This window comes from Lutra lutra, chromosome 2 (genome assembly GCF_902655055.1).
Source record: "Lutra lutra chromosome 2, mLutLut1.2, whole genome shotgun sequence".
NCBI lineage: Eukaryota > Metazoa > Chordata > Mammalia > Carnivora > Mustelidae > Lutra > Lutra lutra.
The window spans coordinates 6,161,179-6,737,894 of NC_062279.1; the positions used below are offsets into that span (position 1 = coordinate 6,161,179).

At 42.4% G+C, this 576,716-nt stretch overlaps 2 protein-coding genes and 1 long non-coding RNA gene across 13 annotated transcripts; 1 reads left to right on the forward strand and 2 right to left on the reverse strand.

The window, feature by feature from the left end:
* Window positions 1-211,401: 211,401 nt before the first annotated feature.
* On the forward strand, window positions 211,402-457,110 carry MCPH1 (microcephalin 1). Of its 10 annotated transcripts, none has more exons than XM_047713746.1 (14): window positions 211,402-211,521; window positions 212,871-212,962; window positions 221,080-221,198; window positions 241,699-241,786; window positions 244,415-244,529; window positions 250,353-250,496; window positions 251,615-251,704; window positions 253,742-254,932; window positions 265,112-265,221; window positions 298,772-298,809; window positions 301,320-301,482; window positions 323,482-323,559; window positions 442,685-442,922; window positions 456,720-457,110. In XM_047713746.1, the coding sequence occupies exons 2-14, from the start codon at window positions 212,951-212,953 to the stop codon at window positions 456,773-456,775; spliced, it is 2,442 nt and encodes an 813-aa protein (XP_047569702.1). In that variant the 5' UTR covers window positions 211,402-211,521; window positions 212,871-212,950; the 3' UTR covers window positions 456,776-457,110. The 10 variants fall into 10 exon arrangements, with proteins under 10 accessions (XP_047569702.1, XP_047569630.1, XP_047569658.1 ...); XM_047713674.1 differs by having other exon boundaries at window positions 211,521-211,654; XM_047713702.1 differs by lacking the exon at window positions 442,685-442,922 and having other exon boundaries at window positions 211,521-211,654.
* Window positions 277,949-283,660, reverse strand: LOC125090787 (uncharacterized). Its single transcript, XR_007124481.1, has 3 exons — window positions 283,409-283,660; window positions 283,087-283,223; window positions 277,949-279,862 (listed from the first exon to the last, which is right to left on the reverse strand). It is a non-coding gene; the product is annotated as an uncharacterized LOC125090787 (long non-coding RNA).
* Window positions 325,566-380,515, reverse strand: ANGPT2 (angiopoietin 2). Of its 2 annotated transcripts, none has more exons than XM_047713779.1 (9): window positions 379,678-380,515; window positions 351,562-351,717; window positions 347,515-347,636; window positions 342,972-343,204; window positions 340,186-340,313; window positions 334,890-334,991; window positions 334,199-334,365; window positions 330,152-330,282; window positions 325,566-326,573 (listed from the first exon to the last, which is right to left on the reverse strand). In XM_047713779.1, the coding sequence occupies exons 1-9, from the start codon at window positions 379,960-379,962 to the stop codon at window positions 326,413-326,415; spliced, it is 1,485 nt and encodes a 494-aa protein (XP_047569735.1). In that variant the 5' UTR covers window positions 379,963-380,515; the 3' UTR covers window positions 325,566-326,412. The 2 variants fall into 2 exon arrangements, with proteins under 2 accessions (XP_047569735.1, XP_047569725.1); XM_047713769.1 differs by having other exon boundaries at window positions 340,186-340,316; window positions 379,678-380,514.
* Window positions 457,111-576,716: the final 119,606 nt, after the last annotated feature.

Genomic DNA, 576,716 nt, shown 5'->3' on the forward strand with positions numbered 1-576,716 from the left:
ATGCCAACATCCAGAGCCTCAATGCTTAAGTTCAAAAGAAAATGATTTAATTAACCAATTAACTAAATGTAATTTAATTAAATGTTATATATAACATTTAATTTTATAATATACATATATATATATATATAATTCAGAGGATTGCTCTTAAGACACAGGAGATAAAGGTTTATTTGAATGTCTTCCTTTTTCTACTATTCCCATATATTAAAAATGAAAGTTAACTATACTTTCCTGGAATTCCTAGTCTATTAAAGGTACTGAATGGTGTAATTTGACACAATGTATGGATTTCTCATTCTGAGAACATTCCATTCCTGGAAACCACTGGATTGATGCATAATTATCCAATGGCCAAGGTAGTGTAATGCAGTCAAATGCTCTTCTCTTGAGCTATACCCCCTCAAGGTAGTGTAATGGATAAAACACCCCACTCTCTCTGACCTAAGTCAGTCATCTGTTTTGTATTTCCCAGATATAAAATAGTTATAATGGTTCATCCACAAATATTTAGGAAGCAATTATGAGCTATTTTTAAATTATTTTAAAAATCTAAAAGCATGATAAACCACTTGATGGGGTCCTACCCCACCCATGAAAAAAGGAGAGCTTTATTTTCCTGAAGTCTGCACAAATTTAAGAAGATGAGCCCCAAAAGAGTGTTAATAGGCACCTCCCATTGTTTTTTCATTACAACTATAACTCAGTGCAATCGCCCAAAAATCAACTGAACGGCCCTACATGCTGGGGCCTGGGCGCTGGGTTTCTATTCACTAGGAAGCTGGAATTGGGGAGCAGAGAATATGCATGAAGATATACACTTGTCATTCAGGTCAAGTGAACCTCAAAAGGGCGTGGCGCCCTGGAGACAAATGGCTTGTGGAAGGTCGTGGCTGCGCTCCCACCCCACGTTCCCTCTGGTTTCCTGTGACACCCAGGAGTGGTCAGGGGACAGATGAGAAAAGTGAGCGGCACGTTTGCAGCACCCGCTGCTCAGCCCCTGCGAGAGCTTCTCTCCGGAAAACACAGACGGCATCTTACCCTTCACACGCTCTGTCTCTCACACGGACGGAGGATGAGGCATCCCTGCTCCGCTTCCTTCCGAAGCTGTCCGAGCGCCTCACACGAAGACGCTCAAGACGCCCAGGGGCATCCCCAGTCTCTCCTGAAGGAGTCCAGGTCTCTGTCCCTCCCAAGCCACCCACATCACAGTGTAGACAGGGACACAGGCTGAGCAAGTGACATGCGCTTACAGGGAAACGAGGCCAGGAGGATAACTGATTTGTGACCTCCCTGACTACCAAGGTCGGTCAGCTGATAGACATATCCAGGTCCTGCGCAGCAGGATGGAGACCACTGCAAGTGCAGAAGGAGCCACAGAACCGCTCTCAGAAATTGCTTGCATTCTCGGTCGCACCACTTACTCCCCGCGCATCCTGCCTCATGACCACTTGGTCGCAAAACCTCCCCGCTTGGAGGCCCGTCGCGGCCGACCTTCCAAGGAATGTTCCTTGCACGCGACGTGTCTTCAATCCCAGCTTTACTGCACGAACTATGCATCTGGCCTCGTGACGGTTCACATGGGAGCTCTGTTCAGGAGCCCAGAATCCTCGAAGACGGAGGATTTTTCCCAGCAGAGCAAATAAATAAGAATAAAACAGAAGAACATGGAAGGTGGCAGCAGACACCAGGAAGAAAATCACGATGAAGGGCTGGCCTGCAGATGTTCCCTCGGGAGACGTTTTGACAATTAAGATGAAAAAAAGAATAAAGAAAAGAGCGAAAGGAGTAAAATACTGCCCTGCATCAGGGGGAACCATGTTTTGGGCGCTCTGAGGCGCAGCGATGCCTTCTTCTGCCCCCTCCACGCAGCTCTCCCGATGCACACTCTTCCTGCCCACGGAGCCACCCTGTCCCCTTCTCCCGGGTCACTTCCACAGTCCTCTCTCATGGCTCCTTCCCCGCTCTGGGGACACGTACATGCATTTCGGTCCCCTCCGCCTGCACGTGAGCTTGTGACTTAAGGAGATTCAAGGTGAGTGAAGTGTCTCTGCATTTGGCTTTTGCCATAATTAAGCCTGTCTCTTCAGGGTCTGCTCTTAGCGGAGGAAAGAACACGACTTGCCTCCTGTTCCCAGGAGCTGGGCAGGCACTGGTCAGCACCCAGCCCCTCTCACTCTAGTCTCACTGGGTTGACCTCTATTCCAAAGAAAACTGATTTCAGTTCGAAGTGGAGACCAGATTGGCTCCAGCAAGGACGAACTGCAGACAGATCGATGACACACACGCAAACAGCTTCTTGAAGATCGAATACTTACAATAGCTTCCTCATTGTGCCAGAGTGGCCCTTACGTATCTGACAGATCTTTCTCGTGTAAATCCATAAGCACTGTGTGATGGGGGTGACCTCACACCCCTTCACAGAGACCACAGCGGTGAGCCGAGTGAGGCCGCTCAACACGCGAGTCTGTGGCCGTGAATCTGGGTCCCTTTGGCACCTTTCTTTCTCTACAATGATGCTGCCTATGGGTCTGGAGCCTGGCTTAAAAAAAAAAAAGAAAAAGAAAAAAGGAAGGAAGGAAGGAGGAAAGGAAGGAAGGAGAAAGAAAGAGAGAAAGAATGAAAAGGGAAAAAAAAGTGCTATATAAGCTACATTTATTACATCAAATTAGTTTATTGTCACCAAAAGGAAAATGTACTAAACATTAAGAATGCAATTTAGAGGGTACGTCTTTGAATTGCATGTTTGAAGTTCTATTACCCAGTTTCTTAGGCAACAGATGAAAGAAGCTTAAACAGCCCAGTGTCATGTAACCTCTCAGAGCATTTTGCTTTATGGTTTTATCATAGCTGCTTTTTTTCTCCCCAAGAATACAGAAGAGACCTTCAAAATAAACTGCGGTCAAATAATCACTGCAATATTTTGTGTTCTGGCTTTTTTGAAGAAATCTTTACTCAATTCTGTGCTATATCTAAAGATGTAGAATATTGTAAACTAAGAAGTGATTTGTGGCATACTTCAATGAGATTTAATAATTGAGACTCGTTTGCATAAAAGCACCAGGACAGGGTGGAAACGGAGCTGATCGTTATCTTAAAGCAGCAGCAGTCCCCGAGATCGTCAAGGCAGACTCAAACCTGGACCAGTCTCCTGTGCAACATCACCATGCCGGCGCCCAAGAGCAAGGATGGACGCTGTGCTAGAGAGGGGTGGCAGGAGAGACACGGAGCGGACTAGCTGGGAGCCCTGAGAGTTGCACAGGCTCTTCTAGCCTTGAAGGTCCTACTGCAGAAATTTCATTCCGTCGGTCACACTTACTTGTTTTTTTTACGAATCCTCCTTATGTTTTACTCTGTGCTTTGGGTGCAGGCCACTTAACCTCTCCAAATGTCATTTTTTCCAGCTGTAAAGTGCCTTCACCCTAGGTCTATCGTAAGGGTTGAATTAAACAGAGTAACCATCATTACTACTTTTAGGGGAGGTGACGGGGTAGGGGGGAAGCTGGTCTACAGAGTCTGACTTTGGAACCCCCACTGTCTGCCACTCACTCCCTGAGAGACTTGGAGGCTCCGAGCCTGAGTGTCTTCACCCGTGAACGGATCAGCGAGAATCTGCGCCGGCGACTATGAGAACTGTAGGAATCAAGGCATGGTAAGGACACCAGCCCAGTGCCTTCAATAAAGAAAGTGTTCCGGCCACTGTTAGCATAATAATTGATTTTATACTCACAAATTTAACAAGTTATTTTTGACTTTTAACCTATTATGATGCCTGAATATCATTTGTCTTTTACTCTCCCAGATTTAATCAATTTCTCAATTGCCCTTGTTTTAAAATTATCTCCTCTCTGCATACTCAGATTTTAACAGAACTTGGTTGAATTAACCAGATGCTGACCTAGCCATTTGGGAAGAATAGTTTACAGGTCTCCACTGCAGCTAAATTGGGGGCATATGGCTGGGCTCGGGCTGGTAAAATGTGGATACATGAGAAGTTCCAGGGCCCACCAGGGGGCCTGTGTTGGGAACAAGGACATCATAGGATGGAAGAAGCCTGGACCCCTGAGCCACAGCCTGCAGGAGAGCCTCCCAGGACAGCTCTTTCCAGCCTAGACTGGACCCTGCATGCCCTAGAAAGACACTTTTATTGGTTTGAAACACTTAAATGCCATGGTTTGTTTTCATCATTTCACAGCATAGCCTAATCCAGCCATCAAGCAGAAGTGAGAGTATGTATGAGTCATGAGGAAAAGGTGCCAGAAAGATCATGGGGGAAGTAAGCAGTACACAGGAGAGAGCTGAAGGGGAATGGAGTGGGGAAGAGGGGCGACGAAGGGGGCCTGCCTCAGGCAACCCTGTATGTGCAGAGCTTGATGCAAGTGTTTGCACAACGAAGCTCAGATTAAATTCATTTGAACGAAGCACTTGCCTAGATTGAATTAAGCCTTGTATCATGAAATCTCAGATCCAGCATTGATTTTTATGAATAAAATAAAAAATGACACAGTGGAAAGGAGTGTTTTGGAGAGAGGTAACATGAACGGAGAGAAGCACCTGTCTGAATGGAAGGGAGCACAGTGAAAGCAGACGTGACTGGACACGAGAGATGTACAGGCTAGAGGCGGCTTTCAGACCATCTCCTTGGATCCTTCTGCTCTACAGCTGTGAAAAGAGAGCCACAGAGAAACACTATGGTCTTGAGCTAAATTTCCAGTTTACAGCTTTGAACGGGGTTTCCCAAAGCCCCACTAAAGTGCCCCCTTCCCACGAGCTCTGTGCCACAGTACCTAGAGAGAAAAAATAATGGTCCAAACTCTTAACCCACCTGGGGTTAAAAATCATGGTTTGTGATGTAATTCTTCATAAAAGTTCAGGACAGCATCTCTCAATGGACTGTTCACAAATGCAGGATTACGAAGAGACATTTTCTTGAATTTTGTAAATGCCCACGGGAGCAACCTTCAATGAGAGGTCTCGTGAGCCATCCCCTGGGCAGCACGCACATAATAAACGCATGGGCCTCAGCCGGCATTAATCCATATTAATGCCGCCATCAGTAACCATTGTGGAGAATCACTAAAGTCCCTTCGCAGGCACACAGCAGAGGCAGAGGGGACTCCGAGTCCAATGGCAGGAGAAGGCTTGGTGCAGCGACAATGGTCCATTCCCTCCTACGTGCCCTTACATTCATGAGTGTGTCCCCCTCGGATGCTACTGGCCACTCACCAGCGACCCATCAATCAGTTCTCGAGCGGCATCGATCCATACGCAGTGTTTAAGGTTTCAACCTCGACTGAAATGCAGTTTCTGGAGGTATCTGGAGGTATGTTCGGTAAATGGTAAGTTCTGAAAGGTTGCCTGAAGCTTTCACAACAGGAAGAGCACAGCTTGCCTCCTCTTCCTTTCAGAGGAGTCAGGCTTTATTATCTCAACAACAATACCCCCAGCGCACCACACAAGTCTGGGAGAGGAATTTCAGAACAGCAAGCAATTTTCCACCAAAATCTATCCAAATTGAGGCAGTTCTCTCTGCTCTGAACTTGTTGACTCAACACGGGCTACATTAAGTGAACTGACATTAGATGGGAAAAATAAATTAAATTAGATTTTGCTTTCTCTCTTCAGGAAACACCACCCATACATAAAATGCTGTGAACCCAGCTGTTTCCCTTTAGAACATGTGCGGAAACACTGCAGTCTCCTGCCTGTTCAGGGAGAGGCTGTGTTTGTCCTCACCAAGAGCCACATCCCGTCACATCTTGTCGCAATCCTTACGCCGGCCTAGCGATCACTGCACATTATTCTAAGATGGCTTAACCCCACCTCCTCGCCACCAAAGAGGGAAGTATAAAGCATATCCTGGTTTCCTATAGGAAAGTCCTGGTTATTTTATAGTTACGTCCTGCACTGTGACAGGACCGGGCGGTTGTTACTGGCCCCACTTCATAAATGAGTACAGAGAAATGGAAGGCGAAGAGGCCCTTCCAAGCACTAATGAACACTGTGCAGCCCCCGACACAGGCAGGTGGGGGCAGGACTCAGGGCAGGACCCAGAGGCCCCAGCTCCTACTCTGTGCTCTCAGATCCCACCTCCCGGGCTGTCAGGCGACATCCTGAGGCTTTCCACGCCCTGGTGATAAACTCCAAGATTCTTTTTTTGTTTTTAACTATAGCCAAAATTCTATTCTTCCACATTATTTTTTACATTTATTTTATCAATTTTTCTTCCCCCTCCGTTTTATTGAGGTCTTAATTGACAATTAAGAATTGTATATAGTTAGGTTTTACGACGTGATTTTTTTAAGGTGTACAATGTGATAATTTAGTATACGTATGCACCATGAAGTGATCACCACAACCAAGTTAATTAACACATCCCTCATCTTACATAACTACCATTCTTGTGCGTGTGGTGAGGATATTTGAGATCTACTCTCCTAGCAAATTTCAAGTATACAATACAGTATTAACTATAGGAACATCACCTTTCCAGAACTTATCTTAGAACTGAAAATGTGTACACTTAGACCAACATCTCCCCATTTCCTGCACCTTCCATCCACTGGAAACCATATTGTACTCTCGGCTTCTAAGAGTTTGACTTTTTTAGATTTCATATGTAAGTGACATCATGCAGTGTGATTTTTCTGTGTCTGGTTTATTTCACTTAGCATGATGTCCTCCAGGTTCATCTATGTTGTCACAAATGACAGAATTTTATTTTTTATGAGTGAATAATATTCTGCTGTGTATATATACACAACTTCTACAATTGATGGACACTAAGGCTGTTTCCACATCTTGACTATTGTGAATAATGCTGCAGTGAACATAGGAGTGCAGACAGCTCTCCGAGATCCTCATTTTATTTCCTTTATTTATTTTATTGGATAGATACCCAGAAGTGGGACTGTTGGATCATACAGTCATCCCATTTTTAAGGAATCTCTATACTGTTTTCTACAGCAGTTGCACCCATTTAAATCCCCACCAACAATGTGCAAGAAATTCTTAAATGGCCCCAAGGCCCTATGTGATCTGAGCCCTGCCTACCCCTCAGGGCCTCACCCCAGAGGCTTGCATGACATACAAATCTCCAGCCACACGGCAAGATGGCCGCAATCTTGCTGGATGTTCCTTTCCTGTTCCTGCCTACTTGGCCCTTGTTCTCTTCAGAGACACCTTCCCTTACATCTCACTATTTTGCTTTCCATATTAGTATACACTTTTCATTCCCAGTACTTGTCACAGTAAGTACTCACACAAGTGTTTTTGTCATTATTGCAGTATCTTTCCCCACTGCTCAACACACACACACACGCGGTAAATCTACAAGCTCGAAGAAGACAAGGACAGTCTGTGTTGTGTCCCACTTCACACCCAGGGAATCTCACAGTGCCTAGGAATTAGTAGGCACTCAATAAATACTTGCTGATTCTAAATAAAAATGGTACACAATTCTGACACAGACAAAGGAGAGAAGAGAGAATTTTAAAATGGGTCTTCCTTTCAAAGGTCTCTTTTTAATAGTTTATAACGTTTGCCCTTCTTTTTTTCATTAAGATATTAATTCTTCATGATAGATGCCACCCAAAGAAGTTCCTTTTGAAGCTAGGAGAAGAAGATGGGGGGAAAAAAATCCTCTGGTAATGTTTGGATTTTGTGAAATTTGAAATGGTACAGTGTCTAAAACGACTCCTGATTTCATTTTGAGTTCAAGCACTTCAAAGAGAAGTTCATTTATAAAACATCATATCTCTCTGGTCATTCACTGAATATTTACAAGGACCAATCACTTTACTAGGAGGGAAGTTAATGCAGGAAAATAAGTGTGACAGGGAAAATTAAAATGAGTTTCCACAGCCTCTTTGCTCCTACTTCCCCCATCTTTCCCCCTTGGTCATGCTCGACATCCAATGTGCTACACACACTCAGTGGAGAGCCTTCTGTCCCTGCAGCTCCATTCTTCAGTCTTTTAAAATTGCTTGCTTGCATTATACAAGAAAGGCAAAACATCTCTGGAGGAAAATGGTTGGAAAAGCCAAGAAATACAAAGCTTGCTTTGGGCTGAGTCTGAGCAGGTTTTGGGAGAGGGGGAGAGAGACCGAAGGCATCTGGCAGGCCATGCTGAGTGGGTTGTAGCTACAAGCAAGAAAAGATGTTAAGTTCTGTCTTTACTTATGAATCTAACACTTTTTGCCTTTTTCAAGAGATTGAGGAAAGATTTAAAATCATTTAAAATTCCAGTTGGATTTCGAACACGTATGTCTATGTATCCATCAGAGATGGGTTCCTCTTCCACACAAACTCAGCATTCCTCGAGTTACACAAGCTAGAGAGAGAGCCACAGAAGGACATTCATTTGCAAATGTCACAAATAAAAGTACCTAGGAAGTGTGCATCTGGTTTTCAGAATTTCCCAATCTGTCTAAAATATTGACAGTCATTGATTCGATCAGGTTCTCTGAATATCTCCATGCCTGAGAGCTAGAACAGGAGATAATAGGAATAAGGTAAAGATTAAATAGATACTGTCTTTCAGGGGCTTCCCACACAGTTAGGAAAGGCATGCCACATTTCCAAAGGATTGGCAAAATGTATACTCTACAATCTTTTTTAATTAAGGATTTAAGGATTGATACAATGAATTAGAATCATTGAGATTAAGTTTCCTCAAAACAGATTTAACTTGAAGATGGATAGGGTTTAAGTAGGTAGAGGGAAGAGGTGATGCACCAGGTGGGGGAACCTCCAGGGAGGCACTGAGCTGCCAGCACCGTTCAACTGCTTCTGCAAAGCCTCCTGTAGAAAGAGTAAGAAATATGCAACATGATCTCAAGTCAAGGACGAGAACAGAACACATAGGGAGAGCACGTAATAAGCATTCAAGTCCAGCTTTTATGACGAATAGTTTCTGAGCAGGGGAGCACAAAGATGAACCACAGATCTGGCAAACTTCATACGTTTAACCAGACCACTAATTCCCAGAGTCCAGCCTGTGGCCCAGCAGAAGCCTTCAGGTTCACCCTGGGGGTTCCCTAACTGACTTCAAAATCAGGTTCCTTCATCTTTTGTAATGTGCGAATGATGACGCATTCCACAGATGCTTACCTAGGTCTCTGGATACTGTGACTTTCTGTCCATGCCTAGGGCTGCCCAGGTGACACCTGTCCTGGGGTAATTATAAACAACACCCCCTTTCTCTCTCCAAATTGTCCATTTTGGATGACATATTACTGGGTCGCCTTAGTTATGGGTTTTTAAATAGTGATCTATGAAGTTATTTTTCAATGTCATTAAACTTTGGTATTGTGTTAGTCAGGATTCTCCAGGGAAACAAAATCAATAGGATATATACATGGGAAGAGATTTATTATAAGAAGCTGCATCACTTGATTATGGACCGAGAAGTCCCACAGTCTGCCATCTGCAAGCTGGAGGCCCTGTAAAGCCAGTGATGAGTCCAAAGGCCTGAGAGCAAAGGGAGCTGGTAGAAAAGATGGAGGTCCCAGGTCAAGCTATCAAGCAGGAAAAACAGAATTCTTCCTTTACCCACCTTTCTGATCTCTTCAGACCCTCAATGGATGGATGATCCCCACCCCCACTGGAGAAGAAAACTTGCTTGACTGGATCCACTAATTCAAATGTTCATGTCATCTAGAAACATCCTCACAGACACACCCAGAACTAATGGGATTAAGCCACATATCTGGGTATCCGGTGATCCAGTCATGCTGACTCATAAGATTAACCATCCAGGAGACTTCTAGATTAAGATGGTGTGTCTTAGGAGAGTGCGGGAGGTCTGGATTCAGTATGTTAGTAAGGGTCTCACTGTCCCTCAAATGGTCACCAACTGGGAAAAACCTCTTCTCCACAGGGACCTACAGAGAGCTGGTGTTTTTGGAAAATATTTGGTCATACGATTAGTTCATTATCAACAACCTTCTGAGTTGGTGTGGTTTTAATACTGAAATGCCATTTCTTGCATTTTAATATTAAATCATATCTAGCTTAGCTTCTTTTTTTTTTTGCTTTGTTTTTGTTTTCATTTTGTTCTGTTTTTCTAGCTTAGCTTCTGATGAAAACCTATGCTCGTTGAATTGTTTGTGGAAGCCCACAGCATTAGCAATGCCAATCAGCTCATTAGTGTTCGAGTATAGACCTTAAGCATGGTGTACGTGCAGTTGAAATGGGAACCACTCACACTCCTGCTGCTCAGGCAAATCTGTACATAAACCCCCCCAACACCTCCAAGGTGCCCGAACATTGACAACTTCATTGTTATCACTGAATTCTGTTCCAAGGGGACCTGTAGAAGGATGGAGTATTTTTATCATGGTGTTTTGCCCTAAGTAGTCAGAAACAGTATCACTACATCAGGTGGAGGACACAGGGGTAGTGGGAAGATCATGGTGGGGGGACTTTGGCAGAAGTTAAGAAGTGAGGCCCCCAATATGGGGTAGTGACAGTGGACAGAAGGAGCATCTAAGTGTTCCAGAACCCCGGAAAAATGGCAGCTGGCCATACAGAGTTAGGGATTTTTGACAAAATTCAAATTTGAGCCTACATTTTTTAAAACATATCTATGACTACTCTATCCCAAGTCATTGCTTCTAAACTACTGTAATTGGTGTTCAAACTGATTCTTTTTCATTCTCCAATTTTCCTGACTTGTCTTTACAGAACTGATGAGAATGTTAATAAAACAAGTAAGTTGGCTCTCTAATCAAGAACCTTCCCTGACAATTTAAACGCTTTTAAAACCAAGGTAAAAGAAATAGTGGGGTTTTGTTGTTGTTGTTGTTGTTTACAACAAAAATTGCAATCAAATGCTTAGGTTACTTCCCTGTCTGAAAGCCTTTTTATGTATGTAAAGTTATATTTTATTACTTGTACCCAACGATTTCCACCAAAGAATATTCCTTGGTTTTTAGTGAGGAAAAAGAACACCTTTGCTGTTTACAAAAAGACTTTAAAAATATTGATGAGCTCTTAAGGCTGATTCAAAAAGTCAGCAATTAGTATATTTTGTAATTTGGCTACTAAAAGTAGTATTGGCTTCACAGATTATTAAAAGACTTTATTTATTTATTTGAGAGAGAGAGAAAGCAAACCCAAGCATGAGTGGGTGGGAGGGGCAGGGGGAGAGGGAGAAGCACATTCGGCTGAGCATGAGCCCATGTGGGGCCTGATTCCAGGCCTCTGAGACCATAACTTGAGCTAAAGGCAGACGCTTAACTGACTGAGCCACCCAGGCACCCTTGGCTTCACAAATTTTTTTTAAAAATTCTTATGACCCTTTGCTGTGCAGAGCTTTTGCTCTTGATGAAGTCCCAAAAGTTCATTTTTGCTTCTGTTTCCTTTGTCTTTGGAGACATGTCTTGAAAGAAGTTGCTGTGTCCAATGTCAAAGAGGTTACTGCCTATGTTCTCCTCCAGGATTTTGATAGATTCCTGCCTCAAGTTGAGGTCTTTCATCCATTTTGAGTTTGTCTTTGTGAATGGTTAAGAGAACGGTTGAGTTTCATTCCTCTATATATAACTGTCCAATTTTCCCAGCACCATTTATTGCAATCACCAAACTGTGGAAAGAGCTGAAATGTCCTTCAATGGACGAATGGATAAAGAAGATGTGGTCCATATATACAATGGAGTATGATGCCTCCATCAGAAAGGATGAATACCCAACTTTTGTATCAACATGGACGGGACTGGAGGAGATTATGCTGAATGAAATAAATCAAGCAGAGAGAGTCAATTATCATATGGTTTCACTTACTTGTGCAGCATAAGGAATAACATGGAGGACATTGGGAGATGTAGAGGAAAAGTGAGTTGGCAGAAATCAGAGGGGGAGACAAACCATGAAAGACTCTGGACTCTGAGAAACAAACTGAGGGTTTTGGAGGGGAGATGGGTGAGGGGATGGGTGAGTCTGGTGGTGGGTATTAAGGAGGGCACAGATTGCATGGAGCACTGGGTGTGGTGCATAAACAATGAATCTTGAAACACTGAAAAAACAAAATTAAAAAAAATTCTTATGACCCACATTTTCAGAGAAATTTTGACGACAGCAAACAAATCTAAAAATTAGCAAACAAATTGAGAGCAAACAAATATAAAATTAACGTCACTCACTCTATTTGTTACTGACCAAACAAAGTGTTACATTCACAACCTTTTCAACTCCCATACTTTATAGGTCAACAAGCTCTGAAATTTAATAGAAAACCAACACTAGCCAAGCAAAGTGAGTGATGTAGTATAATCATTGAAGGCAAACAAGTAGATCATTAAAACACTTCGATCTTGTTAAAACTTAATAACACCAGGGAAAAACAGCTTCCTGTGTCCTACCTTCTGGTCAGCATTATTTTGTTGCGTGCGCGCGCACACACACACACACACACACACACACACACATACAAATCCCTTTCTTCTTCTTCCGTCTAGCTTTCTCTCCGTGATAAAACAGGCTCCAGCAAGAGACATCAAGAATAGGAACTATGCAAGTGTATACTGAACTCACACATCTACACAGAGAGGCAACGTTTGGTCCTTCGAAGCAACACTGGCATTCAGGTCGCACCCATGGACAGATAACCAGCGGTTGGAGAGAATGCAGGCATGTGGACTCATAAAGCACATTCTGTTCATATCCGAGAGCAATTGCCCCCAGCCTCTGCCAGATTCCAGGACAAAACCAGGGCAGTGAACTCTCAAGGCGGGGAGCTGGGAAGCCAGTCAAGCCATCAGCCCAACAATGAGACATGAGCTAAGAGCTCCTGTCAGTGCCCGGGGAGTGGTGTCACTCATCCTCCCTGGTCAGGAGGCAGAAATCCAGGAGGCAAACTCGCCAGCATGTGACCAGAATCCCCGAGTGACGAACACCTCCCCAGCTAGGCCCTCGCGATAATCCCTGGCACGGAGCCGCTGATTCAGGAAGGTTAACGGCCAGATGCCCTGAGGAGTTAGGAACAGAGCCTGAAAGCCTTTCTCAAGCTACATCTCCAACACAGAGCCAGGTCGGCTTGTCAGTAATTAAAAGTCGCACTTGGAAGAAGCCTTTATAAAATGAATTGTTAATCTCAGTCAGCACTACAGAGTAAGTATCCTACTTCCAAAACTACCAACTGAATCCAAAAGACCCAGAATTAAACAGAATTTTTTAAACATAGCTTTCCCATCTTTTCATTCATCCAACATCTGTTTGTTCATTTTGGCTCATTCATTCATTCCATCCATTCACTCACTCATTCATTCACAAACACCTATGTGATGCCTACTGTGTGCATAAGCCCTCGGTACACAGGAAGCAGATAGACCAGGAGAAGGTCTCCTTTGCTATTGCTGTCAACCCTCGATGCTCTTTAAAATGAGCCCATAAATTCCCAATCTGAAGATAATCCTCAAACCATCGTCTTCTGAATTCAACAGTTGCCCTCAAGTGGATCTTTTATTGATGTCTTCTTTTCTCTATGGTCTACATGTTTTCTTCACTTCCCAGCCCATCTGTAAGCTCTCTGAGGCCTCCTTGCCCCAAACCCTGGGAGAAATGACCATTCCCCACATTCTGCCAAGGATTGACATGAACCAGTGGACTCTTCACCCCATACCTGGTTAGTAATCTGGTCCCTGGTCGAGGGGGCACATCCCAGGGACCTCCTCAGGGATTATCCTGCCCCTAAGCTCCTTGCACAGCTAGCACCAGGCTGCATAGTAGATAGTCTATAAATAACTGAGTCAGTTGATGATCATTCTGGGCACCAAAGTCACCTCACCTGCGTGTCCTCTCTAGCATTGCTGAAATTGCTAAAACCAAAGGGTAGTAGTCTAATGAAGGTGACAAAATACAAACTGGGATCTAGAGGTACCCTAATGTGAAGAGGCCACACGAAGATGAAATGTCAAGGATTTTCCAGGTCAAATGACCCTTTGTGGTTGATGGCATCTCTGCCGGTGAGAGCATTCAAAGACAGTGTGGCAGTTATTGGAGGAGAGAAGGTAAGAAGGTGGGAAGAGAGAAACAGCCCTGGGAGTGCTGGGGGCCATGCAGGGGACATGGCTTGGAGGGGCCAGGGAGGACAGAGAATCATCACAAGCGCTGTGGGAAAGCAGTGCCCAGACAATTCCTCCCTGACAGCCGTACTCATCAGTCCTCACCATAACATCCAGTAGGTGTGATTTCCAATAGCATAGGGAAATTGCATCCTCGGAATGTGGAATCAACTCAACACATTTAAATTAGTTCCAAAGGCAGAACGAGGCTCAAGTGGTTTTCTAAACACATTTTCTCTCTCCCTCTCTTCTCTGTTTTACACACACACACATACCCCAAATCTCCTCCCGCCCTAGGTAGGCTTACTCTTCTGGTAGCTTAAATTTGTGAAATTGGATTTAATCCCCCCCCCCAAAAAAAAGAAACTCTAAAGGTATTACTGAAAGGAGAAAAAGAGCAGAAGAGGGCATGAGAGAGAAGTTTTGGAAGCAGAAAAGCAGATGGGGTAAGTGACTATGGCAGATAGAAGAAAGGAACTTCCTTCTTCAGCCTGTGGGGAGAAAGCCAGGCAGCCCCCTGACTGCCATCAAGGAACCACCCAAAGGCTCAGGATTGGTAACCCAAGATGTCTTCCTTGACTACACAAAGAAACTCATGGTAAGCAGCATTCTCTCCCCACTGTCCCCACCAGGAAGCAGGCTAGGTTGGAAAGGACATAATGAGTGAATTCCCTGTGGATGAGTTGCCTTAATACTGCCCATGTGTTTCAAAGCACTTCAAGTGTCCACCAAAAAATGATGATCCAAGATTGGTAAAAATGGTAGAGAGCATCTCCCCCCTGGTGGTAAGTAGGATGCGCAGTCTCTTAGACCCGTTTCTGAGTAGCAGCTTAGGTGTTAACCCAGAGGAAGCAGCTCTTGGTCTGCGTTCTTCCACAGGTACAGGAATCCCATCCAAGTTGCAGAAACCTAAGAGGGAAAATGAGACAGGACTGCTGATCCCTGAGATTCCCTGAGGGCAGAGGTCACACTGTAGGCTCTCATCTCCACACGGCAAGGCAGAAAGCAAGCATCGGGCATCCTCAAGTAGATCTTTCATTAGGTTCACTGTTAACTAACCTGTGAAGTTACGAGCTTCAGTATTCTTGGGGCGCCTGGGCTGCTCAGTTGGTTGAGCGCCCATTTCTTGGTTTTGGCTTAGATCATGATCTTAAGGTCATGAGATGGAGCCCCACGTCAGGCTCTGCACTCAGCAGGGGAGTCTGCATGGGATTCTCTCTCTTTCTCCCTCCACCCTGCACTCACTTGTGCTCTCTCTCTCACTCACTCTGTCTCTCTCTTTAAAAATAAATAGACATGGTGAACAGTGAAGCCAACTCCAGAATGTTCTGTTCCATCTGAACAACTGATGGAGAAAATAAGAGAGTGGTATCCTTCCCTATTTCCTTTTGACACCTTTACACCCTCCTCGGTACTAAAGCTTCAATCAGTCAAAAGTTAGGGAACACAGTGGCTTCCTAGAGCTCAAAGACACAGCTCAGCTTTCACTCGCTGTTGTACGAAATGCATGAGCTGATTACACCCTAGGCCTCCCACAGTAGGAAGGTAATAACCTGTAATACAGCTAATTTCGAGGTCACCCTGATCTGGTGGTTAAAAACATATTTCTTCTTACTCACTTAAAACTCAGTCAGCTTTAGCCCTGACCCGTAGCTCAAGCAGCATTTCAGATGGCAAACACATGCAGGGCCCCCCGTCGAGTGGTGCCCCATGCCCAGGACAGCACATTTGTTGCTCCCGGACTCAAGGTTGGAAGGGGAGGGAAAGTGGCGAAGGAAATGATAAAGAATATCCTTTTACTTCCACTGTTTTTATTCCTGCAGGAGTTAGGAAAGGCCTTCTCATAAGAAGACATAATGTCAGGTAGACAGTCCTTGCCTAACATGGCATTAACAGCCCTCCTATTTGGGGACAGCTGTGGCTAAGTCACCATTAGTCTCAAAGGTAGACACTCCCTCTCTTAAACAACAAGGCCAACAAGATGGAGGGCGGAAGCGCTTGGAGGAAAAATGCTTCTAGTAACTAAGCTATGTTCTAAGTTCATCTTTTTCAAGGAGAAAGAGCTACAGTTTTGCTCAAATCCACACAAACTTATTGGCCACCATAAACTTTCAGGCACTGTACTAGGGGTTTCTGATAGTTACTTTTATGTGTCAACTTGACTGGCTAAGGGATGCCAGGATGCTGGTAAAATATTATTTCTGGGTGGGCTTGTGAGAATGTTTCTGAAAGGGATTAGTGTTTGAATTGGGTGGGCACAGGGTCCCCTAGGGGGGTGGGAGTCATGGAATATGTTCAGGGCCTAAACAGAGAAAAAGCAGAGGAAGGGCTATTTTTCTCTCTCTGCTTGCACTGGGACATCCATGTTCTTCTGGCCTGGGACATCAGAGCCCCTGGTTCTCATGCTTTCCGACTCAGACTGGGACTTACACCACCAGCCCTGGATTCTCAGGCCTTCAGATTCGGACTGAATGAAATACACCACTGGCTTTCCTGGCTCCCCATCTTGCAGAGAACAGACCATGAGACCTAGCAGCACCGTAACACTGTGAGTCGATTTCCTGTAATCAGTCTCCTCCTGTCTACCTATATGCATCTACTGCTTCTGTTTCTCAGGAGACCCTGACTAATACCTGCAGATCCAGACAAGTGTCTTATAGAAATTTGATCTTCCAAGGGTAGGCACAGATGCTAAACCGATTATCGTAGTATATATAAGCATAGTGAAAGAGGTTTGTGCAGGATCCTATGGGAGCACAGATAATGGGCACCCAACATAGGGCATGAGGTTCAAATAATGTACCAAATGCCATACTGTAAAGAGGATAATAATGAGGCTGAGAGTTTCTTGAGGGCAAGAGTATGTCTTACCATCTGCTTCTCTTCAGCAAGCGGACCAGACCCCTGATGTCATCAGGGCTCAGTGGTCCCTACTGGACTGAGCTGTATTAAAATGAGCTAAGAGTGTGAGGTCTAGCTCATGCGGCTTTAATTATGTAAGTAAGAGACTCAGCTGAATAAAAGCTGAGAATAAGATATATTACATATATTATGAATAATATATAACACCATAGCATATAATATTATAACAGTATTCCATATAATGGTATTATATGGAATATACCAGACCAACTAAAATATAATCTTATACTTATTATACAAATTTGCATGAGATCCTTTTATCCAAGGATCCTCCACCATGGAAATGGGAAGCATTAATAACTTGACATGTAAGGATGCAAAGGGATTAGGGTGTGGTCGAGACAACAGTAGGGAGTTTTGAAGATCCCTAAACAAAAGCATGTAAGGGAAGCCAGCAGCCTCTTCTGTTCTACTGTTGCTCACAAGGCAGAAGGTGAGTAAAGGGACCTCTTTTCAAAGGCTGCAGGCAGATCCAGAGGAATTGGCATCAAACCCATGGTAATGCTCCCAGGTTTCCCGTAGGAAGTAAGACTGGATCCCCAACAGGAAGAAAATGCTCTCCTTGGAGATTTTAGAGACCTTCCTGGGAAAGCAACACTCTCTTGCACTCTGGACGTACTGACAAAGGCTACCTGGGACATCAATTTTCTGAAATGGGGCTAGCGGTTCTCCAGGCGACTCAGGTTGGCCACAGCAGCTCACCTCTGGCAGGGCACCTCCACCGATGAAGCAAGGACTTACTTTGGTCAGTGTAAGATCAAGTGCACCGTATGTAAAATGAATTGAGGTCTTTGGAGAAAGGTGAGGCATAAGTAACTGGTATTGTCACATTTCTGTCTCGACGTAGAGCTCATTTTAATCACGGTATTACAAACAAAAGTAATGTGCTCAGTTATTGTTGGTTTCAATTTACTTCTTCTGGAGCTTCTAATTCAATTACATTCTGAGATGAACATGAAATCAATCGAAGAGCTGGATGTACAGGGATACTAGTTACCCAATTTTCCTTACATTCCATACTCTCATACGATAATCAAACCCCTCTTGTGGGTTTAACACTCTAGTGAACTTTAGAAGAAGAAAAGAGACTTATATTAAGCATGCTCCCTGAAAGGATGTTAAAATGCAGAATAGGTGTGTACATAAGTGCATACACTCACGTGCACACACGTGTAAAAAAGTGATATCTAGCTTACTTGTTCATTCAACAAACATAGGTTAACTAACACATAGTAAGAGTATGTTAGATGCTCAATAATGTCTCAGATAATCATAGCTATTCCCTGGCCTAGATGGATTTTCTCAAATTTTATTTTATTTTGTTCAGTGTTCCAAGATCCATTGTTTATGTACCACACCCAGTGCTCCATGCAATACGTGCCATCCGTAGTACCCCCCACCAAGATGGATTTACCATAAATGGGCTATCACCTTCTTTTTGACGTATTTGGCATTTATTCTGAAATAAGTATTTGCCTACCATTATGAGATTCAACTTCACACATGACTTCCCTAGCCTTCTATACCAGTCTTTAGTTTACAGTCAATGTGTACACACGTGCCCATAAAATTAGTATCAGGTTAGATAGGGTAGCGATAGGAGGTTATTTCCCATGGCAGAACTTAAATATGAGGTTTCTGCTGGCAGTGGAGAAAGTGTGTGATGTTCTAGCGAGATTCTACGGTTGGTGGAGTGAAGGCACAAGGCAAGGGCTCAACAGTAGAATAAGCCCTTAGAACTGAAAATCAGAAATATCCAGAAAACAGCAAGAAATGAAGCAGAGGGAAGTGATGTTGTCCAAGAAAGTAAGATCATGAACAAGGATCTATTGTGATATTCTAGGCTGTTATTGGCTAATGGCATGGAGGGTGATTCCTTAGCATTATGAAGAATTTCAGGTTTGAGATTTTTTTTTAAGTTTTCGTAAAAAATCTCAGTTGAGGGATGCCTGGGTGATTCGGTCAGTTAAGCATCTGCCTCAGTTCAGGTCATGATCTCAGGGTCCTGGGACTGTGTCCTGCATCAGGCTCCCTGCTAGGCGGGGTGTCTGCTTCTCCCTCCCCCTGCAGTTCCCCCTGCTTGCGCTCTCTCTCTTTGATAAAGAAATAAAATATTTTTTAAAAATCTCTGTTGAGTGGTGCCTGGGTGGCTCAGTGGGTTAAGCCTCTGCCTTCGGCTCAGGTCATGATCCCAAGGTCCTGGGATCGAGCCCAGCATCAGGCTCTCTGCTCAGCAGGGAGCCTGCTTCCCCCTCTCTCTCTGCCTGCCTCTCTGCCTACTTGTGATATCTCTCTCTCTCTCTCTCTGTGTCAAATAAATAAATAATTTTTTTTAAAAATCTCTTTTGAGTCTTTTTGAATGAAATGAAACAAACAAACAAACAAAAAGATAATAAGCCTGGAAATTAGCAGTATCTGAATTGTCTAAAATGAGAAAAGAGAATTCTGGCAACTAAATCAAATAATATAGGTTTCAATCCTGGTGAAACTATAGTACAGCTTATTATATGGATGATTATTAAAGAGATGACTGAATGTGAAACGGATGATTGGCTATAACCTACCACAAGGTTATAATGGTAAGTGAGAACCAACATATTTATACTAAGAACAAGGGAAGCCAAAATCACACGTCTCCTTTTTGTAACAGAATAAATAAGTGGGGATGCCTGGGTGGCTGGCTCAGTTGGTTAAGCGGCTGCCTTCGGCTCAGGTCATGATCCCAGCGTCCTGGGATCGAGTCCCACGTCGGGCTCCTTGCTCGGCAGGGAGCCTGCTTCTCCCTCTGCCTCTGCCTGCCTCTCTGTCTGCCTGTGCTCACTCTCTCTGACAAATAAATAAATAAAATCTTTAAAAAAAAAAAAAAAGAAGAATTAAGTCAAGAGAATTTCATCAGCATAACACAACTAGATCCCAGTAATGTCTGTCCAAGCCTCTCATGACATCATTTCGTTAAAAAAAAAAAAAAAAAGAAGAAGAAAGAAAGGAAGGAAGGAAGGAAGGGAGGATTGGGATAAATGGGAGAGGACTTAAGAAGTCTGAAGCTCGTCAGGCAGTCCTAATTCCCCAGTGTCTAGACAGAGTGAAACCCTGAGGACAATTCCAAGCGACACGCACATATTTACACTTTCCTTCCCAACCTGACCCACAATTGCCATAAAGAGTAAAAGGCTCCCACTCCCTGCGGGAAACACAAGCCTGGAGGTAGAACCCACACACTGGTTGGCTCAGGCAGGGCCACAGTGACATGCACCTCTGTCCCCACGAGCTGGAAGATCAGGTGTGAGCCCCAGACAAGCCACAAGAGTGGATTTGGGCCTCCTTGTGAGGAAGAAATTTCTATGGAGTAGAGCTTTTCAGAGGTGGAATGATCTGCCCTACAAAGTAAATTCCTTGGACCTGAGAAAGCAAAATGATTTCCCTGCTTTCAGGTCTGGCTAAAAGCCCGAGAACCACGGCTTCTAAGAAGGTTTACTGACCCATCCTCCCCACGGTCATTTAGATGTCTCTCTTCTCCCCATCCTCTGCTAGTGCTCTCTCTCGAAACACTCTCATTAGATCACTTACACACTACATTGTAATCACAGGTCTTTCTGCCTCTCTAAATAACATGTACAAGGCAGGAAGAGCTCTCTCCTTCCTCATGTCCAGGGCACCTAATACATCGTGACACTTAATGAATGGGGCTGAGAAAATGCAATAGGGCCCGAGTTTCAGCAAACACAGACTCACTCACGATTACTGAAGGCGAGATGGAAATGCCAAGAAATAAAGTTAGAAATGAGCACAAAATGAACAGTGAAATCACGGAGGAGGGAGCTGGGGGAAACAAAGATGTCGCTGGCTCTTCTGCAGGTCTGGTAAGGCAGGACACTTCATCGTTCACGATGGTGCACTGAGCACTTGCCAGGCCCTTACCACACCCCATCCATTAGCTTTGTAGTTACTGCCTTTTTTCTTTTTGAAGATTTTTATTTATTTCTGAGAGAGAGACTGGGCATGAGCAGGGGGAGAGGCAAAGGGAGAAGCAGCCTCCCCACTGAGCAGGAAGCCAAATGCAACATGGGGCTCCATCCCAGGACCCAAGGACCATGACCCCAGCTGAAGGCAGATGCTTAACTGACAGAGCCTCTCAGATGCCCCGAAAGTTACCACATTTAACAGAAGAGGACACAGCCTCAGAGAGGTGGGGACACTTGCACATGGCTGCTAAGTCAGTGGACTCTCACTCTGCTGGATCCCAAAGGACTTTGTCCCACACAACTAAAAACAGCCTCCAAAAACGCAGGCACTGGGGAAAAAATGCACAAAAAAGTTAATGGCAAAAGAAAAATCTAAGTATGAAAAATTAGTGGAAGCCAGGAGTGAAATTGCAAGAGAGCCCGAAGAGGCAGCTTCTGGGTCTTTCCATTTTCCCCGGAACCCTCCCATTTAACCTGGGTCTCTATGCTGGCTCACAACTCCCAACTCCTCTGCTTGCTAACCACAGCAAGAAACACATTCCACACTGCACCAAGAAAACTTGTATTTTATCTTAACACTTGGGTTGTGTGACATGTCAATTGAAAACACTTCAGTATTTACTAATTGCATAATCATGGATGCATTTCACTCTGTTAATTATGCAAACTACATGACAGAGCTAACCATGACTTCAAAGAAACAGACAGCACTCCTAGTTGCGTGTTAATGTATAGTTTTTGAAATACAGTCAGCTCTGCTTCAACTCGATTCATGTGTTCCTGAAAATCACCCTCTACAAAACTGCACAATAAAACCATGGGGCTGGCTTGGGTTAACAGGACAATGCTCAAACGCTTCAGCAGTGACACATACACTTTTAAGAGATAAATTTTAATAAAAATGGCGCACGTTAAATGGTTAAAAATATGTAAATGCTACAAGAAATATGGCAGTTTATACTGAAAAATACCTGACGTTTGCTTGTGGAGGAAAGTTTCCAAAGTTCCAGCTATGAGTGATAGGGAAGGAGCGCTGTCTGAGATGGGACAGACTAACATCAGATGCTCGTGGGGCGAGTGCATAACAGGGGTGTTGAACGGAGGCGTCTGGGGGTGTCTGAGTACGTACTGGTGTACTCCTGTCCACCACGGTCCACCACTGGTGTACTCCTGACCACGGTTCAGCTGGTCACCTGTTGTGCAGTCACGCAGCGTGCTTTGCCTGTGAAATCGTTCTTAAGCAAAGTTGAGCGTTTTGCTCAAATTGCTTCCAAATAGAGCAACTGCATCAGAAAAAGTTTGCATTTTTTCAAAACAAGCACAATAGCAGAATTGGCCATATTCGTAATCCTATTATTATAATTTATAAAACATTATACACATGTCATCTATTTTTATGCATGAGAAACAAGTTATAAACTAGGTATTATGATTATAGCCCCTCCCGCTCCGTCTTTCAGCCGAAGCAACACAGTCCAGAGTCCCCGGGGGTCTCTTCAGTATCAGGGAGCTCCAGGGGCCACGCCAGGTCTCAAATACAAGCCTTCTCTCTGCAGCATCTCTGCACTTCTCCCAGAGTATCTCCCACAGGGCCATTAGAGCTTCTTTATTTTAAAGTTCTTCTCTTTAATCCCATGCACATGCGTGTGTCATACACACAAACTATTGTAAAAAAGATTCATTTGAATAAAAAGGAAACGTCCTTTTTAAGAATGCAACATCCATGACTTTATAAGCCTAAAATGCCTAATTTCTCATAAAATATACATTAATGTGTGAATAAAGAAGTATATTATATCCTCATATCACGCTGTCGTAATCCCCTGACTGTATAGTATACTGCTTATCAACAGACATATTTATACATTTGAAGTTATATTTATGTATATTCTAAGTTTAATATATTACTTACAATATCTAAGTTTGATCCTTCTTGAATCAAATTTTTATAGATTGAAATTTTTTAAAGTTATGAACCCATCGAAACATGCATTAAAAAAAAACAATAAGGAATAAATGTATTTGTCTATAAGCCTGGGCAGGAGAATCCTCATTCTTTCATCCAGCAGATATTTACTACGTGCTGACTCTAACAAGAGCTGCTCGAGGAACCAAGGGTACAGGGTTTCGTACAGCCCAACAAGCATCCTAAGGGCCTGGTTTGTGAGGCAAGAGATGCTGATTTCTCTGGACACAGCCTGAGAGGAGGCCACCGCTGCTGCTGACACAGATCCTTCCAGGGAAAGCTGGGGGTGCTGTAAACAACTGTGCAGAGTACTAGAGAAATCAGGGGCACCTGAGCCAGCTGGGCAGGGGGAGAGCCTAGAGAGCCCCCAAAGAGGAGGTGACACCGCTCTGAGTCCTGAACAGACAGCCCAAGTGCACAGATGGAGGAGAAGCCACAGCAGACCACAGGGCATGCAGCAGGCAGGGACATAGGTGTGCGAGTCAAACTCAGGCACGGCTCGTGTGGCGACAGGGCAAGCGGTGTGCAGGCTGAAGCCCAGAAGACAAGCCGCAGGTGCTGAACCTCCCGGGATTGGCAACAACCTTCAAGTCTTCCTTTCAAACAACTTCAAACACTCTGAGAAGGCTAATGTCTGAGTTTGACACTGTCTAAAAAATGGTTTTCAAGTGGAATTATACATATACTTCTGATTATCATTTTCATAAGACAGAGGAAAGACAGAGAGCAAGGCTCATTATGTAAATACATCAAAAATGCATGCATTTTACTACCAAAAAAAAAAAAAAAGATGTTGATCCACACAGGGGAGCTACTTGGCAGAATAAACATTGTTAAGAACGTTCCATACGACGGGAGCCAGTCTTTTGTGACCTCCCTGAGCTCCTCTGCCAGTGATAAACACATCGCGGTGAGGAGAAACAGCAAGGAGAAAAGGAACAAGGAAAGGGAGGAAATGTACACATTTTGTACAACACTATAAATACTGAAAAACGGGATTTTCCACCCACAGCAGAGCAAGCGTCCTGCTTCTGTTGTGCTTATTTTTCAACGTCACACACTACGTGGAATCCCAAGTGACCAAAAGCCGTGGATCCCACTCCGCGACGGGGCTGCCTTCTCCAGGGGTGAGGATCTGCACCCTGGCCTGTTTCCAGAGCTGGGGAAGCAGGAGGACCTGAGGCCTGGGGAGATCACTTACTTTACCAGCAAATGATGGACAAGAAAAAGAATCGACCTCACCCTCTTGGTGTGACAGAAGTCAAATGCCGTGTCTCAATCTCCTGATCTTCCCTGGGAAAAGAATGAAGGGAGAATACTGCAAATAAAATGGTCTCACTCTGGCCTTTTCTAAGAAAGGTCAAGAGAAAAAAATCAAGAAAAGGAGAACCTAAGTATTTCTGCCAAAACCCAAGAAAATAAAAATTCTGAAGATGGAGAAGAGAGATCCCATACTTGACAGAGACGCAGACGTCCCTCTTAGTGCCTAAGAGCACAGAGATAGAGATTGGAATTTGACTTTGTGGTACGTGGGCCATCTAGTGCAGTCTAATAAGCACGAGATATTCCTAGAGATCTCCGGGTTTATTGGAAACCAGGAGCCACAGGCAAACTTAACCCATCTCTTGCAGCTGAAGCAGGCCAGGCAGCTCAAGATGGACGCCCTACTGCCCCCGGTCCCATCCATCCTCACTGGTCTAAGGCCAAAAGTCAACTTGTTCCCTCAAATTTCTGTAGAGATTTTGGGTCGATCAAGGCAACCAGAGTAGGATAATGCGTCACTCCTGGAGACAGTCTGCTGTCTGCTGCACTGTGAATAGTAACCTGCCTTGTTCCAATCCAATGAGCCTCCTTCTCTAGGACTGGACCTGAGGGAGCTGTGGCAAGCTGACCTGTGGGCTTACTTAGTTGGCTCCTCTATTTTTATTTCTATTTCCTTTAGGGATTTTTGTTTTAAGATTTTATTTATTTATTTGACAGAGAGAGAGAGAGATCACAAGCAGACAGCGAGTCAGGTGGGGGTCGGGATGGGGAGGAAGCAGGCTCCCCGCTGAGCAGAGAGCCCGATGTGGGGCTCGATCCCAGGACCCTGAGTCCATGACCTGAGCGGAAAGCAGAGGCTTAACCCACTGAGCCACCCAGGCACCCCTAGAGCCTTGTTCTTCTTGCTGCCTTCCATGATTTCTGCGAAGGGCCAGGTGGTAAATAGTGTATGTTTTGTGGACCATTAGGTCCTACTGTAACTCGTCATCTCTGCCATTCAGCCCTAAAACCGCAATAGACACCACATAGACACCACATGCACTGAAGGGTTTCACGTAATTTTCATGTGTCATAAAATATTACTCTCCTTTTGATTTTTTTTCCAACCTTTAAAAATGTGAACAACCATTCTTAGCTTGTGGACCATCCATAAAACAGAAGTGGGCAGAGTGTGGCCTGTGGGACATGGTCTGCCAACCCCATAATGAGGTTGACTTGACAAACTGCCATAGGGAGCAACGATACCATGAAAGGTGATTATTTATTTATTTATTTGGTGGGGAGGGAAAAGGCAAAAATCCCACAGGACAGTTACAAAATTTGGAGGAAGCTGTTAGTAAATGTTCTTGTCCAAACGATGGACAAAATGAGGAAGAAATGGCCCAGCCCCATCCTACCTGCTAATGACAATCACTAGTGACAAGGACGGAATCTGAGCAACAAGAGCATTGAAGCCAGCCACGGACATGGTGCCATGACGGCTGCCTGCGCTCCTGTGGGATCAGGGACCAGGAGGACATCTGAGTCCTGCCAGGGAGGAAAACACAAGTGCACTTTGTTAACCTCAGTGTGAACCATCCCTGGAGGGCAGCGTGCCCTCATGCAGAGTGAGGAGACAAAGATCAGAGTCAGAACCAGAGAACGGAAATCCCGACCTCTTTGATCAAGAGACTGGGGAGCTGTGAGGCCAGGCCCTGTGTGATGACAAGGGCCAGAAAAGTGACATTCTCAGAGAGCAAAAGACAGCAGCAAGGCTGTCTCACACTCGTCCCCATGCTCCCAGCCAATATGGAGGCTATTCAGTTGGGACGGAATCATGCCCCCCAGGAACCCTTGCAACATCTCAATTACAATAATTACACTACGGCTAACCTGAGAGACTTCCTTAAGAGTGATACAATGTCATGGAATACCTAGGACACTGTACAATGGGTAGAGTAACAGAGAGAACACAGAGAAGATTGATAAATGTTCAATGTATGCCTCCCCCTCCCCCCAAATGGGGAGAATTCCACTAAGTGGGTCAGTAGAAGCAAGTGGCCAGAGCGGGAGGCTGTGATAACTTAAGGAAAAAAAAATGCCCAGGACAAGAGAGACCTTCTTATACTAGCAAAGTCTCTGCAATATGTCTGGAGACATAAGACATGAGATATGCTGCTATCACAGGGGTTCTCAGTGAAGAGATCAACAAGCAGAAGAAATCTAGTCCACGCATCTACCAATGGGGAATCCCAAGCAGGCAGCTTGTCTACATGATTGGAACTGATAATTCCTCCATGAACAGCAATCTCTACTATAGGAACCAAGAGGTCAGGAGGCCACCATAAGACTGATCACTCCTTCAACTTTTCTGCTGTCTGATGCTATGTCCTGATTTGAGAACCTTCAAGAAGAAGGTGGCATATGGCAGAGCTGAGACCTCTCTGTCCCTGGGGGAACAGAGAATTTAAGCACCAGCAAGGCTACGATGGGGTAGGGATGAGATTTCTTCACATACAAGGGCTGAAACGACTAGCTGACCAGATCCTTTCGATGGACAAGGTCCATTCATTTTACTGACCAGAGTTGGAAATGGTTAAAAACAGAGAAAGAAAGGAACTTTAACCATCTGGCAGGCCCATCACACCCCTACCATGCACTGCCACATGTGTAAATGGTGTGGATGTTTTCATAGTATTCATAAAGCACAAGGTAGTATTCATAAAGCACAAAGATGAGTTTCCTAGTTGAGAAACACTACTTGTAGAGACATGATGGGAAGAAGAGTACATAACAGACTGCCAGTGAGGCTGCCTTCCTTTCTGTACAACAAAAGCAAACAGAACTTCAGGAGGAGACCAGGAAACCACAGCCTGATTACGGTAGGCAGGTTTTGAGACATTCAATATCTCAATCCAATAGCCTGTGTAGCCAGTGAGAAAACTAATGAGAACAGAGGATTACAGTGGATTACTGCCCACTGAATTAAGTGGCTGCTCCCACAGCCCCAGCTGATACAGGCATTGTGACTGTAACGGAATCAAGTGCACAGACGGATGCACCTAGCGTGCCTCCTTGAATACTGCTAATGCTTTTCTCTTGATCCTGCTGACACCAGGAGATCAAAATCTTTCCTTAGCTGGGACCCTGATACATATGCACTCTGCTGCTACAATGTACCTAAATCCTCCTGCTCTTTGCCGCCAGTGCACTGGCAGAGACATGGGACAAGAGAGATTTAGTTCCACTAAACTGAAGGCATCAAGTTCCTAAATCTTAAACAGAAAAAACAGCAGTAGCATTGCAGCAGACAGAGACCAACCCAGGGGAGAGCCCATGCCTGGCTCATTAATCCTGATGAGGTGAAAAAGGCACAAGTCAAATTCTTGAGAGCAACAGAAGTTCAAGTTCAAAAGTCGATCCCTGAGACCATGAAGGAAAATATGCTCTGCTAACAAAAAGGAAGCCCAGCACTTAATTAGATAATTTGGGTGCCAGAGACAAAATGTGCCTCGGGTAGGCATTTTGTTGAATCCTATGAACAAGCTGACCAGAAAATCTACCAGATTTCACTGGGAGCCTAGGTAACAGGTGCTTCAACGGTCTGAGTAATCACTCAGAGACCTGCGAACCAACGGCCTCTTGGAGCTACAGGCTCTGCTGCTGGTGAGCAGGCCCGGAGGCTCTAGCAAAGGGAGTAGTGGCCACATACAGGTGCAGCTTGGACCCTCAGCCTCTCCAACGGAGCTACCCATGAACTCCTCTTTAGAAACAGTTACTGGCCTGCTGGTGGGCACGTCAACAGTTCTCACACAGTCCTACCCGGTAACAATGCACCAGGTGCCCTACTTTGGCCTGGGGTGATGCTAACAACCAGGCTGAAAAGGCAAATCGTCTTCTCTTGTGGAATGGAAAGATCTGTTCAAGTGAAAAGCAAGTCTGGTCCTGTGGGTAGGTCCTCCTTACATAAAAGTTTGCAAGCACACCTTCAGAAGACATTGTACCCCACCCCCGACGGATCCCTGACTGGAGCAGTGTTTGGCTATCTAGGGGACTCATTTCTGGGCAGCCCCTGACTATGCTCATATTGGCTTATCCAAACTATAAGTCAGTGGTGTCCACTGGGCAGCACCAGGCATCCTGTCCCGATGGCAACTCTGGACAAATGACTCAGTACAATGGACCAAATTAAAAGCCGTTACCCTTGCTTGGACAATGCTCCTGGGGACCAGACATTTTCTGTGTTCACAGATGTTTGCACTGTCGCTAACAGCATAGCTATCTAGCTCGATACCAGGGTAATGACAGACTGGACTATTAAAGACCTCTCTCTGTGGGACCTTAAAGCCATTGTCATGAAACCGTGAGACATTTATGTAACCAATGGAAACATCCTCCATCCTGCCATGGGAAGGGTCACTATCCAGAAGATAGCAGTGAAAACAATGGAGCCGATCAGAACTGCAGAGCCCAGGTGGCCAGTTTTGCTCCCTGGATGTATCACTGGCCTGGGTCTCTCAGTCCTACTATCAGAACCCAGCGGGCTCAAAAGATGGACGTCACCTCTATGCCAAAGAGGCTAAGTTTGGCATACCAGGATTGTCCTACCTGTCAGCAGTTGACCTGACTTCCTCCACATGAGCAAGGACATATATTCAAAAGGGCTCCCACCCATTCTTATCAAATAGACATACTGGTTTTCTGCCCCCACCTCATGGCAGGGTCTAACAGCCTACTGACACTTAACCCCATTACAAGAATTGGAACTTGTATGACAGTAACACACTGTGACCACACAGTTGTAGCACATGAGACTAAGCTAGCCACGTTTGTGGTTGTCCAGACGGTTGGAAGCAGACAGTGGCACACAGTTTGTGGCAAAGGAAAGAAGAAAGAAAGAAAGAAAGGAAGAAAGAAAGAAAGAAAGAAAGAAAGAAAGAAAGAAAGAAAGAAAGAAAGAAAGAAAGAAAAGGAAGAGAAAGAAAGAGAAAGGTCCAGCAGTAAAGTGATGTCATGACATTTGATGGACATTCTCCAGTCATCACCAAGAGCCTGAATGGACTTCTAAAGACTCAACTCATAAATATTAATGGACCAATCTCATTATCAACAGCATGGATGACATTTCCTAGCCAAACAATGTGGGCATTAGAGGCAGCTGTTCTCTGCAACGGAATGTCCCTTTTGGAATGGCAGAGGTGAGGAGGAACAAGGAGACTGCAATCCCCGCATCTGGGATTCCACCCTGATGGTCCTGACCACGCCTTTTCTTTTTGTCCTTTGACTCTAGCGCCAGGAATACTGACAGATGTCCTCTTGGGATTGGGCAAAGTAAGCAGTGGTGGCTATAAGACTGGATAAACATAGACCGTTTGGCTGGGAAGGGAGAGCAATAAGCATCCAAGGGCCACCCCAGCCTGCGGGAGATATAGGGAGGAGGGCACAGTTAATGCTTATCTTGTCCCCTACTCCAGCACACCACCTGGCAAACAACCACACAGTCTGCTGGTAATCCAGCAGCGGCTGATAACCCAACCCATTGCTGGATCTGCCATTCCTGTCTACTTGCCATGGAAATAGAAAAACTCACGCGGGCACGGCCAGTTCTGAATTAATTTGCTGTGCCTGATACACCATAAGTCTTTCCCAAACCCAACCACTTCTGACTTTACACATCTATAAACACCCAAAATTCATTTTATCCTGACTCATACAAATCCATATGATTCCTCTGATGCCCAAGTGGTCTTGGGTTAAGTCATGTATGGTTACTGAGGTAGCAACACTATTGACACTATCCTCATGGCTGAACAAAAGTAATACAGCAGTAATCCAATTAAGTTTAACCATAAACCCCACTTGGGTGACTGGGTAGCCACACAGTTGTATGTTAAAGAGAGTGGGGCATGGAAGGTCTTTCCATTAGGAATGGGAGTTGCTTCCTCACCCATCTAGTGCCCCTTGTAATTACTGGCATTGACACCATGTTCTCCTTGTTGGGTCCCTGGGTAGAAAGGAATTCAAAACCCCCTAATTCCATTAAGTAGTACAAGCATTGTTCCCTATCCTCGGAGTCCACATCCTAAAGCCAATGGATGGAACTTATCCCTGACTTGAGCTACTCTAGCCACTGAGACAGCAGAAACCCTAGAAGGTCAACGGGGCAGTCTAAATTCCTAATGGATGATGGGTCACAAGTAACAGACTGGCCTCAAACCACACCCTGCCTGCACAAGGAAGGTATAAATGTGGTCACCAACACTACCTCCTATGGTTAGATTAATGCCATTACTCAGATGGGACAGTTCATACATATCGTAAGACAGACACTAAATGGTCATCTGAAGTAAGGCCCATCAGTCCATTGAGACTTATTCAGTAGGACATGTACAGGAGTTAGGGGGCAGAGCTAAGATCAGTATTGCCAACTGGCCTCATTTGAATAACCAGAACTTAGTTAATAATGTCAAAATAAGCGGGGCGCCTGAGTGGCTCAGTGGGTTAAAGCCTCTGCCTTTGGCTCAGGTCATGATCTCAGCGTCCTGGGATCGAGCTCCGCATCGGGCTTTCTGCTCAGTAGGGAGCCTGCTTCCTCTTCTCTCTCTGCCTGCCTCTCTACCTACTTGTGATCTCTCTCTCTGTCAAATTAATAAATAAAATCTTAAAAAAAAATAATGTCAAAATAACCAAGTTGTTGCATGAGATAAGTAAGTTTTGTCCCAGTCCCTGTCAACGCACCTGAGTTGAGTTGCTGACAGGGTGGCACACTCGTGTGAAAATCTGAGTTCAAACAGAACTTATAGGGCCAAGGAGTGGATTTCTGGGAGGGACAGTCTGCCACAGACCCCAAGTATCCCGCACATCTTCACTGAGTATGGCAATCGGCAAGGCCAAACTGTCCTCGGATCCCGAGCTATTTCTGGAGCTGGTCACCCAGCATTAAGTAGGCTGAGGCACACAGCATGTATGACCGCTTGCTCCCTGGTGGGGCCGTGGGGCTGAGGGGAGAGAACTGACCTGTCCAGTGCTTTGTAAAAGGTGCTAGGCTCCTGGTCCTAACTATGTCAACTGTGGCACCACCTACTGCGTGCACAGTTGCCATCTGGGTCCACCGTGTCATCCGTAGGACTCGGAGAAGGAGGACTGGTGCTCCTGGTCCTCTGCTGCTGCTAGTCATGCTGTCCTCTGAATATGAACAGTCGAGCTCTGGTCAGTTGGATGCCGTGACCTACTTCTAGCACTGACGGAGCTGCCACACGCCAACCTGCTTGCTTGCTGAGTTGTCTCCTCTGGAGACTTGTTACTCTTTGCCATTCTCTACAAAGTTGGGGTTCTTCCCTGACACTGGGCAAGATGTAAGAACAGGAACTTCCCACGGGGCCCAGTCATACCCAGATGACAGTTGGAATTAAGTCCAAGAGCTGTCTGAAAGAGATTTCATGATGAGATTTCAAGACAGAGATGGTTGTACGGCCCCAAGTGGGCTTCACTGATGTGACATTAAAGACTTCAAGGTACAGGGGGAAGAGATACAAGGGAAAGAAGGCGGGGATGGGATCGGAATGGAAGAACGGGGTCAAGTCCAAGGCAGTAGTCATCACGTCTTTCTCTGATCTTTAGCAATTTTGCGATCCTCGTCCAATATGGAAACTCCCAAAGCTCTCCAGCCTTGGGTTAGAATCACTCTATCCCTGAGACGGGAAGCCGGCCGGGACACAGTCTGAACTGCCTCAGTGTCTGCTGATGCTTTTCTTCACATCAAAAAGGATGCACTGTCTAATTTGCATAGTTCTCCATTTGTGACTTGAACATAAGTTTGTGGAGATAGAGAAGAGCAGGTTTTCCTATCCCAGCAGCTAAAACAGATGGCCCTGGATCCAATTTGTTTAGAATAAATTACTGCTACCATAAGTGGAATAATTCACACATATGATTTTTGTAAATCTTTCAGCTAAATCAGCTAGTCTCCACTAACATTACTGGGAAAATGACTCTCCTTAGAGAACATAATTTATTGGATACCAGGTAAACAGACGTTTGCAAATGCAAGTGAGAAGCAATGATTTTTCGGTATATGTGTTGATGAAAGGAATCCACATGTTAAAAAAATGCAACATTTTGCAAATAAAGAACTTATTCATACACTGTTCATACACTGTATTTCCTATTACCTAAGACATTATAAGGCAGATTTATATTTTATGACCACTAAAAAAAAAATGCCAATTAAATTGACCTAATGTATTCTCATCATTGAGAACTTCCATACAACATAGTCCTCAATCCTATCAAAAATTCTGTTTTTTAATTTTATTTCAATTAATTACTTTTACTGTAGTAAGAACACTTAACACGAGATCCACCTTCAAGAGATTTTTTTAAGTGCACAACGCAGTCTTGCTCACTATAGGCAGGCACAGTTTTATCTCACGTATAAAGTTTCAGTGTTGCCAGATGAAAAGACGTTCTCTTTAAGAGGAGTCACACTCTTATTTCCAGGAGTTTCTTCCAAGTTACTGACACCTGTTCCAGTTTTGGTGCTCCCACTTTTTTTTTATTTTACTAGAATGTGTCAAGGGAAGATTTTCAGACGACAACAAAGAAGGCATTTTAAATGGTGGCCAGCTCGACACCTACAGTACCACTGATGCCCGTGTGACACCGACATGCAGGACACCCGTGACCGTGGTCAAGTGTGGGCGGGCAGCCCCATCCACGGCATGACATCCGCCTGTCCAGTAGCAACTGCGAAACATCACTGATTCTAAGATGCCTCACGGATCAAACATGTGTCTCCAACCGCTCTCCTCACATTCTTACTTAAACCCACCCAATCCAGTCAAAATGGTTCTTTGTCAAGATCACAGGGATGTCGACATTGCCAAACCCAGTGGTCAATTCTCTCACAACTTACCTGCAATCACTTTCTCTTCCTCTTGACACACTGTTTTCCCTCAGCTTCCTAGATCCCACACACCCTTGATTTCCTGCTTCCCTCCTGGGCTCCTCCTTTCCAGTCGACCTTTCTGCCTCCTCCCTTCTCCTCCACCTGCGAGGACTGGCCTGGCTCTGCTCTTAGCTCTGGCTCTCTTCTCTTTCTAGACTCAGCCCTCTTGGTGAGGTCACCAGTCCCATGCCTTTCAGTACTGCTATGGTCTGAATATTTGTGTCCCCCCAGATGCATACATTGAATCCTAATCTCCCAACCTGATGCTGTTAGTAGGCAGGGCCCATGGTGAGTAGGCCATGAGAATATAACCCCATGGGTTACCCTTACAGAAGAGATCCCAGAGAGCACCCTTGTCCCTTCCTGCCATGTGAAGTTTCAAAGAAAAATGCTCATGGAAGATCCAGAAAGAGGGTCCAACCCAGACACCAAATCTGCTGGCAGCCTGATCGTGGACCTCAAGCCTCCAGAACTGAGAAAAAAAAAGTCTGTTGCTTATAACCTACCCAGTTTTTGGTATTTTTTTGCTATAGCAACTCAAATGGACTAAGACCAGCACATCTATCTCTTCACCATTTCCAAATCTGCACATACAGCCTAAACGTGTCTCCCAAACTCCAGACTCATTCACCCAACCGCTTACTCAAGACCTGTTTGTCTTAACAGTTTCTGTCACTCAGCACTGAACTCCTTAGACTCTCCTAAAATCCATTCTACTCATCACCTAAGTGGATGACAACTACATTCTTACTTCTTAGAACCATCCAGGCTCCTCAAAATACCCTACATTCCACACTAGACCATCAGAAGTCTTGCTTCCTCTCTGAAAAAATGTCCAGAATTTTGCCAGTCCTTACCACCTCCATTCCTCCCAACCTCTCTGTGCCCCCAGCATCTCTCACATAAGTAACCGTCATCCCTCTAGTGGCTTCCCTGCTCCTAACACTGAAACCTACAGTCTAGTCTCAGCACGCCCACCATCTAAACTGTAAATCATGTCATGGCTCTTCTGCTCAAAACCCCACAATTTTACTCACAGTAAAAGCCACAGTCCTTACAATGGTCTGAGGCCCTAAATGATCTGGTCCCCATTATATTTCTGACCTTATCTCTGACTACTTTTTCCCTTGTTCTCTTTGTGCAGCCACACTGGCCTTGGCCATGTCCTAGAACGCTCTTCCTCTGGATAGGTCTTAGAAAAATTCCTTACCACCTACAGTTTCTTAGTGAAAGACAAATTCTCAAAGACATCTGCTCCGAGCACTCTCTTCAGTACTGATACTACCCTCCCCCTCGCCCCAAGCTCCCCCGGTCGGTCTCCAGGCCCCTCTGTACCTCAGAGGGCACAGCACTTAGTCACTCCTAGCACAGCATGTGGTTTAGTTTTCATTGTGTTCATCTCTGCCTTCCTTACAGAATGCGAACTCTAAAGTATCACAGATCTTTGTTTCATTCACAGATGAAGAGTATCCAGCACACAGCAGGTGCTGGACAAATGTTTGGTGAATGAATGAAGGAAGCCGGAGGAAAATCGAAGGACTCCACAGTCCCAAGCCGGGTGGAGCCGGGTGGAGCCGAGTGGGGTCAGACACGAGGAGGAGGCTGTGGGTTGCGGAAGCGGAGAGAATAGGTTATCCAACTGCAGTTGAGACTAAAATCACTGAGAAGGGGAAGACCCGGAACCCACTGAGCCAGCTTCGGTGGTGCCAGGAGCCCCTCCTGTAATGAAGAGTTAACAGTACACACGCCTGCTATTGTTTCAGAAATCTAGAGGGGAACTCCTTAAAGTGATTTTCTTTAGTTTCTCAATCTAATTTGGCTTTGTCCACTGGGACATGCTGCTTTCTCATAACAGAATTTAATAATTGAAAATAGCTCTTCAATGGGACAAAAGCTAAGAACGATAAACGACCTCCAAGTTCGCTATGTCAAATTCCCGTAAGCACCATAGGAGATGGCAGAAGGCCATGATGGCCACGATATTTTCTTTTAAATGAGTTACTCAGACTTGGTGGCTATATAGTAATGACCTCTAGCTTTGCTTACAAAATTCACATGAAATACCTGTCGTCACTTAGTGTCATTTTAAAAAAAAGAAGAAGAAAAAGGACCATATTCTCTATTCTCAGATGAATAGTTTGGAGGAAGAAACTCTCAGCATGAACATACTGAGGGAAACAAAGGTAACATTCTGAATTGCAGTTGTGACCACTGTATGTGACTCAGCCCCACAGCAAAGAGAATTGCCTGTGCAAAATGTTTTCATCAACAAGAGATGAGTATTCAAAAAGGAACAATTAAAATCTCTAGATTATAATGTAGCTAAGGTGTTTAAAATAACTATACTTTGGTGGAATTTTTTCTTTTTTGGTGTTGCCAAGGGAAAAATCAAAACAGAATCCCACTGAAAGACTCTTTGATACTTAACCAAAGACCATCTCGCTCAATAGTTAAGTCTGCGAAGTGGCAGAAACAGTGTCACTCCCAGGTCTGACTCCCTCAGTCTTTTCCCACTTAGACTGAGGAATCTTACATCACTTTCCTTACCAGGACTCAAATTCCTAATTTTTACATTACAGGTGCACTGAGGTTTGTGATATTATTTAAAAGATTTTGAGTGAGAACATAAAGTGCAATCTACATTGATCGACGCTATTATATTCTACTAAAATTTATCTTGGATAGCCCAGAAGGATAGGACAAGAGTACCTGGTGAACATCTTTATTTCCAGTGTTACAGGCACTGTTAAATGGTTTCGCATTTGATCTTACTGTAATGGCCTCTCCTGAGAACCAAGTATCTTGAAAGTGAAATTTAAGGACCTTTTCAAACATAACTCATTCTTGCCATATCCTCTGAATTTTCCACCAGGAGAATTATTCCTATAGGATGCTATTTCACAAAATATGTTCCAAGAACTCTAAGATTCTTCCTCTCAAACTAAGATTCTGCAGGAAAAGAAGTCTGGGAAACACTGCATATCATACTCCCTCTCTTGGAAATTGTTCATCTAGAAGAGCATATTAAGGGTTCTCTTTCCTGATTGAATAATAAGTTTGAAACATTTGGAAGTGTATCTAATACATTTTGGAGAAATTTCCAAATTTATCAGATGAGTAAATAGTTCTGGCAAACAGAAAAGTAAGGCACCGTCCTGCGTGCGGTCTTCTAACCCCTACCCAGCCACCAAGAATGCACCCCTCCAGGAGGTGCAGCGTCCTCCCAGCTCGTGCTGGGCTTCTCACCCCACGTGGGACTATCTATCCCTGTTTCAGGCACAACATGTGCTCCTTTGTCCTGCTTAAGCACATGCTGAATATGGCGCCTGGCCAGCTCCACTGCTATGTTGGTCCTCCACGGGGAGAGGCCGGGGAGCCCTGTTCTGCAGCATGTGGGGGGCAGGGGGGAATAACTGTCCTGCATCAACTGCTGGGAGAGACCCATGGGCCCCGGGGTCCTGAGACTCGCTGCTGAAGCTGATCTTGCTCTGTCTCTTCTCTACATGAGGAAGGGATTTCCATCCGTGCTTGACGTGCTTTTCCTGGTGACCCTGATACCGAGATGTGGTGGGCAGAAGTGCTCCAACCCCAAGTCCTGGGGGTAGGCAAAAAGTGCCACTTGCTGGACAAACACACTTTGCGAGATGTTGCTCTCAACACTCTGTGTGCTAGCATTCTCGTAATACACACACACTCAATGGAGGAGAACGGACTCCCAGGACTTGAAGGAGTTTGCTCAGACAAGCCTCAGGGGAGGGAGGGAATTAGAGAGCAGGCCCCACTGTGGAGGGAGGCCACACCCTGAGATCAATCACACGTGCAATCTAAAAAAAAATCAGTCTTACTCATGGGAACAATGGGTAGAATGGTGGTTGTCAGGGGATGGCGCTGGGGAGGGGGGACATTGGGGGGAAATGGTAAAAGGATACAAACTTTGAGTTATAAAATGGACACAGGTCTGAGGATCTGATATGCTACGTAGTGACTATAGTGGATGACACTGTATCGCGTCACTGAAATTTGCTAAGACATTAGAAGTGGAATGTTCTCACCAAAAACAAACACAAAGGAAATATGGGAGGGAAGGGCTGTGTTCATCAACTCCACCGGGGCGGTCCCTCCACAAGGCACACACATATAACAAATCATCACATCATACACTTTAAATATTTTACAATTTTTTAACTACACCTTCATAAAACTACAAAGTGAGGCCAAACCCAATGGTGTGCAAACAAAGGTACACTCTTGACAGTCACGGCACACATTATCCCCTGGAGAGTCATTAAAACACAGCTCCTTGAGCCCCAGGTCTACACCCCCACTTGGAGTAGCATGGCGTGAGCATCCTGTCAGGTGGTCCGCTGAGGAACTGCCACTGTTTTTGTTTGTGGGACATAAAGAGCATGAAATATGGTCCCTGCCTCCTATCCTGTGTTGAGAGCCGAAACTGGCACGTGAGAAACAGAACCATACAGAGTTTGTACTTACGATATTCCAGACATGCTGCTACGTGCTTTACAAATAAGACGCCCAGAGCCCAACAAAGTCCTAAGAGGGAAGTACTCGTCTTACCTGCTCTGTTTCACATAAGAAAATGGGCCCACAGCCCTGAGGGACTCCCCCCAGGCTCCCCAGGGTTGAGCACAGACCACATGCCTGCCAAGGTAGTACTCTGTTGGGCTGCACTGCCTCTCTCCTTGATGCATATGAGTGCTGGGCTAGGTAATCTGGCTGACGGTGCTAACGTCACTAAAGTCTGGATGAGTCGAGAAGTGGGTGGGTTCCATGTGCCTGATGACATTCCCCGAGAGAGCCAGTGAGTGAGGCTGCACTGGGGGTGGGAACCAGAACCTGGTAGGAGGGGATAGTGGGATGCGACCAGCCTGGCCACCTGTGAGCCAGGGCCAGAGCCAAACCCTACGCAGTCTGGAAATTGGTTTCCTATAGGGTGACTGAGAAAATAAATAGATAAACTAATGACAACAGGGCGGGGTTTCTCAGAGCTGGTGAAGAGGGGTTCAACTCTGGAAAGCACATTCCACAACACCATGAATATGTGTAACAGCACCGATCTGCACACGCCTGGGATGGTTTCAAAAGACTTACCAAACTGTATGTTGTAAATATGTGCAGTTGGGTGTATGCCTGTATCTCACTGAAGCTATTAAAAATACATACGGAAGGGCGCCTGGGTGGCTCAGTTGGTTAAGCGACTGCCTTCGGCTCAGGTCATGATCCTGGAGTCCCGGGATCGAGTCCCACATCAGGCTCCCAGCTCCATGGGGAGTCTGCTTCTCCCTCTGACCTTCTCCTCGCTCATGCTCTCTCTCACTGTCTCTCTCTCAAATAAATAAATAAAATGTTTTAAAAAAAATACATACGGAAAAATAACACTTGTGGCTTTGGATTAGAATGGGAGGGACTGCTGTCAACTCATGGTTTTTCATCTACATAAATAGATAAGCATAGCAGAGGTGTGTGTGTGTGTGTGTGTGTGTGTGTGTGTGTGTGTACACATACACAGGCTTTCTAACTCAGTCCACTTGGGAAACCTAGACAGCAATGACACCACACCCACAGATGCACTTAGCGCCCAGATCTGGGTCATGAAATGTCATTCTCCCCTGAAAGGATCTATTGGAAATAGCTATTTGGAAACACAGCTCAATCCAGGAGCAGATCAAGTATAACATGGGGTCTAAATAACTTGTTCCAGAGAAAGAAAAACTGCTCAAAAGATCATGGGGATACACACACACACACACACACACTCCAACCTAAAGACTTCCCACTGGCCAAATGATAGTAATGGATTATAACCCCTTGAATAAAATAAGCATCTGCGGGTCCATTCTGATATCTGTATGTGTGTGCGTGCAAATATATATATGGAATAGAGAGAGAGAGAATATATATCACATATACACATAAATGGAGAGGATAAATTCTTGCTTACAGCAAAATCCCAAAAAATAAATGTACAAGGGATGACAGAATTAGAATATCATCACTTGGCAATCATTATAGGCATCATAGAAATGGTTCAGACAAGAATCACCAGTGGATAAAAGAAATTCATGGGTGAAAGCTTGCTGAGGAAGGATATTTATATAGTTGCAAATATACATTTTACTTACTATTAATTCATATATAAAAATGTCTATTAATTAACTACAGAGGAGAAATTATGCCAGACATCAGCTTAACCAAGTGGTAAGAGTGAATGTCACCTGTCACATTTGACACGAGGAGCCTCCCGACAGTGCCACCCGGAGGAAAGCGGCTTTTGGGCTGTTCCTGTCAGAAGCCCAGGACTTGGTTCTGATAGGAGCTAACATCAGACAAACCTAAACCGAAAGACATCCTCCAAGTACTGGTCTGCAGGCATCAGAATTATTAGGTCAAGAAAATCAAGGAAGGACTGAAATGCTTCAGACAAACATGACAGCTGATTACAACCCATGATTCTGGACTGGAGCGGAATAGAAAGGAAAGTAGTAAAAGGAAGATTTTTTAGGGGTCTGCTTTGGGTTTTTTCTTAGGGGGAAGATGAGTGGATATACACGGCAGTTCTAAGCAATGGCTACAATTTGAAATAGATCTTTGGGTCAGATGAGAGTATTCCGGTAACACTAATTTCTGGAGGTTGCTGCGTGTACTCTGGTCATGTGGGAAAACAGCCTTGTTTGGGGGGAAATAAAATTTACAGTTTTTAGGGGTAGGGGGGTCTCATGTCTCCAGCTTTCTCTGGACCAATGGTATGCAGGAGTTTCCACACTCTGCTCGCAATTGTTCTGTAAGTCTGAAATTACTCCAAAATAGAAAGTTAACTCAATTTTGACCTTTGGAAAGACTGCGTTTGTAATTTTGCCTGGGGCGAACTCATGCGATCCTGCAAATGGGTGCAATTAGTTTAGAGGCTGCCCCACCTGCCCAGCAGGTGCTTGTACAGAAGATTTCCTTTTCCTTCTCAGATTCTGGGAGTCCCACCATGGTCTTAATCCCCCAAAGGTATGAATCCATGCAGGAAGGGCCAGGACCTGAGCAGGTAACTGGGGGTCGGGATGAGGTTCACTTTCTGGGGAGGGAGGGTCCCTCTGCTCCCCCTTCCATCTCTTCTGCAGCAAACAGCCAGGATCGTGGACACGTCAGCAGCTGGAAGGGCCCTGCTCCTCCTGGACATTTCTTCCTTTTTCTCCCAAACCTGCCACTTCTGGCTTCCTCTGGAACCTAAAGAAGTTTCCTTCTGCCAAAGGTTTAGCTCCATAAAGGGAGGCAGATGCTCTCATGTGGCCATAGCGGGCAAATAACAGAAGGTACCTTTGTTCTTGCCTGTTTGCTCTTCACCATGAAAGGCTATAGTTCATTTTCTTTCCTGAAATAACTAAGTATAAATATCTCACCACCAGTATTAGCTTTTTTTCTTTTTCCTTCAAAAATCTCACAGGCAAATCTCACCAAAAACATGCATATTCGCTCTACTAACATCAGGCTGGCCCCATGCTTACTGACGTCATAAACCCAAACATGTCTCCTTCCTGAATCTAACTGTATCGTGTCAGCCAAGAACACCATCCGAGAGATGACGTCCCTTTCAGAGACATGCCCCCTTCGACAGGGGAAGCAGCCCTCAACTGCCATTTCCACCAGAATATAAACACAGCCCCGTGATGGACCACAGCGGCTCAGAGCAGTAGAATGGGTCTCAAAGTTACTTCGTATAGAGGTTATTTATGCCAAATAAGAGGCAGGATTTGGAGAGTGGCAGGAAAACCTTCATGCAAACTGTTCCTATGGTAGATGAGCCAGCAGAAATAGACACGCATCGTGAAAATCATCCGCAGACCCCAAGGAACGGCATCAGAAACCAGGAAAATTTCCGCTACTTAAAAAAGAAAGCATTCTGAAAAATAACATTCTGGCCCCACAAGAAACAACGTCACTGGTGACCAGCTCCTACTCTCCCTCTCTGACCAAGGTTGTGTCATAAGCCCTAAAGGGGCCCCGGGCAGGGCCAGCACACAGCTGGGCTCATCAGTCCATTCAGCAGCCAGAGAACCTGACTTTGGGCGTCCAAACGCTGAGGAGATGACGGCTACTGTGACGGACGGCTCCTTAGTCTGTGTCTGCAGAAGATTTCCGTATTTTCACAGTGAGGTTTCTAAAGCACGGTGGGCAGCATCCTGGAAAGGCACTCAGATGGGGGAGGCGATCCAAACGCGTGCATCTGAGTGCGTCTCGAGAGGGGGCACGGAGCGATCGTGCCAGAAATCACTAGGTCGGGTGAAAGCGTTACAGAGCTTGGCTCATCCAAATAAATTTCTCAAGTGATTTAAATGTAGACAGAGAATTCATAACGTTTCTTAATTCTCCTGTTACTGCAAAACATCAGTCGGCAGTCACATGCGGAGGCAAAAGCTACGTGACAGCAGAGGTACGCCAGACCGAAGTCCTACTGAGCGAGAATGCAGAGAGCAGGCTCATAGCAGCATCGTTGTCTGATAAATGTTCAAATCAATGTGATATGTGAGCAGACAGAGCCTACCCCGAGGCTTCCAGGGCTGCCCATCTCCCCCAGACATGTCTACTTGGACAGCCTTGGGGAAAGTCAGTACCTGCTGGGGAAACGGTGGCAGGAGGTTTGAAGGACGGGAGGACAGCCCAGCCCCACCAAGAATTGCTGGAACCCTGTTCTCTTCCACCCAGTGTCCTTTGTGTCCCACAGGCCCTGCTTTGCAGATCAATGGAATGTGCCATGACCAGAGCCATGTTTTATGGGGGGTTGAAATATCTGGGGGCAGGAGTTGGTGACATTAGGTGGGAGGAGCCAAGCAGGCACTGGGGACCTGTGTGAGAGAGGCAGAGGCCTGGGGCAGAGAACAGGTCATCAGAGACCTCATTCGATAGGCTACTACTCTTTTTTAAAGATTTTATTTACGTATTCGACAGAGAAAGAGCATGAGCAGCTGGGGAGCCGCAGAGGGAGAGGGAGAACAGGCCCCTGCTAAGCAGGCAGACCAGTGTGGGGTTCGATCCCAGGACCCTGGGATCGTGACCTGAGCTGAAGGCAGAGGTTTTAACTCACTGAGCCACCCAGGCGCCCCTCAACAGTTTACTTCTGATTTGGGGTTGGAAGGTCAGGGGGAGATGAAGACTCACCAGGCCCACCGGGATTCCTCAGCCTCCCCTCCCTGGTCCACGGGGCACCCCCAGCTCTCTGCAAATCCTGGCGCTCCACCCGAGTAGGTTCAAAGGGACCTCCAGCAGGACCCCCACCATGGGCCCCCACTGGCTCTCCGCTAGGATGCTACCTTCACCCTTGCTCCCGAAATCCAAAATCCAAGGACAGCTAGTATGCTCAGAGACTGCTCAGAGGCCGTGCATTCCTTCCAGAATAAAATCCAGGGCCCTCCCACAGCCAGCAAGACCTCTCATCCACTCCCCTCCCCTTCCCCGTTCCCCACCTACCTTCCCCCAACCCTACTTCCTCTCTCTCTAGGCAGCTCCTTAAGGGCACAGAAAGGGCAGCCCCAGTGAGGAAGGCCCTTCCCTCCTCCTATCACAGTGGCTCATCCCCCTTCTCCCAGGTCTCGCCTTAAATAACACTTTACTGAGAAGTCTTTCTGGATCAGACTACACAGAACAACAGCCCGCTCCCCACCTTCCCCCTGCAGGCCGCACTCCTCTCCTTGTCTTCCTCCAGAGCACTGAACCCCACCTGACATGCTGTATGTTTGCCTCTCTTGTGCCTGCAGGAATCCGACCGCATGATAACAGGGACCCAGCTCTGTTCCCTGCTGAATGCACAGCCTTCCCCACAGTGCCCGGCACACAGCAGGCACTCAATAAATATCTGTTGCTACTTGTCCAAAAGCCAGCATGGGTGGGTTCTGGTGAGAAGCTCCCACGGATCGTAGACCACCAAGCTCTTCTGTGTCTTCACGTGATGGACAGGGAGCATCCCTCCTCGTCCCTTCTTGGAAAAGCACTAATCCCATCATGAACGCTCTGCCCTGGCGACCTGGTCACCTCCCAGAGGCACCATTCTAAACCCGATCTCGCTGGGGTTGAGGGCTTCGACATGAGACTCTGGGTGGTACAAGGCCACAGACATCGTTCCGTTCCCAGCACGACGACCGAATGCGCGGCTAACGTGTATGTAACTTTATGAAGCAAACTGGAAGATGTACTTTGCATTTTCATGCAATTAGCAATCTGCTGGGTCTAACTTCATTAATTAATCATAGATCCCTTTTATGCATATGTGGCCATAGTGTTGATTTTTTTAATCATCTAAAATAAAGACTAGTTATGTTGTGATTGAATTGAGCTTTGCATTAGTAATTTATTCCATGGGGATAAATGGATGATTATAATTAGGAGTAACTAAGATAAGATTTAATAAGTGTCTTGATCTTTCCCAAGAATCTAATTGCTCAGATTAGTCTGTCATCTCTAGAAGCCATAAGCAATACAAACAATTTACACAGGACACTCAGCAACTTAAAACACGGGGACGAGCTGGGACCGCCGCCTCCCTGATCTCACTCGTCTACTGAAGATTTATGTGCTGGGTGTTTCTTCACAAAAGGTCACTGTAATTTCTCTGGTTATTCTTTAAAAATTACAGTGACTAATTTGGAGGGTGTACTCTATTCCTATTATTACAATAAAGGATTTTTTTAAATTGGTGTACCCTTCTGAAAGATGAAAAGAGAGACCTCCCAGACTGCCCAGCCACGATGGCCCAGCTGGAGAGTGAACGAGCTTCCCATGTCCTTACGTGTTACCCTCCAGAGGGGCCTCTGCAGGACTCGCGGAGTCTCCCAAATTGGGACCATCACACACAACTGGCCATGGGCACCGAGAGACATGTGTGATATGAAGTAGAGTCAAACAGCTGAACAGTTTCCCACCTGTAAGGTGTGCTTGGTGCACAGGAAAGCACACAACCCACGTGGAAAGCTTATTCATTCCGTTATCCATCGATTAACCCATACGATTTTATTTATCTATTTAGTTGAGAGAGAGTGCAAGAGCGAGTGGGGGGAGGGGCAGAGGGAGAGGGAAAGAGAGAGCTTCTCAAGCAGACTCCTCACTGAGTGCAGAGTCCAACACAGGGTTTGACCTCAGGACCCGGAGATCTTGATGGGAGCGGAAATCAAGAGTTGGATGCTTAAGCCACTGAGCTGCCCAGGCGCCCCCATCCATCCATCCATTCATGGATTAAGGCTGGCTGGTCAGGAGTCCAACAGCCCAAGTCAAGAGAGAGTTAAAAGCTACCCATGGCCCCGGCTGGCAAGTAGATGTGACCAATATCCCAGAGCTGTGCATTACCTCAGTGTCCTGTTCCTATTAACCTGCTCCAGGGTCAGGAGATCAGAATGGACCATCCAGTGTCTGTTAAGCTCCCAGGGAAAAAGTGCCCAATGTCTTGCCCCCTTTGCACAGTGGAGCAGTGACTCTCAACACACGGCGCTTTAAATTACACACTTCCCACCCTAAACTGAGTTCTGCCCCCTCTTGAAAGCTTCTGCATTCATGGACCTTAAGGATAATGCTCCGCTGTGCTCTTCCGTAGAGAGCCCTCAAGCATCCCAGAACACTGATTCTCCTGCCACGAAGATGAGGGAGAAGCAGGAGGGAGAGAAAGAGGAAAAGGGGAGCCGTGGCCAGCATGGGTCCGGCTTCCTGAGGACTCACGAGCATGAGGACTCTGTTCTTGCTCATAAGAGCCCCGGGCTCTGTTTTGAGCTCCAGAGCCACACCGACACCTCCCACATCAGCACTGTCACCTCCCCTAGATTCAAAGTATCCAAAACCTCATCCTCCCCACAACGAAACATAACCAAGCCTCTGGTGCTGGATGTACACATATTCTCTTTTCTCTCAGGGCACCAGTGACCTTGTTTCCGCAACACTGCCTCCACCCTCCTTCCCGCCCCCAGCGGGGCTCACAGATATCAGGACACTTTCCAGCAGGTCTCTTCTCTCTTCTTCCAAACCATCCATGCACCAACACCAACGCCATCCACCTGTTTCTGCAATCTTGCTTCTCCAACTCAAGAATTTCAACTACTGCCTATCAAATAACACAAATCTCTTCACTCTGGTATTTAAAAATATCACTTTTTTAAAGGAGTACTTTAAAAATTGACACTCCTCACTATGATGTTAGTCTTATGTCATATTAATACACACACAGGGCCAGACCAATAAGACTGCTTCCTGAACGTTCCCCCGCCTTTCCTCCTCCATTTCTTCTCTCCAATGTCTACTAAGTCTTTCTTACTTTTCAACGATGACCTCAAATGGTCCCTCAATGACACCTGGATGTCTCTCTACTCCATGCAGCATCTTTCTCCTTTGAATTACACATTTTTCTTAAAAACCTCTTATGCACTGTACCTGATTCATTTTTGTAATAAAGAACTTAAGTACTCTGTATGAAGTCCCTTAGGGCAAAGCCTATGTCTTGTGCCTCTTCCCCTTCCCAGCTTCCATCATAGCATCTGGCTCATTATAGATCCTTAATCTGTATTTGGTACACGAACGTGAACCTATCTCAATGGGAAGAATTTTCCTCACTAAGGGTAAGAGCGGCGACCTCCCGACATGCGACAGCCTTCAAGTGTGCCAAGATGAGGCTGTGAAAATGTGTTATTCAGCTATGGCCATAAACTCCAGTCCTCAGCTGCTTCCGTATATGCTTGAAATACACCGAGCTACTGAATCGATATCCTCAAGCTGGTGGAAACCAACTGATCTGGGTTGTGGTTGGAGAGAATGTTACTTCAACTGAGTAGGCTGTCCCAAAACAGAATTCTCCATTCGATCATTCGATAGAAGCACGCACTTATAAAAACACCCCTTCCAGTGCTCAAAGAGTCATAAGTATTTATAAAGTTTTAAAAATACAATGCACATAATGACTGTCACTCTTCTCTCCCTCTTCTCCTCTGTCACTTTCCATCACACCAGAAGTGCCAGATTCTCCGTGGGTACCGCTGACATGCAGCTAAAGGAAGGTTTGCTTGGGCTTATGTCTAGTTTGTGTTCTGTGGAATGTACGTATGTGGTGGGAAGGCATTTGCAGGAATGAGGTTACTGCTAGCTGTCCTTTGGAAGTCTTCTTCTACCCACTGTGCCAATTCTCCTTGTTAGGAGACACAAAAGTTCAGGGCCAGGGGTCAAATGGGACATGCTGGATATATTTACAGGAGATCTACTTCCAGTGTGCCTGGCATTGGACTTTGTGAGTAGCGGAAATGAAATGAGGTTCAAAAGGTACAAAAAGCCCAAAGCTAATCAGTGGAAAATTTTTAAATCATCAGATATGTAAAATTATAAGCAGAAAATCTGAGTCTCATAAATGTCTATTCTCCTTTGTGAGGAACAGAGACTTGACTTGCTAATGCGGCATATGCAATTATAAAGGCACCATACAGTTTTGTTTGGTTTTGGTGGGATGCACAACAAATACATTTTACTCAAACTTCGTGTTTATAAGACACAAAGCTGTCACAGTTCTAGAGGCCCGTATCTCTGCAGAGGAAGTCTCATGTTCCAGATACTGCAACTTACCAGATCTGACAATGTGGTGGCTTCAAATCATCATATCTCGATGAAGTGGGGGTTCCAGGTACAAAGACACTCAATATTTGCCTCAAGTGACAAGCATTTGGAATTTTTTTTTTAAAGATTTTATTTATTTATTTGTTAGAGAGAGAGAGAGAGAGCATGAGCACAGGCAGAGTGGTAGGCAGAGGCAGAGGGAGAAGCAGGCTCCCCACTGAGCAAGGAGCCCGATGTGGGACTCGATCCCAGGATGCTGGGATCATGACCTGAGCCGAAGGCAGTTGCTTAACCAACTGAGCCACCCAGGCGTCCCTGGAATTTTTTTTAAGATTTTGTTTATTTATTTGACGGAAAGAGAGATCACAAGTAGGCAGAGAGAGAGAGAGGAGGAAGCAGGCTCCCTTCCAAGCAGAGAGCCCGAGGCAGGACTCGATTCCAGGACCCTGAGATCATGACCTGAACCAAAGGCAGAGGCTTAACCCACTGAGCCACCCAGGCGCCCTGGAATATTTTTGATTCTGCCTCTTTATAGCTAACTTTAATACTGCATGTTTTAGGTAACCAAACTCATATAATTTTTCCAGAATTATTTGTCATACTCAAATTCAAACATACCAGGAAATGAGTGCCTTCAATTCCTAAAATTATTTAAGATTAGTCATTGCTGAAGAAAATTTGAAATATCCTGACATGTTAAAGCTCATGCATAAAAGAAACTACATGAGGATTTTCCCAAATTTGATAAAATCCCTAAAACTTTTCATGACATACTCAGTTACAAATGGTGAAGCTGAAAGAAGCTTATCTAAACTACCAATAATAAAATACAGATTTTGATCAGGCAGGCCAGAAAAATAACTCTCTATTCCTCCTGTAGAAAATACTGTAAAATCATTGCATATAAAGGGTCAATCAGAATATGAGCCATATATTGTGAAAGTTCTACAGTAGTCTGTTAGGCTGTTAAAAAAAATGTGTTATTTTTATGGATAGTGTGATATTTGTCACCTTCTCAAATTTAAAATGCATTTTTATTCTTTTTAATTTTAAATAAATATTAAATCTCCCTTTTGTTGTTGTTGTTGTTGTTTTGTTGTTTTTGTTTTGTTATCATTGTTGTCCTTTTTGTTTAACTGCTGTGTTCTTTTTCTTGAAGAAGGTTCTCCCAAGTATAATGAGCTTTAGGCCCCCCATAATGGAGAATCTACCCGGAAACTCTCACAAAGGTACACGGAAAAGTCCGTCATTCATTCATTCAACAATCTCTCGAGTGCCTCCCTCCCGCCAAGCACATGACTCTGGGCGTTGTCACTTCTACACAGATTAAACAAACCAACAACATGGAACATCCATTCTGGTAGGATGGAGGTAAATGATAAAATAAAGCAGGAGAAGATTGTCCAGAAAGTGAGCTGATGACGAAGGCTTTGAAGAAGAGGCTGTGGGAGGGAGAGCACTCAGGTCTGGGGAGGTCAGCTGAGAAGCCACAGCTGAGCAGGTAAGAGAGCGACCCTGGGATCTAGGAAACAAACAGGATGGGGATGAGGGGAGAGGGTAACACTGCAGCCAGAGGGAAGACTATGTGAGAGAAAGCAGGAGCAGCATGAGTGCCTCCCTCAAGCGGGAGCACGGAGCTGGACCAGAGTGAGCCCCGCACAGGAGAGCTGAGGCAAAGACCAGCAGGTAACCTGGAGTGGAGGGAACAGCTCTCACCACAGATGTCATCCTTCACGGAAGCGAATATGGCAAGACAGTAACATATATACATTACAATGTATAAGATATGCAAGGGCTTTGCTTACTTTCTCTATTTCTAGGCTCGAAATAGTTGATTATTAATCATGTACATTTTTTAGCCTTCAAATGTATGTATCAGGAAACCAGAAAGACTGAAGGTAAGTATCACAGCAGCCTCTGATGAAGAAAGAGTGCAGAAAGGCTGTTGGAGGCCGACTCGACACATAGGGAAACTGAGGCCAAGAGATGTCGAACCAACCTGCCCACGTGCTCATCAAGCAAAGCTCGGCCATGCCGGGCCGGGCTTCCGAGCCAGGAAAGGATCATTTTTTAATATTTCTTAGTCGTATGTTTAGGTTTAACCACTTTGCTCATTTCCAGTTAAACCTCCTGAAAGTTGTCAATTTTCCTCATTTTAGCTGCAGGATGCAGAGTCGTCTGCAACACATACCATTACACTCTTGAATTATACTACGAGAGTCCTATGTTTAAATATGAATACGGTCATGAAGATGTATAGGCTATAAGCCACTTATGACTATGTAGGATAAATTATATCACATGCTCATAGTACTGTACGAGTGTTTTTTCGTTGTTGTTAATTACATCACAAAGTGCCGGAAACAAGCTTTCTGTACCTACTTAATGTGCTCCCTAACTTCTTTCTGTAGCACTAAGAGAACGTGGGTCAATTCATTCTAATTATTCATATCCCAGGGCTATCACTAAATACGTATTTAAAATTAAAATAAGCTTGTTCATCCTGAGAGAAAAAAAACTCCAATAAAACAGCATGGATGCATTTCTAACAAATTTCTGACTTAACTCCAAAGTAATTAAAAAACACTCCAAAAACAGTGCATGGTCATTTCACAAAATTCAGCCTCCATCTACCTAGACCAGTTAATCAAATTTTATTTTTTATGAAGTCATGACATATAAAACTGAGGACTGATGAAAGTTAATTTAGAGTAGTATACAATATTGTAGCAAAAAAGGACTAAAATATTCTTGTTCGTAAAATGCTAATATAAGAGCTTAAACTTCAGTAATGAAGAGCAGCTCAATATTAACTAATTTTAATGGCTTTCAAGTACATAATGGAAGATAATGCATTATCAGAAAAAATATTCAGAACTATTCTGGTGTTTCCTACAGAAACTGCTTCACCATTCTGTACAAAATAAACTTCTTTACGAGTCCATAAACAAAAAACTCATGACCATCCTTGGCAGGCCTGCTCCTTCAATATATTTTCCAGATGGTCGACAAGGTCAATAAATGGCTTAATAAAAAATATTTATATAATTCTGCAAAGCACAGTTTCTTGGGAACCGCTTGTGTTCAGTTGACTTAAGACCCTATCTGATTGTACCTGAATATTTAGACCTATTATAATACAGGGGGCACCTGGCTGGCTCAGTCAGAGAAACACGTGATTCATGATCTCAGGGTTGTGAGTTCGAGCCCCATGCTGGCTGTGGAGATTCCTAAAAATAAATAATATATTCACTATAATATAATATAGGTGAAATGGCTGTATTTCAGAAGTCAGATATGAGTTACTCCATTATTCTAAGGCCACCTGAAAAGATTTCATATGGCCACTTATATGCTCCAGGGTCTTATACATAGCTAAGCTGAAAAAACTTAGGTGACCCATTCCAAGGCAAAATGTTTAAGTAAAATCTCCCTTTATCCCCATTAGGGTAATAACTTATTTAAAGTTTCTATGTAAGATATTAAAATAAGACCCACTTCTGCTTGATTCTAAAGAAGCCAAAACAAGATACTATGAAATCTGTAAGGTGATTTTACAACTGAGAAGTAAAAAATATAATTTATCTGTATTCATAACAATTCCAAAATAAAAAGTGAAATGTATTACACAAATAATTACATATTAACCTATTTTTTTTCCATTTCAACAATAAGTATTAGGTATCTTTTCTTTTTTTAGAGAGAGCAAGCTAGGGTTGGGGGCACAAGGCGAGGGAGAGAGAGAATCTTAAGCAGAATCTTAAGCATGGAGCTCAATGCGGGGCTCGATCTCACAACCCTGAGATCATGACCTGAGTAGAGATCATGAGTCAGATGCTTCAACTGAGCCATCCAGGCACCTCACAGGTACCATTTTTAATAACCAATTCAGCTTCAGTGTTTATGATTTACAAACACTTTCACATCACAGTGAAATTTGAAGTGGATAAAACTGGTATCATCTCCCTTTTAACCAACGAGAAAAACAACACCCAAGTGCTCATATGACCATTTACAGAGGTCCCCAGAAGCATGTGGTTGCTCCACATCACACTTTCGGGTCATCAGACTCCCAACAGTTTTCACTCTGATGCCACCATCCTTCACAGATGAGTAAGACAAGCGCCCCCATCTCAAAGTCTGTCCATGATGGTAGTGTTCTTAGAGAAATACCCCGAAAATCAGTCACAAATTTTAGAGCTTAGTGGCACGGAAATATCATACAGTCTGGAAGTTCTTGATTCCTTGTTCCTACTATAACATACACGAGATCGATCTGACAATGAGCCACGGAGAACCATCTAATGCACGTGCATTAGATCAGGTCTCAGCGGTTCGCAATTTCTAGTGCATTCTCTGCAACCATAGCTCCTTCTCTGTCTGGCAGGAAATCATCAGAATGCAAGGGAGAAGGATGTCATCATAGGAACAGCCTTGAAATTAGTGTTTTAATTGTCATTAATAAAAATTTCTTGAGGCTCCTGGGAGGCTCAGTCGGTTAAGCATCTGCCTTCAGTTCAGGTCATGATCTTAGAGTCCTGGGATCTAGCCCTGAAAAGGGCTCCTTGCTCAGTGGGGAGCCTGCTTCTCCCTCTCCCTTTGCCCCTCCCTGCTGTTTGTGCTCTCTCTCTCTCTCTCTCAAATAATAATAAAAATAAAATATGATAAAACAAATAAAAATAAAAATTTAGGGGGTGGGGGAACACCTGAAAACTTACCTCACAGTACCAGAATATAAAAATAGCCCAGATGCAAGTGGTGGATTTAACCCTTTTGTTTTATACACAAGGCCTAGAAGTTAAGCAATTTGTTCAGGGACGCAATTCTGGTACACGGTAGAACTGGTATTAATGCATAAAAGGCCTTAATTCTCTTCTTCCAACCAATGTACTTCCACTAGTACCTACTTGCAGAGGTGGAAAATGTGCAAGACCAGATTTGGAGTTAGGAATGTAGGAGACGGATTAAAACCCATTGTGCTATCGGTCTTCTCTCTGCCTCTTGCACCGTGAACAATGAGGTTATGTGGCTACCCTCGGAGTGAGGACTTGTACAGGTCAGAAGGGAGAAGAGCCGTAAGACAGAAGAGCCCAAACAGCTTCTGGGGAAGTGACTTGAAGAGCTTCAGACAATGAGGAAGACCTTTCACACTCCAGTCCAGACATGCTGGCCTCCCCATCTCTCTCCGTCTCTCACTCAACGCCCCTCTCCCTACCCCCCTCCCCCAACCTCCCTCCTCCCTCCCTTCCCCCCCCTCCTTAGACCATGAATCACTGAATCAAGTAATTATTGGAAATCCAGCATGAACCAAGTACTGCACTTGCTACCAGAGGAAACATCATGTTTTATCCTCATTTTATAACACCTGCATCACTTAAGTAAATTAGAGCTCTATACACTAGGGAATTTACGAAAAACCCTAAAGTTCGGAATAAATGCCAAATGGTAGGCACTCAAGTGTGCATGGATGCAGCTCCATCACTAGAGCCACTGTCCAGCAGATTTATTACAGATTTGTTTCACACCTGCTTGAGAATACATGTCGGCTTTACACAAAATAAGCTTAACATCTCCATCACTATACAGTTGTTTATGGAAGCTCCTTTTAAGCCATAAGGTCTAATTTGGAGACCAATAACTTAACTATGACCATATTGATTAAATGTGCAGAACCAGGCGCCTGGGTGGCTCAGCTGGTTAAGCCACTGCTTTCGTCTCAAGTCGTGATCCTGGAGTCCCAGGATCGAGGCCCCCATCGGGCTCCCAGCTGCACAGGGAGTCTGCTTCTCCCTCTGACCTTCTCCCCTCCCATGCTCTCTCTCTCTCTCTCTTTCTCTCAAATAAATAAATAAAAATTTAAAAAAATTTTTTTAATGTCAAAATTCAATAACTAAATAAGTAAATAAATGTGCAGAATCGCAACTTCAGAACAACTGCTCCCAGCCATAAAAGGGTAAGACCCTGTATTTTACCGAAATGGATATTGAGGGTGTAAAGATCTTTGAGAAGCTTGTAGTTATCTCTTGTGAAATTATCAGAAAGAAACAGTTCATAGCTAATTCATCTAATAGCTTGATACAGATGAACTATAGATTCTCAATAAATCTGAAAAAAGCAACATTTAAGTTTTAACTATTAATGTTATCAGAAGAATTAATGGTGAAAGAACACAATACACGTTTAGTCTGAAGCCTACATAGAGAAACATGTAATACATACTATTACTACTGTTCTAAGTAATAGATTTTGTCAAAGGGACGCAACTCCCCTCCAACTTCTTGAAACCCACGTGAACAACGTCATTGAATGCCAGAATGTTAAAGTAAAATATTCTCAGAAGATCAAACAAAAGTTTGTAATTTCTGGGCCCTGAAATTTCAGTAGCTAACAGTTCATGGGTTTTAAAAGTAACAATTTTCAACATTGTACAGCAAAAACAGGAACACCATACTCATTAATCACGGTACGTTCTCCCATTGGCCCTCAAAGATCCATGAGCGAGTGTTATCATCTATATTTTGTATATGGCAACGTGAACACTGGAGAGGATGCAAAGCCCAAGTTTGAGAAAAGCCAGATAAATTTAAAAATTGGCCTGAAACATCAGAGAACGAAGAAATCATGGCATATTTACAAGTTGTGACTTGGAAGACCCTGTGCTTCTGGGGAGGCCAGGCCAGCATTGAACGGCCTCATCGCTACAGCCCATGCACCAAAGCAAACGTCTTTGATGAAAGACACCTGCAAAAGCTGGACTAACTTTATTCTCAATGGTGACATACTGAAAGCTTCCCCTCAGGGTTCCTATATGAGACCGAAACAATGCCTCCTAGTGTCACGCTACTCAACACAGGGCTGCACGTTCTGGCCAGTATTATTAAGCAAGAAAAAAGAAACAAAAATGCAATAAGATCAGAAGAAAAGAAATAAAGTTGTCATTTTTGCAGACAACATGATTGTGAAAGAAATAAGTCTCAATAAAAATTATTAAAATTAGTAAGTTTAGCAAGGCCAATATTAAAAAATCGTATTTTTATTCATTAAGCAATAAAATGTAGAAATACAATTTTTAAAAGATACTATTTAAAGTGGCTCAAAAATACCTATTCTGGGGAGAAATACATAAAGCTATCTATAAAACTACAACATGGGAAACAAAACATTACTGAGAGAAATTTTAAAAGCAAAACAGATATTCCTGAAAAATAAAATTTAATATGGGAAAGATGAGAATTCTCCCCTAAACTATTTATAGATTCAAAACATTTCAATTAAAATCCCAGTAGATTTTTCTAAGCAAACTGATAAGCTGATTCTAAGTTTTATATAAAAAAGAACAATGCCAAGATTAAAAAAGACGCTCTTGAAAGAATGCGAAGGTAGGTTCCCTGTATGTAAAGATTTGACAGAAAGAATTGATTAAAATGGGGTGGTATTTCTACAAGGTTAGGCAAATAAACAAACGGGACAGAAGAGATTTTACAAATAGATCCAATCATATATAAAACATGAGTTAGAAAAAAAACTGGCACTGCACAACACAGAAGAGAAAGTTCTTTCAATAAATACTTTTTGGTTAAATATATATCCACATGGAAGAACAGAACGTCATCTCACAGCACTAACAAAAATCACTTCAGGTTTTAGATCTAAGTGTGAAATGCAAAACACAAAACAATAAAGCTCCAAAAAATGTAACAGAGATTAGCATCTTCCTGCTCTTGAGATAGGGAAAGAATAAATAAGACACCAAATAAAGCAAAAACAAAAAATAAAAAATTTAGAAATTAGACCCCATTAAAATTAAAAACTTCTATTCATGAAAAATACACTATTAAAAATAAAAATACACTATTTTTATTTAATTTATTATTATTTTATTAAATAAATTTATTTATTTTATTTAATACACAGTATAAAAATACACTATTATAAGGCAAGCCATCGAGGGTAGAAAAATATCTGCAAAACGCTCAACTGACAATAAAACACTGTGCGGGATATAGTGAGAACTCCTAAAAACCAAGAGAAAAAAGACAGACAACCCAAAGTAAAAACATGCAAGAGAATTAATGAACAGGTACTTCACAACAAAGAATATTCAAATGATAAAAAGGTTCAATTTCATTAGTAATCAATAAAATTTAAAAAAAAACACAGTAGCATACCACTATAAACCCATAAAAATGGCTAAAATGAAACAGACAATGCCAAGTGTTGACAAGAATGCAGAGCACAGGAAACTCTCATGCACTGCTGGTGATTCAATCAGACAATCACTCTGAACATACACATACCCAGGAGAATACTCACAAAGGTCACTAAGAGACAAATAAAGGAACGTTCATAGCAACATGACTCCTAACAGCCCCAATTTAGAAGCAACCCAAATAGTCAACAGTAGAAGAAATAAATTGCAGACAGCAATGAAATGAAATTAATTCCAGCTACTTATAACGACATGGGTGAATCTCACAAATACATGTTCTAAGTGAAAGAAGGTAGATTCAAAGAATATATGCTCTATGAGTCAATTTACATGAAATTTTAAAATGGCTGAAGAGGTCAGGACAGTAGCTACCTTTGAAGGAGGAAGGGATGCTGATTGAGAGGCGATTAAAGAGGGTAAGGAGGACTGTGGGGTGCAGTCACATCTACTTGAGGGTCTGCTGTGTTAAATGCACAGTGGTGTTCTCTATGGTAACTTACTAAACCATACACTTGCACTGTGTGTTTTGTAATAGGGCACTATGTGCCAAGGAAGATATCTTTGAAAAAAGATCACCGAGCGCATGCACTTTGTTTCCTCTTTCTCACGTTCCTCCACCTGCTTCCCCAAATGCTTTTGGGACAGCAGGTGCCCTATCCACAGTGCTGGACTGTGAGCACAAGTTCTGGGCATGAGAGTGACATGAGCTAGAGTCCAGATCTCCAAGGCCAACATACTCTCTCAGACTGCCGACCTCTGGATTTTCATGAGAAAGAGAAATGCCCCTTCATCTGGTCAGACACTGTCGTTCTGATCACCCATCTACAAACCCCACCTGGTACAGAGAGCCAAGCCACAAATCTCCAACTCATAATGCCGACCCCATGCTTTTCCACAACCTCACCCTGAGTCTCCCCAGCTATGGATAAGCCATTCTAGAAATTTCATGTCCCAAAAAAAAAAAAAAAAAAAAAGGCAATCAAATCCATTTATGTAAAAGAGAATACTGGGGGCACCACCAAAAAACCATAGTTGGAAATATTCTGCTTTGTTACACCTTAAAAATCAAACGGTGTTTTATGGTATTGATTTTTCTCTTTTTCAGCTACAGCAGCTGTTGCTTCATAAAACTGGAATGTAACCTTTTCCTTCCTCCCAGGTGATTTACTCACTCTTGTGTGTTAATACTTGGCAAATGATTTTTCCTGAATATGCAGATATTTCTAAGTCCTTTGCTAGGTTTTTCCCTTGACAATCACAGGGTACACTTAATGTCATCTGGAATACTTTACATGAAAATAAAGAGAGGGAACAGAAAGAGATGTCATGTAAGGATGTGATTCACTAGCTCAGATAACGTTTCCTTGGCAAGGGGTCACTCGAACTGCTCCACAGAGGTGTATTTATGTTCATATAATCAAACCGAATAAAGCAGAAATTCAGCACAGAGCCATCCACCGGGGCAAGAAGCCCAGAGATGTGATCCTAATTGAGGATATTAGAGCCCAGGCATGCTTCATCTGGAAAATGCATTTTCTAAGACTCTGTTTTCTAATTTTCATCTCACTTTTGAGTTCCTTCGTTGTAACTCTTGGTAGGAAGGATCCCACCCAAACGGGATTTCTTTTTGGCGTCACCTCCCTTAATATGTGAGTTTCTCAGGGCAGGGCTCTCTGTCTCCTTCACCCGCCTGACCCCACCACCACTAGAGACGATATTCTTCTGTGTGTGTGACGATGGCTTCTCAGATGTGCAACAACAGGGTGTTAATGGACCAAATGTTTGTGTCCATCCCAAAATTCATATGTTGAAGCCCAACCCCCAATGTCGTAACAGTGAAAGATGGGGACTTTGGGAGGGATTAAGATTAGATGACACTATGAGGGTGGGGCACCCATGATGGGATGAATGCCTCTACAGGAAGAGACACCAGACTTCTCTCCCCCTGCCATGTGAGGACACAGAGAGAGGTTCTGTCCTCCAGCCAAGAAGAAGGTCTTCACTGAGAACCAAATGATCCAACACCTCGGCCTTGAGCCTCCAGAACTGTGAGAGATAAATGTCTGTTGCTTTTGCCACCAAGTCTTCTGTATTCTGTTATAGAAGCACACACTAAGGGGCTGAATATTAATTTAAGAAGGGTTGAAGGTGTGGAGAATATTTAACAATTCAAGGAAAACAGGACTCTCTGTTCATGGCCACAAGGGCCAGTAAGAAGTCAATACCTGGAAAGCACAGAGGGGCTAGAAATGAGGGAAGGAGGGAATGGAACATAAGAAAGAAGGAACATGCACATGCCCATTTGAGTCAGGAAGACAGGGATGAGCAGGTGACCCAGGAGCGACATGAAAGATATTCCATGCCACCGGGTAACCCAGGAGCGACATGAAAGATATTCCATGCCATCTTCTGAACTCTGTGTGTGTTCATGTTCCACTCCTTGTGAGGTTGGGCTCTTTCTTGAGACGAACTAAACCTTTCGCGGGCAGGAGGTCACTGTTAATTACCTACATGTCCCTCCTACTCCTTGGGAAACATGTATAAGAATGGACTGGCTCCTGAATCAGTCTTGTCCCGGGGTAGGGTTGAGTGTGAAGAACTGGGGGTGGGAGGAGACGATGAACAAACTTTCATACTCACCAAAAGAAGAGAACTCCTAATTTGATTGATGACTGAGTATTGGACTCAGGAGCAGGTGGGAACGGAATGAACTGTAATAGAAGGAAGGAGGCACACAGCTCTCACTACTACTTTCATCAACAGCCTGCTGTCCCCAACTTCTGCAAGATTACAAATGACCAATTTCTCCCTCCTCTGTTTCTTCTGGCCCACCTCCCCATTGGTTCGGCTGCTGACCTCACATCTCGCTGGATATTTTATCTTGGACAAATTACTTGGCTAATCTGAACCTCAATTACTCCATTGTAAAACTGAACATTAATATTACCTCCAAAGATGGCTATGAAAATTTAAAAATTAAAATGATATAATAGAGAGAAACTCATTCCATGCCTAAAAGATAGAGGGTATTCAACAATTGTTTCTGTCCCTTCCCATATCACAAAGAGAGGGAGAGAAACATAGACAAAAACTACTGAGAACTTGTTGAAACCCCTGAATTCTCTATTGTTGAGACTTCAAACAGGAAACTTCTCACATGGATAACTTAAACTTTCTTAAGCCTTAGTTTCACATCTATAAAAGTATAATAAAATTGCTTCCTAATAGGGGGATTCCTGAAAATAAAAGATGGCATAATGCTTCTAGACTGCTTAGCATAGTATGTGAAACATGGTACTTCTCGATAAATGGGTACAGACCCCTGATAATCTACTATTAATCGTGAAATGGGGCACTACAGCTCCTAGCTAAGCTTGCTTTCAAATTCTGAAAAAAGACACCACCTCCATACACCACCCCTGATATATGGTTACATTTGTTGATATGTAGGACAGCTCTTTATTATATCTAAGTGATAAGAATACTACATACCTTCCTCACATTCTTCCAATTCAACAAATCCAATAATGTTTTCAGTGAAGAATGAATACAAAAGAAATGTTATTTATCACATTGGCCCTAGCTGGTCAGTGTTGAGAAAACAAAGCATGGGGCGCCTGGGTGGCTCAGTGGGTTAAGCCGCTGCCTTCGGCTCAGGTCATGATCTCAGGGTCCTGGGATCGAGCCCCGCATAGGGCTCTCTGCTCAGCAGGGAGCCTGCTTCCCTCTCTCTCTCTGCCTGCCTCTCTGTCTACTTGTGATCTCTCTCTGTCAAATAAGTAAATAAAATCTTAAAAAAAAAAAAAAGCATGGAACTTGATGCAACAAGGTTCTAAGTAATTAAAGTGAAGGGTACAGGGTAGAAGGGAAATACAGATACCCAAAGACCCTCTTCAATAATTTCATCTGGTGCTGGGCTGACATCATCCAGAGATAAACAGTTCTTAGAAATGCCAAGGTCGATTCACCCATCTGCATGTCTGGTGACCGTCTGCCATGTTTCTTGAAGGAATATACACTTTCTCCACTGGATAACCATGGTAAAGGAGCCTGGGGGAGGGGAAACAGAATCCCTTTGAACAAGTATCTAACTATTTGCTAATGTTTGGAAACTTAGGCACAGACAAATGACTACATTGGCAAAGGAAACTTAACTCGGTCCCCAACTTTAAATTCCTAAGGGAACATCACTGGCCCCCACCATGATCATTTGCCTCATAGGAAAACGTTTCCCCTGACAAACGTTTAAGGGAGAGTCCTTAAAAAGAAAAAAAAAAAAAAAAAGTGTCCTCCCTCCCTGATTCCTCAAAATCACCCATCACATCAGGGACTGAAATAATGCGCATGAGAAGACCACCAGGCTTGTCAGCTGCCTCTTCCCACCTCCCCATCCCCTCCCCTCAAGCCTCCAGCAATTTCAAAAGGGAAAACGTTGCCCTTGCTGGCGGAGAATATATCCACAATACGCAATCACAGAAGAACAACAGCCCTCAACGACCTCATTCTCTGCCAAAAGCCAATTAATGCATTAGAGTCACTCTGAAGAGAAAATCAATAAAGTTCTAGGAAAACAGTAGAAGCAGTAGCTGCCAGTGTGGCAAAATGTTCCAGATACGCCTCCGGCCTGAACACAAGGCTCTCACAGAGAGCAGCTGGCTCCTACTGGTTTCCAACAAGACTGGCCCTTTGGGTGGTGGAATTGTTGAAGGAGATGTGTGCGTGCGGGGTAAAGCTCCCCCTTCCTTGGGCAATCCACTTCCCCTTTCCATGCCCTGCTTTCTTCCTCTGGGAAATGGTCCACTCCCAAGGTTGAGGAAATCTATGTTAAGTGTTTCCAGAGTCCCTAGAACAAAATGGTGTCATGCCAGTGTCTACTACTACCATTCTTATTCTGCCCTCTTCCCAAATCACCCCCTCCTGAGGGTGGGTTCCTGCTGGAACTTCCAGACTCCACTGGTAGTTCCGGACACCTGGATGCATCAATACAAGCTTCTGAACCAGCTTCCCACGGGGCTTGAGTCTGATTCTGCTGTCAGAATGGCTCCCAAATTCATGCTCTGGAGAGACAGGTGCATATTCTGTCTTGCTCCCCCTCCACCAAGTCCTGCTGGCCCCTTCCCAGAAACTGCTGCTTAATCCAACCACCTCTGCTCCCCCCATGTTACCTCAACACTTCCTTCTTTCCCTTCTTGCATCAAATATAAAGCTCTTTCTGGTATATCTTCACATGTCTGAGGCTGCAAAATCTCAGTCCTATCAGTTAACAGAAGAAATAGAAATGCAAAATAGAAAGGGGGCCTCTTGTTCAAAAGAAGGGAAAAGCTGTTTTGATTTGTTTGGCAGACTCTCTCTTCACCTGTCATTGTAGTTGTTCTTGCTATTAAATGTCACCCTCTCACCCTTGGGGCACAGAGACCCTCAGGGGTGAGGACAGGCCCTCACGGGTACTCAGCCGCACCTGGAGGTTTGCTCCGTGACTCAGCATGGGAGGCAGGCACCCAGGCTTCAACCCCCAAAGCCTCCTCCTTTGCTCCATCAAAATTCCCTTAAAACACAAATTTAAAAATATGTATTAAGAAATCCAAGAAAGTGACCTAAGTGCCTGTTTAGCAAGCAACAGAACAAGTCACTCACTCTGGAAGCTGGCCCGACCAGAGAACCTCATTCTAGTCATCAAGTCAGAAAGGGCTACTTACCCTCCACTGTGCAGGCTTTCCTTGATTAGAGACGGTCATCCCCTCCCCCCACGCCGCCAGTGACCCCTGAACTACCACCTGCCTAAGAAAGGACAGATGGGATAACACAAGAGCTGTCTCTGTACCTCAAAGAGCATCTGGTTTTGACCCTACGCCCCATTCCATGCCAATGGAGTTCTGTCATTGGTTTAAATAGAGTTGATCTCCGCGGCCAACACCCCACCATACCATGTCTGGGTTAGAGAAGGAAGAGTTGTAATTATACACAGATTTCCAAAGAAACTAATTAACAAAGATGCATCACTTTAAAAACTATGCAGTCCTCAATTTCCTGCTACAAAATGGGGATGGTAATTAAATCCACTTTCTAGGCTGGCTGTGAGGCTGGTAAGACGGGATGAACGGAAAGCTTCGCTCAGGGCTGGGCACAGTAGAAGCATCCAACACACATCAGCGACTGCAGCTGTTATTCCCGGACGGGAGGGCTGACCTCTGGTTCAAGGGCACCAGAGGAAGGCCCGGGTATCTCAGAGCAGACCAGAGCAAAACAGAATGGCGCAGAAACGGTCCGGACAGGCTGTTCTGTGCAACACTTGGGTGGACGAACATATGAAGGAACCACTGGTTCAGTAAGCAGACGATGGTTTTAAGGCTATTTTTTTTTTATTTTATTTATTTATTTGACAGAGAGAAATCACAAGTAAGCAGAGAGGCAGGCAGAGAGAGAGGAGGAAGCAGGCTCCCAGCTGAGCAGAAAGCCCGATGCGGGGCTCGAACCCAGGACCTGGGATCATGACCTGAGCCGAAGGCAGCAGCTTAACCCACTGAGCCACCCAGGCGCCCCGGTTTTAAGGCTATTAAAGGCAATATTCTTGCTTTTCTGGAGACCGTGCTGAAATTTTCGGGCATGAAGTATGATATCTAGAACTCGCTGTTTAAAGAAAATCATGGAGAGGAAGGAAATCTGGCCAAACGGGAACGGGGGAGTCCTGGTGGTGGATCCATGGGGACTCACTGTCCTGTCCTTTGTATTCTTCTGTGGTTTTGGAAATGTTCACAGTAAAAGGTGTGTCTTAAAAACCAGCAAGGATGTCTCAGTGGGGAGCAACTGGAGAGGGCTGCCAGAATCCTCCCTGCGACGTCCACAGTTTGGTGAGCGAACTGAGTTTCAGAACACAGCAGACAGGGCTCTTGGAGGAGCGCAAGTTCATCGTAAGGACCAGTGTTAAACACCTGCAGGCTGTTTTCAGACATCTTCAGACTCACTGGACCAAAGGGTCCTAACAGTCTAGGGCTCGAACTGCACAAAACCTGGTAAGTGTCTCCCTACAGTGCGCGTGCCCTCCAGCTGGGCCGCGATGCTTTCCTGGGCTGGAGGGGAAGGAGCTCAGGGGAAGCCCTGGGTGCAGGAGTCATACAGCGCTGGATTCCTCTACCAGTTCCAGCACTTTCTTAGCCAAACTCTCAGGTCAGGAAGTTCCTTCATCATCCTGAGCCTTGGCGCCCCCGTCCACACATCTGGGAATGAACTGAATGGTGCTGGTGGAGACTTCCAGTTAGCCCAATTCAGATTTTAGTTACTGTCTGTGTGAGTAACTCTTCACTCTACACATTTTGCTCTGGTTCCTCACTAAATATGTATATCTAAATGTCTACAGGACATCTGAAACAACGTACCTAAACCCTTCAAATGAGAATGCCTTTCAAAATTCACAATATGAAATTGAGTATACGGACACATACTTAAGAGAGCTCCCCCACCCCATCCAAATTCCCTAAATTTAAAACTTGGGCATTCCAGTTCACTGCTTCCCCTTTCCCCACAAAATACTGTGTCCCTTCTCCCATAGGAGTTTGCTAATTCCCAACTCAGCACTCTGGCTTATAACTACGCCTCAACCCCACTCCCCAAATCGGTATATCTCCCCCTTCCTTCCAGTATCAGCTGATCCTACAACACCGCAGCAAAGTCTGGGATAAGACAATCCAGAGTTAAAATCCTGGCTTTTCCTCTAATGACCTCAGTGACATCACCTGTCTGAGACTCAGGTATATCGCCTGCTAACTGGGTGAAATCCCATCTGTTTGTCTGCAGCAGATTAAGATCCACAGTGGTTACAAAGCTCCTGGGGCTGAGTAAAGTCCTCTATCGAGCAGATGGGGGGAGAAGGGTGAAGGTCGTTTGCAGCCCGAAGGTGCTGTGCACCTGCAGGGCTGTGGGAAGGTGCAGGAGGCATCGAGAACAAAGCTCACCTGCTCTCTTGTTCAGTACAGGCCAGCCCTTGCAGGGGTGTACTGGGGCAGATACTACTGCCCCGAGAGCCTCACCTCTGGATAAAGATATCAGAGTTGCTCACAGACTTTAAATGCACTCTGGCCAAAAACGCTATATAAAGATTAAGTGTGTGACAAAAATTTGTAGCAACATCAGCTAATTGCAAAGTTGAAGAAGAGAAAGTAATTAAAGTTAGAGATGAGCCAGCAAGTAATTCACTTAATTGTGAGCACAGAACATTCCCCAATCTGTAATCCTCTCCTCCCTGGGAAAAAAAAAAAAAAAAAAAAAAAAAACAGAAAGGTGTGCGGAACTCTAAAACACATGTGCGGTGTTCGGGTGCTGTTTTCTGGGATTGATACAGGCTGCCCATTTCGTCTGGCACCAAAGAGATCAAAGCAGTATTTTTTATGTATTTTCTTTGAGCTTCCCTGAAAAAAAAAATTGTACAATTAAAATACACTAAAGAGCATATTTCCTCCACTAAGCTTGGTTTAAAAAGGAAAGACTAACAGACATTTCCCAATCTGCCGACATGATTTACAAGGTTACAAATGCATCAGAGAGACATGATAGTCAGAAGCCATAAGCCTTCCAGAATCACAGGCACATACACTGAGGAGAACAACAGAAGGGGAGGGTAGCTTAGGAATTCCACAAGGTTAGTAAGGGAAAGAGAATGGTTAGTACTAAAGGTCTTTATGTGTCCATGGGTCTAGTTTTTGCTGTTTTGATGGGTTTTATTTTGTTTCTTAATCTGTACATTGCTAGTGGTGATGAATCAAAAAATCAGTGTTGACCAGCAAAGCAGCACATAACACAGAGCCTCACTCTTCCTGACTGGGCCGAGGCCATGCTGGCTGTCTTGCACACTTCATACTCCTTGCTTCAGAAATCAAAGGAAACTCTCCTGAAGACTGACAGGCGCAGCTCCTCCGAGGGCAAGGGTGCCAACTTCTGGTGTCTGCACATCGTGGTTGTTATTCTGCAGAAGCCAACCATGAAGCCCAACCAAACTATCTGTTATGGTTCAACTGTGTCCCTCTCCAAAACTGGGCTAACCCGCGGTACCTCAAAATGTGACCCCATAGTTCACAGCAGCAATGCCCACAATAGCCAAACTATGGAAAGAGCCCAGATGTCCACCGACAGATGAATGGATAAAGAAGAGATGGTCCATACATACAATGGAATATTATGCAGCCATAAAAAATGAAATCATGCCATCTACAATGACGTGACTGGAACTAGAGGGTATTATCCTAAGTGAAATAAGTCAATCAGAGAAACGCGATTATCATACGTTCTCACTCATAGGTGGAATTGAAGAAACAAAATAGAGGATAATAGGGGAAGAGAGGAAAAAAATAAAACAAGGCAAATCCAGGGAGGGAGACAAACCATAAGAGAGAGACTCTTAATAGTAGGAAACAAACTGAGGGTTGCTGGGGGGAAGGTGGTAGGGGGTGGGAAGGGATAGGGTGGCTGGGTGATGGACATTGGGGAGGGTATGTGCTATGGTGAGCACTGAGAATTGTGTAAGACTGATGATTCACAGACCTGTACCCCTGAAACAAATAATACATTATATGTTAATTAATTGAATTTAAATACAAAATGTTTTCAAAAAAGGAAAAGAAGTCCCTTAAAGATATAATAGTTAAGGTGAAGTCCTATTAGAGTATCGAGCACGACAGATGCCCTAACAGACAGTCATGTGAGGACAGAGACATGGGAGAACACCCAGTGACTGTGATGGCAGAGATGGGGTCCTGCAAATACAAGCCATGGAAAGCCAATGATGCCAGCAGACCCCCTGAAGGTAGGGGCCAGGGATGGATCAAACAGAGTCTCCTCCATGGCTCCAGAAGGAAGCACCCCTGCGGACACCTTGACCTTGGGCTTCCAACCTCCAGGACCACGAGACAATACATTTCTGTTGTGCAAGCCTTCCCGCATGTGGTCTTTGTTACAGCAGGCTGAGCAGATGAAGGCGCCATGTAAGGCAACGTCTCCTCACATGACAGAGAGGAACTTCTACGCTGGGAGTGTGCTAAGTGCACATGTGCTCTCAACTAAGCCCTGAGGACACCCGGAGGTGGAAAGGGTCTAAACCTGAGTTTGGGTTCCACTGTGACCTTGAGCTCAGCACCTTCCTCTGTATCACAGAGCGAGTAATGCCTGCAGACTGACCCATGGGATCCTCAAGAGACTCAGACAGAACAACAGAGGAACGTGCGTTGCAACCGAATGAGCTAAACAAGGGCCACATCCAGTGTTTTCATCCGTCAGGTATCTGACACAGCTGTCTGGCCCCGTCGGCATACAACAATTTTCCAGTTAAAAGCTGCTATTTTTTATTTTATGTATGCATTCATTCATTCGTGTATTTATTGACTAAATATTTATCTAAGTCGCACAGTGATCTGGAGCACCGAGGATACTAAAAAGACATTGTCTCCACTCTTATTTGACGGGATGAACATCTCCTATCTCCGAAGATGTATTCTGACTACGAAAGTCAATACAACGCAGACCACAGAGGCAGGCTGAAAGCCAAGGGACACGTACGAGTCTCTAAAACACAATGACCGTGATGAGCTGTAGGGGTGAAGGACAGACACTCCTACGTGTCCCTGATACGCTGGACTATGAGAAAAAGGGATGCAGAGGACTTGCATACCCACCAGCGTGTGGGCACGTGGACTGACCCCGGCTGTTACCCGGGAAACCTCGGGCTCTTGGGAACAGTGACACAGGGATGGAAATTATGAGCAGTTAGCCGGCTCTCAAGAGATGGGAGGCGTTGTTTATCTGAAGTTTATGCAACGAGACTATCACGGCCGGCCTGCTTGCCGCCCAGTCCGGGCCCCAACCTGCCAACTGCGCATGTGGAAACACTACCCCCCGCCCCGCCCGGTGTGATGCTGCGAGGAGGTGAGGCCTCTAGGAGGGGATGAGATCACGGGTGGAGCGCCCCCCACCACCCCGCCATAGCACTTCGGTATAGCCTCCTGAACAGCCTGAGACAGAAACCCTTCCTGGAAAGCTGTCACGAAGACGGCCTGACCCCCCACCATCGGGAAAAGCACCCCGAGCTAGAGATAAGAAAATCAAATACGCCTGATGAGAAGTCGCGCCCACCACGGAGACCGCCAAGTTCCACAGCGCACAGACGCCCCCTAATGGCAACGAGCGGGAAGTAAGAAGTCGGCCGGGAGGCGCTGGAGGACCGCTGTCCGGGCTCTGAGCCGCGGTACGGGGACTTGACGGAGGGAGGTCAGGAAGGCTTCCCGGACGAAGGGGCTGGGGCCGAGGTCGCAGGATGGGTAAGAGGTAAACCGGCAGACAGGACGCAGGTCCCCAGGTGCAGGGAGCAGCGTGCAGAAAGGACTTCTGCAGACACAGAGGCGCTGGGAGGAGCCCGCGTGCCCACGGAGCCAAGACGGCGAGGCGAGTGAGGAACAGGGCTGAGATAAAACACGACGGTCCGCCCGAAGTTCTCCGGGACGCCTTGTGGGTAGAATGATAGCCTAACCGGCAGGAAGTGAGAGCCATATGTTCTCCTTAGTCTTCTGGGCCGGCATCCACGAAATACTGAAGTTACAAACCTCTTTCTAAGACGTGCACTGTTTTAGGTAACATTTCTTTCCAACTCAAACGTACAAAATCAAACGTATGAAAGGCAATACAACGTCTAATGACCGTACCAGCTTTCTGCTCTGAATTCAATGCCACGATTTCAAAAAATACGCCGGGACACGGACGTGAGATTTCACAGAACACAGAAGGGACCCCCACGAGGAGCCACACGCCGTTTGTGTGCGTGCACAAACGGCCTCGCGTGTTCACGCTTACTTGAAGATAAAATCTGGACTTGTATTAAAGCTCCAGAAAACATAATCGCTTTCCAGTCTGTATCCAAATAAATCTGTTTCCCGTGTGCACGATACCTGATGAAATAATGACGCAAAGGTTCCTATTTTTTTTTCCAACTTTACAAATATTCCAGATGTTTCCATTTCTTTAACGTCAGCCATGGAGGAAAAATACAAACAGAGGGTGTGAAGATATCACCCCCTTTTTTGTACTGGGTATTTGCATGTAAAATCAATGCAGCTCTACACTGCCTGCTTTTGTCCGACGTCTAGTCTGGTCTCCAGCTTATGCCACAGCTGCCCGGCATATGAGATCCTGCTGCGTCTCCTCAGAAACTGAAAGTGAAAATCTGTCCCCTCAGCCCCTCTGAGCAGCCCTACCTGCCAACTTCTCCTGAGATGACAGAAAGAGGAAACTGGAGAACACTGGCTCCCTCCAGAGATAGGAGGAGGTCAGACCAGACCTCCTTTTGCAAGACAAAAAGGATCTATTCTCCACAAGCTAGATCTTCTTTGGAAACTTGCTGACTTTTCACTTCCAAGCAATTTATGGGCACAGACCCAAAACCGGTTTGGGTGATTGTTTGAGGTCCTGTACCTGAGCTAGTCATCCATCCCTTACCAGAATCTTTCTTTGACTTACCTCGGTAGGGGATGGCACATGAAATCCATCCTTATGTGCACAGGCAGAACGTCCCTGCTTTGCTGGGCACACCTGTATTCACAGTGAGGATCTGGGACTGCTGTAACAGCACACTGCACACACCCTGTGGCCTGAGCCCCACAGGCACAGAAGGAAAAGCAAACGCAATGTGGTCCTCTTCCCTCCGCGCATCACCTTTAATGCAAACCCTTCAATCTGTTAACGTCCGAGGCAAATATCTCGCCATGGCATTTATAACCAAGCAAACTAAAAATGGGATTAGACTATACAAAGTCCTAACAACCTTGACCAGACCGCTCAACGTAACAATTAAGGTTCAAGGATTCAGATGAATACACAGAAGACCCACATTTCACTGCAAAATGTGAATTAACACACGACCATTTAATTGAAGATGGAAAACATTAGAAGCAGTTAAAGAATATTGACTTCTAGAGGTAATGGCGATGTGGAAACCAGAAAAAGATGTCAAGAGACGTCGAGAAGAAGGTGACAGGCCTGGAGATACCGGATTTATGTCAGCTGCACATTGTGATGAAGAAGGGAAAGTCCTTAGTATAACTGAGTTCTTCTGTCAGTGGAAAATGCTAACATCCGGTATTCTTGGCTGTGACTCAGTCTCTTAAGCGATGCCAGTAGGACAGACTCCAAACAGTTCCTTCTGTTTCTTTCTATCCATTTATGAATGCACACAATTATTCACAGCTGCCGACAATTAAAGGAAACACAAAGTATAGATTCTGAGAATATTACCTTCTGCATGAACCTTAAAGCCTAATTCAACCCTCCAAATCTTCAGATGAATGAACCGAGACTTCACTCTCAGTTCAAATGCCCTTTCCTGGTGGAAGGGACAGCGTCAGTGCCAGGGTCAGTCTTCACTCCTGTTCAGGGAGTGGAAGAGAGCAGAGAAAAAGACGGGCAACGTCTGAGAGCACTCGGTGAGGACCCGTGGGCCCCTGTCGCTGGACCTCCGCCTCAGAGGTCCATCCATGCCCCCACAGAGCAGCGGAGAGAGCACCTGTAAAGGAGCAGCAAGGTCTGTGTCCCACTTATCCCCTCCCTGGGCTCCGCTCTGATTCGACAAGAACAAGGTTCTACACCAGGAGACTTGAACCTGGGTCCAGGGGTACGGGAACGCAGGCAGGGTCAAGTCTACCTCTACTAGGGTTCACAGCCTCAGTTTGGAACCCAGCACTTCCCACGGATGATTTCATGTATCAATTTGACTGGGCCAGGCCAGAAATTTGAGCAAACATTATTTCTGGGTGTGTCTGTGAGGGGATTCCTGGGTGCGACAAGCACTGGGGATCAGGAGACGTGAGAGTAGTCGTGAGACCAACTGCCAAATCTGGTTAGGTAAGGTGTTAATAAAGGAATACACAATACCACCATGCAAATGTGTTTTTGTGACCTTTTGATAACTGTTTCCTTGTAGTCAGTCTCCTTTGGAACCCTATGTCTTTTATTTTATGCACTTTTTTCTTTTTTTTATTTTTATTTAGTTTTTTAATTTCTTTTCAGCATTCCAGAATTCATTGTTTATGCCCCACACCCAGTGTTCCATGTAATACATGCCCTCCTTAATACCCACCACCAGGCTCACCCAACCCCCTAACCCCTCCCCTCCAAAACCCTCAGTTTGTTTCTCAGAGTCCACAGTCTCTCCTGGTTTGTCTCCCTCTCCGATTTCCCCCAACTGCCTTCTCCTCTCCATCTCCCCATATCCTCCATGTTATTCCTTATCCTCCACAAGAAAGTGAAACCATATGATAATTGACTCTCTCGGCTTGACTTATTTCACTCAGCATCATCTCCTCCAGTCCCGTCCATGTTGCTACAAAAGTTGGGTATTCATCCTTCTGATGGAGGCATAATACTCCATAGTGTATATGGACCACATCTTCCTTATCCATTCGTCCGTTGAATGGCATCTTGGCTCTTTTCACAGTTTGGCGATTGTGGCCATTGCTGCTATGGACACTGGGGTACAGATGGCCCTTCTTTTTACTCCATCTGTATCTTTGGGGTAAATACCCAGTAGTGCAATTGCAGGGTCATAGGGAAGCTCTATTTTTAATTTCTTAAGGAATCTCCACACTGTTTTCCAATATGCACTTTTTAAAAAAGGTTATTCCAGGGAAAGATCTGTAGGCTCTGACTGACTTCCGGGAGATCTCTCGTACTGAAACATTCTGGAACACCTGCCTCAAAGAGCCCTGATCCTCATTTTCCACACCCAGCCACTTCCTACCAGTCTGAGCCTACCTCAGACTGTGGGCTTCCTCTGCCCCGTGCCCATGCCCGTGTCCTGTGCCCTCTGCCCTCTGCCTGGAGTGAACTACGCCATGCTCCTCAGTTCATCTTCTCATCTCGGTCTCAGCTCAAGGTCTCCTCCATGGGGGAACCTGCCCGCCCTCTCCCTCTGTCTTACTCCACACCAGGGTTCGGCACACGTCCTCTGTAAGGGAACAGATAGCGAACATTTGAAGCTCTGAGGGCCACTGCAGTCTGTGCCGGCACCTACCCCGTCACTGCATCTGTGAAGGGGGCCACAGACAGCAAATGAAGGGGTGTGGTTACCATCTGATGCATTTGGTAAAAATAGGCTCCAGACCAGGTTTGACCCGCTCCCCAGAGTGCTGACTTCTGCTCTATGACCTGAATGTTAGATGACATTATTCTTATAATAAAAGCCTCCCCAACTGGAATGGATCCTTCATTTGTGAACAGGGATGTAGAGTCTCCCCTCTCTCTCATCCAGTGCTCGGCGCTGACAATGCCACCAGCTGTCGACTGATGAAAGGTAAAGCGATGACACTGCGGCCCCAAGAGAGAAGCAAGTTGTGGTTAGTTCTTAAAGCATATGTATCTGTTTTCCTAGTTTCCTGTAGTGGACCTTTTACGATAACAGAGCAGAACATCTGTCCAGAGAATCCTCTAGAGAGATTTCCCTCAGAATCTCATTTATCAGAATTCAAAATCTTACTCTTCAAGGATACTTGGTCCCTAATGCATATCAAAAGCCACTGATTTGCTGGCAGTTGGGCAAGTCAGAACCATAGGGATCTCCAGAGCTTTTCCTCTTATTTCTTTCTTTTGTTTACAGCCAAAATATCAAATGTTAAAACTCACCTGATTTCTATCATTAAAATGTCTACACTACCCAAAGCAATTGACAGATTTAACACAATCCCTTTGAACATACCAACAGTGCCTCTCACAGAACTGGAACAATAAATCCTACAATTTAATGGAGCCAAAAAAGACCCCAAGTAGCCAAAGCAATCTTGAAAATGAAAAAACAAAACTGAAGGTATCCCAATTCCGAGTTCAAGCTGTATTACAAAATAGCAGTAATTAAAACAGTACAGTAGAGGCACAAAGTAGATACACAAATCAATGGAACAGAATAGAAAACCCAGAAATAAACCCACAATTATATGGTTGACTACTCTTCAACAAAGGAGGAATGAATATACAGTGGGGAAAAAACAGTCTCTTCCAAACGGTTTTGGGAACTCTGGACAAGCACATGCAAAAGAAAGAAGACCACTTTCTTCCACCACACACAAAAATAAACTCCATATGGTTGAGAGACCGAAATGTTAGACCTGAAACCATGAAAATTCTTGAAGAGAGCACAGACAGTAATTTCTCAGATACTGGCCATAGCAACATTTTTCCAGATATGTCTCCTGAGGCCAGATTAATAAGACCAAAATTAAACTATTATGATTACATCAAAATAAAAAGTATCTTCACCGTGAAGGAAACAATCAACAAAACTAAAAGGCAACCTGTGGAGTGGGAGCAGATATTTGCAAATGACATATCTAATGAAGGGTTAGTATTCAAAATATATAAAGAACTTATAAAACCCAACACCCCAAAACACAAATAATCCAACTTACAAATGGGCAGAAGAGGGGTGCTTGGGTGGCCCAGTCAACTAAGCATCTGCCTTCAGCTTAGGTCACGATCCAAGGGTCCCAGGATGTACCTGGTCCACAAGGGAGCCTGCTTCTCCCTCTTCCCACTTGTGCTCTATCTCTCTATGTCCCTGTGAAATAAAGAAATAAGTACAAAGATAAATAAAATTGGCAGAAAATATAAACAGACATTCTCCAAAGAAGACATCCAGATCACCCACAGATATATGAATGCTCAACCTCACTGATCATCAGGAAAACGCAAATGCAAATCAAAACTACAATGAGGTCAGAATGGCTAAAATACAAAACACAAGAAATAACAGGTGTTGGTGAGGATGTGGAGAAAAAGGAATCCTCTGGCACTGTTGGTGGGAATGCAAACTGGTGCAGCCTCTCTGGAAAACAGTAGGGAGGTTCCTCATAAAATTAAAAATAGAACTACCATATGCTCCAGCAAGAGCACTATTGGGTATTTACCCAAAAAACAGAAAAACACAAATTCCAAGGGATACATGCACTTCTATATTTATAGCAGTATTATTATATTCCAGTGTACACGGGAATATGACTCAGCCATAGAAAACTGAAATCTTGCCATTTGCAATGACACGGATAGAGCCAGAGGATATGATGCTCCGAGAAATAACGCAGTCAGAGGGAGACAAAGACCACGTGATTTGAGTCAGGTGGAATTTACGAAACCCAACAAATGAGCCAAGGCAAGAGAGAGAGAGACAAACCAAAAGGAGAGTTAACTGGAGAGAACAAACTAATGATTAGCAGAATGGAGGTGTGTGGGAGGGATGAGTGAAACAGTTGATGGGGATAAATGAGTACATTTATCATGATGAAAAAAATTAAATAATTCTTAAAATCTCATTTCATTCACTCATATATGGAAATTAAGCAACAAAACAGATGAACCCTACGGCGAAAAACATATAGGGAAGCAAACCGTAAGAGACTCTTAACTCTAGAGAACAGATGGAGGTTGCTGGGGGGAGGTGGGTCAGGGGGTGGGCTAGATGGGGGATTAAGGAGAGCACTTGTGATGAGCACTGGGTGTTGTATGTAAGTGATGAGTCATTAAATCTACACTTGAAACTGGTGTTACACTATATGTTAACTAGTTTAAGTAAAAATATTTTTTAAAATCTTATTTCAGGGGCACCTGGGTGGCTCAGTGGGTAAAGCCTCTGCCTTCGGCTCAGGTCATGGCCTCAGGGTCCTGGGATCGAGCCCCGCATTGGGCTCTCTGCTCAGCAGGGAGCCTGCTTCCTCCTCTCTCTCTGCCTGCCTCTCTGCCTGCTTGTGATCTCTGTCAAATAAATAAATAAAATCTTTTTTAATAAAAAATCTTTCAGGGCTGTTTGATTCAACACTTCTTCAAGATGGATTTGTAGAAAGACATTTCCTTTGTTCACCAATGAAAATATGCACAGAGTTATACCTATTTTTTCATTCAAGTGGGTAGTTATTTCATATAATCACATCTCTTAGTTATATATTTGGTTATTAGAAGTTAATGAAGTGAGTACTATCTTCAAACTTATACTGTAACCTGTACATTCAATTCCCTGTAAGTTAAAGAAGTTTTATGATGATCTGTTTAAATAGTCAAATGCAACCCTACTAAAGAACAGACTGACAAATAATTGTACACGTAGGAAACCTCCTTTAACAATAATAACATCTTCCGATTTACACTGCTGATAATTTAACAACAATATTTATCTCACCTGATGTTCGCAAAAACCCTGGGACATAACCATAATCAAGACTATTATGTCTGCCTCACACGCAAGAAAACTAAGATTCCATTAGGTAATTAGCTTAAGTAGTATTTTACTAAGCAAGAGCTGGTCAGAACCCAGATCTGCTGGACCATAATATAGCATTATTCCTCAATCAGCAGTACTGGCCAGGGGTCACTGGATGCAGAGAAATCAAGGAAAAGATTCAACACCAAGTAATTCACATTATTAGTAAAGCTCAGGTCACTCCTGGGGGTTCTCTCTGGGGATTCCATCAAACATTCACAATAACTAATGCAAAGCAGAATGGATCAGACAGGGGAGTAGCGGACTATCTGGGTAAATAATAGAAAAATATCTAGAACACTCTCAAGTATTCCAAATACGTCAAAGTTGAACAATATACACTTCTGAATAACTCAAGGGTCAAGGAGGAGATCAAAGAGAAATTACTAAATATTTCTAATTGAAAATCAGAATATAACATACCAGAATTTGTGGGACAGAACTAAATGAATACTTAGAGGGAAATTAACAGGATTAAAAGCTAATGTAAAAAAAGAAGAAAAGTCTCAAATCAAGTATGTAAGCTTTCATCTTAAGGAACTAGCCACAGAAGAGCAAATTAAACCCAAAGAAATCACAAGGTGCAAAAATTTAAGGGTGGAAATAAATGAAATAGAAAAGCAAGAGAGGAAAGTCAAAGAAACCAAGAGCTGGTTCCTTAAGAAATTCACTAAAATTAGTAAGCCTGTAGGCAGACTGATAAGGGAAGGTGTGGGCAGGAGGAATAGAAGGAAAACGCAGTACCTATTCCAGGAATGAAAAGGGAGATATTACTACAGAGTCTATAAATATTTAAAGGATAATAAGTCATATTATAAATGACATTATACCAATAAATTCAATAACATACATGAAATGAAAAAATTCCTTGAAAAAGAAACTACCAACAGTCACTTCAAAAGAATATCCTGAAAAATCCTACATCTTTTAAGGAAACTGAAATCCTAGAACAAAGAAAACTCCAGGCCCAGATGATTTCACTGTCAAAATCCTCCAAACATTTAATAAAGAAATAACATTTTTACACACCGGTTCAAAAAAATACAAGAAGAGAAAACACTTCCTAACTCATTATATGAGACCAGAATTACCTTGATACCCAAAATAAACAAAGATATCACAAGAAAACAAAGCAAAAGAAAACTATAGACCATAAGCATGGCCATATAAATCCTTACCAAAATATTGGCAAACTGAATTCAGCAATATATAGTGTGTGTGTGTATATATATATATACACACACACACACAAAATAATAAATACATCATGACCAGGTGATATTTATCCCAAGAATGAAATGTTGGTTTGCTATTTAAAAATCAATCAATATGGTATACCATATCTGCAGACTATGAGTTAAAATGATAATCTTAACAAATGTGAAAAACAAATTGACAAATGTTGACATATTCTGATTAAAAACTCTCAGAAAACTAGGAATATAAGAGAACGTCCTCACAATTCTGTTATATTCCTTCCTTCTCTGTTATATCCTTTTGTTCAAAGCAGTCACAACCCCACCCAGACTCAAAAGATAGGTACATAAACCTAACCTCTTGACAGCAGTGTCAAATAATTTTCAGCAATTTAAAAAAATCACCATACACCATCTTCTGGCAATAAACTATCAAAATTTCTCTCACATGCAAAATCCACTCCACTACTCTCCAAGAGACCCCACGCCTAGATACCGAATTTCAATCAAAAGAATAAGACAAAAGTGGTGCTGAGTGACTTCACCTCTGAGGCTGGGATGGAAAGGTCCTAAAGCTTTCATCTTGTTCACAGGAATGCTTGTGCTCTGAGTCATGAGCAGCCCTGTGAGAACGCAACCATCCTACAGCCGCCATGTTGTCAGGAGGTCCAAGCCACGTGGAGAGGTCATATCAGGCACTTCAGTTCCCATTCAGCTGGGTGGGAAGCAGAAAGAAGCCAGCTTCCATCTGAATCCTAAGTCACAGAATCCATAAGCATATAAAATGTTGTTGTTTGATGTTACTAAGTTTGGAGATACTTACTATGCCGCAGTAGATAACTGGGAATATTTGTAATGGGAACATTACTACTGCTTTGTCTATACTACACCTCCTTTCCTAGATGAAAGAAGTCAGCAGTTTCTCACAGCAGCACAATGTTTGCTAATTCATTCTAAAGTGTTCAAGATTTTCAAAAAGTTTAAATGCATATGCCCTTTAGATAAACACAAAAATTTCTTACACTATCTGAAATTTCTAAATAAATTTTTACAACCTTATTTTGAAAACCCATGACAGGTATAGAGAACTACTTCTCATTCTGAACCACATACATCCCCAGATCCTGATCTATTACCCTAATACTGAATGCCACGTCAATCACAGATCTACAGTGATATGTCAATCACAATTACTGATCCAAAAAAAGGATTCATTTCTGTTTCTACTACATAGAGTATATGCATTTCCAAAAACTCAATCATTGAGGAATACTATCAAATATTTCAAGATTATACGACAACATTTTAATACACTAGAATGCCCCCAAAGTATATTCACAGTTTTGGTACACTGTATACAGTTAATTACCTATGCCCTACAACATCAAAATACTAAAAACATAAAACATATAAGTAAACTACAAGTGTAAATATAAAATTTTATTGGGGCACCTTGGGCAGTTGGTTAAGCATCTTGATCCCACGGTTCCAGTCTTGATCCCACTATCCCAGGGGCTGGGATTGGGTCCAGCCCGATTGCGCTCCCTGCTCAACATGGAATCTGCTTCTCCCTCTCCCTCTGCTGCTTCCCTGGGCTCTGTTGCTCACTTGCTCTCTCAAATAAATAAATAAAGATTTTTTTTTAATTTTTATTGTAAGGAAAGAATTTCTCATTGACCATCTGGCACGTTGTTTTTTCTTTCCTGTAAAAACTCTTTCAAATCCTCCCAAATATTTCTTAATTATATGAGAGTCTTCAAGGACAATAAGGACCAGCCCTGTAAAGGTGAACTCATCTGCAATGTTTTCATTTATGTTTCCACCCCTAATCTGCACATTCTCTTTATGCAATGTCTTTTTCATTCATTCAAGGTTGAAAATGCTATGGGGTCTTTGTTTTCCTTTTGAAATATAAAAGATACTTCCAGGTTTCTAAAAAAGAGACTCTTGGTGACAACCAGGTGGCTTGTTTTAAAAGTCTTTAATCAGCTCAGAGAGTTAATTAATCACTTGGTGACCCCACGCCTGTCTCTAGAGTAGGAACGCGATGCATATACCATTAACATAAATCTTATTTTCTTCACAAATGAATACTGATAAGAAAAAAAAAAGTATTCAGGTGTCTTAATTAACCCATCCCAATGCTGCCATTTGAAAACGAGAATATCACCTGGTGGTTAATTCTCTAAGACTAGAGAGCAATTCAGGTTAAATCTAGAGAGGGCTAAGAGTGAATATATATAAAACACAGGAAGCATATACATACACAGATGAGGGCACAGCTTGAAACTATTATCCAGAGGATATTATCCTTCCACTCTTTAAAGTAGACAATGAGGAAGGGCGCCTGCGTGGCTCAGTCCCTTAAGTGTCTGACTCTTGGTTTCAGCTCAGGTCGTGATCTCAGGGTCCAGGAATCGAGCCCCACGTCAGGCTCTGCCCTCAGCATGGAGTCTGCTTATGTCTCTCTCACCCTCTACCCTTCCCCACAAGCTCGTGTACTTGCTTTCTCTCTAAAATAAATAAACACATAAATCTTTAAGGAAATAGACAATGAGGTTTAGGTTTATTGCCAAGGAGAACAAAACAAAAAGCATAATGTTGAATGCTTAGATATGACTGCCCCATTCTGCGGATTCCCTCTCATCCTGCATTTTTACTTCGGATTATCTTCCAGTGACCCCTAAAATCTTCTCCTCCTAGAGCTGCACTGGAACCCCTCCCAAAACCTACTTGCTTTGTTAGACATTTATTTAACAAATACCGATGGAACACCTGCTAAGTGCCCAGGCATTCTTCTAGGCATTGAGGATACAGAAACAAAGTCGCAGGCCTTTCTGGAGTTCACAATCTGAAGCAGCAATACAGAAAACAAATGAGAAGGTATATAATGTGTGAGATGGTGAAAGGTAATGTGGAGAAAAATTAAGGAGAAAGGAGGGATGGAGAGTAAGAGTACAATTTTAAATAAGAGTAGTGGTGGGAGGTCTCCCTGAAAGGGTAACATTTGAGCAATAAGTCAAAAGAGATGAAAGGGAACCATGTGGATATCAAGGAAAAGAACAGGCTAAACAAAAAGGGCAGCATCTGCAAAGGCCCTGAGGCAGAAAAATGTCTGAGTTCTTAAAAAGAACCATCAAGGATCCCAGTGTGGCTGGAGGAAAATAAGGAAAGTGGGGACTAGGTCAGAGACTCAGCTACCAGATCCTGTAAGGCCTTGCAGCCCATGAGAAGGAATTTGTCTCTTACTTAGAGAGAGATTGGAAGGCATTAAAACCTTGTGAGCAGAATATGATCTGACTTGAGGACAAGGGAGGACAAGGGCAAAGGTGAGGAGCTGGAAGGCCACTCTGGGAAAGAGATGATGGTGGCTGGCAGCAGGGTGAGCACAGACAAGAAAGTGGGAGCAGATGAAGAGAAGGGGCAGGTTCTCTATATAATCTCAGGTGAGGCAGACACAATTTGCTGTCATACTGGACACAGGGCATGCAAGCAAGAGACGAGTTGCCAGCCCCAGTGCTTTGTGGCTTATGCACCTGGAAAGGCAGGGTTTCCTTTCTGAGATCAGAAGAAAGAGATGAACAATCAGAAATTTATTAGAGCAACTTTCATGCAATTTTCTCTGCCGACCACTGTTCCTCTTAAAGAAAAAGGGGTGGGTGGGAGACTTCATCTAAAATTAAGGAATTTCGTTAAATAAAAGGACATATTCTTCCATTCCTTGCCTCTGCAAATACACTACTCAAAGAACTGGTCCAAACAAACAAAAAAACAAAAAACATCTTAAAGAAAGAATTGGTTAAAAAAAAAATTTCTCCCAGCAAACACTTGGATAGCAATATTTTCTTGTCTTCATCTTAAAATCTGATCCCAAGGAGCCACTTTTGCAGAGACCATCCTAATTTCCCCAAATGAGCAAGATTACAATGTTCTCCTTGCATGATGGATGTACAACCTGCAAAGGTACGTGTCCACGTGGATGTGTGTGTGCATGTGCGTGCAGGCATAAAGGGAGAGCTATTGGAGACCTTCATATTCTATGCCTGAGAGTCAGAGCACTTTCTAGAAGCAGGAGAACGCTGTCCATCATCTTCAATCTGTGCATCACAGCGGAGCCAGTGACAATAATACATCAGTGATGACACGCTTGTTTTCTTTATGAAAGAGTAGATTAATTATATTCCTGTTTGCAGCTCAGTCGAGGCAGAAGCAATTTAAAAGATGAAACTCACACCGAATGACCCTCATCTGTTTCTCCATTAGTCACCTGAAGCTTACTAAGTTTAATGGCCTGTGACACACTCTCTAAGAGGGTGGGAAAGTTATGGGGCGCAATGAATACTGCTGTCCCCCTTCCCCACCCGTCCCCTTCAAGATAACTTATACATGTCTCTCCATGTACTGTATGCTCCTCTTCCTCGCAGGGCTCAAATGACAGAAAGAGAACATGCTGACCGCTGTCAGGTTTTACGCGGCCGTATCTATCTGCTCAATCAATAAGCAACTCTCAAAGAGGCCTGTTTAGAGAAACGCCTCCCAGCAGAAAGGGGCGTCCTATTATGCAGAACCGCAGCCTCTGCCTGGAATTCTATGAATCAGATATGAGGCCACGGGCTGCTTTATTTCTAAATTGAAAGCATACAACAGCCAAAGTCACCGGAGGCGATCTATAAAGCCTGAGTCCTACGCAGGGAGTACTTTCAAAATGACCTCTTTGGAAAGCTAATGTTCCCTGTGGTACAGTGAACAGAGAAAATAATGAACCACTGCCCCCCATAAAACATTTTGATAAATACCTGGTTTAATGGGCTACTTCACCAGATTCATCTTCCCTGAAGTCGGTCTTCCTCCAGAGTTAGCTAGCCCTCTCAGTGAATGGTAACCGGATGATGAGAAACTATTTTTACCCCACGAAGCATGAAAACTATCTGCTAGCAACATCTGCTTAAGAGCCCAACACTTTCAAAGTAGAATAAAATGGTCCTCGGCCTTTGTTCCACGGAGAGAGATCCGTCTGTTTCCGCACCTGGTAAAGTCTTGGCCATGGCCTTCTCCGGGGGTCGCTGCCATGTGTAGCTGAAATCCTTTCTAAGTAGACCATACACTCACCAGGGGCAGAGACTTTGCCATGTTCATCTCCACCAGCTTCAGAGAGGAAGGGAGGCAGGCTCCCTGCTGAGCAGAGAACCCGATGCGAGGCTCCATCCCAGCTGGGATCATGACCTGGGCCAAAGGCAGAGGCTTTAGCCCACAGAGTGACCCAGGGGCCCCAGCAAGGAACATTTCTTCGTGCACGATATATATTGAGGAGATACTTGCTGGCTTGATTGGAAACAACTACTTCAAGTCATCCATACGCAGGGTGTTGGGGTTCTCCAGAGACACAGAATCAAGAGGATTTTCATAGATATATAGAAGAAAAGATTCAGTATAGGAATTGGCTTGCACAACCATGGAAACGGAGAAATCCCACCATCTGCCATCTGCAAACTGGAGGTAAGAAGGTCGGTGGTGTGACTCAGTCTGAGTCCAAAGGCCTGAGAATCTGGGGGCTGGTGGCAAAAGGCTTGGTTTGTCTTACAGTCCAGGCACGAAGAATGCCCACACCGAGGGATGGGAGAAGATCAATGTCTCAGCTAAAGCAGAGAGCGTGAGTTCACTCTTCCCCTGCCTTTCCGTTCTCGCTGGGCCCTCCGTGGATTGGCTGCTGCCCACCCACACCCACCCCGGTGAGGACACCTTCTTCACTCAGTCTCCTGATTCACGCTCCTCACTTCTGGAAACACCCCCACGACACGCCCAGGAACATGGTCTTACCAACTACCTGCACATCCCTCGGCTTGGCCAGTGATGCACAAAATTAAGCATCACAAGGGGGACTGAAAATACTGAAAGAAATAAGTGTCCATTATCAGTGTCACTTCTGCTTACAACAGTCTTCTCTTATTAATGGCGCAAACTCTAGAAACAGGGTTTCCTGGAGGGACTGCTACTGCTTGGATTACTCAGCCCATGACACCTGGGGATGAGGACCCCCAGCTATCTCATACAGGGGGATGAGCTTTTTATTCCCAGAAAAACTGTCCCCAAAGCACGGACATGCTTCATATTTTCAAAGGAACTGGCATTTCCTCACTAACTTCTTTTCAACTACCAGGGATGTTCTTCTACATAAAAATACTAATTACAATGCAAATGAGTAACTTTAACACTCTGACCAGCAAACACCCCCCAAACAAGGGCACCTCAAAAACCCACACAAAGAGGCTGATTTTCATGTCCTGAATCCTCCTCGGAAGAGCTCTGCTAAGAAGTCAGTACAGAATGTCACTCCAACAGCAACACACCAGAATAGGAGACTTTTGAAAAATTCAAAACAAAACCCAATGCCTTCCTACACAAGCTTTCATCTTTGTGATGCACACTGCAACTCCTTCAGTTACCAGGAACAAAGGAGATTTCGGAGTCAGGTAATACCTGGCAGGTACAGTTTTCTCCTCAGAAACTGGTAAGGGCACTTAGCCCCATGAGCAACAGGAGGCGAAGGAGCCCTCACGGCAGAGAATTCGCTAGAGCTGTTTCTGTTCTATCTTGAGCACAAAAGATTGCTAAGTAGTTTGAAGTGACTTGTAGGAACTTTTTAGTATTCTTTTATGACCTGCCATGCCAGGAGAGAGGATCTTGGCCTCAGTGGGCTCCTCTCCCAGCCCCTGCCCTTGGCATGCTCTCCCTCCGGTAGCTCCCCTGGGTAAGGACCCCTGGCTGTACACCGCGTTCATACCGCTCAGAGTCTGGACTCAGCCTCCAGAAGAAAGAGGCCCAGCGAAACTGTGGCTCAGTGAACGGTGCAGGGCAAGTCTGAGGCTCAGCCCTCCTGGGGCACGGGCTTCATCCTCATGGGGAACTGCCGTAAAACCCACGTGCTCATGGTCCCCGAGCCCAGGCCACCATGGGGCTTGTGGCCAAGGACAAGCAAGTCCACAAGTAAGAAAACCTGTGATGTAATGGGCTCCAATGGTGGCTGCCTGTACACCTCCTTACAAAATAAGGGCTTAGGAATCCCAAGTCAGAGGACAGTGGATCTAGCATCTTCCGTGCATCCAGGGAAAGGGACTGAAAAGTGGGTACTCCCTGTTTACTGGGGCCTGTATCACCCCGCTTTTGCATCTCTGGGCTGTGTGAAGAGAAGCACACTGACTCACTGGCTGCCCCATTGTTCTTCGGCATCACTGGTTGGCCGATTTGCCTCTTGCTGGTATTTTAACGGGCCAGAGTATCAAGGGCAACTTTGCTCTCACTGAAACCATCCAGCAGTGCCATGGGTGGAGCCCCACAACCAGCTACCCAGACTCAGGAACAGAGAAAGAGAATAGGGGCCGGATTTTGCCCCTGAAAGGACGTGACCGGGAATTTACACACATCCCATGTGTGTATGTCAACCCGCTGTCAGAACGTGGGTGAGCTGGAGGCCCTCCCCTCCGCTGTGTCTTGGACGGAGTGCTGTCTCGCTGTAGCACTAAGAGTCCCAAGACACCCCTCAGACCAGGACCAACTGGGTGATGTGCCCCCATAAGGAGGATTCTAGGACTACAGAGACAAGGGAAGAACAGACACAGGGATCCATCAACAATCCCTGGCCCTTTCCCCTAACTTCCGATCTGCACCTCTCTCCTGTTCCTGTTTCCTCTTGTTAAAATTAATCCTATTTGCTCTAATGACAGGTGGCTTTTCCTTTCTGTCTCGTGGTCTCATATTGCCACGCTTTCCTGGAACAGGAGAGCTATAGGGGTGCAGACGAACGTCCTCTAAGTACACCAGCGCGTCACACCTCACCAGACATGGACAGGATGCAGACAGACAGACGGGTGGCATTACATGTGTGCACATACACACACAAAACAAAGGGCATATCTCCCAACATGCAGAGCACGTAGCTCAGGTTTGGGGTTAACAAGTGATTTCATAATTAGGAATAGCTATCGTGTTTTCAAAACATTTGCTAAATTAAACAGTGGTTCATTGCAGGGAGAAAGTTGCCTTAATCTCCATTTCCACGTCAACCGTGGAAACACCTAGAACACCCATCGGGAATCCTTCCCATCATACAAGATTTTTTTTTATCAACATTTCTAGGCTCACGTCATCTCACAGTGTGTTACTAGTCTTGGTTTACAGGGAGAAATTTGAGGTTTTGTAAGTTTAGTGAGCTATCACCAGGGAACTAGCGAAGGAGCAGCTCCTTCTCCGAAGTCTAGAACCATCATCTCAACACTCGCTAGTGCTTAAAATGGGCCAAGATAGGCTCTGGGAAGGTAACATGTTTTTATTCATTGAAGGCGCATGCCGGGTCTCTGAGTCAGGCACTACCAGGACCCCTGAGACACGGACTACCCAGAAAGGGTGAGTAACCTGCCCAGTAACCTAACACAACTGGTTAGGAGATCCTAACTGCTGCACTTCTTCTAACCCTGACACAGTTAACAGAGGGCCTTCCCTCTGAAGTGGACATGGGATTGTGGTGTTATTTACCAAAAAGAAATACTACCATCGAGGAAACCTTTCATCTTCTTCCATATCACAGGTAGGTTGCAAATATGAATGGAATAAAACACAGGAGAGTCAAAGTGCAGAGAAGACACAGGAGAGCCCTTCCTCCACTGCCAATGTCATTCAAGTGACTAACGTCCCATTAGGACCACAGCCTTCTGCAAGGGCAGGTGGTCTCCCCCTCCTGCCATCAACAAACTTTTAAAATAACTCTTGGTGTTCTGAGTTCACAGACCTTCACCTATGCAAACCAATGTATGCCCCAATGATCCAGATGGTCTACAATGTTCTTGAAATCCAACTTCTTCCAAACACAAGTCTACAAATTTCTTTTCTCTTGTGTTAGCTAGAGGATGGCAAATCATTAGGAACTTCCTGAAGCTTCAATGCATTTTGCATTTAATGCTTTCAAATGTAAATTTCATGCATATTCCTAATAGTGCCCATAAAAGTTTCCCCCTAGAAACACTACGCATTCCATCAATGGAAAAATTAGGGCCAAAGATTTGCTTTTTCAGAAGCTCAAGAGCTAAAAAGGGCCTTGGGTGTCACTGGGTCCAGGAACTCCCAACCTCCAAGTGACTACAGTGAGCTGTTCATGCTTACATCTCCAAACTTTCAGCAAACAGAGAAAATCAGTGTTTTTGAACAATTATAATAAATAATGTTTCAGTAATGTCTGTCAGAAAGAAGCTAGAGAGGTGCCTGGGAGGCTCAGTAGGTTAAGCCTCTGCCTTCGGCTCAGGTATGATCCCAGGGTCCTGGGATCGAGCCCCGCATTGGGCTCTCTGCTCAGCAAGGAGCCTGCTTCCCTCTCTCTCTCTGCCTGCCTCTCTGCCTACTTATGATCTCTCTCTGTCTCTGTCAAATAAATAAATAAAATCTTTAAAAAGAAAGAAAGAAGCTAGAAAAGAACAGGTTCTGCTGCTTGGGACAGAGAGGAAACACTTGCTGCAGGTTTTGGGGGACCACAGAGCAAGTGCAAGCTCAGAACCATGACAAAGGCAAATCTCACAGAGCACCTGGACAGCCCAGCCCGGAGGGATGTTAAAACGTCAGCTCAAGGCCAACTGGGGAGGATTTCAGTGAAGCATCCGACTCTCGGTTTCAATCTCATGATCTCAGGGTGGTGAGATCGAGCCCCGTGTTGGGCTCCCTGCTCAGCAAGGAGTAAGCTTAAGATTCCTTCCCTTTCTCACGTTGAGGTCTTTATCCATTTTGAGTTTATCTTTGTGTACAGTGTAAGAGAATGGTCGAGTTTCATTCTTCTACATGTAGCTGTCCAGTTTTCCCAGCACCATTTATTGAAGAGACTGTCTTTTTTCGACTGTATATTTTTTCCTGTTTTGCCAAAGATTATTTGACCATAGAGTTGAGGGTCCATATCTGGGCTCTCTACTCTGTTCCACTGGTCTATGTGCCTGTTTTTATGCCAGTACCATGCTGTCTTGGTGATCACAGCTTTGTAGTAAAGCTTGAAATCAGGTAACGTGATGCCCCCAGTTTTATTTTTGTTTTTCAACATTTCCTTAGTGATTCAGGGTCTCTTCTGATTCCATACAAATTTTTGGATTATTTGTTCCAGCTCTTTGAAAAATACCGGTGGGATTTTGATCGGAATGGCATTAAAAGTATAGATTGCTTTAGGCAGTACAGACATTTTAACAATGTTTATTCTTCCAATCCAAGAGCATGGAATGGTCTTCCATCTTTTTGTGTCTTCTTCAATTTCTTTCATATGTGTTCTGTAGTTCCTCGAGTACAGATCCTTTACCTCTTTGGTTAGGTTGATTCCCAGGTATCTTATGGTTCTTGATGCTATAGTAAATGGAATCGATTCTCTAATTTCCCTTTCTGTATTTTCATTGTTAGTGTGTAAGAAAGCCACTGATTTCTGTACATTGACTTGGTATCCTGCCACGTTGCTGAATTGTTGTATGAGTTCTAGTAGTTTGGGGGTGGAGTCTTTTGGGTTTTCCATATAAAGAATCATGTCATCTGCAATGAGAGAGAGTTTGATTTCTTCATTGCCAATGTGGATACCTTTTATTTCTCTTTGTTGTCTGATTGCTCTTGCTAGGACTTCTAATACTATGTTGAACAAGAGTGGTGAGAGTGGGCATCCTCGTTGTGTTCCTGATCTCAACGAGAAGGCTGCAAGTTTTTTCCCATTGAGGATGATATTTGCTGTGGGTCTTTCATAGATAGATTTTATGAAGTTCAGGAATGTTCCCTCTATCCCTATACTTTAAAGTGTTTTAATCAGGAACGGATGCTGGATTTTGTCAAATGCTTTTTCTGCATCAATTGAGAGGACCATGTGGTTCTTCTCTCTTCTTTTATTAATTTGTTCTATCACATTGATTGATTTGCGAATGTTGAACCATCCTTGTAGCCCAGGGATGAATCCCACCTGGTCATGGTGGATCCTAGAGGAGAATATAGGCAGTAACCTCTTCGATATCAGCCACAGCAACTTCTTTCAAGATATGTCTCCAAAGATAAAGGAAACAAAAGCGAAAATGAACTTTTGGGACTTCATCAAAATCAAAAGCTTCTGCACAGCAAAGGAAACAGTCAACAAAACAAAGAGGCAACCCACGGAATGGGAGAAGATATTTGCAAATGACAGTACAGACCAAAGGTTGATATCCAGGATCTATAAAGAACTCCTCAAACTCAACACACACAAAACAGATTATCATATCAAAAAATGGGCAGAAGATATGAACAGACACTTCTCCAATGAAGACATACAAATGGCTATCAGACACATGAAAAAATGTTCATCATCACTAGCCATCAGGGAGATTCAAATTAAAACCACATTGAGATACCACCTTACACCAGTTAGAATGGCCAAAATTAGCAAGACAGGAAACAACATGTGTTGGAGGGGATATAGAGAAAGGGGAACCCTCTTACACTGTTGGTGGGAATGCAAGTTGGTGCAGCCACTTTGGAGAACAGTGTGGAGATTCCTCAAGAAATTAAAAATAGAACTTCCCTATGACCCTGCAATTGCACTACTGGGTATTTACCCCAAAGATACAGATGAAAAGAAGGGCCATCTGTACCCCAATGTTTATAGCAGCAATGGCCACGGTCGCCAAACTGTGGAAAGAACCAAGATGCCCTTCAACGGACAACTGGATAAGGAAGATGTGGTCCATATACACGATGGAGTATTATGCTTTCATCAGAAAGGATGAATACCCAACTTTTGTAGCAACATGGACGGGACTGGAAGAGATTATGTTGAGTGAAATAAGTCAAGCAGAGTCAATTGTCATATGGTTTCACTTATTTGTGGAGCATAACAAATAACATGGAGGACAAGGGGAGTTAGAGAGGAGAAGGGAGTTGAGGGAAATTGGAAGGGGAGGGGAACCATGAGAGACTATGGACTCTGAAAAACAATCTGAGGGTTTTTTTTTTTAAGATTTTATTTTATTTATTTGACAGACAGAGATCACAAGTAGACAGAGAGGCAGGCAGAGAGAGAGGAAGGGAAGCAGGCTCCCTCCTTCACAGAGAGCCCAATGTGGGGCTCGATCCCAGGACCCTGGGATCATGACCTGAGCCGAAGGCAGAGGCTTTAACCCACTGAGCCACCCAGGCGCCCCCCCAATCTGAGGGTTTTGAAGGGGCAGAGGATGGGAGGTTGGGGGAACCAGGTGGTGGGAATTATGGAGGCCACGGATTGCATGGAGCACTGGGTGTGGTGCAAAAACAATGAATACTGTTATAGCTGAAAATAAATTTAAAAAAAAAGGAATTGCAAAATTTAAAAAAAAAAAAAAGATTCCTTCCCTTTGCTCCTGCCTACCCTGACTCTCTCTCTCTCAAAAAACACTTTTTTAAATGCCACATCAGAGACAGCCCACAGCTGGACCAAGTGCAACCACTCAAGCACTGTTCAAAGTGCCTGAGGGATTCTAAAACTTTCTTAGTTTGAGATTCGTGTTTACCGCTTCAGGCCTCCAAGCATCCTGCATCATATCCTAATGCCTGAAAGTGTGCTAACCCCCATGAGTGTAAGCGTGGCTGATGGAATCCAGAAATTCCCTCTTACAGATAAGGCAACCAGAGCCTTTGCACACATGGTCTTGAGTCACCTCTCTAGGAGGGGAATGTCTGGTGGGCATTCTATTCACCTCTTTCTCCCCACTGTATAACTGGTAAGAGCCCCAGGAAGGGCAGACACCCAGTGGGCCCCAACCAAACAGCGAGAACGTGAGGATGCTCATGCCTTCAACAGCGCGGGGCGCTCCAACCAAACACCACACTCAGGTGGGCGGATCAACCACTCCGGGAGGCTGGAGGGTAAGGTCGGGTGTCAGCATCGTGGGGCTCTTCAGAGGACCCTCTTCCGGGCCTTCATCTCACCTTACGCTCATGCGCTGGAAGGGGCCAGAGAGCTCTCTGGGGGATCTTTCATAGGGCGCTACTCCATCCTTGGGACCTCACCACTTCCCAGTGTCCCACCTCCTAACACCATCATTTTGAAGACGAGAATCTCAACGTGTGAATTTGGGACCCAAACATTCCACCCCTAACAAGTTCACTGAAACAAGGCTGTGCCTACAGACTCATTCCCAGAACTCATTGGCTGGCTCCCCTTCCTTAATCCCTAATTGGCCAGGCCTCCTGCCCACCCACTCCTTTCAGGTCTCTGTGACATCTGCTGGGACACCACCTCCTTTCAACTCTCATGCCATACTCCATGACCCGAGAATTCTTACATGTGGTGCTCACAACTGAATCCTGACCTTGCCCTACTCCCCCAGAACGTGGCAGCCAGCGTCTTCCCCTGAGCAGCAGGTTTTCTAGCGAAGGAAGTGATGCCGCGGCCAAGTTCTGCAAATGCCCCGAACCCACCCCCACATCCAGTAACCTCAGGGCTCCCAGTGGCCGCTTTTCTTCTCCCCTCTGCTGGGACAGCTGCCTCCTTGCCCCTGCTTCAACCTCTCGAGTCCAGCAAAAATGCCTGATAATTTGATTTCATATCATGTATTTATCTAGTCATTGACTCAAGAACAGGTCATTTGCTGGCAGGTCCGAGGCCATAGTGCCCGACACAGGGCATACACAGTAGAGCAGTGAAGCACAAACCAATGAACAAGACCAGGCCTGGTCCTCAAAGGGCCTGCAACCTTGTTGAGGAGGGGGGTGGGGGGGGTGGCGGAGCCAGCGCCGAAGGAAGGTGTTGTGGTGTCAGCGGGGAATGCAGGGAGGAGCCTCTGAGCTCCAGGCCAGAAGCGGGAGGAAGGCCAGAGCCCAGTGTGGGTGCGGCTGAGGTGTGGGAGTGAGCCCACGTGTAGCCCGCGGCCAGTGGACATGGAAATCCCACATAGACAGAGCCACTGGAGCCAAGCACAAGGGTTCGAGAAGCCCACAGAGTTCCAAGGCCTCCCAGCAGTTTCTGGGGACCTTGCCCAGGGTGAGACAGGGAACCTAGAGGCGGCTGGACATCCGACTGCCCTGTTCTATGCCGCCTTCTCACCAGCATCCCCCATTAGGGGCTGCAGCGGCTCTGAAACAGGTCGGCCAACCCCTGGACACACCTCCCATCCAGAAGGTGCTGTCAGAGGGTACGGGGCTGAGGTCATCTGAAGGCTTCTTCCTTCACACAGCTGGTGCCTGGGGTGGGAAACTAAGGAAGGGGAGGAGAGAGACAGAGAGAGACACGGACTAGAAAGAGATGAGAGGGGAAGGGAAGGGAAAGTAAAGGACAGGAAGGAAGGAGAGGAGAGAGGAAGGGGAGCAGAGAGGAGGGGGCAGAGCTGAGCCCCCAAGACTCCCAGCTTCCAGCAGATCCAGTGACAAGCCTGAACCTTCCCGGGAGTGCTGAGCTACCCGTATGTGCCATCTCAGCACCACATCAGCCTTATGATGGGGTCACCAGTGTCCTCATCATGCAGACAAGAACACCAAGGGGCAGAGAATTCAAACAGTTTACCCGAGGCTTTTCAGGTGGTGGAATTGGGATCAGATCCCACATGGCTAACTCCAATGCCTAAGAAATTCCCATTATCTGAGTAAATTGGTCTACACTTGGCCAGGACCCTCCCCTACCTTCTCTCCCCACTACACACCCTATTTCAGCTCTGAACACCTGTTTCATTTCTCCCAGTCTGGTCCGCACTCCGCTGGGCACCTTGTGCTAGTCGCCCTCAGAGAAAGGCGCTAGAGAGGCAAGGGGAGACTAGGATGCCCCCTCCAGGCCCTACTGACAGTGAGCAAGGAGGGGAGGCGGGGGAGGGACCTAACTGAGACCGTGGTTACAATATCCCCCTGCTTACAATATCACCCGCTATAAGGGGGCCCGGCTGGGAGCGAGGAAGGGACGCTGGACACCGCCCTGCAGGGCTCCGTGCTCTTTCCCAACACCCTCCCAGCCCCATCCCAGCCCTCTTACTGGAGACCTGGTTCCTCACTCATCCTGTGATGCTCCCTCCCACCTCCCGGGTCTGGACTGCAGATCAACAACCTTCTCCACCACCCCACACCTGCAGGAACCCCATTCTGGGCAATTCCAGGTAAAATGCAGAAGCCAACTGAGCTGCACCTGAAAATCCTACTTCCTAGGGCCCCACAAGGAGGATGCAGTAGGATGAGATTTCCCCATCCCAGTGGCACAGAGGGGCTGTTTCTAGGTCACGGAGCATGGCAGCGGTGCAGGAAAATGGGCTAACACACACTCATAACTTTGACCAAGTCCCAGCTCTAGAACTGCCAATGTGCATGTTTTACCGAAACTGTCTCCATGCACCCCAAAAATTCCCAACCATTTGGAATGCAGAAATGTACAAATTATTTTGCATTGTTAGCCTTCCTTACATTCACTGATCCCACACACATACTGAGTGCTCAGTAGGAACTAGGTATTGTAAAAAGACACTGTGAGGGGCTCACCCTTGTCAGGAACCAAACAGGTAGATGAACAACAATTTCAGTGTAGCGGTGGCCAGGGAAGAAGAACAAAGCACTCTAGAAGTCAACAGTGGGGCTAGTAAATTCTGCTGTGGTTAATGGAGCGGGGGTCACCAAGTTGACCAGGCCTAAGCTTAAAGAGGAAGGATGGGGAAGAGTCTGTGGGCTGGAGGAACAGAGTAAGCAAAGCCCAGAGGCAAGCAGGAGCCCAGCCTTCAGGGAAAAGTGGCCTTGTGTCTGCAGCAGAAGCAGGCATGGAGAGCAAATGCACCCAGGAAAAGCAAGCTTTGAATGTCTTATTTAGGATTCTGGACTTTATCTAAGTCTGATGGCAGTCGAGAGCCATCAGGAAATTTTAAGCAGGGAAGGATCGTGATCTGATTGGCGTTTTAGAAAGACAGCTCGCGTGGCGGTTTGAAGAATGGACTGGAGTGGGAAAAGGCTGGTCAGAGAGTCTAGACATATCATCGGGATGAGCCACCTTTCTGCATACGCCTTGAAATGTGTCTTGAATTGATTCTTCAAATTGCCGCACAAGTATAACAACCTAGTGAAAATTATAGCATCTGTATCCAGTGGTTTAAGCTCCATTATAATAACCACCCAGGGCAGACTGTGTTATTATTGCAAACGAAGTGGTTGCCGGTGATACAAAGGCAGGTCACCATGCTCACTGACTGGAGATGCTCAAAGTTGCATCGGGCACGTCCACTGAGACGGCAGTGTGGCCTTTAATCAGAAAGACGGTCCTTCCTTTTGCTCAGGAACTGCATTCCACCTGCTTCCAAAGGGCCCCCAGTGCTAATGTTCTTGGTGATCACGAGAGCTCATGGGAAATATATTTCTGGTTCAAGTGCTTAAATACTATTCTCGTTTTGTTTTGTTTTTTTCCTTTTTTTATTTCTGGGCAATTGAAATTTATCATGGTGAATAATAAATGGCCTATTTTCTCTTTTTACCTAATTCCTATGAGATGTGCAATCATTTCCATGGTTACCCTTTCACTTGCTTGCCCCTAGGTAGAGTTGATATTTGTGACTCTTTTTTGTGTCCCCTGCACCACTCCCTTTTGCGGAGTTCCCCTGCCCCCTCTTCCTTCCCTGCAGCATGAGGGGGTCTGACCCCACCCCCACATGTACAGGGCTTAGCCCACGAGCCAGGTCCAGCCAAGGAGCCTCCCGCACCCCCAGACACAGTAGCCGTTCAGGGACGGGTGGCTGATCAAGGATAGGTCACCCCTGGGATTACTGGGCACACCTACTAGAAGACTTTGCAGCAGAGTTTAAAATAGCAAAATTATGGAGGTAAAACCCACACCCAAATCTACATAGCAGAAATCTATACCATACCCCATCTGCAAGCAAACATATGCCTCTCGCCCTCCAAATCCTGGAGAGCTAAACACACCAACATGCCCAGTGACTGTGTACAGTAAGAAATGCAACAGAGACAGGCAGAATTTTACAGGACAACAGGGAAGCACCAGGACACAGGACGTCTTCCTGGAGGGCTCAGTCTTCAGGAAAAGCTTCACCGAGGAGATCTGCGGTTTCATAGGCTAAAGAAGGCTAACAGAACAGCTCTGCAAACAGAAACCTGCCTGGCAAGGACGGGAAGGCAGAAAGAAGACAGTGTGCCCTAAGAGTGGCATGAGACCCAACAAGACTCCTGCCTGGGGGATGTGGGGTGAGCAGATGGAACACAAGGCTAAGAGAAGGCACGAGTATGGACTGCGGGAAGTCTTAAGAGCCCGTCATCCTTAAGCAAGATATACCCCAAGAGGTTTCAAAGCAGGGGTTAGTAGAATCAGGGCTGTCTCCTCACCAAAGAAGGAAGGATGCCCAATCCCAGCTGCCTAGATCCACTGAGGTGGCCGGTGGCCGGTGCTCTAGCAGCCAGCTCACACCTGTCATTTACAAAGACAATCTTTTGAGCAGGTAGGACTTAGAATGAGGAGCAGCAAATAGGGGTAGTGGCCTGACCAGCTGAGAAGATTTTCTGACCATTCAAGGAATGCTGGTGAGACCCTGAGCTACGCAGTGGGCACGAAAATGAAGAACGCCCCGTCTCCTCCCTTGCTGCCAGGGGCACGCTCCAGGCTCCAGGCCAGGAGAGCCCCTGAAGGTGCAGCTGGTGTCCACCCCCTGCTCTAAGTCTGGATTTCTTTTGCAGATTCCAAACAGAAAGTCATTTCTCCAGGAAATGATACCAGGAATCCTTCACCTTCTAAAGATGAACAATGCTCCCTATTACTATTTCCGTTTTCTTATTCATTAGTCATTTGAGAAGGGTCTACATCCCTCTTAAACCTACTCAAGGACACACTTACACTACATAGAAGTCCATATTTGTTTTTAAAAATCAGCCAACTTTGAAAACCCTGACAAAAAGACATATGTACCAAAAAAGCAGTAGAAGTTTCCAGAACTTTAAGAGATCTATGACAAGCCATGCCAAGACATCAAGCCTTCATTTAATATCCGTCACTGTGGTACTGCATCTCGAATCCAATGAATAGGTTTAGGTATCTGTATTGGATAGAAAATCATTTAACGGGATCTGACAAGCCCATGCCTCAGCAACTAATTAATCTTATTACAAGCCACCTATCAATATGCGCAGGACCGAGGCTAACGGATGATGACATCACGGCTCCGCAGCCACCGGTGCGCTGTGCCTCGGAGCCTGCCGAACAGCGTGTCCACCCGCATCACCGTCCACACTGCAGTCCAGAGCAGTGCCCAGAGCTGGAGGAAGAATCGCAGCCAGAGCCTGGTCCTCTCTCTGGACCCAGCTGCTTTGGCAATAGCCCTCTTCCCGTGTAACTCCGCACCACCAACACGCTGCACGCTTCATCGGGTAGGGCCTTCACCTCCTTCGCCAGCTCTCTGAATTTGGCGATGGCGCAACTCAGAGGGGGATGAAATGGGGAAGTATTTTACACACTCAGGCACGAGGACTATGGTATTCTCCTGCCCCCACACTCTTGATATTGATGTGTGGGCACTGCAGAGCAAGGGAAGGATTCAAAGGCACACAGCGAGAAAAAGGGGGACCAAGAGTTTGCAAATGATGGCATTAAATGGGTGAGAGAGGGCTCGGCAGTGAAGTTTCTGTCCCCAGAGAACACTCCTCCCTGTGGGAGCCACCATCCCCAGTGCAAGGAATCCAGAGGACGGGATTTACAAAGTGGTCAGCAACTGGGCCTGCACCGTGCTGCAAAGATGGAGCTTCCCGGCAGCACTCAGAACGGGAAAATGGGGCAGAGCGCAAACACCCTCGGCTCTCGAAACCACAGCGGCGGCCTCGGAACTGAAACTGTTACCCTGAGCATCACTTTGGCCGTGAAAGTGATCACAAGGGACAGAGCGAGGGGTGCAGGACCCATGCAGAGCCTGAGAAGCAGGTTTCAGCATCGCTCAAGGCCTTTGCAGAGTGGGAGCCTCTCCACTTCAACTCCCCATCGGAGGACACATTCTGCAAGGGCAGGACAAAATCCTACTGGTCTCCACAGCCTGACCTCCCTCCAGCCCCCTTCCCACCCCAGCCCTGTGATGCCCCGCCCAGCGCGCCAACAGGGGGCTTTACAACCTTGTCTTCAGGAGCAGGCATTCTGTGAATTGCCTTAAAAACTACAAACTGCAGTCACTGTTTGTTTCCGGATGTGGGGCAGGTTCAGCGGAAGGTTTTAGAGAGCTGAACTGTCACAACCATCACTCATTTTCTGGTCCGGCCCATGCACTCTGGAGCTGTGGGCATGAGTTTCACAATGCTTCTCAAAGACCCGCAACTCAGCCAAACTCAAGGAAAACTTACCCGGAAAGAGCTGATTTAAAATGTCAATCATCGAGTAAAAACGACCAAGTCAGAAAATGATTCAGATGAGGGGTGACCTCTGTGAAGACGGAAGGAGACCCGGACATCTTTAGAGAGGCTTATCACAGCTCACAGCACTTAAGTTCCTGACTCACTCGCCTTTGTATATGCAAGTCACACCGCACACACGTAGGACTAACAGCTGCAATGGCAGGTGCTTTTCTGTCAAATGCAGAGTGAGGAGGAAAGAGAGAAGAGGTGTCAGAAGTCAGTGGGCAGAGCTAGAAGAGAATCTGAGGGAGGAGGCAGATAAAAGATGCTGTATGAATGTGTGAGAGCGAGAAAGGCTGAGGTAGCATGTGCTGGGAACTCTCCCAGAGAGAAGTCCTTGCACAGAATCCTGGAGATGGAGGGAAGGTGGGGGAGAACGTGCCCTGTTATCAATAGCCAGCTACACACACGGCCAAGGTGAGCTAGCTCTCTAAAGGATGGGGTAAGGAGCCTGTGTCAGCCTCTAGCCCCAGAAAGGAAAATGTTTACCTTGCTCAAAGACACCAGGCACTTTTTTTTTTCCCCTTCCAGAACTTCTATGGGAAGTAACCTTTTCCCACTCCTGGCTTATATGGTTCGGGGGGCCCAACCCCTCCTAGACATAGAGAATGAGCCCAGGACCCAGGCCTAGCCAATCACAACACTGGTTTCCTGGGCCACTGTGACTGGCTGAGGAACAGACAGGTGGTCCCCACCCTGCCAAGGAGAAAGTTCCTGGGGACGTTTCTGGAGTCATTGGAAAGGGGCACCTCTTTCTCTAGAGGTTAATTTTGGGATGATGTAAACTCATAGTACTTAGAAACCACGCAGGGAAAATGTGCCTAGAAATAAAGGTAACCCAGAAGAAAGATGGGCTGAGGGAAAAGCTGATCTTGATCACATGGTTCTTTGTTCTACAAGATCCAGGCATGCCAACTTACAGCTGTACCCCCAATTTCCGATTCACATGATGCAGTGGATTCTTTTCTTGGCTTGCAATCATTTGAAATAGGATTCTTTCATTTATAGCAAAACTGCCCTGATAATTTAAGGACATTCAGCCTGTCAGTGCACATCTATAAGACAAACCAAGTCCAGAAGTGGAAGGAGGAGTCTAGAGGGAAGACCACCTAATATATTGAGGTATATACACAAAAAGTTCTCAGGAGATGCTCATGGAAAGAAGCAAACCTGAAGACAAGGGAAAGAAATCCATTAGATTTCAAAATAGAGAAAGTAAACCTGTTAGCGGTTCTAAGGAAGAGAGAAAAAAATCACTCAGGATTCAATCTGTAGTCTACTGAAAGTGAGTACTTGATGGTACATTTCTCAGACATGACACTGCAGCTGAGCAAGGACGCATGTCAGAGGAGCTCTGTTAAGGAGACATGGGGGGGGGGGGTCTCCTAAGAGCGTGGCCTGGGTCCTGCTCATCTGAGGACTCTCACCTCCAATACGGGGCCCATGGTTAACACCCACTTCAGGAGGATCTTCCTTTCTTTTCTGAGAAAATAACTTCAACCATTTTCTAAGTCCTTGTGTCCCTGAGCTGATTCTCCACTGTCCATTCCTAATTGAGGGATCATAACTCTTTCCTCGATGCTAGAGTCCAGATAAGAACCCAATCTTCTCCTTCACAATAGCCAATGCATTATCAATGTCACTGGCTCCTTCTGTTTGAATTCTCAGAGAAACTAAAAAACTTCAGATAGAAGTTATTCACTCATCCTTCCTCCCCAACACAATCTCAGCAGACACACACTCCTTCGCTTTAAACACCAAAGAAATTCTCTACCAGATCAAATCAAAATTCCAACACCATACAATGCTGTTTGAAATGACGATCAGTCACTCGTATAATAAACTCACACCAGGAAACATTCAGAAAGGGTTCTTTGTTGTTGCTTTCTTTGTTTTTATCAAAGAATATGAGATAAATGCAATTTTTTAGAGAATTAATTCTTAACGATATTAATTTTAAATAAATATTTTTAGTTATTAAATTTTTTAAGATTTTTTTATTTATTTGAGAGAGAGCACAAGCAGGGGCTGAGCAGGGAGCTCAATGCAGGGCTCAATCCCAGGAACCCCAGATCATGACCTGAGCCAAAAGCAGATGTTTAACTGACCAAGCCACCCAGGCACCCCTACTTTTAGTTACTAAGAGTACTGTAAACCTCCAGTAAAATGAGGCAGATTGAACACATCTCCTCCTGAAATCCCACTAAAGGACAGTAGGTAGGTATCAGGAATGTACACTGATTCACAGCATTAAAAGAACTAGAAGAGATCTGGGTGCCCGGGTGGCTCTGTTAGTTAAGCAATTGCCTTCAGCTCAGGTCATGGTCCTGGAGTCCTGGAAGTCTGGGGATCGAGTCCCGCATAGGGCTCCCAGCTCAGTGGGGAGTCTGCTTCTCCCTCTGCCCCTCTCCCCTCTCAGGCTGTTTCTGTCTCTTTCTGCCTCAAATAAATAAATAAAATCTTTTAAAAGAAAGAAAGGAAGGAAGGAAGGAAGGAAGGAAGGAAGGAAGGAAGGAAGGAAGGAAGGAAGAAAAGGAACCAGAACTAGAGGAGATCGCAGCAATACAAGTCTGAAAGCTGAAAAGTGACTTGCCATGGCAGGCCAGCGACATGTGGACGTACCCGAGGGGGTTACTCAGAATGGCTCCCACTGCCTCGGAAACAGAGGGGAGGGCGTGACTCACCACCCCCACGCCTTCCTTCAGATTACAGAAGACTAGAAGCTCCGCACAGTGAATGCAGCAGAGGCTGTGAGCTGGCGGAGCTGGGTGGGCACGGCTCCCGTGCTAGAAATGGAGGGCTGAGGGGAAACACGCACATGAACCCCCAGAACCCCTCCCGCCCTCACATCACTGGCCTCCAGGCTCATGCACCCCGCGGATGCTCCATGGTATCACCCTCCAGAAATGAGGAGACTTTTAAGAGGAGACACCTACAGAAATGAAAGCGAGGAAGACCAGAGAAGCCCTTCATTGTAGCCACGTTGGAACACCCCCAGGATATGAAGCCCTGCCACTCTCAGACAATGCGGTCAGCTGCCCAGCGCCACCCTCTGGAAGAAGACTGCCACGTGTAAGAAAATCTTTAACACAAAAGACAGAACAAAAACAAAAACAAAATCTTCAAAGCATCCATGAAATCACAAAATCACCACAGAAGAGACCTCCATTCTGTTATAGCGTGGCTCATACCAGACCCGGTGCTGAGGTGTAAAGAAGTGTAACATGAGCAATGTGTTTATAATGCTGCCTAAACACCACAGCAGTGTCTTCAGGAGCCACAGAAAAAAGGACATATCAAGGTCACACACTCTTCCTCCTTCTTCCTCTGAAAGGCATGTCCGTGCAGAAGCAGCATAGAAGAGGCTGAGAACCCAGGCGGAGGGTGGCAGCTTGGGGTTTGCGGGAATCTCACGGAGACAGGAAAACAAAAACAAGCTCAAAGTTACCAAAATAGCCAGGATTTTAGTGAAGAAGTTCTTGGGGGGAGGTGGGGGAAGGAGACTTGCAGCAAATGACTTCTGATATTCGCTAGACTTAGAAAGTGAGGCAAAAACTAGAAACCCAAAGACTAAAAAGGCAAAATGGAATGTCAGCAGTCTTGAATGTTGGGAAAACAAAAATTGGAGTTCAAGGCTAGCCAAGGAAGACCAGCCCTGGCAAATGCCCCAGGCTATGCTCTAGAAATAGGGCATAGAGGAAAAGAGATCACATCTCACAAGGACCAAAATTTTCTCCACTCAACTCAGCCCCTTCCTGGGTCAAGTGAGCTTCCCCTCCTCCAATTGCCTGCCAGAAGGAAACTGGAGGAAAATCGTATCATCCAGAGGCTCCAACATTTGTTCATACACAATATCTTGAATTCTACTCTGTCTCTCTCTCTCAAATAAATCTTTAAAAAAAAAAAGGAATTGATACAATTCAACACCCCAAAAATAAATAACCCATTTTAAAAATGGGCAAAAAACATGAACAGGCATTTCTCCAGAGAAGACATCCAGATGGCCAACAGATACATGAAAAGATGCTCAGCATCACTTATTATCAGGGAAATGTAAATCAAAACTAATTTGATATCACCTCACTCCTACTGGAATGGCTAAAATCAGAAACACAAGAAGCAACAGATATTGGCAAAGATGTGGAGAGAAAAAAACCCTCGTCCACTGTTGGTGGGAATGAAACTGATGCAGCCCGCTCTGATAAACAGTATGGAGGTTCCTCAAAAAGTTAAAAATAGATCCAGCAATGGATCCAGCAATGAAACTACTAGGTATTTACCCCCAAAATACAAAAACACTACTTTAAAGACATACATTGATGTGGTGCCTAGGTGGCTCAGTGGGTTAAAGCCTCTGCCTTCAGCTGAGGTCATGATCCCAGGGTCCTGGGATCGAGCCCCACATCAGGCTCTCTTCTCAGCAGGGAGCCTGCTTCCTCCTCTCTCTCTGCCTGCCTCTCTGCCTACTTGTGATCTCTGTCTGTCAAGTAAATAAATACAATTAAAAAAAAAAGACATACATTCACCCCTATGTTCATACACCACTATTTACAACAGACAAATTATGGAAACAGCCCATGTGTCCATCAAATGATGAATGGACAAAGAAGATGTGGTATAGGGGTGCCTCGGTGGCTCAGCATATGGAACGTCCAACTCTTGATTTTAGCTCAGGTCATGATCTTGGGGTCATGAGATCAAACCCTGCATCAGGCTCCACATTCAGTGCAGAATCTGCTTGAGATTCTCTCTCTTCCTCTGCTCCTCAACCCCATCCCCAGCTCATGCACACCACTCTCTCTCTCCTTCTCTCAAATAAATAAATAAATAAGATAGGTTTTTTTAAAGATGTTTATATATATATATATATATATATATATATATATATATATATATACATGGAATACAATGGAATATTATTCATCCATAAAAAATAATGAAATCTTGCCATTTGCAATGACATGTATAGAGCTAGAGAGTATTATGCTAGGCAAAATCAGTCAGTCCAAAGAAAGACAAATACCATATGATTTCACTCATATGTGGAATTTAAGAAAAAAAACAAATGAGCAAAGGGAAAAAAGAGAAAGAGAGACAAATCAAGAAAGAGAACAAACTGATGGTTTCCAGAGGATGGTGAGTAGGGGATGGATTAAACAGGTGATGCGGATTAAGTAGCTCACTTGTCGTGATGAATACCAGATGATCTATGGAATTACTGAATCACCATATTGTAAACCTAAAACTAATGTAACACTGTGTTAACTAACTGGAATTAAAATAAAAACTTTAGGGGTGCCTGGGTGGCTCAGTGGGTTAAAGCCTCTGCCTTCGGCTCAGATGATGATCTCAGAGTCCTGGGATCGAGCCCTGCATCAGCTCTCCACTCAGCGGGGAGCCTGCTTCCTCTTCTCTCTCTCTCTCTGCTTCTCTACTTGTGATCTCTCTGTCAAATCAATAAATAAAATATTTTTTAAAAAATAATAAAAAAAAATGGGGGCGCCTGGGTGGCTCAGTGGATTAAGCCGCTGCCTTCAGCTCAGGTCATGACCTCAGGGTTCTGAGATTGAGCCCCACATTGGGCTCTCTGCTCAGCGAGGAGTCTGCTTCCCCCTCCTCTCTCTGCCTGACTCTCTGCCTACTTTGATCTCTCTCTCTGTCAAATAAATAAATAAAATCTTTTAAAAATAATAATAATAAAAAAATAAAAAATAAAAACTTTAAAGAAAAATAGACAAAGAGTATAATTTGTAGTAGGCTCTAAAAGATCAAGGATGCATATTTTAATTTCTAAAAATAATCACTAGAAGGATAATAAATGTGTGCAAAATAGCTGAGAAAGGAAATGAACTAATAAAAAGTATATTATTGTTATTGCTAATTCATATTGCCATTCATAAACCCCAGAAAGTCTCAGAAACTGGAGATATGCCTAAAACATCTGTGAAAGACAGATGGAGATGTCAGTGAAATCAGGTTTCCAAAGTCAAAACAATTACATTAAGAAAAATAACAAATAAAAACGAAATGGAACAAATGGAATACAGATAAAATATTGTAGATTTAGATCTAAAATAAAATATATAAACAATTACATGTAATGTAAATGAGCCAAACCAGTAATAACCAACAATGTAAAAGTACCAAGTTATCCAATTAAAAGAAAAAGGATTAGTAGACTTTATTTTTTTTTAAGATTTTATTTATTTGGGGCACCTGGATGGCTCAGTGGGTTAAAGCCTCTGCCTCCAGCTCAGGTCATGATCCCAGGGTCCTGGGATCGAGCCCCACATCGGGCTCTCTGCTCAGCGGGGAGCCTGCTTCCTCCTCTCTCTCTGCCTGCCTCTCTGCCTACTTGTGATCTCTGTCAAATAAATAAATAAAATCTTTTCTTTTTTTTTAAAGATTTATTTATTTGATAGATTTTATTTATTTATTTGACAGAGATCACAAGCAGGCAGAGAGGCAGGCAGAGAGAGAGGAGGAAGCAGGCTCCCCGCTGAGCAGAGAGCCCGATGTGGGGCTCGATCCCAGGACCCTGGGATCATGACCTGAGCTGGAGGCAGAGGCTTTAACCCACTGAGCCACCCAGGCGCCCCTATCTATTTATTTATTAAAGTAGTCTCCACACCCAGCATGGAGCCCAATGTGGGACTTGAACTCATGACCCTGAGATCAAGACCTAAGCAGAGATCAAGAGTCAGATGCTTAACCGACAGAGCCACCCAGGTGCCCCACTATGTATTTTTTAATAGATAATATTTTTAAAAACTAAATTGTGCTTGCATATTAAAATATAGAAAATTTAGGAACACAGAGCTTTTAGAAGTAAAATAATTACAAACAATGTATCATTTGAACACTTACCAAAAAAGATTGGGTGTGGCCATACTACTATCAAACAAATTAGACTTTAAGGCAAGAAACATTAATAAGAATAAAGGAAGATATTTCAAGATTTTAAAAGAGATCATCTCCCAGAGGGATAAAATCATTTTAAATTCATTAAATTAAATTATAATTAAACAACATAGCTCCAAAGGCTGAAAAAATAAAAATCTGAAAACAGACTGAGAGATTTTAATGATCTTCTCTCAGTAAATGACAGAAAAGTCAAACAGAAGGTATCACACATGGAGAATCTGACAATGCAATTAACAAATTTGGCTAAATCTACATATATTGAATGCACATGCATTTAGAATGCACGGAGAAGGGGAACCTGGTGGCTCAGTCGGTTGGGTATCTGACTCTTGATTTCAGCTCAGGTCATGATCCTGGGAACATGAGATCAAGCTCCCCATTGGGCTCTGAGCTGGGTATGGAGCCCGCTTGGGATTCTCTCGCTCTTTCTCTCTCTCTTCCTCTTAAAAAATAAAAATAAGAAAAGAATGCATAGAGAACATTTACCAAAACTGATTATATGAGGAGGCACAAAATAGGACTTGATAAATACCAAGGGAATGAATGACAGAGAAGCTGTTGTCTGACTACAGTGAAATTAGCCTGGACATCATTAACAAACAGATAATTGAACAAATTCCCAAGTGTTTCAGATAAAGCAATTCTTTTCTATATGACCCATGGATCAAAGAAAAAACTTACAACAGAAAATTAGAAAGTATTTTGAACCTAATGATAGCAAAATAGAATCCTCCAGAACTAAAATGCAGAATGCAGGTGACGTCACTGTGAAATCCATTGCCTGAAAATATGTATGGGATGAGAGAAGAAAGCTGAAAATCAGCAAGCTATGTATTTGTCAAAAGGAGTAAAAGTTAAAAGGACAGAAAATTAAACATAAATATATTTGAAAGAAGAAAAAATAATAAAAAATAAGATCACAATCGGGGCGCCTGGGTGCCTCAGTCAGTTAGGCTTCTGACCCACTCAGGTCATGATCTCGGAGTCCTGGGATCGAGCCCTGCATAGAGCTACATACTCAGCAGACAGTCTGCTTGTCCCTCTCCTCTGCCCCTCCCCTGCTTATACTCTCTCTAAAATCTTAAAAAAAAAAAAAAAAGGAAATCATTAATAGCTATTTGAATAACCCCATGACAGTTCCTTCTCCTGGTAGTTTACCTCCACCAGAACTGATCATCCCTATCTGATACAGGGCAGCTCTGCCCACCTTCCTACACCACCATTCAATTGCTTTTTAAAGAATTTTATTTTATTTTAAAGAATTTTAATTGACAGAGCATGAGATCTGGAGTCAGAAGACTGGGAGGAAGTCAAACAACCTCTCCAAATTTAAGATTTCTCATCAGTAAAAGAGAAATGTCTGACCCATTACACTACATTATATTACAAACAAACTATGAAGCACCATGCAAAAAATTATCATTTTGCCCTACTAAAACTTAAATAGAGCAATTAATAGTGAAAGATACTGGGTTTCATCGAGGATACAATCTCCTTAATAAAGATTATTTTTATCTGTTTTACGTATGGAAATTAAGTGGCTACATTCTCAGATTGAAAATTGGATGCGTAAAGACAATGTGAATGAAAATGAGTCAATGACCAGTAATGATGCCCCTAAGTCATTTAAGACCTCAAATCATCTCTCCCTGCAAAACAAAGCCACTCTGCCCAGCTCCATGCTCAGCCCCTTAATTGCTTTAACTTCTTTTACTTGACTTGTATAGACAGGCTGTGCACACAGAGGCCATTCAACCCAGCAGTGAGGAGGTCAGGCATCAGATCTAGACGAACCTCCTCAGAACCCCTACTCCGCCACACACTGTCATCTCAGGTAAGCTGTCTGTTTCCACCAAACTGACTTACAAAAGTGAGGATTTTAAAACTTATTTCACAGAATGCTGATAAAAGTTATCCCAAGAGAAGGCACATGATAAGCTTTGTTCCATACCAGGAAAAGAATACACATTTTGTAAAAGGTGTACATTTATCATCATCATATGTATAATTATTTCATGCCGGACCTGGATTTTTAGGAGGTAAAATAAGGCAGTTCAGGTAAAGGAGATTTAAGTGAACTGGAAAAAGATTGTTGAGGCAACAGTCACCAAGTCAATCCAAATGTAGTTTCTGCATTTCCAACAAAGTTTTTTTTTTAAACATTTTTTTAAATTTATTTTCAGCATAACAGTATTCATTGTTTTTGCACCACACCCAGTGCTCCATTCAGTCCATGCCCTCTCTAATACCCACCACCTGGTTCCCCCAACCTCCCACCCCCCACCTCTTCAAACCCTTCAGATTGTTTTCAGAGTCCGTAGTCTTTCATTGTTCACCTCCCCTTCCAATTACCCCCAACTCCCTTCTCCTAACTCGCCATGTCCTCCATGCTATTTGTTATGTTCCACAAATAAGTGAAACCATATGATAATTGACTCTCTCTGCTTGACTTATTTCACTCAGCATCATCTCTTCCAGTCCCGTCCATGTTGCTACAGAAGTTGGGTATTCATCCTTTCTGATGGAGGCATAATACTCCATCGTGTATATGGACCACATCTTCCTTATCCATTCATCTGTTGAAGGGCATCTTGGTTCTTTCCACAGTTTGGCGACCGTGGCCATTGCTGCTATAAACATTGGGGTACAGATGGCCCTTCTTTTCACTCCATCTGTATCTTTGGGGTAAATACCCAGTAGTGCAATTGCAGGGTCATAGGGAAGTTCTATTTTTAATTTCTTGAGGAATCTCCACACTGTTCTCCAAAGTGGCTGCACCAACTTGCATTCCCACCAACAGTGTAAGAGGGTTCCCCTTTCTCTATATCCCCTCCAACACATGTTGTTTCCTGTCTTGCTAATTTTGGCCATTCTAACTGGTGTAAGGTGGTATCTCAATGTGGTTTTAATTTGAATCTCCCTGATGGCTAGTGATGATGAACATTTTTTCATGTGTCTGATAGCCATTTGTATGTCTTCATTGGAGAAGTGTCTGTTCATATCTTCTGCCCATTTTTTGATATGATAATCTGTTTTGTGTGTGTTGAGTTTGAGGAGTTCTTTATAGATCCTGGATATCAAACAAAGTTTTGATATAAACTGATCTGAGCAACAGTTTTTCCTAAGTTTTCTAAGTGACTCATAACAAGTAATTGTTTATAACTGCTTGGCTAGAAGTGAAGTTTAAGAGGATACAATATCCACTTAATTATCAAATGCCTGAATATAATTTCCTTAGGCAGTTTCTCTAGGTGCTGATGAATTTAGCAGATCCTGGGGAAGCAGCCTTCTGTGGTAGACACCAGAGCTTGTCCGTCCAGTGACTTTTCTTTTTGAGAACAACCTTCCCTCCACTGCATGTTGTCCCGGTGGCTTACTCACCATCACGCCCGCCCCACCCCACCACTGCGGGAACATAATGCAGCCTGGTCAACCTATGAACTCCATCTCCCAGGCAAAGATGAACCCATAATCTCAGCAGGGCCAATAAGACTCTTTCTTGGGATGTGCTGTAGGGACTCTGGGAGAAAGAGTGGCTTTCTATTCCTTTTGGAGCAAGAATGGGGGTCCCAGTGGCCAGTAGTCATCTTTTACCTCATCAAGAGAAAATATGCCTATGGGTGAAGCCAACATATAAAAGTCACAGAGCCAATGTGAGGAGAGAAAGAGACTGAGCCGCAGTGGTACTGTTTGAGCCCCTGAAATAAGTCATAACTAAAACTCATCGCATATATCCTCCTACCCCATACTTAGTTTCATGAGCAAAGACATTACCTTTTCTACTTCAGCTACCTGAATTTCTCTCAGCTATAACCAAAAGAATCCACTCACTGAATCAAACATCTTCCAGAAGGTTCACTGCCTCTCAAAAGACTTCCGTTCTTCCCAGCTATGTAGCTGTGTCCCAAAAACACCATCTTGACCAAAATGCTTGGAAGAAGATCTATACAAAGATATGGCTAGAGTCTCTCATTGTTAATTTTTAGGGTGTGTTTTTTTTTTTCTCCTTCAAATTAGGGCATTCTGATGATGGCGTAATTTTGTATCTCTTCACATAGAGACTTTTTTACTGTGCATAATATACCACACTGCAGAAACACTAAACATTAAACCGCAATAGCAAACTTAAAATTTTCAAGTGGATTGTTATTTAAAAATCATTCAAACACAGCAGAAGTAATATCACATTTTCAATAAGTCTTCAAATTCACTTCTGAATATGTGTAACAAATGCATTCAGATGCAGGAAGAGCTCTTTTCCACTTCCTGAAATTCTGTACTCAAAAAAAAGGTAGTTCCCAGTGGGTCTCACTACCATTCTATTACAGGGGAATCAGGACTCCCAGAAAACAAATCAAAACACTGAATTGAACTTTGATTCAATTAAGCTATAGTTCAAAGGAGACTCTACCTGAGATGCATAACTGATCTTCATTGGCCAGTTTAACCGTCTTTGCAACTGTCTGTGCACACTGCGAAAATACACTGCGAAATATGTCCTTTACTTGTTATTAGAAATGCGGCATCTCATCATGGTGAAGATAAATGAACAACACAGAAACTTAGGGAATAAGAAACACAACTCTCTATCCGTGTGCCTTGTATCCCCACTATAACCATGAGATTCACATCTGCTTCCCTAAACACCTTCCTTTTAATCTAGTCACGCAGGCGCCGGCCATACACAACAGAGAGATTCTGTTCCAAAGGTGATTGTGATTTAACAAACACAAAGTCTAAACCAGAGGAAAACTCAAGTACTATATCAATGCAATCTACACAACAAGGGCCAAGGGTTCTGTGTCAGAGGAAGGAATGTAGTCCAAGCAGACAGCTCTGCAGCATCCCCTGGGATGGTTTCCTGTGACAGTAACAGGTGTCCTGTTTTGGAAGAGGAATTGGATTACTACTCAGTCAGTCTCCGGGGAAAAAACTTGAGGTGTCATTTTAATGTCTGTAACAACGTCTGAGAGAGACAGAGGGGTGATCTCGATGATGGGGAGCGAGAGAGACAGTCAGAAAAGTGTGACGGCCCACTCCCATCATCAAGGTGAGCCACACTGTGCCTTGAAGGTGAGCGAGAGCCTGCAGGAAGGGGGGCACACACAAGCTCTACAGGCAGTTAAGCTGTCTATTGAGTTAGAAAAACCTTAGGAAGTGGCGGCAGCAGGAAAACAATTTGCTGAAACATCTGCTGAAGGAAGAGGTTCCGGCCCACTGGAACTTCACTTACTGAATGCTTGAATGAGTCCCAGAAAAAACAGAAGCCTGCGCAGCACTGCCTATGCAGGAAGGAGGCAGCCCACGTCAAATGCAGCAGGGCCACCAAGTCAGGGTTTCCCACATTTTGTCTATGGCAGGTCTATGTGCCTTAATGAGGAATGGACCCCTGGTGCCCCTTCCTCCAGTCCCTGGCAGGGCAATATTAACACATGCACCTGTCTCCATAAGGCAGTGCCAATCAACCCAAGCAAATTAGCATGTAGACATCCGTGGCTGTCCCAGACACAGTGTGACACATTTCTGACTACGTCCCAGCATCACAAGAACCAAGACAGTTGTGTCTTCACCATTTTGTCTGAGTTGTGCTACCCAAAATTAAAAGGGCTCAGTGGACCCGAATGTCTATCAAGGGGGTCCACCTGCTCATGGAGGGAGGTAACTGAGGACAGACTTGCTAGAGATGCCTTGTCTACACATTGGCTAGTGCCGTAAGAATTTTTTCTTCTCCCCTTCACATACCAAAGACATTATCTGGTGATTTATTTCAAGAAAATAAAGGTAAAGGCAAAGATGGCAAACCAGATTACAAGGAGTTTCTCATGAGCCCATCTACTGTACTGGTCATGTGTGACGGGCCATAACTGCTCCCAAAAGGAAACGCAAAATTATTTTCTAGCCAAGTCTGCAGTTTAAAAAGTTTCTTTTATTCTTATTTTTGGGCTCCTTTCTCAGCTGAGCTTCCCTGGTTATTTGTTTGCCTAGTAAGTGCAACGACAGAAATTGTCTTACTCCTTTCCCAAAACGTCTCTTGTTTTATTTATTTTCTTAACTTTTGCATAGACAATCCCAGCATGTGATACATTTCCTGACCGAAGAACATCACTTATGAATCTGGAGAGAGACAGAATTGTGGCAGAGCCACAGCCGGATGGATCGCGGTTCCAATAAGGACACATTTTTATGCTAATCTCAGACCGAAAGACACACTCTGCTCCAGGTCCTCTTGCTCTCAGGACTGAGCACAGTGCAAAGGAAAACAAAAAGCTACTGACCGCAGGGTCTAGGTGAACTAGTAGCCAAGTCTGTGACGCATAACTAGGTTCCTACCCTCCTTTACAATCAGATTAAGAGTCTCCGATCTCTTATTTTTTGTGTATTTATATAATATCTTTATCAATTTAAATATTGTAAAGATGGACCTTCTATACGAACTGTTGCTTATTATTTTAAGTACCAAATACCTTTTCCAGAAACTGCATTAGAGCCTGAGCTGCCAAAAATTAAAAAGGCAGCCCTGTGCGATGTCAATTAGATTCAGGAGGACTGCGTAGCTCAAAACGCAGCCTGGCCTGGCCCGGAGCTCAGGCTTCACCCTGGGGCCACAACTCCTACAGGACCACGAACGCTGATTTGGAGTCCAGGTAACTGTGTTCAACTTCCATCTCCATCTTGTCTTAGCTGTCCCACCTTCCCCAAGTCACTTGATGCTTCTGGACCAGTTTTTCTCACCTGTTCAGTCGGAGGCAATAGTAGCTTACAGGGTTCTGAAGTTCAGGAAAGACGAGGTAAGAGGAGATCCCTGTGTAAGACCACATTTTCATATGCAGCTGGACACCTGAGATGGGGTAGTGGGGGCCTCTGTTTTAGCTTATGGTGGAAATTTTTACACAACAGGAAGACAGAGGAAGCTCAGGGGCAGAGGAGGGGACAGAGCAGGGTCTGGACACACACTGCTCCACCGAAAGCCCGGAAAGGCCACCAGGCCCACACTCCCTGCCACCATGGGGATCAGCTGGGAGACCTGACAGATCATATCAGCGCTTAAAAGGATGTGGCACTGTCCCAGAGACACATGCAGACTTATCAAGGCCAGACTGCCTGCCTGCAATGAGGTACAGGCTAGCGAGCTTCCCCCAGGGGCAAAGCAGAGGCGTGGGAGCAAATCTGTGTCCACTTGTGACACAACTGAAGGACTCTTCCTTTTGCTCCCCTGTGTGGACAGGTAAGACCAACGAATCACAGGGAAGTAGATATTAAAAATAATACCTGCACGCCTGGGTGGCTCAGTTGGTTAAGCGACTGCCTTCGGCTTAAGTCATGATCCCAGAGTCCCAGAATCGAGTCCCACGTCGGGCTCCCAGCTCCATGGTGAGTCTGCTTCTGACTTTCTGACCTTCTCCCCTCTCATGCTCTCTCTCACTCTCTCTCTCTCTCAAATAAATAAATAAAATCTCTGAAAATAATAATAACATCTTATTTGTATTCACCAACTGGTCGGGCTTTGAGGAAGTCCAAGTTGCAATTATACAGAGAATACCCAGGCCACAATTATAACTTACAAATTCTTCCCATCCTCTCAGAAGAGTGTTCCTTCGGCAAGGACTTCCCAAATGCAGTAACACAGGGGCACTCATCCCTTCTAAAGGGTCAGGGGAATGTCCAGGATAGACCAGAGCTGGCGAGCATGGCCTGCACCATTTCCTCTATGTGTGCTCTCCAATTCTGCCACCATATGGGCAACGAGCCAATGGCGTCTGGGATAACTCCACTCAAGTACTGTAATGGCGGCAACATGCACACACTCCGCGTTCTCAGGCAATGTTGACAAGAGGGAGGTTTATGAATGAGAATTCAGGATATAAAACAGCTGCTGGGCCCAGACTCATGACCATAAATCCAAAATTACTCAGACTAATGCCACACACTCTACCATCAGGGCTCAGGAAGTACGGTCACTGTGTCCGAGAGATGCTCCGTCCGCACTGGAACACTTACGGTGCGTGTTCGAAGCACCTGTCAGGAGAAAAGGCCACTGCCTTAGCCCTGACACCAAAACGTCTCCTTTCCTATAGGCATCCGGAGTTCACAGTAATACTTCTAATTATTTCTCCCAAAAGTTCGTTTACTCTGATTCTGTTGCCAGGGTTCGTAAATCAAATTGGCACGATCTGTGTGGTATCATAGCCCCTACACTATCACTGAACGAACCGTAGGAAAATAAAAGCAAAGTGAGTATATACCAAGATAATAAAACCAGCTGGGCCCCATTTAGCCCTTACCACTTGTAAGTCGTTATTTTTCATTGTTTTGGGCTTCCTACGCCTCACTCTATGCAATAAGGCAGGTTCCAAGGATGATTTCACATGGAGGGACTGGGAGAGCACACCAGAAGCCTAAAACGGATGCGAAATTAGATTAAACATTCACTATAAGGAAAAATCTGTTCCACAGTCATTCAGCACCACATTCGCCAGCAGCACCTCAATTTCCAGAAGGAAATTCTTTGAGATATTCCACAGTTTCATGCCACATAAGGGAATATTTCATCTTATTTGTCAGCATGGGGCGTGTGGCCAAGGAGCACCAGTTCAGCTGGGAGGGAATGGGTACCATCTGGCCACAGGAATATCACACTCATAAAATCAAGGTTTTGTTTATTTTTTTTTTCTAAATAAGAACAGCCAAACCCATTAAAGCAGAAAATAAATACATAGCTAACAATTCCATGAAGAAAAAATGTGAGCAAACAAACTTCAGTATAGACAGATTTAAAACTGTTCAGTCTGAAGCCACCTTAAAAAAAAAAAAAGATTTATTTATTTAAGTGAGAGAGGCAGAGTGAGCAGAGGGACAGGGAGATAAGCAGACTCCTCTCTGAGTGGGGAGCCCAACGTGGGGCTCGACCCCAGGATCCTGAGACGTGACCTGAGCCTAAATCAAGATCAGATGCTCAACCAAGGGATCCACCCAGGCGACCCTGAAGCCACCTCTTTTATATTCAAATTCTTTACTATCACATCCCTTATACCTCACCTTCCTTTGTTAGATATTCAGGAGGAAAAGCAACAGTCCATCTGTACCAGTCAGGGGCGTTCAGAGGAATAGAACCAAGAGAATGTATCTACCCAGGGAGATTTCTTGTGAGGAACTGACTCATGTGATCGTGGAGGCCAAGAAGTCCCACCATCTGCTGTCTGCAAGCTGGAGGCCTGGGACTGGCGGAGGCACAGCTCCAGTCCACATCTGAAACCCCGAGAACCGGGAGAACCGACAGTGTAAGTCCCAGGCCTGGGGCAGAGAAGACCGAGACCCCCGCTAACATCCAGGCACAGAGCATGAACTCTCCCTTCCTCTGCCTCATTGTTCCATCCAACTCCTCAGTGGACTGTACAAGGCCGAGTCACCCTGCACAGGGCAATCTGCTTTACTGCATCCACCTGTTCAAATACTAATCTCGTCCTGAGACACCCTCATGGACACACTCAGAACAGTGTCTACGCACTTCTCTCGGCAATCCATGGCCCAGGCTCATGGACACATCAAATTACTCCAGAAGCACGCTGAGGGGCTCAAGGTCCCAGCACCATGTAGGAAACCACAACAACAGACGCCCTTGCTGGAACCCCACAGCGGCCACCTGCAAAGAGGGCAATGTACAAAAGTGCCTGGCAAATGACAGCCCCAACGGGAGGGAGTAAAGTCACTGGGAGGTGTGTGGTGCCAAGATCTTCCCTGTAGAAACAGAAAGTTATCACAAAGACTCTCGGGGGCCAACGTGCTCCAGAGTCCTTATGTCTAGGAACTGTGCATTTACTGTGGTAAAAACCACGTAACTACAAAACATAAAATGTACCACCTGAACCATTTTTAGGTGTACAGTTCAGTGATAGGAAGTACATTCACACAGTTTTTCACACCACCCACCTCTGCGACTTTTTTCATCTTGCAACACTGAAACTCTATACCCTTTAAGACCAATTCCGACTCACCCTCCCCTGGGCCCCGGCCACCACCACCGTACTCTCTGTCCCTGTGAATTTGTCTACTCCAGCGACCCCTTGTCAGTGGAATCAGACAATCATGTCCTTTTGTGACAGGCTTATTTCACTTTACCGAATGTCCTCAAGGTTCATGCACATTGTATGTAGTAGCATGGGTCAGAATGTTCTTCTTTTTTAAGGCTGAATAATATTCAACTGTATGCATATGCCATATTTTTTTATTGTGTTATGTCAGTCACCATAAAATATATCATTAGTTTTTCATGCAGTGTCCCAAGATTCATTGTTTCTACACCACACCCAGTGCTCCATGCAATCCTTGCCCTCCATAATACCCACCACCAGGCTCACCCATCCTCCCAAAACCCTCCCCTCTAAAACCCTCAAGTTTGTTTCTCAGAGTCCACAGTCTTTCATGGTTCATCCCCCCCCACTCCAATTTCCCCCAATTCACTTTTCCTTTCCTTCTCCTAGTGTCCTCCATGTTATTCCTTATGCTCCAGTAAAACCATATGATAATTGACTTCCTCTGCTTGACTTACTTCTCTTTGCATATGCCATATTCTGTTTATCCATTCACCCATTGATGTGTGTAATTATACTATTCCAAACCTGAGTATACAGGAGAAATTTTTTAACTTTCAACTTTTAGAACTTGACAGCATGGTAAGGCAAGATCACTTGGAAGACAGTAGATGGGAGTGATTCTGAAGATGAGCTCCAAGGTCCAACCAGAATAAATTTCAGCTCACATACGCACTAGCTGTGTGACCACAGGTTGGTTCCTTGAATTCTCTGTGTGTTAGCAGCCAAACCTAACATACAATTCATAACCATATCTATTTCCCAAGGTGTTCTAAGGATCAAGCAATGTATATAAAATACTTACCACAGATGTCTGTACCAGTAAGCATTTGATCAATGTTCGTTGTTATTTTTTACTACAATTTTAAGATTTTATTTATTTATTTGAGAGAGAGCATAAGTAGGAGTAGGGGGGAATTCGGAGGGAGAAGTAGGCTCCTGTTAAGCAAGGAGCCTGACTCGGGACTCAATCCCAGGACTCTGGGACCATGACCTGAGCTGAAGGCAGACACTTTACCAACTGAGCCACCCAGGAACCTCTGTTATTTTTAGTATAGAAAAATTAGGGGGTACCAGCAAGCTAATGGAAGAACATGAAAATTACCCTTTATCCTGAACATAATTCTTATCACACATTTTGAGGTATATCCATCTGTTTTAGGCAGACTGAGCTGCCATAACAAAATACCACAGGCTGGGTGGCTTAAACAACAGCCATTTACTCTCCACATCTCTGAAGGCAGGACATCCAAGATTAAGATGTCAGCAGATTCAGTGCGTGTGGAGAGCCCACTTCCCGAATCCCACACAGCCACATCCTCCTCACTATATCCTCCTCTGGCAGAGGAGGCAAGGGGCATTTCTGAGCTCTCTTCCCATTCACTGGGGCTCCGCCCTCATGACCCACTCTCCTCCCACAGTCCCCCACCACATCACAGCAGGGGGTAGGGCTTCAACACAGGGATTTTACGGAGAGACAGACACTGAATGGTCAACTGTGTTTTCCACCAAACCTTCGTGAGTCCATAACTATACTTCCAAGTCATCACTTCTGATGGTTGCATTAACTCTTGAGGGAGGGGGGACCCACAATTTATTCAGTCACTTCAGTTGTGTCTTAGTTTGGGTTTCCCAGAAGCAGATCTTGAGGAGAAACCAGTGACAGGCAAGAGGGCAGGAAAAGCAGAGGAAGGCAGCAGAGACAGCAGGACCTAAGCAAGGCCCACAAGGGGGAGCGACCCTGATCCACGGGAGCACGGCACCTCACAACGTCCCAAGCCAAGGCAAGGAGACTGGATTTGCAGGCTCGGCCACTGGCCCAAGGGCCCTTTGAGACCTCTGCATATACAGGCTGTGCCAACTGTAAAAGCCCGTGGGTCCAGGTGCCGCTGCTAAGAACAAAGCCATGCTCAACGACACACGCACGTGCACACACACACACACCCCTGCACATGCACACACACTTACACAGGAAAAAGAAGTCTGCCCATGGAGGTTAGGGCAGAGCACCAACACCACACATCTCTACGGTCCCAATATGTCAATGAAATTGACTAAAATGAATAACTGCACTAAATAAAAACAAAAACAAACAACTGCACACAAAGAACACCCTCTGTCCCTCTGTGGGCAAGCCCAGCCATGGGTTTGTCTACCCCTGTTTCCAGAAATCCTCCAGAACACCTGCTGTCTGTCATTGGCATGTGTCCCTTACCACATCTAGAGTGTTGTTAATTTTCCTCGTCTTTATCAGATTCCTTTGTATGCATTTTTCACCATGAATTCCACCAATCGCAACAGTAGAAAGCAGACAAGTGTCCTTCTCCCCTAAGTTTCCAGCACTTGGAGGAAGATTGACTGTATCACAGTAGGTGCTTCCTGCCCGGGCACTGGGCCTCTATCGCACATGTGCACATCCGTGGGAGGAAAGGACAAGCTACACAAACAATGATTGCCATCTTCCACTGAGCTAATGCCAGAGGCCCATGTGTTACCACGACGACAGGGCAGCGTGGGGAGCTACATAAAGGGGCAGCCTCAAAGTGTCATGTTAACAATGCAACCTGACCCTCTCCTCACAGACCTGGAGCCAACCACCATAGGCACCATGTTCAATAATGTTGGAAGGGCCGGGAAGAGGAACACTTACTTCTGGAGACTTATTTCCATAGCATCCCATTCTAGGAGAAGACTAGCACATAAATGTAGCCAAGAATCCGTATCATTTGTGGTCCTTGGGTTCCTGGTGAGCCCACTAAAGCCTGAGGTCCCACGAGGTACCCGGCATGGTTGGCACAGTCATGACAATGGTGGGAAGGGGACCTGCATTAGCACTGAAGAGCTGGCAAAGCACGAGAGACAAAGAACATTCTGGGCAGGTGGAATCACACTAACACAGAGATGCAGAAATGAGCATGGTCACCCACAGGGCAAAGAGGAGCGTCACCTGACAAATGAAAGTAAGCACGGCGAGGTGTGCGGGACCAACCTGTCCCAATTTGCCTTGGACCTTCCTGGTTTTCGTGTTTAAGTCCCTCGCCCTGGGAGCTTCCTCCGTCCAGGGCAAACCAGATGGGCGATCCCAAGACCCAAACACCAGCCAGAGGCTCTGGTGAGTTCGTGTTATGGACTAGATGCTCATGTCCCTCCAAAATTCACAGGTGGAAACCTTCATTCCCAACAGAACACGTGGAGGCGGGGCCTCTGGGATGGAACCTTGCTGACAGGATTACTGCCCTTCTAAGAGAATGCAGGAGTGGCCTGGCCTGCCTCATCTCTCCCCACGTGAGCACCAGCCATATTCACACCAGGACCAGGTCCCCCACCAGAACCATCCTGAATGTTTTCTAAGCCTTGCAGCCTCCAGAACTCGGAGAGGAAATGTCTGTTGTTGAAGTCAGCTGGCCTGTGGAATCTCTCACAGCAGCCCAAACAGAGGAAGCTAGCGAGTCTCCCCAACGGAAACAGCACAGGAGACTTATGAGTTAGTAAAGGTAATGCCTTCAGGGAAGGGCTAAGTTCGTGGTGGGTTCTGAGGGACCACACAGCACAGGGATTACGAGCGTAGGTTCTGGGCCATCCTGCCTCTGCCACTTGTTGGCTGTGGGAACTCAGCAATGACTTAACCTCTCTGGGACTCATTTTCTTTTCTTCTTTCCTTTTCCATAGATTTTCGTAAGAGTTTTTTTGGTTTTGTTTTTGTTTTTTAAATAATCTCTACAACCAATGTGGGGCTCAAACTTCTGACCCTGAGATAAGAATCGCATGCTCTACTGACTGAGCCAGGCAGGTATCCCAAGATTTTACATTTTAAAGCATTTTCAGGTTCACAGAAAAATTGAGGCAAAGGTACAAAGACATCCCATAAGCCCCCACCCCCCCACAGTGCCCCCCCAACCCCACGCTATCTGCATCTCCACCAGATGGTTCCTTTTTAGAACTGATGAACCCACACTGACACATCATTACCAGGCAGAGTCCCTAGTTCCCCTCGGGGGTCACTCCCGTACATTACAGGTTTGGACAAGTGGGTCCTGATGTGCACCCATCCCTATAGTGTCTGTGCCACAGAGCATTTTCCATGCCCTGAAATCCCTCTGTGACCCACCTCTTCGTCCTCCCGTCACTCCTCTCAGTTCCGGCAACCACTGCTCTTCCTACTGTCTCCACAGCTTTATGGACATGTCACGGCAGGTCAGAGTTGGAATCATATAGCATGGAGCCTTCTCAGACTGGCTTCCTTCACTTAGTAATACATATTTAAGGCTCATCTATGTCTTCTCAGGGCTCCCTAGCTCACTACTCTTTAGTACTCATTTGCCTCACCTTCTCAAGCTTGAAATGGGGACACATGATATGATAACAGTATCGAACTTACGGCTTTGCTGGAGAAAACAGCAAGTTAATACAGGTAAGGCGTTCGGAATAATGGTTGGAACACAAACTAGCAGGTTGGTGGTGGCTGTTACCATCAAGAGCATGGATGTGGGTAGGAAGGACCGGGGTTAGAATCCCATCTCCACCACCTAGGAGCTGAGCGAGCTACCTAGTCTCCGTAAGCCTTGATTTCTCCAGCCATAACAAGCGGATACCGAAGCTAGCCTCATAAACCTGCTGTGTACACTTGATGAACTGAGGTACATAAACCACTCAGTGTGGTCCCTGGTGTCCTGGCAACTTCCTCATCAGCTGAAGACATGGATTTGATCTTCATCAAGTATCTTTTGGTTCCATGCTTGTAGTTTCTCCTCTAATCCAGACAAACCATGCACTAAATAAGCTTTTTACTCCTCCCACAACAATTGGGAGATAGCAAAATAAAAACCAGGGTTGTGGGCTATTCACCAGAGGACCGAGGAGATGTTAGGTTCAGTTAATGCTCCAGGACACAAAGCCTTGGTGCCCATCAAAGTTGAAGCTGGGGGTCTCCGGAAAGGACTGTCAGCCTGCCAGGAAGAGAAGCCCAGAAGGAGGTGAGCACAGAAACAAGTGCTGGTTTGGAAACACTCGCCCCCAGTGAGGAGACGCAGCCATTTGGGGAATAGTCCTGGGACCACTGGCTGATGAGGTCAGGTGGTGTCTCTTTCCCCTGGTGCTGCCATTATTAAGGGGGGTGCCCCTGCTACAGGCATATCTGAAAAGGGCTTCAGGAACCTGCTGTCTTAGCAGGCTGCTCTGCAAAACCCAACCACAGTTCATGAACAGAAACTCAAAGATAAAAGCAACCATCTGGATCCTCAACCATTTTACTTTATTATTATTTATTCTATTTATTTATTTTATTTTATTTATTTATTTGAGAGAGACAGAGATAGTGACAGAGAGCATGAGCAGGGAGGATGGGAGAAACAGGTTCCCCGCTGAGCAGGGAGCCCACTTAGAGACTCAATCCCAGGACCCCAGGACCATCACCTGAGCTGAAGGCAGATGCTTAACCGACTAAGCCAACCAGGTGCCCTATTTTTTTTTAAGATTTTATTTATTTATTTACCAGAGAGAAGAGAGAGAGAGACAGCACAAGCAGGGAGGGTAGCAGGCAAAGTGAGAAGGAAAAAAGGAAAAGCAGGCTTCCCACTGGGCAGGGAGCCCCATATGGGGCTCAATCCCAAGACCCTGGGCATATGACCTGAGCCAAAGGCAAATGCTTCACCGACTGAGCCACACAGGCATTCTTGTCCTCACCCACTTTAAATAGAAGACTACACCAATAATAAAATCCAGTCCACTCAACTGAGAGGCTAAAAGTCATTGTTTTCTAGAGGTCAGAAACAAATTAAAAGCCAACATTTTTACAGTTGTTTTCCATTTGTAGAGAAGACAGAAGGAATTATTTTAGACAACATGGCTATATACTCCACCAAAGAAAAAATATGTTCCTTAATATGAGGTATTTCTCAAGGCTAAAGAAAACACAGTTGAAAAATAATCTCTTGGGGCGCCTGGGTGGCTCAGTGGGTTAAGCCGCTGCCTTCGGCTCAGGTCATGATCTCAGGGTCCTGGGATCGAGTCCCGCATCGGGCTCTCTGCTCAGCAGGGAGCCTGCTTCCCTTCCTCTCTCTCTGCCTGCCTCTCTGCCTACTTGTGATCTCTGTCTGTCAAATAAATAAATAAAATCTTTAAAAAAAATAATAATAATCTCTGATGATTTCCAAAAATATTGCCTGTGTTTCTAAGTCTCCATTAGGATAGTACCTCTGCTTTATAATATATATTATCTATTTAAAGTAAATAACCAGGGAAGAAGAGCAAGATGGCAGAGGAGGAGGAAACCTAAATTTCCTCAGGTCCCAGGAGTTGAGCTAGACAGTTATCAAACCATTCCCAACACCCACAAACCCAACAGGAGATCGAAGAGAAGAAGAGCAGCGATTCTAGGAACAGAAAATTGACCACATTCTGGAAGGTAGGACGTGCGGAGAAGTGAATCCAAAGCAACATTTGGGAAGATAGACCACAGGTGGAGGGGCCGGCTCCCGGCAAGCAGCAGAGCAGCGGAGCACAAAATCACAACTTCTAGAAGTCTGCTCCATGGAGGGACATCGCTCCAGAGGCTAAGCGGGGATGCGGCCCTCGTGGGGACAGTGTGATCTCAGGACCCACAGTGTGACAGAAAGACCAGGGGTGTCTGAGTGCAACAGAGCTCGCAGGTATCTGAGCAGGGAAGCCGGCAGCAGAGACGGAGCCAGGGGGTGAGCTCGCAGCTCAGGGTTACCTTAAACCATGATCCAAGACACAGTCTGGCCACTGCTCTTCAGGCACGGACCCCACAAGGGGCAGATCCGGAGACACCCTCCTCCCTCCTCTGGGAAGAGCAGTGCGGGAGCACGGCAGGAATCTGCTGGGTTTGGAGACTCCGAACAGGGCCGCGCGCCAGAGACAGAGATGCTCGGTCACAGGCCGGGTGAGCTCGGAGCGTGGGGGGAGACCAGGGAGACGGGAGGGACTGAGGGCTCATCTCTGAGGGCACACTGAGGAGTGGGGCCCGAGCTTTTGGCTCCTCTGGCCAGAGTCCCGGCAGCCACCGTCTTCATTCCCGTCCAAAGCAGGTGCAGAAAGCGCTCAGGGAACAAAAGCTCCGAGATAGAACCCAAGCGGATAATTAGCCCCGTCCCCTGGCAAGGGCGGTGCAACTCCGCCTCCAGCAAAGACACTTGAGAATCTCAGCAACAGGCCCCTCCCCAAGAAGATCAGCAAGACCATCCAGCCAAGAACAAGTTTATGAGAACTGCAGAACCGCAGAGCTGGGGGAAGCAATGCATAGAATTCATGGCTTTTTTCCCATGATCCTTTGGTCTTTCAAAGTTAAATTTTTATAATTTTCTTTTTTTCCTTATTCTATTTTTTTTATTTTTCCTCTTTTCTATTTTAACACTTTTATCCCTTCATTGTATTTAACCTTATTTTCTGTACACATAAAAGTTTTTCTTTCTTTAAAATTTTGGGATACAGTTTCTTCTAACAGAACGAAATATACCCTAAATCTAGTGTATGGCTTTGTTCTACTCTCAGTCTGATCACATTCTTTTTTTTTTTCTTTTTTCAAACAACTTCTTATCAATACCTTTTTTAAAATCTTTTTAAATTTTCATCTTTACAATCATATTCCATCCCTTCATCATGTTTACCCCTATATTTGCATGTGTATATGTATATATATACATATATATGTATTCTCACCAAAATACTAGCCAATAGGGTCCAACAGTACATTAAAAGGATTATTCACCATGAGCAAGAGGGATTTATTCCTGGGCTGCAAGGTTGGTTCAACATCTGCAAATCAATCAACGTGATACAACACATTAATAAAAGAAAGAACAAGAACCATATGATACTCTCAATAGATGCTGAAAAAGCATTTGATAACATACAGCATCCCTTCCTGATCAAAACTCTTCAAAGTGTAGGAATAGAGGGTACATACCTCAATATTATAAAGGCCATTTATGAAAAACCCACAGTAAGTATCATTCTCAATGGGGAAAAACTGAGAGCTTTTCCTCTAAGGTCAAGAACACAGCAGGGATGTCCATTATCAGCACTGCTATTCAACACAGTACTAGAAGTCCTAGCCTCGGCAGTCAGACAACAAAAAGAAATAAAAGGCATCCAAATCAGCAAAGAAGAAGTCAAACTCCACGCTTTGCAGATGATACGATACTTTCTGTGGAAAATCCAAAAGACTCCACTCCAAAACTGCTAGAACTCATACAGGAATTCAGTAAAGTGTCAGGATATAAAAATCAATGCAGGGCACCTGGGTGGCTCAGTGGGTTGAGCCTCTGCCTTTGGCTCTGGGTCCTGGTGATCTCGGGGTCCTGGGATTGAGTCCCACATTGGGTTCTCTGCTCAGCAGGGAGCCTGCTTCCTCCTCTCTCTCTCTGCCTGCCTCTTTGCCTACTTGTGATCTCTCTCTGTCAAATAAATTTTAAAAATCTTTAAAAAAATAAAAATAAAAATAAATGCACAGAAATCAATTGCATTTCTATACACCAAAAGACAGAAGAAAGAGAAATTAAGGTGTTGATCCTATTTACAACTGCGCCCAAAAACATAAGATACCTAGGAATAAACCTAACCAAAGAGGCAAAGAATCTGTAGTCAGAAAACTATAAAGTACTCATGAAAGAAACTGAGGAAGACACAAAGAAATGGAAAAACGTTCCATGCTCATGGATTGGAAGAACAAATATGGTAAAAATGTCTATGCTACCTAAAGCAATCTACACATTTAATGCAATCCCTACTAAAATACCATCAGTTTTTTCAAAGAAATGAAACAAAAAATCCTAAAATTTATATGGAACCAGAAAGACCCTGAATAGCCAGAGGAATGCTGAAAAAGAAAACCAAGGTTGGTGGCATCACAATTCCAGAGTTCAAGCTCTATTACAAAGCTGTAATCATCAAGACAGTATGGTACTGGCACAAAAACAGACACATAGATCAGTGGAACAGAATAGAGAGCCCAGAAATAGACCCTCAACTCTATGGTCAACTAATCTTCGACAGAGCAGGAAAGAATGTCCAAAGGAAAAAAGACAGCCTCTTCAACAAATGGTGCTAGGAAAATTGGACAGCCACATGCAGAAGAATGAAACTGGACCATTTCCTTTACACCACACACAAAAACAGACTCCAAATGGATGAAAGACCTCAGTGTGAGCCAGGAATCCTTCAAAATCCTTGAGGAGAACACAGACAGCAACCTCTTCAACCTCAGCTGCAGCAACTTCTTCCTAGAAACATCACCAAAGTCAAGGGAAGCAAGGGCAGAAATGAACTATTGGGACTTTATCAAGATCAAAAGTTTTTGCATAGCAAAGGAAACAGTCAACAAAACCAAAAGATGACCAACAGAATGGGAGAAAATATTTGCAAATGACATATCAGATAAAGGACTAGTATCCAAAATCTATAAAGAACTTATCAAACTCAACCCCCAAAGAACAAATAATCCAGTCACGAAATAGGCAGAAGACATGAACAGACATCTCTGCAAAGACATCTAAATGGCCAACAGACACATGAAAAAGTGCTCCCCATCAATCGGCATCAGGGAAATACAAATTAAAACCACAGTGAGATACCATCTCACACTAGTACCAGTCAGAATGGCTAAAATTAAGTCAGGAAACAACAGGTCTTGCTGAAGATGCAGAGAAAGGGGAACCCTCCTACACTGTTGATGGGAATGCAAACTGGTGCAGCCACTCTGAAAAACAGCATGGAGGCTCCTCAAAAAGTTGAAAATAGAGCTACCCTATGAACCAGTAATCACATTACTGGGTATTTTCCCTAAAGATACAAATATAGTGATCCAAAGGGGCACGAGCACCCAAATGTTTACAGCAGCAATGTCCATAATAGCCAAACTATGGAAAGAACCTAGATGTCCATCAACAGATGAATGGATAAAGATGTGAGATACACACACACACACACAGAGTGGACATACAGTGGAATATTATGCAGGCATCAAAAAAACCCGAAATCTTGCCATTTGCAATGACATGGATGGAACTAGAGGATATTATGCTAAGTGAAACAAGTCAATCAGAGAAAGACAATTATATGATCTCACTGATATGAGGAATCTGTGAAACAAGACAGAGGCTCATAGGGGAAGGGAGGGGAAAATGAAACAAGACAAAACCAGAGAGGGACTAAACCATAAGAGACTCTTAATAGTAGGAAGCAAACTGAGGGTTGTTGGGGGGTTGCGGGGAGGGCTAGCGTGGCTGGGTGATGGATATTGGGAAGTGTATGTGCTATGGTGAGTGCTGTGAGTTGTATAAGACTGAATCACAGACCTGTACCCCTGAAACAAGTAATACATCATATGTTAATAAAAAATAAATAAATAAATAACCTGGATTGACTTTAATACTACAAATTAATGTTTAATTCACAGATAGTAAATATCTACTGAGCATAATGAGTTTCACTTCCAAACAGTAAAGAAATCAAAATTTTCTTTTGGACACTTAGCACATAACTACAGTTACGACATTTTCAATTTTTTTTTCTTATCCTAGACTTACAAGCCTATCCCAGACTACAATGTAAGGAGGAACAAACATGTGCTTCTTTTTTATTTTCTGTAAAATAAACCTGAAATAGACTGCTATTTGTGTTGTCAGGGTAATTCATGGACAATATTTCTCCTCTCAGTTAATTCCCTGCCAACTTTCTAATTAGCTCCACGAGAATGTCAATGGAACAACTGTCAAACTTTCTCATGTAACATTTATGTAATATTTCTTGTGATATCAATAGTTTCTCAGAGGAAATGCTCACAACTAAATTATTAATGGCTGGTATTACAAAAGAGAAACTTCAGTTATTGGGGTAACGAGCAAGGGGACCATGATCAATTTGTCTTATGACGCAGACAAAAGTCAGTCATCCACTAAGCAGGACTAAATCATATGGACCAGTCCAATATTTTACTTTTAACATATATAATTGTTCAAAATGAAAGCAGTAGCATCACTTCCCAGTGGGGGGCGACTCTGCAGTCATACAAGGCAGATACTGTTGCAAGTTCTCATCGGGAAAGAACTACACAAGGAAAGCAAAAGAAACACAAAAGGATGCCATCATGGTACTGATTTAAGTATGGGCCTTAGCACAGCTGCTGTAACAGAAACATCATAGAGTGGGTGGATTAAACAACAGACATTTATCTGTGACTCACAGATCTGGATGCTGGGAAGTCCTAAGTCAAGGTGTCAGCAGATCAGGTATCTGATAAGAGGCAGCTTCCTGGCTTGTGGATAGCTGACTTCACGTGTGTCCTCACGTGGGGCAAGAGGAGGAAGCTCTGTGGGATCTCTTCTCTCAGGGCACTAATCCCACTCATGAGGTTTCACTCTCATGACCTAATCACCTCCCAAAGCCCCACCTGCTAACACCATCACCGGGGGGGTTAGAATTTCAACATATGAATTTTGGGGAGATACACTCAGTCCACTGCAGTATGATCTTCAACATACCATTATTTAAACACACCTCCCTATGGATAATCTCTTATTGCTTCTCCAAATAATATACTTTACATTTCTGGGGGAAAAAATCCACAAGTATAGGATCAAAATATGATAATATTAAGACAAAACAACATTCCCCAGGAGCAAAATAATTTTTTTTAATATTTTGGGGGCAAACTAGCCTAATAAGATATTCCATCATCTTGACAAAAATTAAAATAGCATAACTATGAATTATTCACCATCCCTCACTTCTCTCCCCAACTCTTCTCCACCTCTACCCTCAAAGCCATCCCAACTCATTTTCAGGGTCCCATTCTATTTCCCTATTGTTCTAGACTGTGGGAACAGAAGTATGGAAAATGGGGTAGAACTCTCGAGAAGTAGGTCTGCAAGTTGGGGGCTGTCATGGCAGAATGCTCAATCAGGAAGGATGAGCACTAGGTCATGAGCACCTTCTGTTCTAAATAAGAATACCCACAGGCCTCATGCTCTAACTCATGTATTACACCAAGCAAGACACTGCTTCCATCTGTCAACTCCAGCCCCATTTGGAGACCTGGAAACCATAGAAGTGAAGACACTAACATCTATGATAGACAGAATTATGATCCTCCCCAGGGCATCCATGTCCTGGACCCCAGGACTCGTGAATATAGTTCTTTCTATGGCAGAAGGGAGTCCACAGATAGGATTAAGTTTAGGACCTTGAGATGGGGAGATAACATGGATTATCTGGGTTGGCCCAATATCCATCACAAGACCCATGCAGGAGGGTCCAGTCAGAGAAGGAAATGTGACAACAAAAACAGAGGTTGGAGCCATGTGAGGCCATGAGCCAAGGAATGGGGCTGCCTCTAGAAGCTGGAGAAGGCAAGGGGCAGATTCTCCTCTAGAACCTCCAGAAGGAACACAGCCCTGCCGATGTGTTGATTTGAGCCCACTGAAATCTATTTTGGACTTCGGACTTCCAGAAAAGTAAAAAAATAAACCTGTGTTATTTTAAGCCAGAATTTTGTAATTTGTTACAGCAGCCATAACAAACTCATACACTATCTGAGGGTCTAAGGAAGACGGGCTGGACAAGAACCCTTTGGAAAAGGCACTTGCGGGTAATCACATTTCACAATCCACCCTTTATGCCGGAAATGCCATTACCATGATGAATCCCAGGACACCACCACCGACCTGTCCCCAGGACTCACTGGGAGGGACCCCCATCCATTTATCTTAAGGACAGTACTTTGTTTCTTCTGTCAGCTGGTTAGTGCCTGATGTATGCCCATATGAAACAACATTAATCATGCCAGCTCCCTCCTCCACTTATTTTCTTCAAAAAACATTTATTAATCATCAGTTACACACATGGCCCTGTGCTTGGCCATGTGAGGAAGACAAAGACGGATAAGTCCTAGACATTATCTGCAAAAAGTTTTAAGTTTCATGGGAGAGAGGGGTCACTAACATAAATAACCACTGATGAGTGTCAGCACGGAGGTGAAGAAGGAGAGGTTTAAACATTCAAAGAAACCATCACTAGGGCTCACTGTAGACCACAGGCCCGAACCATAGGTGACCCTGAATTCTAGCTGAAGGAGTCAAGGTGATTTGGAGAAAGGAAGTAGAATTTGAGCTGGATGTTAAGGAAGGAGAGGATTTCACAGCAAACAATGAGAAAGAAGAGCATCCCATGGAGCACACGAATCATCACATAATCGGAAAAGCATGGGGCATGTATGAGACGCGTTCACTGGATCTTAAGGCCCGTGAGCACAGGGATTTTCATCTGATTTGTTCACCACTTACTACAGACTGAATGTGTGTGTCTCCCCTAGAATGTGTATGTTGAAATCCTAATTCCCAATGGGATGGTGTTAGGAGGTGGGTCCTCTAGGAGATGATGAGGTCATAAGGATGCATCTCTCAGGCCTGGGATTAGAGCCCTTATAACAGGGACCCCCTCCCCACATCACCAGCTCCTCCTTTAACGATGTGAGGCCGCCGTGGTTAGACAGCCACGTATGAGGAAGCACTCTCTCACCAGACCCCAGATCTGCAGCGCCACGAACTTGGACTGCCAGGCCTCGAGCACTGTGAGAAATAAAGCTCTGTTACTCAGAAGCCGCCCAGTCTGTGGTCTTTTTGTTACAACAGCCCAAAGAGACTGAGACATCACCTTACTCCATATGTCTAAGACAGTGTGTGGCAACAAGAAGTCCACAAGAAATATTTATGAAAGGAAGGGAGGGAGATGAGACAAGAAAAATCCACGTGAGAAGAGTACGCAGAGATTGCAAAGCCATTCACGTTCCGGAAATACTACACCAGAAGAATTTGGTGTCCAATGCAGCATGATTCGCTGGGAAAGCTGTCCCCAGAAGCACGTGCTTGAGTGCATGGAAGGACAGGTTGCATTGATTGCCTGTCTGCCAAAAGCCCTGCATGACTCTTAGTCTAAAGGATTCTAAGTCTGGGGGCGCCTGGGTGGCTCAGTGGGTTAAGCCTCTGCCTTCGGCTCGGGTCATGATCTCAGGGTCCTGGGATCGAGCCCCACATCGGGCTCTCTGCTCAGCAGGGAGCCTGACTCCCCCTCTCTCTCTCTGCCTGCCTCTCTGCCTACTTGTGAGCTCTCTCGCTCTCTGTCAAACAAACAAATAAAATATTTAAAAAAAAAAAAAGAATTCTAAGTCTGATACATCCATCGCTGGATCTTCTCCAAAATTCTTGGAAGTGACTATTCTTATCCTTATTTTTAGGTGATAAACTGAGCCACGGGAAGATTAAGAAACTTCACCATGGTCAAATGCAGAGCTGGGATAGGCACGCAGCCCTCTGACTTCAGAGTCAGTAGTCAATCTCCGAAGGACCAGCATCCCTCTCCCCAGTGACTGGTCACCCCAGTCCTGTCGCCCTCTACTCACCCTGTTTCCCTGCTGAATGCTTCCACTCATTTGATCACCTCCCCCCAACTTGGTTTCACTTTCTCCCTACCACAAAATCTGAGAACAAACCTTTTCTGAACATATACACCCCATCCCAACTCTGCCCTGCCTGGCTCCAGGGGTGCCCCCTCCCGTCAGCCCAGGCAGAGAACACCTCGGCACTCACCCAGACTCTGTCCTCTCTGCAAGTCACCACAAAATACAAATTAAAATGTGCTCTCTTCCTGTCTGTTTTCACTAGGCAATTTTTAAAATAGCAGTCAATACTAATTAATGAGGACAGCATGAACGACGTCATGCACCGCGAGAGGGGCTCTACTTGGTGGATATTCCCAAAGAAGCGACTTGGCAACAGGCGAAAAAGGTGTTGACATCGTTCACCCTCTGGGATCCTGTCTTTCAAATTTCTGAGAATCTGTCCTAAGAAAAAAAAAATAAGCACTGGTGCACATGCCTGAAAGACCATAACAACATTTTCTATAACTGCAAAAAATTAAAAATCAACCTAAATATTGAAACAGAGAGAGAACTAAATACATGACATGATTCCATATTAATGACACAAAGAAAAGCTCACAAGTGATTTTTAAGTGAAAAGGCAGTATCCAGAGCCATACAAACAATTCCTCCATTCGGAAGATTTTATTTATTTATTTATTTATCAGAGAGCACAAGCAGGAGGAGCAGCAGAGGGAGAAACAGGCTCCCTGCTGAGCAGGGAACCCAATGCGAGCTTGATTCCGGGACCTTGAGATCATGACTTAAATCAAAGGCAGACGCTTAACTGAGCCACCCAGGCGTCTCCAATTCGTCTATTTTGAATAAAAAATGTACATACATGCACAGATAGGCTTTTAACAATTTATGGACACACACACAGGAAAAGAGAGACTGAAAGGATAACGTGGGTGATTATGGTACGGAGATTCACCCGTGCGGACGTCTATGCAGCACACGGAATATATCTGTCTTCCTAACGATTTTTTTTTAAAGATTTTTTTATTTATTTGACAGAGATCACAAGTAGGCAGAGACACAGGCAGAGAAAGAGGGGGAAGCAGGCTCCCCGCTGAGCAGAGAGCCCAATGCGGGGCTTGATCCCAGGACCCTGAAACCATAACCTGAGCCGAAGGCAGAGGCTTAACCGACTGAGCCACCCAGGCGCCCCATCCTAACAGATTTTTGGAACATAGTACCTGGAACACCCAAATACCCGCTATTAACTGATTGTTTCGTGTTGGGTCACTTTGATTTATTTCCTTTATTATTTTGTTTCTTCTATGTCTTCTCCAACGAACAGGACGTTGTTCATAGCCAGAAAAACTAAAGGATTACAGAAAGACATCTGGATATGCCTATCAGTGTCTTCACACCCATTTCTGCTCACTTCTGTCCTATGCACACAGAGGCCCTTCCGGAAGCGGGCCTCTGCTGAGGCTGAAATGGATCCATCTGCAGGGGGCCGTGGCCTTGGTAAGCATGCGAGAATAAAAGGAAACCGCTAAGTGCCAGCTTCTGATCTCCTTCCCACCCGCATCCCTGGTTCCCTTTGATGGCCTCAGCAGCTGTGCCTTTGGATCAGCCCGAGAGGCACACGCAGGCAGGTCCCTGCCTCTTTCTTCTGTCTCGGCTGCCGTGCTGGGGGTGTCTGTCCTGTTCACAGAGGACTCACACGCGGAGAGATTGAGAGCCTGCACACTGACACACAGCGCCAGGGATATGCAAACAGCTTAGCTTATCTAGGTCGAGATGGTAATCAGACTGGACTTCCCAGGATATATATCTGCATTCTCAATATTGATCATAAAAGCTCTCCACTTCCCTTGGTGTTTTTTTCCCTAGCAGTTGACACAGCAAAGGCCCATGCGGCAGCCCGTCAACGGAGTGCAGAGTCTTTCTGCCAGACTCCCCAACTTCAACAAAGAAGGGGGTGGGATACACGTGCCCCCAGAGGGCAACAGTGCAATATTCCTAGCACCATACACGGGATCTGGATCAGGGAAAGTTCTCGTCCGCACACTCACTTTGCTCTACCTTGTGGGAAAAGGGTTCCCCCTTCTAAAACTGTATTATTATCCAGACTTACATGATGGGTCATTTTATATATCAGTTTGGCTGGGCCATGGAACCCAGATAGTTCGTCAACCATTATTCTGGGTGCTTCTGTGAAGGTGCCTTTAGATGAGATCGGCATTTAAATCGATGGGCACTGAGGAAATCAGAGCGCTCTCCATAATGCGAGTGGGCCTCAACCAATCTGTTGAAGGCCTAAACAGAAGAAAAGACCCACCCCTCCCCCAGAGTAAGAGAGGATTATCCAACAGACAGAGCTTGGATTTGTACTGAAACACCAGCATACGTGGGTCTCCAGCCTGCCGGCCCACCGTGCCTGTTACCATTGTCAGCCAATTCCTTACAATAAACCTCCTTCCGGATATGTGTGTGTGTGTGTCCTACTAGCTCTGTGTCTCTGGAGAACCTTCACTAATATCCCCCACTGCACAGCTTCTAGATTCCCTTACTTTGTGTTCCTGCCATCCCTGCATACTCAAATCTTAGTCTGTAACCCAACTAACATCTTTCTGCAGATCGCATGTCTTCCAATGGGCTGCTCCTGACCCGAATCAGTCCCGATCTGCTCTGGCCCTGATCATGACCTCCACCGCCGGTACCTAACCTCAGACATGCCCTATTTTCTGCTCAGATCCTTCCTCTTGCATAAAACAGGATGACACAGTAAGGGACACCAACATAAATATTCAATTCCTAGGAGCCAACTTAACACGCCATTGTATAGAATATCCCTGTGTGTTCACACTTCCTATCTGCCATCAAATGATACTCTTGAATCCCTTACTTCCTGGAGTCCAGGTACCAGGCCACAGCATCAAGAAGCAGAGGGCTCCCTCAGCACAAGATTCTGGCTGCCCTTTTTGAGCATCCCCCACCACGGAATGCAGAAGCAGCACATCCTGGAAAAAAATGATCTGGTAGTCCTTCTGAGGACAAGAGGTCAGAGGAGAAGGACTTCTATAGTAATAACTATGGATTCTTTTACGTAGAATTTCAATGCTTCAAGGATTTTCCAATGATGACCTTTTATTGTCTTCACAATAGAGAAAAATTTTTCTGTTTGTTTATTTTGCTTTGCTTTGTTTCTTGCACTTTGGTAGCTATAGTAACAACTGGATAAATTTTCATGAGGATGAGCAGTTTAATTGTCCTAAAAATTGTGTATTGATTATAATCGTGATAGAACACAGCATGAATAACTAGATATTCACAAAAGGGATCATTTTTTTCTGGGGCTTAACACTCAGGGAACAACGCAGGGTTTAAGCAAGAGATTTTATTTTACAAGTAATATTTGTGGGGGTGCCTGGGTGGCTCAGTCATTAAGTGTCTGCCTTGGGCTCAGGTCATGATCCCAGGGTCCTGGGATCGAGCCCCGCACCGGGCTCCATGCTCTGCAGGAGGCCTGCTTCGGCCTCTCCCACTTCCCCTGCTTGTGTTCCCTCTCTCGCTGTACATCTCTCTGTCAAATAAATAAAAAATCTGGGAGGAGTCAAGATGGCGGAGAAGTAGCAGCTGAGACTACTTCGGGTAGCGGGAGATCAGCTAAATAGCTTATCTAAAGATTGCAAACACCTACAAATCCAACGGGAGATTGAAGAGAAGAAGAACAGCAATTCTAGAAACAGAAAATCAACCACTTTCTGCAAGGTAGGACTGGCGGAGAAGTGAATCCAAAGCGACGGGAAGATAGACCGCGGGGGGAGGGGCCGGCTCCCGGCGAGCGGCAGAGCAACGGAGCAAAATCAGGACTTTTAAAAGTCTGTTCCGCTGAGGGACATCGCTCCAGAGGCTTAACTGGGGTGAAGCCCGGGCGGGGTCAGCGCGGCTTCAGGTCCCGCAGGGTCACAGAAGGATCGGGGGTGTCTCAGTGTCGCAGAGCTTACCGGTATTAGAACGGGGAAGCCGGCTGCAGAGACAGAGCCGAGGAGTGACTCTCAGCTCAGGGTTGCCTTGAACCGGTCGCAGGCTCGGTCAGCTCGGAGCGCGGCCGGAGGCCAGGGTGGCGGGAGTCACTGGGCGCTGTTCTCTGAGGGCGCACTGAGGAGTGGGGCCCCGGGCTCTCGGCTCCTCCGGGCCGGACACCGGGAGGCCGCCATCTTCACTCCCGTCCTCCGGACTCTACGGAAAGCGCTCAGGGAACAAAAGCTCCCGAAAGCGAACCCGAGCGGATGACTCAGCGCGGCCCCGGGTAAGGGCGGTGCAACTCCGCCTGGGGCAAAGATGCTTGAGAATCACTACAACAGGCCCCTCCCCCAGAAGATCAACGGGAAACCCAGCCAGGACCAAGTTCACCTACCAAGGAGTGTAGTTTCAATACCAAGGAGAGCGGCGGAATTCCAAGGAGAAGAAAGCAAAGCACGGAACTCATGGCTTTCTCCCCATGATTTTTTAGCCTTGCAGTTAATTTTTTTTCTTTTTCAATTTTTTTTTCTTTTTTCTCTTCTTCTGCTAAATTTTTTTTAAAGATTTTATTATTTATTTGACAGAGAGAAATCACAAGTAAGCAGAGAGGCAGGCAGAGAGAGAGGAGGAAGCAGGCTCCCCGCTGAGCAGAGAGCCCGATGTGGGGCTCGAACCCAGGACCTGGGATCATGAACTGAGCCGAAGGCAGCGGCTTAACACACTGAGCCACCCAGGCGCCCCTAAATTTTTTTAACTTTTACCATTTTCTTTTTTAACGTTTTTTAAATAGTTTATCTAATATATATATATTTTTTTCCTCTTTTTATATTTTTTCTTTATCGGCTTTCTTTTTTTAATAGTTTCTTTTTTTTTTCTTTTTTCTTTCTGAACCCCTTTTTATCCCCTTTCTCCCCCCTCACGATTTGGGATCTCTTCTGATTTGGCTAAAGCATATTTTCCTGGGGTTGTTGCCACCCTTTTAGTATTTTACTTGCTCCTTCATATACTCTTATCTGGACAAAATGACAAGGCGGAAAAATTCACAACAAAAAAAAGAACAAGAAGCAGTACCTAAGGCTAGGGACCTAATCAATACAGACATTGGTAATATGTCAGATCTAGAGTTCAGAATGACGATTCTCAAGGTTCTAGCCGGGCTTGAAAAAGGCATGGAAGATATTAAAGCAACCCTCTCGGGAGATATAAAAGCCCTTTCTGGAGAAATAAAAGAACTAAAATCTAACCAAGTTGAAATAAAAAAAAAGCTATTAATGAGGTGCAATCAAAACTGGAGGCTCTCACTGCTAGGATAAATGAGGCAGAAGAAAGAATTAGTGATATAGAAGACCAAATGACAGAGAATAAAGAAGCTGAGCAAAAGAGGGACAAACAGCTACTGGACCACGAGGGGAGAATTCGAGAGATAAGTGACACCATAAGACGAAACAACATTAGAATAATTGGGATCCCATAAGAAGAGGAAACAGAGAAGGGAGCAGAAGATATGTTGGAGAGAATTATTGGAGAGAATTTCCCCAATATGGCAAAGGGAACGAGCATCAAAATCCAGGAGGTTCAGAGAACCCCCCTCAAAATCAATAAGAATAGGTCCACACCCCGTCACCTAATAGTAAAATTTACAAGTCTTAGTGACAAAGAGAAGATCCTGAAAGCAGCCCGGGAAAAGAAGTCTGTAACGTACAATGGTAAAAATATTAGATTGGCAGCAGACTTATCCACAGAGACCTGGCAGGCCAGAAAGAGCTGGCATGATATATTCAGAGTACTAAATGAGAAAAATATGCAGCCAAGAATACTATATCCAGCTAAGCTATCATTGAAAATAGAAGGAGAGATTAAAAGCTTCCAGGACAAACAAAAACTGAAAGAATTTGCAAATACCAAACCAGCTCTACAGGAAATATTGAAAGGGGTCCTCTAAGCAAAGAGAGACCCTAAAAGTAGTAGATCAGAAAGAAACAGAGACAATATACAATAACAGTGACCTTACAGGCAATACAATGGCACTAAATTCATATCTCTCAATACTTACCCTGAATGTTAATGGGCTAAATGCCCCAATCCAAAGACACAGGGTATCAGAATGGATAAAAAAACAAAACCCATCTATATGTTGCCTACAAGAAACTCATCTTAAACCCGAAGACACCTCCAGGTTTAAAGTGAGGGGGTGGAAAAGAATTGACCATGCTAATGGACATCAGAAGAAAGCAGGAGTGGCAATCCTTATAGCAGATCAATTAGATTTTAAGCCAAAGACTATAATAAGAGATGAGGAAGGACACTATATCATACTCAAAGGAACTGTCCAACAAGAAGATCTAACAATTTTAAATATCTATGCCCCTAACGTGGGAGCAGCCAACTATATAAACCAATTAATAACAAAATCAAAGAAACACATCGACAAGAATACAATAATAGTAGGGGATTTTAACACTCCCCTCACTGAAATGGACAGATCATCCAAGCAAAAGATCAACAAGAAAATCAAGGCCTTAAATGGCACACTGGACCAGATGGACATCACAGATATATTCAGAACATTTCATCCCAAAGCAACAGAATACACATTCTTCTCTAGTGCACATGGAACATTCTCCAGAATAGATCACATTCTTGGTCCTAAATCAAGTCTCAACCGGTATCAAAAGATTGGGATCATTCCCTGCATATTTTCAGACCACAATGCTCTGAAGCTAGAACTCAATCACAAGAGGAAATTTGGAAAGAACCCAAATACATGGAGACTAAACAGCATCCTTCTAAAGAATGAATGGGTCAACCAGGAAATTAAAGAAGAATTGAAAAAATTCATGGAAACAAATGATAATAAAAACACAACGGTTCAGAATCTGTGGGACACAACAAAGGCAGTCCTGAGAGGAAAATATATAGCGGTACAAGCCTTTCTCAAGAAACAAGAAAGGTCTCAGGTACACAACCTAACCCTACACCTAAAGGAGCTGGGGAAAGAACAAGAAAGAAACCCTAAACCCAGCAGGAGAAGAGAAATCATAAAGATCAGAGCAGAAATCAATGAAATAGAAACCAAAAAAACAATAGAACAAATCAACGAAACTAGGAGCTGGTTCTTTGAAAGAATTAATAAGATTGGTAAACCCCTGGCCAGACTTATCAAAAGGAAAAGAGAAAGGACCCAAATAAATAAAATCATGAATGAAAGAGGAGAGATCACAACGAACACCAAAGAAATACAGACAATTATAAGAACATACTATGAGCAACTCTACGCCAACAAATTTGACAATATGGAAGAAATGGATGCATTCTTAGAGACATATAAACTACCACAACTGAACGAGGAAGAAATAGAAAGCCTGAACAGACCCATAACCAGTAAAGAGATTGAAAGAGTCATCAAAAATCTCCAAACAAACAAAAGCCCAGGGCCAGACGGCTTCCCGGGGGAATTCTACCAAACATTTAAAGAAGAACTAATTCCTATTCTCCTGAAACTGTTTCAAAAAATAGAAATAGAAGGAAAACTTCCAAACTCATTTTATGAGGCCAGCATCACCTTGATCCCAAAACCAGACAAGGATCCCATCAAAAAAGAGAACTACAGACCAATATCCTTGATGAACACAGATGCAAAAATTCTCGCCAAAATACTAGCCAATAGGATTCAACAGTACATGAAAAGGATTATTCACCACGACCAAGTGGGATTTATTCCAGGGCTGCAAGGTTGGTTCAACATCCGCAAATCAATCAATGTGATACAACACATTAATAAAAGAAAGAACAAGAACCATATGATACTCTCCATAGATGCTGAAAAAGCATTTGACAAAGTACAGCATCCCTTCCTGATCAAAACTCTTCAAAGTGTAGGGATAGACGGCACATACCTCAATATTATCAAAGCCATCTATGAAAAACCCACCGCAAATATCATTCTCAATGGAGAAAAACTGAAAGCTTTTCCACTTAAGGTCAGGAACACGGCAGGGATGTCTGTTATCACCACTGCTATTCAACATAGTACTAGAAGTCCTAGCCTCAGCAATCAGACAACAAAAGGAAATTAAAGGCATCCAAATCGGCAAAGAAGAAGTCAAACTATCACTCTTCGCAGATGATATGATACTATATGTGGAAAACCCAAAAGACTCCACTCCAAAACTGCTAGAACTTGTACAGGAATTCAGTAAAGTGTCAGGATATAAAATCAATGCACAGAAATCAGTTGCATTTCTCTACACCAACAACAAGACAGAAGAAAGAGAAATTAAGGAGTCCATCCCATTTACAATTGCACCCAAAACTATAAGATACCTAGGAATAAACCTAACCAAAGAGACTAAGAATCTATACTCAGAAAACTATAAAGTACTCATGAAAGAAACTGAGGAAGACACAAAGAAATGGAAAAATGTTCCATGCTCCTGGATTGGAAGAATAAATATTGTGAAAATGTCTATGCTACCTAAAGCAATCTACACTTTTAATGCAATTCCTATCAAAGTACCATCCATTTTTTTCAAAGAAATGGAACAAATAATCCTAAAATTTATATGGAACCAGAAAAGACCTCGAATAGCCAAAGGAATATTGAAAAAGAAAGCCAAAGTTGGTGGCATCACAATTCCGGACTTCAAGCTCTATTACAAAGCTGTCATCATCAAGACAGCATGGTACTGGCACAAAAACAGACACATAGATCAATGGAACAGAATAGAGAGCCCAGAAATGGACCCTCAACTCTATGGTCAACTCATCTTCGACAAAGCAGGAAAGAATGTCCAATGGAAAAAAGACAGCCTCTTCACAAATGGTGTTGGGAAAATTGGACAGCCACATGCAGAAAAATGAAATTGGATCATTTCCTTACACCACACACGAAAATAGACTCAAAATGGATGAAGGATCTCAATGTGAGAAAGGAATCCATCAAAATCCTCGAGGAGAACACAGGCAGCAACCTCTTCGACCTCAGCCGCAGCAACATCTTCCTAGGAACATCACCAAAGGCAAGGGAAGCAAGGGCAAAAATGAACTATTGGGATTTTATCAAGATCAAAAGCTTTTGCACAGCAAAGGAAACAGTGAACAAAACCAAAAGACAACTGACAGAATGGGAGAAGATATTTGCAAATGACATATCAGATAAAGGGCTAGTGTCCAAAATCTTAAAGAACTTAGCAAACTCAACACCCAAAGAACAAATAATCCAATCAAGAAATGGGCAGAGGACATGAACAGACATTTCTGCAAAGAAGACATCCAGATGGCCAACAGACACATGAAAAAGTGCTCCATATCACTCGGCATCAGGGAAATACAAATCAAAACCACAATGAGATATCACCTCACACCAGTCAGAATGGCTAAAATTAACAAGTCAGGAAATGACAGATGCTGGCGAGGATGCGCAGAAAGGGGAACCCTCCTACACTGTTGGTAGGAATGCAAGCTGGTGCAACCACTCTGGAAAACAGCATGGAGGTTCCTCAAAATGTTGAAAATAGAACTACCCTATGACCCAGCAATTGCACTGCTGGGTATTTACCCTAAAGATACAAACGTAGTGATCCGAAGGGGCTCGTGCACCCGAATGTTTATAGCAGCAATGTCTACAATAGCCAAACTATGGAAAGAACCTAGATGTCCATCAACAGACGAATGGATAAAGAAGATGTGGTATATATACACAATGGAATACTATGCAGCCATCAAAAGAAATGAAATCTTGCCATTTGCGACGACGTGGATGGAACTAGAGGGTATCATGCTTAGCGAAATAAGTCAATCGGAGAAAGATAACTATCATATGATCTCCCTGATATGAGGGAGAGGAGATGCAACATGGGGGGTTGAGGGGGTAGGAGAAGAGTAAATGAAACAAGATGGGATTGGGAGGGAGACAAACCATAAGTGACTCTTAATCTCACAAAACAAACTGAGGGTTGATGGGGGGAGGGGGTTGGGAGAGGGGGGTGGGGTTATGGATATTGGGGAGGGTATGTATATATGTTTATAAAATTAAAAAAAAATAATAAAAATAAATCCTAGGGTTAAAATGAAAAATAAATAAATAAATAAATACATAAAAGGATATATGCAAAAAAAATCTTTAAAAAAGTAGTATTTGTGATTTCTGCTCATTCAGTTAAGAAATATATATTGTCTTCTGCATGTAACCAAAAATAAACATGCCTTTCCTAAGTCCAGCTGTATGCATATCATATACAAATCCTAGTCTTAAATAATACAATTTTAAAATCTTCCTCATCATGTTCCACATGATCACTTAGGCAAAAAAAGAGAAGGGAGGGAGGATTTAAAAATAGGACACTTGACTAACATTGGAATCCTGCAGAGTCCTTGCCTTCCCAGGAATCAAGCAAGCGCCAATATGAATTGTGATATCTTATTCAAGAGTATACTTCATAACTCGTCCTCGATGGGAAATTTCATCAGAGCCTTGTTGATACTAACCAATACTCCTTGGCTGAATTAAATCTGAAAGAAACACGCTCCGGAATTCCAATACCTATTATGGATCTGAAACTGCAATCGTGCATACCACGCAAATACTAGTCTCCAACCTTATAGTCAATAAATCCAAAAGGGCCCATACAATTTATGTAACAAATTGCACACTCAATGGGGTAGCTCAGGTGTGAGATAAAGGATATAAAAAATGCATTACCTGATAGGACAGTTTTCCCTGGCGTGCCTGCAGGTCCCAAAGGGCAGGGCTGCAGATAATTACAAATCAAAGGTCCAAGGGACTCTGAACAGCTCCTCCTCCATCGCTTTTCCAGCTTGCCACCATCTGAATATGATTTATGTCTCAGAAACAAGCATCCTGGTGAACATGGAAAACCAGGTAAGACAGAGTTTGGGTTATATGGCAGACGCAGAGTCAAAGGGTGTGGCTGAGTCACGGTGGCGACAGCCTTACCCAGCACTGAGCTAACGTGGCTCCCAGCTCCCATCAGCCGGGCCACCATTCTCCCACTGAGCCCAGGGCAGACGTTCCAGATTCTCCTCCACCGTCTTCCCCACAGCTCACCTCTCTCCTCTCATATGACCCTTCTTCATGGCCCCTGCCCTTGACATTGCCCGACTGGGCTTCATGGAAGGGCGTCCCCGCTCAGATATCAATGGCAGCCCAGTAACAGGCCTGTCTCTACAGGAGGCTCATTCCCACACTACAGAGACTCCAAACTGACTCTAAGGGAAAATGGGCAGCTAGAAACAGCAGTAAAGGGTACATCGACAGAATGCTTTATGTAGTTGTGGACAAATAATACTAAACTGGGTTCCCATGGAGCTCTGGAGTTAAACTCGGGAGCTCCAGGGCACTGAAAAATGTATCTTGACCTCCATCTTGTACCATGTGTTAGCCTGTGTTCTCTGGAGAAACAGAATAAATGTGTGTGTATACAGAAAGATGTTTATTATTAGGAATTGGCTCATGTGATTATGGAGGTTGGTAAGTCCAAAATCTGCAGAGCCACTGTGGTTCAAGATCCAGGACAGCCAACGGTCTGGATGAAGTCTGAAGGCAATCTGCTGGAAAATCGCCCCTTGGCACATGATGTGATGAGCACTGGGTGTTATATGCAACTGATAAGTCATTGAACACTACACCTAAAACTAGTTATGTATTATATGTTGGCTAATCAAATTTAAATTTAAAAAAAAGAAAAAAGAAAAATCCCCATTTTTCTTGCTCAAGAAGGCTGGTCATTTGGGTTCATCCTGACTTCGACTTATTGGATGAGGCCCACCCCCTGCAATGGAGAGCAGTCTCCTTAATCAGAGTTCACTGATTCACATGCCAAAACCATCCAAGAACAAATCAACCATCACATATCGTAATATTGCAGATCTCAAACTAAAAGATAAGACAATGAAGTTTAAGAAAAAAACAGAAAATACTCTTCTTGTCCTTGGGGTAGGGAAATATATTCAATAAGACACACACACACAGTCTTATGCAAAAAGAAAAAAATTTTAAAATTACTTTATACTACTATACATTAAAATTAAGAATTCCCATTCCTCAAAAGACACCATTCAGATAGTACCCAGTGGATGGGAGAATACATTTGCAATAAATCTATCCAATGGAGTATTCCTATCCAGCAGATGTTGTTAAAATCCCTATGAATCAATAAGAAGAGGCAGATAACCCATTAGGAAGAAGTGGACAAATTACTTGAACAGGCATGACACGAAAGTGGTTCTCTAACTGGCAGAGAGCACAACAGGAACACCGGCTACCAGAACCTGCTAACAATTCCTAGTTTGCAGGGCATGGAGCGCAAAGCAACTCTTATACAATGGTTACATAAACCGCTGTGACCGGTGTCAGGACCCTGTTTGGTAGGTACAAGTAAGTCGTAAGTCTGCATCTCCTGCGACACAATCATTCAACCTCTCCATACAAATGCAACCGATAGGCGGCGCATCTGTACCAAAAGATTTGTATAAGGATGTTGATAGCAGCACTTTTCATATTATCCAAAAAAACCTGGAAATAACCCAAATGCCCACTAGCAGAATGGAGAAATAAATTGTGGTACATTTCAATGAAAATAAAATGATGTACAACCCCACTGCACAGGGGTGAACTTCACAGACATAAATTTGAGAGAAGCCAACACAAAAGGAGTAACTACTGTATGATTCCATTTGTAATAAGTTGGAGAGCAGGGAAACCGCATCCGAGGCACCAGATGTCCAGAGCAAAGCTACCGCTGGGGATGAGGCTCCGGGAAGCGTTCTTTATCCCCGATGTAGCTGCAGGTTCTAGAGGTGGATTCACTTCGTGAAAACACATGTAACTGCACACTTTTCTGAATATATGCTATGCTTAGATTTACCACAAAATTATCAACACAAACATTATAGAAGATACAGAGCAATAAATGATGCGTCACCAGGGGTAAAAAGACAGCAAAAAATTTACATTCAAGACAGACTGCTACTATAGCTTCCCTTAAACCCACCAGGTCTGTAATTCTGTCACGGAGCAGTTACATCTGCAAAGAAAAACTGAATTAATTTGCATATACACGGACACAGTGGGTGAGGCATCCTGTGTTGGTTCTGATAGATGCTGACAGGTGAGTTAAAGTACTTCTTAGTTTAAAAACAAAACAAAACAAAAAGACTTCTTCATAACTCACTTTTACTTGTTTTAATAAGGCAAAAAAAAAAACCAAAACCAACATTAATAATTTAAGAATGACCCTTCCTGGGCATAAGAAAGTGTTCAATGTAGTTTCATTTTAAATGACACTAACAAATTACCTAACTGGGCGCCTGGGTGGCTCAGTGGGTCAAGTGTCTGCCTTGGACTGAGGTCATGATCTCAGGGTCCTGGGATCGAACCCCGCATCGGGCTCTCTGCTAGCGGGGGAGAGGGTTTGCTTCTACCTCTCCCTCTATCCCTCCCCGCCCCTGCTCTTATTCTCTCTCTCTCAAATAAATAAAATCCTTTTAAAAAGGGGAGGGATTCACACTTGTCCTTTCGTGACTGGCTTATTTCACTCAGTGCAATGGCCTCGGGGTCCATCCACGCTATAGCAGGTGTCAAGGTGTGCTTTCTTTTTATGGCTGAAAAATGCCCCATCGCAGGCAGAGCACATTTTGTTTCTCCAGTCATTCACAGATGAGCATTTGGGTTGTTTCTACCTTTTGGCTATTGTGACACATTTTGAAGTTGAGGTTCTTTGTGATCAAATAAAGATGGCCACAAATTCCTGGACACTCCTTCCATGGGAAGGTGGGGTTGATGTCCCTTCCCATGGAATCTAGGTGGGCTCTCGAGCTGCTTCGGAGATACAGCAGAGCAGAAGTGAAATGTGCCCAGACTGGACAAACGGATGACTTGCCCTTCCTACTCAGGCTGGGACCACCAAGCGGCAGAGACCACGCGTATGGAGTGTCCTGTCCACAGCGCCTGCTGAGCCCGGCTTTCCAGCCATCCCAGACCAGGCACCAGACGTGTGGAGAAAGATACCCAGGCCCTCCAGACCAGCCCTCCCACCAGGTGTAAAGGGAACCCCAGTCAGGGCCACCCATAGCCCAAGAATCCCCCAGCTGAGCCAGGCCTAAGTTCCTGGCCCATAAAATCTTTAGACATAATAAAACAGCTATTTTAAGTCACTAGGTTTTGGGGTAGTTGGTAATGCAGTAATAGACAACCAGAATATTTTTAGGCTCCAAAGTATCAGAAAATGCCTCCAGCCTTGCCGTGGGATCTCTCATGAAAGAAGGGACCTCAGACCTTTAAATACCAGAAGGAATCAACGGCAAGACAAAACCACCCCAGGGCAGACTATGCAGTATCGGGTCAATGCCAGGTAGGTTAGAAGGAGCATCCGGATCACAAGAATCATTCCAGAACTTTGGCCTTATGTTCCTGGATGCACCCACTCATCGAATAAAGTTGAATCAAACACAGGTGATGGGCCCAGCTTTGGGCTCAGCACTGGATAATCGAGGTGGGCAAGTCCCACGCCTACCCGTGTTTTTGCGGACCAGACACCACACGTGTCCACTATGACTTCCGCGAGTTCACCATCCTCCCATAATCGAGGAACACACAATACTGAGCCATCCAGATATGCCTGAGGGTGACTCTAATACCACAAAACTCTCCCAAACCAGAGCCACACAGCCCACTTTAAAAAGAAAAGAGAAAGAAAAACGAGGAGCGAGCCAGGTACTCCTTAAAAATAGCATTTTATGGTATTCTCTAATGACTTGTGTTGGGTTCATTTCAATTGTATGGGCTACTAGAAGCTATCCAGTGTGCATTTTAGAATTCATGAGAGAGACAGAAACGTACTGTTACTTCAGAGTCTAAGAGAACACAGTGAATTCAAAGGGAACACCGAGCAGAATACCAATAGCTCTTAGGGAGGAAATTCTGACTTTGCCCAAGAAGATATATGGAATCAATTCTTTTTAATAGGGTTTTGACTGCTTCCCAAGCTTGGCGTGATCAGTTTACCACATTGAGATTTGTGTGATTTCAGGAGGGAGGCCAGAGAGGGCTTGCTAGGGAAGCTAGCTGCCCTGTCAATGCACAAGTTGGTTCGGACGTCCCGAGGCCGCACTTCCTGGTTTTCCCTCCAGGGTTGTCATCCTGCTGTGAGCAAAAGACCTCGGGGTACACACTTGGCCCTCTCGTGTCACGAGGCCTCTGGAAGAAGCTGCACAATTGAGGAGACCCCTTCGCACCTGTAGGTGGGTGTCAAGAACTGGTCTTGCTGATATGAGCAATCCATGGAGCAGTGGCAGAAATCCCCGAGCCCCGACCTGCCCGTGGAATCACAGCTTTCTCTTCCTTCCCATCCCCTTGCTCAGACCTGAGGGAGATGCTTCTCTCTCATTTCTCATACTGATGGTACGTGGGAGAGGCGCCCTGCCACGAACTTAGCTTATCCCACTCCACCTTACCCATTAACAGGGACTTGTATTTAGAATACCTAGAATGTGCCTAGAGACTCTGCATCTCAAGTACTCCAAGTTCAAAAAAGGGGGCTGAATCCTGCCCCCAAGCCTGTCTCTGACAGTCCTATTAGAGTGGGGTAACTCACACCACAGCAACAAGCCCTTTCACCACAGCGACAAGCCCTTTCTCCTCCTGAATACCGTCACTGACCAGTGTTCGCAGATGTGCACTGCACCAACCCCATCACACCAGAGCCCCTCAGACACAGACCCAAACCCAAACTAAACACAGCCCCGGTGGCCTCAGAATCCAGGTTTGGCGTCCTGACCTTTGAGTCCCGACTGTAACCCAACCGGCCCCCTTCATTCCATGTGCACCTAATCAGCCCTTCCACTGAGCTTCCAGCATCCTTCCCAACAGAATCTCCCCAAATTATGAGAGGTAGATCTCTCCAAAAATAGGTTTCTGATTAATGTGCATATTAAGCAGAGGAAAATGATCACTGACAATCCGTGGCTTGATTATTACATATGGAGGATAATACTTTTTTTCTTAACTGTTTAGGAAGTCTCTAGCCAGGTCCTTCACTTGAAGGTGTAAGGATAAGAAATTAATGGTGACTGGGGGCGCCCGGGTGGCTCAGATGGTTGAGTGTCTGCCTTCGGCTTGGGTCATGATCTCAGGGTCTTGGGATCAATCCCCATGTCTGGTTCCCTGCTCAGCGGGAGCCTGCTTCTCCTTCTCCCTCTACCTTCTGCTCCTCCTGCTTGTGCTCTCTCTCTCTTTCTCTAAAAAATAAATCTGAAAAAAAAAAAAATACTGGTGACAAATGAGTGAAGAAGACTGATTGAGACCCAAGGGTACCCGAGGGTCAATCTGGTGATCACTATCCAGGGATCCCTGACTACGGAACCTCACGATGTGGTCTCTGGTAACCACAGTCCCTCTTCAGTGAAAAGGGACACTGATATCTTCTATGGGAGCGTTGTCGCCAGGCTTAAGCGGCTGACCATCACACGTTCACAGTGACTGAAGATCTAAGTTCGTTATTAGTCACTGTATCATTATCACTGCCAGACAAGTTTTTCGTAGGGTCCTATTTTATTAAAGGCCACAATCTACAGTATCAGCTGAAGGACCAAAGGGTGACGGGGACTTTCATTAAGGAACATGGGGTATGATTTGATCGAATTATGCTTTTCTTGCTACAGAAAGAGATCCCATTAGGGCTACAGCAAAACGAAAGCTGTTCATGTAGCAAGAACCAGGGTTTTCCACCCGGGTCCTCCAGGCCACCCCCACGAGAAAAACCAGTGAGAAAGCGAAGATGATTCTCTTCCAAACTGAAGTGGTTCTGACATCACAGGGAAACCTCTGGACTATACTGGGCAGGAAGGGGGAGTAGAGCCCGGTTCCTAAACGATCATCAAGTGCTCTGTAATGAGGAAGACTCCATAGGGGGACTAAGGGAATCCACAGGGATCAGCAGTAAGATTCTGATTAGTAGTAAAGGTTCGATCACGGAAGGCTATTCCACCGCCTGAATTGCGGTGCGACGACGGCAGAGGACAGGGAGACGCTTAGGGGCGCGAAGACACTGCAGTTCAAGTGTTTTCCTGTCTGCCTCCTTATGTCTGCACCTTAACCTGCGCCAGAGAGGCGGGCTGGACAGTTACTCGTGAGCCTGAGGTTCCCCTGGAGGCGGAGGTCCCGGAGGGACGGGCGCAGGCTCAAGGAGCTAGGGGGACTCACCTGGGGCGCAGCCAAGGGACGGGCGCGTCTCCACTCCCCCGCGCCGGAATCCTGCGTCGTGGCCCCGAGACTAACGTGACACTGCGGCTCACCCATGCTTGAGTAATAATTCTGTTTGCTTCAAAGAGCGTTTATGGAGGGGCCTTCCCCAGCATCAGTCCTGGCGCTCCAGCAGCCCCAGGCGGTGACCCGCCGGGCTGCCTTGCGGGGGGGCGGGGCGTGTATGGGGCGGGGCGTGCGGGGGCGGGGCGTGCGGGGGGCGGAGCGTATGGGGCGGGGCGTGCGGCCCGGACCCGGAGTGGGAGGAGCCTGTGACCGGGGCCCCTCCCAGCCCGCGGCGGCGTCCTCCAGGGGACCTCCCCCAGCGGAAGCGCACCTGTGCTCTGTGCTTCGAAATCTGGGGAAGGCCTCGGGACTTTTGGCCCGAAGAAGCCGCAGCCTACTCCAGCCGTCCCCTGTTCCACCCACGTGGAGGAGGGGGCCGAGTCTGGGTCCCCCAAAATGCCTGGTATAGGAAGAAGGAAGGAGAAAGGAGAGAATAGGAGGTGGCGGATGTGGAAGCACAGAAAACACCACCTGGGAAGGGAGCGTAAGACGAAGCAAAGCCCTGTGCCTCGACCGAAAAGGTCAGCATCCGCTCTTCTCACCGAGGACGGGCAGGCGAGTGCACCGTCCACGTGTGCATGAGGCTGTGGGAGGACAGCCGCGAAGGGGGACGGGGGGGGCTCCTGGCTTCGGAGCTCCCCCTTCCCCTGCCCTGAGCCCTTCAGACGCCCAAATCCATTTCCCGTCAGAGTCCGGCTTTTTGTAAATCTACCTGAAAAGACTCCAGAGACGAATAGCTTCCTTGAAAACACCGAATGCGTCGGGAAGAACAGTGGGCTTAATTGCTGTTGCAATATCAGTATTTCAGATTTTTACCACTGAACGTTTGTAAGGATTTTAGACTTCGGTGACAGATACTCTTTAACAAAATACATTATAATGAATACTTGGGAATGGTTCCTGTCTCTTTTCCCAAATAAATATTTACCCTGGTTCATGCTCATATGAACGTAAAGATTCTTCTCCCTCACAGGGAACACCATGACTTGCCTCAAACAAGAATTCTTGTTTTTATCAACTCAAGCCATTGGGGGGAAATGTGTCTTTTTATTTAGCTTCTCGGGTGCTAATCAATTGCTAATTATCTTTAACCCTATCGACCTTCTCCTACTGGTTTTGCCATACAGATTAATGAGTGACTTTATAAGGAACAGCATTTCATGCATTGAAAGGAATGCATTCATGCATTATTCACGCCACATAAATATGTGCCCTTTTATTTGGGACTTTCAAAGATCATGGAAAGAAACACTGAAGGGAGATACAATCTGACAAAGGCAAGAATTGGGACAGGAAAATTAGTTTCGATAGAAATGGAGAAAAATAGACCAATCTGCAGAAATGAAGCTGCTAGAAAAAAAGCGAGAACATGAAGAAAAACAACACAAATGCTTCAGCGTGTGTATTAGGCTCCTGTCCAGTGCCAGGATGTTGAACTGTTGAATTATTCCTTAAGTCCACCCCCCTACCAGATCCTGGGCGGGGGGGAGGGGGCGGGGGGCGTATACACACACACACACACACACACACACACACAGAAGTCCAGGCACATAGGCCCTCTTATGTGATGCCTGCACTGGCCCCGTGCTGTCTGGCTCCCTACCCTGGGAACTGAGCCAATCTATTTCAGGCATCAGAAAATACTTCTGCCTGAACTAAAGGAAAGGTAAATGAAGAGAAATGGCCTCCCGAAACCCCCTTTCCCTTGAATTCCCCTTTGTTTTCTACTTGCCACCTAAGGAAGGTTGAGAAACTTATTCTCAACTGAGAATAAGCCCTGGGCCCTGTGGTGTCTCAGAGAGAGGAGAAGAGGAAATCTAAAATGAGAATCTGAAGAAAATCCTCCAAAGGAGCTGTGGTATAATAAAGAACAGAGTTGATGTTTTTCCCCAGTGCCCAGCAAAGTGCTTCAAAAAAAACCCTTGGAATTTCCCGGTCACAGTAGTTTCTTTGTTATGTTAATAAGGTGGCTAGGCTTCTTCCCCTAGAGAGCTTACAGAATGGGAGCTGGTCCGCTGGAAGACCAGGCTCCTGAGGAAAGGTTGCAACTTTGATCTGCCCACCCCTCCTAGGAGGAGACAGGATCTGGAGACCGAATTCAGTCAGGCGACCAGTGATTTAATTAATCTTTTAAATACCAGTAAAATCGTTGGACAGCAAAGCTCGGTGAACTTCCTGGTTTGTGACCTGCCTGGAGGGTGATGCCCTCTGACTTCATGAGGAGGGAGCATGGAAGCTCTGTATGCAGGGCTCCCTCAGAGTTTGCTCTATGTGTCTCTTTTTGCATTCTTCATAATCAAACCCTAATCCTAAGTGTAGTATTGTCCTGAGTTTTATCAGTGGTTCTGTGGAGTTAATGAACCTGAGGAGGTGTGGGAACCCAAATTTGTAGTGAGTTGGTTGGAAGCGCATATGGCCTCTGTACACCCAAGTACAGCTGGTCTCAGAGGTCAGGGGTCAGGACTGTATTGTTGAGGACTGAACCCATGTATACACAGGAGTCTGACACTCAGCCTGGTTAGTGACAGGAGTCTGACACTCAGCATGGTTAGTGTGGGAAGGGGATCGCAGTCCACCCACTTCGGGTGGAAACAGAAACAGAGCACATTTTTCTTGTTGAGTTCTTCCTTTTGACACCATAGCCACAATATGTTTTCGGCTTTGACCCCATGTGCCTCCAGCTCATGAGTGCAAGGAGATGGCAGGATAGGGAGTTATAGTTCTCTCTAAAGTGATAGGTTCAAACCTTTCATTTAGCAACAAAACCCTTTCAAATAAAGTCTTATGAAAACCCTAAAAAAATGAAATAGATAAAAGCATCATTCTATTAATATTACTTTTAAATAATTTTCGATTTCATATTTTCACACTTATTATTCTAAAGTAATCAATGACATTGAAAAGTACATCAGTGGCCTCCAATATGCTAATACCTGGGCTACGAAGTACATTTGAGATGCAAGTTATCAGAAGTTAAATAGGTTTAGGTTTTGTAAGTGATATTCAGAATGCCTTTGGTGAAAGTGAGCTTTCCCTATCTCTGAAGTATATCAGTACATTCAAGACATTGGGTTTTTTGGTGACACATGTACAAATAAGTAATTTGAAAAGTAAAAATTAGAAGAAATGAAGTAGCATTGGTTTTTTTCAGTGAAATCGTTTCAAATGCTTATGAAACACCTAAAATCACCCTGCATAATAGAGTTTGACTAGCCAGCTCCAATTGCACTAGGCCATGAGGATTTGGTTCCTCAGTGCAGGGAGCTAGGACTGAAACCCCTGCATAAAATTGGAAAATCCTCGGGACGCCTGGGTAGCTCAGTCAGTTGAACAGCTGACTTAGTTTCAGGTCAGGTCATGATCCAGTCCTGAGTTGGGCTCTGTGCTCAGCACAGAGTCTGCTTGTCCCTCTCCCTCTCTGCCTCTCTCTGTCTCTATCATAAATAAATAAAATCTTATTTAAAATTTTTTTGAAAACTGGAAAATCTTTAAAAAAAAAAAGATTTTATTTATTTATTTGACAGAGAGAGAGAGAGAGAGAGATCACAAGTAGGCCGAGAGCAGGCGGTGAGGGTGTGGGGAAGCAGGTTCCCAGCTGAGCAGAAAGCCCGATGTGGGGCTCGATCCCAGGACCTTGAGATCATGACCCGAGCCGAAGGCAGAGACTTAACCCACTGAGCCACCCAGGCACCCCCAAAACTGGAAATCTTCAAATGGCTGAACCCTTCATGAAGAGGTCACTCATAAGAAATCCACTCTTTCCTCAAAAATACAGCAATCCAATTGGTCTCTTCCTGAGCTCTGGTTAAAAAAGAATTTTTAAAAATGTAAACATCTCCTAAAAGAATTGAAAAACCGAGTTTATATCTAACTAAAGCGAGCATCAGGAAACTATGGCACTCATATGAAATCCATCTGGCCACTGGTTTTATTGGATAAAATCTTATTGAAAAACTGCTGTGCTCATCATCTGTTTAGTACTATCTATGACTGCTTTCCCACTGCAAGGGCAAAGCTAGTAATGCAAGAGACCAAATGGCCCATAAAGCCCAAAATGTTGACTATCTGACCCTCTATGTATAAAGTTTGGCAACCTCTGAACTAAAACACAAGCTTCCAAGAATACCCATACAGAGAAATTAATACACAAAAATTAGCCTCAGGATTTTGGTATCACTGGGGTACCAAGCAGATAGAAGTACAAAATCATTCTCAAGGGAAATTCCCAGCCCAGTCCACATAGGAGTCCCTTGGATCAAGCTGGAAAGATGAACGTACAACCAAAGCTCACAAAACACATGAGGAAACAATTCCCAAAAACAAGAATATCCCCAGGGACATCGGAGGACACAATAATAATCTTGAAAATATCATAGAATTAAAATAGTTGAAACTCCTTAAAAGACTTGACAAATAAAAATGTTACTAAAAGAGCCAATAAAATTTGTTAAAATATATGGTAAATGACTGAAAATTTACTGAATGAGTTAAGTAGCAGATGGCTGAAGATCAGAGGTGAAATGGAATGTAGGACTGAAGAAATGGCCCAGAATGCAGCCCAGACAGAAATTAGCCTAGAATTGGGTGGGGCGTGGGGGGGAGGAGGTGAAGCTAAAGGGATTATAGAAAAAGAAGCTCCAACTTTTGTTCTATAGGATATCCTAAAAGAGAGAATAAAGAAAAAGAAGAGTCAATTTAAAAAAAAAAAAGTATTGGTGATGAATATTTTCCAAAATTGATGAAAAAACATAAATATTCAGATTTAGAAATCCCATGTCCTGTGTTCTATCTTCTACATTGACTCCCAAGGACACCTGCCTCCCAGTGTACATGCTGTGTCATAGTTCAACCTTGAGTGCAATTTGGATCTAATGACTTCTTTCTAACACAGAGAATATGGCAAAGGTGACGGGGTGCCTCTTCCAAGATTAGCTTATAAAAAACCATGACTTCTGTGTTGTCACATTGTCTCTCTGGCTCTTCTCCATGACCTGCTTGGGTGGGAAAAACCACCCAAAAGGAATTGTGGGTGGCCTTGGGCCCCAGCCATCAGGGAAGAGAGGTCCTCAGTCCAGCCTCCCATCAGGCTCTGGAAGCAGGTTATTCCCCAGTTGAGAGATGACTGTGGTCCCAACTAACATTGACTTGACCTTGACTGCAGTGTTGGGAGGGACTCTGAAGTAGAGCAGCCAGATAAGGAATGCCTGGATCCCTGACCCACGGAAACAAGGAACACATATGCACGGTGGCAAGCCACTACATTTTAGGGTAGTTTGTTCTGCAACAATAGATAACTAATATGCATCCCAATAAATGAAAATAAATCTTGGAGTGCTTGGGTGGCTCAGTTGGTTAAGCGACTGCCTTCGGCTCAGGTCATGATCCCAGAGTCCTGGGATCAAGTCCCACGTCAGGCTCCCAGCTTTTAAAAAGATTTTAAAAATCTTTTAAAAAATAAATAAATAAAAAATAAATCTTCACCGGACCACTTCCCTGTGAAAGTCTGGTACAGCAAACACAGAGAGAATGTTTAAAAAAAAAAAAAGAAAACTGAAAAGAGAAAGATGTTCATACTCATCTATGAAGAATAAAAGCTAACATTCACATGCAGGTAGGACAGACCAATAAATGCTGAGACAGAATACTGTCCACCTAGAAGTCCACAGCACCTCCTATCAGCACAGAGTGAAGGGAAATAAAGATATTACCGAGGAAGACTAAAGCAATCTACAGATCAGACATCCTTCATCAGTGAACTCCTAAAGCATGCACATCTGCAAGAAGGTACTGAACCTAAAGGAAGGAGGAAAACAAGTCCGGATGAGTTAAGAATCAGTAAGCACGAGGTACCCGGCTGGGTCAGTCAGTTAAGTCTGAATCTTGCTTTTTGGCTCAGGTCACAATCTCAGGGTTGTGAGATCAAGCACCTCACTGGGCTTTAGGGAAAATAAATAAATAATCGGTAAGCATGTGGCTCCATTTAAACAAACACTGACTATTTAAAACAGCGAGAGTAAGTAAAACATTTGGGGAAATTAAAAACATGTTGAAACCAAAATATTGAAGGAAAGACATGTAAGAGAGGAAGTTAAAAATCAGGGTTAAATATTCTCAAGTTTTGATATGGTTCAGTAGAATAGGAACACTGACTACCATTACAGCTTGTTAAATACAGCATGCATATTTTAAAATATAATAAAGAATAGAAACAGAGTAAGTACACTATAAATCAGTGAAAAGAGGTGAATAAAGAAAGTACAATCCAGTAGAAAAGAAAAATATACATAAGAGGTAAAGTAAAACAATGATAAATAGGAAGTATAAATAAATCCAAACATTTATCACAGTAATAGGAGTATACTTACAAGTTCAGTGACAGACACAACTGGAATTGAAATTTAAAATAAAAACAAAACAAAAAACCTGCTCTATGTCGTTTAGAAGAGATTCACCCAAAATAAAACACAATGACAGAGAAAGTTTGAAGTGAAGTGACAGGTTGAGGTAAAGTCATATATAATGCTGAGCAGAGGAAACAGCTTTAATGAAAAACAATGGGAAAGTTCAAGAGAATCGTGTCAGGAAGAAAGGAGCAGCTCAACGGGAGAATTAGTACCGTTGTGTGCTTGCGGGCCTTAAACAACACAGCTTCACAATGTGTGTATATAGGAAACCCTACACAAAACCTATAACCAAGGGGTGCCCGGGTGGCTCAGTCAGTGAAGCAGCTGTCTTTGGCTCACATCGTGATCGGGATGCTGGGATGGAGCCTGTGTTGGACTTCCTGCTCGGTGGGGAGCCTGCTTCTCCCTCTCTGCCTCTCCTCCACTACACCCCAGTCATGTTTTCTCTCTCTCAGATAAATAAATAAAATCTTAAAAACAAAAACAAAACCCTATACCAAGAAAACATATTGAGAAAGTAAGAGGGGAAAATGGTCCAATCTACAGTCATGGTGAAGATTTTAACACAGCGCTCTCAGCAAATGCCAGAAGCAGAAGAAAATTAACAAAGGGCAGAGAAAAATACAGGCAAAACTGTAAACAAGCTTAACCTCACGAGCATCCCCTGAACTGCAGCCCAGCAATTAGAAAATACATTTTTTCCAAGTACAAGGAGAACGTTTGCCAAAAAAAAGTGAACATGCACTAAATTGCCCAGAAATTCCCAATCAATAGAATTGAATCGATATCGTCCTGCCCATGTTCTTTGACCATAAAGCAATAAAATTAGAAGTAAATATACAAAAGTACAATAAAAAGAAAGCCGTATCTTTAGAACTTAAAAGCTTCTGTGCATCAGTGTAAACAAAGCATTGTGAGTCAGCATTTTTCTCCACTTCTAGAAACCATCAAAAAGCTATAAGGGGAACAAAGCCATTTGTGCAGGCTTCATTTTTTTTCCCCCAGTGAAACTAGGAGTCAGATATAACCCACAGACCACAAATTACATCTAATAAGGCTGCAAAGGCCACGGATTTGGGGCACACACCACTCAAGAGGGACTGCGGAGAGGAGGGAATGTTGAACTCCATCAGCTCCCCTAAACCTGACGGGGGAGAGGGAACACTGGAGGCAACAGGAGTGTGGGCCTTCATGGACCCACGCCCATGGTTCAGTTGGTTCCGGTTGACAGGTAAACCCAAGAGGCAAGGAGCACCCTGGGGCGCCTGATGGGCCGTCTGCCTGGGCGACAGCCAGAAGCCACCACAACCCTATAAACGTATCACAACTCGTGAGGCAGTGCTCCTGGGACCCTGCTGAGGAAATTAATAAAGGCTGCATCTCAGAGCCGGACAAGTTAGGGAGATAAGGGGGGGCGGGGGGGGGCGGGGCGGGGGGGAGTCCGCTGTATTTAAATCAAGGATAGAGACATAAATAGAGGGACTAGGACGGTGGACTGGGGTACTTAGGTCACCTGCCCCAAAAACAGAATAAAGATTCAGCTGGTAGAAATGTCACAGTGAGGCGGAAGGCTGGAAATTAAAGGAAACTCACTGCATGGCTTAATCCTCAATCTCTGCGAGTTTTAAAATAGTGCTTGCAGCGAATACCGTAATTAAAGCATAAACACGTGTAATAGTACTAAGACAAAACCATGAATAACCATCTTAATAAATATAAAATCGATGGCTGAGGAGTGGGAATGAAAAGGGAAACTAGCTAACTGGAACGTTGTTCTTAGAAGGGAACGAAACATGTGATTTAAGGAAAGAGTTCTGAGGCACTTATATAATGGTGGAAAAGGAATGAATCTCCTGAATAAAAATACAACTTTCCTAGTTATCAAAATAAGCAGAGAAACAAAGCTAACAGGTCACGTCCTTAATAATGTATTTTAATCGCCTTTATTTTTAGAGCAGTTTTGGGTTCACAGCAAATGGAAGGGAAACTTGGGAGAGTTCCTAGATACCCCTGCCCCCACACAGGCTAGCAAGAGCAGACTGGGTCTCTCTTACTATTGATGAACCCACATAACATCATCCCTCCAAAGCCCCATAGTTACCTCAGGGTTCGCGCTTGGCATTTGGACAAATGTATAACGACCTGTACCCGTCATTATAGCTCCAGACAGAGTATTTCCAGTGCCCTAAAAACCCTCTCTGCTCAGCCTCTCTCCCTTCTAACTCCTGGCAAACTCTGATCTTTTTACTGTCACCACAGCTTTGCCTTTTCCAGAATGTTCTATAGTTCCAATCACATGGAATGTAGTCTTTCAGATTGGCTTCTTTCACTTAGTGATATGGCTTTAAGTCTCCTCCTTGTCTTCTCATGGCTTGATCGCTCCTTTCTTTTTCGAATTGAATAATATTCCGTTGCCTGGGTGGGCCACAGTTTATTTATCTATTCATCGACCCTAGGACATCTTGATTGCTTCCAAGTTTTGGCAGTTACAAACAAAGCATCATAACGATAAGCATTCATGTTCAGGTTTTGGGGTGTACCTCGGTGTCAACTCATTGTGGAAATACAAAGGAGCACAATCTCTAGATCATAGAGTGAATTTAATTTCATAAGGTACTGCAAAACTACCTTACTAATATTTTAAAGCATAAAAATAGCTAACATTAAGCAATAGGATACAACCAAAAATACACTTCACTTTCATATTAGTACATTTAAAAGGGCTTAACTCACCTGTTATAAGAAACAGTTTCAGATCGGATCACAAAATCCAAGGAGGATTATAATGCAAAAATGCAGGGTAACGTTCTATCAAGCAAATGCAGTGCAGAGATCTCAATCCTAACGTTCAAAGGACATTCAGATAGTGGGAAACTATGAAATGATTGTTCAAAGGAGGCACTCAACAGTACAAGGTAGAATGTCTGGTAAAGATATACCAGTTGTGACCATCAACGTACAACTAGTTAGCAGTAGAAGTTCTAAAGGAAAACTAAAGAAAGGGCACAAAACGTAGTAGATAAGGGGCACTATATCTTTGATTTTCCATAATTTGAAAAGTATATGCCTAGTCGTGGTTTTTCTAGTGTTTTCCTGCTTATTGTTCTCTGAACTTCCTGGATCTATGGTTTAGGGGAAATTCTCAACCACCGTTTTTTCAAATATTTCTTGTTTCTTTCCGTCTTCTCCCTCCTTCTTCCTAATCCCATTATGCGTATGTTACACCATTTGTGGTTGTCCCCAGATGGATATTCCGTTCCAGTTTTTTTCAGTCATTTTCCTCTTTTCAGTTTTGGAGGTTGACATATCTTATTGACATATCCTCAAGCTCAGAGTCTTTCCTCAGCCGTGTCCTGTCTACTAATAAGCCCATCAAAGGCATTCTTCATTGCTGTTCCAGGTGTTTGATCTCCAGCTTTCCTCTTTGGTTCCTTTTTGAGATTTCCATTCCTTGACTTACACTGCGTATCTTCTACCATGCTTTTACTTTATCCATTAGAGCTCTTAGCACATTAATCACAGCTGCCGTAAATCCCCCAGTCTGATAATTCCAACATCACATCCCTGCCATAGCTGAGTCTGAGTCTTCAAACTGTGTGTTTTGCCTTTTAGTATGACTTATAATTTTTTCTTCATAGCTGGACAAGATGTACTGGGTAAGTGGGACTGCTAGGCGGAGTCCTCTAGGAAGATGGTGGTGAGGTGTGAGGGAGGGGAAGCATTCTGTGATTGGGTCTCAGTCTGTTAGTGAGCCTGCACTGTGAAATTTCTGGACTGTGAAATTCACACATACTTCTCAGCTTGGGGGGCAGGGCACATCCCCCTTAGGTAGAACAGGTTGTTAGAAGGGACTGGAGTTGAGTATTTCCCTTCCTCCTGATTATGTAGGTTCTGGTTAAATAGATTCCCGAGAGCAGACTTTGCTAAAAAGAACAAGTTCTGGCATGTTCCAGAGTGATTCCTTTCCCCCTCCTCCTGTCATAATAGGGCACAAAGGGATTTTTCTCTGTGTTCCCTGTGAGAACCTGGTAGAGTTCCACAAAATAAGAGTGACAAAAGCGTCTCCCCAGTGACTGGGTCTTACCCGCTCTGAGCCTTCCACAGTTCATCAAGTACAGATCAGGCTTTCCAACCCCAGCACTTGTCCCCAAAGAGGTTCCAGCTCATGGGTTTCTGCTCTGGTAAGTTCTGATTCTCTGGAGCTGCCTGTGGGTCTCTCCAGATTTGGGGGCAGTGGTTTGCTGTGTGACCTCACTTCTCTTACAGATCCAAGAAGAGTTTTTGATTTTCACTTTGTTCAGCCTTTTAGTTATTCTGAGAGTGAAATGAAGATTTTCTAAGCTTCTTACCAATAAACTGGGAACCAGAAGTTTTCCCTTGGTGTGGACTGCATTACATTTATCCTTCTGGGTCTGTAACAAATCAAATAAACCAAGCAATAATTACAATGTATATAGAATATCTCTTACATAATCAATAAGGTATACCATCATGATATATCTTAAATTCTAACCCTAATAATAGGAAATAAGTTCCCTTTTAAGTGCCAGGAAGAGTAATTCAAGAAAATAATTCAGTTAGGCCTTGCTCTTTGTTTTGATTATCAGTGCACTAAGGATGGGTCATTCTACAAATGGTGCCCGAGCAGTAGACCCTCCACAGGGGAGGGCATTGCATTCAGTCACTACACCAACAACTACAGGCTCATTCCTAGCATTGTCACATTCACTGAGACAGATACCAGCATGGCGATTTCCAGGAGCTACGAGAATGAGGCAGACACCAGCATGGCGGTTTTCAGGAGCTCTGAGGGTGAGGCCTTGGTGTTTAATGATATAGAATTCCAGTTGAGGAATTTAACAAGTCCAGATGAATGGTGAAGATGGTGGCAAAACCATATATACATGTGCTTAAAGCTACTGCCCCGCACACCTAAAAATGGCCAAAAAGGTAAATTTCATGTTTTGTTTATTTTACCACGACTAAAAAGAAAAATAAGAACTTAAGTACTTCAATTCTGAACACTGTGTTTGTGGCTCAGGACGCACAGAGCAGAAGGCCACTTTTGAGCACCCTTGGGAAGGGGCGGGGTCGTTAGTCAGTAGCTCTTGTTTAAACGCCTGCTGTGTACCTCACACTGAGATGGGTGCTTGACAGTCCATTTGGAGGACAAGCCAGGGAAAAAAGCAATGACGATGAAAAATGATATGTGCTATGGGGGGAATGAGTTGTAACAGCACATTGAAGATGGTGAAGAGCCTCTTACCATCACGCACGTACAACTGTGTTCCCAGTTTGCCCGGAGCACGGTGAACCAGGCCCGCTGCCAGGACCTTCCGAAGAGAGGAAATAATGGGGGGGGGGGCGCCCCAGTGACATTTCCAAGCTTCCATGTGTAGATGGGACACTTACTTAAAATTTGGGTCTTCGGTATATGAGCTTGGTGTTTCCCCCGAAAGAAATATGCAGAATCTTTTCTCCCTTAAGCCACAAGAAATCATTAATAATGTTAGTTGGCCTATTGCAAAATGGGTATTAGTGACCTGGAAAGGGGCAGCATCTTCTCCTTTTAAATGCGACAAGGCCCTTCCGTTGTTGGTGTCCCTACGCAGGTGGCGGCGGCGGGGGGGGGGGGGGGGGAGTAGGGTGTGGAATCCCTTTTACTTGATATTACTGTTTTCCTTTAAAAAAAAAAATTATTTATCTGAGAGAGAGAGAGCACGAGTGCTGGGGAGTTGAGGAGAGGGGCAGAGGGACAGAGAGAATCTCCAACAGACTCCCCGCGGAGCACAGAGCCAGACAGGGGGCTCGATCCCAGGACCCTGAGATCATGACCGGAGCCAAAATCACACACTCAGTGGACTGAGCCACCCAGATGCCCCGCCCTTTGTTTTCATAGAGGACAAAATGAGGCTAAATTGACTACTGAGTTCTTACTCCCTTTTTTTTATTATTTAATATTAACAACCCTAACATCGTATGTGGTCCAGGAAGAGGGATATTTTTCTAGATTTTCATGCTAGCACCTCCTGCCATTTGTGTCACACTATTGGAAGGCTTTGTGATCTGCTCACCACGGCATGAGCGCTATGGAGAGAGCTACTGCTGTAACGGTATTCATGAAGGTGGTGATTCCGACCGGTCTCTGATTCCTTCTCAACCACCAGGAATCTCCTACATTCTGGACACTCTTCTTAGCAAGTAGGGCCTGTCTTGGTATTTAAACCATTTCACTTGAATGTGTCACGTCTTCCCTTCTCGATGCTAACTCCCCCGTGGAGATGAGTGTTAGCTGGTCGAGTGGTGAACACTTCTTTATGTATCTATCTCCCTGTGTGTCGGCACTAATAAACCAAGGCATCACTGTGTGCTTTCTTTAGTCTCCAGGAAGAGTTACCAAGCCAGGGGGGAAAATAAGTGAAGTGTACAGTGTTTCATGAAAATCTTAGGAGACTTGACACCAAACATATCTAAATAGCAAAGAAAATGCAACTTTCAGCAATTTTATTTTTATTATAAATATTTTTATTATAAATAACCTGAAAAAAAGATTTTAACCTATTTAGAGAAATGTTTTCCTAAACTGAGTATCAATATACATTCAATTTTTAAAAAATAATAACAAACCAGAAAAAACACTTCCTCTCAAATCACTTATAACCTCAGCCAGAAAGAGAATGCCACTAATATCTCTGGTGCATGTCCTTTTAATATTTTAAATATCTTTAAGAATGAATTAGGAAGGGGTGGGAGGGATGAGGTGGTGGGATTATGGATACTGGGGAGTATGTGCTATGGTGAGCTCTGTGAATTGTGTAACACTGATGAAATCATAGACCTGTACCTCTGAAACAAATAATGCATTGTATGTTAATAAAAAAATAAAAATTTAAAAAGAATGAATGTGATAATATATATATGTATTTTTAGAGAAATATAGCCACATTTCTGCCAATTGTTTTTTTACTTAGCAATATATTATTAATATTTTCCATGTCAAGAAACAGTACCCTTTAAAATAATTTTAATGAATGCCTAATATCTCTTCCATATATTTTGAAAAAGAAGACCATAATTTGCTTAACCATTCCCCTATTGCTAGAAATTAGAGTATTTAAAAGTGTTTTGTTTTTATAAGCAAGGCTATGATAAATGAACTTACACATACATCTTTATGCAAATTTATAATTGTTCCCTTAAGATAAACTTATGGAAGCAGAATTACAGGAACTTCTCCTTTTTTTAGTGTTTTATTTAGCAAAATGACAAACCTATAGAAAAATTATAAGGATAGAACAAATATCCTTATACACTTTGTCTAGAATCATTCGTTGTTTACTTTTCTCCACATTTATTTGTATTTCTCCCTCATTTGTTACCATCCTCCTGACCCCCAGCCACCCTCTCTCTCTTTCTCTCTCTGGACATTTCACATCTTTATACTTTACCATTTTTTTTCCCTTAGGAACAAGGATATCCTCTATAACCACAGTAAACAGTTAAAGTCAAGAAAATTCATATTAAAAAAAAAAAAAAAAAAAGAAAATTCATATTGATACCACACATTACATAACTTGCCAACCATGTTAAAATTTTGTCAATTGTTCCAGAACTCTCTCTCATGTTTTTTCTATCTATGGGCCCATCAAAGGTCATGCATTGTATCTGCATCTCCTTGAACCTAGATCAGTTTCCCCCAGATACTTTTTTCCTGTGATTGCTCTTTTTCAGGCCAGATGTTTTTCAAAAGTCCCCTCCATTTAGATCTGCTTAATTGTGTGCTCATAATTCCATTCCTGTTAAACCTTTTCCAGCATCGATATTTTTTTCTACTATGCCATATTTGTAAATATATATTCATGGCAAATATTCATTGTACATATTGAATAATTTAGTGATCAGAAGATGAATAAATATATGTAGAGAGACATGGTAGTGGTTACATTTTTAGAGAGGAGGAAGCAGGCTCCCCGCTGAGCAGAGAGCCCGATGCAGGGCTCGATCCTAGCACTCTGGGATCATGACCTGAGCTGAAGGCAGAGGGTTTAACCCACTGAGCCACCCAGGCACCCCTCCAGCATCGATATTTAGTAAGTGATGTGTGTTCTCTCAAGTTACATATCAGGAATCGTGGTGTCACTGTGTCCCATTATGGTTGATGTTAAATGTGATCTTTCGGGTAAGGTAGTCTCCAATTATAAAGGTTTTCTCCAATTATAAAGGTTTCTTTTTCCCTTTAAAACTGAAAAATCAGGTGCCTGGGTGGCTCGGTGGGTTAAGCCTCTGCCTTCGCCTTGAGTCATGATCTCAGGGTCCTGGGATCGAGCCCCGCATCAGGCTTTCTGCTCAGCGGGGAGCCTGCTTCCCTTCCTCTCTCTCTGCCTGCCTCTCTGCCTACTTGTGATCTCTGTCTATCAAATAAATAAATAAAATCTTAAAAAAAAAAACCTGTAAATTGGGCACCTGGGTGGCTCAGTCGTTAAGCATCTGCCTTCAGTTCAGCTCATGATCCCAGGCTCCTGGGATCGAGACCTGCATCAGGCTCCCTGCTCAACAGGAAGCCTGCTTCTCCCTCTCCCACTCCCTCTGCTTGTGTTCCCTCTCTCGCTGTCTCTCTGTCTGTCAAACAAATAATATAAAAATCTTAAAAAAAAAAACTGAAAAAATCATCTGTAGGGTGATATGCACTTTTTTAATGCTTTGGTTACATACTGCCTAGTCCCCCTACCCTGAAGGGTGGCCCACTTCTAAACAATAAGTAGGAGTTGGAAAAATTATCCATTGGAGAAGAATAGGGACAAGTGGTTCCTGGGTGTTTTAAAAAAGGTGAACTCATTGAATTTGTTTGCAGAACTCTGTGCATTTCCATTTTCTCAATAAGAAGACCAGGAGCTGCACATGACTAGTCCTTCATCTCTCTGGATGTGAGAGACGGATGCTTGTGGCCATTGTTGCCTGTTGTTCCTCTGATGCAAGAACTTGATAACTACAAGAATTCTGGGCAGCTGGGGTTGGAGTCTGAGACTAATTCAGCGTGTGCCTGACACACCCTCCAACAGCCACATCTCCAAGCATCCATCTCTGTGTTTTCTCTGTACTTCCTACCCCAACATCACCACTTTGAACCATTACTTCTCAGCTATCCTTCGCTTGGTCTCTCTGGTCTCTGCCCATCCTGACTTCTGGATGGGCACCTTCTTGCTGGCCTGTGGCTTGTCTCCTTCTCGGAGTTTCCATGTCCCACTGCACTCCCAGATCTTGGAGTCATGTCCTATCCTTTAATCCGGCAAGTAGATGTCTTAGTCTGCTTGAGCTGCTGTAGTAAAATACCATGACTGGGTGTTTTATAATCAGCAGGCATTTGTGTCTCACGGTTCTGAAGCCTGGAAGTCCAAGGTCATGGCACTGGTCAAGTCTGTGCCTGATGAGAGCCTTCTGGTTAGTAGATGGTGGCTTTCCTCTGTGTCCTCACAAGGTAGAAGGCATGAGGGAGCTTTCTCAGGTCTCTTTTGTAAGGGCACTAATCCCTTTAATAAGCTCTGTGTTCTCATGACTTGACCACCTTCCCAAGGCCTCACTAGACTGTGGCAAAACTCTTTCTCTTGTCCCAGGATCTGATCTCCATGGCAGACCATAGCCTGAAAAGAGTAACTCAGGGTGCACCTGGGTAGTTCAGTCAGTTGATCGGCTGACTCTTGGTTTCAGCTCAGGTCGTGATCTTGTGGTCATAGGATTGAGCCCCATGTCAGGCTCTAAGCTGAGCTCAGAGGCTGCTTCAGATTCTCTCTCACCCCTCCTCCCCTGGCTCTCTCTCTCTCTCAAATAAATAAGTAAATCTTAAAAAAAAGAGAGAGAGTGACTCAGGACACCAAGCCTGGGCCAAGCTCAACAAATATGGTGAAAATGACTTGCTAGATTCTGAAGTGACTCGCAGAAGGAGATATGGCAGAAACACACCGGTTTTCTAGAACGTGGTCCTAATTTCCCCTTATCCAACAGAAAATAGGACCAGGGAGAGAGAGAGAGAGAGACTTTCTTGTTATTGGACTAAATGGCATGTATGATTAGACTCAGAACTCCAGCTGGACCATCTCCTTACAGGCCGGCACTAGAGTCTGACTTCACAGCACTGGGTGCGTACGTTTTTCCCATCTCCTTTTACGCAAGTGTCTGGTCATTTCCCCCCAGCCACTTCTTCCTTCTACCATCCCTTAATTTCCACTGATTGCCCCCCCACTCAAGCTCGTGATCCTAGCTATCAGCCCCCATGAACTGTAGATTTATCCTGTCCTGCTCAGCTCCTGTCATGAAGCAATGTGTCCCATGCTGGGTTCTCACATTCACTGTGGTCTGGCTCTGCTCCTTCGGTCTCTGATCTCTGTTGTCCGATCATGGTCCTGGCCTTCCTACTGACCCTCTGCCCGACTTGGGATGCAGAGCACATGCTTTTCCTTAACCTGGTTGTCCTGCTCATATATGAATGTCTGTGAGTGTTCCAGCGTGGTGTGACTAAGTCATGGTCAAATGAGTAATCTCCTCATATGCCACTTTTCATTGTGAGAATGAAATGCTGAACATACCTGGCCCATTCTCTCATACTCCACATGCATTGGAACCAGAGTCGGTAAATTTCTATAAAGGACCAGATAGTAAGTAGTAGATTTTTGCCAAAGGGCAAAACCAAAGATATTTTGTGGGTATTACAAAAAAGAAATAAAATAAATTTCTACCAATTTTTTTTACAGATGATATTCAAAATATAATCATTGAATACCTTTTTTTTCTAATACAGGTTTACTACTGAGAATAATGGAATGTTTTTTGGAAATGCATATTTTAGTTAATTAGGCCTCAAAATTATGTTTCCTGTCGTCAAAATCAGTTACAAAAGTTCATCTCTTGGTGTTGATCCGTAATGAATTTCATGTAATTCATGTTTGAAATGTCCTTTTCAAAGAAGTAACAAATATTGGTGAGAATGTGGAGAAAAGGGAACCCTTGCACACAGTCTGTGGGCTCTTAAATTGTTGTTGTCACTGTGGGCAAATAGTATGCAGGTTTTTCAAAAAAATTTACAAAATGACTACCACATGATCCAGCAATTCCACTCCTGCAGAGGGAAATAAAAACACCAACTCAAAAAGATATCTACATCCTATGTTCATGCCAGTAACCAAGACATATAAATAAACTTAAGTATCCAGCACAGGAGGAACAGATAAAGAAAATGTGGTATATATAAATATATTATTAGGCCATAAAAAAGTAGGAAATCCAGGACCCCTGAGTGGCTCAGTCAGTTAAGTGTCTTGCCTTCAGCTTAGGTCATGATCTCAGGTCCTGGGATCGAGCCCCGCATCGGGCTCTCTGCTCAGCAGGGAGCCTGCTTCCCCATCTCTCTCTGCCTGCCTCTCTGCCTACTTGTGATCTCTCTCTGTCAAATAAATAAATAAAATCTTAAAAAAAAAGAAGGAAATCCTGCCATTTGCAACAGCATGGATGGATCCTGAGAGCATCAGGCTAAGTGAAATCAATCAGACAAAGAAAGACAAAAATCATATGATTTTGAGCACTTGGGTGGCTCGGTTGGTTAAGCAACTGTCTTCAGCTCAGGTCATGATCCTGGAGTCCTGGGATCGAGTCCCACATCGGGCTCCCTGCTCCGAGAGGAGTCTGCGTCTTCCCTCTGACCTTCCGCCTCTCATTCTCATCCTCTCTCATTCTCTCAAATAAATAAATAAAATCTAAAAAAAAAAAAAATCATACAATTTCACATGTGGAAGGAAACAAAAGCAAAAACAAAAACAAAAACGTCCAGAACTCATAGACACTGAGAACAGACTGGCTATTGCCAGAGGCAGGATGTGGGGGATACAGGGCAAAATGGATGAAAGTGTTTAAAAGGTGCAAATTTCTAGTTATAAAATAAACAAGTCCTGGGGTGTAATGTATAGCACGGTGCCCATAGTTAATAATGCCGTATTATAAATAGTAACAGTAATAGCACTGCATTGTATATTTGCAAGATGTTAAGAAAGCGGATCTTAAAAGTTTTCATCAGGAGGGGAAAAAATTGTAACTATGTGTGGTGATGGATGTTAAATAGAATTATTGTGGTGATCGTTTTGCAATATATCCATATATTGAATCACTATATTATACACCTGAAACTGGTATAATTATGTCAATTATATCTCAATAAAAAATGAAATAAAAAAATTTTAAAGAACTACAAAAAATAGAAAATGCCCTTTTGCATAGATGGAAACTGCAAATACTGATACTAACCCATGAATGTATGAGATTAATAGAGGATACTCATCACTTGGAAACCATTTTTTAGAATTCTGTTCGATTTTTCTCCTGATAGATGTCGCCTTTTACTACAGTGCAGACAAATCACTTCTAGTTGGAGGTCAGTCGACTCATCAGCTGCACAGTTAAATGGATTTTGAAATATGGAGATTTCTTTTGCTCATGCATAGGGTCCAAAAAATGCTGCTAGAACAATGGTTTGAGCTTAAAAATTATATCCACTGCAAACTGTGTAGGACTAGAGAACTTGCCTCTTGCTTTAACTTTGGACAACACTGCAAGTGTACACAGTAGCTTGATGTATTTGAGAGTCAAACACTGGTCATCAAAATGACGTTGTAGCAATGTAAGTTTTGCATGTAACCCTGTTTTGCTGTGTGGTTTTAGATTGAGTTCTTTTAGAAAATGCCATCAAGCCTGCAGCAAAAACTCATTCCCAAAGCCATGCAGTGTTCCATAGTAGTGGTTAAGAATACTTCTCATTCCCCCAAAATTTCAATTTTGACCCTAAGCCATAAAAAATCACAATAAAACTTTACTCCTGCTGTTATGTGGAAGACAAGGCAGGTATTCAATTTTTATTTCCAGTAACATTCTACAGAACTGACAATGGTTAAGTCTAGGGAAGCAAATGAAATGACCGCTGATTCTACTCATTCAATGACATAGGATATAGAAGAACATTTTCTGTAGAGAAAAATTCTGTCAAAGAATAATAAAATAAGTGACCATAGGCTTTCAACACTCTGCATTTTCTCAAGCTTTGTAAATTTGTCCAGCTAATATGCCTTGTGCCCCACACACATTTTACTAAGCATCAGTTGCAAAACGTCTTATGGGATTCCACTTCAGGTTGAACTTCCTGTTTTCTCGGTTTCATTTAATGTTTCCTCAACAGCTGTCAGCACATGCAGACTCTTCGTGGAGGTTAATTTTTCACTATTTTAAACTCAATGTTGGGGACGCCTGGGTGGCTCAGTTGGTTGAGCGGTTGCCTTCGGCTCGGGTCATGATCCCAGAGTCCTGGGATCGAGTCCCACATCGGGCTCCTTGCTCAGCGGGGAGCCTCCTTCTCCCTCTGCCTCTGCCTGCCACTCTGTATGCCTGTGCTCGCTTTCTCTTCCTCTCTCTCTCTGATAAATAAATAAAATCTAAAAATAAATAAATAAATAAAATAAAATAAAATAAACTCAATGTTGACTCCTCAAACAACTGAGTCATATTGCTCATATCTGTCAAATCATCAAGAACCAAGGAAAACTATTGGAAATCACTGCTTTGTTTTTTTAATTACTGGTGTTGCTCCACAATTTGTCAACTCTTCATGCAAAGATTCTTGCTGTAAGTCTGATGATAATTACAATTGTTCTCCATTTAAGTCATTCACAAAGTAATTGTCATGGTTGCTGTGCCTTAAAAGAGTAATATTCAAAGTGTAATATTTTTCCTTCCTTTTCTTTTTCTGACATGAAGGATCTGCACCACATAATAAAAAGTTCAATAACATGTCATTGTATGGATGAAACATACACAGTTACAATTGAGCTCACCATGATTTGCAGTGTGCTCAGGGACAGCACAAACTATGAAGAATCCCCCCATGTTTAAACTCTGCCCTTGTTGCCCAAAAGCAACCATAGACAGGACAAAAATGAGTGAATGTGGTTATGTTGTAATAAAAGTTAATTTGAATAATTGAATAATATACTTTTCACGTGTCACAAAGCATTATCCTTCTTTCAGATTTTTTCCAACCATTTAATAATATAAAAAACATTCTTAGCTCCTAGGTTATAGAAAAACAGTGGTGAGTTGCATGTGGTTCACAGGCTGTAATTCACTGACCCCTGTATTAAAACAAAGAGTGAGCAAAAGTTAAAAGTATATAATATTTGGTGACATGATATCTTTGCCAAAGTGGGTTTTTGATAGTTTTTTGATAGTTGTTCTGATAGAAATCTAGCACCATATAAAAATCCATTCGTATGGGATAATGGTAGGAAATGAGGATGGTGTCCAATCTGATTCCAACATTTGAGAAAGCATGTAGCAGCATGACCCATGAGTAAGCACTCGTAGTTATTTAAGAATTAAGTGTATTATTTTATGTTTCAATTCATGTGTTTTTTTTCAAATGGCTGCAAAATTCATGGGCCATAAGTATTTATTAATTTATTCAAACCATTCCATGTAATAAACAGGACTGTTACAACTATAAAGACTTTATTGTTGTTTTTATTTTTTTAAGATTTATTTATTTGTTTTAGAGAGAACATGAGCAGGAGTGGCAGAGGGAGAGAGAATCTGAAGCAGACTCCGTGCTAAGCAGGGAGCCCAACACGAGGCTCTATTTTCCAACCCTGAGATCATGACCTGAGCCAAAACCAAGAGTTGGACACTTAACCTGAGCCACCCAGGCATGCCTTTATTTTTGTTTATAGAACAGTTTAATGTTTAAATCAACATTAAGAGAAAGGCTTAGAAATTTTCCATATAACCCCTACCCTTCCACACACACAGCCTCCCCCACTATCAGCATCCCTCACCAGAATGATACATTTTTTACCAAGTAGAAACCTGCACTAACATGCCTCATCACCCCAAGTCCATAATTTACCTAAGACTCCACTCTTGGTGTTGTACTTCCTATGGTCTTGAACAAATGTTTGATGACATGTATCCATCATTGTAGTGTCGCACAGAGTAGTCTCACTGCCCTAAACGTACCCTGTGCTCTACCTGTTCATGTCTCTCCAACCTCACCCCACCTCAGCAACCACTGATCTTTTCATTTCTCCATAGTTTTACCTTTTCTAGAATGTCAGATCATTGGAACCAAGCAATATGAGCCTTTCCAGAAATGACTTATTTTACTTGATGATATGCATTGAAGTTCCTCCATGTCTTGTGGCTTAAATGGCTCATTCTCTCTCTCTCTCTCTCTTTCTCTCTTTCTCTCTTTCTTTCATTCTTTTAAAGATTTTATTTATTTGACAGAGAGACAGAGTCAGCATAAGCAGGGCAGAGGGAGAGGGAGAGGGACAAGCAGGGATTCTGATGCAGGACTTGATGCCTGGACCCTGGGATCATGACCTTAGCCAAAGCCAGACACTCAACTGACTAATACACCCAGACATGCCATTTCTCCTTCCTTCCTTTCTTCCTTCCTTCCTTCCTTTCTTTTTCTTTCTTTCTTTCTTCTAAATTATATTCTCTGGATGTACCACAGTTTATTTATCCATTCATCTATTAAAGGACATCTGGGTTGCTTCCAAGTTTGAACAATTATGAATAAAGCTCCTATAAACATCCACATGCAAGTTTTTTTTTTTAAGACTTTATTTATTTATTTGACGGATAGAGATCACAGTAGGCAGAGAGGCAGGCAGAGAGAGAGAGAGGAGGAAGCAGGCTCCCTGCCGAGCAGAGAGCCCGATGCGGGGCTCGATCCCAGAACCCTGAGATCATGACCTAGAGCCGAAGGCAGAGGCTTAACCCTCTGAGCCACCCAGGTGCCCCCACATGCAAGTTTTTGCATGGATGTAAGTCTTCAGCTCCTTTAGGTAAATACCCAGGAGCATGATTTCTGGATTGTATGGTAAGAGTATGTTTAGCTTTTGTGAGATCTAGTTTTAAGCCTAGAGACTCAATGGTTGAAAAAGATGACCAGACACTAAGGGATCCATGAATCTAACGAGTCTACAAACTTCCAAACTAGACTATGACTTAATCAAGGACTAGCTCTTTCCAGAAGAAACCCAGCATTCATCCTCATTGCTTAATTTTTACAACCAAGTAGAAGAGAGCAGGGTCCTTGTGTCTGGGACCCTTCGTTCCTAATAACTTGGCATCTATGAGGAAAAATTGAGAAATAGAAATAACCCAACGAAAGCACATGATAAGTAGAAGAAAAAGCAAATCAGAAAATGGAGACAGGTGAGCCCATACCTCTATGCTGCTGTGTTTGTTCCTTTCCCTTCCCTTTGGCACCCCTGACTTCTCTATGCCATGTATCCCAATCACTTCTAATCTCAGGCTTGTTTGTTGATTAGCTGAGGCTGTTACAGTGGAATTTGGTTTTATTGAATTCTCAGCATGAAAACAATTCTTGCTGAAAGCAAAATTGTGTGTAAAAGTGTCTCTTCCTCCCAGATGTGAGCAGCTTCCATGAGCAAGCCTACCCCCCTTCCAGTATGTGGGTTGCTGGAGGTCAGTGATGGGAGGGACACCCACACTCCCTGCGGACGTGGTCACGGTGCCTGACTATTTGCACAGGGATGAAGGACGCGGAGTGAGGACAGGGTGGGCAGAGTCCTAGGACACTCACCCCTCACATATTTATTCACGGTCCCTTGCTCCCGTATCCATGGAGCCCTGGACCCACCAGCTATGTTGAGTGTCGAAGAGTCTTTCAAAGCCCCATCTCCTACCAGTACCTCAAAGCACTTCCCATTTCTGCCCTAGAAAACCTCCAGGCATCCCGGAACTCGACGTGCCCTGCAGTTTGCTCTGCCTGGAGTATCCGTTCCCGCTGTCCCTCTGAAGAAAATCTAGTCTTCTCCAGGAGCGAGTGCGGGGCCTCCCTGACTTCTGCAAGCCAAAGAAACGATGGTTTCTTTCACGCTCCTGCTGATGCTAGTGCTGGAAACCTTCAGCCTACGTGATCACAGTAAACTGCAGTCATCTGCTTACATGTCTGTGTGCTCTGCTAGGGTCTGACCTTTTGGAAGACAAGCCTCTGTCTCCTCTCTTTGTCTTACGACTGCCTGGAATAGTGACAGACACATAAGAGACAGTTGATGAAGCTCTGTGGATTGAATAGTGGAACAATTGAATGCTGTTGGTGGTTTTGGGAGCTTGGGGCTACAGAGGTGGGCGGCTCTTCCTCTCCGTGATGACAGGTAGCTATTGACAGGAGCTCAGCGCCTATAATGCTCCATCATACACCTCCACCCAGTGAGATTTTATAGATGCCCTAGACAGAGGAAGCACTGCTATGGCCATTTCAGCAGAGTTTCCAAAACAAAGCTTAGAAGCATTGTAAGACCCACCCAAGGACACATTGTTTTTAGTTGGCAGAGGTGGAAATTGGACCCAGCCTCTGTGAAGATGGGGCCACAGTTCCTCCTTCGAGGATAACTTTTGCTCTTTGAAACCATCATCTCCCTTGTGCTTGAGTAGCATGAAGCAGGGTTGCAGTTAGGACGTCCTGGTGGTAAGCAACAGAAACTGATTTAAGCAAAGTGCAGGTATCATAAGTAGCTTGAAGCACCTTAAAATCTACCAGAGGCTGAATAAGCAGCACCCCACCCAGAGCAGCTAGGGGCGCAGGAGCCACAGCCAACAGCGCGTGGCAGAGACAGACCTCATGGGACATCTAAGAGGGCTGAGTCCGCTGCTGTAATTTCTTTCATCCTGAACTGCTCTTTCAGGAGGCCAGCTCAGGGACATGGTCCACATGGCCACCTGACTACTCCTCTCCAGCTGGACACAGTGTGTGGGGAAAGGATGTGGCCACTTTAGCGTCAAGGGTGGCAGAAAGGCAGCCAGACTCACTCTCCCCCATGACGGCACAAAATGGAAAACAATAAGAATGCAAAAGGGATGTTGAGTGTAGCTAGGAAGGGGGAAAGCCTGGGTGACAGCAAACAAACCAACCACAGCAACCCTTGAGGTTAATATACTTGGATACTTTCCATGGACAAGAAATAGGAAAAACACCAGTGTGTTTATGTTGGTTGCTTCCCTGAGTGGAACTGTCATAGTCATGATAACCAACATAGTCATGTGTATTGAAAAGTCAAATAGTGGGGAGCTGGGTGGCTCAGGGGGTTAAGCCTCTGCCTTGGCTCAGGTCATGATCTCAGGGTCCTGGGATCGAGCCCCGCATCAGGCTCTCTGCTCAGCAGGGAGCCTGCTCCCCACCCCCCTGCCTGCTTGTGATATCTGTCTGTCAAATAAATAAATAAAATCTTTTAAAAAATAAAAATAAAATAAAAGTCAAATAGTGGTATTCTCAGTGCACATTAAATGGAAGATTTCAGACTGCTGGGCCATGGAAGCTTAATGAGATAGATTTATTTCTTTTAGATGTGTCTGCCTTCCCTTATACAACACAGTTACCTAAATTGGGAATCTTATTTCTCTAAAAATCTTCCCTCGTTTGATATCTCTTTTTTATAACCGAAACTTTCCGGGTTTTGTTTGCTTGACAAGTTTGCTTTCAGAATATCAGGCCACTCTGGAGATAACATTTCTTCCGTTTTATTTTTCCTCCCCCAAATCATCCTGCAACCCTAGCTTTGACATTCCCAGAATCCACTGCAGTTCCCCCTGGAAACCGTAGGTGTGTCTCCATTTCTCACGCACCTGTAACCTGGTTGTGACCTTCAGTCATTTCTAACCTGGGATCTTGTCTCCTCCGCTTCAACCACTGTGGTAGATTCTTTGTCAAAGGCTGCTCATCAGCTCTGAATATAGCAAACGAGTCAACATGGGCATCGCTCGAGTGTCTGTTGATTCATGAAATTTGAGGGCGGGAGATGTCAATCATTAGCAATTTCTTTTTCTTTGCACCATCCTGAGAAAGAGCCGTCCATGTGGTAATTTACTGTTCTAGCTGAGACAGAGCATTTCATAGTTGGACCCTTAGTCGGCTCATCTCTTTGTGCTTTTGAGAGACTCATGCTGGCTCCTGCTTCGGGTCAGTTTGACTGATAGCCCTGGACTTGCCAAAATCCTCTGCCCTTAGCTGTTCAGTTCCAGAAACTGGAAATTACTTTGGAAGTTAGTGTTGCAAGGGAGACTATTGTCCTCTAAAGTCTAACCCATCCCCACCTCCAACCTCTACCATCCTCTACAAGAAGTGGGAAGTAGAGCTGGGAGCAGGCAGACCTGAATCTTCCAAGGGTCGCCACAGATATTTCAACATCCGTAAAATATGCACAAAGCACTTACTATGCACAGGAATTTGGTTGAACCAGAAGAGGCTGCCATTTTTGTGGCTTAGGACCAGTCGATTACTGGGCATCTCGTATGTTGCCACGTAAATAAGGCTGTCTGGAGAACAGAGCAGAAAGCAAAGCAGATGCCGCAACTGCCCTGAGAGCAGGGAAGACAGACATCGAGCATTGTAACCATGAGTGTTATGTAAGTGTGTCATGGGCTTTGCCCCTAGAGCAGGTAACAGGAAACTTCCAGCAACAGAGTGAGGAAGGAGTGTGTGGGGGCATTTCGGGACCCACACCCAGAAGAGCTGAAGGAGAGGAAATGCCCAGGAGAGATGTTAGGCCCCGTGGAGGCATTGCATGAGGTTAGCAGTGAGGCAGCAGCCCTCCAGTGAAACTCCAAATGAAACACAATCGAATTTCAAATATTTTATAACGGCCTCTCTAGAAGCAAGGAAAGTGCTGTGGTTGATGGAAAGGCCAAATAGAATTAGATACAATGTCAATAGCTTTGCATGGCACTAAAGTGTCTCACAGAATTAATTCGGAGCTTACAAAATGGAGATTCAGGTCCCATCTGACTTAGGAATTTTACCATTTATAGATTAGATTATAGTGATTATTCAGGTGTAAGGAACAGAACAGGAGGAAGCCAAAATCAATCTTTCTAACAAGATTCACTATTCTGCTTCCAAGCTTTTGTTTTTCATTGAATACATGTTTGAGGCTATTTTTCCCCCAAATAAATTAATTCACCATTTTCTGGTTTAAAATACTTCCTTTCCTGCTCAGCTTTCTGATCTCTGAAATTCTGCTTTTCATTCAACTGCCATTATCAAGGATGTCCACCTAAAATGGGCCCTCTAACGTAAATTCATACATAACTCTTCCAAAATCCAGGTTCATCTGGGGGATAAAAGCTTCTCTTCTATAAGAAACAGTCCAGAGGATGCTAGGGGAAGGGAGGGAAAACTGAATGGGAAGTCATGAGAGAGGGAGGAAAAATCATGAGACTCTTGACTCCGGGAAACAAACTGAGGGTTGCTGGAGGTGGGGTAGTTGGGGGGATGGGGTACTGGGTGATGATGGGCCTTACGGAGGGCACATGATGTGGTGAGCACTGGGTGTTATACACAACTGATGAATCATTGAACACTACATGAGACTAATGATGTACTATATATGTTGGCTGATTGAATCTAAATAAATTTAAAAGAAGAAGCTTCTCTTCTTTAGGAAGACCATTAGCAAAATGATTAAAATGAAAACTAACAGGGCACCTGGGTGGCTGTCAGTTAAGCGTCAACCTTCAGCTCAAGTCTTGATCCCAGGGTCTTGGGATTGAGCCCCATGTTGTCGGGCTCCCTGCTAAGTGGGAAACCTGCTACTCCCTCTCCCTCCACCCCACCCCCCTGCTTGTGCATGCTCTTTTTTTTCCTCTCCTCTCTCAAATAAATAAATAAAATCTTTAAAAATAAAATGACAATAAAAACTAACAAGAACAACAAAAACTGACTTTGGAATCAGTGGCCCTGTATCTCCCAGTTCTCACTTTGTACAAAAACACTAGGTCTCCCTTAGGTATGATTTTTTTCACTTATAAAGGGAAGATAACTTTTTTTTTTAATTTTATTTATTTATTTGAGAGAGAGACAGTGAGAGAGAGCATGAGCGAGGAGAAGGTCAGAGAGAGAAGCAGACTCCCCATGGAGCTGGGAGCCCGATGTGGGACTCGATCCCAGGACTCCGGGATCATGACCTGAGCCGAAGGCAGTCGTCCAACCAACTGAGCCACCCAGGCGTCCCGGAAGATAACTTTTTTTAAAAATCTAAATAATAGAGTTTTTACAAATAGTAATTGTAACCATGCATATAATCCCTTAGAAAACGTAACAAGCAGCAATCATGATTTTCTTAAATATTACATGCTACTCTTCTTTGTGATTCTTCTGAGTAATGTAATAATCATTACCTTCACTGAGCATATACTGTTGGGCTGGACAGCTCTCTGGAAATCTTATGTATACCATCTCATCATCAAAAATCCGTTGCAGGTTGATCTTATTTTTCTCATTTTTGCAAATGAAGCAGTATAATGCATTTTTAAGGATATCATTTTCAGAGCCAGGCTGACTTGGGCTCCATTATGGATGCTAAAATTTACAACATTTGTGACCTTGGGTGAATTGCTGTCACTGGGTCTTAGTTTCCTCATGTGAGAAACGGGCTAACCAAGTCTTAAGTTCCCATGGACTTTGTGGGAACTGAACATGACACTCTATGTAAATTACAAATTAAAGCTCCTAGTGCATCGTAAGCATCAACAAATCTTAGCCTCTTCTTTTTCGTTTTTCTTTCCCCACATGGAAAGTGCGGCTCCAAGAGAATAAGTAATTTGCCTGAGGTAGCAGAGCTAGTACATGTTGAAGCTGAGATCCAAGGGCAGGTCCAAGACCAGAGTCGGTGTTGTTTCCAGCACCTCACCAGCTGACATTAGTAAACTTGACCCCTGTCATTCTAAACACTGAAAAGCTTTTCTGCTAGCCTTGACTGTTGGATACACGTTGACTAATGGATGGTGGGCATTCAGTTCCCATACTCACTTAATTTATCAGCTGCTTTTTTTTCTCCTACAGGTGGTTACTTATACCTTACAAAGTCATCTATCTTAACTCCGGGCCTTTACCATAAGAAGCTGGATAAGAGACAAGGAATCCTCTGGGCACAGAGAAAAATACATGAGGACAAGAACTGGCTGACCTCACAGGAAACTCTGCATCTCAGTAAAAGTGATGTGGGCGTGCTGAGAGGAGCCCTCCTGCTTGTGAGGAGGTCCGTTATCTTCCAAATGGGCTTTGCTACCTGTTACCGCTTTTATACATTAATAAAATGAATAAAGATGAAGACAGGTCAATGTTGAACATATCCGTACGGTCATTAGTTACTCTTCTCAAATGGTATCTCTGTAGACGGGTTACGTGGTACAAACCTAAGCATCCTGAAATGTGAACTCGAGGCGTAAAGCTGTCTTCCCTGAGAAAATTAGAGGAAAGCTTTGTCGTACATAAGCCCAGTCATCTGCTGAAGCGATTGCCTGCCCTGAGTGCTCATGCATGGCCACTGGAAGATGTTGCTTATTACTCGAGGAAGCCTACAGCACTCTGGACCTGGCTGGAAGAATAGTGCTGTAGGAGATGCACGGCTAGATTAGTCTGGGTGCCAGCCACTGGGCTGGCATTCATAGATCCTTTTTCATTGCATTTCCAAGACTTGGGAAGAACCCTACTTTACAGATGAGAAAAGTAGAACGCAAGAAAACTACATAATTTTCCCAAGAGCACCAAAGCTGAAATTTGAATCAATCCACACTCCATCATCTTTCAATATAGAACAGGAAGAATTTGAATGTCTCCGAAACTCCCCAGAGAAAAAAGTAAGATCTCAGTAATGCATTCTGGTGCCTCTGTAAGGTCATTCTTGATCACAAAATTGGAGTTTTTAGAATATCCAGCTTGGAAGTCACTAGCTGGTGGGGTCATCGTAACTCAGATTCCCCTAGTACCAAGTAAACCTCTGCCTCGACTAAGCTCCCCCATGAGCTCTTTCCAGAGAGCAGGTGCCAATCCCTCAGCACTTCTGCTAAGTGGTTAATTCATAAGTCTGGGTTCTGGTTTCTCTACCACGTTTTTGCTAGTTTGATCACCAAGAATCATTCCTGACTCTGCGAGTCAGCCAATGAATGTAGCTTCTGGGCCTAGGAAGCTTCTCTGTGGCAGGGGCCTTGTTGCCCTGCAGCTAGTTCCAGTTCTTGTAATAGAACAATCCGGAATATTTGTCCAGCCCGGTCTCTGTAAGGTATGTCTAGTTAGCATGTAGTCCTAGCCCTTAATGCCCATACAGCACACTTGCGACAGCCCACAAGGAACTCCACTCATACATGTTCATCAAGTACCCGTGTGCCCACACACCATGACCAGTGGGAAGAGCTGTTGAGACTGTCATTCCAAGAGCAGTCAGGGAATCACTGCCCTTACCGCAACCAGTGTAGTTAGCCTGTGTCAAGGGAAGGGGAGGTGGTGGTAAAAGTCTGGGTGCCCACTCAGTCTCTGTTGATACCCCAAGGTAGGAGGCATCCCTCCTTACTGCTGGGTGGGAGGATGAGGTCTGGTTCCTGACCACAGGACATTTGCTGATACCACTCTGACACCATGCTATCCCTCCGTCCTGAGGTCCTAGCCTGTCTGCCTTTTCCCCACCTTTCAGAGTCTTACTGGTATTTTATAGATAATGTCCAGTGATTTTAGTTGACTTAGCAGGAAGAAGAAAGTATTTGTACCCCCATTCCCGCACCCACACATCAATCCCAAACACAACCTGTCCTTTGGGGACTCGGCTTCGCCAAGGATGAAGGCTGTGTCAAGCTTATGTCCCACCTACAATGAAGGCCACCCCATGGGTACATCCTTCCCCCACCCCTGGCCCTCAGTCTCACAGCCAAACCTCGTATCATTAGTACCCCAGTTCCTGGAAAGAGGGAAGCACCGGGCGCCGGATGAGAAAACAGGCATTCCTGTCAACATTTAATTCTGTTCTCTCCCATTCCCGGAATACTAAGCCGTATGCCAGACTGTACTCCTGGCTGACAACCAGCGAGGAGGAAACAAGCACATTTATGAATTCTCCTGTTGGTGTTCTTCAACTTGTAAACCCACGTGTTATTTTAAGTAAATCTCTGCCAAAGCTATCATTTCCCACCCCTGATGTTTCATCTTGAAAATCACCCTAGAAATGATCTTTTTCACATTGCATGTCCACTTAGCACTTGAAATCCCCTTTCACCCTACAAGGTTTAATTGTGCAATGGCCCCTGACTCCCCAGAAGATTCTTACGAGAAGAATGAATGCAGCAGCAGGTAGGTAAGCACGCGCTCGCCTACCTGTGCGGGGCAGACAGGAGAGCACCCCGCCAGCCTCTACTGGCAGAGCCCGTAGCTTCTTAAGTACATCACATAGTAGCTGTGCCATGAAATTAAAGCACATTCAGATATATCACTGAAAAGTCTATCTTTGAAATACAAGCTCATGCTAAATCCTCACAATACAATAAAACAAAACAGAACAACCTCACCACTGGAAGAAAATAAAAACAACAGAATCTGAAGGAGAAACCCGGATTCAAGGGTCCTCTGCGTCTCCAGGTTTCAGTTCTTCCCTATGACCCCTGGTCATCGCCTCGTCTGGTTCATCTTCCCCAAGCTCCTAAACGATGACGCTTTTGTTCCTGTAGTCTGAGGACGTGCAAACCTTGAGAAGCTGCTTCTGGCCTCAGAGACACCCAAGCCTTTTTCCTGCCTTTTTTTTTTTTTTAAGATTTTATTTATTTATTTGACAGGCAGAGATCATAAGTAGGTAGAGAGAGAGAGAGAGGGAGAAGCAGACTCCCCACTGAGCAGAGAGCCCAATGCGGGGCTCAATCCCAGGACCCTGGGATCATGACCTGAGCCGAAGGCAGAGGCTTAACCCACTGAGCCACCCAGGTGCCCTCCCCCTTTGTTTTTTCCTGCCTTTCCATACAACCTAAACACAGCCACTTGTACGAAGTGGGAGAAGAGACAGGAGATGGAGAGCCTCTGGGGGGAGGCAGATGGCAGCAAGCTGCTGTCCAGACTCTGTTTATTGCTCCTGAAATCTTAACGAGAACGGCACATCTAATTTTGAGGGGAGGGCGGGGAGAGGAGGTCCCCAAAATGAAAAGCTTCCCCTCCCATCCTCTCACTAAAAATAGCAAATAAACCAAAGATCCAAAATGGTTTCTGATTTGCTTGCAGTTAGATTCAAATGCCTTTTCTTTCTTTTTTTTTAAGATTTTATTTATTTATTTGACAGAGAGAGATCACAAGTAGGCAGAGAGGCAGGCAGAGAGAGAGAGGGAAGCAGGTTCCCTGCTGAGCAGAGCCCAATTCGGGGCTCGATCCCAGGACCCTGAGATCATGACCTGAGCCAGAGGCAGAGGCTTAACCCACTGGGCCACCCAGACGCCCCTCAAATTTTCTTGATGCTCATGGCCTTTCCTAATAACCACGAGTCTGATCCCAGCGGGCCTCATCAGCGAGGAAACCGCCCTACGGACTCTGTGCCTTCGACGTGCCATTCCCAGGCTCACCCCCAGGCGTCCGCGTTTGCTCAAATGTATTTCTTCACAGATACATACGAGACACTTGCTCTTTGCCAAGTCCTATCTAAGTGGGAGGATAAAGTAATAGAAGCGGCCGTCACGCTTTGTGCGTCTGCTGACTCACACTCCTTTATCCTGGAATACTGTCTCTCTCACCCAGACTCTACCCTTGTCCAGTTCTGTTCTGCCTCCAACGTTCCTGATGTCCTCTCTCATGTGCATAAAGGAGCTGAGACAGCACGTCCACACCCCTTCTCACAGCGCTCTGGTAGGACTGTGTGTGTCCCCCCTCCCTCACACCTCCACCCTCCTCAATCACTCACCAAAGATCCCAAGGGATGTTTTAGAAAGAGGGTTCATGTCCTTCAGGTGGTTGTAGGATACAGGTTCAAACCCCAAACTCTAAGTGAAGACTGTCCTTTTTCTGAAGAAGCTGGGTCCCAGGATTTTATCCCTGGGGAAGGATGCAGGAATTAACATTTTCTTGAACACCTGCTACCCATTTGAGTAAATATCTCCGTTAATCCTGGTGGTAGACATTATTATCCCCAGTGTTTTGTTTTACTTTTTTTTTAAATTGTGGTAAAATATACAAAACACATAATTTACCATTTCAATCATTTTTCAGCGTGCAGTGTCATGGCATTACATCCATTCAACATTGTCGGGCAACTGTCACCACTCTCCACCCCCAGAACTTGGACCTTCCCAAACGGCAACTCCCATGAAACCACAGTTCCCCACCCCCTCTCCCCAGCCCCTGGGAGGGACCAATCTACTTTCTGTCTCTATGAATTTGAATGTTCTAGGTCATCGAAGGTTAATGGATACAGTCAGCGTGAACCTTTCTAATTATATACAAAGAGGCAAACAGGCAGGCATAAGCCAGAAGGACTCATCCCGTTGTGTCCAGTAGGAAAAAATAGAATTCTCCTCTGTCCACAACTTCGAGTAAAGAGAAAGAGATATTTTGCAATGTATTTTCTTTACTTGGGAACCTCTGATATAAAAGTTGGAAAAAGAATGAATATTTAGTAGCCTAGAGTAACTGGGGCTAGGCTCCATCTTTCTAAACTAAATACTTTATAAATATTTTACAAAACTGACATTTTTTTAAATAAATATTTGCATCAGACCTGTTGGGGAACACACGAGAAATTTTCTGCTTTGTGAAACTCTTCCACCAGAGTCTGATTGCTTGAGAAACCGGGTGACTCGGGGCGGGCAGATGCAGGGAAAGAAACTAACATTTGGGAAATGTCTACAATGTGCCCAACTGTTTCTATGTTCTCTAATTTGCAACAAAGAAAGCAAATCCTTCTATACTAACTGCATGGCTCCCATCTGAGGGTCTCAGAGGCTCAGAGAAGTTGAGTAGCTTGGCCAAGAGCAGCACAGTCCAGCTACTGGCAAAGGGCAGAGAAAAACTTGACCCAGAGCGGCTGCCCACTCACTGTCCCCACCGAGAAGGAAGGCATCACGTGTTTGCCCTTCTCCAAGAATCCTTAAGCTAAAAGGAATTCCTGAGAAATAAATTAGTCCAGGTTCATCATCAAGTCCGCAGCAGAGAGACAGACACTTCACACATCTCCTAATGTATGCATTTATGGAAATGGTGATAAACAAACCTGATTTACATTGTATCTTTGGTTGAGCTTTGCTTGCCTATGCATAATGAATTTTGACCTTCATCTTGAGGTACACAGATATCAAATACAGGAATACAGATATCAAAGTCAAAGCCATGGAATAGAGTGTGTGTTCAGAGAAGGGAGGCCCAGTACATAAGACCTTGCAAGACTCGGGAAAGATCTGAAAAAGAAAAAGCAAGCGTTCTTCAGATCCTAGAAAGGTGATCACGAGAAAGCAAGTCAGAGATGATGGCAATGATGAAACAGCTGGAACCTGAGCTGGGAAATTTCCAAGGCTTCTTCTCCCTCAACAATGTGTGTTTCTCTAACACCAAAAGGGAAAACCGTGGGTGAGCAAAGGTCCCTTTCTCTGCCGCGAGATGTCAAGGAGCCCCACTCTCGTGCCTCCTTCCTGGGCTCAGAGAGCAAGGTGAGGAAAGACTAAGGAGATATGTTGGCCCTTTGCCCAGTGAACTTTCACCTTCCAGAATCCGAAGCCATTTCCTGACATCCTTGAGGAAGAGAAAGTCAACGGAGGTGACTGCTCTCCCAGAAGGAGGGCAGATGTTTGCCGTGTGAGGGTGAGAAGCAGCCATGTTTATGGAGCACTTTTAAAAACAGATTCTTACAGATGTTCTAATAATTTTGAATGATGACCACTCCCTATTTTTACTCTTTCTAAACCATCTGTATTGAGGTATAATATATGTACAACAAACGTGCCCATCTCAGGTATCCAGTCTGTGCCTTCCGACGAATGTAGCTGCCGACGCAGCAAGACACAGAAAGTTTCTGTCAGCGCATCAGGTTGCTCTCCTGGTCCCAGGTGACCACGGATGTGCTTCTTGACACTATAAATTAGTTTTACCTTCACTGGACTTTTGTACCAAAGAAACCATATGGTGTGCATTCATTCCTATGTAGGGTCTCTCACGCAGCATGACTTTTTCAGGACTCACTCATGCTGTTCACCTATCGGGACATCATTTCTTTTTTACTGCGGGGTGGTACTGGCCTGTGTGCATTGTGTGGACACACTGTAGTTTGTGTATGGGTGACCTGCTCATGGACCTCTGGGTTGTTTCCAGTTCGGGGCTCTTGGGAATTAACATGCTGTATATATTCACGGACAAATGTCTGGATCAACACAGGTCTTGTTATCTCTTGGGGAAACACCCAGAAGGGAAATTTCTGGGTTGTAGGGTATGCATATGTTTAATTTTAAGAGAAATTGTTTTCCAAAGTCGTTGTGCCATTTTGCATTCCTTCCACAATTGATAAGATTTCTAATTGGGGGTGGAGGGTACCTGGGTGACTCAGTCGCTAAGCATCTGCCTTCGGCTCAGGTCGTGATCGCAGGATCCTGGGATCGAGCCCCACATCGGGCTGCCTGTTCAGCGAGAAACATGCTTCTCCTCCCCTGCTCCCCCTTGCTGTGTTTCCTCTCTCGTTATCTCTCTCTCTGTTAAATAAATAAAATCTTAAAAAAAAAAAACAAAAAAAAAACAAGAGTTCTAGTTGGTCTCCATCCTCAGTAACACTGTGTGTGGTCAGCCTCTCATTCTAGCTGTTGTCATGGCTGTGAGACGGCATTGCACCATGGTTCCAGCATTGATGTCCGGATGGCTAGTGACGTAAGCATCTTTCCATTGGCCCTTTCTTTGTCTTTTATTCAAGTCTCTTGCCCATTTCTCCTTACTGGGTTGTCTTCTTATTAAAGACTTTTAATTATTATATATATATATCTATACACACACATATATATGGATAGTAAGTATCTATAATTAAGTTATATATATTATGAGTATATATGTATATATATTTTTAAGTTACTTAAATATTTTTACACAGATCCTTTGTCAGATATATGTACTGTGAATATTTCCTCTCAGCCCATGGCTTGCCTTTCTGTTTTCTAAATAATGTCCTTTGAAGAGCAGAGGTTTTAAAGTTTGATGAAGTACAGTTTGCCATTGTTTATAGAGTTTGTGATTTTGGTGTTCTTCTAAGGAACCTTAGTCTTCTCTAAGATCACTCAGATTTTCTCCTGTTCCCCTCCTAAATGTTTCACTGTTCTGTGTTTACAGCTAGGTCTATGATCTCGTGAGAGTTCATGCTTGTGTGTGATGTGAGGGAAGGGATTCATCTTTCCAAGCAGGTATCTGGGTGTTCCAGCACCTTTTGCTTTTAACACAATCTTTCCCCAGCTGCATTATCTTGGCCTCTTTTCTGAAAACCTGTTGGTCATTTGTCTGTGGCTTAGTATTTTCTTATCAACAACAAAGTAACCAGCTAGACATAAAACAACCTACCCTAGCTCATACCATATTCCTTTTAGTTGTTTGTTTATTTATATTCCCAATCTTCTGGAGAGTTCTTACCACAAAACTTGCAGCATAATAACCAACAAGCAGGAAGTAGAACTAAGACTCAACCCAGGTTTCTAATCCCAAAATCAGTTCTCTCTCCTAGCCTGCAAGCTAAGCACAGTGTGACACCCTGTGCTCAGTCCGTGAGTACGGATTTGTTATGTCCCCAACCAGGTTCTAGCACATTCCATGGGCTGAGGGTAGATTGATGAGGAAAGCAGAGAGAGACCTCTGTTCTGAAGGAGCAAGTTTTCTAGCAGAAGGAAAATAAACACACAACGGATAGCTAAATGGAGAGCTAGGGAAAAAAGAGAGACAGATCATTGCAGGCACTGACAAATTCTCCAAAAGAAATGAAATGAGGTAATATGGTGGAAGGATGACTCAAAGCCATTGCTTTCTCACACGAAGTCATTTCGATGGGCACCAACATGATAAAGAGTAAGCCGAGAGCCACGGGAACACAAAGGTGGAACTCAGAGCAGGGTGTTGAGGATACAGAAAGGCCAGGATGCTAGTACAAATGAGGGAAAAAGAGGGACATTGGAGAGTATGCTGGACCTCACAGGACCTACCGCAGTCTCTAAACTTTGTTCTGGAAGTTATGGGAAGCCTCTGGAGGATTTCAAGCAGGTAAGGATAATCTGTTTATACCTTGGGAAGATCCCTCCTGGCTGTTCTGTGGGGCATGAGACCAGGTAAGGGGTCAGGAGGAAGCCGGAAGGACCACGTAGGAGGTTCTTGGAGCAGGCAGGTGAGAAACGCCGCAGTAGTGGAGATGTTAAGAACCGTTAAAGTCAGTGCATATTTAGAAGGCAGAGCTGTCAAGATGTCTCCTTCCAGTTAGAACGTTGGAGAAAAAGAGAGAGAGGAATCCTGACGTCTCCTAAGTGCAGGGACAGTGCTGCCATCTGCTGATGAAACTGGATTCGGAAAAGGGAAATGAAAACAAGTCCGTTCTATCTGGACTATGCCAGGTTTAAGGTTCTTAAGAGATGTTTAAACATAGCTTCTGAATAAATAGTTTAATATGTCACATGGGAACTCAGGGGAAAGGACCAGCGGAGAGAGGTAACCTTGAGGGTATCAGCTAATAGATGGTATTTGAGGTCATAGGAGTGAACGGAATTGCTTAACAGGAGAATGCTGATAGAGAACCTGTCTGCTTGGGTGAAGATTTGGAGAAGAGAAAAAAGATTTTTTTAATGATTTTATTTATTTATTTGTCAGAGAGATTGAGAGAGGGAGAGAGAGAGAGAAAACGAGAGAGATGGTGAACTCTTGGTTGGCACAAGGAGAAGCAGGCTCCCAGCTAAGCAAGGAGCCCAATTCGGGGCTCAACCCCCGGGCCCTGGGATCCTGATCTGAGTCAAAGGCAGATGCTTAACCCACTGAACCACCCAGGAGTTTCAAGAAACAAGACTTCTGCATAAGATAGCTATAGGTGTGTTATGGAGTGCATGGATTTCAAAAATTTTAGAATGAATTAAAGGCTGCCAACAGCCATTTCTCATGATGCCCGCTTCCTATAATGTCTAATCACCAAGAGATTGCGAGCACGTGATGGTCGTACACAGCACGCGTGAAACAATGGTAACCGAATTGCATGTCTCTCCTGGGGGATGACGTCCTCTGTTAGCCCCTTTTTACATGCAAGAAAACCGAGCGTTGGAGATGTTAAGTGATGCTCTAACACAGGTAGTGTCACTTCTGGGTCTTCTAACATTAAGGTTGATCACATTTAACATCTAACAGCTACTTCCACAGTGTAAGAAAAAGCAGTCTGCATTACTACCTGTACGCCATCTAATCGATAATGTCATTGATCATAACACGGACCATTGTTTTATCTTCTCCTGAGAAAGAGAGAAATCCTTCCAACCAAACTGTGACACAGTTACCACTTGGAATATTTATATATAATTCTTGAAATAACTCAGGCTTAATTAGACCACAATTTGTTTCAAATGCATGTTCAAATATATGTACATAAAGGGGAAATAAAAGCAAAATGTGTTAAGATTTTTGTAAAACTTCCATGTTTAAGTACAGCTCTTCTGACACTCTTTTTGTCTCAGAGAGATCAATGTCCACTTTTCTTTTTTCTTTTTTTAAACCCGAGTCATCATTTGTGCCATTTAAAGTGTTGGTGACACAGCACTTCTTGAAAGAACCCAGAACTCACTGCTGGGCTTTGAAGCCTGCTTTGCAATACTGGTCTACTGGTGATCCCGCCTCAGGAATCCCGGTAAATGCACCTGTTCCAATACCTTCCCCACCTTCTCCCAGAGACATTCGGTTTCTGGAAGTGACAAGGCTTGGCTCTCAAGTTTTCTTTCCAGCAAGCGTCCCCCGCGCTCTCGGAAGCTGGAACGGTGATACCCACACCACGACTGCCACCTCGCGGTCAGACGCGGTAAGGCAACGTCAGCGGGAGACTACATCCCGGTTTCAGAGATGCAGAAGGCGGGCCGTGTGCCCAGTCCAGAATTCACGAAATCTAGAACTTACGGCTGCAGTAAGGGGGAAAATGAGCAAGACTGGCCCCGCCACAGGACAATGCAAACTAGCAGGGTTAAAAACATACAGAGTTGATGTTTTTCTCTGGTTTCCTAGATACCCAGTACCACAATAAAAATCAGCTTTGCTTCCGTAAATGCAAGTAATTTTATTGTTATTTTAATTATCTGCATTTTCTAGTGTTCCTAAATTGAACCTAGATCCTTTGTGTAATATTGTAAAGCCATCTTGGGTCATTAGGTATGTTCTTGTTTCACCTGAGTCAATGTTACTAATTTTTGTGGTGTGGCCTGATAAGTACATATGTAACCCGCATATACGGCCCGGAGTATTGTGCAGAATGTTGGAAATTGAAGCACATGTTTGTCCGACACTTTTCTAGAATGATCATCTTAACTGTGACCTGCACACTGGTTGGTGTCAATCAAAAGAAGGTCGAGTACATGCGCCCCGGGTGAAAGGTCCCCAGCTTTTGCCCATGAGCTCCTGCTCAGGTTTTTCCGGGCTTTGCAGCGCTTGAGTTTTCCAAAGCTGAGCAGCGCCATCTAGTCGTGCGAACCAGAACTGCGGACTCCTTTTCCTTTACGAATTGGTCTTGTCAGCCCTTGACAGTGGCTGCGAATAGATCCTCGGTCCTGTTTTCTGTTTGTTTCCACGACAGTAATGGAGTCACACTTGTGTTTGTGTTAGTGACACAAGTTTTATAAAGGTTCGCCAAAATGTCAGAACCCCACAACTAGGTAGTACCGTATACCCAGTGTTTCCTATAAAGGTTCATAGTAACTTTCCAACCCTTTTTACAAGTTACTGGGTTATGTTAGCAAAATCAGACTCTTTGTGCCTAAGGATGGCTGCGTCATCATGAGGAAAGGTATGTTTTTCCCATAGGATCATATCACAGAGTGACTCCGAGTTTATGAGTGACGTGTCCACTGCAATTATTTTACAAATTACCGATACATGCAAAACCCACCCCTGTATTGTCTTATTACTTACCCCTTAATGAGTTTTTAGAAATTCTTAGCCAGACAGGCTCCATGAAGAAAATGTTTTATATGAATGCTTTGTTGAAATAGACATTTTCTGGTAGCGTAACAAATGACATTTCTGGAAAAGTTTTTTAAATGTGACGGATCATTCCTTCTACGGGATATCAAGCTAGTATTTGTGAAGTTCTATGACTTGCACAGAACAGTGGCTTTATTTTGATCAGTTTCCTGATTCTTTTGGATTCTTAGCCACAATTTTCTACTTTTATTATTTTGTTATCTTGTTTATATGACAAATAACAGCAATAGTAGAATGGGTTTCATCTAGCATTCTATTTGCTCAAAATTCCTCCTGACTGTCATTTCCCTATTTCCAGAGAATGATGGCACCTCTAACCCTGAACAGGTCTGACAACAGTGGGGTGCCATGCTTCTCTCCTCACTTGCTACATTGGATGATAATTACTTCTTCTCTACATTTCCCTCTGGACTAGGATCTGGAAGTCACTAGACTGATGACAGTGTTAAGAAGAATTACTCAGGGGGCGCTTGGCTGACTCATTTGGTTAAGCGACCCACTCTTGGTTTCAGCTCAGGTCCTGATCTCAGGGCCACGAGATTGAGCCCTGAGTAGGCAAGGCTCCGGGCTTGGTACAGTACGCTTGGCACTCTCTCTGTGTCTCCTTCTGCTCCTCTTCCTGTTCACTCTCTTTCTCTCTCCTTCCCTCTAAAATAAATAAATAAATCTTTAAAAAAAGAAAAATTATTGAAAACTGGGTTATAAGGCAAAGAGGGGAGTGGCACATCCTTTCCTCTCATACAGGAGGGAAGGCACAAAAGATTATTTTAACTGTTTACTACTGATTAAGGTTGTCAGATGCTATAAGTTAACATGTATATAACTTACAGATTTTTTTCTGATACAGATAAAATAATTTCTGTCAGGTGGAAAAGGTAACTCACAAAATGTTACAGTTTGTTGTCCTGAATATTAACCCATTCTGTATTGTAGCCAGTAATCACTCCCAGTTCTGTAACATGGTCTTATGGTAACAGCCCCCTTTTAAATTGCCCATAAAGAATATGAAGCTCCTCAAATGGACTTTGAATTGGTCTTAGTATTTCACTAATAATGAATATATTGATTTTAATCAATAAATTGAATAAAATCTCTGACATGTGCTCAAATTGTATACTTCCATGATTTTACCTTTTGAAAACTATGCATTAGCTGTTTAAACTGTGGTTTTATTCATCTTTGTTATACTGAGCTTAACATTGTAAGTGACATATGGACGGATGTTTAGATGACGGTTCATGAATGGAGGTCTCCCGTCCTTCACTCCCAGGGCTGTGAATACAAACCAGGAAGAGTGGCAGTCCTCCATCTCTGAATATATATGCATACAGGTATATTTACATATTATGGTATATAATTATAATAAATATGTGATTATGTTCTATAATTATGTAATTATGTTCTATAATCATTATTGTTGTATTCTCCAATAGTTATGTAATCATTAAATTATGGTTTTAGTAATTATTTATGCTATATAATAATTACACGATATAGAAACATACCATTATACACCATACTGAAGGGTTTGCTCTGCTAGCTTGAATTTATTAGTCTGTTTTTATGTCTGTTAGTTTCCTATTGCTACTATAACATATTGTCAGAAATTTAGTGGCTTAGTAAAACTTACATTTATTGTCTGACAGTTCTGGAGAGCCGACCTCTGAAATCACAGTATCAGGAGGGCTGGAAGCTCTCAGAGAGAACATGTCCCTTGGCTTCTCCAGCCTTCAGAGGCCCCCTACCTTCCTTGGTTCCTGGCCCACATGTCATGCCAGCCTGTCCTTTGACTCTGACCCTGTTGCCTCCCTTTTGTAAAGGCCGTTGGAACTGCACTGATTACCCCTTCAAAAACCCAGCATGATCTCCTCACCTCAGGATCCCTGACTTAATCACTTCTGCAGAAGCTTTTTTGCCACATGAGGTCACACATTCATGTTTCTGGAATTACGAAATGAACCTCTTGGGGTGCCTGGGTAGCTCAGTCTGTTGGGTGTCTGCCTTCGGCTCAGGTCGTGATCTCAGGGTTCTGGGATCCAGCCCCACATCAGGCTCCCTGATCAGCGGGGAGCCTGTTTCTCCCTCTCCCTCCGTCTGCTGTTCTGCCTTCTTGGGCACTCTCTCCATCAAATAAATAAATAAAATCTTAAAAAAAAAAAGAAAGGAAATGAACCTCTTTGGGGGTGTGCATTTGGGGGATAGGACAATAGTCCCTATCCCAACATAGTAAAAAATACACACAAAAAACATTTTAGAGGGATGCCTGGGTGGCTCAGTCGGTTAAGCCTCTGCCTTTGGCTCAGGCCATGATCCCAGGGTCCTGGAATCAAGTCCCGCATCAGGCTCCTTGCTCCGCAGGGAGCCTGCTTCTCTCTCGGCCTCTGCCTGCCACTGTGCCTGCTTGTGAGTGTGCGCGTGCTCTCTCTCTCTCTCTCTGTGTCTGATAAATAAATAAATAAATAAATAAAGTCTTTATTTAGAGAAGATCTTTATTTAGAGAAGATCTATGGGGTGTATTACCTGTCGCAAGGGTTATAGTCTTCAAAAATACTAAAAAACCTAGTTCATACCCGTAGGGACAGGATAATTTTACAAAATTATATTGAGATGTTCATTCCTGACTTCTTGCGCTGGCAACACTATTACAGGTCTTGGGAGGCTCTACCCATGTTCTTCCATTCCGTGGAACTCCGTGTGCCGTAGGCGCAGGTTTGGGGGTCAAGCAGATTCGCTCGAACCCTGGCGGGAGCACCTGCCTCTTCAGCCCCGGGTTCGTCCGCTGTATAAAGGTGCGGACGATGCTTACCCTGTGCGTTCACCGAGGAGCCGAATGAGATAATGTATGCAACGCTCTTGCCAGAATTCCTGGCACACGGTCAGTACTCAGTAAACCAGCATTTATTCCTACTCTCGCGGAAATCTGGCCCGATGCTCCACTCCGTGCTCCCGCCGTGGGCGAGCGGGTGCTGCGGGCGAGAGGGGCTGCGGGGTCTCGCGCTCTCGGACTTGCTTGCCTCCACTCGCGCCTGCTGCCCATTCTCAAAATAACAGAGAAGAATCCGTGAAAACGTAGCCGGATCTTGTGGCTTCTCTGTTCAAAGTCCTGCAGTGACTCTCCGTTTCGCTCAGAGTAAAGGCTTCATTTCCCTTCTGCCCTGTTCCTCCACAATCAGCTCCAGCCGTCTGCCTGCGGGGGCCTCCCCAGCACCCCAGCTCTGCTCCCGTCTTAGGGATTCGCAGGTCGTGTTTGCACGACCCAGGACTCTGTTCCACCTGCCACCATCCCTCCTATGCTTAACACCCATCTCTCCTTCAGGGTCAATTTCTGCATCTCTTTCAAGTTTGTGTTCAAGCATCACCTTCCCAGGGAGGCCTATCCTTGCTACCTTTTTAAAATTGCAGACCTACCTCCCATTTTTCACCATAAACATTTCTTACCCGTCTGCTCTGCTGAAATGTTTACCGTAGGGTTTAGCGCCATCGAACATATTCTGTTTTCTTATTTATTTTGGTTATGTCTCCCTTCAGCTAAATAGAAGTTCCATGAGAATAAAAATTATTATTTGTTTTAACTCATGTTTTATCGTACTGCCCAGAAGCTGGCTGGTACCTGTTAGGCCCACCGAAAGTATTTACAGAATATATGAGGATATCAGTCTTCAAGTTCATTGCTGTGGCCAATCGTCTCTCACATTGTTTTTTCTCAATTCCGTTTCCTGCTATCCTACCGACTCTCACCCCACATATGCTGCCATATATGTAAAAATGGGGGGGGCACTTATTGTAAAATATAAAAATGTTCTAATATAAACTGAATATACTTGCCGAATTTTGCTATTGAGCAAAAGATATGGCCATACTCATCGTGTAATGTAAACACTTAGAAACCATGATATGCCCATCAAACTTATTTCAACTCATCAAAGAAGAAATTTAAAAGTTTACCCATAAAAGCTCCAAGGAGAGAAAGCAAACATGGCAATGTGCCAATCTGGTTCAAGTATTTTGGCCTGGAATCAGAATTTTTTTGTTCGTTGTTTTTTGTTTCAGTGCTATAATTTCAACAAAGACATTTTTTTGTGTGTGTATTTAATTTGTACTGACACAATTCTAAAAATATCTTATGAGTTACACAAACTAATATGGAGAGTTTTCTATATTTGCTACATAAATATAAACTATAAAACACACACACCTACTGTCCATGTGGTTTTCTCTCCCATTCTACCTAACGGATAAACAACTGAGTTGACAGTAATGTGACTTGATTAAAATGTAGCTGCATTTTATTAACTTTTTAAAAAAACACCTCAGCCTCCACTGATTTAGTTAGACCCACTTCCACAGAAGAGTGAATTAAATGCGGAAGCTGGACGAGATTGTAACCGTTTATCGGTTACAGTACCGTTTATCGACGATCTCCTTGAGCCCGATCTGGGGCATTTGTTATTTCTAATTCTCCAACACCCAGCAGGTGGGTGTCCTTATTATTTCTGTGTCGCAGGTGAGTAGCACGGAGATCAAGGACACTCCTGAAGCCCACGCTTCGTGAAAGGTAGGGCTGAGCGCTGACACTTAGCCCAGGCTCACAGTCATTCTCATTTCCCTGTCAAAGTAAGAGGATCTAACCCCGAAATACCTTCTACACCTCTCACTTCCCTGAAACTGCTTTTGGTAGGGTCCCCAGTGGTCTCTCTGTCACCAAGTTTGAAACAAAGACATTCCGTCCCTGCCTTAGCTGATGCTTCCACATGCAACATTGTCTCTGCTGATGAAACGGCCCCTTCTCATGACTTCCTGGGCAGCGGTCCTCTGCTGGTGGCTTCCCAGCGGCTGGGTCACTCCCTCCCGGTGCCCTGTGCCGGCTGCAAGTCCTCTGCCTCATTCCTGAGTGCTGGAGCCCTTCAGGGCTTTGTTCCAAGCTGCTTGCCTTGGTTTTCCCTCATTCGTGTGTGTGTGTGTGTTGAAGCCTTGGTGACGTGCTGGGAGTGGCCTGGACAGCGAGAGGCCAGCACGAAGGGGATTATGACACGAAGCAGCACTTGATGGCGAACAGAGAAAGTTCTCTGAAGGAACGGGCTGGGGGAGGGGTGCCACGAGGGGGGGGGAGGGAGGGGACAGCCCTGGATGGAGGGGGCCAGGGGGAGCACCCCAGGGAAACTTTCCTGGGGAAGCAGCATTGAAGTTGACATTTAAGGTGCACAGAAGTCACCTAGTGGAACAGAAGAGATTGTTCTGGCAACGGAAGCGTGGAGAAGAAGGCCGAGAGCTGGTAAGAGGCTCAGGAAAGGGGAGAACCAGATGCACAGGCTGGACAGAAGGTGCGGGAAAATCACACTGTGCCATGCGGGCTGCATTAAGGATTTTACTCCTTCCCTGAGGATAGCAAAGTCGTGGAAGGACTTAAAGTGACAAGATCTCATTTGTGTTCTTACGAAACTGCTCCGGCTGCCGCCGTGAGAACCGATGGGGGGTCGGGGTGGGGAAAACCACCGCCGTTTCTGTGTGGCTGATTTCTAGTCCTCACAGTACACTCTTCATGTACATTAGTGCTCGGCTCCGACTCAGCTTGCAGCACACCGTTGTGTCCCCCTCAGTGAGCGGCCCGGTGCGTGCATATGCGCAGACTGCAACAGCGATTTTAAGTGCGTGGAATGGCAAGTGGACGTCTGCCCTGACTCTCCACGACAAGGCCATTCCTCTTCCCAGAACAAGAATCCATGGAGAGAGGCTTTTCCATGGATTTCCATGCAAAGGCGCAGCTCCAAGTTGTTTTGGACCATCTCTTCCTGCGTGATACTGTCACTGGGGATAGAAACCTGTCCTTACACAGGCCATGCTGCTATGCCGGCGGACTGTTCTGGGGAATAATCGTGGTAATTGTTTGTCTTGGGGGCCCCAAGTCTTTTTAAAGCCTCCTGCTTCGAATCTCTTGTGGATGTTGTGGGAAGAAATGGTATTGATGAGGTAACCTGCTGTGTTAGTCTGTTCATGTGGCCACAGCAAAATCCCGAACAGTTATGCCACAACAGAAGTTTATTTTCTCACAGCTGGAGAATGGTGATGTGGGAAACAAAGGCAGGAGAAAAGTTATTAAATTTCCTTAGTACCTAGAGCCCATTGCCAAGTCCTTGAAACAGGCAGAGTGACTTTCCTCTAGGGACTCAACTGCTTCAATGTTCATACTTTGCTGAGGGCAAAGGACAATCCTAGCCTGACAGCCTGTAAGTCTACTTTAACACAGAAAATTCCTTTGGAAACTTCCTTTATCTTTAACCCCCCTAAATATAGGGCCCACCCACTGATATACACCTAAAAGGCCTCCTGATTAAGGTTTTATTACACAGTAATACACCACCTTTTCCCAACAACAGCTAGCCCCCTCAGGGTCCTGGAAACCTTGCTTCCAAAATTCCTTGGAGACTATGCGATCCCTGGCCCTCTCCCAACTCGAAAGTATATAGGGCCACTCCTCATGACCTCAAGGCAGGTCTTTCTGCCCATGGGTCCTGTCCCCATGCTTTAATCACCTTTTTGCACCAAAGACGTCTCAAGAATTCTTTCTTGGCCATCAGCTTCGAACCCTAATATTTTCCCACATCAGCGGAAGGCCCAGATCAAGGTGTTTGCAGATTTGATTTCTGGTGACATCAATTTCCTGGCGTGCAGATGACTATCTCTCATGGTGTCTTCACACACCCTCTTCCCCATGCAGAGACAGAGAGAGAGAGCGCGAGCACAAAGGCCAGTGCTCTGAGGTCTTTGCTCGCAAAGATCTCAGTCCTATCAGATCAGGGCCCACCCTTACAATCCCATTTAATCTTTAATACCTTCCTAAAGGCCAAAAACAGTCACAGGGAAGTATTACTCCAGTTTATGAATTTTGAGGGGACACAGCCCATCGCATCACTAATTTCTTTTCCTCCCTGACCTTGGAACTCCTTCCTCCTCCTACGTCACAAGACTAGGATGAAATTCGCAACTGCGGCTACAGGCCTCCTCCTCCTTCGGCGCCCACGGTTTCTGCTCACACCGCTGCGGAGAATGGAGAGCGACACCAGCCCAAGAGCGTGGGCAGCCAGCAAGGTTCACTGAGAGCTCAGCAAAGTACAGCTAGTGCACAGCTCCCCTGCAGGGAGGGGACCCGAGAGGGCTGCCACCAGACTTCCTACCTCTAGAGGTTTATATGGACTTACTGATGAGCCCTTTCAATCTGATTAACCCCGAGCCCATCACCCAATCAGGTTTCTGTCATCAACCCATCAGGTGGGAAAGGGCAGAGGGCTCCTTGCAGGGTGGCCTGAAATCCTTTCAAGGGTGGTTTCCTCCTGGGTGGGGCCCCTTGTCCCCCTTGTCCCTGCCCGCCGGCCTTCCAGCTCTCCTTCCTCACTGCTGAGGCTCTGTGTACCTTACTACACCGGAGGCTGGCTTGGGAAGACAGTTTCTGGGTAGCCAGGTGGATACGAAACCCTGGGCTCCTTTCTTTCGAGAGCACAACCCGCGGTCCTGTGTTACTGCACTGAACACAGCTACTCTGCAATCGACAAGTCTCCACCCTTGATCTGTGACTGCGGATGGTGGGGGGGGGCAGAACTGTAATGAGCAGTTCTGGGATCCCCACATCAAAGTCTGATCAGTTTGCAGGAACCTTGACTTTTACTTACAGATAATATGCACCAAGACTGCGAGGTAGTTCTAATAAACGTACTTTTTTTTTTTAAAGATTTTCTTTATTTATTTGACAGAGATCACAAGTAGGCAGAGAGGCAGGCAGAGAGAGGAGGAAGCAGGTTCCCTGCTGAGCAGAGAGCCCCATGCGGGGCTGGATCCCAGGACCCTGGGATCATGATCTGAGCCGAAGGCGGAGGCTTTAACCCACTGACCCACCCAGGCTTTCCCTAATAAACGTACTTTGCGCAGTGCCCCAGTCATGCCTCTTCCATCTACAGCCTAATCCCGATCCTAGGCAGGCAGTGGCTGGTAGAAAGCAGGGTCCCAGCAGTCCTGTGGAGTTGGCTGCACATCGGCTACTCTCAGATCCTGATTAGCTTGACTTTTTAAAATCTCCATTCTGATGTTTCCTTCACTCATTTTATAATCAGCTAATAGTTTTTTTGAACACAATGTTGATTAAAAAACAATGACATGTTTGTTTCCCTAATTCTCCAATCCAAATTTAAAAGATCCCCTTTTTTTTTTCGCAGTAGAGTAGACACACAATGTTCCATTAGTTTCAGGCGTACAACAGAGTGATTCGACCTCTCTACGTTATGCTGTGCTCACTGCCACTGTAGCTCCCAAGGGTCACCATACATACTACTGCAACGCGATACACTGTATTCCTTATACTGGGCCTTTAATTCCCATTGATGCAGGCTGGCTGCGTCCAAGGACCCAGAGAGGGTCCTGCAGCACTAGCCAAGACAGTCCTTGGCTTTGAGCAGGATAGAAATCAAACAGGAGCTGAGAGAAAGTGAGAACGATGCTTGTTAAAGATACAGAGAGAGAGCAGATACGAACAAAGCATCCAGGAGCCCTGGAAATGAAAGGAGATTGAGTCTTGTCTTTGCTTGGGGCCTGGGGTTTTTACTGAAGATGCTGATGTCTTCTCAGGCAGAGAGGAACACAGACATCGTCGTTCAGGTGTTCTCCAGAAGCCCTTTGTGCACTGGAGCCAGGGTCCTGGGGAGTCAGTGTCTTGGGAAATGTTCAGGACGACCCTGCCCAGGCACTCCCTAGCTGTTACCTATTGTGGTGGAAGACCAAAGAAATCATAAGTCCTTGACCTTTACCACAAGGACATACATAGTCTGTTCTATAAGGCGTGTGTAGGCAGGGTACGGGTCTTGATAAGAATAGAAGCAGGAGAAGGAGTGACGAAAGCAGGCTTTCATGGGGTCCCTTCAGGTTCCCTCTCACCCTGACTTACTCATTCCATTACTGGAAGCCTGTACCTCCCACCCCCCTGCACTCATTTTGCCCGGCCCCCCACTCCTCCCTCTAGCAACCCTCCGTTCTCTGTTTATAAGTCTTCCGATCAGAATTTTTTAATTTTTTAATTTAATTTTTCTTTAAAGATTTTATTTACTTTTTTGTCGGCGGGAGGACAAGCAGGGTGAGGGGACAGGCAGAGGGGGAGGCAGGACCCCCGCCCCGCTGAGTGGAGAGCCCGATCCAGCGGGTCTGGATCCCAGGACTCTGAGATCATGACCTGAGCTGAAGGCAGACGCTTAACCGACTAAGCCACCCAGGCATCCCCCAATCGGAATTTTTTTTTTTTTTTAAGGATTACTACTGCAGTCTGAATCCTCTAAGCAATTTCTCTTCCAGAAAGTACAAGTGAAAATACCAGCAAATGAAATTGAAATTAAAAGAAAAGAGTAAAAAATTATACTGATACAAAACCTAAGTGGAACGTCTCCAAGGTCCTGGCCCGGAAGAGAGAATGAGGCTGTCGTTTCTGCTGCATTTCCAGCGAGGGCTGGCGGGAAAGCCCTTGTCCTCGAGGCCAGTAAAAGCACTTTTCTACAACTTCTTCACCCAGATTTTATATGAGCAGTCACCTACAAATTGAAATGGGAACATCCATAACACTTTCCTCTGTAATTTAAAGGTACTCCTCTCATTCTCTTTCATTTTTTTCCCTCTCATATCTTTCCATTTTCCACCCACTTTTTATTTGGTCGTTTTCTGTTCTTCACGGCTTCGAAAGTCAGTCTTGCCCTTTGAGGGTCCCGTTTACTGTCCTGTCCCACCCGCTGGCTCAGCACACCTCCTCGGTGCCGCTGGGCTGTTACAGAGCAGCACGGCGAGGAAGAGTGACTGGAAAAAGGAAAGACGAACGTCCCAATATAATCATGGGATTTGTATTTACATGAAATAATATGCCTAGGGTACTTTCTTTTACTCAGCTGACCCCTTCTTTATCAGACACTGAAATACATAGAGAACATATCCTTACAAAAACCTGCTATTTTTAAAATGTTAGATAACAAATTGCCATATGATCCCACGATTCCACTTCTGGGTATACATATACAGAAGAATGGAAAGCAGGAATTTGAAGAGATTTTGTTCATAGCAGCAATAGCCAAGAGCTAGGCACAACTCAGTGTCCATCGATGGATGGAAAATCAAAACACGGTCTGTCCATGCAGTGGCATGTGATTCAGCCCCGGAACGGAAGGAAACTCTGACACACGCGACCACACCCTGAACCCTGAGGACATTATGCTAAGTGGGACCAGCCAGTCACAGGAGGGTGAATACGTAAGATTCTGCTTACATGAGGTCCCTAGAGCAGTCCAACTCAAGACACAGAAAGTAGAATGACGGGGCTAGAAGCTGGCAGGAGGGGGACCGGGAGTTAGCGTTGCATGGGGCCAGAGTTCCAGTGCTGCAGAGTGAAAAGTGTGACTGTTACACTGTATCTTGCACAGCGATGTGATGCACTTGACATTGCTGAACTGTAGCGCCGTTTCTCTGCTTGTGAGAGATAGTATGGTTTATACGAAGATACATATTTGGTCTTCCTCCCATTTCTGGCACAGAGCTCCTAAAAACCTTGGAATTTCCTGAGATGAGAACAATAAAGGTGTCTTTTGTCGTGTTCGTGAGAGGGCTTTTAGGGCTAAGGCTGGGGGTGGTTGCCAGTGAGCCAGTGACTAGAGGTTTGAACGTTCAGTCCCATCCCTCACCTCTGGGGCCACCGGAGACTTAAATCATCTTGAATAGTTTGTGGAAGTTGCACGTGAAAAAGGGCTTTAGCTGCTTCTATTTTCCTTTCAAACTCTCCAGTTGTGTTCTCTGCATCTTGTCTTCCGATTCAGGTGGAAGACCCTGGGGGCAAAGCCTCCTCTCATTTGAGCTGAAACTATCCCCTCAAGCAAAACGGACTGCCCCAGCCAGCAAGGTCGGCCAGGATGGACGACGCCCAGACGATGATCAATTTGACCTTCACTGCCCCCCTGCCTGGACCCATCCACTTTGCCCCATATTTTTCTTATTTCAACCTGGAAGAATTTTCAGCACTTTGGAGACAGTCTCTGAGACGCTCGTCTGCAGTCTTCCTGGGGTTATTCTCACTGAAACAAACCCCTTCCTTGCTCCGCACCCCCCCCCCCACTCCTCTCTCTACCTTTGGTTTTTGCCAGCGGCGAGAGACCCACCTGCTCTCTCTGGGACCCCCGGAGCCAGGCCCTCCTGCATCCTGGCATCAGGCTCTGCACGTGTTTTTCTGCGTGAGGCATGGTGGTTAATCTGGATCCTAACATGACTCAGAATTTTCTGGAGTAGTGTTCCTTCCTCCCATCCTGTTTCCAGGTGAATGAAACACTGGATGTGTTTTTGAGCTGAAACGAAATCCCTGGATACAGTTATGAGCTGGAAAGTCACCGTGCCATTAATCACTTGCTATTTGTGAACCGCTGAATAATTATGACAACTTATTCTGCTTCCAGTCTAGGCCAACCCTCCTATTTAAAGGACTGAAAATGCAATTCAAGCCATTGAAATGACCCTGTGAGGAGCTGGAAAGCGAGAGCCCATAAGGCAAGAAATCCACATGGGCAGCATCCGGAAGCTTCTGAATCACTTCATTGTCCACAGGGGTCTGGTCCTTGAATGTCAGTGTCCCTGGCCTGACCCAAAGGAGGGACTTTAACGAGAGATTGTGTCCCATAAAACTGAAACCTCCCAGGGCTCTATCAAATGTGAATTCACCTCACCTCACACTTTGGGGCACTCCAAGGGTCATTCCCTTGGTTTACACTAAACCAGCCTGAAAAACAGAAGTCTGGGTCTGAGAAGCTGAAATCACACACATTTATGGGCAAATTCACATTACCCAGGTGCTCTGGAACACAGCAATCTGTATTTATTTAGGGTGGGCTGAGGTCCAAGTACACCCAGGCACTTGACAGAGCTAAGTACAGACTCCAGGGCGCAGAAACACACATTATCATAAGCTCAGAGAATGCTGGCAAATAATTTCCCAAGAAAAAAGAGTAGATCACTGTTTTAAAAAATTAGTAAACATAGGAGGAAACAAGTTCCATAAGCATCAGGAGAAACTAGGGCGCCTGGATGGCTCAGTTGTTAAGCGTCTGCCTTCAGCTCAGGTCATGATCTCAGGGTCCTGGGGTCGAGCCCTGCATCGGGCTCCCTGCTCAGCGGGAAGCCTGCTTCTCCCTCTCCCACTCCCCTTGCGTCTGTTTCCCTCTCTCGCTGTGTCTCTCTCTGTCAAATAAAATCTTTAAAAAAAATGATCAGAAGAAACTATAATAAACAGTAGAAATTAGTCCATTTTTGAACGAGCTCTGGTATTCTTCCCCAACACTTATAATACCAGTCCAGTCGTGAGCAAAACTTCAGACAACCCCAAACTGAGGAAAAAATCTTCAAAATACCTCAAAACTGTCAAGATCACAGGAAGCTAGGGGAGGACGAGAAACTATCACAAACAGGCAGGGACTAGGAGAAAGGATGACCCAGGACAGCATGGTATCCCTGATGGGATCCTGGCACAGAAGGAGGACAGCAGTGGGCAAGCTATTGAAATCCAAATGAGGTCGCGAGTTTAGTTAATAGCAATGAACCGGTGTTAATGTCTTCGTTTGGAAAAACTCACCATGGCTCTAGAATATAAAACTACTCCAAGAGAGGAACCTGGGTGAAGGGTATTTCTGAAGTCTGTATTATCTCTGCAACTTTTCTGTAAATCTTTAATTATTCCAAATCTTTTTTTTTTTTAAGATTTTATTTATTTATTTATTTGACAGAGAGAAATCACAAGTAAGCAGAGAGGCAGGCAGAGAGAGAGGAGGAAGCAGGCTCCCTGCTGAGCAGAAAGCCCGACGCGGGGCTCGATCCCAGGACTCCGAGATCATGACCTGAGCCGAAGGCAGCGGCTTAACCCACTGAGCCACCCAGGCGCCCCCCAAATCTTTTTTTAATGTATATAAAACACATTGAAATTTTAGCAATAAAAAATGCAATTATCAAAATTAAAATAAAATAGATGATGGATAGATTGGAGACCGTACTCATAAAGAGGATGTTGGTGAACTACAGAGAGCAAACATGGCTGGAATTATTAAGAGAAAATGAAGTGGGAGAGTTTAACTTACCTGTAGCAGAAGTGAAGAGTTTAAGCAGACCAAGAAAGTGATGAGAATAGTTTTACTTTAACATAATCCACAACCTTAATTTAATTGAGAACATACCTGATTTTATGGCATTAATGGAATACCAAAGAAAGTCTCAAAAATAGCATCAAATCTGGTTCATGTTTACGTAACATCATGCAGCTGTCTTTCATCATCAACACGAAGTATTATTTCATGTTTTGTGTTACTTATTCCCACCATTGGGTTGGTTCCATTTGGTACAAATTACACTAGACTTAGCACATCTCCCATTCATGGTCATTTAGATGGTTTGTGATTATGCTCTTATTTCTAGACCGTTGCAATTAAATTAGAAATCAGCACCTCCACCTCGAGACATAGAGTCTGTGGATGTATCTTCGACATGTGCACAAGTATAATATACTTTTAAGAATGATGGTTGCAGTGTTGTGACTTTGTCCTTCACTTGTGGTTAGCCTAGTGCTATGGGGCTTCCTGTCACCCAGTAGGGTCTCTACTATGAGCCACGGGCGACGGGCATGGCTGGCATGGGTGACGGTAGACTTTAGACCGCAGCAACTAGACCCTGGAGTCAGTTACACCACGTGACTGGAGGCTGGTGAGTTCTGTTCCAGTGTCCGCCACAGGCACCATTTTTATGGTGCACTGTACACCCTGAAGCAGTGGCTTTTTTATGCTATTATGTCCCCCTCTGGTCTATCTTTTGATAGAATATATGGATTTGAGAACAAAGGGTAACAGCAGGAGTGCCCTTGTTCACCACCACTTCTGGGGACTCACCTAGGGAATCTGTGTGTCCCATCCCACACAGTTCTAGGCTCTCTGGGTCTGGGGTCTCAGCTCCCAGAGGGAGGATGTTTCCACTCAGGGGCACAGTAAGAATCATGCTAAGCTTTATTTTGTTTTATTTTATTTTTAAGAATCATGCTAAGCTTTTTTTTTTTTTTAAGATTTTATTTATTTGACAGAAAGTTCACAAGTAGGCAGAGAAGCAGGTAGAGAGAAGTGGGGGAAGCAGGCTCCCTGCTGAGCAGAGAGCCTGATGCGGGACTCCATCCCAAGACCCTGAGATCATGACCTGAGCCGAACGCAGAGGCTTAATCCACTGAGTCACCCTGGTGCCCCAAGAATCATGCTAAGCATTAAACTGTGGCTGCTACCTGGTCATTTTGGACAACTTGTCCCAAAAGACCCCAGGATCTTGATGGGGAAATGAGCACAGGATGTAAATCAATAGGGGTTAGCCGACCGAAGCCTTAAAATAGAGTGGAGAATTTTCCACGGGCGTATCTGCTTCAAAATACTCAAAGAAACAATTCACAAAATGAAAGGAAAAATAAATTAATTAACAACCCGAGTGAGAGATTTGCATTCAGCCCTACAGCAAACAGAATACAAGATTATAGGAGAACTTCATTATCACTCTGTGTCCCTGTCTTACGACTCAACCCACGGCAAGTGCCGACACCCATCACGGGTCCTTAGCATCCCTGCTGTGGGGTCGGAGGGCATGTAGAACTGACACCAACCCACGTCGAGCTCTGGCTGGTGCTTCTGCAGTGAGTGATGAAGTCCGATGTCTCTGACTCAAGAGTCTCGTGTCTTCTGCCGGCATCCAGGCAACAATTCAGGCTAATTTGTCAGCTTGCAAAAAAAATAAAATATCAGACCTTGCGCTACTCTTTTTTTTTTTTTTTTGAATTTTTGAATTACATTCTACCCCATGATCGTCATCTAATTCAGCCCATGACCTTGGCTAGAATTGGCGCCTTTGTCTGGCGCCCAAAAGGCGGGGGCTCACGCTCCCTGGCGGGTAATACGTGCGCTTTTACTTGATTGGACGTTTCCATCTGGCCGAACACGTCCTTGAATCTGGACTCCGTTATCGGGGGCTATTTGGCCGTATTTCACCAATTCTGTTTCTAAGCGCTTTCCTCTTGGGGGAAGGGGCAGGTCCAATCTAAGTTTACTGCATAAACAACAAAATGGCTCACTCTGGCTAAGTAGGCCCTTACAGCACCATACACAATTTGGTGCCTGCTGTCTTCAGTTCAGCCCTAGATGGAGAGAGCTCATCCACCCTGGGTGTTTTCTGTGTTTATCTCTTGGCTTCCAGGACGGATTTGGGGTGATTTAGTTCTGAACTGGAATAACAGGGTTGGGGGAGTCTTGAGGCCGCAGAAAACTCTTTTGAACAACCTGCTCTCTAACCGCATGTTCTCCCTTTTGTAAGCCCATCCGCTGCCCTGGTACATCCCAGATCCTTCCACTGTGCCTGGACCCCTGGATGTGGGAGGTAAACCTCTGTGGAAGAAGCGAAGGGGAGAGGCGGACACAGAATGCAGTCAAAGTAACAAGGGCGGGGAGAGAAGCTCATGGAAGTTCTTCAGTTAGGATCACTGGGACCTGAAAGGAACCTGAAAGGAACATAGAAAGAACTAGCATTTGTCTGGAAGCAGTTCCCTGGTGGTCCGCCCTGCGATGTTTCATCCGGTCGACACACACGAGGGCAGGAGTATTGGGCTTTCTGTCTGAGTGTTGTGTAGATCTAGCAGGAACGAAGACAATGGGTATGCTAAATGACAGGAATGCTCAGTCCCGGTGACATTTCCCTCGTGAGAAATCCCCCTCGCATTTGAACTCATATTTGAGTTGGTTACCTCTCCGTTAGCTGTAAAGTTCCACGTGTACCACTGTAGAGAAAACACGACCAAGATACGAGGCTGCAGTAATTGATGATGATCCTTGCAGGTAATTTCATTTCTCCAGTTTTTCACACCCTCCGCGTTTGTCTTTGCTTTCCAGACATTCACTTTTCTCAGTTCATGTATTCATGGGTTTCATTCATTTTTTTCCACGTTTCTGAGAGCCAGTGATGTGGTCTGGAGTGGGGTTCGGGACCCCCCCCTGCCAAGGAAGAATTCTTGAGACATTTTTGGTGCAAAGAAAGGTGTTTTTATTGTAGCACAGGGACAGGGCTTGTGGGCAGAAAGAGCTGCGTTATAAGTGTGAGAAGTGATTGATTATATAAGGTTTTCTATCCTATGGAGGGGAGGGTGACATCAGGGCCCCAGGAAATTGAGTCTAGCTATTGATAAAATTGCTTTTTTTTTTCTTGTGAATCATTAAGACACTTGTCAACTGATGGAGACTAGGGTCCTGCATGACTGTGGTCCCTATCAGTTACCATTTGTTGTTCCCCTTCCTTTGCTCTTGGGCAGACAGGGTCCTGAAGAATGTCACACTCATCCCCCTGGGGCAAGTGTGGGGGAGGGGGGTGAGAGTTGCAGGGTGTCAGCGTGTACTTTCCCGCCGCTTGCCTTCTTCTCCACACTAGGAGCATGGTAGTTATCCCATATCATCAGAAAATAGTCTCATTTTATTTATTTATTTTTTTAAAAAGATTTAATTAATTTATTTATTTGACAAAGAGACACAGTGAGAGAGGGAACACAAGCAGGGGGAGTGGGAGAGGGAGAAGCAGGCTTCCAGCTGAGCGGGGAGCCCAATGTGGGGCTCTATCCCAGGACCCGGGATCATGTCCTGAGCCGAAGGCAGATGCCTAACGATTGAGTCATCCAGGTGCCCCAGAAAATAGTCTCACTTTAAAACATGTAAAACCTTTATTAAAAAATAAATTAAATTTGAAAGGAGCACATTTTGCTATTATTGTTGAAGAAAATGCCACATTTCTTCTTATATTAATAATGTGAGTTATAGGGGCGCCTGGGTGGCTCAGTGAGTTAAAACCTCTGCCTTCAGCTCAGGTCATGATCCCGGGGTCCTGGGATCGAGCCCCACATCGGGCTCTCTGCTCAGCAGGGAGCCTGCTTCTCCCTCTCTCTGTGCCTGCCTCTCTGCCTACCTTGTGATCTGTCTGTCAAATAAATAAATAAAATCTTTAAAAAAAATAATATGAGCTATATTTTCACCAGAAAACTATAGTCTTCTATTAGATTTGTGTGTGCTAGTAGTTTCTCCCCACTTTTTTTTTTTCTTTCTTTCCTGGGGGAGAAATACCGTAAAGGAAAATATAACTCAGCAGTCTGAGCTTCACCTCTGAAATTCACCAACTCCTAGAAAACCCAGACGCAGGGCTGCCCTAAATGTTTATGCCATGCTGTTGAGAAGGGAACATTCCAGAGAGAACTTGAGACTCTGGGCACCAGGGTCCCCTTCTGAAGCACTGGGCCTTTTATCCGACTTGGCCGCCATGACTTCTCAGAGATGCTCGCATCTTGGTTCCTGTCTAAGAACTGTCAGGTTGTCAGAAAGAAACCTCAGCAAAGCTCACTGCCTGCTGTGTTGAAGTGAGCATCCCACAAAAGTCAGTATTTTCAGCTTTTCCTTTGTCCTGAGTGTGTATGAAAGGGCTTTCCAGCACATATCCCTTTTATGACAGGTGAGTATTGGCACCGAAAAATGGCTTTCATCTTTTATCCTCTGCCGAGAGTAGGAGCACAGGTAACTTGTTTTAGACTGCAGGAGATCCTTTCTTTGGGTTATATTATTTTATTAGAAACCCTGAATAGAAATGCAGTGACAAAAAATAAAAGTAGAGCATATTAGTGCAAAGGTCACATTTCTTTGAGTGCATCAGTTTTAATTAACTTTGTCCTTACTAATGAGATTTACAGTTAGCTTCCATGACAGATTCTCCTGATAGAAGAGGTTGAGAATCCAGAGGGGAGAGGTTCATTACCATATGTTTAAACTTACGCACAGAGTTCCTGGTACAGAGTAGGTGCTGGGAAATAGCTGTGGGAAGAATTCAGAATTATAAAACTGAGCAAACCAGATGGATCATCTGTAAATAAACAAACTGAAACTGAGTAAACTTGGAGATCTAATCAGCTTTATTAAACAATTCATGAATCCGACCACATTTTTCCAGCAAGTAGAGGGGAGCTCCGCTGAGTGAAACAAAAGAAATGATTTTTTTGTTTTGTTGTGTTTTTAGATTTTATTTTTCCACTTAACAGATAGAAAGAGAGCACAAGCAGGGGGAGCAGCAGGTAGAGGCAGAGAGAGAAGCAGGCTCCCTGCTCAGCAGGGAGTCCAGAGCAGGGCTCCATCCTTGGACCCTGGGATCATAACCCGAGCCCAAGGCAGACAGTTAACTGGCTGAGCCATCCATGCCGCACCCAAAAGGAAGGTTTTTAAAGGCAGAGAGAGCTCAAAAAGAAGGGGGGCAGGGAGGAAGAAGGAATTTATTAGCAAAGAATGCCTTGTTTAGACAAAGTTACCCTCCTAAGGGGAGTGGAAGTGGTCTGTCCCTTTCCTTTACTATCCCAATAGGAGCAAATGGCCTGTGACAACCAGGAAATTCTGTTGTCTGCTTAAAGGTTACATTTCTGAGAGCCTGAAACTTCAGTTAGGTTAGGTAGTAAGACTTAGACTGATTTGGGGACTTAACCTAAGTAACCCTACGTGGGGCCTGTGGTTTTCTTTTTAATGTGTCAGAAGACCCAAGTTCGAGAGCTGATTCTAGTCTAAGGGGTCCTGTGATGTTGAGGCATGAGCTTTATTTCTCCAATCTGCCGAACCAGTATACTGAATTGGAGAGAACTGGTTAATTTTAGTATCTTTTCTGTGTTGGGGATGGGTCCTTTCAAAGCACTTTTGCTCATTGAAAGCCTTTTATTTATGTATTTATTTTAACGAGGCTTTTTGTTACAGCTCTGAAATGACTCGTGAAACAGCCCTACATTCAAGACTTTCTTCTGGACAGAGCCACTGTCTTTCCAGTTCAAATGAGGAGTAAGCTTCTTTTTTTTTTAAATATAGTATTTTATGTCAGTATGTCCTAGGCACTAGAATTCTCTGCTAAAACCATCCTGTCCTTAACACAAATGATCTTAACTGGTAGAGCATGAATGGATGTGAGTGTGCAGGTGTTCTCGCTCTGAAATACGTCAGAGGAGGCCACACGCACGACATCCCTTTACTCCAAACTCTTCAGTGCATGTTCCCCTACGATGTCTTCCTCACTAACCCCAGGGCAATAGTCAAAAGCAGGGAATTAACATTTATCTGATAGTCTTACCTAATCTAAGGGCCTTTTTCAAATTTCACCAATTGTTCCAGCAATAGTGTTCCGAGAAGAGAGACGTATGATCGATGTCAGTCCTCAATTCAATGCAGACTCGCACACTCTACGTAGCTGCTAAATGTCTCTTCAGTTTCTTTTGGTCTGGAGTGAATACTTGTTATTTCTTTGTTTTCCATGACTCCGATGTTTTTGAAGCAAACAGGACAGTTATTTTGTAGAATGCCCCTCGGTATGGATTTGCTTGACGTTTCTTCAGAATTAGATCCAAGTTACACACCACTGGCAGGAATGCCCAGAGGCGATCCCGTGTCCTCTGAAGGCACGAGGGAAGGTGATCCAGGCCCCTCTCCCAGCTCCTGTGGGCTCCCTGGCTGGCAGCCGTAGAGCTCCAGTCCTCACATGTGTGCTCCTGTGTGCTTGTCTGTCCAGATTTCCTCTTTCTCAAGGACACAGTCATGTTGGATTAGCGGCCCCCACCAACTCTAGTATGACTTCTTCCTAACGCAATACACCTGCAATGACTCTATTTCCAAATAAGGTCACGTTCTGAACTACTGGGCATTAGGACTTCAACATAGGGACTTTGGTAGGTCACAGTTCAACCCATAACACATACTATGAATACGCCTTTGTACTTGCTTTTTGTCACTTAATGAAATAACCTGCAAATCATTCTGTAAGAATTCACAGGAATCTCCCTCATATTTTTTATGCACAGCTGCAAAGTGCCGCATTGTGCAGATAGAACACAGTTTATTCAATCATTCTTCCATATACAGTGGTTACTAATATTTTGCACATATAAGCAATGATGCCACAATAAGCTTGTGTCCATGTATTTCGTATTGCAGAAGAATATCTTCAGGGTAAATTCCTAGAAGTAGAATTGACGGGTCAGAGAGTAGATGTATGTGTACCTTTGTTAGTCATTACCAAATTCCTCTCAAAAAAGTTGTAAAACTTTTATCTCCATTACTTACCCATGGTGTTTCCATTTTTTAAAGAACAGATTTATTTATTTATTTATTTATTTATTTATTTATTTATTTGACAGACGGAGATCACAAGTAGGCAGAGAGGCAGGCAGAGAGAGGGGGGGAAGCAGGTTCCCCGCTGAGCAGGAAGCCCAATCCCAGGACCCTGGGATCATGACATCAGCCGAAGGCAGACGCTTTTTTTTTTTTTTCCTGTTGTTTCATTTATTTATTTTTAAAATTTCTTTTCAGTGTACCAGAATTCATTGTTTATGTACCACACCCAGTGCTCCATGCAGTACGTGCTCACCCAACCTCCCACCCCCCGCCCCTTCAAAACCCTCAGATTGTTTTCCAGAGTCCATAGTCTCTCACAGTTTGTCTCCCCCTCCAGTTTCCCCCCAACTCCCTTCTCCTGTCCATCTCCCCACGTCCTCCGTGTTATTCCTTATGCTCCACAAGTAAGTGAAACCATATGATAATTGACTCTCTCTGCTTGACTTATTTCACTCGGCATAATCTCTTCCAGTCCCGTCCATGTTGATACAAAAGTTGGGGATTCATCCTTTCTGATGGAGGCATAATACTCCATAGTGTATATGGACCACATCTTCCTTATCCATTCGTCCGTTGAAGGGCATCTTGGTTCTTTCCACAGTTTGGCGACTGTGGCCATTGCTGCTATGAACATTGGGGTACAGATGGCCCTTCTTTTCACTTCATCTGTATCTTTGGGATAAATACCCAGTTATGCAAATGCAGGGTCATAGGGAAGCTCTATTTTTAATTTCTTAAGGGATCTCCACACTGTTTTCCAAAGTGGCTGCACCAACTTGCATTCCCACCAACAGTGTAAGAGGGTTCCCCTTTCTCCACATCCTCTTCAGCACACGTTACTTACTGTCTTGTTAATTTTGGCCATTCTAACTGGTGTAAGGTGGTATCTCAGTGTGGTTTTGATTTGAATCTCCCTGATGGCTAGTGATGAACATTTTTTCATGTGTCTGATAGCCATTTGAAGGCAGAGGCTTTAACCCACTGAGCCACCCAGGTGCCACGTAGAATCGTATTGCCAGTAGAATGTATTGTCTGCTGTTCGGTTTCTGACAGTCTGAGAGGGAAATGATATCCCAGGGTAGGTTTATATTCCATTTCTCTAATTATGAGTAAAGCTGGCAATCTTCTTGTTTTCCCATTTTTTCCTATGTAGTTTTTGGTCTTTTTTTCTTCAGCTTTTAAGAGTTTTTTTTTTTTTTTTTTAAATATGCTAGGATAGTGTAAATTTTTTTCCAGTTTTTCCAGTTACCTTGTGTGTATGTGTGTGTGCACTTTAAAACACGACATTTATTATCTTACAGTTGTGATAAGAGAAGGCTGTAAGGAGTCTCCCTGGGCTAAAGTCAGGGTGTCTGTGGGGCCGTGCCCTTTCTGGAGGATCTGAGGAGAATCTGTTCCTTGGCCTTCCCCAGCTCCTCTGGCTCGCTGTGTTCCTTGCCCCTTCCTCCATCCTTTCCAGCTTCCTCAGATCTCTCTGACTCAGATCTCTGTCAGTGCCTTTTGACTCTGTTCCTGGTGTGCTGCTTTTAATCATTCTTTTATTACACCTGGCTTTGAGCTACAGTTACAAAGCCTGTTCCCTACACCAGGTTCCATCGGAATTCACCATTCATTTGTGTGTGCTTCCAGAACTTACGTATTCACATTTTTCTTTTCTAATTCAGATCCCCAACCCATTTTATGTTTATTTTTATGCATGGTCAGAGATACTGATTTAATTTTTTTTTCCAGATGATACCAGAAATCTATCTCTGATCCAGTGATTTGAGATGCTACCTTTACAATGTATCAAATGCCCACATGTACTTGGACATTTTCCCGGACCCTCAGCACTGGCCCACTGGCCTGTTTGTCTGATCATGCACCAGGACCTCAGTGTCAATTACAGCATGTCCTGTGTCTGGTAGTGTTAGTCCTTTGTAGCTTTTCTTTTCCAGGGACTTCTTTGTTTCTGCACGTGAGTTTTATCATCAACTTGCCCAGCTCCATCAAAACATTCACTGATTCTTTAAATTTTTATTTATTTATTTATTGGAGAAAGAGTGAAGGTGTAGAAGAAGTGGGGTAAGGGGCAGAGGGAGAGGGAGAAGCAGGCTCCCTGCTGAGCAGGGAGCCCCAGGTGACACGAGGCTTCATCCCAGGACCCGGGGATCATGAGCCGAGATCAGACATCTGAGCCAAGGAGCAAACCAGGAACCCCAAAACATTTATTGATTTTCTTTAAATTGGGATTGCACTCAGTCAGTTAGAGCAGACAGCACTATGATGTTAAGCTCTCGAGACAAGGAAGAAGAAGGGATGCTTTGGTCCAAGTGACTACTGTGTTTTCCGGGAGTGTCCCAAAGTTTTTCTCATATAGGTTTTGCACATGTTCTTAAGTCTGTTCTTTTTGTTATTGCAAATGGAGTCTGCTCTATTCGTGCATCCTCTAACTGCAGGTTTATTTTATTTCTGGATCCTTAGTGAATTTATTATTTTAGTTAGTTTTATCAGCGATTCTGTAGGGGTTTCTAGGTGTCTTACTATTTCCTCTGCAATAAAAATAGTTTTACTGGGGCACTTGGGTAGCTCAGTGGGTTAAGCCTCTAACTTCGGTCCAGGGATGGAGTCCCGTGTCGGGCTCTCTGCTCAGCGGGGAGCCTGATTCCTCCTCTCTCTCTGCCTGCCTCTCTGCCTACTTGTGATCTCTGTCTGTCAAATAGATAAATAAAATCTTTAAAAAAATAGTTTTACTTATTTTAAAATTCTTGGCCACTTACTGACTTCTCTAACAGGAGTAGGTACGATGTCCACTGTGTAATGGCGGATAGTTGTGCGGACAGAGGACAGCATTTCTGCTTTTTCTGGATCTTGGTAGAAATGCCTCTAGTGCTACCCCACCAGGAAGACCATGGCTTTAGGTGTATGCCGACACACTAAGAAGTAACAAATTCCTATTCTCTTGAGTATTTCCATCAAGAACGGGTGCTTTTAAAAAATACACTTATTTTTTAAAATATAATTATTGACAATTTGGGTTTAAATCTTAAGTTCATTCTCTTGCTTGCTACATATTTTTTATCCTTTCTTTGCTTTTTTGGAATGGGTTATATTTTATTCTTTCATTTCATTATTTTGATAGTTACATAATATTTAATTTCTTATTGTTTTTCCCAGGGATTACAAATGCAATCTTGCCTGCTCACACTGTAACACACATGGGTACTTTCACTACTTCCATCCAATGAAAAGGCCTGGGGCGCCTGGGTGGCTTGGCTGGTTAGACGGCTGCCTTCAGCTCAGGTCTTGATGCCACCGTCCTGGGATTGAGCCCCCTCATTGGGCTCCCTGCTCAGCAGGAAGCCTGCTTCTCCCTCCCCTGATCTTGTGCTCTCCCTTGCACTCTCTCTCCTCTCTCTTTCCCCCATCAAATAAAGAAATAAAATCCTAAAAAATAAAAATAAATAAATAAATAAAAAATAAAATGAAAGGGCCTGAGAGTTCTCCCTGGTTCACTCCCCTGACCAATACACCACTATCGTCGGGCGTTACTACAGTATATACATTGCATGGTAACCTCAAAAGACAATTATTGTTGGCTTATACAACCAATGTTTATGTTATTTTTAAATTGTACAATGTTCACTTAGATTTGCTCACATTTTAACACTTTGTTATTTTTAAAATTCCATCCTGTATCTCCAAGTTTCCATTACAAGAAAACTGAAGACCCAAATATGTCATGAACACAGAGGCCAAAATTCTAAACAAATTTTAATAAAACAGATCTGACAACATGTTAAAGGGATGGTACATCATGACTAAGTGGGCTTTATCTTAGAAATGCAGGCTTATTTCCACATTCAAAAATCAGTGTAGCTCCCTATTCACAACCTAGAAAAAAAAAGTGATCATTTCAATAGATTAAAAAATAAAGTATTTCACAAAACCAAACATCCTGATTTCAAACATTCCCAATTTTTTAAAAAAAATGGAATACTCCTGCAAGAGGAAGACAGGCGAACCTCCTCCACCTGGTAAGGGGCACCCGTGAAGGACCCCCAGCTAATATCATAGCTGACATCGAAGGGCCAGATGCTTTCTCCCTAAGACCCGGAACTACACAGGGATGATGCCCTTACCGCTTCTACTCACCATTCTGCTGGACTAGGGTTTCTCCACCTTGGCAACGCTGACATTTTAGCCTGGGTAATTCTTTGTTTCGGAGGCTGTCCTAGGCACTAAAGCATGTTCAGCATAATCCCTGGCCTCTGCCCATTAGATGCCACCAGCATTTTCCCACTCCTGAACTGTGACAACCCAAAATGTCTCCAGACATTGCCAAATGTTCCCTGGGACAAAACTGCCCCTGGAGGGAGAACTAGTGGACTAGTTTCTGGCCAGCGTAAGTAGGCAAAAAAAAAAAAAAAAAAGGAAAAGGGGCACCTGGGTGGCTCAGTAGGTTAAAACCTCTGTCTTTGGCTCAGGCCCTGATCCCAGGGTCCTGGGATTGAGCCCTGCATCAGGTTCTCTGCTCGGCGGGGAGCCTGCTTCCCACTTCCCCTTACCCTGCCTGCCTCTCTGCCTACTTGTGATCTCTGTCTGTCAAATAAATAAAATCTTAAAAACAAAAAAATAAAAAATAAAAAAAGGAAAAAAGACATCGAACTGAAAAGCAGAAGGCCATGCCGCCTTTATTTGCAGATCTGGGGACCCACTAGGACCCCCAGAATTGGTATAAAGATTATTTTAAAGTGAGGACATGTAAGCTAAAGAAGATGCAGAAACAAATCTTCTCTGAGCTTCCCTTATCTAAAAGCAGAGGGTCCAGAAAATACGCCTGCTGTTAGCACTCCTCCAAGGGAGCGTGCTATGCATTCAGCAGCCAGAGAAAGAGTCTGCCAGGTTCATGAGCATCGCAAAGCCCCAGAGGACCATCCATAACTTTCCCATAAAGCCCAAAACTGTATTAGGTTTGGTAGATAAACCTTTTGTCTTTGGCTAGTCAGTGAGTAACGCATTACTGAGTACTTCTACACGTACAGAGAACACATGAAAATAAGCCTTGATTTTTCTCCTGTTAGTCTGTCTATTGTTAACTGCAGGCCTCGATTCACCAGACTCAAGTTGGAAGAAGAAGTTTTCCTCCTAAAACAGACAACGTGATTGTAGAACATCGTTTGGAATGTACAAAAATCAATTAAAGCTGTTAATTAAATTTAGCAAGTTTGTAGGACATGAGATCAATTACAAACAGTAACCATATTTCTATTGGAAATTGAAATTGTAAAAAGTTATTTACAGTATCATCAAAAATGGTAATACTTAGGTCAGAATTAGAAATTTTACAAAAGTTATAAGAGTCAACCTCTGAATAGTAAAAAACATTGATGAGAGCAATTAAAGAAGACATAAATAAATGTTAATGGATCAAAATATTTAATATTTTATTTTTATTTATTTTAAAAATGATTTTATTTATTTATTTGACACAGAGAGAGAGAGATCCCAAGTAGGCAGAGAGGCAGGCAGAGAGAGAGAGGGAGAAGCAGGTTTCCCGCTGAGCAGAGAGCCCGATGCGGGCCTCAATCCCAGAACCCTGAGGCCATGACCTGAGTCGAAAGCAAGGCTTAACCCACTGAGTCACCCAGTCTCCCCAAAAGATTTAGTATTTTAAAAAAATTATTTAGGGACACCTGGGTGACTCAGTGGGTTAAAGCCTCTGCCTTTAGTTCCGGTCGTGATATCGGGGTCCTGGGATCGAGCCCCGCATCGGGCTCTCTGCTCAGCGGGGAGCCTGCTTCCCTCTCTCTCTGCCTGCCTCTCTGCCTACTTGGGATCTCTGTCTGTCAAATAAATAAATAAAAATCTTTAAAAAAATTATTTAAAGTAGGCTCCACACACAATGTGGGGCTTGAACTCACTACCCTGGGATCAAGAGTTACAGGCTCTACTGACTGATCCAACCAGGCGCCCCAGATTTAATATTTTTAAGATGTCAATTCTTCCTCAAATAGATCTGAGATTCAACATAATCCCAGTCAAAATTCCAGCAGGCCTTTTTTTTTTTTTTGGATAGAAAGTGACAAGATGATTTTAAGATTTATATGGAAATACAAAAGATCTAGAATATATAAACAGTTTTGAAAAAGAATGGTTTTTTGGGAGCTTACATTACCTGATCTTACAACTTATTTACAGATCTTCAGTAATCAAAACAGTACAATGTTGGTATAAAGATAGACAAGTAGCTTAATGGAACCGATGGGAACTCCAAAAATAAGCCACACATCTATGCACAACAGATTTTGACTAAGATACAAAGCCATGAATGCAGCAGACAAAAAGCTTATCAAAAAATAGTGCTGGGGGGCACCGGGGTGGCTCAGTGGGTTAAAGCCTCTGCCTTCGGCTGGGGTCATGATCCCAGGGTCCTGGGATAGAGCCCCAGGTCGGGCTCTGCGCTCATCAGGGAGCCTGCTTCCCCCACTTCTCTCTCTGCCTGCTTCTCTGCCTACTTGTGATCTCTGTCTGTCAAATAAATAAATACAATCTTTAAAAAAAATGATGCTGGAACATTTGGATATCTATATGCAAACTTAGGTCCATATTTCTACCATATACAAAAATTAACTCAAAATAGATCTGAAACTGAAATATAAAACCTAAAACTGTAACATTTCTAGAGGAAAGAGGAGCTAATATCTGTGACCTTAAAACTGAGACTATCAGATACTGAGCTTTTATACCACCTTTTGTACAAGGCAAAGGTGGTGATTGGTTATTGTGTCATTACTGGATTCTAAATCACTTACTTGGTGAGACAAAGGCTTTATCATCAATAACGAGCTAAGCCTACTCTACCCCAAAAAAGGGTGTTACCATTTCCTCAGAGTTTGTTAGGTCAACAGTTTGATGATATAATTACCGATCAGAGATCTGAGTCTAGGAAGTGGGGCTTGAGGACTGTGTATGACCAAGGTAATTCTTTAGAACCACCGTGTGGTTGATGGTAGTCCGTATTCTCAGACATACACCCTGCCACTGTATTTAGTTAAAAAAACGATGATGATAAGTGTATGGTTTCCAGTTCCAACCAAAACCACTAGTTCCTGGCTATGCCGCCTCAGGTACCTCTCTTGGACTGTATTGTTTATGCATATAAATGGGATTATATTGTTTTCATAAATTAAAAAAATATTTTAGAGAGAGAGCACTCTCGCCTATGAGAGTCTTAATCTTAAGCAGACTCCCAGCTAAGCACTGGGCTGGTGCAGGCTCCCTGCATCTCAATCCTGACATCATGACCTGCGCGCAAATCAAAGAGTTGTAAACTTAAGGACTGAGCCACCCAGGTGCCCCTGCTTACTTTTTCTAGAAGGGCCTTCCTGAGCATCAAGTAATCTGAAGTAGGGAATAACAGGAAGTTTTTTTAATTGTAAAGGAGATGGGGGGGGCAGAGAATGAGTCCCCCGTTGGTCTCCAGGATATAATAAACACGTTAAAAAATACAGAATGTTAATAAGCGTCTAGGAGGAAATACATAGATGTACACAAGTGCTTTTAAATTGTAATACCAACACTCACCTCATAGGTAAGATGAACTTCGATAATACATCTAAAGTCCATGATAGAGTGCTCAACAAACGTCAGCTATTATTTCTACTATTATTAAGGATTACTTTTTTTTTTTTTTTAAACAGGAAAAAGCTTGCAAAGTTTTAGTAACTCGTCATTATCTCAGATCTTGTTAGTGGCTGATGCCAGTCTCCAAACTCCAGGTCCAGACTGATTTCGTAATTTAGCCTGTATTTTAACCATTAGGTTACAAGGGATTCCCTTAATTTGTGCTTCTTATTAAGCCTGGGAATGGAATGTTTTATACAACAGAAGACATGGATGGCACTGAAATCATTGGAAATGAAGGCTTTTTATACATTCGGTGGTTCATCCTTTAATACAGAGGGCATGGATCCTTCAACGGATTCGGCGTTTCAGGGAGATTAAACGGTTTTTATCAGCAGCCAAACAAGACCTTTCCTGCCGTAAAAACCGTCCTCTCCAGGAACCCCGGGAACTCGCGCAGCCCCGCCTTGGCTAGCCGCACCCGGCAGGACGAGCACGTGCACCCTGGGGGAGGGACTTGCAGTCGTGGGCGGGGCTCCGCGGGCGGGAGGTTTGAATCCCCCGGAGGGTGAGCGGCGCTCCCGCAGGGCTGTTTCCTAAAGCGGATCCCACGAGCTTCCTGCCGGGTTCGCCCGCTCCCGCCCGGATTCTTCCGCTCCGGGATTTGCGGCCGGCAAAGCTCGAGCGAGACGGCCTAGCGCGGGACTCCCACAGCTGCTGTCAGGGGTCTAGGGTTCCCCGCCCCGCCGCCCCCAGCCGGAATGAAGTCCAGGGTCGCCCCATGGGACCTGAAGTCCGGGGTCCCCCCAGCGGGGTCGGAGACCTGGCTCCTCCTTTCCTCCCGCGGGATCTGAGGTCCGGGGTCCCCCCTCCAGCGGGAATCTGAGGTCCGGGGTGTCCTCCCAGCGGGGATCTGAGGTCCCGGGTTCCCCCAGTGGGGTCTGAGACGGGGGTCCCCGCTCTCCCACTGCGGGATCTGACGCCCTGGGTATCTCCCCAGCGGGGATCTGAGGCCCAGGTCGCCCCGTGGGGTCTGAGACCTGGCTCCTCCCGTCTCCCCCGCGGGATCTGAGGTCCAGGGTACCCCCTCCAGAGGGGATCTGAGGTCCGGGGTCCCCCCAGTGGGGTCGGAGACCTGGGGTCCCCCCGCCAGCGGGGTCTGAGACCGGGATCCTCCCTTCTCCCCCGCGGGATCTGAGGTCCAAGGTCCCCCCAGTGGGGTCGGAGACCTGGGGTCCCTCCAGCAGTGTCTGAGACCTGGCTCCTCCTTTTCCCTCCCGCGGGATGAGGTCCACTGTCCCCCCCCGAGGGGGAATCTGAAGCCCGGGGTCTCCAGGGGCGCCCACCCTCCCCGCAGGCGCTCTCAGGGACGGAGAAGGCAGTGGTCGGGCCCTCCGAGCGGTAACTGAGCGCTGACGACAGGGCGGCGCCCGGGGACCCGGTGCTCGCGGACGGACGGAGACCGCGCGGTCGGAGACCCATAGGGGCTGCGAACTACGACGGCGCCCCTCCCTCTCCCGCAGATCCCAGGTGGGCCAAGCGAGGCTCCGGGAAGCTTCTGAGTGTCCTTATGGAAACGGAACTATGATTGGGTTTTCTGGGACACCCGAAGTCTTAATTCCCAAGCAGACAGAACATACTCGCGGGGAGAACGCTGATCAGCGCTGTCAGACTGGAGGCGAGCTGAGACCCGGCGCAGGGAAAACCCTCTGGCCCCTTTAAGGCAAGCAAAGGCGGTCACATTTTTTCTCCCACCCTCCTTGGGCTGTTAGAAAACGTGGATGAGCGGATTTCCGTGGAGCTGGAAGGGAAGGGCGCGCGCTTGCGCGCACGTCAGCTCTGGCGCATGCTCGGTGTCACCTACTCCTGGCTCTGCAACGGTGCGCTTCCTAAGGTCTCTCATGGCGGCTCCCGTGACCCCAGGGCCCCAGGTCTTGAAAGGTGAGGGGACTTCCTGCACTCTGGGAGTTGAGTCGGCGGCCACGGGCCGGCTTGAGGGCCTGCGCCCAGGACTCCGTGAGTGCGCGGAGTGGGCTCTCTAGGCGCGTGGGGAGGCGAGCCTGGTGTTTCAGGAAGTCTGCCCCGGCAGCGTGTGGATGTGGAGGAAGACTTGTCCCCCCACCCCTCCCGGTGCGGTGTTGTCACTGTCCCTGTGGGGTGTGTGGGGGAGCTGTCCCTGAGTCCAGCCCAGTCCCTGTGGGGTATGGGGGGTTGTCACCGTCCCTGTGGGATGTGGGGGGCTGTCCCGGAGTCCAGTCCCTGTGGGGGATGGGGGGCTGTCCCGGAGTCCCGTCCAGTCCCTGTCCAGTGTGAAGGGCTGTCCTGAAGTCCAGTCCCTGTAGGGGTATGGGGGTGTCTGTCACCGCCCCTGTGGGGTGTGGGGGGGCTGTTTCTGAGTCCACTACCTTCCCTGTCGGGTGTCCCTGTGGGAAGTGTGGTAGGGTTGTCACTGCCTCCGGGGCTGGGGGCTGTCTCTGAGCCCAGTACCCTCACCATCCCTGTGGGGTGGGGGGGCATGTCTGTCCCCTGGTACAAGAAGTTAAGTGGCTGTATGGTCCTTTACACAAAACATACTCTTCACCAGAAAAGTCTAGCCTAGTTTAGGAATTTGGGAAGAGCTCCAGGGTTAAGAAGGTTAAATAAGTCAAGCAGAGAGAGTCAATTATCATATGGTTTCACTGATTTGTGGAGCATAACAAGTAGCATGGAGGACAAGGGGAGATGGAGAGGAGAAGGGAGTTGAGGGAAATTGGAAGGGGAGGTGAACCATGAGAGACTATGGACTCTGAAAAACAACCTGAGGGTCTTGAAGGGGGGGGGGTGGGAGGTTGGGGAAACCAGGTGGTGGGTATTAGGGAAGGGCACGGGTTGCATGGAGCACTGGGCGTGGTGCAAAAATAATGAATACTGTTATGCTGAAAGAAATTAAAAAAAAAAAAAAAGTTAAGCCTCCGTGTGTGTATTAATGAAGTTGTTCTTTGCTTGGAGTTTTAAGAACCTTAATGGCACTAATGCTATTTTGAAGAGGCTTTTGATAGAAGAAGCTTTGAATTTACTTTTGAATGTAAATAGAACAGGATAAACATCTATTGAACTCCTTGGGGAGAGTTGCTAGAATTTCAGATATATTTCATGCTAGTATCTTGTTTATTTTCAGATGTAGTGGCGTACGTTGAAGTCTGGTCGGTGAATGGAACGGAAAATTATTCAAAGACATTTACAAACCAACTTGTGGATATGGGGGCAAAGGTAAGAAATTAATTTTACCATTGCTCCATATGGCAGTCCTCTGATACCTAATGAGAAATACTTGTATTTTCTCATTTTGGGAACTCGTATGTAGAACATGCGGGGTGAAGAACAAGGAAGACAGTGGGTGAGCGGCGTGGTGGAGGAGGGGTGAACCAGGATGCAGAAAAGATTGAGAACAGTTGGTTCTAAGACTAGCCTAGAAATGTGGATTCTGACACTGGTTAATTGGATGCAGGATGCTGTTGACCAAAGTGAGAAATACAGGAAAAGGAAAGGTTTTTAAGGGAAAGATTGTGAATTTGAGCACACTGAAAACATCCGACGGACAATTAGATACACAGATCTGGAATTTGAGTTAGTTGAGGCTGGAGATAATATTGTAGGGGTCGAGACCGTGGGTCGGGTGAAACCACTGCTGTGGGAATGACTCAGGTGGTTAGAATGAAAGGGGCTGAGGGGGAGCCTATTTAGTACTTGAAGGGCAGGTGATGGGAGCAGGGAACCTGGGGACAACAGAGGAATTCCAGGAAATTCTGGAAAACTAAGTCTGGAAGTCCGAGGAGGCATGTACTTCAGAGATGGAATTTTAAAGCAATGCAGGGGCGCCTGGGTGGCTCAGTGGGTTGAAGCCTCTGCCTTTGGCCGGGGTCATGGTCTCCAGGTCCTGGGATCGAGCCCCATATCTGGCTCTCTGCTCAGCAGGGAGCCTGCTTCCCCCTCTCTCTCTCCCTGCCTCTCTGCCTGCTTGTGATCTCTCTCTGTCAAATAAATAAAATCTTAAAAAAAAGAAAAATTAAGCAATGCACAATCTTCAGACAAGTTGAGACTGGCAAGTGTACTTTAGGTTTGAAAACTGTAAGGTTGTGGATGAGTGTAGTTTTCAGTGACATGGGTGAAAGGATTGGACATTAGCCCAGAAATGAATGCGATATGAGGAATGGAGGTGGTGAAGACGGGCTGCTCTCAGAGGCTCTTGAACTGTGAGCAAAGTGTATTCACGTGTGCGGGTGATGGGGGGTGCGGGGGAGCACGACAGGCTGGGTAAAGGCAGAGAGATTAATACGGCAAGAAGATGGGTGAAGGCAGGGCCAGAGTTGAGGGTGAGGCGAGAGAGGCATCCAGGCTATAAAACAGAAAGGGGCATTGAGCCATGGGCAGAGAGGGTGCCCCGAAATCTTGTCTGACTCCTGCTAGGCCCTCCCCTGACAGGCACCGCAGACCGGAGTGGAGAGTATGGAGCATGTAGGGATAGGGCGCCCTTTTGAACCTGAGAAGACCCCTTCTTTTCCGATCGTTGGAAGGTAGGAAGCAGAGGGTGTTTCCTTGTTTTGATGCCTGCTACCTACTTGGGCGAAAAGACAAGGTACACTGGCTGAGAAAAAGGCCATGCGGTGTGGGAGCTGACAGAATGGCCTTTTTTGTTTGCTTGTTTTGTTTTTTTTTTTATTTTTGACAGAATGGCCTTTAAGACTGTTGTATCTTAGTATTAAGATCTTCGATCTCTTGGATCTTTTTGCTCTTTACTTTTAATTGAGAAAATTTTCAAATAAAAAGGAATATGCGATCCAGTAATTGTTAACATCTTAAGGTACTTGCTTTGTCTTCATCTCTTCTGTATAGTAGATTTACACGCATATGTGTTTCTTTTCCTAAACTGTTTGAAAGGGAGTCACAGATAAAATTGTCCCTAAACTGTCAGTGTGTAACCTCTAAGAACAAGGAATTTTCCTGTATGATAAAAAGACCATTATCACTTCTGAGAAAATTCGCAATGGTTCCTAATGGATTCAACCATTGCAGAAAACTGTGTGCATTTCAGCCAGTGGATGAGATCCCCACTGCCATTTGTACTTAGTTTTGTATTTATTTTCAGCCCTTTGGTGTGTTTCTGGGGGCACATCATCATGGTTTGAAATTGTATTTTCCTGCATGTTTTCATATATTTATTTGGAGGAGCCTGTTCAAGACTCCAGCTCCTATTTCTATTGGGTTTTTCCTTCTCTTCTTGATTGGTAAGCATTCCCGCTCTCATTGTTGGCCATATGAATTGCAAGATTTTCTAACTCTGTAACTTGTCTTTTCATCTTTATGGTATCTTTTGTTGATAAATGGAATATAGTTTATTTCGTTATGGTGAGCTTTTGTTTGAAAAGAAAAACAAAGCAACTGTGCCTGTACCAAGATTACGAAGATTTCTCCCTTTATTTTCTAGAAGCTTTATCATTTTGCCTTTCACATCTAGATTTACTGTATATCTGGAATTAATTTTTATATATGATGTGAAATAGTTTCATTTTTTTCCCACGTGAATAGTCTTTTATCTTAGCACCATTTATTGAAAAGACCATCCTTTACCCCATCTCTGAAGTAATGACTTTGCTTGTCATAGGTCAGGTAACTGGATGTTTCAGTATCTGTTCTCATGACAGACCACAGTCATAATTGCTGCTTATAATGAATCTTCCTAAGTCTCCTTGTTTTTCCTTCAGGGTCCTGGCTGTTCTTTGCCTTTTGCATTTCCACATATATTTTAGAATCAGTTTCTCAGCTTTTAAAAATTTTGAATGGGATTGGGTTGATAAAAGTAGATCCGTATGTATGGAGTAGATCCAAAGTATGGAGTAGATCCAAAGTATGGAGTAGATCCAAAGTATGGAGACAACTGACGTTTTTACAAAACTGAATCTTCCAACCCATGAACGTATATGCCTTTGTTGATTTTGGTTTCTTTAATTTCTTTCAGTAATGTTTTATAATTTTCTTGGTCATTTTTCATGGTATTATAAATGGTATCTTTCAAATTACTTTTTCTAACTTATTACTGGTACCTAGAAATAATTTTTTCACATCTACCTTGTGTCCAGAAGATTTAGCAAACTCATGGATATGGCATTTTGGGGACTTATGAATTTACACAATTGAATATTATGTGCATAGACAGTCTGTTTTCTAATTGTAATCTTTCTATTTCTTTTTCTGGACATACTGCACTGGTGAGGGCCTGTGTTGAATAGAGCACACTTATTTTGTGTGGTTCCTCTGCTCAGGGGAAAACTTTGTATTTTCATCTAATGCAGTTTTTTTGTTCTGTTTTTAAAATTGGAGTATAGTTGACATACAATATTGTATTCATTTCGGGTTTAGAACATAGTGATTCCACATTTATGTACGCTATGAAATGATCACCAGTAAGTCTAGTTCTGATCTGTTACCAAAGTTATTTTAATATCCTTGATTATATTCCTTATGGTATACTTTCCATCTCCAGGGCTTAAAACTGGAAGTTCATACCTTTTCTAATCTTCACATATTTTGTCCACCACTCCTGTCCCCTCTGGTACCCACCAGTTTTTTATGAGTCTGTTTTGTTTTTTAGATTACATGTATAAGATCATATGCCTAATTTTTTTTTAACCAACTTTCAGATCCTAATTTGCTGAGAGTTTTCTTCATGAATTAACTTTTTAATGTCCTTAGTTGTGTTTTCTGCATATAATTGAGAAGATCATAAGGTTTTTCTCTTTTACTTTGTTAACATAGTGAATAACTATTTATTTTATCATTAACTAACTTTGCAGTCTGGAATAGACTCAGGTGGTGGGAAAGCGTTATCATTTTTATGTATTTGTTGATAACAGTTTGCCGGTATTTTGTTTTTTCTTTTTCCCCTGCAAATATTTCAAGGAGTGATACCAATACTGGCTTGTCCTTTTCTGTTCCGGTAGTGCTGTCATGTGGTTCAGTACTAAAGATAGGCTGGTTTCATAATTGCTGCTTATAATGAATCTTCCTAAGTCTCCTTGTTTTTCCTTCAGGGTGTCCTGGCTGTTCTTTGCCTTTTGCATTTCCACATATATTTTAGAATCAGTTTCTCAGCTTTTAAAAATTTTGAATGGGATTGGATTGATAAAAGTAGATCCGTATGTATGGAGTAGATCCAAAGTAGAGTAGATCCAAAATATGGAGTAGATCCAAAGTATGGAGACAACTGACGTTTTTACAAAACTGAATCTTCCAACCCATGAACCTATATGCCTTTGTTGATTTTGGTTTCTTTAATTTCTTTCAGTAATGTTTTATAATTTCTTGGTCATTTTTCATGGTATTATAAATGGTATCTTTCAAATTACTTTTTCTAACTTATTACTTTTGGTGTAATTAGCCAATGAAGCCAACTAGTCCTTGAGCTTTCTTTGTTGATTTTTTTTTTTTAAGATTTTATTTATTTATTTGAGAGACGGAGATCACAAGTAGGCAGAGAAGCAGGCAGAGAGAGAGGAGGAAGCAGGCTCCCTGCTGAGCAGAGAGCAGGATGCCATGCGCTTGATCCCAGGACCCTGGGGTCATGATCTGAACTGAAGGCAGAGGCTTTAACCCACTGAGCCACCCAGGCGCCCCTCTTTGTTGATTTTTTAAAAACCATGAGAGACTGTGGATTCTGAGGAACTGAGGGTTTTGGAGGGGAGAAGGGTGGGAGGTCGGGTGAGTCTGGTGGTGGGTATTGTGGAGGGCACGTATTGCATGGAGCACTGGGTGTGGTGCATAAACAGTGAATTCTGGAGCACTGAAAAGAAATTTTAAAGATAAATAAAAATTTGAAAAAAAAAAAAACCTTTTTGTTACAGTTTTTCATCTGTTTGAAAATTACAGAGTGTTCATTTTTTCCTATTGTGAATGCTTTTAGAAAGCAGTTTTTTAAAAGAAATGTATTCATTTCATCTAAATTTTCAAATTTATTGGATCAAAGCTATTCATAATATCCTGTTTGAATTTTTTAATATCTTCACAGTCTATAGAGATGACCCCCTTCATACTGATACTGGTTACTTGTGTCTTTTCTCTTATTTTCCTTATTAACATGTACTTGGGTTTTTATTGATGTTGTTAGTTTTTCCGAAGAACCAACATTTGGTGTTCTTGATCCTCCTTTACTTTTTTATTAATTCTGGCCTCATTTTTATAATCCTCTAATTCACTCTTTGGTTTTGATTAGCTGTTCTTTTTCCAGCTCTTCAAGATGGGCGCTTTGACATTTAGCCTCCTTACTCTTTGTACGCATGTTTGTTGTGATGTTGTTAGATGAACATTTGTCAGGTGGAACCCAGGGTGCTGAATAGTGAGCAGCAGTGAGACAGCAGACTATCAGGGAATTGAAACAAGTTTATTACATGCCTTGGAGGAGGTACCTGATGCCATGAACCCTTGAGGAGCCACACAAGGAGACAGCCAGAGAGAATGGCAGGACCTGAGCCATATGTCTTTACTAGAGTCCATGGGTGGAATGCTTTCAGCTTCCTAGTCTAGGACTGGGTTAATCAGTTCAAACCAAAAATGAGCTGTTGGTAGCTCCAGAGCCTTGTCTAAGAGGCACACAAGGGGAAAGACCTTGAAGGTAGAGGAGTTGGTTTCTCAAAGGGCCATTGGGGAAATGACATTTGTTCATAACTCTGGGGGCTGTCATCTAGGTTATGTGCTTGCATGAAGGGTTGGTGTTGGTTTAAGACTCCTGCAGAATGCTTGGCCAAAAAACTGTATGCCAAGGCAGTGGTACCTTGGACTAGTGTAGCTAGAGTCTTTTTTTTTTTTTTTTTTTTAAAGATTTTATTTATTTGACAGAGAGAGATCACAAGTGGGCAGAGAGGCAAGCAGAGAGAGAGAGAGAGGAGGAAGCAGGCTCCCTGCAGAGCAGAGAGCCCAACGTGGGACTCGATCCCAGGACCCTGAGACCACGACCTGAGCCGAAGGCAGAGGCTTAACCCACTGAGCCACCCAGGTGCCCCTGTAGCTAGACTCTTGACAGCCTTCTAGGTTATACATTTCTCCCTAAGCTGGGTTTTAGCTGTATTCCCTAATGCTTTGTCGGGTAGATTGCAATATCTAGGTCTACTTTTACTTTTTGATTTATCTAGTGGTTTATGTTCTTGTCTCATCTCTAGATAAGCTTGATGTTTTGTTTGTTGTTGTTGTTTCTTCTGGTTGAGTATTGTGTGTATTTAAAATAGTTTGGAATTAATTTGAGACCTGGAATTGTATTCTCTTTCTTCAGAAGAGATTCATATTTACTTCAGTCTTCTTTTTAGTGCTCATGATCCAGGATTATCTTAATCCAGTTGCAGGGTTGAATATGACTTAAAACTGGACTGCAGACCTCTGAGGGCCAATATGACTGTGGTTTACCCTTACTCCTGGATGAGCCCTTCGGGTGACCATACAAGATATGAGGGTTTTGCCAGACTCTCTTCTCCCATTCTGAGGCTGGCAGTCCAATTTTTGCCCCTCTTGTCCTCAGGAATTTAGAAGTGCTACCCATTGTTTGCTAAATATGACAAAAGCTGTAGGGAAAACATGACCCTGAATGCTAGACTCCTCTGTCTGGTTGTGTTAGTTGTGTACCTAGAGTCTTGGCTCAGTAATCATCCCTTACTGTCTCAATAGCTCTCTGGGGCCTTCTGGTAGGTAGGTAGGTAGGTAGACAAAGAGATATGTATTTATATTTCATCAAAGCAATACATACACGTTGCTTACAAGGGCAAATGTGCAGTGCCATGAGGTTCATAATACAACCAAGGGGAAACCAGCAATCCTTCGCTCTACACTTCTCATTCTATTTTTCTAAGACAGCCTTTTTCAGATGTTTCTTTTAGTGTTTACCTTTTTATTTCCAAACAGTATGCATGTATTTCTTTGACAAAATTAAATATTGTTAAAAGAGTGATGTATTGGACCATTTCCACTTCTGGACAGATGACATGTAAAAGGTAAATTTTTGAACACCATGAGTTTGAACATGCCTTTATTATACCTTTCTTTACCTTTTTTTTTTTTTTAAGATTTTATTTATTTATTTGACAGAGAGAGAGACCACAAGTAGGCAGAGAGGCAGACAGAGAGAGAGAGAGAGGAAGAAGCAGGCTCCCCGCTGAGCAGAGAGCCCGATGCGGGCCTCTATCCCAGGACCCTGGGATCATGTCCTGAGCTGAAGGCAGAGGCTTTAACCCACTGAGCCACCCAGGTGCCCCCTTTCTTTACCTTTGACTGGTATTTTAGTTGGCTGTAAAATGCTAAGTGTATATTATTTTTCCTTGAAAGCACTTCTCCATTGTTTTCTGACTTCCATGTTGCTGTTGGGAAGTCTGATTCCACTGTAGTTTCTCAGTGTTGAGTGTGATTTATCCTCACCTCCACTTCTTTACCCTCTCTTTTAATGTCAAATCTTTCTCTACTCCAGCTCTACTGGAATTTCACAATGATATACTTAATATGGTTCCGTTTTCATTTTCATGCTGGGCCCTTGGGGAGTCCTTTTGCTCTAGAACACATGCCCTTTAATTTGAGAAAATTTTCTTGAATTATTTCTTTTCCATTTTCTCTATTCCTGTATTTCTTCAACTGTTATTACTTAGCTCTTGGTTCTCCTGATCGTGAGCTGATGTTCATATCTTGATCTTCTGTTGCATCCATCTCCTTGACTTTTTGTTGTCCTTTGGGGAGAATTTCTCAACTTTATTAGTGTCCAGCATTTCTATAGACTTCTTTTTACTTATGTCATCATATTTTTAATTTCCAAGAGCTCTTTAGTTCTCTGACCCCCATATCTTAGATATTCTTTCTTGAACACAGTATCTTCTGCAGATTTAAATGAATGTTATTTTCTTCCAAATACATTAAATGTTTTTAATGTTAATTACATAAGTATTCCATGTATTGTTTCCTGTGAGTTTTATTTTATGTCTGATGTAGAAGTCTTAAATCTCCTTAAGTATTTGACTTAGCTTCCATTCTCTCCTCTACTGAAAAAGCATTGCCAGCTCCTGTCCACATTACCTCTCATTTTATCCTTGTAGAGCTCTTTCTATGTCAGGCTTTCTTGTGAGGGAGCAGAGATGAACACGTGTGTAACACAGCATCCTAACTGGAGCAGATCTGTTTTCTAAGCGGCATTATCCCTTTGGTAGCATAGTTCTCTGTGACAGATTTTGAGAAATGGAATTGCTGGGGTAGGGGTTTTAGATGTTTCCTTTTGGCAAATATTGAATAAAGTATCCTTTTTGATTAATTATGAAATTGTTCATAAATGGTAATTTACATTGTGTTTTCTGCCTTTTTTTCTACAGGTTTCAAAAACTTTTAATAAACAAGTAACTCATGTTGTGTTCAAAGACGGATACCAGAGCACTTGGGACAAAGCACAGAAGAGAGGTGTGAAGCTCGTTTCAGTGCTCTGGGTCGAAAAGTAAGTGGTTTCTTTATTTTTTAATTTTTTTCCTGTAAGTATCTAGTTTTGGTCGATTGTAGAGCTGTTTGTCATACATCGCAGAAACAGACAAAATGTGATTTTTGTCTTTTTTTTGTGTCTTATTTGGGCAAGTCATTTAATGTCCTCAGGCCTTGGTTTCCGACAGCTGAAGGTGGACCTGGTATAACCCTCAACTCTGCCTAGAGGGAAGGTGACTGCACGGCCCCTAAGACACCTATGCGTAGTGTGTTCCTGAAACCGCCAGGAGGTGAATGAAACCGCCAGGGGTGAGGCAGATGATAATCTGCTCTGCTGCCACAGCTGAAGTACCACAGGCTTAAACTAACGGCATTGATTTCTCCCAGTTCTGGAGGCCAAAAATCCTCCATCCAAGTGTGGGCAGGGTTGATTCTTCTGAGGCCTCTGTCCTTGGCATACAGATGGCTGTCCTTTCTAGGTCTTCACCTGGTTTCTGCGTGGGGGTCCTTATCTCCTCTTCTTGTAAGGACACCAGTTGTATTGGCTGAGGGCCCTCCCTAATGGCCTTATTTAACCTTAATTATCTCTTTCAAGGTCAGATCGCCAAATGTAGTTGACACTTGAAAAAAAAAAGGATTTGAACTGTGGAGGTCCACTTCTATATGGATTGTTTTTCAATAAGAACATTGGAAAATTTTTTGGAGATGTGTGACAACTTGAAAAACTTACAGATAAACTGTGTAGCCTTGAAATATTGAAAAAATTAAGATATTTTAAGAATACTATATATAATACATAGAACATACAAAATACATGTTAATTGCTTGTTATTGGTAAGGCTTCCAGTCAGTGGTAGGCTATTAGTTAAGTTTGGAGGAGCCAAAAGTTACATGTGGGGTGCCTGGTTGGCTCAGTGGGTTAAGCCGCTGCCTTCGGCTCAGGTCATGATCTCAGGGTCCTGGGATCGAGTCCCGCATCGGGCTCTCTGCTCAGCGGGGAGCCTGCTTCCCTCTCTCTCTCTCTGCCTGCCTCTCCGTCTACTTGTGATCTCTCTCTGTCAAATAAATAAAATCTTTAAAAAAAAAAAAAAGTTACATGTGGATTTTTAACTGCATAAGGGGAGAAGTTGGTGCCCCTAGAGCCCACGTTGTTAAGGAGTGAACTGTACAGTCACATTCTTACTTACTTGGGGTTAAGACTTCATGTGAGTTTTGTGGGGGACATAATTGAGCCCATAGCAGGTGTGGTTAAGGGGAAGCATTGGGGGAGATTGAGGTCAGTGATGGGTAGTGGGGCATCAGAGGATGTAGGGCCTTGTGGAGTGTGATTCAGAAGAGATGTGTATGGGAAAAGAGGCAAAGGAAGAGCCTAGAGATGTTGCTGGCACTAGGGTGGCTGTAACGTGATCATGAAGAATGGTCAGGTTCAGTGGGTATTTTTGAAGGTAGTGCCAGACTAGATCTCCTGAAGATTTAGATGTGAGTTTGTAGAGAAGGGGAGGAATCACGGATGATTGTGAGATGTCGGCCCAAGGAAACAGAAAGATGGGTTTGCAATTTCCTGAGATTGGGAAGGCTTCAGAAGTACCAGGTTTGGAGGGGAGCTCATGAGTTTCATTTGGATGTACTGAATTGGGGGGGATTTATTGGGCACCCATGTGGAGGTGTCAGGTAGGCAGTTAGATCTAGGAGTGTGGAGCTCCTTGAAGAGATTGCAGATAAACATGTGGGAGTCTACATTATACAAATGTTATTTTAAGCCGTAAATCTGAATGTGACCTCTTGGTAAGTATAGATAGGGAAGGGGGGTGGTTCTGAGGTTGAGCATTCTAGTGTTGGGTGTTGAGGAGGAAAACCAGTGAGGATGGGATTCTAGAAGTCAGGTGAAGAAAGCTTTCAGGGAGGGGATCAGCTGTGGCAAACAGGTTGAGTAAAGTCAGGTCTAAGAGGTTACCATTGGAATTAGCAAGGTGGTGTCTTAACTAGCAGTTTTAGCAGATTAGTGGGAACAAGACTTGTTCAAATAGAAGTTGGGAAATAGTGCATGGAGACTACTCCAGTGGGGAACAGAGACCTGGGACAGTACCTGGAGGGGGTTGTGGAGTGGAAAATGTTGTTTAAGATGAGAGAAATGACAGCATCTCTGTATGTTGACAGAACTGATCCAGTAGAGGAAAATTTTGCTAATGAAGAGGCAAGAGGAGACATTTATTCATACTAGTGGGTTACTAAAAGGGCTGAGGGGAATAGACTCTAACCACAAGCCTATGGGTTATAAAGGATATATAGGTTATATACAGGCTAATCTTATATATCCTATAGGTTATATAGGGTGGGTTATATGGGATCAAGGATAGGAGGGAATGCAGAGTCTAGGGGACAGTTGCTGCTAAGTGAGTAAATGTAGCTTCAGGTCCTAAGGAAATTTCTTTCCTGATGCTGCTTTCTCAGTGAAAGGAGGCAAGACTGTGAACTGAGAAAGAGAGGCATTGGAGGTTTGAAGAGAATACAAACACAGGATATAGTTGTCTAGGAGCTTGGGAAAGTGGATGGATCAGGGTGGGACTAATGGTTCACCTGAGGATGGTGATAAGTTGACCATGAGGCCCGAGCAACGGGACAGTTGTTTATCCAGCAACCTACAAGCAAGAAGGAGGCAGAGTGTTGGGTTTACCCAGGGTTGGATTTTGCCAGGCAACCCCCATAAAGGGGGTTGGAGGGATGTGGGAGGCAGGGATAATGAGGGACCATGGACTCCAAGCTTGACTGGGGCTGGGGGCTTATGAAGGGAGCAAAGGATGGTGGAAATGTTTGATGAACAGACCATAAATCTTAGTTGGATTGAGGAATTGTTGGGGAGGTACAAGAGGTTGTGTTTCGGAGGACAGGAGGATGTGGTTGGAGAGTGTGATACTTGAAATGTAGATCATGGAGGGCATGCTGAGAAAATGGAATCCGTGGTAGGAACTCTTTGCAGGACCCCTGTCTGTTATAGGGCCAGTTAACCTGGAAGTAGTTCTTGGTTCGAAAGTAACAAGTACATACTAGGACAGATACGACAGACACAGCACTTCAAAGAATTTATAACTTAGTGGAGCAGGGAAATAAAATGCCATGATGTAATGAATGGTCAGGGCCACAGTGACCACAACTCCAGGAGCCCCTATATTGTGCTACATTGCCAAGTAGAAGGTTACTTGAAAAAGTCAGAGTTCGTCACATGGGGTTGAATGGCCATGCCTTGTTACTTAGTTGTTTTTTTTTTAATTAATGGACTTAATTCTTTTAAATATTTATTTATTTATTTGAGAGAGAGAGAGAAAGTGAGCGAGAGAGAGAGCACGGGCGAGAGTGAGTGTGGGCACACACAGCAGGGGGAGGGAGGGAGAGAGGAGGAGGGAGAATCCTCAAGCACACTCACTGAGCACAGAGCCCAGTGCAGGGCTCTGTCTCACAACCCTGAGATCAGGAGCTTAGCCAAAACGGAGAGTTAGATGCTCATCCGACTGAGCCCCCCAGGCGCCCTGGACTTCATTCTTTTAGAGCAGTTTTACACATCATTATCAGAGTCTGTGTCCCTATATTCCTTTGCCGCTTTCACATGAATTTACCCTAGGTTTCTAAAGAAGCAGCAGTATGACTTTCTTACGGCAGGATTTCAGGGAACATTCTCTTCTCCAGAGGTATTTATCACGTGTGTCTTCAGCCCGAGACAGTCCTAAAGTGTCCACTATCAGATTTCCTACCTTCTATAGTCACTTAAGGGGACAGAGCAGCAGCAACACCAGAAGGAGTTCTAATGATTATAAGGTACAAGTGGGTGTGTTTTCAGTAAGAATGTAGAAAGAGATTTAAACCTTTGATGATTATGTATGTATGTATGTAGTATGTTACGAATTTAAGTTTTAAGTAAATTAAGAAAAAAAAATGTCTCATATTCAGCCATATGTTTACTATTTCTGTCACTCTTTTTTTTTTTTTTTAAGATTTTATTTATTTATTTGACAGAGATCACAAGTAGGCAGAGAGGCAGGCAGAGAGAGAGAGAGAGGAGGAAGCAGGTTCCCTGCTGAGCGAGAGCCCGATGCAGGGCTTGATCCCAGGACCCTGAGATAATGACCTGAGCTGAAGGCAGAGGCTCTAACCCACTGAGCCACCCAAGTGCCCCCAAAGCTTATTTTAAAACCAGGTGCGGAGCCAGGTTGACCTGTGGCCCATAGTTTTCAAATGCCTGCTGTTGAACACGGTCTTCGACATGTCCCCACTTATCCCCAATGCCCTCGTTTTTGTTCATTATTTTTCAGTCGTCATTTTTCTTCACATTGATCCTCCTTCAAGTTCATTGACACTTTTCTCCATCAACTCCATTCTGTCATTAAGTCCATTTGGTAAATTTAATTCATGTATTTTTCACCTCTGACATTTCCATCTGGTTCTTTTATGTGTGTTTTGTTTTTTAGCTGGGATTTCTGCTTTTGTTTTGTCTTTCCTTACATACGTGTTTTCCATTCTCTTGCACAGTACAATAACAGTAGATCCTTTAATCCTCTTTTCTGATAATTCCAGCATTTTAGGGTTGGCTTCTGTTGATTGTTTTCTCTTAGGAATGTGTCACATTTTCTGGCTCTATAATGTGACCTTGTAACTTAGGGTTTTGTTTTGGACACTGTAAATGTTACATAGACTCTGCGTTCTTTTATACTGCTCTGAAGAGTGATTTTGTTTTAGCAAGCAGTTAATTTGTTTAGCTTTAAAATGCAGACTGTCATTTTAAGACCTGTGGTAGACGTTTGCTTAGATCCATTCAGTTCTTCAAGCCTTGGCTTCAGGCTGATGTCCTTTTGCCTTATGCACAAGTAGGTCAGAGGTCAGCCAGGGATGTGGGCTTTTATGCTCAGAATCTGAGGTTCCTCTTCCCTGGCTTGTTTCCCTGGTCCTTTCCCTGGTGGCCATACTTGCCAAGGCTCTGTCCCCTAGTTCCTTTGGCCAGAGAGACAGCAAGTCTTCTGTTGGAGGTTGAGCTGCTCAACACCACCACTCCCACAGACTCTGTCACTATGTTACTGCAGGATAAACACCCAGAAAATGTGGTAGAGCCACAGATTGTTTGCTTCCTTTTATAATATGACTTTTTAAATGTAAGTGGGACCTAGGTTGTTATTTTTATTATTATTATTTTTTAAAGTATCTGAGGCTAGTCTAATTCTTTTCCTTTTGTAGATTATTTGATCTTCCTTCCAGGGGACCCAAGGTTTTTTTTTTGTTTGTTTGTTTGTTTGTTTTTTCTCTTTAAAATCAAGGGGTTTTTTTTGCTTGTTTTGTTTGTCTTAAAATGATCCAATTGTTGATTCCAATTCTAGTTTGGCCTTTTTTTTTTTTTTTTTAAGATTTTATTTATTTACTTGACAGAAAGAAATCACAAGTAGGCAGAGAGGCAGGCACAGAGAGAGGGGGAGGCAGGATCCCTGCTGAGCAGAGAGCCTGATTCGGGGCTCGATCCCAGGACCCTGGGATCATGACCTGAGCTGAAGGCAGAGGCTTTAACCCACTGAGCCACCCAGGCATCCCTAGGTTGGCCTTTTTAAGAGCTTCAGGCTTTCCTATTTCTGGAAAATTTTTCTTACAGTTTTAAATATTACCCCTTTTTACTGTTTTGCTTCTCTTCTTCAAGAGCTTCAATTACATGTATGTTGAGCCTCCTTTGCCTGCCTTAATTTCAACCATTTTGACTGAGTCTTTTTACTTCCTTCTGAATGTCACTTTTATCCCCGTTCTCCTTCCTGCCTTGCTTTTTTTCAGTTTTTTTTTTTTTTTTTTTTTATTAAATTTTCATTTGAATCTGTTTCTTCTTTGGCATGTTATAATTAAGCCTTCATCTCTGACATGATTTTGTCTTTTTATTTGGTGAGTTCAACTCTTGTTTAATGTCTTCCTGTTTTTTTTTTTTGTTGTTCTTAGTTTTTATAGTTATGATTCAAGAAATATCTCACACATACAGGTGGCTGGATGGATAGTTTCCCATATGCTTGTTTGCGGGTATTTGATTCAGATGTGACAGTTGTGTTACGTTCTTCAGCTTTGTTTTTATTTTCAAAGACAGGTAGATTTTCATTAGCTGAAATGGTTTGATTTGCATTTTCTTTTCCAAACATTTTTTAATGGGCTGTGCTCTGCTTTGTTATGTTCTCATTCATTTTCTAAGCAGGGCTCCAAATTTCTGAACACTGTCCTATGCTAGTCTTCTGCATAGTTCCTTTTGTGGATGATGTTGATGGTGAGGCCTTTGTTTCTGTAGGATCCTTGAATATTTTCCTCTTGGTTTCTCTACTGCTGTTTGTTCCAGGGTTACCACTCCTTCTCGGTAGAGTTGATAAGCCCTCAGAGTTGACATTTTTCCAGAGCCTCTTCCCTGTAACAGGTGCTGTGAGCCATTCCTGTTCTGTATTTCAGCATTTAGTGCCAACTTCCTCCTTTTCAGTTATTTTACATGTGTTTGTTCTGATGTTACAGGCCCCTCCACTCTGTTTGTAGAATTGTAAGCCTTTTCCCCCACTTTCTGCATCCTCAGACTTGCAGCTATTTTCAGACTTGCGTTATTTTCCTGTAGATGTGTCATTTGAAGTTTTGGTAAAAGCATAGGTCGTGTGTGTATGAAAAATGCTTGCATTTTTAAAGTTGTCTTCTTATGGAAGGTTGTGGGGGGAGGATCAAAATCAAGCAGCTCTCTCATCTCCTTATGCAGTCCATTAAAATGGCCTATTGATGGTATCTCAAAATAGATCTCGTGAGTCTTTGTCTCTGCTGTTCCCCTTTAGTACGGACAGCTATCATCTTGCTGCATTATGCAGTCGCTTCCTACCTGTCTCCCTTTCCTTTCACCCCTTGTACATTAGCAAGTGCAACACTTCTATCAGATCAATCAGTTATGTTGTTCTTGCTGAGGTAAAAATAGCTTAGAATTACGTGATTCTAAGCAGAAGCAGTGAACAATGACCTGTGGGCCAGCAAATCCGGGCCAGCAAATCCACCCCACCACCTTGTTTGTTTTTTACGGCCCTTGAGCTAACAGTGGTTTTCACCGTTTTAAAAGGTTAGGGACAAAGTCAAGAGAATTTCCTGACACATGAAAATGATATAAAATCCAAGTCTCAGTGTCCATAAATAAAGTTTTCCTGGAACACAGCCTTGCACATTTGATAATGTATTGTGAATGGCTACTTTTGTGCTGTACCTATGGAATTGACTAGTATTACAGAGACCGTATTGCCCACAGAACAGAGTCCTCCTTGTTATTTTCTGTCTCAACTCCTTTCCTTTTTGTACCCTTAGAACTTATTTTGTTCATTTGTCTGTTTTTCAAATTAAATTTTATTTTTTCTCATCAGAATAAATGTACCCTTTAATCCTCATTTCCTATTTCCCCCATCTCTTCACCCTCCTCCCCTCTGGTAACCATCTGTTTGTTCTTTATAATTAAGAGTCTGTTCCTTTGTTTGTCTTTCTCTCTGTCTTTTTCTCCTTTGCTCTTTTGTTTTATTTCTTAAATTCCACATATGAGTGCAATCATATGGTATTTCTTTCTCTGACAGACTTATTTCATTTAGCAATGTACTCTCTAGCTCCATCCATATCATTGCAAATGGCAAGATTTCATTCTGGCTGAATTATAGTACGTTGTGTATGTACACCACATCCTCTTTATCCATTCATCTGTCAGTGGTGGACTATGGAAACTTGGACTGTTTCCATAGTTTGGCTGTTGTAAATAATGCTGTAATAGACATAAGGGTGCATATATCTCTTCAAGTTAGTATTTTTGTATTTTCTGGGTGAATACCCAGTAGTGTGTGATTTATTTGCCTGTTTTATCTGTCTGCCTACCTACTTACCTAATCATGCATTTTGGTCTTTCCATTATGATGTAAACTCTTTAGGTGCGGCCTCCATGTTTGTCTTGTTTTGGCCTCCATGTTTGTCTTGTTTTGCGGTTGTGTCTTCACTAAGTATCTAACACATTACTGGCTTCTGGTAGGTGCTCTGTAAGTATTTGTCCTGTCAACTCATGAACAGAGGAGGCTTTCCTTACCTTAGCCTAGAGATAGCAGAGAAAATTTCTTGGGGGAAGTGATGGTGAGCTACTTGTAAAAGGTCATGTAGGAATGTGGGGAAAGGGAGGGTACAGAAAAAATAGACCTTTCCTGAAAGCCTGAAGTTAATGGAGATATTTGGGTGGAAATGTAAATTGACAGCACCCTTAGTCCTGAGAAGAGGCCTCTTAGTTAATCCTGACAAGGGAATTCTCAGTTTCTTCTCCTGAGAGTCCTGCTTTGTTGCTTTCATTGGTAGTCTGTCCCCTACTTCCCTTTTTGCTTTATCTTCTCTCTTCTTGTTGCCACCGTTGAGCCCTCGTTTCTTAAGGAGATCAGAGAAACTCCAAAATAATTTTTATTACCCAAAGGCAATCTCATTAAGTCCCTTTAAAGTGAACTTCATCACATTTTTAATATAAATTTTTTTAAAAGATTTTATTTACTTGACAGAGATCGAAAGTAGGCAGAGAGGCAGGCAGAGAGAGAGGGAGAAGCAGGCTCCCTGCTGAGCAGAGAGCCCGATGCGGGGCTGGATCCCAGGACCCTGAGAGGGTTAACCCACTGAGCACCCAGGTGCCCCTATAAATTCCTTTTTTATTATTTTTTTATTTTATTATTATCTTTTTTTATTATTGTAGATTTAAATTTTTAACGTGAAAGGTCCCCACCTAATCTACCTCTTGGCTTATCTTCCCTCATTTGGGGGAAGACTGACCACTGAGAATTTGGAATATACAGTTTCAGACATTTTATTAAATACATAGAAATTGCATATATGAACATTTATATGTCCATATTTATATGTACATCCATGGAAATATGTAGGTTTTATTTTTTTAATGGATTGCACATAAACTTTTTTAGTTAACATTATATTAGACAACATTTTTCCATGTTTGTACAGTGATAGCATTTTTTAAAACATATACAACCTAATTTGTTTAACTGATGTTACTGAATATGAAGTTTTCCATTTCTTTTTGTTTCTAGTCAGAAATAGTATAACACTGAATATTTTTGTGTGCATTACCTCTTATAGATGTGTAACTTTTACATAGGTTTAAATTCCACAAGTGGATTTTTGAGTTCAGAGGGCTTATCTACTTAAATTTATGATAAATGCTGTCATAGTACCTTCTGGAAAGAGTGCACTAAATTGTCTTCTAACACTGTAAAAGAACACTTGTTTCCCATAACTGTTATACTCTGAGTTGCACTTTTTTTAATCTTTCCTATTTTGGTGATGAAAAAATAGAGTTTATTTCATTTGCATTTCCTTGATTTTTAGTGAGCTTGAACTTTTTTCAGCAGAATTGAGAGGTAACGGCTGAACTGACCATTGTTTTATATGTCCTGTTCTACATTTACTGCCTATCCAGGCCTTTGCTCCTTTCCCCCTGAAAATGTTGGCAGTAAGTACGTAACGTCACTAGGTGTCACTAGAACCCCATTTTGTTGGGCTCTTTCTGGGCATGTTTTTTCTGAGAGCAGACCGCTGTGTAACAGCAGCTGATAAAAATTCTGACGGTTTCTTTGGACACGAGACACTTTTATATTGAAGGCAAAAGGAATAAAGGTCATGTTGGCTGTCAGTTCCGTGGAGGAAGGCTGATCTAACAGGTACATTGGAAATAGAGTCACAGGCGTTTGTTTTTGCCCACTTGAGAACGGGTCATTGCCTGGATGCCCGTCCACCACGGCATTTCATGTTTCCTACAGACAAGCACATTTTCTTGCATGACCCCACGCAGCCACTTACGTTAGGAGGTTAACAGAGACACCACTGCCGTTGAGTTCTGAGCCGGTTCTGGTCTCACCAGCCGTTGAAGCCGCACACCGCACAGCAGACGGCTCCCAGCCCCCTGCAGGCACGCACCCTGCCCCTGGTCAGCCCAGCTCCTCGCCTCCCTCACTTGGGCTGTGCCTGCATCTTTCTTTGGCTTTCATGCTCTTAATATTGTTGAAGATTGTGAATAGCGATGTGTGGTGGCCTCAGTCTGGGATTACCTGGGGTTTCCCGATGAGATTATCTGAGTTCTGCACCTCTTGCCTGAATAACCCTCTCGGTGTGGGGTGGTGCTGGTGGTGGTTGCAGTGGTGCCTGTCAGGCCTCTGCACTGGGAGGAAATAATGCCCCCCGCCCTGCCCCTCACCCTCGTGTTTAGTATGGCATTTGAGGGGAGATGCTTTCACCTACATCACTCACCCTTCCTCATCACACTCTGTGTGAGTGTCTCCTTATTCTAATCACTGAGTTGTAACCCATTGCTATCACTGTTCCTTTTTTTTTTTTTTAGCTTTTTTTATTTATTTCTTTGACAGAGACAGATCAGAAGTAGGCAGAGAGGAAGGCAGAGAGAGGAGGAAGCAGGCTCCCTGCTGAGCAGAGAGCCCGATGTGGGGCTTGATCCCAGGACCCCGAGATCATGACCCGAGCTGAAGGCAGAGGCTTTAACCCACTGAGCCACCCAGGCGCCCCTCACTGTTCCTTTTAAGGTTTAAATTGTCTTTGATTGGCCAGGATTGCCCATCCAGTTGACTTCTGTGTTATTTTACCTGTTTCCCATCATTCTGTGAATGCCTATTTTCTTTCTTGCACAACAATTTCATCCAAGCTTGCTTGTTCCATCTCTTCCCCAGCCCTGCGTTCAGCCTTTTCTCCAGGGATCCCTGGTTCCTTTTACTGGAAATGGTATCTTGAACCCGTAGTGTGGGTGCTGGGGTGCACGGTCTTCCATCAGGTGTTGCTGCTCCCACGCCCTCTGGTGGACAGAGGTAGTTATGCATGTGTATTGTAATACACCGCTGTATTTATAGCTCCGTGTCTAGTGAGCCAGGTTCCCACTGATATCCGCAACATCAGTCCCAAACCAGGGGGATCATTCTCGTCCTCATCTTCTTCTGGTGTTTGTAGCTTTGTTCTCAGACTGTGAGAAACCTGACTCCGGTTATCCTTGTTAGCAGAGCAGTTAATCAAGTATGTGGGTGACTAGTCTCTTCTCCAGGACCGTGTCCTTCCCTGCACAGCCCCCGTCGTCTGCTCAGGCTTGGATTCCCCTCTGCACTGGGCCTCTTCTCTGCACAGATGTCCTCTTTACCCCACTGGCCGCTACATGGGGGACCTTCTACATCTGTCTAAATTCTGATACCTCTCACTGTGCCTTGCCCCTCCGTCTATGTGGACACCCTCCTCTGCCTTCCTGAGCTCCAGCACTGCATGCCGGGCCATCCCCCACACGGATGCCCCCTTCTCAGCCTCTGGGAGTTCCCCCAGTGGACAACACAAGTCTTGTAGGGGTCCACCCTTGCCTCACCGGTGTGGCTTTAGGACAGAATAGGCAGGTGGGAGGGAAGCCTGGAAGGGCAGGTTTCTTATCTACTCTTACCTTGAGAGCACATGCTGCTGAAATGTGGGAAATGATCTCACAGAGTTCAAAGTTACCCTTAAACTTTTAATGTTTCTTAAGCCTATTCCTGTGATTAAAAGCTGTGTGTTAGTAGTACAGGTATTTTTTTTTTAAGATTTTATCTATTTATTTGACGGAGAGAGAGATCATAAGTAGGCAGAGAGACAGGCAGAGAGAGAGGAGGAAGCAGGCTCCCCGCGGAGCAGAGAGCCTGATGCAGGGCTCCATCCCAGGACCCTGAGATCATGACTTGAACCGAAGGTAGAGGCTTAACCCACTGAGCCACCCAGGCGCCCCAGTAGGACAGGTATTTTTTAAAATGTACCAGTTAGGTTTTTCTGTTTGTAGCAAACTTTCAGTGTTCTGTGTTCATTAAAAGCAAAGCAGCCCCCAAATTATCTGCTGTTACCAGTTAAAACACCAGCTCAAAGGTAGGACATTTTGCCTATCTCAGATAGCATGGGTTTATTGAAAGAGAAGACCTAATATTCATAAATCAGTCAGTAAATAATATCAGAATAATGGGTTCCTTGTAGTTTTAGAGCAACAGTTTTCAAATCATGGTCCAGGGACTTCTGTGGTCCCTAGACCCTGTAAGGGGTCAGCAGGGTTGAAACTTTTTATATGAATAAGATGTTATTTGCCTTTTTCCCTCTAATCTTCTCAGGAGGGTACAGTATTGTTTAGGGGCATGGCATACATAGTACATGGAATGCTGAAGCAGATGTGAGAATCCAGCTGTTTATTGACATTTGCAAAAACATATGACCATGCCACTTTTCTCCCTTTTTTTCCTGTTTTGGGAAATACTTTTCATAAAAGCTGTTATTTGTGTTAACATGTATTGAGTTTTATTATTGTTGTTTTTAAATGAATTAACAATTACATATTTTAAGAACTCAGTTTTATTTATTTTTTGATAACTGCTCAGTTTTAATTTGTTATAATAAATATCCATATGTATAACTCACATAGAAAGGCTTTGAGGTCCTTGATTTTTTTAAGAGTGAAAGAGATTTTGAGTCCGAAATACTGCTTCACAGTTCAGTTTGTGTCTATGGTTTCTGACGACTGAGCTCCCACTGTGACTGCGGGTCTTGCTTTGTGTGGTGTGTGGAGAGGGTAGAGTGCACACATCCCTCTTCCTGACCCGTGCCCTGTGGGAGGTCCTCCACATTGTCTTGTTCCATTTTACTGTTGAAAGGGATTTTTCTCGTCCAGGTCAAATACTTTTCCATTGCCCCAGCTTTTGAAGAGGTAGTGAGAGAAGGCAACAGGGATGGGGCTGGTGACATAGGGTGCCTTTGGCATAACCCGTGGAGTTGATCCTGGTGCAGTAGAGGGTTTGTCCTGAGGGCGGGATGGGAGGGCGGGATGGGAGGGCCGGATGGGAGGCCCATGGAGCAGGCTTGCGGTGGGAAGTGCCACCATTCCTTAGCTCTCAAGGGAGAAAGAGCTCTTTGGAATGGAGCCCAGGCAGGGCTTCTCAGAGGGAAGGATGACACAAGCTGCTTTGTTCCCTGGTGGCTCTGAAGTAGCAGCAATTGAAGATCAAAAAAGTTGGTTCTGCTTTTAGGGGCCTCTCTTGAAACACTTTTCTGCTTGACCACTAGGTGGGAGGATAGTGTTACTTTACATTTCTGAAGAAAAGCAGAAATCAGCTAGTGAGCTTTTTTTGTTTATTCAGTAGATTTTGATTGCGTGCCTGATAAACACAGGTTTTGATATAGTGGCTGTTCAGTATTTTACTAAACATGTGAGCATACCTGTTGTTTGCATGCATAGAATGACGTCACCGGTATTATGGGCTGCCTGCTTCTTTGTTGGGAAAGGTTGTGTATAAACCCAAAGTGGATTCAGAAGTGTGTCTCTGCGTCTTTCCACACTGCCAAGTGACAGGTACCTTGTTGGGTACTTATTGCCAGTAAGGACTGAATATGTCTTCCGCATCACCTGGGTCAGGCACACATTTTGAATCAAGTGTTCCCACAAACTACTAACTAGTAGAGGATACTTATGAGTTTTGTGAGCTTGGACCAGTGATCTCCTGTGAGCTGCAATGTCTTCAGTTATCAAATATGAGAAAATCGTGTGACAGTATTTATCTACCAGGATTGCTGTGAGGTTCTTATGAGCTGGCTGAGCTCTATGATGCTGCTGATTGTAACTTAAATGTCGCGTGTCTGATGGTGCAGTTATCCTGATTCTTTTCACCAAGCCTTCTGTCAGGGTGCTTCCTGGCCACCCCCCCTTTTGCTCTTTTGTTGTTTATAACAGTGGGAAATAGATGATGTTTCACTCGAGTAAGAAGAAGCTGGTCGACCCTGCTCAGGGTACAAATTGGTCATTAACGGACCTTTGTTTTAAAAGAGGCATTCCTAAGAAATATTTCTCTCCTTCCTCGCTTTATCGTTGATGCCTGTTTCTCATTTCTTTCTTTGGACCCATTATTCTGCCTACCCTGTTCATTATCCGCTTTCTGTGGGCCTAGGTGATTACAAAAATGTAATTTACATAAAGTGAAGTATACCCATTTCAAGGGTACCGTTCACCGAGTTTTGACAAGTGTACGTACCCATGTTACCACCGCTACCACAGTCAAAATATTGTGAGCATTTTCATCATCCTAAGAAGTTCCCTTGTGTCCCTTTGCAGTCATCTTCCCTGCCCCAGGCCCCCTTGTCCCTTGACACAGTTGTACCGTAGGGCTAGCACTCACCTGGTTTCTGGCCCTGTAGCACAGCTTTGCTTATTCTAGGGTCTTATATAAAGGGAATCATCCAGTATGTGTTATTTTATTCCTGGCTTCTTCTGTTTGACATGATGCTTTTGAAATTTATCTCTATTGTTACGTGTATCAATATTTTATTTTTTTATAGCTGAATGATATTCTTTTGTATGGATATACCACAGTTTGTCCATTCATCTGTTAGTGGACATTTGGGTACTTTTCTGTTTTTGGTTATTATGAGTAAAATTGCTATGAATAATCACATTCTTGTCCTTACACATTTTTATGGCTTTTGGGCCATTACCCAAACTGTTTTCCAAGGTGTTTGTATCATTTTACATTCCTACTTGAAGTGTGTGACTATTCCATTTGCTCCACATTTTCACCAATACTTGGGATTTATCAGTCTTTAATTTTAGCCATTCTAGTGGATTTGTAGTGGTATCTCCTGTGTTTATTTTTTTGTAGCAGTTCTTTTGTGGATATAATTCACCCATCGAAAGTGAACAATTTACTGATCTTTTTTTTGTTTTAATTTTGCTTTTTTCAGTTTTTATTTTTTATTTTATTTTTATTTTTTAATTTAATTTTACTTTTCAGTGTTCCAAGATCCATTGTTTATGCATCACACCCAGTGCTCCATGCAATATGTGCCCTCCTTGATATGCACCACCAGGTTCACCCAAACCCCTCCCCTCCAAAACCCTCAGTGTGTTTGTTTGTTTTTTTTTTAAGATTTTATTTATTTCTTTGACAGACAGAGATCACAAGCAGGCAGAGAGGCAGGCAGAGAGAGGGGGAAGCAGGCTCCCCGCTGAGCAGAGAGCCCGATGTGGGACTCGATCCCAGGACTCTGAGATCATGACCTGAGCTGAAGGCAGAGGCTTAACCCACTGAGCCACCCAGGCGCCCCCTTCAGTTTGTTTCTTAGAGTCCACAGTCTCTCATGGTTCTTCTGTTTTTGTTGTTTTTAAAGATTTATTTATTTGAGAGAGAGCCCGAGCCCACATGCGAATCGGGGGAGGGGCAGAGGGAAAGAATTGCAAGCAGATGCCCCTGAGCCTGGAGCCCTACTGGGGCTGAATCTCACAACCCCGAGATCATGCCCGGTGGTGAAATCAAGAGTCTGATGCTTGACCCATGTAGCCACCAGCTGCCCCTTGTTGGTTTTAAGTAAACTCCGCACCCAGCATGGGGCTCAAACTCCTGACCTTGAGATCAAGAATCACATGCTCTACTGACTGAGCCAGCCAGGGCCCCTATAATTCAGTGTTTTTTACTATAATTACAGAGTTTTGCAGCCACCAACATAATTTAGAACATTCTTATCACCCTAGAGTGCAACCTTGTACCCTTTACATCACCCTCCATACCCACCAGCCCAGGGTAAATACTGATCTGCTGTCTCCAGGGATTTGCCTCTTGTGAACATGTCATGCGAGTGCAATCCTACAACGCGCGGTCTTTTTGCCTGCCTGCTTTCTCTTAAAATAATGTTTTCGAGATTCTTCCATGTTGTAGCGTGTACCAGAATTTCACTTTTTTAAATTATCAAGTAATATTCCATTGTATGGCTAGATCGCATCTATCCATATCATGTATGATATGTGAATATTTTTTCCCATTTCTTTGGGTTTTTATATGTCCATTGCAGTTTCCTGTGAAGCAAAGGGTTCTAATTTTAATGAGGTCCAGTTTATTTTTTGTTATGTTTTTGATGTTATTTAAGAAACTGTTGACAGGGGCGCCTGGGTGGCTCAGTGGGTTAAGCCGCTGCCTTCGGCTCAGGTCATGATCCCAGGTCCTGGGTTCAAGCCCCGCATCGGGCTTTCTGCTCAGCAGGGAGCCTGCTTCCTCCTCTCTCTCTGCCTGCCTCTCTGCCTACTTGTGATTTCTCTCTGTCAAATAAATAAATAAAATCTTTAAAAAAAAAAAAAAGAAACTTGACAAATCTGAGATCAGGAAGATTTACTTCTATATTTTCTTTTGACAACTTTATAGTTTTAACTCTGACAGTTTAGATCTTTAATCCATTTGGAGTTAGTTTCTGTGCATGGTATGAGGTAGGGGTCTGATTTCATCCTTTTTTGTGTGGTATGTGGTTGTCCCAGCATCATTGTTGAAAAGATGATTTTTTTCCCAGTGACTTTTGTCATAATTAACCAGGGGCTCCTGGGGGTTTAGTGGGGTAAGTCTGACTCTCGATTTTGGCTCAGGTCGTGATCTCAGGATTGTGAGCTCTGCTTCAGGCTCTGCACTCGACAGGGAGTCTGCTTAAGATGTTGCCCCCCTCCCCCACCGCCATCCCTGCTCACTCTCCCTCTTTCTCTCTCTTAAAATTAAAAAACAAACAAAAAACAAAAAAAACCCCAAACATATATTTGAGGAGCCCCTCTGCCTTTAGTGTGTATTTCCCTGATGACTTTTACTAAGTGTAAGATCGCATGCTTAGTGACTGTCTTTGATTTAAATCTTTTGCCAATTTGTAAAAGTTGGGTTTTTGTCTTTGTAATATTGATTTACAGGCTATTTTTGTACATTATTCATATCAATATTTTTGGTCAAATACACATACTGTAAATATCTGATCTCAGTCTATGGCTGACTTTTCATTTTCTTTGTTGTGTCTTTCAGAACACACCAGTTTTTTATTTTGTTGAGGTGCAGTTTTTCATTTTCTTCTGTATGCTTTGTGTCTTTGATATTCTGTCTGAATGTCTTGGCTTACTTTGAAATTGTGAATCTTTTCTTCCACTTTCTAATAGGATTTATGGTTTTGGACTTTATGTTTAGTTGTGTGTGCACGTGTGTGTGTGTGTGTGTGTGTTTAAGATGAGGTCTTGAGGTCACTGTTTCTTTCTATAGTGAAGACCTTTGCTCCTTCAGAGAATATCTTTTGAGTACTTACTCTCTGCCAGGCCTGGCCATGACTGTCATAACTAAACAGGCATATTCACTCCCTCGTGGAACTTAGTTTTAATGAAACAAGGTTTGTAAGTGCGGGGTTCGGTGAATCCTCCGAAGGGAACAGGAGGGGCGTACCCACAGCACCCGTTTGGCGTTGGTTACCCTCCTGACCCTCCTCTCCACAGTGGCTGGGGAGACCCCTTGCAGTGGGTGACCTGTGAGCTGAGGTGAAGACGACGTGAAGGAACTAGACGTTCAGAGACTTGGGGGGCCAGTTTTCTGAGGAGTAGGAGGTCGTGGTCTGTGACGGGGTGATGCCAGTGTGTGTGAGGGCCTGCGAGCATCAGTGGTAGGCTCTCTGCGGAAAGGAAGCTTAGAGGCAGGGACAGGCTCCTGCAGGGCCCTGGAAGGGATTTGAATTTTACCGTGTCTCTGTCTCTGTTCTCAGTGTGCCCTCTCAGTGTCAGCCCTACACGTGGGGCTCTGCTGGGTGAATTCTTGTGGGTAAAGCGCAGCACCTGAGTGTAACTAGGCCCAGGCCTGAACTCTCTGTCCTCTCTTAACTGCGTCCTGACTTCATTTTCTGTCTTGGTTTAGGTGCCCTTTCTTTCCCTGTTGTGCCAGCCGGAGCCCTTTGAATCAGAATGCCTCGTTTCCTGTTCCCATCCTGTTATGGAGAGAGGGCCCCCGCACACACAGGAAAGAGAGAAGTCAGCTATTATTACAAGGCTTGTAGTGAAACAGTGGTCCCTTTCTCGCCCCTTCCCCCAGTTCCTGCTCCTCAGGGGTAACGCCTCTCCACCTGCCCCTCTTGCTGCAGCTCTGTCCTGACCTCTGAATTCCCATTTTTTTTTTTTTTTACCATGGCTCTGCTGCTGCCTTGACTTCCCAGTTTCCAGCACTGTCTAGACTTTGTAGTTTGCAAACACAAATTTAGCTCCCCAAGCGCTGTGTTCTGGGGGACCCCACGCATGTACGTGCACCTGTTCATCGCACCACACTGCCTCTCTCCTGATTCCATAAATAAAATCAGCAGCAGATGAGCTAAATCAGCAGTTTTGCTTTACATTGTTATGACTGGGAAAGTCGTTTTAGCTGAATCTGAAAATGCACACAACACGTTTCCTTTTGTGTGAAACTTTGTGCTACCTGAACTCAGCCTGGTATCCTTGAGTCCAGTGCGTCCCTGGTCCAAGTTGTCTGAAATCCGAGCCCGTTACCGGCTTTGGTGGCTGGAGCGAGTGGGGTGCAGTGGCCCTGACTGTGGGCACAGTTGGGGGTGCAGTTGCTGCTCCTCAGACCCGTCCTTGTTGCTGGAGCCCTTGAGGTGTGAGGAGAGGAGTTCAGTCCCTTGGCCTCCCTCATCCAGCTTCCAGGCTCGGGTTTCCTTTTCTGTATTTGCTTTTCAGTTCCCTAGACATCTCTTATCTACTCTTCATTTCTGTTGGTCTGTGTCATTTTTTTTTGCTTTATTGTCATTTGAATGGGGTTTTGGGGGTAGGAGAGAAAAACACATGTGCTCAGGCCACCAGTTGTAACAAGAGCTCAAGAACATTCCATTTTTATTTCTAAATGTTGCTCATTCAAGGTTCTCCACCCAGTCCCACAGGTTCGGTGAAACCTTAGCATCTCCTGTCCCCCTACCTCCCACCCCCAGTCCCTGACTGGACTCTTTGCCCTCATGTCCCGCCTCCGGAAAACATCCCGCAGAGTGGCCTGTCCAGGCTCCCCCCAGATACAGCCCTCAGGGCGACCCGTGTGACCCTTTTCTGTCCCTGGTACCCTCGCTCCAGTGCGTTCGCTGCAGTCCCACCAAGTGGTCTGTTTTCCCAGAATTGTCATGCTGTTGTTGGCTTTGCTGCGCCTTTGTCTGTGCTCGTCTTCCAGACGGAAGACCTGCATCCTCCGAATCTGCTTCCTCATCAGAATTTATCTGATAGTCACCTCCCACCTGCAGCTTCTCCCACTCCGACCGACCCCCGTAGTATCACTTGTGCTCTCTCCAGCTTCTGCCCTACCTTGTTGTTCTCTTATCGTAATTATTGTGCTGTGGTTGTTTTTTAATTTTTGCATTTTTTGCAAACTTCTTTCATGGCTGGCTTAATAAAGACAGTTGCGCTGTTCTGTTTGTGTCCGCAGTGTATCGAGATCACACACACACACACACGTCACTTAGCTTTAACTCCATTGTGTGCTCATGAGAGAGAAATGAAAAAGGCAAAGGAAGCCTTCTTGTGATACGAAATTTTGACCTCACACGTCCTTGGAAGGGGCTTAGGGACCCTAGGGTCTTCTAACTACACTTTGAGATTCATTAGCCTAGTGACACATAGTATTGTCAGTTTAGTGTGTAATCTTCCAGACTTTGCTTAAAATGAGAAATGCTGTATTAATGTACAGTATACAGCATCATGTTTACATTTCTGCAGTTTTGTCTTTTTTCTTAATGTATTTAAGAGTTTTCTGTGTGAATATGGATATATTTGCCCTATTCTTTTTTGCATTATATTCCAATTATATTTTCAACTGTCATTTGCATACTGAATGTTGAACATGACAGGCTTATGAAATACAGTTGGAGATGTGTTTAGGGGCCCTATTTTAAAAAGACTGAAACAACAGGTAGGTGAGATTATTCTATAAACACAAGAGTGATTGAAGGCTTGTGATGTGGGTTTTGGGGAGATGAATAAAATGTTTTAAGCTTAATCTTTCAGTAATAATATGAATGAAAAGAGTAGGAACTATAGGTAGGAGATCATTTTGAAAATTATTGTAATTGTTCAGATTTGAGCGTCTGAATGTTTAGAAGTAGGTCCTGGGATTCCCAAGACAGGGAAGTGTGACGGGCGGCTTAGTGAGAGTGGAAATGACAGACTGGTGACAGGCAGACAGTTAAGGTACACGGGGCATGGCCGGGAGAAGCTGGTGTGGCCCACCCTGCTCTCTGATGAAACACCAGTTTTAGGGGCAAGATAATCTTCCTGGCCAGATTTCTCTAAGGCCCTTCTAGCTCTAGATTTCTCCGTGTATGTCCCGTTTGCTCTTCTTCTGTTAGTTTAACAGCATGTGCGTATACCGTACGTATGCCCCGCATTCATCGTTTGAAGGCTGTCACAAGCCTAAAGTTGTGTAAAAACTGCTTCCCTAACTGCCTCTTGGTTCTACTCTTACACTTTAAAAACACTGTAGAGAAACCATTTTGGAAAGTTGAATTTATATTGCCCTTTGTATTTCATTATAAATGTAGTTACTTTAAAAGTCACACCTGTTAATGTGGCCTTTGCATCTCTTAAATTGCTAACTGACACACGTGCCGGTGTGGTGCTGTGTGACTCTGACAGGAACGAGTGCTCATTCTGCTCGGTCCATTGAATTACACAGGTGCCGGACAGCCGGGGCACACGTCGATGAAGCGCTCTTCCCTGCGGCGAACACGAGGGAACACCTGCCGAGCCTAATTAAAAAAAAAGTAAGTATGTGATTTCGACAGTGGCTGTTACGAAATTTATTCCTTCTTTTATTCCTGCAAAGTGACACTTGGTGGAATATATTCAAGAGGTGTCTTAGGTATTGGAGTTGATGATACTGTTCTCTCCACATGGGGTTTTTAAGAAAGTTATAGACTTTAGTCTACCCTCTGAGTGCTTTGATGTGATTTGTGGGAAGTGGAAGAGCTCTGTCTGGCCAGTGGAAAACTAAAATTTGCCAAGAGACCAGCAGACGTGCAGGTGCACTGCGAACCGCTTCGGAATTTGGTTTGTTACAAGTCTGTAGCAAAATACCTCTGTTCTGCTGTTTAGTTGGAAAATCTCTAAAGTCTGATGCAGAAATATCCAAGTTATTTATTGAGTAAGTTATTTATTATGGGAAATCCACAGTGCAGACTTAAAGACACGGCTTTCCTTTGAGGTCTAGTTCACATTTGATCCACAACATTTTCACTCTTTTATTATTTAAAAGTTTTAATTGTGATTTCTTTATTTGTGGGAAAACGGTTTTCCAGGAAATGGTCAGTGTTGCTTTGTTTTCATGTGAGGGTCCCTGTTGGGGAGGAGATTTGCAGACTTTGTCCAAACTGACTTAGAAAGACTAGACCCATACATTTCCTGTAGGTTAAGGAAGACATTCCCCTGGGGGTTCGCAGATTTTCTGTAAATGGTGACTCCTGTATCTCAGACATTTCCTCTTGGACGGGCCAGATTTGCAGGGCAGTGATGGACAAACTCAAGTCTCTGTCCAGATCCCCTTTGATTAGAGGTGAGCTAGAGCTTCTAAGTCCTTACTCTTTCTGATACGCCAAGCAGTGGCTGTGTCTACCCTTTTAGAAGTAAAGGACTTATTTTAAAAACACACTAATAAGGAGTGTATTTCCATCGTAAAACATTGAGTAAACACAGATAAGGCAGATACCTCTCTTAATGTCTTTTTCTTCAAAGTAAGCAGTTTTTGGTTTGAGTTGGGTCCTTGAAGATCAGATGGTCTTCAGGACACATACATTACAGACACACGCACACACACACACACACACACACACGTTTTGTACAAATGAGATTCTGTGTTACATGTATTGTCTGGGAGATAATGCTTTTTTTCTTCTTCTCATAACTGTGTGTTTGACCATTTCATGACAAATGTAGGCCTTCACTCAAGGGCAGTTGCGAAGTGAACATGACTTCAGACTGTTATTATTTTGGGCTCTTTGACAAGGTTCTCAGCTTCACTCTCCCTCATTCTTTCTGTTGCCAGTCTGACCTTCTTGCTTGCTGTTCTGAAAGTCACCAAGCGTATTTGTAATTCAGAGCCGTTGCATTGCATATCTGTTCCCTCTATCTGGAACACACTTTCCCCAAACTTCATGCATGTTCCCCTTTTTCTAACCTGAGTAGGGCTTTGTGCCATTCCTTTCTCGGGGAGACCCCCTCTGACCACCCTGTGTACAGCAGTGGTTCCTTCCTACTGTGTCAGCTGTCCTGCTCCCACTCGTCTGCTGCTTTCCTTTCTATCTGCAGGACTTACTCCTTTCTGACGTACTGTAATGATGGTGGCAGTCAGCCAGGGTTGTCGCTAATGAAGATTCACGGGACCCTAAAGGATAATGCTTGAGAGTCTGGGGAGCACCCTGGGACCAGGGAGTTGTAGGGGAGACTCATGGGTCGTGCTGGTCCGGTACCCCTGATGTCAGCACATTACCTCCCCCCGCCAACAGCAGAGCCCTCCCACTGGGAGCTGACCAGCCCTGGGAGTGCAAATGCCCCCAAGTGCTCTGGACTTGCGGTTACAAAGCAACATTGTGCAGTAGGACATTGCTTGCTGTGCTTGTACTAGGGGGAAAACAGTTCAGGCCAGTTCCAGGCCTGCTGGAATTAACCCTCCTGACACACATAGCCTCTATTTTACTTATTAGTGATGTTAATTTTCTGTCATTCTTTAATAGAGATAAGCTTCTGTTATCAAGAATCTTCTTTTTTCGAAGACCAGTGCCTGACACACACATTTCTGTTAAATAATAAATGAGAGCGAGATACTCAGTCGAGAACACAGGAATGGGCACGGGAGGGTTAACCCAAGACGTTCTTTGGATGTTAGCCTGCTGCCTCATCCTGTTTGTCACACCTTGATTGTGTAGTTTGAGTTTTGGGGTTTTACTAGCAGAATAGAATTACGGTGATTTAAAGACAAAGCAGGATTCAATCTTGTTTCTTTCTTTGGTAGTTAGAAAATAATTGCTTTTGTACTCTGTTACCATGTTATGATTTGGGGGAGGGGGAAAGAGGAGAGATAATGTAAGGGTAACAAAAATAAAGAAAACGACTAAACGACTAATTTTGTTTAAGAACCTTCCTAGAAACTAAGATTGCTGGCATCCTGGAAATGCCTCAGAAAATGTAGCTCCTTGGTGTACGGTCTTGTATCTAGTCTTTCAGTTCTGCAGCCTGGAAGGAAAGAGACACTGCCATTTCACACGCAGCGCGAGGAATGCCTCTGTCCGCAGGTTTTCCTTGCAGTGTTGTAACAGGTGTTAGAAGCGTCGGGAACAGGTTGTCTTGTTACACAGCTGCTGCTCAATAGTATTCACTTTTATGTCCTTTCTGCACAGCGGAAGTGTATGCAGCCCAAAGATTTTATTCCTAAAACACCGGAACACGATAAAAGGCTTCAGAAGAAATTTGAAAAAATGGCTACAGAGCTACAAAGGCAGAAGAGAAGTCTGGGTGAGTCCAGAAATCGTGCTCAGTCCTGTGCACCTGTTTCAGCCGCCTGACGGCCAGTGGCCCCCGGCAGACCCTGCTGCAGCCTGCAGGAGACGGACCGCGCTGCCGGACGCCGCGGTGTGAGCTCATGGGTGCAAGTGTCCGTCACTCTCCACGTCGATGAAACTCTTTACTTTCAGGAATGATTATGGAAAAAACAGATTTTGACTAAGCCCTATTAGACTAAATCCCTCTTCATTTCTTTGTTATTTTGAATCTCACTTGCGTTTTTACCTAATACTTGGTCTTTTTTGTTTTGTTACCTAGAATAGGGAAGTGTTAGATAACATATTCTTTCTTTATTTCACCTTAAATATAATTTTTAACTTTGAATTATTCCTTAGTAAAGCTAAAAAATAAAATGAAGAAACACATTTCATTGTCTTTGGGCTTTCATAATACCTATTTACAAACTAACCCATAGTTGTATTTTTGCTCTTTTAAAGGCATATTTTCTTTTAACTTTGGCTGCCTTTTGTTTGCTTTATTTGCCTTCAGCAGTTTGAATTTTATGTTCATTGGTCCAGTTTTCTTTTTAAATATTCTACACGGAGTTCACAGAGGTCCTTGAAATCTTTGTTCCCATCTGTGTGTCAGTTTGTGTATTGTCTATTGACCTTATTTTACAGTTCACTAATACGGTCTTCTGCCATGTCTAATCTGCTATAAAATCCATCTGTTCAGTTCACAATTTTGGTTATTTTATTTTGCAGTTCTAGGGTTTCTGATTTTTTTATAGGTTCTGTTATTCTGATTAAATCACTCACATTTTTCTTTTCATCTTTCTTTGCTTCTATCTGCAATATCTAGGATGCCTGTGTTTGTTTGTTTTTTGCCTCTGTTGTTTTGTATGATGTTTTTTTCTTTTGTTTTTTGTCATAAATGTTCTGTCTCTTAGTAGAAATGACAGTTTGTTTCTGTAATTGAAGGCAAGTCATTAGTTATAAAATATGTTTGAAGCTCTAGGCAACATTATTTTCGTAGACAAAAAAGTTTCTAGGTTCTCCTACTAAGAAGATGGAGTGGGGCCTTGTTGGCTTTATCTGGACTGATTCGAGTAGGAGATTCACTGACTTTCCTGTAAGGCTTGATAGACTTGATTTGACATTGATACCAGAGTGTGGCCATCTAGACTGTTCCTTTTTTTTTTTTTTAATTACATTATGTTAGTCTCCATATACATCATTAGTTTTTGATGCAGTGTTCCATGATTCATTGTTGTGTATAACATCCAGTTCTCCATGCAATATGTGCAAAATTTTTATTTATTTATTTGACGGAGAGAGAGATAGCAGGAGCAGGGGCAAAGGGAGAGGGAGAAGCAGGCTCCCTGCTGAGCAGGAAGCCCGACATGGGGCTCCATCCCAGGATCCTGAGATCTTGATGTGAGCTGAAGTGAGATGCTCAACGCACTGAGCCACCCAGGTGCCCCCATCTAGACCTTTCCACTGAGAGCCTGGCATGATAACTAGGATCCCTTTCCCTGACTGGTCCTGATCTCTCATTTTCATCTCCTGGTGAAAATACACCACAGAGAACTTTCCACCATTTTACAGAAGAATTCAGTTTAACTTTTAGTATCCTGCCATTTGTAGCTTCAGATTGGGCAACTCTTCTGAAGATAAAATCACATGCATTCAAGGAACGGTTTTCTACTACACCCTGCCTAACGGGTTTTGGTGCCACAGAGCCTTTGGTTTTCTGTTTAGTTTGTTGATACTGATAAACACTTAGCTTGTATGTTTGTTTCTCAGCAACTGCTCTCTGCCTGGTCAGAGACTGGACCTCCTCTTGCCCCAGGCGCTTTAATGATCAATCCTCCTGGGGGTAATAGCATCCACTGCTTGTCAGCTGGCTTCTCAGTGCTCCTTCTCTCCAGAATCCTGACTCTTCTGGTCCTGGTCTCTTTAGTAGTTCCCTGATGCTTTTACGTAGACATTATTTGTATTTTATATAGATTCTGTATTTTCTTTTTCTCTGTGTAGGCATTAGTTGGCTTCAAGATACTTTATTTCTTTGTCTTCAATTACTTGTAAAACCTTAAAGCACTTGAACAGTGGCACAATCACTTGTTTATGGTTGTATTTTGCACAAGGCTGTGAATCACATAGTGAACTTGGGAGATCAGTTAGCTACACGTTTCAGTTCTAGGTAGCAACAGGCTGCTTCTCTAGAATAAAAAAATAGGGAAATTTTTGTTCTTATGTGTTTAATCATAGAGTCATTTCTATTCTTTTTTTGTTTGAAATATAATTGACCTAACATTAGTTTCAGTGGATGATGTAATGATTCGCCATTTGTGTGTGTTGTGAAATGGTCATAAGTCCAGTTAACATCTATCACCATACGTATCAATTTTTTTTCTCATGATGGAACTTTTAAGACCCAGTTTCCAGGCTACTTTGAAATGTGTGTTACTAGCTGTAGGCACCATGCCGTACATGACATCTCCTGACTCACTCATTTATAACTGGGAGTTCGTACCTCTGTAACCCCTTCAACCATTTTACTCATCCCCCACTCCGGGGCCTCCGATGGCCACCAGTCTGTTCTCTCTCCCCATGAGCTTGGTTGTTTTAGTTTTTGTTCTCTGGTTTTGTTTATAGGTTCCACAAACAGGTGACATCGTGTAGGATTTACCTTTTTCTGACTTATTTCACTCAATGTAATGTGCTCACAGTCTATCTGTGCTGTCACTAATGGCAAGGTTTTGTTCTTTTTATGGCTGGATAGTATTCCTCTAAGTGTGTGTGTGTGTGTGTGTGTGTGTGTGTGTGTGCGCGCACGCGCGCGCACATGCACACATCACGTTTTCTTTATTAATCCGTAGATGGACATGCAGGTTGTTTCCGTGTCTTGGTGATTAATTGTAAATAATGTTGCAGTGAACAGGAGGGGGTCAGATATCTCTTTGCATCAGTCTTTTCCTTTTTTCTTCTTTAGTGTTTTCATTTCCTTCAGGTAAATAAATACCCAAAACTGGGATTATTGGCTCTAATGGGAAGTTTGATCTTTAATTTTTTTGAGAAACCTCCGTAGAGTTTTCTACAGTAGCCGCACCAATCTACATTCTCATCAGCGGTACACAGGAGTCCCTTTTCTGCGCTTCCTTGCCAACACTTATTATTTCTGGTCTTTTTTTTTTTTTTTAAGATTTTATTTATTTATTTGACAGAGAGATCACAAGTAGGCAGAGCAGCAGGCAGAGAGAGTGAGGGAAACGGGCTCCCCCTGAGCAGAGAGCCCGATGTGGGGCTCGATCCCAGGATCCTGAGATCATGACCTGAACCGAAGGCAGAGTCTTAACCCACTGAGCCACCCAGGTGCCCCTATTTCTGCTATTTTTGATAATAATCATTCTAGTGTACTGTTAGAATCTCATTGTGGTTTTGATGTGCATTTCCCTCGTGATGAGTGGTGCTGACTCTTTTTTATGTACCTGTTGGCTATTTGTATGTCTTCTTTGGAAAAATGTCTTGTTTAGATCCTCTGCCCATTTTTAAAATTGGATTTTTTTTTTTTTTTTGCTAGATGTACTCTTTTAATTTATAAAAATACTTTAGAAGATCATGAAACTCTAAAGTACCATATGGGTTTTTGTATTTCTCTTTTTTGCCTTCTTCACTACCTAAATTCAGTGTTTCAGCCCAATCCCAGCACATCATTGGTACATGGAAGCAATTTCGGTAACTTTATAATGCATAGCATAGAAATAAGAAGCATTCATTCCTCCACTTTTTATTGTAGTGTCTCTTGCCATGTCACGAATTCTCTGCTCTGTATTTTGAAACTTCTCATGCAGAATTATCAAGTTTTATTTTAAATCTGTCAGGGAAATGCAACAAAATTGACGAGAACATTTAGCTTGTATAGGTAGTGCTGCCAGATCACTTCCAAAAAAACATTGCCTTTATCCTTTGTTTTTGTGCTGAGTCATCCCAGTGCCTGATAATCAGGCCTCTTTCTCTTGGTGCCATGCTGGTCCCTCCCTAACAGCCTCACACTAACTGGTCTCCTTGCTGCTCTGGCCAGACATGTGGAGTAGCTCTTGACCTTTCTGCCTGATGCCAGTTACGCACCACAATCCTTACCCTTGCTTCTGAATGATTGCTTGGATCCTCCACTGATTTTCTCTAAGCATCAATCCATGGGAACCCTCCTAGTGGCTCTGTGACTGGGCCCTAGAGGCGCTGTGTCCTTTACCATCCGTCAGCTTACTTGAGTCAAGGGTATAAACTACAAGTCAGGTGCACACCCCATCCAGGGCTTCCCCATCCTCAGGTCATCGTAAGGAAAAGCATTTCAGATGAAACCGTATGTTTGACATGCCCTCCAGCACCGCATGCCCTCTGTGGTCTGGTGTCCCCTTCAGCCCCAGGTCAGCCTTGTACCACTCTCCTGTCAGCTTTATACTCTTGCTTTTTGGGCCTTCCTACACCAGTAATGGTGTATTTAAAAAGATTTGGCAAATGGTACTGAAAAAAATTTTTATCTTTTTGGATTAAATTTATATCTTAGTAAAAATTGCTTTTTAAGCACTACAAATATAAGGTATTACGGGTAAATCGGGCTTATCTGCATATTGGCAGATGTGTAGTTTGAGCTGTTCAGGCTTAAGAGTTGCAAAGGAGAAGATACTGAATGATTCTTGGTCTTTTTATTGGTGGGTGAGGGGAGGTGGTCAGAGCCCTGAAGTTCTCCTTGAGCAAATGCGAGGTATGGATTCCAGAAACACGTAGGTGTGCACCCACACCCAGTTTAGCCATCATTTCATGGCTGATGGACTCCTGACCCCAAAGTTGATGTGTATGTCTTTTGAGGGTCAGAGAAGGTTGGCTAGTGGTAGTGGTTTCTGAGACCTAGAGTAAACACTTACTGTTAGAGGCAGAACTGTTTCTGCGCCCATCTTAGGTTCCTAGCTGGGGCTAGGAAAGATTAATGACAGATTAATGGGAGAAGAGCATAAGTTTTTTGTGACATGCAGGGTCTCATAGGAGATAAAATCCCAAAGAAGTAAAACCTTAAAGTGCTTATGTTGAATAGGAGAGGCAGTTGTGGAAAAGTAAGACATAAGGGGAACCAAAGTAGGGTGGGCGTTCCTTTAACAAGATCTGTTTTACAGAATTCTCTTGGCATCAGCTCCCCATCTCTGGTGATAATATGGAGGGGTGCGTCTTTCAAAGGGGAGTTGTACCTCCTGCCTTTAGGAAGAAGCTTGGAGTAGGGGTGGGGGGGTATCCTAACACCTTTCTTTCACCTTCTGTGATTTAAGTGCATTTTGCTCAAAATAATCCTTATGCCAAAGTGGCATGTTTGGGGTGGTACATTCTGCCCCTCTTGTCAGCGTTTAGGAACCAAATTGCATTCTAGCTTTACCTTCTCACTCGTTGTATGATCCTGGGTATAAACAAGGTACTTAACTTTGGTGTGTTGGTTTCTTCATCTTTACGTGGGGAGATGGATAAGCTGATGCACTGGGTTTGGGAAAGGTTGAATGAGAGAGTGCATAGTGTGCTTATTATTATTAGCACAGTGCCCGGCGCATGGACGTTTCTCATCAAACGTTGGCCAACAGTTTCCACACCAGTGTTAGTGCTTGTGGGGATGGTGGGGTGAAGATAAGACTGTTGGTAGTAGTAGGTGATGTTGTTGCAGGGGACAAGGAAGACTGGGGGGGTGGATGTTGGGGGGGGGTGTTCCTCAAAAGAAATCATATTGTTATATTAAACCTTCTGGCCTTTTTTTTTTTTTTTTTTAGCTAAATAAATTTGTGTTTATTTTCAGATAATGATATACCTGTTCTCTTATTTGAATCTAATGGCTCATTGATGTATAGTCCCACCATTAAAATGTGCAGCGGTCAGCATAGTGCAATGCAAAGGAGATTACAGGAGATGAAGGAGAAAAGGGAGAACCTCTCCCCTACATGTAAGTGCTCACGTTTTATAAAGTGAAAATGAGGCAAATTGCTTGGTCAGTGAATTGTGGTGGAAAGGTTTTTTTCTCTTTACATATTTTTGTCTTAACAAATCAACAGATTAACAGATTTTTGTGTACATCTGGGTACAGTTTGTTAATATTTTCTTCCAGAAAATCTTACACATCATTGAGATTTTTAAAGCCTATATTGAGTTTATAGTTTTAAAACATATATTTTAAGCACATACTGGGTGCGTAGTTTTTGTATGTATAGGTTGAGAATCCTATTTTTTTATAGCCCCTTTGGATTTTTTTTTTTTTTTCCCCTTTGGATTTTTAATATCTTTGGGATGTTTTCTTTCCCTTTTTTTTTTTTTTTAAGATTTTATTTATTTATTTGACAGAGATCACAAGTAGGCAGAGAGAGAGGAGGAAGCAGGCTCCCCGCTGAGCAGAGAGCCTGATGCGGGGCTCGATCCCAGGACTCTGGGATCATGACCTGAGCTGAAGGCAGAGGCTTTTTAACCCACTGATCCACTCAGGCACCCCTGGGATGTTTTCTTTTTTAAAAAAATAAATCAGGCTCTTCTTTTGAGGGAATCTACATTAGACTAAGTATCTCATGCATTGGTTTTTGTTTTTCTTTATTTCTATTATCTTAAAAAAAATTTTTTAAAGATTTTATTTATTTAAAAGAGAGAGAGTGAGCAAGCATGAGTGGGGTGGGAGGCTGAGGAGCGGAGAGAGAAGCAGATGTCCCGCTGAGCATAGAGTCTGACCTGGGGCTTGATCCCAGGACCCTGAGATCATGCTCTGAGCTGAAACCCAGAGTCAGGTGCTTTAACTGACTGAGCCACCCAGGCACCCCTCAAAAGCTCTTCTAACCTTAATTATCCTCTGATTTAATCCTTTTTATAACCTGATATGTGTAGATTATTTTTTATGAATCTCACCATCTGTAATAGATTTGAGTACCTTTTTTGTGCTTACTGTTTTATAGTAGGTCTGGGATAGAAGCACCAGGTGTAGATATGTGTGGGGAAAACCGGAATGAGGAGGCTTACCATGGGCTTCATCTACTAGCGTGTCAGAATTGTGTCTGATGAAGTGTGCGATTATGTTTTCAGCTTCACAGATGCTTGAAAAGTCCCTTGATAACCAAGCCAACTCCCCAGGTGAAGCTTCTTGGAACATTTCACATGATACATTGTGCTCAGGTAAAATTTTTTTCTTTTTTGTGGTAAATTTAAACTGTGAGAATATGATGAATTTCTTATTTGGAGTTTCTTCTGATATCAAGAACAGTTGGTTAAAAGCTAGATTTCATGAAATTAGATATTAAAATAAAAAATAGGTATTATAATACAATTAGGGCATGAGAAATTGCATGATTTAAACCTCCTTTTTGGCCCCTGTAGTTTTTCTCCTAGGCATTTCCTTTCTTGGCACAGACTCGATTGCTCATTTGAAAAAAAAAAAAAAATCATGTTCTGTGTACTGAATTACATGCTATAGACTGTATTACTGAGAACAGTTTGAGAGCTGCTGCTTTCACACCATGGGTAAAGACAGAATGGAACACGTGACTGAGAGGGTCAGTAAGGTGTGTAGAGATGTAGAAGATAACTGGCAGGATTTCTGTCTAGAAGCAGAGCGCTGGAAAGAATAAAATTAGGGTTTTATATTATATATACATTTTAAATGTGGGAGCCCTAGTTTCAGTTCGAGTGATATTTTTTCCTGCTTATATAGCTTTCCTTTGAGTACATTTGAGAAATGTGCTACGACCACTCAGTTTCACCTGTAGAAGGGCCCACATAGGTAGTAGCATAGATCTGAAAGCCACAGCAGTGACAGATGACAAATGGTAGGAAGGTGTCAGGAGTTTAAATCGCAGCTTCCTGTTCAAGTGTGGCTTATTCTTAACAATCTCTTTGTTGTGTATTGGAAATTGTTTACCCATCTGTCTTAAATAATCTTCGTCTTTTCATTTTTTACTTGATGCACTTATTTTATGTAAGTTTGACATGAGTGGTAGTAACTACCACAGATTTCATTTTTCCCGTCTTGGGCACTGGTCTTTGTGTCTTACGTGCTGTACCTCATTTAATTCTCTCACTACCATTGTCACCCCCATGTGTCCATGAGAAAACTAGGCCAGAGAGATGAAACACAGCTTGCAGAAGTTGACATTGTTTGTGAGCGGCCAGCCCGGGATTCGAAATTAGACAGCCTGACCTCAGAATTGCTGCTTCTTGACAGCACACTTGCTTGCCAGCTTCTTGAGAAGTGTGCGAAACTTATGCAGCTGCTTACACTAAACGTGTCTTGTATTTCTAGTGCCTCACTTGACATGCTCCATGACTTGGTGTGGGGTCATTGCCGCTCCCACCAGGGGCTTCCCTCTGCTCCCTGCTGGTTACCTCCGTTCTTCTTCAGAAGGAGAGCCTGTAGTAGTTTTGGGTTAGAGGCCTCAGATTCCAGAAAATAGTGCCTGTGCGCTGGGACCATCTAGCCTAGTGAGAGGGACAGATAGGAATACTAATAATACTAGGATGCATGCTTTTGGGAACTTGAGGCAGAGTTCTGTGTAACGGAAGAGGATGTGTGTAACTAGACCCGGTGAGTGGGAAGATTCGGAGAGTTTTGACATCCAAGCTGGGTTTTGAGTAGAACTGATCCAGATTAAAGTGTGGAGTGAAGGCAAGGCCTGGGGGTAGAGACGTGTGTAGCTTTCCGGCGATGGGTGGCAGCCCAGCAGTATTCTCAAGAAATACATAAAATGTGGGCAGTCCAAACCTGAAGTTCTCCCGGATGGTTCGCTTTTGAGTATAAATGCGGTGTGAGGACCTGCATGGAGAATAGGGGAGTCACGTGGGCTAGACTTGTGGAAGGCTAGAGCTTGACATAGTTGGTAGCATTAGTTCTTTCCTTTTAGAATTATTGACCTCCTGAGAATGTAGTGACAGAGTGTGGATGCTCTTCCTGGAAGAGAGCACACATGTATATGAACGCTTGCTCTGAAGGTGAGCTCCCCACAGCCCCCGTGCTCTCCCCTCAATGCCGGGTTCCTTAGTGAGAAATGCTGGCCCGACAGGTGTCCTCAGGTGGAAATGAGAGGAACCAGGATGCGGTCAGTGCTCTTTTTAACCAATAGCTGTGTTTAAGAAGTATGGCTTTATCGGTTAACCAGAAGTTACTTGTATAATAATTGAAACCATTTAAAAAGTTAATTCTTCATTAATACTTTCCAGATGAATCCTTTGCTGGTGACCTGAACTCATCTTTTGACGATCTTTGTGGAAAGGTGAGATGTGGAAGTCAGAAAGCGACACTGGGAGGAATTGTGGATGAAGTTGAAAGTGTGTGTGTTTCTTCACCTGCGCTGAAGACAAGGAGCATCCGTTCTTCAGCATCTCCTGGTTACCTCCACCCGTTAAAGCCTCAGAAGCCCATGGGTAGTCCTTCCAGAGAAGAGACTCATCGGCAAGGAGATCCCGCGGGTGAGGTGGTCACCCCCAACAAGCAGCAGTCCGAGGGAGCGGCCAGAATGGTGTTTGACGAGAAACGCAGCTTGTCTCCTATGTTATCTGCAACCAAATGCCGCCCTTCGGGACATTCACGATCTGAGAGCTCCTCAGCCAAGAGAAAAAGAAGGTCGGAGAGCTCGGGGGCTCCCCCCGAAGAAAGACTGAAGAAGAAGAGGTGCGGTGGGCAGCCTGGCAGGCCACGGGTGCGGCTGTGGATGTCGGGGCACCCCCTGCCACTCCCGGCTGGGCCTGCTGGCGAGACTGCGGGCTGCGGCGTGTCCTCGTACGATGATTACTTCTCACCTGATAACCTTAGGGAAAGGAGTTCAGAGGCTCTTCTTCCTGGATTTCAGCCATCTGCAGGCCTGGCTCAGTTCAGCCGCGGCGGTGGTCTTTCCCAGACGGAGAGAAGAAATATACTGCACATGGCTGACTTCTCCTGCATTGGTAAAAATCCCAGGTCGGTCGACATGACCGATGTAACAGCAAAAATGAGCTCCAGTCTCGAGAAACCACCACAAGACGCAGCAGACGCGATGTGGGCTTGCCTGACCTCAGAGGGAACGTGTGCCGCCGAAGGGACCCCAGGCCCTTGTCAACAGGCTGGTGCCCACAGAAGAGCAGGCCCGCACGCAGGTGGGAGACGCCGCTCTCACGTGGCTGGTGAGCCCGCTGTGCTGCAGGGGCGTGGAGGGGAGGGCCTTCAGTGCGATTTCCGTCCTCCGGCAGGGAGCAGCGTAGAAATGCAAGAAGTGCTGGATGTGAGAAGTGGACAGAAAGAAGGTAGCATTTCTCGAATGTGCAACTCCTCTGGCGGTGAAATGCAGCGTGACCATGAGCTTCCTTTAGTGGCTGACTGTACTGTGGACAAAGCTACAGAAGCAGGGGAACAGCCATCCAGTGGATGTGATGGAAGTACGTGAACCTCCTTTACAAGTTCCTTTGTTGCAGGCATGTGTGCTGGTGTGTCCCTTTTGGAATGTCATTACCGCCTTCCCATAATTAAAATAGTTCCGTTCTTCCTTTTTTAATTTTAAAGAATGTGTGTGTGATACTTTCCATTGATGCATTCTGTAGGGATAGGTGGCTTACCGCTCTGGAATTTCTTTTTTTTTTTTTTTTTTTTAAAGATTTTATTTATTTATTTGACAGAGAGAGATCACAAGTAGACGGAGAGGCAGGCAGAGAGAGAGAGAGAGAGAGAGAGAGAGGGAAGCAGGCTCCCCGCTGAGCAGAGAGCCCGATGCGGGACTCGATCCAGGACCCTGAGATCATGACCTGAGCCGAAGGCAGCGGCTTAACCCACTGAGGCACCCAGGCGCCCCCGCTCTGGAATTTCTAAGTGCTTGGGTCAAATCTGCTGTTAAGAATGCGTCTCTCCCAAGCCTTTCTGCGTAGATGCCGAGAGCAAGTGATGCATACCGGGAAGAGTCGACTGGAGCGGACACGTCCTTGTCTCTGGGGCCTCTTAGATGCATGACCTCGTGCACAGAGGCGTTCTGCTAGAGGGCTCGAGGCTGTTTCTTTTAGAAGGGAGATGAAGGCAGTGTAGGCATTGATTCCACCAAGAAAAGAGAATGTACAGAACAGTAAATGTGGAAATACAGTATCAGTATTTATTTTGAAGAAACTTTGGTCAATGTTAGTTATAAAGAAAAAAAAAAACATCTTTGCTCAGGATAAGAAGTTAATTATAACAGGCCTTGTTTGGCTTCTAGTTATTTTGCTTTAAGCATATCACTTAAATAGATTTTCTCCTATGTGTAATTTAATTGTGACCATCATAACGAATTCTCTAATTGTAGTAATTATATCAAAAGTAGCAACAGTAGAAAACATTTCACACTCTCTGATTACAAGCACAAAAAAAATGTCAGCAGTCAAAAGTGATGAAATCTTGAACTTTAGCCATCTTTACCCAAAGATTAGGTTAAAATTTTTGTAAGACCCACTTTATTCTTTGCTATTTATCTGTTCTCACCATGATTTTAACTTCCCTTTTCAAGATGGAAAAGTTATGGGTGTGGAAATAGTCTGTGATGTGTATCTTTTCCTTGGGTATAAATTCCCTAAAATAGTCTCACAAAAGAATTAATTTTGTATGTTTTTAACCTTATTTTTTTATATCTTAGCTTTCTGAAAATATATAAAATTTGACAAACTATATTTTATGTAGGGTTAGGCTTAGTATGTATTTTCAAAATACTTATTTTAAAATCATGTTGACTCTAAGGTTAATATAAATCAGTAGATACATAGAATTGTTTTGGTATTTAAGAATATCCTGTTCTTAAAGCTTACATTCTCTTTTTTCTCAGTTTTTATCTTGTTTATTTTTAAAGCCTCTGAATAATATTTAATGGTGTATAAATATAAATTAAGTGAGAAAAGTCTGGTTTCAGACAGTGTGGTGCACCCTGTAACCCCAATGTTGTTAAGAAAGAGTGCAGCTCTCCGTGGAAGCAGGATGTCCATGGTCCCCGGGGGTCTGGGGCACGTGGAGGACCATGAGGGGCCGGCACTGGGCCTTCTGGGAGACTTCAGATTTGTGCATCACATGGTGGGGGCTATCATGCTGTGGGGTGCAGCTCCAGCCCTGCAGGCACTAAATTTTACTCAGAGATGGAACAGACATTCTGTGTGGTCTAATACAAAGATATGTTTTAGAGTTGCCTTGTTTTATGTCATTCCACAGAGACAGAAGATCATTGCATTTTAGGGCAGGAGAGACATATGTATTGTCTAGCCTAAATCTGATGCCTTTGTTTTAGCGTGATAAATCAAGGCCCCCTGGTGTTCCAGATTGTCTACGATCAGCGCAGCTGGTACCCCACCTCTGTCTGGTAGTCTGCCTCCGAGAGAGGCGTAGAGCCGGCAGCTTCCTTTAGACAAGCGGATGTGCCGGAGATGGGGAGCGGTAAAAGTACCCTGTTCATCACACGACACCTCCGGATCTTCTGTGGTGAAATAAAAGTCCTTTCTCAGTTTCTGTTTTCAGTCCTGTTTCAGTTCAACTTGTACTCATTGCACTTGTCGCTCTGAGGTGGGTAGGATGCAGTTAAGGTCACAAGAACTAGTTACAGAGATTCACTAATAAATAGAACAGGAGTAGAGGGAGAAACTCAATTTTTTTAAAAAAATAATCTCTGAAATCAAATTTACCAGTAATTTTTTTCTTTTTAAACTCTCATTTTATAAACAATATGCAAATCCATGCTCACTAACAGAAGTTGCTAAAGAGAGGAAATTTTCCCATCCTCCTGCTGGCTTACCTCCTGTTGGTCCCCCTGACACGTGTTCTGTCCCAGGCACCTGTTTGGCTTGCAGGGAGATGGCAGAGGAGGGATCAGGTGTGTCCCTCACAGATGTCACACCTAGTGAGGAAGGCACAGTAGTTGAAGGTGACTGTGACTGTCAGTTCACGAGCCGTGTGACACACAGAACCACAGCTATGCAGTCAGTTAGCAGGGGTGACCGTAGATCTCAGGCCTGGCACCGGGCAGAAGGGAGCCCTGTGACTGCTCGAATCACGTTCCAGCCTGAGGAAACGGCGCGTCCAAAGGTCCTGCGGAAAATGCTTGCAGGAGCTGTGCCGAGGCCAGTGAGGCTGTCTCTCACTGGGCTGAAGGGAGGCTGGGGACAACTGAGTTAGAAAGGCAGCCAGGAGTCAGACCCCAGGGCTCGAGTACCTGACAAGACTAGGAGTGGTTTGGTTCTCCTTTTACATGTGATGAGAAACAACTGGTTTTTTTTGTTGTTGTTGTTTTGTTTTTTTTTTGTTTTTTATGGAGGGGAGTCGCCAGGTTTGATTTCTGTGTCACCTGGGATGCTTCATAGAGAACAAACCAGAGTGTCTACTAGAAATGGTGCTTCCATTTCCTTCCAGGCACTGCGTGCGTGCATGTGTGTGTGTGAGCGCGCATGTGTGCACAACAGTGCAAGTACCTGTTTCAAGGGGATTTTATTGCATATACAGGATTATATTATCTTACTTAGATTTGCTTATTTGTTTTAGGGAGAAAGAAAGACTTGGGTTAGGGGCACAGGGAGAGGGAGAGAAAATCTTAAGCAGGCTCCACGCTCAGGACGGACCCGACATGGCTCCATCTCACAACCCTGAAATCAAGAGTCGGATGCTTAACCTACTAAGCCACCCAAGCACCCCTTAAGATTTGCTTTTTCTAAATAACAGATCATTCCATATTGGTATCAACAGAGTAACAGATCTAACTTCATTTTTTAATATAATCCACTTGGGGTGGGTTAATGATTTTTTTCTGTAATGAATCAAATAGTAACTATTTCACGTTTTGTGAACCAGGAGGCAAATCAAGATATGTAGGTAATGACCTAAAGAGAAAAAGACGTTTTTTACTAAATTTTTTATGGACACAAAGTTGAGTGCAGTTTTTTTGTTGTTGTTTTGTGGGTTTTTTGTTTTTTTTTTTTGCAATATAAGTCTAATTAGAAGAACGGGATTCTATTTTTGGGAAATGAATAACTTTTCACATTACTTGGGGTTCAAATTGAGTGTTCCCATCATCAAACTTTACTGAGGTAGATGTACAATAAAATTTTAGGTGTTTTCCTTTGAAAATGCCTTTTCACACAGATACGCACTGCCAGATACTGTTACCAGGCCATAGGCAGGTGGTTTTCATTGAGCACGTTCATTGCATAGAGGCCTTTTATGGAAATGTATCCATTAGTCTTCACTTGATACATGGTTTTCAGTGTGTTCGCCTGTTGCAGATGAAGGACTTCCAGTGAAGATTAGGCGGGAGCTCCTCAGTAGTGCGGTTGCATGGATGTCCTTGCCTGGAGGCCTAGGAAATGTGGACCGGTAGCTTGAGTGCAGGAAATATGGCCACATCGCATTTGCACGGGAGTGGAGAGCGCGCTTCTTGTTTTAGCCTCTGACACCATAGGACAGAAACCGTAGAAAGCTCTTGACGTTACTTACCTGTTGAGATGGCTCTCCACCATCCATGGCACTGCTCCCGGAGCTCCTCAGACCACCTACTGAGATTGATTTTAATTGCCGAGTAAATAGAAGCTGACCAGACGTGCTGAATCAGCGCACGGTTGGGTCCTGCTTGTTCTCAGTGACGCAGGCGGCTGAGATGGTTCCAGGGGTGCCTCAGGGCCACTGGCCAAAGCAGAAGGAAATCCTTCTCATGCCCACATCATCACCTTGTCCATTGGTTTAATAGACGACTTTCTTCTCGTCTGTGCTTGATAAAATTTTGCACGTCAATACAGACATGTGCTGGATCTCAGCAGTTTGGCCGTGGCCAACTATTAGATTTTTTTTTCACAGGGAGGAGTCACCAGCTATGAGAGGTTGGTGGAAGTTAGACTAGACTCCTGTAATCTCAGACACACAGCATTCGACACTGACTGACAAGCAGATGGAGAACTGTCTACAATACAGACCTCTGTGCTCAAGTTCCAGGTCTTGCCCCTCAGGTGAACCCTCCATTCCTTATCTGAAAGGTGTACTAGCCACAGACAAAATTCTAGGTTATATGTTTCCGTAAACTTGTCAGCATCAGGCCACCAGATATCCTTTGACCCTGCAGTTTCTATAGGGCCGTTTAGGGATCAAGCCTTAGATGTCTGCCCCCCCGGCCCCGGGATATGACTGCAGCTCATACTGGGTTATTCACGAATGGGGAGAGGGATCCCCTGTAATATATGAGCCAATCCAGTTTTCTTGAAGCTGAATTTAACTGGAGAAACATTTCTGACATCCATTATGCAGATTAACAAACTGATGACATCACCAGTTATAGCTCATTTCTTTGCTCCATTTGCCAGTTAGCAGAATTTCTAAGAAGAGTTGAGCAGAAGGGTTTGTAGGAGTTGTCTCGATGCAGTATTTGTTAACCTGGAGAGGGTGTTTTGGGTGGATGTGAATTAGTGCACGTATTTGTATCCTGTAGTCTGTGCTGAAGTACGTATTTTAAATTACAGCCTTTGTGATAGGTTGTTCTGTCTTACTGCATTCATCCGGTGATAGAACACATGGTGTCTGTGCTGACCTCCCTTGGTCTGTGGTCACTGCCCAAGCTCTGGGTTGGGAAGATTATGAGGTTTCATCCTGGCTTTGTAGGGAAAAGCATAGTACTGTCTGCTTAAAGAATGATTTGTCTGGCTCAGTATGGGGGTGCCTGGGTGGCTTAGTCGGTTAAACATCTTCCTTTGGCTCAGGTCATGATCTCAGGGTGCTGGAATTGAGCCCCGAATCCCGCTCCTTTCTCAGTGGGGAACCTGCTTCTTGTTCTCCCTCTGCTCTCCCCCTGCTTGTGCTCCCTCCTTCTCTCTCTCTCTCTGTCTCTCAAATAAATAAAATCTGAAAAAATATTTCATATATATTTAATAAGAACTAAAGCCCATCCAATCATAGGCATTTAGATATTCAATATTTTGCATATTCTGAGTATTTCTTCAAGAGAAAGTGTGAATTACTATTATATCAAGTAACTAGGCACACTATATATGTATTTCTTAAATATTTTAAATTGAGGAGCAATGATTGCTCCTTTTAACAATTCAAGTGACACCCAAGTATTGTATTGAGAAGAGTGTTTTTCAACCCTCTTCCCCACAGCCTGCCAGTCTACTTGCTGGAGGTCAGCAATCCCAACAGCTCAGCATAGATCAGTCAGCTTTAACCGGAAGGTTAGCTGCAAGGAAAGTGTTACGGCCCATCCATTATCTGATTGTTTGATTTGCTCATCTATTTCACTGAACCCTTAATGTTTGCTATTCACCTACAATGTCCAAAGTATTGGGATAAATACAAGGAGAGAGAAGGTTGATGTGAAGCTCTAGCCCTTTCCATTAACAGAGCTTAGACAGGGAAGATACAGTCTAGATAATTCATATGCAAGTATTAGAGAATTTGAAAGATGGAGAAGTTATTCCCAATGGTAAAGGTTATTTGGTATTAAAACAAGATTACATATGAAAGTCATATTTTAATGATCTCTACAGTGATTATAAAGGAAAAGATTCCACATCTTTTAATGATAATGATTGGATTTATTTTTATATTCATAAAGTGAACTTGATTTCTTAGTAGATGAATATATACCCACCCCCCCCACACACACACACATACACCCCCCCCCCCAGTTTGGTTAGTTGAGTTTTGTTTGCATAGAACACATGAATAACTTGCATATATCCCAAATCCCAAAAGTATATATGGAAAGAGTTTCTCCTAGGTGTCTTTCAAGGCTCTTTCTACAGTCTTAAGATTTTATATTCTACATTGTTCTTAAACAACTTGTTATTCAGATTTTGGGGACTCAGAAGAAATTTCTTGGTGGGATGTTTAAATTTTGGGATATGCTTTTTCATGTTAATTATATGGATTCTTAACCTTCAAAAGCCTTTTCACTGTTGGTACAGTTGGTCTTGCAGTGTGTTTTGTACCGATGAATGCTGAGTGTTTAGATGTTATCATTAGTACTAGTGTTAGTCTGGATTCTGTGTCTTGAAAGTAGGAAGTGGATATGCGGGAGGATAGATGTGGAAAAGAAGAATGTATTTCTTACTCCTCTTCTGTGAGCACAACAACCACATGAGCCAAATTTGTCTTAAGGACATTTCTTAAGTCTCCGAATTTTTCCACTTCTCTCCCTTTTGTAGCACTTAGGTTACCTATGTCCTTATGCTTGCCTTAGCCTGGTTTTTCCTCTAGGAGTCAGTATCAAAACCACCTTTTAATCCTGCCCACCCCTGTTAGGTGAGTGGAGGAGGTAGTGATTTAACTAATTCCTACTGAGAAGTGAAAAAGTTCACTTTCCAGCCTTCCTGGATGTATTTGTATACGATGACATCGTTAACCCAAACAGATTTCTAATTGATGAAATCTCGGGCAGTATAACTTAACGGTAAACATTCTGGGGCGTGAGGGTCTCCTCTCTCTGACCGTTTTTTGAAAACTAAGGGAATCACTTGTATCATGAAGTTGGAATGTCAATGAAAGGAGAGACAGGAGTCTAGGATTTTCAACCTTGACCCATAGATGGCTGATAACATTAATCAAACAAGGACCAGGGGTGTGTTGGTTGAAATTTCTCTGTGACATTCAAGATAGAGGTGTGTTAGGTAGTAGGATATATCAAGTCAGACCCTTGCTGGGACACATTTCTTGGCAAGAGACATGGAGTTGGGACTGTTGGGTAGTGGAACTTTATGGGACATGGTGAGACCACCCTTGGGATGTGAGAGGAGAGCTCATGACCACCTTGAGAAACTGCAGCACTTGAGCAAACAGCAGAAGTCATCAGAGGTGGGCGAGCAGGAACATGGGAGGAAATATTTGTTCCTGGGCTGTGGCGAGGAGTAAAATCTGGCTGCTCTCCCCTCCTAGCTTTTATAGTTACTTTGCATTTTCAGCTGCTTGTGGTTTACTGAAACATCCCCATTACAGAAAACATAGTAGCAAATCGCCACAGCTGAGTTTGCAGAGATGCTGTTTTACATACCACATAACTCAGAAGAGGAGTGATTCCCAACTCATGATGATTTGGCTTAATAATTTTCTGACTTTACTATTGTGGGGCCCCAACATGAGCTCAATAGAGACTGTACTTGGAATTTTGAATCTGCATCTTTCCTGGGGCGAGTGACATGTGGTATAAACCATGTGCCTGTACAATACAACACTCTTTCCATACTACCTTGTGATGCTGGTCAGCAGTAGCGAGCGAGTCGTAGCTCCCGGGCAAGCAGGCAGTTAGTCACCCACACACTGACGACCACCCTCCCCTCCTACAAGGATTCTGTTGTCACTTTCAGTACAGTATTCGTTAAATTGCCTCAGATAGTCAGCACTTAATCATAAAATAGGCTGTCTGTTAAGTAACATTGCCTAAATGTAGCCTCTTGTAAGTGTTCTGAGCATGGGTAAAGTAGGTTAGAGTAAGCTCTGATGCTCGGTGGGCTAGGGCTATTAAGTGCATTTCAACTTCTAATATTTTCAACCTAGAATGAATGCGTTTATCTGGAAAAACCTCATCTTAAATCAAGGAACATCTGTTCTCGTATCATTTTGTGATACATTTTGTGAGAAAATGTGAAAATGCCATTAGTAATATTAGTCTTAAGTTTTAAGAGGTTGTGATATATTTTTTAGATCTTTATCTTTACAGAATGTTTCACAACCTGTTTTAGGCTAGAACTGAAGCGGGTGGCTGTAACAATGGTTTTTTGACATAGACACATTAGCAAGCAGGAAACTCATGGTGCATTAACAAGAGTGCATTGGATTCTAAATTATATCTGTAGTCCTCTACATTTCTTTTTTTTTTTTTTTTACTTATTTTTACATACTCTTGCTTTCAGTAAACATTTAGATTAAAAAAAAAAGAATAGTGGGTGCAATTAATATTTATTCTGATATTCCAGTTACTTATAATCTTAGATCTTGAAGATCAGAAACCTTGTAACCATATCCTGTCCTAGGAGTTAGAAATTATAGGTGTTTTTAAACAGTGATTGTGGAATGTAGTGGAAAGTGATACATGTAGATAGATATTCTTACCTTCAAAATGAGTAAAAGAAGCAGTGTTTTTAGAATAAACAATCAATTGCAGAATGCATGTCCAGTAGCCCATCTCCTCAGTAAGGTCTGTGGTTAGCTTGCCAGGACAGAAGTGGAATATACCTCAAATATAAAAGATAACCGAGGAGATAGGGGGGTCAGCAGGTGATTGGTTTGAGTATCTCTAAAAGGGATTTAGTATTAGGGTTTAGTCTAAGGTCGTTCAGAACCTAACCTCAACACACTTTTAGAGTCCAAGTTGCAAATAGCAAGTAGTTTGAATTCAAGAAAATATTTAACCATTGTTGTGCATTTTGTTTTCACTTAACCAGAATCCTACTTTTTTTTTTCTTCAAGATTTTATTTATTTATTTGACAGAGGTCAAAAGTAGGCAGAGAGGTAGGCAGAGAGAGAGGAGAAAGCAGGCTCCCCGCTGAGCAGAGAGCCCAATGTGGGGCTCGATTCTAGGACCCTGAGATCATGACCCGAGGCGAAGGCAGAGGTTTTAACCCACTGAACCGCCCAGGCACCCCCAGAATCCTACTTTTTTTTTTTTTTTTTTTAAGATTTTGTTTGACACACACAGAGAGATCACAAGCAGGCAGAGAGGCAGGCAGAGAGAGAGAGAGAGGGAAGCAGGCTCCCCACTGAGCAGAGAGCCCGACGTGGGACTCGATCCCAGGACCCCGAGATCATGACCTGAGCCGAAGGCAGAGGTTTAACCCACTGAGCCACCCAGGCGCCCCCCCCCCAGAATCCTATTTTTGAAAGAAGAGTTAGAACTTTCAAATCAGACCCTCCAAAATTAGTCATAACTGTTTTATTAGAGCATCCTATTTTATCTGAAATATTTGCAAAGCAATCATTCTCATGTTGTATGATTTTTAGTTTCTGATGGCATGATGTGTACTTTTTGCCTTGTATTATATTTACTTTTGAAGTCTGCATTATATATTGGGTTGTAAACTCCCCAAGAGTAGGATCAATGCTTGTGCATCTCTGCATCTCCAGTGGGTAACCCCTGATTATTAGACACTGTTGATAAAAGCATCAGTGACTGACTAGTTGGACGATGTGGATGGTGGGTTGTGTGGAATGGCTCATCATCACTTCACTGTGCCTGGGACATGAGGGTCCCCTAGGCTGCCATTTGCCTTTTATGCATTATTCTGTTGTTCATTTTGGATCATTATGTACAAATCTAAAAACTGGGGATGGAGTAGAGCCTAAGGTACGGGCAGACATTTTCTCGCATTGCCCACTGGATGGATGGGTTCCTGTGGAGCTGGTATGTCATCACTGGACAGGCAAGCATTGTTTCTGACCTTGGAGTTAAGTAATTGCTGGGGACTGTAGTAGATAAACTTGAAGTCCTAAACAGATCTCACAGAGCAAGTGTGTGTGAAGTTTATTTAAAAGGACTGGCGCTTTCATCTTACCAGTATGCATAAGTTAATTTTTATTTTGCTTAAGTTGCATTAGTATTCAGTCCATGTAAAGTTCTAACTAATCTTCAAATCCTCTTGGATTTCAGGTGTAAAAAATGGACCAACAAGGCATGATGTTTTAGATGCCTCATTAGAAGCCTGTAAGGACCGCACCAGACCTCATGAGGCATCGAAGAGAAGAGGGAAAGCTCAAAAGGTTGGTGTGTAAAAGTATTGTTTTAAACTTTCCAGTGCCACTCCATCATAACGTTCAACTCTGGGTTAATGTCACTTAAACTAGTCCAGCTTGTCCAGCTTGTATTTTACGTAAAAGATTAACAATGGGTGAATGTTGGCAAAGTCTGACAGCAGCCCCGAGAGCATGGGCCACATCCGGGACGGGGGATTAGTACTGGTAGAGCAGGCTTTGCCCCCGCTTTGCCGAAGCAGTTCTTGCTATAAAAACGCCAGCAGCTTCTCTCAAGCTAAGGGTGTCTGTTGCGCCAACGATTGTTTTGTAATCGAATAAACATTCACTAGGTAGGAGGGGGAACCTGAGCTGGCAAAGGCTTGACTGCAGGCCATCGGAGTGAAAGGTCCCCATGGCATCGTGCTTCAGCTCTCGACGCTGGCGCTCATCATGCAGCACTTAAGTGAATAACGTAAGGAGGATTTAACATTTTCTGATTCTTCAGCCTCCGCCTTCATGGCTTAAATTTTTAAAATTAGCCATTCGTTATCTTACACCTCATTCATACAAGGCCGAGAAAGCATCATATGTTGAAACCTGATTTCCACACGATGGGGGAACGGCCGTGATAAACAAGGAACAATCTGAAAAGAAGCAACAACACCCCTTAAAGGGCACTGGGGCGTCCCTGTCTTCCGACCAAACATGGGGGGTAGATACTACCTGAGGAAGAGAAACACTGACATCTTCCTTATACTGCCTACAGTTAGAGATGTTTAAAATTACAGATGCCATGAAAGTCTACGAGGTAGGAACTTTGACTTCTTTATCGATGTGTTCTGGTTTGTCTCAGAAAAAAATAAAAAGCACAGAACCGGACTCCCCAGATGGAAGGAATTACCTGTCAGGTGTAGCAGTAGGTCTGCTGGGAGGGTGTCACAGTCCCCTCACATGGGAGCGGTGTAGGTGACACCAGGCTGCTAGTGTCCTGTGCTCTGGCTGTCACGAGCATCCCTGCACCTGCCGCAGTGCCGTGCCTCATGTGACAGCCCATATGCACCCCTCCTTTAGACGGCCATGCTTTCAGGTATTATGTACCCACTACACACCTCCCAGGGTTATTTTCTTACGCAAACAGGTGTACCGACTCATCTCTTTCTCGGTATTATGCCTGTATTTAAACCAAAAAAAGTGCCCAGTTAACACTGATTACTTATTACCATAAAAATCCTTCAGCCTGTCTGATCACAAAGCATGAGGTTTAACTTAGAAGTTAATATTACAAACGTTTGACCTCACCTGGCTTCTGCCTGGGTCACCCTGCACTGGGTCCGTGGAAGATCATGGGTTGGAGACGTGGGTCCTGGACGGGAGCTTCGTCCCTTCGTTTTTACAAAGCCTCTTGCCCTAAAGGGCCCCTGAAGTGGGGGAACCCCCGTGTGCCCTGCCCTTCCCAGCATGATTGTATGCCTCGAGTGATAAATGCTACACCAGTGGGGAGTGAAGGGAGCGTCTGTGTCGAGGGTTACTAATAAAACAGGTGGGTAAAAGGGAAAAATACAGAATAATGTAGACATGCCTTCAACTGACAGGCTCAGGAACAAAAAAAGAGTTAATAAATTTAGTTATGTCACTTCCTTACATTTGTTTTAACTTTTGTTTTGAAAATATTTTGTCACATTACTTAAAAAATTTTATATTTTGGTTTTTTATCAAAGAATAGTTGACACACGGTGTTTATTTCCCTGAAACATGAGTTTTAAGTGTACAACATAGTGATTTGACAACCGTATATGCTATGCTGTGCTCCCCCCATGTGTAGCTACCATCTGTCACCACACACGCTACCACTGACCGTATTCCCTGTGCTGTGCCTTCAGCCCCGGACTGACTCATCCTGCAGCAAGAGGCCTGTAGCTCCCACTCCCCTTCACCCATTTTGCCCATCCTTCCACCCCTTCCCCTTTGGCACCCACCTGTTCTCTGTATTTATGGGTCTGTTTCTGCTTTTGTTTGTTTTTTCGATTAGTTTTTTTTTTTTTTAGATTTTATATATAAGTGAAATCATACACATTTGTCTCTCTCTGTCTGACTTATTTCACTTAGCCTAACATCTTCCAGTGCCATCCATGTCATTGCAATTGGCAAGATCTCATTCTTTTTCATGCCTGAGTAGTATTCCAGTGTGTGTGTGTGTGTGTGTGTGTGTGTGTGTGTGTGTGTGTGTGTGTACACGGTATCTCCTTTATACATTCATCTGTCAATGACAGTTGGGTTGCTTTCATATCTTGGCCATTGTAAATAATGCTGCAATAAACCTAGGGGTGCACAAATCTTTTTGAGTTAGTGTTTTGTTTTCTTCAGGGAAACACCCAGGAGTGCAATTACTGGATCATACGGTATATTTATTTTTAATTTTTTGAGAAACCTCCATACTGTTTTCTGCAGTGACACTCCTACCAATAGTGCACAAGGGTTTCTTTTTCTCTCCATCTTTGCCAACACTTATTTCTTGTCTTTTTGATTCTAGTCATTATGACAGGTGTGAGGTGATACCTCCTTGTGGTTTTAATTTGCATTTCCTTGATTATCAGTGATGTTGAGCATCTTTTCATGTGTATGTTGGCCATTTGGATGTCTTCTTTGGAGAAATATCTATTCAGGTCCTCTCCCATTTCTATTTCTATTTTATTTTTATTTTATATTTTTTGAGAGAGAAATTGTGCATACAAGCAGGGGGTGGAAGGGGCAGAGGGAGAGAGAGAGAATCCCAAGCAGACTCCACGCCCAGTGTGGAGCCTGATGTGGGATTGATCTGAGGATCCTGAGATCATGACCTGAGCTGAAACCAAGAGTCAAACACTTAACTGAGTCACGCAGGCATCCTGTCTCATGGCTTTTCAAATTTTTGTCCTTATGTATTTCCTCGTTTCCTTCTGGATATTTTCTACTGATTTCTTTTCCATTCTCCCTTTCCCTCTTTATATATCTATTCTGATGGTAAACATATATTTGGTTTTTAAGTCCCATTTATTGTATTTTTCAGTTCCCATATTTTTTTTTAAAGATTTTATTTATTTTTTTTGACAGAGAGAGACACAGTGAGAGACAGAACACAACCAGGGGGAGTGGGAGAGGGAGAAACAGGCTTCCCACAGAGCAGGAAGCCCGATGCAGGGCTCGATCCCAGGACCCTGAAATCATGACCTGAGCCGAAGGCAGAGGCTTAACCCACTGAGCCACCCAGGCACCCCCAGTTCTCTTAATTCTGTTTGGATGTCTTTTTGTCCTCTCTAGTTCTCTGCCAAAATTATTAATCTTGTCTGTCTTTGAGCACAACAAATATTTATTTTGAAATCTCTACCAGGTAACTCCATTTTCTGGCTGCATTTAGTTTCTGTCTTTATAATCTGTTGTTTCTCTTTGTTTTCAGTCATGTGTTTCTCTAATAAGCCTGGTTATTTTTGATTTAGTTTCTTACCAGGAATTGAGATGATTTGAGGTCAGGCTTCTAACTCTGTGAGGCCAACTGTCCCCCCTGGGGAAAATGGCCTTCAGATGCTGTCCCACCTCAGAAATTGCGCCCTTCTGTGCTTCACCGTCTCATCAGCTCATCTGTACCTTCAGAGAGCTAGTGTTTGCTTGCTTGCCTGTATCTCGTCAGCTTTACTGATTTTTCACAGGAGGGAGGTTGTTCTGAACTACTCAGTTTACCATTCTTGGAAATAATGAGTGAATTTTAACAACTATTAAAAAACAAAAAAACCAAGGTGGAGACAGAACAAATCCTCCTCTGAGAACAGAGCAGTGAGAGACTAAGTCAATGGCAAGGATTTTTAAGTTGAACTTTCAAGTCACTGGTTGCAACAGACACAGTAAACATCTCTTGAATACTGAAAACAAAAAGAATTCAATAAAGAATTATAGAATCTCAGAATAATAGCCCCATTGGAGGGTTTTAGTTTAGGACCTGTTTTTAGTGGGAGAAGTGAATTTTTAAATCGGTGGGAAACTATCTTTTTTAGAATCATTACTTTAAATATGTTTATAAATGTGTTGAATCTCTTTTAATTTGAGAATCCAGCTAAGCAGTTTCATACCTCTATAATCTTATAATATGTACATTAATGACAAGGAGACATATTCCTCCCATCTTTGCAGAGGGAGAAAATGTAACATGTTATGACCAATCTTAACCTGTTTTCTGTTACTTACTTAGTATTGTCAGACATGAAGTCCGAAGAAGCTAAATATAAGACAAATGCTAGTCTTGTGGTAAACGTATATAAGAATTCTTTTTCTTTTTCTTTTTTTTTTTTTTAAAGATTTTATTTATTTGTCAGAGAGAGAGGAGAGCGAGCGAGCACAGGCAGACAGAATGGCAGGCAGAGGCAGAGGGAGAAGCAGGCTCCCTGCCAAACAAGGAGCCCGATGTGGGACTCGATCCCAGGACGCTGGGATCATGACCTGAGCCGAAGGCAGCTGCTTAACCAACTGAGCCACCCAGGCGTTCCGAGAATTCTTTTTCTACAGTTTTTCCATCTATTCTACTTCTGTCATTTTTGTTGTTCAAAATATTATTTTCTTCAGCAAAAATTTTCTTGTAAGGTAAATCATCACCTGGATGCTTTTCACAAGTAGCCATGTTTTAAAACCGCATTTGGGAGCCACCTCTGCCAATCAAGGGCATCCCCTTAGAGAACAAGCTGTGGGTCAGAGCCCAGAAATGTGTTAGCTGCCTTACGTAAGCTTGGAGGCTTCGAGGGAAACGGAGGCCTGAATACCTCATAATATATGAGTATACTTATTTTGACAGTGGTTAAAGAAAAAAAGAAGAAAAAGAGAAAGAAAAGACCCTACACACCAGATCACAAATGCTTTGATTTCTACAAGTTTCTTAGGTAGAGGACAAATGATGAGTAATGGCTTGCATATGTTCCAATAATGGCTTAGTCTCACATTTCTTCCAGGGTATGAGCCTCTAAGGACACCGACTGTGTCCTGTTCCTCTTACAATACAGAGTACCACATGCAAAAGAGGTGTTCAGTAAGTATTTGCTGAGTAAATAAGGGATACATTTCCCTTCTGCTGTTTGAGTGAACATGCTATCCCATTTCTGGTGCTTTTAGCCATCACACAATGTCATGATCATCTCAGTGTCCCTCATTTGTTTCCAAGGGGTCTTCCCAAACTTGTAGGATGGTCTTGGATCAGTGTAAGTGGGAAGGTTTTGCATGACAGTACGTTTTGCTAAAAGCATCGATCCCTGCACCGGACGACCTGTGTTCCAATCCCAGCTCCGCTGCATATGGGTTCTATCACGTTGACTTAGGTACTTAATATTTCTGTGTCTCTGCTTCCTCATACATAAAACAGGCATTATATTAGTGCTAGTCACAGAAGTTTTTTGCTAATGAAATGTGTTGAAATACACAGTGTTAAAGATGGTATCTAGTATACAGAGGCACTCAGTAAATGTTGGCCAGGGTGGGTGACAGTGATGCCCACATACTGATCGTCTCTTGTTTTGCAGCTATGACTCCGAGTTGACTGGGTAGGTCTCTGCCACTCTGCTTGCTCACTTCCCTACTCCCCAGAGACGGCCATATGTCTTTAATTAAAATGGCCTTCAAATTCCAGGATGTTCCAAACGATGTCTCTTCCTGCATTTATTGACCACAGCCATACCTGGGCCAAAACAGGATCTCTGGGCACAGAGGGAAGGAGATTTGGGCTTTTATTTTTTGTTTTAAAAATCCCCGCCTGCCTCAGAGATGATGGCCAACCATTTTGGTGAGAACCTCTGTTACATGGGACTGCATCTCTTTGAGCCATTGGTGTGAAATTACCCCTGTCACCTCCCCCAAGGGGCAAGAGTCATGGGTTTGTAGTCTTTTGGTGATTTGCTTCTGCAAAGTTCCCAACAAATACTTTTTGTTTTTTCTAATATCATTAGAACCATCTGAAAGTAACCAAGATCTGCTAATGGACCTGTGGGAGCTCTATGTAACGTGCTAATTGTTACCCTCTAGAGCTGCCATTCTTGAGCACGATGACCTCTTTTTGGATTGAGTCTTCTGTATAAATTGAATTTTCTATTCACCCTCACACAGAGGGGCTAGCAAGAATGTCTTGGAGAGTTCTGATCATGCCTTGGTTGTGGAGGTGGTGGAGAGGAAGTTGTAGTTCATCAGCTTCTCTCAAGAAGGACGCTTGCGTTGGAGGGAGGCTGGAGGAAGGAATGGAGAGGAGAGGCTGTCTGGGGACAGGGATGGGACGTAGAAGCCTTCTTAAACAGAGAAAATGGGCTGTGTGAGCCACTTTTTGTGAAAACAGATTATTTTCCCTAATAGCATCTCTATTCTGAGAGGCCCCTGAGTGAGCACTTCACTGCTCTGGAGACCGATATTTTATGAATGTACTTCTGCCGTTTGCAGTAATTCCAGGACTTTGGCTGTTTGCCACTAGATAGTGGACTTGGCTGGAAGCGTATAAGCTTGTGGGTTGTTTTGTTTGTAAGTGTAACTGTCAAGTTGCAATAGCAGTGACTCATCCCAATGACAGGTGATATTTATTTTGTTTCTTGAAAATTCAGCACGAGTATGTTGTTACTACCCGCTTAGGGGAATTGCCACACTTCCTCGAGGATGACACCCTTTACAGATGTCCCCATAAATAATTACCCATTGTTCAGACCTGCTGTATTCAGTCAGATAGGCACTCATCTCCTGTGTAGGGCCTTTGAGTGCAGATAATATGAGAGGTGAGCTTACAAAGATTGAAGTTGATTTCTAACAGGTGTATAAATGATGACCTGTAATTGCTTTGATAGATCACTTTTGGCAAAGCGTACTCAGAGTCAGTGGTGACGGGAATGTGCTCGTTATGACAGGTGTTGCATCCCCCAACAGATGTTACTTTGCGAAGCTATCTGAAAACCAGCTGCCTCTCAGTGGTGCAACAATGCTTTGGACTCCCATTAGTGGGTTTTTTTTTTTTTCTTGTTATACGAGAAAAAAATATTTATGTAAGAAACATCAAAAAAGAACCTTCAAAGAGCACCGCCTTCTCTTTACCATGTTTTCTGTGTTCAGTACAGAAAAAAGGATTTTGCCTGTATTATCAAATGTGTGCTTTGTTTTGGATCGGAAGTGGTGGAGATGAGGGATAGTCAGGATGGCTCTGAGTCATGTTCTCTTGTGCCACGGGTGGTCACCGTGGGCCACAAAAAGCTAGATGCCCGCATCGTACTCTGCCCAGCAGGAGAGGTGTGTGAGGCCCCGCATGGGGAACTGGAAGCAGTGTGTCTATGAGCCGCTGGTACGCATCCCCCGGGCTAGGCAGACAAGAGATGACCATTCCAGGTATAAAGAGAGCCGCTCGTTGGTAAGGCATGATTGCTAAATAACAGTAAACCGTGGCCACCTGGTTTAGTCTCTTTCAGATCTGCAGAAACTCAAAATAATTTGCTTAAGTAGCAAATCTCAGTCTTTACATTAAAAAAAAAAATCAACTGAACAGATTCTTTGTGCGTAAAGGAAATGACAGATCAGTCAAAGATGCCCAATCCTGTGTCTCCCTAGTGAAAACGCTTACTCTCTGCTGGGAGGCCAGCGTGAAGGGAAGTGTGCGCACATACGCGTTAATTCTCTTCCCGACACCTCCCTGCCTCCACCTCCCCCTGCATCCACTCAATGCTCAGATGATTAGTCTGGGCTCATCATGGTTACTCTGTTCCTCTCACCAGTAATGAGTTTGGGAATATGACTCACTTCTGCCCAGTAAGATGTGAAGGGAAGTCTTACTGGGAGGTTTCTGGAAAAAGTGTTTTCTCATTCGAGATAGCCCTGGGAAGAAATGCTCTCCTGCTCCTCAGAGCTTTGTTATGGCTGGATGTGTCTCCTGGAAATGCCTCAGCCTCAGGACCAAGCCAAAGAGTGAACCGAAGAAAGGAAGTGTGGGGAGGCCTGCAAATCTTACGGCTTATTTCCACTGACATCAGAGATGTGTGAACAAGGGACAAGTTGTCTCGTATGTCATGCTCCTAAGATGGGCGAGATCATACACACAGAGGAAGCATAGCTGTGTACACTTGTCCAAAAGGCTGGATGTCACCATAAACGTGGGTGGCTTTCCCAAGCAGGTTTTTCTTGTCTTCTCCGGGGGAACAATAATCCTCTCCAGTGATAAGATATTTATTACTGCTCCTTTTGTGAGGTCTAGTCAAGCCTTCTTACTCATTCTTAGAGGTATTCCTTTCCAAATAATATTAGAGCTATAAATTATTGGGTATTAATCCAGGATAATTTAGTAGCTTTAAAAAGGATGGGAAAACACCGTTATGGAGAAGGAAAGTGGTTAACTCCAAGTGTGACAGATAAAACCACAACTCAAAATCAATGAGGCATTGTTATGGCCTTTGTTAAAAAAATAAAATATGAGGCATTTCAGATAGATTTTGGCATATGCTTTTGTGGCTTTTGGACATGAGTTAAGATTTAGTTAATGTATCAGTGATGAGTCTGTGAAAGAACATAATATAGTATAGAATGGCCTTCAAACGTGGTAGCTCGGTCTGGAGCCCTTCTTATTCTGGTCTTCATTATCAGTGATTTTCAGTTTTGAAAAAAAAATTTTTTTGGAAGGTAAGTGGTTCTATTTTTTTTTGCATAAACGTCTTCCACTTTTTACTTTTAAATAAGTCCACTGGCTATCATCTAATTCTGCTCATTTAATAAAAGGCACTGGCATCTTTCCCAACATTGACCAGGTTATGGCTTCTTCCTCTTTTTTCTTTTGGTTTTTTTTTTTACTGTGTCATTCCAGTTTTTTGGGTGAGGATTTAACACAACGCAACACAGTTTCTGAGACACTAGGATTCAGAGATGGTTGAGGAGGGTTGCAGTTTGTGGTGTGACCCCTGTGGGTAAAGGGTAGAGCCGTGTTTGATTCAGAATAATAGCACTGGCCTGGAAATCCCATGGATTTGCCTGTGTTCCCCCAAATCTATCCCATCTGCTTCCTAAGGGCCAGATTTGGTCAGTGTAGGGCTATATTTGGAGTGGTTTGTAAAAGGAGCTTCTGCCCTTCCCTGAGACTTATGTGGTTTGAGCAAGTTTCTTTCCAGGGTCACACCAAAGGGTTCAGTCTCAGAAGCCCAGTGACTGTCTCTGTGTGTAGGTGACAGCATGTGATCAGGACCGGCCTTCCATACCCCTGCCATCCTTGATCCCCTTCTCCCACCATCCACTGTGTGGACTCAGAGATTTACTTCGTAGGTGATAATTCACTGCTGTTGTGTGTTTGGGGAGGAGGGTGCTCACATGGTCCCCGATTCGGCCACGGAGGGAGGCCCCTGCGAGCTGTCCTCCCTACTCGCTCTGTTCTTCTTTAAGTACTACCGTTTCTAGAATATGAAGGTGTCCTACACTCATATTTACCTTCCCTGCCCTGGCCGCGTTTCTCTGGGGAACGCAGTTCCGCTGAGAGGAGAACGGACCGTGTAAACACAAGGTCTGGCATTCGGCATCCTCATCCGTGGGGGCAGCTGTAACAGAACACCCCAGACTGGGTGGCGTGTAAACAACGGACATTTATTTCTCACAGTTCTGCGGACTGGGAGGCTGGGATCAAGGTCTGGCAGATTCGCGGTTTGGTGAGCGCCGGCTTCCTGGTTCATCTTCTGTATCCTCACATGGCCCAAGGGGCAGGGAAACTCCCTGGGGACTCCCGAGTGGGCAGGAATCCCACGCATGAGGCCTCCACCCTCACGACCTCTTCACCTCCCTAAGGCCCCACCTCCAAATCCATCACATTGGGGTTAGGGTTTCACCTTGTGGACCTTGGGGACACAAACATTCACTCAGGAACAGTGCCCTCATGGCACTGAGAGCCTCGCTACCGCCCGTTCCACATACTCAAAGCCCGGAGATGTGCGTGTGTGTGGACACCAGAGGGGTTTTAGTGTTAGATATTAAGTTTGCTGGATAAAGCATCCCAGTAAGTGAGATGACATATGTGTATTGCTTTTTTTTTTTTTAACATATGGGTATTGATGAATAACTTGGCTGTACATTTTCTCTATGCTTTTTTTTTACTATAAAAAGTATTTTTATATGCAAGTATTCAGAGTTCATACTCATGCATTGTTGATCACTATTATTGTGTTATTTGAGAGCATTTAGAAATGGCTTATATTATTTAGAAATATGAAGTCTCTGTAATCCTAATGGAAAATAAATTTCACATAAGGGAAAAAAAGATATAAGGGAAGACAATTAGGTTATGAAAAGCTTAAAAAAATAAAATTAAAGATTTTTGCCGCATTTTTTGGCAGTGAACTCAGCTATAGAGCATAGAATTTATCATCAGATTAAAAAGTGGATATTAGTGAAGTGTAAACCTGGCGATTCACAGACCCGTACCCCTGGGACTAATAATACATTATATGTTAATAAAAAATAAAAAAAATTTTAAAAAGTGGATATCAGCAATACAAAGCATACATCTAGGGAGCTGTGTCTTCAAGAAACCTACATTCTCTTGGATCCAGAGTGAGTCTTAAGACACTTTAAGTGATACAGCTTCTAGGGAGTTAGAGAATAGAATATCTTCAGGAAGCAATTTAAGGACATTTCCAGAATTTATCTCTTGTGATATTTGATCCACTCTTTTATATTTTCACTACATTAAAAGTTCATGTAAACATCTGATTCCAGTACTGCCCATGTATATCTGTGAGCTATATTTCTAGTGAACAGAACCAAGAATCTTGGTAAATGTGCCGATCATTTCATTTCACTTCTTTTTTAGGAGAAGGTGTTTCACTGTTTACTTATGAAATGGTACCTAAACCCGAAACCCATTTTGAAGAAGGTTTAACTTTTAAAATGTTTTTGTTGCTAATAAAACAAGTATGTTTGTTTAATTTGACCTACCCTTGATAATACTAAAACAAAAGCAATCAGACTGTTTCCTAAATAGTTATATTTTCTTCCACCACTGACTGCTTTAGAACTTCCAGAAGGTGCTTTCGCTGAAATTAACACGCAGTGTTTTATATTTGTGATTTGTTTCTCACTGTTTGGTCGATTAGTTCGCAGGATTGCCTTTCAGTGTTTTCTTTGATTCCTCTTTGGTGCTGTGTAACTGTATTTGGACAAGTGCTTTTCCTTTTTAAGGAACAGAGCCCTACAGTTGTTTTTTTCTCTCTCTGTAATAGGCGTTCTATAATTGATATCCTTGAATGTGCGAGTAGACGTGAGTAGTGGAGGAGTAGGAAAGTTTAATTTTATATTAATATATTGCAAATCATAAGGTAAAGATTTCAACTTTTCTGCAGTCTGTCCATATAATTTTATCATACTTCTTAAAAAATTCTGAGATCTTCATACTTATAACTAGAATGTTAAGATACATGCTTTACGCTCATGTTTCTTCTCATGTCTGATGAATGCAATTAAGCCCGTGACCTCCACCATCTCTCATCCAGGCTGTATTTTTTTGCAATAGCTTATTATTATATCTTTTGACCTTATGTCCTATTCTTTCATAATTCTTCCCAAAATATATCTTCTTTGCTGTTTTAAGGAAGCTTTTGTAAAATTGATCTTGCAACTGACATCTTGTTGAATCCACACAGACTACTCTCCGATTCTCCATGGAGCCACTGATGTCATGAATATTTCTTTGTGTTGTTCGTTCATCCTGTCTAGGATATCTGTCCTACCCTATCTGTCAAACTCTCTTTCTTTCTCAAAGTCTAGGCTTGGTCACATTTTTCTTTAGATTGTCCTCCTCCAGAACAGGATCCTTTTTTTCTCGTATCACTATCATCTGGTTTTGTGCTTGATATGTTATTGTGGCTCATTTAGTATTTAAAGATTAAGTGAGTATTCAGTATCTTGTATCATTCTTTCTTAGGAATTGGATGATTCTGCTTCTATTGATTATTGAATGACTTCTCATCTTTTCATCACTTTTTATTCAAAACTGACCAAAGAGGATAAACTTGATGTTTGAAATTAAAACTTCTGTAGATCTAGTGAGATTATTGCTTCTTGAGTAACCATGACCTTTATCAAAACTCTGTTCCCAGGAGTTAAAAAAAAATATGTTGAAGATGTGAAGGACAATGTGTACTAGGCAGTTAAGGAGATGATTTTATTCAGAGCATTGTAATGCAGAGATCACTCCTTAATGAGGAGTGCTCAGAGCAAAGGTGAAAGCTGGGGTTTCATAGTCAGGTAAACAAAAGTGTCATTAGGGAGTCTTTGGAAACCAAGAAGAAGGACGAAGACAGTCTTACCTGAGTCATGAAGGAAAATGGTGGCGATGGGTCTTTTCTTGGATTTTGGGGGAGCAGAGTGGTCCTTGGGGTTAACCTTTTCTTTAAACACAGTCGGAGGACCAGCCCTGTTTTCCAGGAGATCAGAGCTTGACATTCCTGTTGTCAGTGTTACCATCTTTCAAAATGGATGTCATTCCTCCCTGAATAACTGAGAGGCAGTCATAACCTTGGAGGCAAAATTGAGTCTTAAGAATGACTTGAGGGGGGCGCCTGGGTGGCTCAGTGGGTTAAGCCGCTGCCTTCGGCTCAGGTCATGATCCCAGGTCCTGGGTTCGAGCCCCGCATCGGGCTTTCTGCTCAGCGGGGAGCCTGCTTCCTCCTCTCTCTCTGCCTGCCTCTCTGCCTACTTGTGATTTCTCTCTGTCAAATAAATAAATAAAATCTTAAAAAAAAAAAAAAAGAATGACTTGAGGACTTTTATTGGTACTTGTTCTATCTGTTGAGAGGTGATGGCAAAGGTCAGTTTTAGTGTCCTGGAGGTTAGGCATCTTAAACTACGATCCCTAAAATGAAAAGAACTGGCAGAACTTTATACAGAAGGTTATAGTCTAGTCTAGAGTCAGGAGCTGAGCCCCAAGGGGACCTGACCATGGGTCCCAGAATTGGTTTCACAGCATGGCTTACTGTCTCGAGGGTCTCGAACCAGGTGTGGTTACCTGTCCTAAAAGGCATGCATAACCTGAGAGTTTTGCCATACTTTTACATGGCCTGTCCAGAGAGGATCCTGCTCACTGTGGTCACACGGGCTTCAGTGCTCTGGGTTTCTTCAAACCTGGACAGAAGGGTCAGTTTCAAGTTCACTAGAGCCCAGACACGATCAGGGCAGTCAGGTGCTGGTACTTGGTGATGCCGAATCAGGTTGGAAACAATTTGGAACATGAGTTCGAGAGGTTGTAGCCAGGTAGTGCAGGAAGCCACGTGAATTGGAAATATGCTAAGAATTGATAATTTGGGCATGGTAACAGGAATGGGGCCACTATGCAGGTAGGGATGGAAATTGTTTTTTTCTGTAGGGGAGAAGGAAGTCAAGTGAATCTTTACCAGAGAAAATGGAGTTTTCACATCTGTCAGTTCCCTGCAGGGTACAAAGAGGTGCAAAATAACTCAGACAGTGAACATGGCTAGGATCTGATATCCTGGAATGGTGTAGTGTAAACAATGCATAGTTTCCCACAGAGACACAATTTTTTTTCCCATAGTCCCTCCTCTAATAATCAAAGAGAGATTATTTATGATCACAAAATAAGACTGGTCTCATTATATTTATTTACATAGGTGTAGCAAGAATAGTTCTCAGGAAGTTTTCATAAGGAATCTTCGATTGTGCATTTAAAAGCCTCTTGGGACTAGGAAGCCCTAACAAGAGGTTGCTGTCAGATTTCACCTTCATTATCTACACATTTGCATAAATTCCTTCCTTCTGCGGTCCCCAGCATATCCTCCAGCTCTTGGACCCCTACAAAGTGATCTTTCTTGCTCATCTGTGAGTTGGGAACCCTGGAAGCCAGGTCCCTGGCTTGTTTTCCCAAGAGGGCTTTGGCAGGCATTGGTGCCATAAAGTCTGCTTTCATTTCTTGAAAGGGTCTGGTTGTTGCTGATTATATGATCAAATATGATCTTGCAGCCAAGGCCATGGTTACTTAACCAGTTTTTTCGGTTATGTCCTGGTAACAAGGAAGACAGATTCTTGTTGAACCTAGGCAAATAATTATATTGCCCTGAAAGCAAGAACACTACATAATACTGAGTTTCCAAATTCTGGGCAGGGGGGAGACTCAGATACTGTTTCTAAATATGTCCTTTGTTTTTGCAAAAGCTTTGTCTACCAAACTGTTTTAAGAGACAGATAGCATAAGAAGAGCAAAGACTTCCTTATGTTCAGAAAGTAGAACATTAAAGTATTCCAAATAAAAACCATAGTCCTTCCTCAGTAGTTCATTTAGGCCTATGTAACTACTTCTCACTTTGCTTGAACGTGGGTTAGTAGTCTCATGAGCCCAAAATGCTTCTCCACTAGAATTCTGGAAATCCTGACCAAATCCCCTGGTAGGGTCTCATCATTGTTTAAATGATGCCATCAGGAGACCGTACCGGAACTATTTGGCATAGCCCTTTTCCATGGGCTTTGAAGAGGGTCTTTCTTTTGAAGACAAGTCACTCTGGCCTGTAGGTGATTGCAGGTGCTGGTTAGGAAGCATCCAGTGAAGCAAGGACCTGGAGGTGACAAAGGTTCTAGATGGCTGTGGCCAGTGTATTACTGATAACTTTCCAAAGTGAGAGGGCTGACGAGAGTAGAATAATGCAGCTGACAGGGAACACTGTTGTACAATAAGACAAAGGCAGCCAGAAATGGTAGAGTCAACATCTACATGCATAATGGTTAGCACTGTTTTTAAACAATCTTTTTTTTTTAATTAATTAATTTATTTGACAGACAAAGATCACAAGTAGGCAGAGAGGCAGAAAGAGAGGAAGGGAAGAAGGCTCCCGCTGAGCAGAGAGCCTGATGCGGGGCTCGATCCCAGGACCCTGGGATCATGACCTGAGCCGAAGCAGAGGCTTAACCCACTGAGCCACCCAGGTGCCCCAGCACTGTTTTCAAAGAAGAGTGGATATTACATGTAATTATAAAAATGGAAGAACAAAATCTTTATAGAAAAAAGTCTTCAGGTATAACAGAATAACCTCAAGATATAATATACCATGGATATCCTAAACATGTAGCTAGAGTGGACCAAGAATATATCAAGATTGTCAAGAGATTTTAGGAGTCTGCAGTAGGACCGAAGTATCTGTGTGTTAATAACATTTTACTCACACAAATTTATCTTGAGGATGACTAATTGTTATTTTTGATTTGACAGCTCAATAGTAACATAATCACATTGACCTAATTATTTCTAACATCTCTCTTTTCATATGGTGGAAGAAAAAAATCTTTGTGATGTTCCAGGTGTCTCTGGGGAATCTCAAAGGCAGCTTCAGTGACTTGAATGTGGGAAAGGAAAATATAAAAAGGTGTCATGAAATTTTGGGCACTTGACTAAGACAGGACTGTAGGTTACTTAGAAAGAATACTTATTTACGGGGCATCTGGGTGGCTCAGTGGGTTAAAGCCTCTGCTTTTGGCTCAGGTCATGATCCCAGGGTCCTGGGATCGAGCCCCGCATCAGGCTCTCTGCTCAGCAAGGAGCCTGTTTCCTCCTCTCTCTCTGCCTGCCTCTACCTACTTGTGGTCTCTATCAAATAAATAAATAAAATCTTTAAAAAAAAATACTTATTTACTTCCTTAAGTGATAAGAAAAAATTTTACAAGTTAATATAGAATAGTATAACTTTAAAATGCTTTACCTTTTTGTCAAATAACTAGATTTCTTAAATACTCAAGGAAACAGTAAAGTCAACATAAACCGTAGAAGTTTATTCTGGTAAAACACAGAATCTTTGTTACCTAAACAAGTTACACAGAAAAATGAATGAATAGATGAATGAACTTTACAGTTTAGATGAAAGCAATTAGCAGCAAACCAAGTAAATGAAACTGTCAATAGAGACCAAGTTTTGCTAAGGTTTTTGTGCATGTCATAGATTTTCAAACTCAAACTTTATAAACCTAAATGAAGTTTGTGCCACATTTTGTCTCTCTTTTTTTTTTTTTTTTAAGATTTTATTTATTTGACAGAGATCACAAGTAGGCAGAGAGGCAGGCAGAGAGAGAAGAGGAAGCAGGCTCCCTGCTAAGCAGAGACCCTGATGTGGGGCTCGATCCTAGGAGAGGCTTTAACCCATGGAGCCACCCAGGGGCTCACATTTTGTTTCTTTTATGATGCCCTTTCACATTCTGGAACAATCTGACCCTTTAGGACCAATCTCAGGGGTTCTGCGGGATCAGAAATAATTTCATAATATTAGAAAATAAGATATTGTTTACATGCAGTGGGTTTATGGTTGGTTATCTCCAAGTGGACCTATGTGGATAGTTATTAAAAACCCATATAGAAAGCTTTCTGGAGTCTCTGACAAGCTGGCAGTGGGGTTCAGAAATGAAAAATCTGCCCCTTTAGGATAGAGCTCTTCTTATTCTTGAAAAACAGAGGTACATACACAGTTGTATTTGTTTCAAAGTATAGCTACTTAGTACAAGCCACATATTAATTTTAACTTTTAACTAAACTAACTAACTTCTAAAATTAGTTACTGAAGTTACTTACCAAAGTAACCCTGAGAAAGCAGGATGGGTACACGTGGAGTGTTTCTGTGTATTTTACTGTCCCTGTAGCACATAAACATAAGAATCAAAAGCATTTAACCTTAAAATTATGCTTGGTTTTTGGGGCAGCTGGGTGGCTCAGTTGGTGAAGCATCTGACTTAGGTTCAGGTCATGATCTTGGCATCCTGGGATCACACTGGGTCTGGGTCCCTGCTCAGCAGGGAGTCTGCCTGTCCTTCTCCCTCTCCTTCTGTTCCTCCCCCCACTCATGCTCTCTCTTTTTCTCACTCTCAAATAAGTAAATAAAATAAAATAAGAAATTATGCTTAGGTATAATTTCCGTATTCTATCTTACTAAACATTGATTAATGAATATGCATTAATTAATTCAGTTTAGCATTAGAAGAAGGTTTTAGGTTACGTAAATATCTTGGAAATTATCTTAAATCTGTTTTACGTTGTGAATAATGTAAAACAGTTGCCATTAAAGTAAAATTTGTCAAAAATGATTCAATTTTGTTAAATACAAATTTACATTTTTCATAATCTTAAATATTAAGTATAAATAATACTCTCTTATTCTATCAGTAAGCCTGTGTAAGATTAGGAAGAACATGTACAAGAGTGAAAATGTACTATTTTATTATACTTATATCTGATAATTCAGAAAAGAGATAGGTGTTTTTAATAAACCAAAAATATTCAACTAATCTCACTTGCTGGAGATTTACCAAAATATGTGAAAACTTGAATTTTTAAAATATTTGGGTCTCAAAAAAAAACTGAGTTTCTATGAGAATAGTTGTTTTCTGTTTTTTGTTTGTTTGCTTTTTTGAATGTTGAAAATACTGGGAGTTCACTTTCCGTAATTTCTGGGGACTTTAGGAATATTCAATTTATAGGTCCTTGTTTCTAAGCCAGTTATAATAGAGCTTCTTTAAGAAGTTTTATAATCTCATTTGATAACATCTCATGATGCTTTTTTCAGGTGTGTGAATTGCAGGCATATGTGCATAGAGACAGAGCTTGTAATTTTAATTTTAGAATTTTACTTTTTACTTGTGGCTCAAGCATAAACGTGGTAGTACAAAACTCAGCCTAGATACCTACTTGGTGGCATGAAATACTTAACAGTTTTGAGCTCAGAGTAGAAAAATAAACAAAAAACGTAAAAAGGGAGATTCTTTATCATTTTCCATACAAAAAAGACAAGTTCTCTATAAACCATCATCCTCTTTACAGATCTAACTGAATGGTCAGATCATAAAACCAAAGGAAGTTGGCATCAGAAATCAAGTAAATACTCAAAAAGAAAAAAATCAAGTTCTTACCATGGTATCAGTAGCCAAGAGTCTGGAGCATAAAGTCAGGAGCTGGACTCAATGTTGGGCCCATAGATCACCAGTCAGGAGGGCGCACAGGGATTGTGAAGAAGCAGGGGCAGTCCCATCTGAGCCACATGCCAAAACTGCAAAAAACAAAATGCACAAGACAATTAAAATGTTTGTATGCAGACTGTCGTTATAAGGACTATCTTCGTCAATGAGGAATGTCTCAAGAATAAGAAGGGGCCCAGGTTTTACAGAGGCAGGTAGGCTAGGGTGTCATTAGCAAGTCTTAAGGTAATCATGATGAGGATGGAGATGGTCTTACCTGAGTCACTGAGGAAGGGTGGCTGTGCATCCTGTTAAAAAACAAAGTTCAGCTGCAAGGCACCCAGCAGGAAGAGGGGAACCACATGAGAGTTGCATAAAATGGAAAGTTTTTATTGGGAGAAGTCTAGGGGGGAGGAGTTATTAGCACAAGAAAAGAAAGGATTGTTTCAGGCAAGATCACCTTCCCTTAATGGGAAGGGCAAGGGGTCTAATGCAGAAGGCCTCTCCTTCCTGTGGGGCATTGAGGAAGCCCTTGTGGCAGATTACCTAACTGGTCCCGGTCAGAAAACTCCTGACCTTTGGTAAAACTGCATTTCTGGGGGAGGTTGAAACTGCACTTAGGTTAGGGATTAACGTGGTTTGGTGACTTGGCTGGGCTCAAGTGATGTCCTTTGGGCCTGTGGTTTTAATAGTCCTATCTTGCAGCATGAGAGAGAAGGGTGGTCCTTTCAATTACACTTTTCTCAGAACACAGAAGGGTCGGAACCTTTTTTAACTTGTGCTCTGTGTTCTAGGGCACAGGGCACAGGTGAAGTTCAACGTTATTGTGGAGAATCAACTTTCAGTAGAATAGGGACATATCTTATGGGACGGGTGAGTCCAGGTCTCAGTTGTAAAGAGCTGTTTTAATTCTTCAACACTGAACATGGTTGGTTCTAATAAATGTTAGCTGGTCTTTTTGGCCTTTTCCAGTGACGGTAATGAGGCTTACTGACTCTCTTTAGGTTTGTACATTCTGAATATCACCTTCCATGCAGATTTCGTGGGGAGGGGAATGGTGCGGGTTGGAGGAGCATCAGGTTACCATCACTAAAGAGAAAAAAGTGGCCAGATTTTCTCCCTGCCTTTATTACCGTCAGTGAAATGTGACATGCAGCAAAGGTTACATAAATAAAGGACTAAGTTAAAAGAAATGGTTTGTATTCTCATGAAATTACAGACTATGAGGGTTATAATTTACAAAAGTGCTAGCATTAATATTTACTTTCAACAGAATTATTAATCGTGCAGCGCTCTGGGAGTAATTCATTATCTCCTTTCTTAGAGGAGACCCGTGAGATAAGGACCAGCCAAGTGCCCTGTCAAGTATGGAGACAGAGATAAGTGGGCTGCAGAAAGTCTCGTTCTGGGTCTGCCAGCAGATGATCGTGTTTCATGTGCTTTACATATTCTCTCTGCACAGTGGATTCTTACAGTTTGTGGATTTTCTAGTAGTGACAGCCTTCTACGAAGATGGACCATCCATTAACTTTCATATACAGAAATCTTATTCAAGTCCACAGAACATGCTGAATGCTAGCTACACTCCGGGCGGCTGTAAGGCCGAAATTGATTTGAGTTGTTTTTGCATTAGTGGTTGTGTGTCTTGCCAATTGAAAGATATGTGCCAGAATTGCATTTTTAAAAGTACATTAGAAGCATTTTTAAGCAGAGAAAGGGTAAAAGAATTGTACAGCGAGGTACTTTTTTTTTTTTTTTTAAAAGGGGGCAGCGATCATAGCTTTCTGACTAACCAAAAATAGCGTTATTTAGCCCATGTCTTAAGGAAGGAACCGGGAAGATGCTGTCAAAAGGAGAACCCAGTGGGTATACACACTGATAGGCCGTTCCGAATGCTGAAACACCGTTGCTTCCTTGGTGCAAAACTGGCCTTTGCCACACTGGAAGGGAAGTCCACGGGACGCCCACCAGCCGACCGAGCAGGTCAGCAGACACAAATGATGGGACATGGTACAGCCTTCTCTGACAGGGCTGTCTGCAGATCAGAGACTTAAGAACGTCAAGCCTGCAGAATCCATTGACTCAAGGGTAGTGTCCTCAAACAGTTCACAGTCTGTGTCACCCAGTCATCTTTCGTTCTGGCTCAGAATCTTTTCCACAATGTTTCTGTACAAGTTTTTTTTTTTTTTTTTTTTTCTCTTTTGTGATCAGATCTCAAAAAGGATTATTCTCGATTACAAACTCAGGCTGCTCTCAATCAGTTATTGCCAGAGTATTAACACGGGGACAGCAAGGGTGTTTGCTAGCCTTCTGGGGGATGCTTTAAAACCCAGAGCCATGCTATATTGAACAAATAAAATTAACTCATTTTCACGAGTGATTTTGGATGGGCCTTTGTTTCCCTCTAGAAACTAATTAGATAACTAATTATCTAGTTAGTTAGATAACTAACTAGCAGATAGTTGTCTGCTATCCCAAGGGGAAATACCAAGCCTGACAACTCTTCACCAAATTTTACCCACGGTATACGTGTATTTAGGTGGATTTCTCTTCTGGACGTCCTCAGAATGTCCGAAGTGTTTTGCGCATTCCAGAAGTGACCTTCCACAGCATCTGTGGGGCCAGGACTCTAAGCTGGGTACCAGGGCAGTCTTCCCAGGAGGACTTGGCTCCCTGAGTAAAGGCAGCCTTAGCTCCTTGAAAGAGGCTAGCCAGACCTGATTAAGTGACCACCGTTCTCAAATGACATTCTAGACAAGGCCTGGTTTCATAACCAGGTTTTCCAATTATATTCTGGTAAAATGCAGAACATATTCCGAAATTATACAAAAATCTATACTGCCATGGGAAGCAAAGGGGCTTAGTAAAAGATTCCAAATTTTGAGGCAATCTTTGAAAATCAGGTATCATTTTAAAATGTTTTATTTTAGTTTGCAGAAGTAGTATCTCCTGTATTCTTCTGAATTATGGATAGCTTAAGAAGAAAGAGAAGGGTTCATAAGATAGAGCATTAAAATAATACCAACAAAATTCTAAGTCCACAAGCACATTGAATTTCCCTCATTTAATCCTATAATTTAGGATTACCCTTATTTAATCCTAGCTCTGTTCTGTGGGAGCTTGAGTTCATGTCTCCCAAAGCTGTATGCAGTCGATTACACAGCAGTCTGGGAATCCTGACCAGCTCTATGCCCTGGTCTGAGACCTGTGTAAGCAGCGCCATGAGAAGCCCGTTTATTCTGTGAAGTGTCAGGAGTTTGGATTACTTGGTACCTCCCTTTTTCATGGGGTTTTGGCCAGTTCCGTGTTGAGGTCACAGGCTCTGCCTATAACTTATTGAAGAGCCATTCGGCAAAACAGATCTAGAGACTTATAACAGCGAGGGTCAATTTATTACTCATAATTTTCAAATGTGAAAAGTCTAATGTGAGTAATGTTACAGGGAAATTGGGTTGGTTTATGGCAAGCCAAACAAAATAATAAGATGATTACCAAAAAATTAAGCAGAATTTAAGGAAAGCAATTAAACCTATTTTCAAAAAAGTCAGTAAGCATTATCTCTGATTTACAAAATGCTTTAAAAAAATAGCATTTATTTATGAAAATGATGTAGGAGGGCCAGACCCGCAGAGGGGGTCCCACAGGACCAGCCCGGGGGTCCCTGGCTGCGCACAGGATAGAAATGAAGCGCAAGCCGGCAGGAGGCGGACGCAGAGCTGCTGAAGGTGTAGAGAGAGCGCAGGCGCGGACAGAGCATCTGGGATCCTCAGGAGAGAGTCCCGTCTTTGCTCGAGGATTGTGGTCTGGTGTCCGTGTCCTCTCAGGCATCCGGGAACCTGTTGGGACAACGACGAGGGCCCAGGTGACCGTCGCAAGTCAGTTCTCCGTCTCCCTCGGAGCCGGGCGGCCGTGGTGTTGAGATCGTGGTCGGGGTCTGGAACACGCATGGGACGGCTCCGCCCTGCGTTCTCTCCTAGTCCCTCCTTACGTGTTTCCTATTCTATTCTAGAGACATCGTTCACGCCTTGTCCATTACAAGGAGGTCACACACTGTTTGCATTCGGAGGCATGTGTAAGGTGGGGGGACCCGGGTAACAGAGCAGGAATGGAAGCAGGAAGAGGGGCAAACAGCAGACTTTAAAAATGGAGTCCTGGGCGCCTGGGTGGCTCAGTGGGTTAAGCTGCTACCTTCGGCTCAGGTCATGATCTCGGGGTCCTGGGATCGAGTCCTGCATCGGGCTCTCTGCTCAGGAGGGAGCCTGCTTCCCTTCCTCTCTCTCTGCCTGCCTCTCTGCCTACTTGTGATCTCTCTCTGTCAAATAAATAAATAAAATCTTAAAAAAAAATAAAATAAATAAAAATGGAGTCCTTCAGTTTCTCTATTTCAAGAAGACCAACCTAATTTTTATGGAGGAAACAAATCTTGAGATATAGTATAATGTTTCTGAGACACAGTAAATGTACTGAGAACACGTCAGACTATCAGGAGATTTAGTGAGCCCACATTAGGTCCTGGACATCGATGTTTTTATAAAAAAAAAATCATAGACAAGTCTGACATGCATCCCCAGTTGAAAGTCACTGGTCTACAAGATGCTCGAGTTAAATTACAGAAGCAGGATGCTCACCAAATTAACAATTTAATAACCAAGATTGTAACACGGTACTTTGCCCACTAGCAGCATTGCAGGACTGGGACACCTGAAATAGAAGAAAGCCCAGCTGTCAGGACAGCATCTGGCTGGTGTTGCCCCGAAGGTAAAAACATTATGGACAATAAGGCCAATAACCAATATCAAGGATTTTCCTCAAAGCCTGTGATTTGGAAATATTTATATTGATAACATTGTACCTATTGAATCCTTGCCTATACAGGCTGAGTGGCCCTTCTGATTTCATACGGAACTTGGCAATCGTGACACATTCAACCTAATTATCCTACAGTTCTCTTAAAAGTGAAAAATGTATTTTTGTGATTTCCAAGGGGAAATCTTTTTTTTTTTTAAAGATTTTATTTATTTATTTGAGAGAGAGACAGTGAGAGAGAGCATGAGCGAGGAGAAGGTCAGAGAGAGAAGCAGACTCCCTGCAGAGCCAGGAGCCCGATGCAGGACTCGATCCCGGGACTCCAGGATCATGACCTGAGCCGAAGGCAGTCGTCCAACCAACTGAGCCACCCAGGCGTCCCTCCAAGGGGAAATCTTAAGGCTAGTTTTAGGTGTGAGTGATATCCTTCAAGTTTTATTTTTATATATTTAAGATCCAATTTAGAGAAGGCAAAAATCAGTTACCAGACGACATTCACACAGATCCTTCAGATAGGATCACGTGTGCCTGAGAAACCATACCAGGCAAGTTATTTAATCACAGTAGTAAGACAACATTTAAAAACAAGCACAGAGGGGCGCCTGGGTGGCTCAGTGGGTTAAGCTTCTGCCTTTGGCTCAGGTCATGGTCCCAGGGTCCTGGGATCGAGCCCTGCATGGGGCTCTCTGCTTAGCCGGGAGCCTGCTTCCCCCTCCCGCTCTGCCTGCTTCTGTGCCTACTTGTGATCTCTCTCTCTCTCTCTCTGTCAAATAAATAAATAAAAATAAAATCTTTTAAAAAACAAAATAACAACAACAACAATAACAAAAAACAACCAAGCACGGACTGTAACCTAAGTGACCAAATTTTATTTCTTAATCACAAGCATCATATATTCAACATAAAGGAGAGATCATTATTCTTTTAAGATACAAGCTTTGTTTTTTAAGCAGATTATACAGAAAGTTAAGACTGATCTTTTGGTTATAGGCAATAATCTGTAACCATGAGGACAGCCCATCAACATCAGGCACAATTGACTAAAATTATAACACATTTTGAGCTTTCCTTCAGACTCAAGTATATACACCAAAGCAAGTTAAGTGAACTTTCCTAGTCTTGTTCTTCACTATGCCTTTTCTTATCCTGTAGCAAACTGACACTTTGCTTAAGCCCGAAGCTGTGTTCATGGGGTCCCAGCACCTGAATAGTAACAGTGAGATGTCATTTCTGTTAATAGGCAGTGTGTTCTTGCTATCTTTAAGTGTGTCAATAAATATTTTAAAAGTTTTTCAGTTTTAATTTCTATGATGTTAAATATTGATAGCCTTAATCCACAAAAACAAAGACTCTTTGTGTTGCTTAATAAGCCCTAGTAGTATAAAGGAGTCCAGAACTCATAAATCCTGAAAACCACTGCTTTAAGAAATACAATTTTTTTTTTAAAAAACAGACTCACAGTTGTATTCCTCTGTCATTATTACTCTTAGTGTAATCTTACCCATTCATATTAATTGTATTTTTTTAGCCAAAGTTACTAAGTTCCATTTCACAGAAAACTGTGAACAATTGCAAAATGTCCATTTTACACAGGTGTGTTAGCAGACCAGCAAGGCTTACATTACACTGTCCTACCCCGTGTCTCTCTTACACCCTTTTAAAGTTGCAAAAAAGAACATGTTCATTGACATGACCCAAAGACAGAGCTTCTGTATGGCACATAAAAATAAAAATATAGAAAAAATTAGAACTCTGCTTAGCAATCAGTGTTTCAGTATTCTCTCTTATAAATTACTGAGTTATTCAATAATTTTTTTAAAAAGATTTTATTCATTTTAAGGATAGAGAAAGTAGGTGGAGCTGCAGAGGGAGAGGGAGAGAAGGTCCCAAGCAGACCCTGAGCTGAGTGAGCCCAGAACCCCACACAGGGCTCAATCTCAAGACACTGGGATCATGACCTGAGCCGAAACTAAGAGTTGGTCGCTTATCTGACTGCATGATCCAAGAACCCTGTATCCAACAATTTTTTAATTAATATCTGTCCAAGGTTTATGTTATCTAATATTAAAAGGTATCTGGAAGCATATTACAAATTTTAAGAGGGTGGCGCCCTGGGTGGCTCAGTGAGTTTAGCATCTGACTTCAGCTCAGGTCATGATCTCAGGGTCCTGGGATATAGCCCTGTGTTGGGCTCCCAGCTCAGGGGGGACCCAGCTCCTCCCTCTCCTCCCTGCTCATGCTCTCTCTCATTCTCTCTCTTTCAAATAAGTAAATAATAAATAAATGAAAAAAATCTGAAAAAAAATTTTTAAGAGTTTATTTGGGGGGGGGTGCCTGGGTGACTCAGTGGGTTAAGCCTCTGACTTTGGCTCAGGTCGTGGTCTCAGGGTCCTGGGATCGAGCCCCCACATCAGGCTCTCTGCTCAGCAAGAAGCCTGCTTCCCCCCAGCCCCCCGCCGCCACCTGCCTCTCTGCCTACTTGTGATCTCTCTCTCTCTCTGTCAAATAAATAAGTAAAATCTTAAAAAATAAAAGTTTATTTGGACAAAATTTGACTTAAATCAGGCACTGACAAACCCGAAGTGGTTAGGGGTGTTCCAAGGCCATGAACTAAGGGAGAGACTTACAGAGAAGATGCGGAATCAAAGCAAGGAACTTATTTGATTGGCTCTAGCTTAAGCGGTTGCCTTATATGGGAAAGCTTAGTTGGCCGCTTGTGATTGGTTGCTCTTCGGTTTTGATTTCTTAACCTTAAGGGGTTTACAGGCTCTGGTTTTTGTTTGCTTACATAGGCTGCTAAGGCCTGAGAGCCACCTTAGTCCGATGGCCTCCTTGTTTAATTAGTTTAACACTAAAGATCCTGGAAATTATCTTTGCACTGATGTATTACGAAATACAATTAGTACTGATATAAAAAGCTTGTTAGAATAATGATTTGTCACAAGTTTAAATTTTTTTAAAATCTTAAACATTATACAGGAATAATGTTATTTTATTTGACCAGTAAACCTGTCTAAGTCTAGGGAAAATAAACTCAAGTAGAATAAAATGTATGTTTATATTATACTTAACATGGAGAATTCAGATAAGACGTAACTGTTTTCATTAAGCCAAAATTACTAAACTAATAGTAATTTCCAAATACATTAACTATGTGAATTTGAATTCTTAAAACATTTCTGAGTTAGTTATAATTTCAGCCACTGGTCAAGAACAAAGACAGAGATACTAAAACCAGTCCAGATTTCAGGAAGCTATTCTCCTTCCTTGTGGGCATGAATGTCTTAATTGATTTTAGCTCCAAAATGGGCAAATAAGCAGAAGAAAAGGAAAAAAAGCTAATAAACCCAGTCCTCTATGGTCTCTTACCAAAAAAGAATAAACCTCTATAATCCATTAATTAATTTATATAGAACACAAAGTAGTCAGACCATAAAACCAAATTCCTAAGCATTGCTTCCGCTAATGGCGAATAATCCATCCATTAATGAAACAAAACAAAACAAATGGAGAGGAAAATTAAAATTAGAGAAACAGAGCCAGCAAAGTTCTGGCTTGCCACTTGGCATTCAGCTCCGGGAGCCAATAATAGACCTTCCTGGGCTCAAGCCGCCTGTGGAGTGTTCTCTGGCGATAAAGATTAGCGGCTTCTGTCAGACAGAAGCCGCTAATCTTTAGCAGATGAGTCTGTTGGGCAACTTGGTGGAAAACCTTCATAACTGTTAAAAGATCATTTTTTAAAGATACATCATAACTTTCCCTCTAATAGAAAATGAATATGTGTTAAAGATTTTATTTGACTCATTAATTAATGATGAGACTGGGAAGTTGTTTTGTCCTCTGCAAAGGAGAATCCACAGGGGAGACCTGTTCATGGATTTAGGAGTGCAGACAGGGCTCTGTCACCGCGGGGAGAAGGAAGTCACTTGAATGTCCATGGGACAGGTTTGCATTTCTATAGACAAGAACAATTAGCATTCTTATCAATTTTCTACAGCTAATAAGGTTGTAAAATAGCTCAAAGATGACAAAAGGCATAAACCCCATAGAAGCGGATAGCCCTGAAGGGTGTGTGTGCTGAACAGCACAGACGTGTCCATTGGAGACACCCGGTATGTCTTCTGTTCCGTGTCAAAATATTTCCCAATTTTCTCCTCCAGCCTTGATTCTACAACCAACTTTTAAAAATATTTACTTTATCACGTATCTATTTCTCCCTCCATTAACCATCTTATTTTGTTACTCATTTGTAAAGAAGTTGCACGTACCAGTCCATGTCATGTAGAAGGAGCTTCCTTGAGTGATCAGGGGATTTCTTTTTTTTTTTTTTTTTTTCATTTTTAGTTTTTTTATTTTTTCAGCATAACAGTATTCATTATTTTTGCACCACACCCAGTGCTCCATGCAATCCGTGCCCTCTACAATACCCACCACGTGGTGCCCCCAACCTCCCACCCCTTCAAAATTCTCAGATCGTTTTTCAGAGTCCATAGTCTCTCATGGTTCACCTCCCCTTCCAATTTCCCTCAACTCCCTTCTCCTCTCCATCTCCCCTTGTCCTCCATGCTATTTGTTATGCTCCACAAATAAGTGAAACCATATGGTAATTGACTCTCTCTGCTTGACTTATTTCACTCAGCATAATCTCTTCCAGTCCCGTCCATGTTGCTACAAAACTTGGGTATTCATCCTTTCTTTTTTCTTTCTTTTTTTTTTTTTTTTTTTTTTACAGCTTTATAAACATATATTTTTATCCCCAGGGGTACAGGTCTGCGAATCGCCAGGTTTACACACTTCACAGCACTCACCATAGCACATACCTTCCCCAATATCCATAACCCCACCCCCCTCTCCCAACCCCCTCCCCCCATCAACCCTCAGTTTGTTTTGTGAGATTAAGAGTCACTTATGGTTTGTCTCCCTCCCAATCTCATCTTCTTTCATTTACTCTTCTCCTACCCCCTCAACCCCCCATGTTGTATCTCCTCTCCCTCATATCAGGGAGATCATATGATAGTTGTCTTTCTCCGATTGACTTATTTCACTAAGCATGATACCCTCTAGTTCCATCCACGTCGTCGCAAATGGCAAGATTTCATTTCTTTTGATGGCTGCATAGTATTCCATTGTGTATATATACCACATCTTCTTTATCCATTCGTCTGTAGATGGACATCTAGGTTCTTTCTATAGTTTGGCTATTGTAGACATTGCTGCTATAAACATTCGGGTGCACGTGCCCCTTCGGATCACTACGTTTGTATCTTTAGGGTAAATACCCAGCAGTGCTATTGCTGGGTCATAGGGTAGTTCTATTTTCAACATTTTGAGGAACCTCCATGCTGTTTTCCAGAGTGGTTGCACCAGCTTGCATTTCCACCAACAGTGTAGGAGGGTTCCCCTTTCTGCGCATCCTCGCCAGCATCTGTCATTTCCTGACTTGTTAATTTTAGCCATTCTGACTGGTGTGAGGTGATATCTCATGGTGGTTTTGATTTGTATTTCCCTGATGCCGAGTGATATGGAGCACTTTTTCATGTGTCTGTTGGCCATCTGGATGTCTTCTTTGCAGAAATGTCTGTTCATGTCCTCTGCCCATTTCTTGATTGGATTATTTGTTCTTTGGGTGTTGAGTTTGCTAAGTTCTTTATAGATTTTGGACACTAGCCCTTTATCGATCAGGGGATTTCTATTGGACGTATTTTCTAATGCATAATTTATAAGAACAGTTAAGTAAATGTGCTGGCTCATAATAACAACATTGCTGCTTCTGTCTCATCGCTGTGTTTCAGGCCAGGAGTATTTGTCACACCAGTCCGAATGTGTGCTCTCTATCATGGCACTTGTTAGTGTGGGACTCCAGGGGGAGCTTGTCTTTTCTTGTAGCTTCTGTGGCTGGACTGTGTCAATGAAACTTAAATCTTCTAGATTTCTTACCCAATATGTACAAGTCAGATTGTTTGTTTTGTCTTCTTTATATTTTTTCTCTTCATTGAGACTTTTATTTTGGGGTTTGAGTTTCCTTATATACAACCATTTCTTTCCCTCAGCCTAGGCGGGATGTCCCCTCTCTGTCAAGCTTCTGGTAGACATAAGTATGTGACCTTCCTTCACTCAGACTTAACAGGGGTCATGTTCATGATTTTCTCTTTTTGAGGGATAGATTGATTATATTCACAGGTTCGTGTATATTTAGAGTGAGACGTGAAGCCACCAGAGGCTATGAGAATAAGGGTGACGTGATCTGATGTGTGTTTCCACAGCGTGGCTCTGGCTCTGTGTTGAGCAATGACTGAAGTCTCAGGGATTTTAGCAGGGAGAAGAATTAAGTGGCTTTGACAGTGACTCATGTGAGATGCTGGCATGTCACGAGTGGAGTTGATGAGAAGTGGTCAGAGTCTAGATACATCTGCAAGGTTGAGTTGATAGGATGAGATGATAGGATTGGATGTGGGGTTTGAGAAAATAATGGCGAGAATGATGATGAAATGCTTTTGACCCATGCAGGAGTGGAATTGCCACTAAGCCAGTGAGGCGTGGAAGAAGTGGGCTGGGGAGAGAAGATTGTAGTGTAATTGTTTTATTGTGATAAAAAACATACAATATAGCATTTGCCATTTTAACAGTTTTTAAGTGTATGGTTCAGTGACAGTGTTCACTTGATGCAGTCATCGTCACTGTTTCCAGAAAATTTTCTTCACTCCAAAGTAAAACTTGGAACTCATTAAGCAACAACTCCCCATTCCCCACCCCACCCCCGGCCCCCGGGAGTCTGTTCTGTTTTCTGCCTCTGTGGATTTACCTGTTCTAGATATTTTATGTAAGTAGAGTCATACAATATTTGTCTTGTGTCTGGCTTTTTTCACACACACACTGTTTCCAGAGTCATACATGCTGTGTATTACAGCCTCCCTACTTTTTATGGCTGAATAATGATATTGTGTTGCTCGTAAACACCAGATTAATCATATCCATTCATTTATTGTTGGGCACGTAGGCAGTTTCCACCCCTTGGCTCTTGTGAATAATGCTGTGACGAAAATTCTCACACAAGTATTTGAGTCCTTGTTTTCAATCCTTTTTGGTATATACCTTGGAGTAAGTGTTTTGACTGTGTGGGTTTTTGGGTTTAACTTTTTGAGGAACGACCAAACTGTTTTCCACAACACTGGCATCATATTTAAAAATCAACATTGGTTATTTTTCACGTTTTTGATTATAGCCAACCTAGCAGGTGTGAAGGGGTGTGTATCTCATGGAGGTTTTGTTTTGGATTTCCCTGTCTAGTGATGTTGAGCGTGTTTTCATGTGCTCATTGTCCATTTGCTTTTCTTCTTTGGAAGGAATGTCTATTCAAGTTATTTGCCCATTTTTAAATATTTATTTATTTATTTGACAGAGAGATCACAAGCAGGCAGGGAGGCAGGCAGAGAGAGAGGGAGAGGTATGCTCCCTGCCGAGCAGAGAGCCCGATGCAGGGCTCGATCCCAGGACCTTGAGATCATGACCTGAGCTGAAGGCAGAGGCTTAACCCGCTGAGCCACCCAGGCACCCCTGTTTGCCCATTTCTAAAAAAGATTTATTTATTTATTTATTTTAGAGGGAAAGAGAGTGCGAGAGTGTGCTGAGTGTGGGGCCTGGTGTGGGGCTCAGTCCCAGGACTCTGAGATCACGACCTGATTCGGACACTTAACTGACTGAGTCACCCAGGCACCCCTGCCCATTTTAAAAATGAGTTGTTTGTCTTTCTCTTGTTGTTAAGTTGTAGACATTCTTTATGTATTACGGATATTAAATGCTTCTCAGATACATGATTCGCAAATAATTTTCTCCTATTCTGTGGTTATCTTTTTCATTCTCTTGATAGTATTTTTTCATGCATCAAAGTTTTTAATTTTGATGAATTCCAATTTATTTATTTATTTGTTTTCTTTTTGCCTGTGCTTTTGGTGTCCTATTTAAGGAACTATTGCCAAATCCAGGGTCACGAAGATTTTCCCTTTTGTTTTCTTCTGAGAGTTCTGTAGCTTTAGCTCTTAAATTTAGTTCTTTCATCCACTTTGTGTTAATTTTTGTATATGGTATAAAGTAGAGGTCCAATATCATTTTTGTCTGTGGGTATCTAGTTCTGCCAGCACCATTTGTTGAAGACACTATTCTTTACATGTGAATGGTCTTGGTACCCGCCCTGCTCAAAAATCAGTTGACCTTAGATGTGAGAGTATTTCTGGGCTCTCGACTCTATATTAATTTCTGTTCTTACGCTGACCTCGTACAGTGTTGATTACTGTAGTTTTGTAGTAAGTTCTGAAATTGGGAGGTATCAGACCTCCAGCTTTGTGTTTCTTCTTCCAGATTATTTTGGCTATTTTGGGTTTTCTTGGAATTCCATATAAATTTGGGATGTGTTTTTCCATTTCTACAAAACTCACCATTGGGATTTTGGTAGAGATTGCATTAAAGGTACTTTAGATAGTCTCATCATTTTATGATATTAAATTTTCCAGTGTATGAATGCAGGATGTCTTTACATGTGTTTAGGTCTCTTCAAATTTCTTTCATCATTTTTAAAAAAAATTTCAGCGTTTGGTGTTTTGCATCTTTTTTATTAGCTTTATTCCCAAGTATTTTATTCTTTTGGACACTAATATAAATGAAATTATTTCTTTATTTCCTTTTCTGATCATTATCACGTATAAATACAACTGATTTTTGCACATCGATTTTTGTATCTTGTGACTTTGCTGGATTCATTTATGAGTTCTGACTGTTTTTCTGGGTTCTTTAGAGTTTTCTGCATGTAAGATCATCTCATTTATGAGTAGAGATAGCTTTACTTCTTTTTCAGCTTGGGTGTCTTTTATTTTATTCCATTTTTCTTGCCTAATTCCCTGACTGGAACGGTATCTCAGTTTTGGACGTGTCAAATTCAAGATCCTTATTAGAACTCCAGATGGCCCTCCTTATCGTGTAGTCAGTAGAATATTTGAGTCTGGGTGTCAGGAAATAGTTTTGTGCTAGAGATATGAACTTGGGAATGATCAGCATGTGGCTGGCACGGAAATCCACGAGACTGTGTGAAGGATCACCTGGAGAGGCGGGTGCAGGTAAAGAAGGGCGAAGCCATGGGGAGAAAGCCTAGCATTGGAGAAGTCAGGAGGTTTCCTTGTCTATTCCCCTTCCCTCCTTGGGTGACTTTCCACAGATGACATTCCACTGGCATCTTTTGGATGGTTCTACAGAAGAAAACGGGTGTCGTGGAAGGAGCGCCTGTTGGACTTTATTTGGGGCTCATTACATTCCTGGGCCTGCATAGCTTTCCTTCAAGGATAACACTGAGGATCACGATCAGGTTCCACTGGAATCTCCCCTGGTGATTATAGACTTCTACATAAAGGCATTGTCTTCCAACTCAGCCCACAAAGCCGTGCTGTAGTTGTTTGCTTTGTATCCAAAGCAAATGAGGGCTAACAACAGACTCTTCTGGAGGGACAACTGCAAGAGGTCAGTGATCCTCCGAGTTACCACATCTGACACTTCTTCGAGTATCTTTTTTTGGGGGGGAAATATTTTTTTTTTTTAATTTTATTTATTTATTTGTCAGAGAGAGAGAGAGAGCACAAGGAGGCAGAGTGGCAGGCAGAGGCAGAAGCAGGCTCCCTGCTGAGCAAGGAGCCTGATGTGGGACTCAATCCCAGGATTCTGGGATCATGACGGGAGCAGAAGGCAGTGGCTTAACCGGCTGAGCCACCCAGGTGCCCCTGAGTATCTTTTTGATTCATATTATCTCTTCATGCTCCTTCCTCCACTTTCCCCAGATACACCCGTACAGCGCACAGGCTCCTTCGACTCCACCATGTGTGTCCACACCAGTCCTTTAAATGCCTTTTGTTCCTCCTTCTCATTTACATGCATGGTCCTTCAAGACACACTCAGTGTGCGATGGTTAGCTCATGGTTTCACTGCACAGTTGGTTGCATTCAAAGTGTTTCATCTCAGTTACAAAAATGTATGGATAGTGTGAGTCCATTTTATTTTAATTATATATATATATATATACACACACTCTCCCATGGAAGGAACATTTGGCAGAATATAAACTAAATTATTGGACAATAGTCTTTTCTGGATGGTAGAGTTATAGGGGAATTTATATTTCTAATGATGTATTTCCAAAGCATTTAACATACATATTTTTTAATGCCATCAGCATGTGTCTATGTAAGTAAAAAAAAAAGTATTTAAAAACTTACTTAATAAAAAGGAACTTTACAGTTCCAATTAATAGCAGATGCTAACTCATGAATAAGCAGTCCCATTATCTGCACTTCTGGGTGTGAGAGGTTAAAGCATTTGAGGGGCCCAGGCACCAGGACCATGAGCAGTATTGTGTATATGTGACTGAGGCAGGGCTAGAGTTGTATAGAAACTGGAAAATAGCTCTTTAGCCTGAAAAAAATGGCATCTTACCTTCTTCTTCCTCGCTGATACCTAAGCAGAATGGCACATTTAGAGGTCCGCTAGCTAACTAGGAGAATGGACTTCTGGGGGAAGTATTTCTCTCCGCCCCCCCTCCCCCACCCCGCTCCTCTACCTCATGTTCGGGAATTATTTTGGATTGGTTTGGGATAGTATCTGAATTTGTATCTCTCGGGCTGTTCTTTTTTTTTTTTTTTTCCAGGAATATAAAGTTTTTTTACTTTGATATATGCTTAAATGTTTATTTTTTAAGTGATGTAATTTTTCAAAAAATGTATTAAAGTTAATTTCTGTGGGAAAAAATGTTTTTTATACTTCTGACTGTTTTTTGTTCCTTCTCTTTTGAAATCTCTAGCCAACAAGAACATTAGTCATGACAAGCATGCCATCTGAGTAAGTACTCATTGTTTTGATAACTTTCTACTCAATGTAAAAATTTTAGATTTTTCTTTCATATACTGTGATGCTGCACGTTTAAGGCAGCCCATAGCTTTGTGCCGTTTGCTGTTACTCTGTACAAGTGGTGTTGGAGTTAGAAGAACCCTGGAAGTAAAAAACGGTGGTTAGAAGCCTATGAGCAGGTTAGCGCTGAAGACTTTGTGAGTTGTTTATGTGGCATTAGGAGGGATTCCGGTGTTTTTCTCTTCCTTGTGTTTGCTTCATATGTACTGTCTCTGTGTGTCCACCACTTCTGCCCCATGAAAGTCCAGTAAATGGAGCAACACTGGCTGATTCCCTCAAAGTTCTTAAAGGAACACTTTGCTGGGACGCTCTTTACGACGCTATTTATTAAAGCCATTATCCACACATTTTGGGAAAGAGTTAATAGGTTTCTGGCACGCTCTTATCATCTTCCTTAAACATTTAACACAATATATAGCACATCCAACAAAAATACAGCACCATATTCTTTGTAACAGATTTCTGAATTCCTGTTTAAAGGGGAAAACCATGTTTTGTTTTGTTTTTTATATCAATCATACGTTTTAAGGTTTTAAGGCATTCATCAAAACATTGGGACATTTCAGTGAAAAATAGCCTGTAAAAAAGTACATGCTTGTAATACTTGATGTTGTAGGATCCTTTTCCTACTGATGGCATATGAGATCAAAAGGACCAATAGTTCAAACACCGTACATTAGCTAGTGTAAAAAGAGCACACTCACGATTTTTGTTGATCTCTTATGAAATATACTGAACATTCTAAATCATCTAATATGGAAGCCAGAATTGAGTGGAGTCAGCGTGATATTTTTTAAAATCTATATTTTTGCCCCCAATATAAAACACATTAGTAAATAGTCATTTTCTCCATCAGAGTTTTAAAAATCAAACTTTTCATTTAGGCCATATTCTCTTTTTATCCGCTCCCCCCCATTTATACTTCTTGTCTGGACTTAAGAACAAAAGACCTAGATGTTCTGTTGCCACAGTGATCAGCTGTGTCTCGAAGAGACACTTGTGGCTGATTAACACGTCTAGCAAATAGCAGGCGGCTGCCAGGCTTAGAACAGGAAAATCATCGATATGTGGAGATGAAGGGCTCTGGTGAGCATATGGTTAGAGCTTTTCACTTCCTTATGCTTTTGTTTTCTTTGGGTTTCCCCTGAATTTAATATTTTCCATCACCCCAATAAGCACTGATTCTCTCTCTGGTTGAAGTGCTGATAGGGCTGGGGTCTTGCCCCATCTGTCTTTTTTTGCCATAGGGATCTCGTAGAATTTAGAGTGTGATTCAGTACCACCCTTTCGTTTCACTTGTAAGGAAATAGGTCTTGAGATTGACATTCCCAAGATGGTAGAGATAAAACTGGGAAGGACTGTGAAGCCCCTGGGGCATTGTTAGAGGTGGTCGTTGCAGGGGCAAGGACAACCTCTTTCTCTTCATAATAATTTTTAGAGAGAAGAGAAATGTATTTCTTAACTCACCATGTAGGTTATAGTGACTTAGAAAGCCCTTCATGTCCTTTATATTTCACTGGGGATTTCCAAAATTGCTGGGAGGGAGAGGGAAGTGCAACGTGTCAAAGCCAAGGGCTTTAGTAAGGTGATTATAAAAGGAGGAGAGGGAAAATGGTGAACAATTTGGTGAGGAGGTTAGATGGTAAGGATATATATTTCTTAAAAGGTACTTAAGGCACTAATGGAAGGGCAGACCAGAAGACAAACGATGATGGGTTTTGCAAAAATAAGGAGCCTCTGCCAAATTAGCCCCAAGGCTTGAGCTGATAATGTAATGAAAAGGGCCTTTTCCTGGCTCTTACTAGAAAAAACGGTATGTGTGAATTCAAATAAATGTTATACTTCAAATAAAATAAGCAAGTAATAAGCTTGGTCCAGGTTGGTTCAGATCTCTCTGAGGTGGGAAGAGCTGGGGCCATTCCTGATGCTGGCTGTGTTCCCACCCGTGGTGGTGAAGCCACTTACGCCTGGGGCAGCTTTGTCAGTTTTTGTTTTTTGTTTTTTAAGATTGTATTTATAAAAAAAAAAAAAAGATTGTATTTATTTATTTGACAGAGAGAGAGATCACAAGTAGGCAGAGCAGCAGGCAGAGAAAGGGGGAAGCTGAGCAGAGAGCCTGATGCGGGGCTCGATCCCAGGACCCTGAGATCATGACCTGAGCCGAAAGCAGAAGTTTAACCCGCTGAGCCACCCACAACTGACAACAGCTTTGTCAGTTGTTAAAATAGACAGTTGGAGCTGAGAACTGAAGTTTTTTTTCTTTCCCCATACTTTAAGGCATTGATTATAAATAAATTAAAATGTGAGCTCCGTAGCTGAGATCAATGTCGAATTTTAGCTTTCTATTTTTTTAAAAAAATTGTTATTCAGTATAACCACCTTGATGTTCATATGTAGGAAACATAGTAATCTGTTGATTTTTTTCCCCTCCTATTTGTCAGAAAGCAGAACATTGTCATCCAGGTTGTGAATAAGTTGAAGGGCTTTTCATTTGCCCGGGAAGTGTGTGGCACTACCACTCATGTGCTCGCCGGGAATCCCCTGCGTACCCTGAATGTGCTGCTGGGAATCGCTCGTGGCTGCTGGATTCTCTCTTATGAATGGGTAAGCCGTTGTGTAAGCAGCTGTTGCAAGTACATATATGAAAACAGAAGCTAGATGTGGTCATCTGAGGCAGTGACACTAGATCACTTGATTTGCACTCGTGTGACTTTGCACACTTTCCTGTGAGCGTTGAATCCCGTTCCTGTTCTCTCCTTGAACTCTTCTCCCTTTGGCCCAGCACCTCCAGCCACTGCTGATCCCTTGGGAAAGGGAGTGTGGTGAGGACCGAAAGCAGAAGAGTGGCCTTCTGGATACAGAGCTCAGCCACTGGCAGAAATAAGATTAGAACAGGCTTGGAATGAAAACACAAAATGCGTGTTCTCACAGTCAAATGAACTTTCTTCTGTGTTTGACCAAGAAATAATGTGACCTATGTTAGTGATGGTTTAAAAAGCCAAAAGAATTCAGTGATTGTTTTTACAGATGGATTTACTTAGGATGAAACATGTTCATTTAATCCCATTTGGATATGTTTTATCTTACGCATATCTATCTATAACATTGCTTGCCCTTATTTCTGCGCATTAAAGGTAGTTTTTTTAAAAAAAATCATTGTTTTCACTACTCATAGAAATTAAGATTGTTTGTTACTCTTTCTATTTTTACTTTGATCCTCAACCTATGGTCCCTCCAAAGCATTGCTGTCTGATGAAAGTACTGTCATTTCTTACTTGTGTTACTATACTGAATATGCCACATATCCACCCTCCCCTTCTTCCTCCTCCCCCTAAGAATGTATTATATTAATACTGTATTAATTTAAGCCAGTAGGATTATAATACGCAAACAAACTACAGATGTATTTTTAACAATGGTTGTGTTCTTTTTCCTGTGTCATGACTTAACCCCGCAGCTCTCTGGTATGAGATGTTTGTGACATTAGTGCTTAAAGTCATGAAGTGGAAAAGTTTTAAATTCCCCCCCAAAAAGTACTATTTGCATTGGCAGCAACTGGGGACTACCTTACCTAATTGTATATTTGTACTGATTCCCATTTATTTGTTAGAAATATGATCTATAACTCCATGAATGAATACCCTGTATTCCTTCTCTCCAATTCTCAATCTTTCTGGGTCTTTATCAGTCAGCTCCTACTTCCCTCATGTCTCAGAGGAAAAAATTTTCTTTATCATTTAGGAGGACATACATCTGTGCTTGATTCTGTACCCAATCTATTCTTCTGGGACGTTGAGCAGGGAGGTCAGACATGAGAATCAGTATTTACTGTTGCCATGTGTAAAGACCAACTCCCTGGATGCATCCTTGTTTCTGCTCAGTGTACTGCCAATATTCTCCCACTAATCATACATAGAAACAGAGCCAGATGCAAATTTAGCATATGGTAACTATATGTGGGATTAACCACTACACATGAGAAAGGCAGGACGTGGAACATATTTGGTGAACTTCCAGTGCTGAGGCAGAACCTGGGCCACTTGTCACATGAGTGAATAAATGAAGTACAACTACAATAAGGTGAGAAAATGAAATTAAAGAGGTTAAAGAGGAAGAAATGGTACTGTGGCTCTTCAGACACCATGATCATCCATGTAGACAATCACAAGAAATCTACAAAAAAGCTCTTAGAACAAATTGCCAAGATACAAGGATATAATAATACAGGGTCGACACTGAAATACTCAAGTGTAAATCTGACATAAAAATATGTGCAGAATCTGTATGCTGAAAACTATAAAACATTGGTTAAAAAAATTAAAGAATAAATGGAGAAGCATACTATGTTCATGGATTGGAAGACTCAGTATAGTTAAAATGTCACTCCTCCCTAAAACAATCTATATATTCAATACATTCCCAATTAAAACCTCAGCAGATTTCTTTGAAGATATAGATAAGCTGATTCTAAACTATATACATATACTTGTATATGTATATAACTATGACATATATACATATATATATATATAGAGAGAGAGAGAGAGAGAGGAACTGGCATAGTTAAAACAATTTTGAAAGAGAGGAACAAAGAGGACTAATGTGATCTGATTTTTAAGGCATCCTTTAAAGTCTCTGTAATCAAGGCAATTCAGTGTCTGGGAAAAGACAGACATAATGAAACAGAATGTAGAGTCCAGAAATAGACCCACAAATATGGCCCACAGGTTTTTGACCAGGAACCAAAGTCAATTCAGTGGAGGAAGGTGAGTCTTTCAGTAAAAGGTGCTAGACATCCGCAGACCAAAACTGATCTGTGCCTCACATTGTATACAAAGATTACCCCCAAATGGATCAGACTACAATGTAGACTATAAAACTCTAAAAAGTACATAGGATATGACCCAGGTTTAGGTGGAGAGTTCTTTTTTTTTTTTTTTAATTTATTTATTTGAGAGAAAGGGAGAGAGAGAGAACGTGATTAGAGGAGGGACAGAAGGAGAGGGAGAATCAGACTCCCTGCTGAGCAGAGAGCCTGATGCAGGGCTTGATCCTGGGATGCCGAGCCCATGACCTGAGCCAGAGTCAGTTGCTGAGCTGACTGAGCCCCCCCAGTCGCCCCCAGAGCTCTTAGATACGACATGTGAAGCATGATATGTAAAATGAGAAGTGATAAATGACACTTCATCAAGTGTAAAAACTTACACTCCATGAAACACATTCTAAGCATTTGCATAGCTCATCTGACAAAAGACTTAAATCCAAAATATATAAAGAACTCTCAAAACTCAAAAATAAGAAACAACCCAAACAAAAAATAGCCCAAAGCATTTTTTTGAACACCCTGTCAAAGATACGTAGATGAAAAATGCTCAACATCATTAGAGAAATATGATTTACAACCACGGTGAGATACTGCCGCATATCTAACAGGGGTGGCTGGATTATGAAGTACAGCGACAATCCTCTAGAAAAGAGGGAGAACATCGTACATGGCTGGTGAGGGTGGAAGGTGGTTCCAAATCATGGCTGGGAAATTTTATGTGATGTTAAATATATCCTCACTGTGTCACTGAGCAACCCAGCTCCTAGGTGTTTGCCCTAGAGACGTGAAAGCTCACGTTCATACAAAAACCTGTACATGAATATCATGAATATTTGTAGCAGCTTTGCTTATAATCAGCAAAACCTGACAATAGCACACATGTCCCTTGGTGGGTAGAGGGAAAAACAAACTTCTGTACTGTGGAATACTGCTCAGTAATAAAAGGCAGTTGTGATAGGGACACCCCCGTGACTCAGTCAGTTAAGTGTCTGACTCTTGGTTTTGGCTCAGGTCACAATCTCAGGGTTGTAAGATCAAGCCCCACTTCGGGCTCTGCACTCAGCATGGAGTCTGCTTGTGCTTCTTTTCCTCTTTTTCTCCCTCCCCGTCTTATCCCACTTTGACTCTCTCTCGCTCTCCCTTTCTCTCTCAAATACATACATATATACATACATAAAATCCTATTAAAAAAAAAAAAAGACAACCATGATTCTTGCCACAGCTTGGATGACTCTCTTGTGCTGTGGACTTCCTGCTGGTGGACCAGCTGACTGCAGGATAGGATGGTCCTCTTGTCTCTTTGCAGGGCTGCCCAAGCTCCACTTCCACCAGCTGCACCCCCATCTCCCACAGAACCCCGGCCTCTAGGTGTTGGGCTGCTGGGGTTCCCAGACGGGTCTTAGGTCCAGTCTTTGAGGCCCTGACTGCTACAGTGAGGGCGGGATCCCGAAGGCAGGACCAGTATGTTTGAGGAATAATAAGAAGGCTCGGTGGGGACTCACCAAGAGGAAAAGTAGGAGATGAGACAGGGGAGCCAGCGGGTGAAGGGAAGCTTGGCCATGGTTGTATTTGGATAATGTTCCTATGTCATGATGAGCTATCAGAAAGTTTCTGTTCAGGGAGCAAGATGCCCTGAGCTGTGTTTTTCAAAGGATGGTGGCTCCCTCTGGCTGGGTACCAAGTGATGGTAGCACCAGGAGCCCACATGTCACCCATGGATCCTTGCCGGATACTCGGCCAACTCAGCCAGAAGCAATTCTCTTAAATAAGCACAAGTGATACCACCTTGAATAATTTCTTCTTCTAAGGAGTCCATGGTACTGTATGCATTTCATGTGGCTGCTGTAACACACTGCCATAAATTTACTGGCTTAAAACTAGCACATATTAAAAAAAAAAAGTAGCATACATTTATTCTCTTATGGTTTTTGGAGGTCAGGGGCGCCTGGGTGGCTCAGTGGGTTAAGCTGCTGCCTTCGGCTCAGGTCATGATCTCGGGGTCCTGGGATCGAGTCCCGCATCGGGCTCTCTGCTCGGCAGGGAGCCTGCTTCCCTTCCTCTCTCTCTGCCTGCCTCTCTGCCTACTTGTGATCTCTGTCTGTCAAATAAATAAATAAAAAATCTTTAAAAAAAAAAAAAAAGGTTTTTGGAGGTCAGGAGTTCAAAATAGGTTTCTCTGGGCCCAAGCCCAGGTGTTGTCAGGGCCGCATTCCTTCCAGAATCTCTAGGGGAAGTCTGTTTCCTGCCTTTTCCAGCTTTAAAGGCCACCTGCTTTCCTTGGCTTATGGCCCCTGGCAGGAAGTGACTTCTGCTTCTCTTATCACACCTGCTCTGATTTCTGGCCTCTGTCTTTCACTTATAAGGATGCTTGTGTTCTCACGGGGCCAAGCTGGATAACCCAGGACAGCTCCCTATCTCAAGGTCCTCAACTTCACTGCATCTGCAGTGCTCCTTTCACCATGGAAGGTAACACATTCACAATTCTGGGGGCCAGCTGTGGACGGCTTCTAGGGGTGCATCATTCTGGAGTCCCATAAGTACCAGGATACTAACTCCATAAGCACTATATATTATCCACTTCATTGTACCCCAGGTTGATGACTTCTAATCGGTAGGAGAAACTTTAATCTGTAGGAGAAGCTTCAAGACAGCTTAGAAGGACGCTAGAGTAGATGCCTGTGTGAAGAGGCAGAGCTTGGAGTGATGAATCTATGAATAAGGAACGCAGAGGGTTTCTAGCAGCCGAGGGAATCTTGGACCAGATCCTCCCCTAGAGTGTCTGGAAGGAACCAGCTTTGCCAATACATCTACTTAAGACTTTTTGTCTTCAGAATTGGCTTTGTGGATTATAAACAAGAAGAAAGACAGTTGAGAAATAGAGAACATTAAGAAAATAAAAATAGGGCGCCTGGGTGGCTCAGTGGGTTAAGCCTCTGCCTTCAGCTCAGGTCATGATCTCAGGGTCCTGGGATCGAGTCCCGCATCAGGCTCTCTGCTCATCAGGGAGCCTGCTTCCCTCTCTCTCTCTCTGCCTGCCTCTCTGCCTACTTGTGATCTCTCTCTGTCAAATAAACAAATAAAATCTTTAAAAAAAAAAAAAGAAAAGAAAAATAAAGAAGAAATGCCTACAAAAAGTATAAAATAGATTGCCTTAGGTCTCTATTTTGAAGGTGTTCCTGTTCCTTCATGCTCACTGGGTGATGCTGTGGGTATATATGCTGGCCTACAGAAGGAGGACTGGCTCTGTGGACCTCTAGGACAAGAGCAGAGAGGGGACTGAGACAGCTGTAGGAATGCTGAACCCTGAGAGGCTTCCTCCAGGTTTTTACATTAGCGAGCTGGTGCATGAAAGCGGTCAGTTCATATTTTTAAATAACACATTGAATATACCAGTATCGTGATTTTAAATAGTGGTAAAGCAGCTGCTTGAATATTTAATATTATTTTTTCCCAAACTAAACCATTGATTAAGCCAGTTTCTTTTATAAGATAAGACTTGGACAGGTTCATATATTTTATCTTGGCTTCTACTCGGAAGACCAAAATCAAATAGTTACTCAGAGAGAATAGGAACGAAAAGGATATTACTATTTAAATAACTACCCTGAAAATAAACATCTGTACACATATGTAAATACATGCATGCTCCGTTTGGAGGGCCCCGTGTATTTGTATCATATTATCTTCATCATTTACAATGTCCAGATTGGCAGTACATTTACATTATGGTTATCTTGACGTAGAAGACCCATAATAGTAGAACACAAGATTCAGGCTTCTGCTCTTTTAACAGTTACTAGGATGATAACATGAAGCAACAGGAAAAATAATTGAGTGCAGGAGAGTTCAATGCCAGGCTCCATGGCTGGCCCCGGATCCGGAGGGTTCACAGGCTGGAAGATAGCCTCCATCCCCACATAAAATGGGAATGGACTCCGTTCAGCTGCCTGGGTGCCGAGAGCAGAACGCCTCCTCACTGAGCTACGGGCTCCCTGTTAGTGACTTGGAGCCAAGGACCCTGCCTCCTTTGCCGGATTGTGTGAAAGCTAAGTGTTAAACATGCACAGTGCTCACATCAGTGACTGGCAGGAATTAAGAACTTAATAAATGTTAGCTTTACAGCAGGGATGACAATGTATCAACTTCCCCAAAGAGCTGTGAAAATCACTCCCTGTCTACTGTCACGAGTTTTGTCCACAGACTGCATTAACCCTACAATTTAAAAAAGATACTTTTTCTCTGGACAAGTGAGAACTTTGAGAACTTTGTGGTGGGCCGTCCATTCTGTCCTCGCTAGTTCTGAGGAATGACCAGGAGGGCTCGTGAGTGCGGCGGGCATGTAGAAGAGAGTCAGTGGGGTCTGACTGGGGGACCCCCAGCGAGGACAGGAGGGAAACATGGTGGGGTCTGGGCGGGCACTGGGAAGTATGCCCACATTTGTTCTTTGAGGGACCTAAGAAGAGTACTCTGGGGTATCTGGAGGTAATTCGGTATATTGGAAACCCCACTTCTGTAAAAGCCACTGTAGTACTGATTTTCATATATTTGAACCTTCTCTAAAACCATCAGAGCAGTGTTGCTGTAGGTGATCACTCAGATTTTGAGAGCGCTAGTTTTGGCTTTAGTGTCTTCCTCTGAAGGCTGCTTCAGACGTTGCTTTACCAGTGATGCCTAAACATTTCATGACTCGTGAGAAGTACCAGTTCTTGGGAAATTGAAAAGGACCAGATCTGTTGCGGTATAAAGTGCCTGTTGTCTCTTTGTGGTCTACTTGTGATGTCTGTCAAGTGTTTCCTCTCACTGGTGTTGCGTGTTTATTGATTTTAATAGATTATTGCTGACTTGCACTCTTAAGGAAAAAAAAAAAGTTTAGAAATGAACTGAATTTCTTTCCCTGTTTTTCTCACTTAAATAAAAGATCATTGCTTCTTGCACAGCTTCCCTCCTTTAATTGCCTAAAAAATGCAATTGCTCAAACATGATGGACTTTTTTTTTTTTTAAATAATCTCTACATCCAACGTGGGGCTTGAACTCATGCGTGATAAACTCTTTTGAGAGAGAATAGCCGCCATTGTCATTTATAAAGCCGAGGGACATGACGGCGAAGCTCAGTACACAGTTCAGAGCCCATCGGCGGCTTGTGTGTGCCTTTAGATAGGAACTCCGCAGCGTGCGGTTTCTTCTGGGCCAAGATGCGAAGCGTCCCTATGCTACACTTCCCATTGTCTTTGTGTAAAGGAATGACTGTCTCTCTCTCTCTGGTCCCCCTCCTTTTTCCTTGTCCCCAATGCAATTTGGGGGATTCTTAAAATATTCCTTTTGGCTAGCTGTGGGAGCTTGCCTCCAAGAAAAACATTACTGAGAATGTTTTTATTTCAGGGTTTGTGTGGTATTCTCTGGAAATTGCTCATAAAGGAGGCTTCTAGCAGCTCTTCAAAATTAGATGGTTGTATGTGGCCCAGTTAGTCATATCAAAAAAATATAATGATTTTATAACATTCAGTTTGAATTTAAATTTTTTTTTTTTTTTTTTTTTTTGAAAACCGTGTTGGGAATTTGTACATGTTTATAGTGGTTCCTACTTTCATTGTTAACCCTGCTGTTTTCAGCAGGGAGAATAACTTGTGTTTTTCCTGCTTCATGACTAAATTGTCTGGCAGATACAGAGAAATAGAAAACCGTGTTGGGTGTTGCTCTGTTTCCTATTCGTGGGAGACAGGAAGTAACAACAGAAAAATAAAGAAATTGATTTGACCGAAGGATCCCTGAGGACCAAAGCTTTTTTTTTTTTTTTTTAATTGTGTTTAAGCATAGTGCTGTTTGAATTCTTTAGAGACCTTATCTTCTAACTTTCACCTATTTGATGTCCATCTGTTCTCCCCTGACTTATCTACAATTCTGCTTTACCTTTCTACTGCTTTGTGTTCAGTGAAGCTAATGGAATGCCCTGTGACCAAGGCTGCTGCTTTCTGGCTCCTGTTACATGCAGCTCCTTCTCTGCTTCAGAGATACCTTATAGCAGTGAGGAGTGAGTCAACCTCTATTCAGGTCCAAACATGTTAATTCTGAACAGCTTAGGAACAAGGCTTGATAGAGTTTGAAAGCTAAACAGTTGTAAATGCAAATAGGGAGTTTGGACAGTTCCACAGCCAAATTTCAAGACACTTTGACTATTAACAAAAGAACAAAATCAAGTGTGTTATAAATCAATGATGTCATAATGAATTAATTTTCTTGAAATGATGGGATGCAATTTTGGCTTTCTCACACTGGATTCAGGAAGTGGTTGAGTCTGATTTAACTGGTGTGAGCATAGAATCAAATGTCAGAGTTAGAATGAAGCCCGTAGTTCATGCAGCCTGGACCTCTCGTTTGCTACTGAAGAAGGCAAAGTTGCTGTCCTAGAACTATGAGCAGTGGCAGAACTGGACCGGTAGTCTAGGATTGTCACCAGTATTCTAGTCTATCATGCTGTCTTCCCAAGACTAAAGAGAATCATCTTGAAAACGATTCTCTCTTTTTAACCTTAACTTCTGAGCACATTCTAAGAGTAATGTTTAAGCAAAGTATGCTTGGTGTTCCGCATTTATCACTAGGGTTTCCGAGCTGTTTGCTTACGTTGCATCTGTTGGCTGTAGGCATGTGCTAGACACTTGTAATACCGAGCTGTCTAAGGTCTCCTGTGTGTTTCTTTGAATCCACGTCAGCTTGATTCCAAAATCCTTCTTACTGTGCCACAGATAATTATACCTTGATAAAGTACTTCCACTTTAAAAAATGTTTTCACGGGGCATCTGGGTGGCTCAGTGGCTTAAAGCCTCTACCTTGGGCTCAGGTCATGATTTCAGGGTCCTGGGATCGAGCCCCGCACTGGGTTCTCTGCTCAGCAGGGAGTCTGCTTCCTCCTTTCTCTCTGCCTACTTGTGATTTCTCTCTTTGTCAAATAAATCAATAAAATCTTTAAAAAAATTAAAAAAATGTTTTCGTACCCACTGTCCTATTGAGTCCTTACATAGCATTTTTGTAATAGTGTTTAGTGCACAAATTTTGCAGTTGTGTTTAGTGATGGAGATACTAGGAAAAATAACCTGTCTGATTTGAATGCAGACCTTTGAAATAGTCTTGATAAAGGCATTATCCTAAGGCAGTGACTGTAAGTCGTCATCTCAAAATATACCTAATTTTTAAACTTCCATTATTTTTTTTTAAGATTTTATTTATTTATTTGACAGAGAGAGATCACAAGTAGACGGAGAGGCAGGCAGAGAGAGAGAGGGAAGCAGGCCCCCCGCTGAGCAGAGAGCCCGATGTGGGGCTCGATCCCAGGACCCTGAGATCATGACCCGAGCTGAAGGCAGCGGCCCAACCCACTGAGCCACCCAGGCGCCCTTAAACTTCCATTATTAAAATAATGGATCCTGTTTATGGAGAAGCATATGGCCTGTAGCGCATTGCTGCCTTCACCAAGGTAGTTACTGGAAAATGCACACTCTTCCTCCGCAGAGCTTCAGGCATGCTGCGGTAGGACCTCCCTTGTGCCCAGGACACAGGTGGTCCCACTCGGATGCTCTCTCCTCTCTGCCATCCCTTTGCTTCATCCTGGCAGTTCCTCAGATGAACTCCAACGTGGAGTTGCCACGTGGTTTTTCCACGTTGGAGACACTGTGATTTCCTGGTTCCATGGAGACTCGTGGTTCAGGATAGATGGGAGAAAGTGATTGCCCATGGAAAATCGAGGGCTTTAGTGTTGCCCTTCCTGAGAACATTTGAGAAGATTTGTGAATAGGACTGTGATTGTCACCGTCCTATTATGTATTATGTATTATATATTATATATTATATATAATTTATAAATATAATTATATATTATCCTATATTAGGATGACTAGTAGTGGAGTTTAAAGGAGGGCTGTTTTTGAGTGTGAGAAGCCTGTGAAGTCACTCTGGACAAAACCATTGACTAGAATGTGAATGAGATTCCGTTATCATTTTGGGCATTCATATCTATACATCAATAATTTGTTCTTCAATTTTGTAAAGGGGCGAGACAGAATCTAATTAATACGCATGACAAATAAAAAGCAAGTGCGTGGGTCTTGAAGCTGAGACTTTGCAAGGGAGAGAAAGCCCCGAGGGACTTTGAGGAGGAGAGCAAGGTTAGGTATTTGGAGAGGCTGTCAGCGACCAGGGCACGTGGAGGTCACGATCAGGAGTTTGGGAAGCCACTGGAGTATTTGAACTAGAGAGTGAGAGGCTTTGATCTCTCTGGCTTCTATGGAAAGAATGGATTGCAGGAAGGTAAGAGTAACCAGAGCGACCAGAAAAGTCAGTTAAGACCATCAGGGTCAGAAATTATAATGACCATGACTAGCATAGTGGCAGATAGGTCAAGAGAAGAGATCAGACTGGTATATTTTTTTAGGAAGATCTAACAGGATTTGGTAACATGTGGCACATATCAACAGAGAAGTCAAGATGGCTCTTCCCTAAATTTGTTTCTTGAGCACCTGAAGGTAGATGGTGGTGGCATTTACTGAGGCAGTTCTTAATTTTTTTTAAACCTCAAATTATCTCCTTCTTGCCTTATGACTGACGACTCTAGAACCTCCACTTAGTCAATGTGGAGTTGTGTCGCAAATGCAAACTCGTTTTTAGAAAAAATTCCAGCTATCCCTACAGGTACATCTTTGACATGTCACTTCTGCAACTTTCTGTTAAGTTCCTCAGTTGTCACTTGTGCTCAGTCTGACACCCAGTGAAACCATTCTCATTTGCAGTAACAACATAGAATATCTTAACTTTAGGTTTTCATCAGAAAAGTGCAACCATGATTGGATTCTCTGGGACTTTTTGAACATCCATCATTTACATATAATCCTAGGTATCTGTCATTAATGCCAGGAACATTGTTAGCTGTCCCTTCTTTCAGGTTTCTAAGCTCTATACTCAAGTAAAAATAGGTCTCTAAAGAACAGCACGCTTGAACTCTGTGTCTGCCTGAGTATCTCTGTGAATTAGGCTTTAGTGATAATACTAGGTTTTGAGGAGAGCTGATACAAGAAGTAACAGGATGTTCTTTTATCTTATTTTATTTATTTTTTTTTTAAAGATTTTTATTTGTTAGAGAGAGAGAGAGAGAGGAGGGCATGTACAAACAGGGAGAGCAGCAGGCAGAGGGAGAGGGAGAAGCAGACCCCCGGCTAAGCAGGGAGCCTGATGCAGGGCTCCATCCCAGGACCCTGGGATGATGATCTGAGCTGAAGGTAGTTGCTTAACCCAATGAGCCACCCAGGCGCCTCTGGACAACAGGATTTTAGACAACTGTCATACCTTCTTCAAAACTATAGTTGACAACATTGTAGATTTTGGTACCTGATACTTTTTATGTATGATCCACACAATACATTTCTTCTAAAATGTGTTACCCTGGAACATTCTCTACAGGAAATCTTTTAGGTTTTCTTTACCAGAGAATGAGAAATATGTAACCAAAAGTGGTTTTGTCAAATGAAGTAACAGCTTGACTTCGGCGTGTGTTGGATCTATTTCTTAGTTCTTTTGAGTTGGTTTTTCTTCTGACCACTGGAGAGTGTCCTTCAGTACATGGAGAAACACCTCTCCACTGAATTTTGTTTTATATAATTCTTCTAATATTTTATTCTTAAGTAATGTCTACACCCAGCCTGGGGTACAGAGATTGAGAGTCACACGTTCTACGGACTGAGCCAGCCAAGCATCCCCCTCCCCCCACCCCCCATAGAATTCTTTCTGATTTTGGTTTTCTTAGATAATAACAAAGCAAGAAAGAATAGTATACAAATACTTAATGTTATTCACAGGTTTTAATTGCAGTGTAACTGACATACAACATAACAATTCAAGATTTGTGTACATCACAAAGCGATCACCATAGGAAGTCTACCTAACATCTGTCACCACACCATCACAAAAATTTTTTTCTTGTGATGAGAACTTTTCTTTTAAAAAAGATTTTATTTATTTATGGGCGCCTGGGTGGCTCAGTGGTTAAAGCCTCTGCCTTCGGCTCAGTCATGACCAGGGTCCTGGGATCGAGCCTCACATCGGGCTCCCTGCTCAGCAGGGAGCCTGCCTCCTCCTCTCTCTTTCTGCCTGCCTCTCTGCCTACTTGTGATCTGTCAAATAAATAAAAATCTTTAAAAAAAATAAAAAAGATTGTATTTATTTATTTGACAGACAGAGATCACAAGTAGGCAGAGAGGCAGAGAGAGAGGAAGAAGCAGGCTCCCTGCTGAGTGGAGAGCCTGATGTGGGGCTCGATCCCAGGACTCTGGGATCATGACCTGAGCCCAAGGCAGAGGCTTTAACCCACTGAGCCACCCAGGCGCCCCATGTGATGAGAACTTTTAAGATCTGCTCTTTTAGCAATTAATTTTTGCATGAGTTATTTATTTTGTAGCTGCAAGTCTGTACCACTTAACCTTCAATATTTCTGATCTGACGTGTACACTTTATTGTAGTAGAACATTTGCTTCAGTTGTTAAATTGTCAATGGTAATTTTAGTGGTAAAACTTACTTCAAGGTAGCTCCTCACCTCCTTGGCACAGGGGACTAGGGCAAAATAAAGAAAGTTTCAAACAGAAAAGCAGAAACTCTTTAACAGACCCTGGTTATTTCGCAATTACAAGCTCTTTGAGGGCCGAGACCATGCCTGTCATTTCTTGCCTGGCCCAGGACCCAGGATGGAACTGGAACATAGCACTTCCTTGTGGAAGGAATAAGTGTGTAGGTACATGACTAAACATACTTATTTCTTCAAGAAACCTCAGAATTTGATTTGCCTCTGATGAGCTAAAAATGTCATGTTAAGAACATTGTGCATCATTTCATATTATGAAGGTGTCCATGTAGTTCATGGTTTTCTTGTTAAAACTTACTGAAAATAAGGTGACCTGACACTCATGTAAGAAAAAAAAAAATCTTTTAAACTCAAATTCACAGAAAGAATAAGCAGTGATTGCTCTGAGTAGTCATAATAGTTGGTTTATTGATGGTAATAATAATTCCTACTGTGTTTTCACATGGCGAAATGATGTTCTGATGTTTGTTTTAGTTACATTGGAATGTGTTATATTTATTTCTTTGTTTTCATTTTGATAAGAAAAGTACAAGTGTGTGTTATTTATAAAGATGTTTGGACTCCACATGTAAGTATGCTGGTGAAATGCTAGGTCACCCTGGTCTTTGCTTAGTGATATGTAAAAAGTAGCTAATAGTGGGCCATTACACTCCAAAATCCAAGAATAATCCATTTTCATTTTTTCTGGCTGAAAAGATTAGGTAGCCTGCAAGCAGCACAAATTTCACATAAATGCCCATATACCATATAGCTGGACATTTTAGTAAGAATATTTGAGTATATATCAGTGTGCAGCATCCTTTCCCTCTTACGGTCTGGTATTTAGTCTCTGTCTGTTACTATCTCTTAAAAAGGAAAAAGAGTTCTTAACTACTTATTTTTAGTACTTCATTGCTTATTTTATCTGTCTTGGTTAAATAGGTGGTATTAAGGTTTTGGTTTCTTGCCACTTTTTTTGAGATAGCCAGAGCGGTGCTGTTTAAACACTTAATCACATGTGAATCCCCCGGAGAGCTTATTAAGTGCAGATTGTGGCTCAGTAGGTCTTGTTCCTAAACTTCTTGACTGGCTTCAAGTTCCCAGTAATGTGCAGGTTGCTGGCCCGAAGACCATGCACTGAGTTGGAAGGTCCTAGAGATCAGCCAGCCATATGTGGAGGGGGAGATGAGACGGCTTCCAGAAGATGGGAGTCACACAGAAGATTTAAGGAGTGGGGCCACCCTGGCAGAAGACTGACCTAGGCTCTCTCAGCTTGTTAGTACAAGACCCCTTTGTGTCCTTTGTGGACACGGAGACTTGAACAGTTTCAGTAAGTTGCTTATGGTCTCGGTGCTTGAAAATGAGCAAGTGTTGAATTTGAATTCAGCCTTTCCTCGATTCACAGCCCATATTCTTTCTGGGATCTACTTCTAGAGATAGCCTAGAGAATGTTTTTTTTATCTCTGGTACCTTAAACGTGGATATTGTTATTCTGTGGCTGCACACCACTTTATGTGTTTTTTGAAGGTTAATGGATAAGAGTGAATTTTAATGTTAACCTTGACAGTCACTGGCTGTGTGACCAGTAAAACAGTTAAACTCTCTAAGCCTCAGTTTCCTTATCTGTAAAACGATTAAAAGGTCATCTAATTAAAGTAAGTATCAGTTACTATTTTTTTTTAAAGATTTTATTTATTTATTTGACAGACAGAGAACACAAGTAGGCAGAGAAGCAGGCAGAGAGAGAGGGGGAAGCAGGCTCCCCGCGGAGCAGAGAGCCCGACACAGGGCTCGATCCCAGAACCCCGGGATCATGACCTGAGCCAAAGGCAGAGGCTTTAACCCACTGAGCCACCCAGGTGCCCCAGTATCAGTTACTGTTATTCAACAAACATTTTTGACACTCATGCTGGCCATCATTCCAATCGTAACTTGGTTGGACCTTGAAACCATTTTGCTAATAGAAAGAAACCAGACAGAGAAGGTCACATATTGTCTAATTTCTCTCCTATGGTTTATGTGGAATAGGCAAGTCCATAGAGATGGCCGGCTGACCAGCAATTGACAGGGGTGGAATGGAGCAGGGGAGATGAGGGGTGGCTGCTTGGCGGGTATGGAGTACACTCCTGGAATGATTAAGACGTTTTGAAACCAGAAAGAAGTGGTTGTGGCACACACAGTGAATATACCAGATGCCACCACACTGGACACTCTAACATGGTTACTTGTGTTTTGTGAGAATTTCAACTCAATTTTTAAAAATCGTCTGTGAAAATTGCCTCGTTGAGAGAGGCATTACATCTACAGAATGGGTTTGTATTTTAAAATAACTTTGTGGAATCATATAAAGCATTTCCTTATGTTCTGAAATGTGTTGGAAATGCAGAGGAATGGCTTATTTTGGAACGAATATTATTGCCTTGAAACTCTTCCAGTCCAAGTCAGTCTTTTCAGAAGACGAGACCTCTTCTGTTTTCTGGCTCCTAAGTGTTCAGGACATAAGCTCCCTATACCCTTTTCTTTTGTTATTAAAAACCATACCATCGACAGTCCCAACTTTTTAATCTTAACGTGTAACCTAGAAATAGCTTCACTGCCACTGCTATTTCATTAGCTGCTTGGTCCTTTTGTCATTTATAATGACATATAATGTTTTCATGTGAGAGGTTCACTAACTTGCCTCTTGTCACACAACCACAGGGTTTAGTCTGGTTGCCAGGATTCTATGGTGTTAGCCAGTAACCCATAGTGTGTAGTTGTGGAAAAAACACAAATACTTTTCTCCTGGTAGGAAAAGTCTAAACGTATACATAGTAGCAAATTCTCTTAAGGTGGTGTTATTTGAGCAAATTAATTACTCTTATAACAGAGACAAAGAATCTATAAAATCTGATTAGAAAAATATTTGTAATTTGATTTGTGTTGTCTTCTTGTTAACTTAAAATAGCCAAAAAAATGTAATTACTATTTTTGTTCCTTTTCTTTAAAAAGGAAGAGATTTACGAATGCTGAGTGTTATGTTTTTATACCTCCATGAACTCTTACAACTAAGTTTTCTACCACAGTTGGTGGAAGCAAGGATGGGTAGGACAGTCTCTTCCCAGTGATTAAAGTAGAGAGTGAAGTATACTTTGAATTATTTTACAATTAACTAGGTTCCCAGAGGTTACCCCTGAGGCCTAAGTTTCTGACTGTCAGATTTGGTTTTAATCAGCAGATTCATTGAACAATATTAAGTCTTTCATACACAAAGAATATCGTCATTCCCCACAAAGAAGGAAATTAAGGTGAATGTTAAGAAAAATTAGTTTTGGGGCACCTGGGTGGCTCAGTCCTTAAGTATCTGCCTTACCATCCTGGGATTGAGCCCCGCACTGAGCCCTGCATCAGGCTCTCTGCTCAGCGGGAAGCCTGTTTCTCCCTCTCCCACTCCCCCTGCGTATGTTCTCTCTTTCCTTGTCTGTCTCTTTGTCAAATTAAAAAAAAAAAAAAAACAACAAAAAAAAACCACAACTTTTTTTTTTTTTAAAGGAGAAATTAATTTGATTGGTTCTGGTTTAGAAAGGACATTTACTGATACTGAGCTGTAGTACTTCTCACTCTGAATTTTCTAATTATCCTTCAGAGAATGGAAAGTTGAAGCAGTTAGTAAAAGCACCAGAACCGCTAGCCAGCACTAGTACTGTTAACAATATAAACTTTTCAAATTTAAAAATAAAACAAAGCAAAGGAACATTGTGCTTTCCAAAGCTACATTCATTTATACCCAGAAACGCTTTGGGTTTATGCTATCCTGTTTTGTTTTTGTTTTTGTTTGTAATAATTTAATCTGCCTCACAAAGGAGTTCAAGCAATTGCAGGCTGTCACTATTTCTCTCTGCATTGTATTGGGAGTCTTAGTGCAATAAGGGAATTTAAAAAGAAAAAAAGAGTTATGCACACAGATTGGGAAAGGAGTAAATAAAACTGTTTATTCACAGAAGATATTATCTACACAGAAAACATCAACAAATCTACAAAAAAGCCCCCACAACTAGTGAGTTCAGCAAGGTTACAGGATACAAGGTCAATATACAAAATTCAGTTGTATTTCTATGTACTAGCAATAAACAACTGGCATTCTGATTTTTTTAAAAAAAATACTGTTTATATTAGCATCCACAGAAATTAAAATATTTAAATCTTGACAAAATATTTACAGGAACTGCATGCTGAAAACTATAAAACTCTGTGAAAGAAACCAAAGACCTAAATAAAAAGAGAGAGATACTGTGTTCATGAATTGGGAAAATGGATACTTTTTAAGCTGTCAACCTCTCCCCTCCTTTTTTTCTTGAAGTATAGTTGGCATACAATGTTATATTAGTTTCAGGTGTACAACAGAGTGATTCAACATTTATATACATTAGGAAGTGATCACCATGGTAATCTAGCTACTCTCTGCCACTATACAAAGTTGTTACATATTAACTCTATTTCCTATGCTGTACATTGCATCCGGTGTCTTATTTATTTTATTACTGGATATTTGTACCTTTTATTCCCCTTTTCCTATTTTGCCCATCTACTTACTCTCTTCCCCTCTGGCAACCACTGGATTGCTCTCTGTATCTGTTTCTGTTTTGTTTGTTTTGTTTTTTAGATTCCACATGTAAGTGAAATCAGATGGTATTTGTCTTTCTCTTTGGTTCTCCCCATTTTGATCTATAGATTCAACTTAGTTCCAATTACAGGCTCAGCAAGATTTTCTTGTAGATATCGACGAGCTGGTTCAAGTTGCAAAGCACTTTTGAAATAGAAGAGTGAAGTTAAGTTGGATAATCACATAATAGAGAAATCTAGGTGATGGTTAAATGAGAACTCTTTGTACTGTAAGTCTAAAACTATCTAAAAATAAAGTGTTTTTTAAAAACCAAGTATAATTAATGTGCCTTTATAATTAAAAAATGGCACCTCGTGCCTTCTTGTTTCTCAGTCTGATTTTTCACTCCTAAAGTAGCCTCCTGATATGTTACTTACATATTTCTAAATACAATGGTTTTCTTGCCATTTTTAAAAAAATTCACTTTGAGACATTGTCTGTAGAATTCCTTCTCTAGAAGACCAAAATAGGACATATGGCTGCCTTTCAGTACCACCTACTCTTCTGTTCCCCAGTCTACTCAATGTGGTTACAATTTTTTTTAACATTTTATATATATATATAAACACATTCACATGTGCACGTGTGCGTGCACGCACACACACACACATGCGCACAAGAATGAGTATGTGGATGCTCTTTGAACTGAGCCTTGTAAAGTATTACGACTCGTCTCTAATGATTTGTGTTTGTTGGTTTTCCTGAGCTAATCATTGACAGCTATTTTGATTGCTTACTTTTCTATGCAACTATCACCAACTGAGTGTAAGAATTTCTAAAACCATTGTAATTATTCTCTGAAATCTGTCTCCAACATCAGATTATCTTCCAGCCCCATTTATTTTTTTCTCAGACACCACCCATGAGCCCATTTGTTCTCTTCCCCTTGAGAGTGGCTCTCTTGAGGTCTGCAGAGCTGCTGTTAGCCAGGGACTTCCCATCACTGCGATCCCAGGAATTCCATTCTTGTTTGGTTTGGTCTATGTTTTCAAGCTAGAGGCTTTTTATCAAATAGGTATAAAGTCATGTTCAATAACAAGGCATTGAAAAGCTGACTGAAACTCTGCCTGCCTGAGGGGTATATAGATAATTTGATGTGAATGGAGGTTTTTGAGATCCAAGCTTTAGTATTTGTATGTATTTTTTTCCCCTGGGCTGTTCTCTGTCCCCAGGAAGGAATGGCTGGTGTCCCAGGGGGAGGTCTGGAGAGGTTTTTCCTAGTGTTTCCACCATTGCTCTCAGAACAGCCTGTCTGACTTGACTTTTGTCTTATTCCATGGGAGGTGGGCTACGGGATAGGAAAGGTCTCTTTTTTTACCCTGTTCTATACCCCATCTTTAGAGGTATCCAGTAACACCAATTTCTTTGCCTTTTGGAGAATCTGTGGAGAGAATTGGGTGCTTCCTATGGACCTCTTTCTCTAGACACTTAAGTTTGAACTTTCTTTGCCCTTCTAAGTCATTTACCATTTACGCGTCTGCTTTGCAACTTCCAAAACATCCTGTTTTATCTGCTGTAGACTCTTCTCATTCTTTTTAATTCTATCCTTTTAGTTGAGTATTGGGGAGAAGGTGAAGATTAAGATGTGTTCATCTTGCTACGCGTAAACCATAAGTCACCTTCATTGTCTTCCTTGTAAATGGTATTATCGACTTGCTTTCTGTACCAGTGCCATTTTCTGACTTGGGTTCACTGTAGCTGCACTGACTCATATTGTTCAAATGAAATGATTAGATGTGTATAAAATGAGAGAAGACCTTTTGCATTTTGCCTGGTATGGAATAAACTGTGTGGTCACACCTACATTGTGGAAATTTGTCCTACCAGTAGCTGCTAATCTAATAATAAGACAAGTGGTTCCTATTTAAATTCATCAACAGGGTTCAAGTTTTATGAACAACAGTTTTAACATGTCAGAAATATTATATCCATTCACAGTGGTTGCTGAAATAACTCAGCCCTCGTTTTAAGGGCTATAAACATGGGATTTGGTCCTCTGTATTTATGCAATCCCAATACATCTTAGTTATTTTTATTCTATCACACATATGATGGGAAATATGTTGGGTTGACCTTTTAGTCCATTTATAGCCTTAACTGTGGTCTTGCAGAGGAGATATTCCCAATATTGAATATTCCACGAAGCTACAGATAACTTCAGCTAATGAAAGAACTAAGCGTGAAGTTTGCGCTATGTTTCTATTTGATGATTTCATTACAATCAAATCAGTGTTTTCTGCTATCTCTGTTCAATATTAATTCCTGGGATGCCTGGACAAATTCAATTTATTAATTCACTTGCCAAAATTCTACTATAGATGTCTTCCGGTTTTATTTTCATAACATTTAGAAAGGGACAAACTCAGAGAACAGAAATTTTCTCCAGGAGGTTCGGCTGACATATTAATGTGGATGACACTTGAGCTCAAATGCCACACGCATTTTTAAGACTGGTTCCTTGGATTCTCTCACTGGTACATTATGTTTCTCACTATCCACATTGCTTCATGTGAACCTGATTTGGAAGCTTTGTATACTTTACTTCCTACTCTAATCACAGATCTGTAAGGAACCACACAGATGTTGTTAGCATGTCTCTAGAGATGATACCATACATTGATAAAAGCAAGGCAAACACTGTGTGACTTAAATGTTTTAACCACCTCTACAGAGCCAAGTAGAAACATGATTTCATTGTACCGTTTTTTTCATACCCTCTTTCACTGAACTTATGAAGTTATCTATCTATCTATCTGTCTAATTTAGTTGGCCAGCAAAATCAGGGGAAAGCAAAAGGAGACTTAACTGACAGAATGCTTGCATACACACAGATCTAAGTGAAGATGGAATTAGGGTCCTTGAGAACACGACTCATTACTTCCTCTCTCTATAGTGAAGACACATTGCCCTGTATTATACTCCATTCCCATTCTGTCATCTGGGGCCCAGCGCCCTTAGAGCTTTCTCCTGTCTTTTCTGGATTGTTCTTCTGCCATGTGCTAATGCCCCTGCAGACACGGGGATAGAAACAGGGTATATTATTATACCTCACCATAGGAATCTAACCAACCCAGTTTTCTTACACTTCTTCCAAAGCACACTTTAGCCAAAAAAAAAAGAACCCACTTTAATCCTGCCTTGGCATGTGGCATTCTGTCTGTGCTGGAATGTCCTCTCCCCTCCTCACTCTGTCTCTCTCTGTCTGATGAACTCTTACTCAACATTTAAGACTCTGTTTAAAATGTCATCTGTGGACCCTTCCTTGATTCTCCTAGACCAAGTTAGTTTGCTTCTTCTATAGGTTCCCACAGAGCTGTTTTGAGAAATCACCATTTGTGGTTTGCCTTCATGCCTCCTGCCAGAGGGTGAACTCCTCTGGGATTGGGTTTGTGTTTTCAGGACCTAGCGTGGGTTCTTATTCACAGTAGGCTCTCAATATGTTGTTCACAGACACGCGGTTAGTGAGATGAAGAAAACAGTGTTGAGGGAATAAATGCATCAGTTTTAAAGTAAGATCCAGACCAGTGCTGAGAATTGTCATTTAGATTCTGTATCTCGTTATTTATTGTCTTTATTCCACCAGCATGCTCACTTTTTCTTAGAAATATTTAAGACCATGCTCCCATCGATGGGTCTGAATCTTAGAAGCTACCAAACAGGAAAACTCTCTCCTCATCCCCCGTAATTCAGCAAAATGAACTTGAGCTGTAGTAGCAATTGTAGAAAAGAGGGTAGATTCAATGAATGTGAGAAATGAAATTGCAGATGAAAAATAAATATGGGATATATAATTCAGTTTGGTTATTTTTGTTATAAAATTCTATTGGTGCATGGAAATAGAAACAGATTTTCAGGGAGTTTGTTCATCAAGTAGAGATGACTGTAGAATCTTGAAAATTGTTGAATTAAAAACAAAAACATTATTTTGATCATTTAAAATATTTGGGTTCAAATAACAATAATAAATAATAATACTGAAAGCTTGTTTATGAAACATTTTATCCTTCCAAAGCCTGGGAAGGATTTTCAGATGTTTTAGGAGAACTTCTGGAAATATTAGTCCATGTTAGAAACAAAGTCACATGCCAGAAGGACTGCTTTTTAAATTTAAGCTTATGATCTATCTTCTCCTAATAAATGTGTTTTTTTTTTAAATTAATAAAATCCTGGAATATTTACTGAGGATTGTCTATAATGACTCCTTAAATTGGAAACTTGGAATTCTTAAAAAAGGTATTTCATATATTTGTTATTGGGGTGGTGGTTAGTATTTGGCCTCAGCAGGGTAATAACCCAGGTTTCTAGTCATTGGAACCCTTTTTCCTTAAAGAAAAGCATTTATTATGCATTAGATTGATGCGGCATGAAGATTCTGATGGTACTTTGGTGTGTAAGACACATCTGGTTCAGATCTATGGAGTGTGTAGTCACTGCTGGGATTTTTGTTTTGTTTTGGCTATATCTTCAAAGTGGTTTGTTATCCACTGAGAGCCTGATGAATCTATAATAAATGTTCTGCTTATTATGTCACTTGTAGGTACTGTGGTCTTTGGAACTGGGTCACTGGATTTCCGAGGAACCATTTGAACTTTCTAACTACTTCCCTGCAGCTCCTGTAAGTCAGATGTTATTTTATTATGGTAAATACAATTTGGAAATCTCAGGAAATTACTATTTGCATAGATATGGATGCAAGTTTTTTTTAAGTTAAGACCCATTATGCTCACAGTTAAAAACATACTTTCCTAGATGTTTTCAAAATAATTTATCCATTTGTGAGAACAAATGTGGAAATGGGAGAATATTCTGCAAAAAATCCTGTGGAATGAAATCTTAAAGAATTTTTATTATGAAAGTCCTCAGGATTGAGAAAAACAAGAAATGAAAAAGGACTAGATTCTTGAGGAGGTGGTACAGTATTTCGTTTACTGCTTTAAGAAATCAGGCTGTTACTGCTCGTAGAGATAGAACTGATAGGTATAAAAGTCACGGACTGTGAGCGGCATGATGTGTCCTTGTGTCCTGATGCGCTTCCCAAATGCAGCTTCAGCTTTACGGCATTTTAAATTTTAAATATTTCGAGTGCTTAATGGAAGCTCTAAATTTTTAAAAGATTAAGTAATAATTAAATAGGTAAATTCAGGTTTAATTGGAAACAGGATCGTGTAGATATTGGCTTTCATTTTCAAAAAAGTTAGCTGGTTTGTGACACAGTTTATCCTTCTGGAAGGTTAATAACCTGAGTAAGAAGCAGCAGCCTTAGTCTGTGGCCAGGGTTGGTGTTATTTGCTGTTTGAGGATGCGTAGGATGTTGCCCTCTCCTCACTGACTGATCTACGTTGTTGGGTTGCTTTTGTTTTGTTTTTTAAGATTATCGTGTTGATTTTCCCTCCACTGCACAAATATTTTCTTAAGGAGAAAAAAACATTTCTCTTGGCACGCCTCTGTTTGCTATACCACGTAAGGAATTGCAGTGTAAAACTCGAATCCCCCTACTCTCTGTCATAAGAGAGTACATGTAACTCTGTGTAACCCAGTGCGGCTTGTCTTTGAAATGCATTTCACCTGCCTGCATGGTGTTGTATGTTGTATGTTGCCAATTTTCCCATTCTGTCATTTCTCCACCTCTGTGTCTGCTGTGTGGGTGTTGAGATGTGGTGGAAGCTTAATGGTTTCTTGTGCAGTGGAGATACCTTCTTAGGACTAGATAATGTTTTAACTTGGTACAAAGCTGTGCTCTGTTGAACTCTTAAAGCCTACTGAAATGTAACAAGAGAAACCACTCAGAGATGGGAAGGTTCTTTACTCCATGCATTTGTCTGGGAAGTGCGGCAGAGTGGTGGACAGAGTGGTGTGCCTGACTCTTCCAGAGTCCATGACCTGACTCGAATCGCGCAGTGAATGTTACCGTTCTCAAACAGGGTTTGGGTGGGGGCATAGAGCGGGAAAATAAATTACACAAGAAAAAATGGAATAAAGAAAAAAACATAGTAATAGAATAGTGTAAGGTGAAGACAGACATGAGGTAAATGCCAGTTTCAAATTTGGCCCTAAGCTTCCTAGCAGCAGCTGACTCCAAGGCAAATACGTGAGAAATTGCTTCCAAATTATACAGCATTACACAATGTACATTAGTGTTAATTGTTCTATGAAAACTTCAAATGAGTTAAAACTCTAGTGGTTCAAATAGTTTTGCAGCCCTGAGCTTAAATCCATGCTTTCAGAATTTTCTATAAGGATTTGAATCTACTGTAAACATCAGATTTTGTTTTTGCATTCCCAAATGCCTTTTTTTTTTTTTTTTTTTTTTTTAACATTTGCTAGTGGACATTAAAAAAAAAAGACTTTGGGGTGAATCTAGCTTAGCTTGAGAAGAATAGCTTTGTAAGTGCTTTAAATAGAAGGTTTTTTCAACCACAAACTAAACTGTAGCCTACGTCTCTAAAATGGATCTTACTAGAAGAGAAAAAAAAGGACCTTTCTAATAGAATAGTGAGGAAAAGATAGTAAAGTCTCTTTGTCATGGAATTAAATGTGTAATTTTCTTCATCACTAAAAACCAGATCTTTCCTTGTCATGAGGCACAGTCAGTTGTTTCAGAATCAAATCACAAATTGTAAATATTATCATAAAGGTTAAATGTAATTATCTAATAATTTATATTTAATTACTAAAAATACCTTCATATTTAACAGCCAGGCAGAAAAAAAAATAGTACAATCTTCATATAAACTGAAAGAACACACATTTCTATTAACTTCAGAGATCCTGGAAGCTTTCACCATTTAAACTTGAAATACATATTTGAGCATTAACTTAAAACTACACTGTCAACACATTCGTAAATATACTGACTTCAGAATGAAAGTTTAAAGCACCTAAGAGGAGGAGCAAAAATGCATTAACTATGTTTTTCCCTTCTCCAAATATTAAACTGCGAATAAGCACTTCCCAGAAAAATCCCTGAATATATAATATATTTTTATGGCTTAGAGATTTTCTTTCTTCCTTTCAATTATGATAGTGATGCTGATTTCAGGACATATGGATATTTACACAATCTATAAACAGGGCTGAGAAAAATGCAGCTCCAAGGTTATCTCTGCTGTATAGCCCAAGTGTTCTGTTTTCCAGTTATTTACGGATGAACTCCGCACAACATTCTTGGTTGTGACAACAGAGTCTGTAAATCGTCAGTCTTGAATTCGCAGGCTTAGTTGTATCTTCACGTAGGCATTCTACCGGGTCACGCTACCAGGGCTGTGTGCTGGCGCACGGGTGATGCGGGTTCGAGTGAGGAGGCTTACGGGGCTCTGAGCTGGAGCATGTGGACCCCTGCGGCCCCGAGCGCATGCGGCCTGTCTGAGGTGGACGGGGACGCCGAACGCAGCCTTGTCTATTAGAGCTTTGGGCTTCGGTCTCTAAAAGTCGCAAAATCGGCCACCACTCCTCAGGTGTGTGCAGGCGTCTAGAAATCTGCTGGTCGGATCATCATGGTTGTGGCCTTGAGCGAGTAGCCTGAGCCTTTCCAGTAGTACCACTTAATACCATTGAACTTATTTGTGTTCTGCTTCTGTGGGTAGTACATTCCGTTCAAGTTGGAGGGACCACATGCATCAAACCACCAGCCTGTGAAAGTAAGACGCAGAAGGAATTAGGAACTAGGTAACCCCAGCTCTATCTCACTGTGGCGTTGGAAACACTGGGCTCATCCACCCGTCACATTCCGTGCATTTTCAGTAGACGCACGCAAATATTCAGGGGTATAGAATGAGCCCTGCTGACATATGAGAGCCGTGGTTTTCCAGCTTTACCCAGGTCAGATCCTAGTCCCATATGGCACATGTTTTCCCAAGCTGTTGTACTCCGTTTTCCTTGTGTGGAAAGACCTGTCACCCATAGACATGAATGGCACGTGTTCCCTGGGCCCGATTTGGTGACCAGTACAGTACAGTGGAAGGCGTGGATAAGTCAAAACACTAAAGAATGGGTGGAAGATTCTCACTGGATTACTCTCTGTTTCTAGCAACTTAGGGAGCCAGATCATTCAGGCTTCCCTCCTTCTACCAGATATATATATATAGATAGATCTATCTATCTATCTATATATATGTTTTATTTTTTATTTATTTTTTATTTTTTATTTTTTTTGGTCAGAGAGAGAGGGAGAGAGAGCAAGCACAGGCAGACAGAATGGCAGGCAGAGGGAGAAGCAGGCTCCCCGCCAAGCAAGGAGTCCGATGTGGGACTTGATCCCAGGACGCTGGGATCATGACCTGAGCTGAAGGCAGCTGCTTAACCAACTGAGCCACCCAGGCATTCCTATATATATGTTTTAAATGACTCCAGATTTTAAGTACTTGGGGGAGTTGGATCAAAAGGAAATCTTTAAGTCCTAGAGACAAAAAGGAAATTGGAAGTGATCGTGGTATGCTCACTAAAGAGAGGAAAGCCACCTGGCACAGCAGCAGGGCGGCAGGGTAGATCTGCATTGATACCTCAGTGGCCACACTTGGGGTTTTGATGCTTTTACCTAGAAACAAGAGTGTGCCAGAAGCCTGGTTTTCAAGGAGAAGAAATGACCTAGATCCACGTAATCTCAATAAATCTTAGAAACAGGGGCGCCTGGGTGGCTCAGTGGGTTAAAGCCTCTGCCTTTGGCTCAGGTCATGATCTCAGGGTCCTGGGATCGAGCCCCACCTCGGGCTTTCTGCTCAGCGGGGAGCCTGCTTCCCCCCCCCCCCCGCCTACTTGTGATCTCTGTTTGTCAAATAAGTAAATAAAATATTAAAAAGAATCTTAGAAACATTGCGTTGGAAGTACACATACAGTATGATACCATTTATGTAAGATTTCAGAATATAGGAAAAAACAACTGCTCATGATATCTGCATACCTAGTACATAAATAACTAACGTGAATGAACCTGAATTCATTGCCCACCCATGGGCAAATATGGCAGGACAGCTTTAGTTGTATCTGTGAAACTTTATTTCTTTTTTTTTTTTTTTTAAAGATTTTATTTATTTATTTGACAGACAGAGATTACAAGCAGGCAGAGAGACAGAGAGAGGAGGAAGCTGGCTCCCTGCTGAGCAGAGAGCCCGATGTGGGGCTCGATCCCAGGACCCTGGGATCATGACCTGAGCTGAAGGCAGAGGCTTTAACCCACTGAGCCACCCAGGCGCCCCGAAACTTTATTTCTTTAAAAAAAAAAAAAAAAAGCTGATGTAAAAAGAATGATGATGTAATTTTTTTTTAAAAGATGGTATTATTATATTTTACATTGGACTGTGATGATAAATTATTTCATTCAGTTACAGCTCATGACTTGAGCTGATTCAGATTAACGTCGATTTGATAAGACATTTGTGTGTGTTATTCAGAATCCTTCAAAATACTCAGGAGGGTTGCAGACTTACAGATCCGTCCATCCTAGACCTCTTGACTCATGTCACGATAGAGCTAGCCATCCCTGCAAAACCTAGCTGGTCGCTAGGCTGGATTACCTGGGGCCCAGACCATGGGCTGGGATCTGACATCCCACTGCTCCACTTTCTCTCTCTCGGGCTGTGTGTTTCTTCCCCATCTCTTTCCCATTTCTACTCTCAGCCCAAGTCTTGATTTGAGTAAATAAACATATTGTTTCCTTGGTTATTAATGCACTTCTCCTACTCTCTTGAGTAGCTCATGACATATGGGTGGTCTGAAAGCCACCGCCCTCTCGAGTGCACAGCTGGGCTCAGTGTGGGAATGGCAGATGGGAAAAAAGGATTCAGCACATTTGGTCCCCCCAACCCACCCCTTTCCCCCTTTTTAGGGTGAGGGAGAGAGGCAGCTTTTACACAATCCTATCATCGAGACAATTATTGAAATAAAGATAGCTAATAGAGAAGACCTGTGTTGCCAGCATATACTATGTGGATACATAGATACATAGATAATATATTATCTATATTTATAGATATAGATAATATATTATCTATATATTATCTAAAGAACCACAGGACTGATTATTTAATGGATTCTAATTCTTTCAGGATTATTTTAAAGATATACAAATTATTGAGTTTCAAACTATTTTCATAAATAAATCCTTCCTTTCAACCGTAAATGATTCTTAACTGATGTGCAAACCACGTGATAAGCTTTGATCTCGTGGCAGTAGTGGCCTTCTGTTGGTCAAATTAACTGACCGTGGCTCCTGCCTTTTTCTTTCCTGGGTGAGTAGTGAATGAAAGTTTGGTAACATAATTTGTGGTCTCTGCAAATGAAACCTGCCAACTTGCTGTTTGTCTTTACATTCAGTTTGTACTCTCAGCAGAATCTTTGTTGCTGGTTTAAGTCTTTCGATATTCTTAAGAACTCACTTGATAGCATTTATCAAGCTTTTTTCTTGTCTTGGTCACAATTAACTGGTTCTGGCCATTTGATTTTTAAACTTTTAGAAATTGGAAGAGTAAATTTTCTAGCAGTTGGTCCCTTTCTTTGAACTCTTAAATGTTGCTGGATACTAATCTGGCCATTTTAAGTGTCTGTTAAAATTGTCTCTTGCTCCTGGGTATGGTTTGGATTCTTTTTTTAGAGCAGTCTGATATGAAAAGTAGGGAGTAAGAAAAGCATGAGCGTAAAGACCTTGACTTAAAATGGACAACTGTTGATTTTTAATTTCGTGCACTAAAAACAAAAGCAAAAACAAAGCAGGTTGGCTAATTAGTTTCTTTGTAGGTGTTTGCTGTATATTAATAAAATCTTGGAAGAAAAATACCTGGAAATTCCATGTTTGCAGAATGAATTATTAACTAGAAACACTTCTATGCTAATGAATCGATGTCACTGTTTCTGTTGCCGTTTTGAATTTTTAACCTCTTTGATAAAGCAAAATGAAATTAAAGTGTGGCTCTGACATCTGTTCCTCAGCGAGCACAAACTCAAGAGAGCTTGCTGGCTCTCAGATGTCCCCTCCCTGGGCCAGAGTGAGGTCCTGGAGAGGCACAGTTGGCCTGCGGACAATTCCAGCTCCACATCACATTCTTCAGACTCAACAGTCTGAAAAAGTGAAAAACAAATCTCCCTACATCTAGTAAGTCTATTTATGAAATGTGGACATTGTCACCAATCACAAGTTCACGTCCAAATAGCCAACCTTTCACTCTATGAAATTCTTCCTTGCCAAAACAAATAGGAAGAGAGAAGAGTCATCCCACCTCCTGTGAGCATTTGTGAACATTTGCAAATACATTTGTCGTTGTCTGCATCCTTTGTGCTAAAATCATTTCCTGGTTGGCTTATGCTGCTAATTTTGCCGGCAGTCCCCGTAAGTCCTTTAAGGTGAATCCTGCAAACATGCAAAGAAAAAAAAAAAGAGAAAATAACATAATTGGCTTGGGCTGTTAATTTACCATAGTGGAAAAATTTTTTTATGATGAAGAATTCCATCCTGCAGAAATGCATTCTGTACTGGTTAGTGTACTAATGCTGGACAAAATATTTTTGCACTGGTATAAACAGGAACCAACTTATCATCAAATCCTTGGGCAATGAGAAATGTTTTCATGAAACCTTCAGCTCGTATCACTTGTACAAGCATCAGCAGGGGCTTCAGGGCCCTCCGCTTTCAGATAAACAGAACGGGGAAAATACAGGGTGAAATGGTCCTCTTTCCAGGTCTCCAGGCATCATCTGTACAGAAACGAGAGTCTTGAGATGACCAGACAACTTAAAGCATCATGATTTTCAGACTAGTAGGCAAGGAAGGGATCATCGAATTTGGAGTAGAAATCTATAGAACTATATAGAAAACACATTCTTACGGCTGCTTTGCTTCTTTTCTGTGTAGTATTGTAATGAACTTGCTAGACATTGAGAAAGGAATAAACATAATATTAAGTTTGACACCAGGTAGCAGCCTGTACTTTTAGAAGATCGCAGAAATCTGGCTTGCATCAGTCATGTGTATGCCAAAGAAGAGAGAGAGAGAGCAGGGACAGAGAAAGTGTGGTAGCACTGCTTCCAGGGAGCCCGTTGGCAGATGGGCATGGTACACCTCAGAGTAGGTTTCACGTGCTGCTGGGTGGCTCTGTGGGATGTGATGCCACTGTGTTGGGACATGGGGTATGGCAGTGGGGGAGCTCAGACCATTGAGTCGTCATGACCTGGGGATCCTACAAAAAAAACCCTGTGATGTACCTGGGAGAATTGTACTCTAAGTCCCCAAAATGATGCTCATCTTTTGCTAAACCACTACCTTGAAAGGAATATAATTTCCAAGAATTCATGTTGGAACAGAGGGTAGAGAAGAGAGGAATGGTTCTCCAGAGACTGTCTCTAACCAGACTGTGCCGGGCACTTTCGCGCATGTGCACATGGAATGCACATGCTAGCCCTGAGAGGCGGGTGCTTCTCCTGTTTTATGTATAAAATTGTCGAGGTTCAGAGATAGCAGTGTGGTAGAGCTAGCATTTGTACCAGATGCATCTAACTCCTCTGTTACGGTTCTACCCTGATAGACCCTTGCCAGGGATGTCTGTTTATTGAGGAAGAGTTATGAAAAGATGGGGGTAAGGAGCATGCCAAGTGGAGTTCCATAATGTGTTGGTTCTAAGTCACTTTTGTGCTAACAGCTTAGATTTAGAATTGCTTATAGTATTGTAGCCCTAGAAACCCCCATCATGAGGCACTGGCTGAATTTATGAATTTCAGCATTATCCTCACGTTTCAAAAATGACCCTGGTCCCTGGCACAGCCTCTGATTACCTGCTGCAAAGCATTTTTGGAAGTTCTACTCATCTCTGCGATTCTGAAACACTTTAATTTCTTTCCAGGCCCTTCTCGTTAATCATGGATGGGGCTGAGATAAACCAGTTCAAGTGTCCTTTCTCCTTCCCAGCCTCTTCTCTCCTTACAACGATGTCAGTTCTTGTGGGGCTCATTAAACATCCCCGAAGGCGAGCAAAATCTGGGAGAACGCTATCTTTTATTTGTCTTTATGAGCAAGGTTGTATCATTTTTAGATCCTTCTATTATATGGCCCCTGGTTTATAGTTGGTTTCTTTTAAGTTTGGTTATTAAGAATAACCACATTTATTGAAATGGCTTTATATTGGTATCAGTTCGAGTTTATAGAACAGTGGAGTGACAGAAGCAGTGCCAGCATTGAGTTATGAAATCTGCATGTTCACGTAGGGCTGCCAGAATGTTCTTGAAGAGTGACCAGTCTTTAGTTTTTAGTTTTAGGGGAAAAAAAAAAATTCTGTTGATGCATTTATCCTTTCCTGATGACATTTATTTTTCAGTTTTCCAGTATTTGGGAAACACCAGTATTTGGGAAAACCAACTCCGTGGCTACAGAGAGTGGCAATCTGAGACACCTGTGTTATTACTCAGCGATGTCGCGGTCCCTTATCACACCACTGTGTTTTACTGGGATAATCATGGATTCCATGTACTGTACCCCGCCTCGTAGGTTAAACCGAGCTTTAAATGAATGTGTGCTTTTCTAAATGGCATCTCCCAAAACTGGTCACATTTCTAAAGGAAGTATCTGTTAAGAACCATCTCAGTTTAAAGTATTTTTATAATGTCAGCATACAAGGGTAATGACCCATTTTGTAAAATCTCCTTATATAAACAGTCTAATCCTTAATTTTTGTGTTTCTTTCTTTCTTTAAAAAAATTTTTTTTTCAATTCCTCTGTTGTAGATCCCTAACTGTTGCCAGTTGAAAAAATATTTTGCTTGGAGGTAAAACAATGGCCAACCACTCGTGTCTAAAAATTCATTGAAGTTTTGATCTCTTTGGAGTCAGCTTGGAGCTGCCGTGAGGCCCCAACACCTATCTTTTCATTCATCTGCATCGTTCTAAGGAAGCCCTGCTCTCTCATACAATGAGAATCAGCGGGCTGTTTCACTGACTTTTTAAAAGTCATGTCAGTGTTCGTGGGTACGTTACCTGTCTTCAAAATTTTCAAAATTTTGCCCCTACCACCGTTTATAAAGCAGGACATCCTGGATGTTCTATAGTTCTCAGGTTGTTGAGGACTCTAGAACAGTGATTCTGTTGTAATTGTCCTGTAGTAGTTCGGGCAAGGTGTTCAGGCTGTGTTTCTGTGCTGTTCCTGCACTGTGACCCTGAGGAAACCAGCTCAAGGACTTTGAAATCATGTTTGTTTTCCAGGCTGTTCAGAGGTTGGATTTTCCATTGAGCAGAGGGTCTGAGTTGGGCATTAATGGGATTTAGGTGGGACTGTAGGCCACGTATGACTGTTTTCTGGGATGTTCCTACTGAACTTTGTTGATTTCTGACCCTAGTGTTGGGTATTTTCAGGATGTGAGTGCCCGTGCTCGTGAGACTCCTCCAGGGCTGTGTTGGGGACTGAACAAATTCTTTGGTGCCTTTCGAGACCAATTCCCATGGTGCCACCTGGCACCTGATCTCAGTGTTCTCCCTCCAGCCTTGCATGTGGGTTTCTGGGCACCTCTTTCCACAGGACCATGTGCAGGAGTGTGCTTTTTCCTGCCGTAGGCTGTTGCTCATTAGACACCTGTCTTTTGATGCCTTCACTGCTCTTCACCTCTATTCTCACGCCACTTTAGAGCCAGATACTAAATTCTGAGTCAGGGATGCCCATGGTTTTCTTGGAACATTGAATGTCAGTGCTGCCAGATGCGTGGGGCAAGGCAAATACTAAGGGAGTGCTGTGAATCGGCTGTTGTTTCTACAGCGGAGAGTAAAGGACTTGCATGACTAACCCTCCCACCTAATTCTGCTACTTTTAAACTCGGTAACTCTTCCTGACTTTGGGGTGGAACTTAGCAGTCGAGTGTGTTTTAACTTCAGGAAGACAGATTTAACTGTTAAAACCTTTTGGAAGAAAACCACATAGTCATAGGTAGACCTCTGTTATGATATTGGCACGACATTTTTCTAATATGGACACAGCATTCACATATTTCAGAAATATTTGTTGAGTGCCCATTATCTGCCAGGCAGGTTCATCTACACTTGGAGGACACACAGCAGAGACAACAAACAAAATGCTGTCCTCGTGAAGTTTCCATTATATCATTAAAACCAAAGTTAGAACTTTAGAACTAGATAAACTTCCTGAGAGGCAGCACAGAACAGTAAGAAAAGAGATGCTTTTCCATTTAGAGTGTCCTCCCAGTACAGATCCTGTAACGCAGTGCAGCTCTCGCTTTGTGGCCTGCTTACCCAGCAAATCTGTTAATGTTTTTCAGTTACATACAACTCACCTGTAATTAAGTTCTTCACCGGAGAGATAGAAATGTTCATACAGTGAGTACGCCTCATTCCCCTCCCAGTCTTTAAGGTGTATTTTAAGCACGTAGGGCTGTTGATTGCTGACTTGGAAAACGAACTCATTTCCCAGCCAGTGTTCACCAGAAGGGTTTCCAAATCCCTGAAATTCAAGTGGTAAAATTCAGTCACCTCATTTACTTGTTTTTTCCTCCATGTATTTGAAATTAGTAGTCTCTCCGTTTAACATGGGATGACTACCAAATATTTAGCAGGAGTAGATTTTTTTTTTAAAGGTCAATTTTAAGAAACCAAGCTTCTACTGTAAGAAAATTAGGACTGGAGTAATTAGAACTACTTGGGGAATCACCAGTGGAAACATGAGCGTAAACAGCTTTGTTTATTGCCATGGGACAACATGTGAAACTGTTGTCTTACTGAAAAATGCGGAGCCTGCCATTAAAAATAAGCCTCACACTTGCATGCCTTTGTTTTGGTATATAATTTACACTCACGGGGTCATTTGTTAGTGGGGAGACTGAGACACCAGTGAAGAGGAACGCTTTTATAACAAAAATTGTCAACAGTCATTGGTTAGTTTTGGATTTGTGGTGAAGATTCAGCAGATCTTGAAAGCTAGTTTTCACAAAGAAAATTATTTTCAGATGGCTTAAAGACTATTCATACCACTTTATATTCTTTCCAAGTCTTCTGAAAATCAACACTGCCATCTTCACGCCGCTGAATGACCGTCCACCCGCCTCCAGAGGTTTCCATGTCGCAGTATGCCTGCCAATGGGAAGTGCACGGTTACTGCGTGGGAAACACCAGTGACTCAGGGCTGTGTCTGAACTCCCAGAAACAAGACAGATGTGGATACCTACAATACGACTTGTGCTGATAGGGTTCCCTGGGGTAAATCTTTGTGGTCGTCCAAGAAGCAGATGGTTTTCAATAAATTGAAAACCATGAATTTAAAATAATGATGAAAAATAAACAGTAATATAACACGATTTCAGTGTCGATGAGAATTGGACTCTCTTGGCATCATCTGTGCTAGTCTAAAGACCCACCCCAAATGCTGATCTAGAGATCGCTGTTTCTTAGAGATGTATTGTGTATTGTGATTGGGACGTCTTGGTGGTTTGGCCGCAACCCTCGTCCCCGACCTGTAGAAATGTACCAGCTGGTGTTCACGACTCCAGAAACCTTTGTGGTGGTTGTCGGTCCCTATCAACTCTGAAGACATTTGTGTGGAAGGAGTACTTTTGCACTGTAGGGCTTCCAAGACCCCTGTTATGTTATGCTGTGGGGTTAGAAGGCTTCTTCCATGAGGGATAAAAGTCCGATTTCTCGGTTCATCCCTCAGTATGTGAGATTGCAGCCCCTGGGCACCCAGTAGGATGTATGTGACCTGAGAGTAGCCTGATAGCTCTGTGCCATAGATCATGACTTCAAGCTTCTCTGCACTTTGCTCACTGCCTGTGGTGTTTCTCCTCCTAGCTCTTTTTACTTTTGCTTTTAAACTGGCGTGGTGGGTTTAAACTTTGTTCAGAACACAGAATTCCTTCTTGGGCCAGGAGCATGCATGCTCACTTTCCACTCAGCAGGAGTTTCATTATGAAATTAAAACCCCCTGCAAATAAGATTACATAAATAGTTTTAAATAATGAGATTATAGTAGAACGAAAAATTTTCCCAGAAATTCTGTTAAGATAAAATTTCCTACAGCATTCGAGGTAGTAAATATGAACGTTATCACTTAAAACCAATTAGAAATAGTCTTCCTCTGCTGTTTTCCTCAGTCTTTTGGGGAAATAATGGAGATGATTTTGGCAGAGTAAGTTTAAATGTGAACTATTCTGCATTTGTGAGCTAAAATCCTAAAGAATGGGGGATAAAAGAGAACCAAGAGCACACCTAGATCCAGTCTTCTATTATCAGTGACTTGCCTGGTATCTCATCTAATGAGACAGCTGCCCTGGGAACCCAGCACCCCTGTTCTCCAGCAGATTTCTCTCCACCGCTCTTCCCATCTCTCTCCGCAAAGGCCCCTTGGCCCATATTGCTTTCCCTGATGAGCCTAACATTTGGGAACATAATGTTCCATTAAAGAAGATTGCATTTATTAAGAATAAAATGATTTCCCCATTTTAAATTAACCAGGCAAATAAAGTTGATCTGCCTAAGGTGACCCCTTATTATCTCCCTGTATTGATATTATTCTTATCGCTAATGATCCTGTTATCATTGCTGTGCACCTCTCTGTTCCAAGTACAGCACTGGGTACTTTGCATATGTTACCTGCAATCTAGAAGCACTGTTGTTGTGATATGGTAATTCTGCATTTCTGAAAGGAGGAGAGATTTAGTGAAAAGATGCAGTGAAGTTAGATTAATTTGACCAGAGTCATTCAGCTATTAAGTGGAACATAGGACTTGAGTAAGGTCTCCTAAATTCCTCATTTTTTACCTTTTTTCCTGCCATGGGAGGCTCGCAAAAACAGGGAAACTTGACCCTTTTGTTAGTAGGCCAGGTCCCTCAATGCAGCTCCAACTTGAAATCAGTTCATGTATAATACTGCTTCTAATTTGCCTGTGGTCCACCCAATGGACTGCTCACTTCTCTCAATATTTCTTCTAAAAAACAGTTTAGTAACCAGCTGAAGAAGCTATATTGGTTTGAGGGGTTTTGTGTGCACGGACAAGTTATTTCCTCTGTATCCTAAATGGTGTGCTGGTGGATGGAAAGACTAGATACAGTTTTTAGTGAGCCTGTCCTTGTTCCAAGAATAGTTGATTCAAAATCAGTGTTATAAAGTCACAGATACTTAAATCAGAGAAGAAGTTTGTCTTGTTTGAAAAATCAGAGTCCAGACTGGCTAAGGAATTTAGGTTGAAATGGGTTCAATACCCATTTATAATGGCGTGGAAATGGGTTAAGCTGTACCATTCTCTAACTCCACCAGGGACAACGATGAGATGATTAGAACATTCCCTTAATATCTCTTTGTTCCGATTAAAAAGAAAAAAAAGAACAAGGAGTTCATAGAAACTGAAGTATCATGGTCAACTGAGTTGTGAAGCTTTCAGAGGAAGATAGTGTTCAAAGAGAGTTGTCCACAGAGCCAGAGGGCACTGAGTGCAAACGATGAAATGGCTTATCTCCCCATCAGGAAAGCAGACTTCCTCAGAGAATGCCCAAGACCTCACCGCTCCAGCTACCACAAACCTGAGGGCATTAGTACTTTTGTTAGCACACTATTGCATGGTTCAGAGACCTGCTATCTTGCTCTAAAACTGGAAGCCTTTCAGTGCGTAGTGCCTGATTTAAATGTCAGGCTTCAGCTCTGAGGCCATGGTGAATGACTGAGAAATAGTAATCACCCAGATGAACACTAGGAGACAGGCACCCTGTGAAATTTGGGGAAGGACATTATTATGTCTCTGACCAGCAAAAGCAAACTCACAGGTCTTTGATGCAGTTTTTATCTGTTGCAGAAGCCTAATGAATTTTTCAAAAACAAAGTGGAAATATGTAGGCTCTTTTGGAAAAGGTTGGCCCAAAGATCTGTTGAACATTCTTTTCCTGAATTAGGTGAAACAGGGAAAAATGCAGAGAAGTTGTCTCCTTTGACTTTGGGGGCAGTCAAAATGGTAAACAATTTCGTTTTCTCAAATAGATGGTTAAGTACTAAGTCCTGTCGTGTGTGCTGTATGCGCATTGTCACCTCAAAATCACCGCACGACTACAGTTACTTCCTCACATTACAGATTCGGAAACAGGCCTCACACAGGATAAATGACGTGCTTAGAGGAACAGATTGGCAGAGCCAGAATTTAAACTCCATTCTCTCAGACTTTCTCTCCCTCGATCAGATTGTGAATTACGGGGTCTTAAGTCTGGAAGGGAATCTAGAAGCCACTTCATCTGGACCATTTATTTTAGAGATGAGAAACTTGAGGTTTGGTAAGATTGTTGTTTCCTGCTGTGTCGATGAGTTGTTTTTACTGCAAATGTTTAAAAGAAATATAAATCCTGATGTTTCCAACCATGACCTGAGACTCCCGTTATTTCCCAGGACTGTACGGTTCCAGCTTGCTGGAGAACATTTCAGTGAGACCATCGGGCTGACATAGTGCTCTGGGAGGGGGCACTGCACTGAGTCAGGAAAACATTTACAGAGCAGTGGGTTGGTGCCGTGTAATCAGCAGTTGCCCTCTGGATTTGCAAAACACGCACATTGCACAGATATCCTCTGCCCTCCTGCTGCTGCCACCCCTGTCCCCATTGCTCTAGGCCAAGAAGAGACCAACATCTGGTGACAGAGAGTAGTATACAGAGGATTGTTATGAAAACCAGATTGCAAAGGGGATTGAGAGCCTTCCTACAGGATTTGTTCATTACTTTCTCATCTGCAGCAGGCAGTATGTGTATATATATATATAATTCCTCACCAGCCCCTGCTAATGCACTGCTTCTAGAGCACTGGGGACATTAACTGATTTCCAAGGTTGATTTAAAGCAGCATGAATGAATTAGAAAGATTTTCTTTGGAAAGCATTATCTTGAATAGCACAATATTTATCTTTTAAATTCATAATCAAAGTCTATGTTACAGTTTCAAATTCTTTGTACTTAAACCCTTAATGCTTAGACTTTCGAAAGTGTTTTTTTCTTATTAGCATTTTAACTACAGAGGATAATACTGAGTTCAAAGAGATAATGGTTCCAGGAACCTCTAAAATTCCCATCTTTTTACAATATCAATGGCTTTTTCTCTAAGTGTTTACATTGGTTCAACTTGTAGAAGCTACAACGAAATGCAGATATATTTATAAGCATTTAACATATATAGTCATCGGATAATTATGTAACAATTCACACCAAGTCTCCTGTAATATTTCACCTTATCAGACCCCTCTGAGAAGCCACATTGAAATATTCCCTGGGCCTTTTTAGTTTTCTCCCCCACCTCCCATCTAAAGCTCAGTGTCTCGCAGAGCGACAGCAGGAGCCATGCTCACTGATTAATCCAGAATAACTAAGAAAAATTGAGTTAAGCTATGTACTAATTTTGTAGAAGAAAAGGAGCCACTCTCTTTGATGGTGTGTTTTAAATCTTAGAGCCAATGTTAAATGGGGTAAGAATAACCAACCCCAGCAATCCTTATGGTGTAGCCTATGTACTTCTGGGGGTCCCTGAGACCCTTGCTGCCAGTCCATAAGGCTGACACTGTTTCTGTAATGACATGAGACATTTTTGGTGTTCGATGCTGTGACAGCGTTCGTACTGACGGGACACTAGTGCTGGTGGGGAAGTCAGCATCCCAGAATGGATGAAGGGAGCAGCACACCCTATGTCTGAGTCACCGTGTGCTCCAGTCACACCCTCGCAACTGGGAAAAAAAATAAGTCAAAATCACTTTGGGACATCATCGACAAAGGAGTAAAACCCATTAATTTTAGTAAACTTCTGCAAACCGAGGTACCTCGGTTGTGTAACAGGAAAGCTTTCTGTGGCTGTTGTAGCCGTGAGCTAAATGAGACTTCTTTTTGATGGACCACCGGTGCTACTTGAAAGCACGACAGGACAAACTATTTGGTTATTTGAACTCTAGTATCTGGAGGATATTTTCTTGAAAAGCAATGAAATGAGCCTGACACCAGAAGGGAAACAACTGACAGAACGATGATTAAGTCAAATGCAAGGAGAATATGAGACAGATGTATCTTCTCATGATGACAAAGAGATTTCTGCGTCGTTGATATCCCCAGTCGGAACATGTGTGCAGTGACTGGACGTAGATCCCTTGGCAGGTGTTTCATGTGAGGCAGAGGCTCAGTGAGTGTTTGGTGCTTTTCTTTGCATGATGTTGGGAAGGGTCTGGGTGTGTGAACTGCATTATGTGGGTCCCCTGCTTCTATTCTAAAATACCCTGTTTACAGCCAGGTACTTGAAACCAGAAGACAAACACCCCACCTTGATCTCCTCTGTGGAATTAGGGAATGTGAGTGTGTAGATGCCGTTGGCTGTCAGTCCTGACTTGAACACTTCTGCACAGTCTCTGAAAGTGACTTGCTCTTCCTTAACATTGAAGGAGTTCTTGGCTGCTTTAAAAAAAAAAAAAATAGGAAAGCATTTAACGGGAGTTCGTGAACAGATAAAAATTTATTATTTTGAGATGCACTCAAGTTTTATTACATTTGAATTCTTATAATAAGTAGAAAAGACACTCCAGTTTTTATCCTTTCCCAAAAAATCACTCCTTCTGCCTGTTCTGGGTTAATTCTCAAAGAATATCACCAATAATCCCTACTTCCTTCTTTTTTGTCATCAACCTGAAATGCAAATACTTTGCAATTAACTATAGTAAACAATTACCTTAAAAAAAATCTTCCATCTTGACTAGAATCACTTAAAGTTATTGCAAAAGAATAAAATAAAAGTGTACCTAAAAATAGTGTCCCCTCTACAATGGCTGCATGGCATTTCCCATTAACCATTATCCTAGCCAGGCTGTGGATGTATGTTTTCTCCTTTTTTGTTGTTTTTAGTGGTTTTTTTTTTTGTTTGTTTTCTCCTTTTTTTAAAAAAGGTAAATACCTGAGGGTAAGTCTTGATACATTTCTTTAGACTATTGGATAATGATAGTAATAATATTCTTTGGATTTTAAGCAACTGTCCCATTATACTTTGTATTCAAGAGGGGGCTACCATTATTTATCCATGTCTTTGAAATTCTTACTCTAAGTCTAAAAATTTCTAGAATTATGAAATTCTTTCAGATTTTTACTCTGCTCTCAACATTTAGATTTCCAATCCTTTTTTTTTTTTTTAAAGATTTTATTTATTTATTGGACAAACAGAGATCACAAATAGTCAGAGGCAGGCAGAGAGAGAGAGACAGGGGGAAGCAGGCTCCCTGCCAAGCAGAGAGCCTGACGCGGGGCTCGATCCCAGGACCTTGGGATCATGACCTGAGCTGAAGACAGACGCTTTAACCCACTGAGCCACCCAGGCGCCCCATAGATTTCCAATCCTTTTTGCCATAAAAAAAGGGTGTGTGTGTTTGTGTGTGCGTGTGCATTCCTGCAGATGTATCTATCCATTCTAGGAACCCCTTGGAGCACAGGCTCATGGGTTAGACGTGCGGGCAGGCTTCACAGGCAGGCAGGGGTTCTACCTTCACATCAGCTAGAAGCTCATGGGGAAAGGAAAGCTGCGTCTACTACCCTCTCTCCTCTGTTCCTCTTTTCTGCCAGGATGGGAGCTTCATGATTTTCTCTACTTTGGCTCATCAGAGCCAACACCTCACATTATCTTGCTCCCACCAGATTTCAGCTGATTGTCTTTTCCTTTTCTGTGAATGTGAAAAAGTACTGGGATAACCGCATGACTTGAGGACGATGTGGGGACATATTTCTTATGAAGTTAAGACTATCTTCACATGATTCATATGTAAAATATATCTGTGTCAAAAGAATCCAAGTTTAGAGGACTTCGGGAAATAAACCGTAATAAGAACTAGACCCAGTTTGTTTAAGAAAAAAAAAAAAAACCTTAAAATGACAATGCCACATAAATGGTAGATTCCATTTCCAATTAGTGACTGAAGATGCTTCCATTTTCCCCCTCCAAAATAAAAAAAAAAAAAGTGAAAGTAAAACAGTAATAAAGTAGGTGAAATGTATCTGAGGGTGGGCTAAGGGAAGGGGGCTGGCATCTCTTGAGTGCCAGTTTTATGCCAGTCACTGCGAGTATTAAGTCAGTCTTCACAACAGTCCTCTAGGTTTAGATTTGTTTTTCCCACTTAAAAAAAGCAAGTCCACGGTGGATTTGCAACTTACCCAGCCTCATACATCTAGATAGTGATGGAACTAACAGAAAGTAGGCTCTTTGAGCCCAGGAAGCACGTGTGGGGTGTTTTGTCTCACAATAACTAATTAGTGTAAATATATATTCCTTCTATCCTCCCCTTCTTCCTTCTTTCTGTTTTATCTCCCTGAGCAGCATTTAAAAAAATTTAAATTTCAGTACAGTTAACATACAGTGTTATAATAGTTTCAGGCATACAATACAGTGATTCAACAGCTCTGTACATCACTCAGTGCTCATCACATCAAGTGTATTCTTAGTCCCCATCTCGTCTTTGCCCCGTCCCCTTCCCCATGTCCCTTCTGGTGACCATCTGTTTGTTCTCTCTAATTAAGAATCTGTATTTCCCCCCCTCTCTGCTTTTTTCTTTATTTGTTTTGTTTCTTAAATCCCCACATATGACTGAAATCATATGGTATTTGTCTTTGTCTTATTGGCTTATTTGGCTTCTTTGCCCTTTGGCTTATTTCACTTAGCAAACACTCTGTAGCTCCATCCATGTTGTCATGAAAGGCAAGATTTTCCTCTCTTTATGGCTGAATAATATTCCATAATATATATGGAATTCACTTCTTTATTCATCTACCTATGGACACTTGGGCAGCTTTCATAAATAATAGCTTTCAGTAAATAATGCTGCAATAAACCTAGTGGTACACATATCTTTTTGGATTAGTGATTTTGTATTCTTTAGGTAAATAACCTGGAGTGAAATTACTTCCTCCTTTTTTAATTGGTTTTGTGATGAGCCTCTGTAAAACTTTCATAGGAAACTGTAAGAGAAATAGTCCTTTTCTGAAAGATGATAATTTTTTGGAATTTTGAGACTATCACTTACAAAATAATGGCAATTAAAACTGAAGGAAAAATGATATGTAAACTTGACTTACAGTTTGATGTTGATATCATAGTCAATAAATTATGAACTGTCTCCATCAGATCATGTTGCTGCTTCTGGAGAACGGAATTATTCACTGTGGCGGTCACCAGTTGTTTTTCTAGTTCTTCAATGATGGAATTTTGCTTGGATACTAACACCTGGAGCTGATCTTTCTCTTCTTTTATTGACCGTAGTTGAACTATATGCTTGTCTTCCATGTCTAGTACTTTCTTTTCTAAGAAACTTATAAAGGGAAATAATGGTTATTTTAGTGATTGCTTTATGGACATCAAGTCAGTTTCATAATTCTTATATCATCTTTTATGTTTATTGAATTTCTGCTTCCTCAAGACACTCTGTCTTCCCAGAGTGAACGTGTTGCTGCAGCCCTGAAGAAGCTCTCAAACTTGCCAAGAACATTGCATAAATAAGTGTGACATAGATCTGAGGATAAAATACCCTGATAAAAATCTAAGGTCCATAATTAGAAGTTATCACTGACATGCATTTGAAGACCATGGTTTTGGTGTAGGGGGCTATGGAATTATTCACTGAGAAGGCAGGCTTGATGTTGGGAGCACACATGGGCAGGTGGAATGGTGAGTGGAAAGCGCAGGCTGAGAGCTTCACGTCTGTGCATGACTCCCTGTGTTAAGTGGTCATCCCTACTCTGCGTCTAGGTGCATGTCTACCTAAGTGACTCTCCATCTGTAGAAATAAATACCAAAAACAGATGCAGTAGACAAGATGATGATCTCTGAGGTCCCTTCTAGTTCAAATAATCTGTAAGCCTACTATGCCTTTTAGGAGAAAGTCACATTTTCTGAGTTTTTAACCCTGCAAGCAACATTAGTCAGCCAAGAAACTGGCTACCCATGGTAGGTCTTACCTATAACATTAACAATGTTACAATCTGTTTTAATAATCACGATTAGAAACTCCATTGCAGCTCTTAAATTTATGCCAGCCTAGATCACTGGAGATCAGTCTACGACAGCAAGTATTTAGTCTGTATACCAAGTCAAAAAATAATCACTTACTGTAATACTTATTTGCACTCCACTTTCATAAGTGTTATATTTATTTTAACTGTTGTTTCTTATTATTTTTCTTGATACTAGCTTATTTTTTAATTGTATATACTTTTTATTAATTAAAAAACCAAAATGACTTGCTTTAAGCAGAAGTTAACCTGAAAATAAATGCATAAAGCTTTTCCCTTTTTGCCCTAAAATCCCTTCTAGTACCATCAGCATTCAGGCAGTATGTTTTGGAAGTACTCCTGTGACACTTGACCTAGACAATTAACATAAAATAAATGGGGCATTTTTAAGTCACTAATCTATGTTGCCTTCAAAATGACATTGCTGAGATTTCTTAAACAGCTGTCTTTTATTGTCTTTAATATTCCATGAGGAGGCATAAAAGAAAGATGGGACAATCCCATGGTCCAAAGTATGAACACTCCAGGGTGGATATTTATTTAAAAAAAGAAAAAAGTTTCTTTCTCCAAAACCTATACCACTATAGCTCCAGAGGGCAATTGTATCTTGATCTAAAATAGTTAATATTAAGGTTAAGTACAAGCATGGATTAAAGAGTTTAGGCCAGCATCAGATCACTCCAAATCACATGGGCTATGAGACCGGAAATGTGTAATGAGTTACAGAAGCACAGTAAAGCGGCAAGGAGTCCCAGATCGTATTTTGCAAAATGCGGATTGGGACCCATTACTGGCTTGGGAAATCCATGCAATGAGTGACAATCAACATTTTTTTAAATGAGAGAAAGTTAAATAGGATAATGTTAACTAGGATAAAGTAGATGAAAATAGAGTGTAAATTCATAGCAAGGACTTGGTACATTGCCACAAAGGCTATGGCCGAGGGTGATGGGGGTGTGGGAGAAAGGAGGTGGAGCAGCATGGGGCATACGCACGTTTGTTTGACAGCTCATACTTTAGTACAGTATTTGATTTTCTGATCAAGGAGAATCAATTCGATCCTCAGCATAGAAGTTGCACTTAAGCTTAGCTTATCTTTCCATTAACATAGCTCTCATTGATGAGAAATATGGGAAAGGTATCCTGCGTGGACAGAAATACCAAGGCTTCTCAGAAAGGGACAGTATCAGTGGCAGCCCTTTTCAGTAACAGTAATCACGGCAACAGTAATCACAGTTTCATGGAACTGGTATAATTTGAAAAATTTGAAAATTTGGAAAATTTGAAAAGTTTGAAAAAATAAGTTGAATCATTTATTTTTAGAAGAAAAAAAAAGAATGATAAGATGAAAACCACATTGTAATTTTCACCTTCGCTGGTGAACCTAACAATTGGATAGTAGCAATATTCAGAGAAACACTGACCGTAATGAGTACTTTGACTTCATTTGAAACTATTCAGTAATGAAAACAGCTGGACAGTATTTGAGGGAAATGCTGAAAGTAATTGAAAGGTATGGTTTGTTACATGTGCAAAACATCCACAGATATTTACAATGGTGTTCTTGCAAATGAGATTCTAGGCTAGTCAAAATAGAAGACACCTCAAAACACAGCATGCCAAAGTCACTGAAAGATGGAAAGATGGAAAATCATCTGTGTGGTTTTCTTATTTTTATTGACTTACACTGATTAATAGAGACCTTATTATTGTCCCTTCATTTCATATTTGTGATACAAGAGATGATGATTTCTGCAGCTGCTAAGAGCTGCAGGTACGGTTTCTATGACAGTCTGCTGATAGCAGGCTCTCTCTCAGGGTCTGTACTTTGGCGGGCCATTCCGAAATGGTCCATGTACAACTCCACTCTGAGTGAGGTGTTTGCCATCCAAGCTGCGGATTGCAAACTGAAACAATAATTTATCAGGTATGTTTGACAAGGTGCTTTTATGGAGGAAATGTGTTGTTTAAATTTAGTGTCATATAAAAGTAGGCTCAAAGTATTAGAAAAGTGCATTATTGGTCAATGGTGATTAAACTGGCGGAAAGTGTGAAAGATTTAAGTGAAAAAGAATGTGAAGGATCCCGTATGCAAGAATAATCAGAAAACACAGCAAGCTACGGGCTGGTGGGAATTACTGTTTTATACATCGTAAAGCTCTAACATACTAAGAAATTTTACCAGATCATGGAGGATCAAAAGATGTAAGGAAAGTTGTTGATTGTCTTTCAAAGCAATCCCAGCTGCGGGTAACGGTTTACTTGTAGTAAGCGGAAACATTAAACAGTGTGTCCGAACTCGGGAATCAGATTTGCATTTCTCTAGGCAAAAGGCAATATGATTTGGCAAATATTTACAAAGGCAATACTCGGGTGACATAACTGACATACTTAACTGATGATATTAGTGTTTTAGCATACAGAAGGAGAAACTTAAGGAGGGGACAGTGTTCAAGACCAGGCTGCGCTCAGCAAACTGGACATAGCCCGGACAGTATTGTCCTGGCAGGCAACTAGAGTAATCATTCAGCTCCCGTAGCTTCCCGTTACTGCAACATCATTAAATAAGAGAACATCATTAAATAAGACCATTTTCAGAAAATGAAATTGCAGAGATTGTTATATCTCAATTGTTGGTCTCAAATTTTTATTTATTACTTTGCTGAAGGAAAAAAGTGGAAACACTGAAGAAAAATATTTGAATTAAACAAACTATTTGCAAAAATATTAAAAATCCATTTGCTCTTCAAGACCCTAAATCAGTAATGAGTTAAACTTGATACCCGAAGAACAGAAAAAATGATTTCAGCTGAGTTCCTGATTAACGTAAAGAATGATTATAAGACATGAAGTTCATCATCATTTTTGGTTAACAATAAGGAATTATGAAATTGAAATTAAGTAGCTGTGAAATAGAGTACCTTGTTGTCTGGCCATTCTCCCTGTCATGTAGACATGTCTTGGTTGGAAACAGGTTAATAAACACAATTATCCTTATATGCCCCTGACTGCAGTAAACCTTTGAAAACCATCCCCACTGATCATCCCAAGTTTGTTTTTGTGTGATTTTCTTGGGATTTTTCTAGATCTTGTTCAAATATCAATATTATATTATTAACTTCTGTTTTTACTTTATCATATGTTTTAGGAGTAACAATTGTATCATGAAATGTGCACTATTTATAGTTTCTAATTTTCAGCTGTGGCTCATTGTGCATTGGGAACAACGAAGTTCCCAGAGGCAAAGGAACTATTAAAATGCCTAGGCCAGTGTTACTTTTACTCCATGACACTGGCAGTATTTTGTCACAGATTAAATTGCACAGTATTGAGGCAGAGTTTGGGGAATCATTGGAAGAGAATCTTTAAGGGGCTGGAGAATGAAAAAATTGAAGACTGGATTAGAAGGCATGGTAACCTCCATATTTCCTCCCAGACCCTCTCCCTTCCTTTCCCTTACGAGGTGTCGGATCCTGACACTACACATTAAGACATCTGTCATTTTGTCGTGATTTTGGAAGCCATGCTTATAATTAATAGTCACATGAAATAGGCTTTTATATCTAGAAAGTGTGCAATTCTGAATTGTAATTTTTTGTGTTTTTATTACCTGTTCTTATCTTGCAATTTGTTTATTTCACTGGTCTGATCCAAAATCTGTTTTTCCAATTTGTTGGTGGAAAGGGAATGTTCCAGAAGCTGAAGTTCAAGTCTTGTTGTCTGATTTAATACCTAAATGTAACAAAATAAAATTCCTCTTTGTCATGTTTAAAGTTACATATAACTTCCTTTTAATTAAGTCAGCTAAATTATAGGAAAACATAACTAAAGCATTTTTTTTTAAATTTACCCCAAGTATCTAATTTTGGCATATTCTCCATTTTCAGAAAAGGCCTGAAGTCCTGGATTGCATCAGAATATGGTTTTTTTCCCCCCCACCGTGTCTTTTTTTAGAAAGTGTTTTAATAGTTCCGGACAGTGGTATTTGGGTCAAATAATATAATGCTGTTACTCTTGTTCTGCCATATTTTAGCATTTCTTTTCACACAGTGATACAAGTGGGAATATAAAATGGTCATATTTAATACATCAGAAATTGTTGATAAATGAAAAAGGTTTTGCTTCCACTCAAAATCTAATGCTGTTCTCTTATTTATCAGGAAGCAACATGATTAGAAGTCACATGCTTCCATTCTATAAAACCATAGCTCATTTTTAACCCGGCATTTCCTAGTTTGTAGTCACTTGTTCAGCCTTTTATTTTTTTGTTCTCCATCTCTCTCTCACTCTCTATTATAAAAATCATATTAACCAATTAGGAAACAATAATACATCGCTGTGAAGTGGGAGCTCAGTTTTGCTGGGGCCTCTCTGTATACGCCATATGCAATATCGCTGTTCCCATTGTGTTCTAACAGGTCTGAGGTTGAATTCTTTGGTGTTTGGCTGCCTTCTAGCAGGAAGAGTCTATTACTCACATCCTCTGGGGCATGGTTATTCAGGATGTGACATCACGTGTAAGTGTAAGGCAGAATTGTTGCCCAGGAATAAGGGTCCTTGAAAGAACCATTGTTTGCTCAGAGTCTGTGTCATTCATAAAAGGCTTGGCCAGGCCCCACTGGGCAGCTGTAGGGATAGTCCTGTCCTTAGTCAAAGCAGGATGAGTACATACCATGAACAGTCTTATGAATGAGTAAAGGCATTGGCCTGCAGAAAGGTTGGGTTTTAATGTTAATACCTGGATGATAGATTTGGCTTATATCTTCTTTGGGCCCAAATACTCTATGTTGGTCATTGTAAAAGGAACTGGAAACTGGGTTCCTTTATTCAACTCCTAAGAGCTATAAAAAGAGCACAATGGGCCAGAGCTGGGGAGGATGGCATATAGGGCCTGACTGACCTGGGATCAGTGGTGCTGTTTTTTTATCCCTTCCCCAAGGCCTCCAGCAGTAGGTGACTGTCTAAATTATCCACGTCAGGTGCTTGTCTGTGGTCTTTATGATCTTGGACCTCTACCCATCCCTCATTGTCCAGTGGAATAGCTTCTCACTCTGACAGGCTACAGGAATCTTCTAATGAGAAAATTTTATGTTTGGATTTAAACCCATTTTGCACAGTAATTGCTAAGTAGTGCCTATAATATATTTGGTGCATAATTCGGTCCCTTGATGTCCTTGCTTCGGTTCAGCCATTTTAATGTGTTTAGCTGGACATAATAAGCTTTTCTTTCCAGTCACCCTCCAATTTTCCTGTTATCACAGATCATACAATATCTAGTTTTACAATAGATTTTTTAAAAATAATGTGACCCAACCAAAGCTCAATGAAAGCTAGAAAGCCTGCCTTACACAGGATGTCGTAAAGGTTATGGAATTGCTTCATGTCTTACCCTTGATTACCATTGTCTGAAAATATAAGGAATGTTATACTCTCAGACATTTTTTTGGATGAGGTTGATTTCCCACTAGTTTTGCTATCAAAAGGTGGGGCATATGATTTAAACATTATTAATTTATTTTAATAATTGACTATGGATATATTGTTACATTTAATTTAAATTTTTTATCTTTTCATTTTTAGCTTTTATCACTTCTTGGGATTACAGTTTTCATACCTTGTGATCTATCGTATGGTGTAGTTACATTTTCCCTACATTGTTCTAATATTGTGGAAAGATTTGGTAAAGAAGTAACTTCTTATTCTGTCCTCAGATAAAAATCTTTTATTCTCCAGCCACTTTCCTACTGTTTTCCCTACTTTATCCAATAGTTCGTAGGGGGACAATGAAAGGACAGCTGTACCGTTCTAGACGTGACCTTATTCCAGTTGGGAGGCTTATCATTTCTCTTACCTCATATCCCCTTCTGCTGATGTCTGGCATTTCTTTTGGCTGAAGTAGCATATAGAAGTAATACATCATAGAAATTATTTACTATTAAATATTCTCTCTCTTTCTCTCTCCCTCTTTTTTTTTTTAAACATTGCTTATAACTCAGAGCAGTAAGGTACTAACTTCATAAGCCTATAAAGAATCCAGGGTTAGGAACCAGAAAGCAGGTTCACCAATGAAGAGACTTGAACTGAGAGCCTCTTAATAGATTCCACCAACAGTCCTTTTTTTTCCCACACCTAGACTATTCCTTCTTTCTTTCTTTCTTTTTTTTTTTTAAGATTTTACTTATTTATTTGAGAGAGAGACATAGAGAGCATGAGTGGAGGGAGGAGCAGAGGGAGAGGGAAAAGCAGACTCCCTGCTGAGCAGGGACACCCCCCACCCCCATCCCAAGGCAGGGCTTGGTCCCAGGACCCAGAGATTATGACCTGAGACAAAGTCACATGCTCAACCAACTGAGTCACCCAGGTGCACCCACCACCCCCAGACTATTCTTACTCAGTCACACGTTGTGTGTCATTTGGCATGATGCAGTGAATTTTGTTTCAATGTTTTGATGCTTAGTGTCTTGGTGTTGTTCTTTTGTTATTTTCATATTCCCGTCTCCTCCTGCTGTTAATCAGGAGCTCATAAAATCTGAAAGCTAAAAGAGCACTTAGCAGCCAGTTGTAAGACCTAGCCCTCACTTTACAGTTAAACCCACCAAGGCCCCCAGGAGCTGAGTGCCTTGCTCAGACTCACTCAGCTGGCTGATGGCAGGAAGCGAGCCATCGGGGGACGGGTAAGCCCTCTGTGCCACAGCTGCTGCGGCTTTGTCTATGAACTCATACCACAAACTGTTTTCATACTTCTTTGAGATCTGGCTTTACCTTAAAAGTTAGATTGAAGAACAAAATGTCTTGTACTCTTCTTCAGTGGCTTTCATTTCTCAAATGCACGAAACAAGGTAAGGACTTAACCCAGAGTCCAAAAGGTACCCAGCGAGGCAGGGGAGCATTTGTCTTGTAGTTGTCCAGCATGCATCATACAAAATGATTCACATGCCGTTAGTAGAAAAATTAATTTAACCTCAGTACTAAAGATGAAAATGGGGACATGTGGGTGGCTTAGTCGGTTGAGCGTCTGACTCTTAATTTCGGCTCAGGTCATGATCTCAACGTTGTGGAATCGAGCCCCCTGTCTGGCTTCACACTCAGTGGGGAGTCTGCTTGGGATTCTCTCTCCCTTTCCTTCTGCCCCTCCCCCTGCCGCCCCACTCTCTAAAATACATAAATCTTTAAGAGAAAAAAAAAAAAGAAGAAAATGTATTTATGGATTTTAAATCCTTATGTACCACAAATTCTTATTTTCTTTTTTTTTTTTTTACAAATTCTTATTTTCTTTTTTTTCTTTTTTTTTTTTTTAAAGATTTTATTTATTTATTTGACAGAGAGAGATCACAAGTAGATGGAGAGGCAGGCAGAGAGAGAGAGAGAGGGAAGCAGGATCTCTGCCGAGCAGAGAACCCGATGCGGGACTTGATCCCAGGACCCTGAGATCATGACCTGAGCCGAAGGCAGTGGCTTAACCCACTGAGCCACCCAGGCGCCCTACAAATTCTTATTTTCTTACCAATTTTTTTCCTGCTACCCTCAAGCTTTCTTCATTTTTTTTTTTTAAGCTTTCTTCATTTTTCCACCATTTAATCAGGTAACCATGCGGCCTGATTTCTTGCTAGTCGCTAGTCTAGCTGGACCATTACGTGCGTTGTGCTCCGTGACTTACTTGTGCTTCAACGTCCGTTAGCTTCCGGGTTTGCGCTGCTGTTTGATTGAGGAGGTTTGTTCCTATTTCTATCATCACAGCGGTCTGGTTCTGTACTGCATTCTGTTGCATCTCTACCATTTCTCTCTTCATGTTGTCCTGGATGTAATTCTCAAGCTAGAAAAGAACATGTGTCAGAAAGACAGTCATCAGTCAAATGGTCAGAAACCTCATTCCTAAATATTTGCCCATTTCCTTTAAAAAAGATGTGTTGGAAGACCTGTGCCTTGCTCTGATCTTGCTATGTTTTTTATCACCAGTGGTACAATGAAGTGTGGTCTTATGTTAACTTAAAACCAACAGCTTGTTCACATGATGTGTGGGAGATAGCCACATCCAGAAGCCCACACCGTGGCTGGCACAGGAGGTGGCGGGACCCCCATTTAGAGGTGGGCAGAAGGGGGTGTGTCATTAGCAGGCATTCTGTCCGGCTGCAGCTCTGGCCTCATTAGGCAGGAAAGGACAATTTGGGGTTAAGAAGCATTACTATTTTTCCCACATTCTAGACTTGTGGTTTCTTGAAATAGAGACTTGAGAAGACTATGTAAGGTGGAGCATGAGGAAAGGCTCACTGTTGGATTACAGCATCACGCCTCAGGTCCACGTGCTGCAGGACCACCCCCCACTTCCCTCTTACCTTATTCAGCACACATTAGACCTAGTAGGTCTTTCCTAACATGGGTGCATTTTTCACAGGTTCCTCATTTCAGATACCAGGCAAACGTGTAATCCTACGTTAGGACCTTCATCACTCCACTTGCCGGGTATGTGGGCAGGCCAGCCCATTTTAATATTAGCTTCAGCACAAGACAGTGCAGAAGCTAATTTCACTGCCATAGGTATAGATCCCTATATCTTTGGCAGTAAAATCATACAACTAAATATAAATGTAGGACATCCAGGTGTGTGGAAAAGAGCATGTGGGCTTTGGGCTGTGGACACCTACTCTCTTATTTTTCTTTGACTCGAGGGATGTTCCTTAACTTTAGGAGTGCCCAGTGTCCCCTGCATAGAATAGAGTTTCTGAGTGGTCAGAGAAACATCGGAAGGCTTACCTAAGCATTTATGGTCATTGTGTGTATGCATAACTTTGGATATGTAAAATGCAATTTCCTTTCTTCTTTGTTTTTCATGGTGATCCAATGATAGGAGCCACAATTCTATTCTTTAGCCCAAACTATGAGTTCACAAGGACAGAAAACTTTCTTTTTATTTTTTTCTCATAGTTATAACTCAAAATTTTTAAAACTAAATTGAATAATTGAAAGATGAGTATAAAACTGCTTATAATGCCTTTCTTTAAAACTTTAATCATCTGCACAGAAGCCATTCACAGAGCTGGTCACCAAACATCGTTTCTCCTAAAATCTTAACAGTGAAATAATTCTGTACTTCTACCTATGAAAGTGAGAAAATACAATGGAAGGGTGGAGTTTGTCCCTTAGAGTTCAAGGGTTTCTTTGTTGGTATAATTTTTATAAACTGTGTCTTGGGTATTCTACGTCTCAGGGCTGGTATTAGAAGTCTGGATTTACTGCCTCAATTTCTAACTTGCCGTAGACTCTACCCCACCCCTTCGTGCTTCCCATCTCCCTCCTTGCTGGTTATCTTGAGGGTCAGTGGTCACTCCCTGGTTCTTCCCGGGCCAATGGGCAGATCACATATCATCATCCTGACAACTCCTGCAGCTCTGATCTCTTGAAAACTCTTGTAGTTGAAGCCTCGCCTTCTCCATATGAACAAAAGTGGAGTAGACCACTGTAAAAAATGAAATCATGTGCTATTACTTGGCAGTCCAGGAAATACCTCTGGTATAGACTTCATAAAATAGGAAGAGTGAAACCCTTGTTAAACCTGTATTAACCAGCAAACTAGCTAGGTCTTTTCTTAATGTAGTATTCGTCCCCTCCCCCACCTTTTTAAAATTTAACTTTTATGATTTCAACAAGTTATAGGAGCTCAGACAGAACTTTGTTATTTTTCCTTTCTTTCCCTCTGTCTCTCTTTCACACACTTACTTTCACACACACTCCTTCTTTCACTCCTCTCATCACCATGGGAGTAATAGAATTTTTGAGGTTCATTAAAGTCGTGTAAGTCATCCAGAAGAGTTGCCTTAGTTACTCTCAATACCCAGCAAAGATAATATTTAGAAAGCCTTACTCTGGGAAGTTTGGACTTATTAAAGATATATTCAAGCTGGAGTTTGGTTTAAGTCCATACCATAAAGTAATAATTTATAAATTAGCATAAATACAGGTCTTAATCCTCTTACTGATTTTGGTACTTAAGAACTACATAGAAATGATTCTGTCCTTTGTCACTCTAAATCATATAACTAGATGAAGAAAATGGGTCCTTCAGTCCTCCCCCGCCACATTCGAGAACTACTGAGTCAAATATGGTTACAACCATCGGGACACATGAGAAGCTTATTTATAATCTGACATTTTAAAGTCAACTTTCCATTTAAAATTAGACTCAAGAACTTTAAAATACCCAGTTTTTAAAAGTAAAAAATTTTAACTTTATTGCCATAACTTTTTCTAAGCTTAGAAACAATAGAATAGAAAATATTTTCAAGTCACTGTTTTTCAGCTTTTCAGGAGGAGGAAGTGCATGTATGTGGTGGGTGTGTGGGTGTGGTCAGTCTTACGCTGAAGCAAGTTACGGATACATGCATGCACGTCCTGCCTGGGCAGGCACAGGCCTTACGTACATGGCACATACGTGGCTCGTGTCTATATACAGTATATACAACTAAATAAAGTAAAAATCTATGAGCTACTAACCCAGTATCTAATTGAGGTCTTGGGGAGAACAGTGGAACAGAAACAGAAAAATCTGGAAGTAGACATCTTTGTGTTGATTCTCAGAAAGATTTGTGCTCTCACACTTGAAGCAGTGCACGTAAGGTAAGATTTTAAGAGAAACGGGTGCTGTGACAGTTGGGTACTCTTTGACAACAGAGAAGAGCGCACTCAGTGCCCGAAGAAACGGCAACAAGGATGGCTGCAGTAGCCACAACTAACGTTGGCTGCGCGCTGCCCGCGTCCCTGTTCCTCTGTTCATGCTTCCCGTGGACTCCAGGCACCCCGGATCTTGGGCGCCTGCACTAGGACTGGCGTGCCTATAAGCCACCCTTCTGCCTTTTCCGTTTCTCTAGTTTATTGCCCCAGAATGTCCTTCTGTTTAGTATCACTTGTTTTTGTCGCCTGCAGCTGAAACCCGGCAATATAGCAGTCTGTCCAGCGCAGTTCCGTTCTAGTATAAGGAAGTCTGCGTTCAAGGAGGAATGTGAGCGCAAGAAGCTCTCTGCTCCTGTTGTCAGTGTCACACTCCCTCTGTCCTGGGGCAGCTGTGTCTGTCTTTGCCATCTGCACTGAGCTGCTCTTCTCCAAACAGTTCCAAGATACTTGAACCTCCCCAGGGAGGAGATGGGCTTCTTCCTCATTTCACACGGGTGGCTTCACACACTCATGTTTTGCAGGAATGTTTGACGTTGCCTTCATGTCAGAAGATGATTATGCCGTGATTCTGATTTGTGAGGCCAAGTGCCCCCCTCCCCAAGTCCTCATTGCAATTTGAAAGGATATTGTGGACATTCATTTTGCCCCCTTCTTAAGTTGTTGGGCTAAGCACTGAAAGTCCTTAAGCTGTTTCTCTTTCCTTAGAGTTCAAGTGAATTATCCAAATTTAAGGAACATTTAAGGACCGTCGCTGTCATTGTAGTGGCCTGGGCTGTTGCTCAGTATTGGTTTGATTTGCTAAAAGAGTGCACCCTAAACATAGCCTTTCAAGTTGTCAACACATTGAAGTTCAAGCAACCAGAGTAAACTATTCTAATGTTCATAAAGATATATCTGTCTCTATATTCATGTAAAATAGTTCCTGAAGGTTTTGATTACTCCTTCAACATTTGGGATGATTAAATTTGACAGGAAAAAATAAGTCTGTTTGCAAGGCAACTATGGCAGATTGATTACACATTAAAATGCTTCCCTTGCTGTCTTTCATCTCACCAAGATTATCATCTTTTTTTTTTTTTTTTTTTTTTTTGACTGAAAGGAAAGTAATCTTGAAATTGGCTGGGGAAAGGAGAACATAGATAGTGTACGAAAACTATCTGCAACCTCAAGATTTTGATCTTGGTTCTGTACCAAGTATATAGTCTTGGTTGAGATATTCTTTCTATTTAAATAAAGCTCTGTGTCCGATACCTTTTAATTAATTAGTTTTTGTCCTCCGAACGTGCTAACTTCCGTGGGAAATTAACAAATTGTGAGATGTTTCACTGGAAACATTTTATCCCTAGCATTGTAATTTAGAAACAAGTTACTGTAACTGTTCTCTTTTGTGCACACACATCCCCAAAAGGGATGGTTTTCTTTTTTCCTGCCTCGGTAATCCCTCCTGACTCAATCCCTTCTTCCCACCCAGTGTCTTCCATCTTCTTCCGTCTTCTGGATTGTCACGCAGCCCCTGACTGTACTCTGGCGGCCCCACCCTGAGTGTTGTGGTCTCTCTGCAGCTCACATTACTGCCATGTGGTTGCGCCTGTGCAAGGAAGTGCGGATACCCTCGCTTGGCGGCACACACTCTTTCTGATCTCTCGAACCTCCCAGCCTGGCTTCCTCTGTGCACCTTGCCTCCTGGCTGCACCAGACCCCTTCGGCTGCTTCAGACCTCCTGCCTTTGTCTGCCATCTCCCTTGACCTTGATCCCTCTCCCCCTTCTCTGGTTATACCCTACCCCATCGTACACCCTCCTCAAAGATCTCCACTGCCCTGTTGTGTTGCATTTTGATACCCCCCAAATACATTTTGTACTTCTTTGATTGATTTTTAAGTTGCCTACAAGTAAAGATCTATGTTCTCGTTTGCTCGGGATACGGATGTTCTGTAGCCCTTCTTCAGCCACACACCCTAGTAGCAACACGCAAAGCTTGTGCTCTTAAAATTAGCTTGAAAACTTGGAGGCGAAATTATTAAAACCAGGGATTTTCTGTTTGGAAGTCTTTTGACCTAATGTTCTTGGTTCCCTGTCACGAAGAAACTGAAACATCTTTTGAGGTTTTCAGACAGAAAAGTGGCAAGATGGGCTTTTCTCCTGGTCCTTACAAACTTTATTATTATTATTTTTAATCTAGGGATTTTACTTCCTAAGGAGTTATGTACTCAACAGCATTTAAGGAGAGATGAAGAGGGAAAGGCTGGGAGATGCATGACTCAAGCACGTCTTTGTCCTCGGAAACACTTACAGGAGTCAAGGGGCAAATGCATTGCGCATATTTTGGAGATAATGTTCAAATGCCCTGTCAGCTGGGGAGTTCTTCTGTTGCCTCTTTGTATTGAAACCATATTTGAATTTATCCAGCCTAGAAAAGTCCATACCAAAGCCACATGCATTCCATTGACTGTCTATAATTTTGGTCCTTTCTTTCTACAGCCAGTCCTATAACTAATTTGTTCTGCTCTATCTTTTCAGCGTTCTTCTATTAATAATTTATGAGCAACTTTTGTTATCTGATACTGTGTCTAGATAACTTCCTATTTTCACTGGTCATAAAGAGACTAAAAGTGTGCTTTTGATGACTATAAACTTGAAACCGTGATGGGCAACAGAGTTGCAGGCACCAGTTGGTGTCAGTCTAAAGTTGTAGCTTGTCCCCCTCCTCCTGTGACTGATACAGTTTAAAAAATTTGAATACCAGCATATCTATGCTCCCTGAAGCCATATTTCTTAGCTTTTATTTGTGAAGGTAACTACGTATCTTTCTCTGTTATTTAACTGGGGGGGGGGGGGGTCTTCATCCCGTAAACTTCCATCTCTTTGCCTCTTTGTGCATTTCCCTTAGCATGGCTCCAGAATCTAAGGAGAAAGTGTATTTTCTCCCCTCAAGCGTTCCAGTCATGTCCTACTGATAAAATGGCTGTTTTTTTTTTTCATCAATAGCAGCCATTTTTAAATATATGCCAGCTTAAATATGAGTCTGATATATAGTAACATAAATGAGTTTGGACTTTTCATATGGGAAAAGGTGTCACGTTTTACATCTGTGTGGGTTTTTAAAGGGCTCTTAAGGTACATGTGTATTTATCCGAATATTTACTAGGGCTCTGGCTCACAAAACCTTACAGATACTCAGGCAGGGAGCACATAAATGCGGCAGGTACTACAAGGTGATGTATATGTTTATATAATGCAACAGTGGTAATAGCAATTTCAATTGCAAAATGATTTTATACATATTAACTTCTTTATATATCAATATATAAATACATTGTGTAATATTTCTGTATATTTTAAATATCTCTCTTTTTAATTAATTAGTTAATGTAGTAATTTCACTTGATTCTCCTCCTGCCTCAGCTTGGGTTTCCCCCATACCAGGGCCAGAGACAAAAGCATGCGTGCAGGAAGTTTATTTAGGAAGTGGTCCCAGGGAGCAATGGAAGACAGGCCAGGGAAGCAGGGAGGCTGAGGCCGGTTCAAACATGTGGACTTGGTTGGCTACCACTGGGGTGGCGACCAGTGAAAAATCCCACAAACCCTTCTGAGGAGCTGTAGGAAATGTGTTTCAGCACCGAACCCTCCACCTGTGGCAGAAAAGGCAGGCTCCCATCCCTCTGGGCGAGGTAGCCTGGAGGGCTTCAGCTCTCCCACACTTGAGGGCTGCCTGCAGGAGCTCTGGGGAGATGGCACTGGCCTCCTTAGCCAGCTTGGAGGGCGGGCAGGGAGCCCCCGTCTGTGATGCTGACCACCGAGGGCGTGGGAGCGGCTGGAGGAGGTGTTCCCTGAAACAGCAGGATGGTGCTACTGGCCTGGCTTACAGAGGAGAAGACCGAGGCTGCAGCACACATTTGCCTCCCACCCACCATGCCTGGACCGGAGTCCGCAGTGACAGAGGAGGAGGCCACAGCAGGCCACAGCAGACTCAGCCAGACCTGAGTCATGGGGGATCCCTGGGCAAGAGCCCTGGCATCGGCAGTTCCGTACGGTGGGAACCTTGTACCTGCTCACGGTGTGCTGCCAGGGAGAGCTGCCAGGAAAGCAGCCATTCCCACATTGCCTGCTTCTGATGCTGGAGACCAGAAGCGCCGGCGCAGAGCGCCCTCCGCAGAACCCCCGCCCCTGGCAAGGCTGGAGCCGCTCAAGAGACGGAGGAGAATTTCACTTTCCACCTCCCAGATACGGTCTGCGCAGGAGACGTTCTGCGGACTTTCGCATCGCTCTAGTTCTTGGAATGTTTTGTTCTCAGTGTAGGAGATGGTAGTGACAGAGACAGAAAAGGAATATATAGCTCTTCTCTTCTTATAAAATGAACTGAAACATAAATTATTAGAAATGGGAGCATTTGAAATTCACTTCTGGGATGAGATTGATGCATTTAGGCTACAGTATAACTGGAGATTCTTTTAATGAAACCACTGTTTTCTTGCATCTCTAAAACTAGGGTGCAATGAGAGAAAAAACAAAGTGAGTAAATACTTTTCTATGGCAGATAGTACCTGTGAAATGTGTATATTCATGGACAGATGCATATGTATAAAGCACATATGTGCTCACGTGTGGAGATGGAAATATATCTAGACCCATCCATCCATTGTCACTCCTCTGTGGCATGATAAACTGTCAAAAGCTGAGGGGGAAAAAAGGCTTAGAAATCAGTCCTATTGTTGAGTTCCCTCATTTCTGGAATCTACCAGGACCTGGATCACCAGTGTGAGCTCACGGCTGAGTAGGGATTAATCCCATGGTGGCTCACAGCCAGGCAGCACTCAGCACCACGCTGGTGTAGCTGTGCTCACCTAAAAAAGGATGCCACCAGGTATTAACAGGGTTACTTTGTAAATTCTGTGAAGTAGTCCCATCCCAAAGCTTGTTTCCATCTTTTATCTGTCCCCTTTCTACTGTCTCTTTCTGTATTCATGTGGCTTTGCTGAAATCCTGCAGAGATTTCTAGGGACAAGAGAGTGTGATCACCTTTGGAGGGGGCATTTTTTTTTCTTTTTGACATGAAATAAATGTACTCCATCACAATTAACTATACTAGATGGCCCGGAAAGGAGGGAAAAGGCTAAAGGAATTTAAATGATTTTTGCCTTGAAGATACTTTCAAGGCAAGCTAGTTCTTCGTGAGGAAGGCAGGAAGCCTGTGTTGTTTCTTTCACAGAAAGGGAGGGTGAGGGATTTGGGAATGCAGATGGGCCAGCTTGGGGAGTCTCAGGACTGGGCCTCCAGCCTCCTGCTGTTTCTTGCACACATCAGAGCACAGCGCTCTGCTGCTGTACCTCCTGTGGCTGGCAAACTCAAAGGTGGAGAGAATTGGGGGGGGGGCAACATTGGAAAACTCTCAAAGTACATCGGCCTAATTTGCATGAGCATTTAGCAGTAAAGTATCCCACCTTCTGTGTGTGAACTACCACTGACCCAGTATCCACTACCGTAGTCCTGTGGTGGTTTTCCAATAGCCCTCTTCTGACTTGTTCAGATTCTCTTGCCAGAACATTGTTCTGTCCGCTCTGCTGTGGATGAGGATGAAGGGATACAGTATACTTTTCTATCCTCTCTTCTCCGATTCGACATTTCTGGGAGCACAGTGTGACGGTGCCCTGTGTGCGGCGGGGGAGGGCTGTGCGGAACACTAGTTGCTGCAGGAAGAGTCCTGGGAAATATTTAGGCAAGCGTGTTCTCACCTTCCAAATGCTGTAGCTGCAGCCTTTTCATTTTACGAGTTTAAAACAGCTAAAGTTCATGCTTTCCTGAGCCATTTGGGAGCGTGCACCTCTTCCCAAGTCTAATATTAGATTGCCTCTAATTTGACCTCTGGTTCAGTCTTCATTTTCACAAGTGTTTAAAGCTATACATTTTTTGTATTTTCCTATTTATTCACATGATTCAGTGGCATGTGTACACATATTTTAAGAAATTGTACTTTGCAGAAACAAAGTGATAAATCTTTTTTTTTTTAACTCACATCAGAGAATAAAAGTCATTTGTTTAATCAGGCTATGTTAATCTTTGAAGCTGTACATAATTTTTAAACCTGCAATACATTTTTAAGCATGTTAACAACTTATTTAAAACCTGATCAAGGGCACCTGGGTGGCTCAGTTGGTTAAGCAACTGCCTTTTGTTCAGGTCATGATCCTGGAATCCCGGGATGGAGTCCCACATCTAGTTCCCTGCTCAGTGGGGAGTCTGCTTCTCTCTCTGACCCTCCCCACTCTGGTGCTCTCTCTCAAATAAACAAAATCTAAGAATTAAAAAATAAAATAAATAAAATAAAACCTGATCAACAGTTGAATTTTTTTATAATCAGAAGCAGTGCAGCAAAAGCAAAACCATTTCCAGTGCCCAAATTATGTGGCAAGACAGAATAGTATGGCTTTTAAAAAAAAAACTAACTTTAGTTTATCTTCATTTCTTGATCTGAAATTTGATAAGAAGCATATTAAATATGTTTCAAAGTATTTACTGTTCACCTCTGAAATGTCGACAGCCAAGTGGGACTGCTGTTCACTTTGGAAGGCCATACCAGAGCTCTAAGCACATTCCACTTCTTTCTGTGGCTCGCCATCCAGGGAAACTGTTCCAAAGCCACACACACAGTGCTCTGGGGATGGCTGCAGTTTGACTCCACGAGAACAGAGCCTCAGCTGGGAACTGCAAATAGTGATTATGACTTTGGACAAATCAGCGAGCTTCTAATTATGTCTTCCAGGGCCTCCTGACCTGAAATAAGAGAGTATCCTCCTACAAAATATATGTGGGATCAAACTTCTCTTTACAGAATACCAGTTCCGGGGATGATGTTTCTGATTCATTTTTAGAGGGATTTTATTTCAATCTTTTGTTCCCGGAGCATGCCATTCATGTATTGGGGGAGTCACTTGCTCTCCAGGGTTGAGTAAGAATAGATATGCAAAATTGGCCATAAAATGAAGGTGCCACTGCTTCATATGGAGTTTAAAAGCATACTATTCTCTTTCTATGGGATTTCTAACTTATCCTAATGTAATTTTTGCATGAAATTTCAGTTTAAGAAGTAATCCATTTAGATGAAGACACAGATGTGGCATAGAGAGTTATACTTTGCAGTATAATAACCGTTCCTACATACTGACTCGCTGTATATAAAGTCTGTTGGTCTGTCCAAACTAGGAGGACTTGAGCTATGTTTTGTGGCCAGTTACATGGTACCAGATTGTAAAGGACTAAAGAACATTCTTTAATGAACACTTTCTACCAGTTGCTTTCTCACAATAGAATGATTATTTTGATTTGTAAATGTTGCTCCTTGGGGACAGATTTGAGTGCTAATGTATAATGTACTACAATTTAACTTTTAAAAAAATAAATAGGTTGCTGCTAAAATTAAATGCTGTCACAGGCATCACGGAGCAAAAGAAGCCACACACCAAAGAATACCTACTACATGATCTCATTTATATCACATTCAAGAATAGACCAAACCTACTGATGGTGACCAAAGTCAGAATAATGATTTCTGGGTGCGAGATGCTGGGGTGGGGGACTAGTGGTGGTGCAGGCAAAGTTATGAACTGGGAACAAGCTGGGATAGAAATTTCTGGGGTGCTGGAAATATTTTTTTTTAAAGATTTTATTTATTTGACAGAGATCACAAGTAGGCAGAGAGGCAGGCAGAGAGAAAGGAGGAAGAAGGCTTCCTGCCGAGCAGAGAGCCCGATGTGGGGCTTGATCCCAGGACCCTGAGATCATGACCTGAGCCGAAGGCAGAGGCTTTAGCCCACTGAGCCACCCAGGCTTCCCTGCTGGAAATATTTTATATCTTAATCTCAGAGCTGGTTGCATGACTAAATTCGTGTTTTAAAAGTTCACAAAGCTGTCGATTTAAGAATTGTATATTTTATACACTTCCTGTGTTTTAGACCTCAATAAAGAGGCTTTTTTAAAATGAAAGGATATTAAAAATGAAATGTTTGACAAATTTTGCTGTGACACCATGACCCTAGTGATTTTATTTACCTCTGTCTGGAGTTCTCATCTGCTTGTTCCTAAATACCGCCTAAAGCAATGAACTTTGAAAAAGTGATTTCACAGCAACTGCAGAGAGCTATAGATTAAACTGTTCCAGCTGCCCAAAGAGGGTTAAAAGTATTTAGTTAGGTAAATTAGTGATTTCACATTCCGAAACTCAATTCTTTCCGGATCAAGCATAAAAGGCATTTGCTCTTGGAAGACCAAGAAAGAATTCTTGCAGTTCCCATTAGTCTAAAAATAAATAATAAATAAATAAATGTCTGAGTCATGGGTTGCATTTTGTTGGAGTTCAGTGGCTTCAAGTGTAGGAAGAAAATGATTTATTCTCTGAATAGTTGCGCTACCCATTGCCCATTGGAATGAAAACAAAATTACTCTGAGAAAAGTGAAATCCATGAATTAGTCCATTGAATTTGATCATATTTTGAGTAAATCCAATTCAAGTAGTTCTTGCTTGAGCAACCTGATTAAAAAAAAAAAAAAAAGACCCTGAATAAAGTGGCTTTGTTTGTGTTGGATGAAGTGAGGGAAGAAGTTGTGATTCTTGAAGCGACTGTGATTGTGGAGTTGTTGTTCCAGCATAGATTCTGAGACTCAGACACACCCGTGTGTGAATCATAGCTCAGCTACATACTAGCTACCAGGTCAAGTATTTTTTGTTTTTTTTTTTTTTTTTTTTTAAGATTTTATTTATTTGACAGACAGAGATCACAAGTAGGCAGAGAGGCAGGCAGAGAGAGAGAGGAAGGGAAGCAGGCGCCCTGCCGAGCAGAGAGCCCGATGAGGGGCTCGACCCAGGACCCTGGGATCATGACCCGAGCTGAAGGCAGCAGCTTTAACCCACTGAGCCACCCAGGTACCCCCCAGGTCAAGTTTTTTAAACTCAGGTTTCTCATTGGTAAAATAGGCATATAAATGCCCACTGTTAGCATAAAAATTAAATGAAAGAAATTAGCACCATTTCTAAACGGTTTCCAGGGCATCCTGGGTCCCTGTAGCAAACCCTTGGGGGCCGTGGGAGATAGTTTAATGTTCAAGGAAAACCGCAGCATACTTAACACCTGCCTGCCACTAGAAGAATTAGTATCAGAGAAGAAAAGTAGCTCACAGTTTCAGTGCTGTTAGAATGTACCGCTGTGCAAAGCCACGTTTTTGGTGGTTACTGCCACAAAAGGCACTTAGTGCGTGACAGTCGGCATGGGGCTCAAAATGAGGGTGTCAGTGTCTATTTTGATTCCCAAGTCTGAGAAGCTGAGCGCTGCCTAGCTGGCAGATACATCCCCTCCTCAGTCACTGGTATTAGTGAAGTCTTTGAACATCTCTACCGACTCCTGCATTTAATGGTGTGTGTACTCAATCGACCCTCCCCTCCCTTCCCTCAGTCCATATACTGTCTTTAACTGCGATATCTGTGATTGGAAAAGTTGATTGGGAAATCAGTAAATCAAAAAGAACTGGTAATTATGTAAGATGTTCCTTAAGACATACACTTGCGTATTCCTAACTTCCGAAACCATGAAGAAGAACCTCCCTGTTTCTCGCCAGCTCGTTGTTTGGCGCCGTGTCTCCTTATAGCAGACAGCGTCAGTAAGCGAAGCGTGCTACCGGGGAACGGTCTCAGAGCAGGCGACGTTCTGGGGCATGGCTTGCTCGCCTCCGGCTGATGTGGGTTTGCTCGGGTAGCGGAAGGACAGAGTGTGCGCCAGTTTTACAGAAGTAAGGTGGTCCACTTCTGCATGTAATTTATCCTTTGTATGCCTGCCATCCTCACTTGTTCAAAGTCGAATTAGTTTTAATACGTATAGAAAAGCCAAATTTTCGTGAACACCAGAGCAATTTGGGAAGTAACTTTTCAGTGTGATTCTCCAAATGCTTGCGGTAGTACAAGCGACTTGAATCATTTTCCCATAATTAGTTTCAGTTCTGGAGATCTGCCCCTTCTCCCTAACCCTACTGCTTTGCATGCATGTCTATTCCAGCGGAAGCTAGTGGAAAATTCCTGTCCCCTTTCACTCCACGGCCATGAGTTATAAAAAGCATGTCATTCAGAATTGACTTTTTCTTCTGCATGCTTGAATTTTTACTCACAACTTAAAGGGAAAAAAATCCTTTCGGGAGATAATTCTCTTTCAGCGGGGTGAGGGCCCGGCACTACTTTGAGCCACCATGGAATGGCGGACTCGCTTTGCTTTATCTTTAGGGGTCAGCTGTTTAATCGAGGAGTGCATTTTGAGGGCTCGTAGAGTTGATGGAGCACACCACCTCTTTTTCAGAGCGGCAGTGGCTCCATTCACACAAGTCCATTAAGATGCATGTCTTCACTGACTAGTTTGTTGGGAACACGCAGCTCACAAGCGAGTGAGGATGAGGAGTAAGGCCATGCAAAGGAACTGGTGGGAATGAGGGGTGAGGGGGGCACAGGAAATGGGAGTGGGGGGAGGGGACAAACAGGAAGTGGGAATGAGGAGTGAGGGGGCACAGGAAGTGGGGCTAAGGGGTGAGGGGACAAGCAGGAAGTGAGAATGGGGGTGAGGGCACACAGGAAGTGAGACTGGGGGGAGGGGACAAGCAGGAAGTGGGAATGAGGGGGCACAGGAAATGGGAATGAGGGATGAAGGGGCTAATAGGAGTGGGAATGAGCGGTGAGGGGACAGGTACGAACTGAGAATAAGGAGAGAGGGATAAGCAGGAAGTGGGAATGAAGGGTGAAGACACAGAGGAAGTGGGACTGAGGAGTGAGGGGACACAGGAAGTGGAATAAGGGGTGAGGGGACACACAGGAAGTGGGAATGAGGGTGGGGGGCGCACAGGAAGTGGGAATGAGAGTGGGGGTGCACAGGAAGTGGGAATGAGGGTGGGGTGCACAGGAAGTGGGAATGAGGGTGGGGGCACACAGGAAGTGGGAATGAGGGTGGGGGGCGCACAGGAAGTGGGAATGAGAGTGGGGGTGCACAGGAAGTGGGAATGAGGGTGGGGGGCGCACAGGAAGTGGGAATGAGAGTGGGGGTGCACAGGAAGTGGGAATGAGGGTGGGGTGCATAGGAAGTGGGAATGAGGGTGGGGGCACACAGGAAGTGGGAATGAGGGTGGGGTGCACAGGAAGTGGGAATGAGGGTGGGGGGCACACAGGAAGAAAAGAGCAGTAGCAGAGGTTTTCCTATTGTTAGGGTTTGTTTGTTTCAATCAAAGTATGAGTCATCTCACCCTCATTTTTTAACCAGAAATCACTGTGGTCGCTGCTATGATTTGGTCTTGACTCCTACAAGCCAGTTTAATTTTATCAGGGGTAGTGAATTCTTGAAAGTTTCCCTCAGCTGTAGAAATCTGGTTTCAAATTAAAGTGGTCTAAATGCCAGCTTAAACTTTGTGGCTTAGCATCTTTGTTGAATCCCCTCAGCAGAAGGACCTACACTGGAGTTCTGGCTGCTCTATGGGATTCAGATTAGGAGCAGTGGTTCCAGTGGAATCTTGGCTGTCTTCTGGAGTGACTTTAGGAGTACTATGGCCTAAGGAGGTCAAAGTTAGAACTGAAGTAAAGGATTCGTCCAAAATGTCTGTCCTGCATTCTGGCATTTTACAGGGACGCGTAGACCTCTTCCTCAGCCCTCGCACCGTTAGTCCCCTGGAGCATGGGTGCCTTTGGGGAAAAAGTTCATGCCAGTTTAGGAAACTTACTGAAACACAGTGATGAACTCAAAGCTGGATGTGAATCCTCATTCTAACCCTGTTCGCAGTGGCCATGAGCTTTACCCTGGCCCATGTCAGAAAAGCAGCCCTTGGGTTTTCATAGCCCTTGTGCTGCGCATCTCTGTGGTCCCGTAGCTGCTCAAGAAGCAAGCTCAGGCCAGCGCCCACTGATAGAGGAGCCGAGCTAAGGCACGGAAAGAACATCCTCCTGATTTTCATAAGGATGACCGTAAATCATACAAATCGAAGCATAGAAAGACTTGAGAACAGAAGGAAAACCGTGGTGCTCCCAGACGTGTAAGCTCTAACCTGCAAAATTGTCTAGTGTGGAACCAGCTCTCTCTGATGAGGCTGAAAAATCAAGGTTTTATTAGGGAAGAGGCGAAGATTGGAAAGGCCAGAGAAAGTAGTGGATCAGTACTTGACAGGCCTTTGTTTTATCTCCACCCTAATTTCTTGTTAACCTCCGATTATGGAGGTTACGGAATTACATGTGGAGGGAAAGGCCACTCCTCAGCATATTTTCTGTGGAGTCGATTTCCTCTGAGGGCAGATGAGTCTTGGAAATCATTCAAGGGCATCTTTAAGTCAGTCCATGTGAATAGATTGCAAAGATGGTAACAGTACAGGAGAAATGGTACACGGGTGTGTCCAATTAAGAAGTGTTGACTCTAATAAAAGAACACAAATATCCATCTATAACAGTAGAGCGGATACATAAATTGTGTCATACTCATACAGTGAAAACACTACAAGGTAAGGGAAAAGGGTACATTTTAATACAACAACATGAGTAAATCAGAGAAGTAATAAAATGGACCAAAACAGAATATGAAATCTTAAACTTAGCAGAATTAACCTGTAGTGACAGAGGGCAGAATGGTGGCAAGCCTTAGGAGGAAGAGACAGTCGTATCTTTGGGGGGGGGGCATAGCCCCTGACTCCCAGTGGAAGCTTGAAACCACAATAGTACCAAACACTATGTATTTGCTGTTTTGTCCTGCACATACACACTTATGATAACGTTTAACTGCTAAATTAGGCACAGTAAGATATTCACAACAACTGATAATAAAATAGAGCCGTCGTAACAGTGTACTGCACTGGAAGTTATGTGACTGTGGTCTCATCTCTTTACCCTGGACTCATCCTGCTTGTGTGGATGTGAGCTGCTGCAGTGCCTCCGTGATGAGAGGAAGTGAGGCGAGTAGCGAAGGCGTTTTGACCGAGTGTCAAGCTAATACTGACCTGACGACAGGTGTGACCGGATGACAGTGTGCTGCCAGACTCTGGCTCAGGGCAATCTGGGGCATGTCTTCTGCAGCGGCATGAATGCGTAACTGTGAAGGCGAGAGCTGCCCTTGTCCATCCGTGTGTTGGGGAGCGGTGTGTATGTGGCTTGGAATAATTCCTGCTCTTTCAGACTTGTTTTGCCTATTTTTTATTCCTCCAGGGCTGCCTGCGGAAGACCTACCTTTCGATTTTAGCACTGCCCTTGCTTATTCATGAATCCCTTCCTCTGTCTGAAAACATAGCCAAGTATGGCCATTGTCTCCAAACTTCCAAAAAGGCTGTCATCTTGCTGTTACCTTGCATGTGTGTCTGGGGATGCCAAAGGGTAGCAGCTCCCATGGGTGCTTACACAGCGTTGTATGGACGTTTAAACCATCTGGGTTTTACCATTCGTATGGGTGTAGGTTCCAGTCCTGGGAGTGAGAAAGCAAAGCTTGGGAGGAGGGGGAACACTGCGGCTGATCGAAGGGCTTTGAAATTAGACATATTGGGTCTGCTGGCAGCCCGCCCTCTCCGGAGCCTAGCAAGTCACTTTGCATCTCAGCATGCCTCCAGGGGTAGAACAGAAGCAAGGACATCCACCAGTGAGATTGGTCTTCTCACTGTTTGCCACTTTCCCCATATTCGTTCTTCCTTGTGGTGTGGGCATGCCCTGGGTGTGACCACTGTGTGTACCCTCAGAGCGGCAGGTGTCGGGGGGACACCACAAAGCCTGTCAGTTCTCCCGATCTGCACAAGAAGATGTGTGGACTTCTACTTAAATCTCTTGAGAATGTATGTTATTATAAGAAGCTCCGAGATAAAGAGACTTGACTATGGTTTTGCCAGCTGTGTACCATGTGATAGAACCCTGAGCTTGAGTTTTCTCTGTAAAGGGGGAAGAGAGTATCTACCTTCAGTGGACTGTCACTCCATCGTAGTATGATGCCTGATGATGGTCGCTGCCCCCTCTCTCATCCTACAGCAGCAGCTATATAGCGCCAGCAAAAGGGGAAGTGCCTTTCTCTGTTTTGCTGTCACTGAATGGCTTCCTTTTTGCAAGAATTCTGTAGATTTTTTAAGCAAACAAGTGAAAGATGCCGGCATCCATGTAATGAGCCAACAGCTCCTTTGTTTCTGAGGAGCTGAATGTGTGGTGGTAGGTTATGTCCATGGCTGTTGTGACTGACATGTGTTGCAAACTCAGGATTTTGAATCCCTTAAAACTGAAATGGATAGAGAAGGGATTCCAGCTCTAAAAGAGAGTTGGTTATTCAACAAATGCTTTCACTATTTCTTCTTCTCATTCAGAGACCACTGACTTGAATGGTAATGGCATTTCAGGGTGAAGAAGGGTAAAAGAAAGTAGCATTCTCTACGGTAACTCTGTGTGTTACAGCCGTAAAACCTTCTTGGGTTGGGGCAGTCTAGTCATGTAGTAGTAAATAGGTTATACGTATTAAACATTGTCCACTTAGAGGAAGAAACGCATATGGACGACTGTGTTGTAACCCAGAAGGGGACCATATTTGAAAATATGGACAAATAATCACACATCGCAAAATGGCCAGTGGTTATTTGAGGGAATGGTGTTGTGATTAATCTTGATTCTCTAGCTTATAACCCAGTTATCCCAGCCAACAGTGCTTTTAAGAGCATTTTACTGTTATAGTTAGGTTAAAACCAATTCTGATTGGGAATTCCTGTTAGTAACACTTTAGTAAGTTTAAATCTGGATAAGTTTTTAAAATGTTTTAGTGAATTTAACAGTCTGTTTCTTAGTAACTATAAATAATAAGGAATTACATATACATGCACCAAAGGTTAAGCATAGATTATTAGCTTGTGGTCGAAATTTGATTATGTTATTCAGCAAAATATCTTTTCTCTACCAGCATTTTTGCACCAGAATTCCTCATTAAGAAGGCTGGTTTGCTTAGGGACGTTTTAAGCTACATCTGTATGTAATAATTTTCCAAGATTCCAAAGACTAGATAGTAGTTAATAAAACTCAAAGGAATATTCGATTATCTTCAGACTAATGTTTATAATTATCCAGCAGACAACCAAAAATTGATAGTATCTGTTGATTCCACAAATCTAATGGCAGAGAAAATACTTATAGAAGCCCAGAGGAAATGATACCTCTTAGGAATTTTGAATCTTTTCTACCCAGACACGTGGGTTGATGAGTTAACTCCAGAATGCCCACTCAGAAGGCAGCTTGAAGACTGCCCTTCCATAGTCTTTAAGTTCCTGCCTTCTATATAAACTGAATGGGCAGAAGGGCAGTGTTACTTATAACTTATTGGACGCTGAAGTGATAAAAATACATTTAACAATAAAGTCTGACTGTTTTAATGGGCCCTGTAGCGTTATCAGTGAGCATGATGGAGCAGCCTAGGCAGGGTGGTATGGGGGAAGAGGTCATCGACGGTTTCAGAGCAGGGTGTTTCTAGATAGGCGCCCAGCCGTGGGGTATAGGCACTTTCCTTGTGCACTTGCAATGGCCCTTTTCCATGCTGAAAGGAAATTCATGATCTTACAGTAAAGATGTGCTTTGAGGTGTTCAACTCAAAGGTATAAGGTCAGATCATTTAACCTGATGAGAGTGAGTGGAATTATCATCTTGAACGTGAGAGATGGTAACAGGTCTTGTTAACTGTGTTTCTGGTATTGTTATTAAAATTAATTATAATTATAATCCCTGCACTAGTGTAGCATCTTAGAGTTTCCAACTTGCTTTTGTACTCATCAACTTACAAACACGTAATCCCTTAAAGTCCCTGCTGTCGCCTTATGTTTCTGAAGGTGCACAGTGTGGGTTAAACAAATGTAGTTAATCATGCTAAAAAAAAAAAAAAAAAAAGTCACTTCCTAAGTGAAAAGGCTACATACTGCATGATTCCAAGTATATGACATTTTGGAAAAGACAAAATTACGGACGCAGTGAAAAGATCAGTAGTTTCCAGGGGTTTGGAGGAAGGAGAGATGAACCGGTGGAGCACAGGTGGTTTTTAGGGCAGTGAAAATACTCTGCACAGCACTATTATGGTGGATACATTTGTCCACAAACCTACGGGTGTACGACACCAAGAGTAAACCCTGATGAAACTGTTGGCCCTGGGCGATAAAGGTGTTAGTGTAAGTTCATCTGTTGTAACAAATGGACCACCTGGTGGGGGTCACTGATAATGGGGGGAAGCTATGCATGTATGTAGCAGCAGGAGGCATTTGGGAAATCTGTACATCTTCTCAATTTAACTGTGAACCTAAAACTGCTCTAAAAAATAAGTCTTTTAAAGTCATTTACTACATATAAAGAGGAACAAATGAAATAACAAAAAAACTGGTATTCTGTAGCTTCAGATTGCACTGCTTATATAGTTAATTAAACATGCATAGGGACGTTTTACGCTACATCTGTATGTAATAATTTTCTGGTGGCTCAGTTAAGTGTCTGGTGGCTCAGTTGCCTGGTGGCTCAGTTAAGTGTCTGTCTTAGGTTCAGGTCATGATCCCAGGGTCCCAGGATCGAGTTCTGGAATCGAGCCCTGCATCTGGCTCCCCGCGCAGCAGAGAGCATGTTTCTCCCTCTGCCCCTCACCTCATTTCTATACTCTCTCTCTCTCTCTCTCAAATAAATAAATAAATAAATAAATAAATAAATAAATAAATAAAATCTTTTAAAAATAAAGTTAAAAAATAAGCATGCAGACAGCAAAACCCAGAAAAAGTAACTTCAAAGGCATGCTTGTCTATCAATAATAGTATTGACTTCACATGTAAACATGATTTATTTTATATTTAGATTTCTTTGAATCTGAATAGTTGTGTCCAAGATACGTCTTCTTTTGGTATGAAATGACTTTTTTAAAAAAAAGATTTTATTTGTTTTTGTGTGAGAGAGAGCGCACAAGTGTTAATTAGGGGCATGCAGAAGCTGACGCGCAGTGCAGGTTTGCCCTCCATTCCTGGCATTTACTGGAACAATCGTAATGAGGATGCTATCCTGGAACACTGAGGGCGATGGGGACGGTGGGTTCTGTCATGGGCTAATCAGCACATTAAGTCACCCTCACAGCGAAAAGACTGCTAATATGTGAACAAGTATGAATATGGCCTCGATGGGATGTGACAAGATTGAGAAATGGAGAGGTTGAATGCTTGCTTCCTTTTAAGACTTTATTGATTTTCTGTACCTAAAAAGCAGATTAATAAGTAACTTGTGAATATTCACATATAAAGTGATATAGTCTCAAAGAGGCTGTGTCAACGTGACAAAATACTGTATTTCCTAAGACCTATGTATCTTGATATCCTTTCCCTTAAAAACCACCATTGTCCATGAAAAAATGTAACACGATGTGTTAATAAATATCAGGTTGTATTCTTAATGCATATAGTTAGTTGGCTTGTTGGTTTTTTAAATATTAGATGTGAAGACTTTGTAGTGTTAAGTTGTCAGGTTAATGTCAAGATTTCAAAAGCAATTCATAGGCTCTGAAAAGTTGCTCAAAGGAAGGACTGAGGCTGATTTGGGAGCAAAGCAATTACTGTCCCAGGCGCCCCCCCCCCCCAAGGCTGGTCCCACAGAGGTTTTAATTAGGTTCTAGTTGAATGGCAAAGATAATGGTTGTAGCTGGTTGAAGGAGCTATGATGGTAAAAGGATTTGGTCCACTCCTCAGGGGATTTTAATAGGTTTTATATCTTTCATGGCTGGTATGTGACAAGATTAGGATAAGAAAGAAAGGTGATTTCATGGGGAAATATCTAATTAAAATATTAATTTGCAGACAGCTAGCATACTTGACTCAGAGTTCAGGTGGTGGAGGAGAGTTCATCCCTTTACTGTCAAAGTATACATAAAACAGTCATTTTTAACCCCAGTAAATGTTGAAAACTTTTATTCTAAAACACTGTGAAAAAAAAATTTTTTTTTTACCATTTTTGATTATATCAGATCATTGATCATTTGTCATTTTAAATATTAATACCATGCTGACATCAAGGTATTTTTGGTGATACCTATCGTAGAATCTTGGATGATTTTAAAATCGAATTAGAGGGCAGACCGGGTCGCACATTACTTTCATGGGACTGGATTTTATTTGTCTGAACTTCCAAGTGTTCGTGAAGTTCAGGATGTCGCCCCTCAGGCAACAACCAGAAAAGGGTTGCTCCTGTGGGTATGATGCGTGAGAAGGTGCATATATACTTGCTCTCGGTTATCACAGAGTTTGTCTTTACTCTTCTCAACTACAAAGTGGAATTTTGGGTAATTACTTTACACATGAGATATTCTCAGTTGCTTTTTGTTTTTTTCCTTAGCTGCTTTGGTACAATTCTCATATAGAAACGATGGCATGTTTTACCTGTAAATATTGGATGATGAGGTTGTCCGCTCAGTAGCCACCATGTGCCAAACCTGCTGACATGCTCTGGCATCCCAGTGCGCAGGTGTGCCCAGGAACGCCAGCCCTGCACTTGTCTGCGACCACCTGTCTCGAGGGTGGTGGGAATTACTTATTGCTGACTTGGGATGTCAACAAGTTACTTAACCTCCCAGACCTACTTCTTTTTATTTTAATTTTAATTTGTTATTATTTTTTAATTTATTAGGATATAATGTATTATTTGTTATAGGGGTACAGGTCTGTGACTCATCAGTCTGACACACTTCACAGCAGTAGGGATAAGTATACATGATATTGCAGTATACGCAGCACATTATAAAATAACCCTACGTCTATAGGCATCTAAATATTAAGGGTGGTCATTTCAGAGTGATAGAATTATACATAGTATGTGTCTTCTGTGCATCCTTTGTATGCTCTCTTTTCTCTAATAATCTTGTATCCCTTTGAGGACAAGGGGAAATGACCATTCGGAAAGGGTTTGAATTGGTTTCCATTTTGTGAAAAAGCTGTCAGGGGAGTGACCAGACTGGTAACGTGCCCTTCTCCACCCCTGCTCTCCAACACTCCGATCTCCTTTACCAGGTCTTCTCTTGGCACTTAGTGATTTTGTGTAGTGCCTCCTGCCTTCGGACACATGTCCTGCCAGGAACGTGTGCTATAACATAGCAAGTCCCCACCAGGGCCAGACCCTTGGCCACTGACTTCGCCTCAGTGATTTTTTTCTGAGTGCTAGAATGCCACCAGGACACACGGAGTCTTTCAATAAATATTTGTTGAACAAATAAATGAGCTTTAATGGCTCTTGCCCAAAAGGAATGGGAGGGGGTGGAGTGGAATTCAGTCATTTACGTTAGTGGACTAAGAAATAGCACCAGATTCGTATCCATTCACATTTGTCCCGACAGTTTGCTGTAGTTTTTCCAGCTCCATGGAAAATTCTGGTTTTTTGTCGAAGGGGGGGATGTACGTGCCTTTCCGTGTTTGTTTTCCTCTCTAGGTAATCCATACAAGACTTCCAAACTGCAAAGCGTATTGATATTATCTTGACCCATGTTTATAAGTGATTAAAAATAGATAAGATTATATCTCCCATGCCTGTGTTCTAGAGATGGTCTTGGGACAAAATGGGCTAAAGTGTGGAAAGTGCTTTAAAGTGATTCAGTGCTACCTGCTAGCAGCCCCCAATAACTGTGTTACTAATACTACTTCCGTGAGAAAAGTGTGACTGGGAAATTGAGACGCTCTCTTTTTTTTTTTTTTTTTAAGATTTTATTTATTTGACAGAGATCACAAGTGAGTGAAGAGGCAGGCAGAGAGAGAGAGAGAGGAGGAAGCAGGCTCCCCGCAGAGCAGAGAGCCCGATGTGGGGCTCGATCCCAGGACCCTGAGATCATGACCCGAGCTGAAGGCAGAGGCTTAACCACTGAGCCACCCAGGTGCCCCGAGATGCTCTCTTTTTATCAGAAGAATTCTAGAATTATTTAGGAAAAAAATCTTATTGTCAGGTTGTTCAAGTCAAAGAAGGATATAGTGAAAAGACTATATATATATATACACACACATATATATAAAACTTCTGAATTTATGTTTAATAAAAAATAAATTATATTTTATAGGTATAGCTGTATGTAAGAAGCATGTATATATATAAGAGAGATAATAGTTTGCACAGTTATCATTATCATTAAGTAATACAGATATTCTACAATTTATGAGCACCTAATTTGGAAAATCTGTATCTGTCCATGGTTCATCACATATAGCCTCTAGGTCTCAATTTGGGAAATCCACAGAGCTGTGCAGGCCGTGCTGTCATTTGATGGCCAGAATATGTGGCAATATTAACTACCTTTCTTCTGTCACAACAGCCATGCAATAACACAGCCCCTTTTCCTTATCTTGATTGAGCCCTCATGGGTAGTGTCTCTACCGCTTGCCTTTGTCTCCCCTCCTTGCCTCTGTCTTTCCCTCTCTGTCTCTGTCTCTCTCATGCACACACCCCCCCCTTTACCTCATGTCCTCCTTTACCTCACTCTTCCAAATTTTGCTTTTTCCCTAAATAAAATCTCTTTCTTTTAACCTCTTTCCATGTCATTCGTGATCCAAATAAGGGTTCTGATCATATCACGGTGGTATAATACCACACACATATTTTAAGAAAGAAATTCATACGTTTTCATATTAAATTTTTACAGTAAAGGGCTCAGATGAATCTTATAAGTGCTCGTCTGGAAGCGGAAGATTAGGGAAAGGGAGAATTTACTTCCTCCTTTCTACTGTTTTAATGGTTTGACTTGCTTATTTTATATTGCCTGTGTATTACTTTCATAATATGTGTGCTTTATTTTTTCAAGTTATCCATATGGTGGTAGGGTTGATTTAAACTGTTGTTTTTCAGTTATAAATGCACGAGATTTCAGTTAGAAATTAAAACCAGCGCTCCGGGCCAGCCTGCCAGAGGGTCACCCTTTGTAAGGTCATTATCCCTGTCATGTTCCCGCACAGTCACTGTATCACAACCTGTTTGTAAACTGTAAAGAACCACATTGGTGAAAATAAACCAATTTTCAAAATTTAGTATGGAGACTCTACGGATTACCTAGTGTCTAAACAGGAAGTACGATATTATGGAAGTTGTGTGCAGCTCTATTTCCTAGTTCTAGAGTCCACAGGCAGATAGTCGTCTCCCCACAGTGCAGTGCCTCCGCGGTTCAGCGTGCCAGAAGCCCCGGTTATCAAGCAGAGACTACTTGACCATGGAAAGCGAATATTATATAAACAGCATATACTATGTGTACTAAATATTCAGTATGTTTTATACAATATACATAGTAAGCACACATTGCACTATGTATATCTTACATGATACACAGTAAACATTATACCTGCATTTTCCAAACTTAAATATGTTGTGTTTCCTCTCCCGTCGTGACATTTTAATCATCTCTTCATTCCTTGCTATAGTGATATGAGTATATAATTAAATAACAGTAGTAATCATTTCCCTGCCATCTGAAATACAGGCTTTATTCTGCTTGTCTGAATGCACAAAATTTGCTGCTAATACTGAACACAGTCATAGTTCATGATTCAAGACACAGCAGATAACAGCATAGGAGCTGTGGTTCTTCTCCAGTCCCGAAGTGGGCCGTTGGCTATGGCTATAGTAGGATATTTTTTTTCTCTTCCTTAAATGAACCAAGCTCTGGTTTATTTGTTTGTTTGAATATACAGCTAAGGAATGTTTTGCAACCACATATGATAAAATACACACATACTCCTTCTCCACCTCCCCCCGCCCCCGCCCACTGCCACAGGGATAGGGAAGGGCTGGTGGTCTCAGTGCCCCTGAGCCTCTCACCATCAGTTTTCCCATTGACGGCAATTTTGTTTTTAGCAGCAAAAGTGCATTGTCCCCTCTACATCCACTGGAGAATAGTAGTTCCTCCCACCTTATTAAGAGAATATATTATTATTAGTTTTAGAGGAAGAAAAGAATCTAGATTCAGGTTTATAGTGCCTACCCTGTACTTCTTTCACTACAAAAAAAAAAAAAGGAAATGTTTACATCAATTTAATAGGCATTAGCTTTATTTTTCAAAACATTCTGTTTTAAAGCACAATAGGCTTTGCAGTTGTTTATAAATTTGAGGTATTCATCAGTGTGAAATAATTGTTTATTTCCTTTCCCTATTTCCTCTTATCGGAAAAAAAAATACATTTGGTCTCCATGCAAGATAAAATCCACTTTGCTAAGTTATTTGTCCGTTTTTATAAAGTGAGTTTAGTATCACTGGCGCAGAGGTTTAGCACAGCTGCAGGGTTAGCAGGGGACTGTGACATACAATGTTTTTTTAGGTCATTGTGTTGTATTTGGTAAACTGTCATGCATTTATCTTATCCTTGTTTAACCACTGAGCAGAAAGTGAGCCCTCCCTGCATTGTTCATTCATGTTACTCTGCACTCATTCAGAAGCCTGACACTTCCTTTGCCTGGTAGATTAGAGGGGCAGTGTGGCATCTTTTGGTGATTGCAAAACGGCTTTCTTAGTCCAAGCTCCCTAGGCAATGCTTGCCGCTCAGGAGATGAACTGCTAGTCGTCTGCCCTGAAATCAACCAGAAACTTGGTCTTATTTTCCCTCTTAACAACTTTTCTTAAAATCTTAAAGACCCCACAGACCCCTCTAATTTTTAGTGTTACAGATCAGGAAGAGAAAGGAAATATGAAAACATTAAAAAAAAAACCCTACAGCCCTAAAGAAAAGGAAATATGAGAAACAATGAAAAACACAGAATTGTGCTTTTTCTCTCAGGGATAGTCTAGCCATCTAGTTAGATTGTGATGTTGAACCTTTAAACCTGTGGCTTATCTATCATCCCATTATATATTATTTTGTCCCTTATGAGAAAAGCAGTGTTTATTGTCACAGGTGACAAAATACAGTAATAAAAAACAAGCAAAGAGGTTACATTTAACCACTTTAAACAGGTTTCATATTTGCTTTTTTTTTTTTTTTTGCTTTCATTCTGAAACGAGAAGCTTGTGATCAGAGTGAGCACAAACTCTCAGGTGCGCATCACCCAGATAGGCCAGGTGAACAGGTGCTGAGCTGATGAGACGATAAACATGACGTCATTCTCTGTGATAATTTAGCTAGATAGCTAAAGAAGGAGTCTGGAAATGCCATTGTGCCACTGTTCAAATATTTACTAATTGAACCAGGAAAGGAAAAAATGTTGGTTTCTTCATGTAGAATTTCTTGCCCCTTTCCTTCTTCAAACTGTGTCTCAAAGATCTAAGAAAAGGGGGTTGTTTATCTAAGAAATATGAGCCTTGCCCATGGAGTTTTTCAGGTGTGCTTACTGTGGGCTTTATTAAGCAAATGCAATTTAAGCAGTCTTGCATTTGGCAAAACATTCTTTCAGGTTTCTTGACTCTTTATTTTAAGAGATGATTTACCAGTTGGGCAGATTAGGGTGTTTACTATGTATGATGTATCTTTCATCTCTCACCACGGCTGTTAGCCCTGGCGTAACCACAGTGGACGGAGAGAGGGGGTTCAGCGTGAACGTGACAATGCAAAAAGAAATGGGACGTCAGCGTGAGGACAGCTTTAGGGTGCAGTTTGTCTGTGTTGCTACGTATTTTTTGTTTTAAAGTATATCTGTGAATGAACAGCTTCTTTTTTATGCACATGTATGAAGATTTTAGAAGTGCACACCACAGGGACCTTCTTAGGAAAAGAGGAAAACCTGGGGAGAGAATTTGCCCAGAAGGGCCAGTGCCTTCAAAGATGATTAGGAATGAGTTGTGTATCACACTGCAGGCCTTTCTGGTAAGTGTTTGTTGTTTTCTGTGTCTGCACCGAAGCGGCTGCGTGGTTGCAGGGAACGCAGTGCTGAGGGCACTCATTCATTCCGGCTTAGACTCAAGTAATAACGTGGTCATTTCCTCTCTGAAGGTAGGACAGCTAATGAGAAACACAGATTTGGAGCCAAGATCTATTCTAAGATTAAGATAAAATATTCCAACAGAGAGTTTATGGGGAAATGAAAGGCTGAGAATTCCTTCTGGGGCAAGGTCTTGAATGAAGTCAATTAGCTCGGTAAATAATACCTTCTCTACCCTGTAAGATCCGTGATGTACTGTCAGTGTAATATTGAATGATTAATCTATTTATGCAATTTGTTTAAGCTTCCTTTAGAATATATATATATATATATATGCATACATATATGTATATTCCATATCAAGAAAAATTTCAGGGAGACTTTGGGTTTTGTAGGAATACTCCCCACAGGTACATGAGGAAAATCCTCACTGGTAAAAGAAAAACTGAGCTTTCCATATCCTGTTTGGGTCAAACTCTCTATGAAACATCTGCGACACTGTGTATCATCATGGCCCTGCGAACACGACCATCGTGTCATGGCAGAGCTGTGGCAGAATGCCCTGTATGCCTGTCCCCGTGGGGCGATACCCCCAGCCTGCTGCTGCAGCCAGGGGCTGGGGGCCGGACTTACCCTGGGATGCATGTGAAAAATACCCCATTTACAAACCAACAAACCCTTCAGGGTAAAGCCCACAGGTTCTGAGAAACATAAAGTCTGCTTTATTAAATTTCCTCTCATTTACCCAGAGTCACAATCTATTTTAGTAAATAAATTCAGGAAATTGGTAAAGCACTTTACTCCATCCGTTATGTCAGTAATTAGCATGATTGTCACGTTTTTCCTGGCTCCTGGCTCCTGGCTCTGGCACTGCCGTTGCTTACAGCTTCCCTCCCCCGCGCCCCCGCGCCTGAAACCAGTTTATAACATCCCTGGCAGTGGGTGTTGCTGAGTTTAAACCACTTACACAAACAACACAGCCTACACGTTTTGCAGAGAAGTGCACTTTCTCTACTTTATTAAATAAAGATTCTGAACTCGGAGATCTCTTTATGGATTCTGGCATTTTTCTCAAATAATCCTTTTCACTTCCCACCCAGGACTACTTTACACCCTGGGATAGAGTCAAAGAAAGGATAATTCATTCAAAGGTATTAGCCACCATCTATCTCTCTCTCCTGTGCTCTTTGCCTCCCCCCCCCCCTTTTTTTAAACTGAGCTGATCTTACTAGCTTCATGAAGTTCACCAAGTAAAAATGATTTTTTTTTTTTCCTACCTTCATCAGCCACTGAGTGTTGTTTTCCATGATGTTCTCCAGCACTTGCAGCCTCTGTACGGAGTCATCATAATCTAGCGGTGCGTCCCTCTGCACAGCGTTGGGCACGTAGGAGCTGGAAGAGCGACAGTTGTCTGTCTCTGGCAGGAGGAAGGTGTAGCTGCAGGCTCCGTGCTGAACCTGATACTGCCTCCTTCCGATGCTGTCCATGCTTCTCCGAAAGTTGTTATAGGCTGCGGCTAGGACAAGATCACAGCCCAAAGTAAAGAAAACAATCTGCCACATTCTTCCTTTCTTTTGGTAATAAACCAGCAGTTTAGCAAACTCGAAGGCACATGGGAATCCCGATCCTAAGCTGCCCTCTCAGATGTGAGGCTCTGCGGCCACGGTTTAAGGACCATCGGTGGGAGTCTCTTCCCTCCTTTTCCAGCAGGAACTTGATCGTGAGTGCTGTCTTCCCTCTGGTGGGTCGGTGCTGCAGGGAACTGTCAGATGGCAGCCAAACGAATAACCCTGCTCACTCCTGAGGGCTGTAGTCACTCTACAGATCAGCCTTAATGCTGCTTTGTTTCTCTTCCCCCAGATTCTGCAGTGTCAGGATCCGAATCAATCACTTTCCTTTCCTTATATGATAAGTTGATAAGAGCAGCCAGACATGTGTAGCAAGCTGCTCCGCCCTCCCGGCGTGTCTGTTATCTTCCTGTAGGGGGTCACTAGCCAGGCAACAGGAAAAATCCGAGCATGATGTGTGCTGTTCAGCCAGGGCTATATGCCACCGAAACCCTCTGGGAAAAACTGATCAGTGACAGGACCCCCGAGTGCTTCAGAGGCACCAGGCTAATGGGGCATTTCCTAGAGAGAGCAGCGGGCTCTCGCGTCTGAGGCCGGCCTCACAGTGCTTAGCTGGTAACATATCGGGGGTAATAACTTTAAAGTACAATGAAGGTTCCTGTTTTTTCCTTTAGGAATAAAAATACTACAAATATGTCAGGACTTTGGTTTATTTTCGTTATTACAAACAAAGAGGAAGAAGTCTTGCTCTTGTAAAGCCTCTGCCTTTTCACAGGGAAAAATAGTTTTTGTTGGTATTTCTTGATTTTTGAACTATTAGCTACATACACAAAATTTCCCTTTGAAAGTGTCAGATAGGAAGATTGCAGTTTATTAAATCATGCTGGGAAAACCAGTTTCTGAGCCCTGACACTTCATCTTTTAAACAAAATATCCACTTCCGTATTCGAAGTAAAATACACTAGACAGATTAATGGTCCATCAAATTACAATACACAGAGAAATCAGAATTTAAATAAAAGGATGGTGACAGAGGAACACAGACTTTTTCTGTTTTAAATCAGGATTTGCTCAGATCTCATCATTCTGTAATGCTGTAATTTTTTTTTTCCAGAATTAGTTAAATCAGCCCCACTCTGTGTTGGACTCGGGCACATCACCTCTCTTTTTTCATTGAACTCTACCGTTCTTATCTGTAAAATTCCAGTGTTGCATTAACTCCCAAGATTTTTCTGTTTCAATTCTGTGGCTCTGTCAGTCCCCTGGGTGACTTCCTTTAATAACTAAAACTTAACACTTTCGGGGTTAACAGTATGCTAACCAGCCAGAGTGTGCTTGGGGAACGGCTCAGAGTCTTCGCCGCAGTCTGTTTGTATCTCAGTGTGCCGGCTCTGTTCTTCCCCGTCTGTGGAAGCGTATCTTGCCCTGACCGGACAGACCGGACGGCCCATGGAAGTCAGAGTCAGTCGAAATCATGCACGAGCCGCTTGCAGAGCCTTCCAGACCTATGATTTTAATTCTTGGGTGCTCCTGGAATTTGTGTCGTGAATTCTGTTTTCCTGGAACGTGTGTTTTGCAGAGACCTCGTTAGACCTTTACAGCACCCCTCCTCCGCTCGAGCCGGCTCCCAGGCTACTGCCACAGCCGGGGTTCTTAACCTGGGCTCCACACACAGAATTCAAGGGGTTCATGAACCTCGATGGCAGAAATGCATGTCTTCATTTTTTTTTAACCAAACTATAACTGAGATATAGCCTCTCCTTTAACGATGGCTTAGGTCATAGGCAACAGTGGTTTTTTTCATCAGTAGAAACTGTCGTTGATTTTGTTACAGTGTCTCCAGCTGTCACTACCTTATCATCAGACTCACCCCCAGATCTTGTTCCTTAATGTCCGAATTAAGTAGCACATGTCATTTTCTGAGAAGGGGTTCAGAGAGTTGGCCAGACTTCCAGAGGGTTCTGTCACTTGGGAAAGCTAGAACTTGTGCTCGGGGAGGGTCCTAGAGCAGAAGAGGTTGTTAATTCCAGCGTGATGCTGGTACATGGTTTCCACTGAAGGAGGAAATTAAAGAAAATGCACCCATTCCCACTACTAACTGTAGGGGGAGGCATGTAGGCTCTGAAGACAAGCCCTGAGACCTGAGGCAAATGCTAACTTCTCTAAGCCTCAGCTCACTTGAAAAACTAAATGATTCTTTCTCTGTAATGCCTTCTCGGATTGAGATGATACAGACTGGGATCATTTTGTCAGTCCTTTCTGTTCAGTGGAAAGCTCTTCTTCCACCACCAGGTATTGGAACTGTGTTATGCTCTGAACATGAAGCAGAAACATCGGGTACACACGGTTTGTTCGAAGGGTATTTCCCCGCTTGAAAAATGGCTTGTCTGCCGTCCAGGCTAGTGAGGTGGTTTTAGAAAGTAGCTGCAGGAGGAGGTTGTACGGCAAGAACTTCCAGTCTAGTAGTTTGTATCAGACCCTCTGCTGGGCGCCGGGGATGGGTAATAGTGCTCTGGTGCTTCAGACGAGAATGACGGAGAGACTCATCAGCTAAGAGGGCGTGGTGAGAGGAGGGATTGGGGGAGCATCTAGAAAGGAGACGCTGCTGCTGGGGCACTGACCATACAAGCGGGGGCGTGGATGCTTCCTTATCTGTCCCTTCCAGGTCCTTGTAGGTTCCTAAATGGAAATTATTAATTATTAGAGAGCTGTGGGGAAGTTCTGCTTAGACCAGAGGATGGCGAACTGTTTCTGTAAAGGGTCAGATAGATGGACGGCCTGATATTGTAGGCTCTGCGGGCCATCGCATCGCTCGTAGCTACTCAACTCTGCCGTCATAGCATAACTGTGGCCATGGACAATCTGTGGATAGGGGAGGGTGACTGTGTTCCAGCCAAGCTTTATTTGTGGACCCCAGAGATGGACCCCAGTTGAAATGTGAATTTCAACCATTTAAAGACATTGACATCTGTCTTAGCTCCCTGGCCGTTTCAACCAGACCACGGGCTGCTGTTTGCTGACCCCTGAGTTAGAACCTAGCGGAGTCTGCTGGGGTGGCGAAGTGGCATGGGGAGTGAGGCCGTTCTAAATGCACAGCGACTGTCCCATGCCTCAGATCGTGGCATGGCTTCTGGAAGAATTGAGAACCACGGGACCAGCCAGGAAGAAGGGACTAGCGAAAGGGGCAGGAAACTTTGACCAAAAAGAAAGCTGCACTTTGAAGCTGGATCTAAATGCAAGGCCAGGAAGGTGTGATTGGAAACAGGACTCTGGTACAGAGCAGACATCACGCTTGTGCCGGGCCCGCCGTGGGCAACACACCAGATCCGTGGGGATGTTCTTGGCGTCAGCACTGCCCACAGAACTGTAAGAGTCAGTCATGGAGCAGGGGAGAGGGTCTGCAAGGCCTCGGCCGGCAGTAACTTAGGGGAGCCAGTAGGAGGCCCTAGAAGGAAGTGGCCGATCTGGGTGGGGAGCCTCACGGAGGAGCTGGAGCAACAGCGAATCCTCCAGCTCTGGGCCACAGACAGGCCCACCATGGTGGTTCTCTGGTGGCTGTGTGACCGCTCCTGACCCAGCCCGGAGCCGGGGCGGGGGTGGGGGGACAGTGTAACAGGCTGAGCCCGGCCCAGACCCCTCCACACTGAAGAGAGACTTGACTGCGCTGCTCAGAACTGTTGTTAACTGTCCATTTTCAAAGAGAATCCGGAGTTTTCTTCAGTACCCTGCCAGTGGGATAGCAAAGGCAGATGGAGCTATGAAACGGGAAATATTATTCCAGCCTTCCCAAAAGTTGCCTGCCCGCCCAACCGCTTTGTTCCCAAACAGTTCTGCCAGACAGCTGTGCGTGGTGTTATTTATTTTCTTAATAATGTTTGTTTTCTCCCCCGTACTGAATGTCATCAGCTGAAATTTGGGAGGCTTCCATTTATTTTCTATAGGGCAATCTCAAGTTCTCCTTGCATTTTGCTAAAACAAGGTAAATCATGTTTGATATACCAAAAAGACCGTGTTTAACTATTGCTGAAAAAAAAGTCGTCATGACAAAGAACTGAGCACGCTTCAGTTTGGCCTGTGGAACAAAAGCTCTAATGTGTGGGAAGTGCCAGAGGTTCTCCCATTGTTCGTGACCTCCCCATCCCCTCCTGATGGAGGTCCATGTAGATGGAGATCCACTTCTGTCTGGATCATGGAGTCTGACCTACCACAACCTTCCAGAGGCCCCAGGTTACCCAGAGCCATGTCAGAAGCTCCCAAACACTGGGCTGTGTTGGAATGGTGTCCAAAAAAGGATCCCAGCTTTGGAACGGTACAAAGTGAGGCAGTCTCCAAGCCATGGACTGCCAAACGGCGTTTTCGAGTTGGCCCATGTGCTCTTTGCTATTGTAGAGTGAGCCCGTTATCATTCAGGATTCAACTAGTGGTTACATTGTTAAATCAAGGGGTGGAAGTGGGACTGACCAGTCCAGGGAGAGGGGGGAGTAGAGCTTTCTGAACTGTTAAAAGTCCCAGTAGGTGTAGCTGGCAGATGTCTGCTCTGAGAAGCCCATCCCTGATGGGAAAACACATGGAAAGTACTCAGGCGCTAAGAGGCACATGCATCTCCCACATCTACTGAACCTTTGAGCCCAAGGCTTCTGCCATCCTGTCTGCCCAGACCCTCCAGAGCCCTCTCCTGCCTACTCTGCTCACCACCACCCAGAACAGAACACTTCCATCCCAGCACTGCCTGCCTGCCTCGGGCACGGAGACTGGGGCAGGCTCACTTGGCCCACCTGGGCTTAATTTTTGGAAAGTGCTATGTTGCTATAGGAGGGACTCGCAGAACTGAAATACCCTAGTAAATGAAGCTGGGGACGCTCTGTTTCGATTTTTGGCCATTTGTGGAGAGACAGGCGCACTCAAGACACTCAGGCGCCTGCCCGGCATGCCGGAGCAGAAGGGGCTTCGGGGACATTGGCCCGTCTCTCTCCCTCTCCCTGGCTTTTTAGAAACCGGCTAAATGAAATCAGTCAACATGTTTATGTACAATTTAATGTTCAGTGCACAGGGAAAACCATTAGAAAGTTCAGTGGACATAAAATTGTTGTTAGGGAAAGTTATTTTTACTACTTTTATTTCCAAATTGTATATAGTAATGAATGAGAGCTTAAAAAAGAAGCTGTGACTGGAAGCAAGGAAAGGAAGAAAGGAAGGAAGGAAGGAAGGAAGGAAGGACGTCAGTATTTCAGTATTTCAGCTTTCGAAAAGCAGGCTTCCTCTATAGTGATTTCTTTATTGCGGAAGATGTTTATTTCTACTTGATTTCAATATATGTTGAATTGAACCTTATCTACAAATGGAATCTAGAGCCATTTGCAAAAACTTTGGTTATGCCTCTCTCTTGAGTTGCTAATCATGTTGATCTACCATTAAATCTTGAACCTGACAGATGAAAGATAATTCCCCACCACGAGATTTGAGGGGAGAAAATGCCAAAGAAAAGGCCCTTCAAGTTACCATAAAGACAGAAAGAAAAGAAAAACAAGTGTAACTATGAACACACACACACACACACACACACACACACACACTCTCTCCCTGGGAAGGTAAGTCTTGCTGCCATGATAGATATGGAAATCAAGGCTCAGTGAAGGGAGGTGATAAGCATCCCACAGCCCAGTGTGGTAGTAAATTAAGAATTAATTAATTAATTAAGAATTAATGGTAATAAATTTAAGAATTTAAAGCAATAATTTTTTACCCTGATTTTAGCATGACAAAGCTGTAGTGTCCTCAAAGGGGCATTTCATCCTCGTGGTCAACCCTGTGTGGCAGATGCCCATCCCCAGTGACGACTCCATTTCGCCACCAGAGAGTTCTTGTCACCTTTGGTTGTCTTGAGCTAGAACTCCTGGGTCATGTGTGGAGCCCACAAAGTGCCTGCTTGAGTCTCCTGGACTTCTGGTGTCTGTGAGCAGAAGTCCTCTCAGAAGTGCACACATCAGTGCAGACTTAAAATCAAATTGTGTGAAGTAGCTTAGGACAGAATCTCTGGAAATCCCACCAATTCTCTGTGTCAGTTAAGCTTTTATGTACATTCTAGCTACATTCTCAATTTCCTGGCTGTACCGGCTGGTTTTCTTCTTTCTTTGCCTGTGTAGTTTCATTGGATGTAGATAGCTAGCAGAGGATAAGTTACCTTGTAGAATACACACGGTTCTGAAATGAGGTATGATGCTTAGTTTAGCACAATTTCCTGTCCAATTAAATATAGGTAGCATGGGACATAAAATAACTGGCCCATTTATTTAGAGAACTAATTAAATGCCTCCCGCTTAGAATGGGGGCACTGGCTGCGTAGAATTCCCCTTTGTAGAAGGTGAGCAAATGTATATTTTGTTAAAATAAGGATCTGCCTGCGGGAGGAGGAGAAAAAGCCCTTTGCCAGATGTGTTTTCAGGCAATTTCCTTTCCTGGGAAACAGCCACTTCCCCTGCATTACCAGACCTGTTTTCATTCGCAGAGCAGACAAAGTAAGTGCTGGGACCAAAGGGCAGAGGCCCAGATAACATCAGCCTTATCTGTGACAATTATCTGTCTTCTTGCAGTTGCCTTGCTTCTGTTTGACAGAGGGCCACAGAGGTTCTTGGGGAGAGGGTTATACCGATGGAAAAATCAGATTTATTCATAGCATACCCTTGCACGTGACTTCTTGGGTGGCTGTCATTCTTGCTCAGCTTAGCTCAATTAAAAAGGTACCAAATACTCATTCCTTCTGGCTTATCAGAGTGCTTGCTATGAAATGCCATCTGAAAGACATTGAGAGAGGACAGATCGTTTTTTAAGGAAACTTAAAGATTCTGAATCTTTTATAGTCTGCATGGCCATGAACCAGCATAGCCTCTGCTAACGAATGCTTCATTTTCTAAAGGCCATGTTGTCCATTATAGGTAGCTTTAAAGATTGAAGAGAAAAAGTTTTTTGTTTGTTAGAAGCTTGGGAGATATCCAAGTAACTATTTTCTTTAAGATTTCATCATAAATTCCCTAAAGTTTTAGGAATATTTTAGTTTATGTAATTCTCCTGTTACATAAACTTATCTCAAATGCTGTTTGATTTTAAAATATTTTCATTCTCTAATATTTTTATGGAGTATTTTATCTTCTCATCAAAAAAAAAAAAAAAAAAAAAAAAAGCCCAAAAGGTCAAGATACAAGTCAAAACTTTAAAAAGTCAGTGGATGAAATTCTAAAACAGTAGATGAGTGCATTAGCTTGATATATTTTTGCCAGTAATTCTGAGTTCTGTTTTCTCCCCATAGGGAAAAAAAAATGCTGAACATTTTCTTTCAGCTGATTGGTGTCAGTGATTACTGTTATACCCATGACCAATATAAAGTCAATAGGCTCTTTCCTTTGACTAACACAATGGCTCATGAGAGATTTTGAGGTAGGCTTATAATTTTTATATTAAATGCTCCTAAATTCATTTAAATGAGGTTTTAGAGAATTCAAATTCTTTGCTCGTGGGAAATGTGCACGGTCTCTTTGTCATAACCATTCTACTAAAGGACTATATGAATTTCTCTCAGAATGAATTTTCCTTTGAAAGTGGCTTACTGCCATCTTGATTAATCTTTGTTTAATCTAAATTTATAAAATTTTTATCTTAATTATGAGAAACCTTTTAAAATAAGAGATAAAAATGTCATATGTGCTATTTACATGAAGATATATTATCTCTCTTGGTTATAGGTTAACATAAATAAATTTGCTTATGTCAAAGGAGTAAAAAAGTAAAAGCACATGACTCGCTTTTGGTATTCCTGCCTGCCTGACTGACTTGATATAAAAAAATCTTCCTGTGGGAAATTAGGCTTGATTATGGAGTTATAAGTATAAAAACTCATTTTTGAAGAATTATATATAGTTTCTGAAGAATTACATTAGAAATATAACAAATAGTTATGCATAAAAGGAAGTGATGTTTGCATTCAAGTGTATAAAAATAACTCCATGCCATTCTTGTTCCTTGGTCAACTTAAGTATGGCTGTCAACTGATGATTTAAGTCTCTCCTAATAATATATGTATGTGCTCCACTTTTTGTCTTAAACACTACCTCAATTTCTTTGGTGCTCTGTTAGTATTAAACTTTACTTCCCAGAGTGTTTTATTTCAAAGAAAGTATCTAACTTCAAAGAAAGACTGATACAAAAGAAAAAAAGAAAAAAAACAACAAAAGGAAGCAAATAATACAAAGCCTATAAAGAGACATTTATAGTGGCATTAAGATACCTAGTTCCTGGCATCTGTTTCCCTCAAGAAAAAAAATATATATCTAATGTCTATCTATCTATCATCTGTCTATCTATTTACAGATAGATATAGATATCTTTCTCTCTTTCTCTCTCAACAGTGGTTTGTGAAAGTCCTAACACACTTCTAGTAGAATATTTGCAGAAGAAATACTGCTCACTTTCCCCCAGAATCTGGATGCATATTTCAGTGATCTTTTTTAATTTATAGGTCCAAAAGTCTTGCTTGACTACAATAAAAATTTAAATGGAAACCTGGAGAAAGGGTACCTACGTGGGGAGACAAAGATCACATCCAGGGTAGTACTCACCTGCTCCCTCTGCTGGCCTCACAGCAGATAACAGGCAAGACCATCCACGTTTTCTTACAGTCCCTAATAGAAATGACATGCATTTTAGGGCATAAATCAATAGCAGTTAATGTGCAACCTGGAATGCCTTCATTATAGCTTGAATGCAAGAGAACACCACACCATACACAGAAGTTAAACACCTACTTACACGTGTATGTGTGTTGTGTGCACACACACGGTGAAAAATATTTTTCAGCCTTTGTTTATCACACACAGAGTCAGAAGCTGTTTTAGTATCCTCTGGTGATCAGGTTGCTGCCCAAGTGAATCAGCTTGTGCAGTAGCAACAGTCAAAAAACTAGAGGTTCATGCTGTCCTTGTCTCTGTCAGGGCTGAGTGCAGAGACCTGATCCCGCAGCAGTTTTTCTAAAGTCAGCTGAGGCAGGTCCCCATTCGGACACGCGGGGACAGTGCTGTGACACCCGCCATGGTGGCTCTGGGTGGTTCCAAACAGGAGCACCCCATGGGAAGCCTCCTGAATGGAGATGTGGTCTGAGTCAACAACCAAGAGCACTTTCAATGATTGTCTGGATCCAAATGTTTCATTTAGTTAAAAAAGAATCTCGTGGGACGTGTGGGTGGCTCAGTCAGTTAAGCATCTGCCTTTGGCTCAGGTCATGATCTTGGGGTCCTGGGATCGAGTTCTGGTCAGGCTCCTAGCTCAGTAGGGAACCTGTTTCTTCCTCTGCCTCTCCTACCACTCCCCCTACTTGTGCTCTCGCTCTGTGTCAAATAAATAAGTAAAATCTTGGGGAGGGGGAATGGAATGTCATCCCTCTTCCAAAATAGAGACCCAAAGTGCAGGGAATGGCACTACAAGCCGAGAACGTGTAGTAAGTACAAGACCACGAACTGAAGAGGGGTTATGTGGCTCAGCAGAGTGCAGGGAGGCTGTGAACTTGAAGGTCCCTCCCAAACCAGCTCCTGAGGAGTCAGGCTCAGGCGTTCGGACTTTGATGGAACCTGGAGCCAAGGGCATGTTTTGCAGAGGGTGTAGACTATTCTGATTTTGAAAGGACCCTGCAGTGCCGTGTGGAGGAGAGGCTGGAAGAGAGGGAGATGAGAAGCGCCAAGCAGCTTAGATGTTACAGAGTCTCATCACCATGGAGCTCAAGAAGTCTTGAGAGGGACAGACAGCAGGACTTGTAGACTGATGGGCCGTGGGGATTCCGGCCTTGGCACTGGTCTGCTATTGGGGTTGACCCTTCCACTTTAAACAGCTGAAGATGGTGGGTACGATAATCTAAAGACCATTTAAAAGGCATTGGTGAAATGAAAAGATAGAAAATATCAGGCCCGAATTTAAGTGGAGCCACAGATGAAGGGAATCAAGAGGAATATTCAGCGGATTTTCCCTCAAAGCATTTGGCAAATGGCAAACCTGAGCCTCCCTTTTCAGGGCCCAGGAGGGTGGGATGAGGAGACAAAGGCCCCACCAGCAGAGAGTTTGAGAGGGACCCTGCCATGAGGGTGGGGCTCCAGAGGACTTTGCTGGCAGTGCCTGGAGCAGAAGGAAACCTGTCCATGCTGCCTGACATTAAACAGAAAGGGGGAGCCCATCCCTGAGGATCATAACCGCAGGAACACACTTTTTAGTTTTACAGAGAAAATTAGGTGGTTGGAAAAAACTTAAGCCATGCTGAATTTTTCTAAAGCAGTCCCAGGCTAGTGCTAGCAACCCCTCTCTGTCACCCCTGCACGCCTCCAGTTTTGCAGCAGAAGTGAATCCTTCAGTTGGTTAAGTGTCTGTCTTTGGCTCAGGTCATGATCCCAGGGTTCTGGAATCGAGGCCCGCATCAGGCTCCCTGCTCAGCGGGAAATCTGTTTCTCCTCCCCACTGTGCTCTCTGTCTCTGTCTCTCTCTCTCTCTGTCTCAAATAAAAAAAAAAAATAAATAAATAAAAAAATAAAAAAGAGAATACACCTTCATCAAGTCTCAAAGAATTCTTACCGTTAATTTCCCAAAGAAAATGCGTAACTCATGAGAATAAATGAACATGTAAGCAAAACATAATCTCATTAGCAGAAGTCTGCAGAAAGAAGAAATGGCCAAAGCCGACTGGCAAGAACTTTACCAATGGAACCTGTCAGCCACACTTTATGAAATAACCATCTGTACTGGATTAGTTTCTTCAGGCTGCCGTAACAACATGCCTCAAACAGGGGAGCCTAAAACAGCAGAAAGGCATTGTCTCATAGTCCTGGAAGCTAGAAGTGTGGAAAGCAGGTGTTGGCAGGCTCCCTCTGAAGCCTCTGTGTGAACCTTCCTTGCCTCTGCGTACTCCTGGTGATTTGCTGATGACCCCTGGCATTCCTTAGGTTACAACCATATAGCCCCATTGTCGGCCTTGGTCATCACATGTCACTCTCCTGTGTGTGTCCCTGTGTCTCTACGTGCCTCTGTTCCTGTGATACCGCCAGTCCTACTGTATTAGGGACCCACCCTACTCCATCATGACCTCAGTTTAACTAGTTCCATCTGCCACAATCCTGTTTCCAAAGAAGGCCACATCTGGACATTAAGATTTACATCTTGAGGGAGTGGGGCACCGTTCAACCCATAACACTTACCGTGCTTAAAGGTATAAAATTTTGAAAATGCCTTAAAGGGTCATAACATTAAAGATGAAAAAATCTGGTAGACTTAAAAAGAGAACCTAGTGAAATAAGAAAAACAATACAGTAGCTGAACTTCATAGTTGAAAGATCAAAAAGATTAGATGCATCTGAAGATCTGAAAAGAGACTCACTGACAGATAAACTAGGGGAATTCATGTGAGAGTACAGCACAGAGAGACAGGCAGTGGCACTTGGAACGAAGGTGAGGGGCCTGAAGGTGGAATTCCAGGAGTGGAGAATAGAAAGAGAACAGGGCAGACGGTTTTGCAGATTTTCCCCAACAATGAAGGACATTGAGCTACAGATTCAAAAAACCAGTGAATGACCAGCAGGATAATAACAAGACCTGATAAAGGAATGATGGGGAAGAGGCAGGAATAATGGCAGCTGGCTGGATGGTCACACATAGGAGCCCAGGGGAGAGGAAAGCAGGGGAGGAGATGAATGCACCTGTGTGCACATTCAGTTGTAATTTTCATGATCAATATCAGGGCCAGTTTTCTTAAATAACTGAGTATTAAATAGCACAGAAAAATAATGAAAAACAACAGCTACATAAATTGCATAAATCGTAACGATCTAGGTTTTTCTAGATAAAGTGAAATAGCAGGATGTTGTCATCAGCCTTGACCCCTGACCACAGTTCCACTGATGCAAGTTCTGTGGATTCTGGCATAGTGTCCTGTTCTCTAGATTTCTGCTCTAGAGCACAGAGAGAGGAAATAAAGAAGACCCAGACTAGTCTGTAAAAAGTTACTTCATAGTGTCTTGAGATGCTGCAAGTGATTGAAAAGAAAATCTTCAAGATATGATTAGGAGCAAGGTAACTTTTTTTTTTTTTAATAAATTTCATTTCTCTGAGGGCCGTTGCTATAGTTGAATTGGGTCCCCTAAAAATTCGTATACCGAAGTCCTAACCCCAGTATCTCAGAATTAGGCCTTCCTTGGAAATAGGATCTATTGTTGGAAATAGAATTAGTTACACTTCACATTAAATTTCGTTGGTGACTCCACACTGTAGAAGGATGGGACCTAATCTAATATGACCAGTGTCCTTACAAAAAAGGGAGATTTGGACACAGACACACACACACACACACGCAGGGAGGACACCATGTGACAACGAAGGCTGAGGGCAAGCTGATGCTTCTGCAAGCCAGGAACCACCAAAGATCACCAGAAACCGCCAGAAGCTGGGAGAGACCTGGAACATATTCTCCCTCATGCCCTCGGAAGGAACCAGCCTGGGGACACTCTCATCTCAGACCTCCAGCCTCCCAGGCTGTGACAGAAGACGTTTTGGCTGTCAGAGCTACTCAGCATGTGGTACTTGGTTAGGGCTGTGCCAGCAAACAATACAGCTTCCCCCAAAATTAGCATTAGCAGGGGTGTTAAAATGCAGGGCTGCCTTGCAGCCTTCCCCAAACACTGGAACTGTTTAGTTGTGCACTAGCTGGCAACACTTATCTGTCCTTCCTGCTCAAAACATGTTTAGACCTTCTTTTGGATCAGTGTTCTAAGACAAAGGGCTTGCATTTGGTTATCTCCCATGATAATACGTTTCCCTTCTTTAAGGGCAGAGTGATGTTCGGTTCGCCCTGAGCTGCAATGTTGTGTTAGGGTTAGTGAGTGACAGAACACAGTACTCCAATATTATAACCCTTTCGGTTTTCAGTTGTTTCCTCTTCCTCAACAAATGAAAGACATTGTACTAGACATAGAAGAAACTCAAATTAAGGAATTGTCAGTAATCCTACAGTCTAGAAGGAGCCCATGAGAATTCTCATTTATCTCCTGCATGGAACCTAAGTGATCCAGAGCCTAATTAATCTGGTGTCTGTGTCTTCCCCCTCTCCAAAATAGCTCCAAGAAAAGTCAGACCAGTCCGTGATTGGTGTCACAGAGAACAAATTCTCCTTTGCTTGCATGTCTTCCCATGAGACGGCAGAATAGCTCCTCTATTTCTGAATTGGAAATGGGGGCTTTTCCTGCCTCACTCACCCACTGGATAGATCAGAAGTGGTCTCTCCTTTGACCAGCAGCTAAAAATACCACCCTGGCATTGTTTCCCAGACGCTCGACTGCCCTGGTAAACATGTGGACCGTGATCTTTGAGAAGAATAAGTTTGATCCCCTGTGAAGGCTCATGGGAGAGGGAAACGGGTGGAAATTCTTTCTGGAACTGGTATTTCTAGGAAAACACTCAGCCAGAACTCGCAGCTGTTCGCTATCCAATATCAATTCTAAACCACATTTTAGTTGGCAAAAGAAAAGTGAGAAAACAATAAGGCTTGAAGCCTAAAACTTTGGGAAACCCCTTTCCATAATGTGCTTATTTAGGGCTCAAAAATATGCCTGTTTTCTGAACACAAGAGCTAATATCCAACTTCTCTAAGCCTTGCCTTCCTCTCTTTCTTAGGGCATATTTAGAATGTTTTAATAATTAAAAGAGAAAAATACTTGTTGACCATTTTTTCCAAACATAATCTAAACCTCACTATGCAATTGGCTTTTTTCTCCTTTTCCAGAATAGACTATTCCGTTACTACCAAAATGCCAGTAGATTAGAGAATAGAATAGAATCAAATGTAAGTTGTTCAGCTATCAAAATTCTGTAGCAAGATGTGTATTTGGACAGATGTAACCCAGGGACAGTTTCTGATCATTTCAGAAATGCTGTCAACCACACGGGAGAGTTTCGGGTGGGCGGACACATCAGAAAGCTGCTCAGAGAGAAATGGGCTCATTCAGGGCCCAAGCAGATGTTTTGCTTCTCAAAAGAAGCCAGGCAGAACAACGCAAAAGACGAGTGATGCCTTGTATGGTTCAGACTTGGATGCTGGTCCCTGCTCTGCTCGCTCTAGCTCCTAACCGTTGGGAATACAGTTTGACTTCTCAGCCCCTAGATTTGATTATTCCTGGAGCTACTTCACAGTCCAGAGTGCCTGGGTTTTATGCAGAGATGGTGCAAAGATCCTAGCAGTGGGCCAGCTCTCCAAAAGCAAACCTAGGGCCTGGGTTATCAGGTCTGGATGTTTCCAACCAAGAAGGAATTCCAAGGCTCTGCTTGGCCTGAGGGTGTTTCAGAACACTGGAACTGCCCCAGACAGGGTAGGAGAACCGCTTCCATTTCCTTCAGACTCACCTGACATCTGCCTCTTCCTTACCAGTCTTAACTACTTGCAGCCTCTGCTCCCTCCGTGACTTGAGAACAGCTGTGACAGGGTTATGTGGAGAACTCGGTGACACTGGCAAAGTATCAGGCACAGAATCTGGTGCATAGATTACTGCCCGTCCTCCGTCCCATTCTCCATATGATTAATGATCAAAGAAAGATTGCTTCATTGAATGGGGTTTCATTCATTCATTCATTTATTTATTTACTCACTGAATGAGGTTTTAGATGCATCTTCTGGAGAAGTAACTGATAGCACCATCCCCCACTGGATCTAACTGCCTATGTCCTCTCAGTGTCCCTTCTGATTAAGCCCTGTCTGTCAGTAAGTAAAATGTTCTCCTGGGGCTTCTTTAGGGAAAGTGCTATGCATGTGATTAACAGGTAGAGTTTGGGGCATTTTTGTTCATATGTTTGTTGTTACTGCAGGCTTGAAATTGACCCTGTGCTCCAAGGCTTGATTTTATGTGCCAGGTGGTTTGCAGATTATCCGGAGGAAGTAAGATAATGAGATGGCTTTAGAAAAATAAGATAAATGAGCAAGGGGCATCCAGCAACTCTTTATGTCCCCAAAGCAGGTGTCACCAGCAGTGGCAGCCAGGGTCCTTCGTTATCTAAGTGAGGGAAACTGATGCTTTCTGATTTATGTAGAAATGGAATTGGTTGAAAGGATATTGTGTAGCTCTGAAAAATGACAATAATAATGATGCAACCTAGCCAAAGCCACATTCTTAATTCCAGCACAGATCTGATCTGGTGAGGTGTTACTTCCCCCAACCCCAAACCAGCAGGAGCCAGATTTGCAGCCAGCACCACCAAACTTGGCCAACCCCGCCAAAGAGCACTGTCCCATTCCTGCTTCTCTCAGTCAGGTTTAACAGTCAGATTTTAGCCCCCAGTTACCTGTGCCCTAGCAGCCTAGTGAGCTGGGAAAGTGACCATCTGGCATTTTCAGACCCCATGGTGGGAAAGTGGCTCTGCATGCCACCCAGACCCATAAGGTAGGGACTGTTTCATCAAATGATTGGTGCTCAGATGCCAGCCAGCCACAGACAAAGGTCTCCCCTATCCTCCTGACATCACGTGACAGTCACCAATACTTCTCTTCGTAAACTGACTGTGCCTTGAACATCAGCAGCTGTCAAGTCCGTGTTAGCACTTTCTTGACCCAGCCTGTGGCCCTTTATCACATTAAACTGGAAGGACCTCAGAGATGGAGAGAGACTCAGAATGGGCTTTCATTCACAGACGAGGAAGCAAGGTTGTGAGGCAGCCAGGTGACTTCCCTGGGGCCTCTGTGCTCCTTAGCGTGTTGTGTAAACACATCTTCTGGCTTGTATTCCTACAGATGTATGCTGTACACCTGTAATACTTTTGTACGTTGAGTGTTGGTGACCCAGAACCATTAGGTGCAATTGACTTTTGAACAATGGTTTGAACTCTGCAGGTCCACTTATACGTGGATCTTTTCTTTCGACAAGTACTGTCCTATAAATGTGTTTTCTCTTCCTTATGAGATTCTTAATAACATTTTCCTTCCTCTAGCTTATTGTATTGTGAGAACACAGTATATAATACATATGACATACAGCATGTATGTTAGTCACCAGTTTATGTTATCAGCAAGGCTTCCAGTCAACAATAGGCTAGTAATTAAGTTTTTGGAGAATCAAAAGTTACGGGCGTATTTTTGAATGCACGGGGGTTGGTGCTCCTAATGCTCTCATTGTTCAAGATTCAGCCAAATACGTCTTTTTTTAATGGGGGACCAACTGGGTTTGCTGCAGATTTCTACTCATTATTTTGAAATCCATCGTCCTTGTACTATTTGTAACTGTGGCACCAAGAAAAGCAATGGAACTTGACATGTGACTATCACCAAGGAGAGCAGAAGTTGGGGATAAAAATGGTCACTCCCTGTCCTTCCCTTGGTATTCTTTTTGATCATTAGCATGTGACTTAAACATCCAGATCTCATGTGAAAACAGAATGGTGTCTTCTGATTGTTCTTACTGGACATTCTTACAAGAAAGTTGGTTATGTGAAGAAAAAAGAACATCCCAAGTTATGTGTGGTTCAGTGTTTACTATGTGATTTTCGATAGTTTTGGATAAATTTTTAATTATTTTGGAACTTTTCTAAACTGGTCAGCCTTGGCTGTGGTGGGATTCCTACCCTGGGTAACCTCCAGCCCTGGGCTCAGTGAGTGGTGGTGGGGGGAAGGTGTTGTGTAACTGGCGGCTGAGCGGGAGCTGGGAGGCGTGGGTCAGACGCCCCCACCCTCCCTTCTGAGGGCAGCATGGCGACCGGACATTACTGTGTGCGGGAAGCGCTTGAACTAATGCTTTGCATGTCTTAATGGACTCCGTGGATGCTCACTGTCCGGTGGTGGGTTAATCAGACACCTCACTTCCATTCACTCTTTCCAGACGCGTAATGACTCTTCAAGGTAGGAGGCCTGGTTCCACCGTTGAAGAAACTGAGCTCCAGTGAGGTGAACTGACCTCACAGAGCTGGAATCCAAACCCCGGCCTGACTCCAAAGCAAATAAGCGGTCCGTCTGTGTAGTTACTTCTGTAACCTCAGATGCGCACAATTGGGTTACTCACAGTCCTTGATTCAGGACATGCCCTCTTCAGGGCTCCACGCGTGGCCTTCCTTTATCATTGGATTGTTTTTGTCTGTTTGTCTTTTAATACTAAAATTTATTTAATAAATACACTCAACACAGGGACTAGAGCGCTGATACCTGGCCTCTGTCCCCATGTCCCGCGCCGCTCACGGCCCGCCATCTCCCACCCGAGGACACCTTTGTCCTCAGTCCTCCTCATTGGGGCCTCCCACAGGGTGGCTCTCTTCAGGCCTTTACCTCTCTGCTTTTCCCCATCACAAACCCTGTGTTTCCCAGACAGTATGGCATTTCCCATCTCTGCGGCATCTGCTCCTCCCGGTCTTCCTCACAGTCTTTGGCCCATGTGAGGCTCTCTGTTCCCAAAGCCTCCCCCATCCCTTAAGGTTCTACTTTTTTCCATCAAATGCTTTTCCATGAAGTTTTCTCTGAGGGCCATGATCTTTGAGGAGAAGTCTCTTTCTGCTCTGAAGGTCTGTATTCTACTCTCCAGGCATTCGGGTGTCCATCCGATGGGAACTGAGCCACGGACCCATGACCGTTGTGTTCTATAGTAAACGAAAACCCCTTTAGTGAAATGTCTCTTTTCATCCTGCCCAGCCCGGTGCCTTGCTAACTGTTAGGTGCCCAGCAGTTTTTGTAAGCATGATACAACGAGAAAGAGTTGAGACCAGAAACTGACTGCGTGTCCTGTTAAGAGTCCTTGGACGTCATGAACATACATGAACACACGTGAATATTGGTAAACACGTTCGGTGCACCTTCAGGGCACTGCCTGGCCCTGTAGCAGTGAGTAAGACATGTATAACCCCTACCGTCATGAGACATGCATATCGTATTAATGGAGGGGATAGACACACATACTTTCTATATATGAATTTAATAAATAACAAATAAATTTAAATATGTAGGTAAATATGAATTTTACATATTGTCAAGAACGAAAAGTCTTTACAAAACGAAGCCAGCTAAAGGAGTAAAAAATGTTGCAAGTAGGAGCCGACCTATGTAGTGGGATCCCGTCTCTCCGGTGGGATTCCTGGATGGAGGGAGGAGTGAGGTAGACGGAGAGTCCTCAGGAAGAAACCTGTAACTCTTGTGAGGGAGGAACAGGAAGCTAGCTTGCAGGAAGCCGGGAATGAGCAAGAAGTCAAGCTTTTGGGAGGCAATGACCATTTTGGCATTTTAGAAATAGCCCTAGAGTTATCTTACGTGGGTTGTTCTGTACAAAAGGCCTATGGGCTAACCTGACCCCAAGAGGTCTTGGAAGCCATTTTTCTAGGCCGTTACTAGGGTTGGTTGGTTGGTTTTTAGCATCATCATCTTTGGCACTTTGCGTGCACCTTCTGCGATCCTAGATTTTGAGTTTTTACTACTTCCAGTGGACTTGGTTTTGCTTGCTCTCTCTCAAGGTTTCTTGTATAAACTTGATTAGGCCTTGAAATTCCCACCAGTCTGATGGACGCATTGGTCCCTTGGCAAGACTAGCACTGGGTCTGATCCCTTTGAATCCTTCCGACATTCCTGCCACAGTCACTTCTCAGACCTCTGGCCAATTCCCAGGTTTGTCTGTAATTGAAACCTTCATATTTGTACATTGAGTTTGTAATAAAAAATTGCAAACTGAATTGAGAATTAGTAGACACTTTAAAACTAATACTACAGAATTGAAATGTTGGGGAGGAAGGACCTTTCAAGTTCATCTGAGATGTGAATCTTTCCTCTTCCTACTGTTTGTATTCCTACCACAATCTAGGGTTTAGTAAACCATAAAACATTAGAGGTTAGTGCAAACAGAATCACCCACAAAAATATTTCGATGGATTTACAAGGAGACATAGCAGATGGAGATTATTGTTAAAAGTCTTACCAGACTAATCCTTTTTTATTATAATCTCTCTCTGTCCCCGTCCTTTTGCATACACATCCTGATACATTCCCCATGTACAATAACTTACCACCAGCACACAGCCCGTCCCAGGCCACGCTCTTTCAGACCATTGTAACCCAGAGTTATCTTACAAAACATCTCTCTGTGTGTTGGCCACAGCGTCACTTAATCTTTTCTAAAATTTGACAATACACAAAGTCGTTTGTAGTGACTTTTTAAAGTGACTAAAATGAAATTTTCCTGTCCTGTTGGCATTCCCCAAACACAGTGATACCCTGACAAGATACAGCCATTCTGGGGAGCCCTTGCTGTAGACATAGTTTTGCTGAACAGGTTGGTTCAGTGTGTTCCCCATTACAGTTACCCCACATTTGATGAACAGATAGCAAAATGGAGACAATTTCAGAAATACCCAAGACTCTAAAAGTCCAAAGAAACAAAGAAAATATAAGGAATTTTTGTATCTAACTAGGAAATTTGATTCATGGGGCCATAGGAATCGACAGATATAACCCTTCCTCCATCCCACTGCCCCCTCCATGGCCAGCATTCTTGGAAGCACAGAGCAACAGCGTTTCTTGAATATAAACTGTCCTCCAGCAGGTCAGTTTCGAGTACTGGAGGTGAAATTTGATTTCTCCAATATTTTCAGAAGAGTAAACCCTCTCTCCGGGCTCTGAATTTTTCTATGGCAAATAAATGTCTTATCAGTGAGACAAAGAATGCTCTTGTGTCTCACTGGGACTCCACAGGGAAAGGCGGTGGGGGGTCTCAGGAGCCCAGACCCCGGGTAAGCTGCCGTAGGGAGTGACATGCGAGGCAGGGGCCGTGTCCACCGACAGCCGTGTGTCCTGCAATTGTCCCGCGAGTTTCCTGTTTAACGGCGACAGTTGGGGGAATGCTACCGGGAAGTTGATCTGACTGTGGTCACCACAGCTGGAGGTGTGACCCGGCGCAGCCACAGCTGTCCCCGAGCCTCTCCCCTGGACGCTGGCTCACCCTCACGACACAGCCTCTGACCACCCCTGCCTGCCACCTCCGTTTTCCATGTGAGTAAGTCACATGAATAGGATGCTCTGGAAGCATTTCCTGCCCCCGCCCCCAGGTCTGCCTTTCCGAATGTCACAAAATCAGAGAATGAGGGAATTTTTTTCTCTTTTATTGAAATTTATTCATGACAGCGGGCATCACTTCCACCTCATGCCTCTAGTCTGGGCTCCCGTGCATACTCACGTGTCCCCCCTTCTGTATTGCCCGCAGAAGGAGAGAGAGATTACAAGTAACTGCTGTTTTCTCCTCTTTTATAAAATAAAGCCAGTAGCCCAGTACCTTGGTCTGTAGTTTATTTTTTATGACCAGTTATGTCATGGGACTGCAGAGCAGATTTTTGGAAAACAATACAAAAAAACCAAAAACCAGTACCTTCAGTTTCTATTACCTGAAAGCTGGCCAACCGTGTGGTCACGGCATGGGGTTTCCGTTGCACATCTTTATGTTAATATAAGGTCCCTGGGAGCATTAACTCCCAAAGTCTTCCTCAGAATGATGGCTGTGCACTAAAGCAGCTGGGACCAACTAGAATCCTCAAGCGTCTCTGAGAGAGTGCATCTAGCCCCCTCTGCTCCCCACTATCTGCTTGCTTTAAAGGTGGGGTCCTAGGGCTGCCGCTGTCCGCTGGGGTTTCCTTGCTCGAACCCTCGCAGCCTGCATGCCCTTTGTTGTAAATGATGTCCGTGTGCAGAGATCCACAGGATTCAGTCCTCGGGCATCATGCATCTCAGGCAGAACCAGCCCACCACTCATTCAGCAGCCACCGAGCCTCTGACCATAGGCCAGTCACTGGCATCAGAAATATACCTACTAGGGGATTTCTGGCCAAGGGAACAAAATAAAGGCCAACAAGAAAAGTCCAGGGTGGTATAGGAAACCATGTGCACTCTGTTATGGATCAGAGGACAGGGATCCATCTGGCAAAGGAAGATGGGATACTCAGCCCCAGAGCTGTCTGTGGCTGGGAGCAACAGGGCTGTCACAAACCAGTGTACAGGTTTAAGTGAGAGGAGTCTGGCAGGTCTGTTCAGATTGGATGGAAGGGACAAGAGATTTGGAAACATGCCTTCTGGATGTCACAAGTGGCTTTAGCCAAAGAAGCACACCTTGCTCACACAAACCTCCTGTATCAGAAGCATCCTGACTTGAAGTCCCTTGTCATGACTCCTGCCTGACAGAAATATTCCCATTGACAACGGGAGGGCCAGGGAGCAGCCGAAATTTCTTGGTGGAGAGGCCGATTTTCCTTTCTTGGACACCCAGCACTTTTCATTCTGGGCCGGGGACATCTGTGTCAGTTCCTCCGTGTTGGCAATGGCCACTGGTTTTTGTTGTCTGTGATGTGAATTGATCTGGTTTTGGTAGGAGCAGGGTTGCCCATCTCTGGTGGTGGTCTGAAGAATATAGACCAGAAGTCTCTACAATGCCTCTTTCTTTTATAAAAATAAGTTGAAAGGAAAAATGACTCACTGAAGTTTGGCAAATACAGAACACTCTGAACTGACTTCTAACTCAGTCACGTTGGATTCCAACTCGACTCTGCTATCACAAGATCTGCTTCTGGCTTACATTTTGTTTGTTGTTTGTTTCAACTCATGATTTTTCTTTCTCCCAGCCTTACTGAGGTATGATTTCCGTACAATGAAATTCACCACTCTCTGTGCATAGTTGGATGACTTTGGGCAGCTGGATACAGCTCTGTGATTACCACTGCACGCAAGATACGGAGCATTACTTGTCTCTCATTTGGCGATCGGTGGACATTTGGATTGTTTCTAGTTGCTGATTGTTACGAATCTGATGATGATTTTTGGCATGTACTTGTATATAGTTACACATCGCTTGGTAGTTTTTCAGAACGGCAATCTTGGGGCCTGGTTGTTTTATTATGGTCTTAAAAGTTCACAATGATACGGTTGCAGCCAGGACTTCCCGATAAGAACGCATACTTACTTGCAGGGGGCCTTGGTAAGTAAGCAGATGCTTGTGGAGACCCTGTGCAGAGAGCTCAGGCATACAGTCCATCAAAAGGCCATGAATTAGCAATCCCCAGAAGCATGTGACAGGGGACACTTCTGTTTGTCACTGTGCTGATGATAGAATTCGTGCTCCCTGAGTCTGAGCTCTCTGAGCCGGTGAGCGTCCCCTGACCGGTGGGCTGGAGGGGAGCCCACTAGGAAAAGCCCTCCCGAGCACAGAGCTCCATGGAGGGCAGGCTCTCCTCAGTCCCAGGCATCTCGGGGGCATTTTGTTTTCAGCTTTCTGAAGTCTGGTCATTTGGGGAGAACGGAAGGGCAGGAAGAATTTTCTCACTCTGCCATGGGAGGCTCTCTAGGGGCACTGAGGCTGAGGAGTCATTTATGGTCGTGAGGGGGGTGCCAACAGCAGCTGTTGGCGAGGTCCTGAGCAGGCTGACCTGGAGTCAGGGTGGCAGGCACCCCCTTCAGCGTCCCAGGGAGGCGGCTGGAGCTGTGGCAGTCAGGGCAACTTCGTGGTTCAGAGCCAGGAGAAGGTTGGGCTGACCGTGAAGCTGTCAGTCTGCTTACTGGAGCAAGAGCTAAAAGTCCACTTACTAGCCGAAAGAAAAAGAAAAAGGTTTAAAGAAGGAAAGGTCTGAAAAGAAAATTGCATTTGTGAGAACGTGCCCTGGAACACAGACTGTGGCTGGAGGTGACAGTCTGATAAGCTCTTTGGTGGCAGGATGAGACCCTGTCCCTGAGGGGCGTGCTAGGACCACCAGGTACAGTCACTGCTTTCTGAAGGACAGTGAGTCTGGTCAGTTTGCCGACGGGATGTGTGCGTTTGCGCTGGCACCGGGTTGCTCAGGAGGACGGAAACAGTCTGAGCGCGGCTGCCCTCACAGTGGGCCGGTGAGGTCACCTCTGGGGGCAGTGTTCCTGCACTACTTGCCGATCCAGGACACCTCTGAGTCTTCGTCAGGCCTTCTGCTCTCCTTTCCTCCTCCTGCCCACCTGCCTCCAGCTGCTTGCTGTCCGGTATGCGCACTGCACCTGCAGCTGGCGCTGTGACTGAGGGACTGGGGTCCCCATTCTAGGGAGAAGACCTGAATGGGAGACTTCACACAGTGGATCGAGTTGTTTCTTTTACAGCACAAGGACGAAAATGATCCAAAGGGTAGACAGGCAGAAATAACATTAAAAGAATAAAATGGTAATCTGTGAAAATAGACTTTTACAAGTAGGTTTTTATTAAATAATGGATGTATGAAAATTAAAGCATAAGATCATCAAAATACCTAGAAGATAGATTCACCAACCAGAATTTTCCCAGGACAAAAATGAGCCTGTCCGTCCTGTTGTCTCCGGGAAGGCAGGTTGGTTCTACAGTAACGGATACTAGAGAAAGGCAGTGACACAGAAATAAAACTGTTGCACAGAACTCAGACTTTAATGATCTCTTTTTTCACTTATTGAACATGCTTCCCCCCCCCTCTTGAAGAGCAGCTGATACCTCAGTTTATGGGAATCTTTTTCAGCATAAATCGAGACTGTGATAATGAGTAAGGAATATTTATTTATATGTTATACTTCCTCTCTTTCCTCATATTTTATTACTAAGGATATTGACATGAAAACAGGATCTTAGTATCCAGTGAGTTCATCGACTGCTGATTTCCCACCAGAAATTCCAGGCTTTGTGACATCAGTGTGTGTTGCTGTGGATGTCATTTGAAGAGCAGGCATCTGGAAATGATGAAATCCTGAACAACAAAGCTTTTGTTTTCAGGAAGACAAGTTGGTGGGGGAGGAAAAGGAAACAAAACTTCATTGAGTACCTACTATGTGCCCGGCACTTTGATCTTCAGCCTGGAGGTAGTGCTTTACTAAGCTGGGCGAGAGGGACAAAAAACCCCGTACCCTGTCCGCCAGAATGTACCGAGCCTCTTCCAGTGCTGCTGTGGTGTTTGTGGTAGCTGCGTAAGTTCTGTGCACAGCATCCAGGATCTTAGGTTTTAAACCAGCATGTAGCCATTTGAATGCCTTTATGTCTTATTTGTCGTAAAGCCCAGATGGAAAGAGGCTGCAGTATATAGTGAGTAATTCTACCCATTCCTATGGTTATCAAAGTAAAAATAATAAACAGAAGTGTCAGTTCACAAATAACTCTTTTTCCTTTAACAGATCTAAAAGACATGCCTAAAAAGACACACTGTCCCCACACCTTATCTCATTCTGTTGCATTTCAAATGCTACCTTTTTAAACATTTTTGTGTGAAAAAGTTCTTCCTAATAGAAAAAGTATATGTGGAGGAGTGAGGAAGAGAGCTGCAGTGTGAGAAGTACGAGTAAATGATGTAGAGTCGAAAAATTTTGGGGGTGCCTGGGTGGCTCAGTGGGCTTAGCCTCCGCCTTCGGCTCCGGTCATGATCTCAGGGTCCTGGGATCGAGCCCCGCATCAGGCTCTCTGCTCAGCTGGGAGCCTGTTTCCCCCTCTCTCTCTGCCTGCCTCGCTGCCTACTTGTGAACCGTCAAATAAATAAAATCTTTAAAAAAAAAAAAAAAAGAATTAAGAGTGACAGAAATGGGGCACCTGGGTGGCTCAGTGGGCTAAGCCTCTACCTTCAGCTCAGGTCATGATCTCAGGGTCCTGGGATTGAGCCCAGCATCAGGCTCTCTGCTCAGCAGGGAGCCTGCTTCCCCCTCTCTGTCTGCCTGCCTCTCTACCTACTTGTGATCTCTCTCTGTCGAATAAATAAATAAAAATCTTTAAAAAAATTTTTAAAAATATTTTTACAGAGTTTTCAATAGCGTGGGAGTGTGCTCTCACTTTGGCGGAGAGATTAAGGTTCCCACCACCTAATAATTATATGTAGAAGTAAGAATGAGAAATGAAGTTGGGATGACGGGGGGAAGATGGGAGGGAATAAGAGCCCTCTGTCTTACGTATTTACCAGCCCTTACTCATCTCATGCGTGAAGAGAGCAGAACACATTTGGTTTACGTTTTCTGAAACGTGTCATTAGGCAACGTCAGCACAGTAGAAGCGGCGAAGGCGGGAAGCGTGGCGTCCTCGGCGGGAAGCCGGAGGGGCTGGCTGCCCTTCAGACTCGCAGCTGCTGGAGGTGGTTTGTGGGTTCCCAACGACGAGGGGCTTAATCTGGAATGTGGCTCTGAAACCGGTCTTTCTCGTGCAGCATGTTGGGTTCCGAGGTGTATGGGATGTTGTCAGAAGCAATCACTTATCCCAGGTCCGTGGGAGAGGAGCTCGGGAGCGGAGGGGAAGGCCTGGGTGCCGGAGAGCCTGGGATGCTCCGGCCCGTGGTTTGTCCTCTCTCCAAGCACACGATAGGAAAGATCTTTCCTTACGTATCTTCTGTAGAAGTCTGCCTGCTCGTTCTTTGCATGAATAGATAACTTTTCAAGACAAAAAGCTTTAAAAAATTATACAGTTTAAAAAATGTGAACTTCAGAGACTGGTTTAGAATGTCTAGAGTTTATCCCATACATGAACTGTGTCTCCTCCAGTAATGCTGTGAGGCAGGTGTTCGAACGAAGGGTGCTGTGCAGCCAAGGACAGTGAGGCTGGGTGAGGTCCCTGTGACCCCTCACGGGCCAGGGAAGCCCAGCCTCTGTCTCGGGCCTGCCCACCAGGCCACCTCGCTCAGCGCAGCGATTGCTGCAAGGCTACTCTTTGGAATAAGTGTGCTTACTCTTTCTGGGTTAGGTCGTGACTGACCCCTAGGGATGTTTATTGAGGTCTTGATCTCATGTGGTGTGTATGGACGATCAAATGTTGAATGATCAACCCTGGTAATGGTGATTTCCTCGCTAGCCCATGAAGCTCCCTCTACGTAAATAATGGGCTTTCCCTCCTGAGATCGCCCCTCGTTGGGGATGCATGGTTAGGCTAACAGGTATTTTTCTCTTCTGTTCTCCAGGCTTTAAAAACCCTGAATGTCCATAAACTCAGCAGTATTTTAAGAGCCCTTTAGAAACATCTTTGCCATCTTCTTTGCAGCTTGCTTTGTCAATTTGGGAACAGACTGTAGATGTACACTGGTTTCTAGGTCACATGGCCCCTGGAGAAACAAATAATTTTGGTGCCTCCTGTTTCAGCGTTATTGTGGAATTTGAAGATTGGATTTTATAGAAGTGGCATCAAGAGACTCATAAACCTGGCGAGTCACAGACCTGTACCCCTGGGGATAAAAATATATGTTTATAAAAAATAAAATTAAAAAAAAAGAGACTCACAGCCTCTGCACAGTGTTTGAATAGACGAGCATTCAAATTCTACTAGGGATGACTCAGTCTCAAACCCTTTGAGTTCCTAATTTTGGTCCATGGCAAAAGTATGTTTATTGTTATGCAAAAGAAACAGAGGGAAGTGATTCTATGTGTGTATCTTGGTAGCAGCAGGTACATTTTGTTCATGGTCAAATTCTTTTAACTTTTCTGTATGTTTAAGATTTTTCATGATAAAATACCAGGGGGAAATCTATGGGACAGAATGGGGGAAAAATTCTATGAAACAAACTGAGAAAAGAAAACTGTGAGAACCTTTGCTGGAGTATCAGGAAATATTTTTTAAAATTCATAATGTTTTTCCTTTATACACATATTTGTTGAATTATCTTGAGCATATGGGGAAGAGGAAGTACTATACAGTACAAGTCTGCCATTCAGCTTTATGAAATCTTAATAATTTTATGGTCACTACTTCCATTTTTTGTGAGCTTTCCATAAGTAAAATGTTGCAAATTTTACAAAATATTACAGAGTTAAAGCTCCCTTTATGTCCCTCCCTACTTGGTTCCATATTCCTCCCCCCCAGTTGATGGTACCAGCAATCTTAAATCTGCCCATTATCACATAATTTTATGTATTTTTTTTAAACAGGAAGTTTTCATGCATAGCAATGAGGGGCAGTGGTTTGGAGTCAAATGTCACCACGTAGGAATGCAGACATTAATGCTTCCTAGAAAATAAGTTAGGTTCCTCTGAGCCTCAGTTTCTCCATCTGTTAAGTGGGGAAGAAAACCCTGCCTTGCAGGGTTGGTGTGAGGATGAATGGAGATGTTAGAAGACGTTCGGTGACTCCGCATGGATGACGAGCACCTTAAGGGGTAAGAGGTCAAGGTTGCAGGTGTTTAAAGTCATTTCAAAAGCAGTAGCACTGTAACAGAGTCTTTGAACACAGTGAGCCTCACGGTGCCTCGGGGACATCTCTGGTGCCAGGAGAGGGGAAGGGGTTCGGTTCAGTCCCTCTCAGACCTGGGTTGGGGGCCTTGCAGAATGGGGCAGTGATGCCCTCTCAGGCCTCTGAACCCTGACAGGGTCATTTCACTTCCGCCCGCCTGGTGAGGAGACCTCTGCTGAGAAACCACCTCCTTCCTGCTCCTGCTCCCTGCTTACAGCAGACCGCCTACTGCGGGTGTAAAGATGTGTTAGACATCCCATTCGCCCTTAATTCAAACACATAATGGTTTTCCTGCAGGAGTCCCTTTCTCTCTTATCTCTTTAAATCAAAGTCATTCTAATGTTTGGGCTGTACTTGTTTATTTTAAAAGAGATCTAGGCACTTGTTTTTATCTCTTCTTTTTTCTTCCAAATAAAACAAGAGTTCTATTCTCCTCTTCTCAAATTGTTGCCTCAGGCTGAGGGTCAGATTCTAGGTTTTATTGAGGGATGTGGTCCTCACTCAGATGGAGAAGCAGTCTCAGGCACCTTTATCAATGCAGGTATGGGGGATGCTGCCCGGAGTCTGGGTAATACATGAAGTTGTTGCACGGACCTCTCTAGTGAAGATCGCCCTTTCCTAGCGAAGGTTTTTTTCTTGCCAAGTCTGCAGTCATCTCAATAGAGTAGAGCTCTGTTCATTGCTTTCTTCTCGTGTGAAGGTGGCGATCCCTGGCTAGCTCGTGCCCCACGCAGTCTGCAGGCAAACGGAAGGCTTGCTGTGCCACACACAGCTTCCCCACCATCTCCTTCCCGCACGTCCTGCTGGACGGGAGCACACGTTCTGTCATAGTCAGTGCTGCGACAGACAGCTGTTCCCATCAGGCCACTTCGTGCCCCAGCAGGAGGGGGCGAGGACAGGGACGAGTGGAGGGGCCGCAGGGCATGGCCTGCTCTGCGGCCTCCCTACTGCATAATCAGGACGCGTGTCGGCATGTGCCTTCTTTGTGTGGGATCCCAGAGAGCATTTATTGTGAAGCATTCTTGGTTGGAAGAAAATTCATCAAAGCAGACCAGCAGAGGCCTGCGAGTGGGCAATGGCATGTGGGTGTTTTGCCAGCGCAGGTCATCGTGATGGGGCCGCGGCTGTGCTGATTTACCTGTGTTTTCCCTGTGGTCCAGCCCAGGATAGGATACCACTTGCATGGGTCATGCCCATCTTTCCAAAAAACGCACTTGTGGTCCCTTTGTGGGAACTTCTAGGGCATTACGGAGACACAGGAGCCACTGGTCAAGTCCAGATTTGAAACAGTGAGGGTAGGACCTGGTCCATCCACAAGGGCGGGGCCTGCTGCTATCAGGCCAGCTTGCTGGAGAAGCTTGTCGGGAGCACAGGACAGGGCATTTTTCTGGAGAGGAAAGAAGTAGGACTCTGAGCAGCTTGATGTCCTCTGGCCTAGGACGGCAGGGGAAGAGGGCATTGGCCTGCAGCTGCATCGCTGGTCCCCGAGATTGTAGAGAGAGGGACGAGGAGGCATCAGTGCATCAGAGGTAAAGTTGTAGCATTCAGCTTGGATGTCAGAATGAGCCTGGAGAAGGACTGAGAGTGTCTTAGCTCCGTCTCCTCAGTGGCCCCAGAATGGTCTTGGCCCCCCCCTTTTTTTTCCTCCCTAAAGATTACATGTATTAATCCGTCAGAGAGAGAGCGCGCACACAAGCAGGGGAGCGGCAGGCAGAGAGAGAAGCAGGTTCCTTGCTGAGAAGGAGGCCAGTGCAGGACTCGAGATCCCAGGACCCCAAGATCGTGACCTGAGTCCAAGGCAGACGCTTCACCAACTGAGCCACCCAGGTGCCCTGGTGTTAAGACTTTTTTTAAGAGCAAAGTTTTTCTAAACTATTTTTAACTTACATGTCACCTGTTATAAATCTCAGGACAACAGAATTGTCAAGAACAGATGAGTTGAGGACAGGCCTGTGGCCGACTTAGTGACTTCAGATCAACTGTTCTGCTTTTTGGATCCGTAGCCCCTCTTGAGCAAAACACAGATGAGTCATTGATGCAGAAGCCTCCATCGCACACCCACTCTGTGTGAGGCATAGCTCCTAATGCTTGGGACTTGTCGGGAACAAAAGAATCGAGGATCCCTGCCTGTCGGTCCGCTCAGCCGCTGTAACAAAACACCACAGACTGAGAGAAACGCCAAATGTTTATTTTTCATGGTTCTGGAGGCCCTAAGTCCAAGGTCAGAGCCCAGCAGACTGGGTGTCTCAGAAGGGCCTGCTTCCTGGTTGGGGGATAGCCTTTCACATGGTGGAGGGCTGGGGAGCTCTACGGGGTCTCCTATGTGAGGGCATAGATCCCCTCATCCCCCTCCAAAGCCCCGTCTCCTAAAACCGTCACCTTTTGGGCTGGGTTTCAACATATGAATTTTGGGAGGACAGGAACATTCAGGCCATAGCACCACTCTTGTGGAGGTTCCGTTCCAGCAGAGGAGACAGACAAGGGTGCGCGAGCAGAAGAGGCAGGTAGCATACGTGCCATGGAAGAAAGCAAGGCGGGGAAGCCGGCCTGAGATGCAGGCATCAGTGGTGCCGCAGGGCGCGCAGTGCTGCACCATCTCACGGGGGTTGGGAAGGACTTAGGAGAGGAGGAGAGCGGGCAGGGAGTGGTCCCGACAACGCTGGAGACACCAGAGAGGGGCTGCCTGCTGTCCGTGGTCAAGGAGGGAGGCCTGAGCCTCACCGGGAGGGAGGCAGAGCAGTCAGCGAGGCCAGAGGCAGATGCAGGACTCTGGCTCTGAGCCAGGCATGTGAGCCCTGCGGGCCTGCGAGCATGGTGAGCCTCAGGTCTGGAGAGAATGGCGCTGTCCGCAGTGTAGGGAGGAGGCTGTCTGGGGAGAGGACATTCCACAGTCCTGCCGTCATCAGGAGGCAGATAAAATCACATTGATAAAATCACTTTAGGGATGTCTAGGTGGCTCAGTCCTTAAGCCTCTGCCTTTGGCTCAGGTCTTGATCCCAGGATGGGATCGAGCTCCCCATCGGGCTCCCTGTTCCGCAGTAAGTCTGCTTCTCCCTCTCCCACTCCCTCTGCTTGTGTTCCCTCTCTCACTGTCTCTCTCTCTGTCAAATAAAATAAATAAAATATTTTTAAAAAATCACTTTACAGTGACAGAGCCCCACGAAGGTAATTGGCTTGATTATTTTCATTTCACAAAAAGGGAAAATGTTAATCTCCCAAAAGGAGCCCAAGGAAGTCGGATGAAGAATTTAAGTAATAAGAATGGTGACAGGGCAATTTTTTCCCCCACAAAGTTGTTCACAGGTATTGGGCACTTGTTCACAAAGTGCTGCTTCTCTGTGTGTGACTCACACCGAAGAGAATGAGCCACGAGTGACACGTTTGGTCTAAATGAAAAGATCCTGGAAATTATTTTCATAATTATACTGGGCTCACATCTTACCCTTGCCTGCAGCTGGAACTGTGCCTTTTACCAAGTTCTTCTTTGCTCTGGGTGTGAGTCCCCCACTCAGAAGCTGGAGGAGAGGCCGTGAGGTAGCCTGGCGGCTGGGGAATGCCTTTACGGGCCGAGGGCCTCTTGTTTCTGCGAGCGCAGGTTGGAGACACTGAAGGAATTGAGGGCACTTAGCCACCGAGGAGAGTTTCACCGTCGTTCAGGACATTCGGCTCCGTTACTTGTAACTTAGATGCTGATGTGTTTGTGCGCGCGGCAGCCAAGAAAGCATAGGCGTTGGACCACAGCTGACCCGGTGCCTTAGGACAGGCCAAGGAGGAAGCCACAGGTCTGCAGCCATGTGGACTGTGTGGCTGCCGATGGGGGCCCCCGCGGGAGTCCCAGGAAACGGGACTGTGGCATTGGACGCTGTGTTCCCAGTGGGCACTGCAGAGCTGGGAACAGAGTAGATGTGGACAAGTTAGACCTGAAGCAACCAGCCAGGCCAAGGCCAGCACACCCCCTTAGATGCTGCAGGTCACAGCTTTCTGAAAAGGTGATGCATTGCAGGGAGAATAATCATCATTACCAACAGTGACGCAGCCAAGGTCCAACTGTGCAAATGTAGGACAAAAGATAAAGAATAAACGGTAGTTCCTCCGTGTTCTCACCACCCCCAAAAAGAAGAAGTATCTGTGTGAGGCAGTGGGTGTGTTAACTAGCTTGACTGGGTGATCATCTCGGTGTGTGTGTGTGTGTGTGTGTGGAGACATCACATCGGGCCACCGAAATGTAGATGACTTTCCAATGTCGGTTATACACATCTGGGAGAATCAAAGAATGTGAAAGGCTCTGTGTAGACGATCTGGTAAGATTTGGCATTTAACATGATTCCACAGGTACACTAAATCTGCAGAGAACCTTAAAATTCTCCAGGCTGGAGGGTGGGAAAGGGCTGATGGTGGACCGTGGTTGAGAGCATGGAGCTGAGCCCACTGAGGCTGGACACTGGTCCTCTCAGCTCCTGGTTGTGACTCTGGGCACACTCCATAGCTCCCCTCACCCAGTGGGGGTGACCGTCTCACCTGCAGGAGAACTGAGTGGACAGCCGTGTCAGCTTTGGTCCCGGGCAGCCTGCTGCGTGCCCAGAGAGGCTCCAGTAGGTCGGCTTTGCCATCGTCACTGTCGAGAGGGAAGAAGGTGGAAGGAGAGGCTCAGAAGTGAGACAGTCCTTCCTGCCATCATCTTCCTGTGCCTCAGGTGGACACTCTGTCTAGGAGATGATCCTTTTTTAATTTTTTTAAACATTTATGTATTTATTTGACAGAGAGAAAGCACAAGCAGGGGGACTGGCACACAGAGAGAAAGGGAGAAGCAGGCTTCCTGCTGAGCAAGGAACCTGATTGGGTGGGTGGGGGGCTCGATCGCAGGACCCTGAGATCATGACCTGAGCCGAAGGCAGAGGCTTACCCAGGCATCCTTAGAAGGAGATTCTGGAGCATTAGCTCCGGAATGAAGACTTGAGAGCAAGGATTATCTGCTTGGTCCTTAGGGGACAAATCTGACATGGAAGGTGGACTTTGTTTGTTAAAGGGGCCAGCTGGTTCTGGTGGTGCCAGAGGTAAATACCAACGAACAGCTCTGGGCCCAGAGCTCGCTCTCAGCCGAACTTCCCTGGGGCCAACAGGCATTTGGGGAGGCCCTCCCTGGAAGCTGTGGTGGTGCACAGAACACGGCAGCTAGGCGAGAGGCGGTGTCTGCAGACACAGCTGCTGAATCAGGTCACATTTCCAGGTGGCTCTCCGGCCAGCGTTAGCTTAGCACGTCTGCAGGTGTGAGGTTGCACCTAAGTTGCCCACGATGAAGGAAGTCTGTCCTCAGGGCACAGACTTTGCAGAGGGGCAGGCAGGAAGGGAGTGCTTTGTTGGAGACTGGGCGTGTGCCTCGGAAAGATGGTGGTGGGTCCCCACTCTAGCCGGGGGGGGGGGGGGGGGGGGGGGCCAGGGTCAGGAGAGTGTATCTGTACAAGTCTGGGAAGGGGCACAGGACTGAGCCTCTCAGAGTCCCTGTCAGGGGGACTTCTGGGTGGAATGGAGGGGTCAGAATGTAGGAGGCCAAGCAGAAGCCCCCAAAACTAGAGACAGAGCCCGGTGCCCAGCCTCTGATACCCAGAGGATAGGAAAGGCCAGGCACCTGACCTCGAGATGCCTGTGAGTATCCCATCAGAGAACATCCAAGTGGAGAGAGTGGTGAGCTGGAGGGTACATGCCCCCCAGGAAGACGGCCCTCAAAGGTCAGTTCTCGCACTGAGTGAAAGCAGGGCTCTCTTCCTCAGCTGTCAGGAAGGTCTTTGAAAAGGTCACTGATGCTGTTTACTCCCTGAGACCCCTTCTCTGCTAATGCCGGGGCATCTGTGCGCAGGGCTGAGCCGTGGAGCTGCCGGTGACTTCAGAACGGGTCCCGCAGCAGCGCACTCCTGTGATTTCGAGGCCGCAACGCATCCCATAGAGAAGGAGCATGCTCTCGGGGTGGGGTCTCGCCTGCCCCTTGTAACGGAAACAAACAAAACAAAACAAACCTAACTGGAACCTGAAAAGAATTCTCAGCAACTGTAGATGAGATCAGAGAAGCCTTATACCTCCCAGAACCGTTTCTTCCCGCACGTTTCCTGTGGGTGCCTTTCAGATTTTGACTTTCCAAAATGTGCTTTAAAATGGAAGGAGAAGGAGCTGTGGCGCTTACTGGAACCCCGATGTAACACGCATGCCCACATAGATAGAGTGGCGCTGTCTCTCACGTGCAGCCCTGCGTAACGGGGTGTGGGCAGCGAACAAGCTGTGAGAAGATCCGGCTGACTTCTGCCTCCAACGTGTATTTGAAAACACATAAACCTGTTCAGATGGTACTTCTTAGAATATACGGCTTTCCAAAGTTCTGATGAAAGTGGACGTTTGGAGAGCTCCTGGGAAGTGAGAATATTCCTTTCAACTCAGGCTTGCACGGTCCCAAATAGGAAGGCCTCTTCTAATCTCAGGATCTTGAAAAGAAACCTTGATCCTTGATGTTGTTACGTGATTACCTAAAGGAATGCCTTCCTCTCTGGCCCGGAAGGATATTTTTAAGAGAATGTTAAACTTGTGACAGGAATTATTGATACCTGTGGAATTTTTTTTTTTTTTTTTTTTTTTTTTTGTTTCAAGTGACTCAGGCCTGCTTTCAGTCATTACCTAGGAATTAGTCTGGGACTAAGTGACGCCAGTCCCCAAACTGTTTAAAGTAGAGCACGGCTTAGCGAAAGAAGGAAAAAACGAGGATGTTCTTTTGTGCATTATTCTTATCGTGATGAATGATGCTTGTTTTCCTCTCCACTTTAATTAGAATGTTTCTACATTTGCCAAAGAAAATGTTGGAATGGAGACAAAACCCTGAAATTATAGGAACAGGGCTTGATGTAATAGCTTATTTGTAAAGGAAACACAACTTGTTTGGTATTTTATTGAAACAGGAAGTTCAGAACCTCGGCACACACAAGTACAACAAATTCTCAGGTGCTAGTTGAGTCATCTGTTGTTGGAAATAGTCTCCTGGTAGTTTTCCCCTGGATCTACTTTTTATCTTTTCAGTTTTCTGTTTTCTTTTTCTTTTTTCTTTTTTAAAATTTTTAAGCAGTGAGGGTAGATAGGGGTAGGAAGTTACACAGCGATTCAACTAGAGATTGTGTACATTTAAAACAAATGCATCAGTTGTCAAGATTAAATAAAAAGTGGGGTGGGGGATTCAGTCCTGATACATTTTACATATGTGTATACACACACACACACACACACACACACACACACACACGCATGGGCATTTAACATAGAAAATAAGAGAAGCCAAAGTGAAACAATCATTTACATCAATGGTATAGATATTTCAAAAGTAACCATTAGGGGAATGGATTTGACATTAATAAAGATGAAAGCATTGTGGATTTATGTTCTGTTTGCTACTAAGTGTTTGACAAAGTAAATTGTTTTCACCACAGAAGTGAGATAACAGTTTGTTTCTAGTACAGACATAGCTCGTTTTATTGCACTTTGCAGATAGTAGTTTTTTTTTTCCTTTTCTTTTCTTTTCTTTTTCTCTTTTCACAAATTAAAGGTTTGTGGCAATTCTGCATCAAACTAGTCCATCAGCACCATTTTTCCAACAGCATTTCATTATTTCATGTTTCTGTGTAACATTTTGGTAACCTGCAATTTTTCGAACTTTTTCATGGTTATTGTATTCATTATAATGATCTGTGATCAGTTATTATGACTCCCTGAAAGCTCAGATGTGGTTATGTCTGTTAGCTAAAAAGTACTTTTTAATTAAGGGATATACATTGTTTTAGACATGCTATTGCACACTTATTACACACATATTGCACACTATGTTTATAACATAAACATAGCTTTTGCATATGCCCTGGGAAACGGAAAAGTTCACTTGACTTTCTTTATTGTGATCATCACTCACCGTGGTGGCCTGGAATCAAACCCACGTTATCTCGGAGGCATACGTGTACTGAAAACTCACAGAAGTGACTTGAGCCGAGTTGGTATGGACACAGAAGGCTTTGGGTTTGAATTTCCTGTCCTTTTCTGAAAGATTAGGCTAAGGTGCTCTTTTAAAATATGCACAAACTGGGGCATTTGGGAGGGTCAGTCCTTAAGCGTCTGCCTTCAGCTCGGATCCTGATCCTGGGGGTCCTGGGATCGAGCCCCACGTCGGGCTCCCTGCTCAGTGGGGAGTCTGCTTCTCCCTCTTCCACTCCTTTTGCTTGTGTTCCCTCTCTCGCTGTCAGTCTCTGTCAAGTAAATAAATAAGTATATAAAAAATAAAATACAATAAAATATGCACAAACTACAGCCACCACGTCAAGAGTTTCGTAGTTTGCACACTCACCGGTACACCAACAGGTCAGGTGCCACTTCTAAGGGAACTCAGTATGGAGCCAGGAAAAGGCCCCAGGGGAGCGTGCTTGGGCAATCAGGGTCCCTGCCATTGACCCCCACTTCTCTCACTTGTGTGGCCCTGGTCTGGCAGTCTTATCACTGCGAAATTTGGGCAGTTCCACATACCCTATCCATTGAAAGGCACGTCAGAGACGTGCCGGGATACAGGCTGACGGGAGGCTTGGGGGCGGCAAGTGTTCTCTAGGAGGCATTTCTGCAAGAAGCAGTGGTGCCTCTCTGCTCTGTGGTCTACATGAAGACTTCCTGGTTTTTTTAAAGAGCAAAACTGAGAGGAGGGTGCAGAGAAATCCCATACACATATCCCCCCCCCACGACCCATTTCCCCCACCAGAGCAGAACATTTCTTCCCATTAGTGAACCTACATGGACACATCATCGTCATCTGGAGTCCACAGTGTACGATACGGTTCACCCTGTGTTGGACACACTGTGGGTTTGGGCAAACGTGTGATGTCATGTATGTACATACAGTATCTCACAGTATCTCAGAGTCGTCTCCCTGCCCCCAGACCCTCTGCTCCCCGTGTTCACTCTCCCCCATTCAACCCCTGGTAGCACTGAGTTTTTGCTGTCTCCATAGTTTGGTCTTTCCTGGAATGATACCGCATGTAGCCTTTCAGATCGGTTTCTTTTCCTCAGTGACAGTACACTGAAGGCTGATAGGTCATCTCTCCCCAGTGCTGAATGATATGCTGTCTGGATGGACCAGCGTTCATTTAGCCATTCGCTTACTGAAGGACATCTTTGTTGCTTTCAACAACTATGAAAAAGTTGCTGTAAACCTGTTTTTTTGTATGTAGATAAGTGGTGTGGACATAAGTTTTCAGGTGGATTGCTGCATCCTATGGTAAGATCATGTTTAGTTTTATAAGAAACTGCCCAACTTGGGCATGTGGGTGGCTCAGTTGGTTGAGCATCTGACTCCTGATTTCGGCTCAGGTCATGTTCTCAGGGTTGTGAGATCCAGCCCCAGAGAGGCAGGCTCCAAGCTCAGCCAGGAGTCTGCTTCTCTCCCTCTGCTCCATCCCCTGCTCATGTTCTCTCTCTCTCTCTCTCTCAAATAAACAAATAACCTTTAAAAAGAAACAAAAAACAAAAGCTCTGCCAGGCTCTCTTCTGTTGTTGCTGCACGGGTCTGCTTTCCCTCCAGTTACGAGTGAGAGCTCCTGGTACTCCCATCATTGTGGTCTCCTGGTGTGGCCAGTGTCTGGATTCCGGTCGTCCTGATCCGTGTGTAGTGCTCTCTTGTTGCCTTGGTTTGCATGTCCCTGATGACATGTGGGGCACCTGCGTGTGCTTCCTTGCTGCTGGCATATCTCCCTGGGTGGGGTGTCTGTTCAGGTCTGTGGTCTGGGTTTCAGTCGAGGCGGTCTCTCTTTGGGACGTGCACCAGCCCGCCGCAGTAGGCACGTTTGGGACTTCCCAGCACTGTGGGCGTCAGCTTGGGAGTGCAGGCTCTGCTCCCCGAGCTCAGGCTCCCCCAGCGCCATGCATGATCCCCCCCAGGGTTCAGCGGGCATGCCCACCCACTCTCTTGTGGAGCTGCCCCACCAACGTGCCTCCCTCCCAAAAGAAGGTCTAGGCCTCCAGTGTTACATCTCCAGGTTTTAGACGCACTTGAGACTGTAAATGCAACAAGGCCAAAACTTTATGGCTCTGTATTGAAATACTTGTTTTAGTTAGGTTTTTCCTTTTTCTCATTGACTAACACTGAACAAGACAATATTACTCGGCAATGAAAGAATTAAACCTCTGTGAGTGCGTATAAATCCTGCTTTGCTTGTTTTTATCAATCCAGATGTTTAAAAAAAAAAAAAAACAGTATAAGAACTACACAAGGTAATTCAAGAAACCCTCCCAGGCACTATGTGGAAGGTCTGAAAGGCCCCCAGACATCTTTTGGTTGTTTGCACAGCTACAGATGCCAGCCGCCCCCACCCCACCACCGGGCGCCCGTCTGTGCTGATGAGACCTAACCCCCACAGTAGCCGACTGGAAGAGCACCCCACTGCCCGTTACCGCGGTTCGATGGGCACACTCTGGGGTGAGAAAAAAGAGAGCATCCGTCCCTAAGTACTAAGTGTGCTCCTGGAGAGATGGAACAACCAGCCACGGAGAGGTACAAGGAAGAACTGTGGGTGCCCACATCCCTGGCAGGACTGCGTTGAGCTCCGTCTTCCTTCTGGGCTTGCAGCCAGGCTCCTGTGAAGTGGCATCTGTGGTCGGGCAGCCACTTGAACCGGCGACCCTGCGTCTTGTTTAGCCCTCACTGTGCTGGACTGTGGCACACGTCAGCCCTGTGTCCTTTCCCTCCACTTGTGGTGCTGCTTTCAGTCATCCTTACAAATGCATCTTTAGAAAACACAGAGCTCAAAAAGAGAAGCGGGGGGGAGAGGGGACACAACTCTGGTCCCCTCGTGCTGCATTCTGCCCTAAATTCCTAGTGACTTCGCTTTGCCTGCAAGATTAAGTTTAAACTCTGTACCAAGACACGAACCCTTTCCCAGAGCTCGCTCTCGGCCCCCTTCCCACCCACGCCTTTCCCGTCCTGCCCCGTAGGGCCAGCGGGGCTGCCCAGAGTTGCCCATCAGCTGATACCAAGTGTTTGAGCCAGACTCTCATGCCAGGCTCACCACTGTGATCGCAGGTTCACTCTGCCTCTCCATCACGCCCAACACACACTCACCCGACACGCACACATGCACACACACTCATCCACACACACAGGCCCAACACACACATGCCCAACATGCACACACACACCCAACACACACACATGCCCAATACACACTCACACACTCATCCACACACACAGGCCCAACACACACCTGCACACATATGCATGCCCAACACACACATGCCCAGCACACACTTACACGTGCCCAACACGCACATGCATACACACACCCAACACACACTCACACATACCCTTTTCCTAATTCTAATTACAGGCTTCTCTGGGACATATTTTCCAAACCTTCCTGGAAAAACTCATTTCACTCTCTTTTATGGTTTTACAATATTGTTTTGATATCACTAGCATAAATACCGCAGCGTAAAAAAGATAACGTAACATGGTTCGGTTGTTTATATATGTGTCTTCTGCTAGATTATGCGCTTCTTGAAGGCAAGGTCCACATTTCTGTCCTCATTCTTTTTAATCCCCTGCATCGTACATTGAAGACGATAAAATCTTGAGCTTAACTTGAGTCTGATTGGAAGGAGGGCACAAGGTACTAAGTGCTGTATGGAGAGCAGTTAGGAAGGCTGGTTTCCTCCAGCAAAAGATTTGATGAGACTTGGGAAGGATAGAAGGGTGTTAGGGGCCAGGTGGTGGGGTCTTGAGGCCAACCTGGGGTGGTTCTACTTTACCCAGCAAGGTTTGGAGCCAGCGAGGGATGTGGTCTGCAGGTTTTGTGCGGGTTTCCAAGCAGATGCAGTTAGATCTCACAGTCCTGCCCGGAGGGGTCCAGCATTCCCTCATGGGGGCGGGGCAGGCAGAGCTGCGCAAGCCCTGCACGGTGGGGGGCACGAGGCGCTCTGCGTGGGGACAGGGCTGGGAGCGGGGAAGCAGGAGGTGGCTGGCCGGTGCTCTCCGGCTCACAGAGAACCCCGAGTGGGAAGGCTTCCTTGCCCTCGTCCACTTCCTTTCCTTGATACGCAGCAAATTCCTGGTCAGCCTTTGTTGTGGGCTGGCTTGGTTTGTGCTTTCCGAGTTGTTTACGGCCTCCCGGTACTTGTAGACAGATCTTATCTCCTTCCCTCTTAGTCACCTCTTGGCCCAACTCTGCATACTTGGTTTAGTTACTCTTTTAAACTGCTCCTGGGTCTGACCTCTTGCCACTTGCTGAAGGATATTTGTTTCTTATTTTCGGATTTCATTCCGCTTTGATTATTTTAAGAGATGTGATAAACTAAAAATGGTTTGGCAAGTGAAGTATGGTCTTGAAGTAGAAAAAAATAAATGAATTATACACACACACACACACACACACACATATAAAATTTGTGTGTGAGTGTGTGTAGTATGTGAGTGTGTATAGTGAGTGTAGCAGTACATTGTGTGTGCGAGTGTGGCAGTACATCGTGTATGAGCGCTAGTGTAGTGTGTGCTAGTACCTCGTATGTGCAAATGTGTGAGTGCATAGTGTGTGCGAGTGTGTTAGTACATAGTATGAGTACATAGTGTGTATGTGAGTACATCAGGTTAGTACACTAGTACATAGTGTGTGTTTATACATAGTGTATGCAAGTGTGTGAGTACGTCCTGTGTGTGGGTGCTAGTACACTGTGTGACTGTGTGTATTAATACATAATATGTGTGTGTTAGTACATAGTGTGTGCGAGTGTGTTAGTACATAGTGTGTGCAAGTGTGGTATTACATCGTGTGGGTAAGTGTGTGAGTACTCAGTGTGTGCGAGTGTGTATGTACCTCGTATGGGTGAGTTTCTTCTGCACCCGAGGCATCAGCCCCGTCTCTGCTCTCCCCGACCATCGGTCTTCATTTCTCCAGGAATGAATCCACCCTAAATTTCTGAGACTCCCAGAAAGTGATAAAGGCCAACTGCCCACTTCTCCATTAGTCCACAGCCATTTCAGTCAGGTTCCGGCTCTGTGGGAATGAGGTTGTTTTCACAGTTCCATCATGTCGGTAGTTATCCAAGGGGCCAGGTCTGTTTTGTCTTTAAGATTTTCATTTTTCATCTTTTTTCTTTTTTATTTTATCCTCCTCTTCCCCATCTTGTGCCTCTTCTCTAGTGAGCTTTCCACACCTTGCGCTTTGTCAAAAAATCCTGGCTGATCAAACTTCTAGGAACAAATCTCTAAGCCCTTGGTGCAGGACACAGCCCCCCACACAAGTGCGGGGCGTAGAAGGAAATCGGGAAGTTGGACCCAATAATAACAAACGGTTATGTTTTTTGAGAGGCACCATTAAGATAATGAGAAGGCAAGCCCTGGACAGGACTCGTACTCCATACATTTGGAAGGAAACCTGTTTTCAAAAAACATATGAAGAATTCTTACAACCCAGTCGAAGTTCCTTACCAAGGGCAAGGCATAAGAACAGAACTTCCCCGAACAAGCTGGGTGAGCAGCACGAAAGCACGAGAAAAGATACTGAACATCAACAGTCGTCAGGGAAATGCCAGTTAAATCCACTGCACACCCGCCTGCCCAAATTCATGCCAAAATGAGAATGCCGAGTTATGGCAAGGATGCGGAGCTAGCAGAATTCGCACTTCTCTGGCGGGCGTCTGAAATGGCCCTGGCGCTTTGGAGAATTGTTTGGTTATTTATTTTTAAAGTTTGTGTGTCCTCACCAAATGACCCAACCGTTCCACTTGTAGGTGCTTAGCCAAGGAAAGGGCAGCAGCTGTCCGCCAAAACACTCACCTGCAACTGCTCACAGCAGCCTTACTCATCAGATGTAACGGGTGGAAAAACCCACATGCCCGCCCGCAGAGGGTGGACGGACAGGTGGGATATTCGTTCAGTAATGCAACAATGAGCACAGGAAAACCAGACGACTTACACACTCGGCAACATGGCTCAGTGTCGGACCCATCACACGGAGCAAAAGGAGTCCCAGCCAAAGGAGTGGTGCTGCTTGTTCCCTTCGTGTGAACTTCCAGGGCAGGCTAAATCTGTCTAGGGAAGGTGACAGAGCAGACTGGTGGTTGTCGAGAGCCTGGGACCACAACTGAATGCAAAAGGACAAGAATGAACTTTTCGGGATGATGGAAATCTCATCTTGGCTGAGGTGTGACTAAATGGGTGAATGTGTTTGTCATTTGTACCTTTTAAATGGGTACTTGTATAGTGTGTAACTTACACGTCACTAAAGCTGATTTTTTTTTTTTTAAGACTTTATTTACTTATTTGACAGAGAGGGAAGAGCCTCTCAAAGAGCCAGAGAGGGAACACAAGGAGGGGCAGTGGGAGAGGGAGAGGGAGAAGCAGGCTTCCCGTAGAGCAGGGAGCTTGATGTGGGACTTGATCCCAGGACCCTGGGATCATGACCTGAGCCGAAGGCAGACGCTTAAGGAGTGAGCCACCCAGGCGCCCCTAAAGCTGATTTTTAAAGCTAAGCATAAGGAAATAAGCACACTCACACTGCTGGAAAAATGAGACCATAAGTTTATGCATTTATGTGAATTTAGGCCAGTGCGTTCCCTCCACCAGCAACATTGCATCTCCAGATATCGTGGATACTAAAGGCATCTGCAGGGAGGTATGGAATGTGGGTTTGGGAAGGAAGCATTGTCCCCACCCTCAGTAAATGATCTAGGCACTGTGTATTCATAAGGCTGACCTGGGATTCAGAAATAGGTCGTGGTCAGTTATAAGAGATCTAACCTGAGATTCAGTTGGTCGCTGAGTCTGAAGCCATCACTCCTCACCCTTTTCCGCTTGAGTGCACTTCACAGATGCTGTGTTTTTACAAACTGAAGGCTTGTGGCAACCCTCCCTCGAGCAAACCAATCAGCACCATTTCTCCAGAAGTGTTTGCTCACTTCACGTGTCTGTGTCACGTTTTGGTCATTCTCGTCGTATCTGACACTTTTTTGTTATGATTGTATTTATTACGGTGATCTGTGACCAGTGGTCTCTGATATCACCGCTGTCGTTGCTCTGGGAGCTGCGAACGCACACCCGGATAAGACAGTGAAGAATGTGTGTGTTCTGAGTGCTCACCAGCCAGCAGCTCCCCCTTCTCGTGCCCTCTCCTCAGGCCTCCCTAATCCCTGAGACACAACAATATTGAAATGAGGCCAGTTGATAACCGTGCAACGACCTCTAAATGGAAGAGTCACACATCTCCTACTTTAAACCAGGAGCTAGAAATGATTAAGCTTAGTGAGGAAGGCACGTCAAAAGCGGAGACAGGCTGTTTGGCTCTTGTGCCAAACAGTCAGCCAAGCTGTGAGTGCGGAGGGAAAGTTCTTGAAGGAAATTAAAAGGGCTTCGCCAGTGAAACATGGATGGTAAGAAGGGGAAATAGCCTTATCACGGATATGGAGAAAGTCCGAGTGATCTGGACAGAAGATCAAACCAGCCACCACACTCCCTTACGCCAAAGCCTGATCCAGAGCAAGGCCCTAATTCCGCTCAGTTCTGTAAAGGCAGAGAGAGGTAAGGAAGCTGCGGAAGAAACATCTGAAGCCGCAGAGGCGTGTTAGTGGGATTAAGGGAAGCAGCCGACTCTGTAAGATGTAAGGACCAGGTGAGGCCGCAGGTGCCCACGGAGACGCTGTAGCAAGTCATCCAGGAGATCCAGCTCAGAGAACTCAGGAAGGCGGCCACACTCAACAACGGTCTGCCAGTGTAGACCAAACAGCCTTCTGTCAGGAGACGACGCCATCTAGGACTTTCACAGCCAGAGACAAGTCAATGCGCGGCTTCAGAGCTGCGAAGGACAGGCTGGCTCCCCTGTGAGGGGCTGATGCAGCTGGTGACTCTAAGTGGAAGCCAGTGCCCACGTCCCATTCTGAAAATCCTAGGGCCCTTAAGCATCGCGCTCAGTCTACTCTGCCTGGGTCCTACAAATGGAACCACACGGTCTGGATGATGGTGCGTCTGTCTACAATACGGTTTACTGAATACGGTAAACCCAGTGTTGAGGCCAAATGCTCAGAGAACAAGATTTTTTTCAAAATACTGCTGCTCCCTGACAGTTCACCTGGTCACCCAAGAGCTCTGATGGAGACGGACTGTGAGAGTAACGTGGTTTTCATGCCGCTTATGCAGCGTACATCCTGCAGTCCATGATCAAGGAGTCATTTCAACTTTCAAGTCTTCTTACTGAAGGAATGCATTTCGTAAGGTTACAGCTGCCGTAGATGGTGATTCCTCTCATGGATCTGGGCAAAGTAAAAACCTTCCAGAAACAATTCACCATTCTAGATGCTACTGAGAACATTTGTGATTCCTGGGAAGAGATCAGAACATCAGCACAAAGAGGAGGTTGGAAGAAAGGAGTCAAACCCGCACAGATGACTTTGAGGGTCTAAGACTTGGAGGAGGAGGGAACCACAGACGGGGCGGAAGGGGCCAGAGAATGGGCATCAGAAGGGGAGCCTACAGACGGGACTGCACCGCTGTGCTCTCGGGGTCACACTCGAACAGACGAGGAGCTGCTTCTCGTGCAGGAGCACAGAAAGTGGGTTCTTGAGATGGAATCCATTCCTGGTGAAGATGCTGGGAAGACTGTTGAAATGACGACGAAGGATTTAGAACATTCCGTAAACGTAGCTGATAAACCAGCGGCAGGGTTTGAGAGGACTGACTCCAGAGTTGAAGGAAGTTCTGTGGGTAACTTGGTAGCAAACTCTTCAGTTGTTTTCTTTCTTAAATTCCACATATGAGTGAAATCAGATGGTCTTTGTCTTTTTCTGACTTAGCATCATACTCTCTAGCTCTGTCCATGTTATTGCAAGTGGCAAGATTTCATTATTTTTTATGGCTGAGAAATATTCCATTGTAGTAATATTCTGAAATAGGTAAAGGGGATTAAGAGTACACTTATCGTGGGGCGCCTGAGTAGTTCTGTTGGTTAAGCATCTGCCTTTGGCTTGAGTCGTGATCTCAGGGTTCTGGGATTGAGCTCCACATCCGGCTCCCTGCTCAGCAGAGAGCCTGCCTCTCACTCTCTCTCTGCCCTTCTCCCATGCTCGTGCTTGCTCTCCTTCACTCTTTATCGCTCACTCTGGCAAATAAATAAGTAAAGTCTTAAGGTACACTCATCATAATGAGCACTGATATGGAATATATAGAATATGGATATGGATATATGGAATCGTTGAGTCCCTATATTCTACCCCTGAAACCAAGAAAATGCTGTGTGTTAACTATGCTGAAATTAAGGTAAAAATTTAAAAAAGAATGATATCAGACTTCAGCACATGCTCAGAGAAATCATTCGTGAAAGGAAGAGTTGATTGATGTGCCAAACTTCCTTGTCTTATTTTAAGAAATTGTCACAGCTACCCCACCTTGAGCTCCGTCCATCCTGATCAACCAGGAGCCATCAACAATGAGGCAGGACTCCACCAGCAAAACGTTTACAACTTGTTGAAAGCTCAGATGATAGCAGTTTTTAGTAATAAAGTATCTTTAAGTTCAAGTGTGTACATTAGTTTTTTAGACATAATGTTATTGCACACTCAGTGGACTACAGTATGTATAAACATGACTTTCATATGTACTAGGCAAGCAGAAAATTTGTTTGACTCACTTTGTTGCGGTATTTGCCTTATTGCGGTGGTCTAGAGCCAAACCAGCAATACATTGGAGGTATGGCTGTATTCTCAGTGTGGTGATTTTGTGCTACAGAAGAAAGTAGGTCTACTGAGGTATTTGATCTCCATGAAAATAGGTGCACTTTTTTTATAATGCTTGATTTGCATGTCAGTTTTAATAATTTTTAATAATTTTTAATAATTTTAATAATTTTTAAAAATATTTGGCTATAATATCAAACATTTGTAAGATTACAAGCCAGTACTTAAGTTTTTTTTTAAAGTTTGAAAACTGTTTCTACTTTTATGTGAACTTTTACTTTTGTGAGGCCCTATGGCATTTGTCTCTTTTGGTTCTCACACCATTTCCAGCAGGTAGGAGACAGGCTTCGCTGGAAAGCTTGTCTGGTTGAGGAGCAGGGAGAGGCTGGTCCTTGGCCCCCTCCTCTCAGCTGTCCTCGCCTCCTGCTGCCACAGCACCGGGTGGAGTAGTTTTCAGGTGTTGAACTACTCCTGTCTCTGCCTTCCCAGGGACAGCGCTTCCACAGGGATGGTGAACGCACCCTCAGCCAGTAGAAAAGTAGAAACCGAACCATTCAAATGGTTTCTGGGTTGGATTCCAGTACCCTCACTAAAAAAACAGCATCAAAAAGAAGAATAAACCTCCCCCTCCTGCAGTCCCCTAATAAACCTCCAGGACTAACTGATGGAGTAGGTTAGAATACAATGGGATGTTCCATTGAATGTCTGAATTTCCAGCTTATTTTTATAATATGGACCCAGTTTCTTAGAATTATAAAGCCAAGTACAGTAAAGCTTTTGAAATTAGCTGGTGGGGTGGGAAATTGAGTAGCTAAGTTCAAAGAAGTAAAAGCCAAGAAATTGGGGCACCTGGGTGGCTCAGTGGGTTAAGTGTCTGCCTTCAACTCAGGTCATGATCCCAGGGTCCTGGGATGGAGTCCTGACTCGGGCTCCCTGCTCAGCAGGGAGCCTGCTTGTCCCTCTGCACCCCCCCCACTTGTTCCTTCTCATTCTCTGTGTCTCTCTCTCAAATAAATTAATTTTTTTAAAAAAGAGCCAAGAAGTTGATCAGAAGGAGCCATCAACTCAAAAGTATCCACACAAAAAGAAGATTAGGAAATTATCTAGTACTGGCCCTTTGTTTTATAGGCTAAGAACTTGGGCATAGAGAAGTGGTAAACCAACGCAGCCTTTCTGCTTCTTCTGTTACTCTTTTTATCATTCATTCATTCATTCATTCATTCATGAGAGACAGAGAGGCAGAGGCAGAGAAGCAGGCTCCTTGCAGAGCAGGGAGCCCAATGTGGGACTCAATCTCAGGTCCCTGGGATCATGACCTGAGCTGAAGGCAGATGCGTAACCGACTGAGCCACCCAGGCATCCTCCTATTTCCTCCTTATATCTCCCCTTTAAGGTGGGGTAGAGGTGGAGTGAGGTCCTCGGGATCATGACCTCATAGTCAGCTGTGAGTGTGGAACTAGAAGGAGCCCAGGCCTCCTGGTACCCCACCACCCCCTGTTATTGCCAGGCTCCTAAAGTCTACAAGGGTCACCCACTCATGTGCGGTGGGGGGGAGGCATTTTTTATCCCTTCTTCCAAATGTTGACATCCAGATAGAATCTTTCCTTCCCAAGAGTTTGTCAGTTGTCACTGTACCCCTATTCCCTTGGGACTTCATATTCATTGAAAAAGAACTAGATTCACCCAGGGAGAAGTGTTTTGAAACTTAAGAGCAGGGAGTCCCTGGCCTTTCCCTGTGATGCGTTCCCAGAAACCACAGTATAAGGCGGATCATCAGGAAAATCAGGAAATGACCAAAGACTCAGCAGCAAATAAATCATAGATATGAACAAGGACATGTCCTTAAACTGAGACGCAACGCCACAAACCACTGTTTCTTCTAAAATAATCCTTATGCCTAAGTGGCCAGACCATGTGTGCTAGATCCTGGGGGGAGATATGCGCTTCTAGGATGAGTCTCTTGGAAATCCCAGGGGGAGGGGGCTGCTCTGGCCTGCACTTTCATGAGAAGGATATAGAGAATATAAAATTTCATGTTCAAGTACTGGAAACTAAACTGTTTTTGTAAAATAAGAAAATGTTAATTTGTTTTTTAGAAAAACAATAAATGCAGACTGGTAAATTTCACTTTACTAGAAAAAACTTCTAGATGAAATTTTAAACTTTTGTTTAGTTCAGTGGCTTCTATAGGCAGCTAAGTTCAGAAGTGTTACAGGACTCTGGAGAGTGCTTTTTCCCCTTGTACTTTGAAGAATATGTCTGATTATAAGGAAAAACAAATCCTTGAAAACTTCAAATGATAAAGCTATTTCATTTACTTGTATAGAGATTAAGAGAAGGAAAGAAAGGTTTTGAAGAATCAAATAAAAGGCACTCTAACTTGGAAATTCACAACAGTGGATTATAAAGGGGCCTCAAAGTAAAACGGACAATAGGTCGTTTTATAACTCTCCATCCACAGTATGGCTTTGAATGAAGCCTTCTTTAAAAAGCCTGATTCATGCGCGGTGTCATGGTCATTTGCTCTAAAACAAGATGCGTGCCCTATTTGGAGGGCCTTCCCCGAGTCCTACCACTGGGGATCGTGGGCTCACGGGAGGGCACAGAGGAAATGCCTTTCTCTCCCCCCTCCACACTGAACAGTCGTGTGCAAGGCAGATACCTCGGAGGGAGGAAGATGCCCATGAGAAAATGTGGAGACCAAAAGAAAACAAACAAAGAGATTGCAGCCCTGGGAAACTGTGATTCCATATAGTAAAGCTGGGTCCTCACCAGGAGGCGCTTGGCGGCAGAGCGGGAGACTGGCAGGCCACATGCAGGACTCTGGGGGAGGAAGGCCACTCAGGTGGCATACTGGTCAGGCCACGCTATAGCCCCAGCCGACGTCTCCAGTCGGACCAGAGAAGGAGCCAGGAAGGACGGATAGGCCTACCTGCTGAGGTGGAGTGCGGCTCGGAGCCCACCCTGACCCCTGACCCCCCCAGCCCCGGCCATGCACGGGGGCTCTGGGAGGTGTGGTGGGGCTAAGTGCAGGGCAGGGGAGGGAGGGGCCTTCGGAGAAGGGGGAGGAAAGGCAGGTGGCTGCCTTAGGAGAATCCAGAGAGAATTGGAGAAGTCCTGCTAGGGAACAGAGGGCTCATCTTTTAGTGGGTGGCAGATTTGTTTTGGAATTGAAATTGCAATCCCCAAAACCGAGTTGCTTTCATGATTTATTTCCGCTCTTAAGACTTTGGAGACCGCGAACGTATGTCGTTCTCTTTGGTAGACAGATCAGTGCAAGGCAGAGGGTACCCCCTTGTCCTGTCGATTCTCGGGGAAACTGCTTTCTGTTCAGAGCTCTGGGAGTATAATGCGGTGCTTCCAGCTCTATTGGGTCACCTGGGGTGATTTAAACTCCTCCTCCCCGGGCCACACTCCCTTTACTGTGTCAGAATGTCCGGTCTTGGGGGTCCCCAGCAGTCCTTTTCCTCCTTCCTGGGTGGCTGCAGGTCCCATCCAGGTTGAGAACCCCTATAGTCACCTCGGGAGCTTTAAAAGCACCTGCTGCTCAGCTCACCTCCCCCCACTCAGGCGCTGGGACTTAACTGGCCTGGTGGGATGGCGGTTGCGACACTATTTTCGAAGCCTCCCAGGCCATTCTCAGGGCAGCTAGAACAAGCACCTGCCAGCCGCCCTGTGGCTGGTCGGTGACCCTTTCCAATATTTGATTAGAACTCCCCAACTCTGTATTACACTGTGGAATTGCTCTAGTATTTTTATAAGTTTACAATTTTTTTTTTTTTGCCACGTACCAGACAGTTCTTAAAGGGTCAAAGAAGTTGTTCTATAAAACCAAGAAGCTATTTGCATGGGTGTTTGATCATGATTTTTGAAAAACAAGAATTAAAAGCAGTTTAGGTCCAAGTGTGGCTGGAGGGCCTAGCTATTTCCCGCAGAAGCATGTGGACGAGGCCCAGAGCCGCCCGCATTCCCGCCACTCGAGAGGGGGAACCTACCAGGCTCGAGCTCTGACCTATTTCTTGCAGCTGTTGAAAACTATGAGGCATGAGATGCAGATTTATGGCTTTTTAAGAAGTTATTTGTGGATTCCCGAGACGATTATGTTCCCATCACTTACGTAGCCTTTAAAACTCAAGTGACGTCTTTAAAAAAAAATCCAAGTTTGGCGCACGCAGAGAGTTCCAGGGCCGACGTCTTGAGAGAGCTCAGTGCAAGTCAGAGAAAAGAGCCTTTTGCCTCGGCTTACACTGTCGTGCACAGACGGCAGGGCTCATTCCGGCGGCACTGTTGGGAAAGGGAAGCCACAGGGAGTCTCCTTATGTGCTTTCTGCCACTTCTTGCCTAAAATGAGGCGTTGACAAAAACGTCTTAGGAGTGAGCCCCTTCGCACTGGACAGGCCTTTCCATTCCCCGTCTTCCACAACTGCATGGATTTGATTTTTTCCGGGGAGTTTCATTATTGAAGAATGTCACCCGGGCTTGGCCAGGAAGCCAGTCAGAGGCTTGTCTCTCCCACCCCTCCTCCATCCTTACCTAATTTTTTTCTTTTCTCTCTCTCTCTCTTTTTTTTTTTTTTTTTGGATAATGTCTTTGGAATTTCTCTTCACTCTTACTTCCAAAAGAGTTTCAAACTGTAGTATGAGAGCCAATGCTGTGTATATGTCAGTAAAGCTAGCAAAATGTCAACAAAGCTAGGAAAAAATTTAAAATAATTAAAAAAAATTAAAACCAGTGCTGAATATAGAAACCTCATCCCCAAGTCTGACAACACTCGTTTTTGCATGAGGCTTTTTCTGCTGAGAACCATGAGGATTCTTGGAATCTTTTGTACCGTGTTTACTGGCCTTTCGAGTATTTTTGCTTTGACAGGCACAGGTCTCCCCACCGTTAGGCTATTAAAAGTCGCATGCGCCTCTTCTCCTAAGTCAGTGCGGCTGCATGGGGCTGTGTTGCCACTGGGTCTCATCCCATCTGTAGGAGCACGGTGGGGACAGAGGCCACTCTGTCCTGTCCCCCGAACTCAAACCTGGGAAGTTGCAGCCCGGGCAGCTGTCTACCATCTAGAAGCTTCTCCTTAACTGGCTTATCCCACTGGGCGTTGCATAAGGTTCTCTAAGGACACAGGCTCGTCAATCACAGCCCCTTACTCAGCAGTGGCGGGCGCACATTGGATGGCAAGGTAGCGAGCTGGAGGATGTGTCTGATCCACAGTAACTCTCGGGGCCGGGGGGATCATCTGTATTTTGCACCCAAGGAACCACATCTAACAGATTTATGTAATGCAGAATCATGGAGCTATAGGATGGAGGGGCCAGGACTCCACATGCAGTCTTTATAAATCCAGATCTCACATTAGCTGAGAAATCCAGCTTAAATTTGAACTAGAGAAACTTAATCAAGTTAGACCTATCTGAAAGATGAAGATGGTTCTAGAAGGCCATCTTCTAGATGGTTACCATAACCAGATAGTTACCGTCACTGGGACTGATGGATGTACAACTCTTTGTACTTAGAAATCTAGAGGTTGTTAGTCATTCCTGAGTTCTGCAGGCTGTGAACCTTAAGGCCGTGTGTTTCACGGTGAAGGACACGGCCCTGTGTCGGACAGATGTGGTCTGGGTGCTTGGACCTCCATTGGCCGAAGTACTCAGCACCCCAGTTTATTACCCGTAAAACACGGATAACGGTCTCCGCCTCACAGGATTTTGTAATGGTTAAAACCGGATATTTCGGGGCTCCTGGGTGGCTCAGTGGGTTAATAGGCCTCTGCCTTCGGTTCAGGTCATGATCTCAGGGTCCTGGGATCGAGTCCCACATCGGGCTCTCTGCTTGGCGGGGAGCCTGCTTTCTCCTCTCTCTCTGTCTGCCTCTCTGCCTACTTGTGATCTCTCTCTGTCAAATAAATAAATAAAATATTTAAAAAAAAAAAAAAACGGATATTTCATGGAACGTACGTGCTCATATGCAATGTTCAGTAAACGTTAGCAGTTACTATTTAATATCTTAACTGTCGGTTCTAATGGTCGCTGCCTTTGTAACCGCCATCATAATCAGTAATCATAATCAGTAGCTATTAAGTCGTGCAAGCCAAACCCTGGAGTCCTTCTCTCTGGGAGGTTAAACAGAGAGACTGGCCCTGGGGAAGGGGGTAGTTGTCTAATAGTAACACAAAAGCAGGTGTTTATTTACCCCTAGGGGCCATGTATTGTACTTCGCATATATCTACTTCCTTTTTTTTTTTTTTAAGAGAGAGAGAATGTGTGAGGAAGGAGGGACAGAGGGAGAAGGAGGCAGAGAATCTTCAAGCAGGCTCCACATTGGGACTCTATCTTATGACTCTGATACCATGACCTGAGCCGAAATCACTTGAACAATGGAGCTGCCCAGGCTCCCCTTCCTGCTAGGTAGATCTGCTAGGTAGATATCGTGGTTATTATACTTGCAGAAGCTGAGACTTAGGGTCCTTGAGGACTTACTCCAAGGCCACTCAGAGACAAAGCAGTAGAGCTGGGATTTAAACCCAGGTTCCTCCCGGAGCCCAGGCTGGCCCAGGCTTCGCTGTATCATTTGGGCTCTAGCTCGGGAACTGTGCAGAGCTGACCACTTGGCTAACGGGGCTTTAGTAGGGCCAGGCAGAGAGAGAATCAAAGGTGTTCCTGGGGTCTCAAGACTGGGTGACTGGGACAGTAGGGGAACCAGGAACCAGGTGCCAGGTTAGGGGGAAGATGACGTATACTGCCCTAAGTGTTCTAAGTTAGACACCGTGGGCTTGTCCAGCAGAGGCTGCGGACACGTGGCATGGACCCAAGTTAGTAACAGAGCTGTCGCCTCATGGCTGGTCCTGCAGATTCAGCTTCCACGTGACCATCTCACCCACAAAAACAAAACTGTCCCTGCAGCATAAACAGACACTGAAGCACGGACACAGTAGTCCCGTCTTTATCTGAGGGAGCACATCCAAACGCCCAGTGGACGCCCCAGACCACAGGGACCACGGAAGCCTGGATAGGGTGTGTTTTTTCCTATGCGTGTACACCTGGGATTACATTGAATTCCCGTGCCAGGCGCAGTGGGAGATTAACCACCAAAAAACCCAACTCTAGCCATAGGCCATCATGGAAGTTCTAAATGTGGTCTTTCTTGTCTCTCAAGACATCATATCCCCTCACCCTGTGCTGACGCGGGATGGTAAAAAGCCTGCGAGATGCGAGGGAGCGAGGTGGGTGACATGGGCATCGCGTGGTGTAGCCCCAGGTTCCCGCTGACCTGCCGATAACACACAGGGAGGAGGGTCTGCTTGGGGGCTGCCCACAGGGACCCGGTAGCCTGGACTGTGGAAGCAACGCTGTAGATAAGGGGGTGGACCACTGCTCCCACATGCGAGCACATGCGTGCAGCCCCGCTCGTCGCCCTGAGACGTGTCATCAGAGCACAGTCGCCAGCACCTGTTCGCTCACTCCTTCGTTGAGAGCCGCCCTCGCCGGGACAGAGACTGTCCCCGCTGGAAATGGTACAGTGTTGGGAGGACACAGAAGCGGTGTGACCTCAGGGAAGGACAGGTCCCCAGCTCCCAGCTCTGGCTCCTTTTCCATTAGCTTTGTGACCTCAGGCAGGATCCTCCTCTAGGTCTTTAGTTTCTCCTGTGGAAAAGGGGGTGAAAAGAGGGACAGTGCTGCGGAGTTTTATGAGGATTAAACAAGTTAATATGCATAGAGCACGTAGAACAGTGGCTGGCACCTGAGAAGGACTAAGTGTTTCTTAAATAAAACAGGGTGGCGCAGGATTGACTTTGCTGGGGAACAGCATGGGCTTCCCTGAAGCGATGACAAGGAGCTCAAACGCACATGGTCGGGGGGAGTTAACCCGCCTCACAAGAGACCGGCTCCCCATCCTCGCAGAAACAACAGCATGTTTTAAGGCCCTGGGGCCAGAATGGAGCAGCAAGGGCACATGACCTCAGAGGAGACTGTGGAGTTAGAACAGACAGGAAGGAGAGGATGATGCCAGATTCAGCCTTAGGTAAATGTGGGGGCTGGGAATGGAGGTCTTGTAGGCCGTTTAAGTGTTTTTGTTTTGTTTTTTTTTTCCCTCTGAGTACTAGGAATCTATTGGAGGGTTTTCAGAGGAAATTGTGTTCAGATGTTGTGCTGAGCAAAAGACGCCAGATATAAAATGGAATGTACCACTGTACCCTGTGTCTGTAGTTCGGTCATAGAGCAGAGCTGGGTCACCAAGGATGACCGCGCTCAGAGTGGCCGTCCTCCCTGGCAGGGGACACCTCCTGGAGAGCTGGGCATGTTCAGTGCCCTGACGGCGGCCATGGTTACATGGCGTACGTGTGAGCGGTAAACTTGAGGTTAGCATACTTCATGCACTTTCCTGTGGGAGAGCCCAGGAGAGGACCCCGGGTGGGTCCCGACCCGGTCTGCGAGCTGCAGGTTCTCGAGGCTGGACCTCGTGGAGGTCGACTCTGTGACGTTCTGTGCTCACAGCTGCACACGGTGAGTGGCTCACAGACGCTTATTTCAAGGGTTGAGTGAGGTCACTCATGGGAGGTGCTCGTAAGTGCCAGCACGCAGTGGGCCCTTTGTAACTGTTAGCGGTGATTTAGTGGGACCTGGTTTGGGAACGAAGAGCATGAGTTAAGGTCTAGATGTGCCAAGTGTGCAGGGCCTGTGAGTCTTCCAGAAGGAAAGGCTGGCAGGCGGTTTGTTGTCGGTCCCGGAGGCCAGAGAAAGGCTCTGTACGAAGTGGGCGTGTTGCTCTATCTGCAGAGCTCTCTGGAGAGGGAGAGGACGGGGCTGGGAGGCGTTGTCAGCATCTGGGGGCTGGAGAGAAGATGAGCAGGGGGAAAAGAGAGAGAAAGCCAGGGGTGACACATCCCAGGCCTGGAGGGCCTGATGTTTCAGGGGGCAGGATGTCGTCGGCAGTGCCCGGAACTGCTGAGAATGCGGGCACGGAGAGCGCAGGGTGACCTGCCTTAATTGCCTGGCTCCGTCCACACAGCCCTGGGCAGTGTTGGCATGAGCCCAGACCGAAGCTCAGAGTGGCTCCTGCCATGGCAGGGAGGGGGCTTGCCTGGCGGGATCGTGCGTGCTTCCTCGTGGTTGCTGTCCTCCCTGCCACCCAGCCCCACGGACCGCCCCTGGACGGTATGTGGGAATGTGAGCTCCGGGACCCCACTGTGGCGGTCCACGTGTTTTACTCACTGTGTGGACGCGGCACCTCCTCACTCTCAACATGGGTCTGCTTATTTACAAAATCAGAATTTGGGTGTACACAGTCCCTTCTGATGCTGGGGTTCGCTCTAAAGGAGAGCGGCGTTCGGAGGTCACTACAGCTGTGCTTCTCCCTGAGCCGTGCGTGCCCTGATCTTCTCTGGGAGGTGCCTACTTACTGGTAAGGGTTTGGAAGGTGTCAGTAGTACAACAAGCAGATGCATTACAGAGTGGGGGAACCATGTGAGACCACAGAGGGAGGTTAGTCTTGATGCAGGGACTGGGCTCTGCCGTGAGTCCCAGGAGGACACCAGTCAAGAGCGTGGGACAACTGCTGTGGCAGCTCTGAGTGCCAGCGACCGACAGACGAGTGTGGGTCTGGCTACTGCCGGGCTTGCAGCCCTGCCCTCCCAGCAGCTGGCCCAGTGCTCCGTGGCATCAGCAGTGCTGCCATCCTGGCGGGAGTTTCTCTGGCACCCCTGCTTTCTCGTCCTCCGCCTGCTGCCCTCAGCAGCTCTTAACCTTCTTGCCTTCAGAGTCTCCCATAGAGAGCACCACCCCTTCTCGACCCCCTCTGTGAACCCTTTGATTGACACCCTACCCATGCCCTGCTCTTCCAGTGCCACACCTGTCTTCTCTGGTGCGTGCTCTGCAGTGCCTGGCGTCCCAGCGTCATATCCCGAGATGCTCACCTGCGCCCCGGCCCCCTCTGCCAGTCCCCCAGGAGACCTGCCATCTGCCCTTTCCTCCCTAGTCTGCTGCGGACACAGGCGCTCGCTCCTGCCGCGGCTGACCACCTCCCGTCTCCACCTCCTCTACGCTTTTGTCCCCCCCAGATTTGATGTGCGTGGTCATCTGTCTGTGCATTCCTTAGCTGATGGCCCTGCTACCCCATGGAACTTTCAGCCCAGGGGGCCTGCCCACCCTGCTCTCTGCCCTTTTCTGGAAATCCAACAGCAGTGTTGTCATTGCTGCTCTGATATCCCCCTGGGGAGGGTGGTAGCTAGAGTAGAAGCCGTCCTGAAATCAGGCTCCCAGACACACGTCCCCATAGTCGCTCAACCAATTCCCTGATCAGCAAGTACAACTGAGCACCTGCTCTGTGCCAGGCACTGTTCTAGGTGTCAGGGATATGTCGCCCTTGGGTTCTAGCATGACAAATGTAGAATAAATCGTATGTTATCTTAGAAGCCAATAAAATGTGGCAAGAGAAAAAAAATAAAGGCATTGGGATTTTGGGTGGGGTTGGTGGAGGGCGCCACATGGAAATGCTGACAGCTAAGTAAAGACTCGAGAGAAGTGAGGGAAGTAGCCCAGTGGACATTTGAAGGAAGAACATCCCAGGCAGAGGGGAAAGTTGGTGCAAAGGCCCTGAGGCACCAGTACTCTGGTGTGTTCAGGAACAGCAGAGAAGGAAAGGGGGAGTGAACTAGGAGGAAGGTGCTAAGAGGTAAGTGGGAAGCAATTGTCATGGTGCCTAATTCAAGGGTTTCAGCTCTTCTGTTGAATGAATGAAATGAGGCACCAGTGTTTTGAGCAGAGAAGAGACATGACCTAACCTAGGTTTTTAAAATTCTCACTCTGTTGAGAAGAGCTCGAAGGGGCGACACCAGCTCAGAGGCGTTAACCCAGATGAGCGGCGTTGGCCTCAGTTGGGCTGGAGCTCAGAACCGTGGGGAATGGTCCTCATCTGCATGTGTTTTGAAGGAGAAGCTGACCTCTGTTTCTTGGGCCTAGGTGCCTGGAAGGATGGAACAGCCAGAAATAGAGAGGGCTGCAGGAGGAGGTTGAGGGAGGAAGAGAGGCTGGTTTGGGTCTGTGAGGTCTGTTAGAGATCCAGGTGAGAGGCTGAGAGCACACCTTGGCCTGGGATTCTGGAAGAAGGTCTGAGCTAGAGACAAAATGTGGGGAGGAAGGGAGAATCAATGGGGCTGGTTTCTAGCGGACACATGGCTTTGCCCATAAAAGGACAGTTTGTCTACAGTAACAGGTGCAGCCGTGCCTCGGGGAACTAGCAAAGTGTCCCCTCCTGCTCTTGGGTGGGCAGTAGGGTGCGGTGGGGGGAGTGACTGGTGGTTGACTGGGACCAGGCTGTCTTAACAGAGAGAAGGATGGAAGAATCACAGACATAGAAACGATCAGCCCTGGGCTGTAAGCTTTGGAGGAGAGCGGGCATTGCTCGCTGTGACTCTGGTACCAGGCGTTAGAGCCTCAGGTGAGTACAGGACAAGCCCATCAGGAAAGGGGGGTGCAGGCACTTGGGACCATACAGGGTGTTCAAAGGATCACTTATGTGTCTTACTAACTTTCCAGAAGTTAAGACGAGAGGGAGAGTGAGCTGAGGTGTAACGATCAGGACACGAAAAGGGCAGACACGGGGGGTGAGGGGCCAGGCTACCTGACCAGGTAGGACTCGAAGCTGTGGCCAGTTACAGAGGGAGAGCAGGGACTGGAGGCTGCGGAGAGCAGCGAGGACAGGCTTTCATTGAAAATTGACGGGGTTCATGCAATTTCAGGAGTCCCTGTGTCCTCATTTGAAGACCTTGTTGTTGTAACAATTTTTACATTTGCCTAAATCCCATAAAAATTAAACACAATAGTTTTATGGGTTTTTATTGAATTTTCCAGGACCACAGACCTTGTTTATTCTCTCCAGTACCAATGACGACCAGTTCATTTTACCTCGGATACAGTCAACCCATTCAGCCTGGTCAGGTCACTTCCCTTCCCACTCCCCATGCCCCGTCCTGCCTCAGTTCTTATTGAAATCACTGCACGTCTTTCCTTTGGGCCTGCCTGTTGCTGCCTCTGTCCCTCCATATTGTGGGCTCCATGGCTCCCCATTAACTCGGCAGAGACTGTGTAGTCCGGGTTCGGCTGGCCCCGCTTATTCAGCCTCATCGCCGTGGCACATAAATGCTTTGAATGGTCAGTTTTTGTTATTGTGATCACCTGCCTGGCCCCTCGTCCCTTACCTGTTCCCTGCAGTCCCCCTGGACTATGATCTTTCGGACCCCAATGACCTGAAGTGCCCCTCCGTGTGCTTTCCTCAGAGCAAACATCTTTCTACTCACTTTCCAAGCCAAAAGCTACCTCTGAATTCTTCCCAGGTTCTCACCCCATGACTTAACATACGTGTTAGTTATTAAACTGGACTTTCTAGAAAGTTCTGAGGAAGCAAACATTATGTCCTTAGATTTTCAAGGCTTTAGAACTTAGCCTGAGACTCAGAGGAATGAATCAACGTGTTAGTGAGGGGACAGAAGGTGGTGTGGGTTCTTCTGGTCCATCCCAGGCTGAGCGGTGATGGCCAGTGGTAAGAGGATTTTGCATCTTAGGAAGTGCAGGAAAGCTTTGCCAGGATCTTGGATGTCAGATAAGGATGTTGTCTTCCAGGCCTCCGTGTCCATGTCTGTCCAATGTGAGCCATGGTCACTGTGATCTCCCAGGCCTTCTGGCAACAGCTATGAAGGCACACTTTTACTGCTGTGATTGGTAGCCCCCTCTCTGCTCCGCTCGGTTAGCTCCTGTGTGAGCTGTTAGCCAGTGGTCCGTGCTGAGTCCCATGTGAGCAGACCTGGCTTGTGGTTTGGTAAGATTTTAGAGGCCTGTTCTTCAGAAATGGCTTCACAGAAGAAGAAACACTTAACTTTTGCTTCAAAGAAAAATGGGAGTATAGATAAATGTAAGGCTAAAAAAGTTTTTTTGTATTTTGACTTATTTAATGTCCAGTTCTGTGAGTGTTAACACATATAGATTTGTATAACCACTCTAAACACGGGGAATGGAAAGAAATGAAGACATCACATCTCAAGAGGCCTGGCCTTGTTTCATTTGTTGGGCACAGTGTGGGGATAGGTGTTTCATCCATCCCGTGAGGAACAGAGATGACGTGGAGTTAGGGAAAGCACTAGGACTCTGAAACCCTCTATTCAAAGCCAACACTATAAGGCACTGGTGCGTCACCAGGCAAACCGGCAGCGGCCCACCCCCTGACTTCTGGTGCTTCTAATGTCGAGCAGTTTGCTGTGAGAAACTCCTGAGGGTGGGCTTATATCTCCTCTTCCGTAGGCGGCTTATTGGTACCTATGGAAACGCGCAGTGGTTCAGAATCGTCTTCCAGGTGAGCTGTACCTGGAGGGAAAGGCAAATTCACTAAATGAACTCGGACCCCCACGTCTGGAGTAAATGAGCCGCCTGTACCCTCCCTGCCATGGGGTCGACATCTTGGTCAAGGCTAAATATCTGGGAGTCATCGAAGCTCCACGCAGGTCCGGTGGGGGGTGGCGATTCTGCTCTGCTTAGCTGTGTCAGCGGTACGGTCTGCCTTGACTGACTGCCCTGTGAATAGATCGGAAGGTTCTGAGCTATTAAATCAGTATTGCTTGTTTGAGGAAGACAGATGCAACATTTTATGAAGCCCAACTAAAATCTTCATTTTGCTGAGACCCTGCTGTAGTCGTCCTTATCCTCTATAGCCAAGGGTTCAAATGCAGATCTCCCGGCAGACAGAGATTTCTGCCATCCGTCAGCCCTCTCCTTGTCTTACAGTACCCCCCACACGTATATTTATGCACTCATTTTATATCACCATAGAGAAAAGTGGGAACTCTTCTGAACTCTACCCCAAATTCACCCAGACTCCTGACATGCCCTGCTCGTGGTGGACGATAAGTTAGTCTAGAGGAGTCTGTTATCTTCATTTAATCCCCTTTTCATCCATCATTTTTCAGCTGACACCCTGGGCTCTGTAGGTAACATTTAGTGCTTCCTTGGACAACTGTACTGTTTAGACTGTGGTCACCTTTCCGGACTGCGTGCTTCTAGATTAGCCTGCTCTGAGCCTGCGAACTGTAGTGATCCATCGGCAGTGCCAGCGAGTCCTGGCTGTGGGCATGAGCTGAATCCCGTCTGGTGAGGGGGGGGGGCCCATGCCCGGGGCAAGGCAGCTGTTCAGCTCATTTGTAGGTTCCTCTCCATGTTCCCGATCTATCCACGTGATAGTTCCCCTTGGAAACAAGCATCTGACTTAAATAAGATGAACTAGAGGAGTTATGATTAAAAAAAAAAAAATCTTTTAACCACATTTAGCAAGAGATTTCTAGGTCAATATTGATAAACCCAGTTATCTCTGAGGCTGTCTGTAAGGACAGGGGCAGCTCCCCAGGATCACCGTGCAGGGAGTCTGTGCCCTCCCTGCTTCTGTTAGTGCCCACTGCCACCAAGACCCATTCCCGCAGCTGATGGCATTGAAGTGAACGTGTGTTGACAAGTTTGAAATGGAATCAGAAGGCCATGATGATAAGCTGTAAGGCTTTCGGGGCACGGTGGCGTGGTCAGAGGGTGTCATCTGGCATCTACCACATGCACCAGTCGGGGCACGGCAGTGCTCTGGGCTAGAGAGTGAAGCTGACCAGCCACGGTCAGGGTTCTGAAGGCAGAGGCACTGCCAGCAGCAAAGCCTGTGTATGACCTGTGCCTTCAGAGACAGAATGTGGTCTCTAGGGTGAGGCTGTGCTGGAACTCGTGTTGACAGAGCCCTGGGGACCGATGATGTGAAAGTGCCGGGGGCCCGAGGCTGAGTAACAGGGGCCGTCTGTCCTCGGGCAGTACTGGGGAAGGATCTCATTCTGGAAACCTTCCCTTAGAGAATGCACATAGCTGAGGCTCAGTAATGAGAATCGTGGGTCCTACCATAGTCGTAATATGATTAGAACTTGCCAATTATCGTTTCTATGGCAATGAACTCCAGTCCGTGCATGTCCTTATATACATTGAAGAGTGTATTCTTAGGACAAATTCCTAAATTAATTTTTAATTTTAGGTAACCTAAATCTTGATTAAGCTTTCCCAGAAATTGTTTTACTTAGGATTAGAAAGTCAGCATGCACGTAGTCTCAATTATTTTGAGTAAAGAATAAGACCTTTGTAATTCTTTGTCTCCTTTAATTTCAAGCTGAATAAATAAATAAAAGGAAGTATTTTCATTTGTTGACTTTCATATTACGTGCTTTACACCGAGGTCAGGGACCGTGTCTTAATCCTCTCTGCTTCCCCAGCATCTTGCACGTGCCCGGTAGACAGTAAGCACTCAGTAAACGTGGGAGGGGAATGGAGACTCAAAGCGGTCGGCTACTCAGGTCACATTCTAACCGTTTGAAAGGCTTACGTATGTCCTTTCCTCTTGGATTACATATGGGTTTGATTTATTGCTTATGCACATACCAAGATACAGCCTTGATCCCATTTTTGTGTTTGTTTTTAAGAAAAACTGTATCCTGAATGTTTTTGTGTGTGAACATTGTACGGAGTTTAGAAAAACACAGCCATCACTTACCGGGGGTTACCTCTGGTAGGGAGCAGGGTCTGAGGACGGCAGCATCTGGCTGCTTCAGGCTTCTGGAAGCACAAATCTCAACAAATAAGTAGCTTAAAGAAATGAAAGAAATCCCCGCACTCCCACTAGACATAGAAAGAACCCCCCCCCCCCCCAAAAAAATAAAGGAGGAGGAAGAGGAAGAAAATTCCTGGCTTGGTGAATCCAGTGACTTAGAAAGGTGATCTAGGCCTTCCCACTTGGCCATTTTCAGCATGGTTTATGGCCTCATGTGGCTTCAGTAACTCCAGCTGTCCTATTGTCAACATGATGGAGTCCAGCTAATAAGAGGTAATGTTGCTTATGCATTAGTTTATGTTAGTGAGGAAAGACTGCCCTCAGTGGACTTATTCCCAGATCCCACTGGCCATGATCAAGTCTAGCCCATGCTTAACCCAGTCCTTTGCAAGGGAAATGAGATCGCCATGATTTGCTTGGACCAATCCTGAGTCTTACTTTGGGCTGGGAAGGGCCCCCTATCTTGAACACATGGATCTGCAGAGGTTAGTACCTCCCCCCCAAAAGAGACTGTGCCCCGCCACTGAGAAGGAAAAGAGAAGAATGGATCTGAATAACAGACAGAAGTATGTAACGTAGGAAAATACATTTTACTTTATACCCTTCTGTATCGTTTCAATAATTAACTACTTTTCTAACTAGTTTTTTAAATGCAGGATAATATCAACGTTAGGAAGATTCTTTCTTGATCTCTAGTTACAGTGACTCGCCAAGTTGAGGGATCGTGGTTTTTTTCTTGCAGCCCAACTCACCATTTTAGCCAAAGCAGATATCTTGGCAGGCTTCCACCTCCGCATCTTCATCTGCGAAATTAAATGAGACCCTTTTTACCCCCTACCTCAGAGGAATATTAGAAATTACTGGAAGCATTAAACAAAGTTAACCCATGAGTAGGACTGTTGCTTTCATTGTCAGTTTCACAATTTCATTTCACTTACCCTACCAGATGAAGGTGCTTAAATGTGATGTCTTACGTTGCATAATTCAAAACTGGTGATGAGTGAAGAGAATTTCATGGCCATCTTTAAGTGTATTGTTGGCTCTGTTAATGTTGGCACACATTTTTTCATCATGAGCTTGTTTTCGGAGTATGAGAACCTAGTGGAAGAAGAATTCATTCAACTTTATCAGAGAGGTAGATGGAGGGAGGTATTATCTGCTGCCCTCTCACCTCCTGAGTGAGCCCCTCTTCATGCTCTGGGGCTGGTCGTCCTCCCCTGTCTGCCTCCCCCTCTGCGGACGGGGGAGGACAACCCTCTCCTGAGGGGGCACCCCTTGATCTCTCTTCCCATGTATCTCCCGTCAAAATCCTTAGTTTCTCTGAGCCCACTTCTCTCAAACGTTCAGTTCCATCCTCAGGGAAATAAGCTGATTAAAATACTCAAACTGTGGATGACAGTTCACCCTCAACATCTCCCAGAGGGTGTTCACACTTGAAAAGAAGTCCTTGCTAATCTGTAGTTAGTGCAATGTTTGTTTAGCATAAGCAGGCCTTCCCACCGCCCCTTGGGTCAGCCCGCCAACCACAACTTTATCAGAACAAAAAGGAGAACAATTTAACATCCCCGTTTCGGAAATGTTTCCCACCATCTCTGATACTCCTCATCACCGTTTCCACGATGACTCACTGAAAGCAACCTCTGCACACTTCCCACCCCACCCCCCACCACCTCAGGGGGCGGAAAGAGCTCTAGGAGCTCTGCTTGATGTCACTGCATTCTCCCTTTGGCCATCTCCACCGGGGGGCTGGGACTCTCTTGGGACCGTCGGTACTGCTGGGAGCCCTGAAGCACCTCACTGGTCCGGGCGGGCCGACTGCCTTCCCAACACTCCCATGTTCTCTTCCACACTCATCCACGCAGCTTGACTAGGATTTAAGGATGCCGAAGCTGTTCGCCTCACTCAACTGAACGGTTGATTCCTTTTCACTGTTTTGGTTTAGAATTTGTAATAATTCAAAAGCCTAACCTTTTTGGGGGAGGGGAGACTACAAATTTGTAGTTTTGCCAAAGGTCAATTTTATCTGCTTGTGGTCTGTCATTATCATTAAATGTTATGATCTCAGAATCCTCAGAATTGACTTCATCTGAGAATGTGCAGCCTTACCTCGGTCTAGTCTTCTTCCCATAAAGGAAGTGAACTTCCCAGTGACCTATCCTACATAATGCAATGATGCCGTGCCTTGCTGATCCTCCGTCTCTGCCCCACAGCTGTGCCGCCTGGAGCGCATTCTCTCTTCGGGTCGGTACCAGGGAACCCTGTTTGCCGATCAGCCTGTGATGTTCATCACCCCAGCCAGCGATCCCCCCAGAGCCAAGCTGCGGGAACTGGTCCTCCTGTGTGGGGGTCAGATCACGCGAATCCCACGCCAGGCCAGCATCTTCATCGGGCCCTCCCAAGGAAAGAGGAAGGCAACTGCCACGTATCTGTCAGAAACATGGATCCTAGGTAGGACCCTGCGCCCAGGGATGGATGGGGAAGGTGCCCTCTGCTTGTCGTAGCTGCTGGTGTCCCCTTTAGAGCCACCGTTCTGGGGTCCTGGCCACAGAAGCAGATTTTTCTGGGGGAACCGTGATGCCCACACCCCTGGCGATATAGCCTTGGGGCTGTGGGATGGACACTTTGCATCGACACATCTGCCTTAACAGAATCCTGTAATCACTCTCAGTCACAAGCCAACCCAGACCCCCCTCCTTTTGACTGTCAGCCAAGGTACAGTTTGCAAGGACAGAGGAAACCCTGTTAGACACTACCTACTTCACCTCCCTAGCTAGTGTGAAGAGCCAGCCTAGCCACAGCTACCCCAGACCTTAGGGCCTGCCGACCCTCCGCTCGGATGCTCTCTCTCCCGGGTGCCTGGCTCGCTCTGTTTCCAGGGCTGAGGGCCCGTGCCCAGCTGCCAGGACCCGCCCCCTGGTCTCCCACCCCTTTCTTGCGTGCACTGCTCCTGACACTCATTTGTCCGTGTGCTCAGAAAGGTACTCTTCCGTGTGAGAGAAGCTACATATTTAAAAAAAAAAATCGGACATGAATGTCATGTACAAACTAGCATTGGTGGTGGCACGGAGAATGCCACACGCTTCACTCGGTTCCCAAGGGCAGGCGCTGGCACGAGCTGGGCTTTGCTTTCCAGGAGGATGACCGTGTGGTGACAGGTGCTCTTGACTGTGACCCCAGGCCTGGGCGAGATGTGGGGGTCTCCAGGAGGAGTAGGCTAAGCGAGACTGCGACGTGGGATCCACAGGCAGCGAGTTACAGCTGGCGGAGAATGGGGGCAGGCGGCACACGTGCGGTGATAGTGCTGGACGTGGCAGACGCACTCGGGGACCTGCTTCGGGATAAACCTTGGCCTGTGTTTCATGAAGGTGGTAGTTTGCCAGGGCTGTCCTTCCAAGTCCCGCAGACCGGGGGCTTGAACAAGGACTTCCTCTCTTGCAGCCTGGAGGCTGGAATCCGAATTGGGTTCTTCTGAAACCTTTTCTTCTTCCGTGTCAGCACCTGTAGCCGAGATCTGTACTTGGCTCCCGGAGATTCGAGAAGCGTACTCTCTCCTTCCCGCTTCCCTGTTCAGAGTCTTCCTCCTGTTTGCCTCCCCTTGTCTCTGAGTCCCAAACTTCCGGCTTCTCTTACCCCTTCTTGACAACACCGTAACAGATTAATAGACACTGTGTCCAAGCTGCTTGCAGGTACCAGACAGACATTTGATGAAGATCTTTTAAATGACTGATGGTCACCCTTTGATATATTTTAAAAGTATGGCCATCAACAGTAATTTTTTACTCTCTGGTGCAAAGTAATTTATCTTCTGCCTGGAAACAAATTAAAAAAAAAAAAAAATCTATGATTTTAGCTACAGTCCAAAAGCCAAGAGGCTGTTTACTCTTTTCTAAATGCCAAGAATATAACCTTCAAAACATCCTATGTTCTGAAACAGGTTCTTTTTTTTTTTTTTTTTTTTTTTTTAGAAAAGCACATGTATCAAAATGACACCAACTGGAAACCAGAATTGTGCTTTATAAAAAATGTCTCATTCGGCTAACGGAACTGTGCACACGATTGATATCAACAGTGCATATCAACAACTAATCTTCACAGCATCTGCAAACTGTACCGTGCCCGGGGCCAGCGTCTGGGCCCGCACGATTATTATTTCCAGGTTGGGGAACTCTGTCGCCCCTTCCTGCTGCCCGAGGCTTTTGTGCGTAGATCATGCACAGTGCAGCCGCCGGCCCAGTTCCTCCCGTTGTTTTGCCACTCCGCTGTCCTGCGAGGCGGTTTTTAGGAGGCAAATCTCTACCTGCTTGACCCCAGGGCTTAACTTTCACAACGCCCTGTGGAATTCTCTGGGTTTCAGAGCTGGGGCTGCAGGCCCGGGTTTCTTTCCTCTCCCATAATTCATGTCCTGTTTCTGATTTGTCATTGATTACACCATCTGCGTGTGCCCTTGGCAACTTCCGGGTATTGTGTGTTCTGGAATCCTTGGCTCTCGGCGTGGTGAAATCCTCACCCCTTAGGTGAGTCCCCTGACTCTCTGGCCGCGGGCCCTGTCCGCACCAGGGTGCCTCTGGTGACTTGGGTATTACAACATGCATTTTTCACATGTTTATGAGTTTATACTCTTCTCTTTCTGAATCGAGTGACAATACAACAGCTCCAACTTTGTGCCAGTAATGGAGATTTCATTTATATGTCTCTGCATCTATGCATAGACCCACAAAACACATGGTCCTGAGCATTGCATGTACTTTCCCATCAGGGCTGTGCCACTGGCTTGCTCTCCGAGCGGGGGCAGAGGCAAACTACCTCTTCTCTCCGCACCCGATGTACTCCTCTGTTACACAGGGTGATTACCCCCACCCTGCTGACTTCCCGCGGTGGTACCTCACAGCCACAGTGGGCACGGTCCACGATCCTGGGTGACCGTATCCACTGACACAGCAACATTTTCTCTTCTGAAGACTTCTCCTTCCCTTGAGCTTCCACAGGGAGCATGTCTAGACAATATTTTATTCCCAAAATGTTGTGCAATTAAAATTTGGAATCAAGGGACGCCTGGGTGGCTCAGTTGGTTGAGCAGCTGCCTTCGGCTCAGGTCATGATCCCAGCGTCCTGGGATCGAGTCCCACATCGGGCTCCTTGCTTGGCAGGGAGCCTGCTTCTCCCTCTGCCTGCCATTCTGTCTGCCTGTGCTCGCTCTCTCTCCCTCTCTCTCTGACAAATAAATAAAATCTTTTAAAAAGAAATTTGGAATCAAATCCCTTGTAAGTTAAAATTAAAACCATGTTAAGGCATCGATTTAAAAGAAAGTTATTTAGTTATTTTGTGACAAATTATGAAAAGCGATACTCTAAATTTGTTCCAACTAGAAGATCAGCGTGTAAGAGTTAAGTCACCCTGAGACTTAAGAGTAGTTTGCATCAAGTATTTAAAAGTCTTAAAAAGTAGCTTGTTGTATCCAGTTTCAGATTTGTCATTTGCTTTCCAAAATAAAAGATTCCAAGGTTTTTTTTTTTTAGTACCTTTATATTTATTCCTATGTTTTATGGGATCTTTGTTTATGCAGATACAATGAAGTCACAGGGGATGGACAAGCAGATTTTTTTTTTAGCCATTAGAAACCTCTGAGAAGTTCTTTTTGTTTTGTTTTTTGTTTTTTGGCAGAAAGAAAGATGATCACCACTTAAAAAAAAAAAAAAAATTCTCTTTCCCTGAGACCTCCAACATCCTCACACTTTATTCCTTCAGATAAGCTTTTTTATCCCTTCACCATCTGACCCAACATTTATATTAAAAGAAAAAACCCACAAAACTCTTAAATGATTCTTCCAGCATACGACTTTCTGCTAACCTCCAGCTCTTTCTTTGGGGGGCACTGGTCAGGGGTGATAAGGAGCATGCGGCCAGCTGACCCTCCTGGCTGCTGCCTGGTATTGCTGGCCTAGAATGGTGTGAATTTATGAAATCTCAAACAGGGCTTACCATGTGAAATTTAAGCCATGTCTTACTCATCTGCTCTGTGGAGAGTCTCCTTCATGCTGGGTTGCCTTATAACGAGGCCATTGGAACGGTCATGATTATGTTCCCAATTCATTCCCCAGAGTCCATTTTCCCTGAAACAGCAGTATACTTAGGCCAAGATTTCTCGATGAATCATTGCACCAGAAGGAGAAATGGGGATTTTTGAGAGAGAAAATACTTGTGGGCACTTGAATATGTATGAAAAATAAACAGGAAAACAAAAACCAAATTCCCGGCACCAGGAAACAAAATGTCACCTTTACCTGACATTGGAATGGAAGCAAGTTCCAGTAATCTCACTTTCCCCAGCACACCCTCGAACAGAATTCCCATCTAGCACACCAAGACAGTGAGAGGAGAGAGTCCCCAGTGACTCGACTGGAGTCTTCAGGGAGGGCTTGGAGAGAAGTCGAGAGCCCCAAGACCCCAGAGCATTTGTCACCAGTCTGCAAATTTTTGTGCTGTAGCCCTGTCTTTTCACTCTCTCCATCCCCCATATTGGTGTTATCACTGACGGCTGGTTTGGCCTTTCACAGAAGACATATTTCCAGTCTCGGGCGCCCTTTTATTGTCTGGGCTATGTTCAAGTGATAAGACATACATTTTATGCTATTGTGGGAACATAATGTAATGTGCTCCACAGCGTTGCCAAAGGGGGAAAAAAATTAGCCTCTGCATGATTTCCTTATAACTTATAAAAAGCATTTGATTTGACTGTCTCCCCATGTCAATGTTTTCAGGAAAAAGATCTCTGATAGCATGTGGCTAGGCATTTGCAGGCTAGCCTAGATCATTGTTTCCCTGGACGGCTGACCACACAACTGGGCCTAGAAGAAAGCTCTCCAGTATGGCGTTTTGTGAAAGCAAGGCCGCTCAGGGGGCCTCTGCCCTTGGGATGATTAAACAGATGATGTCAGGGTTCCCTGAGATCCTTTCCGTGCACATGTTTACTGCATAGAAGGAGCAAGTCACAGGCAGTGAGTCCATGTGCTGAGGAGGAGAAAGGGAAGAACCTGGGACAGGTCTGCCCGCAGCCTATCCCCTCCTCAGGATACTGCCTGACACCATCCTCCCCCAGGGGCTCAGCAACTAGTCAGAAAGTGACGGCAGATTCTTTAGACGCAATCACAGATGACACAATGAATTATTTACATTTTGAGTTGCTCTCAAATGATGACACCTACCAGGATAGAAATGAATGGGAATAAAACAGGTGGAATTCTGTAATTTTGGCATCTCATGTGTTTAAGTTTTAAAAATATAAATATGACTTAAAAAAAATACACACACACACACATATATATATACATACATACACACACCTTTTTTTAAAAAATTAACTGCCAGCTGTTGAAATAGGAAGCATTAACTTGGAGAGAGAAGGGGAAGCGTGTGCTCAGAAAGTAGATTTCCCCTTAATCGTATTCACTGGTCAACTAGTGGTCCTAGATGGTGACCTTTGAACTTTCCTAACCTGTCTCACTCAGCTTCTCTGTTATATTTATGCCAACTGACCTCCAGTCACCAGATGTGAGCCTCGTCGGCAATACAGAGGTTAAGAAGCATCTTGACAAGCAAAGTGGAAAATAAAAGACCCTCCCCTACACCTTACAAGCCAGGGCAGTTTTCAAGCCTCACTTAAAAAACAAAGTAGAAGATGACAGTCAGCTGCGTATTCAACTCAGAATGGGAAATAGTGTGACCACGGCGACATTTTATATCCACCACCAGAAATGCTGTCCTGGGTTTGGGGAGTCCCATTGGCCCCGTGGCGGCCACGCTGGGCATTCAGTTTTGACAGGCTCACAGGACTGTCTTGGGCACAGGTTTGTGGGTGCTCCCCTGTGCAGAGGTGCGTGCTCGAGTAGGAACTCCAGCCCTGCCTTGGGGGCTGGGGGCTAATGGCCATAAAGAAATCCCAGAGCTCAGCCCCTGCGTGGGACATGGCCAGCAGCTTAGGCTCTTTGCTTCCAGACCTAGTGTAGTAACACGCTTTACAAGAGGTTTTCGTGTGTCTGTGAAGTACGGGGAGTTTTTCAGTGTTGCACGTTAGCAGTTAGTACTGAGCACCACAGAACCGAAAGCCATGGGCCTTTTGTTATGGACTGAATTGTGCCCCCCAGATCTGAATGCTGACGTGCTGATCCTAGGACCTTGGCATGTGACTGTGTTTGGAGGTCATGGCCCCTCAAGAGGTGATTAAACAGCATCATCGTGGGGGATCCCTGATCTTGGACTGGTATCCTCGTGAGAACACAAGAGACACCATCAATGTGTGCACAGAGGGAAGGCCACGTGAGGACAGAGAAGACAGCATCTGCAAGCCATGGAGATTGGCCTCAGGACAAACCAGATCTGCTGGCACCTTGTTCTTGGGCTCCTGGCCTCCCGGGGCTGTGAGATCATAATTCCTATTGTTCAAGCCTCCCAGGGTGGGCTGCTTTATGAACACCCACCGCAGCGAAGGAACACTGTGGGAAACGAGTTCTGAGGTCACAGTAGAGACCTGTGCCTTTATCAAATGAAGGGATCTGAATTTCTCTGCCAGAGCCGCTCAGTGAATTAAAGATCCAGCGTTCCTAGGCACCCGCTTCTCCGTTCAGACTCTTCCTTTGTAAAAAATAAGATTTTAATGCCACTCCCAGTAAGTGGTATCTCTGCGCAGCCACTAACAGAGGCGCTCAGGTGGTGCATGCGGACACTGAAGCTGAAGGATCCGGCCTCTGCGTGAAGTGACAAGAAGCAGCTCCCAGTTGGCAGGAGGAGAAAAAATACATGGATGAAGATCTTATTTTTTTATTCACGTTTTCTTAAATTTTGGTACTTGAGGATGAATGAATACATAGCAATAAATACAGAAGAATGTCAGAGGAAATGAATAATAAAAATGTATCAAATATTAACAAAAGGCAAAAAAAGGTTTTTGAGAGATGAAAAAGAGTTCTTTGGGGGGGAAAACAACATCAGTAGTCAAAAATCCTATAGCAGTATCAAGAGGAAGAGAAAAGGTTCCCGTGAACATTCAATGAACAGAACTGGGGCTGCTACTACAGGGACAGTAAGGATATTTAGAAATCAAGAGAGCATGCTGAATAAATTCATACCAGCCATTTTGAAAATAAGATGGATAATTTCTAGAAAAAATATTACCAGAATAAACTCAAGACAGAAAATCTGGACAATTTCAACCATTTAAAAAACTGGATGATAAACGTACGCCTCTCACCCTCTGTCAAAAGAAGACACCTGCCCGGAGTGACGTCCGCAAAGTGGTAGACTGAAAAGATTCAGGCTTCCGTCTTCCCCACAGAAACACCAGAAAGCCCCCAGACAGAGCTGACCGTCTAAACCAATTCTGTGGGAGCGGTGCCAGCAACCAAAGGTTTAGCCATCAGGACAAAGGCCAATCAAGCCAAGCCATGTTCAGGGCAGTCGGGAAGCTGTGTGACTCCTACTTGTGCTCCACCATCTCGGTTTCCTCTCCTGGAATGCAGCCCTTATTTGTTCTAACCTGCTTGGGAAATACCAAAGAAACTGACTTGCTCACTCATCTCAAATAATACGTGCAGGAAAAAAGGTAGAAACTGCTTTTAAAAGCTGCAAAGTAGGCAACAAACACAAAAATAGGTAACAAATCAAAACAAGAACAACAAAAAGACAACCTTCCATGCATCATGGGACATAATCAACCGAGTGAAAAGCCGGCCTATGATGGAATGAGAGAGAATGTTTGCTAAAATAAGGGTCGATCTCTAAAAAATAGAAAGAATTCATACAGCTCAACAAGAACAACAAAAGACCTGATTAAAAAACGGGCCCGAGACTTGACTAGACATTTCTCCAGAGGAGATATAGAAATGGCCAATAAGCATGTGAAAATATGTTCATCATCAAATCATTAGGAAAATGCAGATTAAAATCACCATCAGGTACCACTTGAGACCCATAAGGATGGCACCATAAAGACAGAAAAACAAGCACTGTTGAGGATATTAGAGAAGCCAGGGTAGGAGACAGTACAGTTGTTCCTCAAAAAATTAAACTACCTTGTGACCCAGCGATTTTACTTGCAGTTACATACCTCAAAGAATTGAACAAATATTTGCATACGTGTGTTCATAACAGCACTGTTTACAATAGCCAGAATGTGGAAGCAACTCAGACGTCCATGGGCGGAACAAAATGTGGTCTATACGCATAATGGTGTATCATTCAACCATAAAAAGGAAAGATACTCTGATATATGCTACAAAGTGAATAAACACTAAAAACATGTTAAGTGAAATTAGCCAGCCACAAAAGGGCGAATATTATATGATTCCACTTACATGAATTACCTAGAACAGACCAGTCCATAGAGACAGAGCTTATACAGGTTGCCAGGGACTAGGAGGAGGTGGGAATTACACTGCTGAGTGATTATTTAATGACTGTGGAGATTGTATTTGGGATTATGAGACAGTTCTGGAAATGAGTAGTGGTAATGTTCACATAGCATCGTGAATGTTCTTAACTGATACACTTAAAAGTGGTTAAAATGGTAATTGTGTGTCATGTTTGTATTACTACAGAAAATATTTTCAAGATACTGTTAAAACCGTCTAGGACAGGTAAGACCAAACATTACAAATTACTGCAGAGAAAACTAAAGAGGGAAGCTATTTACCTCATTTTATAAGGCTAGCATGATCTTGAACTAATACTACTTACATTTATATGGATATAGAATTCCAAGATAAAATATTTTGCAAATTAAATTTAGTGATGTGTTAAACATGCAATCAAGTAGAGTTTAGCCCAAGAATGTAAAGATAGATGTCATTAAATATTTTTTTTTTCTGATCCACTAGTTTTCTCAGATGTTAAAAAGAAAATTCCAGTATCTGGTCATGATAAAGACTCTTCATTAACTAGGAATAAAAGAGAACTTAATGTGGTAACATAGCTATAGAAAACCTACAGTGTATCTTTTATTTAGTAATGAAAACCTTAGTTTGAGGTTTAAGCAAGTACAAAATACATATGACTACTCTTACTCTTTCAATAGAGATCGAGAGTTCCTAAACAAAGGGATAAGATGGGACACACAAAGGAAATGTAAGAATTATAAAGAGACAAATCCTCATATTTGCATATAATACAGCTGCTTACATAGAACAATCTGGGACAATTAAGAAACAGTTAAAACTGCTTCAGCAAGATTAGTCTATTAGATTCACTTGGTAAAATCATGAGCATTCCTATATCCTATAGTAAATGAATATAAAACATAACAGAAAAACTAGTGAATTCAAGGCTATCCCCCAATAATATCATTTCTCTCACATTTCTTGGATGAGAGGGGACCATTAGTATACTAGGAATAAGCTGGCAGACTATCTTGTCTGTGACAACAGTGCCCATTCTTGGCGTGCTCTTGGAAAAGTTTTCAATATATGAATGTGTCCAGCCTAGTATCAGAGCAGATGGAAAAACTCTCCATTATTTTAGACTGAGCAGTTTCCTTCAAATACACATGATGTCAGGTCATTCACTCATTCATTCAGGTTCCGTCCTGAGCCCCCAGCATCATGTGGGCATTACTGGAATAGGAATTGACAAGGCAGATACGGGGCTTGCCCCTGTGGGACTTAGATTCTAATGAAGACAGACAATAAAGTGTTTTTGAAATCCTATTGGTGATCAATGCTACAAAGAAAACAGGGTGTGGGTCGTTACAGGGACAGAGAGGTTGGCTCCTTGCAGAAGAGCTGTATTCTAGCTGAGACCTCAATGAGGAACACAAGCACGGGCTCCTGTCGGTCTAAGGGACTGGCCTTTTAGGCTAAGGGAACAGCTAGGACCAATGTAGAGAAGCAGCAGAGACACTGGAGTGTCCAAAACCCTGCAAGAGGAAAAAGTGATGAGAAATGAAGCTGGAGAAGTGGCCAGAGGCTGGACCACTCAAGGCCCTTTTGGACCATGGTGACACCTTTAGTTTTTGTTCTGACTATAAATGGAAGCCACCAACGGATTTTAAGTGGGAGAATACATATTTTTAAGCAGAAGCAGAGAGAGCAGTTTTAGACCCTTGCCCTGGTCCCAGTGATAAATGATGGTGAGTGGTCACGACCAGAGGGTGACAGTGGGGGTGGTGTGAAGCTGCCAGACTTCTAATAGAAATTCTAGAGCCGGCTGGCCTTGCTGATAGACAGCACGTGGTATACCAGGCCAGAGGAGTCGAGGACAACTCCCAGACTTGAATTTGAGCATCGGAGAGAACGCAGATGTTCCCAGAGATCAGGATCCGTCGAAGGCCTGAAGGAACAGGGGCTCACTCAGCATCCAGCACTGAGCCTGCAGGACTGCCATGTGGAAGAGGGCAGGAAGTCAGGTTCCGTGTGGTTCCAGAGGGACGTGAGATCCACAGATGACAATTCCGCGAAGGGCAGTGGCAGGCTCATTCAGAGAAAGGACTTTAGGATCATTTGTGACCGGCTAGGCCTCACTGCTAAGGGTGCCTCCAGTGTCAAGCCCCTGTCCTACATGTTCCCGGAGGCCAGGTGACTCCTATCCTACAGAGCGGGAGAGCTGACCCCATAGCCCAGTGTCTGGCTGCGTGGCTGCTCCTGTTTCAGCCCTAGAGTTGTCCGCTGCTTGTGATAAGCTAAGATAAAGCTCCCAGTGGGGTCCTGAGAGTTCTAGCTCTCTCCACACACAATGCCATTAGCTACCGGCAATGGGAGTGTCAGTTCAATAAACTGACTTGCCCACCACACTATCAAAAAAAATAGCACATTCCTTCACTATCCTAATCCTCAGACCACACAGAGTACAGCCAGTAAAGTAATTTGTGTGTAAATGTGCGCCAAGACCTGCTAACTAACCTTGTTAAAATAAGACAAACTTTTTTTTTTTTTCCCAGTTTAAATTTCACGGGAGCTACTTGTATACCATTTGTCTCTCTTTCCACTGGGCAGGACTGGCATTCCTCTGACATCTGTCCTATTGGTCCCATTTTATGGGGTGCTTGCGGATTATTCGTATGATGTGACATTGGAATTTTGGGAATGTGGCTGTCCTCAGATGACAAATGAACTTGGACAGAAGTCGGTTTTCATGTGTGTGTTTACATATTTGGGGACCTGGAGACATGAGGGGCTCCCTGGACACGGACGTCCTGGCTGCCAGCCTCCACTCCACTGTCAGGAGCTCTTCTGACTCCCGGGTTTGCTCAGCACACGCATAGGCCCAACACTACACGTACCTCAGTACGGTTTCTCCCGATCCCATGGGATAATTCCTTACGTGGTGCCAGCATAGAGCCCACCACACCAAGTGGGGGTCAGCCACAGACTAAGTTGTGAAGTCACATTTAGGATTCTGTTTTATTTTATCTAAGTTAAAAACTTGCCTCTTCTTCAGTCAACCTTGCTTATCCACCAGCGAATGAATGAATGAATGGACGGATGCCCGCATGGACGTGTGGAGTGACATTTGATTTCAGGTCAAAGAACTCAAACAGAGAAATACATAAAGTCCCCAAACCTTAACAACCCTTCCTTCAACTACCATAAAGATGGAAGAGTGGTTTTAATTTTTCAAAAACATAATTATGTAGAAATAAACGTATATAAACCAATGTATTGTTCGAGGGTTTTCTGAGAGACAGAGACTCACATACTCCTTGAGTTTTTGTTTGACTGTCTAGGAGAGCTTCCATTTTAATACAGAAACAGCCACCTCGTTCTGAGCCCTTGGCGGGAGTGTGATTACGCCATGCGCTCATGGCTGGATGCTTGAGGTGATTTCTACGGTTTCTGCTATTAGGGACTTTGTAGGATCTAGCTGGAACAATTTGAATTCAATTTTAAGAGATCCTTTTGAGCTATGATTATTCGAGCGCAATCCCAGGTGTGAGAATTTCTGCGAAGCAGATTCGTCTCTGTGGCATCGTGGTGCCCCGGCTAATGTGTACTTTCAGTCTTGACACACTCAGTTGTGCGAGTATTTTACGGCATATGGATGCCCCTGTCACCAGTATCAGAAATGACCCATATTTTCATTATTTGGTGATCTGATGAATTGGACGAATAGATCACGTTACTTAATTTCTTGTTCCCTAACTACTAAGTTACAGATGCGTAGGACTGTCTTAGAGAGGGGATCTAGGTTTCATGGATGGCCTGTCCTTGTCCCTGGCCTATTTTGAAATTAGGCTGTTTTTCTTTTTCACACTGTTCTACAGAATCCTTCTAAAATATGGTCCCTAATCTTGGGTTCTAAGTGTAAAATTCTCTCAACTGCCCCATCTTTAATTCTGTTTATTATGTATTCTGTGTTACAGAGGTTTTAATATTTAATTATTAATCTCTGTGGATTCAAATTCCATTTTCCCAAGGCATGTGAATTTGGGTTTCACTTAGGAAGGTTGTCTCTAGCCCCTGAGCTTTAGGACTAGTCTCCTATCTCTATGAATACTTCCATTTCTTTTCTTGTTTATAGTTTATTCATCTGTAATTTATTTATTGTGTGATGTGAAGGGATTGTACCATCTGTTTGTAACTCGCCCATTTGGCACTGATTTTGAATGCCCTTTGACTCGTCCGTTAATTTCCCATATATGCAAGGACACGTTTCCAGACTCTCCCGTTGACCCATTTATCTGGTTCTGTGCGAATTACATACTATTTTACTACTGTAATTTTATAGTGTGTTTTGGTATCTAGTGTATCAGATTCTCACTATTCCTTTTCTTCAAAACTGTCTATGTATTTTTTCTTTCATGTAAACACCAGAATAAGTATTTTTTTATAAGTTTGTCACCTTTTTTTTTTAAAGAAATATTTGGCATTGTCTTATATTTGAATTTTGATTAATTAGACAAGATTGCCATCTTTTTTGCAATCTTTTCTGGCTTTCAAAAATGACATCCTGTCAGAAATCTTACGTGTAAAAATTGAATCCACAGGGTTTTACCACCTGGAAGAAAATATGAGTGAATTGCTTTAAAACAGGGTAAAGGGAAAAGCTTTCTACCTATGGTTCAAAGTCCAGATGCAGTAAGGGATTTACATAATCTGAATGCAAATATAAAAACTTTGCATAAGAAAAGTCAAAAGGTGAATGACAGAGAGAAAATATGTACAACACATACCACGAATAAAGGACTAACACTAAAATGTCAATCATGATACTGTCACTTCACTGCATTGTGCAGAGAAGTAAATGGTTGTGCTTAGTGCTACTAATGGTTGTAAAAGCTGTGTCACCACATTAATTTTAATGTTATATCATGCATATAATATATAAAACAAGTGTAGTGCCCCCTCCCTTCTGAAATTCAGCTCACTGGTTCAGACCTTTTGTGGGGAGGTGCATTTGTCCTAGGCAGGTCACGACACTCTCGGGACCTACAACTAAGATGCGCCATTTTGTCTTCCACTGTCTTCCTGTATTCACAGAACAAACCTAATTTTTACTTTCTCTCTGCTACCGCTTGTCCTTGTGGCATCTTAAGATCCTTCAATATAATTTGTCCATCCCTGTGGACATCCCATAATAGTAATTATTAAGTTAACTGTTACTTAATTTGCAATTCCATCAGCGTTGCCAACCCACTGCGTTCCTCTCTCATCCTCCTACAAGCAGGGCTGGGAGCGGTACGTTCTCCTGCAGCTGTAGCTCATCCTGGACCAGAGGAATTCTTGTGACTTTGATGAAATGACAGGCCTTCAGACTGACAGGACTTTAGAGCTCACTAGTCCAGCTTCTTCAACGGAAGAAACTGCTTACAAACTCCATCCTCTGCATGAAGTACTCAGCTAGGTAGATAGGCTAGCTACACGGCCTAGAATGTGTTGTGCTGTATGGACAACTTACATAGTTATACAGACTTTGCCTTGTACCAGAGTATGTTCTGTAGCTAGCAGAGATTAGAATTCTGGTCTTTCATACCACAGACTGGCAAACTTCCCACCCTAACGTAGTATCTTGCCATGATGGCAACACCCTATATGTCCAGTATCTATAGGAACATGTGCCTGCTGAGCTCTTAAAATGTGCTGGTGTGACGGGAACTGAATTATTTATTTTACTTCAAGTAGCCACATGTGCTGTGTGGACGTACAGACAGGGCAGCTCTAAGCCACGTAAGATTTTAAAATAGACCTTGCATAAATAAAAAGGTTGCTATTCTGCTGTATGGTTGGCCGTTGTAAATGCTAACCCGCTTTTCTCTTTCTCTAGATTCAGTCACTCAGCACAAGGTCTGTGCCTTTGACAACTACCTGTTGCCGCAATGACGGAGCCACCAGTCAACACCACAGGCTGCTGCCATTAGCTCACAAAGTTGTCTCTGGACACTGACATAAGCAAACACTCAGAGAAGGAATGGACATAGAAGCGATGCCTTTTTATATCATCACATGTGTGCCTTGTGGTTTTTATATAAAGAACCTCCTCCGTTTGCCTTTCTAATGACTGAATTTGTGCTCTAAAGAAGCACTGACCAGCTCTATTTGGGCCTTTTCTATGTAATGCCAATCTTAGTATTTTAATGATGATCATGATTAAAAGGTCACAGAACCTTGGTCATGGAAGCACCATACTGTTAAATAAAGATTGGGAATTCCTTTAAGTTGTTTTATTACTGAAATCAAAGAACACCTTAACTTTCCTGGTTGGACTCAAAGATCTTTGGGCTCAAAGATCTTCACTGACATTTCATATCCTAGACATGAAGGTTATCAATCAGTTATTAGGGTTACTTTTTACCTACTTGAGATTCTTCTCAAAGTAGCTAATAAAGGCAGGTGTGGGAGCTTTGCAGTAATTAATGCCACTAGAAGAGCCTGCTTCTCTGGGTCAGTTTATGGTGAGGAGAGAATTACCAACGAGAGACCATGGCCTCCACTAGCTACACAATGCTTGCCGTTCCTTAGAGGAAATTGGCAGTGGGCTGAATCACATACACACTAACTGGTCACCTTCTAAAGGAGAGAAATGCTAAGTCCTCACAAGGCTGAAGGTTCCACGAAGACTTCCTCCTGGTACCATTCCTCTCCATGTTACCTGTTCTTCATCTCTGCTGTTATTCCAACCTTAATAAATTTCAAGTCCCTCAACAAATTTGTGTAACAGCTTCTACAATAAACCTTTGAAGGAAATAACAATGTGCAGGGAAATAAGGTTTTCCTCTTAGTTTTAATATTATATATGCCCCCAGACAATCTCCTACTATTACTCGAGCCCCAAGAACAACTGAGCCTCTGTATAACTCAGCAGGCCTCTGCCCCCTCCTTCCGCGTTATAAACCCTGTTTTGGGATATCCACAGCCACGCTGGGCTTGGCTACCTTGAAGCTCAGGTACTTGACAGAGCTCCTACAACACCAAAGATTCCCAGGAGGCTGATGAAAATTCTGCCAACATGTTAGGGACTGTCCCTTACCCCATCAGCCACAGATGACCACCCAGGCCTGCATCGTCAGTGTCAAGTTCGGATTCCTAATGCTGGCCTGCCAGTGACTAGTTGAGATTCTTTCTAAAAAGTAACATTTTAGGAGGATGCTAATTTGGGTCAGGAATTACACTAAGCATTGTATACTTTGTATACACTAAGCATATGTATGTATACCTCATGCAATCTCCTAATAATCCTAGAAGTTAGTTGCTACAGGTTGGTAATCCCTTACCTGAAACACAGAGATAAGAAGTATCTCAGAGCTCTCTGTATTTTAATTTTGAAAGATATGTGGCTCTCAGCATTTCTATGTGAGATTATACTGCTGATTATACCTAGAGAAGGCATCAAGAAAAAGGAATTAAGGCATGTAGATTGGAAATGAAATAAACCTATTCTCAAAGGTTACTACTACATGTAGAAAATAAGAAGGAATCAAAGATAATATGGAATAAATGAGCAAGGGAAGCAAGATTTACAATCAATATACAAAACTGAATTGTGTTTCTGTGCACTGCAATACATAATTCAAAAATGGAATTAAGAATACAATTCCATTTACTATAGCAACTAAAAATAAATTCAATAGGAAAAAAAAATTCAGGAAATGTAATACATGTATACTGAAACCTATCACTGCTGAGAAGAACGTCAAAATATGCCAAATTTTTGGATTAGAAGACTCAATATTGATGTCAGTTCTCCTCAAATTCATCTATAAATTAAATGTAATCATCAAAATCCCAGGTGGCTTTTGTTGAGTTTGAAAATCTGATGCTAAAAGTTGATATGAAAATGCAAAGAAACCCTAGTAGACAAAACAGTTTTTTTAGAAAAAGCTATGTTGGAAGATTTACTCTGCTGGATTTCAAAATGTACTATAAAATTATAGCAGTCAAGAAGTGTGGTGTTGGCACAAAAGTGGAATGTAGATCAAGGGAACAAAATAGAGAATCTAAGTATAAATCTTAATATTTATGGTCAGTTGAATTTCAACAAAGGTGCCAGGCCGTGCAATGCAGTAGGATATTCCTTACAACAAATGTCATGGAAAAAGAAAAACAAGAAGAAAAAAATACACTTATATCCTTCACATGCAAAAACAAAAGAAAATATATGTAGATCCTTACCTCATACCATACACAAAAACAGACACATAGACCAGTGGCACAGAGTAGAGAGCCCAGATATGGACCCTCAACTCTATGGTCAGTTAATCTTCGACAAAACAGGAAAAAATATACAGTGGAAAAAAGTCTCTTCAATAAATGGTGCTGGGAAAACTGGGCAGCTATATGTAAAAGAATGAAACTCAACCATTCTCTTACACTGTACACAAAGATAAACTAAAAATGGATAAAAGATCTCAACGTGAGACAGGAATCCATCAGAATCCTAGAGGAGAACATAGGCAGTAACCTCTTTGATATCAGCCACAGCAACTTCTTTCAAGATATATCTCCAAAGGCAAAGGAAACAAAAGCCAAAATAAACTTTTGGGACTTCATCAAAATCAAAAGCTTCTGCACAGCAAAGGAAACAGTCAAGAAAACAAAGAGGCAAACCACGGAATGGGAGAAGATATTTGCAAATGACAGTACAGACAAAAGGTTGATATCCAGGATCTATAAAGAACTCCTCAAACTCAACACACACAAAACAGATAATCATATCAAAAAATGGGCAGAAGATATGAACAGACACTTCTCCAATGAAGACCTACAAATGGCTATCAGACGCATGAAAAAATGTTCATCATCACTAGCCATCAGGGAGATTCAAATTAAAACCACATTGAGATATCACCTTACACCAGTTAGAATGGCCAAAATTAGCAAGACAGGAAACAACATGTGTTGGAGGGGATGTGGAGAAAGGGGAACCCTCTTACACTATTGGTGGGAATGCAAGTTGGTGCAGCCTCTTTGGAGAACAGTGTGGAGATTCCTCAAGAAATTAAAAATAGAACTTCCCTATGACCCTGACATTGCACTACTGGGTATTTACCCCAAAGATACAGATGGAGTGAACAGAAAGGCCATCTGTACCCCAATGTTTATAGCAGCAATGGCCACGGTCGCCAAACTGTGGAAAGAACCAAGATGCTCTTCAACAGATGAATGGATAAGGAAGATGTGGTCCATATACACTATGGAGTATGATGCCTCCATCAGAAAGGATGAATACCCAACTTTTGTAGCAACATGGACGGGACTGGAAGAGATGATGCTGAGTGAAATAAGTCAAGCAGAGAGAGTCAATTATCATATGGTTTCACTTATTTGTGGAGCATAACAAATAGCATGGAGGACATGGGGAGTTAGGACAAGGGAGTTGGGGGAAATTGGAAGGGGAGGTGAACAATGAGAGACTATGGACTCTGAAAAACAATCTGAAGGGTTTGAAGAGGTGGGGGGGTGGGAGGTTGGGGGAACCAGGTGGTGGGTATTAGAGGGCACGGATTGCATGGAGCACTGGGTGTGGTACAAAAACAATGAATACTGTTATGCTGAAAATAAATTTTAAAAAGTGATTAAAAAAAAATTAACTCAAAATGGACCAGAAACCCAGGTCAGGGCTTGCCAACCTCAGCACCAGTGACATCCTGGATGAGATCATTCTTTGCTGTTGGGGGGCTGTCCCATGCATTGTAGTACATTTAACACCATCACTGGTCTCTAGCTACTAGACACTAATAATACACCCCACCCAGTTCTGACAATCCAAATGGTCTCCAGAGAGCAAAATTCTCATCTGAGAACCACTGATATTCATAAAACTGACATTATAAAATATCTAGAAGAAACCACAGCAGGAAATCTTTCTCAAATTAGGTTAGGCAAAGATGTCTTAGATATGAAATAGATACTAAAGGCACAATTCACAAATCAATCGGGCCTCAAACTTCCTTTTTTTTTTTTTTTTTGCTTTCTTCAGAAGAAACCATAAGAAAAATGAAAAGACAAGCACAGACTAGAAGAAAATGCAAACCATATATCTAATAAAGCAGTTTTATCTAGATTGTGTAAAGAACTATTCATTAAGAAGATAAAAATGGAAAAAGACATTTCACACAAGAACATACAGAAATGATTATAAACACAAAGAGGCTCAACATTATTAGTCATTGGAGAAACAAGCTAAAAGCACAATGAGATACCCACATGCCCTCTGGAATGGCTGTAACTAAGAATTGTGGCAACACCAATATGTGGAGAAACTAGAACCCTCGTATACTGCTGGTGTGACTACAAAAATGGTACAGTCCCTTTGAAACCTGTTTGGCAGTTTCTTTTAAAAATTAAACCTACAGAAAAAAAGAAAGAAAGAAAGAAAATTAAACATACATTACCATATGACCCTGCAACTTCACTCTTAGAGAAATGAAAATGTGTCTACACCAGGAATTGTACACAAATGTTCACAGCAACATTATTCACGACAGCCCCAAACTGGAGACAATCCAGCATTGAAAAATGGATATGCAAAATGTGTACATACATGTAAAAGACAGCATGCCTCAACACAGATCATCCCCAAAGACACACAACAAGTGAAAGAAGCCACACTCAAAATATTACATGGTATATGATGCTATTTGGATAAAAATGCTAGCAAGGTCAAAACCATAAAGGCAGAAAGACACGTGAATGTTTCTGTACTGGGGGTAGGAGTGGGAAGAGACCACTAACATTTGGGGGTGATGTTCTGAAACTGGGTCAGGATTTTTGTTATACAACCACATGCACTGACAGATTGTTGAATGGCACACTTTCCCCGGGCCAATTTTATGGTGCATAATACATCCTTGAAGCTGTTTAAAAGAAGAAACAGTTGTGTGGCAACTGTGGCATAGTATCTCTCGGATCACACTCGACAAAGAACCTTCCATTCTGCTGTAATGGGCACAGTGAGCCGACAGCCTTCAACCACCAATGGTCAGCACCCTGGCCTCATCCTTCTAAGCCAAGGCCTTGTCTTTCTGGGCAGTCAGTCCCCAGCCAAGACCTGAGCCCAATGGGGCTCAGGAACCCAGCGATTCTGCTAATACAAGAATCTGCCAGATGTCCTGCAGCTTTTCCTTATGGGATCCAGCTTCATCCCCCCTGAATTTCTCACAGGAGTTATCCCCAGTAAGACTCTGGCTCTCCTAACTCCTGCCAGGGTCAGCTACCTGGCGGCCCACCCAACACAGAGTACTATGATGTGTACAATGCCCTGCGCAACCCCAAGCCAGCACCTGTACCTAATATTTCTGCAATGACACATCAGTTATATGGGATACCCTAGAACTATTCATAGTCCCATCTATATTCAGGTCCGATTTGCCTCTAATCCATTTACAAAACCTTCTATTTTTCAGACTGTTTGGACTCTGGAGTTGTGGTTAAGGGACTGTGGGACTCATTATTATCTATGAATACTCTATCTGGACATTACATAACTTGCACAGACTCACATAAAACCGTTGATGGAAGAAGTGGTGTTTGAATGTCCCTGCACAGTACTCCAAACTCACTTGGGCTCAGCAGTGCAACTCTGAGGTGCTGGTGGACTGGTAAGAATCAATTTTAGGGGCGCCTGGGTGGCTCAGTGGGTTAAGCCTCTGCCTTCGGCTCAGGTCATGATCTCAGGGTCCTGGGATCGTAGCCCCACATTGGGCTCTCTGCTCAGCAGGGAGCCTGCTTCCTCCTCTCTCTGCCTGCCTCTCTGCCTAGTTGTGATTTCTCTCTCTCTCTGTCAAATAAATAAATAATATCTTTAAAAAAAGAAATCAATTTTAAAATGTTGAGTTAGTGCCCGCCACGTGAAGATCACTATTCTAAATGCTGCACATGCTTTGTGTCCAGTAGACATCAATATCCCATGGTCCTTAAACTTGAAATCAAAGTATTTCCAAGAAACCTTAATTAGCAATTACTTCTAGCTTTTTTTTTTAATAAGAAAGCTATTCAAATGATGTTGCATCAAAGTAACAATAGGTAAAACAGATCCCTGATTAAACTCTGATTAAAAATTGGGAGGGGAAGTGGGAAGGTTAGAGATCCTTACCCACGGATCCTGTCCTTCTGCCCCCCAAGGATAAACTCCACGATGTCTCTGCGAGTACTAATGAGAGAGCCCCATCGAGGCCAGTCTTTACTAACAAGGAAGCTGACACTCCAAAGCCATTCACCTGGCTGAGCAGTAATTCTATGAAAAGAACCTAAACATCAGGACTCCTTTGCGCCCAAGAGGACAGAAACCAAACTGTCTATACATAAAAGATAGAGTCAAACACCACACACTGGAAAGATGAATCCCAAATACGATTTCATCAGATGCAATTAAAGCTTCTTTGTGTTGTGAAAGCCACTCCCATTATTTTGTGTATACACTGCAGCGGTTTTGGACAGAACATTTCCCACTATATGTTATATTAAGTATTACCAACATCTCATGTTTTTAGAAATGCCATTTAAAGGCTTAAGGGATTTAATTTCCTCATAGAAATTATTACAGTACGGGGACCTGGGTGGCTCAGTCAGTTAAACATCTGACTCCTGGTTTCAGCTCATGTCATGATCTCAAGGGTTGTGAGACCGAGTTCCCCCTGCATCTGGCTGGGTGCTCAGTGGAGACCCTCCTTGGGGTTCTGTCCCTCTGCTCCTCCCCGGACTTGTGCAACAGAGGGTGTGCACAGTCACACTCTCTCCAATCAATCAATTTAAAAAAATTATCATCACAATAGATTTACTTATTTACAACTATGCCCTCTACCAATTGTGTTTGAAAAGTTTGTGAGAGAATTCTGAGCATAGACATTTAAGGAAGGATTTATATGAGTGTTTCTCAAACTTTACAGTGAATTTGAATCATCTGGGGATATCCATGAAAGGCAAATTCTGATTCAGGAGATCTGGGGTGGGATGAGAAATCCTGCATTTCTCAAATGCTCCCAGATGATGTCCTGGAGCTGTTTGAATAGCAAGGATTTAGAATCCTTGGAGGGCTATTTTAGATTTACATATCATTTACATCTAATAGGAATTAATGATTTGGGGATTTTAATATCTTATTACACAGAACTGCTGTTGCTAGCAGTGTGTTGCAAATATGTTGTAAATTTCTTGTCAAGTTATTTCTTTGAAAATACCTTGGTCAATGACTCTTAAGTCTGATTTAATATTAGAATCAGCTGAGGAGTGACTGTAGAAATGTGCAGACACCAGACAGCACACAGCAATTCTGATTTAACTTGTCTGGGCATCCATATGTTTGGGATGTGTGTTTTTCTATTTAGTTTTATGCAATTTCATCACCTCTGAGGTGTGTGTATCCCCTATACAGTGAAAATAGATAATGTTTCTATCTCAGTGATCACTCACGTTGCCCCTTTATAACCACACCTGCTTCCCTACCAGCTTCCTCTACTTCCTTAACTCCTGGCAACCACTAACCTGTTTTCCATTTCTATAACTGGGTCATTTCAAGATTTTTATGTAAATGGAATTGTACAGTATGTAACCTTTTGGCATTGGCTTTTATCACTCACACAATTCTCTGGGAATTCTTCCATATTGTATGTATGAATAGTTGGCTCCTTTTTATTGTTGATCAGTATTCCAAGGCATGGATGTGCCACAGTTTGTTTAACCATTCACCTCTTGAATAGGGTGAAGATAATGTGAAATGTCCTGGCCCCTTGTCATGTTCATGGGTTGACATGACTGGACTATGTGGTACCTGGATATGTGGTCAAATATTATTCTGGGTGTGTCTGTGGGGACATCTATGGATGAGATTACCATTTGAGTAGGTAGACCAAGTAAAGCCAATTGCCCTCCCCAATGTGAGGGTGCCTCATCCATTCAGTTGAAGGCCTGGATGGAACAAAAAGGTGGGACCTCCTTGAGTTAAGCGGAACTCTTCATGCCTGACTGTCTTTACCTAAGATATTTGTCTTTTTCTGCCTTTGGACTCAAACTGAAATAGTGTCTCTCAGCTTGAATCTTGAGCTTTCCTGCTTTCAAACAGGAACTCACATTATCTCTTCTGGTTCTACAGCTTACTTTAGCATTAAAGTGAGAGTAAGGGATGCAAGAAGACATTTCAAGCAAATGGTAATAAGAAAAACAAAGCAGATAACTATACAAATATCACACACAACAGACTTTAACAATGGTATAAAGATACATAGAAGGTCACTTAATGATAAAGGGATATATCCACCAATAAGATATGACAATTATAAATATTTATGTGACCAAGATCTGAGCACCTAAATACATACATAAAGCAAAAACTAATAGAAATAAAAGGAATAATAAACAGCAATATGATACTAGTTGAGGACTTTAATACCCCACACTCAACAATGGATAGATCATCCAGACAGAGAATCGGTAAGAAATCAGATTTAAACAACACTTTAGACCAAATAGAACAGAGAGATAAAGAGCACCTATTCAACAACAGCAAGATATACATTTTTTTCAAGTGCACATAGAACATTTTCTGCAAGAGACCATGTTTTTGGCCACAAAACAAGTCTTGGAAAATTCAAAAAGACGGAAATTATGCCACATATCTTCTCTGACCACAATGGTATGAAGCTGGAAATCAGTAACAAGAAAACTGAATAATTTATGAACGTGCAGAAATTCAACACTCTTCTGAACAACTAATGGATCAGAGAAGAAAGTAAAGGGGAAATAAAGGGTCTTGAGACAAAATGGAAACACAAAATACGAAAACTTAATGGGATGCGGCAGAAGTCGTTTTAGGAAAGAAGTTTGTAGTAATAATGACTACATTAGGAAGAAAGACACACGCCCCCACACACCCTGCCACACACACACACACAAAACAAACAATAAAATTTCTCTACATCTTAATGAAATAAAAAGAACAGAGACCAAAGTTAGACGAAAGAAAATAACATAGAGCAGAAATAAATGAAATAGAGAACAGGAAAACAATACAAATAATTAACCAAATCAAGAGTGTTTGTTGAAGATAAACAAAATGAACAAACTTTTACCTAGACAAACCAAAGAAAAAGAGAGGACCCAAATCAACAAAATTATAAATAAAAAAAGACACATTGAAAACTGATGCCACTGAAATTTAAGGATCACGAGAGGCTGCTATGAGTAAGAATATGCCAACAAACTGGACAACCTAGAAATAACAGGAAAATGTTGAGAAACATATAACTCGCTAAAACTGTAGCAGGAAGAGACAGAAAATCTGAAGAGACCAATTACTAGTAAGGAGACTAAAGCAATAATCAAAATTCTCCCAACCACAGAAAAGCCCAGACCAGATGCTTCATTGGTGAATTTTACCAAACACTTAGGAACTAATGCCAGTTCTTCTCACATTTTTTCAAAAAATTGTACAGCACGGAACACCTTCAGACTCATCTTATGAGGCCAGCATTACCTTTATACCAAAGCCAGAAAAGGATACTACCAGAAAAGAAACTATAGACCGATATCTCTGGTAAATATAGATGCCGAAACTCTCAACAAAATACTAACAAACTGTATTCAGTAGCACATCAAAAGGATGATTCACCATGACCAAGTGGGATTCACACCTTGAATGCAAGGGTGACTGAACATATGCAAATCAATCAATGTAATATAGCACATTGATTAGATGAACAAAAAAAATATCATGTTCATCTCAATAGACACAGTAAAAGCACATTATAAAATTCAACATACATTCATGATAAAAAATCTTAATAAGTTATAGAAGATACGTATTTCAACACAATGAAGGCCACATAGGATAAGCCTACAGCTAACGTTATACTTAATAATGAAAGGTTCAAAGTTTATTGTCTAAGATCAAAAACAAGACAAGATTGTCTACTCATACTACTCTTATTCTACATAGTAGAAGTCCATGCCAGAACAGTCAAGCAAACAAAAGACATAAAATGCATCATAATTGTAAAGAAAAAAATGTCCCTATTTGAAGAAAACATGATTTTATATAGAGAAAAACTAAAGAATCCCCACCCCCAGATTTAAACATACAGAACAAGTAGTTTTTCTATATACTGATGACAAATTATCTGAAAAAAGAAACAAAATGATCCCATTTATAAGAGCATCAAAAACAAACACTTAGGAATAAACTTAGCCAAGCAAGTGAAAGTTCTCTACTTGGAAAACTACAAGACATTGATAAAAGAAATAGATATTGGAAAGGAATCCTATATTCTTGTACTGGAAGAATACTGTTAAAATGTCAATATAACCAAAACTATTTAAATAATACATTTTCTGAAGTTTTTATTTAAATTCTGGTTAACATATAGTGTAATATTAGTTTCAGGAGTAGAATTTAGTGATTCATTATTATGTATAATACCCAGCGCTCATCACAAATGCCGTCCTTAATACCCATCACCCGTTTAACCCATCCCCCTGCTTACCTACCCTCCAGCAACCCTCAGTTTGCTCTCTGTAGTTGAGTCTGTTTTATGGATTGCCCCTTTTTTTTCCTCCACCTATGTTCATATGTTTTGTTTCTTCAATCAAAGTGAAATCATGTATTTGTCTTTCTCTGACTTATTTCTCTTAGCATAATACACTCTAGCTCCATCCTCATCACTGCAAATGGTAAGATTTCATTCTTTTTGATGGCTAAGTAATATTCCATATCTTCTTTATCCATTCATCAGATGATGGACATTTGGGTTCTTTCATAATTTGGCTACTGTTGATAATGCTGCTATAAACATCAGTGTGTATGTGTCCCCTTGAAATCTGTATTAAGATTTCAATGGCACTTTTTTATTTTACAGAAGTAGAAAGAGAAGTGTAATACTTATATGGAACTGCCAAAGACTCCAAATAGCCAAAGCTATCCTCTGAAAGAAGAACAAAGTAGGAGGCATCACACTTTCTGATTTCAAGCTGTAGTATAAAGCTATAGTAGTCAAAACTATATGTATAGGTATAAAAACAGACCAATAGATCAATGAAACAGAACTGAGAGTCCAGAAATAAATCCAGGAATATACAGTCAACTAATATTTGACAATGGAGCCTGAAATATTCCACGGAGAAACGTCAGTCTCTTCATTAAGTGCTGCTAGGGAAACGGGACATTCACATGTAAAAGAATGAAAATAGACCCCTATCTTATATCCTCATGAAAATGGATTAAAGACTTAAATGTAGGAACTGAAACCATGAAACTCCTGAAAGAAAACAAAGAAAAAGTTCTGTGATGTGGATCTTGGCAATGATTTTTGGATATGAAACCTAAAGCTAAGGCAACAAAATAAAAAATAAGTGGGACTACATCGAGCTTAAAAGCTTCTATGGAGCAAAAGAAACAACCAATAAAGTGAAAAGACAACTTACAGAAGGGGAGGAAATATTTGCAAACCATGTATCAGATAAACATTTAATATCCAGAATAAAGAACTCATAGAACTCAGTGGCAACAAACAAAAAACAATCCAACTAAAATGAGTAAATGACCTGAATAGAAACTTTTCCAAAGAAGATATAGGAATGACCACCAGGTACATGAAAAAGTGCTAAGACTATAGTCATTAGAGAAATGCAAATCAAAGCTGCAATGAAATATCACCTCATACCTTTTAGGATGGCCATAATCAAAAGGACAAAAGATAACCAATGGTGTGAAGGATGTAGAGAAAAGGAAACACTAGAGCACTGTTGGAGGGATTATAAACCAGCACAGCCACTATGGAAAGCAGTATAGAGGTTCCTCCAGAAATTAAAAATACCAATACCAGTTCTAGAAAAGATGGCAGAATAGGAGGATCCTAAGCTCACTCTGACCCACAGATACCCTAGATAACCCCCACAGCAGTGTAAATTACCCAGAAAAGGACACAAAGACTGGCAGAAAAGACTTTCCATAGCTAATCATAGAGAAGAGATCACACTGAAAATGGTGGGGAGAGCAGCTGGTTGGGAAACCAGCTGACCCACAAGACTTTCTGCAGGAGGGAAGGACACTGCAAACCCAGAGAAGAGGGAGGAACAGACCCACAGGAGGCAATGCAGGCATGGGGGACTAGCACTAGGAAGACAAATCCCTACATTTGGCTTTGAAAACCACAGGGGCCTAATTTCACAAGTTTTTATAATCAGTGGGGCTCAACATAGGTACTTTTAAAAATCAGCAGACTCAGCTCTAGGAGAGCCAGAGAGCAACAGGAAAATGAGTGCTCATCCTTAAAGAGCCAGAGCATTACAAATAGCCCCACTGAGATCTAGCATAGAAACAGCAGTTTGAAGAATACCTGAAAAATATGAGAAGGAGACTTATTTACTAAACTCAGAATGTGTGCTGGAGTGACAGGGGTCTTTAGGGACTTCTCCAAGGACAAAAGAAATGGCAGGCACCATTTCTCATCCTGCCCTCTGGCCTAGATAACAACATACATGTGAAAACCAAAATGAATATTTTCCACCTAGTCTCCTGACAGTGCCTGCCTTCCACCCCTCACATTCTCACGCAGGTCCACCCAACCTACCTTCAGCAGGAATCCACCCAAAGTGGTGCCAAAAGGATGGCATTGTGCAAGCAGTCCTAACAGTGGTGAGCATCACTCCAAAGTGACTCCTGTCCTGGGGAGAGGGGAAGATAACTACACACACCAGTTTTACTGTGCCCCCAGAAATAGGCTGGTGGCAGACATCTGGTTTGACTTCAGGTCCTTCCCATCAGTGAAGACCTCTCAGGGAGCAACACAGGGAGAGCACCCTGGGGTTCAATGGGATGCATTTCTGTCTGGCAAATGTTTGGTGTAACTACTCAAGCCCAAGGCAGTCTCAGACTGACCCATTAATAACAAAGGGATCAAACACTACCCACAACAGGCAAAGATAGACATTGCAGAAGACTGGACTGAAGGCAAATGTGGCTCAGCTAACAACAGTAACGTACACACAATGTGCAAAGGAGACACTCCCCTGAAGGGCCAGGTTCTGTGAACAAGGAATTTTGCACAGCAGGACACTACAGGACCTCTTCATAAGGCCACTACTTTCAAGAGCAGGAGACACAGCTGACTTTTCTAACACACAGAAGCAAACACAGAAAGTTAGACAAAATGAGGAGACAATGATTATGTCCCAAATGAAAGAACAGGACAAAATCATAGCAAGAAGGCTGTAGGAAATGGAGATAAGCAATGTGTCTGACCTAGAATTATTTTTATTTTTTATTTTTTTATTTTTTGAGAGAGAGAGAGAGCACATGCAATGTGCAAGGTGCAAGGGGAGGGACAGAGGAAGAGGGAGGGAATCTAAAGAAGACTCAGGGCTGAGTGCAGAGACTGACACAGGGCTTGATCTCATGACCCTGAGATCATGACCTGAGCCTAAATCAAGAGTCAGATGCTTAAGTGACTGAGCTACCCAGGAACCCCTCACAGAGAATTTAAAATACTGGTCATAAGGATACTCACTGGACTTGAGAAAAGAGTGGAGGATCTCAATGAGACTCTCAACTAAAAGATAGAAAAATACATTAAAAGAACAAGTCAGAGATGAAGAATTCAGTAACTGAAATTAAAAATATACTATAGGGAATAAATAGTAGACTACAGAAAACAGAATGGATCAGTGAGCTGGAAAGCACAAATGAAAAGCAATCAAAATGAATAGGAGAAAAAAAAAGAGTAATAAAAAATAAGAATAAGTGAAGGGAACTCAGTGATAACATCAAGCATCATAACATTTGCATTATAGGAATCCCAGAAGAAGAGAGAGAAATTGGAGCAGAAAATTTTATTTGGAGAAATAATAGCTGAAAACTTCCAAAATCTGGGGAAGGAAACAGACCAGATCCAGCAGGCACAGAGAAGTCCCAGAAAAATCAACCCAAAGAGGTCCACACCAAAATAGAGTGACTAAAATGGCAAAATGTAGTGATAGAGAACTCTAAAAGCAAAAAGAGAAAAGCAGCTTAAAACAAAGACTGTAACATGAGACAGAGAAGAACACTATATAATCATAAAGGGAATAATCTAATAAGAAGACATAACGATTGTAAACATTTATGCACCCAACATGGGAGTACCCAAATACACAAAACAGTGGTTAACAAATATAAAAGACGTAATCAATAGTATATAGTAATGGTAGGAGACTTTTATACCCCACTTATATCAATGCATATATCATCCAAACAGGAAATCATCAAGGAAACAGTAGCTTTGAATGATACATTGGACCAGATGGATCTAATAGATATTTTCAGAACAATGCATCCTATAATAGTGCAATACACATTCTTTTCAAGTGCACATGGAACATTCTCTAGGACAAATCACATATTAGACCACAAAACAAGTCTCAATGAATTAAAAAAGACTTAAGTAAAATCATCCATCTTTTCTGACCACAAACTATGAAACTACAAATCAACCACAAGAAAAAATAAGAAAAGAACACAAATGCATGAAGGTTAAATAACATGCTACTAAATAATGAATGGGTCACTAAGAAATCAAAGAGAAAATTAAAAAAAAAATAGAATGGTCCAAAATCTCTGGGATGCAGCAAAAGCTGTTCCAAGAGGGAAATTTATAACAATACAGGCCTATCTCAGGAAGAAAAATCTCAAATAAACAACCTAACTTGACACCTAAAGGAGCTAGAAAAAGAACAACAAACAAGACCCCCAAACCAGCAGAAGGAAGGAAATAAAGATCACAGCAGAGAAAAAAAAATAAGTCAAAACTTAAAAAATCAATAGAAGAGATCATTGAAACCAGGAGCTGATTCTATGAAAAGATCAACAAAATGGATAAGCCTGTAGCCAGACACATCAAAAAAAGAGAAAGGCAGAAACAGAGAGAGACAGAGACAACTCAAACACAATTAGAGATGAAAAAGGAGAAATAACACCATAGAAATACAATGGATTATAAGAGAATATTATGAAAGATATGTATTACATGGAGCACTGGGTATTATATGCAAACAATGAATCATGGAACACTACATCAAAAACTAACATTATAAAAATTTAAAAAAGAGAAAGATATGCCAACAAATTGGACAGCCTAAAAGAAATGGATAAATTCTTAGAAACTTTTAACCTCCCAAGCTGGATTGGGAATAGAAAAGCTGATTGCCAGCAATAAAATTGAATCAGTAATAATAATGAAAAAAAAAAACAAAAACTAACTCCCAGCAAACAAAAGTCCAGAGCCAGATGGCTCCAATAGTGAATTCTTCCAAACATTTAAGGAAGAGTTGAATACCTATTTTTCTCAAACTATTAAAAAAAAAATAGAAGAGAAAGCAAAGCTTCCAAATTATTTTTGAGGCTAGCATTACCCTGATACCAAAACTAGAACAAGTAATGGTACAATTTGTATGGAAACATGAAAGACTCCCCAAAGCCAAAGCAATCATGAAAAAGAACAAAACTGAAGATATAACACTTAGATTTCAAGATATACTACAAACCTGTAGTAATCAAAACAGTATTGTTTCAGCACAAAAATAGGCCCATAGTTCAATGGTATAGAATAGAGAGCCCAGAAATAAACCCACAATTACATAGTCAATTAGTCTTTGACAAAGAAGGCAATGGGTAACAGAACAAGTTTCTTCAACAAATAATGTTGGGAAAACTGGAAAGCTACATGCAAAAGACTGTTACTGGACCACTTTCTCACACCACACACACAAGTTAACTCAAAACAAACACAGGTAGTAATTTCTCTGGCATAGGCCATAACAACATTTTTCTAGGTAGGTCTCCTGAGGCAAGGGAAACTAAAACAAAAGTAAACTACTGGGAATACATTAAAATAACCCTCTTCACAGCAAAGGAAATAATCAACAAAACTAAAAGATAACCTACAGAATAGGAGACGATATTTACAATGATATATTCAATAAGGGGATAATATCCAAACTATGTAAAGAACTTAAACATCTCAACACCAAAAAGCACAAGCAATCCAAGTAAAAATGGGCAGATGATAGGAACAGATATTTCTCCAAAGAAGAAATACAAATAGCCAACAATCACATGAAAAATGTTCAACACCAGTCATCATCAGAGAAATGCAAATGTAAACCACAGTGAAGTTCATCTCACACCTGTCAGAAGGGCTAAAATCAAAAACACAAGAAACAAATTTTGGCAAGAATGTGGAAAAAAGGGAAACCTTGTGTACTATTGGTGGGAATTCAAACTAAAGCAGCCACTGTGGAAATCAGAATGGAACTTCCTTAAAAAATTAAAAATAGAATTGCCATATGATCCAGTAATTCCACTGCTGGGTATTTACCAAAAGAACGCAAAAAAATTAATTCAAAATGATATATGCACCCCTATGTTTACTACAGCACTGTTTACAATAGTCTTATTGTGGAAGTAATCCAAGTGCCCATCAATAGATGAATGGATATGGATAAAGAAAAAGTGGAATACACACACACACACACACACACACACACACACAAGAATATTATTTGACCATAAAAAATGAAATCTTGCCATTTGCAACAGCATGGATGGATCAGAGGTTATAATGCAAAGTGAAATAATTCAGAGAGAGAAAGACAAATACTATATGATTTCACACATTTGTAGAATTAAAAAAATAAAAGAGCAAAGAAAAAAGGAGACAAAACCCAGACTTTTAAATATAGATGAGCAACTGGTGGATATCATACTGGAGGTGGGTATGGTTGAAATAGATGAAGGAAATTAAGAGTACATTTATCATGATGAGAAGTGAATAATGTATAGAATTGTTGAGTCACTATACTGTACACCTTAGACCAACAAAACACTGAATGTTAATTATATGAAATTTAAAAAACTGGAAAAAAAAAACCAAACAGAAATACCATATGATCCAGCAATTCCACTTCTGAACATATATCCAAAGGAAATGAAAACATCAAATTGAAATGATACCTGCATCTGTATGTTCACTGAAGCATTATTTACAACAGCCAAAACATGGAACCAAATTAAGTATCCATCAAGGGATGAATGTATAAAGTTGTGGTAATATAAGGGTCTAGTTTTAGTCTTTTACATGTGAATATCCAATTCTCATAAATATGATATATATGATTTGTAAATATATGTATTTCTATGTATAATGGACTACTATTCAGTCATAAAAAATGAGGAAATATGCCATTTGTGACTACATGGATGGACCTTGAGAGAATATGCTAAGTGAAATAAGTCAGAAAGAGAAAGACAAATACCATATAATTTCACTTATATATGTCCAGTTATAAGATAAATAAATACTAGGATTATAGTGTTCAACATGTCATCATGAGGACTATAGTTAACACTGCTATAAGGAAGTTGTTAAAAGAATAACTCCTGGGGTGCCTGGGTTCAGTGGGTTAAAGCTTCTGCCTTTGGCTCAGGTCATGATCCCAGGGTCCTGAGATCCAGCCCCACACTGGGCTCTCTGCTCAGCAGGGGCCTGCTTCCTTCTCTCTCTGCCTACCTCTCTGCCTACCTGTAATCTCTGTCTGTCCAATAAATAAATAAAATCTTTAAAAAAGAATAACTCCTAAGAGTGCCCATCACAGTGAAAATTTCTCTTTTTGGGGTGCCTGGCTGGCTCAGTTGGAAAAGCATGCAACTCTTGATCTCAGGGTCATGAGTTCAAGCCCCACATTAGGGGTAGATATTACTAAAAAAATATATTTTTTTGCTTTTTCTCCTTATTGTATCCATATGAAATGATGAATATGAACTAAACTTACTGCAGTCATTATCTCACAATATATGTAGTTAAAACCATTATACCGTATACCTTAAACTTACATGCCAATTGTATCTCAATAAAACTGGAAAAATAAAAACATAAAGAAACGAAAAAAATCCACTAATCAAAAGAGGATTGAGAACACTGATAAAATAGGGAAATTTCTGAAAGTTTAATGAAGGGGGGAAGAAAAGAAAGCAAAAAAAGTAGTAGAGTTGGAAAGAGAAATGTTTTGACATGTTTATATACATTTTACTACATACATTTTTACAACTCCACATACTACATACATACAACTCTACTATATACTACATACAACTCTACATACATTTTTACAACTCTAAGTTTTAAATGTTGAGATATTTTTTTTTCTTAAAATATTTTATTTATTTTTTATTTTTTATTTTTTTATTATTATTTTTTTTAATCTATAAACATATATTTTTATCCCCAGGGGTACAGGTCTGCGAATCGCCAGGTTTACACACTCTTAGCACTCACCATAGCACATACCCTCCCCAATATCCATAACCCCACCCCCCCTCTCCCAACCCCCTCCTCCCATCAACCCTCAGTTTGTTTTGTGAGATTAAGAGTCACTTATGGTTTGTCTCCCTCCCAATCCCATCTTGTTTCATTTACTCTTCTCCTACCCCCTTAACCCCCCATGTCGCAGAATGTTGAGATATTTTTGATAACATGTGAAATTAACAGTAAGAACTTGATGAAAAATAAAATATAAAAGTTGATCCGGTGTAATATTAGAATAAGTAGGTATAATTCAGAAAACAAAACAAAACAGGCTTACATAAAAATCAGAGCCAAGTACGACAACTAGAGGTTAGAATACAAGCAGGTTCAACACAAACCACTATCTGTATGGTAAAAGACTGCCAGTTGGTTATTGACACAATTAACCTTGGGAATATACTTCCATTTGTTTGCAGCTTGGTGGAAAAACCTTCCTTTCACCAAGGAAAGACTGCATAGGTAAGGAGCTCAACATGATGGTGTCAGTGACCAAACATCTCCCTATAAAATAATATGCTAATATCTCAAATGGATTGAAGAGCAGTGATTTGAGTATCCAAGTAGACATCTCTTAAGGACCACGTGGGAGGTTATACAGACCTTAAAAGAGATACCTGGGTAGAACCTGAGTGTGGTCAACATAAGGGTGGGGGACAAGAGTTTGTAGTTTTGCTCAAATATGTAAAACGTAGCAGCTGTCTGTGAGAGGTTTACAGACTTTATGCTTATATTTTTCCTGGTGGCCAGGTATTCTACAATTATGTGGCTGAATTCCACATTATCTTGTCTGTTATGAAAAAAAAACCCATACTGCATGGAGAAATGGTTGTTCAGGAAAAGGAGGTATTCAGGTACTGTTTGGGACTTCAGTGTTCTCAGCACTCTACAGCTTAGATTGCTCCACCTGTCACTGGCCACGGACTTTATTCAGAACAGCTTAGAGAGGGAATAGAGCAAAAATGTCAAAAACAAACTAATTAAAGTGATTAAAAAGGAAAGAATATCTGAATAAAACTAAAATCATTTGAAAATGCACACACATGAACATGCGCGTGCGCACACACACACACACACACACAACCCACAGGCAAATTGCTACTAAATACACGAAGAAGGGATTGTCTCAATCTTACATAGTCTAGAAAATAAAGAATTTTCACTGAGTGATTTTTTTTCAATGAGCTTATGAACTTTAGAGTAAAACCATACAATCTCAATAAAGTAGGAAGAGGGGAACTTCCTCAACTTTATAAAGACTTTCTACAAAGAAACTGAAAACTAACATTATATTTATCAGTAAAAAATTCAAAACTTCCCCACTAAATTCAGGAACAAGACATGATATTCTCTCTTACTATTCCTTTTCAACATCATGAAAGTTCTAGCTAATGCTAGAATGCTAAAATTACATTTATCAAGAAAGAAAATATAAAATTGCCTTTGCAAATGACATGATCTTCTATGTAGAAAAAGTGAGATAAATGATCAAAACAAACAAACAAACAAACAAACCCCTCCTGGAACTAACAAGCAATTAAAGCAAGATTTCTTTAAAGCAAGATACAAGATTAATATAAAAGTCAATTGTTTTCCTGTATAGTTAGAATGAAAAAGTAGAACTAAAAATTAAAAATAATACTGTTTACATTAGCACCCACTAAACCTAAATATTTAGGTATAAGTTGGACAAAGTATGTTTAAGCCCGTGGTGCTTGGGTGGCTCAGTCATTAAGTTTCTGCATTTGGATCAGGTCATGATCCCAGGGTCCTGGGATCAAACCCCATTTTGGGCTCTCTGCTCAGTGGGAAGCCTATTTCTCCCTCTCCAGCTCCCCTGTGCTTGTGTTCCCTCTCTCACTATCATAAATAAATAAAATCTTTTAAAAATATATGTTTAAGAGGTCAGTGAGGAAAACTGGAAAACGGATGAATGAAATCAAAGAAGAACTAAGTAGATGCGGAGATACTTCATGTTCATAAAGAAGACACAATGTTGTCAACGTGTCAGTTCTTCCCAAAATCGTCTATAGATTCAATCCAGTCAAGATACTTGCAAGTTATTTTATGTATATCAACAAACAGATTCTAAATTTATATGGAGAGACAAAAGACTCAGTATCCACACTATTCAATGAGAAGAAAGAAGTTGGAGTTTTGACACTACCTGACTTACTATCAAGCAACAGTTAACAAGATTAACTTGGTGACAGTTAATTCATAACTATAATAATCCATAACCGGCGACAGTCCATAATTGGTAAAAGAATAGACAAATAGATAAATGGAACAGAACAGGGAGCCCAGAAATAGACCCCCCCAAATTATATTCAGTTGATCTTTGACAAAGGAGCAAAGGCAATACAGCAAAGGCAATGGACCAAAAATCGTCTCTTCCACAAAATGCTGCTGAAAAACTGGATATTGAAATAAAGATGGAGAGAGAGAGAGAGAGAAGATCTAGACACAGACCTTACATTCTTCACAAAGCAATCTTAAAAAGGATCACAGACCTAAATGTAAAATCTAAAGCTTTAAAACTAGAAAACAACAGGAGAAAACCTAAATGGCCTAGGATAAGGAATTGACGTTTTAGATTCAACACCAAAGACAGGATTTACGATAGAAGAAATGATAAACTGGATTTCATTACATTCTGAACTGTGGAAGACAATATGAAGATAATGAGGCAAAAGCTACTTACTAGGAGAAAAAATTTTCAAGAGACACATTTGTAAAGGATGGTATCAGAAATACAGAAAAGACTCTTAAAACTCAGCAATAAGAAACTAAACATTGTTTATAAATAGAAGAAAAACTTAAAAGACCATTCCTCTAAAAAGATATACAGATGGCAAATAAACATACAGTAACATGTCTTACATAATGTGTCATCAGGGAAATACAAATTAATAAAAACAACAGTGAGATATCAGTACACAATTATTAAAATGACAAAAATACAGACACTGACAACACCAAATGATGAGGAGGATGTGGAGTAACAGGAAGTCTCTTTCACTACTGGTAGGAATGCAAAATGGAATAAAATGGTTTGGTGGTTTCTTGACGGATCAATCACACTGCTTGGTAATTTACCCAAAGGAGTTGAAAATTTATGTTCACACAAAAATCAGCACACAGATTTTAATAGCAGTTTATTCATAATTACCAGAATACAGAAACAACCCAATGTGCTTCAGTATGTGAATGGCTAAGGAAATGAAACTGCATCCAGACAATGAATTATTATTCAGTGTTAAAAAGAAATGAGATTCCAAGCCACGAAAAGAAAGAAAGGGGCAGAAATCTTACTTTTTGAAATAATGGATGACAACTTCCCTAACCTGGGGGAGGAAACAGACATCTAGATCTAGGAAGCCTGTAGAGTTCTAAGGAAGATAAACCCAAAGAGACCCATACCAAGAGACATTATAACTGAAATGTCAAAAGTTAAAGAAGAGACTCTTAAAAGCATCAAGAGAAAAACAAGATGTTATGTGCCAGGAAGCCCCCATAAGATATCAGCAAATCCTTCAGCAGAAACACTGCAGGGTAGAAGTGAACGGCATGAAAAAATAAAGTGCTGAAAACAAAAATGACCAAGAACACTCTACTGTGCAATGTTATCATTCGGAATTGAAGGATAGACTATTTCGGACAAACAAAAGCTAAAGGAGTTCACCACCACTAAACCAGTCTTTCAAAAATGTTAAAGGGACTTCTGTAAGCTGCAAAGAAAAACAATAATTAGTTAAGAGCATATAAGAAAGATTAAATCTAGTCTGGAAGATAAATATAGAATAAAGATAGATTAGCCACTTTTAAAGCTAGCATAAAGCTTAAAAGACATAAGTAGCAAAAATAAGTTTGATTACATTGATTTAGGAATACGCAAAATAAAAAGAGGTAAAAATTGACATAAAAAGCAAAAAGTGAAGAGATAGTAAAAATCCTGAAGTTTAGAATGGAATCAAGCTTAAGTATTTATTAACTTGATATAGACTGCTATAGACATGTTGTAAGCCTCATAGTAACCACATAAAAACCTATTGTAAATCCACAAAAGAGAAAGGAATGTAAGCATACCACTAAGCAAAGTCATCAAACCATGAGGGCAAAAGAAGAAAGGAGCAGAGAGAAACATAAAGACAGCTGGAATGTTATTAGTAAAATGGAGAAAAGCACTTACCTTTCAATAGTCACTTTAAGTATAATTGGACTAGATTATCCAATAAAAAGACATAATGTGGCTGACTGAATAAAAAAACAAGACCCATCTCTATGCTGCCTACAAGAGACTCACTAGGACATAAGGACACAGACTACAAATGATGGGATGGAAAAAGTTACTTTGAGCAAATGGAAACCATAAGAAAACTGGAGCAGCCATCTTTTTATCAGATAAAATAGACCTTAAAACAAATACTATATAAAAATACCAAGAGAATTACATAATGATAATATCAATCCAACACTAGAATATAACACTGGAAGATATTTATGCAGCCCACTTACAGCACCTAATAGGAGAAATAGACAGCAATACAATAATAATAATAAGGAAATACAATATCCCACTCCTATCAATGGATAGGTCACCCAGACAGAAAATTATTATGAAACATCAATCTTAAATGACATATTAGACCAGATGGACTAACAGATATCTACAGAACATTCTATCCAAAGGCAGCAGGTTTCACATTTTTCTCAAGTGCACGTGGGACATTTACCAAGATGGATCATATTTTAGGTCACAAAACAAGTCTTAATACACTTAAGGCCACCGAAATCATACCAAGTATCTTTTCTAACCATAATGGTATAAAACTTAGAGATCAATTACATGAAGAAAACTAGAAAATTCAGAATACATGGAGATTAAACACATACTACTGATTAAAGCATGTTTTTGGTCAAAAAAGAAATCAAAAGGGAAATATAATACCTGAGACAAACAGCATGAAAGCTTAACATGCCAAAAAATTTCTGGGAAAAAGAAAAAGCAGTTGAGTAAAGTTCATGAAAATAAATGACAACTTGAAGAAACAAGAAAAATCTCAAATAACAATCTAACTTCACATCTCAAGGAACTAGAAAAAGAACAAAGTCCCAAATTAGTACTAAGAAGAAAATAACACAGAGCAGAAATAAATGAAACAGAAAAAAATGTTAAAAGCTATATAAAATACCTAGCAGTGCAACTGCTGGGTCAAAGGGTAGTTCTATTTTTAACTTTTTGAGGAATTTCCATATTGCTTTCTAGAGTGGTTGCACCTTTGCCTTCCCACCAACATGCAAGAGGGTTCACCTTTCTCCACATCCTGGCCAACACCTGTTGTTTCTTGTGTTGTTAATTTTAGCCATTCTGACAGATGTAAGGTGATATCTCGTCATGGTTTTGATTTGTATTTCCCTGATGATGAGTGATGTTGAGAATCTTTTCATGTGTCTGTTACCCATCTGGATGTCTTATTTGGAAAAATGTCCATTCATGTCTTCTGTCCTTTTCTTAACTGTATTATTTATTTTGGGGGTGTTGAGTTTGGCAAATTCTTTATAGATTTGTTTACTAATTCCTTATCAGATACATAATTTACAAATATCTTCTCCCGTTCTGTAGGCTGTTTTTTTTTTATTTTGTTGTTTCATTCATTCATAAAGAAGCTACTTATTTTGATGAAGTCCTAATAGTTCATTTTTGCTTGTTTCCCTTGCTTCTGGCAATGTGTTTAGTAAGAATTTTCTATGGTTGATATCAAAGAGGTTGCTGCCTGTGTTCTCCTCTAGGATTCTGAGGTTTCCTATCTAACATTTAGACCTTTCAAATACAGATTTGAAGGGGTACATGTATCCTGATGTTTATGGCAGCATTATAAACAATGGCCACGCTATGGAGAGAGCCCAAATGTCCTCCAACTGATGAATGGATAAAGGTGTGTGTGTGTGTGTGTGTGTGTGTGTATGAGTATACCTGCACACAATGGAATATTACTCAGTCGTCAAAAAATGAAATCTTGTCATTTGCAATGACATGGATGGAGCTAGAGTGTATTATGCTAAGTGAAATAAGTCAGTAAGAGAAAGACAAATACCATATGATCTCATTCATATATGGAATTTAAGAAAGTAAACAGATGAACATATGGAAAAGGGCAAAAGATAAAAAGGAGAGAAACCATAAGAAACTCTTAACAATAGAGAACAAACTGAAGGTTGATGGAGAAGGAAGGGAGGAATGGGCTAGATGGTTGCTGAGTATTAAAGGTTGATGAGGGCACTTGTGATGAGCACTGAGTATTGTATGTAAGTGACGAATCACTGACTTCTACTCCAGAAACCAGTATTGCCCTGTATGTTCACTAACTAAAATTTAAGTTTAAAAAAAAAAAAAAAAAACTATAGAAAAGATCAATAAAACTAAAAGCTTGTTCTTTAGAGAGACTCACCAAAAAAAGGACAAAAATAAATTTGAAAAATAAAATAAATGTTATAACTAATACCACAGAAATACAAAGGATTATGAGAAACTACTATAAAAATTATATACCAACAAATTGGGCAACAGAAGGGATAAATTTCTGAAACATAATATCTATCAAGATTGAGTCATGATGAAGTAGAAACTCTGAATAGGTCTTTTACTAATGAGAAGAGTGTATGGGGGGAGCACCTGGGTGGCTCAGTGAGTTAAAGCCTCTGCCTTCAGCTCAAGTCATGATTTCAGGGTCCTGGGATCGAGCCCAGCATCGGGCTCTCTGCTCCGCGGGGAGCCTGCTTCCTCCTCTCTTTTTCTCTGCCTACCTCTCTGCCTACTTGTGATCTGTCTGTCAAATAATTAAATAAATAAATCTAAAAAAAAAAAGTGTACGGTATGGTGACTAACATAATAAAATTTTTTAAAAAAGAAACTCATGTTGTCTGATGACACAAATTGTATTTATTGTAAAGGGGGTGATATGTAGTTCATGCCATGACTAAGAGTTCAGTTGGAATTTGTTAAACCACTTTAAAAAACTTTTAATTTTATTATTATTTTTTAAAAAATGCTGTATTAGTAAGGGAAAACCTCCACCAAAACCAAAAGTCTAAGACCAAACTGCCTCACTGGTACATTTTGCCAAACATTCAAAGAATTGGACTCATTCTTTTTCATACTCTTCCAAAAAATAGAAGAGAGAATCACCATATACTTATTTTATGGGATCAACAATATTCTGATGCCAAGACATGATAAAGATACAAGAAAATTATAGGCCAATATACCAGAATAAGATAGATGCAAAATTCTCAATAAAATATTTTTGAAAAACAATACGTTATTATATAAGGATTATACAACACAAGTGATTTTTTTTATGGGACTAGAAGGAAGGTTCAATATCTCTAAATCAGTCACTATGAAACACCACATTAACAAAATAAAGTATAAAAATATAGTATAAATAAAATAAAGTATAAAAATCATCTCAATAGATACAAAAAAGCCTTTGGCAATAATCTAACATTCATTTATGAAAAAACTCTCAAAAAAGTGGGTAGAGAGGAAACATACTTTGAAATAATAAAGGCTCCATATGACAAGCCCACAGCTAACATCACACTAAATAATGATGCAAGCTAATTTATAAAGCTAATAATGCAAGCTTTTTCTCTAAGATCAGGAACAAGAAGGAGATGCACACTCTTTCAACTTTTATTCAGCATAGTATTGGAAATCATAGCTGGAGCAACTAAGAAAGAAAAATAAATAAATAAAAGATATCCAAATCAGAAAGGAAGAAATAAAACTGTCACTATTTGCAGAAGATGCAATATTATATAGCAAGAAGCCTAAAGACTCCATCAAAAAACTATTAAAACTAATAAATGATTTCAGTAAAAATGTAAGATATAAAATCAATATGGTTTAGAGATTTATATATAAAACTCTGTGAGGAACATAAGGGGTATACTTCTGGACATTAGTCTTAGCACTAATTTTTTGGACTTAATGCAAAAGCAATGGAACAAAAGCAAAAATGAACAAGTAGGACTACATCAAATGAAAAACTTCTGCACAGCAAAGGAGACCATCAACAAAGGGAAAAGGAAACTTATTGATGGAAGGACATACTGGCCAATCATACAGCTGATAAGGGGCTAATATCCAAATATGTAAATATAATTAGAAAAAATACACAAGCAATTCAACTTCAAAAAATGGGAAGAATATTTGAATAAACATTTTTTCAAAGATGACATAGAGATGGCCAATACACACATGAAAAGATGCTCAACATCATGAATCATCAGGGAAAAGCAAACTGAAATATCATCTCACACATGTTAGAATGGCTGTCATTAAAAAAGCAAGAAATAACAAGTGGCAAACGTAGAGAAAAGTGAACCCTCGGTGCACTGTTGGTGGTCATGTAAACATGCACTGCCAGGTTACTGCAGCATTTTTTACAATAGCCCAGATATGACAATGACCTAAGTGTCCGTCAGTGTATGAATGAAGAACATGTGTAACAGTGAAAGGTTATCGAGCAATGAAAAGAATAAGATTACGCCACTGCAGCAACATGGATGGACTTCAAGGGCATGATGCTACGTAAGTGAAATGTCAGAGAGAGAAGGACAGTACCTTACCTCTATGTGAAATGTTAACAACAACAAAAGAGCCAAGGTCATAGATACACAAAACAGAATGGTAGTTGCCAGTGGTAGGGAACGGAGAGAAATGTGTAAACTTGTTCCTTAAATACATTGATAAAATGATTAAAAACAATGTAATTTATGTAGTTAGAAGTTAGGACAGCTGCAACTGGTGGCGCAGGGGTGGGCAGTGAATGAAAGGGTTGGTGTGCTGGTAATTCTGCTTTGTTATCCAAGTACTGATTACATGGATTTGTTTAGTTTGTGGAAACATATTAAGCTATACATTCACAACATGTGCATTATTCTGTATGTATATTATAAATCAACAAAAATTCTTTAGAATGATAACAAAAAAATAAATAACACAAGTTTCCTGGTTAGTGAAGATGTTGGCGTGCTGAGAGGTCAGCATGTCCGGAGAGAGTGTACAGACTCTCTTCCCCTGCCCCAACGCATAGGTTCTATATGGTTGTCACTGAATTGTGTCTTTCGTATTAAACTCATCATCTAGCCCAGCTGTAAGATACAGTAAGTTCAAGGTATCAGAGGCCAGGCTACGTCCCCAGTGTGGGCAGCACGGATGTCTTCTGATAGGGCGAAAGAACCACTAGGGACCTGCTCAGCAGTAGAGTGGCGAGCCAACATGAAGCAAAGTGTCAAAGAAAAAAACTCTTTCTCAAAAATGCAATCTAAATGCACTTTGTTGGTAAAGGCAGGACTCCTTCAAGAACCTTCTCCCCATCTGCTTCACTTGAGGCATCAGGTGCCACCTGCTCACTCTTCCGATGCAGCACTCCAGAGAACAAGTATCTCCTAGAGGGGAGCTTTTAGTCCTGTCTGATGCCCCCACCTTTTGTGACTGCCATCCAGGGGACACCTCTGGATTGCCTGGAGGCCAAGGGGGCTTGTGTTGCTGAGTCCCCTGAGATTTCAACAACTGAAGGCAGTTCTCAGCAGGCCACCACGCCCAGTACACTGCACAGGGAGCACACTGAAGCCTACACCCAGGCTTTTTGAGAAAGAGGCCTATTTGCTTATCCAGGAGCTTTGGCCTGAGGGACAGACAACTGGTTTGGCAACTATGGGCCCATGGAGTTGCGCTCAGGGCATGGAGGCTGGTGGATACAATCAGCATTCTCCCTCTGTCTCACCCGAGCTTCCTGTTGTCTCGCAGAAAAGAGCTTATACTTTTGTGTGGCACCACAGTGTTTCCATCTGTCACCAGGAGACACATCTTTATCACCTGGCTCTGGTGGCTAAGAATATTACATTCTCAGATCCCACAGAAGTACAACCAACAGAGAATAAATACTTAAACAGCTACCACACTTGGGACACAGCAGAGGCACAGATTCAAGAGCTCAATCTTTCTGTGAAAGAGGTCTATTAATTGATCACCAAGCTGAAACTTGAGGGGGAAGACTTCTAAACACATACCTAAGGGCTGACTGTAATCCTTTGAAGAGCTCGCAGAGGACAATCACTATCTTCTCACTTCTCCTCTGCTGTGCTTCAGCATGTCAGTGTCTATTAGAGGGAAGGCTCTTTAACATGTCTGATGTCCCAGTTTCTGCAGCGGCTGCCCACCTTGATCACCTGGCTCTGGTGACCAGAGGGGCTCGCTCCTGGCCCCACAGGACTGTGACAACTGGAAAGAAAGTTCTTGGCAGGCTACCCCGCCTAGGGCCCTGCATAGACATCAGACTGAAATAAATATCCAGTCTTTCAGGAAAAGAGGACTATTTGCTTATCTTGGAGCTTCATTCTCAGGCATAAGCCAGCAGGGCTAATGCTTATGGTTCACACAGGACTGTATATATTTGCATAATTTAAAAACTCCTGCCTGAGAGTCTGGTTTCCAGTTATCCTGAATCTAGGTGCTGACTGAGATCCTCCCCCTTTGGGATGCTGACAGATCTTGGCACAACTTCAACAACTGGGAGCTATTAAAAATAAATAGGTCGCTTCAATAATTAAAATTAAGAGGCTTATTTTTTGTATTTTTCATTTTAGCCATTCTGACAGCTGTAAAGTGATAACTCATGGTGGCTTTAACTTTGTAGTCCCCGAAGATGAGTGATGTTGAGCATCTCGTCATGTGTCTGTTGGCCATCTTTTTGTCTTCCTTGGAAAGATATCTATTCAGACCCTCTATCCATTTTTAATTGGGTTATTTGAGGTTTGGGTATTATATAAGTTCTGTATATATTTTGGATACTAACCCCTTCTGGATATGTCAGTTATAAATTTCTCCCATTCAGCAGGTTGCCTTTTTATTCTTTTGGTGGATTCTTCACTGTGCAATAAAGTTTTCTTTTGGTATAGTCCTGATAGTTTAAGTTTGCTTTTGTTTCCCTTGCCTGAGGAGACATATCTAGCAAAATGTTTCTATAGCCAATGTCAAAGGATTACTGCCTGTATTCTTCTAGGAATTTTATGGTTTCTGGTCTCACATTTAGGTCTTTAATCCACCTTGAATTTATTTTTGTGTATGGTGTAAGAAAGTGGTCTGGTTTCATTCTTTTGCATATAGCTCATGTACTGTTGGTGGGAATGTAAATTCATGCAGACATTGTGGAAAGCAGTATCAAAGTTCCTCAAAAATATTAAAAACAGAATTACCATATAGTCCAGTAATTCTACTACTGGCTATTTACCCAAAGAGTAGAAAAATGTTAATTTGAAATGATATATACATTTCTATGTTTTTGCAGCATTATTTACAGTAGCCAAATTATGGAAGCAGCCCAAGAATCCACTGATAGAGTAATGGGTAAAGAAGAAGTGGCATATAACTCATCCAAAAAAAAAAAAAAAAAAAGAATAAAATGTTACTGTTGACAACAACATAGATGGACTTGGAGGATATAATGCTAAGGAAAATAAGTCAGTCAGAGAAAGATAAACACCATATAATTTTACTCGTAAGTAAAATTAAAGAAACAAAACAAATGAGCAGGGGAAAAAAAGACAAACCAAAAATATTGTTAAACGTGAACAGCTATAGTTGCTAGTGGGGAGGTGGGAGAGGATGGGTAAAATAGGTAAAGGGGATTAAGAGTCTATTGATCTGGATGAGCATGGAGAAACTACAGAATTGTTGAATTGTTATATTGTACATCTGAAATTAATATCACATTGTCTTAATTATACTTGAATAAAATAAGACATTTTTTAAAAAGCAAATCTGAAAAGAAAATGTTTGAGAGGCAATCAAGGAATAGGCAGGGGTTGAAAAATAAGATTTATCCTACATGAGGCCACTCCTTCAAGACTGGTAGAGGTAGATGTTTCATCTAATGTACAGAAACCAACACAGAATCAAGCATAATGAAGAAACAAAGGAATATCCTCCTTAAAGAACAAAATAAAATCTCAGAAAAAAAATCTTAGTGATGCAGAGATAAGACATTTACTTGACAAAGAGTTCAATGTAATGGTCATAAAAATGCTCAAAGAATTCAAGAGAGGACTAGATAAGCAGAGTGAGAAATTCAACAAAGATAAAATATCTAAGAATGTAATAAACAGAAGTCACAGAAGAATACAATAACTGCACTGAAAAATGCACTAGAGCAGTTCAGTAGCAGACTAGATGCAGCAGATGAAAAGATAGGTCTACTCAACACATAGCAGTGGAGTCAAAGCCACGTAAAGGAAAAGAATGAAAAAAAGTGAAAATATGGGACATCAAGTGTACTCACAACCACATTACAGCTGTGTCAGGAGAAGTGAGGAAAGGGGGCAAAAATCTTTTTTTTTTTAAAGATTTTATTTATTTATTTGACAGAGAGAGAGAGAGAGATCACAAGTAGGCAGAGAGGCAGGCAGAGAGAGGAGGAAGCAGGCTCACTGCTGAGCAGAGAGCCCGATGCGGGGCTCCATCCCACGACCCTGAGATCATGACCTGAGCCGAAGGCAGAGGCTTAACCCACTGAGCCACCCAGGCGCCCCAGGGGGCAAAAATCTTATCAGAAGGAATCATGGCTATAGATTGCCTAACCTAAGAAAAAAATACACACCCAGATCCAGAAAGCCCAGAGAATTCCAAACAAGAGGAACCCAAGGGGACCCATGCAAAGACAAATTATAGTTAAAATATCAAAAGTTAAATACAAGGAGAAAGTATGAGAAGAAGGAAGAAAAAAAAAACTTGCTATATACAAGGATGATCACGTAAGATTATAAACAGAGTTTTCAGCAGTAATGTTTTAGCTAAAGTGAGGGAAACAATATATTCAAAGTACTAAAAGGAAAAAAAATCCAATCAAGAATATATCCATTAAAAACATCATACAAAGTTAAAGGAGACAAAGTTTCCTGCACAAGCCAAAATCACAAGAGTGCCTTATAAGAAATGTTAAAGGAATTTTTTTTTTTTAGAATTAATTTATTTATTTATTTATTTATTTATTTATTTGACAGAGAGAGAGAGAGAGAGAGAGATCACAAGTAGGCAGAGAGGCAGGCGGCGGCGGGGGGGAGCAGGCTCCCCGTTGAGCAGAGAGCCCAATGTGGGGCTCGATTCAAGGACCCTGGGATCATGACCCCAGCCGAAGGCAGAGGCTTTAACCCACTGAGCCACCCAGGCGCCCCTTAAAGGAACTTCTTTAAGCTGAAAATAAAAAGTAAAGGGGCACCTGGGTGGCTCAGTGGATTAAGCCGCTGCCTTCGACTCAGGTCATGATCTCAGGGTCCTGGGATCGAGTCCCGCATCGGGCTTTCTGCTCAGCAGGGTGCCTGCTTCCCTCTCTCTCTGCCTTCCTCTCCGTCTACTTGTGATCTCTCTCTGTCAAATAAATAAATAAAATCTTTAAAAAAAAAAAAGTAAAAATTAGAAGAAAATATATGAATATATAAATCTCACTAGTAAATATATAAATTGGTAGTACATTAATCACTTATATAGCTAGTAAAAAGGTTAAAAGTAGAGAAACAACTATTGCTACAGTAATTTATCAATGGATACACAAGTTAAAAAATATGAAATATGTCAAAATTTGTGTGTAGCGTGAGTACAAATGTAGACCTTTTAAATACATTCAAGCTTATGCTCTTATCAACTTATTCATTACAACTGGTATCAGAGAAATACAAAGGGTATCAAGAGATTATTATAAGAAATTATTTGCTGACAAGTTTAAAAATCTAGGGAAAAATGGACAAATTCCTAAAAACATACAACATACCAAGACTGAACCAGGAAGGACAGAATATCTGAATATATCAATCACCAGCTAGGAGATTCAATCACTATTAATAAACCTCCAAAGAGGGATACCTGAGTGGCTCAGTTGGTTAAACATCTGACTCTTGATTTTGCCTCAGGTCATGATCTCAGGTTTGTGAGGTTCACCCCTATGTTGGGCTCTGCAAGGGGCAGGGAGCCTGCTTAAGATTCTCTCTCTTGGAATGCCTGGGTGGCTCAGTGGGTTGAAGCTCTGCTTTCGGCTCAGGTCATGATCTCAGGGTCCTGGGATGGAGCCCCGCGTCCTGCGTCAGGCTCTCCGCTCAGCAGGGAGCCTGCTTCCCTTCCTCTCTCTCTGCTTACTTATGATCTCTGTCTGTCAAATGATTAACTAAAATCTTAAAAAAAAAAAAATTCTTTCTCTCTCTCTCCCTCTGTCCTGTCCTTCTCCCCTCATACAACAAAAACAAAGAAACAAAACCTACAAAGAAACAAAAGTCAAGGACCAAATGATCTCATTGGTGGATTTTACCAAACATTTAAGAAAGAGTACCAATCCTTCTCAAACTATTCTTTTTTTTTTTAAAAGATTTATTTATTTATTTATTTGTCAGAGAGAGAGGGAGAGAGAGCGAGCATAGGCAGACAGAGTGGCAGGCAGAGGCAGAGGGAGAAGCAGGCTCCCTGCCAAGCAAGGAGCCCGATGTGGGACTCGATCCCAGGACGCTGGGATCATGACCTGAGCCGAAGGCAGCTGCTTAACCAACTGAGCCACCCAGGCGTCCCTCAAACTATTCTAAAAACTGAAGAGGAGGAAGTGCTTCCAAACTCATTTTATGAGGCCAGGATTACATGATACCAAAAGGACAAGGAAAGGAATTATAGGAAACTTACAGGAAAATTACAGGGAAAAATTCATGATGAGCATAGAAGAAAAGATCATCAAAAAAATATCAGTAAACCAAATTTAACACTACATTTAAACAATCAAGACCATTCAGGGATGCAAGAATAATTCAACACCTGCAAATCAATCAATAGGATAGTCCACATTAGCAAAATGAAGTATTAAAATTATGAGTATGTCAATTAATGGAGAAAAATCATTTGACAAAATTCAACAACCTTCCATAATAAAAAGTCTAAAGAAAGTGGGTGTAAGGGGAATATACTTCATCAAAATAAACACTGTATGTGAGGAGGCCACAACTAATATCAACCTCAGTGGTGAAAAGCTGATAGCTTTTCCTCTAAGATCAGTAACAAGGTAAGAATGTCCATACGCACCACTTGTATTTCATATATTTGGGAGTCTTAGCTGAAGCAACTAGCCAAGAATCAAAAGACATTCACACTGGAAATGAAGTAAAATTGTCACCATTGCAGGGACATGATGATACCTAAGGAAAACCCTAAGGATTCCGTCAGTTAGCTGTTAGGGTGAATAAAAAAATTCAATAAAGTTTTAGGGTAAAAAATCAATACATCCAAGTCTGTTGCATTTCTTTACACTAATAATTAACTACCAGAAAGAATTCAATAAAGTAATCCCTTTTATATTTTCATGAACAAGAATAAAATTCCTATGAATAAATTTAAACAAGTGAAATACCTGTACATTGATAATTGTAAGACATTAAGGAGTGTTGCGGAAGACACGAGTAAATGGAAAGACATAACTTACTCATGGAGAAATTATTATTAAAATGTTTTTATTACCCAAAACAATAAACCAACATAACAGCCATGTAATTCTTTTGTTGTTGTTGTTGTTTGTTTTGTTTTCAGCCCTGTAATTCTTATGAAAATTCCCAAGCAATTTCCAGAGAAGAATCCTAAAATTTGTGTGGAATTTAAAAAACCCTGAACAATCAAAACAATGTTGAGAAAGAACAAAGGTGAATTCACATGCCCTGATTTCACACTATATTGTGAATCTATATTAGTCAAAATAGGATTATATTGACAAAAAATCAGACTCACAGATTAATGGAATAGAGTGGAAGGCCTGGAAATAAATCTATACATAGATGGTCAATTAACACACAAAGGATCCAAGAATTTATTCTGGGGGAAAGCCTGGGTTGTGGCTCAGTTGGTTAAGCACATCTAACTCTTGATTTCAGCTCAGGTCATGATCTCAGGGTACTGGGATAGAGCCCCATATCAGGCTCCCTGCTCAGTGCAGAGTCTGCTTATGCTTCTCCCCTTATTCCTCTCCTTGCACTCTCATGCTCTTAAATAAATAAAAAAACAAAATCTTTTTTAAAAAGAATTTATTCCAGGGATGCAATGACGGCTCAATGATGGTTCATACAAGTGAAATCATATGGTATATGTATTCCTCTGACTGACTTATTTCACTTAGCATAATACTCTAGCTCCATCCACATTATTGTAAATATCAAGATTTCATTCTTTTTATGGCCCAAAGGATACAAAAATACTGATTTGAAAGGATACCTGCACCCCAACATTTATAGCAACATTATACAACAATAGCCAAATTATGGAAGGAGCCCAAATGTCCATTGATTAATTGATGGATAAGGAAGATGTGGTATGTGTGTGTTTGTATGTACGTGTGTGTGTGTGTGTGTATTACTATGCAATAAAAAAGAAAATAAATATATAAATGTATGTGGTGATGGATGATAATTAGACCTATTATGGTGATCCTTTCACAATTTTTACATAAATCAATATGTTGTACATCTGAAACTCATATAATCCAATGTAAAAAGGAAAAAAAGAAAGTAAAAATTCCTAGTATGCAAACAAAATGTACGTAAACAAAAATCTATACAATATAAACAAATTTTGTTTAGTCATATATTACACAATATAGTACAGTAAAATATGCTCAATATGTACACATGATGACCAATCTAAGAATTGCAAGATGAGTACTTTAATAAATTAAAGGAGGAAATAATATGTGATTATCTCTAAGTAGATAAAAAATTAAGTCAACACTTAGTAATGATAAAAACTCTTAGTAACAGTGTTGTCATGTGATGAGTATTTTCTGAGACCTATAGCAATTATAGTTAATGGTGAATATTAGATTTCTTTTTTTTTTAACAGTCAGGCATAACATAAAAATGCCTACTCCCTCTGCTACCATTTAACACTACTAGGGGTTCTAGCCATGTGTCAAAACAAAAGAAATAAAAGGTCAAATGATTATGTAGGAAAAAATCAAAGCTGTTCTAACTTGTGAAATATAGAATTATGAAAATAGAAAAGACAGGCATATTTTCAAATAAATTATTATTATTTCTTTTTTAATTTTCAAAGTAATATTACTTTATTGGTCCCCTAGGCTTCTTTTTTTTATTGTGTTATGTTAGTCACCATAAAATACTTCATTAATTTTTGATGCAGTGTTCCAAGATTCATTTTTTATGTACAACACTCAGTGCTCCCAGAGCAATTTATACTTTCAATGCCATCCTGATCAAAATAACAGCAAAATTTTTCAGTGTTGGAACAAAGAATCCTAAAATTTGTATGGAACCAGAGAAGACTCCAAATCACTAAGGAAATGTCAAAGAAGATAAACAGGGCTGGGGGTATCACGTTGCCTGATTTCAAGCTTTACTACAAAGCTGTGATCACCAAGACAGCATGGTACTGGCCCAAAAACAGACAGACAGACCAATGGAACAGAGTAGGGTGCCCATATATGGACCCTCTATAGTTAAATTATTTGACTCTATGGTCAAATAATCTTTGATGAAGCAGGAAAAAGTATCCAGTGGTAAAAAAGACAGTATCTTCAATAAATGGTACTGTGAAAATTGGACAGCTATGTAGAGAAGAATGAAACTCAACCATTCTCTTACACCATATACAAAGATAAACTCAAAATGGATGAAAGACCTCAATGTGAGACAGGAAACTATCAAAATCCTAGAGGAGAACATAGGCAAGTAACCTCTTCAACATTGGTCACAGCAACTTCTTTCAAGACATGTCTTCAGGGGCACCTTGGTGGTTCAGTTGGTTAAGCCTCTGCCTTCAGTCATGATCTCAGTCATGATCTCAGGGTTTTGGGATTGAACCCTGCATCGGCCTCAGCTCAGCCCAGAGCCTGCTTCCCCTTCTCTCTCTGCCTGCCTCTCTGCCTGCTTGCATTCTCTGTCAAATAAATAAATAAAATCTTAAAAAAAAAAAAAGATATGTCTCCAAAGGCAAAAGAAACAAAGGTGAAAATGAACTTTTGGGACTTCATCAAGATCAAAAGCTTCTGCACAGCAAAGGAAACAGTCAACAAAACAAAGAGGCAACCCACGGAATGGGAGAAGATATTTGCAAATGACACTACAAAGGGTTGATATCCAAGATCTACAAAGAACTCCTCAAAATTACCACTCAAAAAAACAGATAATCATGTTAAAAAATGGGCAGAAGACATGAACAGACACTTCTTCAAAGAAGACATACAAATGGTTAACAGACACATGGAAAAAGTTCATCATTAGCTATCAGGGGGATTCAAATCAAAATCACATTGAAATACCACTTTACACCAGTTAGAACGGCCAAAATTAACAAGACAGTAAACAACAAGTGTTGAAGAGGATGTGGAGAAAGGGGAAACCTCTTACACTGTTGGTGGGAATGCAAGTTGGTGCAGCTGCTTTGGAAAACAAAATTTGGATTCCTTAAGAAATTAAAAATAGAGCTACCCTATGACCCAGCAATAGCACTACTGGGTATTTACCCCCAAATTATAGATGTAGTGAAAAGAAGGGCCATATGTACCCCAATGTTCATAGCAGCAATGGCCACAATTGCCAAACTGTGGAAAGAACCAAGATGCCCTTCAACAGATGAATGGATAAGGAAGATGTGGTCCATATACACAATGGAGTATTATGCCTCCATCAGAAAGGATGAATACCCAACTTTTGTTTCAACATGGACAGGACTGGAGGAGATTGTGCTGAGTGAAATAAGTCAAGCAGAGAGAGTCAAGTATCATATGGTTTCACTTACTTGTGGAGCATAAGGGATAACATGGAAGACATTAGGAGAAGGAAAGGAAAAGTGAGTTGGGGGAAATTGGAGGGGGAGATGAAGCATGAGAGAATGTGGACTCTGAGAAAGAAACTGAGGGGTAGGGAGGTGGGGGCTTGGGGGTACAGGTCAGCCTGGTGGGGGGTGCTAAGGAGGGCACGTATAAAAAAAAAAAGAGGGCATGTATTGCATGGAGCACTGGGTGTGTGCATAAACAGTGATCAAAAAAATAAAATAAAATAAATTACAAGTTAGTTCTTTGAAAGATAAAGTGACAAACCTTTTAGCTTGACTAACCAAGGAAAAAAGCCATAAGACTTAAATCAATAAAATATAAGTGAAAAAGGCAACAATACAACTGATATAACAGAAAACAAAGTATAATAAGAGGCTCCTATGAACAACTATATACTCCAGAGCTGGATAACTTAGAAGAAATGGAAAAGTTCTTAGAAACACACAAACTACCAAAACTGACTTGGAAGAAATAGAAAATCTGGATTAACCAATTACTAGTAAGAAGATTCAGTAATCAGAAATGAACCAAAGGGAAAAGCCCAGGATTAGATGTCTTTAATTGTGAATGTCACCAAACATTTAAAGAATAATGCAGCTCAATCAAAATGGCAGAGTAGGAAGAGCCTGTGCTCACTTATGTCCACAGACACACTGAGGCTGCAACTATACACAGAATTCTCTCTGAAAACAATGTGAAAACTAATGTCACAGCTAAGCTAAAGCAAAAGATATAAAGAGAAATCCATATCAAGAAGGACAGAAGTGACAGAGATAGGATCTGGTAGGACTGCCCAGTGAAGCAATCCACAAGGAGGGATATCACATGGTACAGGTGTCCTCTCTCAGAAAAAGGGGTTTAAGCCATATATTGAGCAACATCTGGCCTGACGCCTTCACCAGAAAGATATGCCTCCACATGTCTGTCCTTAAAAATCAGTGGAACTCTGGGAGAGTGGGAGGGCTATAAGAAATCAAGACTGCCCTTAAAGGGTCCACATACATACTCATGACCTCCACGATCCAGCACAGAGGTGGAAGTTTAAAATCATACAGACAGAAAGTAGAATGGAGGTAGCCAGGGGCTGGGAAGAGAGGATCAGAGGAGTTACTGTTTAGTAGGTATAGTCTTGGTTTTGCAGGATGAGTAGTTCTGGATATGGATGATGGCAATGGTTACAGAATGATATAACTTAATACAACTGAACTATACACTTAAAAGTAGCTAAAAATTAAATTTTATGTGTATTTTACCATAATAAAAAAATGAAAAAAAAAAAAAAACACCTGGGTCATACCAGGTGATTTATTGACTAATTTTATGGACAGTGCCTAAGGCACAGAGTCCATAGGAACTTTGTTCAGGAAAAAAAAAAAAAAAGAGCTTGTGAATGGAAACAAAAGGAAAGCTGAAATAGCAACATTTCCAACAAGATAGATTTTAAAATAAAGACTGCAACAAGAAACAGAAAAGACATTACATAATAATAAAGGTATCAATCCAACAAAAGGATATAACAATTGTAAATATCTATGCACCTAACATAGGAGCGCCAAAATACATAAAACAATATTAACAGACACAAATGGAAAAGCTGACAGTAATATAATAATAGTAAGGGACTCTAACACTCTGCTTACATCAACAGAGAGATTAACCAAGTAGAAAATCAAGATGGAAACAGTGGCTTTGAAGGACGCACAAGACTACATGGAATTAACAGATTAAAAACAGAACATTCTATCCCAAAACAGAAAAATAAATTTTTTTCCAGTACACAGAACATTCTCCAGGATAGATCACTTGTTAGGTTAAGCCACAAGAAAAATCTCAATAAATATAAGATTGAGATTATATCAGGCATATTTCCTAATGAAATAAGCATGACATTAGAAATTAATTACAAGGGAAAAGCCAGGAAAAAACACCAACACATGGAGACTAAACAACATTCTACTATATAGCCAATGGCTCAAATGAAAAAAAGAGAAAAAATTAAATACCCAGAAACAAGTGAACATGAAAACACATTTCAAAACCTATGCGACACTGCAAAAGCAATTCTAAGAGGAAAGTCTATAGCAATACAGGCCAACCTCAAAAAACAAGAAACTTCTCAAATAAATACTTTAACCTTACACCTAAAGGCACTAGAAAAGGAAGAATAAACAAAGTCCAAATTTAGTAGAAGGAAGGAAATAATAACAATTAGAGAAGAAATAAAGGAAATAGAGGCTGGGGGGGAAAAAAAACCCAAGAGGTTTTCTTTGAAAAGATGAACAAAATCAATAAACCTTTAGCCAGATCATTAAGAAAGAAGACAAGACTCAACTATATAAAGAAATAAAGAACATTAAAATTAATATCACAGTAGTATGAAGGATTATAAGATACTATTACAAATAATTATATACATACACACATACATAAGCAAACAAGCCTTCAAAATGTCAAGAAAGAAGTAAAAATGTTATTATTTGTAGATGACATGATATAAATATAGAAAACCATAAAGACTCTACCAAATAACTATTAGAATTAATAAAGGAATTTAGTAAAGTTGCAGGATACAAAATTAATATACAAAATTCCACTGTATTTCTATACATTAATAATGAAATATGAAAAAAAGAAATGAAAAAATCTCATTTACCATCACATAAAAAGAATATTAAAATATTTAGGGATAAATTTAACCAAGGAGGTGAAAGACCTGTATTCTGGAAAAATATGATATTGATGAAAGTAATCTAATAAAACACAAATCTATGGGAATATATGTCATATCTATGGATTAGAATATTGTTTAACTGCTCATTCCATCTGCAGCAATCCACAGATTTGATGCAATCCCTAGCAAAATACCAATACTACTTTTTACAGAACTAGAACAAATAATCCTAAAATTTGTATAAAACCACAAAGGATCCCCACTAGCCAAAACGGCCTTGGGAAAGAAGAACAAAACTGGAGACACCACGGACTGCATGGAGCACTGGGTGTGGTACAAAAAACGATGAATACTGTTATGCTGAAAATAAATTTTAAAAAATGATTAAAAAAAAAAAAACTGGAGGCACCACAATCTTAGATTACAAAGTATACTACTAAGTGAGCCCTGTGCAGCCCTAGCTCATTAAGCTAGCCAAGGTCACCAAGGTGCTGGTCAGGGCCGGCTTGCAGAGATAGTGCTCACAGGTGTATATGGAGTTCATGGAGCACATGAGCTGCTTTATCATCCACAATGTGAAAGTCCCTCTGTGTGAGGACAACATGCTCACTTTATAGGAGTCAGAATGAGAAGCTCAGAGGCTGCAATGAACTTGGGGCTGGGTCCTGGATATCTGGGTCAACTGCTTGGCTTACAGAGATGATCTGCAATTGTTAACAAAGTATACTACAGAACTGTAGTTATCAAAAGTGTGTGGTACTCTCACGAAACAGCTATAGATCAATGAAACAGAATAGGGGGCCCAGAAATAAAAGCCTTACAAAGGAAACAAGAAATAAAAGCCTATAACAAAGGAAACAAGAATATATAGTGGAGAAAAGACAGTCCCTTCGATAAATGGTGCTACGCAAACTGAACAGCTAATGCAAAAGACTGAAACTGGACAACTCTTCTACATGATATAAAAAAATAAACTAAAAACAAATTAAAGACACGAATATAAGACCTGAAACCATAAAACTCCTTAAAAAAAAAAAAAGGTAGTAATCTCTTGGACATCTGTTTTAGGAATATTCTTTTGGAACTATATTCTCAGCCAATGCAATAAAAACAAAAATAACTGTGACTACATCAAAGTAAAAGTACAGAAAAGTACAGAAAAGTACAGAAAAGGAAATAATCAACAAAATTAAAAGATAACCTACTGAATGGGAGGAGATACCTGCAAATAACATATCTGATAAGGTATTAATATCCAAATAAATGAAGTATTCATACAACTCAACAGTGAAAATCCCCAAACAACTTGATTAAAAACTGGGCAGAGAATCTGAAAATATATTTTTCAAAAGAACACCTGTAACAGCCAACAGACACATGAAAAGATATGCAATGCAAATCAAAAGCACAATGAGATCACCTCTAACCTGTCAGAATGCTAGTATTTAAAAAAGAAATAACACGTGTTGGGCAGGATTTGGAGAAAAGGAAACCCTCAGGCACTGTTGGTAACAATGAAAACTGGTGCGGCAGTTGAAGGTCCCTCAAAAAATAGAAATGGAAATACCATAAAATCTACCCAATCTACTTCTGGGTATTTGTCTGAAGAAAACAAAAACACTAATTAAAAAAGATACACATGCCTTTATGTTCATTGTGATGTTATCTGCAATAGTTAAGATATATAAGCAACCTGTGTCCATCAGTAGATGAATGGATAAAGATGAGGTACACACACACACACATACACACACTGGAATATGACTCAGCCCTAAAAAGGAATAAAATCTTGCCATTTTTAACTATATAGATGGACTTCAGGGTATTATCAAATGACATAAGTCAATCAGAGAAAGATGCATGCCATGTGATTTCACTTTTATGTGGTATCTAAAGTACAAAACCAACAAAAGAAACAAAATGGAAACAGAATCACAGATTCAGGAAACTGTTGGTTACCAGAGGGAAAAGGGGTGGGAGATGAAAAAAAAAATACATAAAGAGGATTAAGAGGTAAAAACATTCAGTTACAAAATAAGTCAATCATAGGTAAGGTACTACATAGGAAATATAGTCAATAATATTGAAATAATTTTGTATGGTAACAGATAGTAACTAGACTTATTGTGGTGACCATTTTGTAATGTATAAAAGTGTCATATCACTATGAGGTACAACCTGAAACTAATAGGGTATTGTATGTCAGTTTTATTTCAATTGAAAAATAAATAAAAAGGAAATGGTTTCTTTCCTAAATGTTCCCATAAAATTGCTCAGTGTTGCAGATTGGATAAAATGACAGGACCTCTCCATATGCTGTCTACAAGACACACATTTGGAACCTAAAAATACATTCAGACTGAAAATGAAGGGATGGAGAAGCATCTTTCATGCCAGTGGGCTTCAAAAGAAAGTGGGGTAGCAATTCTCATATCACATAAATTAGATTTTAAACCAAAGACTGTAGTCAGAGATACAGAAGGACACTACATCATTCCTAATAGCATCAAAATAACAAAATAGTTAGGAATAAAGTTAGCCAAGGAAGTGAAATATGTGTAACGTAAATTACAAGACTTTATTGAACATAATCAAGGACACAAATAAAAAGGAATCTTGTGTTCATGGTTTAGAATTAATAATGTTAAAATGGCCAAATTACCAAAAGTAAACTTCAGATTCAATACTATCTCTATCAAAATACAAAAGGTATTCTTCAGAGAAACAAAAGAAAGAATCCCAAAATTTGTGTGAAACCACAATGGACCATTTAAAGCCTAAGCATTCCTGAGGAAAAAAGAAGGAAGGCATTACACTTCCACATTTCAAACTATACTACAAAGCTATGGCAATGAAAACATAGTACTGGCACAGAAAGAGGCACATCAATGAGTGAGACAGAATAAAGAGACCAGAATTAAATCCAGTCTTATATGGTCAACCAATATTCAACAAGGAAGCTAAGAACACCCAATAGAGAAAGGATAGTCTCTTCAACAAATGGTTCTGGAGAAACTAGAGAAACACATGCAGAACAATGAAACTGGATGCCTATTTCACACCACTTGCAAAAATTAACCTGAAGAGGATCAAGGATTTAAATACAAGACCTGATATCATAAAATTTCTAGAAGGAAATGTAAGGAAGAATCTTGCTGATGTTGGTCTTGGTAATTTTTTTTGGACATGATCCCAAAAATGCCAAAACAGAAGCAAGAATCAATAAATGGAATTATATCAACTGAAAAGCTTCTGGCAAGATGGGCACATTCAGGGTGGCATGGCCACAGACCAACTTAAAAGTTTCTGTAAAAGGAACAATCAACAAAATGACAAACAATGGACAGAATGGGGGAAAAATTTTGCAAACCATATATTAGATGAGGAGTTAATTATACAGAATATATATAATAAAAACCAAACAATAAATTGGGCAGAAGTACTAAATGGACATTTTTTCAAAGAACATTAAAATGGCCAAGAAGCAAATGATAAAATATTCAACATCACTAATCATCTGGGACATGCAAATTAATACCACAACGAAGAGTGGGGGAACATGGAAGAGTGGGAGGATCCTGAGCTTACCTCCCAACCATGGACACACAAGATAATCAACTAGACATAATGCAACTTACTCTGAAAATGACCTGAAGATTTCAGAGCAGAAATTTCATAGCTAAAGACTTAAAGAGAAGGCCACACTGAAAAGGGTTTGGAGGGGTAGAGCTATGGTTGGAGCCAAACCCCTTATGTGGCAACCCACAACTGAGAGAGAACAGGCACAGAGGCCTGAGGGGATTAAGCCCCACACCAGGCACCCCAGCCCTCAGGACCTGTACTAGGAAGATGAACCCTCATAATGTCTGGCTATGAAAATCAACATGACTCTGATTTTTCTCCCAGATAACTTGGGAAAGCCAGAGGGCTTTAGAAAGCTGTCTTTGTCTTAAAGAGTCAGCATGGTTTTTTTTTTTTTCAGCATAACAGTATTCATTATTTTTGCACCACACCCAGTGCTCCATGCAATCCGCGCCCTCTACAATACCCACCACCTGGTGCCCCCAACCTCCCACCCCCCACCCCCCCAAAATTCTCAGATCGTTTTTCAGAGTCCATAGTCTCTCATGGTTCACCTCCCCTTCCAATTTCCCTCAACTCCCTTCTCCTCTCCATCTCCCCTTGTCCTCCATGCTATTTGTTATGCTCCACAAATAAGTGAAACCATATGATAATTGACTCTCTCTGCTTGACTCATCTCACTCAGCATAATCTCTTCCAGTCCCGTCCATGTTGCTACAAAACTTGGGTATTCATCCTTTCTTTTTTCTTTTTTCTTTTTTTTTTTTTTTACAGCTTTATAAACATATATTTTTATCCCCAGGGGTACAGGTCTGCGAATCGCCAGGTTTACACACTTCACAGCACTCACCATAGCACATACCCTCCCCAATATCCATAACCCCACCCCCCTCTCCCAACCCCCTCCCCCCATCAAGCCTCAGTTTGTTTTGTGAGATTAAGAGTCACTTATGGTTTCTCTCCCTCCCAATCCCATCTTGTTTCATTTACTCTTCTCCTACCCCCTCAACCCCCCATGTTGCATCTCCTCTCCCTCATATCAGGGAGATCACATGATAGTTGTCTTTCTCCGACTGACTGATTTCGCTAAGCATGATACCCTCTAGTTCCATCCACGTCGTCGCAAATGGCAAGATTTCATTTCTTTTGATGGCTGCATAGTATTCCATTGTGTATATATACCACATCTTCTTTATCCATTCGTCTGTAGATGGACATCTAGGTTCTTTCCATAGTTTGGCTATTGTAGACATTGCTGCTATAAACATTCGGGTGCACGTGCCCCTTCGGATCACTATGTTTGTATCCTTAGGGTAAATACCCAGCAGTGCAATTGCAGGGTCATAGGGTAGTTCTATTTTCAACATTTTGAGGAACCTCCATGCTGTTTTCCAGAGTGGTTGCACCAGCTTGCATTCCCACCAACAGTGTAGGAGGGTTCCCCTTTCTCCGCATCCTCGCCAGCATCTGTCATTTCCTGACTTGTTAATTTTAGCCATTCTGACTGGTGTGAGGTGATATCTCATTGTGGTTTTGATTTGTATTTCCCTGATGCCGAGTGATGTGGAGCACTTTTTCATGTGTCTGTTGGCCATCTGGATGTCTTCTTTGCAGAAATGTCTGTTCATGTCCTCTGCCCATTTCTTGATTGGATTATTTGTTCTTTGGGTGTTGAGTTTGCTAAGTTCTTTATAGATTTTGGACACTAGCCCTTTATCTGATATGTCATTTGCAAATATCTTCTCCCATTCTGTCAGTTGTCTTTTGGTTTTGTTAAGTGTTTCCTTTGCTGTGCAAAAGCTTTTGATCTTGATAAAATCCCAAAAGTTCGTTTTTGCCCTTGCTTCCCTTGCCTTTGGCGATGTTCCTAGGAAGATGTTGCTGCGGCTGAGGTCGAAGAGGTTGCTGCCTGTGTTCTCCTCGAGGATTTTGATGGATTCCTTTCTCACATTGAGATCCTTCATCCATTTTGAGTCTATTTTCGTGTGTGGTGTAAGGAAATGATCCAATTTCATTTTTCTGCATGTGGCTGTCCAATTTTCCCAACACCATTTATTGAAGAGGCTGTCTTTTTCCCATTGGATATTCTTTCCTGCTTTGTCGAAGATGAGTTGACCATAGAGTTGAGGGTCCATTTCTGGGCTCTCTATTCTGTTCCATTGATCTATGTGTCTGTTTTTGTGCCAGTACCATGCTGTCTTGATGATGACAGCTTTGTAATAGAGCTTGAAGTCCAGAATTGTGATGCCACCAACTTTGGCTTTCTTTTTCAATATTCCTTTGTCTCTTCGAGGTCTTTTCTGGTTCCATATAAATTTTGGGATTATTTGTTCCATTTCTTTGAAAAAAATGGATGGTACTTTGATAGGAATTGCATTAAATGTGTAGATTGCTTTAGGTAGCATAGACATTTTCACAATATTTATTCTTCCAATCCAGGAGCATGGAACATTTTTCCATTTCTTTGTGTCTTCCTCAATTTCTTTCATGAGTACTTTATAGGTTTCTGAGTATAGATTCTTAGTCTCTTTGGTTAGGTTTATTCCTAGGTATCTTATAGAAGAGTCAGCATGTTTTATCAATCAGTTCAAGACCCAGAACAGAAACAGCAGCTTGAAAAGTGCCAAGGCAATACCTGAAGATTTATTGACTAACTTTAGGACATGTGCCAGAGTGGCAGGGATCTGCAGGAGCTTTTCCCAGGATCTGAAGTCCTGGCAGGACAATTTTCCTGCCCTCCTTCAGCCTCGCTGCCCAGATGCTTGCCAAAACCAATACTGATATGTTCTTTCTTCCTTACTAGCACTGCTTGCTCTATTCCCACACTTCCCTGTGGACTATCCAACCCATCCACACTGGCAGGAGCTCCTCTGAAGTGGCTTCTGCACTGCCACATCTGGCAGGCATCCCCAGTAAGGACAGGCATCCTCACAGACCAACTATTACACTGCCATACCCAGTGGGCAGCCCTGGCTGGGACAAGTGTCACCCCAAAGTTATTCTTTTCCCAAAGAGAGGGAAAGCTAGTCCCCCTCCCATCATCACACACACAATTTCTAAAGCTGGGCCTCTAAGCTAACCCCTTGGAATGAAATCCCTGACCACTACTGCACCCACAGTAGTTGTGGTTGGTCACTATAGACAGCCAGGCTGAGGGCCAGCACCACCCACCAGTGCAGCATCAGTAGTTGTGGGCCCCGGAACAACAGGAGGGCACATGCAGCCCACACAGGAGGCAACCTAGGAAATTCTGACTCTGGAGATCAGGAGGAATTTTGGGCCCCAAAGGATGCCTCTACATAAGACTACTACTTTGAAGACAAGGAGACATAACTGACAGACTTAATACACAGAATCAAACACTCAGCAAATGAAGAGACAGAGAAATATGTTCCATCAAAAGAAAAAGATAAACCTCAGAAAAAATTACTAAATGAAACAGTGATAAGAATCTACTTGAAAAAGAATTCAAAGTAATGGTCATAAAGATACTCACTGTGTCTTATATTCAACTAATGAATCCTTGAACACAACATCAACACTAATGATGTACTATATGTTGGCTAATTGAACATAAAAAAAAAAATACTCACTGGGGGCGCCTGGGTGACTCAGTGGGTTTAGCCTCAGCTTTCAGCTCAGTTTGCAATCTCAGGGTCCTGGGATCAATCCCCGCATCAGGCTCTCTGCTTGGCTGGGAGCCTGCCTCCCCCTCTCTCTGTCTGCCTCTCTCCCTACTTGGGATTTCTCTATCCATCAAATAAATAAATAAAATCTTTAAAAAAAATACTCACTGGACTTGAGATAACAGATGAACCCAGTGAGAACTTTAAGAACACAAAGAAAATATAAAAGTGAACTAGTAAGAATTACAGAATACAATAACTTAAAGGAAAAATAAACTAGAGGGAATCAACCGAAGATTAGAAGATGCAGAAGAATGATTCAGTAATTGGAAGGTGAGGTAATGGAAAGCAGCCATGCTGAACAATAACAACAATAACAGCAACAAAAAATTTTTAACTGAGGATTAGTTAAGGGACCTCCATGACAACACCAAGCATAATAGCATTCATATCATAGGGGTCCTAAAAGGAGGAGAGAGAGAAAAAGAGGCAGAAAATTTATTTGAAGAAATAATGGCTAAGCCACAAATGTCCCTAGCCCTACATAAGAAACAGACATCCAGGTGCAAGAAGTACAGAGAACTCTCAGCAAATGAAACCAAGAAAGTCCATATCAAAACACATAATAATTAAAGTGACAGGTGTTAAGGATAGAATCTTAAAAGCAGCAAGAGAAAAGCAGTTAGACAGGAGGAAAATCTTTAAGGCTAACAACTAACTTTTTTACAGAAACTGCAAACCAGGAAAGAGTGGCATGAAATATATCAAGAGCTGAAAGAAAAGAAAAAGTCTACAACTAAAGATACTCTACCCTGTTAAGGTTAACGTTTAAAATTTGAAGGAGAGATAAAGTGTTTCCCAGATGAACAAAAGTTAAAGAAGCTCATTACCACTTCAATCTGGCCTTGAAAGAAATGTTAAAGGGACTTCTTTAAGAAGAAAATAAAAGTCATAACTAGAAGCAAGAAAACTATAAAATGGGGGTGCCTGGGTGGCTCAATCATTAAGCATCTGCCTTCAGCTCAGGTTGTGAAGCAGGAGGCCTGCTTCTCCCTCATCCACTCCCCCTACTTGTGTTCCCTCTCTCACTGTGTCTCCCTCTGTCAAATAAATAAAGTATATTTTAAAAAGAGAAAACTATAAAATGAAATAAATTCACTTGTAAAAGGAAATATACATTAAAGTTATGCAGATCAGCAACTTGTAAGTATAATGGTTAAAAGACAAAAGTAGTAAAATCAATTATATCTGTGGTAGTTAAGAGATACACAAAGTTAAATATGAAATACGACATCATAAATATAAAACATGAAGGTAAAAATTTAATAATTTAATAAATGAAATAATAAAAAATTTAATAATTTCAGATTATGTTCAAACAAGCAACCATCAACTTAATATAGCTACATTATATATAAATTTTACATTACATTATATATAAACTTTTTATATTTACATTGAATATAAACTTTACAACAACCAGAAACCAAAAACCTACAATTGACACAAAATAAAGGGAAATTAATTCTAACAAACACTAAAGTCAAGTCACAGTGAAGAAAGAAAGAAGGAACAGAGAAGAATTACAGAAACAACCAAAAAAACAATTAAGAAAATGGGCAATAAGTACATACTTATCAGCAATTACTTTAAATGTAAATGGAATAAATGCTCTAATCAAATTACACAGGATCTCTGTGATGTATAAAATTGTCAAATCACTATGTTGTACACCAGAAACCAATATAGGTCAACTATATTTCATTAAAAATTAAAAAAATAAAACCCACAACTAGCTATTATTTCACACCTGTTACAATTGCTATCATTAAGAAGACAAGGACAAGAGGTACTGGTGAGGATGTGCTAAATAGGGAACACTTATACATGCAGGAATGTCATTTGGTCCAACCACTACGGGAAAAAAACATGGAAGTTCCTCAGAAAATGAAAAATAGATCTACCAAAAAACCCAGCAATTCCACTTTTAGATATATGTCCAAAGGAAATGGAAACTGAATTTTGTTGAGATAATATGCCCTCTCATATATATTGTGGCATTATTCACTGTAGCCAAGATATGGAAACAACCCAAATGCTGATGAATGGATTAAAAATTGTAGTATGTATACAAAATGGAATATTATTTACTGATGAGAAAGGAGGATATTGTGCAATTTGTAATAACATGGGTGGGCGTTGAGTACATAATGCTGAATGAAGTAAGTCAGACAGAAAAACAAGCACCCTGTGATTTCATCTAAATGTGGAATCTAAAAAAGTCAAACCTGTAGAAATGAAAACACAAAAGTGTAATATAGTCATTACCAGGGAATGGGGGCACTGCATAAGATTGATGGTGTTTAAGAGGATAAATAAATAATGAGTAGTAAATAAGCCATAGAGTTCAAATGCAGTCAAATGACTATAGACAGTAATGTACTATAATTATGTAGCAATAAGTATTGCTACAACAGCCCTCATATTACAATATATAAATGTATCAAAGTAACATGCTGTACACCTCTAACTTATACAGTTTAACTTACACAGCTACAAGTCCAATTTATTCAATAAAAATTCCATTCCTGATAAACGTTCTCAACAAATTATTAGATACAGAAGTAGTTTACCTTAACATAATAAAGGTCATATTTGATAAACCTACATGTTTGATAAAATTCACAGTGGTGAAAAGCTGAAAGTTTTTCCTCTGAGATCAGGGAGAAGACAAGAGTGCCTACTATCACCATTCAAAATAGTACTGAAAGTCCTTGCCAGAGCAATCAGAAAAGAAAAAAGGAATAAAGGGCATTATAATTGGAAAGGAAAAAGTAAAATGGTCTCTATTTACAGCGGACACAATTTTATATATAGAAAACCCCTAAAGACTTCCTCATAAAACTGTTAGATCTAATCAATTAATTCAGTAATCAGTAACATTTTTATATTCTAACAGCAAATTATTTGAAAAATAAAAAAAATTATCTCATTTACAATAGCACAAACAATAAAATAGGGATAAACCAAGTATATGAAAGATCTCTACTCTGAAAACTACTAGACATTAGTAGAAGATGACACAAATATATGGGAAGGCATCTTATGCTCATGGATTGGAAAAATCAGTATTGTTAAAATGTCAGTACTATCAAAGGGCATCTATAGATTCAGTGAATTACCTTTTAAGATTTTAGTGGAACTTTTTATAGAAGCAGGAAAATATCCCCAAGTTTATATGGAATCACAGAAGATCCCAACTATCCAAAGCATTCCTGAACAAGAAGAACAAGTAGGAAGCATAATATTTGCTTTGGAGCTATGCTACAAAGCTATAGTAATAGAACAATATGGCAAATGGAATTCAAAACAGACAAATAGACCAACGAAACAGTATTGACAGCCCTGAAAAAAAAAAACAACTAAGCATTTATAGTTGTCTAATATTTGATATGGGAACCAATACAACTCAGTGAAGGAAAGATACACTTTTCAATAAACTGTGCTGGGAAAATTATATATTCACATATAAAGGTATGAAACTTGACCTCTATATTACAGACACAAAAAAACTAAGTGGATTGAAACTTAAATTTAAGACCTAAAACCTTAAACCTCCTAGCAAGAAAAAATAGGAAAAAATTTTGACATGGGTCTTAGCAATGATTTTTTGGACATGACAGCTAAAGCATAAGCAATAAAATTTTAAAAATAAACAAATGGAAATACATCAAAGAAAAAGCTACCCAGCAAAAGGAAAACAACAACAAAGTGAAAAGACAATTTATTGAATGAGAAAAATATTTGCAAACCATCTATCTGATAGAGGGTTAATATCCCACATACATAATGAACTCATACAACTCAATAGAAAAAAAAATCCAATTTAAAAAATGGTCAAATGAAGGCACTGGATGGCTCAGTCATTAAGTGGCTGCTTTCAGCTCAGGTCATGAGCTGCTTCTCCCTCTCCCACTCCTCCTGCTTCTGTTCTCTCTCTCTGTGACTCTCTCTGTCAAATACGTAAATAAAATCTTTAAAAAATGGTCAAATGAGGGGCACCTGGGTGGCTCAGTGGGTTAAAGCCTCTGCCTTCAGCTCGGGTCATGATCCCAGGGTCCTGGGATCAAGCCCCCCGTCGGGCTCTCTTCTGGGCGGGGAGCCTGCTTCCTCCTCTCTCTCTCTCTCTGCCTGCGTCTCTGCCTCCTTGTGATCTCTCTCTCTGCCAAATTAAATAAATAAATAAATAAATAAATAAATAAATAAAATTTTTAAAAAATGGTCAAATGATCTGAATAGACATTTATCCAAAAAAAGACATGGTCTATGAAAAGATGCTAAACATCACTAGTCATTATGGAAAAGCAAATCAAAACCACAATCAGATTTCATCTCATACTGGTTAGAAAAGCCATCATCAAAAAGCCAAGAGATAAATGCTGGAGAAGATGTGGAGAAAAGGGATGGACACTATTGGTGGGACTATAAACTGGTATTGCCACTGTGGAAGAGTATGGATGAGCCTCAAAACACTAAAAAATAGAACTACATATGCCCATCAATTTCACATCTGGGAATATATCTGTGGGAAACAAATAAAAACACTAACTTAAAAAGATACTCTAACCCCCCATGTGTACAGTGCCATTATTTACAATAGCCAACACATGGAAAAAAACTAAATATTCATCAATGACTGAATGGACCAAGAAGCTATGGTACAACACCCACGCCCAAACCCACACAGAAATACTCATCCATAAAAAATGAAGAAAATTTGCCAATTGTGACAATCTAGATGTAGATTGAGGGCATTGTACTAAGTGACATGAGTCAAGGAAAAACAAATACTGTATGATCATGTTTGTATATATAATCAAAGCAAACAAAAATCATAGAAAAAGAGAGACTGGTGGTTGTAATCAGGGATTGGAGGAAGGATAAGTTGGATGATGATAAGTTCCAAACTTCCAGTTGTAAGAACTAAGTACAACATGAGATGACAGTTAATATTATTGTATGATATATGTATGCAAATTGTTAATAGAGTATATCCTAAGAATTCTCATTACATGTGAATTTTCTTTTTATTGTAGGTATAGGAGATGACAGATGCTAACTAAACTGATGATGGTAATCATTTACAATGTATTTAAGTTAAACCACTATGCTGTACACCTTAAACTTATACTTGGTATATGGCAATTATATCTTAAAGCTAGAAAATGAAGAAAATATATAAAAACAAAAAATTTGGTACAAAAGTGAATATTCAGAACCCATGGAAGTGAGGACTATGAAGTTTAAGCTTCATTCATGGATCATGTGCCTCTGCCCTCACATATATGCACATAATTAATATCATTTTAGTTCGCTTGTAAGAACAAAAGACTATAAATTACCTAAATGTCCACCAGTAAAGACTTATTAAATAAACTATGGTACCTTCACACAATGGACAACTATGCAGTGATTTTTAAATTTTGGAAGCCCTGGATACACTAAAATCAAAGAGGCCTCAAACGATGTTGTCAAAACAAACACAAACTCAAGGTACACAGGAACACATAGAACATATGATCTGAGTTGAAGAAAGGATGAGGAGTCAGCTTCAGCCAGCTTCTCTGGAGTTCTAGCAGAGCTTTCTACTGGGCGGTGCTGAGAATTACACTCAACAATGGACAGGATTATGATTGCTCTCAATGCCTAGGCAGAAGGGCAAGACCAGGATTTGAAGTCAGTAAGGCTCTTTGGAGTCTCAAATCAGGCAGATTTGCATTCCATGGAGTTCCCTCCTCAAACTGTGCCACTCTCTTGGCTCTGCAGATGAGAAAAACTGCTGGTTGCAACTGCTGTTTGTGTGCTTCACATAGGAATTTGGTTTGCTGAGGTCTGAGAGTGGTTGCTGCAAACTCCTTCTCTTCTCTGTCACAGTCTGATTTCCAGTGGTCAAGCCCCGCAGATTTCCCTGCAATCCCTGAGGGGCAAGACTGGAGGAACCCACTCCCAAGGACTGGCCCATGATGCTGGGGAGCTGGATGTTCACCTAGGGGTCTCTTTTCCCACTGCAACCATAGGCTCAGGTGAGTACTCTTGGTTTATTGCTGCGCTGACCTGAGGGAGGGCACTGTGGTCCTCATGGAGCCTCTCTTCTAATCCTAATGTGGTCTCCTTCTCTGTGATGAAGGGAGTGCTTCAGTCCTATCCCCATGTTCTAGGACTTTCACTGTGGTGGCTTGTCCTTGAAGAGTTGTTAGTTGTTCATTTGAAGGAAAATGAACAACCTACATCACCATATTTTTTAAGGTCAATTTCCAAGGCATTTCCCCATTTATAGCCCATCTCCAGCTCGTGTAGCTCTTGGCTCTACCCAACTAGAAAGCCTTGCCATAAAATCTATAAAACTGGAGCTAGCTGTCCCACTGTGCCTGAAAAGGGGAACTAATTTATGGTCCCACCCATAGCAGAGGGTAGCTCCCAGCCCCATTTGACCAAGAAGCCTGACCAGAACATCTGGGAAGCTGCTTAGAGGAGCAATACTTGAGTGGAAAGTTTGGCAGCTTCAGTTGCAAAGTAGCAGAGCAAAGCAGGTAGCCCTGCCTTGTCAGGAAATCTGGGGGCACAGCTCTGCTTGAGACAAGACCCCACACAAAAAGACTTGCAGCAGGTTTTGCCACCCTGCCCTGGCAGGGGAGCTGATTCATATCCCAGCTCACCATTAAGGATAGCTCCTGGCCTTGCCTGACCAAAATGAGTGGTCTGAGTACCTAGAAAAATCCCTTTTCCCAGAAGCATTTGAATAAAGTACCTGCCTATTGGTGTTACCATCTGCAGAGCCAATCTAGTGATACAATCTAGCCTGAAAGTTTGGTGCATAGGTATGCCTGATTAGCTTGTCAGTTTGGGGGCCAGCTTATGCCTTCCATTCCCCACCTCCCAAGCAGAGAAGCTAATCTGTTGCCCTGTCCACTGTTGAATACAGCCACCATTCTGTTAACCACAAATGCAGGAACCTCAATATCCTGCCTTACAGCTCTGACTAAAGTGGGACTTGAGTGGAGAACACAGCCAGCAGCTCTCATTCAGAGTGCAGGCTGGTAGTCCTGTCTATCTGGGGAGTATAGTATACAGGTCTGTCTGATTTGATTGCCAAACAATAAATCTTGTAGCCTCTTCTGCAGTCCCAAATTGGCAGGAAAGCAAGTTTAGATCTCTGGCCAAAGATGGATAAAGTTTCCAGCCTGGCCAGACCAAAAAAGCTAACCAGAGCTCCTGGAAATCTGTGTAACTCAACCTACAAGTTTGGTTATAGCACGCGATGAGCAGGGAGCCAGCAAGTATCATTACCCCTCCGCAGAGCTAGCAGAGTTGTCCATCAGTCCAGGGAACTCGAAGCATAGTCCTCCCTAATGATATCCCAAAACAAAAGCCTTGCCAGTCTTATGGCCTGACAAGGGACCTACCATACAGAACATTTTATCCAACCATAGCAAAATATACATTCTTCTCTAAGCACACATGAAACATTTTTTGGGGGACAATCATATGTTAGTCCACATAACAATTAGTAACAAATTCAAGAAGTTAAAATCATAACAAATATGGACCACACTAGAGCATACTGACCATAATGGTTATAAGTAAGAAATCAGTAACAAGAGAAAACCTGGGAAATTAATGAATACATGCAAATTAATGGTTTCCTGAACAACCAATGGGTCAAAGAAGAAATCAAAAGGGAAATAAGAAACATTTTGGGACAAATAAAAATGGAAACATGATGTACCAAAAATTACGCAATGAAGCAAATGTATTTTTTTTAAAGATTATATTTATTTATTTGATGCAGAGAGAGAGACACAGTGAGAGAAGAAACATAAGCAGGGGGAGTGGAAGAGGGAGAAGCAGGCTTCCCGCCAAGCAAGGAGCCCGATGCGGGGCTCGATCCCAGAACTCTGGGAACATGAGCCAAGCTGAAGGCAGATGCCCACCGACTGAGCCATCTAGGCACCCTAAAGCAAATGTGTTTTTAAGAGGGAACTTTATAGCTATAAACACATACATCAATAAAATGGAAAGATCTCAAATAACAAACATAATTTTACACCAAAAGGAACTAGAAGAACAAAAACAAAATAAGGCTAAATTAGGAAAAGGAAGGTAATTATAATTATAGCAGAAATAAATGAAATTGAGAACAGAAAAACAATAAAAATATTTTAACAATTGGTTCCTTTAATAATTGTAAAGATTAAAAAAATTGGCAAAACTTCATCTAGATTAACCAAGGAAAAAAGAGGATCCAATTTAAAAAAAAATTATAAATGGAAAGAAAGACATTACAACTGATATCCAAGAAATACAAATAACCAAAAGAAGCTACTATGGACAACTATATGCCAACAACTGAACAACACAGAAGTGGAAATTTTTTAGAAACATATAACCTACTATGACTTATTCAGAAAGAAAAAGAAAATTTGAATACAATGACTACTAGTAAGAAGATTGAACCAGTAATCAAGAATTTTTGAGCGAAGAAATCCCAGGACCAGATAGCTTCATAGTGAACTTTAAGAAATATTTAAAGAAAAATTAACACCAATCTTTCTCAACTTTTTCAAAAAAAATTTAAGATGAGGAAATAGACTCAAACTCATCTTAGGCAGGCAGCATTACCCAGATACCAATGCCAAAGGACAGTCTCAGAAAATAAAAACTACTGGTCAATATCCCTGATGGATATAGATGCAAATATTTTCAATAAAATACTGCCAAACCAAATTCACTAGCTTTAAAAGAATTATTAATCATGGCCAACTGGTATTTATTTCTTGGATGAAAGGATGGCTTAACATATATAAATCTATGTGATGTGTTAAATTAATGGAATGAAAGAAATCATATGATCATCTGAATGGACACAGAAAAAGCATAAACGTTCGATAGATATTCATGTTAAAAAAAAATCTCAAAAGATTAGGTAGAGATGGAATGTATCTTAATACAATAAAGGCCATGCATCACAAAGCTGAAAGCCTGAAAGCTTTTTCTCTAAGATCAGGATCAAGTCAAGGGTGCTCACTCTTGCCACCTCTATTTAACATATTACTGAAAGTAATACGGATATTACTGGATATTGCTGGATAGAGCAATCTGGCAAGAAAAATAAATCAAACTCATCAAAATTAATAGGGAATAAGTAGAATTTTTTCCTATTTGTTACTGACATGATTTTATATGTAGATTACTCTAAATTTCAATTGAAATTAGATATAATTGACAAATTAAGTGAAGTTGCAGGATAAAAAATTAACATACAAAAATCAGGAGTGTTTCTATACATTAATGAAGAATAACCTTAAAAAGGAAAAGACCCAACTTATGATAGCAATAAATAAAATATTTAGAAATAAATTAAGCCCAGAAGTCAAAGTTTTATTTTGGATATTATAAGACATTGATGTAAGAAATAAAAAACAAAAGTAAGTAGAAAAGTATTCAGTGTTCATGGTCTTGGCAATGTTTCTTCAGATAGGACACCTAAAGCACAAGCAATAAAAACAAAACAAAACAAAAAAGTATGACTACATCAGATTAAAAAGCTTCTGAATAGCAGAAGAAATGATCAATAAAGTGAAAACTCAATCTACAGAATGGGAAACCAATTGCAAGCCGTATATGTGATAAGGTGTTAGTATTTAAAATACATAAAGAATGCATACATTTCAACATCAGAAAAATAAAAGGATTAAAATGTGGACAAAGGGCCTGAATAGACATTTTTCCAAAGAAGATATTCAAATGACCAATAGGCACATAAATAGGTTAAATATCACTAATCACTAGGGAAATGCAAATCAAAACCACAATGAGGTATCACTGTCATACCTGTGAAAATTACTATTATTAAAAAGACAAGACATAACAAGTGCTGGCAAGACAATGGCCAAAGGGGAACCCTTGGGCACTGTTGGTGGGATTATAAATGGAGGCTACTGAAAACATTAAAAATAAAATTACTATATGATCCAGCATATATTCTGGGGATACATCTGAGGGGAGAAAATTCACAATGATGAAGAGATATTTGTACCCTCTACTTTCATTGTAGCATTATTTATAGTAGCCAAAAACATGGAAACAACGTAAGTGTTCATCAGCCGATGAATGGATAAAGAAGTTGTAGTGCTTTCGCGTGCACGCGCACATCACACACTCACACAGGAATACTGAATACTCTTTGGCTATGAAAAGTACAGAAATCCTTCCAGTTGTGACAACCTGGATGAACCTTCTTTGAAGATATTATGCTAAGTTAAATAAGTAAGACAGAGAAAGACAAATACTATATGATCTCACTTCTATGGGGAATCTTAAAAAAACAAACCCCCAAACAACCTTAAAACAAAAAAGCAAAACTCAAACTCATAGAAAAACAGATCTGACTTCCAAAGAAGATGGCAGAGTAGAAGGATCCTAAGCTCAACTCATTCCAATGATACACCTTGATAACACCCACATCAGTGTAAGTAACCCAGAAAATGACCCAAGGCCTGCCAGAACAGACTTCTCACAGCTAAAAGTAAAGAAGAGGCCATATCAAAAAGTGGAAGGAAGTGAGAGATGGGATCAGGAACAAAACGGACCCATGAGACCATCTGCTGGAGGGAGGGATACTGCAAGCACAGAAAAGAGAGAGGAACAAACCCTGAACCAGGCACTTGAAGCAAGTGTGGGGGGGGGCACTGGAAAGATAAATCCCCATAATATTTGCCTCTGAAAACCAGAGGAACTTAACTTTGTGAGTTTTTACAGTCAGTGGGGCTTTAACAACAGGAACTTAAAAAATCAGCAGACAACTATTATATGATCTCATTGACATGTGGAATTGAAGAAACAAAACAGAGGATCATAGGGTAAGAGAGGAAAAAAGACTAAACCAGAGAGGGAAACAAAGCACAAGAGACTCTAATCATAGGAAACAAACTGAGGGTTGCTGAAGTGGGGGGGTAGTGGAGGGATGGGGTAACTGGGTGATGGACATTAAGGAGGGCGTGTGATGTAATGAGCAGTGGTTATTATATAAGACTGATGAATCACAGTCCTATACCTCTTAAACCAATAATATACTATATGTTAAATAATTGAATTTAAATTTTAAAATTTTTTAAAAAAATCAACCCAAGGAGGTCCACACCAAGACATAATGTAATTAAAAGGGCAAAAAAAAAAAAAAAAGTAGTGATTAAAGAGAATTTTTTAAATGGCAGGAGAAGGGGCACAAAGTGATGGCTCACTTGGGTAAGCATCTGACTTTGACTCAGATTAAGATCTGAGTCTGGGATCCAGGGCTGTGTCCTGGTCTGCATTCAGTGGAGAGTTTGCTTCTCCCTTTCTTTCTTCCTCATCCCTTCCCCCTTCTTATGCACACTTTCTTTAAATAAATAAATAAATACATACATACATACATACATACACACACACACATTAGCAAGTAAGTAAGTAAATAACCTCTCAAAACTGAATCAGGAAGAAATAGTTGGAATAGATAGATTACTAGCAATGAAATCAAGTAATTCAAAAAATGCCCAATAACAACAATAAAAAAGGTCCAGTACCAGATGCCTTTCAAAAAAAAAAAAAAAAAAACAGCAACAACAACAAAAAACCCCACACAAATGAATTTTACCAAATATTTAAAGAAGATTTAATTGATTGATATGGTCTTCTCAATGGATTCAGACAAAGCATTTAACAAAATACTGCATCCTTTCTTGGGAAAAAACCTTCAAACATGTAGGATAGAAGGAGCATAACATCATAAAGTCCATATATGAAAGACCTACAGCAAATAACATCCTCAATAGGGAAAAACAGAGCTTTTTCCCTAAGGTCAGGTACATGACAGAGATGTCCACTATCACCATTGTTGTTCAACATAGTACTAGAAGTTCTAGCCTCACCAATCAGACAGCAAAAATAAACAAAAGGCATCCAAATCAGCAGGAAAGATGTCAAACTTCCACTCTTTGCAGAGAACATGATAGTTTAGGTAGAAAACCTAATTTTTTAAAAAAGGTGAGTATCCAAAACCTATAAAGAATTTATCAAATTCAACACCCCCAAAAGAAATAATACAGTTAAGAAATGGGCATAAGACATGAATAGACATTTTCCCAAAGACATACTGGCTAACAGACACATGAAAAGATACTCAATGTCACTCATTATCAGGGAAATACAAATCAAAACTACAAGATATCACCTCAAACCTGTCAGAATGTCTAAAATTAACAACACAGGAAACAACAAATGTTGGTGAGGATGCAGAGAAGGGGGAATCCTCTTATGCTGTTGGTGGGAATGTAAACTGGCACAGTCACTCCAGAAGACAGTATGGAGGTTCCTCGAAAAGGTAAAAATAGAACTACCTTACGACTCAGCAACTGCACTACTAGGTATTTACTCAGAGGACACAAAAATGTTTGAAGGGACACATGCACCCTGAAGTTTATAGCAGCATAATTTATAATAGCCAAATTATTGAAAGAGGGCAAATGTCCATCAACTGTTAAGAAGATGTGGGGTAGGGACGCCTGGGTGGCTCAGTTGGTTAAGCAGCTGCCTTCGGCTCTGGTCATGATCCCAGCGTCCTGGGATCGAGTCCCACATCGGGCTCCTTGCTTGGCGGGGAGCCTGCTTCTCCCTCTGCCTCTGCCTGCCATTCTGTCTGCCTGTGCTTGCTCTCTCTCCCTCTCTCTCTGACAAATAAATAAAAAATCTTAAAAAAAAAAAAAAAAGAAGATGTGGGATATATGTACATGTCTATTATGTGTCTATTAGCCAGTATGTCTTTGAGGGAATATATAATATTGCTCAGCCATCAAATTGGAGCTAGAGTGTATTATACTAAGTGAAACAAGTCAAAGAAAAATGAATACCATATGATTTCACTCATATGTGGAATTTAAGTAACAACAAATGAACATAGGGTAAAGGGGGAAAAGAGAGAGAGGGAAGCAAACCATAAAATACTCTTAACTATAGAGAACAAATTGAGGGTTGATGGAAGGGAGGTGGGTGGAGGATGGGCTAAACGGGTGATGGGTGTTAAGGAGGACATTTGTTGTGATGAGCACTGCATGTTATGTGTAAATGATGAATCACTAATTTCTACTCCTGAAAGTAATATTACACCACATGTTACCTAACAAGAATTTAAATAAAAACTTGAAATTAAGTAAGTAAATAAATAAATAAAATCTTAAAAAAAAAAAAAAGAAAAGAAAAAGAAAGAGAACCTGAAAGACTCCACCAAAAAATTGCTAGAACTGACACAGGAATTCAGTAAAATCCCAGGATATAAAATCAATATATAGAAATCTATCACATTTTTTATATACCAATGATGAAACAGCAGAAAGAGAAATCAAGGAATTGCTCTCATTTACAATTGCAACCCATAAGATACCTAAAAATAGACCTCACCAAAGAGGTAAAAGCTCTGTATGCTGAAAACTATAGAATATTCATGAAAGAAATTGAGGAAGACACAAAGAAATGGAAAGATAGTCCATACTCATAAAATGGAAGAACAAATATCATTAAAATGTCTATACTACAAAAGCAATCAAATTATTCAATGCAATCCCTATCAAAAGAACACCACAATTTTTTTTTTTACAAAGCTAGAACAAACAATTCTAAAATGTGTAAGGAACCAGAAAAGACTCCAAATAGCCAAAGTAATGCCAAAAATGAAAACAGGGTGATGGGTATTGAGGAGGGCATGTGCTATGATGAAAACCGGGTGTTATACTTAACTCATGAATGTATTATATTATTATGTATTATATTGTGTATTATACAGTATTATATAGTGGCTATCTGAACATAATTTTAAAAAAAGAAAGAAAAGAAAACTAAAGCTGGAAACATCACAATTCTGTACCTCAAGCTGTATTAGAAAGCACTAATCATTAAGACAGTAGGGTATTGGCACAAAACCAGACATGTTGATCAATGGAACAGAGAACCCAGAACTAGACCAACAACCATATTGTCAATTAATCTTTAACAAAGCAGGAAAAGGCACCTGGGTGGCTCAGTGGGTTAAGCCTCTGCCTTTGGCTCAGGTCATGATCCCAGGGTCCTGGGATTGAGGCCTGCCTTGGGCTCTCTGCTCAGCATGCCTCTGCTGTGCCTCTCTGCCTACTTGTGATCTCTCTCTCTCTCTGTGTCAAATAAATAAATAAGTAAAATCTTTTAAAAAAAATGGCAGGAAAGAATGTCCAATGGAAAGAAGATAGTCTTTTCAACAAATGGTGTTGGGAAAATTGGACAGTCACCTTCAGAAGAGTGAAACTGAATGACTTTCTTACACCATACACAAAAATAAATTCAAAATGGATGAAAGATCTGAATGTGAGGCAGAAAACCATCAAAATTCTATAGGAAAACACAGGCAGCAGCCTCTCTGATACTAACTATAGCAATTTTTTTTTTTACTAGATACATCTCTGGAGGCAAGGGAAACAAAAGCAAAAATGAACTATTGGGACTTCATCAAAATAAAAAACTTCTGCACAGCAAAGGAAACAATCAACAAAACTAAGAGGCAACCAATAGAATGGGAGAAAATATTTGCAAATGACATATTGCATAAAGTACTAGTATCCAAAAATCTACAAATCCCTTAAAGTCAACATCCACAAAATAAATAATCCAATGAGGAAATGGGCAGAAAACATGAATAGACATTTCTCCAAAGAAGACATACAAATGGCTAATAGACACATGAAAAAATGCTCAACATCACTCATCATCAAGGAAATAAAATCAAAACCACAATGAGATATCACCTCACACCTGTCAGAACGGCTAAAATGAATAACTCAGGAAACAACAGATGTTGGGAAAGATGTGGGGAAAGGGAACCCTCTGGCACTGTTTGTGGGAATGCAAACTGGTGGAGCCACTCTGAAAAACAGTATGGACGTTCTTTAAAATGTTAAAATAGATCTACCCTACAGCCCAGTAATTGGACTACTGTGTATTTATCCAAAGGATACAAAAATACTGATTTTAAGGGGCACATGTGCCTCAGTGTTTATAGCGGCACTATCAATAATAGCCAAACTATGGAAAGAGCCCAAATATCCATTGACTAATGAAAGGATAAAGAAGACATGATACACACACACACACACACACACACAGAGACACACACACTGGAATATTACTCAGTCATCAAAAAGAATGACATTATTATGTGAAGTTTTATTCCCTCTAGACCTACTTTAAATAAATAAAATATTTAAACATGCAGTGACATGTATGGAACTAGAATATATTATACTAAGTAAAATAACTCAGTCAGAGAAAAGCACTCATATATGGAATTTAAGAAACAAAACAGATGAACATAGGGAGGGAAGGAAAAATAAGGCTAGAGAAGTGGGAAGCAATCCATAAGAGATTATAATAGAGAACAAGCTGAGGGTCGTTGGAAGAGAGGTGGGTGGGGAGATGCCAAAAAGGGTGAAAGGTTAAGGAGTACACTTGTGATGAGCACCAGGTGATATATGCAACTGACATATCACCAGATTCTACTCCTGGAACTAATGTTAGACTATGTTGTCTACTTGGAATTTAAATAAAGTATTGAAGAAAAAATGGAGAAGATTTACTACTACTTTCTCAAGCTATTCCAAAAAATAGAAGGAAAACTTCCAAATTCATACTTTGAGTCCAGAGTTACCCTGATACCAAAACCAGAAGAAGATACTGCAAAAAATTAGAACTACAGGCCAGTATCTCTCATGAACACAGATGCAAAAATCTTAATCAGAATAACCAGCCAACCAAATCCAAGAATACTTTAAAAATTATTCACCACAATCAAGTGGGATTTATTCCTGAGATTCCAAGGTAGTTAATTTTCTCAAATCAATCAATGTGATACAACACACCAACAAGGGAAAGGATAAAAACCATATGATCATTTCAATAGATGCAGGAAAAGCATTTGACAAAGTACAACATCCATTTATGATAAAAACCCTCAATAAAGTAGGTCTAGAGGGGATAAAACTTCACATAATAAAGGCCATATATGGAAAATCCACACCTAATGTCATTCTCAATGGGAGTAGATGAGAGCGTTCTTTCTAAGATCAGCAACAAGATAAAGATGTCCACTCTTACCACTTTTATTCAACATAGTACTAGAAGTTCTGATATGACAACCAGACAAGAAAAGGAACAAAAGGCATCCAAATTGGTTAAGAAGAAGTAAAATGTTCACTATTTACAGGAAACCCAATACTATATATAGAAAACCTTAAAGACTCCACCAAAAAAACTACTAATTCATTAAGGTCACAAGATACAAGTCAATGTACAGAAATTCATTGCACTTCTATACACTAACAATGAAGCAGCAGAAAGAGAAATTGAGAAAACCATCCCTTTTTCAATTGCACCAAAAATAATAAAATATTTAAACAAGGAGGTTAAACACCTTTATTCTGAAAACTATAAAACACTGACAAAAGTAACTGAAGACTCTAGGAGAAAATAGAAAGACATTCCATGCTCATGGACTGGAAGAACATTGTTAAAATTTCCATACTACCCAAAGCAATCTATAGATTTAATACATTCCCTATCAAAATACCAATAAGAGTTTTCACAGAATTAGAACAATTCTAAAATTTGTATGGAGCCACAAAAGACCCCAAAGATCCAAAGCAATCTTGAAAAAAAAATGCACTAGGTGTTATACACAACTAATGAATCACTGAACACTATATCAAAAACTAATGATATTGTATGCTGGCTAATTGACTATAATAATTTTTAAAAAAGAAAAAAAAAAGAAACCAAAGCTGGAGATATCACAATTCCAGATTTCAAGTTGTATTACAAAGCTATAATAATCAGTATAGTACTGGCACAAAAGTAGACACATAGATCAATGGAACAGAATAGAAAGCCCAGAAATAAACCTATGATGTTATGGTCAATTAATCTTCAACAAAGTGGGAAAGAATATGCAATGGGAAAACAATGGTCTCTTCAATAAATGGTGTTGGGAAAGCTGGATAATTTCATGCAAAAGAATGAAACTGGAACACTTTCTCATACCATACACAAAAATGAACTCAAAATGGACTAAAGACCTAAATATGAGACCAGAGACTATAAAAATCCTAGAGGAGGGGCGCCTGGGTGGCTCAGTTGGTTAAGCAACTGCCTTCGGCTCAGGTCATGATCCCGGAGTCCTGGGATCGAGTCCCATATTGGGCTCCCAGCTCCATAGGGAGTCTGCTTCTCCCTCTGACCTCCCCTCTCATGCTCTCTCTCTGTCTCTCAAATAAATAAATTAAAAAAAAAATCCTAGAGGAATGTACAGACAGTAATTTCTCTGACATCAGCAGTACCAATGTTTTTCTAGATATGTCCTCTAAGTTAAGGAAAACCAAAGCAAAAAAGAAATATCGCAACTACATCAAAATAAAAAGATTCTGCACAGCAAAGGAAACAATCAACAAAATTAAAAGACAATCTACTGATTGGGAGAAGATACTTACAAATGATATATGTGATATGGATTTAGTATTCAAAATATATCAGGAACTTCTACAAATCAGCACCAAACAACAACAACAACAACAACAACAACAACAGCAACAACAATTCAATTTTTAAAAATGGGCAGAAGATATGAACAGACATTTCTCCAAAGAAGTCATACAGCTGGGGGCACCTAGTTGGCTCAGCCATTAAACCTCTGCCTTCAGCTCAGGTCATGATCTCAGGTTCCTGAGATAGAGCCGAGCATCAGGATCCCTGCTCAGCAGAAAGTGTGCTTCTTCCACTTCCACTCCCCTTGTTTGTGTTCCCTCTCTTGCTATCGCTCTCTCCATCAAATAAATAAACAAAATCTTTTAAAAAAAGAAGTCATACAGATGGCCAGCAGACACATTAAAAGATGGTGAACATCACTCATTATCATGGAAATGCAAATCAAAACCACAAGGAGATATCATCTCACACCTGTCAGAATGACTAAAAGAAAAAACACATGAAACAACAAGTGTTGCCAAGGATGTAGAGAGAAAGGAACCGTCTTACACTGTTGGTGACAATGGACACTGGTGCAGCCACTGTGGAAAATAGTATGGAGGTTCCTCAAAAAATAAAAAAAAAATAGATTTATTATATGATTCAGTAATTCCACTACTCGGTATTTACCCAAAGAAAATACAAACACTCATTCAAAAAGATATAGGAATCCCATTTTATTGCATCATTTGTTAGAATAGCCAAAGTAGGGGCACCTGGGTAGCTCAGTCATTAAGCATCTGCCTTCAGCTCAGGTCGTGATCCCAGGGTCCTCGAATCGAGCCCCACATGGGGCTCCCTGCTCTGTGGGAAGCCTGCTTCTCCCTCTCCCACTCCCCCACCTTGTGTTCCCTCTCTCGCTGTCTCTCTCTCTCTGTCAAATAAATAAATAAACCTTAAAAAAAAAAAGAATAGCCAAAGTATAGTGGCAAGCCAAGTATCCATGGTTAGATGAATGGGTAAAGATGTGATATATAGATCTCACATCTGGGTGGACCTGGCAAGTATAATAAACAGATGATAGAGAGATAGATAGATAAATGATAGATGGATGATAGGTGACATAGATAGATGATAGATAGATGATAGATCAATAATTTTGGGGTGGATCTAGAGAGTGGATATATATCACATTTGGGTGGATCTAGAGAGTATATATATATATATATGTGTGTGTGTGTGTGTGTGCGTGTGTGTGTGTGTGTGTGTATCTAGAGAATATATCATCTAGGTGATTTAGTATAATGATAGGTAGATGAGATAGATAAGCACAACTGGTGGATCTAGAGAGTATAATGATAACAAATAAGTCAATCAGCAAAGGAGAAACAGCATATGATTTCAGTCATGTGGAATTTAAGAAACTACAACAAAAATGAGTAAAGAAAAGAAAGAAAACCCCAGACTCTTAAATATAGAAAAGAAACTGGAGGTTACCAAAGGAGAGGTGGTTGGGGAAATGGGTGAATTAGGTGAAGGGGATTAAAAGTATATTTATTATGATGAGCACTGAGTAATGCATAAAATTATTTGAATCAGGATATTGTACATCTGAAACTAATATAACATTGTATGTTAATTATACTGGAAATAATTTTTTAAAAAAAGATTTAACTTTGCTCAGCACAAGAACATTTACACTGTCAAGAAATACTGTGTGTGTTATTAATGTGGAAAATACTTCATAATACTGTAATCATGTATGGCAACAGATGGCTACTACACTTTTAGTGGTGAGCATTAAGTAGTGAATAGGATTGTGGAAACGTTATGTTGTATACCAGAAACTAATATAACATCTTCAATGATATACTTTAATAATAAATTTTAGAAATGTAAAAAATATATCATGCCATCCTAATTGCAAGAATCTAAAATTTAATAATGAATATTTAATATAAAATATTTTTTCCAAAAAGAAAGGAAAAAGAGATCTGATTGGTGGTTGCCAAAAGTGGGTGTTGGGGGTGAGGGAATTGGATGCAGATGGTCAAAAAGTAGAATTTTTCAGTTAGAGGATAAATAAGTACTGGGGATATACATACAACATGATGACTATAGTTAACACTTCTGTAGGATATATTTGAAAATTTCTTAGATCTTAAAAATTCTCACCACAAAATATTTTTTCTTTTCCTTTTGTGTTTATACATGATGATGGATATTATCTAAGCTTAAAATGCTAGTCATTTTACAATACATTTATGTCTTTATGATGTACACCTTTTCCCTCAGTGCTGTATGTTAATTATAACCCCCGCCCAAACTACTAAAAGATAAAGTGTGAATGTTTGCTACATGTATAGAGTAGGCATAAAATACCTCTAGAAAAAAAAAATGCAAGAAATCATTTGCATTCATTGCACGTCGGGAGGGAACCTGGAGTATAGATTTAGAGGGAACTCTAAATTGGTCTTCTAGAATTTTAAATCATATGAATCTAAAATCATACTGATTTGAAACATTTTCTTCTTTTCTAATACAGCAATGAATGCTATTTATGTTCCCACTAAGCACTGCTTTTGCTATGTACCACCAATTTCAATGTTTTATTTTTAATTAGTAAAAATATTAAATTTCAATACATGTACAAAACTTAAGCAGTAAACATAATGGATGGGAAATGAAGTGGAGGTAAATGCATCAACTCTTGAGAGGTCCTGCTGGAAGAAAAGATGGGGCAATAGCAGGAGAAGGATGTGCAGTCAAGGAAAGTGTTGCTTTTTTGGGGTGGGGAGGTGTTTTCTTTTAGATGCAAGATACTAAACATTATTGGTATGTGGTTAGAAATAATTCCTGGAAAAGAGAGAGAGTGGCAATGTATACAGTAGGGGGAAGCAGAAGGAACAGCTTCCTGCCTGTGATGGAATCTCTGCATCCCCTTGCACAAAACAGAAAGATGAAAGTATGGGGTCTTGAGGAATAAACTGTGTGGGTTGATGGCGGGTAGATTCCATTGCCCTTGGTTTTCTTAGAGAAATGTGAGGAGAGGTCTGCAATTGAAGGCTTGTGTGAAGGAGACATGTGGAAAACTGGAGACATGAGAACAGATGAACAAGTATGGGCTTATGATAAAAACATAACCCACTTTCTCTAGTGAAGTTAAACAGATTTAGTGCAGGTATAGGGAAGACAGATGGCTGGGTATTGCCAGGTTGAGTAGAACAGAGGGAGAGGGGGTGCAGGAGTTGTGAATATGTGCAAAGGAAGGACATAATGATGGACTACAGAGGCTCAAAGGGACCAGAAGGAAAGGGAGGCCATTGGGGTGCGTGGAGTGACATCCTGGTGCAGGAATTCTGGGGAAGGAGAGAACCCAGAAGCAGGTAGAGGGAGGAGATCTGAAACTTCAGAGGCAGTTCCCTGGGTGATGAGCTTGGGAGTAATACATCATCCCAGAGGACAGAAGTCTGAATTGCCTTTGTTGCTACTCCACATTTGCATCCCATAGTAGGGTTCAAGAAAGAGCACGGGCTTCTCCAGTGTGTCTCACTTCTCACCTATAGCCTCTACTCCTTCCTTGTGTATTGGAAATGGGAGAGAAGCTACTTCTCTGTGACACTGAGCTTTACAAATCCCATACCAGCAGGTCATGATGGTTTCCCTGGCATGATATTCCATGGATCATTGCAGATAGTTTCCATCACACCCTGACTTCACTCAAGGCTGGAAGAAAATAGTCAATGCTGACCAAGACCACAAAGGATGGTCATTAGGTGAGTATGATGATGTACAGGAAGTACCAACCTGGCCCAAATTAGGCACCAGCAAACAGTTTTCCTCTCTTCCCTCCCTAGTTTGGGGGGTGAGAAGCTGGATTGTCATTTTCCCCTGTTCTCACTCCAAACCTATTCAAATTTTCCCCAGAGTTTTTATTACATAAGTCTTCAAACATGTAAGTCTCTAAGGCAGGGGGTCTTTTATCAGAACTTATTACACTGAATGGATATGGTAAAAGAAAAAAATCTTTCTTGTGGATTACAAATGACTTGGAATAGATAGGTTCTTTTTTTTAATATTTTTATTTATTTATTTGACAGAGATCACAAGGAGGCAAAGAGGCAGGAAGAGAGAGAGGAGGAAGCAGACTCCCCACTGAGCAGAGAGCCCAATGCGGGGCTCAATCCCAGGATCCTGGGACCACAACCTGAGCCAAAGGCAGAGGCCTTAACCCACTGAGCCACTCAGGCACCCCTAGATAGGCTCTCTTGAAACCACTTTTCTTGTGACCAAAATGCTATGAGTGTTTTATAACAAACTTCAAGATCAAAACCAACTCCCTGAAGTACCACTCCATAATAGGTAAGGAGCCCTTGATTTTGGGAATTAACAGGTACATCGAGAGCATGGGAACAGACAGCCCTGATGAAGCATGCCTGTGGGGTCCACAAGAGCAAGGAGACCAATATTCAGCAGCAGTCCCCATAGGCCCAGCTGTGTGTGGCTGCTCTTATACCAGCCCCTGTTTTATAGAGTCTTGTTCAGGAGACAAAGTGTGGTTATCAATAGCCTCATGGGGAATTCCAGTTCAAGATGTTGTTGTGGGGGAATCCAGAACCCCTTCCTTCCAATGGACACTCCAAATCTATAACTATATGCTAAACAATTTCCTTTGAAAGAAACCCCAAGGCTAGCTGAATCACTCCTAAATACCAATGATTAAGAAGTTACCACATCAAAATAGTTGAGAGGTTAAGGCACATTCTCACTATAAACCCCACAGCCAGCACAGTGACCTGCAATCAGAAGGAAACTCACAACACCAAGCTTTGCCCTGAGAAGGAAAAGGTTTGAGTCCCACATATTGCATCTCAAGTTTTAAAATCTGAACCTGAGAGATCATCCCTGCTCCCCAAACACCTAGCTTTGAAGGCCAACAGTGTTTTTGACCATGAGACCCACATGACTCCAGTGACCTGAGAAAAGGTTTCCTGAAGAGCACCCAATCTTTCTGTGAAAGAGGCCTATTTACTTATCTTAAAGCCTTGGTCTGAGGGGCAGGCATCTGATTTTACAAACATTGGGCCCAACTGAAATCCTCTCCAATGGAGGCCAGCAGGAGCCATCTTTGCACTCTTCTTCCATCCTCCACATTGAAAATCTCTCTATGAAAGAGTTGCAGTGCATGTCTGGTACCTTGTGTTTTGTTTTGTTTGTGGCTGCTGCCCACAGAATGCCTCTTAATCACCTGGCTTTAGTATTATTTGGGCCTATGTTTGTGGTTTTCACAAGACTATAACTAAAAGAGAAATAGTTCTTAGCCAGTTACTACTACCCATGGCACTGTAAGGAGGTAGCAGGCTGAAACACACCCCTGGTCTTTTTGTGAAGAGCCCTACTTATGATAGCCATGGCCTGAAAGGCAGTGTACTAATTACACACACATCTAAGGACTAACTATAATTTTTTTTCCCAAAGAGTGAAGAGTTTGGTGGAGATCATCTTCATATTCTCTCTCTGCCCTTCTCCAAATCTCCAGTTTCTCCCTGAAAGCTTCTGTACATGTTGGATGCCCTAGCTTTTGTGACTGTCACATATGAAAATATATAAACGGTAGCAACGATAACTCAAAATATGAGAAGGAAAAGTGTAAAGACAAATTCCTTTGAAGTTCATTTGTTACTAGTTTAAAATAGTGTTGTCATTTTAAGACCTTTTATGTAGTCCTCATGTAGTCACAAGGGAAAACCCTATATTGACACAGAAGAACAAGATAAAGAAGTAAAAACACGCCATATCACAAGACATCAACGTACAAAAAGACAGCAGGAGTAAGGGAAAAAAGGAATAATGGATCTACAAAACAACCAAAGAACAACTAACAAAATGGCCAAAGTAAGTCCTTGTTTATCATAATTATTTCAACACTGTCCCCAGTTGAAAGACAAAGAGCTGACTGGATTAGAAGATCAAGGGATATTCTCCCTGAAAGAGATCCACTTTAACCTTAAAGACACACAGACCTACAGTGAGGGGATGTGAAAGCTATATGGAGCAAATGGTAACCATAAAGAGGGTGGTAGCTATAAAGATAAAAAGAGACAAAGAAAGTCATTGTATAATGATAAAGGTATCAATACATCAAGGAGCTGTAACAACCATAAATAGGAATGCGCTCATCAAAGCAGCACCTAAATAGCTAACAGCAAATCTAATAGAACTAAAAGACAAATAAATAGGAATAATAGTTGGAGACTTTACTATTCCATTCTCAACAAATGATGGATGATCTAGGCAAATATTCAGTAAGGAAACAGTGGATTTGAACAATGCTATAGACAAAATGACTAAGAGACATGCAACAAATGATCTGACAATAGCAGACTACATACTCTTCTCAACTGTATGTGGAACATTTTATAGAACAGAATCTGTGTTAAGCCTCAAAATAAGTTTTACAAACTGAAAAAGACTGAAATTGTACTAAATATCTTTTCTGACCACAAGGGCTTATGAAACTAGAAATCAATAATGAGAAGAAAACTGGAAAAAACATGGAAATTAAACAGTGCTTTTCTGATCAATAAATCGGAGAAGAAATTGATGAACAATTAAAAAGTATGTTGAGGGGCACCTGGGTGGCTCAGTGGGTTAAAGCCTCTGCCTTCGTCTCAGGTCATGATCTCAGGGTTCTGGGATCAAGCCCCACATCAGGCTCTCTGCTCAGCAGGGAGCCTGCTTCCCCCTTTCTCTCTGCCTGTTTGTGATCTCTGTCAAATGAATAAATAAAATCTTAAAAAAAAAAAAAAGGTATGTTGAGACAAACAAAAATGGAAACATGACATACCAAAACTTATGGGATACAGCAAAAGCAGTTGGCGGAGGGGGGGGGGGGACAGTGTTCATAGCAATAAAAACCTACATTAAGAAGAAATATCCCAAATAAACAATCTAACAAACTAACTCTGCCCCTTAAGGAACTAGAAAAAAAGAACTGAGACTAAAGAGAGCAGAAGAAAGGAAATAAAGATCAGAGCAGAAATAAGTGAAATAAAAAAAGAAATCTAAAAAGCCACTCTGAACATATATATGCTGCCAAAGGTTCAAAATAGCCAAAATAAAACCAAATCATTGATGTAGTAGTCAGTAAAAATTTATTGTGCATACACCAGAAAGACAGTTTGCAAAGTGGTAGCACTCAAACCAAAAGATGCATAGGCTCATTGGTATACTGATATTAGGCAGATATAAAGAGAAATCAGTCACCTTTTGTTCTTCATAGTGATTGGTAACAATATTTCAATTTTCAGTGGTTAACTCATATCAGCCTTTGGAAAGAGTTTACATTTTGTTTATCATTTCCAGAAGCACAAGAAAGAAATTTTCCAAGTCAAGTCAGCTTTGCAAAATAAGCTAAATTAAGTTTTATTTATATGATAAAAGTGATTTTGTATGGTCAGGGAATTTTCAAGGTTGGTCTCATTCATTTCTGATTTCAACAATGTCAAAAAGTTGGATACCCCAGAAATAAAAGGGATAGTTCTTAGAAACATACAAACTATCAAGACTGAAAGAAGAAGTAGAAAGTCTGAAAAGACCAACTACTAGGAAGGAGATTAAATCAATAATGAAAAGTGTCCTAACACAGAAAATCCCAGGACCAGATGTAGTCAATGTTGAGTTTTACAACCACTCAAAGAAGTATAAGGCCAATACTTCCTAAGCCCTTTCAAAAAATGAAAGGGGAAACATTGCCAAAATAATTTTAGGAGGCCAATATCACTCTGATATCAAAGCTAGAAAAGAACTATCAGAAAATAAAATTACTAACCAATAATCCTGATGAACATAAGTACAAAAATTCTCAATAAAAATCAACAAACTGAATTTAGCAGTACATTAAAAGGAAATCTCACCACTATCAACTGGGATTTCTATGTAGGATATAAGGATGGTTCAACACACAAAAATCAATCAATGTGATACATTGCATTAAAAGAATAAGAGGAAAATATATAATCATCTCAATAGATGCAGAAAAAGCACTTGACAAAATTCAACATCTATTAATGATCAAAATTCTTAATTAGGCATAGAGAAATGTACCTCAAAAACCAAGGCATATATGATAAGCCCACAGCTAGTAACATACTACATGGTGAAAGGTTGAAAGATTTTCCTCTATGAGCAGGAACAAGACAAAGGTGCCCACTCTCACCTTTCAACATAGTACTGTAAGTCCTTGCCAGAATAATCAGGAAAGAAAAAGAAATAAATGGCACTAGAATTGGACAGGAAGAAGTAAAATGGTCTCTTTTTGCAGATGGCATGATTTTATACATTAAAAAAATCCCTAAAATTCTATCAAAAAGTGATGTACATAATCAAAAAAATTAGTAAAATTGTAGGACACAAATCAACATATAAAACACAGTCATGTTTTTATATACTAAGAATAAAATATGTGGAAAAAAGATATTTAAAAATTGCATAAATATCTTTAAAAAAGATATTTAAAAATATGTAGAAAAAGATATTTAAAAATTGTTATTGCAAAATAACAGAAAGAAAAATAAAATACTTGGAAATAATATTAACCAAGAACATTAAATATTGTCAAAAAACTGCAAGATACTTATGAAAAAAGATATAGGGACGCCTGGGTGGCTCAGTTGGTTAAGCAGCTGCCTTCGGCTCAGGTCATGATCCCAGCGTCCTGGGATCGAGTCCCACATCGGGCTCCTTGCTCGTCAGGGAACCTGCTTCTCCCTCTGTCTCTGCCTGCCACTCTGTCTGCCTGTGCTCGCTCGCTCTCCCTCTCTCTCTGACAAATAAATAAATAAAATCTTTTAAAAAAAAAGATATAAGTAAAATGGAAAAGTAGTCCATGTTTCTGGATTGGAAAATTAAAATTGTTAAAATGGCAATACTGTCAAAAGCCATCTACAGATTCAATGCAATATCTATCAAGATTCCAAGGACTTTTTAAAAAAAATGGTAGGGGCGCCTGGGTGGCTCAGTGGGTTAAAGCCTCTGCCTTTGGTGCAGGTCATGATCCCAGAGTCCTGGGATTGAGCCCCGCATCAGGCTCTCTGCTCAGAGGGAGCCTGCTCCCTCCTCTCTCTCTGCCTGCTTCTCTGCCTACTTGTGATCTCTGTCAAATAAATAAATATTTTTTTAAAAATGGTAGTATAAAAAACAACTCTAAAATGCCTATGAAACAACAAAACATCCAGAATATACAAAACAATCCTAAGAAAGAAGAACAAAGCAAAAAGCATTACACTTTCTGATTTCAAGCTATACCACGATAGTAATCAAAATAGTATGGTTCTTCTATAAAAACAGATAAATAGATCAATGGAATGGAATCTAAAAGCCCAGGAATAAACCCAACCAATTCTGATTAATATTTGACAAGGAATCCAAGACTACTCAATAAAGGATAGACATTCTCTTCAATGTATGGTTCTGAGAAAATTGTATATTCACATGTAAAAGAATGAAACTAAACCCCTATCTTACATTCTCACAAAAATTAACTTATAGCAATATTTTTAAAAAATATATGTCAAACCATTTTCCTTTACACCTTAAACTGTACAGTGATGCATGTCAATTATATCTCATTAAACCTAGGGGGAAAAGTGCTCCCTGACCTCAGGCACCAACAGAGAATTTCAATGTAGAAATGGAAGATGTAATAAAGTTCCACATAGAAGTCATTGACCTAAAGAACACAATAATGGAACTGGAAAATAGAGAGTTCAGTAACAGACTAGATTAAGTGGAAGAAACAAGCAGTGAACTTGAGGACAAGATGGTGGAACTCTTCCAATCAGAGAAGAGGGAAAAAAAAAGAATTAATAAGAATAAAGGTAACTTAAAGGACTTAGGTGACAATATAAAATATACTTACTTTCACATTTTTGGATCAAAGAAGACAGAAAAGAGCATAAAAATTATTTGAAGAAATAATGGCTGAAACTTTCCTGACTTGGAAGGAAAAGAGACATATAAATCCAAGAAGATGAATGAGTTCAAAATTAAGATGATCCTTTTTCTAGGTATGTCTCCTGAGGCAAGGGAAATAAAAGCAAAAATAAACCATTGGAACTATGTCAAAATAAAAGGATGGTACACAGCAAAGGAAACAATCAATGAAACTACAAGGCAACCTACTAAATGGGAGAAGATATTTGCAAATGATGTATTCGATAGAGGGTTAGATTCCAAAATACATAAAGAACTTCTACAACTCAACACCCCCAAAACCAATAATTTAAAAAATGGGCAGTAGACATGAAAAGTCATTTCTCCAAAGAAGACATTCAAATGCCCCCTACACACAGGAAAAAATGCTCAATATCACTCACCATCAGAGAAATGCAAATCAAAACTACAATAAAGTATCACCTCATATCTGTCAGAATAGCTAAAATCAACAACCCAAGAAACAACAAGTATTAGCAAGGATGTGGAGAGAAAGGAACCCTCTTGCCCTATTGGTGGGAATGCAAACTGGTGCATTTACTCTGGAAAAAAATTCAGAGTTTTCCTCAAAAAGTTAAAAATGTAACTATACTACTATCCAGTAATTGCACTACTGGGTATATACCCCCAAAATACAAAAACACAAATTCCAAGGGACACATAGGCCCCTATGTTTATACAACATTATCCACAATAGCAAATTATGGAAGCAGCCCAAGTGTCCATTGACCGATGAATGGATGAAGAAGATGTGGATGTGGTGAATGGATGAAAAAGAATCAGTTAATATTCTCTCTCTATATATATGTGTGTGTGTGTGTGTGTGTGTGTGTGTGTGTGTGTGTGTGTGTATGTATGTATGTATGTATAAAATGGAATATTACTCAGCCATAGAAAAGAATGAAATCTTGCCATTTGCAATGATATGGTTGGAGCTAAATGGTATGATGCTAAGTAAAATATGCAGAGAAAGACAAATACCATATAATTTCATTGATATGTGGAATTTATAAAACAAAAGAGAAAGGAAAAAGATAAAGGCAAACAAAGAACGACTCTTAAATATAGAGAATTAACTGATGGTTACCAGAGGGGTGGGTTGGGGGATGAATAAGTGACAGGGATTAAGGAGAGTATTTATCATGATGAGCATTAGGCGATGCATGGGATTGTTGAGCCACTATATTGTACACCTGAAATTAATAAAATAAAAACTTAATAAAAATTTAAGATGAACTGAAGAGGCCCACAATAGGACTCTGTCTAATTCAAATGTCAAAATTAAAGAGACAAGAATCTTAAAAGCACAAGAGAAAAACAATTGTTATGTTCAAGGTAATCCCTATAAGACAACAAAGAGATTTTTCAGTAGAAACCTCACAGGCCAGAAGGGATGGGAACATTATATTAAAAGTGCTAAAAAGAAAAAGTGCCAAACAAGAGTATCTACCCATAATAGTTGTCCTTCAGCCTGAAAGGAGAAATAAAATATTTTTCTAGACAATAAAACACTAAAAGAGGGGTATCTGGGTGACACAGTCAGTTAAGTGTCTGACTCTTGATTTCAGCTCAGGTCATGTTCTTGGGGTTCTGGGACCAAGCCCTATGTCAAGCTCCATGCTCAACAGGGAGACTCCTTCTCTCACTCTTCCTCTCCCTCTGCTCCTCCCCCTACTTGCATTCTGTCTCTCTATACCTTGAAGGTGGTCATCAAAACTAGACCAACATTATACGAACTATTTGAGGGACTTCTCTAAGCTGAAGTATAAAGATGCTAATTATTTACAGGAAAACATATGAAAATGTAAACCATGCTGTAAAAGATAAATATATATTAAAAGAATAATCTAATGTTGTAAAGGTAATCAGGAAATCATTTATAAAAGCTATAAAGAAGACAAAAGTTAAGAGACTAAAGTAGTAAAAATAATTGTAACTATAAAGATCTACTAATGGACACACAAGATATTCAGATATAAGTTGTGAAATAAAAACAAAATGTGGGGAGAGGGAGCAAAAATATAGAGCTTTAGAATGCATTGAAACTTGGGGTGCCTGGAGGGCTTAGTCATTTAAGCATCTGCCTTTGGTTCAGATCATGATCCCAGGGTCCTGGGATCAAACCCTGCATTAAGCCCCATCTCAGGCTCTGTACTCATTGGGGAATCTGCTTCTCCCTCTCTCCCTAACCCCAATCATGCTCTTGCTCTCTGTGTCTCAAATAAATAAATAATTAAAAGAAGAATGCATTGAAACTTAAGTTGATATAACTTAAAATAATTTTGTGTATATAAATCACATGAACAAAATCTATTGAAAATACACAAATGATTAAGGGAAAGGAACATAATCATACTACTATAGAAAATCATAAAAATCACAAAAAGCATTACAAAAGTGCCAGAAAACAATAAGCACATGGCAATATATGCATACCTATCAATTACTTTAAATGTAAATGGACTAACTTCTCCAGTAAGAAGACACAGAATGGTGGAATGAATACAAGAAAGACCCATCAATATGAGGTGTATAAGATTCACTTCATATGTAAGGACACACAAAGACTCAAAGTGAAGGGACAGAAAAAATTGTTCTATGAAAACAGGAAAGAAGAGGAAGATGAGAGAGCTATAATAAGGTCAAACAAAATAGGCTTTATGACAAAGAATGTAAAAGGGGACAATAAGTGAATTACATATTTATCAAGGGAATAAACAAGAGAATGAACATTTGTAAATATGTCTGCTCCCAAATATAAGAGCACTGAAAAATATAAAGAAAATAAGCACAGAACTAAAGGGACAAATAGAAATATAATAAACGTATGAAATTTTAATACTCGCTTTCACCAACAGATTATCCACACAGAAAATAAATTTAAAAAATTGTTCTTAAATGACACATTAGTGCAGGTGGGCTTAACAGATACATAACATGCCATCTAAAAACAACAGAATACATATTCTTCTCGAGCACCCATGGAACGTTCTCTAGGATAGATCAGGCTACAAAACAAGTCTTAATAAATTTAAGAAAATTGAAATAATATTAAGCACCAACCCCCATATTATGAAATTAGAAATCAAATATAAGAAGAAAACTGGAAATTTCACAATATATGGAGATTGAACAACATGCTCCTCACTAATCTCAGGACCAAGGAAGAAAAAAATAATTAAAAAAAAATGAAACAAATGAAAATGAAGTAACATACCAAAACTTACGAGATGTTGCAAAAGCAGTTCTAAGAGGGAAGTTCATGGCAAGAAATGGCTCTGTTAAGAAATCAGAACGATCTTGGGGCACCTGGGTGGCTCAGTCAGTTAAGCATCAGACTCCATTTTGGCTCAAATCATGATACCAGGATTGTAGGATCAAACACTGGGTTGGGCTTCACAATCAGACTGCTGGAGATTCTCCCTCTCTGTCCCCACTTTCCCCCCATTTGCTTGCTCACTCTCTTTCTCATATAAATCTTAAAAAAAAAAAAAAAGAAAGAAATAAGAAAGACCTCAAACAACCTAAATTTATACCACAAGAAATTTGAAAAAGAAGATTGAACTAAGCCAAAATTTATTAGACAGAAGTAAATTAAGATTAGAGTGGACATAGATGAGAAGATACTAAAAAGACAACAGAAAAGTTCAATGAAACTAAGAGCTGTTTCTTTGAAAAGAAAAAATTGTCAAACTTATTAAAGCTTGCCTAGAAAAAGAGGACTCAAAAATCAGAAATAAAACAGGACCCATTCAAATGAGAAAGATCATAAGAGACTACCATGAATAACTATACTCCAACAAACTGGACAGTCTAGAAGAAATGTATGAATTTCTAGAAACACGCAACCCACCAAAACTGAATTATGAAGAAATAGAAAACCTGAACAGAACTCATGAGGACATTGAGTCAGTGTCAACTGATTAACAAAGAAAAGCATTGGACCAAATGGTTTCACTAGTGAATTTTTTGAAACACTTAAAGAAAAATTAAGTGTTTCTCAAATTCTTAAAAAAGAAAAAAGAAAAGGATAGAACACTCCTAAACTCATTTAAAAGGCCAGCATTACATCAATACCAAAACCATACAAGGACACCACAAGAAAATAAATTGTAGGCCAATAGCTCTGATGAACATGGATACAAAAACCATCAACAAAATATTATCAAACCAAATTCAAAAATATATTAAAATGATCATACACCATGATCAAGAGGGCTTTATTCCATGGAAGAAAGGATGGTTCAACATCTATAAATCAATATGTGATATACCACAAGAACAAAGTGAAGGATAAAATTATGATCATCTCCATAGACACAGAAGGAGCAATTGACAAAATTCAAATTTTATTATAAAAGCTTTCATCAAAGTGAGTAAAGAGGGAAGGCATCTCAATGTAATAACAAGCCTACAGCTATCATACTCGGTAAAAAACTGAAAATCTTCCTTTAAGATAAATAAGACAATGATGCCCACTCACACCCATTTTATTCAATGGAATAGTACTAGAAATCCTAGACACAGCAACAAGGAAGGAAGAATAAGCAAAAGGCATCCAACTGGAAAAGAAGTGAAACTGTCACTATTTGCAGATGACATAGTATCATACATAGAAAGACTAAAGACTCCATCAGAAAAAAACTGTTAGAACTCCCCCCCAAAAAAGCTGTTAGAACTCATCAGTGAGATTGCAGAACACAAAACCAATATTTACAAATCAGTTGCATTTTTATACATGAACAAACTATCAGAGAAATTTTTTTTAAAAGTCCCATTTATGATTGCATTGAAAAGAAAAAGTTACCCAGGAATAATCTTAACCAAGGAGGTAAAGACCTATACTCTGAAAAACTATGAAAACAATGAAAACACTTGAAGACACAAATGGGAAGATAATCTGTGCTCATGGACTGGAAAAATATTGTTAAAATGTTCATATGACCCAAATTAATCTACAGAGTCCATGTAATCCCTATCAAAATACTATGACTTTTTTTTTTTCAAAAAAAAAAAAAAAAAAAAAGAAACCTTAGGGCACCTGGGTGGCTCAGTTGGTTGAGTGACTGCCTTTGGCTCAGGTCATGATCCCGGACTTCCAGGATTGAGTCCTGCATTGGGCTCCCAGCTCTTTAGGGAGTCTGCTTCTCCCTCTGATCTTCTCCTCTATCATGCTCTCTCTCACTCATTCTCTCTCAAAAAAAAATAATAAAATTTAAAAAAAGAAACCTTAAAATTTATATGAAACCACAAAAGACCTCCAATAGCCAAAGCTAGAGTCATTACACCGCCTGATATCAAGCTGTAGTAAACAGTAATAAAAAATACGCAATTGGCATAAAAAACAGAAATCAACAGAAAAGAATACAGAGTCCATAAATAAACCCACACATATATGGCCAATTGGTTTATGACAAAGGAGCCAAAAAAAAAGGGAAAGGACAGTATTTTCGATAATAGTACTGAGAAACCTGGATAGCCACATGCAAAAGGATGAAACTGGACCAGCGTTTTACACATACACATACAGAAATATACTGAAAAAGGATTAAAGACTTGAACTTAAGACCTGAGAGTATGAAACTCCTCGGAGACAACACAGGGAGTGTGCTCCTTGACATCAGTCTTGGCAACAAGTTTTTTTGGATTTATACCAAAAGCAAATGCAACAAAAACAAATAAATTAGACTACATCAAACTAAAATGTTTCTGCACAGCAAAGGAAAGCACCAACAGAATGAAAAAGTAACCTATTTAATGGGAGAAGATATTTTCAGATGATCTAACATGGAATTAATATCTAAAGCATAAAAAGAACTATATAGCAATAAAATGTAAATATCTGATTAACAAGTGGGAAGAGACCCTCAATAGACATTTGTCCAAAATAAACACACAAGATGGCCAACAGACACAGGAAAAGATGCTCAAAATCACTAATCATAGGGGAATGAAAATCACAGTGAGATGTCACTTTATAGTTGTCAGCATAGCTAAAAAAAAAAAAAAGACAAGAAATAGCAAGTGTTGGTGAGGGTATGGAGAAAAAGGAGACCTAATACACTGTTGGTGAGGACACAAACTGGTGCAGCCACTGTGGAAAACAGTATGGAGGTTTCTTAAAAATTAAAAATAGAATCATCATATGATCTAATCACTCCACTACTAGTTATTTACTAGGTATTTACCCAAAGAAAACAAAAACACTAATTTTATTGTTTTAATTTTTTATTATTTTGAAGCTATTTTATTTATTTGAGAGAGGGCAAGCACAAGCAAGCATGAGTGGGTGGGGGAGGGGTCAAAGGAGAGAGAGAGACAGAGAGACAGAGTCCCCACTGAGCAGGGAACATAGCATGGGACTCCACCCCTGGACCCCGAGATCATGACCTGAGCCGAAGGCAGATGCTTAACTGACTGAGCCACCCAGGTGCCCCCAGAACACTAATTTTAGATGACATATGCACCCTTAGGTTGATTACAGCATTGTTCACAATACACAAGATATGGAAGCAAACTAAGTATCCATCAGTCGATGAACAGACAAAGAAGTGGTATATATACAATGAAGTATTATACCACCATAAAATAATGAGATCTTACCATTTGTGACAAAAAGGATGAACCTAGAGAGTGTTATGCTAAGTGAGATAAGCCAGGATGAGATAAATAAATACCATAGGATTTCACTAATATGTGGGGTCTAAAAAACAAATAAACAAAAAGCAGTATCAGCTCTATATGTACAGAGAAACTGATGGTTGCCAAATGCAAGGGGAGTGGGAGATAGAGGCTTCTATTTACAGAACAGAGAAGTCATTGATATATAGGAAACACATAGGAAATACAGTCAGTGATATAGTGGTAACACTGTATGGCAACAGATGGTAGCTATACTTGTGAGCACAGTGTAACATAGAACATAAGAGGATAGTATAGAGATGTGGAATCATTAGGGTGTATGCCTAAAACTAATGCAACATTGTGTGTCAACTGTATTCACACACACACACACACACACACACACACACACACAGTGAGACATTACCAAACGCCTGTTAGGAGGGCTGTTATAAAAAACACCAGAAATAACAAGTGCTGTTAAAGATGTGGAGAAAAAAAGAATACTTTTGCCCTGTTGGTGGGAATGTAGATCGGTATAGTCACTATGGAAAATAGTATGGAGTTTCATTCATAAATCCGTAAATAAATAAATAATAATAATAAATAAATAATAGATGATAGATCGATAGAAAAAGGAAAGAACGAACTACCAAACAATCCAGTGAAATCATTTCTGGGTATTTCGGTGAAGAATACCAAAACACGACCTTGACTGGATACATGAGCCTCCATGTTCACGGCAGCATGGTTTACACTAGCGAACATGTGGAAGCAACCTCACTGACATCAAATGGTTGAACGGATAGATACAGTATATATATACACAATGGAATATTATTCAGCCGTAAAAGAAGGAAATCCTGCCTTTGTGAAAATATGAACTTAACTTGAAATTAAAACCAACCGAAGAGTTAATGGAATTAAGTCCAGCTGCAACTTTTTAACCAGACCTTTAGGTTTGCCTTTAATTTCCCTAACTCTCCTATTTTGGGGGAGACAGATTTGAGGCTTGCTCTCCCTTTTCCTCACTCAGCTGCCTCTCATATACTCTTTCCTTGATGCATACTCTAGGTCTCATGATTGGCTTTGGTGCCTGTTAGGCAGATGAGCTGGGGTTCGCCTTCAGATTTGGCAAGCTAGGCAAGACACCTTTGCTTGCGGTCTGTCAGCCCCAGTAATAGAATCCTGTGAGGAGTCCAAGCAGCTGTTCTGGCTCTTTTTTCTAAGGACTGTCCCTTGGGCCCTACACCAGCTGAGCACTGGGGACCTTCAGCACTTAATTTAACTCTTGCAGCAAGGATATGGTTTTTGGGTTTGTTTTGGACAGATGTCTCTTAGGGAGTAAGTTGTGTATGAGGGCATGTGAGGGTTTTTGTTTTTCTTGTTTTGTTTGGATCTCTTGGTCTTCTTCCCTTGATTGGGAAAGGAGTGACATAGGAACCTATTTGTTGCAGTCAGTGAAGCCCTGACTTTTGGAGAGGAGCTAACATCACTCTGAGCTTCACTGGGTCTCCTTTTTGCTTCAGTTTTTGGTATTTTGGATAAAGTTGGTTTGCACTCTAACTGGAAAATGGGAAATGATAATAGTCAGTTCCTGAATGCAGCTCTTCGGGCTATATTCTCCAATACCGGGCAATGGTTAGTTATGAACTTATGAAAAGGAATAAAAATGTACTTTTGCTAACTTTGGTTGGCCACAACAGTCATTAGGCTCCAGAGAAAAATGACTAATGGATCCATAAACTATAATACCATTTTAAGATTGTTTACATATTGTTTGTGTATCTGCCCATGAAGGTCTGTTTGTTTACTTATTTATTTATGTCCATGTACATTTTAAATGGGAGATATTTTCTCTGCCTTTGTATGGTGTTGCTATCATTGGTAAGAAGAACTCTGGTTGGTTTAGGGACAAATGCTTGTGGGAACTGGCCATTCTGAAACTGAACAATATGGAAACTAAACTATTTTTTTTAAGTTCATTTGATCTGGGAAAATATTTGATATTAAAGTTAATTTAAGGTTGTTGGTCTTATTTAAATGGACATGTCTTTGGAGTTACCTACAGTAAAACTTATGTCCACCTGTGTCTACTAAAAGGTAGGCTTACATTATCTCTGTTGCAAAATCTGTCAGAAAAGAGAAAGCATATCATATGTCTTTCTACCATCAGTTTTTTCTTTGTATTTGATTCTATTTTGTTTGTTCACTTGTTTTGTTTTGGAAGAATGCCTTAGAATTTTAATAAATGTAATTAAGACTAGTGTATGCAAGGAAACAGACTGGTTATTCAAGGAGGGAAGTTTTCTGACAAAATCTGAATATAAAGAAGAAAGTAGTAGAAGGTTTGTGAAAAGGAATCTTTGGAAAGGAATTTTATGCATGGATGAGAATAAGGTTATTGAGAGAGTGTGTGGGGAAAAAAGGCTTATTAGAAGGTGATTAGCATCTGGCAAAAAGAAAGTAAAGTGGGAGAGTAAGATCAGGCAAAAGTTGAGCTGTGATATAATATCAACGGATCCCTTAAGTGATTCTCAAAGGAGATACAAAAGATGGATTATCCTTCAGAATCATCCAAATTGGGGCAAAAGGGCTGGACTTTTATACCATCATATTGCACAGTCATTAGATGTGACCACCTGAGAAGAAGGCATAACCTTGGCAAGGCAGCTGTCTGCATTCAAGGCAATCCTTGATAACTTCTGGGAGTTCCGGGCTATTGACAGCTTTCCTACAGCTGGGAGTCCTTCATTCCTGAAGGAGATTCTGATCAGCATATTGTAACATCTGCCCATCGTAAGAACTGAAATCCACGCAGCGCCCTCTATGTCCACGTGTTAATCAATATATATCGACCTGGGAGATAATGGAGGAAAAAAGAGGGAATGTATAAATTTTTTTTTAAAAATCACCTTGTTGGGAGGAGTCAAGATGGCGGAGAAGTAGCAGGCTGAGACTACTTCAGGTAGCGGGATATCAGCTAAATAGCTTATCTAAAGATCGCAAACACCTATAAATCCAACAGGAGATTGAAGAGAAGAAGAACAGCAATTCCAGAAACAGAAAATCAACCACTTTCTGCAAGGTAGGACTGGCGGAGAAGTGAATCCAAAGTGACGGGAAGATAGACCGAAGGGGGAGGGGCCGGCTCCCGGCAAGAGGCGGAGCAACGGAGCACAAAATCAGGAATTTTAAAAGTCTGTTCCACTGAGGGACATCGCTCCAGAGGCTTAACTGGGGTGAAGCCCAGGCGGGGTCAGCGCGGCCTCAGGTCCCACAGCGTCACAGAAGGATCGGGGAGTCTGAGTGTCGCAGAGCTTACCGGTATTAGAACAGGGAAACTGGCTACAGAGACAGAGCCAAGGAGTGAGCTCTAAACTCGGGGTTACCTTGAACCGGTCGCAGGCTCGGTCAGCTCAGAGCGCGGCTGGAGGCCAGGGTGACGGGAGTCATTGGGCCCTGTTCTCTGAGGGCGCACTGAGGAGTGGGGCCCCGGGCTCTCGGCTCCTCCGGGCCAGAGACCGGAAGGCCGCCATCTTCACTCCCGTCCTCCGGAACTCTACGGAAAGCGCTCAGGGAACAAAAGCTCCCGAAAGCGAACCCAGCAAACCCGAGCGGATTACTCAGCCCGGCCCCGGGTAAGGGCGGTGCAACTCTGCCTGGGGCAAAGACGCTAGAGAATCACTACAACAGGCCCCTCCTCCAGAAGATCAACGGGAAACCCAGCCAGGACCAAGTTCACCTACCAAGGAGTGCAGTTTCAATACCAAGGAGGGCGGTGGAATTCCAGAGGAGAAGAAAGCAAAGCATGGAACTCAAGGCTTTCTCCCCATGATTCTTTAGCCTTGCAGTTAATTTAATTTTTTTTTCTCTTTTTCAATTTTTTTTTCTCTTCTTCTGCTAAATTTTTAAACTTTTACCGTTTTCTTTTTTTAACGTTTTTTAAATAGTTTATCTAATACATATATATATATATTTTTCCTTTTTATATTTTTTATCGGCTTTCTTTTTTTAATAGTTTCTTTTTTTCTTCTTCTTCTTCTTCTTCTGAACCCCTTTTTATCCCCTTTCTCCCCCTCACGATTTGGGATCTCTTCTGATTTGGCTAAAGCATATTTTCCTGGGGTTGTTGCCACCCTTTTAGTATTTTACTTGCTCCTTCATATACTCTTATCTCGACAAAATGACAAGGCGGAAAAATTCACAACAAAAAAAAGAACAAGAGGCAGTACCAAAGGCTAGGGACCTAATCAATACAGACATTGGTAATATGTCAGATCTAGAGTTCAGAATGACGATTCTCAAGGTTCTAGCCGGGCTTGAAAAAGGCATGGAAGATATTAAAGCAACCCTCTCGGGAGATATAAAAGCCCTTTCTGGAGAAATAAAAGAACTAAAATCTAACCAAGTTGAAATAAAAAAAGCTATTAATGAGGTGCAATCAAAACTGGAGGCTCTCACTGCTAGGATAAATGAGGCAGAAGAAAGAATTAGCGATATAGAAGACCAAATGACACAAAATAAAGAAGCTGAGCAAAAGAGGGACAAACAGCTACTGGACCACGAGGGTAGATTTCGAGAGATAAGTGACGCCATAAGACGAAACAACATTAGAATAATTGGGATTCCAGAAGAAGAGGAAACGGAGAGGGGAGCAGAAGGTATATTGGAGAGAATTATTGGAGAGAATTTCCCCAATATGGCAAAGGGAACAAGCATCAAAATCCAGGAGGTTCAGAGAACCCCCCTCAAAATCAATAAGAATAGGTCCACACCCCGTCACCTAATAGTAAAATTTACAAGTCTTAGTGACAAAGAAAAGATCCTGAAAGCAGCCCGGGAAAAGAAGTCTGTAACATACAATGGTAAAAATATTAGATTGGCAGCAGACTTATCCACAGAGACCTGGCAGGCCAGAAAGAGCTGGCATGATATATTCAGAGTACTAAATGAGAAAAACATGCAGCCAAGAATACTATATCCAGCTAGGCTATCATTGAAAATAGAAGGAGAGATTAAAAGCTTCCAGGACAAACAAAAACTGAAAGAATTTGCAAACACCAAACCAGCTCTACAGGAAATATTGAAAGGGGTCCTCTAAGCAAAGAGAGACCCTAAAAGTAGTAGATCAGAAAGAAACAGAGACAATATACAATAACAGTCACCTTACAGGCAATACAATGGCACTAAATTCATATTTCTCAATACTTACCCTGAATGTTAATGGGCTAAATGCCCCAATCCAAAGACACAGGGTATCAGAATGGATAAAAAAACAAAACCCATCTATATGTTGCCTACAAGAAACTCATCTTAAACCCGAAGACACCTCCAGGTTTAAAGTGAGGGGGTGGAAAAGAATTTACCATGCTAATGGACATCAGAAGAAAGCAGGAGTGGCAATCCTTATAGCAGATCAATTAGATTTTAAGCCAAAGACTATAATAAGAGATGAGGAAGGACACTATATCATACTCAAAGGAACTGTCCAACAAGAAGATCTAACAATTTTAAATATCTATGCCCCTAACGTGGGAGCAGCCAACTATATAAACCAATTAATAACAAAATCAAAGAAACACATCGACAAGAATACAATAATAGTAGGGGATTTTAACACTCCCCTCACTGAAATGGACAGATCATCCAAGCAAAAGATCAACAAGGAAATCAAGGCCTTAAATGACACACTGGACCAGATGGACATCACAGATATATTCAGAACATTTCATCCCAAAGCAACAGAATACACATTCTTCTCTAGTGCACATGGAACATTCTCCAGAATAGATCACATTCTAGGTCCTAAGTCAAGTCTCAACCGGTATCAAAAGATTGGGATCATTCCCTGCATATTTTCAGACCACAATGCTCTGAAGCTAGAACTTAATCACAAGAGGAAATTTGGAAAGAACCCAAATACATGGAGACTAAACAGCATCCTTCTAAAGAATGAATGGGTCAACCAGGAAATTAAAGAAGAATTGAAAAAATTTATGGAAACAAATGATAATGAAAACACAACGGTTCAGAATCTGTGGGACACAACAAAGGCAGTCCTGAGAGGAAAATATATAGCGGTACAAGCCTTTCTCAAGAAACAAGAAAGGTCTCAGGCACACAACCTAACCCTACACCTAAAGGAGCTGGAGGAAGAACAAGAAAGAAACCCTAAACCGAGCAGGAGAAGAGAAATCATAAAGATCAGAGCAGAAATCAATGAAATAGAAACAAAAAAAAACAATAGAACAAATCAACGAAACTAGGAGCTGGTACTTTGAAAGAATTAATAAGATTGATAAACCCCTGGCCAGACTTATCAAAAACAAAAGAGAAAGGACCCAAATAAATAAAATCATGAATGAAAGAGGAGAGATCACAACGAACACCAAAGAAATACAGACAATTATAAGAACATACTATGAGCAACTCTACGCCAACAAATTTGACAATCTGGAAGAAATGGATGCATTCCTAGAGACATATAAACTACCACAACTGAACTAGGAAGAAATGGAAAGCCTGAACAGACCTATAACCAGTAAGGAGATTGAAACAGTCATCAAAAATCTCCAAACAAACAAAAGCCCAGGGCCAGATGGCTTCCCGGGGGAATTCTACCAAACATTTAAAGAAGAACTAATTCCTATTCTCCTGAAACTGTTCCAAAAAATAGAAATAGAAGGAAAACTTCCAAACTCATTTTATGAGGCCAGCATCACCTTGATCCCCAAACCAGACAAAGATCCCATCAAAAAAGAGAACTACAGACCAATATCCTTGATGAACACAGATGCAAAAATTCTCGCCAAAATACTAGCCAATAGGATTCAACAGTACATTAAAAGGATTATTCACCACGACCAAGTGGGATTTATTCCAGGGCTGCAAGGTTGGTTCAACATCCGCAAATCAATCAATGTGATACAACACATTAATAAAAGAAAGAACAAGAATCATATGATACTCTCCATAGATGCTGAAAAAGCATTTGACAAAGTACAGCATCCCTTCCTGATCAAAACTCTTCAAAGTGTAGGGATAGACGGCACATACCTCAATATTATCAAAGCTATACATGAAAAACCCACCGCAAATATCATTCTCAATGGAGAAAAACTGAAAGCTTTTCTGCTAAGGTCAGGAACACGGCAGGGATGTCTGTTATCACCACTGCTATTCAACATAGTACTAGAAGTCCTAGCCTCAGCAATCAGACAACAAAAGGAAATTAAAGGCATCCAAATTGGCAAAGAAGTAGTCAAACTATCACTCTTCGCAGATGATATGATACTATATGTGGAAAACCCAAAAGACTCCACTCCAAAACTGCTAGAACTTGTACAGGAATTCATTAAAGTGTCAGGATATAAAATCAATGCACAGAAATCAGTTGCATTTCTCTACACCAACAACAAGACAGAAGAAAGAGAAATTAAGGAGTCCATCCCATTTACAATTGCACCCAAAACTATAAGATATCTAGGAATAAACCTAACCAAAGAGACTAAAAATCTATACACAGAAAACTATAAAGTACTCATGAAAGAAATTGAGGAAGACACAAAGAAATGGAAAAATGTTCCATGCTCCTGGATTGGAAGAATAAATATTGTGAAAATGTCTATGCTACCTAAAGCAATCTACACATTTAATGCAATTCCTATCAAAGTACCATCCCATTTTTTTCAAAGAAATGGAACAAATAATCCTAAAATTCATATGGAACCAGAAAAGACCTCTAATAGCCAAAGGAATATTGAAAAAGAAAGCCAAAGTTGGTGGCATCACAATTCCGGACTTCAAGCTCTATTACAAAGCTGTCATCATCAAGACATCATGGTACCGGCACAAAAACAGACACATAGATCAATGGAACAGAATAGAGAGCCCAGAAATGGACCCTCAACTCTATGGTCAACTCATCTTCGACAAAGCAGGAAAGAATGTCCAATGGAACAAAGACAGCCTCTTCAATAAATGGTGTTGGGAAAATTGGACAGCCACATGCAGAAAAATGAAATTGGATCATTTCCTTACACCACACACGAAAATAGACTCAAAATGGATGAAGGATCTCAATGTGAGAAAGGAATCCATCAAAATCCTTGAGGAGAACACAGGCAGCAACCTCTTCGACCTCAGCCGCAGCAACATCTTCCTAGGAACATCACCAAAGGCAAGGGAAGCAAGGGCAAAAATGAACTTTTGGGATTTTATCAAGATCAAAAGCTTTTGCACAGCAAAGGAAACAGTGAACAAAACCAAAAGACAACTGACAGAATGGGAGAAGATATTTGCAAATGACATATCAGATAAAGGGCTAGTGTCCAAAATCTATAAAGAACTTAGCAAACTCAACACCCAAAGAACAAATAATCCAATCAAGAAATGGGCAGAGGACATGAACAGACATTTCTGCAAAGAAGACATCCAGATGGCCAAGAGAGACATGAAAAAGTGCTCCATATCACTCAGCATCAGGGAAATACAAATCAAAACCACCATGAGATATCACCTCACACCAGTCAGAATGGCTAAAATTAACAAGTCAGGAAATGACAGATGCTGGCGAGGATGCGGAGAAAGGGGAACCCTCCTACACTGTTGGTGGGAATGCAAGCTGGTGCAACCACTCTGGAAAACAGCATGGAGGTTCCTCAAAATGTTGAAAATAGAACTACCCTATGACCCTGCAATTGCACTGCTGGGTATTTACCCTAAAGATACAAATGTAGTGATCCGAAGGGGCACGTGCACCCGAATGTTTATAGCAGCAATGTCTACAATAGCCAAACTATGGAAAGAACCTAGATGTCCATCTACAGACGAATGGATAAAGAAGATGTGGTATATATACACAATGGAATACTATGCAGCCATCAAAAGAAATGAAATCTTGCCAGTTGCGACGACGTGGATGGAACTAGAGGGTATCATGCTTAGCGAAATAAGTCAATCGGAGAAAGACAACTATCATATGATCTCCCTGATATGAGGGAGAGGAGATGCAACATGGGGGGTTGAGGGGGTAGGAGAAGAGTAAATGAAACAAGATGGGATTGGGAGGGAGACAAACCATAAGTGACTCTTAATCTCACAAAACAAACTGAGGGTTGATGGGGGGAGGGGGGTTGGGAAAGGGGGGTGGGGTTATGGATATTGGGGAGGGTATGTGCTATGGTGAGTGCTGTGAAGTGTGTAAACCTGGCGATTCGCAGACCTGTACCCCTGGGGATAAAAATATATGTTTATTAAAAATAAAATAAAAAAAAATCACCTTGTTGCAATAAACTATTTTTAATATCAGAACTATACAAGTATAAAATTGGAATTGATTTTTCTGTTAAAATGATTACTGGTCTATTTTTATTAGATTTTTGATTACTTAAGAAAATTATTTATTTGATATATAAAATTACACGAGAAGCATTGTCAAGTAAGTAATGATAAACCTTAAGTTACATTGTATGGATGAACGCTGTAACTAGTCCAAAAATTACATAAAATTCCTAAGGGTTTGATATGTCCTGGTATAAAGTCATCACTTGTAATTCTAATTATTGAAGTGCTGTGTGTCATATAGTTTTTTTTTTTGTCAAGTTCATTGTAATAATAAATATGGGTTTCTGGTAACTTTAAGATCACAAAACTAAATGGAGTAAGAATTTCTAAACTAATAAAACTGCATTCAAACAGAACATTGGAGGCTGAATAAGTTGAAGAGAGCTTTTTTTTTTTCACTTTTGGAAACATTGCTGATTGTCTAATGTTTGCTCTTCTAGTTTTAGGGAGACTTTTTCTCTTAAGCTATCTCTGACTTACAAAAACTTGGTAAAAAACAGATTTATCTTTTTCCCCTTGCCCAATCACTCCAGAACTCTTTCAGTGACTATTTTTATATTTTCAAGGCAATATATTTATCTGTATAAGTTGAGTAAGATTTGTTCTTCTTATGACAAGACACAATTGGAAATATTGGTTATAATACCAAGGCTCTGAGTGGAATGTCATAAGAGAGAAACATGCATGGATTCAGAAATGACCAGGCAGCTTTAAGGAAACAGGGTGACTTCATGAAGCCAATGCAGCCCCTCGAAAAAATCAGCCTGGTACCTTGTTTCAAGGTTCTCAGCAACCTTACCCAGTGAATAAAAAAGGTCACGTGGCAGGTGCAGGAACCTCAGAGTATTTTAGGAACCTATGCAAAAGAGGAATTTATTCAAATCTATAGGAGTGCAAGCCAAATCTGATGGTGAATATTTGGCTTGGCTTCTTTGCCTTTAAAGGCTGCTAAAATTTCAATCTGAAATTTGTTATAAAACATTCCAGCAATGCAGATTTTAAAAAAAAGAACTATACGTCCAATCACTAGTCTCACTGCGCTTATGTAAATAATTAGGCCAAATTTGTTAAAACTGAACTTATTTTACAAAGAAGTCTTAATTTGCTATCTTTGGTGGAAATGAAGATGGCTTTGGAGAGAAATTATGTTTCAGTAACACACCTTTATGGATGTTAGTTACATTCTACTTCTGATTAACTGTCTTTGAGTGTTTGTTGTCTGCCTCTAAAACCGGGATGGATCCTGAAATCCTTCTGGTTTCCTCAAAAAGAACTGAAATTGCACTTGTTTTCCTGAAGCTTTGCAAACTGAAGCTAGACAACTTGAAGAAAACATCACAGAAAATTGCTACAACAGCCCATGTCTGCCTGTTACTGTATGGGCCGCTCAGAAACATCACCAGAACATGTTTATTCCAGTAGTTGCAGTTTGACAGATCACTGGAAAATCTAGACCTTGAGGTGTTCCCGGACAAGAGCAGTTGTATGGATTAAGGTCAATGAAGAGCTGGATGCAGGGGTGACCCATTGGCCATTGTCTACTGCCAAGGATGCCATAAATTGAACTGTTTGATTGCCCAAAAGAATAATCAAGCATCTCAAGCCACCATGCTGGCAGCCCATACAAAGACTTCAAAACCTAGTATAATGGCTTTAGTACCAGACATTAAGAAGAGCCAAAGAATGGGGAAATGAGATGCCATGCTGGCCCTAAAGCCAGCTATAAATATACTTAACAGGAGATAATCTTTATTCCAGGATATTTTAAGGAAAAAAATAACTAGCTGTGTTTATCAAAAGTTCAATGGATCCAGAAATTGATTGTGGGTCCCAATCCTCAGAAACTGTTGAAAAGATTGTCTAAAATGTGACATTTGTGCTAAAAAATAATCCTAATACCAGGCTCCACCCATTCTCAAAGGTATACAATGTAGAGGCACCAAACCTGGGGAAGACTAGTGGATAGACTTTACTATGATACCAATACAACAGCAGGTTGATATACCCAACAGCTGTGCCCTCATACTGCCTGAATCCTAGAGACTCGGTGTTATTAAAGACTGGGAAAGCAAACACCCAGAGGACCAACTCCAGTCTCCTTGGACAGAACCTTATGAAATGCTACTGACTACACATTCTTCACTGAAATTAAAGGGAATTGAGGTGTGAATTTCACACACTATAATTCAACTGGTTCTACAAGAATCCACAGGTCTCATACACCCTCCCAGCAAGGAGAATATGGGAAAAAACCCTGCTTGGACCAACAAGCCTCTGACATACCTGAAACTACTATTTAGGAGAGTTGTTCCAAAGAAGTCAGTAAGTCTCAAAATAAAAATATTTGTCCCCATGAATTAACAAGCGTGCTATGTGCAACCCCAGGTTACATTTTTGTCTGTGGATTTAAATATTTCCCTTGGTGATATAAATGTTTAAATAGCTGGAGCATGATAAAAAGGCCTTAGACTTTTTGGCCAAGTAGTTTTAGATAATGGAATTACTTTATATTTTGGCAGAACAAGGAGGTGATTGTGCAGTAGCTAATTCTTCATACTGCAAGCTACTTGGTTACAGCAAATCAAGGCCCCTAGACTCAGATCTGGAACTGGTTTTCAGGAGTCCCCAAGGAATTAGGTCAATCTTAGTAGAATTACTCAAGTGTGAAGTATCCATATTCTTAATTCTCCTTTCCCACTTAGTCACAAAATATAGTATAAAATGTTGTACAAGAACCATTAACTAAAGAACAGAAATATTAATAATGCAGAATGCTGGGTCTCAACCTAGAACTAAAGAATATTTGTAAGTGAGTGTATTCCTCTAATCCTGATCTTCACCTCATTTCAGCAAGAAGAAACTAGAGCCATCATTTTCCCAATTCCCCCAAGGATGAGGAATGATCAAAGATAGTGAGGACCGAACATGGTATTGAGGAGCAGGGGTGGGGGGGGGTGGGGGGAGGGGCAGAGGGAAGAGGTGAGAAGGTGGAGAGGGAGGGGGAGGAGGAAGAGGCACAACTGCAACTTTTTATCCAGACTCCTTTTTAATTAGTTTAAATTTCTCTGACTCTCCATCTTCAGGATCAGGATTTAAGACCTGCTCTCCAGTCTTTTCATTTAGCTGCCTCTAAAATAAACCCTTTCCTTGCACATAGTCTATGTTTCAGTGATTAGTTTTGATGTGTGTCCAGCAGATGAACTTGGGTTTTGTTACAAGGACATTATACTAAATGAGGTAAGTCAGACAGGGAAAGACAAATACCATATGACCTTACTTATATGTGGAATGTAAAAAACCAAAAATGCTCAACTCTTAGATATAGAAAACAGATTAGTCCTTGCCAGAAGCACGGGTTAGGGAGTGGTGAAATTGGTGAAGGGAATAAAAAGGTACAAACTTACAGTATAAAAGAAATAAGCCACAGGGATATAATCTACAGCATGGTGGCTATAGTTTATAATACTGTTTTGCATATTGGAAAACCAGTAAGAGAGTAGATCTTATAATTTATCAGAAGAAATTTTGTCACTACAGGTGATGCTGAATGTTAATTATTTTTGTGATTTCACAATATATACAAATATATAATCATATGTTTATTCATGAAACTGATATTCTATATCAATTATATCTCAATAAAAAATGATGGCAATATCATAAAAGCAAGAGTGAAGGGTATTTCATTTGTCATCCTTCCCCAAGTTCCTCTGGGAAAATAAGGGCATGAATACATTTTAACCCAGAGAACAGTGCAAAAAAGCCAAGCATTTCAGAGGAGTGATTCATGTTGGTGGCATGAAAAGACTCTTAACTATTTTCAGGGCCACAGTAGACTTTATAGCTACATGTGGAATATTTTTCCTCTAAAAAGGATCTAATAACTGGATGAATAATAACTCCATAACTAAAGACAAAGATGAATCAAGGAAGGTAGGAAAGTGAAAGATACAGCCTTACCCTAGACTCCATCCCAGTCATAGTGACCGGTCAAGAGGAATGCCCCACATATGGAACACTATTTCAAGGAATTATGTCCCACATCAGGTACACCCATCCTGGTGTCTAGCACCAGAAAGATAAGCCATCAACATATCTGGTTTTAGAAATCAATGGGGATTAAGACCTGGAGACTCATGGAATTATAGAGAATGGAGATCCTGTTCTTTAAAGACTCATGTGCAAATGCACTTGTCCTGATATCCAGTACAAAAGCAACAGATTGAAACGTGCCTAGATCATAATTGAGGAAAACCTATTTATTAACTTTTATGTGGCTGCAAGAGATACAAGTACCTGAAGGGGCTTTATCCAGGGACAGAAGCACTGGTGATGTCAGTTTTGCAATCTCATGCTCATTGGCCAGTAACAGAGCTGAGAAACCATTTTTTACATCCTTCCTCTAGCCTACTAGCACCAGAAAGCAATCTCTGCCCACCCTATGCCCTAATCACACCACGTAGTACCTGAGCCATAAGAGGATCAGATGAGGCCCTAAGCCAAACCACTCACCAATGGATGAAGATCGACTGGGTCAGAAGAGTATCATGAGCCCTGAATTCCCTGGGCAGCAGACCCATGAGCCCACATGATGGATGCCCATAGAGTGACTCACTCTTATGGACAGGGAAGATTGCATTTCTGAGCTATCCAGAATAGGCTCCTACACAAGATAGCTCCTTAAAAACTAAGGGTGATAGCCATTTCTTCCAACACATGTAGACAAGTTCAGAGAGACAGACAAAATGAGGAGACAGAGGACTATGTTCCAATCAAAATAATAAGGCAAATTGCAAGAAAAAGACCTTAATAAAAAGTAGATAAACAACTTATCTGAAAAGTGTTTATAGTAATGATCATAAAGATGTTCACCAAAACTCAGGAGAGAAATGAGTGAACACAGTGAGAACTTTACAAAGAGATAGGAAATGTAAGAACTACCAAACAGAAGTAAACACTGAAATGAGAAAACTAGAGCAGTTTAATAGCAGAATAGATAAAATAGAAGCATGAATCAGTGAACTAGAAGACAGAGCAATGGAAAATATCCAGACAGAATACAGAATGAAAAAGAATTGAAAAAGTGATGTTACCTTAAGGGACCTCTGGAACAATGTTCAGTGGAATAATAGTCAAATTATAGAGGGGGTCCCAGAAGGGGAAGAGAGAAAGAAAGGCCAGAAAAAAAATGTCTAGGTAGTAGTGGTGGTGGAAAACTTCTTTAATCTGGGAAAGATAACGACATACAGATCTGGGAGACTTCTGGGGAAGATGGAGGAGTAGAAAGATACTAAACTCACTTCATCCCATGGAAACAATAAGATAACACCCAATTTCTGGGTTGCAAATAACCCAGAAAGTACCTGAAGACTGGCAGAACAGACTCCCCACTGCTAAATGTAGAGAAGACACTGAAGAGGATAGGAAGGGTAGAGTCATGATTGGGAACTAAATGGACCCCCAGCACAGTTTACAGGAGGGAGAAATGCTGTGGGCACAGAAAAATGAAAGTACCAGACCCTCATACCAAGCACTCCAGACGTAAGCCTGCATGAAAACCAGAGGGGCATAATTTCTCAAGTTCTTACAGTCAATGGGGCTTAATACCTAGAACTTAAAAAATCAGCAGGCTCAGCAGAAAGTAATAGGAAACCAAGTCCCTACCCTTAAAGAGGTAGCACAACAAATATCTCCATGGAGATACTAGCATAAGAGTGGCAGTTTGAAAAATGCCTGCAGTATATGGGAAGGAGATTTGTCTACTAATCTCAGAGCATGTGCTAACGGGGCAGGGAACATTGGGAGACCTCCTGGAACAAAGGAGCTGGCAGCACCGTTTCCCTCCCCACCCTGTAGTAGAGATTTAAAAAAAATAAAAATAAAAATAAAACCTGCAGGGACCAGCACAGTGCCAACACTAACTTGCTAACAGTGTGCCTTGCCTTGACTTTTCCTGTGGACAGAACTACTCCACCCAGGCCTCTGCTCTAGGGCCCCTCCCACAGCTGACCCATGCAAACATTGGTAACACCCTGTGCCCCACTCCGGAGTTCTCCTGCAGACCTGCCCCCTCTAATATGTTCTTGGCTGGAGCCCATCCAAAGAGGCATCACAAGCCTGGCATTGTGCAAGCAGCCCTGACAGAGACCAGTACAATGTCAAAGTGACTCTTGCCCCAGGGAGAGGTGAAGATAACCACACACACACACACACAAAACCCACACAGCAATAGGCCAGGAGCAGACATCTATTCTAATTGCAGGCCCCACTAACCAATAAAAGGTCCTCACATGACAACACAGGGCAAGTACCCTGCTGTTTGGTGCTACTGGCTCTCTGTCAAATGCCTGGTCTGACTCAACTCAAGCCCACGGTGGCCCCAGACTGGTCCCCTAGCACAACACAGGCACCAAACCCTGTCCACAAAACACAAAGGATAGCCATTGCAGATAACTAGAGTGAAGACAAAAGTGGCCCAGTCACAACAGTAGGGTAAACGCAAACCCCATAAAAACAACTCTGAAGCATCAGGTTGCGGTGAACAGGGGATACTGCATTGCAGGATACTACAGAATCTCTTCTTCATAAGACTACTACTTTTGAGAGAGAGAGACATAGCTGATTTTCTTATCATACAGAAACAGACACAGAGAATTATACAAAGTGAAGAGACAGAGGGATATGTCCCAAATGAAAGTAAAGAAATTCAAGAAAAAGGGCTAAACAAAATGAAGGTAAGCAAACTGCCTGATAGAGAACTTGAAATAATGGTCATAAAGATACTCACTAGATTTGAGAAAAGAATGGAGGGCCCCAGTGAGACCCTCAGGAAAGAGAGAAGGACATAATGAAGAACCAATCAGAGATGAACTCAATAACTGAAATTAAAAACACACTACATGGAATAAATAGTAGGCTGGAGAACGAATCAAGGGACCTGGAAGACAGAGTAAAGGAAAGCATCAATCTGAATAGGAAAGAGAAAAAAATACATTAAAATAATGAAAATAGGGAACTCAGCAACACCACCAAGTATAATAACATATGCATTATAGCTATCCCAGAAAGAGAAGAGAGAAATAGGGATAGAAAACTTATTCTAAGAAATAATAGCTGGGGGCGCCTGGGTGGCTCAGTGGGTTAAGCCGCTGCCTTCGGCTCAGGTCATGATCTCAGGGTCCTGGGATCGAGTCCCGCATCGGGCTCTCTGCTCAGCGGGGAGCCTGCTTCCCTCTCTCTCTCTCTCTCTCTCTGCCTGCCTCTCTGCCTACTTGTGATCTCTGTCTGTCAAATAAACAAATAAAAAAATCTTAAAAAAAAAAAAAGAAAGAATAGCTGAACACTTCTCAAATCTGGGGAAAGAAACAAATCCATGTCCAGGAGGCACAGAAATCCCCAAACTCAACACAAGGAAGTTCACACCAAGACACATTATCATTAAAAAAGCAAAAAGTAATGACAAAGAATAATTTTTTTAAGATTTTATTTATTTGACAGAGAGAGAGAGAGAGAGAATACAGCAGGCACAGCAGCAGAGGGAGAGGGAGAAGCAGGCTCTCCATTGAGCAGGGAGCCCAATGCAGGGCTTGATCCCAGCACACAAGGATCACGACCTGAGCCAAAGGCAGACACTTAACTGGCTGAGCCACCCAGGTGCCCCAACAAAGAGAAAAATTTTTTAAAAGATTTTATTTATTTATTTGACAGAGAGGCAGGCAGAGAGAGAGGGGGAAGCAGGCTCCCTGCTGAGCAGAGAGCCTGATGGGGGGACTCGACCCCAGGACCCTGAGATCATGACCTGAGCCGAAGGCAGAGGCTTAACCACTGAACCACCCAGGTGCCCCCAAAGAGAAATTTTTAAAACAGCAAAAGAAAGCAGTTACATACAAGGGAATCCCATAAGATGATCAGCTGATTTCTCAACAGAAACGGAAGACAAGAAAGGCGAGACTACGGACTCTGAAAAACAATCTGAGGGTTTTGAAGGGGTGGGGGGTGGGAGGTTGGGGGAACCAGGTGGTGGGTATTAGAGAGGGCACAGATTGCATGGAGCACTGGGTGTGGTGCAAAAATAATGAATACTGTTACACTGAAAAAATTAAAAATAAAAAAAAAAAAAGAAAGGAGTGCCATGTTATACTGAAAGTGCTAAGAGATAAAAACCTGCAGCCAAGAATATTCTATCCAGCAAGGCTATCATTCAGAATAAAAGGAGAGATAAAGAGTTTCCCAAGCACCAAAAGTTAAAGGACTTCATGACCACTAAGCCAGCACGATGATATATGATAAAGGATATTCTTTGAGTGGAAAGGAAAGATCATTAGCAGGAGTAAGAAAAGTAGGAAGCACAGAAGAAATAAAATGAAGTATATGTGTAAGAATCAGTCTAGGGATTCACATAATAAAAGGATGTAAAGTATGAAACAAGATACCTAAATATAGTGGGGAGAGGAGTAAAGAAGAGGTTCAAACTTAAGCCACCATCAATTTAATATAGACGCTACCTGCATAATTTTTATAAACCTAATGGTAACCATAAATCAAAACCTGGTGATAGATATGCAAAATAAAGAGAAAGGAACCTAAGTACACCACTAAAGACAGCTAACAAGTCACAAAAGCACAAGAGAAGAAAGTAATGGAGAGGAACAACAAAAACCACCACCACCACAACAAAACCTTAAAACAAGTAACACAATAGCAGTAAGTACATGTCTATCAATAATTACTTTGAATATAAATGCACTAAATGCTAAAATCCAAAGAGATAGGGTGGATAGATGGATAAAAAAGGAAGACCCATTTACGCGATCTACAAGAAACTCACTTCAGAACTAAAGACGTGCAGGTTCAGAGTGAAGGGATGGAAAAATATTTTTCATGTAAACGGAAGTTAAAGGTAAGTCAGGGTAGCAATACTTATATGGGATAAAGTTGACTTTAAAAGAAAGACTAAGAAGAGACAAAGAAGGACACTCCATAATCAAAAAAGGTATAATCCAACAAGCACATATAGAAATTATAAATATTTATGCATCCAACATGGGAGCATCCAAATACATACCACAGCTCAAAACAAACATAAAAATATTTGAGAGTGATACACTGATAGCAGGGGATTTAAAACCCCACTTACATCAATGGAAAAATATTCCTAAAAGAAAAAAGAAGAAACAGTGGCTTTGAATGACACGTTAGATGGGATGGATCTAATAGACATATTTACAACATTTCATCCTAAAGCAGAATACACATTATTTTCAAGTGCACATAGAACATTCTGAAGAAGAGATCACCGAATCAGCCATAAAACAAATCATAACAAATTTAGAAAAATTAAAGTCATATCATGCATCTTTTCTGATCAAAACTGATCTTTTCCGGTCAAAATACTGAAACTAGAAATCAACCACACCAAAAACAAAACAAAACAAAAACCACAAAAAAAAAAACCCAACAACCACAGGAAAGAACACAAATATATAGTTGTTAAATAACATGGTGTTTAACAATGAATGAGTCAATCAAGAAATCAGAGGAAATAAAAAAATATAGTCACAAATGAAAATGATAACACAAAGGTCAAAAGTCTTTGTAGCAAAATTGGTTCTAATAAGAAAGATAAGAGCAATATAGGTCTACATTAATAATCAAGAAAAATCTCAAATAAACAACCTAACCTTACACCTAAAGGAGCTGGAAAAAGAACAAACAAAACACAAAAACAATAGAAGGAAGAAAATAGTGAAGATTAGAGCAGTAATAAATCAAATAGAAACTAAAAAACAAAACAAAACCCCCCAAACAAACAAACAAACAAAACGCCCAAAGCAGATCAATTATACCAGGAGCTGGTTCTTTGAAAAGATCAACAATATTGTTAAAACTTTAGCCAGACTCATCAAAGAGAAAGAAAGAAAGAAAGAAAGAAAGAAATGAAAAGAACAATGGACATCACAAATACAAAGATTCTCAAAGACTTATGAAAAGAATGTTATGACAATGTAGAATGTTGGACAACATAGAAGAAATGGATACGTTCCTAGAAACATATAACCTCTCAAAACTGAATCAGGAAGAAATAGAAAATTTGAGCAGACTGGTTACCAGCAATGACATTGAGTCAGTCATCAAAAAACTCCCAACAGACTAAAAGTACAGGACAAGGTTCATAGAATTCTACCATCTATTTAAAGAAGATTTAATACCATTCTTCTCAAACTATTGCAAAAACTAGAAGAGGAAGGAAATCTTCCAAAGTCTTCCTAGGAGACAAGCATTATGCTGATACCAAAACCAGAAAAAGACCATACAGAAAAAGAGAACCGCAGTTCAATATCTCTGATGAACATAGATGTAAAAGCCCTCAACAAAACAGTAGCAAACCATATCCAAAAATACGTTTTTAAAAAATCATTCATCCTGATTAGGAAGGATTTATTCCTGGGATGATAGGATGGTTCAATATTTCCAATTCCATCAATGTGATATATCACATCAACAAGGGAAAGGATATGATCATTTCAAATAGATGCAGAAAAAGCACTTGACAAAGTAAAACATCCATTCATGATAAAAACCCTCGAAAAATGCAAACAATGAATCATGGAACACTGCATCAAAAACGAATTACTGTATTACTAACATATGTATTACTATCATAATAAAAAAGAAAGAGAGAGAGAAAAAAAAGAAAGAAGAACATGATTGTAAAGGTTTCTATTTTTAACTTTTTGAGGAAACGCTATACTGTTTTTCAGAGCTGTTGCACCAATTTGCGTTCCCACCAACAGTGCAAAAGGGTTTCCCTTTCTCCACATTCTCACTGACACTTGGAGTTTCTTCTGCTGTTGATTTTAGTCACTTTGACAGGTGTGAAGAAGTATCTCATTGTGGTTTTGATTTGTATTTCCCTGATGCTGAACAGTACTGAGCATTTTTCCATGTGTCTTTTGGCCATTTGTATGTCTTCTTTGCAGAAATGTCTGTTCATGTATTCTGTCCATTTTTTTAAAGTAGATTATTTGTTTTTTGGGGTTTTGAGTTTTATAAGTTCTTTATATATTTTGGATACTATTCTATGATCTAGCAATTGCACTACTAGATATTTACCCAAAGAACACAAAAATACTAATTCGAAAGGATACATACACCCCAATGTTTATAGCAGCATTATTTATAATACCCAAATTATGGGAGCAGCCCAAGTGCCCATCAACTGATAAACAGATAAGGAGGATGTGTGTATATAGCATGGAATATGACTCATCCATAAAAAGAACAAAATCTTGCCATTTGCAACAACATAGATGGAGCTAGAGCGTATTAGGCTAAGCAAAGTCAGTCAGTCAGAGAAAGACAAATACTGTATAATGTCATTCATACGTGGAATTTAAGAAACAAATGAACATAGAGAAATGGGGGGCGCAAATCAAGAAACCCTTACCTATAGATAACAAACTGGTGGTTACCAGAGGGGAGGTGTGTGGGGCAATGAGTGAAATAGGTAATGGGGAGTAAGGAGTGTACTTGTGATTAATGCAGGGTGTTATATGGAAGTACTGAATCACTACATTGTCACCTAAAACTAATGTTACACTGTATGTTAACTAATTAGAACTTAAGAAAAAATTTTTTAAAAAAGGAAAATGACATGTACCTAAAGATATTCATTCCAGCATTATTTATATCAAAAAGAAATTGAACCAAATATCAAATAAGGAAATTGTCATTATAAACGTCAGTGTAGTAAAATATCAAACAAGTACAAGTCATATTTATGAAGACTAATATAACATAGGAAATGCTTATGATAGGAAGTAAAAAAAAAAAACCCAAATTGAATTTATACTGTAGTCAGAACCATACAAAAGTGTGTATGTATCACAAAAGTATAGGAAAGTAATAGACATAATTTGCGTTGGTTAGCTGGACCATGATTAATTTTTTTGCTTCATTTTTGTTAGTATTACCATGTTTGTTTATTAATATTCTAATAGTTTTGAAAAGAAAAAATCAGGCTCCTACCTACTTAAAACCAAGTGCACTCAAAGCTTTATGCACATAGCAGTTTGCATGTTGAATTCTGGGTACCTCCTGTTTCTCTATTTCTCAGTCCAAGTTACTTCAGTGGAGTCAAATCCTCAAAGCCTGAATTTCCTCATCTCTAAAATGGGGGTATTAACACTTACTCAGAACCTTTTAAGGAGTCCAGTTGCTTAGATCATAAAACTCTTCACAAACTGAAGACAAAGACCCAGTCAAGCTCTTATCTCTGCTGCCTTCTCTCCAACATCATCATTCTTAACCTTCCTCACATCATTGTTTTTTATTTTTCTAGTCAACTCAATTATTTGCCTTCTCTTCAACTTCCTTATTTTTCTCTTCTTTTCTCGAGGTCAGATAGGAGTCTCATAGGCTTCAAAGTAAGGTGTAGGCAGGACTGCGGTCCTTTATGGGGGCTCTGGGGGAGACTTCTTTGTCTGCCATTTCCAGTCTCTAGAGGTCCCTGTCTTCCTTGGCTGGTGGACACTTCCTCCACCTGCAAAATCAGCAGCACTCTGGAGATGGTATGACAGTGCTTCACCAGTACATTTACTGTTCTGCCCTCCTCTTCCTTACTTCATGATCTGGTGATGGGGATGACTACCTTGAGCTCACCCCAAAGATCCAAGATAATCTCTTTATTTTAACATCAGCTGATTATCATCTCTCTATCTGCAACCTTAGTTTCCCCTTGCCAACACAGTCACAGGCCAGGGACCACTCTGCTGCCTACCAGATGGCCCCTTTTCTCCACATGTGAAATCTACAGTAGGTTTACTAGTCCCCCATCTCAGCTGGATCTAGCCCTGGGGCTTTGGACAAGGCATTTGTCTTCTCCCCAGAGCTGTAGTTTCTTCAATTGGCAGTATTGTTAAAGGAAAAAAAAAAAAAGATATTCATGACCCTTGCTAAAGCACAGTAAAGCTGGCTTTATTCAATGGGGTTGTGATAACAGTTGTGGGAACCACTGCAATGGAATCTTGTGGTGGGATGGAGAGATGAGGCTCAACTATTAACACAGCATGGAAAATGGGAATTTATAGCCGAGGAGCAGGGTGGGGCCAATAGATGGGGTAAGGGAGTTTCCAGCTAAACTGACCTAAAAAGATGCTTGCAGGCCAGGTGATGAGACCTCACCTGAGGGATGGTGGGGGATGAGAAACATCATCTGATATAAAGGGTGATCAGATACCAAGAGTGGAGGTTCTGATCAATCTGATTTGCAGGGTTCTTGCTAAAATTATATTTTACAAGGAGGTCCACAGATGGGCCTAACATTCAGGCACCCGACTTAAGTTTGTTTCAGCAAAGAATCTTCTCCAACATTCATAATAATACCTTTCCAGATAGCTCAGAGCACAGTGCGAAGGCCAGATGACAGGACAGAGCATGGCAGCAAACACTATCCAGTTTGCATTGCTCAGGGAGCCGTTATCTACCCCGAAACATATAACCAACAGCCAACTGATTAGAATTTCCAGCAAAGACAAAGGAATGTGATACAAGCAGGCCTCACTCCAAATAATTCAAACAACAATGTATCGAAAACTTTCTTACTTACAATTATCATGTTTAGCAATTATTTAACTGAATGATCAAACTGTACGGTGGAAATGCATGTATTTTAAAGGGACCTGTGGTTTGAATTCAACTTTTATGTTCCCTGTTCTCAATTTTACTTCATCTATCACTTAAAGTGTAAACAAGGACAATTCTATACTTCCTATTATTTTGAAAGACTACTTTGTTCACATAAAATATTTAATATATTTTAAAAGTCTACATAAGTATATGTGTAATTTAATTATATTAGTTAATTAGCTCTTTTGTTATATTTAAGCTAGTTCCTAGTTGTTGTTGACTGACATTTTATTAAATATAACCATTTCAAAAGACTCACCAAGCACTTAGACCTATAAATTCTATTTTCTGTGCCAGGAAAATACCTTTTATCCTCACAATATTTCTACTGTTAACTAAGATGACAATCACAGTAACTGCAGTGAAGCTGACAAGAAGATTGTTTAGGCTAAGCTAATATTTTGTTCAGCATGCATTCCCAATTTAGACACTAATATTTTCCCAAAGTTTTGTGGCCTTTCAAGTTCTTTTTTTTTTTTAAGATTTTATTTATTTATTTGACAGAGAGAGATCACAAGTAGACGGAGAGGCAGGCAGAGAGAAAGAGAGGGAAGCAGGCTCCCTGCTGAGCAGAGAGCCCGATGCGGGACTCGATCCCAGGACCCTGAGATCATGACCTGAGGCGAAGGCAGCGGCTTAACACACTGAGCCACTCAGGCGCCCTAGCCTTTCAAGTTCTAAACTTCACCTAGAACTCTAAGACACTGGCCCTACAAATACCTTTATTAATCTGGCTTTAATTTTTTTAAGTGTTTGAATTCACAGCTTATCTATAGGAACAAATAGTTTTCCCTCTGTAACAATCCAGAGATATACTGAAAAAGTTAATTTAGTTTTCCTTCCTGCAAGCTAGCAGATGAAATCTTAGCCAAACCTAAGGAGAGAGAAATTGTTGGGGGAAACCCGTCCTGGTGATTACCCAACTGTCGGTCTGTCCATCTTTCTGTCAACATGAATGCAGAAAGGAGGCATGTTAACAGTTCCATCAGGTGGTGGCCGCCATAGAGGCCCGGAGAAGGTGGGAAGAGAGGAAGCTGCCAAACCCCAAATTTTGGCATGAAGAGCCAGCTGTCAGCCAGTTAATGTGCTCAGCTAGCAGCGAGAAACCCAATCATTAAGTTTTGGGGATTGGTCAGAGAAAAGAGAAAGACTCTTTGTCCTAAGTGTGCCGAGCTGCTGATGGCTATGACTCACGATCCCGCAAGATTTGTTCCAAAAACAGAAATGGGGACATTGTGTGGGGATAAGGCTGATGGCACAGTAGGAGGTAGAAGGCTCAAACTAGGCCTCATTTCAGAGTGGTGATGAAAGAATGTCACCTCGTTTTTGTGGCAGCAGAGCCCAGCAAAAATGGCGCAGACAACCCTCCCACGCGGTTAGAGACTAACAGAGGAATTCAGTTACTTTGAACTCTTTGGCATTTTGCTTTTTTTCCCAGCAATTTTCACCATACTCCTTTTTATGATTTATTGGACTCAGGGCCACATTATTAATACCGTTTGAGCCTGACTCAGATTTTAGAGCCTAAGTTATCTATCAGGGGTTCAGGGTTCACTTCCTATACAAAAAACACAAAGAGATCGGATGAAATGTCCTTCTGATCCTATTATGGACCCAAGTGAAGTTAGCTTGTCACCAGTCGCCAAGAGATAATATTTTCTTAAGACATGGGAATCTTTTCCATACATCATTCAAAGAAAGAATATGGCACCTTCATTTTTTTTTAAAGATTTCATTTATTTTAGAGAGAGTGAATGAGTGGGGTGGGGAGAGGGAGAGAGTGAGAGTCGCAAGCAGACTCCCCTCTGAGTGCAGAGCCCAAAGCAGGGCTCAATCTCATGACCCTGAGATCACAACATGAACTTAAACCAAGAGTAGGACGGTTAACCACCTCCATCCCCCAGCACCCCATCAGCTTCATCTTCTTGTAGGCTGTCTACAGATGTTCTTTCCACCTTGAGTTCAGAGTGTTTGCTGTCCTTTTTCCAACCAAAATTCACCTTCTCGCACATATTTGAGGTTTATTCATACCAAATATAAATAGCCCAAATTTGCAAGACATTTACTGAGCACCTATCCTATATCAGGATTAGATCTGTACCTGGCTCCAGCGACCAGAAATAACCAGGAGAGAGAAGCTTCCCTCAGGGATGACGGTCTTGAAGGGAGTCATGATGGAAAACACATTACAATGCGGTGTGATAAGCTCACAGAGACCAGGGAAAGAGGCAACTGTGAGAAAAGGTGGTTAGTTCTGGAGGAAAGGGGCAAGGGCTTGGGGAATGCTTTCAGGAGAAAATAGCACCCAGGTTAGGTTTCAGAGGAAGCTGACGTGTTCACTGTAAGCAACACAGCAAAGAAGAGGTCACAGAGGTGTGGGGAAGTTCTGGGCTTCAGGAGTTCCACAGTTTTGAGGAGGAAATGGGACAGAGTCCAGGCTACCAGTGAGCATCAGCTAGTTAGGAGAGGTGCATGTAATTTTCCAGAAAGAGGAGTTGGGGTTCTGGATCCATGCTAATGGAAATGAAAGAAGGAGGTGGGCTTCAGAGTGTTCAGGATATGGAATTAATATAATTTGCTGATTGAGTAGCCAGGCAGCGTAAGAAGACAAAGGTGAGAGAGCATAGTCTCTGGATTCAGGCACACAGTATTGGACCTTCAGAAACAGCTCCATTTCAATAGAATCAGATCCATAAGCGAAACGAAAATTGTATCAGAGTACTTTATCCATTAAAGGAGTATAATGGTCTAGTGGGTATAAAGAAGCCAAGTTCTTATTGCTGAAACATTTTTTCAGAAAAATGTGGTGGGTGGGGCAAATCAGATGTGAAAATATATTTTTTAAAGATTTCATCTGTTTATTTAATTGACAGAGAAAGAGACAGCAAGAGAAGGAACACAAGCAGGGGGAGTGAGAGAGGAAGAAGCAGGCTTCCCACCAAGTAGGAAGCCCAATGTGAGGCTCAATCCCAGGACCCTAGGATCATGAACTGAGCCAAAGGCAGCTGCTTAATGACTGAGCCACCCAGGTGCCCCTAGATGTGAAGATATTTATAACTATTGTAGGTGTGTTTGATAGATAAAAACTGACAACTACTTTTCAGACTATTTATTTATTTAAGAGAGAGGAGGGGGAGTGGCAGAGGGAGATAGAATCTCAAGTAGACTCTCTGTTGAGTGTGGAGATGGGGGGCTTAATCTCATGATCCTGACATCATGACTTGAGCTGAAATCAAGAGTCAGACACTCAACTAACTGAGCCACACAGGAACCCCAGTGGTTATCAGATTTTTAAAGCTAGATGTTTGTGTAATCCAGGAGGTAAATAAGTGAATTCCATTTCCATCAAGGCAATGATTATAATCAATATCTAAAAGTACAGAATGAATTAGAAAAGTTTATGTAGGGGCACCTGGGTGGCTCAGTGGGTTAAGCCTCTGCCTTCAGCTCAGGTCATGATCTCAAGATCCTGGGACTGAGCCCCACATCAGGCTCTTTGCTTGGCAGGGAGCCTGCTTCCCTCTCTCTCTCTGCCTGCCTCTCTGCCTACTTGTGATCTCTGTCAAATAAATAAATAAAAATCTTAAAAAAAAAGTTTATGTACTATGCTATGGTCACCACAAGTGTATATACCATTTGTCACTACAATGTTAGTAGAGTACCACTGATAAAATATTTCTGCTGTATCTTTTATTCTTGTGACTTACCCATTTTGTAAATTGAAGCCTAGCTCAATCACTCCCCTTTACACATTTTGCTCGTCCCCCACACATACCTTCCCTCTGGCATCCATCAGTTTGCTCTCTGGTTCTGTTTTTTCTTTATTTTTTTAGATTCCACATGTGAATGAAATAACATGAGATGTACTTGTTGAATCACTATTGTACATCTGAAATTATTGTAACATTGTGTGTCAAGCACACTCAAAAAACAATTTAAAAAATCATATGTAAAAATAGCAAAAAATAAAAATGCAGAATAAAAAAATGGGAAACAATGAAGAATGAAATGATTTCCTTTTGAATACTGAATTAAACTATAAACTGTAGGGCTGGAAATAATGTGGAGAAGTGGGTCAGTAGTAAAGCTGGCAAGATCCTACTGACCTGGAACTGTATTTACGCATGTGTGTATATATGTGTGTGTAGTGGATGAGGAGAAATTGGAATGAAGAGAACCCCAAATAAAGCTAGAAATAAGGAAGGGTTATCCTCCCAAGAAAGGGTTAATGAGAGGGAAAGATGGTTTCTCTCAAAGGCAAACAACAAGGAAATTTGTATCAATGGTATCCTTGGGCACTTGGAATAAGCAATACTTATCTACGGAGAAAAGTGTCCCTTAACCTGGGGGCTTCTGATAATTCTCACAGGTAAAATGCCAATAAATTTGAACACAAACTTTAGGAAAAGCAAACAACAGAAACAGACCAACTAAGATTTTAGATACTAAATAATCAGACACAAACTATAAATTAAGAATGTTCAACATATTAAAATAAAAGACATAAAAGCAAGAGAAAGGAGTAAGAAATACCCCAAAATGATAAAGTTAAAAAAGAAACAAATAGAACTTAGAGAAAATAATTTTTAAAAATCTTAACGGTGTTTAAATCTTTCTGAATCCCCACAAACAGACATCCTGGATGGCAAAATGAAACCAAGGTATTCTGATGAGCTCCAAAATACAAGCAAGTGGAGACAAATCACGATCAACCATAAGACCTGCGTAGTGCCAGTGTCTATACAGGAGGAAGTTGGAGGAAGCTACAAGGCAATGGCTAATGACCTAAGAACAGTAGAATCCCCAAATACTTAAGTGGTTAGCAGAAAGCACAATATGGCCAATTTGAGAACAGCTCCTGGGTTTTGCCCAAACCGGTAGCATGACACCCTATGAATTTTCAAAACTACCCACCTCTATACTTTGAGTGCTAATCTAGCCTAAGGTTCCACAGTGGAGAGAAATTTCTGGGAGTGTAATCAAAATTGATCAAGACAGACATGGCAGAGACAAAAGAAAGAGAAGGTCAAGATCAGAGGTGGGCCAATTTCTTTTGTGAAGGATCAAATGGTAAGTACCTTAGGCTTTGAAGACCAAAGTCTGTTGCAACCATGCAGTTTGGCAGTTTTAACATGAAAGGAGCCTTGGGCAGGATGAAAATGCATTGATGTGGCTGTGTTCCAATAACTTTACTTATAGACACTTAAGTATGAGCTTCATATAATTTTCATGTGTCACAGAATAATATTCTTTTTGTTTTGCTGCTCTTGTTTAAAAATGTATGAAACATTCTTAACTCATAACATACAAAAATTTATGTGAGCCAGATTTAGTTTTCTAAGCCCTGGTATCAAAGTAGGGAAGAAGACAAAACAAGAAAATTCATATGCTGAACATCACTAATGATCAGGGAAATGCAAATTAAACCATAAAGAGGTATCAACTCACATCTTTAGAAAAACTTTTATCAAAAAGAGATAACAAGTGTTGGCAGGGATGTGGAGAAAGTGGAACCATTGTACACTATTGGTAGGAATGTAAAATGATACAATCACTATGGAAAACAGTGGCTTACAAAACTAAACATTGAACTATCATATGATCCAGCAATCCTACTCCTGGGCATACACCTGAAGAAATTGAAACAGTATCTCAAAGGGATATCTACACTCCCATGTTCCTGCAGCATTATTCACAATAGCCAAGATATGGAAAAAAAAAAAAAAAAAACCTAAGTATATGTCAAAGGATGAATGGGTAAGGAAGTTGTAGTGTAAAGAAATGTAAGAAGGACAGAAGCTTCCAAATTCACTTGCTGAGGCAACATTATACTCATACCAAAACTGGACAAAGACACTACCAAAAAAGAGAACTACAGGCCAAGATGTCTGATGAACATAGATGGAAAAACAAACAAACAAAACCTCAACAAAACAGTAACAAACTGTATCCAACAATACATTAAAAAAATCATTCACTATAATCAGGTGGGATTTATTCTTGGGATGCTAGGGTGGTTCAATATTTGCAAGTCAATCAGATGGATATACCACATCAAGAGAAAGGATAAAAACCATGTGAAAATTTCAATAGATAAAATGTTTGACAAAATGCAACACCCACTCATGATTTTAAAAAATCCCTCAGGGTGCCTGGTTGGCTCACTCAATTAAGCACCTGACTCTTGATTTCAGCTCAGGTCATGATCCCAGGGTTGTGACATCAAGCCCCGTGTAAGGCTCTGCACTGGGCATGGAGCATGCTTAAGATTCCATCTCCCTATGCCCCGCCCCCATCTCCTTCTCTGGAAAAAAAAAAAAAAAAAGGCACTCAGCAAAGTGGTTTTAGAGGGAAAATATCTCAACACAATAAAGGCTACCTAAGAAAAACCTACAGCTAACATCGTACTCAATGGCGAGAAACTGAGAGGTTTTTCCTCTATGGCCAGGAATAACACAAGGATGTCCACTCTCACCACTTTTATTCAACTTAGACCTGGAAGTCCTAACTCCAGCAATCAGATAAGAGAAAGGAATGAAAGGCATCCAAATTGGTAAAGAAGAAGTAAAACTTTCACTATTTGCAGATGACATGATACTATGCATTGAAAAGCTTAAAGACTCCACCAAAAAACTACTAGACCTGATAAATAAATTCGGTAAGGTTGCAGGATACAAAAATCAGTACAAAAACCTGTTGCATTTTTATACACTAATAATGAAGCACTGTAGATAAAGAAAACAATTCCAACCTGGCGATTCACAGACCTGTACCCCCTGGGGATAAAAATACATTATATGTTATTAAAAAATTAAAAATTTAATAATTAAAAAATTCCATTTACAATTGCACCAAAAATAATAAATTGAACCAAGGAGGTAAAAGACCTATACTCTATAAATTATAAAACACTGATGGAAGAAACTGAAGAGGACAAAAGAGATGGAAAGGTATTCCATGCTCATGAATTGGAAGAAAACATATTGTTAAAATGTCCATATTACCCAAAGCAACCTACAGATTTAATACAATTCCTGTCAAAATACAGCAGCATTTTTCACAGAAATAAACAATTCTAAAATTTATATGGAACCACAAAAGATCTAGAATAGCTCATGTAATTTTGAAAAAGAACAAAACTGGGGGCATAACAATCCCAGATTTCATGATATACTACAGAGCTATAGTAATCAAAACTGTATAATACTGGCACAAAAACAGACGCAAACCAATAGAACAGAATAGAAAGCCCAGAAATAAACCTACAGTTATATGGTAAATTAATCTTTGGCAAAGGAGTTAATATTAAGGGAAGTTAAGATAATGGAAAAAAGATGGTCTCTTCCAAGTAGTGGCAAAACTTGGCAAAACCGGACAGCCACCCAAGAAAGAGAAAGAAAGAAAGAAAGAAAGAAAGAAAGAAAGAAAGAAGAAAGAGAGAGAGAGAGAGAGAGAAAGAAAGAAAGAAAGAAAGAAAGAAAGAAAGAAAGAAAGAGAGACAGGGACCTGTGTGGCTTAGTGGGTTAGGCCTCTGCCCTCGGCTCAGGTCATGATCTCAGGGTCTTAGGAGTGAGCCCTATATTGGGCTCTCTCTCTGCCTGCCTCTCTGCCTACTTGTGATCTCTTTTTCTGTGTCAAATAAATGAGTGGATTATTAAAAAAGAAAAGAAAAGAAACTAGAGGACTTCTTTTCACCATACAGAAAAATAGACTCAACATGGATTAAAGACCTAAATGTGAGACCTGAAACCATAAAAATCATAGAAGAGAACACAGGTAGTGCTCTCTCTGACATCAGCCATAAGAACATTTTTCTAGAGATGTCTCCTGAAGCAAAGGAAACAAGAGCAAAAATAAACTATTGGGACTTTATCAAAATAAAATCTTCTGCAACACAAAGGATACAACAAAACTAAAAGGCAACCTACGGAATGCGGAAAGATATTTGCAAATGACATATCTGATAAAGGGTTAGTATCCAAAAGCTATAAAGAACTTACACAACTCAATACCAAAAGAAAATAATAATCCAGTTTAAAACTGGACAGAAGACATGAATAGACATTTCTCCAAAGAAGACATCCAGATCCAACAGACAAATGAAAAGATGCTCAACATCACTCATCATCAAGGAAATGCAAATCAAAACTATGATGAGATATCACCTCCTGTCAGAATTGCTAAAACCAAACCAAATAAAACAAAAATAACAAGTGTTGACAAGGATGTGGAGAAAAAGGAACCTTGTGCATTGTTAGTGATAAGGTAAACTGGTGAAGACACTGTGGAAAACAAAATGGAGTTTCCTCAAAAGATTAAAACTTGAATTGCCATAAGATCCAGTAACTCCACTACTGGCTATTTACCCAAAGAATATGAAAATACTAATTAAAAAAAAATGCACCCCTATGTTTACTGCGACACTATTTACAACAGCCAAATTATACTTTTTATCAATAGATGAATGAAGAAAAAGTGGTATATATATGTATGTATCATACATATATGAATATTACTCAGCCATAAAAAGGGTATATACATATATGTATATAGTGGTATATAGATTTATGTATATAATATATATATACTCCTATATATGGATATGTATGTGTATATATAGATTACTCAGCTATAAAAATAATGTACTCTCGTCATTTGCAACAACATAGATGGACCTAGAGAGTATGATGCTAAGCAAAATAAGTCAGAGAAAGGCAAATACTATATTATTTCACTCATATGTGGAATTTAAGAAATAAAAATAAGAAAAAAAGAGACAAACACACCTCCCTCAAAAAAAAAAAAAAAGAGATTCTTAAATGCAAAAAACAAACTAATGTTTACCAGAGGGCAGGTAAGTGGGGGGATGGGTAGAGTAAGTGAAGAGGATTAAGAGTACACTTATCTTCTTGTAATTTGCAACAATGTGGATGGAGCTAGAGTGTGTTACACTAAGTGAAATAAGTCAATCAGGGAAAGACAAATATACCTTATGGCTCACTCAGGTTTGGGATTTAAGAAAAAAAAAAAAACATGTGAACATATGGAAGGGGGCGGAGAGAGAGGGAGGCAAACCATAAAAGACTTAAAATAGAGAGCAAACTGAGGGAAATGGTTGGGGAAGGGCTAAGTGAGTGGTGGGTATTAAGGAGGGCACTCGTTATGATGAGCCCTGGATGTTATAAATAAGTGTTGAATCACTGACTTCTACTCCTGAACCAATATTATACTACATGTTAACTAACTAGAATTTATTAAAAAGTATACACTCATCTTCATGCATACTGAATAATATATGGAATTGTCAAAATATTATATTGTACACCTGAAACCAATATAACACAGTATGTTAACCATACTGGAATTAAAATAAAAAAAAAAAAGAAAAAACAAACTAAACAGGGATGTAAAAACTTGGATGGACTTTGAAGGCATTATTAAAAGTGGAGTAAGTCAGAGAAAGACAAATAGAGAAAGACAAATACTGCATGGTGAAACTTCCATGCAGAATTTTAAAAAGAGAGTAGAATGATGGATGCCAGGGGCTGAGGACTGAGGAAATGTTGTTTAAGGGTACAAACTTGCAACTAGTTAATACAGTCTGGAGATCTAATGTATGGCATAATGATTATGGTCAATAATGTTACATTATAAATTTCAAAGTTTCTAACAGACTAGATCTTAGTTGTTTTCACCACGAAAAAATTAGTGATAAAACATGTGACATGGTAGAGGTGTTAGCAAACCCTACACTGGTAACTATCTTGCAATATATAAATGTATCGAATACATGTACACATTCAAGTTACACAATGTTATGTCAATTATATCTCAATAAATAAATAGAAGAGAAAAAGGTCTCACAAAGCAAGTTACATTATTTTTTAATATTACCAAAAAAGAGTGGAAGAGGAATTTTTTGGCATTAGAAAACCACCCCTTACCATGCTTTCTCCTAAAAGCTCAGGCAAACAAATTTCACATTAGATGTAAGAAACAGAAAGGGGCACCTGGGTGCCTCAGTCCATTAACAGTTCAACTCTTGGGGTTGGCTCATGATTTCATGGGTGTAGGAGGGAGCTCTCCTTTGGGCTCCATGCTCAATGGGGAGTCTGCTCAAAAGATTCTCTCACTCTGTCCCCCCCAAATAAATAAATCTTTAGAAAAATAAGCCAGAAAATTATCAAGGTCAGTCCCATATGAATTTATTGTAAGAAAAGTATAAGGAGTAGACTAATATTGTACAGATAATGAAAGCATGGCCACAAAACAGATCAGACCCTATTTCAAAAAAAGCTAGATGACTTTAATTATATAAGATATGAAATAACAAGAATGACAATTAGAAAAACTCACCAATAGGCAACAGAATTCAGGCAAGAATTAAAAATGGGGAATTTCAGGGGCGCCTGGGTGGCTCAGAGGGTTAAAGCCTCTGCCTTCGGTTCAGGTCATGATCCCAGGGTCCTGGGATAGAGCCCTACATCGGGCTCTTTCCTTGGTGGGAAGCCTGCTTCCTCCTCTCTCTCTGCCTGCCTCTCTGCCTACTTGTGATCTCTCTCTGTCCAATAAACAAATAAAATCTTTAAAAAAAAATGGGGAATTTCAGAGGGAGGAGTCAAGATGGCGGAGAAGTAGCAGGCTGAGACTACTTCGGGTAGCGGGAGATCAGCTAAATAGCTTATCTAAAGATTGCAAACACCTACAAATCCAACGGGAGATTGAAGAGAAGAAGAACAGCAATTCCAGAAACAGAAAATCAACCACTTTCTGCAAGGTAGGACTGGCGGAGAAGTGAATCCAAAGCGACGGGAAGATAGACCGCGGGGGGAGGGGCCGGCTCCCGGCGAGCGGCGGAGCAACGGAGCAAAATCAGGACTTTTAAAAGTCTGTTCCGCTGAGGGACATCGCTCCAGAGGCTTAACTGGAAGCCCAGGCGGGGTCAGCGCGGCCTCAGGTCCCGCAGGGTCGCAGAAGGATCGGGGGTGTCTGAGTGTCGCAGAGCTTACCGGTATTAGAACAGGGAAGCCGGCTGCAGAGACAGAGCCGAGGAGTGACTCTCAGCTTGGGGTTGCCTTGAACCGGTCGCAGGCTCGGTCAGCTCGGAGCGTGGCCAGAGGCCAGGGTGGCGGGAGTCATTGGGCGCTGTTCTCTGAGGGCGCACTGAGGAGTGGGGCCCCGGGCTCTCGGCTCCTCCGGGGCGGAGACCGGGAGGCCGCCATCTTTATTCCCATCCTCCGGAACTCTACGGAAAGCGCTCAGGGAACAAAAGCTCCCGAAAGCGAACCCCAGCGGATTACTCAGCCCGGCCCCGGGTAAGGGCGGTGCAACTCCGTCTGGGGCAAAGACGCTTGAGAATCACTACAACAGGCCCCTCCCCCAGAAGATCAACAGGAATCCCAGCCAGGACCAAGTTCACCTACCAAGGAGAGCGGCGGAATTCCAAGGAGAAGAAAGCAAAGCACGGAACTCATGGCTTTCTCCCCATGATTTTTTAGCCTTACAGTTAATTTAATTTTTTTTTCTTTTTCAATTTTTTTTTCTTTTTCTCTTCTTCTGCTGAATTTTTTTTTTAACTTTTACCGTTTTCTTTTTTTAACGTTTTTTAAATAGTTTATCTAATATATATATTCTTTTCCTCTTTTTATATTTTTTCTTTATCGGCTTTTTTTTTTTAATAGTTTCTTTTTTCTTTCTTTCTTTCTTTCTGAACCCCTTTTTATCCCCTTTCTCCCCCCTCACAATTCGGGATCTCTTCTGATTTGGCTAAAGCATATTTTCCTGGGGTTGTTGCCACCCTTTTAGTATTTTACTTGCTCCTTCATAAACTCTTATCTGGACAAAATGACAAGGCGGAAAAATTCACAACAAAAAAAAGAACAAGAGGCAGTACCAAAGGCTAGGGACCTAATCAATACAGACATTGGTAATATGTCAGATATAGAGTTCAGAATGATGATTCTCAAGGTTCTAGCCGGGCTTGAAAAAGGCATGGAAGATATTAAAGCAACCCTCTCAGGAGATATAAAAGCCCTTTCTGGAGAAATAAAAGAACTAAAATCTAACCAAGTTGAAATCAAAAAAGCTATTAATGAGGTGCAATCAAAAATGGAGGCTCTCACTGCTAGGATAAATGAGGCAGAAGAAAGAATTAGCGATATAGAAGACCAAATGACAGAGAATAAAGAAGCTGAGCAAAAGAGGGACAAACAGCTACTGGACCACGAGGGGAGAATTCGAGAGATAAGTGACACCATAAGACGAAACAACATTAGAATAATTGGGATTCCAGAAGAAGAGGAAACAGAGAGGGGAGCAGAAGGTATATTGGAGAGAATTATTGGAGAGAATTTCCCCAATATGGCAAAGGGAACAAGCATCAAAATCCAGGAGGTTCAGAGAACCCCCCTCAAAATCAATAAGAATAGGTCCACACCCCGTCACCTAATAGTAAAATTTACAAGTCTTAGTGACAAAGAAAAGATTCTGAAAGCAGCCCGGGAAAAGAAGTCTGTAACGTACGATGGTAAAAATATTAGATTGGCAGCAGACTTATCTACAGAGACCTGGCAGGCCAGAAAGAGCTGGCAGGATATATTCAGAGTACTAAATGAGAAAAACATGCAGCCAAGAATACTATATCCAGCTAGGCTATCATTGAAAATAGAAGGAGAGATTAAAAGCTTCCAGGACAAACAAAAACTGAAAGAATTTGCAAACACCAAACCAGCTCTACAGGAAATATTGAAAGGGGTCCTCTAAGCAAAGAGAGACCCTAAAAGTAGTAGATCAGAAAGAAACAGAGACAATATACAATAACAGTCACCTTACAGGCAATACAATGGCACTAAATTCATATCTCTCAATACTTACCCTGAATGTTAATGGGCTAAATGCCCCAATCAAAAGACACAGGGTATCAGAATGGATAAAAAAACAAAACCCATCTATATGTTGCCTACAAGAAACTCATCTTAAACCCGAAGACACCTCCAGGTTTAAAGTGAGGGGGTGGAAAAGAATTGACCATGCTAATGGACATCAGAAGAAAGCAGGAGTGGCAATCCTTATAGCAGATCAATTAGATTTTAAGCCAAAGACTATAATAAGAGATGAGGAAGGACACTCTATCATACTCAAAGGAACTGTCCAACAAGAAGATCTAACAATTTTAAATATCTATGCCCCTAACGTGGGAGCAGCCAACTATATAAACCAATTAATAACAAAATCAAAGAAACACATCGACAAGAATACAATCATAGTAGGGGATTTTAACACTCCCCTCACTGAAATGGACAGATCATCCAAGCAAAAGATCAACAAGGAAATCAAGGCCTTAAATGACACACTGGACCAGATGGACATCACAGATCTATTCAGAACATTTCATCCCAAAGCAACAGAATAAACATTCTTCTCTAGTGCACATGGAACATTCTCCAGAATAGATCACATTCTTGGTCCTAAATCAAGTCTCAACCGGTATCAAAAGATTGGGATCATTCCCTGCATATTTTCAGACCACAATGCTCTAAAGCTAGAACTCAATCGCAAGAGGAAATTTGGAAAGAACCCAAATACATGGAGACTAAACAGCATCCTTCTAAAGAATGAATGGGTCAACCAGGAAATTAAAGAAGAATTGAAAAAATTTATGGAAACAAATGATAATGAAAACACAACGGTTCAGAATTTGTGGGACACGACAAAGGCAGTCCTGAGAGGAAAATATATAGTGGTACAAGCCTTTCTCAAGAAACAAGAAAGGTCTCAGGTACACAACTTAACCCTACACCTAAAGGAGCTGGAGAAAGAACAAGAAAGAAACCCTAAACCCAGCAGGAGAAGAGAAATCATAAAGATCAGAGCAGAAATCAATGAAATAGAAACCAAAAAAACAATAGAACAAATCAACGAAACTAGGAGCTGGTTCTTTGAAAGAATTAATAAGATTGATAAACCCCTGGCCAGACTTATCAAAAACAAAAGAGAAAGGACCCAAATAAATAAAATCATGAATGAAAGAGGAGAGATCACAACGAACACCAAAGAAATACAGACAATTATAAGAACATACTATGAGCAACTCTACACCAACCAATTTGACAATCTGGAAGAAATGGATGCATTCCTAGAGACATATAAACTACCACAACTGAACCAGGAAGAAATAGAAAGCCTGAACAGACCCATAACCAGTAAGGAGATTGAAACAGTCATCAAAAATCTCCAAACAAACAAAAGCCCAGGGTCAGACGGCTTCCCGGGGGAATTCTACCAAACATTTAAAGAAGAACTAATTCCTATTCTCCTGAAACTGTTCCAAAAAATAGAAATAGAAGGAAAACTTCCAAACTCATTTTATGAGGCCAGCATCACCTTGATCCCAAAACCAGACAAGGATCCCAACAAAAAAGAGAACTACAGACCCATATCCTTGATGAACACAGATGCAAAAATTCTCGCCAAAATACTAGCCAATAGGATTCAACAGTACATTAAAAGGATTATTCACCACGACCAAGTGGGATTTATTCCAGGGCTGCAAGGCTGGTTCAACATCCGCAAATCAATCAATGTGATACAACACATTAATAAAAGAAAGAACAAGAACCATATGATACTCTCCATAGATGCTGAAAAAGCATTTGACAAAGTACAGCATCCCTTCCTGATCAAAACTCTTCAAAGTGTAGGGATAGACGGCACATACCTCAATATTATCAAAGCCATCTATGAAAAACCCACCGCAAATATCATTCTCAATGGAGAAAAACTGAAAGCTTTTCCGCTAAGGTCAGGAACACGGCAGGGATGTCCGTTATCACCACTGCTATTCAACATAGTACTAGAAGTCCTAGCCTCAGCAATCAGACAACAAAAGGAAATTAAAGGCATCCAAATTGGCAAAGAAGTCGTCAAACTATCACTCTTCGCAGATGATATGATACTATATGTGGAAAACCCAAAAGACTCCACTCCAAAACTGCTAGAACTTGTACAGGAATTCAGTAAAGTGTCAGGATATAAAATCAATGCACAGAAATCAGTTGCATTTCTCTACACCAACAACAAGACAGAAGAAAGAGAAATTAAGGAGTCCATCCCATTTACAATTGCACCCAAAACTATAAGATACCTAGGAATAAACCTAACCAAAGAGACTAAGAATCTATACTCAGAAAACTATAAAGTACTCATGAAAGAAATTGAGGAAGACACAAAGAAATGGAAAAATGTTCCATGCTCCTGGATTGGAAGAATAAATATTGTGAAAATGTCTATGCTACCTAAAGCAATCTACACATTTAATGCAATTCCTATCAAAGTACCATCCATTTTTTTCAAAGAAATGGAACAAATAATCCTAAAATTTATATGGAACCAGAAAAGACCTCGAATAGCCAAAGGAATATTGAAAAAGAAAGCCAAAGTTGGTGGCATCACAATTCCGGACTTCAAGCTCTATTACAAAGCTGTCATCATCAAGACAGCATGGTACTGGCACAAAAACAGACACATAGA

Excerpts from the sequence above, each read along its gene's own strand:
- ANGPT2 (XM_047713769.1), bottom strand. The coding sequence starts at position 379,962 with ATGTGGCAGATTGTTTTCTTTACTTTGGGCTGTGATCTTGTCCTAGCC. Across the intron at positions 347,637-351,561 it reads TAACGGACGTTGAAGCACAA|GTATTAAATCAGACAACAAG; the intron begins GTAAGTCACGGA and ends TGTTACATTTAG. Across the intron at positions 334,992-340,185 it reads ATTCCACAGAGGAGATCAAG|GCATACTGCGACATGGAAAC; the intron begins GTGGGGTGTTTG and ends TCCCATTGGCAG.
- MCPH1 (XM_047713674.1), top strand. The coding sequence starts at position 211,615 with ATGGCGGCTCCCGTGACCCCAGGGCCCCAGGTCTTGAAAG. Across the intron at positions 212,963-221,079 it reads TTGTGGATATGGGGGCAAAG|GTTTCAAAAACTTTTAATAA; the intron begins GTAAGAAATTAA and ends TTTTTTCTACAG. Across the intron at positions 250,497-251,614 it reads GGAGAACCTCTCCCCTACAT|CTTCACAGATGCTTGAAAAG; the intron begins GTAAGTGCTCAC and ends TTATGTTTTCAG.